Source organism: Paramisgurnus dabryanus, chromosome 3 (genome assembly GCF_030506205.2).
Source record: "Paramisgurnus dabryanus chromosome 3, PD_genome_1.1, whole genome shotgun sequence".
NCBI lineage: Eukaryota > Metazoa > Chordata > Actinopteri > Cypriniformes > Cobitidae > Paramisgurnus > Paramisgurnus dabryanus.
Window position 1 is genome coordinate 10,947,752 of NC_133339.1, and position 576,716 is coordinate 11,524,467.

General features: G+C 37.3%; 8 protein-coding genes, 1 long non-coding RNA gene and 1 pseudogene across 17 annotated transcripts; 5 read left to right on the plus strand and 5 right to left on the minus strand.

The window, feature by feature from the left end:
• Positions 1-7,661: 7,661 nt before the first annotated feature.
• LOC141281954 (uncharacterized) lies at positions 7,662-12,159 on the minus strand (annotated as a pseudogene).
• A 3,341-nt stretch (positions 12,160-15,500) lies between these two features.
• Positions 15,501-17,946, plus strand: nog1 (noggin 1). Its single transcript, XM_065278233.1, has one exon. It carries the CDS (start codon positions 16,521-16,523, stop codon positions 17,172-17,174), a length of 654 nt encoding a protein of 217 aa, XP_065134305.1. The 5' UTR covers positions 15,501-16,520; the 3' UTR covers positions 17,175-17,946.
• A 36,451-nt stretch (positions 17,947-54,397) lies between these two features.
• Positions 54,398-60,268, minus strand: cbx2 (chromobox homolog 2 (Drosophila Pc class)). The gene is made up of 5 exons (XM_065278232.1): positions 60,125-60,268; positions 60,000-60,043; positions 57,770-57,835; positions 56,358-56,427; positions 54,398-56,278 (listed from the first exon to the last, which is right to left on the minus strand). Exons 1-5 carry the CDS (start codon positions 60,194-60,196, stop codon positions 54,944-54,946), a joined length of 1,587 nt encoding a protein of 528 aa, XP_065134304.1. The 5' UTR covers positions 60,197-60,268; the 3' UTR covers positions 54,398-54,943.
• Positions 60,269-63,261: 2,993 nt separating this feature from the next.
• LOC141281904 (uncharacterized) lies at positions 63,262-67,435 on the plus strand. The gene is made up of 3 exons (XR_012336313.1): positions 63,262-63,383; positions 63,488-63,616; positions 66,867-67,435. It is a non-coding gene; the product is annotated as an uncharacterized lncRNA (long non-coding RNA).
• Positions 67,436-95,665: 28,230 nt separating this feature from the next.
• LOC135768879 (RNA binding protein fox-1 homolog 3-like) lies at positions 95,666-387,396 on the plus strand. 7 transcript variants are annotated; one of them, XM_065278235.1, is made up of 14 exons: positions 95,666-95,790; positions 219,692-219,769; positions 278,624-278,733; positions 340,977-341,228; positions 346,661-346,798; positions 351,882-351,935; positions 354,872-354,964; positions 355,629-355,689; positions 355,825-355,878; positions 368,097-368,229; positions 368,476-368,515; positions 373,180-373,238; positions 376,773-376,851; positions 378,431-381,483. In XM_065278235.1, exons 2-14 carry the CDS (start codon positions 219,748-219,750, stop codon positions 378,473-378,475), a joined length of 1,140 nt encoding a protein of 379 aa, XP_065134307.1. In that variant the 5' UTR covers positions 95,666-95,790; positions 219,692-219,747; the 3' UTR covers positions 378,476-381,483. The 7 variants fall into 7 exon arrangements, with proteins under 7 accessions (XP_065134307.1, XP_065134309.1, XP_065134306.1 ...); XM_065278237.1 differs by lacking the exons at positions 95,666-95,790; positions 378,431-381,483 and adding exons at positions 191,686-191,818; positions 382,926-387,396; XM_065278234.1 differs by lacking the exon at positions 95,666-95,790 and adding an exon at positions 191,686-191,818.
• A 25,147-nt stretch (positions 387,397-412,543) lies between these two features.
• LOC135768881 (interferon-induced very large GTPase 1-like) lies at positions 412,544-453,261 on the minus strand. 2 transcript variants are annotated; one of them, XM_065278241.1, is made up of 5 exons: positions 453,215-453,261; positions 428,135-428,208; positions 427,450-428,049; positions 424,988-425,054; positions 412,544-420,416 (listed from the first exon to the last, which is right to left on the minus strand). In XM_065278241.1, exons 2-5 carry the CDS (start codon positions 428,136-428,138, stop codon positions 415,715-415,717), a joined length of 5,373 nt encoding a protein of 1,790 aa, XP_065134313.1. In that variant the 5' UTR covers positions 428,139-428,208; positions 453,215-453,261; the 3' UTR covers positions 412,544-415,714. The 2 variants fall into 2 exon arrangements, with proteins under 2 accessions (XP_065134313.1, XP_065134314.1); XM_065278242.2 differs by lacking the exon at positions 453,215-453,261 and adding an exon at positions 431,245-431,534.
• Positions 453,262-461,899: 8,638 nt separating this feature from the next.
• LOC135768882 (GTPase IMAP family member 7-like) lies at positions 461,900-467,347 on the minus strand. Its single transcript, XM_065278243.1, has 4 exons — positions 467,246-467,347; positions 465,164-465,233; positions 464,467-465,078; positions 461,900-463,313 (listed from the first exon to the last, which is right to left on the minus strand). Exons 2-4 carry the CDS (start codon positions 465,165-465,167, stop codon positions 463,210-463,212), a joined length of 720 nt encoding a protein of 239 aa, XP_065134315.1. The 5' UTR covers positions 465,168-465,233; positions 467,246-467,347; the 3' UTR covers positions 461,900-463,209.
• Positions 467,348-474,633: 7,286 nt separating this feature from the next.
• LOC135768884 (interferon-induced very large GTPase 1-like) lies at positions 474,634-483,716 on the minus strand. The gene is made up of 3 exons (XM_065278246.1): positions 483,147-483,716; positions 482,191-482,906; positions 474,634-480,625 (listed from the first exon to the last, which is right to left on the minus strand). The coding sequence occupies exons 1-3, from the start codon at positions 483,664-483,666 to the stop codon at positions 475,844-475,846; spliced, it is 6,018 nt and encodes a 2,005-aa protein (XP_065134318.1). The 5' UTR covers positions 483,667-483,716; the 3' UTR covers positions 474,634-475,843.
• A 25,035-nt stretch (positions 483,717-508,751) lies between these two features.
• Positions 508,752-524,412, plus strand: LOC135768905 (GTPase IMAP family member 9-like). Of its 2 annotated transcripts, none has more exons than XM_065278268.2 (4): positions 508,752-508,845; positions 515,358-515,398; positions 523,153-523,183; positions 523,327-524,412. In XM_065278268.2, exons 2-4 carry the CDS (start codon positions 515,396-515,398, stop codon positions 524,091-524,093), a joined length of 801 nt encoding a protein of 266 aa, XP_065134340.1. In that variant the 5' UTR covers positions 508,752-508,845; positions 515,358-515,395; the 3' UTR covers positions 524,094-524,412. The 2 variants fall into 2 exon arrangements, with proteins under 2 accessions (XP_065134340.1, XP_065134341.1); XM_065278269.2 differs by having other exon boundaries at positions 508,754-508,845; positions 523,333-524,412.
• A 21,493-nt stretch (positions 524,413-545,905) lies between these two features.
• Positions 545,906-573,483, plus strand: LOC135768453 (uncharacterized). Its single transcript, XM_073814097.1, has 6 exons — positions 545,906-545,989; positions 547,720-547,832; positions 557,611-557,673; positions 557,836-558,411; positions 568,020-568,723; positions 573,421-573,483. The coding sequence occupies exons 2-6, from the start codon at positions 547,811-547,813 to the stop codon at positions 573,481-573,483; spliced, it is 1,428 nt and encodes a 475-aa protein (XP_073670198.1). The 5' UTR covers positions 545,906-545,989; positions 547,720-547,810.
• Positions 573,484-576,716: the final 3,233 nt, after the last annotated feature.

Sequence of the window (576,716 nt, forward strand, 5' to 3'; positions counted from 1 at the left end):
TGGGGTAATTCTTATTTCACTAATTTAATGCCCCTATTTATTTTGCAAAAAAGGGCTATAAGAATAATTAATAGAGTTGCGCCTAGAGAACATACTATAGGACTATATCTGAGGTCAGGACTACTCCAGTTGAAGGACTTGGTTGTTTTACAAACTTTATTGGTTGTTTTTAAAGCAAAATATTGTTTGCTACCGCATGGATTACAATCCCTTTTTACGGCAAATAGTGAGACAAGCAGAAGAATTAATGATTTTAGACCACCGTTTGCTGGAAATACCTTGAAACAAATGTGTATTTCAGTTTCAGGTGTGAAAAGATGGAACTCCCTGGATAATGATTTAAAATGTTGTACAAATATAACTCAATTTAAGTATAAGTATAAACAGAAGATACTTAATCTGTATAAAGATCAATGTGAAAATTGCTAAAATTATAATAATGATGCTTATTTAAAAGTTGTTTTCGTTGTCAGATTGTTTTTGTTTGTTTAGTGCTGTCACTGCTGTGTAAGCAGAATTAATAATAATAAATAAAAGAAAGATAAATTAAAAAAAGGAAAATGGTCAAAACTGGAAGCAGATTAAAACTGGTTAGGGCTATTTTTTTATTTTTTGGTGTCGGTATTTGTTTTTCTGTTATGTCGGTGAGGCCATCAAATTTCAAATTTGTAAATGCTTTAAAATAAGAATGGGGTAGGAGTCTATAAGAATTTATTTCTTCATCCTACTCCTGTTCTTCTTGTCATGGAATGTATTTTGTTGTGTTTTTTGGATTGTTGTTTGTGGCTTCTCATGTTGCATTCCCATGAAAAGAAAAATAAATAAATTAAATGAAATGAAATCCTGCAAATAATCTAGAGCAATAAAGCAATGCTCGCGTTTGGTATGTACGTAGCACGTAGCATAACTGTGGGTTTACACCAGACGCGAGTTCAATGATTTGTGCGAGTAGATTACATACAATGTCAATGCGAAGACGCGTCCTCGCGTTGGGCGATGCGAATGACGCGATATGGGTGGCGCGTTTGCCGCGAAACACGTGCTACTCACCTCAAACGCTTCTTTGCCCAAGTTGAAAAACTCGAGTGAAAAATTCGCATGACACGAAGTTAAATCCCGCGAGTAGAGCAATAACGCAATGCCCCACGTTTCTTCATCATCAACAGCTACAAACAGGGTAGGTTGACAGTCGGTCACTAATTTTGTCCATTCATCGCAATTTTTGGCAACTTTTCGTAGTTCGCTCATTGTTGCTGGTACATCCTTGTTGATAAGTTCGCCGATATATTGGTGGTATAGTTTTCGCGCTCTGCCTTGACTTCTTTTGCCATGTCACTGTTGTGGGGTGTACAGGACGTACTGCCCCACGTTTGGTATGTACATAGCATAACTGTGAGTTTACACCAGACGCGAGTTCAATGATTTGCGTGAGTAGATTACATAAAAAAGTCAATGCGAAGACGCAATTAGACGCATCCTCGCGTGGGGTGATTGGAATGACGCGATAGGGGTGGCACGTTTGCTGCTAAAACACGCGCTATTCGCCTCAAACGCGTCTTCGCCCAAGTTGAAATTATACAACTCGAGCGAAAAATTCGCATGACACGAAGTTAAATCCCTCGGGTAATCTAGAGCGAGTAACGCGATGCCCCGTGTTTGGTGTGTACGTAGCATAAGGCAGTGATTCTAAAACTATTCCGCCGTGCGCCCCCCTTGTGTACGGTGTATCTCTTCATGGCCCCCCAAAGAAAATGTATGACATAAAACATTGTGAAATTTAAAAAGTTAAATTAAACAAAACATATTAAATAATGCAACGTGGTGCTGTTGGTTACTAGCCTTATTTTTCTCAGGTTTAATTACACAGAATCTATCATAAATTTATCTATTTTATAAAATGTCATAAAACTGGGGCACCCAGGCATAGTCTCGTGGCCCCCAAGAGGCCATGACAGCCCCCCACCCGTGTAAGTCTTAGAAAACGTTTCTATGGCAAAAGGAAAGTTTTATGCAATTTAGCCGGCGTTTGGGTCCTGAAAAACAAAAACGTATAGTCCGTATAAAGTCATTTAAGATAATTAATTTTAAACACATTAAATGTTAGAAATGTTTTGCTGAAACACATCACAAAGACTGTAAACTATGTAGTACTGAATTGTGAAGTTACAATGTTACACTGTTTTTCCACATTTCTGTGTACAGGATTATTTAGGCAGGGCTAAAACAGTGGCTCGATGCTGCACTGGAGAACAATCGCAATCATCCATTCAGGTTGTAGCTGTATTTTTGTACATTAAGAAAGATGGCAGCTTTCCAGCATAGTGGTTTCAGCGCCAACAGAGGACACGCTCCCCAGCATTTGAGTGTTTTAATTTGGAAATATTGATTTTGATAACTTATTTTATTTACTTTTACCTTTTTTTAACTTTTTTTTACATTTGGCTGGGATGTTAATAACACATTTTTCTGAGGTGTGACAAACTAAGAACACATTTAATATCAGACTTATCGGAAGTGCACGTTTTTGATAATGACTCCTTGTCATCTCTGTGTATGTTAGCGTGAATCTGTGATAATGGTGACATCATACACATGTGTTAATTCAGTTTCTAGGCATGCGTGAGTATAGCCAAAAAAAAAAACAATGCCCGCCTATATGTGTTTGTGCTGCTCAAGATACTGAGTTTATTAACGCTTCTCCAACAAAGTTTACAAAATTTTGCTGCTATATAGTCCAGAGTCACTAGTTGTAATAAATTTATGTCATTGTCCGTCTAAACAAAAATGCTTGATGCTTTCGCTATCTTGATTGTTTGTGTTTATCATTCTGTACAACAATGTGTATGTGTGCTGGTGTGTAGTGCTTTTTTACAAAGTAACATTGCAGTCATCTTTACTGATCCGTGTAGACGCGAACCTTTTTAACAGCGTTGTTGCGTGTAAGTGAAATGTTTACAACATTGCATTAAACTGTCTCACTCTTCCTTTACAGCTTTTACCAAGTAACATGACAGAAACCTGTAGTCCTACCATACTCAGCTAAAAATAAATAAACAAAGATGCCACAGAAGAATCATTTTTGTTCCCTAAAAAACATTTCTTTACCTGGGTTTCATTGGAATGTGAAGCAAATCTTTCCAAAATTTGCAAAAAAAAGAAAAACAAACAAATGCGAATTAGGTGCGTTTCTATCAAGTTGTTCAAGCGAACGACGGTTGTACAGTATTGATAACTAAGTAACAAACAGTAGGTAAAACATATTGTTACGATTTAGCAAATTATAAATTTACTAGCAGTGCAGCTTGTACAAAAGAACTACCTGATCAGGCACATGGGTTTAACATTTGCTAGAATTTATTCTGCAAATCCATTTTCATCTCCCATTATTTGCATTTTCTTTTTTTCCGCATAATTCAAAAACCACCTCAAGCGAGCATAAAAACTTTTTTGCGAATTAAGGGATTTTTATTTAAAATTTCTCGTTTCCATTACTCGTTTCTGATGTGATACTTTAAAAAGCGCATAAAATCATGGTAATGTAAACAAAGCTTTTTGTTACCATGACCATTTCTTTATGGAATCATACGGCCAAAAATGGTTCTTTCTATGGCATCGTTTTGGACCTTTATTTTCAACAAAGTCTACGCAAGTGAGATTTCTATTCAGTCTTTTTTCAGCAGAAACATCTCAGTAGCAGTTAAGGTCAACTTAAGCATACATTTGATCTCCATCTTACGCCGTTGCTGTCTAGGCCAAACAACTGAGATTTAAAATAGACCTCATTTGTGATTTTTCTTTCCTTTTTAGGTTCTCCTTTCTTTCCACTGTGTGTCCAGTATCTCTGTGTCTTTCTCAGTTAGATTCTTCTGTTTCTCAGTGAGAGGAGACACTCGTGAGTTATGTCCCCTGGTACCCCTGTACTCCTGTGGACCACCACACACACACACACATGCACAAACGCACACACACGCACACAAAGTCCGGAGCCACGGACGCCTGACAGGATTTGACTAGACGAGGAGCTCACAGTAAACTGTCCCACTCTCCTTTTCTTTATATGGTAATGTGTGTCTGCAGAGAGAGAGAGAGAGAGAGAGAGAGAGAGAGAGAGAGAGAGAGAGAGAGAGAAAGAGAGAGAGAGAGAGAGAGAGAGAGAGGGTGAAAGAGAGATCCTCTGTTTTCTAGGAACTTGACCCTTATCAAACCATACGCTACTGTGTTATTGTGGTCTTGCTCAATTACCCGAACCCAAACCAAACACACACACACACACACACACACACACACACACACACACACACACACACACACACACACACACACACACACACACACACACACACACACACACACACACACACACACTTCAGCTCAGACGCCAAAGTAGAGACGGAAAAGCTTAAAGCATCATTTAGTGTTTTATATTTGGCACAAAACAGATTCTGTGCAACTCAGCTACATAAGAGGGTTATTATAGCTGTCAGTGTTTATTTAACTTTTACTTTATTTTCAAGGAGTCTTCATTTGTTTTCACTGACATTATTGTTTTTAGGTTTTTAGTAGTTTTAATTGAGTAAGTAGGGTTTCTAAAATAAATATGGCAACCGATATCATATATCAATAAAAAAATAGTTTTAGCTTAGTTTAATTTAGTGTCACGTCGCACTGGAGCCACGAAGCATGACCCTGCCCCTAACACAATTGCGAGTATACAATCGTGTTATAACGGTATTTGAAAGTTAAGAGAGACGGCAGTTTTCCTGTAAGTGGTTTCAGCAGTGACGGCTTGTGACTGCTCATCTGAGGGGCGCAAATTCAAAATATGTGTTCGGAGTGTCATGTGTGTTGCTTGTGTTTTCAAAATATGTGTTTGTTGCGTCATGTGAACTATGTGCATAACGTGTTTTGTCAAAATAAGTGCCTGCGTCAAAACCGTTTATGGTAAAAGAGACGTTCACAAAATGTAAAATCCCTTAAAGGGGGTTGCACACGTCGAGTCGCGTCTAGGACAACTCGGAGGTATCTTACAACGGAAGTGCACATTAAATAGCGCAAACTTAGTCCGATAGCGTCTACTTCAAAATGCAAAATATACGTTAGCAGCGTATATTTAACGTAATATGTTTTTTTAATTTATTTATGATGTTATTTAATGTAAAACTATGTGAGTGGCGCTCTGTGGCGCAACTTCCTGAGTCTAAGCTGGGCGCCACGGACAGGCGCCACCTATCGGCACAGTGTGCGTATACTCATAGAAAGCAATGTATTCGGCGCGGTGCTGAGCTGTGCATCCGGTGTGCGACCCCCTTAACAGTAAACTTTGATTACGCATAAGATTATGCAAGTATCTGCAAACGTCTCTTTTATCATGAACCCTTTAGACACGTCTGCTTATTTTGACAAGACACGTGATGCACACAGGATCTCTCGAGACGCAGAACACATATTTTGAAATTACGAACCACACACATGATGGGCTACATACATGTTGCAACAAACTTTGCATTGAACGTCCTCGAAAAAAGAAGTCACCGGCCCCCACTGGGTTTTAGTGCCGACAGCAGACACGCCCCCAGTGTTTGAGTGTTTTCCAATTTCGAAATATTGATTTTAATGATTTATTTTATTTTATTCACTAGTTTAGTTGAAGCTGTCCTCAAACTCGACATCCTGTTATGTCACGCATCGCAATGAGCTACAGCCAATGAGAGCAAGGCATGGGTTGAGATACTGCTGATCCATTCTTTAACTCACATTCCTTGTTTTTTCTGGGTTTTAAAGAGCAGGTCATTGCCACAAACAGCTTGCCGTGCTAATTTCTTTCTGACGTCCATTTTCAAATAAACAATTGCTGTGACACGTGTTGCTTCGCATCATTTCTAGGGCTGGGTATCGATTCAGATGTTCCAGATCGATTCGATTTCAATTCACAAGCTATCGATTTGATTTCGATTCTCGGATCAAATCTCGATTCCGATTCTCTTAACGATTTTTATACTCGATTCAACTCAATGAATATAGATTTAATGCAAATATTGTATTTATAAAAAAGAACAGGGAACATAAGTTTACAAGGGTAATTAATAAAAAGAAATTAAGAGCCACAAACCTGTATATTAAACTCTTTTATTTTAGGTACACTTGGGTAGATTAAAACAGAACACATCTCTGATTTTGAAGTGCATACAATTATGTTAAATACAATTCAATTTTGATGCAAGATGAAAAACGTATGCTGAAAAAAGTCAGAACAGTCTATTAAAGAAGACTAGTAAATAGATTAACGTTAATCTTATGTTCAATGTTTGCGGAAATGCGTTGAAAAAAATCGTTTTGTGGCCTTTGAGAATCGATTTTGAATCAACCATGTAAAAAAATTATTTTTTTGCCCAGCCCTAATCATTTCCAGTTACTCTTTTCACAGGCTGACATTTGAAGTCATCTAGTGTGAACTTTGCATTAGATGCTTTGGATAAAAGTCTGCCAAATCCTAAATGTTTAGTTCAGTTTAATTTCGATTATTATCAGCTATTGTTGCATTACAAAATGTATGTGATGCAATTGGGTTAATTCTCAGAATTGCAGCAAGGGGCGCGACCAGTCATTAAGGTCATTCATATAAACTTTTGTTTACTATGGTCAGTTTCGTCTTTCAGGTCAAATGTTGTCATTGCAGAGCAACAGTATGAAGGGAATCATCTTTAGTAGAAACCTTTGAAGTGGTCCACACTGTTGGAAAGGCTCGTACTGTTTATGTTTTGCTTTAAATCTGATGTTGTCAGCAGTGTGTTAAATAACATTATAATAAAACCACTGCATACATGAGTGCTCCTCACTAATATAGCTTTAATGGTGTGTGTGAAGTAATTAAATCTCTGTTGTTAGTTTAGCAAATAGTGCAATAAATTTAAATTGTTGGAAGATTGTAATTTGGCTGAAATGAGCAGACCGGATCTCTCTGTACTACCTTAAATACCACGGAGAGAGAAATGTAGTCATTTAGTCTCATTAAAGCTGCGATTGCAGCATATGTCCTGCCTGTGGATCAGTGACGGGATCTGTGAGCGAGGAGAGAGAGAGAGAGAGAGAGAGAGAGAGAGAGACAGGTAGGTGGGTTTGTAGTGACTGGGTGGCAGGGTGAACATGCGGGGCCTCCCTGGCTGGCGCCTGAAATTTTACCTTCCTATTCATCAGACTGGTGTATTAATAATAAGAGCACATCTGGAGTCACTTACTGTCTACAGTTAACCCTTTATAGAGCTGCTCTCCTTCTCTTCCCCTGTCCTCTCTTTTATTCTCATCTGACTCTTTTTATTTTCTTTTCATCCTGTTTGTCTTTTTGTCATCTTTATTCATTTTTTGTCTCTTCTCTGCTTTTCTTTTCTTGTATTATTTATTCTTGTCTTATAGAAGAGTCTTTGACTTCTTCTTATGTCTTTCTTATTCTCATCTCTTTTTTTTATCTCTTCTTTTCTTGCCTCTTCTCTTTTCTTGTCCGTTTTCTGTATCTTTATGTCTAATTTCTACTTTTCTCAGCTCTTCTACTGTCATCTCTCACCTCACTACCTACTTGTCTTATGCTGCATCTCTTCTGTTTTTGTCTCATTTTCACTTGTTCCATCTCTCTTCTCTTCTTGTCTCATGTCTCTTCTTGTCCTGTTTCATCTCTGTTTTCTTCTTGTCTCTTCTGTTCTTGTCTCATTTCGTTTTTCATCTTTCTTCTCTTCTTGTCTCATCTGTCGTCTCTTTATGTCTTGTCTCATCTCTTTTGGTCTCCTTTCTTATCTCTTCTGTTCTTGTCTCTTCTCCTTTTCTTGTCTCATCTCTTTTTGCCTCATTTCTCATCCCATCTTGTCTCATTTCTTGTATCTTCTGTTCTTCCCTCTTCTCATCTCTTCTTTTCTCATTTCTTCTCACCTATTCTCTTTTCTTTTCTCTTCTCATCTTTTCTTGTCTTGTCGCTTGTCTTGACTCTACTCATTCATTTCTTTTTTTCTCTTGTCTCTTCTCATTTCTTCTTGTCTCACTTCTTTTAGTCTCTTCTCTTGTCTCTTCTCATCTTTTCTTGTCTCATTTCTTCCTGTCTTTTCTTATCTCATTTTTTCTTGTCTCTTCTCTTTTTGTCTAATCTCTTCTCATCTCAACTAATTTCTTGTCTCATTTGTTCTTGTCTCTTCTCATCTCTTCTTGTCTTGACTCTACTCATCTGTTCTTGTCTTTTCTCTTGTCTCTTCTCATTTCTTCTTGTCTCATCTCTTCTTCTCTTTTCTTATCTCATTTCTTCTAGCCGCTTCCCTTGTTTTTTAATTTTTCTTGTCTCTTTTTGTCTAATCTCTTCTCATCTCAACTAATTTCTTGTCTCCTCTTTTCTTGTCTCTTCTTGTCTCATCTCTTCTTGTCTCATCTCTTTTTGCCTGTTCTCTTGTCTCTTCTCATCTCTTCTTGTCTCATTTCTTCTCGCCTCTTCTTTTGTCTCTTCTCTAGTGATGCACCGATGTATCGGCCGCCGATATTTATCGGCCGATTTTTTATGAATTTGAAACCATCGGCATATCGGCAATACCACGAGAAAGGCCGATACTGATTGTTTATTAATTAAATGCATAAAGAAATCCATTATATGTAAAAAATAAAACAAGTTAATGTTGTTAATAAAATAAATGCTGAATAGCAAAAAGCACCTTTGAAGGTTGTCACGCTGTCTTATTATATTTGTTTTAGCTTAATTTTGTGCCTCTCTTATTATGTCGGTCAGTTGAATGTTAATTAGATTCAATCCATGTTCAGTAAAAATAATTTGATGCAGAAATAAACTAGCTAATAGACCAACTGTATAGTATTGTATACACATGTTTAATATCGGTATCGGCCAGAAGTTGTCTGTTAAAATCTGTATCGGTATCGGCCCAAAAAAATCCTATCGGCGCATCCCTACTCTTCTCATTTCTTCTTGTCTCATTTCTTCTTATATCTTCTCTTCTTGTCTCATTTTTTCTTTTCTCTTCTTGTCTCATTTCTTCTTGTCTCTTTTCATTTCTTCTTGTCTCTTCTTGTCTCACTTCTTCTTGTCTCTTCTCATCTCTTCTTGTCTCATTTCTTCTTGTCTCTTTTCATTTCTTCTCATCTCTTCTTGTCTCTTCCTGTCTCATTTCTTCTCGTCTCTTCTCATCTGTTCTTGTCTCATTTCTTCTCGCCTCTTCTCTTGTCTATTCTCATCTCTTCTTGTCTCATTTCTTCTCACCTCTTCTTTTGTCTCTTCTCATTTCTTCTTATATCTTCTCTTTTTGTCTCATTTCTTCACTTCTCTTCTTGTCTCATTTCTTCTCATCTCTTCTTGTCTCATTTCTTCTTATATCTTTTCATTTCTTCTCATCTCTTCTTGTCTCATTTCTTCTCGTCTCTTCTCTTCTCTTGTCTCTTCTCATCTCTTCTTGTCTCATTTCTTCTTATATCTTTTCATTTCTTCTCATCTCTTCTTGTCTCATTTCTTCTCGCCTCTTCTCTTCTCTTGTCTCTTCTCATCTCTTCTTGTCTCATTTCTTCTCTTCTCTTCTTGTCTCATTTCTTCTCGTCTCTTTTAATTTCTTCTTGTCTCTTCTTGTCTCACTTCTTCTCGCCTCTTCTCTTCTCTTGTCTCTTCTCATCTCTTCTTGTCTCATTTCTTCTCTTCTCTTCTTGTCTCATTTCTTCTCGTCTCTTTTAATTTCTTCTTGTCTCTTCTTGTCTCACTTCTTCTTGTCTCTTCTCATCTCTTCTTGTCTCATTTCTTCTTGTCTCTTTTCATTTCTTCTCATCTCTTTTCATTTCTTCTCATCTCTTCTTGTCTCTTCTTGTCTCATTTCTTCTCGCCTCTTCTCTTGTCTCTCTTTGTCTCTTCTTGTCTCATTTCTTCTTATATCTTTTCATTTCTTCTCATCTCTTCTTGTCTCATTTCTTCTCGTCTCTTCTCTTGTCTCTTCTCATCTCTTCTTGTCTCATTTCTTCTTATATCTTTTCATTTCTTCTCATCTCTTCTTGTCTCATTTCTTCTCGTATCTTCTCTTGTCTCTTCTCATCTCTTCTTGTCTCATTTCTTCTTATATCTTTTCATTTCTTCTCATCTCTTCTTGTCTCATTTCTTCTCGCCTCTTCTCTTCTCTTCTCTTGTCTCTTCTCATCTCTTCTTGTCTCATTTCTTCTCGTCTCTTTTAATTTCTTCTTGTCTCTTCTTGTCTCACTTCTTCTTGTCTCTTCTCATCTCTTCTTGTCTCATTTCTTCTTGTCTCTTTTCATTTCTTCTCTTCTCTTTTCATTTCTTCTCATCTCTTCTTGTCTCTTCTTGTCTCATTTCTTCTCGTCTCTTCTCTTGTCTCTTCTTGTCTCTTCTTGTCTCATTTCTTCTCGCCTCTTCTCTTGTCTCTTCTCATCTCTTATTGTCTCATTTCTAATTGTCTCTTCTCCTCTTGTCTCATTTCTTCTTGTCTCATTTTTTCTTAAATCTTCTCTTCTTGTCTCAGTTTTTCTCTTCTCTTCTTGTCTCATTTCTTCTCATCTCTTTTCAGTTCTTCTTGTCTCTTCTCTTGTCTCTTCTCATTTCTTCTTGTCTCATTTCTTCTTGTCTCACTTCTTCTTGTCTCTTCTCATCTCTTCTTGTCTCATTTCTTCTTGTCTAATCGCTTCTCGTCTCGACTCATTTCTTGTCTCATCTTTTCTTGTCTTACCTCTTGTCCTCTCTCCTCTTGTCTCATTTCTTCTTGTCTCACGTTTCCTTGTTTCAGCTCTTCCCTGTCTCTTGTATCATCTTCTCACCTCTCATGTCTTTTCTATTCCTGTATTGTTTCATTTTTGCATTTTTCTCTTTGCTCCCCCTTTCCGTTTTCTCATTTCTCTTTTATTTTTCATCTCTTCTCTTTATTGTAATCTCAGTTTTCTTTTTATTCTCTGTTTTCCTTTCCTTTTGTCTCCTCTCCTGTTTGCTATTCTCTATTATACTTACAAAAATTAGACGCAACAACTGTTTTTTTTCTTTGGGAGTGTGCTTGTAATACAGGTCTCTGTCTGCCTTAAGGCCAAATGTTGGCTCGGCATCGGCTCAACATGAGCAGGTTCGTCTGGCTGTGTACCTGCAGTCCGTGGCACTGGCGTAGTGGCACAGGGCAGGTGACAGAAATCTGCATCATACCAAAGTGACAGCTGCTCAAAACAGCTTGGCAACCGCAACCTCATTACGGCATCAACTCGCACAGCCCCGGCGTTGTTGCTGAGACACAAGTGAGTCTGAGAAAGCGCAAAGCTTACGCACACACACATGCACAGACAGTGGTCATCACTCATTTGCACAGCAGTCAACACTAATGATGTCATCAACAGGCGCCCGGCCAGACTCACACAAACTATAGAGTAGAAGTAGCTTGTATAAAGAGCCTTATTTAGCTCTGCCGAGAGAGCCAGAGAGACGCTTCTGTTTTTACAAAGTTATGGATAGACTCTACCTCCCACTGAGAAACACATACATAAATAAATACATTTATTATATATATATATATTATACGTCTGTGAAATATATTTATATAAATGTATATATTAGAAAAGAGCGCGTCAGCCTTGCAAAAACACGCTTGACAAACAACTCGTTATGGTGCTAATTATTTTCTAACAAAAACAAGCGTGGAGAAATTACAGCGTATGTTTTTCTAAGCGAGCGCTACTGGGGAATTTCTCTGCAAAAATAAATACGGCTAATTGAATAAACGAAAGTCTGAGGAAAATAGCAGCAGCCTGTGGATTCTGGTCTCGCGTTCGCTGCATTTACATCTAAAAGATTGTAGATTAAACGCCATTTAATCCAGAGTGACTTCATTATAAACTCTAAAATTAAATCATTACCGACACTACGTTGATAGGTTCAAACCTCAGTGCTGTCTACATCTTCTACCTCAAAAATGCCTGATTTAAAATGCCATTTAAAGGCAGGTTCTGGATTATTGTGAGGAATATTTCTCTGTAGACAAACAAACTCCATAAAGTTATGACAGAGCTCAAACAGAAAAGGTCAGGAATTCAACAGAAACCACCCAAACATTCATGTCAAGTTACATTGAAGTTTATTAGCCTGCAGGTCTGGAGTCCTCCGAGGCCCTGCGGCTCTGAGCTGGAGGTAGGACCCTTGTTTTTCTCCATCTATCTCAGTATGCGCACCTCTCGCTTCATTAAACGCACACTGGGCATCGACACATGCACCCACCATCCATCAAAACCCATTCTGTTTATTTTCAGAGCTAAGAAAGACCTTTTTAATAGCGAGCAGGTTGCATCAGTGGGCGGACAGTACGCCGGCTGTGTGTGTGTGTACGCAAACGTGAGGCACGTGCATGCGTGTGATTCACCTGTCAGAGAGTCCCGTATGAATTCCTCTTCCAAGCGCACCTGAACTGAAAGGCACATTGATGCGGCTCCCGGACAGAAATAACTGCTGATGTCATGTGTTTTGGGACGGAGAAACTGTAAGAGGCAGACAGACTCAAAAACATACGGCCTTTATTGAAATCCTGGCAGTACAGGTATTTGGCTGATACGGATATTAGTCTGATACCAACGGAGTCACAGCACAGACAAGAGAAAACAGATGATAAACGCTCTTTTACTTGATATCGTTTGTTTTAAACCTTCATGAGAAAATAACCTGATGGGTCGCTTAAAAGGGTTACACTGCAAAAAATGATTTTCAAGAAAAAAAATTCTTAGTATTTTTGTTTTCAGTAAAAATATCTACAATTTTTAAAAACATTTTAATGTTTTTTCTTGATGAGCAAAACGACACAAGAAAATAAGTCTAGTTTTTAGACCAAAAATATCAAATTTAAGTGATTTTGTGCATAAAACAAGCAAAAAAATCTGCCAATGGGGTAAGCACAAAAATCTTGAACATTTTTCTTAAACACTAAATTCAAGAAAAAATTGCTTCCCCGTTGTCATATTTTTTTGCTTGTTTTATGCCCAAAATCACTTAAATTTGATATTTATGGTCTAAAAACTAGACTTATTTTCTTGTGTCGTTTTGCTTATCAAGAAAAAAACATAAAAATGTTTTTAAAAAATTTAGATATTTTTACTGAAAACAAAAATACTAAGAATTTTTTTCTTGAAAATCATTTTTTGCAGTGTAGTTCACCCCAAAATAACAATTTTATCATAAATCACTTACTCCTTTGTCGTTCTGAACCACCAAGTCCTTTGATTGTTTTCATAAAACATTTTTAAATATTTTTTGATGAAAACACTGCAAAAAAGGATTTTTAAGAAAACATTTTCTTAGTATTTTTGTCTTGTTTTCAGTAAAAATATCTAAAAATTCTTAAATAAAGATGCTTTTTCTAGATGAGCAAAACGACCCAAGAAAATAATTCTAATTTTTAGACCAAAAATATCAAATTTAAGTGATTTTGTGCATAAAACAAGCAAAAAAATCTGCCAATGGGTTAAGCAAAAATATCTTGAACATTTTTCTTTAACACTAAATTCAAGAACAATTTGCTTCCCCATTGGCAGATTTTTTTGCTGGTTTTATGCCTAAAATCACTTAAATTTGATATTTTTGGTCTAAAAACTAGACGTATTTTCTTGTGTCGTTTTGCGTATCAAGAAAAAACATTAAAATGTTTTTAAGAATTTTTTTTCTTGAAAATCATTTTTTGCAGTGTAGTTCACCCCAAAATAACAATTTTATCATAAATCACTTACTCCTTTGTCATTCTGAACCACCAAGTCCTTTGATTGTCTTCATAAAACATTTTAAAATATTTTTTGATGAAAACACGGAGACTTGTGACTGTCCTACACTCCAAAAAAGGATTTCTAAGAAAACATTTTTTTAGTATTTTTGTCTTGTTTTCAGTAAAAATATCTAAAAATTCCTAAATTAAGAAGCTTTTTCTTTATGAGCAAACGACCAAAGTAAATAAGTCTAGTTTTTACACACAATGTATCAAATTTAAGTGATTTTGTGCAAAAAAAAAACAAACAAAAACATCTGCCAATGGGGGTGAGCAAATTTTTCTTGAATTTAGTGTTTAAGAAAAAAATGCAAAAAAATTTGCTTACCCCTTTGGCAGATTTTTTTGCTTGTTTTATGCACAAAATCACTTAAATTTGACATTTTTGGTCTAAAAACTAGATTTATTTTCTTAGGGCATTTTGCTCATCAAGAAAAAGCAACTTAATTTAAGAATTTTTAGATATTTTTACTGAAAACCAAAATACTTAGAAATACTTTTCTTGAAAATAATTTTTTGCAATGTATAGACTGCAGTTTGATTTTCACAACCAAGCCCAGAAAGGAATGGAAGACATCGCCAAAACGGTCCATCAGTCGTTCAATAATAATATTATGAAGAGATGAAAACACTTTTGTGCACAAAGAAGACAAAAATAAAGATTTTATTCAACAATTTGATCTTCTTCTTTGTCCTTCAGGGCACGTCCACAAGCACACTACAGCACATGCTGCTGACGTCACCTGCGTAGTTGCCAACGTACAGACACAAAATACGCTGGCAAGTAATTTGTGCATTTATATGAGCTGTTAAAGTATTGTTTACAATGTTTGCATAATGGCTTTAATAAAAAATTGAAAAAAATGTTGGCAACTACGTCATCAGGTGATGTCAGCAGCATGTGCCATAGTCTCCTCATGGACATGCACTGAAGGACCAAGATGGAGATCAAATTGTTGAAATATTTTTTTTGTGTGTGCACAAAAGTGTTCTCGTCACTTCATAATATTGTTATTGAACTTTTGACGATGTCTTTCATTCTTTTCTGGGCTTGATTGTGAAAACTTTTTTAGTATTTTAAAATCAGTGAATATGTTGTCTGTAAACTTTAAAGTCAATTGCTAAAATGCATTTATTAACTTTTCATGAGGCCTTTAATTGTTCATTCATACACATATAACGTCTTTGATGAGGTCTGGTATATTTTATTACATGAGAAATTCATAAGGAAGCAGATCAGACTGCACTCTGGATCTATAAGTGCCTGTAAATGTGGATCGTTCGAAACTTCTGAAATGACCAAACCAGTTGCAGTAAAGTTTTCTTGTAATAAAAACATCTCAGTAAAGTCATCCGTCCTTTAGCTTCAACAGATAGTTTTACCATTCATATTCTGCCTGCAATAAAATTGAATAAGGTTAGTGAATGAGGTTATTCGTCTGGAGGAACATTTCATTGCTCTTTCGTGTCTCCGGAGACTTGTGGAGTTCTCATTTATGCCTCACCGAATTATCAGCGTAGTTTCTGATGTTTCTCCTAAAAGTCTGGAAGAAATGATGAAGTATCAGTATATAGAGCTATAAAATGCATAACCTAAATGATTTGGTTTTGGAAGAATTTAATTAGATGTAGAGTTCATCCATGATTTTTATATTCTTGCAGACTTTGGTATCTTTGCAAAGCAACTCGTGTGATTTCTTGGGACTTTCCTCATGAGAAACAAGTGAGTATTCATTTAATCTTCTGGCTTGAAATGAAGATATTGAATATCTGTGAAAGATTTCAAGCGTATCGGAGATGTCAGCTTTGCTGTGATACCCAGTCTGAGCAAAATACACCTTATACCTTACATTTCACAGTCTTTTCTTGCTGAAGTAAATGAGTTGAAGTGTGAATGTGAGATGTATCATCTCTCTGTCTGCTTTATGGGCAATGGAACGGCTCTCCATTAAATGATTCCTAAAGAGTGAGAGTTTGACAATAGCTAGGACTTTACACATCACGTTCTTGCTGGGAGGTGTGAATTCTGGATTAATTTGGACAATTTTTCACTTTCTAATTCCCTCTGGCTCGAGTGCAGGATATTTAATGTCAAAGATATAAAAAAATCACACCTGTCTGTCTGTCTGTCACATCTCAGTCTCAAGACAGATAGATTGATGGACAGGTGGGCAGACAAAGATATGCTAAATCCGTATACATTCCCAAACTGACACTCAAAGGTTTGAGCATCACCATGTTGGCCGCGCGTGGCCGACAGAGGGCGAAGCGCATCCAAACCCCTGAACGCCTCCAGCCACGCCTCTCTTTCTTTCTGTGCGTGTGTGTGTGTGTGTTTTTGGAAGGAGGTGTCGGGGAATCTCCTGCACATAAACCCACCTTCAAAAAAAGAGCTGGAGTATTACATCACGGGGCCACGCGTGTATATATGAGAGGCGCGCGCGTGAGAGAGGCATTCCTAGAGTTTTTGCTCCAGATGCGTCGCGTGCAGAACCTCAACGCGTGATGCTGCGCACGGGACATGCGATTCTAATGCATTTAATAGATTTAATGAAAACCACCGGTTTGGAGCGATACGTGGACATTTGAGACTGAGACATCACCAGGGATTGATGAGTGAAATTCTGCATCTTCTGCATAAAGTTTCCGTCTCCCGTTATATGGATGGATAGATCAGCTGTCTAAGAGCTGAAACTCACGTGCACTTTGGATTTGCTTTGCGTAAACGCTTTGGAAAGTTTCCTGGAGCGCACTTTCCCTTCGCGCGTCATGATGGATCATTCGCAGTGTTTGGTGGCCGTGTACCTGCTGCTGGTTTCTCTCGTTCAGTGTCAGCATTATTATCTCCTCAGACCGATCCCCAGCGACGCATTACCACTGCTGGAGCTCAAAGAAGACCCGGACCCCATCTATGACCCACGGGAGAAAGATCTGAACGAAACCGAGCTCAGGAGCGTCCTCGGAGACTTTGACAGCCGCTTCCTCTCCATCGCGCCTCCACAGGACCGCTACACGGGCAACGAGGACGTGGACGAGCCGGAGATGCAGCAGTACCCCACCGGACTCATGCCCAAAGACATCAGGGGTCTGGACTTTGACATGCAGTGGGGCAAAAAGCGCAAAGCGAGTAAGAAGCTGAAGCGCAGGCTGCAGATGTGGCTGTGGTCGTATTCCTTCTGCCCGGTGCTTTACTCGTGGAATGACCTCGGCTCACGGTTCTGGCCGCGGTTCGTCCGGGCTGGAAGCTGCTACAGTAAGAGGTCCTGTTCGGTTCCAGAGGGGATGCTTTGTAAACCTGCCAAATCCACGCATATCACGCTGCTGCGCTGGAGATGCGTGCAAAGGAGAGGCGTGCTCAAATGCGCGTGGATACCCGTGCAGTATCCCATCATAACGGAGTGCAAATGCTCCTGCGCAAACTGAACACTTGTTTCACAAAAAAACTAAGAACTTGGATCTAATCTATGTGTGGACAAAAATATAAAAACACTGATACAGATGCAAATGACTGGACAAGTGATGAAAAACACTGTTCAATATTTCTGGATTTATGAAGTTAAAAATGTTATATTTTGATAACTGTCATGAACAAATGCTTAACAGGACAGTATACATCTGAATGTGAATAGATCTATTTTTTCATATTTATCCAATGCAAAGTATATATATAGTATATATATATATATATATAATTGTCATGCAATTCAATGTATATTAACTGAAGATTTGTTAAGCATTGTGCAATGTAACAAAGTCTGTAAATACAATTTCATGAAAGTGATTCCCATTCATATTTTATGCACTATGGTGTGTATGAATGTATTGTATATGTCGTGCCAACATGTTAGCTACTTGTAAAAAGCCAGTATTATGAGTACTACCCAGAGTCTACTGTATTTGTGGAAAATATTGGTAACGTGTGTATTTATATTGCAGAGAATGGCCCGTAGAGCCTCTTCAGATGTTTTATATAGTTTTCCACTCTTTGGAAGACGCAGATGTGACGACCTCAAAATTTATTATGGATTTTCTTGTTTTTATGTCTCACAATATGACGACGATCTGTCCTGTAAATTAAGATGAACTGTTATTTATTCTTTATATTCAGATAATAAAATATCCATAAAACTCCAGCATGTTGTGCTTTTGTTTTATAAGTCTTTGTTTCTTCCATGACCCCCGTGAAGAAACTTCAAAGAGGTTTTTTCCTAATTTACCATGAAATATTCTCACCTGGTTTAAAGGGCATGTAACCAAGCAACAGCTTTTGATGAATACTGAGTCTCAGTTAGAGATTTGGCAACACTTTCATGAAAAACCTACTTACATTTAAATGGTGCATATTTTTATATACCCAAACTGCTGATTTGACAAGTTATATAATGCATCAATTCATTCAAAACCTAATGAATTGGTGACCATCCACACTTTCTCCCTTGGAGTGTTAACAGACCTGATAGTTTTTCTAATGAGCACATTAGTTGACAGTCTGTAAAATCAAAGCTTATCTGATAAGCACGCGAGGAGAAATGGCAGCTTCTTTATCTGAAGCGCCCGCTCTTTATTGAGGGGTGGAGAGCATCATTATTCCCATTCAGGACCTGTTAACATCTACTGTAAGTGGCCTTTGAACAGATGACGGCAGATAAAGCAGCCTGACTTGTGAAACAGCTGTACAGCATCTCTCTCATGTGGCCCGGGCCCGACTGCCACCCGCCCATTTGCAGCCCCGCAGGAGGGCCGGCCTCCCTCTGAGAGCGTGGAGCCAGTCTAAAGAGAGAAATAAACCCTGCCAAACAGCCCTCATAAAGGCCATCAAATACAGCTCTGTTTACCCCTGCAGAACGGCGCTTTATCCAAACACGCACTGCTGATTAGGACACCGTTTGGGCAAACGAATCACGCGTGACTTCGTTTAAATGGATGTGTGCTGCCAAAACTATAATGAAAGCTTTGGGTTTTGAGGTTTTAGATGCGATGATGTAAGGCACAGAGTCTTTCCAATTGTTTTCCTTTGGGTTCGGGGGTACTGGGACCCACACAAGCCCCTTATCTTATTACAGATCTCATTACATTATAGATTTCGATGGATTGGCTTCTTTAAAGCACCATCCTAAAGTGATCTGTGGGACGTAGAATCGTTCCTCTATATAACATCAAACTGTAAAACCATTTTTGGGCCTCAAGCTTTAAATCTTTTAGACTGGAAAACTCTTTTTGGGTTTGGGACTGATTTTTGGGTCAACTATCACTTTTGCATCGGACATTCACCGGTATCACGCTGTATCCCACGAGTACGTCTGATTATTTACGTGTGGCAAGATCTGTCGGACACAGCGACGGCGAGCGAGCCGCTGTTATCACAGTGAATTACTGCGTTTGCGGTGTGTCTGCAATGACAGTGTGCAGCCTGAGCGCAGAGGTCGTGGCAACCAGGGCCCCGTGACGACCTCTCTGTCCGAACGGGGAGGGGGCGGCTCCTGCACGGTGGCCCCCATGGTACCAGCAGGGCCCTCGGTCGAACGGGGAGGCAGTTCGTAAACTCTTCAGGAGATGGGCTGTAATTTATACATTCCTGCCTCTTTCTCTTCATCATCTGCTTCCTACTGATGTCCTGTCCGCTATATCTGAAAGAAAGTAGTGTGCATCGTGTATACTGCATGGGGACACACTAGTATTTATGCTCCTGTTTAGTGGTAGAGCATTGCGATAACAGAGCGAAAGGTCAGAGGTTTGAACCCAGGGAACACACATACTGATAAATGTAAAGGCCTATATGCACCGTAAATTGCTTTGGATTAAAGCATCTGCCAAATGCATAGATGTACACTGTAAAAAAATATGCAGCATTTTTGTCAAATCAACACATATTTTTATGTTACTTTAACTTAAAGTTAATTAAACAATTTAACTTGAATTTATAAACCAAAACTTAAAATAGTAGGTTGAATTAACTTGCAAAACCAAGTTGTTTTTACTTTGTGCTGATTTTTTTACAGTGTAGATGTAAATGAAGCAAAATATGCAATTTATGATGATATGAACATTCTGAACATTTTCTTATTCCAGATTATTTTATTTGTTGAATAAAATAATATTTGGGGTCAATCCTAAAATGAACACAAACAAAATAATATAATGACAGATCATGGTACTATATACACGATCAGTTAATGGTTTAAATTACTTAATTCAAATATTTATCATGATCTTTAAAACCGTTTAATCTAAAGGTATATGCTTTAAAATGTTTAAAATTCGTTTTGCAGACAAACATTTTAATGGCAACGTAATATTAAAAATGCATACACGTCAATTGGTAACACTTAAAAAATAACTTTTTTTTTTTTTTACTTAAGGTAAAAACTTAAGTGAAATTGTAAGTAAAAAACAATTTTGTTTGTGTTACCAAATGAATTAATTTTGTAAGTTGATCCAACTTATAACAATAATTTTTTTAAATGTGGGGGAGTTTGCATTAAAAATGTAAAAAAAAGAAAAGCAAAGTTATGTCTAACTTTGTTCCCAAAATTAAATTTTTGTTTTTCTAAGTTAAGTAATAGTTTTGAATATTAATAATAAAGAATGAGTGACCCTAAACTTTCAACTAATGCCGTATTTAACTATGAATATATATGATAGTTGACCATCTAAACTATGAATTATTAGTTCTTATATAATCTTTATAGTCATGTATTTTTATTAATGAGAGGTTTAATAAGCGTGAAAGTCCTGGAAATTATTTATTTTTATTAATTATTTCATTTGTTGAATTAAAATAATATTTGGAGTCAATCCTAAAATAAGTTTTCATAAATTAACATGAAGAAATATTATATAATGACAGATTATTGTAGTATATACACGATCACTTAATTGAAATATTTATCATGATCATTAAAACCTTTTAATCTGAAGGTAATTGCATTAATGTTTAAAATATTTTGACAAACATTTTAATGATAACATAATATTAAAAATACATACAACAATTTATTAAAATGAAACTTTTTTGTATTAGAAAAGGAAGTTATATCTAACTTAGTATCCAGAATAACATTTGTGTTATTCTAAGTTTATTATTCAAAAATATTACTAAAGAATGCGTGACCTTAAATTTTAACCAATTTAGTATTTAAATATATTAAATAGAAATTAAACTATATATGATATGACCATCTAAATGCAGCTACATGAATTATTAGATTTTATACCACGGGTCTGTTGAATGCTTTATTCTGATTGGCTGAGAAATGTTTCATGAGTATGCATTTATTTCTGATAACCGCACACCTTACTTGTAAAATGTCTTAAAAATAGGCACCAGAGCAATGTTTGTGGTAATCGTGGTATAAGAGGAATAATTGACTCCGGTCCTTTGAATTATTTGAAAATAATGCACACCCGCGATGTAACTCCGCTTCATGTCGTGCTGCATTGCACCTTGGGGTGTCCATTATTTTCTTATAATTCAATGGCCCGTCGTCAATTATTCCTTACTTATATAATATCATGTTGTGTATTTTTAATATCAATAATGAGAGTTTTAATGAAACCCAATGTGTTTAATGATAAACGCGTCTCTTTTATATAACACAGATTATTTTTCACTAGTTCTGGTCAGTGCATTTTTTACTGTTAAAAATGGCGGCATTTTGTCAAATCAACATAATTTGTTAAGTTAAAGTAACATATAAAACAAATATTTTAACAAATAAAAATATAAGTTAATAAACCATTTCATAAGTTATATCAACTTAAAAATAGTAGGTTGAATTGACATGCAAAACCAAGTTGTTTTAAATTCATGGTGCATTTTTTTTTACAGTATATTTATTTCAGTTTTTATCTGTCTGTTATATTGAGTTCATGGAAATGTTGAATATCTTGTGTCTCTGATATCTCTCCAGTATACACATCTCATTTCTTAATATGGCCACGACTCTCTCTGCAGATGTCCATCCGGAGCGTGCGGCTAGACCGGTGTCAAGAGCGTCTGTATCTTGACGGCTTTAAACGCGCTTTAACCTCAGTCACAGACCAGCTTCAAGTGATAAAGGCAGTTTGTCTGAATAAAAGGGCCGTTCTGTCATAAAATCCCATTCAGCACACATGAAGCTCTCTCAGGTCAGTGACAAGCGAGTGAATGCAGACCACCGGAGTCATTTAAGAACATTCCCAAAGATCTGAAAGACATCTGATCTGTTTCAGTAAACCATTCAGTGTTGGACAACTGTCTCTGTCCATTCACTTTCAATAACAAGTGGTTTGTTTCAACTTTGACACTCATCTGATGACCTGCGGGTACATTTGCTGTTAGTAAGAGCCTGACTTTCTTATCTATGTCTGGTTTCAGATTTACATATAAAAATAGACACAAATTAATAGTAAAGTCACTATAAAAACTGTAACTACATGTGCACGATTTGGATGCGATTAGATGATTTGGTCTTGGAGGACTTGTTTGAGTTGATATTGAGATCTTTAACTTCATTAAGACTTTGATATCTTGGCAAATCTGAGCACATTGAGACATTGAAACCAAGAAGAAGAAGACGTCTGGTAAGGTCTCCATAGCTCTTCAACTAATCTGTATGTTTAGTTTCACTCACTAATGCTGTTTCTGCTTATAATGACCACAAGTGAGCTTTTTCAAATCCCATCCCGATGATAATGAATCAGAGCAATACATATCTTTATTTCTGTCTGAATAGTTTGGTTGTGTTTGGAAATAAAAGTCTCATTAGCCCGACTTTGAAGCTTCAAGGACATTAGATGATATTTTAAAACATCCTCATTAACATTGAAGCAGCGGATACTCCTCTGAGCTGTAATAAATAATAAATGATAAAGCTCTTTTAATTTACAGCTAAAGAATGCTTTAATTTGAACATTAAGCAATGAGCTATCGTGACATTTTACTGAAATAAAACATGCACCTGTCCTCTGGGATCTCCACTGTCTCCTCAGTCGTACAGTGTTTACTGTTAGTTAAGTTAGTGTGTATTGAGTTTCTGTGTTATTGTTATACAGCTGTTTATATTTCTGCAATATTATGATCAATTCTGCGTATTCATTCGCTTGAATATAAAATAAATCTCCTATTGAATCTTTATGAAAGATTGTACGTACACATGACAACGCTGTATTTTTACGCTGTATTATGCCTGCCAGGCCAATAGATGGCGATGTTACTTTGTAAAGATACACTTTAGTGCTCATACAACCGATGTAAGTGTAGTTTATAGTCATGCGTAGGTTCTACAACGTAGGCCGGTGTTACTTAATCGCATATGAAATCAAAGTACCGTGAGATCAGACTGCTTGTTATTCGAATTGCTCTCATGGTACTGTGATGTCACTCGCCAATCGTTCTGTACATAAAATTAAGAGAAAGGTGGCCCCCTAGTGGTTCGGGGGGCACTGCATACGTACATTATAAGAATGCTGTCATCTTGTCTTAGTTACAAATTAAAAAATGATAAAGAAGGATTCACCCTTGTATTTATTGCATTGCAACAGATTGATAGATCTCACGAGAATTTGTACATATTTTACAAGTTGGCTTGTTTGTATCAATTCATACGACAACATGATACGATTTGCCTTGACGTGCCCCTGTGACTTTGGGATTAGGTGCGGGGTTAGGGGTTCGGTTTCGTTGTTGTTTTTTCATGAGAATGGTACAGTACGGTTTTGCACGATTAACTTCTTATGAATTGATACGAATTAGCCAACTCGTAAATTTTGTCTGATTTCTGGTAAGATCATGCTGGCTATTTCTGACTGGATGTAACTTTTAATACTTTGCGGTAAAAGTGGTTCTCCTATTGACTCTGACCTATCAGTGTGGCTAAATTGTGAAGACCAGTGCCGTAGGCTATGCGAAGGCTATACGTAGCATGGCGTAGCCTGACGTGCACCTCTGCAAAAATGTAACAATGCGTCCGTTTTACGAGGACCGCAAGCGATGTGATTGTTCCGCTAGAACCCCTCCCGTCAGGTCCTCATACGGATTTCCAATATTGACGGTAAAAACAAAAGATGGGTCAAGTTGTGGAGTCCATCACAACTCAAATCATACACAACAAACTGCAGCTTCTTTGGAGGGTTTACTGGCCAAGTGCCTTTTTCTTTGGCTCTGTTATTGCTACTGTGGGTTACACGCGTGGATACTGCCTACTAGCGGTCTGCATGTGAAAGTGCACGTCAACAACGATGCAGACCTATATATGAAAACTGACGTTTAGCCGACGGCATCGAGGCTATGTCGTAAAACTTAACGCACCACTTTAATGAGGCCTGTACACTTACAGCTAGTTGCTAGTCGTCCACTGAGGCTCGCGCCATGAGAGAAACTAAACAATTTAATTACACTTCAAATATCTTTTTTTCAAAGCTTTTTTTTGTCATTTACTGTAGTCTTTATCACGCTGATGTAAATTCAAGTATTTTTTTAATAAGTTTGTTTCTATATAGTTATTTAATGCTATAAAAACGATGGTGTCACATCATGATTGACAGCTGTGATATACGCATTCTGCGAGAGCGAGGCCTTGATTTTGCGGCTTTACTTCCTGTTCACTATTGCGCAGGACTGGTCCCGAAATCGCTGCTGCAAGGACTCAAGACCCAAGATGTCAGTGCTGTATTGGGACAGGGCTTCACTTTTCACCAATGGAAGAGAGCGAATAGGCGTCGTCCATCTTTTTTTTGCAGTCTATGGGTTATACTCACGCATACTATAGACCAGTGGTTCCCAAACTTTTTCAGCGTGCGGCCCCACTTGTGTACAGTGCATTTTTTCGCGGCCCCCCAAAAGAAAATTTATGATAAAAAACAGTTTTAAAATGTAATATTTTAATTAAACAAAACATATAAAATTATACCTAGTAGTGCTGTTGGTTAGTTGGCTTATTATTTTTTAGGTTTAATTACATAGAATTCATGATAAATTAATGTATTTGATAAAAAATGGCACTTTAAAACCTGTCTTCAAAAGTTTGCATTTTCAGGACCCCAAAAAGCCATGGCATAATTGTCCCCTAAAGCTGGGGACACAACTAAGACATTCTAAGACTAGACACAACACACTTAAGGATTGTTTCACAACTGGAAAAGACCGGACATGACCAAATTACCTATATAATCTGTGCTAAGTCCTTTGGTGTGTCCCCTTCTTAAATTACACTCTGTGATGTTACTTTAATTTCTTATCTGACACTTTTCCAGACGATTCTTTCCTTGACTCTGCAGTCTGCTGTTGTGGTCTGATGTGTATATGGAGACACACGGTTTGATTATGTGGCCTGTGGGCCGCTGTCTGATCAAAGCTCAGCGTTCTGTGTCACCACACCAACCATAACATACTAAAAATATATCAATGAAAGTCTATCAGACGCTTACGCTTCAGGCATGGAAACATCTAATAATGACAGATAATAGATTCATTCAGGAAAGATTACTTTTTGTGGCTGTGTCCAAGGAACTGTGCCAAAAATTGTAGTGGTTAGTTTAGTGTATCAGGCAGCCCATTTTCATGAAATGCGTACAGTAATAATAGCACGCAGTGTGAAAAGTCACAAACTTTATATCTTATAAGTGAATGCAAATAATACAGCTGGGACATTTTATAATGTATGTTTTATAAAATATATAGAAAAACTTATAAGGATTCGAGGAAAACACTTAATGCATGTCGTTTTCATATACGGCTTGAGCATAGCATGTAAATGCATTTCACTTATTTTAATTACGCATAATGTTTGACTAAGGGAAAATAGTCAATTCTGATTGCCTGAACAGTACGCTTACCACAATACATATGCCAAACTCCAATTTTATGTGCATATAATACACCAGTCCTTCCCGTTCACTCTCGTTTCATGTATTCGTTTCTCTCTTTTCTTTTACCATTGTCGTTTGGGTTTTTGTTATTCTAACCCCAACTCCAAGCGACCACAGTTTATAGACAAAAACATGGAGAAACCTATATATTAAATGACATCCTAAAGCAAATCCCAAATTTAACCCCAACCCAAGAGATAATGTTTTAAAAAACTAAAAAAATAATGAACCAATACATAAAACAACACGAAAAGATGCACCATACTGTATACAGCGTTTCCACAGGCCATTGAAATCCTTGAAAGTTTGTGAATTTGGGGGGGGGGTTCAAGGGCCTGGGAAGTTTTTGACAATATACATACATAGATACAGGTCATTGAAAGTGCTGAGATCTATTTTATGCAAGAAGTTTTAATCCATTCCCTGTGTAGTGTAGGATAATATCATAAAAATGCGAGACTTTTTAAGCACACGTGCTAAACTGTTTGCTTTAAATGCTTATATCTTCTGTATGCGAATGTTGATTCATACCAAAATGTTTTTTTGCATAGTTGTGTTTGACACATGAAAACGTCTCTGGTTACGTATGTAACTGTTGTTCCCTGAGAAGGGAACGAGACGCTGCGTCTCCCTTGCCATAATCCTGCGTCCCTGTAACGCCGTCTTTGGCAATATTTCAGATAGCGAAATACTTCCTGTCTCCCACGTCACCCTGTCTTTGTCGTTAAGCCTTAACATTGGTTGAATTTGATACACATTCAGACCCATTTACCCCTGGAGGCGTCCCCAAAGTGTCACCGCAGTGACGCAGCACAAGTTCCCTCAAAAGGGAACTGTAACAATGTATCTTAAAAGGTAACACGATGTAACCTTGCTCTTACTTGAAATGTGTCCCCACATTTAGTCCTTGAATTTGAGGGTATTGGACCTGAAAAGTCCTTGAAAGGTCCTTGAATTTAAAGTTAACTAAGATGTGGGAACCCTGTGTATAAGTGACTTTTCACACTGTGTGCTATTTATATGCATTTCATGAGAATGGGTTATGTGTATAGATACTTGTTTATGTAATAATCTTTTGAAGTGCATGATGGCAATAGCAGTTGGGCAATTGAGGTTTAATATTTTATCACTGACCATGTTTTGCTTTCCCAAGTACTTCCCACAATATCAGAAAAACTGTTAAAAAAAGGCTGTTACTTGGCCGGTATCCTTTTAAAAAGTACTCCTTTGTACCTATCGGATGCATATAAGTACCTCATATTGGTAGATCAAAGGACATAATGCTGTTTTTTTAGCTTTGTCTTACCTGTCCTTCAGTCTGACCATCTAACAAATACTCAAAACCTATCAAAAACCCTCAAAATAAACCATATTTTGGACTGACTATGAGATCAACAATCCTCCTCAGTTTGATTTAAGGTGCTTTTTTTCAGTACAAAATTACACTGTGATGTTTGTGCTTTTATGCCCTTGGTAAAGTTTGTCTGGGCCTCCAAAGTCCACCAGTTTTCTCTGACATCACTGTTGCTTTCACACGACGCACGCCATTGTCCAAGCGTCTGATCCGGTCTGTCTCCTAAGCTCTGTGACAGATCTATAAATACAGACGCCGCGTCCGATCTCATCCACACCCACCGATATATAGAAAATACACCTCGAGTTCAAAGGCCCCGTTGATATGCACGATAAACTCCCACCGTGCACATGAAAGCAGCCTGGGTCCTGTTGATTTATACACACCGGGCAGGAACATTATTCTCCAATAATGAGAAATCAGACGCAAGCCAAGTCTCTCTTCTGGAGCGCCTCGTATTTATGCATTTCAATGAAGTAATGCAGGCGTATCAGATAGATTTTGCCTACTGGCACTCATTCCCGTTTGCACGACACACACAGGATTTTTGGATAAAGGTCACTTTTGATGAGGTAACGGCACTGTTTTAAAACTGTTTATTGAAATAATGAAATCAAACATTGGGAACATGAATATCTGCACAAGCCAAACTAAAAGGAAAAATAGTAACATGACATTTTGGTTTGTAAATATCTATGTGTAGCTTCTCAGGCTGAATTCACAGATGACCATTAAAATCCATACAGAATATGTGCATGCATTATATTATTTACATTGACCTATCAGCCTTTGGAGAGGTTAAATGCTTGCACAACGGTGTGCCCTCGTCCTTGAGATTGAACCTAAAACCTTTACGCTTGTACTCCAGATCTTTAGAGCCATTAGGCCTCTGGTTTCCCCGAAGGCTCCATTAGATTTGTTTTTTGTTTCCCGTTTCTCATCACCTATAGTGAGGACCGAACGTCTGAAGTGGGCCGCAAGACACATATGAATCTCATTGCGAGGATGAAAGGCGTCTATACGTCTGTTTTCCTCGTCTTTCCAACGTCTGGGGAACGGCGGAACGCTTTGTGTCACGATCCCATCTCATCCATGTGGTGTTGGTTTATGCTCCGTGGGTATGGATTCATTGTAGTGAAATTGAAACTTCATGATGTGTCATTGTTATAAACTTATAAATAATTTATTTCGCCCGAAGACGGATGGTTGCACGAGAGGCCCGAAAGTTTCTTCTTTGACCCGACTTGACCATGTTGAAACATTTTGCCTGTACATCTCTCGCTAAATCCAAATGTGCGCTGACATTCAACTCCAGCAGCATGTCAGCGCATGGCTTCTTTCACAAAAAAAGACCTTTTATTGTTCAAAGCTTTCATTTTACAATCGCCCCATAAGAATAACCATTTCTCCGATGAAGGCTTTGAGATTAAATATAGAAGATATTGCTCAAGTCTCCTGCATCTTAGATATTTCTTCTGATCTTAGAAGTGTGCATTAAAGATTTCAAACAAAACCAGATCCTCAATGTTATTTCAACAGTTGTCAGCAATTTTAGGAGAAACCTCTGAGACAAGGTTGGTAGAAAGGGAATAAAATGATGATTATAGAAATGAACCCTGTCGTCTTTGCTATCATTTTTTGTAATCGCTGCTAGCTCGCTCGCTTTCTGTCACCTGCTAACATGCGTCTGTCAGTGTGCTTCTATTTTCACCTTATCCATGAACTTCACAGCTGGTCTGTTCTTAATGCTCTTTGTATATAAATCCAGGTGCTTTCGTACATCGTGTGGAATAAAGACTTGAATTCATGCTGATATCTTACAGTTTTCCCTACACTTGACTTGCGCTGGTGGTGTTTCTGGAAATGTGCACATGTTTAGAGAAAGTATATGGGCTTGGTTCACCAGGTTCTCCCACGACTGCGGTAATTGGCGTCTTTTGAAACGTTCACCCTTGATGCCGAGCCAGAATGGTTTTTCTTTGATTCCCGATTCGTTGCGAATTTTGCATAACTGTTTTTTGGTGTTTGATGGATCAATCCGTGCTGGGTATCTGGGAATTCCTGCTACCTGGTATGCAAGGTTAAAGTGTCTTTGATGTTTGAAGGTTTTTGGATCAGGCAGGTTTTTATGTTTCATTTACATTTATGCATTTGGCAGACGTTTTTATCCAAAGTGACCTGCAGTGCATTACAAGGTTTACTTTTTTATCACACTGCAAAAAATCATTTTCAAGAAAAGATTTTCTTAGTATTTTTGTCTTGTTTTCAGTAAAAATATCTAAAAAATTAAGATGCTTTTCTTGATGAGCAAAACGACCCAAGAAAATAAGTCTAGTTTTTAGACCAAAAATATAAAATGTAAGTGATTTTGTGCATAAAACAAAGAAAAAAAAAAAAATCTGCCAATGGGGTAAGCAAAAAAATCTTGAAAATTTTTCTTAAACACTAAATTCAAGAAAAATTCAAGAAAAATTTGCTCACCCCGTTGGCAGATTTTTTTTTGCTTGTTTAATGCACAAAATCACTTACATTTTATATTTTTGGTCTAAAATCTAGATGTATTTTCTTGGGTCGTTTTGCTCATAAAAAAGCATCTTAATTTAAGAATTTTTAGATATTTTTACTTAAAACAAGACAAAAATACTAAGAAATTTTTTCTTGAAAATAATTTTTTTGCAAAGCAGTATGTGTGTTTCCTAGATTTAAACACATATTCACCGAGCTATACAGAATCAAATTTCATTTATGTATCAATATCAAATTTATTACCTAAAAATACATGCAAATAAGACCTTTATAGTATAGGCATCAAAATATGTATATAGCCAGCCCAGTCTCACGAATAACATACCTAGATGATTCTTTTTAGTGATACTGTCACAAATTTTCATGTTTTTTTGTAACCGTATCACGTATTTCTGTTCACGTGTCATTGTCCTGTATTGGTTAGGCCTACTCAACTGTTTTGTCCTATTTTCGAACTATTGTTGCTTTGGTTTAGGGTTCGATTTACATAAAATGACATCCTTACCCAAACCCAACTCTAACCCTAACGCCAGGCGACAATGGTTTAAAATAAAAAATATTAAAAAAAATCAGAAAAAATAGTATAAACCAATACTTAAAGTGACGTCCTAATGCAAACACCAAATCTAACCCGAAACCGAAGCAATAATGGTTTGAAAATATGAAAAAGCAGTTGAGTAACCAAAATGGGACAATGACACGTAAACAGAAATTCGTGATACGGTCACGAAAAAACACGGAAATTCGTGACAGTATCACGAAAAATAGTCGTGAGACTTGGCACACTTTAAGATTTCTTCTTCTCATCTAATGTGTAAGATTAAAGTTTCTTCTTTGCATAAATAGCTAAAAAAGATTAATTTAGTAAAATGTCCCCATTGCATCTCTACTTGGATATCAATGAGGCTTTCTTGTAAGACCCAAGTTGTAACGCTCTTGAGTTTCATCCCTGAGCCATCTAAAGACTTCTCATTAGATTTCACATCACACATTCAACAGGGCAAACATAAAGACATTAAGCATCTGCATGTCTGGAAGTGTTTGTTATGTAAAATGAAAGACAACACATTCAGGCCGAGTTTACACAGCCCAGGAATTCACAGCAATTAACCCTTCAGCGTCTCGTGTAAATATGAGCACTGGAGGCTGTTAGCGGACAGAAAGTCTTTCACACACTCACACTGGGATCCTGGTCCTTTGTTCTGCCGGGCCCCTGGACTGTTGCCATGACGATGCTGTTGGCAGCACCTCACTATAATGGCTGGCGTGCGATCTGTCCATCACTCCATCCCCCCGTCACACATGCACACTGAATCGCTTTTACTTTCTTCTGTACTTTATTTTACATGCATAACATTAGTACATGCATAATAAGGTTGTGTAGTTCGTATCCTATTCACCAGGGGATTAATATAAAATAGTGATTTTGTAAAATTGTTGATGGACATTGTTGTAGTTGCAGCTATGCAATGTAGGATTGCTGATGACTGTATGTGTATTTGGATTTACGCTACATTGAAATCTTCCCAAAATCACTCTTTTACATATTATTGATAAATAAGATGAACCTTTATTTTCCTCAAAAGAACACTGGGGTGTGATTTAATTATTGATTTCTTTGATGTGATCTGTAAGAGACATTAGGGCACATGTTAGGAAGATGTTATAGTAAATTGGTTATAATGATGAACATAACGAAAACATGATTTTTTGTATAATACTGTATAAGATTAAAAAAATTAATTGTCAGAGATTTGAAACAATATTTTTAGTCTAAAAATAAATTGTGAAATAAATCAGGCAATTAAACAAATCACTCTAATATCTGCTATAACCTGTCTACACAGTTTGTGGATAATAAACCACATCATTGGTTTGAATGTATTCTGTTTTAGCATCCGCTGTCCAGCTCTCTGTGTGTGTTTGTAGTAAATCTGGAATTCTGTGCCATCTAGTGGCACTTATTCTGCAAATCTATAACAGAATATATCTACAACATACATATAATACAACTATAACAGAATTTATCTACAGTATAACATATGTGTAATATAGTCTATAACAAAATGTAACTATAACATATATAATATAATCTATAACATAAAATATCTATAATTTATATATAATACATATATACCAAAATACATCTATAACATATATATTATACATCTATAACAGAATATATCTATAGCATATATATTATACATCTATAACAGAATATATCTATAACATATATAATACAAGCCATAACAGAATTTATCTATAACAGAATATATAATATAATCTATAACAGAATATATCTATAACATATGTATAAAACATCTATAACAGAATATATAATATAATCTATAACAGAATATATCTATAACATATGTATAAAACATCTATAACAGAATATATAATATAATCTATAACAGAATATATCTATAACATATATAATACAATCCATAACAGAATTTATCTATAACAGAATATATAATATAATCTATAACAGAATATATCTATAACATATGTATAATACATCTATAACAGAATATATAATATAATCTATAACAGAATATATATATATATAACATATTTGGAATACATCTATAACAGATTATTTAATATAATCTATAACAGAATATATCTATAACATATATATTATACGTCTATAACAGAATAAATCTATAACATATATAATACAATCCATAACAGAATTTATCTATAACAGAATATATAATAGAATCTATAACAGAATATATCTATAACATATGTATAATACATCTATAACAGAATATATCTATAACATATATAATACAATCCATAACAGAATTTATCTATAACAGAATATATAATAAAATCTATAATAATATAATCTATAACAGAATATATCTATAACATATGTATAATACATCTATAACAGAATATATAATAGAATCTATAACAGAATATATCTATAACATATGTATAATACATCTATAACAGAATATATCTATAACATATATTATACAATCCATAACAGAATTTATCTATAACAGAATATATAATAAAATCTATAATAATATAATCTATAACAGAATATATCTATAACATATATATTATACGTCTATAACAGAATATATCTATAACATATATAATACAATCCATAACAGAATTTATCTATAACAGAATATATAATATAATCTATAACAGAATATATCTATAACATATATATTATACATCTATAACAGAATAAATCTATAACATATTATACAATCCATAACAGAATTTATCTATAACAGAATATATAATATAATCTATAACAGAATATATCTATAACATATGTATAATACATCTATAACAGAATATATCTATAACATATATTATACAATCCATAACAGAATTTATCTATAACAGAATATATAATAAAATCTATAATAATATAATCTATAACAGAATATATCTATAACATATGTATAATACATCTATAACAGAATATATAATATAATCTATAACAGAATATATCTATAACATATATAATACAATCCATAACAGAATTTATCTATAACAGAATATATAATAAAATCTATAATAATATAATCTATAACAGAATATATCTATAACATATGTATAATACATCTATAACAGAATATATAATATAATCTATAACAGAATATATCTATAACATATTTATAATACATCTATAACAGAATATATAATATAATATATAACAGAATATATCTATCGACCCAACATCAGCGTCCTACCAGCATCACCACCACAATAATGCAGTACCAATTACGATGGACAGGCCATGTCATTCACATGCCCAATACACGTCTTCCTAAACAAATTTTGTACTCTCAGCTAAAGGAAGGTAGTCGAGCAACAGGGGGGGCCGAAGAAACGTTTGAAGGAAGGCCATTCTGAAGAAATTCAACATTACATCGAGCAACTGGGAAAACATTGCACTAGATAGAAGCACCTGGAAAAACTCCTTGCAGGATGGTGCAGTACATCATGAAATAGAACTTCGTTGTGCCGCAGAGACAAAGCGACAGCTTCGTAAGGAGAAAGAAGAAAAGGCTCAACCACCATCAAAACTCACACTGCACCAAAGTATGCAGATCCCGGATTGGCTTTTGTAGCCATCTGAAGAACCACAAGTAGACCCAAAAGAGAGGACAGTCATACTTGATTTGAGTGACCGCCGATGATAATATAATTTATAACAGAATATATCTATAATATAATCTATAATAGAATATATCTATAACATATAATATAATCTATAACAGAATATATCTATAATGTATATATAATACATTTATAACAGAATATATCTATAAAATATAATAAAATCTATAACAGAATATATATAAGTTTCTCTCTGATCAGATTACATTTGTGTTGTTTAAGGACAGTGGACCCCATACAAAATTATCTACAACAGTTTACTACAATGTCTACACTGTCAAAAAAATGGCCAATATATGTATATACTGCACATGATATCACTGACTACAGCCAAATGTCCTCTCTTATAAACATTTTTCATAAACCCCATTCACATTTTGGTCCAGAAAATGTCCATAAAATTGGCAGAGAGGCCAGTTAATGTTCTGGGATCGTTCCCGTAAAGAGGATCTAGTAACATTTCCGTAACATTCACGGAAGGCATTCTGTGTGAACAAGAGGCAGGTAGTAAGGAGGCACGTGGCACATTTGACACGCAGATCAACATTCATGATGAGAAATGTCGGCAAACTGGACTGAAGCAGAGATCAGGGAGCTTGTCACTATCTGTGCTGAATCTGAGATCATTCACCAGCATGACAGAACAGCGCATCACACACTCCTTATGATCTTGACAAAAATGCACATGCGTGGCTTCTCAATTTTTATGGCATGGTTGTGAATGCACACACAGATTCCGGAAAATCATTGGCAGTGTAAAGGAATGAAAAATCAAACAATTCCAGACAAATCCCAGACGCATTTTCGATGTATTTTCCGTAATGACTGTGTGAAAAGTGCTATACGTTTTAGTCTTGGACTAGACACTGTAAAAGAAACCGGCTCATAAGGTTTTACTTTTCCTTGATGTTTTATATTACGCACTTTAATTTAAGAATAATTATAATTAACAGTTTGCTTAGAGTCGTGCTTATTTGTCATAAAAGTCATTCACTGTAAAAAAAAAAAATCTTTAAGTATAGTCAACTTGGATTTACAAGTTACTTTAACTGATTATCTTTTTTGACTAATCTTGACTAAATGAGTTGCTGTACATTATAAAATAAATTCAAAATGATCTAATTCAACTTTGTTTTTTATATTACAGCAGTTTGAAATGACTTGTAAAACCAAGTTGATTATACTTACAAATTTAAGGCAACCAGGATTTGCAAAAACATATTTTCTTTCTGAAATCTAACCAGGACACATTCTTGTGAGATTCCCCCTAATATGCTGTCTATGTAGGCACCAAATGATATTTCCCACATGCTTGATTGACATCTGAAGTTGTTATGTAGAATGACAGAATAGTTTTTGCCCCCGGTATGATGCAGTTTGTTGTTAATCTCCAGTGGTTCAAGTAAATAAACCCATTTAATTGAATGAGTCTTTCACGTATCCATTAAACCAGCAGTAGTAGAAGCTACTGAATGACGTCAAAGATTGAAGTCAAAGCACGCAGAGAGAAAGACGCCACCGTTCCAATTATCTGTGAGGTGTGAGGCAGTGAAGGGGTCGTTCTTGAACCCTCACACGTCTCAGATAACAGAGGTGTGATGTCCAACTTTACAAGGTGCAGAACGAGTCTTCAAAACAGATGCAGAAGTGAGATGGTAAATGTTGGTTTTCACAAACACACACGGGGTAGCGGGGAAGATCTTTTACACCCCTGTAGGGGGTAATAAAGCGAGTTAAAGCATCACACTTCTGTAAACTTAATCTACACCACTTTAATTACTATTTGGCGCCTCTCTCGCTCTCTCATTTTCTCTGCATTTCTCCGTCCGCAGCCAATTCTCCACTCAGCTCTTGCTGACAGTCAAGAAAACGAGATTTGCTCAGTTGGGGTTCCTGTTTGACTGATCGGCATGGAGCAAATTAACAACAAGCAACACACACACACACTTCCCCCATCTCTGTTTGTATTACCTTTTCTTCAGAAGTACTGGAGCCAAAAGACATTCCTGATAATTAACCAGCAGTTTAACCAGAAGCAACATAGGCCCTGTTTATACCTGGCATTAAGATGCTTTTTGGTCACTTTGGATCACATGTGACACATTCACGTTTACGCCTGGTATTTTAATCCATCTGTTTTGTCAACTTTCGACCACTTTTGTCCATATTACTTTGAGGGGATATCCTTAAGACACAAGCGAGATATTTTGGGTCGAAAGTGATGCAAACTAATATTGTGTCAGAGTTTCCTGCTTGTGTTGTTATTAAACATGCTGCACAACGTTTTGTACGTGTATGTTAGGGATGTTAACAACGTTTTTCGATTAATTGTTGATAAGAATTAAACGATAAACTTAACGATTGTCAAAAAAGCAAGCACGTGTCTGTGGCGCCTGCGCAAAGCACATACAGCCTGTAAAAAAAAAAAACAAGCACGCAGAAGTTAAACTAGTCATGATCACAATGATGCTCAATGCCAAACACACACCTGGGCTTTTTAACGCAACGAAATGGCATTCGCAGTAGATCTGATAGGGTCCGATACAGAAAACGCAAACACGGTTAGGATACTGAAAGCAAAGACCCTCTTAAGGGAAGCCTTTAAGATTAGCATAGCAATGCTGCTATACACAGGGAAGGAGACCAGAAGCCGTTTTAATGAACAGATTAAAATGTAATCTTAAATTCTGGCAAGAAACTAAAACGTAAAATGTCGTTACACTCTGAACGCCTGCAACAGAACTTATATCATTGATCATCATAATTGACTGGCTGAGGCGCTATACGCTAAACACTGCTGCGGGTTTTCTAATGGAAGATTGAAATCTTTATAATATAAGCATCTTTGCTGAAAGTACGCCACAGGTCTAAAGCTGAGGTGACAACGGGAAAAGTGCCCTTCGTGTGCTTCTTGAATATAATTACAACAAGCGATGTATCAATGACTCAGAAAGCTAGGTAAACAACTAGAAAAATAACACTTGATGATAATGAAACTTTTATTTTGTCATGGAAGCACAGACTTTTTATGTGCAGAGTGCCAATATGAGGCGGAGTTATACGGTGTCTATTAAGTTAGTCATTATATTTCATTACGAGATTAAATTGATGATTTTTATCAAAATACCAACTACATTGACTTATTTTACAATCCCACTAGCATGTTATTGAGACAAAATAAAATCTTAAATTCGCATGAGGAAGCTGGCATTTTTACGCACATATTTCATATATTTCAAAATGTTTTACAGGGGCAACAAATACCTTTCAAATTTTACAACCAATACGGCAAAAATATATTTTTTTCTGGCCAAAAATATAAAAGTTTGTATAAAATGTATAAGTATAAAGTATATTTTTGCAGTTGAAAATATATTTAATTTTAATCTTTTCAAAACTATCATGTTTACGGGTTTGTAACATACAAAGTTTTTCTTCCAATGTGACGTGAATATAAATGCTTTAAAGTATATTGGTGAAAAATAAATGTTTGTATTTCAAAATATATTTCAGTACATATTTTTGTATATTTAAAAATATATTTTTTGCTGTATGGAAATCTTATATATACATTCATGCATTTGGCAGAAACTTTTATCCAAAGCGACTTACATGCATTTATATATGTTATCAGTCTGTGCACACACTATCAAATGCTGGGTTATTTTTAACTCAGCGTTGGTTCCAGAAGTCACAAACCCAACATGCTGAATTGAAATTTAATCTACGCTGGGTTGTTTCAACCCAAAATGCTGGGTTTATAAACTCAAATCTAAACATTTTCTGGGTTAATTTAACCCAACAGTTTAGTTTGTCCCTTTTTGACCCAACTCTGCATTGAAAATAACCCAGCAACATGTGTTCGAACCCATAGTCTTTGTCCTACTAATGTAATCCTTTACCAGTCTAGATGAATATCTTACACTTCAATGTTATCTTTTCCCAAAAATAATGGGTTACTTTCAACCCAACATTGTGTCAAAAAGGGCCACCATAGGGGTTAAGTGAACCCCGAAAATGTTTATTTGACCTAACAATGGATAAAAAACAACCCAGCATTTTAGGTTGAATAAACCCTGCAAAGGTTACAACCAAACAGATTGAGTTCATCCACTTTTGACCCAACTATGGGTTGAAAAATAACCCGCATTTTTAAAGTACACTATGGATACTTTTGATCTTAACTTTCATTGTATGGAGAAAAATAAACAGTACGACATAAGGGTGATTAGATGTGATTAGATTTAGTTTTCGGTTCCTTTAAGATGTGTATCAGGAGCGCCGCTGTCATTTCCTCTCACTCCAGGACTCGTTAGCACTTCATGAATGAATGTAAACGTCATTGGCAACATCCTTTCAGTCTGGAGATGTAGCGCTATTGTGCAGCACATAATCCTGCAGGTATGACACACATACAGACAGACAGAAAGGCAGACATACAGGCAGACAGACAGGCCACAAAGCCAACACAAAGCTCTGCGCCTGCAGAGAGACACTGAGGTCTACCTGCTGCTGCTCGGGAGGGGAGACCGAAAGAAAGACAAAACTGGAGCCAGATTAATGAGCTGTGAAATTCAGCTATACAGAGACACTTTCATTTAATGACAGCCCAAAATAACAGCACATTTATATACTGCCATAAAACAATAACAACAACAACTGTATTCGAGAATGGCGCAATAACACGAAGGGTTAATGATAACAGCAGGCATCTCTATGTCAAATCGAATTAATTTTAATGTGAATGGGCCTTATTTTCATGACAAAACATTTGTGTCAGTAGAGCATTTACAGATAATCTGCTTACAATGAGATAGTAAAAAGTGCAACGTTACTTCGAAATTAAACAATCAACAAAGTTTTATCAACAATAAAAAATAAAAATGCAAGGTAAAAAGGCAAAATAAAAAAGCAAAGTTAAATGAAAAACTGTTTATAATTAACTGAGTTAGCAATAATAATTAAACAAGAATGCTAATAGAATAAATTTAAAGTTTTTATTTAATGTTTACATTTTATACAAATGTTAACTAATATTTTAAATTAATATTAATATTTTTAAGGCAACCAACAAATCTTTTATTACAGTGTAACATGCTAATGATAAAAATATTACAGTTTAAGAGACTTTAGGTATTTTTTATGTAGGTCTGCTTTATTGGAAAAAGACAAACTGTACATTTATATTGCCAAAGCATTTGCTGCTAGGCTGTGTAATAATCACTGTAAAACAAATGCAGCATAAAGTTTAACTTAATTGAGCAAGTCAATTCAACTTATTTTTTTTACATTTTGATCTGTGATAAGTTTAGCTTAGTGCTGGCATTGACTTTCACACAGTTATTGTTTTATATGATAAAGCAACACATATCTGACCTAATGCCTTAGCACAGGCACTTCACTTCTGAACAATGATAACCACAAAAAAAGCAAATTCTTCTAAATCTCCAAAATAAATAGATGTTTAACATTGAGTCTTTGTCTTTACTGAAAACCACATAAAATATCACTTAATGTCAGTAAATATAAATGCTCTGCTAATGCAGGCTGATGCAAAGCATGCTGGGTACTGGAAATCCTCCTCAACCAATCGTGTTGATTTAACTTTAAACTGAAACTTAAAACTTTATTTTAGCTTAACTGGCAGACTGAATGCCATTGTTGAATGAACTTTATCCCTGGTTTGAGTAGTTCACCCATTTTAAATGAGGACATTGCACTGTTTACAGTGTGTGGGCTCTCTCTTACACCCAGCACAATGCAGCCCAATGCGCTACGTAAGTGTCTTTTGCTAGTTTCCACCCTGCGCAATGGTCATTTTCACGTTTAGCGCCACGTTGTTTAAATAGCAAATGCATTTGCGCCCATTTTTGCGCCCATGGGCATTCTGATGTAAAAACGAGGTGTGTTCAGGCGCATTGTTGGCGCGTTGCTATTTTGAGGCAACTAACTAACTGACTATTTTTTTGTTATTTAAAGAGCGCATTATTAATATGCGCCTATAAATGGAATGACAACGCGGGTTTGCTTAACACATGAATGTGCAGCAGCACAAAAACACTTTTAAATATGAAAGATTAAAGGATTGAATGTAAAAGATTATTATTGAGTCTCTTGGACATAAATGAGGACACAAAGAGCTGCTTCACCTGTCGCCTGGTAAGTAAATAAATGCTTTGCTTTAAACAAATGCATCTGTTTTTAAATTTTTTTTAATGCTACCTCGCAGATTTATTGTATATGATGACTCTGTGGATATGGTGAGATGAGAAACATTTTTAAGTAATGCTTAAAAAAACTGACGCTGTCCAGGTGCTGAAACGTGCGAAGAGCCGTTTGTAAATTCTTTATCTCCTGTTTGTTACAAATAAAGTATTTTTAGAGTACAAACCTTATCTTACATACTTGTAAATTATTTTTTGATGATATTGGATAGCCATACATTTAAAGCAATTAAAAGTCTGCTTTTTTACTTCCATGAATAAAAGAAAACGGGTTTTAAAGGTTTTAATAAAAAAAGTACAATTTCAATACAAGTGAAAAACAACAAAATTATTTACCATTAATCTTAAACTGGGGATCTTCTTCCTCCGCTTAGTTTTTCAGTTTACAAAGTCCGTCATCTAAATAGGGATTAGACATAGCGCCAGCGCAACTGGCTTTTAAAGGGGATGAGAGCTGAGACTCTCATTGGTTTATTGAACGTTACGCCCAAAATACTCCCATTACAATAGGACCTACCCTTTTCGACCATGCGCTCGGCGCACAAACCATTTTTCCCGTCGTTAAATTAGCAAAAGTGGATTCGGACATGCCCATTTAGACGTTGCGCTGTGTGCTTTAGACAATGCGCTTAGATCGTTAAAATAGGGCCCTATGTATGCTATGCTCCTTTTCTTCATATTTTCCTCACTTTTCCATTTCCTGTAAGCTGGAAAGGCATGTCTGGTTATTATGTTCAACTTGTTATTTTATCAAATTAATTGACTTAATGTCTTGTAGTCTTATCACAATTACAATCTTGAGGACAATAAAATTTGCTATAATGTCATGTATTACTTTTTTAATATGTTTCCAGGGTAACACTTTACAATAAGGTTCATTAGTTAACTACATTAGTTAACATGAACTAATAATGAACTGCACTTATACAGCATTTATTAATCTTTGTTAATGTTAATTTCAACAATTACTCATACTTTATTAAAATCCTGTTAGGGTTAGTTATTGGACTGTGAACTAACATGAGCAAACAATTAAAAGCTTTATTTCTATTATTAACTAACTTTAACAAAGATTAATAAATACTGTAACAAATATATTGCTCATAGTTTGTTCATGTTAGTTAATACATTAAGTAATGTTAACTAATGTAAAGTGTTACCGTTTCCTGTTTTCTGTGATTTTATTTAATTTCATTTAATTTTAAAGCTGCTTCAAAACAGTGTAAAAAGAAAGCGCTATAAATACATTTGAATTGAATATGAAGAAAATATCAAGTAAGGGCAAATGCCGCAGTCTCATTCTCTCTTTCTCTCTTGTGTTTAATGATATTTAATGATATTCCTGAATACCAACCAATTAGAAAATGTGTTTAAAATGCACTGCTGTAATTCTGGGATGCCGAGCATTGTTGCCATTGCAATGTATAGTTGCTGAAGTATTTTGAGTTTTACGGTTTTAATTGTCTTAATTTGCGACTTTGTCATTGCTTGTGTCAGGTTGCTAGATGTTTTTTTTATCGTCTGAAGTCAAAAGAGCCCATCATCAGTAATAATGTAACAGACCACTATACAATCGTTGAATTAAATATGTATGTATGTTTACTGTACAGAATCCAGCTATAGACATCATGTAGAAATCAATCATCACACGCATACACACACTGTCACAGGTATTAAGTGGACCACTCGAGTCTCCTCACAGTATGACATCATCATCCAGCGCATCGAATCAAATGTGTTTCTGCTTCAGATCACCTCAGGTGTCAGCGTTTGTGTGTGCGTGTGTGTGCTGGTGTGAAAAGTGAGAGTGTGTGTGTCAGACACATCGACTCCACTGCTGTGATGGATGGTCTGTGTTTAAGACAGATGACAGTGTGTGTGTCTGTGTGTCCATGTGTTTGATGCTGTGTGTGTTGATCCAAAGCTCTTCTTCTGTCTCTGTAACACAGGCCAAACTAACGTTTGTTTACTCTGCCACATAAAACAGCGTGCGTGTGTGTGTTTGTGTAAAGGTATGTGTGGATCACATTTCTAAACATCCCTTTGAAATGTCGAAGATCATTAAAGCCGTAGAGATGTTCAGTAACACACGTCAGCTCTGGTGGCATTTCAATTAAATAAAACACACAAGAGTCGCTCCAAACCCTAAATATCTGCCCTACAGATACAGATATCATCTAAAGCAGATTCTCATCTTAATAAAACCTCATAAGAGACTGATGTGACGCTGTAGATAGACAGCATCTCTATGCCCATTACAGAATGACCTCAAGATCACTAATCACTATTTAACATCAAACAAAATAAGTGTTTTTAAAACATGTGCCAAGCGTCCTTACAAAGACAGTAATACCAGCAATTTGTGACCTTGTGTGGACATTTTGTTGGTCCTTTTGTCGTTCCCCATGAGAAAAACAGCTCATAAATGATGTTTACTTGAAAATGTGTTATGTTTAGGGGTTGGGTTAAGGGATATACAGTTTATATAAAAGTCATTACATCCATGCAAAGTCCCAATAAAACATGAAAACACAAGGTTTGTGTTTGTGTGTCACATTCTGCTCATGCATACCAGTGAAGTGTGAATGTTGTTGTGTCTCTGTAGTGTTTACATGAGCGGATTCGGCTTGAATTCCGGCTCCATCGCCGTAAATTTCCCAGTCCAGTGCTAGAAACGCTGTCTGTTCACATGTGATGGTGTTTGTGAAATCTTGCTGTGACGATGCATTTAAATGGTGTTTGTGAGTTCAGATGAAAATAAACAAATGACAATTTGCTCAGACAAATAAAGAAAACTTTTCCATTTGAAGAAATAGTTGCACTGCAAAAAATTACTTTATTACTTAGTATTTTCTGTCTTGTTTTCAGTAGAAATATCTAAAAATTCTTAAATCAAGATGTATTTTCTTGATGAGCAAAATGACCTAAGAAAATAATACTAGTTTTTAGACAAAAACTATACAATTTAAGTGAATTTGTGCTTAAAACAAGCAAAAATATCTGCCAATGGGGTGAGACATTTTTACTTGAATTAAGTGTTTAAGAAAAAATACATCTTATTTTACAAATTTTTTTCTCACCCCATTGGCAGATAATTTTGCTTGTTTTAAGGACAATTTCACTTAAATTGTATATTATTTGTCTTAAAACTAGACTTATTTACTTAGGTCATTTTGCTCATCAAGAAAAAAACATCTTAATTTAAGAATTTTTAGATATTTCTACTGAAAACAAGACAAAAATACTAAGTAAGAAAGTCATTTTTTGCAGTGTGAAGATGTTTAGCTGAGCATCTGACTTGCACGCTGCAAGAAATGACTTTCTTTGTCTTTTTGTGTTTTTGTCTTGTTTTCAGTAAAAATATACAAAAATCTTAAATTAAGAAGCATTTTCTTGATGAGCAAAATGACCTAGGAAAATAAGTCAAAAAATATAAACTTTAAGTAAATAAGTGCTTAAAACTAGCAAAAAAATCTGGCAATGGAATAAGAAAAGTTTTAAGAAATAAGTTTAATTTTTTCATAAACACTTAAATCAAGAACTTTTTTCTTATTGCATTGGCAGATTTTTTTTTTTTTTTTTTTTTTTTTTGCTTGTTTTAAGCACTAATTTACTTAAAGTTTATATATTTAGTCTAAAAACTAGACTTATTTTCCTAGGTCCTTTTGCTCATCAAGAAAATGCATCTACAATAACAACCTTGTCTACCTTTAAGGCCCAACTTAAAACGTATCTCTTCAGTAGTTATTATGGATAATGTTGTTGAATCTGATTTAATGTACTTGTATTGTGTTATGGTCTTATGTGTTGTATTGTATTGGTGGAGGTGTTAATGTACTGTATTATATTATGTGAAGCGGCCTTGAGCCATGGAAAGGCGCTATATAAATAAAACTTCTTCTTCTTCTTCTTCTTCTTATCTTAATTAAAGAATTAAAGAATTAAATTTTAGATATTTTTACTGAAAACAAAACAAAAATAAGTTATTTTTTGCAGTGCAAATGAAAATATAAAATGAAAAGGGACTTTGGACATCAATATTCACATGGTCTTTATTTTTTATTTTTTTATACAATCATCAATAAAAAGCAAGCGCCGCAAGTTAAATAAATGTACAATGTACAAATGTGTCTGTTTGCAGAAAACATAAATCAAAACAAGAGAAGCCAGAACTCTCTTAAAATAAAAAATTCAAAATTTGTGTATAATAAGGATAGGAGAGGATCCTACAGACTCTTGATAAATTTGTCTTGTTTGTGGTTGAGGTCATAAGTTAATTTCTTCAAAGGAAGAAATGCTGACAGCTAAGAAATCCACATGGAAATAGTTGGGAACTGAGATGTAGACCATTTTAAATGGGACATTTCACAAGACTTTTTTAACATGTCAAATAAATCTTTAGTGTCCACAGAGTACATATGTGAAGTTCTAGCTCAAAGTACAACACAGATAATTTATTATAACATGTTAAAATGAACACTTTGTAGGTGTGAGCAAAAAAAAGGTGTGTGCTGTTTTTGTGTGTCTCATTTAAAATGCAAATGAGTTGATCTCTGCACTAAATGGCAGTGCTGTGGTTGAATAGTGCAGATAAAGGGGCGGTATTATCCCCTTCTGACATCACAAGGGGAGACAGATTTCAATGGGCTATTTTTTCACATGCTTGCAGAGAATGGTTTACCGAAAGTAAGTAACTGGGTTGATCTTTTACACATTTTCTAGAACTGGGGACCCAATTATAGCACTTAAACATGGAAAAAGTCAGATTTTGATGATAGTTCCTCTTTAATAATATACATTTCTTAGCCAGGAATATAAGGGTTGTAAACAGATGTTTGAAGTCTGAGTCAAGCACGTCTTTAGGAATGTTATTCAGCAAATAAAAAAATAAATAAAATAAAATAAAACATTATCTCCTGGATTGCAGAATGAACCCCTCCCCAAAACGGTTGGATGTGAACACAGGACCAAAATACATGAAAATGTCTTACAAGTTTTGCATTTAAAACAGAGGTCAGAACAACCTGGCAACATTTTATGGAGACGAACAGGTGTAAAATAAATTCTGTGAAAGATTTTTACATTTTGTTCATGTAAATCGAGGTGCATTTTAGAACAGGTCCTGGTAAATATTCGGAGTAAAACAAAACTCCTATGACCCGCGCCCACAGTGGTTTCAAAGAATCGTAAACTGAGGAATCAGATTAAGCTAGTAAGGTATAAAATTTGGAAATAAGCCCTTCGAAAAAATTTACTGACAAGATGGTTTCTTTTAATTCTGATCATTTATTTCGCTTTATAAGAGACTCACCAAATTTGAAGATATTTAAAAAAGTCTTGGGAGGGAATATCAAACTCTCTTCCAATTTGTTCTAATGATCTCAAAGTTTCATTTCAGAGAAATCAGACCATTTCTGCTCTTTCAGGAAAATATTTAATTATTGACTGTCAAATGTATGCATTTTATCTAAAAATGCACATTTAATTTTTATGTTTTCAAGCCTAAAAGTAACTTGATGGGTGTACTACCGTATATATATAAAATGCACAAACAACTTTTTACCTGACTGATGCTGAAATCTCTCTCTCTCTCTCTCTCTCTCTCTCTCTCTCTCTCTCTCTCTCTCTCTCTCTCTCTCTCTCTCTCTCTCTCAGTTTCTCACTGGCGTCTGTAGGTCAGATGTTAGATTTAGGTTAAGAAGGGCAGCTCAGGTTAACACATCCACTGAAGACTTATACACACACACACACACACACACACACACACACACACACACACACACACACACACACACACACACACACACACACACACACACACACACACACACACACACACATTAAACAGTCTGTGTTTGTACCGCCTCTCGTGTGTGTCATGTAAACCAAGTCTAAAGGATTTGAAGAACACAAACTCTCATCCACCATCAGCATGATCTTTACTTTAGATAACTTTAGCAATGATTTATCAAAGCAAGAGCGCCATCTACTGGCGGTATATTTTAACACAACTCCATGATTTAAATCCACCAAGTGTTTGCTGTGTTGTCATTCATAATAATGTTCATCATCATCAGAGTTTTATTAAAGTGAGTGCACTGCAAAAAAATGACTTTCTTACTTAGTATTTTGTCTTGTTTTCAGTAAAAATATCTGAATATTCAAGATGGGAGTTTTTAAAGCAAAGTCAAAGTTTTTAGACAACAAAATTGCAGTTTAAGTGAACGTGTGCTTAAAACAAGCAAAAATATCAGGGTCAGTGACAAAAATGGTTTGGCAAGATGAGAAATTTAAAAATCTTTAAAAAAAACTTGTTTTAAAAGCATGCATCAGGTTTATTTCAATGCACAGTGTATTTATGTTAATTGCATGCAATAAAAAATTACATGTGCACAATTTTTAAGAAAATTAAGACCTGAAAATGTCATATGGTGTAACCACCAATTGCACCAAAGAATGAGAAATATTAAATATTTTACCCACCTTGATGGTATGTAAGCATAGTCATCCAAAAAATGATTTAAAATATAATTTTATTAGTTATTTCTAAATGTACATTTTAATGCGTTTTTGTAATATTTGTCCTGACATATGCTGAAAACAGCTTTGTTTTCTAAATAATCTTTGACAAATTATGTAAAAAAAATATTTAAAAAATAATATTTCACTAAACTAGATGATTATATTTTATTTAACATTTTTTATGAATATATGTATATTTTTATTTAAAAAAAAATAGTTACACTAATTGACACAGACCGGTTACACCACATTAACATTTTTTGCAATTATCCCCCAAATATTCTTTCAAAATGAAATAAAACCAGACTTGGTCCTCAAAAATTTTTTTTGAATGTATGCATGTAATCTGCACATTTATTTTGAAATTTTAACCCTTTAACATTTAATTTATCCATATGTGCACAACAAAATTAACGTCATGTCATTGACCCATCTGCCAAAGGGGTGAGAAACTTTTTATTAAATTAAGTGTTTAAGAAGAAAGTAAACAATGTTTTTAGTAAGGCGTGTTTGTTAAAACTAGTTATATTTCCTTAAATAACTAAGGCCTAGTCCTGGATTAATCTAAACCAGGAAACCGCCCTGTAATGTACTAGGGACAGAAATGGCACCGATTCAGTGGAATGGCCCTTGTATATAAGGCATCATATATGATATTACACTAATCTGCGAAGCTAAAGATTATGTAAAAGTATTGATTATTCTCTTTGCTGTCTAGGAGACATGAGTGAAATATTACATTTTTCTTTAGGATATTTGAACACACACACAGCCGTTGTCCTAACCGTGACCTGACCCTGTGTTAACAGACAAACAGATACAACTGTCTGATACCCTGCGTCTGCTCAGAAGATACATGAGAGAGAGAGAGAGAGAGAGAGAGAGAGAGAGAGAGAGAGAGAGAGAGAGAGAGAGAGAGAGAGAGAGAGAGAGAAATATGACTGAATATGGCCGGTTTTACACACCTGTGCTATGTAAATACAGAAAGGGTTTGGTGTTATTGTCATCAGTAAATAGTTTTGTTAACTGGGAAGTTTCTCATATGTTAGATGCTCATTTATTTTTAAGGTGTGGATGGGTTGTTTTGATAATTGATAGGTTTCTTTTCTCTGCCCTTCACAGCTATTGTGTAGTTGATGTGTCTTCTTTCAGTATAAACCCTTTTATTGCATGAGAAACTTTTGCTTGTCGTGATTCCAGCTTTACTGGGCAGTTACCCGAACAAGGCTTATCCTAGTCCCAGACTAAAATACATTTAAGCTGCCTTCATTTAAAAACACCTTGCATTGATGTATCTTAAAATATATCAGTGCCATTGTTTTGTCTCAAGATGAACACATGTAATGTTTGCAAGCTATGTTTGTAGAAACTTCTTAAATGTTCTGATATAACCAAGGCTAGTGCTGGATTAATCTAAACCCTTTCTGGGAAACTGCCCATATATTTTGTAAATGTGATTTATGGTTGTCAGGACTGCTGTATTATACTGCACTTGATACTTTAAGCATTGCACACATTTAAACTTTCCCTTTCTCTTTGCGTTGACTCGCTCTCGTGTGTGGAGAGACTGCATGTCTCTTATCTTGAAGTCTCAGGGAGTTACAGGCTTCACTGACTCGGACCTTATGTTCTTATTGACTGTAAATTTCACACACGCGATACATAGAAAGGACACCTTAATGTCTGCAAGAGACCTGAAACAGGGCCAAACAAGATCAAAATGTAGTTTCATCCTAAATAGAGAAATGAAAGTACATAATTAGTCTTTAGACAGTTACGTTGATGGACTTGATAAACTCGTGTGTCTGGATCTGTGTGTGTTGCCTCCTGCAACACCTGTGATAAGCTTTAAATCTGTCTTTTGGGAGTGTGCACAATAGGGGACAATGTGGTATTTAGGCCCTAATGAAAATTAACCATGGTTTTATTAGTTAAAACAAAAAAAAAACATGGTTAGTGTAAAATTATGGTTTTGCTAATAGTAATCAATACATCAAAAAATCATGGTTACTACACTTTTACTACAAAAAAACATGGTTAATTTTCATAAGGGGAGAAACTGCCAAATGTGTTCATGATCTTGGCGATGTACAGTGACAGCAATGTGATGCTTTGTAATTCTGTTATATTAATTTTTTTAAATATTTTTTTACTTGCTGTAAACTGTAAAAATATGCAGCCATGTGTAGAGTAAACTTTTTATCTGAATGAAAGGTTGAATCAATAATATCAATCATATTTTTGACCCGAATACCACCAAATAACAAAATAACAAAAAAACGTTTGCATTAAATTTAAAACAGTATTTTGTTATGTAATTGTGTTTTCATTATGCATCGAATTATGCAAAAAAACTTTTGGGGTCACTGTGCAGTGCTCCGCACATAAAAGCTACGGCTGCACAACAATTAATCACAACTAATCGTTTGCAGAATAAAAGTTGTATATCATATATATAATTATAAATACATGTTTAATTATAAATACATACACATGCATGTAAATATTTTCATGTGTACGTCTTTGTATTTATATATAATTTAAATTATTTAGGGCTTTCAAAAGATTAATTGCGATTAATCGCATCCAAAATAAAACATATGTGTGGGTACTGTGTATAATTATTATTTATATATAAAAACACACCCAATTCTGAATATATTTAAAGGAACAGTATGTAGGTTTGTGGCCAAAACTGGTATTGCAATCACAAAACTTGTGGCTAAAACTGGTACTGCAATCACACAACTAGAGGCCAATACAAAAAAATATTTCTTAATGTCTATTGACATATCAGGGCCATTTTATGATTAATTGATATAAACATCTTACATACTGTTCCTTTAAGAAAATTTGGTTCTATTTATCTATAAAATATGTATATTTATATATAATATAAATTACATAAATGTATATACAGTACTTAAATGCAAATATTTCTTAAATATATACCTGAATGTGTGTGTATTTATACATAATATTTACACACAGTGCACACACATTTGTTATGTAAATACAAACTTTTATTTTGGATGCGATTAATCACAATTAGGGATGCACCGATACCACTTTTTTGGAATACGAGTACGAGTACAAGTACTTGCATTTCAGTACTTGCCGATACCGAGTACTTAATAAAAAAACATGATTTAAATTTACAGGTAACAGCTTTAGTCATATAATTTAACAAAAAAAACAAAGGACTAGTTTTCCAGTTTGTTGTAAACTCTGCCTCTTTGGACAACACGAGGCATTAACCCCTTACACACCGCTCAAACATAGACATTTCTCAAACCGTGTCGATTCCAGGTATCGGGGGACTTTTAACGAGTACGAGTACTTTAGAAAATGTGGTATCGAGGCCGATACCCGATACCAGTATCGGTATCGGTGCATCCCTAATCACAATTATTCTTTTGACAGCACTAAAATAAAAAGAAAACATGCATGTGTGTGTGTATTTATATATGATTAAACACAATATACACATATGATATACAACTTTTATTTTGCAAACGATTAGTTGCGATTAATTGTCATGCAGCCTTAATTAAAAACAGATATTACATTAAAAGACACTTGTTGCAATCCAAACCCTCCTATAGTGTACTTCAGGTCTGTCTGTCTCTTGTTAACCCTAAAAGTTAACCCTCATTTTGTTTTAACCCCAAAAAATAAGTACACTTAACCTAAACTCTGAATCATTTCCTCCATTACTCACGTGTTATAGTTTAATGCACGCATTGCATGATTTCTCTCATTCAACAAGAAATTTTGAGTTGAATTAATTTATTATAGCTTATTTAAGTCTCTGGAATTGAAAATGATACCCATCATGCATTGCATAATGCATAAATTAACTGCTACTGTTATATGAGTGTTGTTTTGCTGTTTGTTGTCTTTATTTTTGTTTGTCTTAATTGTTTTTGTTATCACTGTTGCTTATTATTTATTGTGGTGACTTTAAGAGCTCATCTTTTCGCTTCATGAGATTTAATTACTGTCACCATTATTGAGATTTGTGTGTTGGGGTCTCTGCTTGAAGCCTTTTTCTTTACTTGATGTTACCTTTGCTTTGCAAGGTGTTCTCTTATTTTGTGAGGCAAAGATTGCAGAGATCTCTTATCATTACAAGTTTTATAAAACTAATAAGACGTGCCAAATACAGTTTCTCATATTGTTTACTGACCATTTGTAAAACAGAAAAAGTTTTGTTATTCTAACAATGGAACGAGTCACCTTACTTCAGTGAATAAAAACGTTTAGGGCAGCAAGTTACCCCATGTTTTTTTAAGTTGAATCTCCTCGTCTTGGCTTACAGTGTGTGCAGACAGTAAGCAGCATGTGTGTGCGTTTTCTTATCTCTGCCCTTATGGACGAGCATCGTCTGTGATTATCTCATTGTGTTCAGGAGTCAGTCGACGCTGATAATGCATTCCTGCTGCGACACGCAGGCGCTCAGACTGCAGAAAATTGCAGAGACGGCCGTTAGACGGTGCAGCGTGAGGTCACAGAAACTCCCTTCGGCCTCCGGGTGAACACAGCTCATGACTGTCAGATGTCAACAGTTATTTGTCACGTTGCATTTTACCAGCCTACTGGTAATTAAAAACCCATTCCATTTTGTACGTCTATACGAGAATGTCTTATTTGACAAATCCTAAGGGCTCAAATAACTAAGCTAACAGATGCATCTTTTTTTATGTTAACTTTCTGAACCCAGTTTAACGTGCCATAACGTTATAAATCAGTCATCATTAACATCAAGTACTGTAAACACTAAGCATCCAAACCTCCTGACAAAGTAACATTGAGTGGATTATATGAAGGGAGCAGGAGGATCTGTTTGGCAGACAGGGTGTGATTTTAAAACCTGTTTGAATGACTTGTTTGGTGCTGTATATGACACACTTCACCCTAATAAAGTCAAATGAAGTCAGTGTGAGGTTGGAGAACGGCTGTGTGCCCAGTTCAGTTTTAGGCAAGAGCTTCTCTTAGTAATCTGGGAAAATGACAGACCGTCTGCATAAACTGTATAATTGTGTAGTACTGAGGTAGAGATTAGGAAAAATGCACACTGCAAAACAAAGCACGTGAGCGATTCACGCAGTGAAAACAACAGCTTGCATAAAAAAACAGCTTTTAAATAAAAGATTCAAAAGCACAATCCAAAAATCAAATGAATGCATTCTCGCATAATCATCTAAACATGTCAACTTGCGACTAGCTATGGCTTTAAAAAAATTAAATATCGAATTTGCTAAAACCTTATTTATATATAGGAACACGACTTTACTGAATATCTTGGTAAGTCTTATGTAAGTCTTACGTAACCAGACTTCATAGGTACGGTGGCATAGCGATTAATCGCAACTAATCGTTTGCAGAATAAAAGTTTTGTTTACATTATGTGTGTGTGTGTGTGTGTGTGTGTGTGTAACAATTATGCATATATAAATACACACACATTCATGTATAATTTTAAGAAAAAAAAAGTTTATAAATCAAGTATTTATATATAATATAAATGATATATAAATATAAAAATGCCTTAAATATTTACATCATGTGTGTGCATTTAATTATACATAATTATTATACACAGACATGATGGTAGGGCTGCACGATTAATCATATTTTTATCATGATTACGATATGTGCGCACCACGGTTAATTAATAAAAATCGTCACGGTTAATGTGTAAAGACCAAGCACGAAACAGACGGTCTAGAACTGACAGTCACACAATGTGTTTGTTTGTTGTTATGGGCGGAGTCAAGTATACAGAATGGATGACAGACAGCGTCTAAATTGCAAGCGCGGTCTGTGTTAGAAGTACTTTGGCAATGCGAGATTTACAGTCATTCTCCTTGAACAAATAATGGCAGAGCGACAAGAAGAAAGTGCAGAAATACATACATTAGTTCCCAAACAGGCGTCATACTCAAATGTTTGGTATTTTTGGATTCGAGGAAATTGATGTTGATCAGGCAAGTTACGAGTATTATATACGATAATATTATAAATTTACTGAAGTGAATAGAAGTTCTTAACTAAAAGAATTATTAAGATTTTTAATCGATCAAAAGTTTGAGCAAAATAATCTTGATCATCATTTGTCCTGTTATCATGCAGCCACACATGATGGAAACAAAAACTATTATTCCGCAAACGATTAATCGCGATTAATCATTATGCAGCCCTAACTGAAGGTCTGGGAACCAGGGTCGTTTGAATGGCCAAGGACCGCCACAGAGGCAATATGACTGACACATAAAGCAACCAGTAATGTCTCGCTTTCTTCTGTATCATGCATCCAGTAAATCATTCAATAATGAACATCTTTAAAGTTTATTAAAAAATGCCAAACACGTTAAAATCTCTCTTTTAGATTCCACTAAACTCTTAAACGTCTTCAAGACTTTATGTGGTGAACCTCGCATACTTTTAAAAATGCAGTGCTTATTCGATCTTGATAAAACATTGTCACCGATGTAAATGTGAGAGAAACATGATCAGAGGATGACTTTGAATCTGCTGAAGTGTTTCCAGATAAAGGATTACTTCACTTTCATAAAAACAAGTTTTTTTTTTATTATTTTTATCACCCCCATGTAGATGTTTATGTGTTTCTTTGTTCAGTCGGAAAGAAATCAAGTTTTTTTGATGAAAACATTCCAGGATTTTTCTTTATAGTGGACCTCAACAGTTTACAGTTCTAAACAATCCCAACCGAGGCATAAGGGTCTTATCTAACAAAACCATCGTTGTAAAAATATGTACTTTTTAACCACAACTTCTCATCTTGCACTAGCCATGTGATGTGCATGACATATGCAAAACTACTGCTACAGTTTTTACAAGTGTTGAGAAAGAGGAGAGTTTAGACGTTGTATGTGAATGATAATAATCAATGTCTTTGTGTCAGATAATTGTTCAAAATGGTCCACAAGTGCACATTTCAAAGATGTAACGCATCACACGGTTAGTGCAAGACGAGAAGTTTGGTTTCGAAAGGTTGCGTCGAAACCGCATACTGTTCATTAGGTACTGAATAAGATGAAGTACTTACTTACTGACTGTTAAAACAGTAAGTACTGAATAGTATGAATCCTAGTATTATGAATTCGATTCGGACGTACTACATCCGCCATGTTCATACATCACGTGACATACGTCGTTATCACGTCATGTCATACCAGCACGAAAACATCGCTGCTTTCGCTTTTTTTCTTCGTTGCATAACTCCAGTCCTGGGGCATCATGGGATAGTGAAGTGTCCATTGTATGCACGCTTCGAAATCTAAGTAGTAGGTCATCCGGGTACTTTTCACGTACTGTTTTTGGAATACTACATATTCGGACATACTACTCGCCTCGCCTACTGCTTTTCACCTACTACAGTGTTTCTCAACCCTGGTCCTCAAGGACCCCCTTCCAGAATGTTTTAGATGTCTCCTTATTTAAAACACCTGTACCAACTCATCAGCCTCCTTCCAGAATGTCTCCCTAACAAGCTAATGATTTAAATCAGGTGTGTTAATTAAGGAGACATCTAAAACATTCTGGAAGGGGGTCCTTGAGGACCAGGGTTGAGAAACACTGACCTACTATATAGTATAGAAGTAGGCAGTTTCGGACGCAGCAAAAGTGTTTTTTATTTTTTGGAAAATGACCATTTCACTAGATGCCCTTATGCCTCGGTTGGGAACGTTTAAAGCCCTTTGAAACTGCATCGAAACGGCAGACCGTTAAGGTTGACTAAAGTCCACTATATGGAGAAAAATCCTGGAATGTTTTTCTAAAAAAATTATTTTCAACTTAGAAAAGAAATACATAAACAAGAGTAATCCTTAAAGTGTGACCTATGCATCAGATGTTCAGCCAACAAGACTAGTCAGATGATGTCAACATAAAGTCATATCCAGCACATCGAGTTATCAGTGCTGCTCAACATCATGACTCGGATTACAAATCAAGATTTCAGAAAAGACAACAAGTTTAGTACAAAAAAAATGAACCTTTACTGTGTTTTTCGGCATATGACCTAAAACGAAACAAAAACAGTAAGAAACAATAAATAAACAGAAAATCGTTGTGTAGTATCAAAACGACGGCTACATTCATTAAATTTGTTATCAGGCAAAAAGAGGACAGCACTGAAAACAGGCACCTTTAAAAACGATCTGAGATTTGGCGTTATACCATATTAAATACACTTGTGTAACATACTCAGAATCAACTTTAAGAGAACTAGAAATAATCCCAGCAGTAAAAACAACAAGAAGATAAACAGTCTCTTGTTAATTGACTTCTTAAGAGACGGTTTGTCTTTTACTATAAGCACCAGGTGATTATACACCTCCTCTCAGAATGATTATGACCCATCGGTCTTCAACTAAGAAAGTTTAGCTTTGAGTAAAAACACGTGAGAGTAAAATCCATTGAAGATGAAGCAGAACTAAAAAGCTGCTTTGATTCCTTCAAACCTCCTCTAAACATCAGTCTCTTTCTCCTGACTCATCGGATTTTCCCAGAGTAGCAAAATTTCCAGTTGGCGTTCAGTAATTACGGATGCTGAAGAACCCGACGCTGGTGGGCGACTCCTTCACCGTTACCGTCACGAGGTTTGCGGTAACATCCGTGACAAACACGTGCTCGATCAGACTCCGTGTCGGCCTCCAGTCCTGACCCGTCTGCACCGACAAATCTTGTTTAATGCTGGGTAACGAGGAATCTTGGTCCGAATCCGAGCTGCTGCCTTCCTCTCCGGTACTCAGTTCGCTCAAGGTCTTGACTTGTTTCCCGACGTCTTTAGATGAAGATCTGTCTTGAATCATTTGGGATTCTCGGACGTCTGTTGGCGGTGTCTGTATCGCAATCTTCTCCTCTCTGCTTTGACTTTTCTTTCCGAATCTCTCTGTGAAATCCCTGGACTCCTCTGATTTGGATCTGGCTCGTTGTGGACTCTTCAGGATCGGCTGGTTGGCTGAGTACTTAGTAGATGTGTTCGGAGCAGGACTCGTGTTAAATCCCGTACTCTTTCTGGCTGGGTTGGCAGGGCTTTTCAGATGGGTACTTTCGCCTGTGCCGTTACCCTGTGCAGATTTGTTGACGCTCTGCAGGTTGAGCGCCTGGAGGCTGGAGGGAGTTTTTAGGGGTGAAAAGGAACTTGGTGATTTCGGGAGAGCTGCTCGCTGAAGAGTCTGAGGACCTTCTTGTTTTTTTGGTACGTTAGGAGATGTAGGCTCTGCCTGTGGACAAGCTGGTCCGTTGCTACTGATTATTGAGTTGTTTAGATTTAACGCAGCCACTCCTGGAGACTTGCATGAGGTTGTCTTTGGATCAGTCCCTCCGGTGTTCATATCCGATACTGTGAGTTTAAAATCAGAAGCGACTTTGCCTTGCGTTGGCCGACTTAGTGGCGAAGACACGGATCCGACAGGGCGTCCCACAGAACTCTTGTGGGTAAAGGATCCTCTGTTCTGTGATGTGATTGGTTCCCTGCCAGAGATTCTGTTTAATCCGGTGAAGGTGAAGCTGGCGGGCATGAGTGGTTTCTTAATGCTGCCCCGGAGGTCTGAGTCTTTCGGGAGGGGCTTGAACATTTTCCGTGGACCTTTGGCTTGTCGCATTGCCTTCAGTTCTGGAGGTAAAGCCTTCCTGCCTCGCTTCTTAGGAGGTTCTGGCTTGGCCACCACGATTTGGGCTTTCTTCTGAGGGACTGGGTGAAGTTCTCGTGGCCGAGGACTGGGCTCAGGGTTCCTGTCGATGTCATCTTCATCATCGTCATCAGAAGAAGAAGAGGAGGAAGATGAGGATGAGGAAGATGAATCCGAGGACGATGCGGAAGATGATGACGAACTGCTGGATTTTGACACAGCTGGAATGGTTTCCTTTAAGACAAGAATCAAGTACAAAATGAAGTCGTGCTTGAGATTTTTCATTACCGAACATTTTTTATGAGACACTCACCAAATTTTTTCTAGGTCGTCCTCGAGGCCTTTTCCCTCTGTTAAGCATCAAGAGTTCTTTCTCCTGCTCCCTAAACAGGAATAAAACATGAACAAATATGTGACGACATGTCAATCTGCTTAGACTGAATCATTTCTACCAAGTCACAGATGAATTTATGGCAAAATACTACTGATTAAAAAAGCCTAGTAAATTAAATAATTTTTCAAAATCTTGGAAAACAGTCCGGATTCTCTGCTCTCAAACGCTGGGGGCGTGTCTGCTGTCGGCACTAAAACCACGCCCACCTGGCTCAACTTTCAAATATCGCTACGACCTGAATGGATGCATGCCATTGTCTAAGGGGCGGGGCTATGCTTTATAATTGGTTTAAAAACAATTCACTAAAATAACTTTACCAAGAACAATAACTTTTTTTTAAGTCCGTGAAGAGTGCTTGAATTTAGGGAAACACGCATAGGGATGATTTCCCAGACAGGGCTTATACTAATCCCAGACTAAAATGCATGTTTGAGTTGCCTTCGTTTAAAATTATCTTGCACTGACATATCTTAACATATATCAGTGCCGTTGTTTTCTCTCAAGATGCATACCAGCATACCAGGCCTAGTCCTGGATTAATCTAAACCCTGTCTGGGAAACCGCCCCATAGTGATGAAAAATGTATACCTTAACTGCAGTTAGTTGGTTAGATAAAAACACAATTTGCCACATGCAAAAATGTAAACAGCAGACATGATCACTTTTTAAAGATGAAAAGATAATCATCCTAATAAAGTTATGGTTTTAAACATTTTAACAGCTGGGTTAAAAGTATTAGAAACAGCACAAAGCAGTAACTCAGTTTTGAAATCCAGTTCCTGTTTTATGAATGAACATTTTCACCTCCCCACTTCCTGTTCTCTCTCCTAACTTCCTGTCAACACTTTCTTTCACTTCAAATTTTTAACAGAAAAATATCACTTTTTCCCCAGCAAACATCATTCAAACTCGCTAGCTTTAAGTATTAAACTGTGGCACTCATCCTGCCCCTTATGTACTACAGACAGAGATAAGTTTACTTTTTGGCAAACACACTAACAACTACTCAAATCTATAACAAAAGTGCTTAAGATATAGTGAACATGTGTTTTTCGTAACTGAAGTCTTGACTGATATCTCATAAACTGTGAAAGAAGCACAGCGCTAAAGCAAACCAGTTTCTGTTGGATAAATTTAACCATGTTGGTTTTTCAGGCTGCAGCGGGTCTCGTGATCTTGGACACGTCTGCAGCCTCTCAATGGCCCCATGAATGGAGCCCCATTGACGCCCTCCCAAGCGTTTCACTCCATATTGTTTGCACATGGGATTTGGGAAGGGGGCGTCTCTCTTACGGAGAGACCCGCTCAACCAATGAGAAAAACACTCTTACCTCTTGTTAAAAGCAGCCAATAGTCGCGGGTCAAGAAGGTTTTCCTGAGGTTCCCAGCTGTTATGCCTAAAAACCAGACAGTGTGTTTTAAACATGTTGTTGACATATCATGTCCATGAACCTTTAGTGTTCAACATCAGACTATTTGGTAACAAGAACAGTTTCTCTTATTATTTACCAATCCTCATGTCATCTAAAATATACAACTTCCTAGTTATTGACTTAGCATGCTTGTTTGTTTACATTCGTGCTTGTTGGAAGCTTTGCCATTTTTAAATCCCATATAAGATGATTGCATAAAATTTGTTTGCGTTTAACTACAGAAAGAAATTCATACACATTCAAGATGACAAGATGATGAGTAAATAGTGAGATTTTTCATATTTTAGGTAAAGTGTGCATCGTCAGTCCATTTGTAAATGGACTTTAAAAACACTTTTTGCCTTCACTATTCAAGTACCGAGTTCATTTTATAAATGTTTAAAGGTTATTTAATTTGTTTATTTAACCGGTTCTTAAAAAACAAGTCTTAAAACACATTTTAATAAATTTACAAATTATCCATTTTCTCTCAATTAACATAATGTCACAAACGGCTAATGTGTACATGTGAATATATAATAATTACAAAATAAAACCTAAAAATAGCTTTATTTCTAAGTCATTTATAACCTCATGACACAAGTCAGAATTTCACATCAACTACTGTACAACAGCGCAATAAAGCATGCAAAACAGTGAAGTCATTTGTGTGCCTCCCATGAATATAATTTGGATAGCAACTTGCGTTTACTACAGTAAATATACATACAGTATAGGAGCTGTATAGACACAGCCATGTTAGCTGTCATTTGCACCATACAAGTTTACATTAGACCTAATTCATGAGCGAGTGGTATTTGGCAGAGGGTTTACTTCAAAGCTTTTGAAACCTAAAAAAATGCTTTTTATATGACGGGGTGAAGTAATGTGAGTCACAAAGGAAAGTCGTTTAAGAGGTTCAGCGCACATGAAAGATTGCAAAGACAAATATCAAGAATTACAATATTGGTCGAGTCTCTCTTCACTTTGACACAGTTTTTAAATTTCCTGATATTTTAAGCGTTTCCATGGTCATATAGAACCAGTTTAAGATATTTATTAACTGGCTGTTAATAAGTTTCTTAAACTGGTTACTGGGGTCATGGAAACCTTAGTGCCTGGAACACACTGTTAAGGGTGTTTTTACCTTTAAGAGGAATATTTTACTTTCACATTTAATAATTAAAATGGTTTCTATTGTATCTAAACTAATTATACAACTAATAAACACACATTAATTACTTTTACCAGTCAGTGGATTTATGTCCTGAGCACTGATAGGCTAATATGTAACTAATAACAATATACAAACACATGAAATAGTAAATAATAAATGGCATGCGCTGAAGCAGATGAAAGCGCGCGCTGGGGGTGTGGCGCGCGCGACGCTTGATTGACAGCTCGAGTGCCCATAAAGGGGCAAGAGGGGGGCAACAATGCAACAGAGAGGGAGAGAGTGGGGGCACGAGGGGGGGTTGGGGGCAGCTGGAGTATTTTTATATATTGAAAGCTTAAAACAAAACAGCATCGCTTGTATGTGCGGCGCGCGAAACTCTTGTGTTACATCAGAACAAAGTGTTACAAAGAATGTACTGTTAAAACACAACAACTGTTACAATGTTTCTTCCTTTGTGACAACAAACCGCGATAAGAGCCGACGGTTACTGCTCACTACAGCGATGTTTAACACTTTAATGATGTTTTAAAAACAACAACAGCATGCATGTATTTATATTTTTGTACTTTTAAACATTCGTCTTTCCAGAGCGAAAAAAGCAACTTCTGTTCATGAAGCGACAGACAGAAAGATTCAAAACTAGCTTTAAAAAAAAACCAAAAAGGCTATCATAAAACCGAAGGATCTGATTCCCTCATAAACATACAGATTGATCAAATATAGAGAGCACTGTTGCATTCACGCGTGGACGTGAAAATTAAACGCGCAACACGCTGCTGCCGCTGTTGTTGTTTCATTGTTTCTGTCTGTGTTCTTATCAACACTCGCATCCAACAATATCCACTGGCAGAATGAATAAACATCTCAGCGTTGACGAATAACAACCAACAATATAACATATATCCAGCCTGTTCAGTTCATATATACACAAACAAACACAATAAAGCAGTGTGTATCCCAGTTCTCACTTACTTGGACGACCATCCCCTCCACTTCACCAGATACTCCAGTTTGCCCTGTGGAAATAAAGCACGCGAGTTAATAATCACGCGCGGGGGAATTTCACGCACCTACGTGTGTGCAGATGTGTTTGTTACCTTCCTCACGCGTTTGTTGAGGATACATTCAGCATCAAAGACCTGTTCACCCACCGCGCTCAACTCCTCCATGACTGCAGCGATCTCACTCGTGTGCGCGCGCCCGCGCGATACACAGAGAGAGTGCACATACACAACACACAACAGAAGCGAAGCGGTTGTGGCAGAAGCGCAACGCACATAACCCTCGACGGACACCGTCCGTGTGACGTCACATACACGTAAACCTGTAAGATTTTGAATATAAAGTATTTCATCCCTCAAGATTTAAGCTTAATACTGCTTGTGAATTTGTGGACAGGAAAAATAAACTACTTTGCATCTGTTTTATCATTCTATCTACTCTTCTATCTATCTACTCTTCACTTTTTGGGAAAGATGTGGAAAATTATATTAGTAGAAAATTGTTTTTATTTTGAGAGAGATCACTTGTAAAGAAATGGACAATATATTATACAGTTATTTATTGTATTAGAAAGTAGGTACTATATACACACAAACAATTTTTGTAAACTAAATCTGTCACATTTTATGAATGATTTCAAATGATAGGGTACTCCTTTGGAAAAACTATAAAACAAAAAGCTCTGAAAAAAATGCAATATTTTAAAAGTACTTAATTTTGTATTTGTTTTCTCTTTCTTTTTTCCTTCTTGAGCAAAAATGTGTTTTTGATTTCGTAATTCAATCAATAAAATTAAATAATAATAATAATTTTATCCCTCAAATCTTTATAGCCTACAATAATTAGAAAAATACTAGAATGTTGCTTTTTGAAAATGTAATACTATGTTTTTTAAATTAAACAATTCCAGTTTAAATTAAAAATATTATATCATTTTATTAGGTTATATCATGTGATCAATTGACCAATTAATTTATTTTGTTTTATTTAAATACATAAATGGAAATAATTCCGCTTTTGTTTTTTTAATTTTCATGTCTGTAAATTCTCTTATATATTCTTTCTGCAGTGCAAACTTTTTTTGTTAAGTTAAAAATGTTTTGAAAAAAAGGACTATATACTCTTTATACAGACATTTTTTTTATTTTGTGTTAATTGTATTCCTTTGATTCTTTTAATATTCTGTTGATTTGATAGTTTATCTTTCTCAGTTAATTAAAATAAAATAATTAAAAAAAGATTAATAAATGAGTTAATCAAGCTAATCAATATTTTAATGTAAAACACTGTAGTAAAATGTAGTATATAGAAACACACAGAACTGACTAAAAGTGATACAAATTTGAGAACCAAAAAATTATTTAGACACTTTGACCTGATCATGTTTTGTGTAAGGTTTTTTTTTAAACCAAGATGAATTTGTTCTGCAAATAAACTGTGAAAATTTGTGAAATATTGAAGGTGACAAGTAAATGGTCAGGAATAGAAAACAAATAATCAAATTATGAGCAATAGCACAAATAATTATAATATAACGGACATACAAATAAACAGGGCTTTTCGTGTTTTTCAGGTTTGTAGAAACTGAATAAAGTAATCAAGTATAAAAAATACAGCATGCTTATTCTTTATAGCCTAAATTAACTATAGATTAATCTTTATTGCAGTTACAAAAGTTAATTAATCAAGACAAATTAATTATTTTTTTCTTTGTCCGTTCTTTGAAACATCATACTGTCACTTTGAGAGTAAGTGCATAGGCTATGTGTTTAATTTCTGAACTACTTACATTCAACTTGACATAGTCTGTTTATGAAAATAAGTATGATACTTTTAGATAGTTTGCATAAATATATGCATTTAAGCTGAAGAAAACACACTTTCTGAAGCATTGAGATGTGGATTTCCAGGCACGTGCTTCGATGGGCATACTTTGAACTTTGAAGCTCAAACAGAGACGCATGCATAAAAAAGATGCTTTGCTGCCTCATAACGCTCAATTGTGATTGGGTTAATGCCACTTCACTCAAATGTAAGTAACAAACAAAAATACATGGGTGGAAATGGTGGTGGCGAGTTGAAAAGTGAGGGGGGGACATGTCCCCCGTGTACCCATATTCTACGTGAATGAACTGAATTTATGTACATTTAAAAAAAGTTAAATTAATGCAAATGTATTAATACCATTACTACTTAATATACTCTATAATACTATATTGTTATCAATAAAAAATAATAAATACAAAAATTGCAAAGTAAATAATAAAGTAGATAGTTAGATGACTCTCCTTAGGACTTATTCAATTTGCCTGAATTTGGGTAATGTGTAGGCCTAATTCTCTGGATTCTTGTGGATCTAAAATAGTTTGGTCTGTTTTGGTTTTTGTTTCAGATTCAATCTTGTCACCATTTTTCTTGTATGTAACACTGTAAAAAGAAAAAGAATATATATTTTAATACAGATCATAGATGATTCAGTGATTAATACATTCCAAAAATAAGCTTATAAAAGAAGTTTAGTGTTGGTCATAATCTGATCTGTATCATAATAGTCAATTATTGTCTTATCCCTTTTATAGTAGTATATATGATGTTATAATATTGTTTATTTATAATATTAAAAAATATTACCTTAGTTCTCACTAATATAACCTTAATTGTGTGTGTATGTGTGACAAAAATGAGCAGTTTTCTCCTAAATTCCTGTTATAACAGGAAACACATGAACACATGAAAGGAAACAGCTTTTTAAGTGATGTCATGAGCTCTTTGTAAACCATTAAAGATTTTATAGAATGTCTTCTTTTATAAAAAGTAATTATAATGTTGTTGTTTTTTGTAGTAACCATGTTATCAGTTTTTTGTTTGTTTTGCATTGTACATTTTTATTCATAAATTTAAATTTCTCAATATGTTACCTAGATTTGATGTTTTCCTTGCAGAGATTTTGCTAATTATTAAATCTCTTAAACACATTGATAATAATAAGAATAACACGTTTATTAAGGCTTATGATGATATTATACTTAAATTTAATTTTTTTTCATCTCTTTATTTAATTGTAAAAGTAAAACTAGTATAGGTAGATATACTACATGTTGAAGAAATACTGTAGGACAAGTATCATCGCTAACTGTGGTTTGGAGCTTCGGTTAAGCGGGGTGGAGGAGGAACTATGTAGGTATTTTAATGGTACACACGGGCCTATTTAAGTGACGCACCAAACATGCCGTCCAAACTCTGCACTGGTAAAAGTTTTTCAGGGCTCTGTTTACCAGAGAAACAAAGGTGTAATTTGGGTGTTTAGTAGACGGATGTCACATAGATACGGTGGCGGTGCTAATATAAGATGGGGTGAGTAATAGTGATGGGCAGTCCGGCTCTTTCCATTGATTTGGCTCTTTCGGCTCAAGCTCCGGCTCTACATTTTAGTGATGGCAGTCCGGCTCTTTTCATAGATTCGGCTCTTCTGGCTCGGCTCCCTTAGAAGAGCCGGCTCCCCTGCCTGCGTCTGAAGATTCGGCTCTGCTCGTTCGCTACAAAGAATCAGCTCTTAGAGCCGCTCGTTCGCGAACGACCCATCACTAGTGAGTAATATATTAGTGTGAGTTTAATTTGAGAAAATAAATGTGGGGACTAACTTATGCTGGGGTTGATTGATGTTTGTTGCTTTCGGGGTGAGGAATGATGAAGTCAGATATTTTCATCAATTTAAATGTAAATAATTTTGGGTTGCCCTATGTAGGGAACGCTATTGGCGAGGCAAGTTTAACTGGTTAAATGTTAGGGTAAATAAGAGTTTGACATCCTAAAGAAGACTTTGTTTCCGAGTTTGTGGTCGCTGTTGTTTTGGTTACTACCTGTGGGCATCAGTGGAACTGACCCATGACATGTAGGTCAGAGGTCAACACGCTTGACCTGACCACCCGTGTTGTTATGGGAACATAGGAGTGCTTATTTCCAACAATGCAAGAGACATGTTTTATACCTCACATAGAAATACTTGTTTTTCTTAGCCCATAGTTGTTTTTGGTTTGTTTAATTCATGTTTTTATGCTTTATATTTGACTTATACAAAAAGGAATATCATAGATTAATATGCAGCCACGAAAACAAAGAACAGTATGTTCATTACCTAAAAACAACCTGATATGCCCATGTGAGAAATCTAAATACAACTCAGATTTGATTCAATTCTGTTCAAATTGAGCATAAAAAAAATCAAAGCTACTAAAATCTAGTTTTTTAAAGAAATAAATTAATAAAGCATTTGGTTCTTGAATATGAAATACTGAATTCTGCTATTGTTTTTAGCAGATGTGAAACTTGTAAAGACAGAAGATGTTTGAGCACTTCATAACAAATAAACTTTAATTTCCTAAACTTTTATTAACAATTATAAAACATTAAGGGGTGGTTTCCCGGACAAGGATTAGACTAGTCCTAGACTAAAATAAATGTAAGAGCTGTCCAAACTGAAAACAACTTGTACTGACATATCTTAAAATACATCAATGCTCTATGTTTTGCTTCAAAATGCACGCCAGTAATGTTTTTAATAATGCGTGTTTGTATAAACTAGTTACATTTCCTAATTAAACTAAGGCCTAGTCCTGGTTTTAGATAATCCCTCTGCGGGAACCCCCCCCCCCTTAGTTTACCTGAAATGCATACTATTCTTTAAATTTAGCTTATTATTAGTTACAAATGATTGCAGTAATTTTGACTTAATGCAGTGTTGCACATATGGATCGTTGTATGACATCAAAGTACTGCGAGACTGAGTATGCTGTAGGCTTGTCGGTGAAACGGTGATTACCGGTGCTTCAGCCTCTCACCGGTTGATATTTTCTTGTAATTAAATCATCTAGTTTCGTTAGAGAGCGCAAACACACTAACAACTGAATGTGTCTGCTGCCTGAATTCAGCGGAGCTGAATGCGCGTCACATCACAGAGCATCAGGTGTCAGATTTTACGTGCACTTGCGCTGGCAGGTAGTTGACGGCTAAACCGCTAATATATGATTGAGATGTAACTGGTGGATTAATATAGTGGTTTTATGAAAGTAAGCACTAAGTACTGTATATGATCCGTTGGTTGGATAGTGCAAATTAAAGGGCGGTATTATCCCCTACTGACATCACAAGGGGTGCCAAAAATGCTTGCAGAGAATGGTTTATCAAAACAAAGTCACTAGGTTGTGTTTTTCACATTTTCTAGGTTGATAGAAGCACTGCAATTATAGCACTTAAACATAAAGTCAGATTTTTATGATATGTCCCCTTTAAGATTTAAACACCGTGTTCACAGGGGATCCTTTTACTGCAGGTGCATTTCACATAACCACCTTTGATCTGATCACCTCAAATACATCTTTATAGCAGGTGTGTTAACAGTCTGAGCAAACATCCATCTGTAACCTAATTTTTGAGCGGTAAATAATTGGTTTGACTCATTTGGCGCAGTTTATTTGTTTAATTCTCTTGTGTGTATCTGCTTCTATCAGTAGAGATTACTTAAGTAAATTAAATGAGGCAATCAGAATGAATCAAAGCTAAGTGATTCTGATCCAACAGATGGTATACTCATGAGAAATAAGTGTAGTGCAAGACACAAAGTCAGTTTGAAACCTTAACCAACCTCAGAAACATCAATGTTTTCATTTTACTGCACTAATTTAATGTCATATTAGAAACCAATCCATGTGGAATAAAGGCAGGGGTATATTAGGGCTGTTTGCCATATATCATGAATCGTCCCTTTGAACTACGTTTCGAGTTTTGTTGGTCACACTGTATTAGGGATCGACCAGAAGGATTTTTCAGTGCCGATACCGATTTTTATTTCATCTGCCTTAGCCGATGACCAATACAGGCTGCAGATTTTCTTGAGCCAATATTTGGAGCCGAGACTGCTTTTGCTCACTCAATTTACATCATAAAAATGACACGATGATGATGCTATATGTTACAAGTCTCCATTTAAAAAAGTAACATTCATTGAACAAAAAAAAACTATATTTAACAAGTAGTAAAAACAGGTGAGGGTGCTATGGAACCATGAACTGTACTCTCCACAATGACGAGGAACTATCAGCAAAGGACATTGATTTCTAGCACTTTACTACTACAAATATATATGTATAGGGGTGGTTTCCCAAACCGGAATTATCTTAAACTAGGACTAGAGCTTAGTTTAATTAGGAAATATAACTAGTTTTAACAAACATGCCTTACTAAAAACATTACTTATGTGCATTTTGAGGCAAAACACAGGGCACTGATGTATTTTAAGATATGTTAAATAGAGATGTTATTAGTTTGGACTTTTTTTACATTTATTTTAGTCTAGGACTAGTCTAATCCCTGTCTGGGAAACCACCCCATAGAGATGAGAAATTAAAAACCCACTTTGTACAGCTATGATCTGCTGTTATGCAGAGCTTGATGTTGTCATGGAAAGGTTGGTTGTTTTAAGTCACATGACCTGCAATCGCTTGCGGCTTCCAGCACTCTGTCTATATATATATATATATGCGAGTTTTATGGCTGCCGTGTTCGCCGATTTTTTTTATAAATAAATTTATTTATTTATTTAAAATTATATATAAATTAAAAAACAATATTTAAATAAAACATTTCTTAAATTTTGTGTGTGTGTGTGTGTGTTTAAATATACATAATATTTACACACATTATGCAAAAAATTCCTTTTATTTTGTATGAGATTATATATTTACATTTGTTTTATGATCGAATGGTCTGTTTAGCACTAAAAGAAACACTATTGGTTGTTACTGTAATATGATTAATGATGCATCTTGTGTATGTTTACAGGATGTTTATTCAGGACGTGGTGTTCCCCCTCACATACTAAACAGACCGTGATGAAGAAGAGTGTTGGCAGGAAGACTCTACAAACATTCATATGAAATTTGGTAATAGCACCATCATCTTCATCTGAGCTGCCATCGTTTTCTGCTGATAAACCAGAATCTTAGATCACACGCTTTTACTTCTGCTTCTCCTAGATGTGTTTGAAGACTTTATCTCCTTCACCATTGGGGCTTAATTTTTTTTCCTACCTATTAATAATTTGGGGCTAAAGAAAATTGAGGAAGCACTTTTTCCTGTGATGTTAGAAATTTTAAACGCTCTCCTATTTATTAGTGTCTGCAAAATATAGAAAAGTAAATTTAAGCCAGTCAGTTTTTTTTTTTTTTACTGAAAACATTAAAGTAAACCTTTGACTCGCTCCATTTTCCGGTTCATGTTATATTGTGGCATGTTAATGCTGCTGTTTCTAAAAAAACCCTGCTCCTTAATTTTTATAATTAGGAGCACTAGTGCTGCTAAAAAAAGGTTACCGTAGAGCCCTTACCGGTGTAGATCAGCAGATTAACTCTACAGTAATGTTTTAAAAGAATAAACCAAATATAAATGTTTAGCTTAAACAAATTGCTTTTGTCTTTAAAGTAAAATGACATGCTTTGATATTTAGTGTTGCTCTGAGGTGTTACTGTAACTTTAACATTTAATGCTGTAAAGGATGGCATCCAACATCTTATTTGCTGAAGGAAACTTCATGTAAACCTTCTATACAAATAAATAAAGCGTCAGTGTAAATTGCTTTTAAAAAGTATTTGCTTATTTGGTATCATTTCACTGGCTATGACCTTTTTTTGTATCCAACAGTTTCCTTTTGCAGCTGATTTGATTTCACATTATAAAATGACTAAAATTCATAGTTCATTTTTAAAATATTAGTGATTTTCTTTTGTGGTGGTGGTTGTTGTTTTGGTTAGTATTTTTGTCTTGTTTTTCAGTAGAAATATCTAAATTCTTAAATCAAGATGCTTTTTCTAGTTTGTAGACAAAATATAAAATTTAAGTGCATTTGTGATTAAAACGAGCAAAAATATCTGCCAATGGGGTGAACATTTTGCTTGAATTAAGTGTTTAAGAAACAAGAAAACTTATTTCAAGATTTTTTCTTGCCCCATTGGCAGATAATTTTCGTGTTTTAAGCACAAATTTACTTAAATTGTGTGTATATATAGAAAAGTAAATGTAAGCCAGTCAGTTTTTTTTTTTTTTTTACTGAAAACATTAAAGTAAACCTTTGACTCGCTCCATTTTCCGGTTCATGTTATATTGTGGCATGTTAATGCTGCTGTTTCTAAAAAAACCCTGCTCCTTAATTTTTATAATTAGGAGCACTAGTGCTGCTAAAAAAAGGTTACCGTAGAGCCCTTACCGGTGTAGATCAGCAGATTAACTCTACAGTGTTATTAAGTCTATATATATATAGACTTCTTTTCTTAGGTAATTTTGCTCATCAAGAAATTGCATCTTAATTTAAGAATCATTAAGAATATTTCTTCTGAAAACAAGACAAAAATACTCAGTTTTTTGCAGTGTAGTTCATATCCAGAGCAGAAGAGGGCGCTCCTTCCATAGATATTAAAGCTGCCATAGATATTTTTTATACAGTACAAAGCTATTTATTATTATGACTACAGGCTAACTCTAAAGGAACACACTTTAATTACTTTATTTATAGATGTGTTTTTTTTTTTACTTTTAAGCACATCCCTAAATGAAAGTTTTGTTTAGTTTAGCTTACGACTGGTGACTAAAAAAAATTGGCCTAATTAATATTATTTATGTATTTTGATTGCATGTTCAAATGGATGGAACTTTTATTACATACTTTTTATCTAAACAAACTAATAAACTGTATGTGATTGATATCAATGTCAGTTATATGAAACCAGTAAAAATAAAATTTACATAATAGTGTTACTAAATCCAATGTGTTCAATTCAGACGAAACACTTAGATGTCTTATTAAATTTTTTTGGTTCTCATTATGGTGAACAGTGTTTGCTTTGGTTGGGCTTTTGACCTTTAATTTCTTATCCTTAAGTTTTTTTTGGCTGTTGTAATGTATAACATGAACTAACAAGCCAGGAAAAACGTCTTTGTGATGTGGTTTGTTTATTGATGGTCTATATAATCATCATGTGATAGTCAAATTGACCGATGCCATGCAGTTTTACGCTTTCCATGTGCTTTAACTTAACCAAACCAGTTATGAGAAGTTTCAAACACACTTATTATATAAAAAAATTTGATCCATGGTGTCAGGCAAACACACACAGACATCAAGAATCAACATAGGAATCTCAACTATGGTGATAAAACTATTCATGCTGAAATGCATGTTGCAGGTCATGTGTGAGTTTTGACCTGTGCTGGTACCCAGCATGCATTGCAACATGTCACTTTTAATGTCACAATTGATGAGATTTGTACGCTGATTCTTAATGTCTGTGTATGTTTGGACTTTTAAGTTACATAAACTTTTTTTTTCACTGGTTTAGGTGTGTTCAATGATTTTTGAAGTTTGTGAAACTAAAAGAACTTGACTAACTCTATTTTATTTATAACTTTTTGACCGAGTCATTTCAATACAACAGCCTAATTTTAACAATCATTGCAAATAATTACAAACTTTTGGTGGTTGTGGTGATAATAATTTTGGATTAGTTGTAATTTATAAATAATATTTACTTCTAAATATTTTTAGGTTATCCGGTTCCACAAATGGTTTGAACTTGTCGGGTTTTACAGTGTTATTGGCCGATATCAGTCTGAATAATCGGCTATCGGTGGATTTTTTTTATATGGACGCATCTCTAATTTTTATAGTTAATGTTATTTTCCATAATGTGAACAAACACACCGACATGACCAGCATGTTAAGACTCATCACAGCTTTAGACAGTGTTGGAAACAGTAGCTGATACGTTTAATGTCATTCTGTCTTTCGTGCATCATTATCAGACACTGGTGTACAAAGTGTCCGCATGCACAAGATCTTGATGACAGTCGATTGTTTCTGTGTTTCACTGAAGGTTTCTCCTTTAGTGTCCTCTGTAAACTGTTTATATGACTCCATATAATGGCTATAAAATGAACTGAGAGTGACTTTAACCTTACAGAAACCTCCTTCACCTGTGTCACCTGCCCCAAGCATCTCTGGAGCAAAGACACAAAGTGTGTGTGTGTGTGTGTGTGTGTGTGTGTTCAGCAGCATTAACCTGAAACTGAGCACCAGGGAATCCCTGCCAGTGTCAGATGAGAGCAGCTGGGTTCTCATAATCACACTGCACAGACAAGAAACTGAAAACTATTTATCTCCTATAATCCTGAGCTCTCAATCTTCAGTGATGGAGATAAAGATAAGAGGATAATGCACACAATGCTGTGTGTGTATGTGTGTGTGTGTGACAGCGGGGACTTTAAAGGATAGTTATACCCCAAAAATATATATTTTTTGCAATTTCCTCACCCCTATGTTTCTAGTTTTATGGCTTTCTTCTGAAGCACCAAAGTGATCTGATGACGTGTGTATTTTTACATAAGGGGCCCTATCTTGCACCCAGCGCAATAGACTTTGTCCGTGACGCATGTATCATTCGTATTTTGCACAGGCGCACAGCGGGTTTTTCCCTCCACAGACGCACGTCGGCAAACTAGGGAATGAACTTGCTCTCCCTGGGTGGTTTAGCGCAAAAAAGGAGGCGTGTTGCAGCGCAAACCATCCCTGATGCTATTTTGCAGTTTCAAAAAACAATTGCGCCACTGACCAAAAAAAAAACTAGTCTAAAGTCAGTGGCGTGTTGCGCGTTGTTCAAGGGCACATGCTTGACCATAATGTATAGCGTGCACAAGGCGCACACACTTTGCTTATCTAATCTACACAGATGCAACAGTTATTTTTGCAAATCATAAATTGTTACAATAAAAAATATTAACACATGAGATAAGGGAAATCATAGTGGTGAACATTGTGGTGATAGTTTTTATTTATTGTGTGGCTGCGTTAAAAAATTCTCATGCAAATAACGATTAAAATATTTTCATAAGTTTGTTGTGTGGCTGTATTACGTTTATTTTATGTAAATAAAAATTAAAATGTTTTAATAAGAAACCTTAATGTATATGAACTTGATTTGTAAGTGTACTTTGGGGTTGGACCTTGCTTGTGTTTCTTGGGTCCGATTTCAAAGCCCCCAAACCCTTTCAGCGGTGAGGGTGGACGCAGCGATGTCCTCTGCTGGCGTCAGGTGCTGTGTAGAGGCAGATCCACCTCCCGTTACACGGCGTGCCCGATTTATGCTGGCAAGCTTGGGATTCCCCCGTCTCCTGACAGAACGCTATCTAACATTCCCTCCATGGCGGGTCATTGTAGCGCTTGGCGCAACGATAGGGATGCCAGCTGATGAGACTGTGGCTATTTCCTCCCACGCCTGTTTCACCGACGCTGATTTGGGCGGGTTTCTCCCATCCCCATACAAAACAACTTCTCTGCCTTTGACTGCTCTTACAAGAACGTCGGTCTCCTCGGCTGTGAACCGCTCCTGGCGTACGCCTGGTGAATCCGTCATAATAATAGCAACCCGCCATGGAACTTGCGCCCTTGCGTTTAAAGGGAATGTTGGATAGCGTTCTGATTGGTTTATTTAACGTTACGCCCAAACCACACCTATGAATAATGAACCTACTTCAGACCAACCCCTTATTGATTTGCGCCTGGCGCAAGAGTTATTTCTCACGGCGGGAAAATAGCAACAGCGCCCAAGATCCGCCCACAAACTCACTTGCGCTTTGCGCTTCACACTTGTGTTTCAGATCGTTAAAATAGGGCCCATCGTGTGGTTGTACCACAGGTACATTTGTGGGCAAATTAAACACATAATATCGACGTTTTGACGACTAAAGCATTCATTATTTACGTATTAAAAGCTTTACAGACAAACATTTGTATGTATTCCTATTTATTAATATTAAAATCACGGGCATTGGTGTTTTCTTACTGTGCATTCAGACCGCCACCGGCGAGAGCGTCAATAAAAGCTCTGGCTGCCCTGACAACGACGCTAAAGAAAAGTTGTAGTGGACGCTCTGAAGCTCGAATGCATTCTCTAAACTCCTCTCAGGCGGAGGTTTCCGCCTTCCGATTGGTTGCCGGTGAACATTTCCGCCTTCCGATTAGTTGTCGCCAAACCACATCATATCTCATTACCATAAAGTTGAGCTGATTTCAACTCTCCTCGACGCTCACGCTGTACATGACGCGCTGCTCGCCGGAGCTCGCCGCCGGCTCTCATTTAAAATGAATGACTTCCGGCCACTTTGACGCTCTCGTCGGTGGCGGTCTGAATGCACAGTTTCTCTCATTAATGAAATGTTTTCAGTCATATTTTCTGACTTCTTTATTTAGGACAGTTTACTCATTTACCTAATGAAAGGTTCATGACTTTCAGTGAATTACACAATATTAAACAAGAATATGCTTTAAAACTTTAAAATGAATAACAGTTCTGTAATAATTTAACCTATTTTGTAATATTTAGTTTGCTTGCCATGACACACAAAAGGCGTTTTCTTCTATGCAATAATAATAAAACCAAAACACAACATAAATTCACAAAAGATGTTCATTTTATTAATTCACTGTGATTCACATTTTTAAAATTCATAAGATTATGAGGAACATATCCAAATTCAGCCTTTAATCCAGCGATCTTGATCCCAGTTTTCAGCAGCGACCATAAATGTCAAAGCTTGCGTTTGTTATGAATTTAAATTCATATATTCGACACATTGCTTAACGGCAGTGATATCAAACGCTCATTGGCTCTTGCCCCCTATGTCACAGATTTGCGACATTGCCGTATTTCAGTCGATGTACTTTTGAAATTTGAAATGCGTTTAATTAACGTGAAATTAACATTTTCGCATTTTTGTGTATTAATAACTTTAATATTCCTCTGTAAATACAATATTCTTTCATAAACTCCAGAAAGGACTGCGATTGCAGCACACTCATTTTAAAGGTAAAGCGGAAGAGTTTCTTTTTCCGGGTGGATCATCTAGACTATTGGTCATCCCAGTTGTCAATCATTTTGATGATATGTTCACGTAAGACTGTCGTACGTGCTCGTTAAAGGTTCGCTTAGTTTCTGCACATGCGCACTTTCAGGTGTATATGTGTGGTGGTCTACGGTTTCAGCCAATCATTGAAGCTCGCGTTCTCACCGTGTTTTTTCAAAATGTCTGAGGGTCTCAAGAGAAAAAGTGTTGTATGACAAGAAGAGAAAAGCCTCTGAAGAAAGAAACAAGACCAGAGTGTTTTTGGGAGAATATTTCACACAAGTTAATGCCTCAGTCGCGAAGTTTCTACTCGACACGTAAAGTTTGTCATGCTATTTGTAGAAATCCATTTAAAATCACTGCTAGTAAAATTTGATGTAAGCTGTGATTAGCGATGCTAGCCCTGTCACAACTCACAAACCGCGCAGACACGGTAAAGATCTCAATGTATGAGCCATGCAGCAACTTGCACACGTTAATAGATTACACTTATCTGTTATGCTTTGTATCTGTAAGAGTGCATAATTTTAATAACCTTTTTTGGGAAGGTCTGTGTTAGCGGCTTAAAATATATTTTAAATGCTATATTGTTACATTTCGTTCATTAATAAAAAAAGAATACATAAAATTTTAAATGTTTTTGTATGAAAAGGTTTTGGGTTTAGGGTAAATTTTGGGGAAGGGTTTTAGTGCTATTTAGCACCAATTTTTGTTTAGACTGCACGTGACATGTCAAAAAAAAAATAAATGGTGCTAAATAGCACTAAAAGCTTGTAATCATAGGGGAACCAATTTTAGTGCTATAGCACCTATGAAGAACCATCCGGGGGTGATATAGCACCACTATAGCACCAGATATGGTTTTATATAGCACAATACACAGGTACTACATAGGTGCTATATGGCACTTAAAATGGTTCCCCTATGATTACGAGCCAGTGAACCACTTTTGCTATTTAGAACCCTTTGTTTTAAGATGGTTACAATTGATAAAATGGTTAAAGGGAAATTATAGAGCAATCTCTATGGTATGAAAGATTTGTAATAGGTATGTTGCTAAAATGGTTAAATGCTAAAGCCAGTTGTTCAGATAGAAAGAGCATGAAAATAGCTTTTAAATGAGACCAAGATCATGTTTATGGGTTTAAGAATAACAAAATACTGACTATTTGAAACTCGAAAATCATCACTTTATTTTGTCCCATGTTTTCCATTAAAATTCAAGAAAATATGTGACCGAATCATGAAAATGATAAAGTTTTTTGCTATAACTTTTTAAATTTTGAGATATTGTCCTGAATCTGTTTGCAATATCCTCTGTAGATGTATGAAAAACAAACCACTTATTACACCAAATAACACTTTATTCAGAATATCGCTAATAACCCCAAGATTGGCTCCAAGGTCTCATTTGTTTTTAACCAAAGGGTTTCATATCTAAACTCCTTAAGTTTAAGATTAAAAACAAAAATGTTCAATTCATAACTATTTTATTGTTTTACATTTACATTACATTTCGCACACATTCTAATATATACAGACAATCTATTACATGGCTATATGGCTGCTTCACATTCTTCGTCCATTCAAGCAGATTTTGAGGGTGGTAAAACTCCCGTGGTCGTCGTTCAAGTTTATAAAAATTTTGTTCACTTGTAGTTTAGCAATTAAACTAAATGTCTATTATAATTTCAAGAATGTCTTTACTCAACTTCAGCAAATTAAAACTTCAAACTTCAAACTTATTTTTTGTATGTTTAACTTTTTTAATGTTATAACTTCAGGAACGACAGTTTTACAAACAAAAGACTTTGGCGAGCTTGCACTGCCAGTAGTTAAACATGAAAGGTGGTGACTGAAAACGAGAAGGTACCTATGGTTCTTCCGGTGGTGTTAAAGGAATATTCCATTTTCTTAAAAGAAAAATCCAGATAATTTACTCACCACAATGTCATCCAAAATGTTGATGTCTTTCTTTGTTCAGTCGAGAAGAAATTATGTTTTTTGAGGAAAACATTGCAGGATTTGTCTCATTTTAATAGACTTTAATAGAGCCCAACATTTAATACTTAACTTAACGCTTAACAGTTTTTTTCAACGGAGTTTCAAAGGACTCTAAGTGATCCCAAACGAGGCATAAGGGTCTTATCTAGCAAAACGATTGTCATTTTTGACAATAAAAATAACAAATATACACTTTTAAAGCACAACTTCTCGTCTAAATCCGGTCGTGATGCGCCAACGTGACCCCACGCAATACGTCATCACGTCTAGAGGTCACAAAGGACGAACGCGAAACTCCGCCCCAGTGTTGAGAAAGAGGACTGCTCCTACGTTGTTGTATGTCAACTGATACTAATTAATGTCTTTGTGTCAGTTTATTGTTTAAAATGGTCCGCAAATGTGCGTTTTATATGTAACACGTGACCTCCCTACGTCACTACACATTTACGTTAGGTCGCGCTGGACCGGATTTAGACTAGAAGTTGTGCTTTAAAAGTGTATATTTGTTATTTTTCTTGTCAAAAATGACAATCGTTTTGCTAGATAAGACCCTTATGCCTCGTTTGGGATCATTTAGAGTCCTTTGAAACTCTGTTGAAAAAAACTGTTAAGTGTTGAGTTAAGTATTAAATGTTGGGCTCTATTAAAGTCCATTAAAATTAGAAAAATCCTGCAGTGTTTTCTCAAAAAACATAATTTCTTCTCGACTGAACAAAGAAAGACATCAACATTTTGGATGACATGGTGGTGAGTAAATTATCTGGATTTTTCTTTTAAGAAAATGGAATATTCCTTTAACAATAAAAACTCAGAATTTTCGGCATCAACAAACCAACAGAAGCATTATTTTCCACACTACCGCGCGCCGCCTGAGAAAATCTTGAGTTTTCTCGACAGCGGAGTTAGCAACATACCTTTTTGTAAATGGTGTATGTTTTGTAGCTGTAAAAACGTAATAATGCTATGATTAACTATTGCAAATATATCTACATCGCTTTAGCATCTATTTAAACATACAAAAAATAAGTTTTAAGTTTTTTGAAAGTTACGTAGTTGTATTAACAGCAGGCTGGATGCACAGTGAACAGATTTAGGGTCAGGATGCAATGTTCGGCAACTGGAATTATTTGGCTAATGATAAGTTTAGGTATTCAGCTAATTAAGTAAAATAATTGAATAAAATGTATGTTTTTATAAATGCATTCAAAAGCACGACAAAACATGTCATACAGTTATAACTCTGAACTTAATACTGTCAGTATAGTAACATTAGTATAAGTTGACTTCTGTAGCTAGCAAGCAACCTAAAAAAACCCATTAAAAATCAACTTCATTTTACCACTTGCAGGTGTTTTTGTGTTTTCAGTTACACCTCACAAATGCTGAATGCACCCAGCAAACCGTGACCCTCTGCTCTCCTTCAGCTCTCTCAGGTTGTGTGTGTGTTTTTAATCCTGTGATAATGATATTTGCTGTGGCTGACCTGTGTGTGTGTGTGTGTGTGCATGAATCTTTCTCTTTCTGATCTAAACTATTGGAAATCAATAGCAGTGGATTCAGCCAATCAGAGTCTGTTACAGCCACGGGCTGCTGCAGTGCTGTCACCGCCCACCGAGCGGAGCGTTTTATTTATTCTCCTTTCCTCTCTCATCGTATGTCTTTGTTGAACACGGTCTGTCGACGATCGCTCACTTTCTCCCACAGTCACTGCTGAGGTCAGGGGTCACCTGTGCCTGTCATGTACATACATATGCCGGGCTGGTGGAAAGGTCATGGGTCAGGGGTGACGAACGTTGAGTTTATTTTTAGCTGCTGGCGCCGGTGGGGAAAACAGGTAGTAATCGATCTGTTTACAGCAGGGTCACGAGTGAAGGATGACCTCTAACAGAACAGAGACGCCCTGAAACTCTGTGACATCATCAGGATGCTGTGAGATCATAAAATAAAATTATTTTTGCACTTGCAAGATATATTATTTTCTAATTTTTTGTTTGCATATTTTTACTTTGCAGTTTTTGTTGTGCACCATGACAGTAGTTGATGTGAAAAAGATGAATGATGTTAGCTATACCAAAAAGTACTTGTGTAAAGCATAAACATTTGCGCAGATGTTTCAGACGGCGATATCACTGCAAAAAAAGTAAAGCGACAGATGAAGGTGAACCAAATGACGTGAAAAATGTTTTGTTTCATTGAACAGTGTGATGGATGTTTGAGAAAGACGCCTTTGACGTGTTGACAGTGAAGTATAAAGAAGGACAGGCAGTCATATGTGGTTTTATGTCTTTTAAAGGGAAAAAGTCTCTTCGTGAGACAGTCTAGCACATCCACAGAGACACGAGCAGATCTGTTTCCAAACCAAGGACTCTCAACTCTCAAGAGACATTTAAAGGCAAAAAGCTGAACAGAGGATTCAAAGAGTGTGAGATGAGTCTGAGCTACAGATGGACATCAAGGAAAGAGAGAAAGAGAGAGAGAAATTAAAGAGAAAGCAAGAATGTCCCAGGTTTCTTTTCTCTTGTATCAAAAGTGTCTGTCTGGTGACATTACGTTTATTGTTTCTTTCCTGTACAAGGACGATGCGCCATTCACTAAATTTGTCTTCGGAGGACCATATACACCTGAGGAGAGTGAGTTTCCTTTAGTGTTTGAAGTTGTTTTAGACGTGTGCGAGTCTTTTGTCATTGTTCGAGTCATTTTATTTCAATGAGATTATTGTAATGACATATCCTGTATATAAATAAATATAATTTAAAACAAACTTGTACACTCCTGCCAAAATGAGCAACCCAATGTAGGCTTGCAAGTCAGTCACATCAAAAGCCCTGTCCCAAATGGCGCACTTCATGTGCACTTTAGGTCTCGTGGCCTTAAATTGCACATGCTCGCTTAGTCTACGAGTCCGTAGGGTGCCAGAAGTCTTTGCGAAAGAGCGATCAGACCAATCAGACGACGGAAGGGAGGCGTTCACACTGATGGGTAATTTTTCTTATTATTTCCGAGGGATATAACGATTCAATCGCGTGTCCCATTAAAAATGCCTGTCTGAAATCGATTCTGAATTGCAAGGTTGCGATTCTTTGTTTCATGCACAGCTTGTGCGTGTACTACGGCTCTGTGATCAGTAGGAAGTCCTTATCAATCTAAAATCATTATGAGTAGGAGTCGTTTATAACATGGAATTAAAAAAGCAACACTCGCTAACTAAGAAATCATTCAAAATATTCTTCATTATCATGAAAATACCTGAAACAATTTGAAGAACAGCGTATAAATATTCCTGTAGACATTTCCTGGATTAGCGTTTGTAATACTACTTCTTCTGTGGCACAAAGGGAGTTTCTGCACAAGAGCGCCCCCTGGCTTTGGGATGTGCCGGGATTTCACAGTAATTCATTAAAATTAATTCATTGAGAAACTGCGCATTTGCACGGTTAATCATTACACCCCTAATTTCCGGGGTGACGCTCGAATCTGTCCCAAAATAAGACGTTGGTGCACCCTTGTGGACTCGTGTCAAGGGTCCCTAATGTCTGCTCTAGATGAAGTCCACAAGTCCGGAGTGTTCTATTTGGGACGGGGTCATTTGTCTTTCCGAGTGTCCTAATACATCTTACTCCCCTAAGTTTGTCATTTCAAGTATGTCCTTTTCGATTGATGGTATAATGAGAAATGCAAATGCTGATTTTATATCTTAGAGATGACTGACAACATATCTGGTGTGCTCTGGAACTATTTTAATAAAAATTAGCGGCACTAAGGGACGGTTCACATTTTGCGTCTAAAAACGCCTCCATGCTGCTCTCCTCCTCCTTTCCGATGCAACATTCTGAAAAGTGTTTCCAACTGCATGCGGCACCAAAACCTGGATCTATTTGAAATAATGCATTTGCGTGCACTAAAGACGCAGACATTCAAAGCATGACCATTGCGACAAAATGCAATGAATGTCCTGAGCCACATACCGCATGCGCGACCTATGCATTCAATGTATGTGCGGTTTCAAAAATCTGGCTGTCCACGAATAGTATGTGCACACTGTTCTGATGACAAAAAATTGCTATGTTAGGTTAGATCTCTGAAACAAATGGAAGATTATATTGAATATATAAAATTTGTGAATATTACAAAATTATAGCATGTTATAGTGACCTCAATATCACCCAAAAGCCAACAAAACAAATGCATTTAAAACTTTGATATTTCCTATGTTTTACACAGCTTAAAGAGCCTGGGGTCAAATTGACCCCAAAGAACAGTGATGCTACAAAATGTGTAGAGGACAAAAAAATCAAGTAATTTTAGGTTTACTTACTTGTCCACTTTAAATTAGGAAGTAACTACATCTGAAGAAAAAAATAATAATGATGTCAATCATGTATTTACAGACGATAAACTTTGAATGGGGTCAAATTGACCCAAAAGATAATAGGAGTGTTACGTTTTCTTGCTTTATCAGTGCATGCATTCCTTGAGCATCAAACCTGTAACCTTGGCATTAGTAACAGCATGTTTGACAAAGCCATTTATTAGACATCATTCCACTCACTTTAGCATGACAATAACCTGGTCCAGATATGACGAGCTTGGATGCAAAAAACTCCACCTTTATCAAAAATGAGATAATGATATTGACCGAATGTTCTTGGGACATATTATACGTTCATCAAATACTTTTACTTCAAATCCACTTAATCCCGGTCAGGCCATTCAGAAATGGTGCTTTGCTGAAAAACAGACTTAACAGATTCTGCCAACAAAGTCATCAAACTGCACAAAAAACAAATGTGAAATGACGGTGGATTTCATTCAAACTTGGGTCCTTTATGAGTACTTGGACCTGCAAACAACCCTAATGTGGCATTACGACATTTGCAATGTTTCTAGTTGAATCTTTGGTGATTTTGCCACTGTTTACTATTTCTGCATTTCCAATACCCTTTAAATTGTGCAAATTGACATTGCTAATTGAAAATACGGCCAGTGGGAACACGTCAATTTCGCAAAAATCCCATATATCGCAAAAAACTTTTTACGCTCGCATGAGATGTTTTTTCAGGCAATTCAGAAAAGGTGTATTTTGCAAAACTGCAATGTAAACAGTTTATTTGCATTTTCAGGTCGACTGCATGTAAGTCCCATAATTATTATTTGAAGCTGTTGCGGTATGCACTAAAACCTCCCAGGGACCCCTCATTATATGTCTGCTCCCAAGCATAAAAGGCTTTCTTTGCCAACATTGTTTGGATAACACTCCTACATCTCTGTTGATTTAAAATCATGTATTTTACCTCCAAGAAACACCTATGTGTTGCTGCTCCTAAGTATAAGGGGCTTTACTTGGCATTAATGTTTGGATAATCCTCTTACTCTTAATTAGTCTACTTTGGATAAAAATAATGCCTAGTGCGGTGGATGTGATATAAGTAAACCTACTAACATCTGTCTACGTGATGTTGAATGACTTATCGCGAGAGGAAAAACTGCATCATTCAAAAAATGAAATGGATCAGTCTCATATCATAGATTATTGAAATTCCATCATATATCGCAATAGTCTCTTGTCAACATTAAATGATGCCAAAGTTTTTTGCAATTCTGCAATGGAAACCCAGCTTATGCCTTCTCAAAAGAGTGGAAGAATTTACCAAAGCAGCTTGCATACACTTTGAGGGTTTTGTGAAAGGCAGTCAAATACCAATGAAATGACTTGGTGACATTTGTGAAAATAAAGCATTTCAATTACTGCCTAATAACCTTTTCAATGCCATTAAAGTGAAAATACTGAACCTAAACATAAGAGCATGATAAAAAAATTTAATTTGCAAGAAAACGTCAGATGCACTTATGAGGAGTTCAAGTGCAAAACTCTCTATGTTCTGATTATTATTATTATTAAAATAAGTCCTCTTGTGATACGGGTTTGAACACAATCCCTCAACTTTGTTTTTGTCTTGTATTATTTTATTAGCAGAAGAAAGAGTATTTCAAGGCCTTTCAATAAAGTCAAAGTGTCACACTATAAAGAGCACATGTTCAGTCCGGAGAGAGAAAGAGGCCGTTAGTTTTCTGTATGCCGTTTCCCGTTGGGACCCACAGTGAAGAACAACAACCCTCGGATGAGTTTTCCCGATGGGCTCGTACCCGCGGTCGTTCCCCTGCTCTGCCTTTGATGGCGAACTTGAGTCCTGCTGCCATTTCAAAGCATCTTTATATCCGACTCTAAAATGTCTGTGTCATTTTGGGGATCTCCAGGAGGCTGAATTGAATGTGGAAGTTTTATCATTTTTCATCCAAATATTTAAACAACCTTAAACATGTCTTTCAGTACACATTTATTGTCAGACCACATTTTTATTTTTATTTATAATGTTCTTCAAATTTAAATGATTAGTTAACAAAAATTAATTTATAAACTCAAATTTTTATAATAAAATACGCCCAAATTACAAATAAACGTTATAAAGGTCTTTCACATATGAGTGTGGAGAGTAAGTGATTTGTCTGTCAGCAGAAATTCACCTTTAAGATGTGAGAGGATTTATGCTTTATACCTGGTTTGAACTCAGGAAGCCAAGTACATTTTTTATGCCCTTTCAGAAGTTATTGAAGAGCTCAGATCAAAACCCTTTTAAGTGCATCATGTTTTCTTGTAAATTAGTTTTTTAGACTCTTCTGCCAACAAACATTTATTTCAGAATGACCTAAAGGGCCGTTCACATTATAACGATAACGTTACTATAACGATAAATATATTAGGGTCCACAACCATAACTTTATGCTAATTCGCTGACACACCTTTAATCACTTTAGATGGGAAGAATCAGGAAATGATCCCAACGATATCGTTCATTGTATATTTATCGTAATAGTTGTGGTGTGAACTCCGCTATTCTCTTTAACAATTTTCAAAACTAGTTAAAGTTATCGTTAAAATGTAAACAGTCCTTAAGGCTGGGATTAAGTGGATTTGAAGTGAAAGTATTTGATGAGCGTATGTATAATACATGCCGAGAGCATTCGGTTAATATCGCCATCTAATTTTTAACATAGGTGGCGTTTAGCAGCTTTGGCATCTGAGCTCCTCATATGAAATCATCTTATCTCGACGATGATATCAACTTTGGAGCTGTTTGTTTTTTCAGGTCAACCTGTTTCAACACCTTTATTTTTTCTTACAGTTCTGTTCGGCGCAGACGTTACACGCTATACATTCAGTGTATTCCTCTCAGATGAAAGAGAAAACTCAGTGAAAGACTTTGTGTCAGACTGTCTGCTTCTCAAGGTTATCAGACACTTCTGAAATAACAACATAGGCATTCTGAGATCAGGAAGCGAGGGCAAAAGCTGACCAAACATCTACAGGTCAGATCAGAGCAGGAGACGGATCTAAACTAACAAACTAACAGACAGATCAGAGCAGGAGAAACTGGAAAGACATTTAAGGAGTTTTCACAATGCAGCATTTGTGTTTTTAAACTCTGCATTTGTGAGATTTGCTGTCTTATTTTACTCTTAATCTATTGCAGATGAATAGAACAAAAAGCCTACAGTTTTATCCGACCAACACATCTATTTCAAGGATTTGTATGTCAACTGAGAATCTCATGGCTTAACTCTGAATGTCATTAAAAACGAATCAGATTTGACTCTATTTACCTTCATTAAGCAGATGCACCATTTAAAGTGAGGTCATACTGAAGCCATATCACATGTGCATTGAAAAATCATTGTGTTAGCACTGGCATTGCTTTAACAGCACAAAAGGTCGAGCTAACACACATAGGATGCGTCTGAAACCTCATACTGTTACAGTAGGTACTGTATAGGATGAATCCTGGTATTATGAATGCGATTCGGACGTACTACTTCCGCCATCTAACCGGAAGCAGGAGGTCATCCGGGTCTTTTTTGCATACTGTTTTTGGAATACTATGTATTCGGACATACTACTCGCATCGCCTACTACTTTTCGCTTACTATACAGTATGAAAGTAGGCAATTCTGGATGCAGCAATACACTCTCAGAAAAAAGGTACAAAAGTTGTCAGTGGGACGGTACCTTTAACTCTTTCACCGCCAGCGTTTTTTAAAAAGTTGCCAGCCAGCGCCAGCGTTTTTCATGATTTTCACCAAAGTTTAATGCCTTCCAGAAAATGTTCTTCTTTAAATAAATAAACATACAATATACCAAATGAAAGAACAGACCCTCTGCTTTCAAAAAAAAAAAAACGTTTCATCCTACCTTCAGTGGTTCTTTTGTAATCAGCTTTTGAATATGGGTAGGTTTCTGCAAAAACACCATATTTTGAGCAAAAAGCGGAAAGATAATTCCATTTTTGTGATGGACTTTTCATAGAGATCCCATTCAGAGCGATCTTTAAAACAGACACGGACATGCAGCCGCTTGCCATAGGGCAATACTTCCGGGTTTAAAAAGTTGCGGAAGGGCGCCACCTGGTGGATAATAGCGGTATTGCGGAAAGACGGAATATCTCGTCATTGGCGGGAAAGCGTTTTCTCTTAATTGACGAGATATCTCGTCAATGGCGGTGAAAGAGTTAAAAGGGTCCTACTACCATTTTGGCACAGACATGTAGCTTACAGATATTTAAGGTACCTTTACGGTACAAATGTGTATCTTTTATACCAATGTGCGCCTTTTATGTACCTTTTTTTCTGAGAATGTACTGATCAAATGCATAACTAAGATGCATTGTATGTTGCTTTGGATAAAAGTGTAGCTTTATTTGAATGAATGCATAAGGGGCGATTCACATTTTGTGTCTAAAACCGCACGGAAACGCGACCGTCGGTTGGTTCTTGTCACATGCGCTTGTGGCATTCTGAAAAGTAGAAATGTTTTTAACTGGATGCGGTGGGGCCTCGCCTGGAAAAAACAAGCGTGTCACATCACATGTGCGTCACGACCGCGGCGGGGGGCTTCCATTATGAGCGTGCATACCGCGCGCCAACATTTGAAATACCGAACTTGAGGGCGCAAAGACACGATATGTGATTGCCCCTGAGGTGTAAATATATAATTTTTATACTTGTCTCCACCAGGCGTGTCACACAAGTCCTAAGAAGTAAAGCGAATCGTGTCGATCGCCCCCTGGTGGATGGCTGCAGTATAGGCCAAATTAAACAATCAAGTTACGCTTCAAATAAAATGTTCTCAGCTATGGTTTCTGTTTTTTGTTACGACTCATCTTGATGTACTTTTAAGTGTTTGTTTGGTTTAGGTAAGTTATTTGAAGCTAGGGTGACCATACGTGCCAATCTTCCCCGACGCGTCCTGGCCAGGATTTTGGGTGCGTCTTCCGGAAGTCGTTTTTGTCGACCGCATACGTCATAGAGGATTATTATTATTATTACAGAAAAGCAACCGTTACATTTAAAGGTAAGAATGAAACTACGATTATATGTCTTATGTTTTTAAATGAATGGCGTATGCGGTCAACAAATCCGACTTCCGGAAGATGCACCAAAATCCTGGCCAGGACGCGTCCGGGAAGAATGGCACGTATGGTCACCCTATTAGACGCTATTAAAAACGGGGTGTGATGACTTAATTTTTGTTTGTGATTTGAGTTAAATGAACAAATGGGCGGGGTCTTGATACTACAGCTGCACCTCATGATCACTACTGCGCAGCCATTTTTAAGATATAAACAGTCATCTCCTCCCATCATCATAGATCAAACAGCATAAAGATGGCACAGTACGTTACATTGTCCTGTTAGATCCAGAATCTGACAGACTCTGACTTTGAGAAAAGGTCACTTTTTAAACGCTCAGAAGTGAGATTTCAGCACACTTCATTTTTTTTAACACTCTGCATGAATCCCGTGGGGTGTTGGGGTGAGGATATGCCCGAGTGCTTTATATTAATGGTGACTTTGGGACTCCGAACGCTGATTCTCAGGGTTACGGCCCCCCGGGCGACTCTGAGAGGAATACGCTAGGAACGAGGCTAACGAAAGACAGCGTGAAGCTGTAAAAAATCCATTTCCCCCCACCGTCCGCATTTCCTGGTCACCAGGGTCCGCTCTCGCTCTCCCACTCAAGGTGAAGCGTGCGCAGGGTCCGTCAGCGCTGACCCCATCACTAATGATTTCAAATGATAGTCTCACAGTGGAAACAATAACGCCATCACCCCGTCTCTTTCTCTCTATCAGAGAGGGCACCTTTATCCATCGGCAGGTTGCCATGACGCCCGCGGGGAGATAAAAACAAGCGTGCTGTGATCAAGGGCTTGAACGGCCCCTGACCTGTGTGGAGGGCATTATTCATTAAATGCCATCGTCTTTGTTATAGAGCTTTCATTTATACCTCTAATGACATTAGCTGGATGAACGTCCTGATTGTAAATCCACCACTCGTAGACGCTTTTAGTTATAGAGTTGCCTATTACATTTATATTTAGGCATTTAGCAGATGCTTTTATCCAAAGGGACTTACAAAGATTAGGAAACAAAGCGATTTGTCATGAGGCAATAGTACAAAAGGTGCTTAAGTTTCACTATTCCCAAACAATACCTGTTGAGAGAAAAAAAGAAAGTTAGTGTTTTTTTCTAAGATAAAAGATCTTGCGGTTAATATCAATGTCAAGTATTTCATTATTTGTTTCTTTCTCACTTGAGATTCAACCTTTTTGCATCGTCAAGGCTTAGAAACATTTGCAGACAAATACGTTTTATAAATTAAATGGAGAAATATATACAGTATTGTACAAAAGTCTTAGGCCACCACCAGATTTGTTGACCAGCCATCTTGATTTGTCCGGTTTTAATTACGATATAAACAAAACATACAGATATATCTACATGAAATGTAAAAAAAAACACAATTTTAAGGACAAAATTGTGAAAATTTGTCAGTTTTTTTAATGAACTTGACACTAAACACATTTTTTAAGGAGACTGAAGTCATTAAAGACCACATATTGTCTGATTCCATACGGACAAAAATATAATAAATATAAAAAATATATTAAAATATACAAAAATGGCCAAAAAATATATTTGCTGAAATATATTTTGGAATATGTTTACAAAAATATATTTTTCACTGGTATATTTTTGGCCATTTTTTTGTATATTTTGAAATATATTTGAAATATATATTTCAATGCAAGGAAATATATTTACGTAACATTGTAGGAAAAACTTTGTTAAAAACCTGTAACCATAACAGTTTTAAAAAGGTTAAAATTAAATATATTTTAAACTTAAAAATACTTTATAAAATTTATTTGATAAATTATTAGCAATGAAATAGGTATTTAAATCTTTAAATTAGAATTAGATATTAGGATTTCATTTCAATAAATACTTAAACTTTAGGTGATCATTTTATTCAGTTTTTAAATCTTGCCTGCAGTGTTCAAATTATGTCAAAGATTTTGGGGTGTCTGCTAGCTAACCCCCCATCATTGTAGGGTTGCCGTGATTTTACAAAGTAAGATGTGATCCTGGATCAACATTTTAATCAAAGAGACCCCAAATTACCCTTAACCTAACCATATTTACCACTCAAAAACCAAAAACTTTACTCTAGTAAAACCATGGTAACCACAAAATAAAATAACCATGGTTTTGACAACCATGGTTTTCAAAAACCAGAGTTAAACCATGGTTAGTGTATTGAAACCACACTGTAAAAATGTGCAGTAATTATGCAGCTAGTTACCAGTAGAAGATAAAGACTGAAAATGTTTTATGTTCATTTAACTTTGAACAAACTGTTGCCAGTAAATAACATAAATGTAAAGTCTACAGTAAGTTACTGGCAGCTAGTTGCCAGTAAGACACAGTAATACTGTAATTTCTACAGATTTTTTTTTACATTTTTTTCTGATAGTAATCAATACACCAAAAAACCTACTACACTTTTTTGTAAGGGACCCCAGCCCCCCCAATTCGAATACTGTCTTGCATACAAATTTCCTGTGTTTTCTGGTTGTATTCAAAAGGGATTATGAAAGAATTATATATGCTCACTATACCATTGCACAAACCACAAATCTAATGATGGCATGGTGGCCTAAGACTTTTCATAGTACTAAATTTAAAAATAACAGAAAAATAAGAGTACTAATTAGAAACTCAAAATACAATATCCTGTCGTTTTATGATTTAGTACAGCATTTAAAATGTTTAGAGATGTAAATAAATGTTTATCAAGATTGTTGACTGTAAAAGTTAATTGCTTTGTTCTCTATAGCTAACCAAGTTGCTCTCGCTGTCTCACTTGCTCGCTCTCTCGTTCTCTTTCACTCTTTATCTTTCTCTTTCTCTCGTAATGTTCACTTGATGTAAAAAAATTACAGAGCAGTTCACTTTTGTTGCCTTGAATTATTTATTTATCCCTCCTACATTCAAGGTTTGAAGTAAATAACTTTATTGGCATGCTAAAGAAGGAGCCTTTCATATTGATTAACATAACATTAAATATACATATTTACACACAAACATATTTTTACAAATGTCAAATGCATTAAAAGTACAAATACAAATGTGAGTAGAAATGAAAGCAGGTTGTTTGTGTTTCAGGTTTTTTGCTTGTGTCTGTAATTCACCGATTGATCAGCTGTCCTGATGGACCTCACATCATCTTTTGTTTTTCTGGTATGTATGAAAATTTGTCATTTCTTTTGTAAATGCTTAAAGTTTTTGTTATGGTTTGTGAAGTGGAATTTTTTTCTATATTTTGTGTATAATTGTGGTGGAAATATAAATTAAAGAATCTATGAAGAAGTGACTTTTCACTTTTCACAAAATGATTCAGTCAGATTTGTTCAGTGATTCATTCACTGACCATTTCTTTATATAAACACACCAGTAGGTCTCAACAATGAGTGTCTCGTGTGTAATTCAGTTCGTTCGTGAACGACTGGGCCGATTCGCTCATTTCGTTCACGAACAAAATGTACCCGTCATTCATTTCATTCACGAATGTGACCTCTCTCTCGTTCAGATACAAACTCGTTCATTGAGGGCATATTTGTACAGCACATTGAGCCAATCATATGCTCTTTCACAGCTCATACTCAAACCCCATTGGCTCGTGCTTTGTCAGTGTTTTGTCAGCCCATTTGCTCTTTGTCAGAAGAAGCCTGTGCTTCTCAAGAAATTCAGTAAATGAGAAATATGAGTAAATGGATAACGAGAATGATTCATTCACCCAAATGATTCATTCAAAAACAACGATTTGTTCACGAAGGGCATGTTGGTAAAAACTACAGTACTGCAGTTCTGAGTCCGTACACGGTCAGGACTACAGGGTTGTTCACTTGGCTATCGATTCATATTTTCTGTTTGAAGACAGAAAAAAATCCAGTCGAGTTGTAAGATGTTTGCTTTGAGATGTCTGACTTAAAACACAGTTTCAGTGGATATTTAGTGGGCAGTGAAAGAGTAGTTTGTAATGCATCTTAGGATTTGTGATACAAGTGGCCCGACGTGATTTTCGAGCAGATTCAATCACCCTAAGCACAGCACATAAAATTGGATAAGATAATTGGTTCAGCCACCAAGACGACCATGACTCCTAGGATTGTCGTAAAGGGGTAAATTGGCCCAAATTCGACCTGATTTTCTTGTGCGTAACAACTTTAAAGGATTACTCCACTTTCATAACAAAATTTACTCACCCCCATGTCATCCAAGATGTTGATGTCTTTCTGTGTTTAATCGAGAAGGAATTACGTTTTTGAGGAAAACACTGCAGGATTTTTCTTCATATAGTGAACTTTAGTGGACCTCAACAGTTTACAGTTTCAATGCAGCTTCAAAACACTTGTGGACTATTTTAAACAATAAACTGACACAAAGACATTAATGAGTATCATAACACATACAACAACATCTGAACGCTGCTCTTTCTCCACACTTGTAAACACTGGAGTGGTAGTTTTGCACACGTCATGCGTGACCTTTCCATGTGATAACATTATACGTAAGGTTGTGCTGGCGCATCACATAGCTAATGCAAGACGATAAGTTGTGGTTAGAAGGTACTTCTTTTTTATTTTTCTTGGCGAAAATGATGATCGTTTTGCTAGATACGACCCTTATGCCCTGGTTAGATTCATTTAGAGCCCTTTGAAGCCCATGTGTTGTGTATCAGTGAGGTTTTTCCCCCAGTACTTCTGGACTGTCAGTCATTTCTTCAGTCTAGATTCTGTTTTGCTGTTGGCCGGGCACAACAATACACAATCAGGCCGTGAGATATTAATTTCACACCGTGTTCAGACTGCTGTGAGATCAGTGTAGCGTGTGTTTTCTGTGTATGACTCAGAGTCTGTCAGGTGTAATGTTGTATTCTCAATTACACGAGTCACAGTCCATAGAAAATGAAGTTCAGCTACAGAAGGTCTGTGTGTGTGATTTGAGAAAGAACAACACTTCAGCGATCTATCAGCGTCCATCACACCCTGACAGACAGACGGCTAGACAAGGCTTTGGTCTAACAGCTCTCAATGAGAGCCATGGCCGTCTGAAATGATGGGGTGTCAGGCCAAAGAGAGACCCCTACTGAAGGGCAAGCTCATTTAGATGTCTACACACCCACAATAAACTACCGTATAAACTTTTTCTCTCAGACCCCACTGACATGTATTAAATATTAAAATAGCGTCTCTTTTCAAGTTCAAGTTCAAGGGAGCAGGCAGGTATTTTGGCATGACAAGTGATGCACACACGATCTCTCAAAGCGCAGAACACATATTTTGAAATGACGAACCACACACATGACAAGCTACATACATGTTGTGACGAACTTCGCATCGTGCGCTTCAAAAAAAAGTCACCAGCCGTCACTGGTTTTAAGTTTTAACGCATATTTGGTGTGTAGTTTCAATAACTGCAGAAGTTTGGAAAGCAATTGAATTGTTTCCAATGGACAAGTTTTTATATTTTGTTAGTTTTATATTCATTTCATTTTATCTAGTTATTCTATTCAACATAACTTTTCTAACATATTATTTAAATCTTATGTTGCCACTGTATTGTCTTTACAAGTAGAAACAGGTTTCCAATGGTCTCCATCTCAAGGTTTTTATTAACGTCATGAGAATGTTCTAAACAGTACACTGTCTGTGTTTGGTATAGTGTCACCTGCTAAATCTGCTCTAGTCATTTCCCATGGAGAAAGTTAGTCCGGCCATGCACAAAGTTAGTCTGGCCAGGGAGAAAATTAGTCCAGCCATGGAGAAAGTTAGTCCAGCCATGGAGAAAGTTAGTCCGGCCATGGAGAAAGTTAGTCCGGCCATGGAGAAAGTTAGTCCGGCCATGGAGAAAGTTAGTCCGGCCATGGAGAAAGTTAGTCCGGCCATGGAGAAAGTTAGTCCGGCCATGGAGAAAGTTAGTCTGGCCATGGAGAAAGTTAGTCTGGGCATGGACAAAGTCAGTCCGGGCATGGGCAAATTTAGACTGGGCATGGGCAAAGTCGGTCTGGGCATGGACAAAGTCGGTCCGGGCATGGGCAAATTTAGACTGGGCATGGGCAAAGTAAGTCAGGCCATGGACAAAGATACTAAGAAACTAGATTCAATAAACCATCTTTACTATTATTACATCATATTGTCCCTTTCTTGCTGTTTTCTCATTCATCTTTGTATCTGCATTGTGGCTTATAACAGAGTTAGCATTTTGAGTAACAGGCTGAGTCATTTTTCCCTGACTTGAGAGAGAGATTTAGTGAGCTAAAAATAAAATTTATATCTGTTGTATCTAACAATTTTGGACATAGACATAGTTGGATCTACTGTATCATTTTGGTGTTGTCGGCTGAATAATTGTTGTTTACACACACAGCCTCAGGAAACAAGACTGTTATTGTGTTTCCATTACCCTTCAAATTGCATAAATGAAAAATGTACCTAATGGAAATACGTTATTCTGGCAAAATTCCTCATATATCGCAAAAAAGTTTGTATGCTCACACCAGGTACTTTAAGGCAATTTGAAAAAGGAATATATCAGGAAAAACTGCACTGGAAACTGTTTTTTATTTATTTACATGTTACGTAACATGCGTAAAAGTCACATGATCATTTCGGTATGTTTGAGTGTGTTCGCTGAGCAGAACACAGGCGGATGTATCAAAATACAGCGAGAGCATTTCTAGAGTCAGCTGCTCTGTATGCTTTTGAAACGCTCTAGCGGTATTTTGATGCCATCCACGCAATATAAAGTTGATCACACACATCACCATGATTTTTGTTAACCTTATTGTGAGAGAAATTTTTTTTTAATGGCAGAACATCTGTTAATGGAAACACTGTCATTTTGCGAAACTTAAAGAGGACATTTGTAAAGTTTTGTGCCCTGTGCTCTTCAGCTTGTGTGTAAATGAAGATGTTTCTTCACTTTTCCTGACAGAGACTCAACATGATCTCCATTTGCTAGTATTTCTGAAAGTGATCTTTTAAACTCATTTTCCATGTATGCTGTAAGTTAATGAATCAAAACGTTTGATAGGTTCACTTGCACTTGGCAGATATCGGACCCGGCGTATCGCTGACAGCTCATCCGATTGTGCTGGAAATAAAAAAGTTCAGCAGCATCCAGGTATTGTTCCAGCAGTGTTCTGACAGGTGCTGTTGAATATTCATCCGTCGAAAGGTTTTCCTGCCCGTAATCACTCTCAATATGCTCCGGCCCCGCGTCTGTCAATCACAGACGGCCCAAATGAGCCGCATCGCTCTCTGGTCATGAAAATTCATAAAACACTGAGACAATTTCTCACCCCAATCCAGTGAAGGGCAGATGATCTCCTCAAGTTTGTGTGTGTGCTTTTTTTACTACTTTATTCTTCAATTCACACTTGCCGTTTTTGTTAACTTATCTGTTTTTAGATCTGTAAATCATGTCTGATCACACCACTGTATCTCACATCCCAACACAATCTCCTGACTTTGGGATGTGTTACGAGATTCCTCGATCTCATTCATATGTGTAGGACCCTTATGTTTGTGAGTTAGACTGTATGCTGGTTTGACCTAAATAATAGCGACAACAGTGTAGTAAAGCAGTAAAAGTGTTTGTGTTGTGTTGTGTATGAGTGACAGACAAACACATGAGTAGTAGCAGTCTTTAGCTTCAGGCTGCATTCAGCACGTTTCAGTCTGATGCCTGAGGTCTTGCCAGAGTCGTTGTCAGTAATTGCTTCCCATGTCTCTCTAACAACCTTAACCAGACTAAACCTGACTGCAGCATCTTTTATGTGTGATGTTTTGAGCTTGGTGATGTCAAACAGCAGATTAACACCTGTAACAATTAAACCGCAGTGTGTGTGCGGACATCAGCACATTTTGCACCTTGCACAGTTTTCAGTTCGTGTATTGACATCTTGGTCAAAGGGTTAAACTCCGTTTGCCTTATTGATGTGAGTTTATCCTGAATCTGTCAATGGGTCCCCTCATTCATTAGACAGATGCATTATGGGTAATTTAATAAAGGACAGCTGAGTGGAGAAATGATTCAGATAAAATATCTGTGCCAGATTTCACACATCAGATTCAACAAATCAGGTTTGTTTATTTCTCTCTCTCTGTGTTTGTGTGTTGCTGCGGGGTGAAAATGAGTTAAACGCTGTGTGTTTATAGGCATGCATATGTTTGCACAGGTGTGTGTGTGTGTGTGTTTGTGTTTGCGAGAATGGATCGGCCTATCAGAACACAACCCCTCTGGGATCTCCAGCCAATGATTAACGGGGTTACTTCATTGTTTTCGGATCATAACGCTCCTCTAATTGGCAATTCCTCTTTTTAATTGAATTTGGAGCAGTGCAGGATTATAATGCTGCAGTGTGTGTTTGATATGTACCACTACTGAATCACACAGATTTTCTTCTTTAATGTTCATGCCCTCATTCATGTGGGTTTATGAAGCAATAAACCATACAAGGACGTCATTTGCAACGTGCTTACCGGGTTTTGTTGACTATTGATGCAGTACAATGCAGTGTAAGGTTACTCTCACCATGGTAAAATCTCGTTTTATTTCTATAAAACAATGGCAACAGCAGTATAACAAGAAAACGCCAACGTTTATTACAGATTTGTGTTAAGAATATATGATTAGTAAAATAAATGTGATTTTTAGTTGCCTTGGGTCCTCTGAGTGGTTGCTGTGTAATAAAATGTTAAAATGTTGTAAACACCTGTTAATTGTTAAAGGTATACCCCACCGTTTTTCAATATTTTACTATGTTTTTACCTCAACTTAGACAAATTAATACATCCCTATCTTTTATTCTATGCATGCACTTTTAATCTTTGTACAGCGCTTCTTGAATGTGTTTAGCCTAGCTCCATTCATTCCTATGGCTCCAAACAAAAGTTTATTTTGTGACACCATACTTACTCGTGTAACTACTCATGTAAGAGTCTTTAAATAGGGAAAACATGGAAGTGTTTGGTGGCTTCTAAATTCATCCCTGTTTGGATCCTAAGGAATGAATGGGGCTAGGCTAAATGCTAAGACATTCACGAGGCGCTGTACAAAGATTAAAAGTGCACGCATTGAAAAAAGATAGGTATGTATTAATTCGTCTAAGTTTAAGTAAGAAAATAGTAAAATATTGAAAAACTGTGATGTTTTCCTTTTACTCTAATAAAACCTTGACATTTACAGTTAAAAACGATAATGGATTTAACAAAACAGTACATTTACTTTGACAGTAAAATAAAATGTTGGCTTTTTGAAAGTAAATGTGTGAATTACCATATATTTAATTGTAAAAATCTCTATAATATTTAATGTTACAGTATATTACTGTAAACTATATATTTTAAAATACAAGTCACTGTAAAATTTGCGGTGAAAACAGTAAAAGGGTGTTCCAATTCTTTCCTTGACTCCTCACATTTGATGATGTTTAATTTAAAATTATGTTTTCTCTTATATTTTTTACGTGTAACCCTTGTGAAAAACCTCGGTACTGATCAAAACTACCAAATATTTCCCAAAAATTGATGATTTTAACTCTTTAATTGCTGGGTTCCTAAGTGATGTCACCGATATGGGGAAAAACACAAAAAGATTGATTTTCAATATAAAAAGTGATTGTGGACTGGATATTTTTCAACTTTTATCACAGGGGCATGTCAAAGATTAGTAAAAACATTGGCTTTGATGCATTGTTAGTTTTTGTGCAACATTACATTCCTCATTTACTGTTTTTGCCCACTTCCATTATAAATTTTTTTTATTTCAAAGCTGTGACACCATATAATCATGCATTCTTGATTGTTGGTGGTTTTTCCTTTTGCAAAGATTTTTACTGTTGATGTGGCACGGTTAACCCTTCAGTAGGCCTGTGCAAAAACAAAGCTTAATTTCTGGTTTGTACATTGAGTTATATGGAGTATAACAGCATATTATTGTGTCCAGTGTTGGGGGTAATGCATTACAAGTAACATGCATTACGTAATAATATTACTTTTCTGAAGTAACGAGTAAAGTAACGCATTACTTTATTAATGTACACATTAAAATTTGAGTTACTTTTTTAGTTTAATTAATTAGATTTAAAAAATGTACTGAATTAAACTAAATGTAGTCACATTATGCGTACACGCCTGTGTGGAAACAGTTTGAGTCAGAAACTGAGATGGCAGGCCAGAGCTCGACATTTTTGTGATGAAATTTGCAATTTCTGAATGCAGAACTTCTCAGTCATAAAAACACCTGCAAGGCCTGAAAGAGATCAAGCCTCAGCCAAGAAAAGTAACGCAAAAGTAACTAAAAAGTAACGTAAGCATTACTTTCCATGAACAGTAACTAAGTAACGCAATTAGTTACTTTTTTATTAAGAGTAACCTAATATTGTAATGCATTACTTTTAAAAGTAACCATCATGGTGTTTTGCATTTCTGTGAATGACACCGTGCACCATTTCTACATGTATTGGCAACGATTTATGGAAAGGACAATTGTGATAAACTTCACAAGTTTATAAGCTGCATCACTGCAAAAAATGACTTTCTTACTTATTATTTTAGTCTTGTTTTCAGTAGAAATATCTAAAAATTTCTTGATGAGCAAATGATATAAGAAAATAACTCAAATTAAACATATCAAATGTAAGCAAATTTGTGCCTTAAACAAGCAAAAAAAATAAAAAAAAAATCTGCCAATGGAATAAGACATTTTTTGCTGATTATTTCTTGTATTGAGTAAATTCAATAAAAAAAATATTTCATTGGCAGATTTTTTTGTTTGTTTTAAGCACATATTCACTTAAATTTGATATGTTTTGTCTAAAAACTAGACTTTATTTTATTCTTACATGATTAAGAATTGTAAAGTTTACATAACTTTATATTTTTTAGTTTTGCATTGAATTCAACTTCTACTTTACTATGACTTCAAACACGACTCATCCACTCTGGAGCTCTTTGGAGCTTTGCCCAATCAGACTTGAACTTTAGCCTGAATTTTATTGATAATCATTATTAGTCATTAATTTATTCATTGTCATGAATTATTTATGTAATCATGTAATTCATTATTGGCTGGATGTGTTTGTCGAAGTCATAGTAGTTACACAAACAGTAAGACTCAGTGTCATCAACACACAAACACACACACACGAGATCATATCTCTCTCCACCTCTGCATACACTCCCCTCTCAAGGACCGACAGGCCAATCATTCTCCCTCGCTCTCTTTCTTTCTCTCTCTCTCGCTCTCTCCCTCTCATTCGTGTGCTGTCTGTATTTCCCGCAGCTCTTCATCAGAGGAAGAGGAGGGAAAGCCCTGCAGAGGTCTTGACTGAGGAAGATTACACCTCTTACACTGTGAGTAATGAAACCTCACACATTACTCGCTCTCAGTGTGATGCTGTCCGCTGTGTGATGTGAGTCAGGCTGATGCGCTGAACGAATCTAAATGCTGCGAGTGTGATCGTTTCACGCTGCTGTACGTCTGAACTGTGTGTGTGTTTGGGAAAAATTTAATTTTATTCACCGGTTGCCGTTTTACAACTCCGGAGACTTAACAGAGTGGCTATGTCATTTGGGTCTCTCCTAAGAGAAATAATAAACACAAACCGGCAAGTAAAACAAAAGCTAAGGACCACGTGGCTTAATTTGGAGGAATTTGATGAGAAATGTTTGAGGTCCTATTGAAATATCTGATGCTCTTGTGGTGCTGTCATCTTTTTATTGGACAAATCAGAGTAACAGGAGACTTCAGGTTCCCAGTTGTATTTTTTATCTTACTACAAGAAACTTTTACTTTTATGTCCATTTATTGTGAGGTTCCTGAATATTTGTTTAGTTGTAACCTCTAAAGTTCTCGTTTTTTGAGTCTCTGAGTTGCAGAAACACCAAACGTCTGTTAGATTAGCCTGGGAGACGTCTCTCCATCCATCAGACTCCCAGTTTCTCTCTCTTCCTCTCGCAGACAGATTGGCATCTCTCTGGAGAATAGTTGTAGTGTATTAAAGTGCTCCGCACTGCTTTACCCGCCATCTGCTTCAACAACATGAGAAATTTCCACGGATAGTGAGAGAATTGAGGAAGACGTTACAAGGCAATCTAAGACGGCACAATGGAGAACACTGCAATATTTCACGGTTATGGCTGATATAAATGTTTTCTTTGGTGAAGAATCAAATCCAATAGCTTAAAAGATTGAACTCTGACTCAAAGCGGCAACCTTTATTCATTGTATTTTTAGTCGGTTCATAAGAAGTCATATCATGTAGTGTGAAATTCATTATTTATGTTCTCAACAGCTTATCTGAGAAAATATCATAGGGGGATAATTTTGTGTTAGATATACACAGATGCTGAGGTGAAAGTAGTGAGGAGATTCAGTTCATCAATGACTTCAAGTGTGAATAACTTGAGGAAAGAGGAGATCAAATTCAGTTTCTAGATGGAAATATTAAAGTTCTTCATCTTGGTGACTTGAAGTTGTCTGTCTACTAGAGTGATGCTTTACGGTTTTAAAAGATAGCCCAGACAGAGAGAGATCTTTAGTCCAACCCTCCCTTACAAAAATTAACCATGGTTTTATTGTGGTAAAAGTGTAGTAACCATGTTTTTTTGGTGTTTTGGTTACTATCATCAAAACCATGGTTTTACTACACTAACCATGGTTTAACTATGGTTTTTAAAAACTATTTTGTGGTTACCATGATTTTACTACAGTAGCCATGTTTTTTTTTTTGGTCCATAACTGTATTAACTGTATCCACTGTATAGTAAATTTTCCGTAAGGGCTGTTTCTGGAGGTACACCAACACAGCATATTTTAGAAGTCTCCCACATCTGACCCCATTATTTCTCATCTGATGAATGGATTCAGGTGTGTTTGAATAAGAAGAGTTGGTAAATGTGTATTGTTTGGCTGCGTTTACATTGCATGTTTAAAGTGACTCAGTTTTCCTCATGTGGCACAATTTTAATATGACCCATGTAAGCAGGAAAAAGCGCATAGATTTTGATATTCCCTGATCGGTTTCAGGACTCATTCATATGTGGAAATAAATCGGATATGAATTGGATCCGTGCATTCACGCAGTGCCGGTCTGAGCCTCCTGGGGGCCCTAAGCAGAATTGTTTTTGGGGGGACCCCCTCCCACCAATTTTTTTTATTAAAAATGAACAAATTACAAACATTTATGAAAAGTTGTACATTAAGTAAGGGCTAAAATTAGCATTAGGAACAGAAATTGAATCAAATTAATAATAACACTGTCTTTATTGTATGAATTAAATATAATTATTATTTTTTTGAGCTACAGAAGTTTCTCTTTGTCTTGGGTTGTTTGATTAACATTAATGACACAGACTTAAGTAGGTTAATTGAGATTACTGTCTCTTTAAGAAAAGCACGCACCTGGTTTCTGCCTAATCTATTTATAAACCTAAGACATAAGCAAATGTTTTTTTTAGGAAAAATAATACTGTGGAGATCATTTTGTTTGTATGTGCCCTGTCAAGAACAGAAAGATTTTATGTTTGCTTGCTTTCTGAAATGCGTCTCTCCATGTGTGCACTACTGAGTGCACTTAAAAGTGTGCGGGCGTGCACACACAGACGTAGGACGAATTACAAACGCGCAGCATAAAAAAGTTACATTGTTTTTCAGTGCTCTATTCCTCAAATGTATTTTAATGGACTACGGTATGACACACATTTCTTTTAGTTTGGGAGTCTCTGAAGGGAAACATTGGATTTCTTTGGACTAACATGTACGGTTGAGTAATGTGTGAGGAAGTGAATAGGTTCAGTTTTTAAACCTCATGATGTTTTAACTATGAGTGACGTTGAACACTGAAACACTGAAGAGTCATGTCATGAGTTTTACTGGTTCATGCTGTGCCTTGACTTTCAAATGTTGAGGTTAAACCAGATTTTGTCAATGTGTCTTGACTGATAGCTCTCTCTCTGGCTCGAGCTCTCGTTCTCTTACTCTATTACATGCGCTCTCACTCTCTCGCTCTATCTATCTCTGTCTCTCTATAGCTGCGTTCCCAATACCCTTTAAATTGTGCAAATTGAATTAACATTGGTTAATGTAAACACTGTCATTTCACACAATTTTTTGTCAACATTTACAAAATAGTGCTAAGGTTTTTTGCAAATCTTAAATGGAAACACAGCTTCTCTTTCTATCTCTCACTCTCTCAGATGGTCAATTCTCATTTGACACCAAATAATTGTACAGTTATTAAATTTATAAACGTGTGTGAGAAACTTTCAGGAGAGAGAGAGAGTTTTTAATCTTGTTCCCCCAGCACTGAACGCGCTCAACATCGATGCCTCAGGAAATGAGATCACTCCAGCCGTCTGACAACACCATTTAAAACACACATGCACACACACAAACACGCGCGCACACACACACACACACACACGTTATTGCCCATCTGTAACACAGTCATGTCTTGTGTTATTATTGACTGGAGGCAACAGTGTCCTTTCTATCATTAACACATGTGACATCTGAATCATGTTTACACTCCATCAGGATGTTTATCACCTGTCATCTGATCTGATGAGTGAAATATACAACTGTATCTCTTTCATTAATTTGTTAATTTATTTGTTAATCATTCATGGATAAATGGTTGATTGATTGGTTGATTGATTGATTGGTTGATAGATGACAGACAGACAGACAGACAGACGGATACACAGATGGACAGATAAATGGACAGACAGACATACAGATGGATGGATACATGCATGGATATATGGATAAATGGATAGATATGTGGATGGATATATGGATAGATATATGAATATATGGATGGATAAATTAATGGCTATATAGATGGATATTTGGATGCATATGTGACCCGTCACGGAAACCAGGGACACAAGTCGGCAGCACAAGTTTCGAGAAAATGAGAATCAAAGTTTTTTTTTTCAAAATCTATGATTTTCATTTTATTGCAGAATCTGTTAGTTGAGATCACAAAGAAGCCTCTCCATGTTTGAGATAGCAGTTTTTGTATATTTAAAAGCGTACATTTTGCAGTTGAAATAGGCTTGTTTTTCCAGGGATTCTAGCATGCAGCGGGGGGTCCGACTTTTGTCCCTACTTTCCGTGACTGGTCACATATATGGATGGAAGGATATATGGATGGATAAATGGATGGATATATGGATAGATATATGAATATATGGATGGATAAATGAATGGCTATATAGATGGATATTTGGATGCATATATGGATGGATAGATATAGGGATGGCTATGTGGATGGATATATGGATGGATAAATGGATGGCTATATGGATGGATATATGGATGCATATATGGATGGATGGATAAATGGATAGATATATGGATGGATATGTGGATGCATATATGGATGGATGGATATATGGATGGATGGATGGATGGATGGATAAATGGATAGATATATGGATGGATATGTGGATAGATGGATGAATGGATAAATGGATGGATATATGGTTGGATAGATATATGGATGGCTAAGTGGATGGATAGATATATGGATGGATATATAGATAGATATATGGATACATGGATGGCTATATGGATGGATAGATGGATGGATAAATGGATGGATATATCAATGTATGGATGGATAGATATATGGATGGATATTTGGATAGATGGATGGATAAATGGATGGATAAACGAATGATTGGTTGGTTGATTGATTGATTGATTGACTGATTGAGACATACATACAGACAGACAGACAGACAGACAGACAGACACACAGATACACAGATGGATAGATAATAATTATAAATAATAAAAACATTGATAGATAGATGGACAGACAAATAGACGGACACATAGACAGGCAGATGGACAGACAGAAAGATACACAGATGGAGTGATGGATGGACACACACACAGACGAATAGATGGACAGACAGACAGACAGACAGACAGATTAATTATATATATATAGATGGATATATAGGTGGATGGATGGATGGATGGATGGATGGATTGATGGATATATGAATGGATATATGGATGGATATATGGATGGATATATGGATGGATATATGGATGGATTTATGGATGGATTTATGGATGGCTATATGGATGGCTATATGGATAGATGGATGGATTTATGGATGGCTATATAGAGGGATAGATGGATGGATAGATGGATGGAAAAAATAGATGGATAGATTAATGGATATATGGATAGATATATGGACGGGTATATGGAGGGAAAGATGGATGGATGGATAGATGGATGGATAGATTGATGGATATATGAATAGATGGATGGATATATGGACGGGTACATGGACGAAAAGTAGATGGATAGATTTATGGATATATGGATGGATATATGGATGGGTACATGGAGGGATAGATGGATGAATAGATGGATGGATATATAGATAGATGGATATATGGATAGATTAATGGATGATGGAAAATTGATGGATATATGGATGGATGGATGTGATTTACAGCAGCATTTGCTCTGAACTGTATATGCGTGTGAAAAGTTCTTATTCAAGCTCATTGTACAGTCTGAACAGTGACTGTCTGAACATCAGCTCTGAGACCTTTACAAAATAACATTTAGAGCTGATAAATATCATGGTCATATTTCCATACTGCACAGTTTTTCTCATCTTCTCATTGTTTGGTCGTGAGTCATCTGGCAGAGATATCAGTTGTGTGAATGTGTTTGTGCCGGCTGTCCCCTGGCAAGCTGCTGTGTCCTAATCTAATTCAAGATCATTTAGTCAAGATCTCGATTTAATCTGCTCGTAATAACCCATCCCACTGGACCAAGACTTAGTTCGGTTTAATCTGCTTTCTGTATAGGTTTTTTAGGTCCCCCAGTCCAGAGGATCCTTGTATTGCTTAGGAGATTTAATGGCGTTCACATTTACATTTCACTGAAGTCTCCACTGACAAATACAGGTTTATTGATTTCAGCTGGACTTGTTTGATAGTAGTGTTGTTTTTGGCAGCCTGTTTTCATTTTAGTTTTAGTCTAGTCTTTGTGTCAAGCTGTCATTTTAGTTTTTATTAGTTTTAGTCATGTCATACTCTTTTTAGTCTAGTCAAGTTTTAGTCGACTAAAATTCTTGCCATTTTAGTCTTATTTTAGTCAGACTTAGCCATTACTATTTTAGTCTAGTTTTAGTCGACGAAAACTGATGACATTTTAGTCTAGTTTTAGTCAGTGAAATTGTATTTAGTCTCTTTTTAGTAATGCAATTCTATTTAACCCATATAGTATAATGACCTAATAGTATTATAGACAAAACAATATTTTCTTTTAGCCAAACCCATTTCAAACAAAAGTTATATTATTGTTACCTTATAGACCCAAGAATACATCCATTCCAGACATGGAAGATGCTCTGATTTGAATAGATATTTATTTACTATCCTCTGAGTGAGTGACTTGACTGTTCGTAAGAGTCTACATAAAAGTCTACATCAAAACAAAAGTAGTCTAAGCAAACACACACACACACACACACACACACACACACACACACACACACACACACACACACACACACACACACACACACACACACACACACACACACACACACACACACACACACACACACACACACACACACACACACACACACACACACACACACAAGGTCAAATGGGTCACACACAACTATAGTATGTGTGAGAATAGAAATATGCTATTGTTAACATTTATAATTGTATTTTGACAGCAGCACAAACTACAATCATACATATGTAATTATATATTATTATAGTTTATATTTCTGCATCTGTACGTTACCACCAGTGTACCTAATGGACTTTGGCTTAATCTAATGTGACAAAGCTGATCTTAAATGTCAGTATAAATCCAAGCAATTTTGGAGAATTACTAAATGTTTTTCTTGTAAGTAAATTAAAAGTCAGCTTTAAGAAAACATCAGATGTCTATTAACCCTCGTGTGGTGTTCATATTTTTGTTACGTAGACAATGTTTGTGGGTCTAGTGGACCCACTGCATTATTCGTATCTTAAAACAATGCAGTCATACAAACTTATGTATAACTGTTTACAGATGTTTACTTTAGCCTTATTGCAAGTTATATAGAGAGAATTTATGGTTAATATTTGTCATTTACCACTAGTAGAGGACTATTTATAGATTAAAGTGCTATTCGTTTTTGTGATAATATGAAATAAAAGAAGAAAATTCTATTCTCCCCCAGATATTGGGGAAAAACATGTTTATCTTAAATAAGTTTTTATCACTTTTTCATCTCAAATACGTTTTTCATCACTTTGATGATTAATTCTTTGAACTTAGTTTGAAATTGTACACATTTGTGTCAGTTTACATAGCACAAGCCCCATCTGAAAAGATGCGGTATCATAACACATCATCCACATTGAACACATAAACTGTTCATGCAAGCCTACACAACACATAAGAAGAAGATTTTTACTGTGTAGTTGTGTTGCATATGCATTTCTTACATTTTGTAGACATATACTGTGTGTTCCTCTCCATCTTATGTCCACACACACTGCAGTACAATGTGTTGCTATTGGCTACAACCCTAAAATGATGAAAATGCTTGGATATAAAATTTTACTTTCTCTATTTCTACTTCTCTATTTGCTTTTTCTCTCTCAGGCACTCATACACACACACACACACACACACACACCTGCGTGCACACAACATAGGTTTTGTGGTAAACCCATGGTTTTACAAATGGTAATCAATACACCAATTTACCATGATTACTACACTTTTACTATAATACAACCATTCTTATTTTTTGTAAGGGAGATAACGAGAAAATGTAGAATGGTTCCTGTTAGACAGAAGGTAAAGTGTTTGGGACAGTGGGGGGCAGACAAGTGTTCATGCTTGATATATAACATCATGTATCCTTGCGCTGTTACAGCAAGTGCAGAAGGACAAAACTCTGACATGCATCCATCACATAATGTACAGACATATATACAAACACACTCATGCACTCACATCAGTCCCAGATAGAAGAAAAACAGAGTAAAGTTACATAGCACATTCAATTTTCACTCTCTTATTAACCCCGGGTCCAGTGGACCCGAACACCACATATGTAATATAAATGTGTAGGGGGGGTGTACAGTCATTATCAAGTTATTTATTTTTATGTTCTTTATAGAAAATGAGCCAAGGCCAATGAATCTGAGGTTGAAACGACAATTAATTGCATAATTTTTCTTTTAGTAAACATTAAAAACGGGTCCCTCAGACCCGAACACCACACAAGGGTTAAGAAAAGCAAAGTTGGTATGTATGGTTATGTTCTCAACAGTACAGGTGTTTGATTGATTTAATACTCAAGTATTCAGCGAAGTATGTTTTGTTTATTTAAATAATAAATAAGTGTAGTTATTAAGCATATACAAAACAACGAATGTCTTTAGCATAGATATATTTACAATGTTTCAAAACGCAACGCAGCACAATGTCATTTAAACAACTGTTACATGATATAAATTTGTACATTGTTATACTGGTGGTGTCAGCAATCAAAGCTATAGATTTTAACAGGCTTGTTGAACTGACCTGAAAGTGATGCACGGGATTTATTTTGGACTTTTCTTTTACATTTGGAGCCAGAATGCTGCATCTTCCCTGTCGGAATCGCCGCGCGGCTACAGCTTTCTCATGTAGTGGAAGCATTTTGTGCAGCATTTAGTGGAAATGTGTTTATCTTCAACAGCGACTGCCATGAAGAGTCGTGTCCGTAAAAGGGAGAGGATCTTAGGTGCACGAGCAAGGCTTGAGGACCAACTCCGCTTCACCTCTGTAACCGCCCCCGTTTCTCCGCTTTCCGCATGTCTCGCGGTTGCCGCGTACACTGTTTGAAATGCCCATAAACGTGCAAATGGAGGCGTATGATATCAAAGCATCGCGAGAGCAGACTGCTCCGAATGCTTTCTACTCACTCTCGCGGTACTTTCATGTTTTGATTGATCTACGCAGCGCCAACAAAACACGTGATCAACTGCAGTCAGGTGGTGGGGGCGCGGAGATGCTGAGATGGGTAAAAGACGAAATAACGTAATAACATTTCGTCTCGTCTCGTTTTGGTCAACGAAAATGAAGAGACATTTTAGCTTAGTTTTTATTTTGTAAACCACTTTTAGTCTCGTTTTTATTCGTCAACAATATTGCATTATACATTTTATTATAGTTATCGTCACATGACCAGCATTTTCGTTACGTCTCGTCTCGTTTTCGTCACGTGAAAAAGGTTCGTTGACGACTATATTTCGTCATACTTTTCGTTGACGAAAGCAACACTATTTGATAGTGATATAAATTTTACTCAATGTTTTATAGCTCAAAAATAGACGAACATGAGACAATGAGATAATGCGGAGTACACAGATTAGACAATTTGTATAATCTGATGAGAAATGTATGTACTGAATCACTGTTTGTTTGTCATGTTGAGCATTAAAAGGTTTTGGAGAAGCTTGTGTTTGTTTGGTCTGTGTTTGTATGAATGATCTTTCACTGTTTCATGTGACCTTTATAGACGATGAATCTATGAGCTCAAACCTCTTTCTGATAGAGAGAAGGGGGAAAGTTCAGTGCATATATATAATAAACCCCATGCAGCCATCCATCATATCTAAAACAACAACACACAGTCTTGCTGACAGACACAAGAACAACAACAAACACCACGATTACTATGATTAAGGTGTACGATGTGAAGAGCCACCCCATATAGCAAAAATATTGTGAAAAATAATTTTAAATATTTCAAAATATGGCCAAATATGTATTTGCTGAATATGTTTACAAAATTATATATTTTCCAGATTTTTTTGTGCATATTTTGAAATATAAATAAAAAAAATTATATATATATTTAATTAGGAGAATATATGTAGGATACAATATATGTAAAACATATTTTTGGCCAGATATTTTTTTTTTGCTGTATAGGCCTGTGTACAATGCATTAAATAACATGCAGTGGGTTAATAAATACCAATGCTTATTAATTGGTATGCTTATGTAATGCTTATTTAATTAGGAGAATATATGTAGGATACAATATATGTAAAACATATTTTTGGCCAGATATTTTTTTTTTTTGCTGTATAGGCCTGTGTACAATGCATTAAATAACATGCAGTGGGTTAATAAATACCAATGCTTATTAATTGGTATGCTTATGTAATGCTTATTTAATTAGGAGAATATATGTAGGATACAATATATGTAAAACATATTCTTGGCCAGATAATTTTTTTTTTTTTTTTTTTGCTGTATAGGCCTGTGTACAATGCATTAAATAACATGCAGTGGGTTAATAAATACCAATGCTTATTAATTGGTATGCTTATTTAATGCTTATTTAATTAGGAGAATATATGTAGGATACAATATATGTAAAACATATTCTTGGCCAGATAATTTTTTTTTTTTTTTTGCTGTATAGGCCTGTGTACAATGCATTAAATAACATGCAGTGGGTTAATAAATACCAATGCTTATTAATTGGTATGCTTATTTAATGCTTATTTAATTAGGAGAATATATGTAGGATACAATATATGTAAAACATATTCTTGGCCAGATAATTTTTTTTTTTTTTTTGTGCTGTATAGGCCTGTGTACAATGCATTAAATAACATGCAGTGGGTTAATAAATACCAATGCTTATTAATTGGTATGCTTATTTAATGCTTATTTAATTAGGAGAATATATGTAGGATACAATATATGTAAAACATATTCTTGGCCAGATAATTTTTTTTTTTTTTTTGCTGTATAGGCCTGTGTACAATGCATTAAATAACATGCAGTGGGTTAATAAATACCAATGCTTATTAATTGGTATGCTTATTTAATGCTTATTTAATTAGGAGAATATATGTAGGATACAATATATGTAAAACATATTCTTGGCCAGATAATTTTTTTTTTTTTTTTTGCTGTATAGGCCTGTGTACAATGCATTAAAAAACATGCAGTGGGTTAATAAATACCAATGCTTATTAATTAAATGAAAGTAATAATGTTCACAATAAGTGATAAACAATCTTTATTAGTCCTTAAAATAGAAAACATTTTATATTATAAGATTTGTGTTTGTGGTTTACATTTGTGATATATCATAACTAGTTGTGCTTTTGCTCCGGATGAGAGCACAAATTTTAAGTTTTCAATAACTTGATGCTGGAAGATCTGTTTTTTTGTTTGGTATTTTTTCATTTTGTGTTATAGTCGGATGTGTGTTTGCTCAGTTGGCAGTTTGGCAGGTGTTTATCTCTATATGAGCTCTCTCTCTGATATCTCTCATATCTGTCTGAAGTTTCTCTGATATCTCTCTGAGCTCTGTCTGCTATGTGTCTGATATCTCTCTTCAGTAGCGTTGATATCAGCAGCTGATGATTCTGAATCTGTAGCGTACTGACCCCTAAATCCACCAGAAATACAGAAATAGAGTCTTTACTGTCAGACGCTCAGCTGTCTCTCAAACTTCTTTCAAGGCACTTGTTTAAATCTCATGGCATTTAATAAAAGCTTTCTGTTTTTACCGTATAACAGACATACGCGTCTATGTGTGAAAGATACGTGTCTGTTTTTAAACAGCTGTCAGTAAATGGATCCGTCTGTGTGTAAAAGCTTTTCCATTTCACTAAAGCCGGAGTGCTTAACGCTGGTTGCTGTGAGACACACGACAGAAAAAACACGCAAGCAACGAACCAGACAAAGACAATCCAGCCCCAGGTTTTTTAAACTGGGGTCTGGGACACCCAGGGGGTCTCCAGAAAGTTTTAGGGGCTCCCCAGAAATGTTCAGGGGAAAAAAACAATGAGAAATTGTAAATTGTATTTGGGTTTAAAAGGCAGAAGTTCTTGTAAAGCTGCTTTAAAACAAGATTTATTGTCAAATTTGCAAAATTATACGTCCAGAATTACTGTAGCCCAAAAATATATTCGTTATACAGAAAAAAATATTAATGGCTACTCTATATATATTTTGTATTGGGGGTTTGTTTGTTATATTTGGGGGTTTTTGGCATCATAAAGTTTGAAAACCCCTGATCCAACCAGAAGATGGAGCTGGAAAAAAGACAAATAAATGTACGCTTACTTTTTTACTTGATTGCATTATAATTTATTATATTGCAAATAATTTATTAGTAGTATAACTGGTATTATTTCAATGAAATGCATTTGCTTTCTAATAAATTATTTTAACTGAGCGAATACAACTTTATTTTGGTGGCAGCATCAAACATTTATCCAAAGGACTGATGGGTAAGAGAAACAGACAGCGTTTCTGTGATTTGTTTGTACAGTACATGGATGAAAGATGCATTATGTCGGTTTTATTTGAACAGATGACAAGGTAGTGACCTTGGATTATAAAGAAGCAACATTTTGTAAACTTAGTTGGAGTAACATTGATAAACACAGACCTGTAGGCTGACATTGTTGTTATGGTTGTCAAGTACTCGTGCATGCCTTGATACACATAAACAACATAATTTTCAAAAGCATGCAATTTAAAACACATTTTTAAAAGTTTGTGTTTTCATGACCCTAAAAGGCCGTCGTTGTAGACAAAATGCATAAAAACTTTACATTTCTTGGTTGAAAACTTAGACATATCTAATGATATGACTTACTAGCTGTACTTCTCATTGGTACAGTACAGTTTAAATGTAAATTTCACAACCTAATTTTTCAGAAGTGAATTTAGTTTGTGATTACTCTTGTGAGTTTGGTTAGGGTTAGGTTAAGAGCAATGCGAGCAGTGGCAGTCGTGTATGTGGCTATAGGAATACCCATAATTCACAGATGTATCAGACTTTCCTCACACGTTATGCTGAGAAGACTTTGTGTTGACAGAGTGTCAGTCCAGCCTCAGGACACACAGACAGAGAGAGAGAGAGAGAGAGAGAGAAAGAGAGAGAGAGAGAGAGAGAGACAGGCTGACAGTATCTCAGCAGGGAGACAGAAGTGTGAAGATCACGTCTGATGTGGATGAGAGTTTATACAGCATACTGCTCTATGATTGTCTGTCAGAGACAGAGACACACAACAGGAGGTTCATAGCGTCTCCTAATTCACCTCTTCACACCTCCATCTGGAGGCAAACAGCGTCTCCATCCTTATAAGATGCATTGATGGTAGAGTCATGCAAGTTTTTCAAAACACAAAGGAGATAAACTTAATTAATTAATACTTTTTATGATTTCATGAATCTCTTATGATGTAAGTGATAATTCATACATTTGTGAAAATTCATTTGTTGACTGTGTGGTTTCACATTGCTATTAAATAACGTGATCATACAATAAAATCTTCTCTACTAATCTTCTTTATAAAAATGAGTGTAGACCACTTTGCCAAAGACTGACACTAATGCGTTTCTTAATCTTATAATAATTTTTAATGGATGTGTTTGTCTTATGGTTAACTCCTATTTTCCATTTTTCCATACTTTTAATGATTCTTTTTTTAGTGAAGAGTGCTATAGCTACTCATCTCAGAAATATTATGCAGTGTACTGTAGTAGGCAAATTATAAATCTTGGATCACTTCCATTAGTTAGTGTGGATTGAATTTCATACTAAACGTAAACTGTTTCATAGTCTAAATAAGCCAGTACTCACATTATTGTTTTGAAGGGGACTTGGGTGCAGTTGGTTTTCCCAATTTGTACACTCAAGCAAAACCTCTTGACACCTGTTGTCAGTATGACATCAGGCTTTATTGGAATTAATGTGTATATGTGTTGGTATTAAGGGTATTGCACTGGGATGGTTTAGATCTTACTTGACTGGTTCTCAGAGCTTCTTTTAATTGTGGGGTCCCCCAGGGCTCCATTTTGGGGCCCATTCTATTCTCTCTTTATATGCTGCAATAGGGACATATTCTCAGAAAATATGACATGCAAATCTATCTGTCTTTGAAACAAAAGGATTCATCAGTGTTAGTACCTTTATTCCAGTGTCTAGAGGAAATTACAGCCTGGATGGCAATGAACTTCCTTCATTTTAATGAAGAAAAAAACATAAGTAATCCTGTTCATGCCAGGGAATGCCGTTGGTGAGCCAATAGACTTAGACCTTGGTGATTTTGATGAATTGGGTATCATCATTGACCGTGATTTTAAAATGGATAAATAGAGTAACTTGGCAGTTAAAGGGGGGGTTTAATGGTATTTAAACCATTCTGATTTATTAACACAGTTACAGAGTTGTTTCCTCATGCTAAATGTAGGCAAAGTGTCAAAAAAGCAGTTGGACATGTTACAGAGTATTTCTGTGCCGAATGCACTTCGCCAGGGTTCGTACAAGTTTCGGAAAGTTTTTTTCGATTACTGGTCCAACTGACGTTTCAGGGGTTTTCTATACGTATCACTTCTTTATATGGGCACTTCCCCGGGAAAACCCCACCCACCCGTCAATCAGCGGGAGACGCTAGAGCTTGCAAACATCTTATCACGGCACTCAGCTTTGTTTAATTTCAAAACTCAACAATGGCACGAAAGATGAAGTGTGTTTTTGGATGTAAGGAGAAGAAAGTCTAGCCTGGCTCCGCCCTCCTACGTGCTTCCGCTTAATTTTCATTTCGCTTCAGCAGTACGTCTGGGATTTCTCTATAGAGTTTCGTTTTCTCCTGAAAAAATCTGCAGGACCAATCAGCGAACAGATGGGGGTGGCTAAGAACGATGACGTTGCGGTCGTGCGTCAGTTTGAGTTGTAGTTCAGTAATGGCAGCGGAGAAAGACGTGAGAAAAGCTATTCGGTCCGTTGTTGCAAAACTGCCGAATATACAGAAGTTAAAGCCGGAACAAGAACCAGGTTTGCTAAGTTTTGTTTGTCTGATTATTCTGACTTGTTGTTTCCGGACGGTTTCGGTGCATGATATACGTCACGACCACACGTTAGCGATTGGCTTTGGCAGATCCTGAGTGACTCTGGGCAAATCCAATAGTTTTAAACTTCAACAATGGACCCTCCTTAACGAAAGTAATGCTTTGCAATGGAGCGTGGCCAGACTCTCTGTACAAATGAAATGAATGTACGAGAGTCTGGTTAGACCAGGCTAAAGAAAGTCAGCCTTATGAAAACAATGGATATAGTTTATTATCCGGGATAGCAGGAGTTTTGCGTGTGTGTTTGATGTGCTGGATTTTCCCAACCGGGTCACGTGTTGCATGCGGTAAGTAAGACTTCTGTCTTATGTTGTAAATATGCGCATGCATATTATATAAATGACACAAACATGTAGTGAACCATAAGTTATAAGAGTTGTATAGTGTTGCATGACTCGTACTCGCTCCACCCGCGGTAGTAACTCCTCCTTCTTCATTTTTTCGTAAGTTATCGGAAAGATTCGGTAAAGCTAATCTTTCTTTTATAAATCTGATTAAACTCAAGACTCTAGTTCGGAAATATAAAGGATGTCATACTACTCTATAGGTACTCCAGATTAACATCAGAAATGCAGAAACAGCGTGTTACGTGAGCTTTATATCTTTTTTTTTCAATTAAGACAACTCACCAAGGTGAAATCTTTCTTGTCTTCTAAACAATTGTACATACAATTATCTCTAGTTATGTCGTCTAAATTATGTAAAAGCCTTTATGTTGGTATCAGTCAAGTTTCCCTATCTAGACTGCAGATGTTTCAGAATGCAGCAGCTCACCTGCTGACGGGTACTTGGATGCGTAAACACATCACCCCTTTCTTGCTTCCCTTTATTGGCTAACAGTCCATTATACTGTAGCATCCAATTAAAAATTTAAACATTCGTTTTTAAATCTCTAAATGGTCTAGCGCCAAGCTAACTTGCTGACTTGACCAAACTGTATGCTCCTCGTAGTGCACTTACAGTAGATCTGTTGATTACTTATGTCTAGTTTTTCCATAGACAAAATTGAAGAGTAGGGGTGACCCAGCCTTTGCAGTGGCGGCTTCAAAGCTCTGGAATAGCCTGCCCCTGTACATTAGACAGGCGGAAATTCTTGGTGCTTTTAAATGTGATCTTAAAACTTATTTTTATAGTTTGGCTTTCAAAACTATGTGAGAGCTGCTTTCTTCTAGTTGTTAGTTACTGTATTTTCTGATTTTTGTATTTAGTTGATCAGGTCTGTTTTTAAAAGAGAAACACACAGTTTTTTTGAGATCTGAAGTCTTTGCATCTCATGGTTTGATATCAACAGAATGTTTTATCAAACTACGAGCACATCAGGAGGAAAGAGTCGCATCGCTGCTCTTTGATGTCCTGCAGATCATAATAACACTGTTTGGGGACAGCAGTCCATGTAAATAATTGATCAGAAACACAACTTTAATGAAGCATATTCATATTCACTGTCTGATCATGAGTGGTTCGATGCGAGTAAAGACATCCCAAAACCTTGTTTCTAGTGATGTCACGCTGCTTTTGCAGGTGTATTCTGTTTTTAGACAAAGCAAAGGGAGTCCAGATGTTACTCTACACCTTTTGTTTAGGTCAAATACATTTGATTTAACCCTACACTGAATGCTGCGATCTCATAATGCAATGCAGTTGATCTTCTGTTTGTACTGTGTGTGTCACTGTCCTATATCAGCACTATTGAGACGCCTCTCATCCAAGGACCATACGTTTTTTATTTCACCATTATAGTGACAAGTGTATCGCTGACCTCACATAATCTCAGCAGGGTCTGGTTTACCTCTCGCTCTTCTCTCCATCAAGTGTCGTAGTTATCCCTCTGTATGTTTATAATGACAGTGATGTCACTCGGTTTCTTCACACTGAGCACGTGCAGACTGACCCATCACATGACCCCTGAGTTCCACCTGCGGCTGACGGCATAGAAATCACATCTGCTGAAATCTGAGCAGTCTTTCGGAAAAGGTCAGATCATCTTTAAACCAAGCTGTGGGTGAAGAAACAACAGGATAAAAACACAAAGCTATAAATCATACAGATTTTGGAGACTGCCACAATCCATGCACACAGCAAGACATCTGGAGACTCCACAATCAAACGTCAAAGATGAAAGAAGATGGAAAAAAACTGAATGTTTTTATAATTCTCCCCTAAGTTGTTTGGGACAAAATAACAAAACACAAATATAATTTAAGTGCGCCTCCTCTGCACATTTGTGTTGGGTGACTCTGGAATTGGTGTTAAATCAGGATTTTGTAGTTTTTGTTGTCCTCTGGTTCTGCAGAGGATGGAGGATCCTACGCTGTGCATGGGTGGCAGAAAATTGCATAATTCGTGTTGTTTCTGTGTGGGTGTTTCCTGGCCCAAAATTTACAGAGAGCAGCGTGAGCCTCTGCAGGAGAACCCGGCCCACACTCGGCTCTCAACATCTCTATTTAATCTCTCCTGTCCTTCAGCGGACGCCTCTCCTGCTTTTGTCTCTTTCATTTTAATTATATCATCTCTTCATTTAAAGTACTTCACTTAAGATATCCATTTAAAATCATGTTAACTACACTACACATTTAAGACAACAAGTAGAAGACTAGAAGCTTAAGTTAAGATGAGACGGTGTAAATGCTGTATTTATCTGGCATACTGTAAAACGGTCAAGTCAATGTTTCATTGCTTCAAAGCAGCTTTACATGAAAAACATAGAGAAATAAATGCAGAAAAACAGGGAGATTAAGATATATTTATATATTTCTTTAAGTAAATTTTTTGGGCAATTTTTGCCTTTAATTGACCGATATTAATGTACGGAAAGGACAGGAAATTACAGGGTGGAGAGAAGGGAATGGGACTGGCACCAAACTCCATAAGGTGAATCACTTTATTGTTTTATTCACTGTTGTAAGTCTCTTTGAATAAAATAATCTGATAAATGATTAAATTAAAGAGGTTTAGAAGAGCATGTTTGGTAATATGATAAGTTTTTTTGCATACATTTTTAAACACTTCAATATTTTTATATACTGTTGTAATGCTACTTACGTACTTTTATTTATTTTAACATTGATCAGTTTGATACAGAGCACTGACAAGCAAATGAATGAAACAAAAGGATTTGTTGAAAGACAGATGAAAGAGAGAGCTTATGACAGAGGTCAAACACTCTGTATGTGTTTAAACACCCCAGAAACCGAGCTTTTACTCCTCTTTGCATTTCACCTGTGGTTTTCATTGCACACATGCTGATGTTTAATTCATTTTCTCTCCACAGCAAAGCTTTTAACTGAACAGGTGGATGAGAGAGAAGGGGGGGGGCAGGCTGATGTAACAGTGGGGATGGAAAAACTGAAGTAATGCTGGGAAATGATATCATATCACAACAACATACAGCGTACATACAAAATGACTTAGCAAATGACTTTTTTTTAAATTTACCTTTTAGCCTTTGCTATATTTTTGTCATCTAAAGCAACTGATTGTGAATGAATGCTTGTTTGTGTTTTCTCTAGGATTTGAACCCAATGGCCTTTGGGTTGCTGGCACCATGGGTGTAAATGTCAGTGGCGGCTCGTGACAAATTCAAAATAAGTGTTCGGAGTGTCACGTGCATCACATGTTTTGTCAAAATAAGTGCCTGCTGCACACGTGTCAAAAATGTTTATGATAAAAGAGACGCTCACGTTCACAAAATACATGCAAGACACAACCTTAACAGTAAACTCTGATTACGCATGAGATTATGCGAGTATCTGGCAAACGCGAGTGTCTCTTTTATCATAAACCCTTTAGACGCATCTGCACCAGGCACTTATTTTGACAAGACACATGATGCAAACACGATCTCTCGATGTGCAGAATACATATTTTGAAATTACGAACCATACACATGACGGGCTACATACATGTTGTGACGAACTTCGCATCGTGTGCCCTCAAAAAAAGATGTCACCGGCCGCCACTGGTAAATTTTATCTAACGGAAGGGGGGGCACAAAATAATACAGCCAAACTTGTAGGCTATTTGTAAGAATATGTGTACACAGAGAAAAGCCTGATATTCTTCTTCATAACCATTTATTTATCGCAATGTCACCAATGAAATCTGAACTTAATTTTAAACATATCGACTGTGAGCTTGGTTACACATAATAATCGCTAACATAGCGCACTCATGAAAAAATACATTGGTTATCATCTTTTTTGTCATGATCCGTTTAATAACGACTCAGCATCATCTGTATTAACTCTTTCCACGCCATTGACAAGTTATCTCATCAATTAAGAGAAAACATTTGCATGAAAAAAACATGTTCCTGATGAGTTTTTATGTTAATCTGTGATACCGCGAGTATCGACTAGATACTAACCCAATTTATAAAAACTGAAGCAAAAAAAAATATATTTATAAATTTTAAACTCTCTGTATGTTTTGTTAATTGTTCTGAATCTGATTTCTTAAAAAATTTCTTCACAAAAATGCTATTATGTCAGTTTTTTGCTAAAAAAAAATATTTAAAAAAAACTATATTTAAGAGTTTATAAGTAGAGAATGTGATATATGTTTTTTTCCCCATTTTGTTTGTTTGTTTGTTTGAAAGTGGAGGGTCGGTTCTTTCATTTAATATATTTGTATTTTTATATATTTTTAGAAGAAAATTTTCCTGGAAGGCATTTTGTGAAACTTTTGTGAAAATCACAAAAAAATGCTGGCTAATAATATTTCTAAACTTAAAATGCATTTTTCTGCCCCGATTGTATTGTTTTACTACGCAATTATTTAAAGTATATTTGAAGAGTTTGGTTCCAAATTGCGAAAAACGCCATTTAATAAAAAAAGAGTTAAGACCAAAATCAGTATTGTATCAGGTCAGTATTTAAAAGTAAATTCTTAATTTTATGCAAAATCCAATATCATCAATAGCATCAAGTTTCTGTCATGATAACACATTGACCCCAGGGGATCTTATGAAAAACTTTCCATTATTTTTACTGAAAGTCAACAAAAATCGAGCAGGACCAAAACATTTTACAGCTGATCGTTAAACAACGACGTCAAGTATAAACCGCAGCAATGACAGTGTTCTTAATATGACAAAGTAAGTGTTTTCATTAATGCCATTAATGTTTATTTTTTGATCAGTGTATACCACTAGTCAACTAAATGAATATAAAATGACAAAGATGAATGCAAATTTATATAGCCGATTGATTCAATAGATTTATAGCATTTTGAAAGAAAACTTGTCATGGATTTATTGCATTTCGTGGAAAAGATTATCAGTTTTTATAATAAATCTTTGAAAATTAAATTATGGATTTGAATTTTTTATGTTTTTATAACCTAAAGATGCTATGTGAAAATTTGTAACAGAAAATAATGGTTTTCATCCATTCATCGTCACTTTCTTGGTATAGAAAACACGCTTTACCGAAATTAGTTAAAAATGGATTTAGTGCGTTTTGTAACCAAACTCTTCATATGTTTATATTATTAATAATACTCATGGTTTTTAATAATAATTTTAAGGGGGATCATTCTCAAATGGGGGGACTAGTCCCCCGGACCTCCCTGGGATTTCCGTCTATAGCTTGCACATCAGTGGCTGATATATAATTTAACTTCTATAATGTAATACATTTATCTCTGCAGAAATAGCTTTGGGCAATAATCTCATACTGTTTAAATCTCTTGTGAATCTGAATGTTGTGAGGAACGTCTCTACCTGTGGCCGTCATCAACATCTGCGGTTGTTAGACTGTTTTACTTTGGGCATGAGGTGAGGCAGTATGGTTTTTTTAAGGTCAGGCAGAAAATTCTATTTCGAGACTTTGGATCTGTTCATGAGAAATGTTTGATGTGATTTCATCCTGTGAGTCAGGGTGGAAGTTAAAACGACTGGTGCAGGTAGATGTTGGACAGATGGTTTCTGTTGACCTACATCTCAAATACCCTCGATGTGTCGTCATGATCAATAGACTCTCGGTCTCTTCTGTCTCTGTTTGTCTAATTGCTCCGAGTGTCATTGAACCACAAAACATGACACCGTGAGTCTCTATAAGGGCTTTACTTCTTACTCCAGGACAGTCTCTGTCAAAGTGGCTCTCAGTCAAGTGTTTCTCTCTCTTATTTCAGACAGGGTCAGTCACCTCGATGAGATGTTAAGATAGTGTATCTATATTTCTGTCTATCCATCTCTCCATCCGTTTTGTTCTTTCTTTTTTACTTTTATCAGGCTAATGAGGTGTAAATATTAAAAACCACAGGTGCGATGTCCATTAATGAGTTTGATTTGTATTCATGCACAGAGAGGAAGTTTAAACAACAGGGTTTAATCTTTCATTTGATTTTGACTGTTGTATTAGTGGGATTATCTTTTCATACAGGTTTTAAACACTCAAGCTTTTGCATAATTTCAGATGAATCTTAAATCTTTTAACAATCTAACATTTCAAACTTGCACGTTTGGCGTGAAAAGCCATTTGATCTGAATATTAGTAGGAATGAGATCTTGTCTATGTGTATTTAAAAAAAAAACAATGCAATACAATACAAGGCTCCTGTTTTCTGCAGTTATTTTATGTCAGATATGTAATATAAAATTCATATCATCTTAAATTAAAGTACATCGAATGCTTCCAAGCCGTCTATCATATTCAATGTATTCATATATTTAATTTTTTTGCATATATTATTGTATGACAGCTCTGTGTACAGATGGTTTATGAATAATCGCTGCTGACATACAACACACACATGACCTTTAAGTTCTGGTGGGTCAACAGGGCTCTGGGGATTTGACTTGTTTGTGTTTATTATGATGAAAAATCTGGAGATCTGTAGGAGTTTAGGTCATTTTTAAGATGTCCTCTTCTGTTTTTGAGATGGTCATCTACGTCTGTGGTCACCTGCTCTGTGTTTTTGGGATGCAAAAGTCCAGCGGAGGGTCTCGTGTCCCGTGGCTTTTGTGCGAGCGTCTCTCTGGGTCTGACCCCGATTGTATGGGTTTGTTATTATCTGTCCTGCGGTTCATCTCATTCAGTCCAAAATGCCGCTCTCATCCCCTCAGAGTTCAGGTATCCATGGAAACTCTGAACATTGAAAGTTCTGTCATTTTATGAGCTCCCACAAGCACGCACGCTCTCATCTCATATTATCTCGCTCATTCACTACAGAAAGGGATTCAAAATGGAGAGGAAGGTTAAAATATTTCACTTACAAATAGTACACTTCATATTTCTAGTAGTTTGATTATTTAAAAGTATGGCTGTGATCATTTCAGTTTTGTTGTTTTCATGGAAGAATTTTTATTCAAAGTCCCAGACATTTAATGAAGTATACTTCAATCTACTAAAATATGCTTAAATACCAGCAAGTGCATTTGTAATATATTTTTATTTTTGTGCTTAATGTAAAGGTACACTACAAATGTACTCATTTAAAGTAGTTCTACTTCACTTCATTGCACTTGAGTAAAATCTATACTAAATACCAGTAATATTTAACCTGATCTTTAGTTTACAAAAGTAGTGCATGAAAATAAGTGTACTTAAAGTGTATTTTAGTGCACTATTTCATCTGGGGTCGCATTCACCCAGTTTACTTTCTCAATATGTTGATGTTCTTATTACATCAATAATATACATTTATTGAAGAACATTTTTGTCTTTCAATTTCTTAAACAAATTTATTAACTTGCTTTACCTTTTTAATTATTTTGATACAGCCACACTGTTAAAATGCATTGTTGCACTTACATATTTTAGTTAAATCAACTTGAAATTACAAATAATTTTAACTTTCTTGACTATTGTGGAGTTGCTATAAAATATAACAAATTAAAGTTTAAATAACTTAAACTTATTCAACTTAATTTTATAAATTATAGCAACTGAATTATTAGTAAATTTAAGTTAATTAAACTTAACAATTTAAGTGCAACAATCAATATTGGTTTGCATGAACAATTCACATTTAAAAAAAAAAATCTTGTGTACTTTTTTGTAAAGTTTACTTATGACTGTGGGATTTGTGTATTTAAAGTTTTCTGTACCCATCATCAATACAAACACGTTTACATCGTATTTGTTTCAGGTCACGACTGCAAGGTCTTAAATGTGCCATTTTTCTTGATCCCATTTTTCAAAGTTTAGTTAGTGTGTAATGTTGCTGTTAGAGCATAAATAATGCTTGCAAAATTATAAAGCTCAAAATTCAATGCCAAGCGATATATTTTCTTTAACAGAATGCACTTTTCAAGGACTACAGAGAACGGCTTCTGGACTACAGCCCTTTACTTCCCAGTTATATGACAACAATTTTCTGAAATTTTGACTACCGTATTTTTTTCATAACTTGCACTGTAAAAAAATTCCGTAGAAATTGCAGCTGGGTTGCCGGTAATTTACCGTAGATTTAAATTTATGTTTTTTAATGGCAATATTTTGTTCAAAGTTAAATGAACATTAAACATTTACAAATCTTTGTCTTTACAGAGTAAAACTAAAAAAACAGCATCAAGCAAAACATTCTGGGAAACAAAATCTGAAGCAAAAAACAGAAAAAGGTTGATGATGATTTCTGGTTCCCAGAATGCTTTGCATGAGGCTGTTATTGTATAGTTTTATTCTGTAAAGATAAAGACTTGTTAATATTTAAAATTTATTTAACTTTGAACAAACTCTTGCCAGTAAATAACATAAATGTTAATCTACGGTAAATTACCGGCAACCCAGCTGCAATAACATTGTAATTTCTACGGATTTATTTTAAAGTGTGGCTGGTGCTGCGTTTTATTGTCAGGTGCGCCTTGTAAGTCATTATGAATGTATTTTGACATTTATGAGGCAAGAGACAACATTACCGTCTACAGCTGCGAGAGTCCGCCATATGCTGCTCCTGTATTTATGTAATTCAACGGATTCAGTGATGTGGAATGAGTATGCAAACTTCATGCTAGTTGGCTTGTTCTGTAAATTAAGCCTATTCAACCTTCCAGGTAAGTTGTGTATGCTATGGTTTATTGTTTAAAACAATTAAATGTCTGTTCTTCGGCTTAGATTTAGTGAAATCATTTTCTAAATAAACGCGACGTATAGTCCACTGTGACTTATATATGTTATTTTGTCTTAATGACGCATTTTTGAATGATGCAGCTTATACTTCGGTGCGGCTTATAGTCCGGAAAATATGGTAACCCCTGCCTACAAGAATATGTCAAAAAATGGTGTGACCTTGTTGCACTTCCACGGAGAAGAGGAAGAGTTGTGTTAGTATAAGAGCCGGACAGTAACGGAGTACATTTACTTGAGTACAGTACTTAATTACAATTTTGAGGGATCTGTACTTTACTCAAGTATCAATTTTGGGGAGTACTCATGACTTTACTCAAGTACATTTGAGATGCAACTATTGTACTCTTTACTTTAATCCACTACATTTCTATCCATAGCCGTAAGTACCCGTTACTTCTTTTAAAATAAGGAAAAATCTTGGAATTCCTCAATTTGTTGTTTCCCTCTCTTACCGTGGGTTCACACCAGCTGCGTTTGAGGCGTCAAAATCGCGTCTACCACGGCTAGTTTGCCACTTGAACAGTTTGAGTGTACTCGCTTCATTCGTGTGTGAAATTCGCATCATGGGAGGAGCTTCTGCTCGCTTTCTGTAATCACGTCATTACTAAAGCAAGCTCCTGATTGGATAACGCGACGCATTTTTCCGCCAAAGTTCAAATTTTTAACTTGCGCATTTGCCGCGGCAAAGCTCAATTCCCGCCATCCGCCGAACTAGACGCGCGTCAACGCATCTTCATATTGACTTCACATTGAAATCACTCGGACTTGACGCCTCTACCGCGGCTGGTGTAAACGCAGCATTAAACGTGATTGGATTGTGCAGGTGCACTGATTGGGACAGCCTATCAGCAATCACCTTCAGCTTTTCGCCAGTCAACTCCATGGTCAGATTTAGATAAGAGATGAAACCATCCCAGGAATGTGCCAACTCGTGGCCCCACTTCGCCAAACTAATTCAATTTTCAGAAATATTTCAAAATTCTGAAATTAATGAGAGTTTTCGCTTAAAGTGTTTGCTGTGTTTACCAAAACAAAACATCATCACTGACGACAAAAAAAAATTATCCTCCAACTTGTGGAATTGCAAATTGTATTTCAAATATTTAAATATTCAAATATTGCACACCGTAAACACATCCGTAACTTTGAAAACATAGGAAAAACGTGACTAACCTGTCTGTCTGTCTCACTCTCAGGCATGTCTCACTCATGAATGCTGTTACATCACTTCCTCTCACAGACAATACTCTTACGTGGCAGGTGCAAAAATAACTCCTGACTTGATGGTCTGTGCCATAGATGTCAGACACTGTCAGAAATAAACCTACCAAGAGCTGTCACTGTGGTGGTATCCTTCAAAAAGTGCACCTGAAGAGTCCATATTAGTATCTCAAATGCATACATTTCCATACAGTACCCATACAGGACGTTTTTAAAGGGTACTGGCCCAATGACAGCTTATGTATCTATTTTTTCTGACAGTGAAACGGCATTACACAATAAGAAAGTGTGTGTAGAGACATGCAGTGTTTGTGTGATCTGTACCTGTCTGCTGTATGTTATTTATTAATTTGACTGGCTTTACCGCGGTACTGCAGTCCTGTCTAAACCTCACAATGTCAGTAAACAGGTGGACACATGGACACACACATGAAGATATAAACCACTGAACTCAATAAAACTTCATTCGTCTGTCAGGGACGACTGACCCTGTCTGGAATATATAAAGTCTCTCGCTCTGTCTCTCAATATATGTATGTCTTTCTCTCCGTCTGTCTCTTTCGTACTTATTTCGGTCTTTCTCCAGAGATAAAGTGATATCTACAGTATATGTTGTACTCGGTGGGTTTGAGTTTTCAGACAGTCTGTTCTTCAGCTAGAGGTGAAAGTTAAGGTTTAATTGAGTTTTTAACGATAGTAATAACCTGAGATTTTATGAGTATAATTTATAAAACCCTTAACAGACAGCTGCAGACAGACACTGATTCACTGATCTAAGCTGCGATGTCTTTTACTGATCATCTATAAAATTTCGTGGGCGATGCATGAATATGTGATTTGTATTTGTATTCTGCTCCTGTGATGCATGCATAAATAACATCATGTTGCAGTATAAACAAGAAACACATTACTATTGTGTTTTTGATTTATCACGGTAGTATTTGATGTATTTTTATACCTATAGTATTTTTACTGTATTATAGCAACAGGTTACGGTATTGTTTTTAAAAGTATGGGAATTGTAATGTCTGAGAAAACAGGCATGTGTAAATGTACAGGTTGCAGGTGATGTGTTTATATTTGTTTTCGTTGACTTTAGGCCAGGTTAAAGAAACAGGTTTGTTTAGGATTTGTGAGTTATTAAAAGAAGGATTAATTTGTACAGTATTTTTATCTGCATTGTTAACCCGGACAAGTGGAATTAACATAAGCATTTGAGGAATTTCTAATGGCTGTTTCACACGGTACTCGGTCATCGGCGAAATTGCCACGCGGCTACAGCTTTTCTCGTGTAGTGGAAGCTTTTTGCAGCATTTGGTGCCAATCTGTTTGTCTTCAATGGCGCCTACCACAAAGAGCCGTGTCCACAAAAGGAATAGGATTTTGAGTGCATGATCAAGGCGTGCGGACCAACTCCGCTTCACCTCGGTAACCGCCCCCGTTTGGCTGCTTTCCGCACGTCTCCTATTCAAAAAGAACTAAAAACTCGCAGTTGCTGCATACCATGTGAAACGCCCATAATTTGACTCAATTTTAAGTTAGTTTAACATGAAATAATTTGTAATATCAATTGCTCCGTCCAACATCTCCATTAAGTTAACTTGGTTACTTTTAGTGTCATAAATGGCATTATTATAACTATGCGTCAGTCATTGAATAAACTTGATGCTCCACATAAACACATACAACAACTACGTTTTTGACATGAATTGTCAGTACTGTGAAGAGAAATACAATAAAATGTGCTAAAAAAGTAAACACTGATCACCTGAATGGTGACTTCACAAAATTATCATTTACAACAAAACAACATCAATAATATAAGAGCTTAAACCTCTATGACATTTTATTAACAAATATTTAAGTATTAAGTTTTTATCAGTTCTCATTTTGTGTAAAAGCAAAATATTTAGGCACAAAGGATTATGGGTATTCCTAACAACATGTTCTGATCATTTTAAGTTAATTTTACATACATTTTTTAGTTTAATGGATTTTATGTGCTTAAAAGTGAAATTAACTAAGATTTGTTTAAGGATATGTGCAAAACACAAAATATTAAAGGAAGTTTAGTTCATTGTTTAAGTAAAGACAATATCTGGGTTAACAGTGTGTAATGATACTTTTCAATGTAACATGTTCGTGGCATGACTTTCTTTTTCTTGTCATTTAAGTGTTGTTTTCTTGTTTACCCTATTATTAAATCATTGTCACTTGGGGTTGGGTTTAGATTTGGGGTTTGGGATAGGATGTACGTTTATGTATTTCTTTCTACTAGGGATGTGACGGATCACAAAACGGTTTTTGAGGCACGGATCGGATAATTTTTCGGATCAGCAAAAAAAAGGGTGGGAAAATTTACAAACATTTATAAAAAAGAACAAAGTTGCACATATAAGTAAGGTCTGAAATTAGCATTCGGTACAGAAATCGAAGTAAATGAATAATAACACTGTCTTTATTGTACGAATTAAATATTATTATTTGACTTTTTTAAAGGTTAATAACAGCGTTATGACTCATTATAAGTAACTTACCGCATGGCTATTTTAGATAACATCTTCATGATTTCCTTACATTTGGAATAGGAAAACTGCATCCCAGAGCCGGCGCCAGACCATAACTAACAGGGGGGCAGTCGGCTTCCAACGGGGGGGCACACAATAGCAACAATAACTTGCAAAAACAAGACATTAAACAACAAATACAGTGCAAGCACACACTCATACAACTGGTACAGACTGTCAGCTCATTTCCTGTATAAAGTGCAAAGACCACAAACTATGCGCAAAACTATTGAACTTCGACCGCGGTGTGAGCGCAAGCTGAGCTCTACTGCGCTCACGCTTTGCTCTACGCAACAAAAAACTGCCCTCGCGCGGCGCAAGCCATTGAAATTTGTATGAAGTCAGATGAAGCAGGTGGTGCTGATTCGTTCTTAATGTTCTAATATCCATATTTCACACGATCCATAAAATGCCGCGAAAAAACACGTTGCTAGTATCAAGTCACAAATATGCTAAAGACGTAAGACGGGTGAGACGCGGCAATACATCCAATCAGAGAAACAGGTCTATTTTAATTAAAGAAAACATATATCAACTATATTTTCCTCATTTGATTACATTACAAGTCACAAAACGTTCAATGTTTAATTTATTTTAATTATTCTTGATATATATTAAATTAATAAAAAACTTTTTAGGGGGGCACAACAACCTGTTTGGGGGGGCACTGCCCGCGAATGCCCCCCTTGACGCCGGCCCTGCTGCATCCTATGCTTTCACTTTACTGTAAGCCATCAATAATGCATTTATAAAGGTTAATAACTACATTATGACTCATAATAAGTAACTTTTAACATGGTTATAACAATGTACATCAAATCAGTTATTTGAAATACTGTAGAAGTGAATCTGCATGATTAAGTAAGTAGTAATAAAATGCCATTAAAGCAATGCAGGCTGCACCTTTATAAATAACCCCATTATAAATCAGTGTGTAGTGGATTATGAGCATGCACATTGAAATGCACATGCATCACTTATAAGTAATAATAAACATATTATAAATGTAACTTTACTGTTCTTATAATGGGGTATAGGTGTTGTTGTGTCTGTATAAATATATTTATAGAATAGTACTAACTGCCAATAAATAATTATAAAGGAGGTTATAATTCATTATAAGCATGGGCTTCATAGAAAGTGTTACCAAACCGACTTATAATGCATTAAAGGTTTACATTTTTTTTTCATCAATATGTGAGTTCTCTGGGTTGAAACCCATGACCTTGTGTGCTGATAATGGTTGTTGTTTTATCAACATGGTCTCAATAATACTTAGTAATAACTTTCAAAAACACAAAATGTACTTTTTTGTACGTTTAAAGAGCTATTAATCCCCAAACAATAATCTCTCTATCAGGGCGTTTATTTTAAATTTCAAATGTACATCGACTGAAAGACAGCAATATCGCAAATCTGTGACGTACAGGAAGCACGCAAGAGCGAATTAGCGTTTGATATCACTGCCATAAAGAATGTGTCGTAAGCTTCTTGAAGCGCAATATTTGAACTCAAATTCATAACTGGGATCAAGATCTCTTAATAAAGGGCTGAATTTGGATCTGTTCCTCGCAATCGTATGAATTCTAAAGAGGTGGAGTACAGCGAATTAATAAAATGAACATATTTTGTGAGTTTATGTTGTTTTGTTGTGATTATTATTGCATAGAAGAAAACTGCATAGGAGAAAATGCCTTTTGTGTGTCATGGCAAACTTAATATTACAAAATGGTTAAATGATAACAGAAATGTCATTTATTTGAAGGTTTTAAAGTGTAGTCTTGTTTAATATTGCGTAAGTCATGAACCTTTCATTAGGTAAATGAGTAAACTGTCTTTAATAAAAAAGTCAGATAATACGACATAATAATAAGAAACGCCAATGTCTGTAAAGCTGTTAATACATAAATAATTAACGTATTAGTCCTGTCAACATGTCGATATTATAGATTTCAGTGTATATGAAATGTAAGTAAAAACGCTTTATGTAAAAATGCACGCACATATTCTTAAGTACCTATTGATGGTCTTTTCTAAAAGCTTTACAAGCAATTATTCATTCATCAGATTGAAAGTCTATGTTTCAGACATTATTTCTCGGGTCCAGAATAAGATTATCTTGTAGACGGCAGCATTTGTATATTTCTCATGACTTAATAATGCTGCCTGCTTCCCAAGTCCAGTTTAAGACAACACTTTATGTTTCCATCACAGATAAAACAATCCCAGGATGCAGTTTAAATATTGCATTAAAAAGTTCTTCATAAAAAATCTCTATAAACATATCAGCATGATGAAGTTCGTATGCAATATTTCTCTATATTGTATTAGACTCGCAGGGGTGCCACCCTAAATTTAATGCGCTGGTTTCACTCCCTCCAATAATTCACTTCCCATTAATTGACGTGTTTATTTCGATGTGCGCTAGCGCAGCACATTGTTAAAAACAAATATTAGGAGAATATTAACGTACAGCACACACTACATAATGATTTCATCATAGGCGCATCGTGTTCCCGGCATGACGCTTTGAATCTTATTGTAAAAAAAGATTAATCCATATTTACTTTTAAATAAATTCCTTTTTTTGCCAAAAATCCTTCGTGTTAAGTTCTGCTATTCGAAGTTTCCTGACCAACTTTTATAACTTCTTAAGTGACCACAGTTAATGTTATCTTTTTTGTTTTATTAGCAGACAGTAAATCAGTAAATTCAGCCTTATGTTATGTTTACATTTGTGCTAGTGATGCATGTAGTGCATGCATTTTAAAGCTGTCTAAGAAGGCAGCTGCCTATGTACACTACAACAGCACTAATAATGTCATTTTCACAGCAAATGAGAGATGAATACAGAGACAGATGATTGTAAGCGTAACAGAGCGTTAATCTTATCACGTTAAACCAATTAAAGGTTAAAAAGGATGAATAATTTGTGGAGTGATGTTTCTTATGGCCATTTTGTGATTTCACAGCTGTGTGTATCTCCATCATAAGAAGTCAGTGTGAGAGCTGAAGTCTGTTGAGTATGAATAATTCAGTGATTGAGTGTGTGTGATAAGAGTTTCTCTGTGTTTGACTGAGAGAGAAATGTGGCTTAATGGACGCTGATAGTCCAATCTTTCACGTCTAATCTGCTCTTTGTGTTCTCTGAGGGCCGCCCTCGGCCGTCCTGTCGATACTATCAGAGCCCTCGGTGTCTCTCTGTGTGTCTCTCTCTCTCTCTCTCTCTGATGTGGTGACTCATGCAGGGAGGAAACTCTTCATGTTTGCAAACAGAGAGATTGGTGATGTCGGCTCAATGGGAAAATGCTTTCAGAAGCAAAGCAACTCATCATGTTTTAATGAGAGATTAAACAGATTGTTTTAGTTTGCAGTGCCAGACGAACGGTTCATTATTTATTTGATCTTTACAGTACACTTTATTCCAAAGCCTCTTCAGAAAGAATAATGTGTTACGGTCCCTTCAGTGAGATGAGAAACTGTCCCAGATGTGTGTAGATGAAACAGAAACCTAGACAGGAACACACCTGAAGAAGCTAAGATCTGGAGCATTTTCATCTGATAAGTTTAACACATTTCATATTCCATTAACCCTCATAAGCCCCTTTTTTCCTGTATACGTCAGAGTTCCTTGGGGGTAAAAATGACCCTAGAATTTAAAAGAGTAAATACAAAAAATATATAAATTTTAATGATACAAATAATATAGCATTTTTTTTGTTTACTTCCCATCTATACATTAATGCTGTGTTTTTGGAGATATTAAGTACTTTTGCACCTGTTTACCACTCAATTCCTTAACTACACCATTAGCTTGCGTGTAAAATACCACATTTTTATGAAAAAAAATCACATAAATTGTGATCTAAATTTGATTTAAATTGTTTTTAGATAATGAGTGTGAGCATTTTACATCTTTGTTTGCATCTGTGGCTGTTTTTTTGCCACATTCTGTAAAAAATGCTCTCTGTGGCAGTCATACCTTTGTGTGTTTGTGTGTGATTGAGCAAGTCACAGAATGTTTTGCTAATTTTTCAGTGGCATTCTCACGGATCTCCGCATTTTTCCGTGGCCCTACAGACTGTCTTTTTCCGTGACATTTTCACGGATTGGTTACTCAGCTGTTTTGTCCTATTTTCAAACCATTTTCGCTTCGGTTTAGGGTTAGATTTGGTGTTTGCGTTAGTATGTCACTTTAGGTATTGGTTTATACTATTTTTTTTCTGATTTATTCTTTTATATTTTCTAAACTTTAAACCATTGTCGCCTGCCGTTGGGGTTAGAGTTGGGTTTGGGTAGGGATGTCACTTCATGTAAATCTAACCCTAAACCGAAGCGAAAATGGTTTGAAAATAGGACAAAACAGTTGAGTAACCAATCCGTGAAAATGCCACGAAAAAATGCGGAGATCCATGAGAATGCTACGGGAAAAAAGAGCAAAAAATTCCGTGACTATCCCACGGAACTTTGTGAGATCAGGTTGATATTGCATTTGTGCTCTAGTACCAGGCCTACCTTTCTGTGTTAAAAATTTCAGATTTATTCTGGATGCATTGATTTTTTTTTCTATTTTTTGCATTTCCCATTCATTTCAATTGGGGTCATTTTTACCCCCAAAGGGCCTCGAATCAAGCCCAGTTTTTATGAATCTTGACATATAATCTGGAAAAGTCACAAAATCTTATTTCAATGAGATGAAGGGAACCATGTTTTTAAACTAAAAAAAAGTGGCTTGGGGGTAAGTTATTAGGGTTAAAGACTCTGAGATGAAGATCCCCAAAGCGCTTTTTTTGGTCCTGAGGCTGATAGTACATCATATGTTAGGGTTAGATAACCCTCCTGTCAGTGTTGTAAGCATAAGTTTAAAAAAGCTTTAAAAATGTTAAAAATACTTTACACCCCAGTGGTTTTGAATATGCATGATGATTTTTACCTGCAGTAGCAGACACTCAGTGTTGCCAGATTGGAAATGTCCAAGTATTGTACCAGAACCTTAAAATTATGGTATTTGGAAGAAAATTATTTTAAATATTTTAACTTTTGATAGCCGGTAGATTTTCCCAGTAAATAAATGATAAAGTTTACCTTTGTCTGAGAGTCAAACTAACTGGAAAAAAGAGAGTCATTCACAATGATGATTGGCCGAGAAGACATAACCTAAGAAGAGATGAGTTATGGCTAGAAGGGAAACAGCAACTGCTGAAATCACAAAATCTCGCCGAATTAGTGCGGTTTTATCCTAATCCTGCCCCAGACACAAACAGTCATTGATAAATATTTGTGCTGGGAAGGACGAAAAAGACATTGTCTCGAGAGACACGAAAAACAGCGGAAATTAGTGTCATCAAACACAAATAAATTAATAAACATTTTCGTTACTATAACACGACTTGCCTTGAGACTGGGTTGACATACAACAACGTCTAAACAGTTCCCTTTCTCCACACTTGTAAACACTAGTTTCACATACATCATGCGTGACCTTTCCACATAATATGCACGGCTAGAAGTTGTGGTTGAAATGTATTTTTTTTTTTTTTTTTTTTGCAAAAAATATGATTGTTTGCTAGATTAGACCCTTATGTCAACCTTATGGTTGGGATCGTTTAGTGTCCTTTGAAGCTGCATTGAAACCGTAAACTGTTGAGGTCCAATAAAGTCCACTATATTGATTGTTTTCCCTAAAATTAAATTTTTGACTGAACCAAGAAAGACACAAACATCTTGGATGACATGAGGGTGAGTAAATTATCAGGATAATCATTCAGTATTATGTATACATCAAAGTACAGCGGTTTTACTATCTTCTTACCACGGTACAACCATAGTATATTTTCTTGAGAACAGAGGTGCTGAAAATTCCCTGAGTTTTTACAATTTTAAATCCTCATGCACCAATTTGGATTTGACTGTAGAGATTTGACAGCGATGAAAGAAGCAATATGGTTTACATCACCCTTATTTGCATTTAATTGAATCATCGGGGGAAACAGAATTTAAAGAACCACTACAAAGGCATATGAAGATCCACTCACGTCTGCGTGTGACTAACAGCCCTGTCAGGATTTTCATATTTCTCTCATTCATTTCTCAAAATCCCATTTGGGTTTTATTTGCGCTCCTCACGCGGGCAGAGCTGTCAGTATATGCACATGTAATTCAATCTCTGTTTTAATGGACGGTGTGCAGTCGTTGCTCGGGTCTTCTGTGAAGAAGCTTGCAATGAGGTTGCTAAGGTATTCTGGGTGGTCGCTAGGCAGTTTCTAAGGCACTCCATAAGGTTGCTAAATAGTTTATAAGGTATTCATTTGAAATGATTGACAAACATCAAGTCCATCGAATCTAATTTATGGGATGTTGATGTCCATTCCTGGAGAATCTGTCTATGGTCTGTAGAAAGGCTTGGTTCCTCTCTCAATGTTAGTGTGTGGTCACATGAAGTGAGGAAGCACAAACGCCAGTGTTTTCTCCGTTTAATATGCAGTGCACTTTGCGAGGGTTTAGTGAGGTCTAAAACCTTCAATCTGTTATCTTCTGCTCCCCTTCACCTTCCTCTCCTCCTCCTCTCACAGAGGCAGTTAATCTCAGATGCTAATTGCTGCTAATTACTTATTGTTGGCCCTGAAGTGTTTTCCCTGAGGTCCTGTGCCGGTGAAGTTCTCAAAGTACCCACAATCCATTGCTGCTCAGTGAGACCTTTCAGGTGACTAATGATCTCTGGAGGTGTGGTGTTTCCTCATGTGCGAGCCCAGCATTATTTATTGGTTTGTTTGTTTACTTATTTATTGTTAACCTTTATGACGCCTCTTCAGCATCCATCTTTCTCGCAGTGACCTCAGGTGAATCACTTGTTTATGAAAATTGCTGCTCGCTGGCATTATAAATGTCCTGCACCTATAACCTGCATGAGGAGGTTTTGTATTCACTGATCCCAGTCCTGATGCGGTTTTCTTATCTGCTTACTCAAGTGTCCACACTAGCTTTTCATTACCCTTAAAATTGCGCAAAATTTGACATTGTGAAATACGGAAAATGTGTAAAAACATAATTTTCGTAAAATATGTCGCAAATATGTGTATTTCACAAACCTGAAATGGAAACAGTTTATTCGCATTTTCAAGTCAGCTGATGCATGCAAGTCCAACGCTATCTCACAAGAATTCGTACATATTTTCTGAGTTGGCCTATTCGTATTAATTCATATAACCACATTCATAGATTTTTGTCCGATTTTCCTTGACCCCTGTGGGTTAGGAGCAGGGTTAGGTTTCGCTATTGTTTTTATTTTTCCGTGAGAATCATAAGTTTTTGCACAATTAACTTTGTATAAATTCATACGAATTAGCCAACTCGTAAAATATGTACGAATTCTCGTGAGATCAGGTTGGTAAGTCGCATAATTATTATTTAAAGATGACTCGCTAAGTATTAAAACCTCCCAGAAACACTTCAATACTTGTCTGCTTCCATGTATAAGATGTTTTCCCTGCTAATAATGTTTGGATAACACTCCTACATCTCTTTTGATTTAAAATAATGTACTATTACCTCCAAGAAACACCTTTACTTTGCCGCTCCAGTATAACGGCTTTCCTTGGCATTAATGTTTGGATAACACTCTTACCCTTCCTTTGGTTGAAAATAATGACTAGTGCGGTGGATGTGATATTAATAAACCTACCAACATCAGTCGACATGACGTGAAATTACTTTTCGCAAGAGGTAAAACTATGTTTCAGTCGCATATCACCAATTAATGAAAATACCATAATTTCGCATGTCTTTTGACGACATTTAGAAAATATAACAATGGAAACACAGCTACAGTCATTTTACCAATAATCAAATCAGACAATTTAAAGTAGATACTATAATATATACAATATGCTTCAATGAATCACTGGCACCTGTTTGAGATTTGAATTGAAGTGTAAGTGCAAACACAGGTGTGTATGATAACAGGAGCAAAGCTGATTCCCACAAGCAGACAGTGGCAGGTGTGTTAACAGGTGATAATCAGCATCTTCCCTGTAGTCATCATTCACAGATGAACTTGAGATGCTGTTACAACCGACTTCATTTCCTCAACCCAGTTCTGCTTTCGCACCTTCAATTTGCTTTCATTACTCGTGTATTGATTGATTTATGTCCTGATTTGTTGTGTTAACCAGAGACACCTATAAATCCCGGCGTGGAAGAGAAAAAGGGGAAGTTTATTAAACATTTAGTGAGATCGAAACGACACCTAAGGAAGATAAATGATGTTGGCTCGGTTTGCCGTTGGACCCCGTCAACAGTAACTTCATAAATCACGTCTGCCGTCGTACCATCGCATTAACAGATTTATATCTTACCAGGTGCTAAAGGCAAAGCTCAATAAATAGCTCACAGTTCACCGGCTCATCGGGACGCTAAACAAATCGCACCTGTTTCTGATGAGCTAACGAACGTCGGGCTGATGATGATGCATTCCTCTGGACTCCAACTTTTCACTCGGAAAGTTTATTAAATGTCACCTGATCTCCAACTTGTGTAAAAAAACTTGAGTGTCTGACATCATGCGAACATGATAAACCGTAATGTGGCAACATTACGTAAGGTAATTTTATCTGTGCATTATCTTCCAGGCGTTAGGCGAGGGATCAACTTATTGTCATGAGCCGGAGATATCAAGTGGGAATATGTAGGAGCTGGGACTAAGTCGTGCAGAAAAGAAACATAAATCCTCAAACTTTGTCATAACAATCCCAAAATACTTCATCAGCTGGAAGTAATGATGATGTTTTTTACCAGTGGTTGAGACTCACTGTCTCGTTGCTAGGATGCTGTAATGTAGATGGTTGCCAGGGTATTGCTATGCGGTTGCTAGGATGTTTAGCATGTGTGATTTCAGATGTCCATAATCTCTTTGCACACCTTTGACATCGACAAGGTCGGTCTCAGTTACCGTCAAGCATGCGTGTAGGAAGTCATGTCTGAATGGTAATCTGCATCCGTGTGTGTTTTTATGTCTGTGAGATGTTTGGCATTCATAGATGCTCTGTTTGAAGGTCGCACTTTTATATTCCCTTTCAGCCTCTTTACAAAACGAAGAGCTTGTTTTTAACTTTAACTTTTAATGTGCACATAATATTTGACCTCCTCGATACCAAAGTGACTTCGGTCTCGGTAAACTAATCGTCAAACAGAACGAAAAGAAATGAAATGAAATTGCAAGTGTTTAATTTCTATGGGTATTCTCTGCTCATTTGAAGGGGCTTTTGTGTAATATTGTGTAAAGCCGCTTTACGCCGTGCCAAATAGCTGCTTTGTTTGGGAAGGATCCATGTGAAGATTTCACCCGTGTGCGGATATTAAGCGCTGTCCCGATTTCACCTCCCTCTGAGATGCAAATATATCTATATTCAGAAAACAGTGGGAGTCCAGTGAACTCGGTCTAATGTGAAAAAATGCTTTGCAGGTGTGCCGAGGCTTAGAAACACAAATGCTAATAAATGGGAATATGGCCAAAGATCTCTTTACAAAGGCCAAAACAAATTAAAAACAGAGGAAACTTCAAAGTCATTTGCTAAGCTAATGAATAGTTCTTATAATTTGTTGATCCAGCGGGTTTTATCTTTGTTTCCCAATGTTTCCCGCTGCTTTAAAGAAACCTTTAAAGGTTCATTCAAATTAAATTTACATTATAGTACATTATTTTCTCTCACTTCATTCCAAATTCATATGCATATATTAATTTAAATGATTTCCAGCCTATATTATGAATCTTTTGAAGCCATGCGATACTTTTGTGTGAAAACCTTAACCAAAAATTAAAAGGAGTAGTTTGCAGTGTCATTTACTAACTTTAGCATGGGGAATAAGATGAAAACCGTCTTTAATTTAGGATTGTTTCTCACAAAAGCTATATGACTTTAGTAGAGTTCCCAGCAAGCAATTTTGCATTTAAAAGACATCTAATGGCTGTCCAAACACAGACGTCTAGGCTAAACGAGGCAAAATTTGGGCTTATGCTACTTGCACCAAACACGTAGCATCACGTTCCTCGCTTTAGATTTCTCACGGGATTTAACCCTTATATTATGTTCCGGGTCAATTTGACCAGTTTTGATTTTTAAACTGTCGGATAAACCAGTTAACCAGTGATTTTATTCTTGAAATTTTGTGACTTTTTCTCATTTATGGCCGTGAACATGCATGCAAAGTTTGGACATGCTGATATGTTTTGAAGTGTACCAAAATAATTTTGTAACAATTTTGAGGTTCGTGGGTCAATTTGACCCGCATTTTGTTTTGTTCCAAAGCAACTGTATAGACCTAAATGAAATATATATTTTTAGTGTTTGTGCTTTATTGGTGTTTTACTATCCTGAAATAGGGTACAAATGCTTCCCCTCACTCTTTTGAGTACTGAAAAAGACTTTTACAGACACAGATGGTAAAAGTGAGCTATCATTTCTATTTACAATGTATATGAAATACTACTTAAGTTATCGTTTTCTTCCATACATTTAGTCACTTTTTTCATTTAGGGCCATGAACATGCATGCAAAGTTGGGATACACTGATGTGTTTTTTAGCACAAATAATGATTTTTGTTACGATTTTGATGTTCGCGGGTCAATTTGATCCATATTTGTTTGTTCCATAGACACAAATTAAATACATTTATTGCGTATATGTTGGTGTTTCACTACCCTGGAAAGGGAAAAGTGAGCTTTTCCTCACTATTTTCATTACTGATAAAGACTTCCTCAGACACAGAAAAGTAAATGTGAACTATCATTTCTATTTTCAATGTATATGAAATACTATATAAAGGAGAAGAATTCAGACCCACAGAAAATCCAGAGGTGAATACAGGTGATGCCAGCTGTGCCCCACAAAACATGACACCAAAATAACATGTGTAAAATGCAAGAAGTCAGAAAGCACATGTGTGCACATCATGTAAACAGTGATTTCTTGAATCGGTACAATGAGCCTCAAGAACAAAAGATGAACCTGTTTAGAAAAAGAAAAGGTAAATTTCTTTTCACAGCAATATTAAATAGTTTATTTAGGATGTTTTAAACATAGGTATGTTAAAAAAACATGTTTAATTAAAATGTAAAATGTGCAACATTTTGTTAAAACAATGTTAAAAATTGTGGTTAAATGCATTTTTTAAAATCATACTTTTTAATGTTAAGTGTTTGTAATGTGTGACAAATACTGATATTAAAATGATCCTTTTCATACCTAATGCCTTCTTGTTTTTCATAATGTTAATATTTAAGGAATTGCATTGAATCAAATTGACCCGCTCCATCAAAATCGTCACAAAAATCAAACACCATACAACTTTGTGTCATGCAAAATTTTCGCTAGAGTTAAATATTTTCAATTTGCACAAGACGCGTTTGAGGTGAATAGCACGTGTTTTCGCGGCAAACGCGCTGCCCAATTCGCATCATCGCCAGAGTTTGCGTCTATTCGCGTCTTTTCATTGACTTTGTATGCAATCAACTCGCACAAATCGGTGAATTCACGTTTGTTATGTATGCCCCATTTAAGGTATAGTTGACTGTACCCATTGACTTCCATAGTATTTGTTATTCCTACTATGAAAGGCAATGGGCAGCCCGGCCTGATCTCACAAGAATTCGTACATACGAGTTGGCTAATTCGTATGAATTCGTAATTCGAGTTTAATCATGCAAAACCCTTCCCTAACCCCAACGGCACCAGGGTCAAAGCTAATTATATTTAATAATAATTATATTATATATAATATAATTCGCATCGTTCGCCCTCGAAAAAGAAGTCACCAGGCGCCACATAAAATACATACAAATTGCCATGAGATAGAGTTGGGTACCCTCAACTGTGTGCTTACCATCATTTATCAAAAACCTTCTTTTGTAATCAACAGAATAAAGAAAAAAAATCATTTTTGGATGAACTAATCCTTTAATAGACGTCTCACCATATCCCAATGTAAATGAAATAAATAAATGGAACCAAACACCTTGTCATCAGAGAGAATAAATAACGCAGGAGGAAATATGCATCATTTCTGTGTTTCTCATCACATAATCTGGCCCGTGTTATGTTTTGGTGAAGGTCTCATCTGGTGTTGTGTTGAGGTTTGTTAATGATGCTAACAGCAGAAGCGTCTCACAGAGGATCTGTCCAGTTTCTTTATGACATCTGCTGGCAGCGTTGAGCTTGCTGGTCTCCAGGAAGCCGTCTGTGCGGGGATGAAGTTAAGTGGATGTCTTAAGGTAATTTAAAACCGGTAGGGAGTTGCGGCTAATTACCGTTTCTCCTGATCTGTAATGAAAGCAGAGCAGCGTGAACACACGCTTCACCAGAGTCGATAGTTCGGCAGCACGCCGGCAAAGCGCCGTCCCAGTGTGAGAAATAACACATCACCTGTTTCTCTGACCGTCTCTCTTCTGCCAACTCACTTTACAGTTATTATCCTTAATGCCTCGGGTGTTTCTTCAGATATACAGCCTCTTTAAAGTCTCAATGGTTGCTTTTTATTGGAACCTTTTGCCTTTTTGTTCTAGTCATCTTTCTACACTGCAAAAAATGACTTTCTTTCTTAGTAGTATCTAAAAATTCTTAAATGAAGATGCAAAATCTGCCAATGGGGTAAGTGTTTAAGAATAAAGTGCTAAGATTCAGTTGCGCTGGTGACTTCTTTTTCGAGGAAGCATGATGCGATAAAAGAAACACTCGCGTTTCCCAGATACTTGCTTAATTTCATGTGTAATCAGAGTTTAGTGTAAAGTTTGTGTCTTGTGTGTATTTTGTGAACATGAGCGTCTCTTTATTATAAACCCTTTTGACGCACATGCAGCAGGCACTTATTTTGACAACACACATGATGCACATGGTTCACATGATGTAACAAACACATATTTTGAATTTGCACCAAATATAAATTTCAAAAAATATATTTATTTGGCCAAAAATACATTTTAGGGGCTGTCCACACGGAGACGCGTATCACTGCATACGTATAAATTTGTTATCGTATTGGCGTATCATCCACACGGATCCGGCGTTTTGGGAGACTGAATCCGCTATTTTTTGAAACCGGGTCCTAAAGTGGATAAATCTGAAACCGACACCCTTGCGGTTTCGTGTGTACAGCCAATCCGTATATTTTGTGAAGCGAAAACGTCATCACGTCACGTGTCGGAAGCGTCACACGTAACAGCAAAAACAATAACGGTGGACTACGTGATTGTGTTCGTGCTACAGAAGCTACTAAAGCCTACTAGCTTTATTACAGCAAAATCTATTGCTTCTATGCAATTGTGGTGACCAACAAGCGATAATGGACAACACCATACGTTGGTTATGCGCATGCTCAAAGTCTTCTTCTCCGTGTATAGTGTATATTTGTGGCAGAATTACAGCGCCCCATACTGGTCCGGCATATATACTACACCGCTTTCAGTCGGTTTCAGTGGTTTCGTGTTTACGGATTATTTTTTTAGAGCAAGGAAAAAAAATGATCGGATAGGGAATGCACCGTATTCCTGTGGACATAGCCTTAAAGGGGTGGTTCAATGGTACTGAATTAATAATGCATGTTTCCTCATGCTAAACGTAGGAAAAGTGTCAAAAAAGCAGTTGGACGTGTTACAGAGTATTTCTGTGCCGAATGCACTTCGTCAGGGTTCGTACAAGTTTCTGAAAGTTTTTTTTTTCGATTACGGGTCCATCTGACGTTTCAGGGGTTTCTATATGTATCACTTCTTTTATAGGCACTTCACCCGGAAAACCCCGCCCACCCGTCAATCAGCGGGAGACTCTAGTACTTACAAACATCACATCACGCGAATGCTTTGTTTTATTTTAAAATCAACAATGGCATGAAATGAGAAGTGTGTAGTGAACATGTCACGAACATGTAGTGAATCATAAGTTAAACAGTGTTGTTTAGTGTTGCATGACTCGTACTCGCTCCTCCCGCAGTAGTAACTCATTTTTTCGTACGTTATCGGAAAGATTCGGTAAAGCTAATCTTTCTTTTATAAATCTGATTAAACTAAAGACTCTTCTGAGATATAAAGGATATAATACTACTCTATAGGTACTCCAGATTAACATCAGAAATGCAGAAACAGCGTGTGTTATGTGAGCTTATATGCACAATATATGCACCATATACATTTGTAGAAAGTAAAGCTTAATTAAATATATTTTTATATTTAAAAATATATTAAAATATATTAAATATTTTATATTTAATATATTTTTATATTTAAAAATGTATTTCAGGGGCAACAAATACATTTCTAATTTTATAACCCATATGGCAAAAAATAAAACATTTTCCTGGCCAAAATAAAATGTATATGTATAAAATTTAAAATTATAAGTATTTTTGCAGTTGAAAATATATATATTTTTTAATCTTTTTAAACGTGTTACGTTTCACGTCTTTCAATGGGACGCGAATATAAATGCTTAAAGATATATTTCAAAATATACAAAAAATGGCAAATTATATTTGAAAACATATTTTTTGCTGTATGTGTCTGTACTATACAAACAAACATGTGTATCACATTTTTTTAACTGTTTCCCCGCCATAACCACCATAACATTTCCCTGCTCATTACACTTTCCTGATGAGTTTTTACGGTAATCTATATTTCAGCTATTATACGCTAGATGGCGCTCTTACCCAATTTATAAAAAAACTGAAACAAAAACAAATGTTTCAACATTTTAAACTCTGTGTATGTTTTGATAATCATTCTGAATCTGATCTCTAACAAAATCCCTTTACAAAAATGTTATTATTTTTAGCTTTTTGCTCAAAATGTAACTGTGTGTTTTTTTTAAACCTACCCATATTTAAGAGGTTATAAAAAGAAAACAAATGAAGATAGAATGAAAGTTTTTTCCCCATTTTCTTTATTTCATTTGATATATTTGTATGTTTTATATTTATAGAAGAAAGTTTCCTAGAAATCATTTTGTTAAACTTTTGTAAAAATCACAAAAAATGCTGGTGGGCAACTTAAAAAAAAGGCTGGCGAGGAATGAGGAGTTAAAAGATACAAAAAAGCAATATTAACTGTAAAACATGATTGTACATTCATTTTATTATGAGTTTAGGTACCATGCAAACAAAAAAGCTATCCAAACAACAACATAGTGACTGAACCTTGAACAAAGCATCGCTCACGGATGATCTTTTACAGCTCGCACCATCACACACATCTACCTGCTGGGTTAACGCAGTGTCAACTAATTAATATTCATAAGTTATGCTGATGTAATGTCCCTCCCCCCTCAGATCACTGCTACACCTCTTCTTCTATGGCATTTAGTTTCTAAGCGTTCATGCTGTAGTTGATAAAACATCCAGATGTGATGGATCAGAAGGTCCTGTCTGGAGAAGAAACTTCATATGCATCTGTTTAGCTGAACTTTTCAGTAATTACCGTGCTTTTAATAAATAGATCAGACTAGCCGAGATATCAGTTATTTAAAGCTATAACTCATGCCCAACTCTACCAACTTTCATTAATTATCATAATTTCTAAGTGTAATAAATGACTAAAGCAGAAACTGAAGTCAGGAGAATGAATCATGGCATTGGAGGGTTAACCAAATTAAGAGCGTTAATGTGGCACAAACATTAGCCGTGTTAGATCGCCGCGTTACGCCACCGTTAAGAGCGACTGCTCTTTATGGCATCGTAAAAGTAATTAATGGACAGGCGGTGAACGCGTGACGGGGTCATGAGGAGAATGATGGGAAAGATTGAAGACGCTGTCTGGAGGTGAGATATGAGTCCTCATGCTAACATGTCTGAAGATGAAAACAATAGATTTAGATTATCGCGGGTGAACGTGGTCATTTACAGGCATGTTAGTAAGTGACTGAAGGAATAATTGAACAGACAAGCAGACCGTGAAAAGATTTAAGTGGATCTCATTTTTTTCAGATTTGCATGTGAAAGCGTTCAAATCAGTCAGCTTGACCTCTGCATGAAAGCGATGTGGAAAGGTCAAGGACGAATGGAGAAGAAATGCGTGCAGAACCTGTCATGATATGTCGACAATAAGATCAAGAACATTTATGGGTGGTGTAATGTTATAGGCTGTTAGATAAAAAGGATGTAGGTTCAAACCCTGTAAGCTGTGAGCATGCACATATTTTTATTTGTTACTGCGAATATGGGCAGGGAGCGCTTCGTCAATATCAGTTTTTTGGCTTCGTCCATTTTTCATTTTCAGTAGACGTGGCGTACCGGTTTTCAACTAGTCACATATTTCAACGTCATATGAATTTGCAGGTCAGAGTTTACCAAACGTGATCTTTGGTACGCAACAAAATGCGAAATATCTTCATCGTAAACATCACAGTGATTTGCTGAGGATATTAAATAAATTTGATCGTAAACATCAATAAAACTATAAAGAGTGAAATTATATTAAATTATATTAAATATATATACTTACACAAACACAGAGACTTGAGATCAAGGTGAAGTGAATATCCAACCCATTCTCACCAAAAAGCGTACAAATGACACGCAGTGTGATTATCGTGCAATAGATACGCCAAATTCCGATTTTGAGTGCATATGATACGCCAGTCCTTCCCATTCACTTATATGGCGAATCGTTTCGTGACGTTTTATTTATTGTTTTCTCATTTGTTTTCTGTTTTTTTTTTACCATTTTCGCTTGGGTTTAGGGTTAGAACAACTTTTTGTTATATAAAAATGACATCCTAACCCAAACCCCAACTCTAACCCCAACTCCAAGCGACCATGGCTTACATATAGTTAAAAACTTTGAGAAACCTGTATATTAAATAACCTGCTTAAACAAATGTGAAATCTAACCCTAAACCCAAGCGAAAATGGTTTAAAAAACAGAAAACAAATGAGAAAACAATAAATAAAACGTCACGAAACGATTCGCCATATAAGTGAATGGGAAGGACTGGCGTATCATATGCACGCAAAATCGGAATTTGGCGTATCTATTGCACGATAATCACACTGCGTGTCATTTGTACGCATCTTGGTGAGAACGGGTAGGAATATCATGTTGTGGAAGTGACAGGAACGTTCAATTAGAGCGAACTAAACTGACAGAAAGTTTACTCCAGCAGACGACACATCCACCAGACGTGATGCTTCAGATCTTTAAAGGTCAAGATGAAGCATTCAGAAAATGAGTCATGATGTACCTGATACAAGCACGGTTGATGGAGACAGCCAGGAGAAAAGGTGACTTGATATCAGAAAACAAGCACGTGTCACTTCAGGTGTGAAATGGGCCGTTTTAATGAGGTGTTTCTGAATAAAGGTGCTAGAATTGATATGAATTATACATCTGAGGTCAGTAATGATGTATGAATTATAGCTGAAAAGATTTTCACTTTTGATACATGTTAGAGGAAAATATCTTACAGGTCTGAAGCGTATATATATATGTCATGTGGCTTGTTAAAGAGAGATATGTGTTTACTTCTTTTAGGGGTCAGATTATCATCTGGTGGAGATAAAAAAAATTAATAAATAGGCTATTTGTACAAAAAAACAGATTATAAAATGATCCCAGCTGGTTTTGCCAATTGGAATTATTGCATAACCTAAAATACGTTTCTCCTAGTAAGTATACTTACATGTTCCGGTCTACACATCCTCATGCCCATGGCGTCAATATTTGACGCACTTGACCATGCGTCAATATGTTACGCCGAGGGTATACCTTTCGCGTCATTTTTTGACAAACTGGGGACTTCAATACTATTACGTCCGTTGCATTCTCTTTCCTATTTTCTTACCATTTTCGCGTCGGTTTAGGGTTAGATTACGCATATTAAACAGTGTACGCGAAATTAAACAGTTTAAACAGTTGTCACCTGGCGTTGGGGTTAGGCACAGTTGTCACCTGGCGTTGGGGTTAGAGTTAGGTTTGGGTAGGGATATCATTATGTAAATCTAACCCTAAACCGACGCGAAAATGGTAAGAAAATAGGAAAGAGAATGCAACGGACTCAATAGTATTGAAGTCCCCAGTTCGTCAAAAAATGACGCGAAAGGTATACCCTCGGCGTAACATATTGACGCATGGTCAAGTGCATCAAATATTGACGCCACGGGCATACTAGAGGCACTGGAGGTGCTTGTTTTTCTTTTTTTTATGCTGTTACTGTGGGTTTATACCAGATGCGAGTTTAATGACTTGCGCGAGTAGATTACATACAAAGTCAATGCAAAGACGTGATCAGACGCGTCCTCGCTGGGGCGATGCGAATGACGCGATATGGGTGGGATGTTTGGCGTGAAAACACACGCAATTCGTCTCAAACGCGTCTTTGGCCAAGTTGAAAATATTCAAATCGAGCGAAAAATTCGCATGATACGAAGTTAAATCCCGCGAGTAATCTAGAGCGAGCAACGCGATGCGATTGCACGCTTCACGTTTTGTGTAAACCCACAGTTACTGTCAGGATTGATCTTGTTCGGCCGTGGTACGTCAAGATCTTGTGGTTTACAGAAAGAATAGTGGCGACTTATAAACAGTAAAAAACTCTGTACAAAGACAGCGTATGTCGATGCTGCATGTTTGCACGCATATATCTATAAATAAGAAAAAAAACGCAAAAATTTACTTAACAAAGACGAGCAGGTTTTAATTTGTTTGTGTCTTCTTCATAAAATCCTGTGTCATAACGAACGGAGACCAAACGCATCTACACTGTAAACTGTACATGTTGGATCTACTAAAAAAAGAATAATACTTTGGTAACACTTAAAAATTGAAGCTTAAGCAACTTCACGGAAAGACTTTACTTGAAGGGTTGTTAATAAGACTGACATGACACATTTCATAACCATGACATGACACATGTTATGAACATGAAGGAGATTTTATGCATGCTAATGACAACCGTCATTAAGTGTCATTCATTCAACTTATTAATGCAAAGATGACATTGTCTGAGATGTCTATGACAACTTAACAAAAACCAATACATCATAACTGACCCCTTTTTACCAGTGATACAAATATAATCGGTCATTAAAATGTCATTAAGTGTTAATACTCTGTCATATAGTTTTATAAAAACATCATGTATATTCTTCAGTTAGTAATGTTTTTTTTTTAAGATTCCTCCAGGTGTTTAAGAAATAAAACCAATCATCTAATAATAATAATAATTTATAGAATGATATTTTATTGCATTTGGAAGCCCATTCACCTAAAATTAAATGAAAACAGTACAATAATGGATTAAGCCATGCAGCGTTGTGTCCATATCACTGGAAATCAGGGCTCTGAACCGGTTCAAGGAACGAAAACGAAAACCGGAAATGAACGAAATTTTAACAGGAACGAAAACGAAAACTAAAACGAAATCAATTTTAATCGTTCTGAACAGAAACGTTTATTTAAAATGACCATTAACCGGTTAATAACGTTATTTTATCGTTTTCTTTAATATTGTACTTATCAGTGACCAATCATGATTTGAACAGTACAACATGTGACTTTGACGCATCAAGCGTGAGTGACTTTGACATATAGCGTGAGTGAAATCCCCGCGCAGCAGTCATCGAGTCTCCGGCCCGATAGCATTTGTCTTAAATAACCACAAAGCTACCCATCAAATGTTCAGAGGTATGTTTAAGTTAAAACTTGCTTGGAAATATGAAGATGCAAACTGTAACTCAAAAAACCCAGGGGACTTATACCACTGTCAATTACTTTTTAGATGGGTTGCCACTAAGAAATTCCTTTTCGTTATTATTCATTAGTCTTAACAAGTCTGTCTGCAATATTGAAGGATGTGGGGGAGAAGTACAGTAGCCGGGAATCACTGAGGTAACTTACAGAGGCACATTTAACATAAACATCCAGCAGAGTATGCTGCAGTTTCAACCAGTAAAAGACATGGTTGAAAACGGGTCGTTTTTTCAGCTGTTTATACTTAAAATGAATGCAGGTATTTCTTTTGTGGTTTTAACAATTAATGCAATGTTGAAGTTTAGTTATATCATGTGTTATGTTATTCTTTTTGTGTGAAAATTAGTCTGTATGCATGCATTTGTTAAAGTATAGCCTGAATTAAAATAACGTTATTAACCGGTATTTTTTCTAAGTAAACCGTTTTCGGAACGTAAATGTTCAATGAGGAACGCAAAAACGGAAACGTTAAAATATCGATTCTGCTCGGAGTGAAACGATTGATAATTTGTTTTGTTTTTAAGCCCTGCTGGAAATACAGTTAAATACAATAAATTAATTAAATAAATTAATTAAATGGTTTTGTTAGTTTTTTCTTCTATGTCAGAAAATTTGTGCACATACATAAAGTTAAGTATAATCTTTTTTGGTGTCTATTGCATTTTGTTAAGGTATTTAAAATTATTTGACATAGTATAACACTAATTGACATTTTATTAAAGTTAAATTTCTAACCAGTCTCACAAGGTTTTGTGATATAGTCACGTAATTTTTTTATTCTTTTTTTGTGATATTATCACGAATTTCCAAGTTTTTTCGTGATCGTATAACAAATTCCTGTTTTCGTGTGATTATCACTTATTTGTTACTCAACTGATTTTTTTCTATTTTTAAACTATTGTCGCCAGGGGCGCAATGAACAGTTTTAAGGGGGGTATGCAAGACAGAAATCTGGGCCCCTTTCTTTAGATGATTGTTTGATTTTCATACCATTATGTGTAGCTATATAAAATTACTCAGTTGAGTGCATTTATGTAATTTTACAGGTCGCATTTACAACTAAAAATAAATGCATGAAGCAAAAAAAAAACAGATTTATTCAAAAACGAATAGCCTTTTTAATCATTTTATTCTGGAAAGGCAGAAAACATTCACATGATTTTAAATAGATCACTAAAAGAAGAATAATGCATGAAGATGCATTTGTGAATCTATGGAAATCTCTGGAAGGAGCTTTGAAAGTCGCGGCAGTCGAGTTTTCTGCGCGGTTTTAGAAGCGAAATGTGTACAATTATGTTTAGGCTATAATAGTTCATTCTTCAGAGTTCATATTGATGATCTTATAGTCCATTTAAAAATGTTCTTACGAACTGACTGTATTCGTCAGAAAAACACTAAATAACTTCTATTCTCTTTATGTCGCTGTTCTCTGCGTGTGGTATGTGTTCCGTCCTCCGCTCATGACAAAAAGGGTGGCCGGCAAAATTAAAATTAATATTACGTTGACCTTTAAGAGTGTACGCTTCGCCGGCGCACGGCCTTTGCCAGTGACACTGAAATTGCAAAAAGCAACTATATCATTACAAAGATAATACTGCATGTTTTGGCATTTGGTAGTATATTGCAGTAGTTTATATTTGTTACGTAATGAGATGCACGGTGTTCTTTTTAATGTTCTTTTTCTTTAATATTCACAACACTTATCAACAAAACATTGATTAAAACTAAGACAAATTATATTAAACGAAATTCATTTGAAGCAAACAAAACTTAATTTAAACTCGAAAATTATGTCACTCCATTTGTACTGTCATATTAGCCTTCAATCCATTACAACAACCAATATATCGCGTTTAAAATTAGAGTCTTAATATTCAGATTAAATTAAAACAAAACATTAACAATATTACAACAATATTTAAACACAACAATACTCAAACATAAATATAAAATAGACATGCTCTATTAGGATATGTTAAAAACAATCTGATAAAGCGTTTATAATAGCTGCACTAAGTTTACTATTTTGGGCAAAACCTCAGTTGCAAACCTGAATAAAAATGAATCACTTTCATTTTGAAAATGATGCGCTGTCACATTAAAACCAGCTTTTAGTCATTTAAAATTTAACTCAATTATGGCTTATACAATTCTCCTATTTCATGTTTATTTAGAAAATAATATTTTAACTACGCCTATTAAGTTATTGTCCGTCTTAGAAATGCAATAGTTGTCAGCAGTCGCTATGCTAATATTTCCCTAAATAAAGCTTTTGCTGTCCTTTTGTATTAACAGAAATATTTTTTTATTTTTCATGAAACATACAGTTTATGGATCAGCATGAACGCTTTTTAGTGGCATGTGAGATCTTACCTTGAAATGCCAAACAGTAGGGCTGTCGACTATTTGTCGTAACTTTGCATAGCAAACCCGATCCCAAACCAAAATGTTGCCTACCCACCCATATCCATACCCGCACAATCAAATTAAAAACCACCAGAACCGCCAAATATGTAATTACATCTACTAGGTCATGCTTGCACGCTGTTTTTTAAAAGTGTCTCAATTTTACTTAACACAAAGTCATTCACCGTAGTTTTATATTAATTTACTTTACATTTTACTACAGTGTTAATAATTAAACGTGTACAATAAAAAAATAAAAAGAGAAAAGTAATGACGGTGGGCCCCCTAGCGTACTCATATGCCTGGCATACTCTGAACCCCCCCTAACGGCGCCCCTGATTGTCGCTTCTGTTTACGGGCAGATTTGGTGCTTGCATTAGAATGTCACTATATATTGGTTTATACTATTTTTTTATGATTTTTTTATATGTCGCCTGGCGTTAGATTTGGGTTTGGGTAGGGATGTCATTTTATGTAAATCTAACCCTAAACCAAAGCGACAATGGTAAGAAAATAGGAAAAAACAGTTGAGTAACCAATACGTGATAATCACACGAAAACAGGAATTCGTTATAGGTCACGAAAAAAAGCAGAAATTCGTGATAATATTACGAAAAAAATACGTGACTATATAATGAAATTTCGTGAGACTGGGTTGTCAAATTGTACCACTTTAGTTGAGGTCAAGAAAAATAATAATGATGCTGTTATAAAACTATTTGACAGAGTATTAAAACTTAATGACATTAAAATGATGTAATAATGTAATGTTAATCCATAAAGCTAGGTAGTTTCTTAAGTTTGATCATTATTTTGCTATGTCATGTTTAAGACAGATTTATGAAAAGTTATGATGTACTGCTTTATGTCAAGTTGTCATAACAAAGACATCTCAAACATGTTATCTTTGCATTAAAAATGACATGATTGAATAAATGACACTTGTCATAAACGTGCATAAAATCTCCATCGTGTCATGTCATGATTATAAAGGTGTCATGTCAATCTTATAAACACCCAAGTGTTACCTTTTCACTTAAAGAAATGTTTAAGTTAATCCAGCTTTTACTTTTTACAGTGTGGACTTTTGATCAAAATATACAATCCATAGGCACTGGATGAGAGAGGCAAAAATGTATTTTTATCTGTCTGTCTGTCATCTGTCTAAATATATAAAACAAACATTTTATAACCTTAAAACTTCATGAATTATTTTACTTTATTGTACAGCACTTGCACGCTGTAACTTTTTCACCGCACTGCATGTAATGTATAATGTTATGAATGGCTCGACATTTTGCGTGGGTCTTGTGAAAACATTTGTTCACTTTAATTAAAGGTTGCGCCTCCTCTCCTGTTGACAAACTGACTCACTGTTGTCTGGATGTAAAATGTGTTGCTGTTCTTGTCTCCTGACCTCCTCCTGAGCCCTGGCATCAAGACAAACTCACAGCGGGATCCTCGGATATCTCCCTAAAAGTTGATTCACTTAGAGGTGATGACTCATGAACTTCTGACTGAATTGGGTGAAAATCTGATTTATTTCTACTGTTACACTTATAGCATTACACCTGTCTCTCAGAAGAACTGTCTCTGTCTCTCTCTCTATCTCTCTGTTTCTTTCTTTTCCTCTGTCTTGAATGAATCTCTTGTCCTGTGTTTCTGAGGTGGTTGTCTTGTTTGTCTTGGGACGTGTAGTTGTGTGTGTGTGTCTCAGGAGTGATGGTCCTGTATGTTTGGGAATTTGTCTGTCTGGCGTGAGTCTCCTGAGTGTCTCAGCTGTGGATTTTGTTTGCGTGTAATACTCAGAGGATTAAGCTGTTGGAGTTACTGTACGCTTTATTTCCATTTTGTGACTCATTCCTGACTATGTCTGTTAACTCTCAGATGCTTCTTTGATGGAAAAAACAAGGTTTTGTTTGTGCTGTTTACACCTGGTATTGAGATGTGTTTTGGTCGATTGGATCACAAGTGGACAACACTAAGTACAGGTGTAAATGTGGTGTAAAATTTTTTGAGCTCGTCCACTTTCGAACACATTCATAGGTAGTCGAAAACGCTTTCGACCGGATTGCTTTTGTGGCGTAGACTCGCATGTGGTCAAATGTGTTCAAGCAGCCACAATAGACCACCTACTGTCCGCCTATTAATTTAACGTACAATGTTTTTACATCGGGCCTGACTTTTAGTGTGAACACACAGTGTTTAGCGCGGCCTTTAGGCATTCACTGATAAAATGTTTACATATTCCTATTCATATTAAAATTGTGGTCTTTTCTTACTCATATTAATGACATTTTCAGTCGTATTTTCTGACTTATTTGTTTAAGACATTTGAGTTATTTACCTCATGAAATGTTCATGACTTTCAGAGAATAACACAATATTAAACAAGCCTACACTTTAAAACCTCAAAATGAATAACATTTCTTTTAATCATTTAACCATTTTGTAATATTTACACTGTTAGACTTTTTTATTCTATATGCGGTTACTCACTGGAAACGTGTTACGGTAACTGCCCCATTACAGTACCATAACTGTAGATGTTTTTTTACAGTATGATGCCTTTACTGCAGTTCCATTTTACAGTATAATACCCTTACTGTAACCAAGTTTAAAAAAATATTGCCTTGACGGGATATCGAACGGTCAAGCATTTATCCATAATCCCTTTCTTGTTTCTATCTACAATTCTCAATAAATTATTAACACTTAACACTTTTGAAAAACAATTCACATTTTGAAATTTGCTTCACTGCTAAAAGCATAACAAATCAAATGTATTTCATTTCATAGATATACTTTATTTTTCCATTTTATATGCTTTTATAACACCGTTTTATTAAACTACAGTAGCACTACTGCAAATTCAAAACATACAGTAAATCACTGTAAATTAAATGTTAATACCCATGCAATGCATATTACAGTAATGAACTGGAAAAGAAAATGATGGTATTTTACTGGACATTTTGTGGTAAGTAACTGTAGAAATTATAGTTAAGTCTAACAGTGTAGTTTGTTTGCCATGACACACAATTTATTTATTTATTCACTGTACTGTAATCCAGTGGTTTTCAAACTGGGGGCCGCGAGATGGTGCCAGGGGGGCCCCAGTTTTATGACATTTTATAAAATACATTAAAGGTATAGCGGAAGATTTTCGTTTTCCGGGTGGATCACCTCTATTATTGGTCATCCCAGATGTCAATCATTCTGATTATATGTTGACGTATAACCGTCGCACGTGCTCGCCTCTACGTTCGCTTTCTGCACATGCGCACTTTCACGTGTATGTGTGTTGTGCTACGGTTTCAACCATTCATTGAAGGTCGCGTTCTCACTGTGTTTTTTTTCAAAATGTCTGAGGGTCGCAAGAGAAAAAGTGTCTACGAATTGTATGACAAGAAGAGAAAGGACTATAAATAAAGAAACAAGACCAGATGTTTATGGGAGACTATTTCACACGCTGGCGTGAGCTAAAAGGACAGGTTGGGCTTCCCACGCGAAGTTTCTACTGGAAAGGTACATTTTGTCATGCTATTTGGAGAAATCCATTTAAAATCACTGCTGGTAAAAGTTGATTTAAGCTATGATTTGCGATGCTAGCCCTGGCACAAGTCACAAACCGCACAGACACTGTAAACATGCCGACAGAAACTTGTAAACAGAGCGAAGAGAAGAACTGACAATCATTGTGATTACACTTGTCTGTCTGTTATGCTTTTGATTCCTAACAGTACATCATTATAGTTTTGGGTTGGTCTGTATTAGCAGTTTAAAATATATTAATAATGCTATATTGTTATTATTGTTACAAAAAAAATTCTACACATTTCTGTCCATTACGTTGCATAAAATAATACATTAAAAATATATATTTTTTTCTATTAAAGGACAAGTTCGGTATTTTAGACTTAAAGCCCTGTTTTCAGATTGTTTATGGTCAAATAGAATGGTTTTGACAGAAATTTCGACATTTTCGGCTGCCCTGAGAATTTTCGCGTGTTTGTGTTTCAGCTCAGACCTCTACAATGGGTTTAATGGTGCACTGGAACAATCCTTCCTAAAATGCATTTAACTTTCGTTTACAAAGACGTGAAACTCACCGAGTGGTCAGGGGTGTTCACTGATATGCTCACACAAAAATCGCTGCAAAAGATGCTTTCTAACAGCTGTTTTAGCATTCGTTGTTAACTTGTGGACCTATTTCCCCAAACGCCTCACACCCGTACATTCTTCCGCTTAGAGCTTGAATAATAGACACTCCAGCCCAGGTGGTGGCGCTAATCCGCCTTTGCCAATTGCAAGAATAGAAACAAAGTTCCCGGCGCGGAGTAATACCGTACCTCACAGCACATCTAAGTCAATGGAGTTGGCAAAAACTATGATAAAACCTGTTGGATTGCGTCTTTTGGAGCGATTTTTGTGTGAGCATACCAGTGAACACCCCTGACCACTCGGTGAGTTTCACGTCTTTGTAAACGAAAGTTTAATGCATTTTAGGAAGGATTGTTCCAGTGCACCATTAAACCCATTGTTAGAGGTCTGAGCTGAAACACAAACACACGAAAATTCTCAGGGCAGCCGAAAATGTCGAAATTTCAGTCAAAACCATTCTATTTGACCATAAACAATCTGAAAACAGGGCTTTAAGTCTAAAATACCGAACTTGTCCTTTAAAAGGGTTTGGGTTTAGGGTAGGGTTTGGGGTAGGGTGGTAACATTTTAGATAAAATGTTTAAATGGACATTATGAAAGATTTTTAAAAGACTTGTGAAAGATTTGTAAATGATTTAAATTTTATAGCTGTAAAGACGATTACATATTGCAAATACGCCTACATTGTACACTTCAGCATCTATTTAAGCACCCAAACAAATACGTTTTGTGTTTTTGAAAGTTAGGTATTAATACTAGGCTGTACATATACATATACGAAGTCTGTGCTGCATGTTTACTAACAACACAAGCAGCGGACTCTGAACTAATATTAATTTGCGTCAATTTAAACCCGTAATTTCTTCCAATCATGTTTTAAGGACCGGCCCACAGACCATCCCCTCGAAGTAATCAGGACAACAGCAGATGAAAGTTGACGATTAAAACACAAGGGGTGAACGGGAATGTGTGTTTATCTGTTATTTCCAGCATGTCCACAGGTAAAACAGCACATGTACTGTATGTTAGGTTTGTGTAGGAGTCTAATGGTCCATCTCTTAGATATTTCACAACAGGTTAGTGAATCACTTTATCAGTTTTCTCCAGCGTTGTTGTGCAACTCATCTGTGTGTACAGGACTGAAGCTTTCACCCCAAGAACAAATAAAACACAATCTCATGTGTCTCATTTACAACAACTCAACTCACATGCACCGAGTTCAATGCAAAAAACAAAAATATATTTGTGTTCAGTGCTGTTGTTTTGTTTTCCACTAAAAATATCCAAGCATCATTAAAACAAGACACGTTTACTTGGGATGACACCAGATTAAAGCTTGTTATAAGAGGAAGTTAACAATATTCAGTGATATAATTACTACTTTCTGATTTCTACTTCCTGCGTCCCTGTAATGCCATCTTTGTTAATATGTCAGATAGCGATCGAATTGAATGCTTTTATTGTCATTGCATTCATACAATAAAATTAGGAGCGTTACTCCTGATTGGTGTTTCAACATCAACATATAGCCACAGACAATAAACGAGGGCCAGAGACAGTAAACATATAAACACAGACATATAAACATATACTTCCTGGCTCCCGCGTCACCCTGTCTTTGTCATTAAGCCTCACCATTGGTTGAATTTGATAGACACATTCAGATGCACTTACCCCTGGAGGCGTCCCCAAAGTGTCACCGCAGTGACAACCCAGTCTCACCCCATTTCGTCAATATTTGACGACACTTGACCATTCGTCATATGTTGACGTGAAGGGTATACCTTTCGCGTCATTTTTTGACGAACTGGGGACTTCAATACTATTACGTCCGTTGCATTCTCTTTCCTATTTTATTACCATTTGCGGGTCGGTTTAGGGTTAGATTTACATAATGACATCCCTACCCAAACCTAACTCTAACCCCAACGCCAGGTGACAACTGTTTCTAACCCCAACGCCAGGTGACAACTGTTTAATTTCACGTACACTGTTTAATTTCGCGTACACTGTTTAATTTTGCGTAATCTAACCCTAAACCGACGCGCAAATGGTAATAAAATAGGAAAGAGAATGCAACGGACGTAATAGTATTGAAGTCCCCAGTTCGTCAAAAAATGACGCGAAAGGTATACCCTTCACGTCAACATATGACGAATGGTCAAGTGTCGTCAAATATTGACGAAATGGGGTGAGACTGTGTTAGCAGTGATGCAGCGCGAGTTCCCCGGAAAGGGAACTGTAACAATGTATCTTAAAAGGTAACACGATGTAACCTTGCTCTCAATTGAAATATGTCCCCACATTTAGTCCTTGAATTTGAGGCTATTGGACATGGAAAGTCCTTGAAATGTCCTTGAATTTGAGGTTAACTAAGGTGTGAGAATCCTGTGAATTGACAGAAGATATCTCAGATAAACTACAGGAGAGAGATTCCCTCACAGAAGAAACCACCAGTACAGTTATAATGAACATGAGGTGTTGTTTTCTTAGGGATCTACAGCTGTAAGTGTACACTGAGACTTTACTGTCAGCTTTAGTCTGCAGGTCTCAGCAGTTCTTCACACTTATTGAGATCTTCTCTGATTTCTCCAGAACACACAGATCTGTTTTAATGAGACGTGTGCCTAAAAACATCTGATGGTCACAGAGTTTTAATGATGCTAAGAATAAAGTCTCACTGATTCAAATCACAGAGAGACGTAGAAGAGATAAAGAGCGTCTGTTTGACATGAAACACTACTGGAACAACTGCTTTAACTGTATGCTGTAAGATGTTGAAAGTATTGATTTAAACAGATGCAGAATAGAGTCTACAGTATGTAGTGTGCAGTATGCAGTATGTTTTATGGTATGTAGTGTGCAGCAGTGTTGGTCAAGTTACTTGGAAATAGTAATTAGTTACTGATTACTGATTACTTCTCCAAGAAAGTAATCAAGTTACTTTAAATAATTACTTTTGAAAATAAGTAAACAGTACTTTACTAGTTACTTTACTAAGTTACTGTTCAAAAACATGGTGCACGACCTGAATAATATACAATAAAGCAACAGAACTTTCAGCCTAATTCTATTCTTCCTGCATATTCCATCACCTCAAATTAAATCAAATGAAACATTTTCTTTTTTAACCTCTCGGAGTGCACTAATTCGTGGGTGTGATGACGTTGTTTTTTTTACGCTGCTAACAATATCTACTATATAGCCTACTGCCTACAAACATTAATAATATTATTATCATTACTACCGGTATACATCGTTTAAAAGCTCTACGGGTTTAGCATCAGTGTATGGTCTCTGTTTTGAGATACAGATGCTCTGGCATCATAAATGTAGTATTTTGTGACAGAAGTTCAGATGACGAAATGCAAAATATTAATGGAACTTCTTACCTTTGTGTTAATATATAACGATTGCGAGTCGAATCTGTTTCAGATGTGTAAATAACCCATGAAAACCGTCTAATAGAATTCATCAAATGACCATTTTTGTCCACAAATGCGTATAATCCATGAAATTTAGATATATAGTCTGTTGTTTCAGATTTCGCGTGAACGTGTATGAGATGGAGCCGCAGCAGACATGTCAGCTGGGGGTTCAGGGTATTTTTCAGTAAGTTTCATATTCCTGTGCCGTCTTGCTGGGTGTTTGTTCAGATTTGTGGTGGAATTTTTCGCTGTAGATAAAAGTTTTACTCCCACACGGTATAAAGCGGACGCTGATGTTTTTGTCACCTTTAACTGAGTTAAACTCAAAGTAATGTCGGTACTTCCAAGCATTAAAAGCTGCATGGTCTTGTTCTCTTCCCCGCTCCATGTTGTCTCTTCATGTTCAACACTACACTGACTGACAGAGCAGCGCTCATACGTCATTGTCACTCGACTCACATCACGACACGAGACAGTCTCACGAAACAAAATCGAGGTTAAATAATGCAGTAATTGAATTACTGTTTTTGCAATTGTAATTTCTTACTTTACTCGTTACTTGAAAAAGTAATTGTATTACATTAACGCGTTACTGCCCATCACTGGTGTCCAGTAGTGGTACTTTGTATACCATAGGTAGTGTGCAGTATGCAGTGCGTAGTGTGCATCAGCAGTATGTTATACAGTATGTAGTGTGCAGTATGTTATACAGTAGGTGTTTCCCAATGTCAAGGAAGGATCCTCGGAAGCCAGAATTTCGAGGATGCTACGTCATCGACATCCGTCGAAGGACTGTTCCAATGTCGAGGATCCTCAGAATTTCATCAAAGGACTGAGTCCTTCGTTCGAGAAATATCCCATACACAGGAAAGGATGTATATGTGTAGCCTTCCCGCTCTTCACGCTCTGAAAACACCCACAATCCTATGGGTATCACCTAGCCTCTGAAGGATGTGACTTGTAAGAACCAGTCCTGCCAAGGGAGTATCCTTGACATTGAGAAACACCTAGTGTGTGGTGTGCAGTATGCAGTACTTTACACAGTATGTAGTGTGCAGTATTGGTTAATAATAACATATGTAGTTTACATTATGCAGTATGTTGTACAGTATGTCGTTTTTAAGTAGTGGGACATTATACCATAGGTAGTGTGCAGTATGCAGTGCGTAGTGTACATCAGCGGTATGTAGTGTTTAGTTTGCAGTATGTAAGTGTTTTGTTTTGAACATAGAGCATATTGTCTATTCTTTTGTTTTTATGTCTGGTTTATTTCGTAATAAACACAGAAGTGAATGTTTGGCCAGCGCATTACAAGCATATTTTTGTCCTGGCAGTGTCGTGTTTGTGTGTTGGGGTTTGACAGCGATGGCTGTTATTTTGCTGCTGGTTCTGTCAGAATGAACACGGATTGATTTTGGTACAAGTGGATGAAAATCATGGGAGAGAAACTGACAAACAGACATGAAGTGAAAAGTCAGTTGTGACAACTCCATCTGTTTACTGGAGAAAACACACGCACACACAAACACACACAAACTGCATGCATGCAAGACAACACACACATGCTGTGCTGTGCTATTAAGTGTTTCATAAATCATCACATATTAAACTGCAGTGTTTTTTGTCATGAATAATTGCGCAGTGTTTACTGCGTTTTATGTTTAATATGATAAAGTGTCAGACTGAAGAGCATTAATAAGATCACAACCCCACAGAGATGAGACATTACAACACAAACTGAGCTCATTTACCATGAAAACAATCCAGCACATTTATAACTGTGAAACATTTCATAATCTTCCTCTTTAGTCATATTTGCTATTGCACTACATTGCACATAGTTTGCCTAAGTATTAAACTTCAGTGTGTATAACATATCTATCTATTATTATCTACACACAATAGTGTTTTGGTCTGGTTTTCTGTATTCTCTATCTGTTGTAATTGTCTGGCTTTCACACAAAAGCGGTTTGATGTTAATTGTGACTATTTCCACACTGCATGTTGGCTATTATATATGTGTGTGTGTGTTTCTGATAACAGAAGAGAAATAATATCATACGGTACAGTACTTCTCTTTCATCTGTTGAGCACAGGAGCACTACTGTAGATATAATCACTGAGATAATTGGGTAACACTTCAGGAATAACATGAACACTTGAGTTACTGAATGAAGAAATCAGGGTGTAAATGAGATGAGCAATTGTATGGCAGATCTCTTGTTCACAGCTGAATGAAGCGAGATTAAAGATGTTTGTCATCGCATACACGTTTACTGAGCGATACGGATCAAAATTCAATGATGTCACAATCACAAACAGTGTATGATGAAAGTAAAATTCAAATTCAAGGTTTTCCTCACTATATGAAAGTGTACAGCTGCACAACATGTGACGTTGGAAAGCTTATTTCTGAATTCTGGCAAAGCTTCTGTTGCAAAAAAAGAGGATCTGATTTTTTACCCAACCCAATTAAGTTTAACAAACCCAACATACCGCCCATATGGACTTTATCCAAGCAATGAAATTTCCATCCAAAAAAAAAAAACTAAACTCAGTGACTAAAAGAACCAGATATATTCAATTTATTTATAGGGGAACAAAATAGAAATAAACATTAGATAAACTAAATAAACACTGCAGGTCCGCATAATACACCATAATAAACAAATCTTATATAAAGATGCGCCATTTTCCGATAACTATTTGCTATATTTCAGCATTTGATAATAAAGTGTGCGTTCACACCAAGCGTGCCGCACAAGCCCTGAAAAGTGAAGCCAAAATGTCTCGATCGCCCCCCAGTGACTGGTCCCAGTATAGGTCATAAACCCCGCCTCCCCATGTTATTCAATGGGACTTGAGACCAACTAAAAAAAATTATTACACTTCAATTATCTTTTTTCCGAAGCTGGTTTCTGTCATTTACTGTAGTTTTTATCACGCTGATGTAAATTAAAATGTTTGTTTTTAAATTAGGTTTGTGTTTAGTTAGTTATTTAATGATATAAAAACGGTGGTGTCACGTCATGATTGACAGCTGTGATATCGTGTGATATGCGCATTCTACGAGAGCGAGGGCGGGATTTTGACTTTGCGGCTTCCCTTCCTGCTCACTACTGCGCATGACCGGTCCCGAAATCGCTATTGTGCAGACTCAAGACCCAAGATGTCAGCGCCACATCGGGACACTGGCGGCTTCACTTTTCACTAATGGAAGAGAGCGAACAGGCGTCGTCCATCTTTTTTACAGTCTATGGTTCACACCAGATGTGGAAGAGGCAGAAAAGCGTTCTATTCGCACGTAGTTGGACACTTGAACATTTTTTAATTATTTGGATTCAAGCGTAAAAGTCGTGTATGAAATTCTAGTCATTCGAGACATTCACGCATAAATTTGCATCATGGGAGGGGCTTATATACCTTAAATTGAGTATACTTACCAGATTGTTCGACCTCCTCACTCACTTTCTTCCAATTAAGATCCTTTTAATTCCTGTAAAAGTATGAAGATGTCTCGTATAGCGATGGTGATTGTCCTCCATTGTTGTTTGTTTTTTCTGCCGCCAAAGTTTAGATTTTTCAACTCGTGCAGATCACGCGTCAACGCTTAATTCGTGCGTAACACCCCACCTGCTCCGCGTCCATCGCGCTTACCGTGCCGCAGGATGCCTATTTGCGTCTTTGCATTGACTTAACATGTAAATCACTCCCGCTTGCCGCCTCTTCCATGTCTGGTGTGAACATAAGATTACTTGCCAAAAAAATTGAATGAATGTATGTGCAAAATCAATATCACTTCGTCGTTCAAAGTTGTATTAGGATTTTGTGACGAATTCTGAATAGTGTTTTGACAAGGCGTATGTGCACTACGCCTTGAGGTCTTTCTATTTGTGAAATAAATATGAAGTAAACACATAGGGTAGTGCACACAAGTGTGTTTTGCTAGTTTCAGCATGACGCAGTTTCACGTTTAGCGTCATGTTGTTTAAAGGATGCATAAAATGCAGCCTTAAAGCCGCGAAGGATAGAAGGAATGGATCCTTCACAGCCTAGGCTATCCTGAGATTCATTGCGCGTCACATTCGAAGGATTTGACCTTTGAAGGATCCTGTCTGTGAATTTGGACACATCTAATGGCTTTTGCGTGCCACGTCACAGATTTGCTACAGAGACAAACTGAAGTCTAAAGTCTCATTGGTCCATTTCATTGCTGTATGATAACTTTTTAGTTGTCTGATATAAACCTTTGCAGACTTTGTCTTGTACTATGACTGTTATTGTCTATAACATTTAGGCTGAGAAGTTCATTACGTCAAAATTTACTTCATTTACAATCTTTCTGATCCTAATGTGCATTGAAATCTATAATGTAGATCTACTGGGGATCCTTCAGCCTGATATCATGAGAAATCGTACATATTTTGTTGGCTAATTCTTATTCATACAAAGTTAATTGTGGAAAATCATACGATTCTCATGAAAAAAACAACAACAACGAAACCGAACCCCTAACCCCAATGTCACAGGGGTCAAGGGCAGGCTAATCGCTCCAAAACTTACGAACGTAGTCGTATGAATTAATACAAATTAGCCAACTCGTAAAATATATACAAATTCTCGTGAGATAGCGCTTGATAAACATAAAATTGCCACAATAAAATCTATTCAGATTAATAAAAAAATGTATGTAGTATCAGGGGCGCTGCTAAGGATTTTGGGCCCCATGAAAATAATCTTGACAGGGCCCCCAACACAGCTGAGACTTTTTTCATATTAATTTACATAAAATCATGCGCTTTTATGGTATTTTGACTACCAATGGGGTGAGAAAATTAACTTGAAATTAAGTGTTTAAGAAAAAAGAAATCTTATTTCACAAATTTTTCACCCCATTGGCAGATCATTTTGCTTGTTTTGAGGACAATTTCACTTAATTTGTATATTAATTTGTCTAGATTCATTTACTTACTGTAGGTAATTTTGCTCATCAAGAAAAGGCATCTTAATTTAAGAATTTTTAGATATTTCTACTGAAAACAAGACAAAAATACTAAGTAAGAAAGTCATTTTTTGCAGTTTAACTAAAACTGTGTATTGTTATTTTTTCCAGCGTTTTCTTGACCTAACATGGGGAGAAAATTTAGTTCCCTTATCATGCACTTTTAACACTAGAACGGCCACCAGTAGTCATTTTAACCGCAACATTTAAACTTATGCATTGCAAAAAAATTTCAGTAAAATATCTACAAATTCTTAAATTAAGATGTTTTTTCTTGATGAGCAAAACGACCCAAGAAAATAAGTCTAGTTTTTAGACCAAAAATATTAAATTTAAGGGATTTTGTGCATAAAACAAGCAAAAAAAATCTGCTAATGGGGTAAGCAAATTTTTCTAGAATTTTTCTTGAATTTAGTGTTTAAGAAAAATGTTCAAGATTTTTTTTTTTGCTTGTTTTATGCACAAAATCACTTAAATTTGATATTTTTGGTCTAAAAGCTAGATTAATTTTCTTGGGTCGTTTTGCTCATCATGAAAAAGCATCTTTATTTAAAAAAATTTAGATATTTTTACTGAAAACAAGACAAAACTACTAAGAATTTTTTTCTTGAAAATCATTTTTTGCAGTGTGGTAATTATCTTTAACATTAGAACGAACAAGGCATCATTTTGATCGTTTTGAAATTTGCATAGTCAATAACTTTGTCTAAATAAATCATAAAGCCTTGCTGCTCCCTGACTTTTCCTAAAACTACATGCATTTTCATTAAAACTAGTTTAAATATTTATTGTATGAATAAAAACAGAAATATAATCATTTCTATCTATAACGTCCACAGGCAGTCATTTTGCGCTGTTTAAATTGAGTTTTGCCAAGTTGATATTCTGCCGGCGCTATAAGTGAAGTCAAGCTGTGTTGCCTGGATTATACAATTTGGGCGGACTGAACCATTTTATGTTAATTGAGAGGGGGGAAAGGGGCCCACGGATGTTTGTGTTTCCTTAACAATTATTTTTTTTTATACCAGGAAACAGCAAATAGAATAATTTAAAGTTAATAATTGTTACTATTAAATATTTTTAGCACCACAATTTTGGGCGCTTCTCTGGGCCCTCTCTTACTCGTGGGCCCCGAGAATCGTCATCGTTTACCCTCCCTTTACAGCGCCCCTGTGTAGTATGCCAAAAATTATCATTTTAATAACTTTGTAACGTAACGATCATAACATGTAAATACAGTCTTAATTTTCATACATGTACTGAGATTGCCTCCTCCTCTTCTCCATTAAGAAGACCTTTGTTGTACAGTATTGTATATAGAGACCACTTTTACCATTTACATCAAGCTTTGCCCTTCTTTCTCCTTCAGTCTATATTATAATGGTTTCAAACGCACCTTTACATTGACTTTAAGCTGTTATCATTGCTTTGTCCTGAATGAATTTGCCCATAAACATTATGTACTGGATTTTGCTGGTAAAGTAAGCATGAATGTGTTGCTAGCGTGGAGAGTTGAATTAAAAATGAGGAGGATGACAGAGTTACACCCACTCGACCATTAGTAAAACCATCATCTGCTGAAACACAGTGTTAGGAGGAGAGTAGAGAGACATCGGTGATGGACAGAGATATCAGACCACCCCCTCTTCTTTAACTCCACCATCTGTTCTTCTACAGCCCAAGAGACAACACAGCTTTTGTGTGGAGGTGGGTGGTGCGACCGAAATCTTTTAGCACGCTATGAGTTATTTAATACCACTGTAATGAGTTATCTTTGCTGGAGATTTAATGAAATTAATAACCATACAGTGATGCCTATTTTGGGATAATTCACTGAATTAAAGTCTTTTTGATTTTATTCAGAATTTGATGGATGGAAACAACCCATATGGCAAAAAATAAATTTCTCTGGCCAATTTTTTTTTCATAGTTTTAAATATATGCTAAATGCATTTTGTATAAAGCCTAATTAAAAAAAATATATTTAGTTTTAACTTCATACAGGATAAATCAACATATACCTTACAACATATATATACCTTACAAGCCTAACCAGGGACAGGGCCCAGGGTTGCAAATTAGTCTTGGCTATAAACCTGTATGCATGGCATCTACTTTGTATTTTTATAAAGCAATGTTTTATGCATTTGTCCCTGTCAAATAAACATTTAATAAATATAATAAATATTTCAAATGTATTTCAAGGACAAGCAAATACATTTCTAATTTTACAATCCATATGGCAAGAAATGTATTATTGGCCAAAATATAAATTTTTAAATATATGCTAGATACAAGTTAATTTATATAAATTATATACAATACAATATGTTTAATTTTAATCTATTCAAACCTGTTACTTTTTAAGTTTTGTTACATAAAAAGTTTTTATTCCAATGCAATTTGACTATATTCCTTGATTTAAAATATATGGAGGGCTGAATACACTGCAAAAAATTATTTTCAAGAAAAATACCAAAAAAATCTTAAATTAAGAAGCTTTTTCCTGATCAAAATGACACAAGAAAAAAAAGCAAAAAAAAAAAAAAAAAATTCTACCAATGGGGTAAGCAAAAAATCTTGAAAGTTTATCTTAAACACACTAAATTCAAGAAAAATTCAAGAAAAATGTGCTTACCCCATTGACAGATTTTTTGCTTGTTTTAATATCACTCAAATTTGATATTTCTGGTCTAAAAACTAGACTTATTTTCTTGGGTGTTTTGCTTATCAAGAAAAAGCATCTTAATTTAAGAATTTTTAGATATTTTTACTGAAAACAAGACAAAAATACTAAGATATTTTTTTCTTGAAAATCATTTTTTGCAGTGTATATATTTTGAATGCTTTAAAATGTTTATCAAAATATAAAAAATGGCCAAAAATATATTGGTGAAAAATATATTTTGTAAACAAATTCCAAAATATATTTTAGTAAATATATGTTTTGGCCATTTTTTTAATATTTTGAAATATTTTTTTTGCCATATGGGAACTGTTTCTCTTACACAAGTGTACATGATGTTTACAACAAGGAAAAAACAAAAATCTAAGAAAGAAAGAATCAATGCTCTTTATATCTTGGCATTAAATGGTTTATAGCTCCAAAAGTCATCAATAAAAACTAGGACTGTCAAAAGATTAACCGTGATTAATCGCATACAAAATAAAAGTTTTTTTTGCATAATATATATTTGTGCACTATGTGTAATTATTGTGTGTGTGTGTATATATATATTTATTTATTTATTTATTTATTTATTTATTTAAAGTTTGATATATTTTATAAAATACATGCATATTGCATAAATAAAAATGATCTAAAATGTATATGTGTTTTAGTGTTTTTATATATCTAATAATTACACATAATACACATGCAAATATATTAGGCAAAAACAAAATTTTATTTTTGTATGATTAATCTTGATGAATCTAAAAACATAAATTTGTTACACAAAGCACTGTATTGTGTGACTTCACAAGGCTTCAAATATAGCACATGAGTTATTTACAGTACTTTTATTGTATTTTTAAGGTGTTTGATGGTAATTTTGGATACTTATAGCACCAGTCCCCATGCACTTTCACTATGGATGTTCTCAAAAAAGTTGCATATGTTCCCCAACAGAAAGAAAGTCATACATTGTCAGAAAGTCATACAACTTTTGCACCCAAGTGAAGGTACCTATTAGTACCTTAAATGTATATAAACACCAAATGTACACATATCTGTACCTAACATTTTTTCTAAAAGTGTAAGATGGATTAAATGGTGACAGCATGATCAGTTTTGGGTGAAGTATTTTCAACTGGTTTAGACATTGATGAAACAATGAGTTTTACTATTTGATACGGTTGAGAGACCGGGACTGTTTACTTACGCCAGTTAGTTAAACAACGCTGATAATGAGCAGATTTTACAGCCTGTCTGTTTTTCTCCTCTCTCTGAGAAGTTCAGGAGTTTCATCTGTCCAATGACGCGTAAATTTTCAGGTCTTTTTAACCGTTCAATAACATGCTAAACTTTTCATATCTCTCTATTATTCCCCCTCGATACAGCCCTCATTCTCCATTCAAGCCGCATGTGTTGTCTTTTTGCAATATATATGCAAACTATTTTTTCAATTTCTCATCTGAATCGTTGACCTCCTGTCAGCACGGTGACGAACATTTAAGGATCGTTGCTAACAGAGTTTATACTTTGCATACACGAAAACCTTTCTCAGACACGTACGAATTCATCTGAGTGTCGTGTGCATGATGGACATGATGTGACTTACCAGAGCCATTTATCTGTCACCATTTTACTCACATCCGAGTGTTTTACACACTTCAGCAGGCGCTGACAAATGACATTGTCTTGACCGGGAAAAGTAGTCATGGTTTAAACCCTATGGAAGTTGAAACTATCAACCTTTGGTCCCGTGTGAGCCTCTGATCCCAGACCCTCGCCCTCCTCGCAGGACCATGAGGGCTTTCATGTCCCCTTCAGGTCACCTTGATGAGCAGATGGACCGCAGGTTTCTCTGCATGCTTCATGTTTAAGTTTAATGCATTTAAAAGGCTACACAAAATTGTCGTCAAGTGAAGCATGTTCGGATTGTTGACTGAATCAAGCATTTCTGAGAGAATTAGGTCTGTTATATCACTTCAGCTCATTATTAAATAAATGTATGCTGTCACTCTTCCAGTACAAATTTTATTATTTTATTCTTTAATCAAATTTCTTCAAAAGCTCCAGCATCGAGCCAATGAAATAATCTCTCCACCCTTTCTCCGTAATGAATAACAGATGCGCTCCGATCTCTCTGGAGAGCGATGGACTCAATGCCGGTCATGAGGACAGAGAGAGCTGCCAAAACCTGGCCTCTGTATTCTTGGTTTTGCTTGTACACTAGCGCAGACTGCTATAGTAAACCGTGTTGGTACTGTAGTAACATCAGCGCGCACGGAGTCCCGTGCAGTCGGATGAAGTCATTAGGAAGTCATTAGGAAGCCATTAAGATTCATTAAGTGAGCGAGGTGGCAGAACACTACAGCGTCTCTGAGATCCCAGCGTGCTGTAGAGACCCTTAATCACACACTTTATTACAGGCATCTGTGTAAATATTACTGCACTGACATCCAAGAGAGAAAAGCCTGCGTGTGAGTCTCCTGTTGCTGTACAGTTATAAAGCCCAGAGTTTATGAGCAGTCTCATTGTGTCAGACCCTTCACAGGTGCTTCATGCTAGAACAGGGAGACATTTCAACACATCTCATGCATGCGCGCGCGTGTTTATCTGTGTGTGTGTGTGTGTTTGACACCTGCTACTGATGAGGATATTGTCAAGGTTTGTGTTTGTGAAAAAGTGCCATTCAGTGAATCTTGAAGCTTTTGTTATGCCGTATATTTGTCTACTTTGCAGTGAAAGCTCACGAGTCTGTGTTTGATTTCAACACTAACATCTCGTGCTGCATCCCATTTCTCCTATTCATACTATGCCCCAAATGTGTGTACTGAAAGTGCATACATCTGTGGTCTTTTTCTCTTACTGTCAGAAGATGATCTGCTGTAAAAAGTTTTGATGTGTTTTGGTTAAGATATTGAACAGAGAGTGTTTTGGAGGCATGAAGTACATTTCTTCATCTTTTTTTTATTTCTGAGTTGGGTATGTCATCAAATCCAACCTTATATTATTTTAATCACTGTCTTGTTACCTAAAACATAACATTATTATTTTAAAACATGTCATTAACTCCTAGTAACTGATAGCTGGGATTGAAAACATTTTTACACAGCGGGGTTAGTTGTCACACAGTGTTACCATTAAGATCAAATGAAAACAAATCTATTCATCAAAATGATAACTGTTAAAACAATATCAGAGAAAATAACTCACTATTAAGATTTTTTGTCTTAAATCTATTTCTATGCATTGATGCATAACACAAGGACGGTTAGATGAAAAATCATAGATGGATGAATGTGTTATTATAGGCAGATATATAAACAATATCCACCTTTAGTAGGGGCGTCATGCACCAATTTTTTTTAAAGGGGGCACAGTTTGCACAGCTCACAGAAATTTGTGCATACACAGGCACTTACATTTTTAACAATCTGAGCGCCCCTGCCTTCATGCAAAAACCTCCAAAAGTGTTGACTAACTTATATCAAATACTATTCAGTCGGCATAATGACATATTGTTTTCAGTGTAATTGTACGATAATGGTAGGTCCCACAAACAAACTTTAAGTGTTCATTTGTAGCAGAGATGTGTGTGTTGTTTGTGTAAAAAAATGATTCATCTAACTTAAATACTTTTTGAATGATAGAGCCAAAAAGCGTTACTGTGTGCCCTGCTCTCTCCTACATACACTGTAAAAAAAATCCGTAGAAATTACAATGTTATTGCAGCTGGGTTGCCGGAAATTTACCGTAGATTTACGTTTATGTTATTTACTAGCAAGAGTTTGTTCAAAGTAAAATAAATTTTAAATATTAACAAGTCTTTATCTTTACAGAATAAAACTATACAATAACAGCCTCATGCAAAGCATTCTGGGAACCAGAAATCATCATCAACCTTTTTCTGTTTTTGCCTCAGATTTTGTTTTCCAGAATGTTTTGCTTGATACTGTCTTTTTTAGTTTTACTCTGTAAAGACAAAGACTTGTAAATGTTTAATGTTCATTTAACTTTGAACAAACTCTTGCCAGTAAATAACATAAATGTAAATCTACGGTAAATTACCGGCAACCCAGCTGCAATTTCTACGGAATTTTTTTACAGTGTACTACATGAAATAGAAGTGAACATTGTTGCCTAGACAGATGTTTTGATCATCTTCTTGGGTGTCACGTTTTACATTTTAGCGTTTGGCAGATGCTTTTATACAAAGCAACTTATTGTGCATTACAAGCTTAAACCCATGATGGCCTTTCATGCTAACACAATTCTCTATCACTGAGCTAGACAGGAGACTTTATCATTATTTTAGCTTTTATTCATTCATTCATGTTTCTTTTTGTAAGTTTTACTGTATAATTTATTAATTATTGCAATTAATTAGGGGTAATAGTAGGTGTTTGAGTGCACATAGATCTCTCACCGAATAAAGGTAGACCGTCTAATACTCATATATTGATATGTACATTGGTACAATGATTTTAGACATAATAATTGTATTTAAAAATTCTATTTAGAGTGGATAGTATGCAAAGTGGTATGCAGGGTTTTTTACACCTGTTTGCTGGAGTGTGTTGGACTGACTTTTCCACTATTGCAGATAATTGGAATACATACACTGTAAAAAACATTGCAGTATTTTTGGTCAAATCAAGATTTAACTTTAAGTAAATAAAAAATTCAACTTGTTTTTATAAGTAATGTCAACAATTCACTGGTCAAAACTTAAGACAGTAGCTTGAATTGACTTGCAAAACCAAACTGTTTTACTGTAACTTCATGCTGCATTTCTTTTTTTACAGTGTATACATTTAAGGTTGCCAGGTTTTACAGTGAAACTAGCCCAATCACGTTCCCGGGGTAAAATCTAAATTTTTGGCAGGGTTTGTCTACTAAAATTGTCATTCCCGCTGCTAAATATAACATTATTGGGGTCGCTTCAACCAGCAGACATGAAAAACACAGACTGATTTCACGTAAAGTTGTGTTATAGTCACAAAATTGTTTATTCATTTATTTGTTTCCATGGCACAAAATTCTGCTTTATTTCGTGTCTTGAGCATGAATGTCTTTTTTGTGAATTTCGTTTGTGGCCAACTTTCTTTTTTGTTTCATTGTATGTATTGTTTTTTCATAGTTTTTTCTTATTTTCTTACCATTGTCGTTTGGCATTGGGGTTAGAATCAATTTATTACATTTTTAGACATCCTAACCCAAACCCCAACTCCAGACGAGAATAGTTTTAAAAGCAGAAGAAAAACATGTAGAAACCAATTCATAAAAGTACATCCTAACCTGAACCCCAAATCTAACCACAAGGATTTAAAAATAGGGGGAAAAATGATAAAACAATACATAAAATTACACGGAAAAGAAAGACGGACACGAAAAACCATTCATAGAAATTTGTCTGACATGAAAAAGAAAAAAAATGAAAATTCAGTGTGAAAACCACAGACCTGGCAACCCTGTACACATTGCATGCATGTTTCTTCATTGTACATATTTATTATGTGGTCTTGCTTATAGGGGCTAACAAAAATCAGTTTTCATGTGGTGACAGTCTGCTTCAAACCCCTATTAAGCCAGTTTTATGTAGATGAAAACATGTTAAGATTCTTTTTAAACATTTGCTCTGCTATGACTATAGTAAAAGCACACTAGAGGCTAATGACTTTCATACTTTTCAGCATGTTAGAGCTGATAAACACCTGTCTGTAAGGTCACAGATCAGACTTACAGGTCGATACTGTAAAGGTTAGCAGGTGTCTGCGTGTGTCGGTGGCGTTTGGAGAGATGTTTGCTTTTAGATGCATGTTGTGTGCTATGTGGGTTTTATTTAACATTAGATGTGTTCATGTGTATCTGGATGATATTTCTCACTTTCTGAGTTTCAGCCAATCAGAAAACGCCTTTAATGATGTGTAAAACAGTTATGATGTTTTTTTACTGATTTTATACAGTGGCGTAAAGTAACAGACATTTTTTTTCGTCAATTAAGAGAAAACATTTCCCTGCCAATGACGCTTTCCTGATGAGTTTTTACGGGAATCTTTAATTCTGCTATTATCCACTAGATGGCACTCTTACCCGATTTATAAAAAACTAAATAAAAATGTATTTAATTAATTTTAAAGTCTGTGTATGTTTTGATAATAATTCTGAATCTGATCTCTAACAAAATCTGTTTACAAAAATGCAATTATTTCCGTTTTTTGTTCAAAATTTGTTATTTTTGAAGAAACCACCCATATTTAAGAGGTTATAAAAAGAGAACAATTTGAAATATTTGTATGTTTAAATTTATAGAAGAAAATTTTCCTGGAAGACCTTTTGTGAAACTTTTGTGAAAATCACAAAAACTGTGATTTTTTTAAAACGTTGAAAGAGTTAACAAACACTTTAACCAAGAACACAAAAACTGACGGAGAAATCAATGTCCTCACGCAACTGTGTGTTGCCAGGTCCGCTGCTTTCAGGCAGATTTAAGAATTGGTCTACTTTTAAACTGTTTCCGCACGTTGATTTGTTTTAGCGGATTAAAGATGGAAGGATTTCACTCATTAATTGTTGGTATTCGGGCTGTGTCTGGTCATTGGGATGCTTTTGGGCTAGTTTTGACCATTGGGATGGTTTTGGATCTGGCAACCCATGCAAAAATGTGAATGGGGACACATGCCCCAGTAAAGCTTTATGTTTAGCAATGCCCTTGAGAGAGACCCTTACAGTCAGGTTTTATTAAGTTTGGTTTAAAACATACTGTAGTATTCACATTTTCTTTATAATAATGAAGTTATTTTGTAAGTGGCCTATAGTTAACTTCTGTCATACCTCTGGGCTCTTGTTTTTTCTAATGCTTCCCATGTGGAAATGCCGTTCTCCCATCTCGGTTGAATTCACAGAGTCTGGAGAGGTTTCTAAAGCCTGTGGTGTCTCTTTCTGGTTCTGCTGGTCTGTTGGCACGGCCTCCATCGTCTTTTGGCCAACAGCTTTGTGTTTTCCGGCCGTATGATGACTGGCACAGACGGATGAGAGCCTGGCATCAGCGTCCGGCAACAGGAGGCTGCGCTGTTCACTGTACTGTCAGCAGCAAGCATGAAGGACAAACAAATGCTTTTTTACACATATGTGAAAACGGTCTTACACAAACATGAGGACAGACATATGTGTATCTTTTCATCGAGCAAATGTGTGAACTGATGCAAATGAAATTAAATATTCACTGTTGTATCCTAAGCATCCAGTCATCTTTAATAAAAACTCATCGGGAAGCTGTTTGCCACCACACAGCAAACACCAAGAACGGTGGTTCCCAAAATTTTTCTTTAGGGCCCTCCTAAGTACATATATGACAATCTGAGCCCCCCAAACCATCTACATCTCTCCTTATGTTTGATTTTGCCTTGAGGAAAAGTGAGCTATTATTATTTTACACAAGAGATCTACCTTGGTATTGTAAGAATCTGATTTGTTTACTTAATAAAAACATTGTTAAGAAAATTAAAACATATTATGCATCTTTATTTGAGCTCAAAGAATTTCGGGTATACCCTTAAGGGGAGCCCAGACCCCAGGTTGGGAACCACTGACTTAAAAGATAACGGAAAGGCTTTGACTGTGTAAAACCAGTGCCTTACTGGTTTATTAAACAGCAGTATGATAACACATTCATGTTTAATATATAAACATAATAAAAATTCTTATGCCAAGTACCATAGGGTGTTGATAATTGGTGTATTTATAAAGATTAAAGTGTGTTGGCTGTTTCACAGTTTTAATTGCCATTTTGGGGTGTTTTAATTTTAAAGGTTAACACCTGTTTTACAAAAACATTTATTTTACAGTAAATGCATCTCTTGTTTTTCTTTTCTCAATATTTATGCTTTCTGCAAAATGTAATTAATCTTTTTTTACAGACTATAATTTTATTCAATAGTCTTAGAAGTAAAACAACTTAAGAAAAAAAGCCTCTTTTATTTATTAACACATTTAAGTAATCATTTATTTTTGCATTTTCCATCTGTCAAAACAACTTATTTTTAGCATGCGTAGATGTTATATTAAATTAATTATCTCTTTTGCATAATTATTTTTGATAGACGTGCTTAACATATTGTAACGACATCTGATCTCACAACATCTGATTTCATAGGCCAAAGCAAAATACAATATTAGAGTAATATATTGCCTGATACAGTATTTAATTTAGATATACTTTGAAATATGAACTACTCACTTTTATCTACCAACAAGTGGTCAAACATATCTGTTTTTAATGCAACAATTAAGTGAGAAGAGAAAATATGTGAGATACATTGGGCCTCATTTATAAAGCTTGCGTATACGCACAAAACAGGTTGTGATCCATAAAAAAATATAATTAACTGGAGATGCATGGTGGGATCTGAGGATGATTCATGTACGCACACTTGGAGGTGATTTGTGATTTAAAAAGGGAACATTGCTTTGTTTTATAAGTCTTAATATTTTTTGGTGTATGCCATTTTTGGCTTTTGTGTGTACGTAGACTTTTAGTAAGGATCCTATACACAGTTTTATACATGAGCAGAGATGTATAAAGTACTAGCGACCCAGACTTGAGTAAAAGTACAAGTGCTCTGTCAAAAAAGTGACTTGAGTAGAAGTTGAAGTGCTCTTTAAGCACAGCACTTAAGTGGAAGTACTAAAGTATTAAACATGCTTTGTACTTAAGTATTGCAAGTAGTTTATTTTAAACTATAATACTCAAGTACTGAAAGTAAAAGTACAAGTATTGTGTAATGTAGTTATTAAAGAAAATAGTCAAAAGTTTGAATATAATATTGTTTATATTATTTCAAATGTTTAAGCTAAAGGACACTTACAATTCCTTTGGCTGTAGCAGGAGTACAAGGACATGAATGTTCAGATAATTCAGATTAATTTAACTGATATGGCGATAGAGAATTCAGAATTAATGAAATATTAGTCGATAAAATGGTAATAGGTAAAGGTACTTCATTGAATTTAGGTTTCCTTCTTTCGCGCACACTCGCCCTTTCTTGCGCATTCTCTCTCTCTCTGTCTTTCTCGCGCACTTTGGTTCTCTCTTCGCTTCACATTTGTCAACAACCCTGGCTCATATTTGTGAGTGAGAGGTTGGGAGGGGTCGCCCTTTACTATCTTCAATTGGTTCAGACCACCATGTGACCATGATTCGTAACATTTGAGAGTAACGAGTAACTATGCAGCACATAAAAAATGTATTGGAGTAAAAGTATTAAACTCAAAGAAAAAATGTACTGAAGTAAAAGTGGAAGTAGGAGAAAAAAATAATACTTCAGTAGAGTACAGATACTGTCTTTTAGTACTTAAGTACAGTAGTGAAGTAGTTCTACTTCGTTACTATACATCTCTGTACATGAGACCCCCTAGGAGCTATAATTTGGAAGTTATAAGTAAAGTATTCAGTTTGTCTGTATCTTTCTGTCTCATCTTTAGTTCTGTCACAGTATATCAGGATGTAGTCGTGATATAGTTTTGGCTGAGTGTATTTGTAGTGTAGCGGCTGATAATGAACATTGACTTTTTGACTCATCATCATACACCAGAGACATCTCTAATTAACACCTTATATCATTTCTTTGACCAACCGTGGAGCAGAGAAAAGACGAATAATAAATAAACCGTGAATGACTGTGCGAAGCTCTTTATTTCACTCAAGGGAAATGGCTTTGACTCTGTCCCATATTTTTACTACAGGGCCAGGCATCTCATAGGTTCACAGACACCATGATAAAACATGCAAGGTTTATAGACAGCAACCCTCAAACTGCACTGTTGTCTGTAGATTGTGTCTCATTGATTAGATCCGGTGACCTCCACCATGATTATTCAATAACACAAACAAACCAGGGCCGATAAAGCAAAGCAGCTCTGGGGTTTAAATAAAGAACTGGCATGTGTTTGAAATGAGAGATCTGTGTTTTAAATTGTAGACCTGTGTTTTGAATGAAGAATCTGTGTTTTGAATGAAGGATCTGATTTATGAATTATGGATTTGAGCATGGTATCAGGGATCTTTTATGAATGTAGTATCTGTGTTTTGAATTGTAGAGTTGTGGTTTTGTTGAGGGATATTCGTTTTGATCAAAGGATCTGTGTTTCGAATGAGGGATCTGTTTTATGAATGAAGGATCTTTGTTCTGAATGAGAGATTTATGTTTCGAATGAATCTTGGTTTTAAATGAGGGATCTGTTTTATGAATAACTAATCTGTTTTATGAATGAGGGATCTGTTTTGAATGAAGGATGTGTGTTTTCAGTGAGGGATCTGTTTTGAACAAGGGATCTGAGTATGGAATGAGGGATCAGTTTTTTTTAATGAGGTGTATTTTGATTGAGAGATCTGTGTTTTGAATGATGAATCTTGGTTTTGAGTAAGGGATCTGTTTTATAAAAAGGGATCTGTTATGAATGAGGGATCTGTTTTGAATGAGGGGTCTGTTTTATGAATGAGGGATCTGTTTTGCATTAGGGATCTGATTTATGATTAAGGGATCTGTTTTGAATGAGGGGTCTTTCGATTTGGAGATCTGTGTTTTGAATAGGGGATCTGATTTATGAATAAGGGGTCTGTTTTATGAATGAGGTATCTGTTCTGAATTAGGGATCTGTTTTGAATTAGGGATCTGATTTATGAATAAGGGATCTGTTTTGAATAAGGGATCTGTTTTATGAATGAGGTATCTGTTCTGAATTAGGGATCTGTTTTGAATTAGGGATCTGATTTATGAATAAGGGATCTGTTTTATGAATAAGGGATCTGTTTAATGAATGAGGGATCTGTTTTATGAATAACTAATCTGTTTTATGAATGAGGGATCTGTTTTGAATGAAGGATGTGTGTTTTCAGTGAGGGATCTGTTTTGAACAAGGGATCTGAGTATGGAATGAGGGATCAGTTTTTTTTAATGAGGTGTATTTTGATTGAGAGATCTGTGTTTTGAATGATGAATCTTGGTTTTGAGTAAGGGATCTGTTTTATAAAAAGGGATCTGTTATGAATGAGTGATCTGTTTTGAATGAGGGGTCTGTTTTATGAATGAGGGATCTGTTTTGCATTAGGGATCTGATTTATGATTAAGGGATCTGTTTTGAATGAGGGGTCTTTCGATTTGGAGATCTGTGTTTTGAATAGGGGATCTGATTTATGAATAAGGGGTCTGTTTTATGAATGAGGTATCTGTTCTGAATTAGGGATCTGTTTTGAATTAGGGATCTGATTTATGAATAAGGGATCTGATTTATGAATAAGGGATCTGTTTTGAATAAGGGATCTGTTTTATGAATGAGGTATCTGTTCTGAATTAGGGATCTGTTTTGAATTAGGGATCTGATTTATGAATAAGGGATCTGTTTTATGAATAAGGGATCTGTTTAATGAATGAGGGATCTGTTTTATGAATAACTAATCTGTTTTATGAATGAGGGATCTGTTTTGAATGAAGGATGTGTGTTTTCAGTGAGGGATCTGTTTTGAACAAGGGATCTGAGTATGGAATGAGGGATCATTTTTTTTTAATGAGGTGTATTTTGATTGAGAGATCTGTGTTTTGAATGATGAATCTTGGTTTTGAGTAAGGGATCTGTTTTATAAAAAGGGATCTGTTATGAATGAGGGATCTGTTTTGAATGAGGGGTCTGTTTTATGAATGAGGGATCTGTTTTGCATTAGGGATCTGATTTATGATTAAGGGATCTGTTTTGAATGAGGGGTCTTTCGATTTGGAGATCTGTGTTTTGAATAGGGGATCTGATTTATGAATAAGGGGTCTGTTTTATGAATGAGGTATCTGTTCTGAATTAGGGATCTGATTTATGAATAAGGGATCTGTTTTGAATAAAGGATCTGTTTTTTGAATGAAGTATCTGTTTTGAATTAGGGATCTGATTTATGAATAAGGGATCTGTTTTGAATAAGGGGTCTGTTTTATGAATGAGGTATCTGTTCTGAATTAGGGATCTGTTTTGAATTAGGGATCTGATTTATGAATAAGGGATCTGTTTTATGAATAAGGGATCTGTTTAATGAATGAGGGATCTGTTTTGAAATAGGGATCTGATTTATGAATAAGGGATCTGTTTTGAATTTGGGACCTGTTTAATGAATAAAGGATCTATTTTGAATTAGGGATCTGTTTAATGAATAAGGGATCTGTTTTAAATAAAGGGATCTGTTTTGAATGAAGGATGTTTGTTTTCAATAAGTGATCTGTTTTTGATAAGAGATCTGAGTATGGAATGAGGGATCTGTTTTTTGAATGAGGGGTATTTTGATTGAGAGATCTGTGTTTTGAAGGATGAATCTTGGTTTTGAAAAAGGGATCTGTTTTATGAATAAGGGATCTGTTTTGAATGAGAGACCTGAGAATGGAATGAAGGATCGGTTTTCAATGAGGGATCTTTTATAGATGAATGATCTGTGTTCTGAATAACAGATTTGTGTTTTAAATGAATCTTGGTTTCGTATAAGGGATCTGATCTGAATGAGGGATCTGAGTATGGAAGGATGGATCTGTTTTAAATGAGGAATATGTTTTTAATGAGGATCTGTTTTGAATAATGCCTCTGTGTTTTAAAAAAGGATCTATTTATGAAAGAGCGATCTGATCAGTGGCGGCTCATGACTGCTCATCCAAGGGGTGCAAATTCAAAATAAGTGTTGGGAGTGTCATGAGTGTTGCTTGCTATTTCAAAATATGTGTTTGTTGCGTCATGTGAACCATGTGCATCACGTGTTTTGTCAAAATAAGTGCCAGCTGCACACGCGTCGAAACCGTTTATGATAAAAGAGATGCTCATGGTCACAAAATACATGCAAGACACTTCCTTAACAGTAAACTCTGATTACGCATGAGATTATGCGAGTATTTGCCAAACGCGAGCGTCTCTTTTATCATAAACCCTTTAGACGCATCTGGAAGCGCCCTTGAAAAAAAAAGTCGCCGGCCGCAACTGGATCTGATTATGAAATGAGGGATCTTGTTATAAATAAAGGATCTCTGTTTTGAATGAGGAGTCGTGTTTTGAATGAGGGATCTATTTCATAAATGAAGGATCTGTGTTTTTAATGAAATGCTTTTGGACAAGGGTATTGAACAAGTGATTTTTGTTTGGAATGATAGATTTGTGTTTTAAACGAGTGATCTGTGCTTTGAATGAAGGATTTTGGTTTTGAATAAAGGCACGTCAGTTTTTCTGTATAAAGTTTAATCAGCTGCATTGTGATGAGGGGATAACAGATCCCAGATATCTGCATGTTTTCTCCAGACCTCCTTGGTTATATGTGCAGAAATATATTTCAGAGATAAAGAGGAAGTTTTTTGATGAAATGTTATGAAACTCACATTTAAAATAACATGCACTGATGAATCATTCACAACAAGATTTGCAAGAATGTAGATCAATTATAATGCTCCACTTGAACACATGTTGTTCAGCACTTGTAATTGGAGTTTACCATGATTTCTTTGTTTCGACCTGTTGTTGCTAAGTAAGGTTTTTCCATTTGTTGATTTTTTTAATTAGTAGAGGTCATTTGCAAATGAGCATAATTACTTTAGCCTCTCCAAATGTTAATGAAGAGCATATTTTAACCTTCTGTCTAATTTGAATATATGAATATATAAATGCTGATAGGTTTGTATTGAGTAAGGCATGCGTTTATTGATGCTAAAGCACTGAGTTAATACAGAAATAACTTTGTGAATGTGTTTCCCAGCAGGACTGTGGTCTCACGCTGAGCTCTTCTCACAAACACACACCGGGTGATACAGCGAGAAATCTCCAACAGAGAGACCGTAAATCTGATCTACACAATTCAATTATAAGAATCATCCTCAGCTAACATTAATACAGCGTGAAGTGCTGTACAAACAAGGTGAAGAACTAGGTTTGCTGTTCATGTAGCTTAGGGTGCTGTGTTTTAATACAGAACTAGTAGCTATGTTGTGAGGTTTTTTCTCAGAGATATTCACAACTGAACTTATTGAAGATCAACTAATGATGTGTATGTCTAATTTAGACAGAGACATAAAAGTTTCTGGCTTTTTTCTCTTTGTAAAATAATGAGTTTGGCTCCCTGGATAAATATGCAGTTTTAATTGACAATTGGCAGCCAGATTGCGAACGACGGACTAAAGAAACATTTCTGTCTTCCCTCAAGGCTACAGTATTATGTAACATCTGGAAGTGATGTTCAGAAAGTCATGTGAGAAACATATAAGAAGGATGAAGTTTGAAGTTTGTTCAGAAAAGATGGAGATCTGTGTGTAAGAGAGAAATGAGATGTGTGTGAAAGTTTAATGTCTAAGGAGTGAATTTTTATGCTGAAAGCATTTCTAATAATTACAGACATGTTGAAATCAACTTTAGGCAGATAAATGTTAAATATTGGTTGTACTTGCAGTAAAGCTACTGTGACCTTAAAGAGGACATTTCACAAAACTTTTTTGAGATGTCAAATAAATCTTTGTCCCCAGTACGTATGGAAGTTTTAGCTCAAAAATCATATAGATCATTTATTATAACCTGTTAAAATTGCAACTTTGTAGGTGTGCTGTTTTGGGTGCGTCCCTTTAAATGCAAATGAGCTGATCTTTGCACTAAATGGCAGTGCCGTGGTTGGATAGTGCAGATTAAGGGGTGGTATTATTATAATAAGATCCCCTTCTGACATCATAGTGGGATCCAAAAATTTAAATGAGCTATTTTTTCACATGCTTGCAAAGAATGGTTTATCAAAACTAAGTTACTATGTTGACCTTTTTCACATTTTCCAGGTTTATAGAAGGACTGGGGACACAAATATAGCACTTTTACATGGAAAAAGTCAAATATTTATGATATGTCCCCTTTAAAGGAGTAGTCCACTTTAAAAATGGGGTCCATTGACTTTTTATAGTAGGAAAAAAAAACTATGGTAAGTCAATGGGCCCCATCTACTGTATAAAGTGGACTACTCCTTTAAGTTTGGACTCTGGACTCATCTACTTTGTTGATCTTCCCATAAACCTTCAGTAATTCTGGTTACAGAACCATCGAGTTGTGTTGGTGTCTCAGTAGATTTGACTTTTGGTAATGTGGATCAGTCAAATTAACTAACAGTGGGTTTACACCAGTCGTGTTTGAGGCGTCAAATTTGCGTCTACTGCGTCTAGTTTGCCGCTTGAACATTTTGAGTTTGCTCGTTTTATTCTAGTCATCGAGACATTCACACGGAAATTCACGTCATGGGAGGGGCTTCTCCAACTCCGTTCCTGTAATCACGTCACAGCTAGAGAAAGCTCCTGATTGGTTAACGTGGCGCGTTTTTTCCACCAAAGTTCAAATTTTTCAACTTGCGCGTTTGCCGCGGCAACGCTCAATTCGTCGTCATTTGCGCGTTTAGTTTGCGCCACGCTAAACGCCTCACTCGCGCCACCTAATCTCCAGATGCACGTCGACGCATCTTTACATTAACTTAACATTGAAATCACTCGCGCTTGACACCTCTACCGCGGCTGGTGTGAACGCAGCATTACACTTAAAGGACAAGTTCTGTATTTTAGACTTAAAGTCCTGTTTTCAGATTGTTTATGGTCAAATAGAATGGTTTTGACTGAAATTTCGACATTTTCGGCTGCCCTGAGAAATTTCGCGTGTTTGTGTTTCAGCTCAGACCTCTACAATGGGTTTAATGGTGCACTGGAACAATCCTTCCTAAAATGCATTAAACTTTCGTTTACAAAGACGTGAAACTCACCGAGTGGTCAGGGGTGTTCACTGGTATGCTCACACAAAAATCGCTCCAAAAGACGCATTCCAACAGGTTTTATCGTAGTTTTTACCAACTCCATTGACTGTATTAGATGTGCTGTGAGGTACGGTATTACTCCGCGCCGGGAACTTTGTTTCTATTCTTGCAATTGGCAAAGGCGGATTAGCGCCACCACCTGGGCTGGAGTGTTTATTATTCAAGCTCTAAGAGGAAGAATGTACGGGTGTGAGGCGTTTGGAAAAATAGGTCCACAAGTTAACAACGAATGCTAAAACAGCTGTTGGAAAGCATCTTTTGCAGCGATTTTTGTGTGAGCATATCAGTGAACACCCCTGACCACTCGGTGAGTTTCACGTCTTTGTAAACGAAAGTTTAATGCATTTTAGGAAGGATTGTTCCAGTGCACCATTAAACCCATTGTAGAGGTCTGAGCTGAAACACAAACACGCGAAAATTCTCAGGGCACCCGCAAATGTCGAAATTTCAGTCAAAACCATTCTATTTGACCATAAACAATCTGAAAACAGGGCTTTAAGTCTAAAATACCGAACTTGTCCTTTAAAAAATATAAAAAATATAGATTTTTAAATATAATTTAAAATATATTTCAAAATATACAAAAATGGCATAAATATATGTGCTTAAATATATTTTGACATATGTTTACAAAATGTATTTTTCACCAGTATATTTTTTCGGCCATTTTGAAATATATTTAAAGCATTTATATTCACGTCATATTGAAAGTAATACTTTGTATGTTAATAACAGGTTTGAAAAAACTGCAAAAATATATATTTTTTACTTTATACATGCTACAAACTTTTATATTTTGCCCAGGAAACTTTTTTTTTGCTTTATGGGTATAAAAGTAGAAATGTATTTGTTGCCCCTAAAATACATTTTGAAATATATGTTATTATATAAAATTTAAAACTAAATATATTTTTAAATTCCAAATATATTTATAATATATTCTACAAAATGTATTTAGAATATATTTAAAATATATTTTTGGCTATAAGCTGAAATAGTTGCATTTTTATAAAGGAATTTGGTAGAGATCAGATTCACAATGATTATCAAAACATGCAAGGAGTTTAAAATTTATTAAATTAGTTTTTCTTATTTTTTTTTTATACGGTAATTACAGATTACAGTTAAACTCATCAGGAAAGTGTCCTTGGCAGGGAAATGTTTTCTCTTAATTGACGAGATGGCGGGGAAAGAGTTAACAGCAAAAGAAAAAATACTGGATTTAACATTTAATTTATATGAGAAAGCAACACAGTCACACAGCACTTTGTACATATTTTACGAGGTGGCAAATTTGTATTATCCACATTTGTATATTTTTGTCTGATTTGCTTTTGCCCCTATGTGGTGTTGGTGTTCGTGGTGGGGTTTCTGTATAATTTTTTTCTAATAATCGTACGTTTTTGTAAGTTTCAACTCGTATGAATTCATAAAATAGCAAACTCGTAAAATACATACAAATTCCTTTGAGATCAGGCTCATATTAAAGGGATAAGTCACACAAAACTGATGCTGTTACTATTTTTTCATTCATTTGTTGTTGTAAACCTGTATGAGTTTCTTTATTCTGTTGAACACAAGAGAAGATATTTTAATAAATGATGGAAAGCACATAGTTGATGGTACCCATTGACTTCCATAGTATTTGTTTTCTGTACGATTGATGTCAGTGGGTAACGTCAACTATGTGCCTACCATCATTTATCAAAATAACCTCTTTTGAACTAAACATAAGAATGAAACTCATACAGGTTTACAACAACATGAGGATGAGAAAATTATGACAGAATTTTTATTTTTCGATTAACTTTCCCTTTTAACATGCCTTAAAATATTATTAATGTGACCCTGGACCAAAAAACCAATCATAAGTAGCACAGGTATAATTAAAGCAATAGCCAACAATACAATGTATGGGTCAAAATTATTTATTTTTCTTTTTTTGCCAAAAATCATTAGGATATTAAGAAAAGATCATCATCACATTATAAATATATCAAAACTTTATTTATTATTACTAAAATGTGTTGCTAAGGACTTTTGGACAACTTTAAATACAATTTTCTCAATATCTTGTTTTTTGGCAACTTCATATTCCAGATTTTTAATTAGTTTTAGCTCTTAACAAACTATACATCAATAGAAAGCTTATTTTTTCAGCTTTCAGATCATGTATAAATCAAATTTAAAAAAAGTCACCCTTATGACTGGTTTTGTGGTCCAGGGTGACAAATATCAAAAGCTGAATTATTACTTTTACATCACACAAAAATTAATAAAGGATCTGATGTAAGAGGATGTACATTATTCAGTGACTGATGTAAGAGATTATTGTTTTGTGTTTTATGCAATATTTGTAGGAGAAACGCATCCAGAATCAGAGAGTGTTTCATTGTACCTCCGTGTGATAATAAATAGACACATGAATAATCTGTACAGTCATGAATAATGCAGATCTGAGAGAGACAGAAGACAGAGAGGAATGCTGCTCAAATCATCTGATTCATATTTCAATTAAAAGCCTTGTGGCATGGAAAACATTTCTTTTTAATCTTTTGAAATTAAGTTGTTGACCTATTTAGATCTGTCTGTCAGATGCCTAGCAAACAAACACTAATGAACACTCTAACATCTTAGCTCCACCCACAACGCCTGACTAGCAACCTAAATGCTTCTAGCTAAACCTTGACTAACAATATAGCTGGACTTTAGTGAAGAAATGAATAGATTTAAATAAAGACTAATTCACTGTGGGTTGACTTCATTACGATGACCCAGCACAGCAGAGCACTAGATCAGAAGTTCACATGAGGCTTTGGTGCTTTCAGCTACACCAGCAGTATACAAATAAACAAGCAGCCAGAGTTAGTAGTAAAAAACGAATTTAATTAGCTTGTTAAGACCGGATCACAGCACACGCTCTCTTTCATGAGTCTTATATGGTTCTCTGAGAGTCAGGAGAGAGATCTGTATGGTAAATGAAGCAGAGACGTTATTGGATTGGATTATGTGGTATGCAAATGTTTGGAATTAATAACATTTTTTTATTTGTTTACTTTGGAAAAAATATGCTACACTTTGTTTTATGTATTGTTCCCTGACAACACTTACAATGCGACTTAACGCTTTCCTCGCCATAGACGAGTTATCTCGTCAATTAACCGAAAACATGTCCCTGCTTTCCGACAAGTTTTTACAGTAATCTGTAATTTTGCTATTATCCACTAGAGGTCCAATTTACACAATTTATAAAAAACTGAAGCAAAAATTCATTTAATGAATTTTAAACTCTGTGTATGTTTTGATGATCGTTCTGAATCTGATCTCTAACAAAATTCCCTTACAAAAATGCAATTATTACAGATTTTTGCTCAAAATGTTGTATTTTTAAAGAAAATTTAAGAGGTTATAAAAAGAGACAGTCAAGTATAAAATAGGAAATATTTTTGAGCGCGATGCTAATGGTCTAATCAGTTTCAATGGATTATGCTAAGCTATGCTAACAGTGGTACCGCCAGACCCCGTGTCACGAGCAAATCGGTCCCCCCGGGCAATTCGGTCTCCCCTAGGACCCCGATTGGTACCTAGCACTAATGCCTGCTCAAAAATGTGTGATTGTGATATCTCGTCTGCGTAAGCAGTCTAGCAAGCTAATTACATTGTACAAAATAGAAGCCTAACATTTTTTTTTAATAAAAGTTAACCAAAAAATAATATAATAAACTTATATTCATGTTGCAGACACGTCAGTACTTTTGTGTCATCATCTGCTTTACAAAAACCATACTTTTATTTTTACAAATTAAAAATTTACATACCTTACGGAATATATTTTTTAAATAGTAAAAGTGTAGTAACCATGGCTTATAAATTTTAATTTAAATGTGTGATTCAACTATGTAGTAGTCATGTTTTGTATAAGTAATTAATGAGTAAGTAATTGTATAAGTAGACAGTAAAAAGTGGAAATGTTACAGAATATAATATCTAAATAATATGACACAAGCAATGTGTAGATCTCCCACCTATAGCCTCATTTATATACTACTATATGAAACATCATTTAAGAGACATCAATTGTAATTTTAACAACGTTCTAACTACATAAATCATAACGCGATTTTGTAGGAATTGTAATAAGGCGCTAAGAAAACTACACATGAGGAGTTTTTCCAGCCAATGGAATCACGCGGGGGTCCTAGGGGAGACCGAATTGCTCGGGGGGACCGAATTGCTCATGACACCGGAGATCAGCTGAATGGATTCCAAAACGTTAAAAATCAAATGTTTCACTCTGGGGGCTGGAAAATAAGCATATTTTCAAAAAATGTGCAGTGTCCCTTTAAGTTACCAATGTGTACCTTTGCGGTACCAATATGCAACTTTTAGGTACAAAAGTGTACTTTTTGAAAAGGTACCACCCCACTGACAACATTTGTACCTTCTTTTACCTTTTATCTGAGAGTGTGTAGGGACTCTTTTGAGGTGACATGCAGTTCAACACCATCAGACACACATTAATCACAATATGATGTCATTCTCTCCCAATGTAGATCTGATATTAGTGTCAGAAGTTCGGGCTGAACTACATATCATGGTTTACCATGAATGATGGCATTTAAAAGGCCTATCACCTGTCTGATGACCTACAGTATAATGTCCGATCTTCACACTGTCAGTGGAGTGATAAATCCATCGGCTGATGCTAATGATCGTCCTCTGTAGTTTAACACGTCGCTCTGTTCTCCGCACGTCTCTTTCTGTCAGTGTTACCTTCACATGTGCTATTTTCAGCTATTAGGATAATCAGATTGAAATCCGCCTCCACTCGCATACGCACACCTTATCATCGCCCGCACTCGCCGTCCGCCCAGTTAATATTCAGCTTTTAAAGTCTGTCATTTGGCACATTAAGTGCTGCTGGCACTTGGTAACCAGCAACTGTGATGATGTTGTCATGGCTGCAGGGCTGCTGTCTGTGAACCTGTCTTAATACTAAAATTAAAGTGATGTTTTTATCATTTCTTCAGGTTGTCAGTAGATTGATGGGTTCTGGTCTTGCGTTTGATCGTTGTGTGAATTTGGTCTGGTTTTAATCTGTGTCTTTGTACACATCAGGCCTAATGAAAAATGTGTTACAGGTTTGCTCTGATCGTGTCACAGGCAGAAGAGATAAAATTGCTAAATGCAAATGTTGAATTACTGATCATATAAACATTTATAATTAGAATTGGACTGCAAAGATAACTTTGTACATTAATTTGTTACTTGTTAGATTGATAGCCATATTTAATAGAAGCAGAAGTAATTGGGATGGCATACAAAAGTATATGTGATGCTGAAAATCATATTTTACCATATAATTCATGTTTTAAAACTTATTAAATGAACAACGCAGCTTTTAATGTTTAATAACTTCCACATAGAATAAATAACAACAGAGTCCTTTTACAGTAGTTTATTTCTGATGTTATTTTCAATTTTTCAGAGATCAGTTTAGCCACTAGCCAGACTGATGAATAAATACAGACTGGAAGTTCACTTCGGTTCAGGTGTGTAACCGGGAACACTGGCATGCATGCGTCTGATGAAACGTCTAGGTGTTAATTTATGCCCCTATTTTTTAAAGTGGCCCAGTTGAATGCCTTGTGTTATAAAAACTGACTATCTTGCATAGTTCACTCCAAAATAGGCCTTATTGTCATTTAAGTTCTGCTACTTGACTTATATATATTTTTAAATATACAAAAAAATATATTTTGAAATATGTTTACAAAAATGTATTTTTCACCAATATATATATATATATATATATATATATATATATATATATTTTTTTTTTTTTTTTGTATATTTGGGATATATTTCAAAGCATTTATATTTATGTCCAATGGTGGCCGGTGACTTCTTTTTTGAGGGCGCACGATGCGAAGCTTGTCCAACATGTATTTAGGCGCCATGTTTGGCTCTTTATGTCAAAATATGTCTTCTGTGCGTCATGTGAACCAAGTGCATCATGCATCATTTCAAAATAAATGCCTGCTGCAGACACTTCGAAGAGGTTTATGATAAAATTGACACCTGCATTTGCCAGATATTCGCTTAATTTCATCTGTAATTAGAGTTTAGTGTTAAATGATTGTCTTGCGAGTATTTTGTGAACGTGAGCATGTCTTTAATCATAAACCCTTTTGACGCATGTGCAGCAGGCACTAATTTTAAAATAACGCATGATGCACATTCACATGATGCAACTAACACATATTTTGACATGACGAGCAACACACATGACACTACGAACACATATTTTGATTTTGCTCCCCTCGGAAGAGAAGTCATCGGCCCCCACTGTTTACGTCGCATTTAAAAAAAAACTTTGTATGTTATAAACCTGTAAACATAATAGGTTGAAAAAGATTAAAATGTTCTACATTTTATACAAACTTTTATATTTTGGCCCTGGAAAATATATTTTTTGCTGTATGGGTAAAATTAGAAATGTATTTGTTGTCCCTGGAAAACATTTTAAAATTATATATGTTAATACGTAGATTAAAACGAACTTTATTTTTAAATTCAAAAATATATAATAATTACATATTTAAATAATTTCTTGATAAATTCATATTTTAAATATTTACAACATATTTTTGGCCAAATAATTTTATTTTTGCTGTATGGAAAGAATTATTATGAAATTAATATTGTTAATCAATGTTTAGAATTTAGAAGAGGAAATACTCCACCAACCTGCGTATACCATGCACTATACCTCTGCATGTAGGCTACTGCATTCTAACATAGTATGTTAAAAATATATATATTTTTCTGTACTTTTCTTTGTTTCTATTCCATGTAAAGCTGCATTGTAACAATGAACAATTATGAAAAGTGCTGTATAAATAATTTGGACTTAATAAAATAATTTTACACTTAATAATGAAGTCACGTGATCTTGTAGTCATGTGACCAGCTAGGTACGTTTGAAGGGATGTTCGCGTACACGCAGAGTTGCGCAGACCGATCGGCTTATGACATCAAAGTACCGCGAGAGCGTTTCATACCTGGTGCACGCGCGGTACATTGACGCCATATGATCAGTCTGTGCATCGCCTCACGAGTTCAATCACACCTTTAATTTCAAACAAACATCGAAATCTAGTTTTCATGTGTTTTCAATGTCTGAGGAAAGTTACTGCAGATGGAGCTCATGAAAAGGAGAGACTGAATTTATATGTCAATGTTGGTAAGTTGCCTTTAAGTGGCCTATTTTAGTGTGGATCAGTTAAACGTTTCATATGACAGCTGTTTTACGACACAAGAGTAATATCCAGGGATGTAAACTACTTAACTGTTGTCCAGTTTACCCCTAATGAATCAAAAGTTTATAATTGACTGCATGGATGACGGAATTAAAAGCGGGACGTGTTTGATGTGAAATCATGAAAGAGAGATGAACGCGCGCTCGAGTGCTCTTTGGCACCTGATTTCTGCTTGATTTTTGGAGAACAGGAGATAAAGAGACTTACAGTTACCGTCTATATTAACTTACTAGTTGTGTTGCAAAATGACTATTTCGATAGATTGTGTGAGAGCAGTGTACTGTTGAATTTCTTAACTTCATGTACTAGTAATAGTGAAGCAAATTAGTAACAGTAATTAGTGACATTTTTTTCAAATAATCCCAATAAATTCTCATTACAGTAAAATACTATTATTATTATTTTTATTATTATTTTGTTTATTATTATTCTTTCAATTTGCATACTGTAAAAAAGGGCTTCAAAACGATTAATTGCAACTAATCGTTTGCAGAATAAAAGTTTCATCATATATGTGGGTGTACTGTGTATAATAATTATGTATTTATAAATACATACAATTATAATTATGTATATACACATAATATATAAACGTATATACACATGTAAATATTTCTTAAATATATACTTGCATGTGTGTGTATTTTTTTATACACAGTACACACATGTGAACAAAAACTTTTATTCTGCAAACGATTAGTCGCGATTAATTGTTTTGCAGCCCTACGTAAATTACAGGCGTGAATAATTTAAATAATAATTAATATATACTATTTTCTTTTTGCATTCGTAATGAGAATTTTGTGATAAATTGTGAGGTTTTGACTACAGAGATGATAAACTTTCCCATCATCCCTGTGGCCACGAGCAAAGCCCCTGCCTAAACAGTTTATTTGTTGAATCTATCTGAAAGTCTGAAACTGAAAGTCTGTTTTTACTAACTTGTACGCTGAATGAATTTCTCAATTGTCATACTGTGAACTTGGTTTGACATTCTTTTAGGGACAGCTAGAAAAGATGACTGCTGTTATGCCACTACAAAAAAGCATAAAGGATAAAAGCTATAAAGATAAGCCATGAGGTCTTATGTATAGTGAATATGTTTGTGTTGATGACTCATGATATGAATGAGCAGTCATTGAGTGAGAGAGAAAACATATGCCGAAACAAATGAAATAAGAGTTTGATGATTATTCGCTGGCAAATGATTCATAATGACTCAACGCTTGTGTGTTCAGGTCAATAGACGTGCTGATGTGTATTTCATTTAGTACTCTGATGAAACTCATCTCCCCGCTCACAAACCTTTCATTTATTCCGCTCTCTCTCTCTCTCTGTCTGTCTGTCTTTCTCTCGGTGTGTTGGCTGTTTCCAGTACAGTCTTATGATCAATGATGTGTGCTCACTTGTAGTAGTCTGTGTCATGAGATGCAGTAAAGTGTTAAAGAGGTAAATGAAAGATATTGAAGGGGAAGAGGGTTAGACTGTCACCACACTAAAAATGTCATTACCTGTTCCCAATTCATCACACAATAAAACATTAAACTGGAGAACCCTCATAATACAGTTGAAACAGTACGATAATCTTAAAGTATTTTTCAATTGAGTGTTAATTGTCAGAGGTCTTATTTTTTTTTTTTGTTTTGTTTGTTAAGAGAGGGGTGTAGAAGAGCTTGTTTTTTAAGAAATTACATATGACAATAATGTGAAAAATGACACGCTTAACTAAAAGATTATATTTAGAGGAAATCATCACTGTAAAAAATCTACTTTTGCAGCACTTCGACCTCGGCGGAGTAATATTGACAGAAGTTTGAGCGAGAGGGAGAGTCAGGATTGAGGATGTTACTGCGCACCGAGTTTGAAGTGCTGCAAACTAAGTGCTCTTCCGCTATACAATATAGATCAAATTTTTTATCTGCTTAAAAAATCGTCACGTTGTATTTTGTGCCACCATACTTACTCGTGTAACTACTCATGTAACAGTCTTTAACAGTGCTTGTAAATTCATCCCTGTTTGGATTCGCATAATTTATAGGCCATTCACAAATTAAAGATAGAAAAGTGTAGAAATGTCTGTAGGCACGTGTCGACACTATGGGCCGGTATGAGATTCTGATGGTAGATAACCTTTGCTAAAAACATCACAGTATTACGCTTGCAACTCTGAAATATGATATTTTTAAATGTTTGGGTAAAAAACGGCAACTTTTTCACAGAAAAATATTTTTTTTTAAAGAAAAATCTAGATCATTTCGGAACAGTAAACATGTCAGGCTAAATAATGAAAATAAGTAATTTAATTATTCTTTATTAAATTAAATGTAGTCACTTATGAAAAGCCAAAACCTGCAGCTCAACAATAATCAGAATGTAAATCAATTATTTTCTTAAAATAAAAAAATCTACTAAATAAAAAAAAAAATGCAGTAACATTTAAGTGACCCAATCCTGCAGCTCAATAATCAAAACATAAATAACTTATGTTAAACTAATAAAACAAATAAATAAAAAATGCACTCATTGAACCTGCAGCTCAACAATGTTTTTGGAAACACATTCCTTTCAATCCAAGTTGTGGTGCAGGAATGTGAGAATGTTCACCATTCCTGGATTGAGTTTAGAACGGTGAGGTACGAGGATTTGTCCAATTGAACTGAACACCCTCTGATGCAGGGTTCACACCAGACACGGTAGAAGCGGCAAGCTCGAGTGATTTACATGTTAAGTTAATGCAAAGGCGCGATTAGGCATCCTGAGGCCCGGTAGGCGCGGCACGAATGTCGCGGAAATTGAGCGTTGCCGGGTGAAACGCTCGAGTTGAAAAATCTGAACTGAGGTGGATTTCCTCGCCGCGTTAACCTATCAGGACCTTGCTGTAGTAATGACGTGATTACAGAAAGCGAGCGGGGTCTCAGTGGAGTCGCAGAAGCCCCTCCCATGACACAAATTTCCGTTTGAATGTCGGGAATGACTCGAATTTGACGCAAGGCTTCCACGCACGAATGAAGCGAGTAAATTCAAATGTTCAAGCGTCCAACTACGCACGAATAGCACGTTTTTGCCGCCTCTAATGGGGCTGGTGTAAATGCACCATCAGAAGGCACACTGGTTGCTGGAATACAGAGAAATTTTCTTGCTAGCTTGCAAAGGAGAGGTAACTCTTGAACATGAGGCTTCCACCATGCCAGTGGGGACATCTTCTCCTTCTCTGACCATTTCTTGTTTTACTGATGTAATTTTTTTGAGCAAGCAAGACAGCGATTTATCTTTCTTCTTTGTAGCAGCAGAAGGGACAGTGCCAGTGGTGTTACTTCCTTGCTCCTGATTTGTAGTGGAGGCAGATAATTCTTGAGGTGGCAGTGATGTCATTTCTTTTTCCAGTTTCACAGCTTCCTCTATAGTAAACCTGATGGTCTCATCCTTGTTTTGAGAAAAGTTGCCCTTGAAACGAGGATCAATGAAGCAAGCAATGTTGATCACCTTACTGACTTTCTCAGAGGAGTAACAGTGTTGAAGATCATCCATCATTACCTTTTTCATTGGTTTTGTTAGGGCATCATCTTCCTCTTTTCTTCCAGTATGCCAGTGATGTGTTCCATAACAGGCTTCAAAGATGACAAGGTGGTCTTTGTTTCAGAACCCAGCATATCTTTGAAGTCATTAAGAGGCCTTTGGCAGACCATCTCCAAAGTGTGCACATCATTGTCTTTTGGCATGAGATGTCAAATATTAGTCATTAATTATTACCTCCGGTCAAGGGTTAACTGGCAATATGAACACCCTTAAAAACTACCTAAATTCAAAAGCATAAAAAATATATATTTTTCAATGATAAGTCAGAGACACCCAAGAATAAAGCAAACCCATACAGACTCCTGCCTTATATCTGACCGCTGATCTTCAACCTTACGCAACGCTGCTTCTCATTGTCTTTCACTGTGACTGTCTGAGATCTTTCTGAAACTCTTTTTCACAGTAACCTTGAGGTTTCATAGGTATGTTTGACTTCGCCAAAGACAAATAAAGGTGAAAGAAAAAGAGACAGAGAGTGATTGAACGAGACAGAAAGGTCATCGAGATGGAAGCTGAGGGAAATGTTCATAGACATAGACGTCACACTGAACCTTTGCTTACTGTTCCTGTGTTACAGTAATGATGCGATATCCTCTATGAGCTCGAGTTTACACTTTGAACACGCAGACTTACCCCTGACACACCAGAGCGAAAGATCCTCTAGAGAGAGAGAGAGAGGAGAGCAAGAGTATAAAAGAGAAAGATGTAAAGCCCTGGGCTCCCCGGGGACTCCTGGAGAACAGGCTTCATCCTTCACACGAGTCAAATTCCCACTCCTCACTCATCACTATGGAAACCCCTCGTTATTTCATTTCCAGGAAGATTCCGCCACCGCACTAGATGGGCGTGCGGAGTGAAAGATGGATGTTTTCCACAGTGTGCCAGTGTGGACAGATCGCCCTCTTGTCCTGATTAGCAACACATTAAACTGTGAGCAGATGTTTCTGAGAGGTCTTATTCATTCGTTCATCTCACTTTCACTTTAACTCCGTCTATGTGGTAAGAAGTTACTTGGAACTGTTCATAACTACAACTAAAGTTGATCTTGATTAGGCTGACAACATTAAGGGGTGTTGAGGCGTATTGCAATAGCTTCTTCCATCTAAGCCGTTTCGTAACCTTGTAATGCACCCAGAACAAAGTCTTCCTCTGGCTGCTGCGGATGAGATACCGCAGTAAAATAAGGTAAATTTAGATCTCAGTGTTCTGTAGAGTTTCAACCGATTAAAAAAAGCAAACAGAAAAGCATCTGTCTCTCGCTTACTTTGGTTGAAGGTGGAAAGTTTGTAGGATTGTCACACTGGCTTTCTGCTTCTCAAAACTCATCCGAACTCCTCGTGTTAAAGAAAAAAATGTCTTGGTATCTGACAGCTGGTTACTCTAAAATTGGATCAGCAAAGCAGACCATCGTATTCTCATGTCTGGTTTCTTGCAGCACTGTTGGCTATGATTAAAATGTGTCAGATTTGAAATAAATCATGATATGTGGTGTTCAAAATAAAGGCTGAACGTTTTTCACGCTTAAAAATGTCAAAATCGAATTTCTCTAACATATTTGACTACCACACATTTTTCAAATTATGTCAAAGATTATAGGGTTCTCCTAGCTAAGACCCCCCCAATATCAGGACATTTTTTGTTGGTCCTCGAACAACGTTTTAATCAAAGAAACCCCAAATTACCCTTAACTCAAACCCTAAAAATGTTTACCCCTTAAATTTGTGTAAAATAATAGTTTGGGATTTATTTTTTAAAACCCTTACCCAATCCTAAATCAACATCTAACTGTGCGTTCACACCAGACGCGGAAGAGGCGGCAAAAACGCGGTATTCGTGCTTAGTTGGATGCTTGAAAATTTTGACTTTACTAGCTTCATTCGCGAGTGAAATTCTAGTCCTTTGAGACATTCGCGCATAAATTTGCGCCATGGGAGGGGCTTTTATAGCTCAAATTGAGTAAACTTATCAGATGTTTGTCCTCCTCACTCACTTTCTTCCAAACAAGATTCTTTTAATTCCTTTAAAAGTACAAAGATGTCTGGTATAGCAATAATGATTCTCCTCCATTGTCGTTTTGTTTTTGTGCCTCCACTCGCTTCCTTTAATCACGTCAGCAAGCTCCTGTTTGGTTAACGTGGTGTGAAAAACCGCCAAAGTTCAGATTTTTCAACTCGCGCGGATCCCGCGTCAAACGTTCAATTCGCACGTTCCGCGCCATCGGCAGGATGCCTATTCGCATTTTTGCATCGACTTAACATGTAAATCACTCGCGCTTGCCACCTCTTCCGCGTCTGGTGTGAACGCACCATAACAATCTGACAATTCCTCCAGAAAGCAGCATGATGCGCACTTGAGAGACAAAATAAACTAGATTAGTTTATTGCGAAATTGTGACAAATAATGGACAGTATCGCTTTGTGGCAACACCGCACAAAAATTTTAAATTCATGTAGTATTTTCATTGAATTAAAAACCAGGGCATCCCCCTAATTTAGATTTTTGTGATTTATAGGGGGGTCCCTCAATGCTTATAGGAGGTCAGGAACCACCCCAGCCCCCCCCCCCCCCACAATTCAAACACTGCAACCACAATCATTTTTTCTCTTTATTTTGAACAGTAAATATATTGTTTCATCTAGGGCTGCATGATATTGTTATGGGGGAGGACACGCGTTACAATATTTACGTGTTATAAATACTTACTACACTATTGTGGATAATGTGGACATTGTGATGTGGTTGTTGGAACGATATATTGTGCAGCCTTAGTTTTAATATTGGAAACTTCAACATGCTTTTTCGAAATCCTTTGCTTTAATCGGGTTTGTCTCGGGGGGCTTGGATAAGAAATAAATGACTTTGACATGAGCGGCTATCTGATGTAATAACTGGGGTGTTTGCATATTTTTAGACTCATGTTGCTGTCCGTGGTGCTGAATGTGTCTGCTGTTACCAGATGAGTACTGCGGACCAGTGGACCAGACGAGTTTGTTTTCTTTCAGACACACATACTGCTGTACAGTGATGAAAGACACTTCTGTCACCCCTGAGGGATTTCACATGTACACACTGAACAGCAGAGCATCATTTCTTTGGCTCTTGTGATTTTGTTTCTCCAGACAGCTAATGAGTAACACAAGGGAAGAGATCGCCTGTGTGTGTGTGTGTGCGCTGTTCTTTAATCTATTTATTCTGAAAGAATATCTGAGGAATATACACATCCATGGCCCTTTCTCAAATTACATTTATATCTAGGCCCCTATGATTCACACGATGCGGAAAATAAGGGACTTTTGCTGATGTTCATTAATAACAGATCTTAAGAAAATCAGCTTAAAGAAAAAATCTACTATGAAATATGGGCCCTATGAAATCTATGAAATTTTTTCCCAAAATTTTGTTTTATTTATTCTCAAATTCCGTTTTTTTTTCCGTTTTCATTCTTATGGATTCTGCTTTTAATGGTGAAATTAAATTTTAGTAATCAAAAGCATATCTTATCAACTGAAAACATTAATTGTTGCAGAGTATTTCTGTGCCGAATGCACTTTGCCAGGGTTTGTACAAGTTTTGGAACATTTTTTTTTTCGATTACAGGTCCAGCTGACGTTTCAAGGAACATACTGTTTACGAGCTATACACACTTTAAAATGGATGTGAAGACTAAAGAGCGTCACGTTCCTGGTCGAGGCAACGCTTGTCATTTTTTGCAATGCATGACGAGAAACGTAACGTTACCTTTCTTTACGTCCATCATTACACAAATTGAAACTGTTTTTGCGCATTTCCGTCATTTTATTTGCAGATTTATGAAACCACGTCAATAAATAAATGAATAAATAAAATAGTATTCGAAAATGAGTTATGATGAGTTTTAAAAACGACTAAATCCAAAATTTGCCAATTCCGTGACGTTCTGCGTTGTACAGTTAATTCCATTTTTATGCTTGGATTCCGTGATTCCGTCTGTGTTTTTCGCATCACGGAAATCATATGGCCCTATTTATATCAGTCTAAATACTGTTGAAAGTTTATGAAAACCAGAAAGCGCAAAGTCAGTCTCTCATTAGGATTAAAATATCTCTCTGTTCTGAGAGAGAGAGAGAGAGAGAGTGCTGGATTGTCCAGCAGGCAAATATCTCTCAATGACACAACCGTGTGTCAGAAGTTGAGATGATGTACTGTGGTAATTGTCGTGTTTTCAGGAGGAAAGGTTTGTGTGTGTCTCAGTTGAGCTCACGTGTGTGCACGTGTGTGTGTGTGTGACTGTATTCTCCGCCCTCTCTCTCTTCTTGTGTGTCTCTCGCTCCACCACGCTCATTTTGTCTCCAGCTAGCTGAAGCATCACTGTGGCTGTATGCGCTGTGTTTTCGTCTCTCTCTCTCTTTCTCTCTCGCTGTGGATCTCAGGTTGGTGTTTGTTCAGAGGAATCTGCTGTGAAGCTGAAACACAGGTCTGTGTGTTTTTATGAGAGTATGAAGTGATGAACAGAGGAGAATGTGTATATGTGTGTGATGACAGGCAGGACTTATTGATACAATACAGTGATTTTATTTTTATCAATGCACTGAATGTTTCTTTTATTCTTTGGTTGTGTTTTATTCTGTTGTGTTGTGAATCATTGTAGTGAAGTATATTGAGAGTGGAATATGTGTACATCTCTCTTAGTCACTGTGGTAGGAAACATCCGCTTAGAAGTTCATTTCAATCTACTTTGAAGAAAGAATAATGAGCGAATGACATCGAAATCCGAGGGAAGATGAGTAGCTGAACCACAATAGAGAGATAACAGAAAGATGATGTGTGTGTGTTGTAGTTTAATGTAATGCATCTCATTTAGTCACACTTTCTGCGTTTGTTTATGTGTGCTGTTAGGATTAGAAATATTATAAATAATGTAACATTTCTCAACCATTCACAGGCTTTATTTTTTTAATTATTAGTGTTTGTTATCACAGATCATGTTGCTCATACTTAAACATTTCCGGAAGTGTTTCAATTTATCGACTGGCCGCTAGAGACGGGCTCCAAAAGGGATTCAATCCCATAGACCCCCAATGTTAAGATGCCCAACTTACAGCAGGAATAAATATTTTTATAACCTGGTTCCAAAATTGTTTTGGATATAAATACACAGCGAGGAAAATAAGTATTTGACACATCAGCATTTTTATCAGTAAGGGGATTTCTAAGCAAAGAACTTTTGACAGCAAATTTTCACCAGATGTAGCCATCAAGACAAATATTGAATTCATACAAAGAAATCAGAACATTTAAGTATACAAGTTGAGTCATAATAAATAAAGTGAAATTACAGGGAATAAGTATTGAACACACTTTATGTAATACTTTGTAGAAAAGCCTTTGTTGGTGATTACAGCTTCTAGACGCCTCTTTTATGGATTAAAGTTCTTGAGTGACAGGTTGATTGCCACTGCTGTCACTACCTTCAAGCTAGGTGGGAATGGTTTCAGCAACCAGGCACCTCAGCTCCACCCACTTTCTGCATTTTTTCCCATATTTGGTTATCTGAGAGTGGCGCAGTGACGTGCTGCCAAGATGGCGATGGCGGGCTATGCCCACTTTGGGCTTCAAAAATACACTTCAGAAACCTACGGGTAACATCAAGGACAATATGTCCGTATGAATCTTTTGGAATATTATAGTTTTCTGAATAAATTTGTCATACAATGGTGTCAAGGGTATTGACAAATGTAATGTGTCTAAAAATAATTACACAAAAATTCTGATCTTTCATGTCTTTGAGAACAACCAAAAAAACCTCATAGTGAGTACGTTTACATGCACAGAATAAGCGGATAACTATTAAAAATCTGCTTATTATAGAAAACTGTTTTCGTGCGTTTACATGCAAATCAATAAGCCGGCTATGCAGACAACTGCGTTTACATGGGACTTGGAGAATTATCAGTTTTCTCGCAGGCAGTGACGTCACCACCTATAGTACATAATAGTCGATCAAAAAGCCGACGGCATATCTGTCTTAAGCTGTATTGTTGTATCTCTTCTCGTGTCTGCAGAACCTGTAAATGTAACATAAGCTTCTATTTTAACAGTTTCTCTGCCAACTGCTTTAGTCAAGCGGAGACCTTTATGCATTACTTTGCACTTACTTTCGCGTGTGACGTTTATCTTTCATACGCGGAGACATGCGCACATGAACAAAACCGTGAGAAAGCGTGTTTACATGCCACGCGAAATCGGCGTAATGAGCAAAAAACTACCTGTGCCGATCGGTTTTTGCTTACGCCGTTTATGGGCTTTCCCCGATTAAAGAAAACAGTTTTACGCGTTTACATGACCCCACGTGTTATCAGTTTATTGAGCATAATCGGTGTAAGACACTGCATGTAAACGCACTCAGTGCTTGTGGGAAAAGTATGTGAACTCTTCAGTTAATGACCTCAAAAAGCTAATTAGAGTCCAGTTTTAGCACACCTGGAGTCTGGTTAAGATAATACGTTTGGAGGGGTGGACTACAGCTAGTTTGACTGATAAAACTCCTCAAACTTTTGGAGTTTGCTCTGCACAAGAAGAACACGCTTATGTGAGCCATGCCTCACCAAAACGAGCTTTCAGAGGAGCTACGATCAAGAATTGTTGCTTTACATAAAGCACCCATTCAAAATGACACCAAGAGTACAACGAAGACTCCGCAATAAGACAGACAAAGATTTGAAGGCATCATTGAAACTTGCTAGCATCTCTGTTCATGAGTCTACAATACGTAAAACACTGAACAAGAAGGGTTTTCCAGCAGGACACCACGAAGGAAGCCACTGCTTACTAAAAAGAAAATTTCTGCACGCCTGAAGTTTGCAAAAGCGCACATTAACACTCCACAGTGGTATTGGCAAAATGTTTTGTGGACTGATGGAACTTGGATTGAACTATTTGGAAAAACCCACAGCACTACATCTGGCGTAGAAAGGCACGGCATATCATCATGAAAACATCATCCCAACTGTAAAGTATGGTGGACGAAACATTATGATTTGGGCCTGGCCAACTTGCAATCATTGAAAGGTAGATGAATTCCCAAGTATATCAGACTTCAGGATAATGTAAGAATGTCTGTACGTCAGCTGAAATTGTGTAGAAGATGGGTGATGCAACAGTACAGCGACACAAAACACAGAAGCAAGTACACAACAGAATGGCTTCAAAAAAATAAATAAAAAATCTGCCTTTTGGAGTGGCCAAGTCAAAGCCCAGACCTCAACCCAATAAAGATGCTATGGATTGACTCAAAGAGGGCCATATACGAGACGTCCAATGAATATGATAGCGCTAAAGCAGTTCTGCCTGGAAGAATGGGCTAAAATTCCTCCTCAACGATGTGCAGGTCTGATCCACAGCTAAAAAATTATTTGCGTTGAGCCCTGAGGAAGTGCCTGGTTGAGATAATTGCTGCCAAGGAGGGGCAATAAGTTATTAATTCTAGGGGTTCACTTACTTTTTCCACTGCCATTTTGAATTGGTGTGTTCTATAAAGACATGAAATAATTTTCTGTGTCATTATTTTTAAACACATTATGTTTGTCAATACCCTTCACTTAGATAAAGATCAGATCACATTTTATTACAAATTTATTCAAAAAAACATGAAAACCAAAAGGTTTACATACTTTTTCTTGCCACGGTATATATATTTAGACCAAACTTGCACAGAAGACGTGTTTAAAAGCGAACATTGCGAGTTTGTGTCTATGCATGTCTATTTGTGTCTATTCGTTTAAAGTCTGCGTTTATTCATTTCAAGTCTGCGTCTATTTGCTAAAAGGCCACGCGTCTATTTGCTTAAAATCTGTTTCTATTCGCTTAAAGTCTGTGTCTATTCGCTTACTGTGGGTTCACACCAGACGTGAGTTCAACGATTTGCGCAAGTAGATTAAATACAAAGTCAATGCAAAGACGCAATGCAAATGATGCGATATGGGCGGCGCGTTTGCCCCGGAAACACACGCTAATCGCCTCAAACGGGTCTTCGCCCAAGTTGAAATTATTCAACTCGAGCGGAAAATTCACATGACACAAAGTTAAATCCCGCGAGTAATCTAGAGCGAGTAACATGATGCCCCGCGTATGCTGTGTACGTAGCATTAAAGTCTGTGTCTATTCGCTTAATGTCTGCGTCTATCCACTTAAATTCTGCGCGTCTATTTGCTTAAAGGCCACACGTATATTCACTTAAAGTTTGCGTCTATTAAAGTTCTTGAGTGACAGGTGAATTGCCGCTGCTGTCACTACTGTTGAGCTAGTCAGGCATGGTTTCGGCAACCAGACACCCCAGCTCCACCCACTTTTCGCCTATTTTCCCATATTTGGTTATCCGAGAGTGGTGCGGTGACGTGCTGCCAAGTTGGCGACGGCCGGCTCCACCCACTTTGGGCTTCAAAAACACACTTCAGAAACCTACGGGTGACATCACGCACACTGCGTCCATGTTTTCCTATACAGTCTATGGATTAGTTATATGAACACGAGTGAGACATAAATCACATGACTTGTTACTTTTCTAAGTGATCGAATCAGCACAGCATCAGCACTTTTCTAAATACCTGTATATGAATAACTGTAGCATCACCTGCTGCGTGATATCAGGATTTAATGAACACGGTGTATCACACATGTTGTGCTTTGATTTTAAGATATAAATGTGAGCTCTCAACATGACATTCAGCTTGTCATACACTTCAAGCATTTGTTATATATTTAGCATGTCATTTCAATAGTTTGTAGCACTAACATGTGTCTACACGAAGTGAACTATGGCTCACGTTTGCTGATACATTTTTATTATGAACTAATCCAGTTTTTTTAATCTCCGAACTATTTTTGTTTCATTATTATTTTAGGGTTTGTGTGTGTTCATGGGTAATTATGTCGACAAACATTAATTGAAGTAAATCTTACCTAATGACTTGTGAAAGTATTTGTCTCACCTGTAAAGAGGAGTTCACACTTGTAGTAAATACTGTTTGTTAATGAATGTTTCTGTGAACATTTTGCAATAGCTTTAGAAGGATTTTAAGAATGAAAGTTCAGATTTATATGTAATATCTATAAAATGTTGTTGATTGTTTTAAGACAGATGTGTTCACTGTTGTAAAACTCAAGTATTTTCTGTTAATATTTAGATCATTTTAACCATTGTACTGTAGTACAGTTTGGCTGTAAAGTCTTCATCTGTGGGATTTCTCTGTTAACACAGGTGCCGCTGTGCTTTAATATTGGGGTTTTGTGTAACACTGCTTCGCGTACCGTCTGCTCCTGTGGAGAGGTGTTGATGATGAAACAACCCTTCAGAATTTACAAGCAAGATACATAATAGCAGTCACAGGAGATAAGTCTCCTCGAGCCGCTGTACGCCACTAAATCTACTCGGATTTTTATTTGTCGGCGTGTGAGAAGGAGAGAGAGTTTGGAGCGATGTTTTGGGAATAGTGTGGGTGTAGGAGGGAATATAACTGTCGTGGCAGCATACGCCGCTCGTCTGTATGCAGTTTTGTGACAGTAAGTGTCAGATTTCAGGAAGAAAAGTGTACCGAATGTTCTCATCTGAGACGTTTGTGTTGAGCAGTGCGCTCCCATCTCTATATTACAACAATAAATCAAACTCTTTTGTCAAAGAATCCCAGAAACACAAATACTGTGTGCATGAATTCACTGTATACATTACGTCGCTTTGGGTAAAAAGCGTTCGACAAATGCATATACAATAAGAAACCAATGTGAGGTACGATTGACCAATGAGGTCAATCCTGATCAAAGCATGCATGCATCCCAGTTATCACACCATCTGTGCACATCAGAAGTAATTGCGTGTTATTTAAATGAAAAGTCTTTTTGCTTTACTCATCTAATGACTTTTTCACAAAGCCCTCTTTTTTATCAACCTTTAATTGAGAATCGCTCTTATTTGTGTGACGATGAACGATATCAACAAACACACAACATGATTGGCAAACTAACACACTCACTTGGGTGTTAATCTCAGACAGGTGCCAAATGGCACGTGCCCAACTCGAGCTCATAAAGATAACCATGACATTTGTGTGTCGTGCTGACGGGGTGTGCAGGAAGCTCGCCGGACGTCTGGCGGGTGGAATCAATTTGTATGAAGGCTGCTGGCGCAGGTATTGCTTTCGTGATATGATCTCGCCGTCCATATTTTAGAGGTTACGGCGGAAAAGGCAAGGGCAGGAAAATAAAAAAAACCCAGACATTAATTTCTACATGTTAGCAGGAAAATGATCCTGCTCCAAAGGATTGTGGGAAACGATTGTGATGTTGTAGTGTAAGGTTTTTAATTTTTTAATTATTTCTTTAGCTTGTTTTGCGGTTGACCTCCTATCTAGCCGAAGTTTATTATGGCAATGGTGGCATATTAGCTTTGTGTCTCCCTCTATGAAATTGTACTCAAATCTCTTTCAATCAGCATTCATTCATTTATTCGTTCAAATGAGTATCTGATGAGTATCAGTGAGTAACAACTTAAATTTTAGTTTTTATTTGGGTTTTAAAGGCTCAAAAATAAGGCTGCACGGTATGGAAGGAAAAAAATTGATATGCAATAATAAGTTGCTTAATGATACAAATTAGGGATGCTTGACGATTAATCGCGATTAATCGTTAGCAGAATAAAAGTTTTTGTTTAGATCATATATGTGTGTGAACTGTGTATAATTACTTTGTATAAATAAATGTACACAAATGCATGTATATGTTTTAGAAATGTTTACATGTGTATATACATTTGTATATATATTTATGTATAATTTATATTATATATAAATACTTAATAATATATAAAAGAAATTTTCTTAAAATTATACATATTTATTATACACAGTTTACACACATATGTGATGTAAACAAAAACTTTTATTCTTCTAACAATTAATCGTGATTAATTGTTTAGCATCCCTAATACGAATTGTGAAACGATAATGCTTTGTGTTTATACATTAAATTTAGGGCTAGGTGAACAATGAATCGTGATTAATCGCATACAAAAAAAAGTGTCTGCATAATATATGTGTGTGTGTCATAAGTATATACATACATACATTTATATCACGGGTCTGTTGAATGCTGTATTCTGATTGGTTAAGAAATATTCCATGGGTATGCATTATTTTTCGATAATTCCACACCTAACTTTTCAAATGTCTTAAAAATAGGCACCAGAGCAATGTTTGTGAAAACTATGTTATAATATAAGCAGAATAATTGACTCCGGTCCTTTGAATTATTTAAAAATAATGCACACCTGCGGTGTAACGGAACGACGCGAAGCTGGGCATCACCACCTTGGGTGTGCATTATTTTCTTTTAATTCAAGGACCCGTCGTCAATTATTCCTTACGTATACATTTAAGACAAATAAAATGTATAAATAATATTTTTAAATTTGTAGACGGTTTCAGCAGTAATAACATAAACAAGTGGCGCCGTGGTCAACACGTAACTTCCGGTAAACTCCGCGAAGAATAAATACAACAACGTTCTTTAAACGTAGTTTATTTATATAACAAGCAAAAAAAAAAAAGGAAACCAAAACATTTGTTATTTTCGATGAGGTTTTTGTTCAAGAGTTGAGTTTAGCAAATAGTCAGACCATTAAAAAAAAATAAGCCCGTTAAAGAAAGAATCGAAAACATGATGGACTGCAACTGTTTTTTTTCTACTCTCTTCAAGATGTTGTATGCAATGCAGTAGCTAGTGATGGTTGCTTTTGAAGCACTGCTTCATGAGGCTTCGAAACTTTTACGAATCTTTTGTTTCGAATCAGTGGTTCGGAGCGTGTTTCAAACTGGCCAAGTCACGTGATTTTAGCAAACGAGGCTTCATAACTGTTTCGAAACGTTTCGAAAATACGATGGTTCACCACTAGGGGGAGTTGATCACAAATGACCAGTGTCTAATATGGTTAAATGAACTCGGGTCAGTTTAATTATTTTTATTAAGTTCAAAAAACATTCATCCTTCTGACTAATAATAACACTACCATTTTGGCTACTTTTTGTTTATAGACAGATTTAATGACAAAAATGTGCATAATTAAAGGGGGAGTTAGGGGCTGTCCACACGGAGACGCGTATCACTGTATACGTATAAATTTGTTATCGTATTGGCGTTTCATCCACACGGATCCGGCGTTTTGGGAGACTGAATCCGCTATTTTTTGAAACCGGGTCCTAAAGTGGATAAATCTGAAACCGACACCCTTGCGGTTTCGTCTGTACAGCCCATCCGTATATTTTGTGAAACGAAAACGAAATCACATCACGTGTCGGAAGCGTCACACTTAACAGCAACAACAATAACGGCAGACTACGTGATTGTGTTCGTGCTACAGAAGCTACTAAAGCCTACTAGCTTTATTACAGCAAAATCTATTGCTTCAATGCAATTGTGGTGACCAACAAGCGATAATGGACAACACCATACGTTGGTTATGCGCATGCTCAAAGTCTTCTTCTCCGTGTATAGTGTATATCTGTGGCAGAATTACAGCGCCCCATACTGGTACGGCATATATACTACACCGCTTTCAGTCGGTTTCAGTGGTTTCGTGTTTACGGATTATTTTTTTAGAGCAAGGAAAAAAATTTGATCGGATAGGGAATGCACCGGCTTCGTGTGGACATAGCCTTAGTTTTAATGATTTGTTTGCCCTAAATAAACTAAAAACACATAATACACTTTTACTTATGTCATTAATTAAGTTAAGTAATTTTTTAAAACATATTTTTATTAAAATCTTGCTATTATTTTGAAAAAAAGTAAAATGTTTGGACAGATCTGCTTTTACACTATTTTGACAAGCAGGTGTCGCCAGCGTGTGTGGTGTTTCGAACTGAATTGGTTCAGTTGATTCGAAGTTTCGAAAAGCTTTGTTTCTCCCATCACTAGCAGTAGCACATTTTCTTCATTTTCATCTATCCTGATTTTGTGCATGTCCTGTACATGGACGCGCCATTTGTCGGTCAGGAGGGGTATAACTAAACATTTGTACTGCGCATGTCCCAAACTCGGCCATCTGCGCCTAAACCGCGTTGAGTATACTTTTGGAAACTCCGCGGACGCAGAAAGGAAGTATACCCGGCCCTTAAGGAGGCCAGTATTACAGGATCTCAAACACTTAGTGGGATTATAAATAGAAAGTGTTTCTGAGATGTAGAAGACTGTTTAGTGATATAAAAATCAAAATTAGAAGTAATTCGGTACTGGATAGGTAACCAGTTTAAAGAGCTGAGAGTGGACATAATGTGATCGAATCTTTGTCTGTCTACATTACATTCGTTGGCAGGAGACAGTGAGTGTTTACAGAATAAAGCGAGTTGACATATGCTTGTGTTTGTGTTGGCAGATCGTGAGCTCCATATGTATTTATGTGTGTTTGCGTGTGATGGTGAAGTGTTGACAGTCACATAAGCCCACTGATCTGGTCATTTCTGGACGTGATGGGATGTTCTAGTGGGAATTAAAGTGATTTATTTAGAAATACTAAAGAGCGGCCAAATCACTCCTACCGTCTGCTCCATCTGTACAGACTGCATTTTATTTTTATCTTTATTATTTTATCCTACCCTGTTGTTTTCCACCTCCTGCGTTCCTCAGCCATTAGCACGTCTCCACATGAGATTACTGCATGTTCTCAGAAACATCTGTCGTCTATCAACTTTATGTTGTCATACTCCACATATTTGGAGTGTTTTCTTATTTCCCCGAAGTCCACTTATAATTTTAGTTGTAGCGCCACTGTTAAGTCATACATTTATTTAGTCGAGTTGTGTGGATGGATGTTCATGAGAAATCTTACCCGGTGTCATTTAATTTTGACTCCTGCATGCTATTATGAATTCACAAGCACATGCTTTAAATGTAAAGATACATGATACGCATACAGGAACAATGTAACATAGTGCTGTAATGTAAAACGCATCTATGTGTGTGTGTGTCGACCACTGCTTTAAAAAAATCACTATTGTTTCACCATCAACCCAAAAACATCTCATCTGTGTTCTCAAGGTTTTACTATGAATTAGTATTTCTGTATATGAGTATGTGATTATGTGTTATCTCCTGCTGGGTGTACGAGTGCTGTTTTTCGAAAGCTTTCTGCCCCCCGTCGACCCCTCTTCATTGACACTGTAATGTTGTCAAACGCTCGGAGTCAGTGGAGACACAAACACACGGTGTGCCATTCATTACCGGCCTGTTATCGTTTCATTTGGCACAGACGCCTCCTGTGAACCGGATTACACATTAATCTTGTTTACATCTGCTTCCAGTTTGAATCCAGTTTATAAGCCACTAATAGCTTGTGTTTAACAGTCTCTGTTGTGCATCAGGGTTCATGAGTCTCATTTATTGATACTGGCACGTTTTAAGCTTGAGAAAGTTGCATCATATATTCTGCCGCTTCTGTGCAGTGCCTTTAGTTGTCTTGTAAGGTTTATATGTGCTTTAATAATTGTTTGTATAAAACTTTAGGTCTAGTCATCTATCATGTGTTGTGTATCATCTAATTTGTGTATTTGTTGTGTGTATAAGTTATCTATGGTGTGTATTTGTTGACTGACAGATGGATAGCATTCGATTGAGCCACACTCATCTGTTGCATTCAGCTAATTCATCTCATTAGCAAGATGTTTGGAGAGGGATGTGTGTGTGTGTGTGTGTGTGTGTGTGTGCGTGCGTGTGTGTGTGCGTGTATGTGTGTGTGCCTGCGTGTGTGTGTGCATGTGTGTCTGATGAGTGGGTGGCACACTGCATCGCCCGCATCTTTCCTGCCTGGGTCATGGGGTCACCTGCATCAATTGCACTACAACATCCAAACCTCAATTTGGCAACAATAGAGACTCGTAATGATATGCGTGCACACACTCCAAAAATACACATGTAAGAGTACAAATGCCTGCAAAATATACACAACGGCTTCTTTACTGTATATAATAAAAAAATGGACAATCTGTTTAGAGTTTGGAGAAATAAATATATTTATGTGAAATTATACAACATTTTTGCAATAATCAAGCACAAATACATTCATTGCATTGTCTAAGCAGTGCATCCCAATTCTTGTCCTCGAGGACCCCCTCTCAGAAAGTTTTAGATGTCTCCTTATTTAAAACACCTGATTAAACTTATCAGCCTCTTTCCAAAATGGTAAACACGTCTCCCTGACAAGCTGATGGGGTAAATCGTGTGTGTTAAATAAGGAGACATCTAAAACATTTTGGGAGGGGGTCCTTCCTTGAGGACCAGGATTGGGAAACACTCCAGAGGGAAGCATAGAAATGTGATGCTTTAAAGTAAATCAAATTGTCTTTATAACATTCTTAGATTATGCTAAGATAACGTGAATTACACACTTTAAAAATGCTGTTTTTTCAGACCATGGTTGTTTTAAAGGAAACCCCACTGTTTTTTGAAGGGCACCTATTGTCAGATTTTTCAACAAACACACGGATTGTAGGAAACAGTTTATTTTCTGGGATTTATGAAGACCGACATTATAATAATTCCTCCCACTTGGTCTCACAGTCTGTAAGTTAACTTCTGTTAGCAACCGAATCTTTCAAACATGGTAAGGAGCGTCACGTTTCCGGCTGAATCAGGGCTATTGTGGAAAAATGTTTTTTTAACCATAAACCATGCAAACACATTGTATTATACCAAATACACAAAATTGTTTTTTAGCAATGAAATAGGTGCTCTTTAATATTTTACTATGTTTTTCCCTCAACTGTGTGTCATTACATACATCTATAAATTTAAGAAAAATTTAATTTATTAACAATATTTTAAAATGTGTATATATATATATATATATATATATATATATATATATATATATATATATATATATATATATATATATATATATATATATATATATATATATATATATATATATATATATATATATATATATAGAACCCGTTGGATTAAATTAGCATAGAAAATTCCTCAGATTTTTTATAACAAAACCCTTTAAGTTATGCTGAAAATAAAAGTCATACATCTTGGAAGAGGGTGTGTAAATTAAGAGATTTTTAATTTTTAGGTGACAAGTTCTTTTAATAGGACATCTTTAACATCATATGTTGTCCCTCAAGATAATTTGATAAGGCATAGCATATACTGTAGACAGAAGCATCAAATGACTTTGTACATTTATGTCACACTTAAGGCCACAATATGTAGGATTTTCACCACTAGAGGTCACTATGACACAGTTAAATAATAACAAAGGCGAAGTTTAAAGGTGCCCTTCCTTGGTCGTTTTTATTGTTTTAGACTGTTGTCTGAGGTCTACTCATGACGTTTGCATGGTTTTAACATCTAAAAACATCAAAAGCAATAAGTAATAGGCCATTTTGTACCCTGGTTTTGGGGCTGGTTACCGAAATGATCCGTTTTGAAAGGCAGGCCGCATTGACGAATTGGAAGTAAACGCCCACTGCTATGATTGGATAACAGTTTTTCGAAGTCAAACTAACTTTCAATACCCATTTAATCTCATGTGTAATCAGTTTACTGTTAAGTGAGTGTCTTAAGACACAGTGTCTTTCTTACACACACATATTTTATCATAAACCCTTTCGACACACACACACACATGTCTTTTATCGTCAACCCTTTCAATGCGCGTGTAGCAGCGCGCGCACGCACAAACACACACACACACAAAAACACGTGTCTTTTATAAACCCTTTTGACATGCGTGTGCAGCATGAATTCATGTGAATCGCGTCCCTCTGAAGAGAAGTCCCGGACGCCACTGATAGTGACACTTAGTACTAAAGTGTTTTACTCACACACACACGCGTGTCTTTTATCATAAACCCTTTCGACGTGTGTGCAGCATGAATTGCGTCCCTCGGAAGAGAAAACACCAGCCGCCACAGTGACACATAGTACTAAAGTGTTTTACTCACATAAGCTGCGCCATTCTGTCCGGATCCAATATTGATGGAGGAGCATTGCTTTTTAATCGCAGTCTCTCTTCAAATCCAGCGTTCTTCTGAACATCCAAACATGTAGCAACTGTTATGATTCCCTCGTTTAATAGGAATGATGTCTCTCGACGAAAAGCAATGGCTGAATACGGTACGGTTGACGTTCAGCCATTCTTGCTGTAACTTGTTATGAAAACTCACTGAACTACACGTATTATGTGGGCCCGGTCTCAAGTTGGAAAGCTCATGAATAGTATGTTAATTCCACGTCACACTGATAAGCTTTTCTAACTGACCTGATTTCTCTGCTTATTTCTTTTCAGTGGCTAGAGCTGACAGAGGAGGTAGAAGTTCATTTTCACATTCAAGACACAACACAAACACATATGGACCTAACACATATCATAAAAATACAAGTAAAAATGGTTTTATGTGGAAGGGCCCCTTTAATGATGTTATGAAGGAGAGTGGAACGACGGGAGATGTTGTTTTCTAAAGACGTATTGACTTCACTAATCATGTTCATAGATGAGGTAATGAATGAATGTTTTATTAACTGTACGCTTGATCAGGGCAGTTGTAGCCTAGTGGTTAGAGTGCCGGGCTTGTAACCCGAGTGTTGCTGGTTCGAGGCTCAAGACTGGCAGGTTGCGACTGTGGTGCCCTTGAGCAAGGCACCTTAACCTGGCGCTGCAGGGATAGCTGCCCACTGCTCCGGATGTTTGTGTGTTCACGACTTGCAGTGCGTGTGTTCACTATTCACTGGATGGGTTAAATGCAGAGGTCACATTCCAAGTATGGGTTACCATTTTGGCAACTACTCACTTCACTTCATATTATTTCATGCCATCAGATTGAATTAGCTGCACTGTCAAAAAATGCAGCATGAAGTTGGTTTTTCAAGTCGACATACAATTTTAAGTTTTGACTAAGTTGACATAACTAAAAACTAGGGATGCTCCGATCAGGGTTATTGCAGGCCGATACCGATCACCGATTTGTTGTCTTCGTGATCGGCCGATACCAATGCCGATACCGATTTTTCAAGCTGATATGCAAGCTTTTTGATGACTGTTACTGTTAACATTTTTTCTAGATAAAGTAATAACACAGATGTTGCCTTTGTTGTATTACTTGCAGTAATTAGGTTTATTATTGTTTTAATAGAGAATCAAAAAATTAGCACAACAAATATTTCTTCTGCAAAGAGAAATTTAATATGCCTTTAAAAAGTCTTATGTCTGTTAAAAGTGATAAAAATAAAACATTTCACAGTCTAAACTGTATGAATTAAACATACACGCATTCGTATGAAGTATAACAGTTCTTTAGTGAAGAGCAGAAAGTGATTTTATTGAGCGATGAATTAGGATACTGTAGCTTTAAGACGTGAGCGAGATCACTCTGTTCACGTGCACTGATGACTGAGGCTTCTGTGTGTGCATGCGCCGGATGTACACGGACGAGAGCAGCTGTGAGGAAAATGAAAGTTTAAACGCTCAAACTTTAAAACGCATGCAAATAATAAACTTTTGGCATGAGGATGCAATTATCCGCGATAGATGTGTGTTGTATACGCTGTTTAATGGGGATGTGAAGACACGTCGCGCTGTTGATCAGATCGCGTCCTCATAGAAAATACGCTTATCTCTGCAAACGCAAAGAGAGAAATGCAAATCTGCATGTCACACACGAGCGATGGGTTATAAAAATGCTCGCATTGCGTAAAAATGGTCTCTAACTGCAGCCGCATTCAGGAGCCCTATGTTGACAAAGGTAAACAGAAAGATCGGTTTAGGAGATCGGCAAATTTAGCGAGGACCGATCGAGTCATTTAATGACGTTATCGGCCGATACCGATCGGCGGCCGATCGATCGGAGCATCCCTACTAAAAACTGTTTAATTAATTTTTTTATTTAAAGTAGCATAAATATATATATATATATATATATATATATATATATATATATATATATATATATATATATATTTAAAAGGGCGACAATTGCAAGAGACACGGGGACGAGCCATTAATAAAACTGGTATTTCCCTGGATTTAAGTACACGACTGCATTAAATATATCACACCATGCAAGTGTTTTTCAGAAATTTCATTACAAAAATCTTACATATTGTGGCTTGGAGGTATGAGTTTTTAATTGCATAAGATAACAAAATACCTGATACTATAGACTAACTCTGTGTACAGACTTTACTGAGCTTTGTGATTCTTATCACATTTCTGTAATATAAACAGAATGAAGTCTGGCCTGTGTGTTTATAGAGAGCTTGATCAATGTGAGGAGTTCACTTTAGGAAAGCAGCGTTTGGAATCTGTTTGACCCTGAACTCGTTCAGAGCAAAGTAGACGTTTTGTTGAAAGACTTCTTGAAATGATTTGATTTTGAATAGCAGCCGGTCTTTTCAACATACTTCTGTTCTGTTGTAAATCTCTCAGGATTTATTCAAAGTGAAAACTGTCTGTGTGTGCTTGTTTGACACCATGACCTCGCTATGCACCGAAACCTCACAGTTCCCGTATTGTGAAGACTCTCAAAATGTCTCTGTGATTCACTAATACACACGAACTAATGTGTTAGTATGATTCATACAAATGTAAAATGTATTGGTTTCTGTTGGGAGTAACAAGATGATCAAAACAGTAACAAAATAGAGGTCAATGAGGGCAGGAAGCAAATCATCACCCGCAGTGGTTCTAACATCACCTTCTGTTTTATCTGCTCTCACAAAATACTCATTTTCTAAAGAGATGCATATTTATAAAGAGAAACCAATGCAAAAATGCACATAATGAATGGAAAATGCAAAAACAGAATCCCGGGCAATTTAAAATTCCTGGCCAGATGCATTTTTTACGTCCTAAAAGGGGAAATGACAGTGAAAAGAGGACGTATGGTCCTACCTTAATCCTCATGGGCTGTTTCAAGAAGTTTCAAATCCAAAATTATACAACACCAATACTGTAAAAAAGAGATTTTTTAGATCAAAAATCATGGATTTACAACCCAGTCTCAAGGCAAGTCGTGTCATAGTAACGAACATTTTGATTAATTTATTCGTGTTTGATGGCACTGTGTTTTTCAAGTCTCTGGAGACGAATGTCTTTTTTGTCCTTCCCAGCACGAATTTCAATCAATGGCTGTTCGTGTCATTTTATATTTTGTTTTCTCATCATTGTTTTCTATTTTTTGACCATTGTCGCTTGGGGTTTGGGTTAGAATCACTTTCTCCACCCTAACCCCAACTCCAGGCGAGAATAGTTTTAAAAGCGGACAAAAAACATGTAGAAACCAATGCATAATGCAAACCCTGAATCTAACCCTTATCCCAAGCAACAATGATTTAAAAATAGGAAAGAATGATATAGAAAACAAAATATAAAATGACACGATAAAGAAAGTTGTGCCACAGACACAAACAGCCATTTATAGATATTCATGCTGTGAAGGACGAAAAAGACATTTAGTCTCCAGAGACACGAAAAACAGTGGCTATTGGTGTCATCAAACATGAATAAATTAATCAAAATTTTCGGTACTATAACACAACTTGCCTTGAGACTGTGTTGGGATTTAAGTTATATTTAAGATTAACTTGAGTCCTATTGCACCATAACTTTAAACTCAGATTTAAATCTCAATGATGCAAAGATGGGAAAAGAACACACATCCTTTACTCAAGTAGAAGTACAGATACTTAAGTAAAAAATGTAATTAGTGTATTTTAAACATAAGTTAAAGTAAAAAAGTACAGTATGGGCTCTCACGTGTACTTAAATAAAAATTTTAATACATTAATACAAAAACATTTCAGCTAATGAAGCAGCTTCCTACTTTTGTTTGGTTTTATTTTAGTCTAATGGAAAAAAATGTCCAAAATACACAATATTATTATTATTATTATTATTATTATTATTATTATTATTATGTTTGTTTTAAGCCTTCTACCCTTCTTCTGTTTGCATATGTAAAAGATTTCTTTAGAAGTCATTAACTGGGAAAGATGAACTGGTGAAATGTCTTTGTTATTTTATTTATCCTTTTTACCTATTGCTTTGTCAAATGTACTGTATGCACATTAGCGCATATTATTTTGCATGTGACATTATTAGACACAAACTTTACTGTATCCACCTGTAGTGTCTCTATTATAAATGGACTATTATAAAACGGGCAGTTCTGGTTCTTCATTCTGATTGGTTGAAACGCGTTCTAAGCCGTGATAAAATACACCGGTAACCTCACGGTTCAGACCACATTACATAAGTATCACTGCGCCACTGTTACTGCGTATTGATTTATGAAAATAAACATCACAGTCTTAAATCATATTTTTAATTTGTCTACAATTGCACTATTAATGGCGATATCCAGATGAATGTCAATAAATATTGTTGAGTCATCTCGTCGATAAAGAGAAAACGTTGTCTGAGGATTTTATAACTCAAGTTCACACGTCCGCTATTATCCACTGGGTGGCGATCTTACCCAACTTAAACACTGACGCATTCACTGAAAACACCGTGTAGTACTGTTCATGGCTCCATCTGAATCTGATCTCTTACTAAAGTTCTTCACAAAAATGGAATTATCTCCGCTTTTAATAAAAAAATTTGAGAGGTGATAAGAGATCAAATGAAGGTAGGATGAAATGTTTTTTTTGTTTGTTTTTGTTTCAAAGCGGATGGTCTGTTCTTTCATTTGATATTTTATGTTTATATAAAGAAGATAATTTTCTGGAAGGCATTAAACTAAAACTGGGTGGCAACTTAAAAAAAAAAAACGCTGACGGGGAAAGAGTTAAGCATGCTTCCAAGCATATTTGATCATCACTTCAACAGTTGCACAATATAAATGTTAATGTATAAATTAGATGAATGGTGATTTACTGTATAAAATAAACACCACAGTCTTAAAACATATTTTCATTGTGTCTTTGCTGTGTCTGTGTTGGTTGGGAACTGCGCTCTGTTTCAGTCACACTTGATTCTGAGGAACTACTTTGTTTGGCGGAAGAGTAATATTTGTACTAATATAATTACAACTTTTTTGGGTTTTATTTTATAAAATCCCGCTAACGTTATGCATATGAAGTAACCGTTTTATAAACGCAATAAACCCCGCTTCGCGTCGTGGCTAACAACGCCCCTTAGCTGTTATAAAATGCACTGGTAACCCACTGCTTCTCGGGGTTTATTGCTTTAGTACAGTACATAAGCCATTATGGGCATGATGTAGGCTTATTGCGTTAACAAAACTTTAGCTATACTTTTTACATGAGCTGCTTACGAGTCATGCATGTTACCAAGGCACAAGTTAAATCTATTTGGCATGGCTATTTAGTATTTTGTTCATCACACTTAACAACAAGCCAAAAAAAATACACTGAATTAGGAGCTATGAAGGGTACTGCCCACCTGTGTGAGGTGATGTGCCAGTGTTGGAGATGTTTGATGCTTACTCATGGACACGTGCAGCGGAGGAGGGAGGGAGAGATCGCATGGGAACAAGACAAATCTCCCGACCTGATATTTTTATTTATAAAAAAAAATCTGCGATTATGAATTAATTTAATAGAGGTTTAAATAGAAATGAAATGCACATGCAATTAAAATATGTGACTGAACAAAACACAGTAGAGGCCTCAGCGATGAGTTTAAAATTAAAGCACATCACGCTTTCAAAGTGCAAAGGTTGCGTGGATGTCGGACAAGCAAAAGAAGTGATGAATATGTTTAACATTTAACAGCAGCTATAACCGTTAAGATGAGGCGAGCACAAGGGACCCGTCTACAGTGATAAGGACTCTGATCTGATTATGAAGTATTTCCGGGTCACAGGGCTCAAGTCCAAGTCAAGTCTTGAGTCATTGCTGTCAAAGTCTAAGTTGAGTCTCAAGCTTTTTTTTAATTTTGTCTAGTCGAGTCCACATCCCTGGAACTTAGTAATGTTAGGGTGTTTTTTGTAAAACTTTGGCAGTATCATGGTTTGCAATTAACATGTTAAAGGATGCTATGGTACAGCCATCTATTGTCACTGTACTGTTTACTAACAACATGCTGTAGCTTTCATCTGGGATTATTTAAGGATACATGGTCATGGAAGGTAAAAGAACAGCTGGATTTTTTATCATAGTAGAGTCCTCTGCTGGAGGAACAGAGAAACTGCAGTCTATAAGATATCTGCCAGTCAAACAGAAGTGTTTAATAATAGGATAAGTGTAGTGATCAGACTGTTACTGATGGGATAATGAGAAGTCTTTTTTCTTTATTCCTTCCTTACTTTATTCCTTTTCTTTCTTTTTTTCTTATCTTGTCCCTGTCCTACTGTACTGTGTATACTTTATACATGGTATTGGATAATTTCAGTTTTGCAATGCCATGGTATTTACATGATAATCCATTTAGGGTGCTAGTATTATGGTATTGACCACTAACATTGTGGTTATTACAGCTTAGTATAGAAAACTCTAAACCAGTGGTTGCCAACACGGTGCCCGCGGGCATCAGGTTGCTCACACAGAGTCTGTGGGATGCCCGCCAAAGCACATTCTATTAATAGTCTCAGTTTAAACGATGTTAAATCGTATCAACAAGTAAAATAAAATAAGTAAAAATGTCTTGAGTAAAGTAGCCCACCAGATTGTTTTATCCATTGTGGTAGCCCTTTCTCACAAAAAGTTTGGAGACCCCTGATATAAACTATAGAGAACGAAAAAGAATAGTTGAATAGTTCATCTTTTTTTGTCCTTAAGTATTCTTTGAATACATCTGTGTAATTTTGTGATCATCATAACAATTCAAAGAAAATGCATAAAGAAATAGTCAACTTCTGATACAGTCTGACTGCCAGTAGATGGTGGTAGATCTCTCTCTTTCTTTCTCTCTCTCTCTCCGATTGATACGGTGCACAGTGGAATAAAGTCCAGATTTGGCTCTTTTAATACAGGCACACATACAGAGATGTTGAGTCTCACTGGACACAGTGACTCTCTCTCTCTCTCTCTCTCTCTCTCTCTCTCTCTCTCTCTCTCTCTCTCTCTCTCGCTCGCTCGCTCTCTCTCTGGCATGTTTCAGAATGAAATACTTGAGTACTGTTCTCTGTATACTGTACAGTACTGTATATCATTTTGTTCACATGACAATGACATCATTGCATGTGTGTGTGTTTTATCCAGCGTTCATTAGATGGTGCCTTGTCATTCTCTCAGAAATAAATGTTGGTAGTGCAGTTATAGCTTGAGTCACACGGGAAATCGAAGGTTGAGTGCATTGCATAATGTTTGGAATTAACCCAGCTTGTATATTGTGTACAGGCGCTCGGGCACGGGTAAGGACACTGGCTCACTATACATCAGGGATTTGGGATGCTTGCTAACTTGTTTCTGGTGATGTGAATATTAAAACAGGAGACGACACCACTGCCATTTATAAGCATCATGCAGAAACGACATATCTCTGACTCTGAGGATTTTTTTTAAACTTATGGCGCTTAGGGCTGTGACGGTGGCAAATTTTTACCACCGCGGTGGAACCATCAACAACAACCGCCGGTGTTGCGGTGGTGGGGTCCATGGGGGGGTTAGGGTGGTTTAAATGGTGAAAGAAAATAAAGTTTCACTAAATGCGCTTCCTGATGCGCGCGACTTTAACCTGGTAAAATTTTTATTTCACAACAAAAGACAAACGTGATGTGTATGTATCACTGTCACTGGAGACCAAAAGAAACTAAACCAGACGCACAACACAGTGACATGGCTAAACTCCAACGTGCTGAGTTATGCTAAAATCCACCAGTTTAGTGGAAACGCCATACATGGTAATGTAGCGGAGATTTGTGTATTAACATAAAACAATGTTATAAATTTGTATCTTAGGCTTTAAATTACTGTACAACTTTTGTTATTATTATTTCACGTGTAAAAAAACTGCAATTTTTACTTATTATTTTGTTTAATCATTCACTTGATATGTGACGTCACACAACCGCCGGTGGCACTTCACCACTGCGGTGGTGCGGTGGTCATGACAACCATCCCACCCCTAATGGCGCTTTTCATTGCACAGTAGTACCCCACGGTTTGGTTTGGGTCAGCTTACTTTGGTTTTTTTCACTGGTGCAGTACGTAGTACCTGTACTTTTTTTAGTACTACCTCGGTTGAGGTTCCAAGCGACCCGAGCTGATACCAAAACGTGACGCGAAAACACTGAAAATCACTGATTGGTCTGAGAGAATCGTCACTACCAGCGTCATCGCTATAATGTAAAGATTAGCTTTACCTTCATGCTAGCTTGCGCTGTCTCACGTAAACCTGTTGTCATCTGTGCTTTGCTGTCAGTTCCCAAACTCCCTTTTAGCGATGAAGGAGCACCAAAAACACCATACCAGTTTTTTTCCAGAATTGCAGTTTGTGGCAGCACATTTGCGACGCGCACGTCCGCATTTATGCTTAAATGCAACTTAATTGAGGCTCAGCGGAGCATGTCGACTGACACCACAGATGTTTGTACAGAAACTGTCATGTGAGACAGACGTAGTTATAAACGCTATTTGCTATTTGTGGTGGTCAATTTTATTTCGGACTGAGAAATAAATACATTTCTGGCAATGTACAATGACATTCTCACTTTTATGGTGTCACAGCAGTAGACAGCGCAAATATAACGACACGCCTATAATCCCTCCCGCTCCAAAGTGTTACTAAACTCGGAAAGCTAACCAAGCCAAGGTGAAGTGAGCTGACCTGACCCATGGGGTACTATGCCTTGGAAAAGCACCATAAACTCAATGGAAAAGCTATCCAAGCCAAAGGGAAGTGAGCTTTAAGTGCATTACGAAAGAAAGTAGTTCTTCACAAAAAAGGTTTTTAAAATCATTCCGTTGTTGTTTTCTAGTTTTCGTGGTCGTGTGCTCTATATCATTACGGCAGTCTCGTGCCTCTGGCCTAATGACAGCCGTGATGATATAAAGCTATATCACACTCCTACTCCAGTGATATTGCTTAAGTGTCCATCAATAAGTGGACGGGTAAGAGTCAGCCTGTCTGAATCTGAGACTAATACGTTTAAGGACAAATGATTAAAGTTTGTAAATATAATTATTATAGACTAACCATAACCCACATTGATGCCAAAATAAAACATTTATGAAAGGTAAAGTTTCATTATAAACCCTTAAACTTTATGCGTGACACGCTGTGACTGTGGCGGATGATTCATGTGTTTGTGCGGTGTGTTTAAGTGTGGTTTCGGACACGGCCGTAGACAGAATCGATGCCGTCCAGCCGTGAATCTGCTCTTTATCACAGTAATATGATTCTCATTGATGAAACACTTTTTCATAATGCCACGATTCTTCAGTTTCATGTGTCAGCTGTGAAATTCATAGACACACTGCTCCCGGCTTTTATACGCAACTGCTGTCACCACAGACAGCAATGATTTTATCTGTGCGTGTGTGTGTGTGTGCTTGTGTGTGTGTGTGTAGGTATGGCCTGTCTAACAACCATCTTGGGCCATGTTATATACCAGCCATTGCAGCGGTCTTCAACTACTCTTCTTTGAGGGCAAGATTTGAAAATTGTAAATATGATGCGGGCCAAACTTTTACCTCTATTTTTTACTTTGACCTATTATATATGTTATAACTTATTGTTGTCTTTCTTACTTTATGTTATGGTCATAAATAAAAAACACACATTTTCAAAAAAGATGCACAGTTCTTGTATCCAGTATTTTGCATTTTAATTACTAAAAATGCATATTTTAGTTAATAGTTTAACTATAAACATTGATCAAAAAAGTGTAAGTGTAATCAACACATGCAGAGCTCTTAAACTTTTTTACTTTTTTAATAACTGTTTAACATTTCATAAATTGTTACATTTCAAGTATTCACAACATATAGTCAGTCTTCTCCTAATGACTAAAATTGCACTTCATGTTTTCTTTTTTAATTTTTTTTAAATATATAAACTGCCTTTCCATTGTACACTACATCCAGACACGATGGTCGGAGTTCGCCCCCTAGTGGCAGTCATAATGAAATTTCAGTTAAATCGAGGCAAGAGCCTCTAATCTACGTATGCATTTATACTTATTAATTTACTTATCAGTAATCAATCGTTTTTAAAGGTTTCAAGTTTTACTGATAAAGTTAAACAAAAAAGTATTCATAATTTGCACACAGTGTTTTGATTGGATCACACTGAGGGCGCACTCACACTATCCAAACCAAACCGCGCTCGGGCGCGTTTGACCCCGAAAGCCTGGTGTGATCGCTCTGTTCCGTGCCCGGGCGCGGATTGGTTAATCGCGCCGTGGCCGGGTTGCAGAGGTGGGCCGGAGCGTGGTTCACTTGGGCTCAGGCGCGGAAGGCTGTGGTGTGAGCGCAATCGCGCCTGAGCGCGATTCAAAAGGTGAAGACGGCAGTTGCGTGACCACTCACCTTCATCTGCCTAAAAACCTTTTGATGCGAGTAGCGGGGTTACGTGAATGTACGGGCTGCGCACGTGACAGATCAACTAAGCAATATGATGACATGTGAGAGGGCTGTCTGTAATAGCACACCAAATGACTCAGAATAAAAAACACAGACTTATCATTACAGTGGGTTCCAGTGTTAAGAGAGCACTTTACTTCCTGCTTTTTTCAAAACAATCGCATCTTAATGACGAAAGCGCCCCCGGACTCGGATCGATAAAAAAGTACAGTGTGAGTGCGTGCACCTGGGGGAGTAGGGAGGGGTGACAATCCCGCTGGGGCATGATTTTGGATAATGTGAGTGCGCCCTGAAATACATCACTTCCAGTCAGCGGGTCACATGGTTTAGTTGCACAAGTTTATTTTTTTATGCATCCGAATTTCAAATTTGATCCGATAATTACGCACCTGCAGCTGGTTGGCAGCCCATTTCTGACTCACTTTCCGTTTTTTCGGCCGTCATTTGTCGTGTACAGTGGAAAGGTTAAAGTAACCATGTGGATTTTAAATCAGACAAAGATGACCGGCAGGCCGGATAAAGATGATTGGAGGGCCGCATTTGGCCCGCGGGCCACCAGTTGACTAGCCCTGAACTATGGTATCCATCTGTCTTTTCAGTAACCATTTTTAACTCTTTCCCCACCACTGACTACATAACTTGTTGATTAACTCTTTCCCCGCCATTGACGAGATATCTCCGGAAGTAAAACCGGAAGTATTGCCCTAGGGCAAACAGCTTTATGTCCGTGTATGTTTTAAAAATTACTCTAAATCTGATCTCTATCAAAAGTCCTTCACAAAAATGGAATTATCTCAGCTTTTTGCTCAAAATTGGGTGTTTTTGAAGAATGCTGGCACTGGCTGGCAACTTTTTTTTAAAACGCTGTCGGGGAAAGAGTTAAACAATGCCATGTGTTTTACTGTAAGGGTGGTAATAATATATAAGATATTTAAGCCTTATCTAAAGTTATTTTTAGAGTGTGTCCTGATACATGCACGCAGCCAGGGTTGCCAGATTCGTGTATCAAAACCAGCACAATGAACATTCAAAACAATCCTATTCACAGCCCAAATACCAATTACTAATAAATAAAATCCTTTTATCTTTAACCAGCAGAAATAAAATCAAATCGCTGATAGTTTAAAAGTATCCCAAATCTAAAGTCTGCAAAAAAACACAGGATTTGGCAACGTAGCGCACATCATCTCTCGACGAGTTCACGCTTTATCTCTTTATTATACCACGGGTCTGTTGAATGCTGTATTGTGATTGGCTGAGAAATATTCGGTGGGTATGCATTAATTTCTGATAACCGCACACCTAACTTGTCAATGACTTAAACATAGGCACCAGAGCAATGTTTGTGGTAACCGTGGTGTAAGTGGAATAATTGACTCTGGTCCTTTGAATTATTTAAAATAATGCACACCCACGGTGAAACAGCACACCGCTTCGCTTCGTGCCGCTTTGCACCGTGGGTGTGCATTATTTTCTTATAATTCAATTGGCCGTCGTCAATTATTCCTTCCTTAATGTACAAAGTCAAAGTTAAGTCTTTCTTGAAAAGTTAAGAGATATAGGCAATGAAAACACACTTTTCAAAAGGCACGACGCTATTTTATTTATTTTTTCTTACCTTAATAATGCATGTTGCCATTACCTAGCCATTGCATGCTTCTGTGACGAGTGTGAACTTCTCTTCTGCGCATGTGCACAAGGCATTTTTGCATTCGATTGAGAAAATACTATGATTCACATTTTTACATGCATACTTTTCTCCTGATGATCGGATCACAGATCGGACTACACCACCCCTTTTTAATACGAGCGAAATTTGTTTTTTAGGTGATTTTTAGGTGAAAATTTATTAAGGTGTTTACATGAAGGCTTTCAATCTGATTGAGCCATCAAAATGATTACAAACGGATTATTTGGTTGCACGTAAAGATACCTAGTTATGTTTCAGATATATAAACTCGTCTCACTATTGTAGATGTCCTTACCGATGTATCTGTAAATGCAAATAATGCTATGTGAATGAACTTCTGACATGTTTTCTCTTTCCAGAAGAGTCGATGTGTGTGTGGTGAGGTACATATCCTCAGATAACTCCCAGACTTTGACCTAATTTGACTTTGTGTAGTCATATGCTTGAAGCATTTCAGCAGTTCAAGATGAATTTGGGGCGTTTTGCGTTATGAATATTTCTGGCTCTCTGTATCTGTGTGTGTGCATGTACAGTAAGAATGAATCCTTCACAGCTTGAGACGAATTTATAATTTCACTTCAAAACATTTTAAAACATCATGAGTTTGTGTGTTCTGCACGCATTCGAAAATTGTGACATCATTGCTCTTACTTGAATTAATAATGTAACTACTTAGTAACACCCCATAAACCCTATTAACTTAATCACCCACATGTAAGAGCTGGGTTGTCTTTATTGAACCTGAATGTATATGTATACATAATGTGTATGAAAGAGAAGTGCATGTCATTATTTGCACGCATCTTCCATGTGTTTGTTTTATGAGCAATTCATGTTTAATGGTCTGTCAATAATATGAAATATGAATGATGCAGGATTGACTTCATTCCCGCAGCGTCCGATGCTCTTCCTCTCTCGTCCTCTTCCTCTTTAGTGAGGGAGTGATGACAGCTGCTCAGATATGAACGTTCAGATTAATGACTCACATTAAGCGGTTAAGAGAAGTCGACCTACAGTGTGATATCACAGCAGCCGGCTCTCATTACTCCAAACATCAGTACCGCTCACAACACTCCACTATACATGAATATACATGAATTATTCTACCCTGCTGGAATATTTGATTGTGATTGGTTGATGACAGTTCTGTAGTCAAGCAGTGCTGTATAATGACCTCTAAACTTTATTTGATTGACATGAGACAGGTAGTCATTTGTTACTGAATATTTACCTACTGTTGATGAAGTGGATCCCACTCAAGTGTTTTGAAATATGCAGATTTGTTGAAACTAAAACAGGAAGTTAGGATTGGGGCAGTAAATGGCTCCTCCCCCTTTTAAAGTACCCAGTAGTGTTTAGTTTACCTGAAGTGCAGAATGATGTCATACAAATCATTAATCCGTATTGAAGAAACTGTTTTGAATGAAGTATCTTCTAAAGGTGAATTTTCTAGGCGAGCCTTAGGCAGTAGCCTATGGCTTAGCCTGATGCGCACTTCTTCCAAAATGTAACAATGCGTCAATGCTACGCAGCCCACAAGTGCTGTGATTGGTCTGCTAGACCCCCTCTCTCAGGTCTAAAAGATCTGCGTCGCATTTTCTCGAACACATTTCCGCTTGCGACGGTAAAAACCTAGGTCTTACCATGGGCATAGAATACGTGAGGGACACGTATGGCGATACCCAATCACAAGTGAGCGTTATAAGGCGAATCATCTTTGTGCCACACGTCTGGTTGAGCTATAAACTATCTTCTTTATCTACTGAAAGTCCTGTCCCCCCACTTTTATTATGCTACACCACTGGGTCTCAAAAATAATAAATTGCACTTGAGGAGGCGTGCCCACCCACATTTTCAAACGCGCCTAAAGGACTCCGAATGCCAGCTTTCTTCAGCTGAGCGCTTTGATAGCTTGAGCTGTGGTGATACTTAATCACGTCAGTACTAGAACAAGCTCCTGATTGGTTAACATGATTTTTCAACTTGCGCGTTTCCGGCGCCATTCGTGCTTACCGTGCACCAGGATGCCTATTCGCATCTTTACATTGACTTAACATGCTGTAAGCTGGTTTATTATTGTGACATTTGTCCCGCCCTTCCTCCAGTGTGATTGGACAGCCGCGTGAGAACTGACATTGATGAGCGAAGCTTTTCACCCAAAGTTGAATCTCTTTTAACTCTCGAACCTCAGTGCTGAGTGCCGGCTTTCAGTGCGGAAAAAATCCGCCAGCTGCTGGCTTTTTTGAAAAACCCTGCGCTTCCATTGGAAACAATAAAAAACATGCGCCGGCGTAAAACTTTGGTGTGCACGCCCCCGTAAGGCTAACAATCATACTAAAAAGACAAAAATACTTACATTTTGAGGAAACAGTTCAATTTTTTTGGGGAACAGTTACCCAAAAATAAAACTTACCCTCACGTCTTTCCAAACCAGCACAAATTTTTGTGAAACAAAAAGAGAAATGATAAAATATGATCCATGATTATGCAGGTAAATAAAAGAAACAACTATGGTTACCACAAAATAACTATGGTTTTGTGAAATAAAGTCATAAGTTTGAAATAACAAGAGGGATTAAAGGATCACAAAACCTTACTGTGCGTTCACACCAGACGCGGTAGAGGCGGCAAAAACACGCTATTCGCGTGTAGTTAGATGCTTGAACATTTGAGTTAATGCGCTTTATTCGCGCATGAAATTTTAGTCATTCGAGACATTCACATGGAAATTTGCATCATGGGAGGAGCTTCTGCGACTCCGCTTGCTTCCTGTAATCACGTCACTACCAGAGCAAGCTCCTGATAGGTTAACGTGATGCGAATATTCGCCAAAGTTTAGATTTTTCGTCGCGTTTCCCGCGTCATTTGTGCTTACCACGCATTGCGCCTTTGCATTGACTTAACATGTAAATCACTCACGATTGCCACCTGTTCTGCGTCTGGTGTGAATGCACCATTAGTCTGTATTAAGTAAACACAAGGGTGCGCAGAATATTTGGGTTAAATAGTTACTTTTGAACCAGATACTGCGCATCACTTATAATACATTAAAATGCCGAAGATTGTGTAAAGCATATTGATGATTTTTTGTTTTGTGTGTGTGTTTGTGTATTACAGGACCAAGAAAAGTGTGTGTGGACACAGAGAGTCTTCATTAGTGTGGTCATCTGTACATGGATATTCCCCGCTGGACAGGTCAGTGATTGAACGAAGTAATCACAAACGCTTACCTGCGTCTTGCATTTGCATGTAAAGCTCATTCAGTTGGGCATTTGTGATGTTTGCGTCCGCTGAGGTTTAAGACGGATCAGCTAATATTGCGTTTAAGCCCTACGGTCTGCTTGAGGTTTAAGAAAATGTGCTGGATGTCTCTGAATGTTTCTGCATGTTTAAGTAATTGATGAATTGTGAGGAATAACAGGACAGTCATCATGTTGTTTTCTTCATCGCCTGCTTAATAACTGTAAATAGGCACCAAATAACCTGCTTTCCCTTCCTCGATGTGAAGTAACTGGGTTATTTCAAAATTAAGCACATTTATCAAACTACAGTACCAAGACCTTGTTTGCAAAAGTACATGGTTATTACTTCGCCTCAAAACCCATTTAAGCTCTCGCTCACTCTCTCTCTCTTTCTCTCTTTATCTCACTCGCTCTCTTTTGCTATCTCTCTCTCTTTCTCTCTCTCACTCTGTCTCTCACTCGCTTTCTTTTGCAATCTTTCTTTCTTACACATATACTTTAAAGGGCATGATATTTGATGGTTATTTATACTGTAATAAATGTGTTAATTCTTATAAAAGACAGAAGATTATAAGAAGAATGTTGAGGTTCTGTTACTGTAAATGAGGAAAATTGCAACTCTCAAAAGTTGAGTTTGTGCGTGAGTTTGTGAGTTAGTGTGTTTGAGAGTATGCGAGTTTGTGCATGAGCTTGTGTGTGAGCTTTTGTGTCTGTGAGTTTGTGCTCGAGATTGTGTGTGTGTGATTTTGAGATTTTGTTTGTGTGTGTGTGTGTGTGTGTGTGAGTTTGTGTATTTGTGAGTTTGTTTGCATATATATGTGAGTTTGTGTGTGAGTGTATGTGTGAGTTTGTGCCTGACTTTGTGTGCGTGTATTTGTGAGTTTGTGCGTGAGTGTATGTGTGAGTTTGTGCGTGAGTTTGTGTGCATGTATATGTGAGTTTCTGAGTTTGTGCATGAGTGTATGTGTGAGTTTGTGTGCGTGTATTTGTGAGTTTGTGTGCGTGTATTTGTAAGTTTGTGTGCATTTGAGTTTGTGCATGAGTGTATGTGTGATTTTTTTTTTTTTTTTTTTTTTTGCCTGAGTTTGTGTGTGTGTATATGTGAGTTTGTGTGCGTGTGTTTGTGAGTTTGTTTGCGTGTATATGTGAGTTTGTGCATGAGTGTATGTGTGTGTATATGTGAGTTAGTGCGCGAGTGTATTTATGAGTTTGTGTGCGTGTATTTGTGAGTTTGTCTGCGTGTATTTGTAAGTTTGTGTGCATTTGAGTTTGTGCATGAGTGTATGTGTGATTTTTTTTTTTTTTTGCCTGAGTTTGTGTGTGTGTATATGTGAGTTTGTGTGCGTGTATATGTGAGTTTGTGTGCGTGTGTTTGTTTGCGTGTATATGTGAGTTTGTGAGTTTGTGCATGAGTGTATGTGTGTGTATATGTGAGTTAGTGCGCGAGTGTATTTATGAGTTTGTGTGCGTGTATTTGTGAGTTTGTCTGCGTGTATATGTAAGTTTGTGAGTTTGTGCATGAGTGTATGTGTGAGTTTGTGCCTGAGTTTGTCTGTGTGTATATGTGAGTTATTGCGCGAGTGTATTTGTGAGTTTGTGTGCGTGTATTTGTGAGTTTGTGTGCGTGTATTTGTGAGTTTGTGTGCGTGTATTTGTGAGTTTGTGTGCGTGTATATGTGAGTTTGTGCGTGAGTGTATTTGTGAGTTTGTGTGCATGTATGTGTGAGTTTGTGCGTGAGTGTATGTGTGAGTTTGTGCCTGAGTTTGTGTGAGTGTATTTGTGAGTTTTTGTGAGTGCATGTGTGAGTTTGTGTGTGTGTATTTTTGAGTTTGTGTGCATGTATTTGTGAGTTTGTGTGTTTGTGTATTTGTGAGTTTGTGTGCATGTATTTGTGAGTTTGTGCGTGAGTGTATTTGTGAGTTTGTGTGCGTGTATATGTGAGTTTGTGCGCGTGTATATGTGAGTTTGTGCATGAGTGTATATGTGTGTACATGTGAGTTAGTGCGCGAGTGTATTTGTGAGTTTGTGTGTGTGTATTTGTGAGTTTGTGTGCGTGTATATGAGAATTTGTGAGTTTGTGCATGAGTGTATGTGTGTGTATATGTGAGTTAGTGCGCGAGTGTATTTGTGAGTTTGTGTGCGTGTATTTGTGAGTTTGTGTGCGTGTATTTGTGAGTTTGTGTGCGTGTATATGTGAGTTTGTGAGTTTGTGCATGAGTGTATGTGTGTGTATATGTGAGTTAGTGCGTGAGTGTATTTGTGAGTTTGTGTGCGTGTATTTGTGAGTTTGTGTGCGTGTATTTGTGAGTTTATGTGCGTGTATTTGTGAGTTTGTGTGCATGTATGTGTGAGTTTGTGTGAGTGTATTTTTGAGTTTTTGTTAGTGTATGTGTGAATTTGTGTGCGTGTATTTGTGAGTTTGTGTGCGTGTATATGTGAGTTTGTGCATGAGTGTATTTGTGAATTTTTTTTTTTTTTTTGCCTGAGTTTGTGTGCGTGTATATGTGAGTTTGTGCGTGAGTGTATTTGTGAGTTTATGTGCGTGTATTTGTGAGTTTGTGTGCGTGTATGTGTGAGTTTGTGTATTTGTGAGTTTATGTATTTATGAGTTTGTGTGTTTGTGTATTTTTGAGTTTGTGTGCGTTTATTTGTGAGTTTGTGCGTGAGTGTAAATGTGAGTTTGTGCATGAGTCTGTGTATTTGTGAGTTTGTGTGCGTTTATATATGAGTTTGTGCGTGTGTGTGAGTTTGTGCGTGTGTGTGTGTGTGTGTGTGCATGAGATTGTGTGTGTGTGTGTGTGTGTGTGTGTGTGTGTGTGTGTGTGTGTGTGTGTGTGTGTGTGTGTGTGAGTGTGAGTGTGTGAGTGTGAGTGTGTGAGTGTGAGTGTGAGTGTGAGTGTGAGTGTGAGTGTGAGTGTGAGTGTGAGTGTGAGTGTGAGTGTGAGTGTGTGAGTGTGAGTGTGAGTGTGTGAGTGTGAGTGTGAGTGTGTGAGTGTGAGTGTGAGTGTGAGTGTGAGTGTGAGTGTGAGTGTGAGTGTGAGTGTGAGTGTGAGTGTGTGTGTGTGTGTGTGTGTGTGTGTGTGTGTGTGTGCATGCTTGTGTGTCTGTGCATTTGTTCTTGAGTTTTTGAGTTAGCGAGTTTGTGTGTGTGAGAGTTTCTTTGTGAGTTTATGCATTAGTTTGTGTGTGTGAGCTTTTGTGTCTGTCAGTTTGTGAATACGTTTGTGTGTAAGTGAGTTTGAGATTTTGTGTGTGAGTTTGTGTGTGAGTGAGTTTGAGAGTTTGTGTGTGAAGTTGTGTGTGTGTGTGAGCATGTGTGTGATTGTATGATTGTGTGTAGGTGGAGTGTTTCTCTGGATTGATGGTGTTGAATATCTGTCAGTGGGCAGTAGAGTTTGATTTATATTCTTCTGTTGCATTGACTGCTGTGTTTATAAGGAAACTCCAGCGTTTATTCTTTCGGCTGAACTTCCCTCAGCTCTGATCACTTACACACACAAATCTCTTCACAGCTTTCACAGGAGGATTCACTTCTCACATTTCATTTATACAATACCTTTATCTCAGGTGCTTCCTATAGAGAAATAAATGAATCTGTTTTTCACATACATTTAGAGCGATAAAACTCATGTAGACAGCAAAGCTCACATCGCTCAGTCCAAACTCAATGCAACTATTGATCATTAACAGAGACGAACGACTCCAGAAGTTTTTCATCCTTCACCTCCCACACACATTTATTAAATATTTTACACAAATGCTAAAATGAAGACACCCAACTTCCACCGTTTGAGTGAATCAGTTATCAGTCTTAGACTATTTCTCTCTGAGAGAGAGAGAGAGAGAGAGAGAGAGAGAGAGAGAGAGAGAGAGAGAGAGAGAGAGAGAGAGAGAGATGCTGACTGAGGGTTTTTCTGTAGAGCCCATTAGAGGGCTCCATAAATCTACTGTGGCTCTCCACTGCACCACTGACACACACATTGAGCGAGCGAGTGAGAGAAAGAGAGAGAGAGAGAGATTTTTCATTGTACTTAATTCTGCCAAAAGGTTGATTTGCTCTTTAATTCTCTTTTTTAATTTAGTGATAGAGGATGGGTGGACATATTGGATATATATCTCCTGTTTCCTCTGTAAAATCAAACAGTACAATAAAAATATTGCACCAGCTAAATAGACACTTTTTCCTTCTTAATAAATAGATTTTTGAACTCCCCAAAATTAAGATGTTGACAATATTGATTTATGTAAATAAATAAAAGCACATTACTGCTTTTAACATTATTTGTTTCTCAGACCTTCTTTAAATGCAATACACTTCTGTATGCAAGATGACCCACAATTAGTTTTTGATTATTGGAAATGTGTACAATTTGACATTTTGCACTTGGAGCCACATTGCCATCACGATATCTCTGGCATTGTACCATACAGGACAAATACACAAATACAGATACTAAAAGACAAGTATGTTAAGAACCACAGTATAAAATCTTAATAAGATATTAAAATACATCTTAAGTTACATGCACGTAAACTTTGGGGAAAACACACAAAAACAGCTTTTTCCTTATTTTTAAACGGTCACAAATGGCACATAAAGCAATAGGGATTGTTAAAGAGCACCAATTATCAGATTTTTCATTTCCTTCGTACGTATTTTACAAGGTGGCTAATCCTTATTAATTCGTAGAACCAAGTCTGTACGTTTTTGTACAATTTGCTTTCGCTCCTGTGACGTGGGGTTAGGAGCGGAGTTTCGTTTTTTTTTTTTTTATTCATAATAATCATACGTTTTTGTTAGGGGTATGCAAAAAAATCGATTCACATTTGAATCGCGATTCAAGCTTTGCCGATTCTGAATCGATTCATAGAATTCCAAAAATCGATTCATAATTTTTTTTGTAATGCCGTTTTACTATTGTCCTGAAATGAGTTTATCTCAGTTTTCCCATAGATGGCGCTGCGTCAAATTCACTCTGACGCCTGCACACTCTTGTCACAGTGTTTCCCACACATTGACTTTACTTGGGCGCGCTGCCCAGTTAACTTATATTAACAAGTGCCCAAGTATATCTGGCATCAAATTTTTTCTTTTTTGTTTTTTCGTGATGATGACACTCTTTAATAATGACATTTTGTGTGCGACATGATGAGTTCAGTATGCGTTCACGTGCTCTCTGTTTCTCAATGAATTGGGATGCGACGCGAACAAGCTCGTGTCACATTGTATCCTTCATGTCTGAACTTGAGCAGAGTTTTACCATTAGAGAATTTGACAGAGCACCCGCGGCCCGTATGGTTCTGGGTTTGTATTTGAAATGGTCAGGCGGGTCTGGGTCAGTCAAAGTTAAATTACTTCGGGTCCCAAGTCTGATTAATATTGTGTGTGAAACCTGAGTCGATCAGAGAATGGCTGTGAGGGCTACTGCGCTAAAGCTCGCGTGAAGTTTCAGCGTGCCGACGGTTTCTATGGCGATAACAACTCTATGGCTCTTTTCTATTATTATTATTATTAATAAACCATATCTTTTACAAAATCTATTGCACTGAACGAGCAAAGCTCAAGCTGACTCAAGATTTACAAAACGCAAACCTTTAATGTAAAGTCCCCTGTCACTGGGACAGCAAGTAGACTTTTGAATCTGAAATAATGAGTGGATTTAGCTCTTTTTTATCGGCAAGAGAGAAATAGAAAGAGAGGCACTTTTCTTGCTTCTGCTCTATGTAATAGAAATAATAACCATTATAACACCAGTCACATTTCTAATCTATAGACCTGCACTGTCTATCATTAATATACTATATTATTGTATTTAATAGAGTTTGATAAAAGGGGTCATCTAATTGCTTCATATCAGTTTTTATTTTTGCATAAAGACATAAAGTAATATCAAACTACATTTAATTTGTTGTGTTTCTTTTCTTTAAAATTGTATATCTACTACAATCAGTCACATGAAGAAGTAAACTACATTTACATACTGTGAATCGTTTTTTAAAATCAAGAATCGTTTTTGAATCGAAAATCGATTTTGAATCGAATCTTGAGCCTAAAAACCGGAATCGAATCGAATCGTGACATTTTCTGAATTGTGCACCCCTACTTTTTGTATGATTCGCTTTGTACCGATTCATACAAATTAGCCAAAGCATAAAATACTTACGAATTCCCATGAGCTCAGGCTGTTGTTCATCAGGGCCGGTCATGATGAGATGTAATCGTGCGTGTTATTTAAATTTATGGGTGATTCTCGCAAATTAGACTTTTGAGGTGTCATGAAACATTTTGATAAAAAAGTAAGAGTATCAAAATAAGAAGCATACAGTTATAAACATCTCTTTACGTACTATTTTGCACATGATTTCAAATGACATCATACAATCACAATCATTTTGTAGTTTTTTCCACATTTAAGAGGAAAATTTTCATTACGGCAACATGTCCATGACTGGATTTGGGTTCTTTGACATGGAAATATTTATAATAAAAAAATCTAAAAAATAAAAAGCTTCAGTGCATTTTATACTTTAAACATTTACAGTAAAGAAACATGTGGTGTTTGGTGATCATTGGTAAATGTAGAGACAATAATAAGGAATATAAATGTGTCCAAGACCAATTTCCTCATCCTCCGCAACAATTTTCAGTCATTGTTAAAGCCCTCAATGAACTAACATTTAAAAAAAAAAATAGTTGTAAGGGACATAATTGACTGTGACACTCAAGATGGCTACCAGGTAAGCAGTTCTTATTTTTTCTCTCCAGATAAAAGTTGAAATTTTGTTTGTCATAGTACCTTGACAACTTTTTAGTTCTCATTACCGAAACATGAGTTTGTAAATGCATATATTTTATGTAATATCATGTTGCGGTAATGATAATTTTTGATACTTTGAGATTTTTAAATCCTCTAAAAATAATGCTTATAGTAGGTTCAGACCTTATTCTTATATGTGCAAAATAAAATTGGCCTCAAGGGCTTTTTAAACATTGTGATGTCGGACACCTTCTAAATCTGGATTTCGTGAGAATCACCCTTATGCATTAAGGGTGTTTCTCACGGTACGCAGCAAGCGGTGGAATCGCAGCACGGCTACAGCTTTTCTCATGTAGTAGAAGCGCTAAAAGATTTATCTACAACAGTGCCTACCATGAAGAGTTGTGAAGAGGCAGGATTTTGGGGGCACAAGCAGATCTGTAAACGCCTATGTTTACCAATTTTCCTCACGTCTTCTATTGAAAATAAACTAGACATTTGCTACTGCTGCCTACTGTGTGAAACGCCCATTAGGGAGATGCATTTATCCAAAGTGAACTACAGTGCATTACAACATATATTTGATCAGTATGTGTGCTCGAACCCACAGCCTTTGTGCTGTGAATGCAGTTCTTTACCAGTTGAGCTACAGGACATACACTTGTATGTTACAACAAAATAAAATAAGAGCAAATCTTGGTTTACATTGAGAATTACATTTAGGCATTCAGCAGATGCTTTTATCCAAAGCCACTTAAAAATGAGGAACATCACAAGCAAATTGCCAAATATCTGTTTTCCATTTTATGACCCATTTAAAGAGACACAGCGTTACTGCACTTAAATGTTTTGAAGCACATGCCTTAGTGAGTAGATATGAGCTTTAAAACACAGATGGAGAAGTCTGAAGACTTTCAGTCAGAGGCACCAAAGCACTTCATTCTGTTGATCCATGGTTATTTCTCATCGTTGTCTCGTCTTGCAGTTGTGCCGTGGATTCAGGCCTCAGAAAGATTAACCTCTGTACATGTGTGCCATTTGCACTTTGAGTCTGAGCACCATTAACATGGTGCAGAACGCACAGAATTCATCATGGTATCATCTTTCTGCTAATGGAGCGATTATTGGATCTAAGTGCTCTAAATGTGACAGAGTAACTTCCTGTTTAGCTCTTCGCTCGGCTCTCATGCCTTCATTTGGTCTTTAGCAGCCACACCACATTTGTATTCCTTTAGTTGTTGACGTTTAAGTGCCTGAGCTAAGCATAAAAATATGTAATTTATCTGCATGTCTGGTGTGCTTTAGTGCATGACGTTCTCAAAAGTGTCAAAGGTTGTCAATTCGATTTTCATGCACGCTGGCCAATATGATTCTGCTAGTGATGTTTTTTTTTATTGTGACAGCATTAACACAGAGTTATTGAGAGTTGTATGTTAGCGTCCTGATGTCGGCTGATGTTGGCAGTGGCCGGTGATTCCCAGTGTGTTTGAGACACGTGTGGCAACAGATCTGTGTTGGCATACTTGGCACGGACAGCGGGCAGACGAACAGCCTCATAAACATGAAGGCACGAGTAGACATGAGTGCTCTTTGCTCACAGTGGGTATCAGAGCTTGTTCACACTGACCCCATGACCCCATACAGACAGAGGTGACCGACACTAACACAGCAGTCAGGTGGTCAACCTGTTACCTGCTTTGAGCTCACCTGAACATCTGTTACAGTAAGACTTTCAATGGGTCAACGCTTCTGTTGCTCCTACATTTTTATTGTATTCTGTTTATAGTATAATATATATCATACTCTTTATTACTGTTATGTTAATATGTATTCAAATGTAAAAAGTATTTGGAACTGAATAGAGATGGTGTCATAGTGCAGAGTATACAAACTGCAGTTTTATTGTTATTGTAAAAAAATTATTTTATCTGTGATTATGGGCCAATATTTTGGTGCATTTTATATATATATATATATGTATATGTATATGTATATGTATTAAGCTTTACTTTTGTACTTTCAAAAAAACATTTGAGTTCTTTCTCTTGCTTGTGTGTTTTTATTAATTAGTTCTATTATATTCTTTTTGGACATGGTGTTTGATATGGTATTGCTATTTGTTGCTAGGGTGTAGCTGTTTTTTTTTTTGCTATGTGGTTCTATGGTATGTCAATGTGTTGCTAGGGTAATGCTATTTATTTCTAGGAAGTTCATATTTTTTGCTAGGGTTTTTCTGTGTGGTTCTCTGTACTAATATGTGTTGCTAGGGTGTTACTATGTGGTGTTAGGTGTTGCTATTTATTGCTAGGGTCTTGTTGTGTGGTGTGGGAGTGTTGCTATTTATTGATAAGTTATTGCCATTTGTTGCTGGGGTGTTGCTTAGTGGTGTTAGGGTGTTTCTAGGGTGTTGCCCTGAGGCGTTAGGGTGTTGCTAGTTGTTACTATGTGGTGCTAGGGTTTTGCTATTTGTTACTAGGGTGTTGCTGTTTTTTGCTAGGGTGTTGATGTGTGGTGCTAGGATGTTATTATGTGGTGCTAGGGTTTTGCTATTTGTTACTAGGGTGTTGCTAAGATGTGTTAGGGTATTGCTAGTTGTTACTAGGGTGTTGCTGTTTTTTGCTATCGTGTTGCTTAGTGGTGATAGTGTGTTGCTATTTTTTGCTAAGGTGCTGCTATTTTTGCTAGGGTATTGATGTGTGGTGCTAGGGCATTGCTATTTATTGCTAAGATATTGCTATTTTTAGTAGGGTGTTGGTTAGTGGTGTTAGGGTGTTGCTATTTTTTGCTAGGGTGTTACTATGTGATGCTAGGGTTTTGCTATTTATTGCTGGGGTGTTGCTTAGTGGTGTAAGGGGGTGTTGCTAGTTGTTACTAGGTGTTGCTTTTTTGCTAGGGTGTTGCTATTTTGCTAGGGGGTTGCTTAGTGGTGTTAGGGTGTTGCTATTTATTGCTAAGATATTGCTATTTTTAGTAGGGTGTTGGTTAGTGGTGTTAGGGTGTTGCTATTTTTTGCTAGGGTGTTACAATGTGATGCTAGGGTTTTGCTATTTATTGCTAGGGTGTTGCTATTTCGCTAGGGTGTTGCTGTGTGGTGCTAGGGCATTGCTATTTATTGCTAAGATATTGCTATTTTGGTAGGGTGTTGCTTAGTGGTGTTAGGGTGTTGCTATTTTTTGCTAGGGTGTTACTATGTGATGCTAGGGTTTTGCTATTTCTTAGGGTGTTGCTTAGTGGTGTAAGGGGGTGTTGCTAGTTGTTACTAGGTGTTGCTTTTTTTGCTAGGGTGTTGCTATTTTGCTAGGGTGTTGCTGTGTGGTGTTACGGTGTTGCTATTTATTGCTAAGGTGTTGCTATTTTTGCTAGGGTGTTGATGTGTGGTGCTAGGGCATTGCTTTTTATTGCTAAGATATCGCTATTTTTGGTAGGGTGTTGTTTAGTGGTGTTAGGGTGTTGCTATTTTTTGCTAGGGTGTTACTATGTGATGCTAGGGTTTTGCTATTTATTGCTAGGGTGTTGATGTGTGATGCTAGTGTGTTGCTGTGTGGTGCTAGGGCATTGCTTTTTATTGCTAAGATATTGCTATTTTTGGTAGGGTGTTGTTTAGTGGTGTTAGGGTGTTGCTATTTATTGCTAAGGTGTTGCTTTTTTTGCTAGGGTGTTGATGTGTGATGCTAGTGTGTTGCTGTGTGGTGCTGGGGTGTTGCTATTTACTACTATGGTGTTGATATTAATTGCTAAGGTGTTGCTTAGTGGTGTTAGGGTGTTGTTATTTGTTATTAAGGAGTTGCTTAGTGGTGTTAGGGTGTTCTAGTTGTTACTAGGGTGTTGCTATTTTTGCTAGGGTGTTGATGTGTGATGCTAGTGTGTTGCTATGTGGTGCTAGGGCATTGCTTTTTATTGCTAAGATATCGCTATTTTTGGTAGGGTGTTGTTTAGTGGTGTTAGGGTGTTGCTATTTTTTGCTAGGGTGTTACTATGTGATGCTAGGGTTTTGCTATTTATTGCTAGGGTGTTGCTTAGTGGTGTAAGGGTGTTTCTAGTTGTTACTAGGTGTTGTTTTTTTGCTAGGGTGTTGCTATTTTGCTAGGGTGTTGCTGTGTGGTGTTAGGGTGTTGCTATTTATTGCTAAGGTGTTGCTATTTTTGCTAGGGTGTTGATGTGTGATCATGCTAGTGTGTTGCTGTGTGGTGCAGGGGTGTTGCTATTTACTACTATGGTGTTGATATTAATTGCTAAGGTGTTGCTTAGTGGTGTTAGGGTGTTGTTATTTGTTATTAAGGAGTTGCTTAGTGGTGTTAGGGTGTTCTAGTTGTTACTAGGGTGTTGCTATTTTTGCTAGGGTGTTGATGTGTGATGCTAGTGTGTTGCTGTGTGGTGCTAGGGCATTGCTTTTTATTGCTAAGATATTGCTATTTTTGGTAGGGTGTTGTTTAGTGGTGTTAGGGTGTTGCTATTTATTGCTAAGGTGTTGCTATTTTTGCTAGGGTGTTGATGTGTGATGCTAGTGTGTTGCTGTGTGGTGCTGGGGTGTTGCTATTTACTACTATGGTGTTGTTGATATTAATTGCTAAGGTGTTGCTTAGTGGTGTTAGGGTCTTCTAGTTGTTACTAGGGTGTTGCTATTTTTGCTAGGGTATTGCTTTTTTGCCAGGGTGTTGCTATGGGGTTCTAGGGTGTTGATTAGTGGTGCTGATTTTATTGGCTAGGTTGTTGCTATGCGGTGATAGGGTGTTGCTGTTTGTTGCTAGGGTGTTACTATGCGGTGCTAGGGTGTTGTTACAGTATGTGTTGCTAGGGTGTTGCTATGTGTTTTTTGGGGTGGCTGGACCACACGAAAAAAGCTCCACCCTGAATGTCTATGTGCTTCTAGGTTATTTTCAACCAAGCGATTGGTCAGAAAGGGCAAGCACAAACTATTGGGGTGTAATTTAACCTATCAAATATGGGTTAATTTCACCCATTGGCTGGGTTTGTCTCTTCATGACCCAACTAGGGTTGAAAAACGCAGCATTTTTAGTGTAGAAATCTCACCTGAATTTTCTTTGTGTTACCAGCAGGAATTAAATGGTGTTAATGTTGCAGAGAGCTGGAGACAGATGTTTCATGATGTTCCAGAAAGTATTCACTGACAAAAAAAGAAATATGGGACAGGATTTGTTTTTATTCTAGGGTAGATTGAATCAGAGATTGCAGTCAGTCGTGAAGAAACACCTGCAGCTATTGGCTGAAACTTAAATGAACTTGGCAACGTCCCCTGACAAGGAAAGTGCTTTTAGAGGCGAAGCAGCCCAGAGGAAAATGTTATTTGCACAGAGTTTGCTCTTTCATAGCTCAGAAAAAATTATAGAGTTCTCAACTTAGTCTCAGATGTTTCTCTTAAAATTTCTTCGGCAAACCCGAGCTTAGTTTGTGACATTGTCACTGTTCTTATTGGCTAATATCTGTCATTTACAGGCATGAATACATGTATGAAAATCTTCCAGTATGACTCATTAACTCTGCCTTTACTTAAAGGGGCGGGGCATGGCCCGCATAATCAATGATGAAACGTTTTTGAATAATACCCAGAATGCAAAGCAGAGGGTTGCTGTCTCGGTAAAACGCCCACCGCGGTGGGCAATTACTCTCTCGTCGTGGGTGCAACTCAGAACTCCTGAACCTTTTCGTTCACCAATCACAGCTGATGGATTGAGCCGCGGCCGCCAGCATCTGGCTGTTAGCACGCTTAGCCGTCGCGCCCCAAACACGCTTCTGATTAATGACCGCTGCCCACCGTCAACACAGGCGGAAATTAAGCATCAGGGTTTAAGTGTAACATTTGTCTGAAGATCGTGAGGGGTTGAGAGGCATTTGTCAAAATCCAGTACGGCTAAAGTTGAACTTCCCACACATGAAAGCAAAACCTGCGGCTTCGCAGTTTTAGAAGTGCTCTGTACGATCAAATATCTGAGATATGCTGTATCATGACTCTATACTGTTATTATATGAAATCTGTTGTTTTATTTGTGTCTTTTTATTTTATTTTTATTTTTATTAGAGTTAAAGCTCTAACCTTACTTCACTAAGCCTCCCATACAATCCTCCTTTGGCTAATTTAATACAATACATGAAATCTCTTGAATATTGCAATTATCTTAATTGTTTCTTCTGAATCCTTGGCTTGAGACGAGTCTATTGCACCCCATGTAATCATTTTCCGTTATGAAAATTCTTCCGCCATTTTGAATTGTTCATTAAACCTATTTTTTCGAACTCGTCCTAGAGTTTTTGTCCGATTGCCTCAAAAATCGGTATGTAGCATTTAGAGAGACTCGAGGCAAAAAATTATCAAAAGTTTTGATACACCAATCCGTTTTCGTATACCGCCTTAACGGATTTTACGTAGAGCGCAAAAAAACTGATTTTTTTTAGGTTGTATCTTCGCCAAACTTAGGCCTATTGACAGGACACTTGGTAGTTGTGATGCCAGTCAGGAACAGAGGGTGCATGCACTGTTTCGTCGCAGCGCCACTTAGTGGTCAGACAAATGTTTTATACACCTATAACTTTGATTTTTAGGAGTCCTGAATAGTCGCCGAGTCCAACGATACCAAACGTGCCAAATTTTGCCTTAGGGTTAGCCCCGCGCAGAAAAACAGCACTTAAACAACACGCACAAATATCTCCGCGAGCGTTATTCCGATCGACTCAAAAACACCATAGGAAGAACATTACATTACTTATTCAACAAAAAACTCTATTTGTGTTATTTTAAAGTTTCCATCCAAAAAAACAAAAAAGAAAAATTACCTTCAAATTTCGTGTTTTTTACACATACATGGTTATAACTTCGAAACGAAAAGAGATTTTTACACCAGATTTGATGTGTGAGCAGATTCTAAGGCCAGACAAAAAAATTATATACTTGCATCACTAGTTGGCCTTACAATTAAAAAACCTTTGATATCAAGCCAGCCCTATGGTCATACAACATACAACAATTATTTTAATTATTTTACTTTAATAAGTTGAGATTAAACCTCTAAAGTTTCAACAGTATATTTTACGAAGTGGCTAATTTGTACGACCACATTCGTAATTTGTTGTGTGATTTGCCTTTGGCCCCTGTGACGTTGGGGTCAGTGTTAGTGGTTGGCTTTCGTTATTGTATTTTTATGATGATCATAGAATTAACTTCGTATGAATTCGTATGAATTAGCAAACCTGTTAAGTATGTACGAACTCTCATGAAATCAGGCTGGAAGTTTGCATCTTAGGTTTTTCTCCTGATAAAATAATCCTCATGTGTTCCTGATGACAACGCATGCTCAGATTTCTCAATATAAAATCAATCCTTTCTCAAATGTGTACAAGCTTTTTACTGCGCATTGATTTTAAAGCTTTGTACTTATTAGCTCATGTCTGTCTATTTTTATTTCCTCTTAGGAAAAGTTTGGGGTAAATCTGATGCTAAAATGATTACTTTATTATGCCTCCAGAGCTTTGAAAAAGCACCGAAATCCTTCTCTGTGTAACTCACCAGATTTGTTCTCTGAAATGTGAGTTTACAGGATCTGATTGCTTCTCTCAGATCACAACGCCACTTGTTCGAAACAGATACCTCGATATCAGAAAAGAGGCAATTCTCCCGAGCAGCTCAGGTGCTTTTGGCTGTGGTTGGAGCGCTGTCGGCCGGGGTACGAGTTGGACTCTCTTACATGTCCTGTATTCCTCGTGTGACCTTGACTGACTCCAAGCTGACGACGTGATTGGTCGAATCTTTTAGTTCGGGTTCTGGTTTAGGTCTCCGGTGCTGTTCTGGGATATCTGGGTTTCCGTTTGCAGCGTTAGCGAGCCTGCGGTAAGGGCCGAGGTGGATTGGTGCCCGGGCCTTTGAACAGACTAATGGTTACAAGCGTTGGCGTGGATCCACGTGCCGCCCCATCAGCCCTGCCTGGAGAGATCCTGGATCGGTCGATAACACGCAATTTAGAAAACCAGCCAAGTTTGCAGAAAGAAACGGCTAATATCGGAAACAAAGACGGATACATAATCTGAGGCTGGAGGACTTTTCATGCGCAGAGAGTTATTTGTTATCGGGATGAGGAGAGATGCGAGCGTTTTGCAGACGGCTGGAAGTTTGACGCGCCGACAGCGCCGCTGACCCCCCGCCCCCCCTCCACCACTTTAGTGTCGATGGAAATCTAATTGCCTGAAAAACGATCAATGGAAAGTAAATTGGTTTCTGTGTAAAAGGGAACATGTAATAAGCTCTGAACTGTTTTAATATGGCCTGCTTTTGCATCTTCAATCATGGTGGGGTTTTTCTTATAGATTTCTGCATGTGCTTTGCCTCCATCACTCATTGAATCTGTAGCGTTGTCTTGCCGTATATCTTACGCTGCGGCCTCATTACTCTGTGTTTTCGGGAGATGTTGGGCTTTTCAATTCAGTGGATGGTTGTTGGACCTACATTGTTAAACTAGTGTGAGCCTTAGGCATCAGGAGTTTTGAACAGCAAGCTTCAATCTGAATGTCCGGCTTTAAACAAGAGTGAATGTGTGCTTGTTTATATCAGTCTAACAGGAAAGGTTGCGTTTCGTTCCTTGACTATGGCGTGTAAACTTGTCCAGGTCATTTATTATCTCTGAATAAATAAAAATGCAGTTGCTATTTACACTAAGTGAAAATACCATTACATATTATAGATAGATGTTATTTACTTTAAGTCAAAATATAGAGATATAAGTGACAATATCAGCATTTTCTTTGCGAAGTGATATTTACAGTAGGTGATAAGTTTAATTTTAAATAAATAAAATAATCGGATTTGCATAAGTGTAAATAGTAATTAAATGCAATCTGTATTGGCAGATACTACAGTATTTGCACCTCAGTTTTTTTGTGGATTAACAGGATGCAAATAGTAACATGGAGTGCATTTATATGCACAGATTTAGTGGATAACTATCAAAAATGTGCTTATTATAAAAACTGTTTTTATGCATTTACACCCAAATCAATAATTTGATTTCTGCAATATGGAGAAAACTGCATTTACATGGGATTTGGAGATTTGTCAGGTTTCTCGCAGACAGTGACGTCACCGCCTATAGTACATATAGTTCTTCAAAAATCTGATGGGAAATCTGTCTTAAGCTATATTGTTGGTTCTCTTCTCATGTCTGCAGAACCTGACCTTTTATTTTCACAGTTTCTCTGCCAACTACTTGAGTCGAGCGCAGACTTTTATGCTTTAATGAACAAAACGACGAGAAAGCCGGTTAAGGTATTTACATCGGGGTAATGAGCATAAAACTGCCTGTGCCGATCGGTTTTTGCTTACACCATTTGTGGTCTTTCCCCGTTAAAAAAAAAAAGTTTTGCGAGTTTACATGAACCCACACATTATCAGTTTTTTAAGCATAATGGGTGTAAGACTGTGGATGTAAAAGCACTCATGTGTAAATTAATATATTTATTAAAATGAATAAATGTATGCTGCATTATTGGGAGAATAAAAGCGCTTCCTACACAGACCCCTTACCCTACCCAATAAATACTTTTGTTCTTAATAAACACTTGTTAGGGACTTTATTTCCACTTTTCAAACATTTTCTTAATATTTATTGAAAATAATTGCCTTTTCGATGTGATATGTAGGCAAAAGCCAGATTCAAACCAGCGATATCGCATTAAAAACCAGTTCGATGACGCCCCACTGCCTGCATCACTGAAGCTGTTGATGTCAGCATCCATCCAGACATTGGTGGGCAGCTAGTGTAAATTGCGTTTGCCAACCATGGACGTAATTTACACTTATTGCAAATAACCACCTAAAAATTTTTTTGTTTTGCATAACAAACTATTTATGACCAATGTGACATGACATGACTTTTTACCTTTTTTTTTTATTCATTTATTATATTATTTATTAATTAATTTTTAATTTAATTTTTAGTCTATTAATACAATTTGTTGGATGCCTAATTACCCCCCCAAAAATCAAATTGAAACATTATTTGGAGGACCCCTGATAACCCTCAAAGGTCCCTAGACCCCCTGTTGAAGACCCCTGCATTAAACAAATAAAACCGTACTGTAAACTGTTACCATTATTTTAATGTTTTACAGTAGAAAAGTATGTTAATAGTAATCCAATTATTTTATTAGCACTATGTTTAATTTCATATATACTGTACAAGCCTTGAAAGTACTGTACATACTGTATACTGTAGTAAAGATTTTGCTGCCCAACCGTTATACGTAGTAAGATTTGTGTAAGATGTGTGTCAGATCAGACATCTGATCTCTCAGGCATTCATCAGTCCTCAGATGATTCATCAGACACTGTCAGACAATCAGATGAGCGACGGTTGGCTGTCATTAAACGTGTTTTATCTGCGCGTGCAGCGAGAGGCCGTAACTATCATCGTTTGGCATCTGACTGCCTGTGTCAGCATCGTTGTTTTAGAGTAACGCTTGGCTTGCACAATCTGTGATACCATTAAACACAACATGGCACTTCAAACGTCGACAGATTGTGCAGATCTCATTACTGAGAGCTTCTTCTCGCAGTAGAGTTTCTAAAAGACTTCCGTAAGGTCAGACAGGTCATCGTACGGCGGGCTGATGGGGTCAACAGTGTTTTTACTGTCTGCTTTATGCCTATAAATATGAATTCATTAATAATAAGTGTGACTAAGATATGCCAGTGAATAAGCTACTGTTAAATAAAAAGATAGGTAGGTAGATGGGTGGTTAGATGGATGGGTAAATGGATTGGTAAATGGGTAGATTGGTAGGTAGATGGATAGATGGGTAGATAAATGGGTAGATAGATGAGTGGATAGATGAGTAGATGGTATGAGGTAAATGGATGGGTAGATGGATGGGTAAATCGATGGGTAGATGGGTAGATAGAAATAGTAGATGGATAGATAGATGGGTACATGGATAGATAGATGGATAGGTAGATAGATGGGTACATGGAGATAGATGGATAGATGGGTAGATAGATGGATAGATGTGTAGATGGATAGATGGATGGGTAGGTAGACAGATGGGTAAGTAGATAAATGGGAAGATAGATAGATGGGTAGATAAATGAGTAGATAGATTACTAGGTGGTAATGAGGTAAATGGATGGGTAAATTGATGGGTAGATAGATGGATAGATAAAGTAGATGGATAGAAAGATGGGTAGATGGATAGATAGATGGGTAGATGGAAAGATAGATGGATGGGTAGGTAGATAGATGGTAGGTAGATAAATGGGTAGATAGATGGATAGATGGGTAGATGGATAGATGGATGGGTAGGTAGATAGATGGGTAGGTAGATAAATGGGAAGATAGATAGATGGGTAAATAGATGAGTAGATAGATTAGTAGGTGGTAATGAGGTAAATGGATGGGTAGATGGATGGGTAAATTGATGGGTAGATCGATAGAATAGATGGGTAGATAGATGGAAAAATGGGTAGATGGATGGGTAGATGGATAGAGTAGATGGGTAGGTAGATGTATAGATGGGTAGGTAGATAGATGGGTAGATAGATGAGTAGATAGATGAGTAGATGGTAATGAGGGAGATGGATGGGTAAATAGATGGGTAGGTGGATAGAGTAGATGGGTAGATAGATGGATAGATTGGTAGGTAGATAGATGGGTAGGTAGATAGATGCGTAGATAAATGGGAAGATAGATGGATGGGTAGAAAGATGAGTAGATAGATGAGCAGGTGGTAATGAGGTAGATGGATGGGTAGATGGATAGGTAAATGGATGGGTAGATAGATGGAAAAATGGGTAGATGGATGGGTAAATTGATGGGTAGATGGATAGAGTAGATGGGTAGATAGATGGATAGATGGGTAGGTAGATAGATGAGTAGATAGATGAGTAGATGGTAATGAGGTTAATGGATGGGTAGACAGATGAGTAGACAGTGATGAGTAGACAGTGATGAGTAGACAGTGATGAGTAGACGGTAGTGAGTAGACGGTAGTGAGTAGACGGTAGTGAGTAGACGGTAGTGAGTAGACGGTAGTGAGTAGACGGTAGTGAGTAGACGGTAGTGAGTAGACGGTAGTGAGTAGACGGTAGTGAGTAGACGGTAGTGAGTAGACGGTAGTGAGTAGACGGTAGTGAGTAGACGGTAGTGAGTAGACGGTAGTGAGTAGACGGTAGTGAGTAGACGGTAGTGAGTAGACGGTAGTGAGTAGATGGGTAGATATATGGATAGATGGGTGGGTGGATGGATAGGTAGATAAGTGAATATATAGATATGTAGGTAGGTAGATAGGTATATGGGAAGCTGGGTAGATAGATAGGTATATGGGTAGATATGTAGGTAGACGGGTAGATAGATGGGTAGATCAGGGACTGGAGGCGTCAAGGTTCAACAGGTAATATTACCTGTGTCATAAATAAAGTGGAGAGAAATAGAGCAGATAGAGTTCACCTACAGTACAGAGATCTCACACATACCTCATCTTTACTGCATGTTGTCATTTATATATTCAAGCTGTTCATACACATAACCTGCTGTATAACAAAACACCACTGATGGAGAGTAAACACTTGACATTATAGATTTACACATGCTTGTGTATGTGCGTCTTCGCTGTATTGTGAGCCCTGTTTCGTGCTGTTGTTTTGATCGCACATTCATCATTTTGACACTGGCTACTTTCTGCCATACGGAAAAATAGTACAGTCAGCTTTACCTGAGAAACTGTGTGAGTGTGTACTTTAGATAACCACAATTATTGTGTACCTTTAGAAAAACAAGAGGATGTGTCGTATCTGCAGCAGCGCTACATTCATAATTTACTGGGATTTTCATTTCGCAACACTTTACAATAAGGTTGTATTTGTAAACATTAGTTAATGCATTAGCTGACATGAACTAACCATCGACAATAATTCTACAGCATTTATTAAAGTTCATGTTACATTTTTTACATAAAAGGAATAAAAAAGTAGCGAAGTGGAATAAAAATGCATTTGCTTTTAGAGGCTTTGCTAAACAAACTTGCAGTCTGCCACTTAATATGTTTGTGTGGGAACTTGGAGTAGAAGGAGTAAATTAAATAATTATAATAATTTGTGAAAATTATAAATGAATGAATGAATGGAGCAGGGGAAATTGTTGTGTAACAAGTAGAAATAATTGTATAACAATTCTAAGTCATAATTGTCAAAACTTTAAAGACGACAATTTACTTTTAATCATCAATTAATCATCAGACAAATTTTATAACCATGCCAGCCTTATTTGTGCACTTCTGTGTAACGTCTGCATTAAAAGTGCTGAGACGTCATATTTATAATGTTATTTATCACAATGAATTCAGTTGTCTCTCTCACACACACACACACATGCATCAGACATGACTAGACAGTATATCAGATCTCATATGTCAGATTGTGTGTCTGTGTGTGCGCACCATCAGAAGAGTTGCATTGTGGGATGCGCTTACTGTATGTGTCCATTCACTGTGCTGATCCCTTCAATTACTGGTGGTGTAGTATCATATAGTCTGTCTGCTTCATATAACACCCATTTCTGTCCAAAAATCACCCACTTACACAGCGTGAGATTGTATGACTGACATCTTCAAGATATGAAACTGGTATAACTCAGAAAAGTGATATTTTTGGGTGAGCTGTCTCTTTTTAAGAGAAGTTTTGTTAAAGTGCATCACATCACGTGTGTTGTTTCTTTCTTTCTGGATTTTGTTGGACTGTATAAGTTTGATTTAATAGATGAACATCGCCACTGACTGTTATTTTTACCATGCATATCTCTGAGAAACATCCAGTGATTCTATTAATGTCTTTGGTTTTTATTAAAGCAAAACAGCAACTCAGGTGACTTTCTTTCTCAAGAAAAAAAAAAAAACATGACATCTGTCATTGATGCAGATTCATTCAGTCAGCTATCTGTCCAGTCCTCTATCATACTGGAGGATTTATCATTTATATTGTTATTAAACGATTAGATAATTTCAGGTGTAGATTTCTGATCTTCACATCTTTTGAAGTGTGAGATCTGATTTCTCCTTCAAAAGTTTTTGTTTATGAAATGAGTATTTGTCTTCCCTCCTCACGTTATTTTCCTCTCAACTTCCCGTGCGTAATGAGGCGCCGGGCGCTAAATGTAAATAAATGTAAATCGGTGGCACTATTGACATGACAGATGACTCTGTGCTGCGGGTGCGAGCGGCGTCCCCCGGGCAGATGCGCTTTGATTTACTGTTAGCTGTCTGCATACCTGCAGCATGAATCAGCTGTGATTTATGACACCAAACTTACAAATACAGCTTGAGAGAATCACTCACGAGGTTCATATCAACAGTAAACGTAAACTCGAGTTTGATCGCTTCTTTAAGAGCTCGCTCGCTCATTTCAAACAATTATCGGCGATAAGAGACAGCGGTTTTATTTCAGACAGTGAGCGTCTCTCGTGAGAGATTACTCTGTTTTATATTCTCTCATTTGGGCAATGTTAAGGATTTGTTCGTTTTCAAAACATATTTAACATACTTAACATATATCAGTGCCATTGTTTTGTCTCAAAATGCACAGCAGTATTGTTTTTTGTAAGGTTTAAATGTCCTTAAATAACTAGTCCTGGATTAATCTAAATTATGTCAGGGAAACTGCCCCTTGAAGTGCTTGGTGGGAAGATGTTGTCTTTTTTTTCCTGTTTTGCAACAATTAAAATTTGATATAACAAAATATGAACTTATTTAAGATTATAAGATGCTTATTTAGTGACCATGTCACACTTTAAGCAATAAATAATTTTTAACTCTTTCGAATAAAGTTGTATTGTAATTTGTGAGCCTGGAGCATATAACCAGTTATAAGGGTCATGACTGAATAAATAAGCTTTAAATTGATGCATGATTTGTTAGGATAGGATAATATTTGGTCGAGCTACAACTATTTGGATCTGGAATCTGAGGGTGCAAAACATATTGAGAAATTCGCCTTTATGTGTTGTTGGGGCCATTTTTGGCCATTTTTGCTATTTTTTTGTCTTAATTTGGCCACAACTTTCTCTGTGTTTCAGCAAATGGAATGATTTTTGGTGACAAATCTTATATTTACACATATTTTAAGAAAATGCTTTAACATTTGTCAAAAACTAAACAAAATACTGTGGGCAAATTTACTACCCTTACGTGTTGTTAGCGGCCAAAAAAGGCCACTAAATTAAACTGCTGTAAAAATTTATCGGATTAATTTTTTTTCACATTTTTTTTTGCGTAAATCTGTTAATCAACCTCAGTACTGATCAAAAAATTAAATCTGATGCTGCACAAAAACTAAAAATGCATCAGAGCCAATGTTTTTACCAATCTTTGGCATGTCCAAGACTGTAAAAAAGGTAAAAGAAAATCCAGCTTGGGAATTAAAGAGTTAAAATCATGACATTTTTGGAAACATTTGGTAGTTTTGATCAGTTCTGAGGTTGATTAACAGATGTATGCAAAAAAATTTGGCCGCTAACAACACGAAAGGGTAGTGAATTGGAACAAGGCACAAGGGTTAAAGTTGCCCAAATGAAGTCCTTAGCAACACATACAGTATTACTAATGATAAATAAAGTTTTGTATATATTGACAGTAGGAAATCTACAAAATATATTTATTAAACATGTATTAATTAATATCCTAATGATTTTTTGTTGGCTATTGCAACAAATATACCTGCACGACTTATAACTGGTTTTGTGGTCCATGGTCACATAATACTTTCTTTTTTATCAAAACGGACTTGAACATTTAAATTGGCATAAAGTAACATTTAACATAGGTTATTAATAAATGCTGATGAAAGACATTGCTCATTGCTGGTTAACGTTAGCAAAGGTATTTACTAATGTTAACAAATACAACTTTATTGTAAAAAAAGCATAAATTAAACATAACAGAAAATACTTGCATGATATCTACTTACATTGTGCTTTATAAATATGCTTTAGTTTAAAATGCTTTTTTTTTTTTTAGTTATATTTTTGCCTTTATTAGATAGACAGTGATTAGGGAGACGACAGGAAAGTATAGGGTGGAGAGAGGGGTATGGGATTGGCAAAGGACCTCGAGCCGGGATTCGAACTCGGGTCGCCAGAAGTGCGTCTGCACCATGTGTCGGAGCACTGTCCACTACACCATCGGCTCCGACTAGTTTAAAATGCTTTTTATTTATTTGCATTACAATAATGTCAACAATATTGTTTGGCTTTACAGTAATGCAGTTGTGTCTGTGTGGTGTTTAAATAATTCTCACACCGTAAAAAAAACCTTTAAACGAGAGCTATTAGTGAATGAAAACAGCCCGGACCATCACTGATCTGCACTATTCTGTCAATTATAACACAAGAAGCATTTAATGAGGAACATTCACAGCCCATTAACATAATGAATAGAAAATGTGTTCATTTCTCATTATCACTCCCTGTCAATAAAACCTGTTACTAAACACTGACTGTTGGTTGGATTTTAACCACGCCGTTAGGACTCTCTTCATCTGACACAGAGGTTAAAGGTCACTCTCAAAGCCCTGGTGGGTCTTCTGAAATAAGCATTTTATATGAATTGATCAGTATAGGAACTAGAGATAAAACACATGAACATTATACATCACTGTTATAGTGACCAAAATCACAACGGTTATCAATATTACTGTGGTTTTGCGAACAATTTCTAGAAATATATTAAAAAGTATTGATGCAAACCAAATTTACAATAGATTTTACATGTAAGTGCTCCTTTGTTTGCATAAACATCAAATAAATAAAATTAACATAACACAGAACGTTTCTGCCAATCTAATGCTAATCTTTGTTACTTGTAGAGTAGCATTTTATCCTTCATATGTCCAAAAAGTTTTTTGTGTTGTCAGAATGTTAAAAGACAGAACGGCCAAATCTCTAACACTTAAAGGCATATGGTGGGCAGAGCTAAAGCTACGAGTACGCACAGCCTTTGGATACTTATCTGACAGCTATGACATTGATGGAAATCAAACTTAAAGACTTTTTTGAATAACTATGGCTTACAGATACAGCCTTACACATATGATCCAGAATCAGATATTGAGTCAGTAATTGGTCACCATTTGCCTAGGGCAGGCGGGCTTTTCTGGGGGTAAAGGCCCATGAAAGGAATATGGGGTCAATCAGTCGTAACGGATACCTCAGTTCCGAAACTTGTAGGAAAAGGAGACGTGAGTTTGGCCAAGAAAAAATGTCACAGCTTAACTGCTTTTTGACACTTTGCTTATGTTTAGCATGAGGATTACAACTCTTAAAGGTGCAGTGTGTAATTTTTTAGAAGGATCTCTTGACAGAAATGCAAAATAATATACAAAACTATATTATCAGGGCTGTTTAAAGACCTTTCACAATGAACTGTTATTTGTTTATTGCCTTAGAATGAGACATTTTTATCTACATACACGAGGGTCCCCTTACATGGAAGTCGCCATTTTGTGCTGCCATGTTTCTACAGAAGCCCTTAACGGACAAACTTTTACAAAATTTACACATTGCACCTTTAAACTGTGTTAATAAGTCAGAATGCATGAAATAGCACCACCCCTTTAATCTTGGCACATTTAGTTCATATTAAACATAAGTGAGTAAATCATATTTTCATATAAACACAGGACAAATCAGCAAGTCATCTGTCTGCGTATGTTGTGAGAAATAGGTTGTACTTTAGGACCCAGGAGAAAAGCTGCATGATACTTGCGTTAACAGTAATCCCAGAAGAAAGAAACAGAGCTTTAAACTCATCAGATTACATCATTAAATGGAAAATAAATAGAAAAGACGGATCTATCTAAAAAAATATTAAGTAAACATGTGTCAGTACAACTAGATTTTCCTAAATGTGAAATTTTTTTGGGATTTAAATTTAGTCAGTGAAGCACTGTCATCACAAACACATTGAAGCAGCCGTGAATGAATGTTTTTGTCTCACGTTATTGCTTAAATTGGTTTATGCTGGACAAGGGTTTTCGAGCCGTGACGCTGGCACGTTCAACTGTAATTTAAAGTCGCCATGAAACGGAAGTGGCGATTGCCTATTTTTCCCATGGTGACGTATATCAGAATGAAACGGCTTCTGAAGTGAAATAAAGGCAGGGGTGGATTTGAATTTGTCCGTCGAGATCTGTTTGGTTAGTTTGAAGTTGGGTCTTGTTGCTAATTGCCAATCGCGATCTCTAATGCGATCTTCTCCCGGACTCCGCCCACCTGCCATACCATGTGACCAAAAGAGAGAGAGGTAGTTTTGAGGAGGGGACGAGATAATGATTTGATTAAAGATTATGAGGGCACATGAATAAAAAAAAAATAAAATAATTAAGCACATATATATAAGTCATTTGAAAAAATACCACAATATTCCAAAACAAATGATAGTTTTTAATTTCAATTTCATTGCGACTTTTAAAAATGATGTGGTAATACTATCCGTTGGACATTTTTTTTTTATCACAGTTAACCATTAAACGTTACATCTCTAATAGGTACATACTGTACACACTGTAATTCATTACTGTGCGTTCACACCAGGCGCAGAAGAGGCGGCAAGCGGGAGTGATTTACATGTTAAGTCAATGCAAAGACGTAGATAGGCATCCTGCGGTGCAGTATACAAAAAATACAAAACAACATTGGCGGACAATCATCATCGCTATGAGACATTTTTGTACTTTTACTGGAATTAAAATGATCTTGTAGTAAGTGGAGGTTTTGAGCTATATAGCAATGTTCTAATAGACAGAATATCCGTTTTTCACTATTACCGAGACACAAGTGTAGTTTTAAGATTAGTCCAGGTGAGAATATATATGTATAATGAATGAATGAATGACATTTTATTTGATATGGACATAGCAATTACATTGGACAAACCAGATGCATTGTTTGATTGTTTTGGCACAAGTGCTAATCACAACACTTGTCCATAGGTGACTTTTTAAAATAAAAAATAAAACAATTAAAATATCATAAAAGGAGACCAAGATGGAAGAAACAACAACAACTTACAGGGGGAAGAAATCAAAAAATGAAAAGAATGCAAGCCATACAGAGCAAAGGAAATATAAGCAAATAATAATAATCAATAATATTCAAATCTGCAGTCGATTAGTTAACATAGTGCCTATTTGAACATTTGCTTAGAAACGAGCGGGTTTGCCAGCTTGGCAGAAGTCCCTCCCATGACGCAAATTTACGTGTGAATGTCTTGAATGACCAAAATTTCACCTGCGACTGAAGCGAACAAACTCAAAATTTTCAAGCGTCCAACTACGCGTGAGTAACGCGTTTTTGCCGCCTCTTCCGCGTCTGGTGTGAACGCGCAGTTAGAAACAAACTGATGTGACAAAACGTAACGTTCAAAAACTAAAGTCTTTAAAGACAAAGGGCCCTATCTTGGACCCAGCGCAATTGACTTTGTCAGTGACGCATGTATCATTCGTATTTTGCACCGGCGCACAGCAGGTTTTTCCCTCCACAGACGCACGTCGGCAAACTAGGGAATGAACTTACGCTCCCTGGGCGGTTCAGCGCAAAAAAAGAGGCGTGATCTGGCGCAAACTATTCCTGATGCTTTTTTGCAGTTTCACAAAACAATTGCGCCACTTACCTAAAAAAAACTAGTCTAAAGTCAGCGTTGCGTGTGGTTCATTATGCTATTTTTAGGGCGCATGCTTGACCATAATGTATAGCGTGCACAACGCGCACACACTTTGCTTATCTAATCTACAGATGCAACAGTTATTTTTGCAAATCATAAATTGTTACAATAAAAAATATTAACACATGAGATAAGGGGAATCATAGTGGTGAGCATTGTGGTGATAGTTTTTATTTATTGTGTGGTTGCGTTAAAAAATTCTCATGCAAATAACGATTAAAATATTTTCATAAGTTTGTTGTGTGGCTGTATTACGTTTATTTTAAATAATAATTAAAATATTTTCATAAGAAACCTTAATGTATATGAACTGGATTTGTAAGTGCACTTTGGGGTCGGACTGCTTGTGTTTCTTGAGTCCAATTTCAAAGCCCCCAAACCGCCTTCAACACTTTCAGCAGTGAGGGTGGATGCAGCGATGTCCTCTGCTGACGTCAGGTCATGTGTAGAGGCAGATCCACCTCCCGTTACATGGCGTGCCCGATTTATGTCCTGGGGATGCCAGCTGATGAGACAATTGTGGCTATTTCCTCCCACGCCTGTTTGATCGACACTGATTTGAGCAGGTTTCTCCCATCCCCATACAAAACAACTTCTCTGTCTTTGACTGCTCTTACAAGAACGTCGGTCTCCTCGGCTGTGAACCGCTCCTGGCGACGCCTGGTAAATCCGTCATAATAATAGCAACCCGCCATGGAACTTGCGCCCTTGCGTTTAAAGGGAATGTTGGATAGCGTTCTGATTGGTTTATTTGACGTTACGCCCAAACCACACCTATGAATAATGAACCTACTTCAGACCAACCCCTTATTGATTTGCGCCTGGCGCAAGAGTTATTTCTCCCGCCGGGAAAATAGCAACAGCGCCCAAGATCCGCCCACAAAGTCACTTGCGCTTTGCGCTTCACACTTGCGTTTCAGATCGTTAAAATAGGGCCCAAAGAATCACATATGAGATCCCTAATACCTCTATTATTTCTCTACGACATCGATGAGATTATATGATTAAACTTAGGTTTTAACTTAGTTTAAAAAGTTTTCACTTTTTCTGTTATTTTCCTGAGACCCCAAATCTCAACAATGTCTCACACTATGCTTAGATATGCAGTCAAATAATGAAACCCAAACATTTCTCACTAAATTTCCCCAAGTCCGAGCAATTCAAGCCATGCGGTCCACATTATTGTTATAGCTCTATATACTTGACGTCAACAATTGCCTCATTTGTGTCTATTTTTATTTCTCCTAAGAGAGCTGGACTGTCAGGACAGGAGGACAGTTCTCAGGTCAGTTTTAACTAGCTGATGAGAGGTCCGGTCCAAACTTGCATCATGCTTTATTTAATTGGCTCACTTCTAGAAGTGTAAGACAGATCTCCAGATGAACACACACACTATAGAAAGATTGGCAAGTCACAGAAACGCACATATTGTTCTTGTCATCCTTTGAATTTAAAGCTGCGTCCACCGCCAGCGAATGGCAACGGCAGAGCGACCCAATCTCTTTCATTTCAATGGAAGCTTGGTGACATGAGTGACAGTGACCGCTGGCGACAGGAAGTGGGCGTGTCCAGTGAGGCCACAAAGTTAAAAAAAGTTCAACGCTATGCAAATGTAAAGCAGCTTTCAGGAGCGACCGGAATTGGGAACGCCTCTTAATGACCTCATTGAAAAGGAGACGGGCAACACACAGCGACAAAGTCACTGGCGATTGCATGCAGGACAAGGGTATTTTTAGCACAATTTGAACAGATGTTAGGGTAGAGTTGATGTCAGGTTTAAATGTTAATCATAAATATGTTGTTTAATTGTTATTTTTAGCACATGGTTTTAGAGATACCCGTCTTTCCCTATTTAAGTAGATTGGATTTTAGTTTGGATTGAAAGAAGTAACCACCAAGAGGCATTGCAAACGCGCTGCCTGTGCGATTTCCCTTAAGGTTGACTTACGTAAGACTTTAAGATTGTCACTTTAATGGTGCAAATTTAACCATTTCTCACAGGCAAATGAGACCTGCAAGCAGATAGCGATCGGGGATCAAACACCAGTTAGAGTCAATAAATCAATCCCGGTGTGAAATCATTTTTCTTCATCTAACATCTTTTCTGCTCATGGGACGTCTCTGTGTGATGGCCATTTAAATCTCAGAGGTGAAAGGTCGTATTTTATAACAGAAAGAGTTCAGATACTGTAAACCTTACAACTAGCGTCTGATTTCTTAGCAGAGTTGCTAATAACTGTACTGAATTCTGTCTGTAGATTATTTTGTCATAAATCCAATACCCTACATTTCTCCAGTCCTCTGGGTTTCTCTATTAAAACAAGAAACAAATGCCCTACGGACCAATTTAACATCAGAATATGAATGTTTACTGGATTTTGTACCAATTAAAAAAGTCTACCCATTGGCTACCCGTGCAAAACACATCTGAGATAACTGTAAGTACAGTTAGACTTCAGATCTTTGTCATATAATTTACCACAACAGAAATGTTTGTTTATTATAAATTCACTTCTGTGCCACCATACTACATTAGCCTTGAGTACATTATTGCTTTTACCCATTACAAATATTACAGAAAAAAAAAAAAAATATATATATATATATATATATATATATATATATATATATATATATATATATATATAAATGCAACTTTCACAGTAAAATTACTTTAAGCTTTCCTTCCACTGGAATAAGAGTTGCTACAGTAAGGGTGCTGTGCAGTGATACCAAAGATATTTATAAAACATAACAAGATATGTATTTCATTAATAATAAATACTTAAGACAAAACATTATTATATTGGACAATAATTAGACAATATCATCAATAGAAGAATCATAAAACAAAAAGTGAGATACTTATGTAATTTTGTGAAGTGTGTGTTTGATTCGATGCAAATCACCTTTGTGTTACATGGGTATATACCTCTAATATATGTTTTCTAATGCATCTATGTTGAACTCTGTTTATAGAATAACATGGGAAATAGTTTAGAGAGATGACGATAGGGGAAAAACACAAACAAAAAACATACATGCATATATACATGCTATATGGATATAGATGTACACTCACCTAAAGGATTATTAGGAACACCTGTTCAATTTCTCATTAATGCAATGGTGTAATGGTGTGGGGGATGTTTGCTTGGCACACTTTAGGCCCCTCAGTGCCAACTGGGCATCATTTAAATGCCACGGCCTACCTGAGCATTGTTTCTGAGCATGTCCATCCCTTTATGACCACCATGTACTCATCCTCTGATGGCTACTTCCAGCAGGATAATGCACCATGTCACAAAGCTCAAATAATTTCAAATTGGTTTCTTGGACATGACAATGAGTTCACTGTAATGGCCTCCACAGTCACCAGATCACAACCCAATAGAGCATCTTTGAGGTGTGGTGGAACGGGAGCTTTGTGCCCTGGATGTGTATCCCACAAATATCCATCAACTGCAAGATGCTATCCTATCAATATGGGCCGACATTTCTAAAAATGCTTTCAACACCTTGTTGAATAGAATTAAGGCAGTTCTGAAGGCGAAAGGGGGTCAAACACTATTAGTATGGTGTTCCTAATAATCCTTTAGGTGAGTGTATATTTAAATAGAAATATAACAAAATCTCATTACTACATGATTAAGGGACCATGCAATGCTCAAGATGGCCGCTCTGGTGACAGAAGTCCCGCCTTCAAGATAAAAGAACCAATAATCAGTCGATAAAGATTCTTAAGGGGGTGCTTGCTAATGAAGTGGCAGAAACAACTTCAAATACAGGTGTTTTAAGAGCAATTTGAGCTTAAGAATCAAAGTTATGGTAGAGTTCAATTGTTGGGCAGAAATTGTTGAATTGTGATTTCAGCATGTGATGTTACCTGTCTTTTCCCATTCAAATAGATATGACTTTAGTCTTGTATGACATTAATAACTGCCTGGAGGTATTGCAAACATGGCCTAATTTTATCGTTATTAAAACACAGCTATTGACCAATCAAGCAATTGAATGGAAGATTCCTGTTAAATGAATACAGAAAATAAAATAATGGCTCTACTGAGGTTTGTATATATCGAAAAAATCTGGTACAAAGATAAATGGTACAAAGACAAATTACACTTCTGAACACATGTTTAAGGCCGCATTTACACTGCCTGTTTGAAGTGACTTCTATTCCCCACGACTGGCACAGATGGTGTATGATCCATGGACTTGGTAAGTCGAAAAAGTGCATAAAGTCCGATATTCTCTGTTCAGTTTCAGGCCTCATGTGAAAATTAGGGATGCACCGATGTAGCTCATGTACATGTACTTGTACTCATACTCGTTGAAATACCCCGATACCAAAGACCGATAACCTCACGTAACGTACTTTATGACACTTTAAGACAAATTTGATTATCTTATTGTCTGTAATTTCTGTAGCACTTTGACAACTTTGTGACAGGCAGGTAAAAACATGCATTAGATCCTTGGTTTTGCCCTTTGGAGGTTATTGGACACTGTAAAATTTTGGGCATTGAAAATATGTGATGATAGAAAAATAAGAATGATTTGGTTTTTTTTCATGATATGAGTTGAAGTTGTTAAAATTATTCTTATTGTGTTATTCTTAGAAAATTGCCACATGAAAAAAAACAGTACAACAAGCATCGGTATTGGTGAGTACCAGGGAAAAAATATTGGTACTTGTACTCGATCCTTAAAAAATGGTATCGGTGCATCCCTAGTGAAAATACATGAATCGCATACATGCATTCGCATCCGCGTGCTTCATTAAAAATGCGTTGCTGGCAAATTACGTCAAGTCAGGTGAACAACACCCGCGATCACATGACTCTTCTTAGCAGCGCAATGTAGGACGATGGCTGTAATGTTGACGTTTTAGGTCTTGTTACAGAAATAAAGCTCTATAATCTTGTATAATCATTTTGTATAATCATATTACAATGTTTTACTTCCTCTGTGGTTTCCTCTGTTCTGGGCCAGTATGTCTACTTTGAAGTGTTTAGTGTAAATGCTGATATCGGATTTTAAAAGATGATGTAAGCGGGTCGTCAAAAAAAGTTGGATACAGGCACCAAATCTGACTTAGGCATCAAGATTTGCATAAGAGTCCTGAAACGGGTCACGTGGGTACCAGCATAAAAGTGGCTAAAACGAGTGGATTGTGAAATCCCTAAAATTCAGGTGCGGGGATGCTGGCGGATAATTAACTTATATGGTCGGGTAGTAGCGCTGATAAAAAATATGTGCAATATTTGCATGTCTAAATTACCATTATACATATGCAACAAAAATATTATATTTGACCCATCACATCACCACCAGTGCAACTTTTGCTTGCTCAAGTTCGTTATTTGAAATGTAGTCGATCGGTGTGCGCACTCGTAATGGAAGCGACACGCACACGTTTTTTCAGGTGCGTCCGCACCGAGTTAAAAACATCTCAACTTTTCAGAATGCCGCAAGCACACCGCAGGTCATGTGACAAGAACCAAACAACTGTCGCATTTGCCGTGCGGTTTTAGATGCGAAATATGAACCGCCCCTTAGCCTAGTTGTAGTGACCACTGTAGGAGTAGCTATGGATAAAGTAAAAGTAAATTTGGAGAGTGGAGTATATAAAATTGTTAAAAATTAGATGTGTGAAGAAAGTGTGGTGAAATAAGAGGTTGTATTTTTTTGATTAATAGGTCTATTTGCGTATAGTTCTCAGGTTCCAGATGGTAGGCTACTTGAATGGCGCAAAACAAAGCACAATTCAGCCTGTTTCATTAGCCCATTCATGACACTGTTGTGATGTTGAGAGAGGTACGAGATAAAAAATAAAGAACTTTAATTCGAATGATTTTAGCATGTGTGATTTATCGCGGGCACAGATTTTTGCTTTTAGAAAGAAGAGAAAAATGCATATGTATAATTTTATTTCTTACAGTGTATAATAAAAATACAGTCTTTCAATTTCCACTGAGAATAAAAACGAAGCACAATAAATCTTTAGTAGATGTGTGTTGCTGCACTGCAACTTAATAGTCATGTAAATAACAGTTGAGTCTTATAGCAGATCTGCTGATCCGCACAGAATTATTAAGAAACTACATCTGTTCTCATGTGTGTGCATGTGTCTGTGTGCATGTGCGTGCATGTGCGTGCGTGTGCATGTGTGTCAGTGTGCATGTGTCTGTGTGCATGTGCGTGCATGTGCATGTGTGTTACTATTTGATCTGTAATGCAGACACACAGTTGTAGCATCAGTACCATCATCACCGTGACGACTGGACCGTCCCATCCACTTGATCTGTCAATCTCATGAAAACTGTCAAGAAACTGTCCGGGTCACATTTTACCTGAACAACAAAAGCAAGATGTTGTGTTTAGTACAAACAAAACTTGAAAGTAGTGTTACAATGCAAATTTATATTCAGTCCTCTTAAATTTGTGGTGAATGCTTTGTGTCCATGTGAAAATCCCCCCTGCAGACACCTGTAAACACATTGGTTTTGTGTATGATTGTTGTACGTTACGTGTCAGTATCCAGTTAGAGTTGTGAGAGTTTTGTAAAGCTCACGGTCATCTGCTGAGTTCTCACTGATACATGAATATTATTCCCCTGGATTATTTTATGCTCTCGTGATTTATGAGCGCCGGGCTCTGCCTGTGATGGTCATAATTAATCTACACAGCGATGGGCAGAAAGGCCACAGACTGATGTATGCACAACATATGGCTGAGAGAGAGAGAGAGAGAGAGAGAGAGAGAGAGACATTATCTCTGCACCATGGCTCGTAGCTGCTGAATCAGCGATGTACACCACACGCTGAGCAACAGTGCACAGAATCAAAGCGCGTCAGCTCCTTTATTTCTCGCTTTCTTTCCTTTGATCTCCAGGCTGGAGACATTTTGCTCATATGCTTCTCTTTAGATCTCAGTTTTGATTCAAACATCAACATCATAGGTTTAAGTCCTAATGTTGATAAGATACGAGTCTGGATCTAAGATCAAATCAAATATATAGCGCTTTTTACAATGTTACATTATTTCAGATGTGCCCGACCAGTAATTAACCACCTAGCAACCAACCTGAACACCTTAGCAACCAGATATCAGTTTTGCACCGACATCACTCGAAGTTTCCTGAGAAAATGTACAAAACTTCTTTTTAAACATTTATATTTCTAGTATTGACAGTATTCTCAGTTTGAGCAGGATTTATTGAAGATCTTGACATAATCCTCGAGTCTTTCTTCTGGATATCCCAGAACTTTCCATCAGGTCCTGCGAGGCACTGTAGGCGTTCCTCGGGAGGACATCCTCACTAGACCTGACAGAAAGAGACGCACCGAATCTCTTTGCGTTAGTGAGAGGGAATTACGGTCGTATCGATTACTCTTCACTAGATTTCTATCAAGTCCGCAGGGAATTGAATTCCACCCGCATTTTTCCAAAGGAAAGCAAAGGGATGCAGTCCACCGCTACATGAGCACACTAACTTCATTTGAAACACCTCCAGAGCAAAGCGTGATTTGATTATTCAGAGATTTTCTTGCGTCTAATTACAGCTCATGTTTTTCAGTCGGTGAACTTCTTCATTGCGATGTTTGGACGCTGGTTTGGCTGCGGCGATGAGGAAGTGTCTCCCTAATGCATCTCTTCTTTTCAATGTTTTGTGGCTTGGCTATTAGCAGAGATTGGACATTGAGGAGCTGTCATGGCTCGGAGAATGAGCGAGCGCTGCCACGCGACTGCTTTAAATGATGAAATGGATTGTTTACTGTCTGTCGGGTTAAATGACACCGGCATCGAGTCGTTCTCGAGACAATTACTGGAAAAACACAATGCGGCAAAGTCTGTGGAAAACCGTCGTTTCCCATAATGCACTGCGGGCGTGACAGTGAGATTGATGTTTTGGAACGCCACATGACAGCATTTGTCTTTATGGGGAAATGCGAGTCATTTGAGATCCAATCTGTTAAACAGCTTGATGAAAGAACCTGAAGCCAAGACATTAGTTTTAATGTTAAACGGGAGAGTTTGGAAGCTGTGGAAATATATGGAGATTCATTGGAACACTTAAAGCTGATATATGTGATGTTGTCAGTCATTTTAAAATCAATCAATGTAAAATATAATGACAGAATTTTCACGAGCTTGAGTTTGAGGGGGTTTAGTGTTTGAGAAAGCTGTCATTGAAACGATCATTAGTGTTGTTTACTAAAGAAGAAATCTCTTACTGTTTTATCAAACCTCGTACCCAAAGTGTTAAACCTTGACATGTTATTTAATTTGTAATGATTTCACACATTATGATCACCTCTAGACAGCATAATTATTAAATTAATAATAGAGATGCACCGATCGACCGGAATGGCCAATTTACGCATAACACATACCCGTACTGGGACCGACCGGTCAGTCTGACAACTTTCCGATTCCGAGCCGGTTCTTTTGTTGCCAGTGGAGCAAGCAATAACGTCATAACCACACGAACACTCACAGTGGAAGTACACCCGATTGTTATCCAACAGCAGCTTTCATTTAGTTCCGTACCTGGAAACGTGATCCGTTTGACGTAAAGACGAACCGCCCCCACAAATCGAGTCGTAATTAGAAACCTTCAGACTGTGAACACAAATAAGACATTTAAAAATATGGAAACGAGTTGATATGGTCTTGGGATTTAGACTCGCAGTCCTTCCGTGCCTATATTGATTCCAGCCCTGCAAATGGCAGGTTGCTATGCAGGACTTTCTCAGCCCAACTCGAACATCGCGTTTCCCTGAGTTGTTTAATCTCGTGTCTTATCACACACAAAGCCAGTTACAAGGCCGATCCCGAAGCAGCACTTATTTCACAACTGATATTTGACATGTAACACTAGATCTGTCCAAATGAAAGAAGATCTTGCAATTTAATGGGTGAAAGTGCAATGTTTCATAATTTATTTTATGATGAAAATAAAGTTTTTTTATGAAAGAAACGTGGACTTTTGTTTATAGCCTACACTGTAAAAAAAAAAACTTTGCTGCCTTAAAATATTTTGTTAAATCAACTTAGATTTAAAGTCATGTCAAAAGAGATGAGTTGTCACAACTTATTAAATATAGTTGAGAAAAGTCAACTTAAAGGAGTAGTCCACTTTATAGATGGGGCCCATTGACTTACCATAGTATTTTTTTCCTACTATACCATTGACTTACCATAGTATTTTTTTTTTCATACTATACGATTGACTTACCATAGTATTTTTTTTCCTACTATAAAAAGTCAATGGACCCCATCTTTTAAGTGGACTACTCTTTTAATTTTATAAGTTATAACAACTCACCTGTAGTTATAACAACTCATCTCTAGTCAAGATAAATATTTGTAAGTTGAAATGACTTGTAAATCTGAGTTGATTCAACAAAAAATTTTAAGGCAGCAAAGTATTTTTAACAGTGTAGGTGTGACCTGCCAATATCGACTTTTGCCAATTCAGATTTTCTTCCCAAGAACTATAATTGACATAATATCAAATCGTAAATCAGAATCTGCCAAGAAAATTGCAATCGGTGTATTTCTAATTAATAAGAATTACTTTTAAAATTGCTTAAAAATTCACAAAATTTTTTATTTAACATGCATTATTTTTGTACAAATATATAAAAATGTCTTGTGACCATGACCTTGAAGTGAAAGTTGAATTAACTTAAAAAATACTTCAATTGGTAACACCTCCAACAATTTTTTTTATCAACTTAAATATTCTCACTTTAAGTGAGAAAATGTAATTTGGGAAAGACTTATTTTTGTAATTGTTACCAAATATAAGAGTATTATTTGAACTCAAATAACATTCACTCTTGAAGTAACTTATTTCCAAAAATAAAAATGATTTAGTTGAGAAAAGGGCAAAAACACCATTAGGAGCAGTTTAAAACCATGCGGAAAACGAAATGGCATTCTGAAAAGTTGAAATATTTTTTTATTTGAGCGCGCTTTTTGCATGGCTACATTCAAAATATCGTATTTGACACGAAATGTGAATTGCCCCTTACACAGTCAAAAACTATAAGGTCAATTATGCCACTATCATTAATTTACCTCATCGGAGCTTCTAATTTTCGAGCTTTCAGAAACATTTAAATATTATTTTGCCCCTTGTTTATGATTATAAATCCACATCTAATAAATAAAAAATAAACATTTTCTGGTTTCCCGGACAAAGTTGAGATAAATACAGGATAAAAATCTTGATCAGGCCTTAATTTTATTAGGACATTTAAGTAGTTTTTACAAACAAACCGTACAAAAAACAAATACTGATGTGACTCTTAAGACAATACAATGGCACTGAAATATTTTCAGTAATGTCAGTAAAAGGTGTTTTTTAAATTAAGGCTAAAACATGCATATGTGATGACCACATGTGAGTCATGTGTGTACTTTCTGTCATAAATGCTAAATGGGTTTGATCTGTTGAGAGATTTGTCCGTGATTATAGTGATGATAGTGTCGGGTGCACAGGTCTATAACCTCATAATGTAATTGTAAGTTTGTTTATCAGTCTGAAGGTTGAATACATCATACATGATTTATCTAACACCTTGTGTTTACTCAACACAGAAGATTCACGTAGGATGTTAAATGTTAAAATACCTTTGTACCCTATTATATTTGTATCTGAACCATCATATGTTTGCATCATTCATTTGTCAGAAGTAATTGAAAATCGAAAGACCTATTGCATAATTATTGGTTTTGGAGGTTGTATTGCGTGTTGCAATAAAAGAAAAAAATCTCAGCCCATCACCTGTGTAAATGCTTTGATAAATAAAGTTCTCTGATGAGAGCTTTGCAGGTAAACACACAAACATATTTAATGGCTTATATTACTCTTGTTATACATTTTTAATGATCCCTCTGGACTGTCCACTCATAACTATACAGTTTATATCCTGTAAAAGTTAGCATACCTTATAATGATGCCTAAATGATTGCTTAATGTCTAATTCATAATGATAAATAATATCACTCATCATAAACTCATAAAAACACATTGCTTTATGTAGATAGTTTTGTGCGCGTCTGTGTGTGTATGTGTGTGTGTGTGTACACAGTGGGTAATTTATTTTGATGTGGATTGGTGAAGACTAGACTCAGCCTGAAGCTCAAACTAACATCAACAGAGACGAAAACAGGTCACCAACTCAGGGAATACTTGCTTGTGTATTTTGTGCACGTTTGTGTGTTTGTATATGTACGTGCGTGCACGTGTGTATTTGTGTGTGTGTGTGTGTGTGTATACAGTATGTGCATGTGTGTATTTATGCATGTATGTGCGCACCATACATTAGCAAGTTTGATGTTTACAAATCTTCTTGGCTGACATCAGTCAACATCATGGCATCAGCTGTTCAAATCTTAGTCAGTGTTTTTATAAAGCTGTAGATTTTGCATTTAAGTTCATGAACAGAGACTAGCAATCAAAAGATACTCATCTGTGGAGTATATACTATTAACTATAACTGTGTACTGTAGACTATAACTTGTGTGTTACATTTAAGGTACAGTTATGTTTACAGTCAAAAGTTTTTGCACAAGTATAATATAGTTCACTTAAATAACTTAAGAGAAAAGTAAAACACTATGTGAGTTTGAGCTACATTATACAGTGTTAGAAAGCTAATCTTCACTACACTGTCCACATTGTTTCTCTGATTCATAGTGCTGATTTACAGTTCTAAATCGCAGTCCTGATTCACAGTTTTGATTTGCAGATTTGATTCGCAGTTCTGATTTACAGTTCTGATTCACAGTCCTGATTCACAGTTTTATATCACAGTTCTGATTTACAGTTCTGATTCGCATTCCTGATTGACAGTCCTGATTCGCAGTACTGTTCACAGTTTAATTCGCAGTTTTGATTTACAGTCTGGTTCACAGTCCTGATTTACAGTCCTGATCATCCCCTGATTCGCAATTCTGATTTGCAATTCTGATTCAAAGTTCTGATTCGCAGTCCTGATTCGCAGTTTTGATTTACAGTCCTGATTCGCAGTCCTGATTCACAGTTCTGATTTACAGTCCTGATTAGCAATTCTGATTCGCAGTTCTGATTCACAGTTCTGATTTACAGTGCTGATTCGCAATTCTGATTCAAAGTTCTGATTCGCAGTCCTGATTTACAGTCCTAATTCGCAGTTTTGATTTACAGTCCTGATTCGCAGTCCTGATTCACAGTTCTGATTTACAGTCCTGATTAGCAATTCTGATCAGCCCCTGATTTGCAATTTTGATTCGCATTTCTGATTCACAATTCTGATTCAAAGTTCTGATTCACAGTTCTGATTTACAGTGCTGATTCGCAATTCTGATTCAAAGTTCTGATTCGCAGTCCTGATTTACAGTCCTAATTCGCAGTTTTGATTTACAGTCCTGATTCGCAGTCCTGATTCACAGTTCTGATTTACAGTCCTGATTAGCAATTCTGATCAGCCCCTGATTTGCAATTTTGATTCGCATTTCTGATTCACAATTCTGATTCAAAGTTCTGATTCACAGTCCTGATTCGCCGTCCTGATTCACAGTTTTGATTCACAGTCCAGATTCGCCGTCCTGATTCACAGTTCTGATTTACAGTCCTGATTAGCAATTCTGATCACCCCCTGATTTGCAATTCTGATTCGCATTTCTGATTCACAATTCTGATTCAAAGTTCTGATTCGCAGTCCTGATTCGCAGTCCTGATTCGCAGTCCTGATTCGCAGTTCTGATTCACAGTTCTGATTTACAGTCCTAATTCGCAGTTCTGATTCGCAGTTCTGATTCGCAGTTCTGTTTCGCAGTCCTGATTCGCAGTCCTGATTCGCAGTCCTGATTCGCAGTCCTGATTCGCAGTCCTGATGCGCAGTTCTGATGCGCAGTTTTGATTCACAGTTTTGATTCACAGTTTTGATTCACAGTTTTGATTCACAGTTCTGATTCACAGTTCTGATTCGGAGTTCTAAATCGCAGTTCTAAATCGCAGTTTTGATTCACAGTCATGTTTCACAAATTTTGATTCGCAGTACTGATTGACAGTTCTAATTGACAGTTCTGATTTGCATGTCTGATTCGCAGTTCTGATGTGCAGTCATGATTCGCGTTCAGACTCCAAGCTCCATTTCAAAGTTCCGATTCCTCAAGTGGTTTATTAATGCTTTCACACACATTTCTGGCAGATCTGTTTACAGAGATGATTATCGGCTGTTCATGCTGCAGTTTTCTCTGACATTAGGAAAAGTGTGTTCCGCTGTTAGTCTGCATTTATATTCATTTCTGGGCAAGACAAGAAAGAATCATTTATAATGTGTAAACAGTGTTTACAGTTACTCACGTACCTTCCGGTACTGCAGGGCTTTTATTGGCCCTCTGAGAGCCGAGAGAAAGCAAGACACATCTTTGCTCATTACTCTGCTGCGCTGCTGAAAGAAAAAGAGGGAAAGAGAGGAAGCTTGAGATGACAACACGAAGTGAAAAAGAAATAAAAAGGATCGAACACGATCGGCACTGATGAGATGTTATTCAAATTTAGACAATATTTAGTTTTGTAACATTTGTCTTTGCCATCTTTTGACAAAATATAATTTATTGCTTCATCTACTTTTTTCCATTCCCTCATTTCCAATCAGCTGACTCCAATCTGGTGTAAAACACCCACTTTTCACAATGGGAGTTTAGATACTCTCTCTCAGGGAATTCTGGGAAATACAGCCCACGTGTAAATATGTTGCGAGACAGACGCACACACGCACTGAAGCGTTCAGAGCTCTATCCCACAAACTTCTGATAGACCAAAGCATATGGAAGTCCTTCAGTAATGACTGTTACAATGATCTTGAGGGAGAAACATTATGTTAAATGATCTGTACATATCTGAAGGAAATGCCCATGTGAAACCTGCTGCCGTGATGGCTGTCATGGTTGCTGGGGTGTGTGGGTGGTTGCTATGGCATTGCTAGCATCTTTCAGGCTTGGCTATAAAGTTGGGAGAAACCAAACTCAGTTGGATGTTTAACATAATGTAAGTGCTTCTTAGGTTCATTACAGTCACATCTGTAAAATGATTGATATAGTGTCTGTAATGGCCATCTCATATTGTCTGGTGTGTTGCTGTAGGTGGTGTGTCTTCTGTTGGGTAAGTGTACCTGTAGTTGAGGAGCTGATGATGGAGAGGTTTAGCTAATGATGAAGTAGCTTAAGATAGAGAGGTGTGGCTAGTGAGGGAGATGTGGAGGCGGATGATGGAGAAGTGTATCTAATGATGAAGACCTGATGATGATGTAGCTGATGATTGAGAAGTGTAGTCAGTGGTAGAGCTAATGATGAAGAGGTTTTCTCCTGCTCAGCATGAGTAATGCTAGTTGTTTTTTGGCATGTTGTTTTATTATGTGCACTATAATATACTACACTGTACAGGTTAAAAATGCACGGTTCAAAACTGTTTCCTTATCTTACCCCAATTCAAAATGGTAAAATTATAATAATGAATTATAATTTGCTTGGTCAGGTCGGATTTTGTGCGAAATATATGAATTTTTGAATTTTGAAACAGAAAGAAGTGGAGCGGGCTACTTTTTTACATGTGTGTGTGCTGCTGCAGATGACAAAGAGTTTGTAGTTTGTTGAACAGTTGCTCAGAGTTTAAACTTGTCAAATAGATGGGGGCATGAATCTGTAAAGTTTTAACTCTTTCTCCGCCATTGACGAGTTAACTGTTGGGGAAAGAGTTAATCAATGATCATCTGGGGAACTTATAAACATCTTAATTTATTATGTCCTTAGTTCCTTACATACCACGACAGAGCTTATTAATATTAATATCAAGTTAATATGAGCAAAGCTTTTCAACATCTGAGATTAAAGCGATACTCCAGCCAAATATCAAAATTAACGCATGATTTACTCACCCTCAAGCAATCCGAGATACACATATCCATCATCTTTCAGACGATGACGAACATTTATTATTTATGAGTTATTTTAGTAAATATTCTTGCTTTTCCAAGCTTAACTTCTGACTTTGAAGCCCAAAAAAGTGCATCTATCATTCACAGAAGTAACCCACACGGCTCCAAGGGGTTAATATAGGTTTTTAGCAAGTAATCAATCAAATTTTGTAAGAAAAAGATTCATATTTTAAATTTTCTAAACTATAATAACTAGTTTCCGATAATGACGCCATCTTGGACTCGCAATTCACGAGAGTAACTCCGCAATGTACCCATGGAAACCAATGCTCACTATGCTAAAACTCTCTTGGCGATCGCGCGTGTCCAAGATGGCGCATTACCGGAAGCTAGTTATTACAGGTTATAAAGTTTCAAATCTGGATATTTTTCATACAAAATCGCATTGATTACCCGCAGAAGACCTTTATTAACCAATTGGAGCTGTGTGGATTACCTCTGTGAAAGATGAATGCGGTTTTTGATATTTAAAGTCAGAAGTTTTTCCCTGATCCCTGTTTTCTACCATTATAAAGCTTGTTAGAGCAAGGACATTTACTAAAATAACTCATCTGAAATATGATGGGCATGTGTATCTTGGATTACTTGAGGGTGAGTAAATCATGAGATAATTTTAATATTTGAATGGAATATTCCTTTAAATAAATATGCAAGACATCAGCGATCTGATTTATGTCGAAACATTTATGTTTTCATTTAGTGAGAATAAACATAACAGATATATTACTTGTTTAGATGACATTTTTTCAGAGATATAATTTTTAGGATGTATAATGAGGCGAAGCACAACACATTCAAAATAATTACTATGCAAATAACTGCAGTTTTATGTTTCAAACTGAGATGGCGATAGAGAGACAAAAAGTATTTTTTGTAGCTTTAAATTGTGTTCGATTTTTGTGACGATTTTGATGGAGCGGGTCAAATTGACCCGCATTGGATTCAATGCAATTCCTTAAATATCACATTATGAAAAACAAGAAGGAATTAGGTATGAACAAAACCATTTTAGTATCAGTCTTTGTCACACATTATAAACATTTAAAATTAAAAAGTATGATTTTAAAAAAATTTATTAAACCACAATTTTTAACATGTTTGTTTTAACAAATGTTGCACAAAAACTGTTGCAACATGTAACATTTTAAATTTTAATTCAACATGTTTTTTTTTTTAACATACCTATGTTTAAGACATCCTAAATGAACTATTAAATATTGCTTTGAAATGAAATTAAGCTTTTCTTTTTCTAAATAGGCTCATCTTTTGTTCTTGAGGCTCATTGTACAAATTCAAGAAATCACTGTTTACATGATGTGCACACATCAAGCATGTGCTTTCTGACCTCTTGCATTTTACACAAATGATGCTTATTTTGGTGTCATGTTTTATGGGGCACAGCTAGCATCACCTGTATTCACATCTGGATTTAGTGTGGGTCTGAATTCATCTGCTTTACATAGTATTTCATATACATTGAAAATAGAAATGATAGTTTACATTTAATTTTCTGTGTCTGAGGAAGTCTTTATCAGTACAAAAAAAGTGGGAAAAGCTCACTTTTCCCTTTCCAGGGTAGTAAAACACCAAAATATATGCAATAAATGTATTTAATTTGTGTCTGTACAGTTGCCTTGGAACAAACAAATATGGGTCAAATTGACCCGCGAACATCAAAATCGTACAAAAAATCATTATTTGTGCTTAAAAAAACCACTTCAAAACACATCAGTGTATCCTAACTTTGCATGCATGTTCATGGCCCTAAATGAGAAAAAGTGACAACATTTCTGGAAGAAAACTTTAACTTAAGTAGTATTTCATATAAATTGTAAATAGAAATTATAGCTCACTTTTACCATCTGTGTCTGTAAAAGTCTTTTTCAGTACTCAAAATAGGGAGGAAAAGCAATTTTACCCCCATTTTAGGGTAGGTAAACACCAATATAACAACAAACACTAAAAATATATATTTAATTTAGGTCTATACAGTTGCTTTGGCGCAAAACAAAATGCGGGTCAAATTGACCCGCGAACCTCAAAATCGTTACAAAATTATTTTGGTACACTTCAAAACATATCAGCATGTCTAAACTTTGCATGCATGTTCATGGCCATAAATGAGAAAAAGTCACAAAATTTCAAGAATAGAATCACAGGTTAACTGGTTTATCCGACAGCTTAAAAATCAAAACGGGTCAAATTGACCCGGAACATAATATGAGGGTTTTAAAGGCGCTCTAAGCGAATCTGTGTGACGTTACTTTTGGTTGAGGTTTGAACTGTTTTCAAACAAACGGAGCGTAGTTAACTCCTCCCCCTCCCTTCCGTGCTTTCATGAACGCGCCCAAGCCCCACCCCCAAATCTTTCTTGTCGTTTATTGGCTGGAACACTTTGTTATGGTTTTTGGTGGTAGGTTTGGCCACTTTGTTTTTATTGCAGTTTGTGAAGCCTGTGCTGTCTACAGAGATCGCGTTTTTTTTTACAATTTGATCAGCGGACAGGCAGCAAGCAGATAGTGAGGAGATGTTTTCTGTATGTAACAAAAAATGTTTTATGGTCTAAAACGCATGAATTAGCTTAGAGCACCTTTAAAAGAGAATAAGTTATGACTCTCAGCAACCTCCGGCTCTCTCGTTCTGACACAGAAGTGCTTATACAACACTAAAATGTTACATGAGTAAAATCTACTTCTCTACATACAGTAAAGCATGCACGAGAGGAGAAAGAGATGAGAGAATAGCTAACAGACAGTATCAGAGGATGTACTGGAGCAGAATGGAGATCAGGAGATTTTCAAAGGCATTTTTTTTTACTTGTACAGTGTGTGCTATTGCCCGAGGAGAAGTCTCACAGAGTATCTAACATCAAACGGGCTCTTCACACAGATCAGAAACACAGGACCCACCAGCACCAACAAAACCTTCAGATCATTTCTGAGATGGGCAGAACTAGATTTTAAAACCAAGTGACGTCAGAAAACACTTGTTTCTTTGATGCCCCAAATAAATTCAAAGATATGAACTCTACTGTGGCAGACAAAGCATTTATTGAAATTGGTTCATAATTAACATTACAAATAATGTATATTGAAAATATAAAAATGCACTTGATATCATGATAGCATGTTTTACAGTGTGCAAAAAAAATTCTTTAAGACAGGTGTCTTAACTACCCTTCTCCAAATGTAAATGTGATGCTGGCCAAACTTTTACCACTATTTAAAAAAAAAAAAAAAAACATATATATATATATATATATATATATATACATATACATATATATATACATATATATATATATATATATATATATATATATATATATATATATATATATATATATATATATATATATATATATATATATATATATATATATATATATATATATATATATATATATACATATGAAAAAACATTGAAAAAAATGTGCACACATCTTGTATCCAGTAATTTGCCTTTTAATTACTGAAAACTCATATTTTCTTTTTTAATATTTTTAAAACAATTGCAGTTTAACATTGCAAGAGACAAATGTTAATAGTTCAACTATGAACATTGCACAAAACAGTTTAAGTGTAAATAATCAACACATGTATTTTTGTATAGCACTAACTGTAATGCAGAGCTCTTAAACTACTTTTGTTTATAAATGTTTAACTTGTATAAATTGCATGCATAGGTTTACTTGAAATGTAACAATCACAACATAATCTTCTCCTAATGACTAAAATTGCACTTCATGTTTTCTTTTTAATATTTTAAAGATATATAGGCTTTAAATCGCCTTTTTATGGTACACGACATTCAGACATGACTGTCGGAGTTTGCCCCCTAGTGGCAGTCATATGAAATTTTGTTTTTATGGCCCGAGCACTGAGGTGTGAGGTCCCTATTGTTATTATTATTATTATTATTATTATTATGTTTAATTTTGAAATCCGTGCCAAAATGGGAGAGAAGCTCATTCCAGCGCAAGAGCCTTTAATCTACGAATATTCACCATAGTGGAAGAATTAAATTAATGCAAATGAATAAAACAATAAACAGCTATGCATATATGCCAAGTGTTACTGATAAAGTTAAACAAAAAAGGATGAATAATTTTCACCTTGCATTCAATGTTTTGACTGGAAGAACACTGAAATATGTCACTTCCGGTCGGTGTGTCGCATGCAGTGTAGTCGCACCGTTTTTTAAGCATCCTAAGCTCAAATTGGATCCGAAAAGTTCACACTCACAGATGGTTGGCACTAACCGGCCCCTTTGAGATTCTCCTTCCGGTTTATTGGCCATCATGTCGTACAGTGGAATGCATATTTAAAGCAGACAAAGATGATTGGCGGGCCGCATTTGGCCCTGTGGGGCTCCAGTTTACTAGCCCTGCTGTAAGGGTTAATTTATTTATCATAACTCAGTATAAAAACATGAAGTCAAGGAACATCAGGTCTCACTGAGTAAAACAAAATACAGATTCACACAAAACTAACAGGAAAAATGCAGCGGCACAGATTCCGGAGGACGACTTTTACATCAGATATGAGAAACAAGGAGGAAAAAAGGCACAGTGAAGTCATAACAGCAATGAGCCGCACACCAAAAGCTCGGCTGTGGTTAAATCAATATGTTGTTATCTTTAACGGAATAAGCACTTTGGAAACTAATTGAAAACAGCTCCATTTAGCTCACTCGGCCCTTAATGCAAACTACACTGCTGTTCAAGCAGAAGAAAAACATTCGGTGTGTCCCGAGGTCTGAAACGTGCTCATTTGGCAAATAGTTTGTCTCGAAATCTTTTCTCTAAGAGACCCCGGGGCGAACCGGCTAGCGATTCCAGTCCGTTTTAAATCGTGTGTTCTGCGGTTCAGATGGGAAGATCTGCATCTAAATCCCAGAATCATTTTTAAACGTCCTACCTGGCGGTTTAATGCAATCACATTTGCATAAATCTGAGGTAAATTCTTTGGGCTACGGTGGATACGTGAGGCGGCTCGGGCATCTGAAGTGTTTGGGATCCATAATGTAATGACTAACATCAGTTATCTGACAGTCAGGCTTAAAGAAAATATTGATTTATCTTTAAGCAAATGTTCTTAAGCTAAAATCCAATCAAAAGCTTTAGTGGCGGACGGCCAGTGAAACCTCAGAGCGCTGTAAAGTATCGTTTTTTCAGACTGCAGACGCTGGTGCCAGAACGGAGAATCCGGAGTTAAATACAGCATTTACCAAAGCTTACACGCAGAAGAGTCTTTGTGAACATGATCTTTACTTTCTGAGAGGGGTAATACCCTGCTTTACATCAATAGTTTGCTTGTGTTTCATCTCAAGAGATGAAGGACTATTTTGCTTAGAAAATGAAACTAGAAAACCCTAAGAAGTAACATTTGAATGAGAACAGTCATTGGGAACAAAATGTTCATTATGGTGATTGATTCTGGGGTAAAATGTCTGTATCTGTTTTTGTAAGTCAATATATCCAAATAATCCTCCGACTGCCCAACATTGGATGTCTTGGCGCATCACGGCTTGTTAGATGCAGAGATGACTGATACAGTAACTACATAACCCATCAATCCACCATATCAGAGGTCTGTTTAAGGATACATTTCAATGGTAATGTTGACTTGTGGTTGTGTGGCCCTCCGAATATTTCCACAGATCACATGACCCTGTGTATGTGCCTGCATGTGTTTTGCAATGAGCGTGTTAGGATACCATCTGGTTGATGTCAACCCTAATGGACCAGTGCAATTACGCCTGACGTCCATTGGATGCTCAGGATGAGCGGCTAATGCTAATGTCACAAAACATTAGCTTTGGAGGTTGGATGTGTTTACAGGTAGATGTTGTCTATTAGTTTAAATGATCAACACTATGTACCAAGACCCGGGCTGTTGACTAGCCTCACTTGTATTGAAGGCACATTACTTGTGGTTAATGAGCATGATCGTGACCTAAAGACGGCTTTAGACGTGATACTGAAACATCAGCGACCAGAAAAATCAAAGGTGTACGATGTTTGCTTATAGGGCTGGGTATTGCGACCTGGTGATTTGGTTTGATTCTTTTTTATATTGTCTCGATTCAATATTGATAGTTAGTTTTGCAGACATGAAATCCATAATTAAATATAAATGCTGGGAACTGGAACTAAAGAGTTTGTTGACTTCATCTTTCATCATCTGCTACTCGTTTGCCCGATGGGTGCGACGGATTTTAAAGATGCATCGCTGTGATGAATGAAGCCAAACTTTGATAGTTGTGTTGATGGAGATGAGTTTTAGACAAGATTGTAACCGCAGAGCAACTACAGGTTGAAATACTTTGGTTAACTGCTTGAATATGAAGTTCTTTTCTCCAAAGTCAAGACCGGATTAACTGACCGTACGCTGAAATGATTGACGTGACGTGCAGATGAGCAAATAATTAAAATCCAGTCATGCATTCCATTTTTCTCGTCGTCACAGAGAGTCTGGCTAGAAGAGATAGAGCAAACGCTGAAATCTCGCTGTATGAGCATTGTTTTTATCCTAACCCTAAACCCAACATCTCCAGAGATAGGGCATTGGTTGTATCCCTTCTACCCAGAATGCTCTTATCCTAATCCTACAGCCAAACCTAAACCCAACATCTCGGGAGATTTGGCCGTAGCTGTATCCCTTCTAGCCATTTATCCTAATGAGGCTTTCACATAGGATGCGGTGTGCGCTGCGCTATGAAACCCATTCATTTCAATGGCTTGCGCCGCGCGATGGCGGTTTTTTGTTGCGCCGAGCAAATCGCATTTAACTTTTGCGCTGCGCTCTGTGGCGATTACCCGCGCGGGCAATAGAAATGGGGCATCCAAACAAGCAAAATGGACGAAAGCTTATACTCGGGATTCTCAGAGCTTTATAATACAAGTTTATGCTCCTACAGAGACATCGGAAGCATGGAAACACGTAGCAATTCAAGTTGGCATGTTAGGTGTGGTTTAAGTCAAGCAGCTTGTTGGAGGTATGCTTAAAGTTACGTGAAATGGAGATGGGCAACATCAGTCTCTGTATTCCTCGTCGACTATTTAACGCAAATATAAACACTGTAGTAATTTATTGAAAACCCCGCCTACTTTGGTATGGCCATCAGAGCACAAATCGCTTGGCTGCGCCGAACCCAGCGGCGAGCGCAGTGCACACCGCATCCTATGTGAAAGCCGCATAATCCTACCCCCAAACCCAAATATCTCGTGAGATTCGGCCTAGCTGTATCCCTTCTAGCCACAACCGCTCTTTTATCCTAATCCTACCCCCAAATTTAAACCCAACATCTTGCGAGATTTGGCCGTAGCTGTATCCCTTCTAGCCAGAACCGCTCTTTTATCCTAATCCTACCACCAAACCCAATATCTCGCGAGAATTGGCCATAGCTGTATCCCTTCTAGCCAGAACCGCTCTTTTATCCTAATCCTACCCCCAAATTTAAACCCAACATCTTGCAAGATTTGGCCGTAGCTGTATCCCTTCTAGCCAGAACCGCTCTTTTATCCTAATCCTACCACCAAACCCAATATCTCGCGAGAATTGGCCGTAGCTGTATCCCTTCTAGCCAGAACCGCTCTTTTATCCTAATCCTAATCCTACCCCAAACTTAAACCCAATATCTTGCGAGATTTGGCCGTAGCTGTATACCTTCTTGTCAGAACCTTTCTTTTTATCCTAATCCTACCACCAGACCTAAACCCAATACCCAATATTTACAAATTTTGTAAAATATACTAAGAGAATGTTAAATATCATGATTAATAATACTTGTGGTTTATTGGCTTATACTTGTGAAAATAGGCAAAGCCCTGTGTTCAACTTGGGTTCTGGTTTTATACTTTGACAAATGTTGACAGTAATCTGTTTTTGATTTCATGCAAACAAAGAAATACCAGTTGTATGCACACTTCAAAGATGACATTCTGTAGGGAAATACGTTTAGTATGTTAGTATGTTGTTTCAGAGCCACAGTATCTAACAAGTTAAAGAGTCGTGCAAACACTTCAGCGCCGTACCCTTGAACACTCTCGACCGAAGTCTCTCGACTTCAATTAGCCCGGCAAGTGGCTAATGCGAGTAATGGAGTTGCATGTTGAGGTGCGTGAGGGCGTCTGCCACGCAAATAACTGATTTAATGCAAATCTTCAGAATCACTCCTACTGCCTATTAAGCTAACCGGTTTTAGCCGTAAGTGATTTTATTACATTAGCACGCCGCGCCTCTGACTGCATTAGTGATGGTTTAATCAGTCGCTAATCAAATTAGCGAATGTGACAGACTGAAGCATGAACGAAACATCGCAGCCGTGCACCTTAAGATCACACCTGCGCAGATTGTCTGGGAAATCTGTAGTTGTACACATCTGCTGTACGTGACTCATCACTGAATGATCTTACGATCAACAGTTTCACGTTAAATACAGCAGTATAATGTTTTTAGAGGTTGGTTTATCCTTGCAGTCGGCTGATTTTTTTTAGCCAATCAGAACAGGTTCAGTATTTTAAATATCATTTTTACTTTGCTTTAAAAGGAAATGTTTGTGTTGTATCTGGTTTGGATATGGTGTGAGGTGGTTTACTGGATTATTTATGATCATTATGATACATCTCTGGCTGGCCAGTGTTTCAGCAATAAGGTGAACATGTTCAACTCTAATCCAAATATTAGACTCATCACTGAATCAGGTTTAGCATCAAAGTGAAATCTTTGTACATCTTTTGCACACCGTTCAACGGTAAAACCCTTAAGAGCTCAGCAGCGTCTCATTTAACATGCCTTCACAACAGCCCTGACTAAATAAACTACTGCCCCGATTAGTCTAATAATTGCAGACGAGATTCAATCATCGTCCCGCCGTCAGGATCAAACCACATCATCCTGGTTTTGATGTTATTGTGTAAAGAAAATTGCTCTGTAGGCCCTGTCAACTGAAAGTAGAGCAGTTTCGTAAAGCTTGATAAATCTGCCAGCTGTAAAGCTCTCCAGATCGCCCGGAGCCATTCCTTACGTTCTCCTTTTCAATCTTTTGTTGCCGCTCGAGTTTATTGGTTGTCTAGCGCTTGCACGAGTGTGCCTTTGTGTGTTTGCCCGATGGGTGCGACGGGTTTTAAAGATGCACCGCTGTGATGAATGAAGCCAAACTCTGACGTTTGTGTTGATTGAGATGAGTTTTAGACAAGATTGTAACCGCAGAGCAACTACAGGCTCAAATACTTTGGTTAACTGCTTGAATATGAAGTTCTTCTCTGGAGAAACACTCCAAAGACCAAAGCAAGAACGGATTAATTGACCTTACGGTGAAATTATTGACTTGATGTGCAGATGAGCAGATGATTAAAATCTGATCATGCATCCCATTTTCCTCGCCGTCAGTGTGGCTAGAAGGGATACAGCAAATGCCGAAAACTCACTGGATGAGCGTTGCTTTTATCCTAATCCTACCCCCAAACCTAACCCTAAACCCAACACCTCGCAAGATTTTGCCGTAGCTGTATCCTTTCTAGCCTGAACCGCTGTTTTCATCCTAGTCCTACCACCTAGTCTCACATGTTTTCGCTGCTTTTTCTAGAAAAAAGCCCGCCCACAAGCTGTTTGACCGACATGTCAAACAACCAATCACAGTTTGTTTCATCTAGTGTCACGTTTCGGACTCCCCACCTTAACGAGCTGGCAACAAGTCAGTTGTTGAAATAACCAGCCGCAACCAAATGGCATCTAAATAAACAACATAACTCACCATAGAACAACGTTGTGCACTTCATCAACAGCCACACCAATGAGACACTCCCGGTAAACGTCTTTGAAGCATATCTCTTCACTTTGTAACACCTACAAGCAATTCAGGAGAACCAAACTTTTTGACTCCACTAACTGCCTCAAGCAAAACTCTTGGACGTTTTTTAGTCTATGCCGCAAACTTTGCATATTATTGAAAATCCAATGTTTAGCTGATAACAAGATATGGCCATAGCTATATACCTTCTAGCCAGAATCATTCTTTTTATCCTATCCCAAAACCTAAACTCAACATCTCGCGAGATTTGGACATAGCTGTATCCCTTATAGCCAGAACCGCTCTTTTATTCTAATCCTACCACCAAACCTAAGCCCAAACCCAATATCTGAGATGGTCCTCACTGCGGAACACAACATCCAGGGGGCGGGGTTGGATCTAGATCCAACTCCTCCCACTTTATATACTTTGTTCCGCCAAATGAAGCAGTATATTTGCGTTGTTGCAGCCCGCAATTAGTTGCAACCTGTGGTCACCAACGTTTGCTCTTATCAATTTAAGTGTACGTTTGATTAATAATATAGTTGAGAAAGATTCATAATTTAGAAAGTATCACAGTTAGGTGTAAGGGGAGGTAAGGACACGTTCTCGACAGTTTGATATCACTGAAGGGATTTATTTGTACATTATCCCACTTATTACACAGCTATTCCTATACGAGTAAATATATAAACTTATTTATTTGATATCTTTTATTAGCAAATTTAAAAAAAAAGTAAACCTGTTTCCTAATGGCTGTAAGCAAAGACGTTAAAACAAGTTCAAAGTCCATACAAGATAAACATTCAATTTATTAATTTCTAAATAACATGCCATAGCCTATATATCTTAATAATTATGCATATTAATACTGTATCCATTAATAGGTCTTAAACTGCATGTGGTAAGATTACTCGTAGTAGGCTTACCCGAAATGTTTTACTCCAAAACATTATAGCAAAAAACTTACATTTCACCCTAAAGGCACTACTTTTATTGTAGTCATAAGTGAAGTTAGTTATTATGTCAAAATAATAACTTAATTTAGTTACGACTAAATGCGGAAATGGTAACGCAGCAACACGTGTATGACGTGTCTTGTGGTAAAACTGGCGACCAATGGGATCTCTGGATCGGGATCCAGCTCCGCCCCTGGATCTAAATCCAACCCCGCCCCCTGGATGTCGTGTTCTGCAGTGAGGCGCTACTGCAATATCTCGCGAGATTTGGCCATAGCTGTATCCCTTCTAGCCAGAACCGCTCTTTTTATCCTAGTTCTACCACCTAACCCAAGCCCAACATCTTGCGAGATTTGGCCTACCCCCAAACCTAAACCCAAACCTGATATCTCGTGAGATTTAGCCATTGCTGTATCCCGTCTAGACATAACCACTGTTTTCATTCTAGTCCTACCACCTAACCATAAGCCCAACATCTCGTGAGATATGACCATAGCTGTATCCCTTCTAGCTAGAACCTCTGTTTTTATCCTAATCCTACCCCCAAACTCTAACCCTAAAACCCAATATCTCATGAGATTTGGACGTAGCTGTATCCCTTCTAGCCATAACCGCTGTTTTTATCCTAGTCCTACCACCTAACCCTAAGCCCAACATCTTGGGAGATATAGTCATAGCTGTATCCCTTCTAGCCAGAACCACTCTTTTTATTCTAATCCTACCCCCAAACCTAAACCTAAACTTTAATATCTCACGGGATTTGGCCGTAACTGTATCCCTTCTAGCCTGAACCGCTGTTTTCATCCTGGTCTTACCACCTAACCCTAATCCCAACATCTTGCGAGATTTGGCCGTAGCTGTATCCCTTTTAGCCAGAACCGTTGTTTTCATCCTGGTCCTACCACCTAACCCTAAAACCAACATCTTGTTGAGATTTGGCCTTAGATGTATCACTTCTAGCCAAAACTGCCGCTACGGGAGCACAAAGAGGCTTGTGTTTTCTTTCTTTTTAAATGCGACATGTGAACGCGCCCTTAAAAGTTTAAATCAATAATCAAACAAATTTGAAACTAAGTAGATAAACTTCTATGTGGACCGGATTGTTATATTTTTGCCAGCATGCGGGGGATGCAAAAAGGGGGAGGGCGGGCCATGAATGGCCCAAGGGCCGGCAGTTTGAAACCGCTGATCTAAGATAAACAGTGCTGTGTCTGATCTTCAGCTTTGTCTTGAGTTTGCAGTGTGATATCACTGCGCTAACTTTATTAAAACATTGTTATTTAGTTTCTGTGTTTGCGTTCTTCATGTTTATGATGTGAAGTGTGTATATGCGCAGATACACTGTAGTGACTCAGTGAGTCACTCGGTCTGATAACTAAAACCCCTGACCCTGCAGTTCACCTCAGCAACAGCCCCTCGCTCCCGCTTCTCTAGTTATGTGGATGGACGGAAATCAATGGAAAGCATCTCAATTAATCCGCCGGCAGCTCATTGATTGGTAGTTGAAGTAGGTAAACAGCCTCAGCCGTTTAAAGGCCTTGATCAGTTAATCATCACGTTACAGCAAACACACACACAAACAAACACTCACAACTGTGTGTGTTTTTCTTCTGTGTTTGCATTCATGTAACATTAAAGTTTTTGCTCTTGTGAAAGAAGATTGCTTGATGTGACATTCAAAGCTTAAAATCACTCGCTCAGAAATTCTCGTGGTTATGACATCACACAGCTGCTATAAACAACTGCCTGTTATGCAGTTTACTTCCTAGTTTGCAGTAGGTCTGCATTCCGATTAATCACAACTAATTGTTTGCAGAATAAATGTTGTTGTTTACATGATATACAGTATGTGTGTGTACTTAGTTAAATAATTTTGTATAGACGGTTTCAGCAATAACAACATAAACAAGCGGCTTTCGTGGTCAACTCGTAACTTCCGGTAAACTCCACTAGGAATAAATAACAACAAAGTACTTTAAACATAGTTTATTTATATAACAAGCAAAATAAACAACACGTTTACAGAGGAAATCCAATTTTTATTTTTTTCGATGAGGTATTTGTTCAAGAGTTCAGACCATAAAAAAAACTAAACCCGTATGTAGAGTTCGGACCAGACGTGTTTAGCGTCACCGCACGTGCCTCCGATGAAACGTCTATATATAAATACACACATGCATGTATAATTTTTAGAAAAAAATTAGATGTGTATATATAAAGTTCATATTTATATAAAATATAAATGAAATGTGTATAAAGACATGTAAATATGTATTTTGTGTGTATTTATATACATAATTATTATACACAGTACACACACATATATGACGTAAACAAAAACTTTTATTATGCATTTCTACTTTGCAGATTTGGTTAATAACTTACAGAATTCAGCATAACGACTATAACAATGAATATTACTACAAGCTTGGATGAATAATATACTCAGTTTGAATAGATTATGGCACTAATGAATGAATAAATAATAATTTATGACAGATGTGCATCTTCCTCCCATGGTGCTTTGCATTTTTAAGTGAACAAATGAATGCTTATATGAGCAAATCACATGAGGGAGGGAGAGAGAGAGAGAGAGAGAGAGAGAGAGAGAGAGAGAGAGAGAGAGAGAGAGAGAGAGAGAGCACAACTGTTTACTTCATCTTTTAGTGTAAATAGTTTGATGTTGATGAATGTTGTATATGTCACTGGTTTAGTTTGTATTTTTGTGGGAGAGTCAGATTGTGAAGGACACAAGTGTTGCTTCAGTGCATCTCTAATAACTCATGCTGGTGAGTAAATGAACCGTACTGTAGTACACTAACACACACACACACACACACACCTTTCTCACGTCTTGAATTATTAAAAACTTTTTTTAAATTCAATAAAAATGAAGAGTTTGTGCAATTATTTCTCTCTCTTATATAATGTAAGCAGAAGCAGGAGTTTTTAAACACGGTTTCATGCTTCCCAAAAATAAACTGCAGAATCACTCAAAAATCCTCAGGGATCAAAATCCTCCGCCCAAACTTCTTTACTACTGTAGTCGAATTCAGGACTTGAAAAAAATATTAATACAACCTCGATTGACTGTTCTCACTTCTCACAAGGCTTCTCTCGTACTTTATTTGAACAGAATATCAGTCACTCTTTAATTCAGGTCAGAAACAGAGAAACACACACTGATCCCAGATCAGACCCATGTGTGTGAGCTCAAATACACACTGCGGCAGTGTACCACACAACTACCATCGATGTCTCTCTCTCTCTCTCTCTCTCTCTCTCTCTCTGTGTGTAGCGTTTAATCGCTGTGTTAATATTTGATGCAGTCGGTACAGAAGGCTGTCGACTCTGCGAAAAACAACCCAAAAACTGCTTCAATATCAACTCAAAAGTGTGTCTCATCTAAAACAGGGCTGAATGTGTGTTTGTGTAATCGATGACGTCGCTGCACAAATATTTGACACAATATTCAGATCCTCTTTATTCATTGGTGGAGAGTCTCAGATCTTTAAACGCTGTTTATGTAAATAAATGTCTACAGATGAATTCTTTATATCTTTAGTCACATTTGCTTTATATATTGATTTATATTGTTGGAGAGCTTGTTAGATCCACTAAAAGTGTGTGTGTGTGTGTGTGTGTGTGTTTGTGTGTGTGTGTGTAGTGCTTATATATTGCAAATGGCACCAGAACCTCTTTAATGGACATTTTTCTTTTAAATAATATATGCACTGTCAGCACAGGCGCAAGCGTGTGTGTGTGTAGCGATTGCTTTATATTTCTGTTATGTGTACAGCCATTCAGTAAATCAGAAATGATCTTTAGTATCTCGTTTCTCTTAAAGAATAATAAGATTAGATTTGAAGTGTCCTTTTTTTCAGATGTTTCTATCCAGTAATGTCACATGCATCTCTGTCAAAACATATATCACATTATCAAGTCTGTCATCAGAAGTCACAGATCTGAATATGCACTCAAACATTGCTCATCAAATAGGATATATTATCTGATCTATGCTGTCCACACTTTAGGTCAGTGTTTCTCAAACTGGGGTCCGGGGCCCCGAGGGGGGCCGCGAGATGGTGCCAGGGGGGCCCCAGTTTTTTGACATTTTATAAAATACATTCATTTATCATGAATTCTGTGTAATTAAACCTAATAAAAATAAGGCTACTAACCAACAGCACTACTTTGTATAACTTAATATGTTTTGTTTATTAAAAAAATAAATTTTAGAACAGTTTTTGTCATAAATTTTCTTTGGGGGGCCGTGAAGGAATGCACCGTACACAAGGGGGGCCCCACGCGGAAAAAGTTTGAGAACCACTGCTCTAGGTTGTATGCTTTATTATACATACACAGGTTACTGTACATACAAAACAATACGGTCTATGTTTATTTTTCCAGAGGGAATTTAAAGCCCTGTTCACACCTAGATTACGGAAAATACAAGGACAATGACCAACCCCCCCCCCAGGGAGTTTTTGCCAATGATTTTACGGAATCTGTGCATGAATTCACACAGATGCGGTAAAGATCCCGTATAGACAAGTGATGTATTTAAAGTCCTGCACTTGGTAGATTTTTTTCACAGCGTCTGATGTTTGCTTATATTCCGTGATTTCTCTCTCAAGAAACCACACGCATGCATTTTTGTTTATGGGTGTTTTCACATCTGCCTTGTTTAGTTCGGTTGAATCGTACCAGAGTTCGATTACTCAGTTGGTGCGGTTCGTTTGGGCAGGTGAGAATGCAGCAATCGAACCTTGGTGCGCACCAAAAGCAGACCAAACAAGCGGACGCTTTCAAACTAACTCTAGATCTGTTTGTTTGTGGTGAGAACACGATCCGAGATCTACTGACCTAACTGCAAAAGTACTGCACATTTTGGATTAAACCAGCTGCCGTAGTCAGCTGTGCAGTGCATTTTTGGATGAGGAAGTGTTTGTTGACAGTTTCTATTAGCAAAATTAGCACAATCACAGATCGCGGACATACCTGGAGGTGCGGGGAGGTGCGGGCGGAGCCTCAGAAATTTGCCGTCTTCGCTGTTTGTAGTGCATTAAAACGTTATTTTCGAGCCACATCCGCATCCATGAACGGTTTGTCTAGAGCAGTGGTTCTCAAACTTTTTCAGCGTGCGGCCCCCCTTGTGTACAGTGCATTCTTTTGCGGCTCCCCGAAAGAAAATTTATGACAAAAACAGTTCTGAAATGTAATATTTTACTTAAACAAAACATAATAAATTATACCTAGTAGTGCTGTTGGTTAGTTGGCTTATTATTTTTTAAGTTTAATTACACAGAATTCATGATAAATTAATGTATTTTATATGCATGTCATAAAACTGGGGCCCCCCTGGCACCTTCTCGCGGGCCCCGGCCCCCAGTTTGAGAACCACAGGTCTAGAGTACTGTATACAAAATATGTATAACAACATAATTACAGCGCGCAGCCGCCTGTCCATGGTGTCTTCTGTATTATCCTTCTCAGGGCTCCAGACTAACTTTTTTCACTAGGAGCACAGTGGCCCCCAACTGAAAATTTTAGGGGTGCAACCAGAAAATTTAGGGGCACACACCGTAAATCAACATGCTAACCAAATATTCACATTTCTACTAATTTCCACTGTATTACTAATAAATACTTTAATGATAGATGCAGAAAGTACAATGTGCTGTTTCAAATTTAGTGTCACAATTTATTGTGCACTTTTGGGAAAAAAAAGGTAAAATTTACTGGTTGCACATGTGCGACTGGATATAAAATTCAGTGGCACACTCTCAAATTTTAGGGGCAAAATGCCACCATTTGGGGGCAGTCTGGAGCCCTGCTTCCTTTTGTTTACTTCCGGGATTCCGTTGGAATTTCGCGCACGTTGATTCTTACCAATCGAGAAGCAGTTTAGGAAATGCGTTCAAATGCATGTGGCCAATGAGTGATGTTGATCTTTGGTTCGATTTTGGTTGGTTTCAACTGGTGAGCAATCAGTGTGGTGTGAAAAGGAACCAAAAACTGCTAAAAAAGATACAATGTATAATTTTTGCTTTTGGTCCGGACCAAATGAACCAAACTACAGATGTGAAAACACCCTTAGATAAGTTCATAATGAACACGTGATGCGCTGTTCTAATATGCTGGTTATCTCAGCTTCGGTGAGGACAGTAAGGAGCTCCTGGATCTCTGTTTCAGTCCAGTGTGCCGACATTTTTTGTCGTGAATGTTAATCCCTGTTTAAATCCCTGTCAAAGAGCTAAACCATAACGTCTTGTTGCGACGACACGCGCGTCTTCACTACAACACGCCCCTTAAGACAATGTTTCTTGTCCACACAGAATGCTTTTCGTGAATGTTACAGCAATGTTACTACCTTCCCTTTACGGGAGCGATCCCAGAACATTTACCGGACTTGTTTGTGTTCACACAAAAGCCTCTTTTTGCCAGTTTTACAGAAATTTTCTGGGACTAAAGTGTGCTGTGTGAATGTGGTTAAAAAGACACACCTAGACAACATTTATATTTAAGTCATATGAAGTATGAAGACATGCTGTCGTCTTTAAACGTGTGGTTGTTTTATTTTTTTGGTAGGTGATCTCTGTACGTCCAGCCCTGTAGCTGTGTTTGGGAACGTGCTGTGCAGCGGGCCGGGCCTGGCCGATCACCTGTGGCGAATCAGACATCCTCTGTTCATCACACTGGTGAGAAATATAAAGATCTGTTTCATCTCTGTGCATGGAGAGACCACACGTCGACATACTGTTCAGTGTGTATATGAGGTGCTATAAAGTGCTTGTTTTTGTTTGTGCATCCACGATTAAACAGTTTCAATAATGCTCATAAAGTTGATGACATCACTTTCATACTGTGTGTGTGTGTGCACGTGTGTGCATGTGTTTAATTTTCATTTCAGTATGTTGTATTTTTTATTTTTTTTTTTGGAAATGAGGCACAGTATTTAAAGTTTTAGCAGGGTTTGAGGTTTTTGCTCATCTGCACTTCACGTCAATTGTCACCATGCGATCGGTTACTGTTGTCGGGACTTTGGCGTGTTCATCCAGAAAATATCTGTTACTCAGCTGTTTCTCAAAGAGGTGCGGCGGGGTTAGTTCATGCCAAGTCACAGCTTTAATGGCGACACCTCATATTGTGAGGGAGAGGTGGAGATGTAATGCAACACATTGAACTACGGATGAGGAACAAAGTCATCATGCCCAGTTTAAGAAAAAGGGAAAGATCAGGAGAAACGTTCAAAAGATAAAAGACTATGCTATGGAGCTCACTCATCTCAATATAAGTATAGTGCAAAGAATATATTATCAGTATGTTGCTTGCTATGCAGTTACAGTACACATAGAGCAGAAGCAAAATATTTACAAATATTTACAGAGATGGAACATAAACAAGTCAAGTCTGTGACTTAAAAAATACCCAAATAAATCAAAACCGACTCACTACCTGGTTGCAAAAAATGTATAATAGTTAATAATTTTTTTCAGGAAATAAATTTGTTAGTTTAGTGCAATGTTTTAATAGAAAGTTAAGATAGGGTTAAAAAAAGATTTATACTGTTAAAATAATGTATAAAATATATATATTTATAAGTATTATTATATATTAAATAATAGAAAAACTTTATATTTACAGAATTTTTTTTTATGTTAAAATTGCTCTGCGGCCCTCCGCCGAGATGAAGTCTCAGAAATAGCCCCAAGCTGGTTTGAGTTTGGTTGAGTTTCCCCAGAAAATTTCAAGAGAAAAAAGACAAAGCAAAACTAGTAAAAGTTTACTGTGGGTCCAAAGAATGTATCCGACCCAAAATGACCCGAATCACTTTTTACCCGAACCCGACGTGCATAAATATATATATTTTAAGAAAGACCGGACCCGAGAAAAACCTGAGAAAATTAGACCCCCGTCTGACCCAGTGGCAATTTTTTTAACCTGACTGGACCTGAATGTAAACGGCACTGATGTGTGTGCAGTCTGCAGCCCTACTGTACATGCACCAGTCAGACCAATGCTATCTCACAGTGGCGGCTTGTGACTGCTTATCTGAGGGGCGCTAAATCAAAATAAGTGTTTGGTGTGTGATGTGTGTTGCTTGCGTTTTCAAGTTTGTTGTGTCATGTGAACCATGTGCATCATGGGTTTTGTCAAAATTAGTGCCTGATGCACACGCGTCTAAACTGTTTATGATAAAACAGACGCTCACGTTCACAAAATACACGCAAGACGCTCCCTTAACAATAAACTCTGATTACGCATGAGATTATGCGATAACGCGATAACGCGAGCGTCTCTTTTATCATAAACCCTTTAGATGCATTTGCAGAAGGCACTTATTTTGACAAGACACTTGATGCACACAGGATCACTCGACGCACAAAACACATATTTTGAAATTACGAAACACACACATGAAGGGCTACATACATCGAGCGCCTCGAAAAGAGTCAAGACCACCACTACTATCTCATGGCAATTCATACGTATTTTATGATGATGGCTAATTCGTATTAATTCATACAACCACATTTATCCATTTTTGTATGATTTGCCTTTACCCCTGTGATGTTGGGGGTAGGGGAAAATCAGGGGTTGGAGTTTTTGGGGTTTAGTCATTTTTTTGTATGATTAATTTTATACAAATTAATATGAATAAGCCACCTTTAAAAATATGTACAAATTTACACTTTACGCAGCATTTTTGTCAAATCAACATATTTTTATTTAACTTTAACTTAAGATATTAAGTTAAACAATTTCAACGTGATTTTATAAGTTATGTCAATTTTTTTAAGCCAAAACTTCATGCTGCATATTTTTACAGTGCAGACTGGTCAGAAAGAAACCCTGGTGGCCTTGCATCCAATTTGGTCCGCTTCATTTTTTTTTTTTTGTTAACTTACAACGACAGTAGGGATGCTTAACGATTAATCGCGATTAATCGTTAGCAGAATAAAAGTTTTTGTTTACATCATATATGTGCGTGAACTGTGTATAATAACTTTGTATAAATAAATGTACACACATGCATGTATATGTTTTAGAAATGTTTACATGTGTATATACATTTGTATATTTATGTATAATTTATATTATATATAAATATAAATACTTAATATATAAAAAAAATTCTTAAAATTATACATGAATGTGTTCATATTTATATATATACATATTTATTATACACAGTTTACACACATATGTGATGTAAACAAAAACTTTTATTCTGCTAACGATTAATCGCGATTAATTGTTTAGCATCCCTAGACGACACCACTAACCGCTAAAATGTGCCTTAAAAAAATTTATTGACAGGTCTGTTTCAGCCAAAATTAACCTACCGTCAGCCAGTGCCACCTAATGTCGCAAGCCCATTTGGCAAACAGAGAAGGGGTTGGAAAAGGACTTGATGCACATACACGAGATAGTTTGTGTCTTTTCTGGTCTGTTTTGGCAAAAACACATTCATTTTAAATTACCGGAGGTCGCTAATATTATACCTGATGCATGTCCGAGGCACACTTGAAACTTTTAGACCCGAATCCGCTCGTGTTTCGGGTCGGACCTTTACGGATATAAGTGGACCCGTGAAGACCTCTGTAGTCAAATATTTGAGTTTGTAATCAATTTGCTGACTTTATAATATGACAATTACTATTTACCTAACACAGTTTAAACATTTATACAAAATATGGATATGAATTTTAGGAAAGGGGTCCCTTTGTTCATCATATGTGGGGGTCCCTGCTATCAAAAAGTTTGAAAGCCCTGATGTAGCGTAATCACTTAAAACTAAACTCAGATTTCCTTCAGCAAAACACTTGATTTTTCCTAGTTTTTGGAGTGAAATATATACACATATATATATTGCATATACATATTCCTGACAGGAAAGATTCATCCATGCAGGATGTGTGAATAAGACAGAGATTCATGGTTTGCTGCTTTAATTTAAACACACATCGCACATAGAAAGAAACACTCGGCTGTTCTGCGTCTTTACAAATTATTTTCATTTTTCACTGTGGTGGTTGTCGGGTTTCAGACGACGTATCTGTAGAGGATTGTGGGTAGATTCTCTTCTCTCACATCCACCATCAATACTGTCATTAGAGAAATCCCCTCTCTCTCTCTCTCTCTCTCTCTCTCTCTCTCTCTCTCTCTCTCTCTCTCTCTCTCTCTCTCTGCTGGAGGCTGCAGTTATCCTGGTTGAGACTCTGAAAGCCGAAGCAGTTTTAAAGTGCGGCTGCTGTAAGAGGAGAGCGCAATGAAAGTGTGATATAGCGAGAGATTGTGTGTGTGTGTGTTCTGGCCCTTCATTTGATAAACCACTCGCACCGCAAAAACATCCAAAAAGTGAGCATTTAGGAGGAGACGAAGAGACGAGAGGAAAGTGGAGGAGAAAAGAGGCGTCCTGAACTTAACAGAAAGAGCGAGAAACAGGGAGTCGTACTGTAGGTGTGCGTTGAGGGCTTCTGTGAGCCGAAATGATGATGTACTTTTGGGTGAGTATAATAAAATCATCGCATGTACTGCATGGATGCGGAGGGAAAATATGTATATACGTGCGTGTGAGAGAGAGAGGCTGGCGTGCCGACTGGTACTTTATCTAGAAACTTTATTAAAGGTGCAGGGATGGTGGTATTGCTCAGATTTTGATCTTTCGTTGCTTATGAGACTTGATAGAGTTCTCTATTGTATTGCTTTGAAATATAAACTTTTGCAAAATTTGAGGACTGTTTGAAATATTATTGAGATTTCACATATAACTCTAGTACTGACATTAAAAATGCATTTTGAAATAGAAAAATGATTATGGAACAGAAAAGGATTTCTTTCTGACATTTAAGACATCCAAAAAACCTGAGATTTAAAATAGATGATATTTATCTTTAGCATTGGCGAGTGTTTTTATGATTCGGTGGTGTGCATCACAAGCTCTTCTCAGATGTGTTTTGTTGAGTCTTACACTGTGAGTTTTACTGAATTGAGTTTCGCCAGACTTGTTTTTGGTTAGGAATCTCGCTGACAGATTATGTGACTGAGTTATGTTTTCTTGGACCGCGAGAGACGTTTATTGGAGATCAGATATCCACAGGAGTAAGATGCAAACATGAAAGAAATCTGTTTTACAGTATATGAGAGATCTACTGTAAACCTTCTGTCCTGTGATTTATAGTAAAACATATAAAAGCTTTGTGCTGCACTTTACGGTTTGTGTGAGTTTAACACACAGAGGATTTACTGTAAGCGCGTGTGTGTGTGTGTGTGAGAGAGAGAGAGAGAGAGAGAGAGAGAGAGAGAGAGAGAGAGAGAGAGAGAGAGAATAGGAGACAGTAATCATGTCAGTCATTTAGTTTTTTATAACTGTAATCTTTGTTAAATTTGTCTTTATTTTAGGGCTGTCAAAGATTAATCGCGATTAATCGCATACAAAATAAAAGTTTGTGTTTGCATAATGTATTTGTTTGTGTATTGTGTATAATTATTCTGTATATATAAATACACACATACATGTTTAAATTTAAGAAATATTTTATTTATGTATATAAATTTTTTATTTATATATAATATAATTTATATAAAATATAAATATATTTACATGTAAATGTTTTTTTAAAAATACTTACATGAATGTGTGTATATTTATATATAGACAAAAAATATATGCACAGATATATATATAGATATATTATGCAAAAACAAACTTTAATTTTTTATGTGATTAATCGCGATTAATCACGATTAATCGTTTGACCGTTCTAATTTATTTTTAAATATGTCATTTTACAATACATCATATGTGCGTGTCAACTTCTGGCATGTGCATATTTCAGTATATAGAAATATGTTTTTACACTTTATTTTATGGTGTCACTGTTACAGTGTAATAAATACATTTTACTCAAGTACTGAGTACTAATGATTAACAACATGTACTTACTATAGGGTTTGGGTAAGGCGGTGTTGAAAAGTAGTTAACTACAAGTAACTAAAATTCATTTTTTGTTGCTTGACGGTAGTTCAGTTAGTGTGTAAAGAGTGTAACTTTAACAGTAGTTAACCACTTTTTCCAGTAAGTAGCAAATATATCTGTTGTGGCAAATATTTGGTTGCAATGATTACGTAAAGAGCGTGCTGGAGTAAAGTCGACACGCCCATCTTATTATGATGTCTGTGCTGAAGTAAATCATGATGGCACAATCTAAAGATGTAGAGATGAATTGCCCATGGCCTTATTTGTCCAAGTTCATGTCTCTTAAAGAAACAAACATCAAAGCTTACACGTTCGTATCTGTGCAAATCAAAGGTTTGTCTGTCTGCGTCGAAAACTTCGAGCACATGCAACTGAGTTATAGCCATTTTAAAGTAATCCTCCCGCTTTATTGCTTCTATATCAAATGTCTGTTTCTATTTTAATTGCAATGATGAATCTGTATTTCCCATTGATCACTTAAACTATGGTGGTTCACCAAAATCCAATCTGTCCTGCCACAGTTTTGTAATGAACCTATAAGGACACAACATCTGCCACTGGAAATCCAGATATGGAAGATCAAAAGGCAATAATTGTGTTATGTTTCTTAGTTTGTTAATTATTATTAATAACTATTCATAAATATTATAAAAAAAGCTTAAATAAAAGTTTTTATAGGTTTTTTATATGCCTTTTTTATGCCTATTTCATTGGCAATTTTGCAGACTTTGAGATAAATATTTGTAGTCACTGAAATCATAATTGTATTAAATTACATTGTTTTAAACCCCAAATCCGTTTCTTTAAACTTTCTTCATTAATAATTATTCAGTTACTTGTAATATAATGTCATTGTAGATCTATGTAGTTTTAATGTAGCTGTCTAGCTACTTTTTTATTTATTTAACAGTAAGGAGAGGACAGGAAAGTACAGGGATGAGAGAGGGGTATGGGATCGGCAAATGAACACAAGCTGGGAATCGAACTCGGGTCACCGAAAGTTAGAAAGCAGTACATGTCACAGCGCTGCTCACCACACTATCGGCTCCGACAGCTAGCTACTTTTTAATAATAACTTGTAATGTAGCTAAATCTTTTTCATATGGGTAACTTGGCTGTAGTTTAACTACTTTTACTGATAAGTAGCTTCTAGCTTATCTAACTACAGTTTAAAAGTAACTTTCCCAACACGGGTTAGGTTTAGGGGTAGGTTTAGGGCTAGTTGCATGTAATTATAAAGGGGCAACCTTTCGATCTCTATCATGGAGCCAACACGGATGGGACTTAAACCGCAATTCATCGACTGACTCCGAAAGGGAGTCAATTCCCATAGACCCCCATGTTAAAATGCCCAACTTCACAGCAGAAATAAATGTGTTTACAGCCTGGTCCAAAAAGTGTTTTTGGTCTTTATAGCTAATTTTGCCCTTCATGACAACTTTAAGGGTACATTCACCAAGGGGCGTAAGCGTAGTCGCTTCCCATTCACTTTTAATGGGTTACGTCATGCGTTGCCAAACTGAATTGTGTATCCGTTGGCGTCGCGTCACTCCCGTTGCTCATGGCAGAAGTTGAGCATTTCTCAACTTTTCAAGTGGCAGCCAATCAGATTGCCTTATGCAAATAACCTAGGCAGAGCCAGCCAATTACGTTTATGGAAGACTGAAGCATGTGTAGCGGCGGTTGGCCATGCTTCAGACAATCCTTTCGTCAAGCATTAATGCTTCTGTCTCGTGTGAATGTATCATAAGGGGGGGGTGATTTTTTTTTTGTAACTCATCTGTTTAAATTATATTAAGTTCTGCATAAATAAGGGCGTGGCCACCTGAGTGACGGGTGAACTGCTGTCAGAATTGAGCTAGGCGGGCGTGGTTTCAGCAACCAGCCACCTCAGCTTTACCCACATCCTGCCTCTTTACCCATTTTTGTTAAGTGATGCATGGTGACACGATGCCAAGATGGCGACGGCAGGAACCGCCAACTATTAGCGTCAAAAAAGCTCTACATAAACCTATGGGTGACGTCTCGGACACTACGTCAATATCTTTTACAGTCTATGGTAATTATGCAATATAATTTATAAGATATAATTTACCCTACTACTGTAGTATTTACGTATAACGTGTAACAAAGACAGAATAAATGAAAGTGTTACCAAATATATGTGTGTATTTGTTTGTTATTGGAGACATGCGCTGAACTGTGACGCACATGGTGAAGAGTATACATGTGTAAGGTGTCTGTCTGTCTGTCTCTCAAAGCTGCAATGCAGTATGGGAATTCCTTGCGTTCACTCCTCATTTGAATATTTATTCACGAAACAGATGTTCGTTTTGAGAGTGACACCTTGGGCTTTTTGTCCCCTGCTGCTCTCTCTCTCTCTCTCTCTCTCTCTCTCACACACACACACACCAGCAGCATTAATCTCTCTGAATGAGCTGTGATTGAGAAATGACTGAGACAAAACATGAGGTCAGACTTGAGAGAGAGAGAAAGAGGGGCAATGGTTTTTGTGTCCTGCTCTGAAAATAATGAATAATTGAAGACAACAGGGACTTCACTGTGAACCAAGGCATGATGGTAATGGACGAGAGAGAGAGACATTACACTCTTCACAAGCATGGTTCGCATAGGCGGGGTTAAAAACCATTAATCCTTCAGAATTGTAACATATGGCTTGTTGTTAGTGGAGTTGTATAATTCCTCCCTTCAGGACGGTGAGACGTGAGATTGTGGGACTATCTGACCAGAGGCTCGCCTCACATTCTGTTCATAACAGCAGGGACGTCACCTGCTTCATATTGATTAACCGCTAACCACGAGATTCTCATAAACATGTCCACAGAGAAACGGAGAGGACCGCTCGGGGGGAAATCACGGCTCGAGAGCATCGAGTTGTGTGCGGAATTTCACCTGCCATCATTAGATCCGGCAAACCGCACCGGTCCAGAGCGTCTCTACACAACTGCGACAGAGTTTCACGTGTGTCAGCACATCACTAAGTACATGCGTCCGTACGAATGCCTGTAGTTTCTCAGTCATTGCTCGTCTTGGTGTGTGGCGGTCAGCGTTGCGGTCAGTACGGCTCTCGGCCGCCCCGCGGGGACAGATAACATCGACCCGCGTTTGATATATCAGCAGAGATTTATCGTGAAGACCATCGGCCCATCATGTGTGATGGACTGCACGCGCTGTCCACTAACACACCTTAACTCGACACAAACACTACAACTACTAACGGCAATAGACATCAAAGTCTACATGTGTAAAATAAATAATGACGTTTACTAATAATGATGACATCTTGAAACAGGGTTCCCACGGGTCCTTGAAATCCTTGAAAGTTTGGCAATCTTGGGGAAAAAATTCAAGGCCCTGGGAAGTTTTTGAAAATATACATACATAGATACAGGTCATTGAAAGTGCTTGAATCTATTTCATGCAAAAAGTTTTCTGAAAATAAAGTGTAGGATAATATCATAAAAATTCTAGACTTTTTAAACACACGTGCTAAACTGTTTGCTTTAAATGCTTATATCTTCTGTATGTGAATGTTGATTCATACCAAAATGTTTTTTTGCATAGTTGTGTTAATGTTTGACAAATGAAAACATCTCGGGTTACGTATGTAACTGTTGTTCCATGAGAAGGGAACGAGACACTGCGTCTCCCTTGCCATACTTCCTGCGTCCCTGTAACGCCGTCTTTGGCAATATTTCAGATAGCGATATACTTCCTGACTCCCGCGTCACCCTGTCTTTGTCGTTAAGCCTCACCATTGGTTGAATTTGTTATACACATTCAGACGCACTTACCCCTGGAGGCGTCCCCAAAGTTTCACAACAGTGACACAGCGCGAGTTCCCTCGAAAGGGAACTGTAACAATGTATCTTAAAAGGTTACTCGATGTTACCTTGCTCTCACTTGAAATGTGTCCCCACATTTAGTCCTTGAATTTGAGGGTATTGGACCTGGAAAGTCGTTGAAAGGTCCTTGAATTTGAAGTTAACGAAGGTGTGGGAACCCTGTTGAAAGTTCTTGTCCAATAAAATTGGAGAACCAGACATATTGTTGGTATATCTCTCCAATCTGATTGGATGAGAGCTTTCAAGACTGCCGATCAGTTTCAGCATATTGTATCGTATTATTTTTATTCAGTAGATGGAGTAAAGAGAAAGGTCTTCAGATATGATGTCATGTATGTGTCGGCCTTCCGGCTGTGTTTTCTTTTAAAATCTCTTCACCATTAAGAGTCGTAAAAGTGTTTAATCTGGTTTATATGGTCTCACCGGGGGCCAGTAAAGCCCTTGCGGTGATGTGCCGAGTGTGTGCGCGTGTGTGTTAAAGGGCTGTAAAATGTGAGCACAGACTGACATTAGTGTTATGGGATATTGACCAATTTTTGGAGAGTTTATGGTACTAATCAAAGGGCGCGTGCGAGGCGGAGATGAATGTGTGTTTTGTGTCCGAGAGCAGAAGGTCACAGAGAGAGTGTGTTATTTTTTTACTGAGAGAGATGGAGGACGCGTCTCGCCTTTTTTCACTGACGAAGTTTATTAAGAGGGACACGAACGCAATTGTCTGCAGCCTGAAAAATATCTGGGGTGAATCATGAGAGTCACTGCTGCTGCTTGTTGTATAAAATATTTGTTGTAACACAGCTTAAAGGGACAGTTCACCCAAAAATGAAAATTTGGTCATTTTCTCATCCTAATCTTTGATTTCCATAGTAGGATAACAAATATTATGAAAGTATTGCGATAAATGATGAAGAGGATATTGTGATAAATTATGGTAAGTATGCAGTTGACATTACCCATTGAATTTCATTCACTGTATTTGTTTTTCCTACTATGGAAGTCAATGGTTAGGATGAGAAAATGAAGACGAATTAAAAAAAAAAAATTTAAATACCATAGTATTGCATGATCAGATATTTTTGTGCTCTTGTTATTCGGTCATGTTGTGAATTTGAGTTGTTCTGTATTGAGACATTTAAACCACCATCTCTGTCTTCATTTAGTGCTGGGATGTATTTGCTGGCTTATGTATTAGAAGTATCTAGTTGAAGAAGATCTTCTGGGATACGATGTGCCGTGGCCTGTTTATTAAAGTACTAAATATCCACCTGGACAGATTGATCTGTAGATCCGGATATCTGTATATGAGAAGAGAATCAGAGATTCAACCTGTTTTTTAAAGTCCCCCTGTAGTAGCAATCAAGTTTTTATTGCTATTTATATGTCTTTGTTGCTTTATGCATTCATCGCCATTGCTGAGTATTTTCTCCATAAAGTTGCACTTAAAGTCACCATGAAACGGAAGTAGCGATTGTCTTATTTTCCTCGTGGTGCCGTATATCCAAGTGAAACCGGCTTGTGAAATAAAATATGACATGGCTGGACTTGAATTTGTCTAGATTGGATCGTTTAAAGTTCAGTCGTGTGGCTAATTTCTAATCGCTGTGATCTTTTCCTGGAGCCCGCTCACATGCCATACCATATGACCTGAAGTAAAAAGAGATCGTTTTGATGAGGGGAGGAGATTTGCATTTTTGATATAAGATTATGAGGGCACATTAATTTTAAAAATAATGAAGCTTACAGATGTGGTATTTGTACAAAATACCACAACATTCCAAAACAAATTACAGTTTTTCATTTAAATTTATTTGCGACTTTAAAGGTGCAGTGTGTAAACTTTAGTGGCATCTAGTGGTGAGGTTGCAAATTGCAACCAAAGGCTTAGTCCACTGCACACCCCTCGCTTTTAAAACACACAGAGAAGCTACGGTAGCCGCCACCGGACATACATGTCATCGTCGGAGACAACTTAGTAAAAAAAAATTTCCGTTAAGGGCTTCTGTAGAAACATGACGGCACAAAATGGCGGCTTCCATGTAAGGGGACCCTCGGTGTATGTAGATAAAAACGTCTCATTCTAAGGTAATAAAACATAACGGTTCATTATGAAAGGTCTTTATACACTCCTGATAATATAGTTTTGTATATTATTTTGCCTTTCTGTCAAGAATTTATTCTAAAAATTACACACTGCACCTTTAAAGTCACAAACATCTAGCCAATCAAATCATCATGAGTGGATCAGTAGTTCGAGCCATAGATGATATGAATGGTTGCTGCTGTTTATGTATGGTGAATGCTCAATCCTGTTAACATTAGCTTTACTGTGGGTTCACACCAGATGCGTTTGAGCCGTCAAATTCATATGTACCACGCGTAGTTGGACACTTGAACATTTTAAATGTACTAGCTTCATTCACGCGTGAAATTCTAGTCATCGAGACATTCACGTGGAAATTCGCGTCATGGGAGGGGCTTCTGCGACTACGCCTGCTTACTGTTATCACGTCACTACTAGAACAAGCTCCTGATTGGTTAACACAGCAGTTTTTTTCAACTCGCGTGTTTCCAGCGGCAACGCTCAATTCACGCCATCCGCGTGAACTAGAAACGCAAATGAGGCAGAATCGCGTCTACCGTGCCGTACTAAACGCCTCATTTGCACCGCAAGACCTCCAGACGCGCGTCTCAACGTGTCTTTACATTGACTTAACATTGAAATCACTCGCATCAGTCGCCTCTACCGCGGCTGGTGTGAACGCAGCATTAGGCTTGTTGCGATGGTCAGTGTAACCGGTGATACACAGTGGTGTAGCCTTTCACAGTCGTTTTGATATTTTCTTGTAATTAAATCAATAATTTTTGTTAGAGAGAGAAGACACAAAAACTAAATGTGTCTGCTGGAAGGGACTTTAAAAAAACCCTCAGGGTCAACAGAGCTCAGTGTGTTGGACGTTTGCACAAACCACCAGCCCCTGACTTCAGTGATGCCAAATAAATGTTGCTTATGAATGTCATTTTGCCAATTTACTATAACAGTGAGTCTGGAATTTAAAATGAAGATTGATTTTATCTCACTGGAAATTAAACGTTTCCAACAATCAAAAGCTAATACAGTAGGTTAAAGTAATGGACTGTGTGTGTGTTCAGGTGTAGTTATACTTTACATGAATTTATCAAATACTCGTTAAGACATTTTAAGTGCATGGTCCTTATTAGTAAAAAACACAAATCTTTTACTAAATTTCCCTGTAATAATGTCCGCAGGTTTGTGTGAAGAGAAAAATATAATTGTGCTAATAAAACACTTTTATGAAAACTTTATGAGAGTTCCTATAGAGACCTTTAAGAGATCTCCACACTAATATAGTGAAGCAGACGGCTGTGGTCTCTCCAGCACAATGTGCTTCTTTTAAAGCAATCACTCGCTCTTTCCTGGGTGCGCATTAAAATTTAATGTTTGTTGCCCATAAAGAAGAAACAACCTCTAAAAATAGGGCTTGACATGAGCTTGTTGGACACTGAAGCGTTGGATTGCTGTTTGTAAAGTTTTTAAAGAACTTTGTAAAGTTTGTTTCTGATATACGTGGTGATTTCTTGACGTGGCTTTAGAAAGTAACTTGTGTACGTGTGTGGTGTCATGTTGTTATGTTTCCCTGCGGATGTTTGCGAATCTATAAAATAAATGTGATCATCAGATGTCTTTGCTGTATTCTGATGATATAGATTCTCTATAGCGATGTTTTGTTTTACAGATTTTTTTCCAAATGTTAACAAAATGACAACTTTCCATTGACTGATGTCATGTGACTAAAGCATAATTTTGTTTTTTTACGATAAGTCATTCCAAAAACCATGATGGTGGGTGTGTTTGGCCTCATAAATACTGCAAAAGCGACTCAAAAGCATACAGAGATGTCATGCACTTGTGGGTTCTTGTGACGCCACATGAAGTTTATTAGACCTCCTTTGTCTTGTCCTCCAACCAATCATACACGCCACATTTAAAGAATGATCATGTGACTTTTACGCACGTCAAGCAACTAGTAAATGTGGTAAATTGTTTCAATTGCAGTTTTGCGATATATTTCTTGTTCAAATTGCCTGAAAAACCACCACAACATAAACACTTTTTTGCAATATATAGGAGTTTATGCGAAATTGGTGAGTTTCTATTGGGCACACATGTTGTTACAAACCTGTATAAATTTCTATGTTCTTATGAACACGAAGGAAGATATTTTAAGGAATGTTTGTAACCAAACCGTTCGTGAGCCCCATTCACTTCCATCGACAATTCCAACTATGAAAGTGAATGAGGCTCATGAACGGTTTTAATTTTGGGGTGAAGTATCCCTTTAAAGTGACTTCAGAAGCTGTTTTGATTTAAAAAAAAAACACTTTCTCACTAGCCTAATGGTTTCCATAAAAGATTTGCTAAAAATTTTAGCAGTATTTTGTAGATGTTGAAATGACGGTGTTTCGATTAACCGATGTTATGCGACTAAAAACGTAATTTTGTTCTCTCATTCTGAAAACCATGACTAGTGCAGACCGAAATTAAGATACCAAGGAAGCGACTTCTGAATATAGTTTTGAATGCTTTTGATTCTTAAACTAATAGGTCATTAGCAGGCCCAAGCGGAATCCGCGCCCACAGATATCCGTTAAGAACTCAGCGGAATTCCGCGGATGTAATGATTCGTGGTAAGCCTTTAAAAAGTCATTATTTTAGATGCAATTTTGTAATATTTACAGCTTAAGTTCTCTAATATCTTTTAAAAAATTTAAAATCTTTCTGCAGAATTTTCCCAAAAATTTCCTCAGAGAAAGTTCAAAACGTTTTGAACGCGTCCACTTTCGACCACTTTCAACCACATCCAGAGGTTGTCGAAACCACTTTCGATCGGATCGCTTTGGAGTTACGGAATGCAAATGTGGTTGAATGTGTTTGAACAGCCACACGCGACCGCCTTCTCTCCGCCCATTTATTTAATCTGAGGTATTAAACACAAGTTTTACGTCTTTTTTGACTTCTGGCGTGAACATACGGTGAACAGCACTATTTTTAGTCTTTCATTGATAAAACTACTGCGGGGTGTTCTCCGTAGTTTCGTTTTGAAAGCGTGAAAGTTGCGCGATCCTATTTCATCAATTGCGCTGAAAATTCAGAGAAAGCTCTTACATACTCATGTACAAAACACTGTGCAGCATGTATACTTGCTAAACAAGCAGTGCACTCCGACATAATACTAGTTTGCATCCATATAAGCTCATAATGACTCCCGCTCGGGTTTGAATGACAGCAGAGAGACTCGCCCACCATCTCAACAGACCACCCCCTCACAGTATTCAGGACAGAAGTGGTCGAAAGTGGACAAAAGAGACGGATTTAAATGCCAGGTGTAAACGTAATGTGTCTCTCTCGTCCACTTGTGATCCGATCGATGAAAACACATCTTAATACCAAGTGTAAACAGACCCTATTATTCTGAAATGTGGAAAATATAATAAAATATAATAATTAAAATATAATATATTTTATATTATACTATATTCTATTTTCATTATAATAAATGTAAGGAAAATATAATATAGTGTTTCAAAATTTTTGCCTGATAGTGTAAATATTATATACTGTTTAAACAATATGTAATATTATCATTTATACCACAGGGCTGTTGAATGCTTTATTCTGATTGGTTGAGAAATGTTCAATGGGTATTGATTATTTTTCGATAAACGCACACCTGACCTGTCAAATGTCTTAAAATAAACACCAGAGCAATGTCTGTGGTAACTGTGGTATAAGTAGAACGATTGGCTCCAGTTTGAATTATTTAAAAATAATTCTGCATTACGACCTATTTTTGAATAATTCAACTGCCCGTCTTCAATTATTCCTTACGTTATAAACTTCAAGAGTTGAGGTCTGGGTTAAACAGTGTACCGGTAAACAAAAGTTCAATTATTAAATAAACCAAACATCACTCATTTGATTTAATGCACTCATTCAGCTCCTTTATTATTAGCATTACATATCAAATTAATTTAAATTATAATAGCCGATTATAAAAACAACACAAATCCACAGGTTTAAAATGATTTCAATTAAATTAAACACTTTCATAAGAACCACAGAGATTAAAGATTTTACCAGCCTATTGTTTACACAAACAAAAGTGTTTGCAGGTGCTGTAATGTGTTACGTTACAACCCTTGTGTGTGTGTGTGTGTGTGTGTGTGTGTGTGTGTCTCTCTCTGTCTCTCTCTCTCTCTTTGTCTGTCTGTCTCTGTCTGTCTCTGTGATGTCTCAGGTGAATGATGTCTCTATAATAAGTTGTATGTGTCTGTATCAATGTAGGTCTGTATAAAGTCATTCTCGTAACTTCGTACACATGAGTAACATCATCAGACACTGTCAGTAGTGTGCACGCTCGCATGTGTGTGTGTGTGTGTGTGTGTGTGTGTGTGTGTGTGTGTGTTTGTGTGTGTGCATTCAGTGATGTAATTTGGAGTGAAATCACATTAGTGCATGCATGTGTGATGGCTGCTGTACACAGAACATCTGTTTCTGACACACACTGATTGGTGCACATGGGCGTGTGTGTGTGTGCGCGCATGTTTTATTAAAGCTCATGGGAGAGATGTGACCACTTCATACTCTTAACACACTAACTCAACATCAATCTCCCTCACACTCCCATTTTTATCTGTGCACAGAAAACCATTAAAAGCCTTAAAAGTTTTGGGTAGAAAACAATCATTTGCACCTAAAGATTTAAGCCCGATTTATAGTCGCGTGTAAGCTTTATGTCGTAGCTACTCCGTGGGTTGTCTGAAGCCTGTGCGTAGCCTGACGTGCACCTCGCAAAATTTTTAACAGCGTGTCAGTTCTACACGGACCGCAAGCGCTGTGATTGGTCCACCAGAACCCCTCTCGTGTGCAACTTGATGCAGACGACGACGCAAAATTGTAAATGAAAACCTTTGCGGAACCTACGCTGTCGCGCATAGAATAAATGGAATAATTAACTCATGAAAAATACTAAATGTAGGTCGGCAACGACTAACCGTGTTTCCCAAAATGCCTCTGAAATCGATTTTGAATCGATTCTGTGTTTCATGCACAGCTTGTTCGTGTACAACGGCATTTGGCCAGTAGGAAGTCCTTATCAATCTAAAATCATTGAGTCGGAGTCGTTTATAACGTGCATTTAAAAAAGCAACACTCGTTAAAAATACTTATTCAAAATATTTTTTATTATCATGAAAATACCTGAAACAATCTGAAGAACAGCGATATGAATATTCCTGTAGACATTTCCTGGAATAGCGTTTGTACATCTTAGTGGCACAAAGGGAGTTTCTGCACGAGAGTGCCCCCTAGCTTTGGGATGTGCTGGGATTTCACCGTAATTCATTAAATTCATTCAATGAGAAAACGCAAATTTGCATGATTAATCGTTGCAGCCCTAAATAAATGTTTTGGTTTCCTAAAGATGAGGGGAGACAGCGATCATGGACCAATGCTATGTGAAGAGAGGTTTGGCAGCCGGCTGTAGTTAAGATTGTATAGATTATATAGTACACATTTTACACAGTAACGTTACCTCAGCGTAGTTTTTGATACGCTTTAGCTAGCTTTAGACTAAGGTAATCTACATATTATTTATTTTGCTTGTGATAAGAAATAAACTACTGCAAAAGGAAGTTGATAGATTATTTGCAGAGTTTCCAGAAGTTGCATTTGTTTCACGAAAGCCGTTTGTTTATTTTGTTAACCATCTATTAACAGTAGATTTTTTTCATTTGTAAAGAAGTAGGATGCTGTTTGCTTGTGAAATAACTTTAAACTGGAATGCTATTAATTGTTGTTAAGGCTATAGCTAAGGCAATGATGTGGTAAGTACTTGTTAAGATGTTTTAATTTTCCATAATCATTATTCATTTTACTGTAAAACATGACAGATACAATTACTTAAATAAGCATAAATAAAGCTCGTAATACTACCATAATGAATACATACAATTGAACTATCTTCTCTTTTCTTTATCATTGCTTTACTCTAATAGTGTTTATTTTCTTACATTAATGGGAGTTTGGGGAAAATGTGATTAAATATGAAAATACTCTACCAATACAAACGGATGTTAGTGCTCCAATAAAACCTTATTTTATACTAAATGTTATTAATTATATATTTTCTTTGATTTTAGAATAAAATGTAATCTGCATAGTGAGACTAATTCAATTGTGTACATAAAGCTTTAGATTGTGTGTGTGTGTCCTTGAATCTGTTTGAAAGGGTTTTGGCAGTGTTACGCTCTAAAGGGGGTCGTGGGCAATTAAAGCACACATGTGGTGCTGTTTCAGGCACTCACGCATCCCTCCTCCACCCTCATGACTCCTCCTACTTCTGTATGTGAATGTTTAGATGATCTTTATTGCTTTCAGAGAGAGAGAGAGAGAGAGAGAGAGAGAGAGAGAGAGAGAGAGAGCGTAGACCATTGGCAGGGTTCATTTAGTCTCCACTAGGACAGAGATAAAGGCAGTAAGAGTCTCTCGCTCTCTCCCTCTCTGGTGAATTTGGGCTCATGGCGAACTCAGCGTGTATGTTGCTGTCAGGCTGTGGTGTGCTGCCACATTCACTTCACTGTCCACCTGCGTACCTTTACCTGCCTGAGGTAAGACCTTCATTTCATTTACATTTACTCCTCTCGAAATCATTCGTCAGCATGTAGTTTGTGACCCCTGACCTCTGACCTGAGTCAGTGCTGTTTTATTTGACATTGACTCAGCACTGATTCACTTTCATTGTTGACATTTGTATTTGGTGTTGTAGTTTAGTCTTCATTTTGATGTGAGAAAGTCTTATGTTTTTTTTTTTTTGTTATAGTTACAATAGATGAGCTTAAAAGTTCATTGAATTTTAGCTTATGGTGTATAATATGAAATTTTATTATGATGTCATTTTTCACATTTAACAGCTAGACTGAGTTATATTTGACATGCGTGTGTGACACAAAACTCATTATAGATCATTATTAGCGATATTAGCATATGCAGATACGCTCATGAATTATTCAGGATTTTTTTCCTGCGCTCATTGTCTGAAGTTAACTTAATTCATATATTTAATCGTTTATTTGTAATAATTAAAGGAAAGCGTACTTTTATGTTTATAATGGTTTTAAATTTGTTTATAGTGACCTTGTGGTATTAGCACACACAAATGTTTTTTGTATGAGCGTCTGACTGAATTGATATTGATCTTACAAGCAGATCATTTCAAAGCTTTCGACTAATTTGTCATGACTGGTGACAGAAAATTATTCATCATTTCGCGTTAATCGTTCAATATTATATTTTAATTTTATTTGGTTTAAGACAGAAATATTTAGGTCATTACCATCAATATTAGCATATGTTGAAGTTGTCATCTTAATGAACATGAATTACTTTGTGCATAAGATTTATAGTAGTCAATAGGCCTATATTTGATCATTTCTCACAGATCTGTACTGGTTTCATGATGTCTTGTCACATAATCAAACATGATGAATGTATAATTCATCTTCATTCCTTTTATTTGTATTGTAAATGCAACTTTGTGGTCACGTTGTTGAGGTTTATTATTCACTCATGATTACATTATAATGCATTGATACCACAGTATAAAACTCAATGATTTTTTAAAAACATATATAATCTTTAAAAACTATAATATATTACATCATTCATCAGACCTATGTATATAATTAAATTTGGTCCAATATTTAGTGTTTTGTGTATTTGTGTGAATTGTGAGGGTTTTGTGATGGAGCGATATACCAGTGAGACACTGGAGAGCAATAAGAGATGAGAGCATTCAGTGTCCTACCCTTAAATCTCTCATAGACACCAGGATAAGACTTCACTCCTCCCCCATCTGTTCACACACACACACAGAGACACATGAGGTCCTGATGCTGGGTCGCCCTGTGAAGAATCAGGGCATTCATTCCTCCAGAGACATCATTCATGCGTGTGCGCGCGTTTATGCTCTTAATTGATCTCATATTCAGTTCTGTTGTGTGTATCGCTGAATTATTGATACGTTTCATAAATGTAATGCGATTTAAATATGAAAAATGAGAAGCGCAGGGGAAAATGAAATAAATAAATATTCATTCACACATTATTGAGCCTCTTTAGAATGAGCTGAAGATTATTGTTGTTGTCTTGTTGTTGCTTGGCTGAAAACATTGTGTTGATGTATAGAAATCTTTAGGACCAGAGATTGGATGGCAGTTTGTATTTTTACTCTGGGTGTCTGTATGTGATTGTAAATGGTCTCGTCTGGAGAGCAGAGGTATTATTTAGTGTTCATCATGACTTCACATGATGAAGACTTCAATCACAAGAGATAAACACTTTCTTGAAATCACTAATGAAACTTTACTTTCATGTCATTTGCAGCTGTGTGAAATGTTTTTTTTCTCATATTGCTGCTTCCAATCTACTTTAAAACGGGCCTAAACTGGTTGGCTGGTTTTAGCTGGTCTCCAATTTGGTTTTAGCTGGGTACGCTGGTTTAAGAATGGTTTTGGACACTTTTAGCTGGTCAGACTGAAAGCTTGGCTAAGGCTTAGCTGGTTTAAGATGGAAGTAGCTGGTTTATGATGGTCCTCCCAGCCTGGCACAGCTTGTTAAAGCAACACCAAAGAGTTTTTTTTTTACCTTAAAATAACGTTTCCAAAAAAGTTTCAGAGGTTCATCCACTCAAAACAGGGTGAATAACACTTTCACATTCGCTTTGCAGCCCTCTATCGGCCAAAACCGCACTAAAGAAGTTTCCACCCGTCGGGTAGTGGTCCTGTAGTTCGAGTGAAAACTACAAAAACTTGCTTTACGGCAGACCTACAATCCAATCAGAGCCAGCTATGCTGCAGTATTTACGATAGTGGTAATGAACAATTACGCTTCTAACCTGTAGGGGGAGCAAAGAGCAAAAACTCTTTAGTGTTGCTTTAAAGCAGTGATTCTCAAACTTTTTCACCATGCGGCCCCCCTAGTGTACAGCACATTCCTTCGCGGCTCCCCAAAGAAAATTTATGACAAAAACAGTTCTTAAACTCAACGTTTAAATAAATAAAAAAAAAAAACATAATAAATTATACAAAGTAGTGCTTTTGGTTAGTAGCCTCATTTATTTTAGGTTTAATTACACAGAATTCATGATAAATTAATGTATTTTATAAAATCTCATAAAACTGAGCCCCCCCTGGCACCATCACCAATCATCGGCCAATTTATAGGTGCACCCCTATTGTGGTTTAAAAGTACTTCTTTTTATTTATTCATGTATTGGTAAAAATAACAATAGTTTCGCTAGATGTCTCGGTTGGGATCGTTTAGAGCCTTTGAAGCTGCATTGAAACTGTAAACTGTTGAGGTCCATCAACATCTTGGATGACATGGGGGCGAGTAAATTATCGTTTTTTTGGATTTTTTGGATTATTCCTTTAAGATGGTAAAGCTGGTCAGGCTGTTGGGTTGGCTGGTCTCCCAGCTGGTCTTCTCACAACAATAACAAACAATCAGGTGGCATTAAAGTAAGGTGCTAAGTAAAATAAGATCAGACCAAGACCAAAATATATAAGTCACAGTATAACATCTCTCTCATTCTCTTTCTCCTAGTTCTGATTTTTATGCAATAGTTAAATGGTTTATAAGACCCCTCCCTCAAACACCAGTCATATAGTTATTCATTATTTTTAGTAGACGCATAACAAACAACATTTATAAAATATGACTGTAATGACAGTATGACTGTAACTTCTAGCTGAACGTAGCTTCCCATCAGTATCAGCGTATCAGTGTGTAGATATGTTCAGGTTAGTGTAGTGTTCAGGTCTTGTGACTCTCAGGAGACTTCTCTCTCTCAGCAGCAGCTCAAGACTGTGGAAACTGTAGTGCATGTATCACAGCTGCTAATGGACCTGACAGTGAGGTAGCAATGTGATCATGTGATTGAGACACAAATACAGAACTTGAACCTGATGCAAGTTTCTCTTAAAGGAACAGTATGTAAGAAATTGATATCAATTAATCATAAAATGGATCTGATATGTCACTAGACATTAAGAAATCATTTTCATTTCAAATACTTAAATCACTGTGATTGCAGTACCAGTTTTACCCACAAGTTTTGTGATTGCAGTACCAGTTTTGGCCACAATCCTACATACTGTTCCTTTAACTCATGCAAAACCCTCTTACATATGCATAGCTCATATCATATGTTTAGAGGAAAATGTAAAGGCAGTGAAGATTTATTATTGAGGCAAAACAAACCTTCATAAGACTTGGAGTCCAGTTGCTGCATGCTGCTGTTAGATTGACTAACACTGCTGCAGGTAAATCATTGCATTACATTTACAGTATGCATTTGGCAGACGCATTTATCTAAAACTGCTTACAGTGCTTTCAATCAATACATTTTATCAGCATTCGCGCTCCCTGGAATTAAACCCATGACATTTGCACTGCTAACACAATGCTTTATATTATGATGAAAACTTTAATGACAACTATAACTATAATAGTGTCCAAACACATTTTTTAAACTTAACAGTCACAAAAAAGGGTGTACATGACGGCTTCAATGCTAACATCTTTCCTCTAAATATTAATGTAAAAGCTAGAAGCTCTCGCTGAGGCTACACTGCCATACACAGGTTATATTTTCCCATCTTGCATGTACGCTTTCATCAGACACATACACAGATTTCTAATTAGGTAATTTACTGGTTATTTATTTAGCTTGTTATTAAAAATAATACTTTGTTGTTATTTATTCTATGCAAAAGTCTACCGGAAATTAAGTATGGGCCACAAAAGCCATTTGTTTATGTTGTTGTCACATGAACCAATATAGGTATTATATCAGTAAAAATTACTACTTCCCGGCTGTTTTTACACTCTTCAAGTTATTTTCAAACCAATGTTGAATAAAAATGAACAAACCAAGTCTGTTAGGTTGTAAATTAATCTCTGGTGGGTTGTTTCAAACCAAAATGCTGAGTTGTTTAAACCATTGTTGGGTCAAACATAAACATTTTCTGGCTTAATTTAACCTAACACTGGGTTTGTCCCTTTTCAACCCTATAGTCATTTGGTCCCAAAGTGTTGCATTTTTATGTCTTTCTTAATAAAAATAGCTTATTTAGATTATAAACTCAATGACCATAAACTAAAGATACACACAAACATGTATAGACAGCCTGGTCTCAAAGTTAATGCGTAGTAATAATACATAACTTTCGAAAACAGAAAGCATACTTTTTTCTACTTTTAAATAGATGCTGAAGCGTTCAATGTAGATGTATTTGCAACATTTAATCATTGCATTATTACGTTTTACAGCTACAAAAAACGTAAAACACCATAAAGATTGCCGTATAATTTCTCTTTAACCATTTTATCGATAATGTTTTAAGCACAATATTTGAATTCAAATTCATAACGAATGCGAGATTAGAAGTTTGCGTTAACGGCCGCTGATGAAAACTGAAATTTAGATCAATGGATGAAGGGCCAAATTTGAATCTGTTCCTCGCAATCGTATGAATTTTAAAGATGTGAATTACAGCGATTGAATAAAATTAACCTTTTCTGTGAATGTATGTTGTGTTTTTGTTAAATTATTGTTGCATAGGAGAAGACTGAAGAGCATTAAATAAATAAGTCAGAAAATACGACTGAAAACATGAGTAAGAAACGGCAATGCACGCAATTGTAATATATATGAATAGGAATAAATACAAATCTGTACGTCTGCAAAGCTGTTAATACGTAAATGATTAACGTATTAGTCCTGCCAATGCGTCTATTTTATACATTTCAGTGTGTATGAAAACGTAAGTAAATATACGTGTGGTACAATCGCACTTTACGTAAAAATACACACGTATTCTCGTGAGATCTCATTGTTATGGATGACCTCTATGACAGCATGTAAACAAGTCAAACTAACAACATGGAAAAATTTAACTCTTTTCCTGCCATTGACGAGTTATCTCGTCTATTAAGAGAAAACATTTGCATGAAAAAACATGTTCCTGATGAGTTTTTAGGTAATGTGTAATACCGCGATTATCCACTAGATTGCCTAATTCATAAAAAACTAAAGCAAAAAAGTATTTACTAATTTTAAACTCTGTGTATTTTTTGATAACCATTCAGAATTTGATCTCTAACAAAATTTCTTCACAAAAATGCAATTATTTAAGCTTTTTGCAAAAAAAAAAAAAACCATATAAAAGAAAAACACCCATATTTAAGAGTTATAATCAGAGAAAAAAAATCTAGATAGGATGAAACGTTTTTTTTTTTTTTTTCAGTTTGTTTGTTTGTTTGAAAGAAGAGGGTCTGTTTTTTTATTAGATATATTTGTATGTTTATATATTTTTAGAAGAACATTTTCCTGGAAGGCATTTTGTGAAACTTTTGTGAAAATCACAAAAAATGCTGACGTGCAACTTTTCAAAAAAAAAAAGGCTGGCGGGAATGAGTTAATAAGATATAAATCTATAATTTGGTCGGTCCAAAACTTAGCTGTTTACTTAACTGTTTCCCCCACACAAAAGTTTTAATATCTTTTAAACATTTTAATGCCACAGTTTTTCAAATCCAGTGATAAGATCTTCCTTAGTTCTTGTCAGTTTTGTGAATAAATTTCAGAGCGTCTGTAAATGGTCATCTGTCCAGGATCTGTAGGAGTGCTCGGTGTCGGATCATCAACAGAGATGTCAAGTTCTTCACAGTACAGAAACGAGTTTCACAACTCTAAAGATCATTCAGGTGCTGATGAGAAACTACTTACTGTCACCAGCAGAAATGACTCAGAAACCACACTTTCATCTCTCTTCTCTCTCTCTCTCTCTGGACGGTTTAGTACTGAATCACACTGACAGCAGAGTCTAAATGACAGACAGCAGTGAGAGACGTGCGCTCATAAATAGTGGGCAGCTCGGGGTGATTTACGAGAGGCGTGTGAAGACACTAGATCTGTCTTCAACACCTCAGTGACTTCACACAGCCCGTCCTCCCATTTATTAATGATCGTGCGATCGTCTCCTCATGCGTTTGGGAGTTTAATTTCATTTCCATCAGAGCGTCGACGGATGTGTTTAAAAGATCATCCTTTACTCATGGAGACATCCCGCTAAAGATTCATTATTCACTTCAAAATCACACATTCTACAATAGGGTACTTTGATATAAATGGGACCACGAGCACAAAACCAGTCATAAGTAGCACAGGTATATTGGTAGCAAATGCCAACAATACATTGTATGGGTCAAAATAATTTTTTGTTTATGCCAAAAATCATTAGGATATCAAGTAAATATCATGCATCATGAAGATATTTTATTAATTTCCTACTGTCAATATATCAAAAAGTATGGCAGTCAAAAGATTAATCGTGATTAATCGCATACAAAATTAAAGTTTGTGTTTGCAAAATGTATATATGTGTGTGTAAATATTATGTATATATAAATTCACACATACATGTATGAATTTATGAAAAATGTCTAGTGCTGGGAAAAGATTAATCGCGATTAATCGCATACAAATAAAAGTGATTTCTTTGCATAATATATGTGTGTGTGTTGTGTGTAATTATTATGTATATTTAACCACACACACATACATATATTCATTTTAGATTTTTTTATTTATATATTTTTTTTTTAATTTATATATAATATAGAATATATAAAAATATAAATAAATATAAAAATACACATGTAAATGTTTCTTAAATACATACATGAATGTATGTGTGTATTTATATATAAATAATAATTACACACAGCACACACTCATATATTATGCCAAAAATCACTTTTATTTTGTATGCGATTAATCGCGGTTAATCTTTTCCAAGCACTAAAATAAATATATTTTTTCCTTGTATTTCAACTTTAAAGTCGATTTTCTCAATATTTAGATTTCCCCCATCAGATTTTCAAATAGTTGTCTTAATTTTACAAAAAAATAAAATCTTTTCCAAGCACTAAAATAAATATATTTTTTCCTTGTATTTCAATATAATAATTACTCACAGTGCCACTCATATATTATGCAAAAAGTAACTTTTATTATTTATGCGATTAATCTCGATTAATCTTTTGAAAGCCCTATTAGTTGCTAAGGACTTTATTTTGACAACTTTAAAGTCGATTTTCTCAATATTTAGATTTCCCTCATCAGATTTTCAAATAGTTGTCTTAAAAAAAATTGGACCCTGGTTTTGTGGTCCACGGTCACAAATAATTCATGTACCCTTTTTTTAGAGCCAAAATTTGAATTTAATCACAATAAAATACTAAACTTTTTTATGAATCATTAATATTTTCACAATAGATTTTTATAGGGTAGCCTACATACTAAAAGTTTGGGTTTTGGACAAGCAGTAACTTTACATTTTATACATAAAAGACATTTGAGATAAAGCAAAATAAATAATAACGGCACAGTCAAAATGATGTAAAACCATTTATAAAATTGTTATATTTATAAAAATCGAGCACTGGTGCTCAAAAGTGCTCCAGTATACAGCACTTTGTGTTTGACATTAAAGTCATGCAGAATAAATAAGAGAAACGTTTCAGTTCAATCTGTGCATTCGGACAGAAGCGCCTTGACAAAAATCCAGTTTTAATCAGATTTCGAACCACATATAAATATGGTTTGGATCGGGTTTGAAAGTAATTTGATTTTGCGTGGTTTTGTTATGTTCAGACTACAAACAACTAAATAGATTTGAGTTAAAATACACTAAAAGATAGATGATTTTCTGTCTGTATGATGTTAATCTTTCACTTCTGTCTGAAGCATTCGTACAGAGATTCAACCGAACAAAAGCTTTGGGTCGCGTCCAAACCTGTGGCTTTACTGCTGAATGTTTTAATAAGAATATCCTCACAATAATTCACTTACATCTTACATTACTGTCAGAACTCAATGGATGAGATGAGAATGAGAACGGGATGAGACGGCTTACGTCAGTGGAGTTGATATCTAATGTAACTGTGATCAGGTTATCTTACTCTATTCAGGTAAATGCGTGTTGACTTAAATAGTTCCTGTATGTGTGTGTGTATGCGTGTGTGTGTGCGTGTGTGTGTGTGTGTGTGTGTGTGTGTGTGTGTGTGTTTGTCTGAATTCACTACTGATGCTTTTTGTATTTTTGAAGTCATTCAATGAAATACAACAATACCACAGCAGACATAAGCTGGTTTACACTCTCATTCACTTTCTTTCTCCATTTCAGTGTAAAGCCCTTTTCACACACAGATTAGGGAAAATACACAGAAAATGCATCTGGGATTTGTCTGGGATTGTTTGATTTTTGGTTCATTCACACTGCCAATGATTATCCGAATCTGTGCTGCATTCACACACATACCGCAAAGGTCCTGTAAAGACACGTGACTTATTTTTTCACAACGTCTTAAGTTTGCTTATCTTTGATTTGTCTCTCATAAAACCACACATGTGCATTTTAGTTTAATCTCAATTCAGTGCGGATTGTGTTGAGCTCCCTGATCTCTGCTTTACTCTAGTTTGCCAAAATTTCTCGTTGTGAATGTTGATCTGTGTTTAAATCACTGTCAAAGAGATGAACCATGTTTCTGGTTGCAATGAAATGCATGTACTCACTTTGGCACGCCCCTTACGACATTGTTTCTGCCCTTTTGTTCACACAATGCTTTCCGTGAATGTTACGGCAATGTTATTAGGTCCTCTTTACAGTAGCAATCCCACAACATTTACGGGATGTGTTCGTGTTCCCACCTGGTGTGCCTCATACATCCTGAAAAGTAAAGCTGCTGGCTCTTTGATCGCCCCCTGGTGGCTGGATGCATTACAAGTCATAAACCCTGCCCTCTCCATGCAAACGAACAGGATTCAGGTCAAAATAAAAACAAATAAATTACACTTCCAATATAATTTTCATAAAGATGGTTTTGGTCCTTTAAGGTAGTTTTTATCACGCTGCTATAGGTTAAATTGTTCATTTTTCATGTGATAAGTTTCATTTCAGCTAGAAATTTGATGCTATAGAAACAGGGTGTGTCGTTATGATTGACATTTGTAATTGACAGCTTCTCTCTGAGCTTTGAGGGAAGATTAACTCTTTCCCTGCCATTGACGAGTTATCTCGTCAATCTGCAATACCGCTACTATCCACCAGGTGGCTCTTCCGCAACTTATAAAACCCGGAAGTATTGCCCCTGCATCTGATCTCTATCAAAAGTCCTTCACAAAAATGGAATTATTTCAGCTTTTTGCTAAAAATTTTGTGTTTTTGATGAAACCTACACATATTTGAGAAGTGATAAAAACAGAACACATTAAGGTAGGATGAAACTCTTATTTTGTTCTTTTATTTCATATATTGTATGTTTATATTTTTAAAAATGAGCATTTTCTGGAAGGCATTAAACTTTTGTGAAAATCATGAAACTGTTTGTATTTAACTTAACTTATTTTAGCAAGCCAGGCAAATGAGACGTTTAAAGAGTATGGTTGAATTGGCGCACAAGCGTTTTGGCGGAAGTTTGATACCACGGCTCCGCCTCCGGGCTCCACGGACAATTCCTTCTGCACATGCCCTGGCTCCAAACTGACGTTTTTGCGTAACGTGTCAGCACCCATCGTCAGACATTTTACGTTCAGTTCATTACAATGGAAGTACGCGGCGTCCCGTCATCCATCTTTTTTTATAGTCTGTGGTTCACACAGAAGCATCTCTGACATTTTTTTGAAAATTGGTGCTGTGTGAATGGGGTTTAAGTTTACTTTATTGTCCTGACAAAAACTTTGTTTATAAATACAAAGAATATGGATATTGTGCAATATTAAAGTAAGTAAAATAGAAAGATACAATAAATAAGAAAAATACTGTACATTGTAAATGGAAATCTAACAAAACTTACAAATAGTTTTTTGTCAGTCTAAATTAATTGAGTTAAAATTAGAGGAGAAAATAGCAATGTTTATTTCTGGACAAATCTAAAAAAATAACTCTAACATCTGTGTGTGTTTGTAACCTTAAGCGCATTTGCATATGTTAATTGTCAGGTATATTTTAATGATTATTACTGAGGTTTAAATGAAGTCTAATGAGACACGCATATCTTTATTACTGTAAACAGCATGCAGGTGAACACTTGAGATGCTGAGTTTTGGTTTCTTCATCAGATTTGGTTTGTTGCCATTAGTTGTGATCATTTATTCATGATGTCAATGTAAGCGATATTTATAAATATAATGAATTGTGTGATCATAGTGTCTAATTTAAACTTGTTAGGTTTTAGAGCGATTCACTGAATCAATGAATTGTTGTTATATTTATGTGTTATAAATTACACACACACATACAGTCAGGCATACATGGTTTACTGGGACAATTGCATAGACGCAATGCATTTTATACTGTGCAAACTGTATTTTATTTCCCTATCCCATTCCCTAACCTCAACCATCACAAGAACCTGAAAAACTACCATTTGGTATGTTTCTTAAGCCAGGGGTTTTCAAACTTTTTGTGTGTGTGGACCACTGTTTGTAATCAAGAATTTTCGCGGACCACCTCATAATACTTATTATAAAATATGTCTACACAAAGTCCTGAATTAATCTGCACATCTAAATAGTCTTACTAGCACTAAAACTATAACTGGTCATCACATCAGTACAACAGGTTTCTTAACCTTATATCATAATTATTTATATACATATTCTTAGTGTTGGGAAAGTTCACTTTCTACATGAACTAGTTTAGTTCACAGTTCACTAATTTTAAAATGAACTAGTTCAGTTCATAGTTCATATTTGAAAATGTTAAACTAGGTCACAGTTCCAAAAATGAACTAATTTATAGTTATTTTTTCCCATATTATTTTTTTTAAATGATTGCCATTATAGCCCATATAGAACCACCACAGACAGCAATTTCATCAGTTTTAACACTGAATCTAAATGCGTCAGATTTCATCTTCGTGTCCAACTTTAAATCCTTATCCAACCAGGGTTTACATTAGCATTGACTGTCTTTTAATTTTTGTATTTGCTTACACATACCTTGAAAGGCTAGCTGGGTGGGGCTCGCACCCCGGGCGAGAAGCGCTGCGAGGCATTGCGTGTTTGACAACTCGCAGGTATTGCACTCCAAACGTGCACGCTAAATAACGTGAGCTTAGTAAAAGTCTATTTCAAGATGCGGAATATGCGTTAGCAGCCTATGTTAATCCTTAACGATTTAGGACAAATATGATGTTATTTAATGTTAAACTATTTGAGTTGCGCGGCAGGAATTTCAGCAGCGTCTGTGTTGTTGTGATGACGCATGCAGCGTGACTGGTGAACACCGAGTGGTGGCGGTGTTGCCAGATTGGGTGTTTTTTCCGCTACACATTAAGGCCTGTTTACAGTGTGGTTTAGTCGGGTTTTCGCCTGGAAGAATATACAAATCTGGTACCCTATTGAACGACGTTAAACTGAGAGTCCGTGCCGATCACAGGCACCAGAATAAATGAGTTCACAGTAACATTTATTAGGTAGCAGTACACGTTCGCCCAAAATATGAACGAGTTTGTATATTAAAATATACATATTCTTATTTTGCCTTTTCACGGACCACCTGCAGTACCCTCACGGACCACAGTTTGGGAATGGCCGTCTTAAGCTATACTCAAAAAAATTATTCAAGCCCTTCTTAGAAATGACACATTAAAATTGTGTTCAATTAATTAAACATACCTCATTAAGAGCAATAAGTAAATATATTTAATTAGTCTAACACAAAATGAATATGTACTATAATTTATTGATTTCTGTTAACACAATTAGTTTGAGTCTGGGTTCTGGAAAAATAATTTCCTAGCATGCTTTGTATGCAACTGCTTTTGGAGAGTAATTTTTTTAATTAAGTGTTATTTTATGCATTTTTAGGTAAAGACTTAATAGTGTTTAATGTCTATTTATCTTATTGATTTAGAAGCGTTTGTGTTATATTTTTTAAAATTGTTTGGTTACCATCGTGCAGAAGAGTGGCACTTGTGGTTCGGTTGTAGATGTGATGTATTTCTCTCAATAGGCACTAACTGTGTTAATGCCTGTTTGGAGATCAGTCTTCTCTCACATGCTCATCCAAAGTATCATATGTTATTATTATTAGCATGCTAACATGTGCTTATGCTAATTAGTATGATATAAAAACTTTTTATATAAAATATCAGAATTGAGTGATTCAGACTACACTACTTGAGTTATTCAAACTACGCTAAATCGAGTTATTCAGACTACACTAAATTGAGTTGAGGCAACTAATTGAGTATTGCCATTTACTTTAAATTTAGTTGGACTAACTCAATATATTTTTATTGTGTGAAGCAGTTTTTTATGAGTTAGGGGTACACATTCATATTGGATGGAAATCCTGCCCACAATTTTATTAAGTTAATCCAATGAATCATTTTTTTTTTGTGTGTGTGTATTGAGTTAACATGGACACGTCCTGTGTATAGCTTTATAAATATGTCATTACACTATTACCCGTAAACCACATGTACCAACCCCCCAACCACACACACTATCATAAAGAGAAAATCTGAATCACATTGTATCAACTGGAAATCAACTGTGTGCTTTAACATACACATACACACAGTGCTCTGTTAGGGGTGGCTGTAATTTGATAAGCCAAAGAAACCCAATGGACTGTAAAGCACTCACCATATTCTCTGATGAGCGAGAGAGAGAGAAAGAAAGAAAGAGAGAGAAAGATTTGAGGGAGGAATTATGGAGATATCTGATGACGGAATACTGTTAGCACATTGGTATTTATCCACACACATACACACAAACAAACAAACACACTTTCTTTCTTTTGTATTGTTGCTGTGTGTTTGTAGTTGAGTTCTTTAAAGTTTCTCGTGTCTGATAAGGAGCAGTCTGATCATCAGAACTCACGCAGATCACAAATAATCCAGCTGTTGAAATTCTATAACATCTCAGTGATCTGAAAGTGTTTGTCATAGATTCTCGTTTAACCTTGTTTAACTGACAGACATGAAGCACCACCACACATTCCTACACACACACAAATAAAGCAAAGGCAAATAGAGACAAGAGATTATCAATAGAAATGCATATAAGCGTTAGAGCTCTGTTGTGTTATTCCGCTTTCATTTTAAAAGCTGAGGTCCAGACTTTGAACCACCTGACCCCCTACTACAGATTTACACACGTTTGTCTACATATACAGCCGAGTTGTGTCTTGTTGAAGTGGTCTGTTCATGGCCAGAATAATGTGTGCGATGTGAACAAGGCTTTATGCTTATTGTCCAGAAGGCATCAGATCAACACTTAATGTATTTTCTCATCTTCTTGGACAGACAGTGCTCATTAAACGTGATCACATTGGAGCACACCTCGATGTGCCAGAGGGAGAGAGTGTGCAGAAATCTTAATGTGAGCGTTATTGCTCTTCAGGCTGTGAAACACAGAGTGTGGCCTGCGGGCATGACACTGGAAACCAGTTCAGTTCACATGTGTAACTTCCCTAGAGCTTTGAGCTCCGCTGCTGAACATCTGAAGACTTCACAAGTGCTTATCATGAAGCTTTGAGTCACTTAACACACTCACTGTACTGCTAATTGTCTTTATCTGTGAATAAGCTGCTGATTTCCCCAGGCCTTCATCAGTGTGTGTGTTTAAGATAAAAATACAGATGAGGGAGTACGGTAGCCATGTAAGTAGGAGTATGGTAGCCATATAAATACTGAGGGAGTATGGTAGCCATTTAAATACTCAGGGAATATGGTAGCCATTTAAATACTGAGGGAGTATGGCAGCCATGTAAATACTGTGGGAGTATGGTAGCCATGTAAATAGGAAAGGAGTTTGGTAGCCATGTAAATACTGATGTAGTACGGTAGCCATGTAAATACTGAGGGAGTACGGTAGCCATGTAAAAACAGATGGGGTACAGTAGCCATATAAATACAGATGGAGTATGGTAGCCATTTAAATACTGAGGAAGTACGGTAGCCATGTAAATACTGACGGAGTACGGTAGCCATGTAAATACTGACAGAGTACGGTAGTCATGTAAATACAGATGGAGTTTGGTAGCCATGTAAATACTGAGGGAGTACGGTAGCCGTGTAAATACTGAGGGAGTACGGTAGCCGTGTAAATACTGAGGGAGTACGGTAGCCATGTAAATACTGAGGGAGTGCAGTAGCCATGTAAATACAGATGGAGTTTGGTAGCCATGTAAATACTGAGGGAGTACGGTAGCCATGTAAATATTGAGGGAGTATGGTAGCCATGTAAATACAGATGGGGTACAGTAGCCATATAAATACTGAGGGAGTGCAGTAGCCATGTAAATACAGGTGGAGTTTGGTAGCCATGTAAATACAGATGGAGTTTGGTAGCCATGTAAATACAGATGGAGTATGGTAGCCATGTAAATATTGAGGGAGTACGGTAGCCATGTAAATACAGATGGGGACAGTAGCCATGTAAATACTAAGGGAGTACGGTAGCCATGTAAATACAGATGGAGTTTGGTAGCCATGTAAATACAGATGGAGTTTGGTAGCCATGTAAATACTTAGGAAGTACGGTAGCCATGTAAATACTGAGGGAGTACGGTAGCCATGTAAATACAGATGGGGTACAGTAGCCATATAAATACAGATGGAGTTTGGTAGCCATGTAAATACTGAGGGAGTTCGGTAGCCATGTAAATACTGAGGGAGTACGGTAGCCGTGTAAATACTGAGGGAGTACGGTAGCCGTGTAAATACTGAGGGAGTACGGTAGCTGTGTAAATACAGATGGAGTTTGGTAGCCGTGTAAATACAGATGGAGTTTGGTAGCCATGTAAATACAGATGGAGTTTGGTAGCCGTGTAAATACTAAGGGAGTACGGTAGCTGTGTAAATACAGATGGAGTTTGGTAGCCATGTAAATACTGAGGGAGTACGGTAGCCATGTAAATACAGATGGAGTTTGGTAGCCATGTAAATACAGATGGAGTTTGGTAGCCATGTAAATACAGATGGAGTTTGGTAGCCATGTAAATACTGAGGGAGTACGGTAGCCATGTAAATACTGAGGGAGTACGGTAGCCATGTAAATACAGATGGGGTACAGTAGCCATATAAATACTGAGGAAGTATGGTAGTCATGTAAATACAGATGGAGTATGGTAGCAATTTAAATACAGATGGGGTATGGTAGCCATATAAATACTGAGGGAGTACGTTAGCCGTGTAAATACTGACGGAGTACGTGTAAATACTGACGGAGTACGGTAGCCATGTAAATACAGATGGAGGTTGGTAGCCATGTAAATACAGATGGAGTTTGGTAGCCATGTAAATACTGAGGAAGTACGGTAGCCATGTAAATACTGAGGGAGTACGGTAGCCATGTAAATACAGATGGGGTACAGTAGCCATATAAATACTGAGGAAGTATGGTAGCCATGTAAATACAGATGGAGTATGGTAGCAATTTAAATACAGATGGGGTATGGTAGCCATATAAATACTGAGGGAGTACGTTAGCCGTGTAAATACTGACGGAGTACGTTAGCCGTGTAAATACTGACGGAGTACGGTAGCCATGTAAATACAGATGGAGGTTGGTAGCCATGTAAATACAGATGGAGTACGGGTAGCCATGTAAATACTGAGGGAGTACGGTAGCCATGTAAATATTGAGGGAGTATGGTAGCCATGTAAATACAGATGGGGTACAGTAGCCATATAAATACTGAGGGAGTATGGTAGCCATGTAAATACTGTGGGAGTATGGTAGCCATGTAAATACTGAGGGAGTACGGTAGCCGTGTAAATACTGAGGGAGTACGGTAGCCATGTAAATACTGAGGGAGTACGGTAGCCATGTAAATACTGAGGGTGTACGGTAGCCATGTAAATACTGAGGGAGTACGGTAGCCATGTAAATACAGATGGGGTACAGTAGCCATATAAATACTGAGGAAGTATGGTAGCCATGTAAATACAGATGGGGTACAGTAGCCATATAAATACTGAGGAAGTATGGTAGCCATGTAAATACAGATGGGGTATGGTAGCCATATAAATACTGAGGGAGTACGGTAGCCATGTAAATACAGATGGGGTATGGTAGCCATGTAAATACAGATGGAGTACGGTAGCCATGTAAATACAGATGGGGTACAGTAGCCATATAAATACAGATGGAGTTTGGTAGCCATGTAAATACTGAGGGAGTACGGTAGCCATGTAAATACTGAGGGAGTACGGTAGCCGTGTAAATACTGAGGGAGTACGGTAGCCGTGTAAATACTGAGGGAGTACGGTAGCTGTGTAAATACAGATGGAGTTTGGTAGCCATGTAAATACAGATGGAGTTTGGTAGCCATGTAAATACAGATGGAGTTTGGTAGCCATGTAAATACTAAGGGAGTACGGTAGCTGTGTAAATACAGATGGAGTTTGGTAGCCATGTAAATACTGAGGGAGTACGGTAGCCATGTAAATACTTAGGAAGTACGGTAGCCATGTAAATACAGATGGAGTTTGGTAGCCATGTAAATACTAAGGGAGTACGGTAGCTGTGTAAATACAGATGGAGTTTGGTAGCCATGTTAATACAGATGGAGTTTGGTAGCCATGTAAATACTTAGGAAGTACGGTAGCCATGTAAATACTGAGGGAGTACGGTAGCCATGTAAATACAAATGGGGTACAGTAGCCATATAAATACTGAGGAAGTATGGTAGCCATGTAAATACAGATGGAGTATGGTAGCAATTTAAATACAGATGGGGTATGGTAGCCATATAAATACTGAGGGAGTACGGTAGCCGTGTAAATACTGACGGAGTACGGTAGCCATGTAAATACAGATGGAGGTTGGTAGCCATGTAAATACAGATGGAGTACGGTAGCCATGTAAATACTGAGGGAGTACGGTAGCCATGTAAATATTGAGGGAGTATGGTAGCCATGTAAATACAGATGGGGTACAGTAGCCATATAAATACTGAGGGAGTATGGTAGCCATGTAAATACTGTGGGAGTATGGTAGCCATGTAAATACTGAGGGAGTACGGTAGCCGTGTAAATACTGAGGGAGTACGGTAGCCATGTAAATACTGAGGGAGTACGGTAGCCATGTAAATACTGAGGGAGTACGGTAGCCATGTAAATACAGATGGGGTACAGTAGCCATATAAATACTGAGGAAGTATGGTAGCCATGTAAATACAGATGGAGTATGGTAGCCATTTAAATACAGATGGGGTATGGTAGCCATATAAATACTGAGGGAGTACGGTAGCCGTGTAAATACTGACGGAGTACGGTAGCCATGTAAATACAGATGGAGGTTGGTAGCCATGTAAATACAGATGGAGTACGGTAGCCATGTAAATACTGAGGGAGTACGGTAGCCATGTAAATACAGATGGGGTACAGTAGCCATATAAATACTGAGGGAGTATGGTAGCCATGTAAATACTGTGGGAGTATGGTAGCCATGTAAATACTGAGGGAGTACGGTAGCCGTGTAAATACTGAGGGAGTACGGTAGCCATGTAAATACTGAGGGAGTGCGGTAGCCATGTAAATACAGATGGAGTTTGGTAGCCATGTAAATACAGATGGAGTTTGGTAGCCATGTAAATACAGATGGAGTTTGGTAGCCATGTAAATACAGATGGAGTATGGTAGCCATGTAAATATTGAGGGAGTACGGTAGCCATGTAAATACAGATGGGGACAGTAGCCATGTAAATACAGATGGAGTATGGTAGCCATGTAAATACAGATGGAGTATGGTAGCCATGTAAATACAGATGGAGTATGGTAGCCATGTAAATACAGATGGAGTACGGTAGCCATGTAAATACAGATGGAGTACGGTAGCCATATAAATAATACTGAGGAAGTATGGTAGCCATGTAAATACAGATGGGGTACAGTAGCCATATAAATAATACTGAGGAAGTATGGTAGCCATGTAAATACAGATGGAGTATGGTAGCCATTTAAATACTGAGGAAGTACGGTAGCCATTTAAATACAGATGGAGTATGGTAGCCATGTAAATACAGATGGGGTATGGTAGCCATATAAATACTGAGGGAGTATGGTAGCCATGTAAATACTGTGGGAGTATGGTAGCCATGTAAATACTGAGGGAGTACGGTAGCCGTGTAAATACTGAGGGAGTACGGTAGCCGTGTAAATACTGAGGGAGTACGGTAGCCATGTAAATACTGAGGGAGTGCGGTAGCCATGTAAATACAGATGGAGTTTGGTAGCCATGTAAATACAGATGGAGTTTGGTAGCCTTGTAAATACTGAGGGAGTACGGTAGCCATGTAAATATTGAGGGAGTATGGTAGCCATGTAAATACAGATGGGGTACAGTAGCCATATAAATAATACTGAGGAAGTATGGTAGCCATGTAAATACAGATGGAGTATGGTAGCCATTTAAATACTGAGGAAGTACGGTAGCCATTTAAATACAGATGGAGTATGGTAGCCATGTAAATACAGATGGGGTATGGTAGCCATATAAATACTGAGGGAGTATGGTAGCCATGTAAATACTGTGGGAGTATGGTAGCCATGTAAATACTGAGGGAGTACGGTAGCCGTGTAAATACTGAGGGAGTACGGTAGCCGTGTAAATACTGAGGGAGTACGGTAGCCGTGTAAATACTGAGGGAGTACGGTAGCCATGTAAATACTGAGGGAGTGCGGTAGCCATGTAAATACAGATGGAGTTTGGTAGCCATGTAAATACAGATGGAGTTTGGTAGCCATGTAAATATTGAGGGAGTATGGTAGCCATGTAAATACAGATGGGGTATGGTAGCCATATAAATACTGAGGGAGTATGGTAGCCATGTAAATACTGTGGGAGTACGGTAGCCATGTAAATACATATGGAGTATGGTAGCCATGCAAATACAGATGGGGTATGGTAGCCATATAAATACAGATGGTGTACGGTAGCCATTTAAATACTGAGGAAGTACGGTAGCCATTTAAATACAGATGGAGTATGGTAGCCATATAATACAGATGGAGTATGGTAGCCATGTAAACACTGGGGAGTATGGTAGCCTTGTAAATATGAAGTGAGTATGTTAGCCATGTAAATACGGATGGAGTATGGTAACCATGTAAATACAGATCGAGTACTTAAACATGTACATTTGGATGGAGTACGCTAGACATGTAAATAGGAATGAAGTGTGTTGAATGAAGATACAGTGGTGGCCATCATAAGAAGATTTTATGTTTGTGGTTAATATTGATGTAGAGAGAGAGAGAGAGAGAGAGAGAGAGAGAGAGAGAGAGAGAGAGTAGCATGGTATCACAATCTCTTAAACACACACGCGTACACTTAGGGTGTGTACTTCTACACAAAGCGACTTACACTTCGAAGGCAAACAGTTTTTACTGCAACAATTTAATGGCTTATTTTTTCCCAATGTAATTTAAATCAGATAGAAAGCAATCTACTGTGTGTTTGCGTAGCTATATTAGGGCATAATTGTGCATATAAGTGAGCTCATTTACACAAAATCTACTCTCAGTGATGTCCTTTAAACTAAGAATGATTTATAAATGTAGTCATTAATGTTGTGAAGTATTTATTTAGTCTGTCTCTAGAATTCATGTAAAACATTATTTTTATAGGTTTGCACGTTGCTTGTGTAACAAAGGTTGTTGAATGACAAGAGGTGTGATATCACACATGTTATCTTGAATAATATAATGCTACACTCTCAGTAAGTGTTGTGTTATTTCTTTCATTCTCTCTGGGTGTGAAATGTGTGTTGTGTCATATTGATCCATAGAGTGGTCAATAATAATGGTCCCTGTTCACATGTGGTGCAACACAGTCAATCGTGTGTGTGTGTGTGTGTGTGCGCGCGCACGTGTGTGTTTGATGAGAAACATTGCCATTTTTATTTGCAATCTCAGCTAAAGCTCTAGAGGAGACACATATGAGCAGTTGTATAAAAGAAGCTAAAGGGATCTCTTCTTATAAACGACGTTCTCATTCATCGACTCATCTCTTGATCAGTTTATCTGTCTTTCAGTTCCTGGACATGAGACAAGACTGTTGTTTATTTTACAGTATGTAGTCAGAGATCCTGACTAAGGTCTTCACGCTTTCTGACTTACTGTGAGTCTGTAGATTCTGTTCAGTTGGCAGTTTGGGTTTGACAGTACTGGTCAGCAGTGGCGGCTGGTGCTAAATTGTTTTGGGGGGGCACAACACAGTATAAGTTTTACATTCAGATAACTAAACAGATTTTTGCCAGATGTTTAGTGTCCCTCCGCAAATCATCCTGAGGGTGGGGCTCTGAGGTTGACTGACAGGCTCTTAAATTATACATCAAGCATAAATTTCAAAGCATTTCAAAAATAGGTTTAAAGGGATAGTTCGGCCAAAAATAATATTAAACCTGTGATTTACTCATCCCGAAGCCGTCTGAGATGCATATGTCCATAATTTTTCAGACAAACATTTTCAGTTATTTTAGAAAATGTCTTATATCTTTCAGCTGCTAAACCGTAAAGTTACGGGGTCCAGCTCCTTCAAGTCCAAAAAAAGTGCATATATCCTTCCCCAAAAGATATATGCGGCCTTACTGGAAGCGAGTTATTTTCCTTTATAAAGTTTTAAAAGTGGATATTTCTACAACAAAACGGCGCGGATTACCCTCAGAAGACCTTTGTTTATCATCCTGAAGCCGTTTGGATTTATTTTGTGAAGGATACACTGTAAAAAAAATCCGTAGAAATTGTAGCTGGGTTGCCGGTAATTTACCGTAGATTTACATTTATGTTTTTTACTGGCAACATTTTGTTCAAAGTTAAATGAACATTAAACATTTACAAGTCTTTATCTTTACAGAGTAAAACTAAAAAACAGCATCAAGCAAAACATTCTGGGAAACAAAATCTGGAGCAAAAAAACAGAAAAAGGTTGATGATGATTTCTGGTTCCCAGAATGCTTTGCATGAGGCTGTTATTGTATAGTTTTATTCTGTAAAGATAAAGACTTGTTAAAATGTAAGATTTATTTAACTTTGAACAAACTCTTGCCAGTAAATAACATAAATTTAAATCTACGGTAAATTACCGGCAACCCAGCTGCAATAACATTGCAATTTTTACGGATTTTTTTTACAGTGTAGATGCACATTTTTTGGATTTGAAGGACGTGGACCCCATAACTTGATTAACTGAAAGATTAACTGAAAATGTGTTTGTCTGAATAATTATGGATATATGCATCTCGGACGGCTTTGGGGTGAGTAAATCATGGGTTTAATATCATTTTTGGCCGAACTATCCCTTTAAGGATTTATTTGTAGTAAAGCTCGTAGTAAAATATTTAGGGATCCACGTGTACACGTGTACACAACCCCTTGTTAAAGAACCATAAGCAGGTTGATCTGGACCCAGCTCTTACCTTCAGTTTTCTGCCAGTGTTATCTTCTTAAACGGACTTTAAAGGACATTGTCCAGATTGAAAACTACGCCCCTATCTCTCAGTCCTGAATTTATCAGTTTGGGGCAACAGAAAAGTTGCCCATCTCGGATCAGACTTGAGGACGCTGATTTTATGTCATATCATAACATGTGTTTATGTCCTGAATCAGCAACAGCAACTTGCCTCCTGTGGGCAAATTCTCGATTGCCCCACAGCTAAATCTGAGATGAGCAGACAGGCAGAGGGGACATACGGGGAAATGTATGTGATTTTCTATCCTATCACACCATGTAAATATCAATTCATATAATTTTTTATTTAAAAAAAATATTATTTTGTGTGTGTGGCACAACCAGGGTGGCACCCTACCGCCCTCTATTGACCAGCCGACACACCTGGTCAGGTCATGTTTACAGAACCTAATCCTCATAAAGATGAACCTCATAAAAAAATTTAAGTACGAAATTCAGACCACAGCAGATACACAACTAAACTATACATGTCCATGTCTAAATGTGTGTGTGTGTGTGTGTGTGTGTGTGTGTGTGTGTGTGTGTGTGTGTGTGTGTGTGTGCGTGTGTGTGTGTCAGCTACTTTCATTGGTCTGAGCAGCAGTACATGAAGCTTTCAAATAGAGGAATTGTGTAGCACTTAGTGAATGAATATTTTATACAGTGTTCAGCAGTCTCTCTCTCTCTCTCTCTCTCTCTCTCTCTCCCTCTCTCTCTCTCTACATACATATACTGTATAGCAGATATAAATCTGGATATATTGTGTGAGCTGTTGTACCTTAGATTACTGTCCCTATAAATAATTGTTTATCTGCATTAATAATAAATGCAGCTCTTTATAGATCATTGTTGTTTTTTTATCATATCACTGCTTCTGTTGTGATTATAGTCACTGGAGAGTAATGTCTTACAGTGTTTATATTGTGTATGTGTGTGGCTGTCGTCTTGTCTTTAGTGAAGAGCTCAGTGAGATATGAGCTGATATCAGAGAGATTTACAGCCCTCACGCTGAGAGTGAAATACTGATAATCACATGCGGTGCAGGGCTTTCCCTGTAAATGTCAATGAGACCATCTAGACCTCTCTGCTGTGATTGTGTCCCGTCATAGACGCTCCCTGTGGTTTGACACGAGTCTCATCTGTGAGGTTTCTGCTCAGATGAACCGCTGAGATCGCTGCTGTAATTTTTCCTTTTGTGCGGGGTGAAGCCGGAATAAAGAGGTGAAGGTTATCTGATGCTTTAGTCATCCGTCACCGGCGTCTGATATTTACCAGAAGATAAAAGCAAACTGTGACTGGACCACACTAACATCTCTCTTAAACACAGTCATTCAATCCACTCGACTTGCCAAAAGTGAGTCTAGTTTTGAATACAAATGAACTCCAGCTGATAAAATACAGATAGATGTGAAGATGTGTTTATGATAAATGTGCCTGTATTTCGAAAAACAGTCTTCTCTCTTGGGGCTTTAAATGTTTAATAGTCTATTTGTCTGTGGCATTAAATAGCTGCTATATCATTTAAATGTGTGATTGTTTGACATTTCCTTTTCACATATAGAGCCAGATTTACTAACAGCTTACACCAGCGCAAATGCCTTTTTTGCCATTAACTCTTTCCCTGCCTGCGTTTTTAATGGTTTTAATGCTTTTTGATGGTTTTCACAAAAGTTTTATGCCTTCTTTAAATATATAAACGTACAATATATCAATTGAACAAACAAAAAAAAGTTTCATTCTATCTTTATTTGTTCTCTTTTTATCACCTCTTAAACATCGATAGGTTTCTTAAAAAATTTCAAATTTTGAGCCAAAAGCTGAGATTGTTGCAATTTTTGTAAAGGACTTTTATCTGAGTTTTAAGTGTTTTTGGATCAGTGGATGCTTTAGCGTTTTATAAGTTGAGTAAGAGCTCATCCTGGTGGATAATGTGGATTGCCGGAAAAACTCGTCAATTGCGGGTAAAGAGTTAAAAGGCTATTGTCAGAGGCCACAGCTAAATTTGTGTCACTTCACTTTTTCATGCTTAATCCTCTTCCGTACAAATACACTTCAGTAATTTACGGGAGTGACAACCACATTTTGCTATTAAATGAACTCCCGCAAAATGCAGGAATTGACAACCACATTTACAGAAACTCACAAAACCGAACTGTTGATTTAAACATGCATCATGAGCATGACTGGTCTCTCTTCTGAAAAAACAAATTACTTATTTACTTGAGCGTTTACTTATGTGCGTTGCCATAAAAAGTAGCGAACAAGAAAAATCTGATGATAAACCAAAATAAATCCACATGCTTTACCTCAAAAACCAAAATATTGGGACCGCCACATTCCCACTTTAATAACACCAAAACTTTATCACTTCAAGAACCAAGGTTAAGCCAGTGGTTTATTAAAATAGCAAAACACAATGCTGTAATATTATTTTGGTAAAATCGGTGAAAGATAACTATGCGAGGCGGCAGAACATTGTTATGGTTACCTCTTTGTCAATCATCGCACTTTCTTGAGTGAGTCTTGTTCTGTACAGACATGGAACGAACATTTAGAAGGGTTCCCACGGATCCTTGAAATTTTGTAAATCTGGCGGGAAAATTCAAGGCCCTGGGAAGTTTTTGAAAATATTCATACATAGATACAGGTCATTGAAAGTGCTTGAATCTATTTTATTCAAGAAGTTTTCTGGAAAAAAATAATATTATTCCCTGTGTAGTGTAGGATAATATCATAAAAATTTTAGACTTTTTAATCACACGTATTAAAATGTTCGCTTTAAATGCTTATATCTTCTGTATGCGAATGTTGATTCATACCAAAATGCTTTTTGTGCATAGTTGTGTTTGACACATGAAAACATCTCGGGTTACATAGCCTATATAACTGTTGTTTCCTGAGAAGGGAACGAGACGCTGCATCTCCCTTGCCATACTTCCTACGTCTCTATAACGCTGTCTTTAGCAATATTTCAGATAGCGATATACTTCCTGACTCCCGCGTCACCCTGTCTTTGTCGTTAAGCCTCACCATTGGTTGAATTTGATACACATTTAGACGCACTTACCCCTGGACGCGTCCCCAAAGTGTCACCGCAGTGACGCAGCGCGAGTTCCCTTAAAAGGGAACTGTAACAATGTATCTTAAAAGGTAACATGATGTAACCTTGCTCTCACTTAAAATGTGTCCCCACATTTAGTCCTTGAATTTGAGGGTATTGGACCTGGAAAGTCCTTGAAAGGTCCTTAAATTTGAAGTAAACTAAGGTGTGGGAACACTGAATTAGGGAATCCACTCCCTCTTTTCAATGCGGTTGTCACTTTCGAAACGTTTAAGTGTGTATAGGTCCAGAATCTACTAAAGACGTGCAGTGGAAAAATTTGCCCTGAAAAGGTGTGGACTCTTTTTTTTTTTTTTTGGTGACTGACCATGGGCATATGTATTTCTAGGAGTTTCCCTTTCAAACTCAAAAATGTATGAAAGTAGAGTATTTAATGTGATTAACTAAGGTTTCTGCTCGACTGTTAACTGGTATTTGTGCCATTTTTTAATGCCCAAAAAGCATGTCTTAAAATGCGTCATTATGGAAATTATATTTTTGCACCTGTGTATTTCCAATGCCATTTGCTTTTTTTGGGATTGTGCTCTTTGCCCTGTTTAGTAAGTCTGCCCCATAGTTTTTGTATTATCAATGTCATCATGATTGGAACAGAAGTTGCAGTTGATCTGTATGTTCCTGTGGAAAGCTGCATTAATAAACTAAGTGATCAGGGTCTGTGTTTTAGCTTTCCGTTCAGTCTTCCCTGAAATCAATTGTGTAATGCTTTTGTCATCAGATAGCAGGTAGAAAAATGTAGGTCCCTTTAGGGGGCCATGTTTGCAACGCCTCCGGGCAGTATTTCAGTCATGTAATCTACTTTATATCACAACTGTATAGTTGTTTCAGCTGCATGCCCACAAGTTGTCAAGCACTTCAGGTGACTGTAAAGAGCTCCTCTTTATCCATTTATGATTGGTTCTTTGAACTGGAAGGCAGGACTTCTGTCGTCAGAGTGGCCATCTTGATATATCCTATATCTTTTAAAAAATATTGTACTGAAGTGTATTTGTACTGTATTTCACACATATAAAACATCTCTCATGCCATCCAAAACCCACTTGACCCACTTTCTTTTGTAATCTTGATGATATTAAGGTCCAAAAAGGATAAAACACTTCAAAAGTAGTTCAGTAGTTTTTAGTTGGCTGCAACAACTAATCAATAATCGATAATAATCAATTAATACATTTGATTAGTTGGTTTGTGTGTCACATGCTCTCTGCGCTTGTAATTAAAGTTAGGTGCTTTATCTTATATCTGTGTACTCAAAGTCAGGCACTGACATTCATACAACGTGAGCTGCACGTTTATCAGTCGCTTCATCTTATCACCGCCCGACCAGCTTCGTTAAGCAAGGCGCATTGCCAGGTCCTCTGCCTTTTGGCAGAGTTCTGAATTGGGCTACTTTTGAACTGTTTCTACAGGTTGATGTTTTTCTGCGGGTTAGAGATGAAAGGATTTGGTTCATTAGTTGTTGGCATTTGGGCTGTGAATAGCACTCATTGCAGCCATTGGGATGCTTTCATAATCATTTTAAATGGCCATTAGGCTGGTTGTATTACGCGGATCTGGCAACCTGACAGGACAATGGCGGAAGCAAAAGTGCAAAAGAATGCTGGTTAATAAAGGTTTCATTTTGAGTTTGTATATTGATTAGGGATGCTAAACAATTAATCGCGATTAATCGTTAGCAGAATAAACGTTTTTGTTTACATCACATATGTGTGTAAACTGTGTATAATAAATATGTATATATATAAATATGAACACATTCATGTATAATTTTAAGAAAAACATTTTTTTATATATTAAGTATTTATATATAATATAAATTATACATAAATATACAAATGTATATACACATGTAAACATTTCTAAACCATATACATGCATGTGTATACATTTATTTATACAAAGTTATTATACACAGTTTACACACATATATGATGTAAACAAAAACTTTTATTCTGCTAACGATGAATCGCAATTAATCATTAAGCATCCCTAATATTGATAAATTTTTGTTGGGTTTTCAAAAAAATAGTTTTGGACCAAAGCATCTGTTTTGAAGTAAGGGGGAAATCCAAGATTTTATTAACCAACTATAACAATGCACGTGTATCACTTTCATATTATATGGATTATGTTTTTTGTTAATAACGAATAATGTTAATACTCATGAAGATCTAAATTTAAAGATTAAAATGAGTTTATTAATCTGTGGAAACTTTCCTCACCAGCACATCACTTATGTTTATTTATATATTGACATTTAAAGATGTTTTACTATTCAAAAGTTACTCTTTCTAATTTCAGGCTTAAAATATTAAAATCAAAAATATTAAATTAGTAAAAAAGTGTACTTTTAAAAGTACACTTCTACAAGTGAACACCCTAATTTAGCGCCTTAATTAACTGTGTAAATTGAGTAAATATTTATCCGATTAGTTGATTAATCGAAAAAATCAACCGATTAATCGATTATAAAAAATAACCGTTAGTTGCAGCCCTAGTTTGAAGTGAGAGCTACAGCATCGTAGAGGTTTGTGAGTAAAAGATCATGTCAATGTTTAAGTCTGGTTCAGAATAAAGTCACGTGTGATGATGTTTCTGTCAGAAGCATTCATCACAGCAGATGTAATTCAGCTGCGCGTGTTTGGTTTCCTAAGCACTTTGGAGGTGAGATGTGTGTCATGTGAGCTTTCTCCATCTCTCCTCTCTGAGATCCTGAGATCTCTCCATAGCCCCTGTGTGGGTGTAGCTTTACCCCATTACTCCACCAGACTGGGGCAAAAACGCACCGGTGCAGAAAAACCCTGCCTCAGGGGGCGGCTGGCAAGCGGCTCCATGAATGATTCAGAGAGTACCAGCACATCTCAGCTTCATCAATGCAGGGACTCCTCGTGCCAATTAGACAGCGTCTCTGTGACAAAAACCATCCGCAGGGCTTCGATCGGGTCGGGTGATAGACAGAGAGACGTGGAGCGGTTAGGGAAGCTGACCAAATCTTCGACCCTCACTTGAGTGCGTGCGACCTGATTATTCGCATCTCCCCCCGAATGCTCTCTCAACGGAGTCATTATAGAGAGAGAGAGTCATTACCGCACACGGCCGGACCTCAGGAAGATCTCTATATCTCCTCCGCTGGGAAATCTCAGCCTTTCATAAGAGCTCGAGGAGAGAAAGAGCATTAGAATCAGATCTCTTCACCTCCAATCAAAAACACGGCCTTTGGAAAGTAGAAATTTCTCAAATGTCACAAACAGGCTTTGATAAGCAGACCGAGACTGTTGAAGACTGTCGCAGGGCTAAGTGAAAGATTGCCTGTTTCAAAGTATGTGTTCACTTAAGTTTCGTTGCAGCCTACGCTAAGATGATGAGTGTTCGGTTGGTGGCGTCGTGCTGTGATTACGACCGTCAGACTTTATTTTCTTCGTCGCAGGCGGAAGGATGAAAAATGGCATTTTTTATAATATCAGGAAGTTTGATGACAATCTCAAAAAAGAAACCATTCTTTGGATACAAGTACATTTGGAAAGAGACGCAGCCCAGATGCAAATGCTTTGGCAATAGAAACGTACATTTTTGTCGTTCCAATAAAGCGCACTAAAATTGAAAAAAACAGAGAGAGATAAATGACTGCATCATGAAGGATTGTGGCAAAGTGTCCGAATTACAGTAAACGTTCACAGCTTTCAAATGGCTCATATTCTACTATTTTTATTGTACTTGTTCCCTGAGGTCCACTAATAATGCGATTAAAGTGTTTTCGCGCCAAAACAGCCATCGTTTTATGACTCTCTCTCTCTGATGCTGACAGATTAATGTGCTATTGCTGCTGTATGTGTAGGAAACAACCCATCAGTGCTTCAATCAAACAGACTTTGGATTTTATATAGTTTAATTTTTTTTTGAAATGCTGACAGATTGACACTTACTGTAAATGATCATGATGGGAATCTCTGGTTATGTAATGTTAGATTGATAGTATAGTTCAGTTTTTACGGATACGCAAGGGTCCGCATACAGTGCGCATAACACAGAATTTGTCATCAGTACAGTATACTTTGTATGCATGGGTCACGCATGTGCGTAATAAGCGTTTTACACACTACGCGACAAACGGCCAAATTTGCACGTTGCTACAGCTTTTGTCATGTAGTGGAAGCATTTTGTGCAAATATGTTTATCTTAAATGGCCGTGAAGGGCCGTGTCCACAGAAGGGGCAGGAATTTGGAAGCACGAGCAAGGCGTGCAGTCCGACTCCGCTTCACCTCTGAAACCGCCCGCTTTCTGCACGTCTCCTATTGAAAATGAAGTAGACACTGCCGCGTATCGTGTTAAACGCCCATAATGGAGAATGTCCATGTACCTGTCTGATGTCAATGGTTGACTCAGTTTCAATTAATGATCAATTCAGGCAGAGAAGAAAGTTCTGAGTTGAATTTTCATAATAATATGAACAAAAGATAATATGAGCGCTATAAGTGCTGGGATTGTCCACAGGATCGCTCGCTCGCTCACTATTTCTCTCTCTCTCTCTTACATGCATTAGATGCTATTAACAAGAGCCAGAGGAAGCTCCACTGACAGATTCGTGGTACGTTGGGAAGGAAAAATGTTCAGGTCTTTCCCAGAGGAGCAGTTCAGTGTGATGTCTTTTGAAACCACACACACACAGCAGTGAAATATAATTCATCTGATATCGCTCTGTAAAGATCAGCACTCTTGTCTGATAACGTTATCAGAAGTGATTCATTCAGGTCAAAGACGCGAGGCTGTATTTATATTTCAGAAATCATTTTTAAGTGTGATTAACATTTAGGTATTACATTGCTAAAGGCAGTAACAATTCAGGTCACATACTTTCTTCCTTGATATAAAAAAGACTTTTATCCACCTGACGTAAATGTGGGCACAGCCATCTTTGAGGTCTTTTGTGTTAAGTAACAACAACGTCAAAACAACCTTACGTACCAGAGATACATAACATTATGAAAGTTGCATACTTATTTTTTTTAACGCAACGTATTTCGAGTCAACTAATCATTTTTACAATGTATACAATATCTTGTCTCAAAGTGTGACTTTAATCTTTATCAACCAATCATTCCTGTTTCCACTCATCTTTGATCTTATGGCCATTCCGAATTCCCGACAGGATTCTGTACAGATTCCCAGTGAATTTTAAGATAAAAAATCACCTCAGAATTCATTCTAATGCTGCGTTCAGACCAGCTGCGGTAGAGGCGTCAAGTACGAGTGATTTCAATGTTAAGTCAATGTGTAGGGAGGTCTCGCGGCGCGAATGAGGCGTTTAGTGCAGCGTAGTAGTTCGCGCGAATTGACCGTTTCCACGGCAAACGTGCGAGTAAAAAATTTGAACTTTGGCGAAAAAAAAACATTCTGCGTTAACCAATCAGGAGCTTCCTTTAGTAGTGACCTGATTACAGAAAGCGAGTCGCAGAAGCACCTCCCATGACGCAAATTTCCACGTGAATGTCTCGATGACTAGAATTTTATGCGCGGCTTTCACTCGCGAGTGAAACGAGTAAACTGAAAATGTTCAAGTGGCAAACTAGATGCGGTAGACGCGTTTTGACCCCTCAAATGCAGCTGATGTGAACCCAGAGTAATACTGAACGGCTCCTGTGTAGCTCAGTGGTTGAGCATTGCATTAGCGGCACAAAAGGCCATGAGTTCGAACCCAGAGAACACACAGTTTATATTAGGGCTGTCAAACGATTAATCACGATTAATTGCGATTAATCACATACTAAATAAAAGTTTGTTTTGCATAAAATATGTGTGTGCACTTATTTATATATATATATATTTATGTATGTCAGTATTTATATATACATAATAATTACACACACAAATATATTATGCAAAAACTAAATGTATTTTGTATGCGATTAATCATGATTAATCTTTTTACAGGCCTAAAAATATGTGTAATGCATAAAAGCGTGTGCCAAATGCATAAATGTAACTTTACCAAAGTGCCACAGTATAGTGTGCTTGTATTTGACATTGTATTAGGGTTTGTTTTAGGGTTGCTAAGGTTTACTTAATTATATTTGCCATGTTGCCCGTATTCTTATGTACATATGTGCATAAACACATTCATGCAGACACACGCGGCATCTCCTGTAAAGTTTGTTAGTTTTTTCTGTAATATTGGATTTCGCTGTGGATGTGGTGCTGCCTCAGCAGTGTTGAGTTTCTCACACAGCACAGCATTTGTGCATTCGGTGAAGTTTACAGCTCTCCACTGCAATCTGGTTGAAACCCTGTGGAAATGAGAGCTTTGTGTGAAGAGCTTCTGCTAACAGATGCGTCCGCCGTAGACGGCAGAGCTCCATTGATTTCTGGATGATCCGTAGTTGTGATGGATTCGTTTTCCTCCTCATAAAGCTCTTTACACCGGAGAGCTTCCCGCCCCGGACCCGATGCCGCATCAGGGCCGTCGAGAGACCCGCGTTTAAACTCGACTCACAGTCCAGAAAGCAAACAGCCACCCCATCTCACGACCCACAGGCTCGAGCGCACACCGGCAGAGCTTTAATTGCTTCGGTGATGAAGTTTGTTGAAAGTTTGGAGGTGGGAACAGCTGGAGTGAGCTGGTGTGACCACAAACAATCTGTGCTGCGGTTCATTCAGGTCTGATAATGGCTGCATCAGTCTCTCGCTTTCTCTCTCTCCACCCACCGGTGTGACACTGTCGCCTCTGCTTAACACAAACTCCTCATGCAACTCTCTGAAAGTCCTCCGATCAATCACGCATCGATTTTCACTAGCTTACTCATTCTTTCTGCTCCTCCATGTTTATTCTTCATGGTTAACTTTTTCTTCGGAGATGATTTAATGTATGATGATTACTCTACAAGACTCATCTCATGTTTTACAGTAACGTGACCATATTTCATCCGTCTCCAGATCAGTGAGGCAATGCATCGAGATAAAACACTTTTTTATGGAATAATTAACTGACCATTGACTCGTTGGAAATAAATTCTTGAGGTAGTAATTCAGCCATGCACACTTTGACCCCTTACAGCACAGTTAGCACGTCTATACATGTGTAAAGACCTCAATCATTCCTCTTTATAGCATTACCGTATATCGTACATCTTGCATAAAAAGCCTAAGGGCAGATTTTTACATTTTTATTCATGCATTATTTTACAGCGCGAACGTAGTTTATAAGTGATGTAATTCTTCAGAGGCGTGACAGCAGCTCGGCTCTTTTCAAAAAACCTTCGCTCTTCCGGTAACAAGCAAATATTTCAAACACTTAACAGTGTGACAGAATGCAACATCGCTGTTTCAGTGCAAACAACCCTGAGATTGAGCAATAATCTGAGATTCACTGATTGATTTCAGTCCCTCAGTAGTGTGTAGTGCTGAAAACAATTACTTGAAGTGTACAGAGAGAAACATTGATGCATTGATCAAAACACACACACATGCATGCATGCACATACGCAACGACACACAAACACACACACAATGGCTCTGTTATTGGAAACTGTGTGGTCACCAACCCTCAATTTAATTCAGAGCATTTAATTGAACTAAACCAATAACATCTGCTCGCTCTCTCTCTCTCTCTCTCTCTCTCTCTCTCTCTCTCTCTCTCTCTCTCTCTCTCTCTCTCTCTCTCTCTCTCTCTCTCTCTCTCTCTCTCTCTCTCTCTCTCTCTCGTTCTCGTTCTCGTTCTCGTTCTCTCACTCTGCAGGTCAGTAATGAGGTGTAGTGTAAGGGTTTGGTCAGTTTGCATCATACTTTGCTTTTACTTTTCAACTTTGTCTCATTAGAGCTCATGACTGCTGTGTCTGGAGCACTGCACCAACACACAAACGCACACACACGCACACACTGTATGCGGGTGCATTGGACACTTACAGGCCTTATATGACTTATCTTATATTATATAATATAAAGTGAAATGTTTTCGAGAGATTCTTTAGGTTCTTCTGTAATATCAGCTACACGCAGGCTGTGGCACAGAAGTGTCAGAGTTTAAATACCAAACACACCAAGAGTTTAAATTACCAAGCACATATAAAGGATATAAAGGATACCATTTGGTTGTTAAATTCTTAAAGGTCACATTCTTCCTGAACCCATTTTTCAAAGTTTAGTTAGTGTGTTATGTTGCTATTATAGCATAAATAATACCTGTAAAGTGATAAAGCTCAAAGTTCACTGGCAGGCGATATATTTTCTTTAACAGAATTCGCCTTTCAAAGCCTACAGCGAACGGCCGGTTTGGACTACAGTCCTCTACTTCCCGATTGAATGACGTCAATATATGAGTTTTTGACTAAACTCCATGATTTGTCTATGATATCTTAAAGTTTTGTATCTTCAGAACTCAGTGTGATGACACAAATGTGAAATAACTTGAGCACCATGTATTTTTGTACTTTAATGTTGACTATGGTCTGTGATCATCAGATTTTTCTTATGAATTAAAGACGCTCATTCAAGATGCATGATCTAAAAGCTCATTTATAGCCCTATTCAGACGGGATTAGTTTTACAGGGGGACATCTAAGAAAATCGTGCTTCTCAGAGGTCCTCTGTGTTTTTAATCCCGTCCGAATTGGCCATGTCTGTGTTTTTCTCTGAGGACCTCCGTAAGAATTCCAGAGCAATTTACCTACTGGTTTTCACCGAACTCAGAGGTCCTCTGAGAAATGTAATCCCGTCCGAATGCAATGTGTTTGCCCGCAATATCTTTTGTAAACGAGGTTCTTGTCATATTTTGGCCAACGTGATCTGCCGTAAGGTCTTACTAACGCTCGTATATTGTATATGTGAATCCCATTCATTGAAATATGGATGTTTTTTCCATTCGGCGAAATAAAATAATTAAATCAAGTTGAATATCAAACACTGTTGAGGCTGGCCACTGTAATATCAGTATATGGTAAACTCAACCTCATTTTGTTCAACTCCGGAATGGTAATGTTAATTAATAAAGATAAAAAATAGTTACTAATCCTTATTTCTTCATTTGTTTGGGTTTATTATAAGCAGCCAGTTATTTAAAACACGTAGGCTGCTTTTGAGGATTTGTATAAGTTCTTTTGATTTGTTAATATTAGATTAATAAATTACATGTTCTGTAATAATTGTACATTTAAAGCAAAATATTAAACATTACAAACACGCGTACCCATAGCACGTGATCTTCTGCAACGCCCAAACGCATGACACATACACTCCCATCTCTGGAATAACCTGAGAATTTTAATCCCGTCCGAATCGGTACATAAAATCACGGACTTGGTGGGGGACACGTTGAAACTCAAACGTTGTTTGGAAAACTTATCCCGTCCAAATAGTGCTTATGTTTTAATATTTTTACGTGCACACGGTTTTTTGGCGTTAATAGAAAGTTGATAGAATGAATCAAACTTAAAACTTAAATTATAACTTTTAATTAAAACGATCTAAATGTACTTTTTTTTTAGTATGTGTTTTAGTTTTTTACCTTTAAAGATGTAACTTCTTAATCTCAAAGTTACTACCCTTGAATAAAGATAAAGTCTAAAGTCTAAGCCTAAAAGTCCACCTTTACATCTTAAACTTTAAATGTTTTTTTCTACTCAAAATGACACCTATACGGTTCTGCTTTTCCATTGCAAACAATCATTTACAAGGGTACCACCAGGTGTACCTTTAGGGACATTACTGACGCAAAAGGCATGTCACAAATTTGCAATGTTTATTTTTTGTTGTTATTCTTTATTGATACTATCATGACTGAATGTTTTAAACAGTTATTGGTGGGTCGTACGTTACGAAAGATTGAGAACTAAACAGACTCAGTTCTGATTATAGCGTCTGATCACAGATGCTCTCCACAGGGACTCATTCTCCTTTATTTCTTAATTTAATAAAGCAACACTTAAAATGTCATTGAAGGTTGTTTTGTTGTGAACTTGTTTTTAAGATGGTAAACTAGGGCTTCAATTATTTAAATAATTTTCTCCATATTAACCGAGTAATCAGATAAAAGCCTAAACATCTATTCAATTAGATTTTTTCATTTATTATAACTCAATTAGAGTAGAAGTATACTTTAAAAAGTGCAAAAGCCACACATTGAGTTAAATAAAAAGTGTGTCTAGTTTTTAAATAGTAATATATCTTTAAATATAAATAAACCAAACCTAATGAATTTCTCAATCTCCAGGGATCTGCTAATCTTCAATTTTAGACCTTGATCAGTTTTAACCTTATTCGTTGTTAACCAAACAAAAAAACCAGATGATATGCCAGTAATATGCGTTGTTGCAGAAATAAAAAGACCCCTTACTTTAAAACAGATGCTTAGTTTGTGGTTTATTACTTTTTGATATTATGAAAACCCAACAACAATAAAACAAAGACATATTAAAGAAAGAAATAAAACCTTTATTAACAAGTGTTTTTTTAGCTTCTTCCTCCATTATCATCCTGTCAATCATCCGATGTCATGGGTTAGAAAGATACTGATGAAAACTATAAGCTCTTAAGTCACTTTAGATAAAATTGTCTGCCAAATTAAAAGTAACAGACCAGTAGATATTCAAACTGCTTATTAAAGCATATTAAAGTTGAATTTGTTTTTTAATCTTAAACATTTCAGTCGGATGTGATTAATAAAACCGTCCCAGCTGTGTTTAGATCTTCTGGCTTGATCCCGCTGAAGAAATCTCTTCTTTGGCTTATTTCCTAATTGGATGTGAAGAAATATTACATTTATTTGGGTTCAGACCGTCATAACGGACAAATTGAATTCTGGTTGTCAGCGTGAGCATCAGTGGGTGTTTGGAGAGAGGTTAATACCAGCAGAGTTATTATTGTTTGGATTTGTTGTGTTATGATTCTTCAGGTCCTCTGAGAGCTGACAGGAGGCTTCACTTTGTGTCATAAGACTTTAAAATGATCTTCTGTCTCTTTGCTTTATTAAGACACTTTCGGCGTTGGTCTCAGAGGAACGACGGACCTCTTATGCCTTCTGTACGTTATAACACCGCTCGATCACACAATACACACAGAGACACGATGTTAAAGACCGAAGGATTTCTTGTTAGTGTTTGTATGACACGCAGAGATTCACGTAACCCATAGTAAAGGAAAATCACAACATGCCTCCGTACTCTTACTCCATTTGTGTCTTTTTTATATAAATTCTTTTACCTTAAGTCTCTTGAGCTATGAAAGATCAACCTATGAGCCAGACAAGTTTCCAATAACATCTCTCCACATGCTGATAGGCTAATATTAAAGTCAAACAACACAGCTGTAGATGATGGGAGAGATGGAGAGATGATGAAAAACAGAGAGAAGTTTGATTTTCTGAGGGAAATCCAACAGCTTTGCACGCTGGCACTGAGGACAGACATGCTGTTTGTTTTTCCAAACGTATTTTCCCACAAATGAGGTGTAAAAACGACACTGTGGATTCTCAGCGGCACACAATGAAGACTAATAAGACCACCTGACTGAGAGAGAGAGAGAAAAAGAGAGAGAGACTTAGTCTTTTGTCCTGTTGTTTTTCTGTAATTGGAGGAAATCCTCCATCTGGACCTCAGCGATTGTGTTGTAGTTTGCCTGTTAGTGGTTTTTATTTCAGGTGATAATGAACAGGTTTGAGATGAAAGCAGCGGGGCGTGAGCTTCTGACCGCACAGGTTACATGCAGCTTGTCACTGATAATTAAAACTGATCTGAGTCCAGTCCACATGGACCACGCTCTCATTCACAGCTGTTTCACTGACATAATGCCATAATTATGTTATTCCTGATCATTTTTATCTTAATCTTACAAATAAAACCGAGTTTTGGGACTGGACCACACAAAAAATTCCTTGTTTCACTTAAATGTTTAAGTTTAATCAACTTGAATTTACAACTTTCTTGACTAGTGAGGAGTTGCTTATTTCAAGTTATAATTTAAAACTTTAAAGGTGCAGTGTGTAAATTTTAGCGGCATCTAGTGGTGAGGTTGCGAATTTGCAACAGTCCACTGCTCACCCCTCGCTTTTGAAACGCATAGAGAAGTTACGGTAGCCGCCACCGGAAAAACATGTCATTGACGGAGACAACTTAGCAAAAAAAGTCTGTCCATTAAGAGCTTCTGTAGAAACATGGTGGCACAAAATGGCGACTTCCATGTAAGGGGATCCTCCGTGTATGTAGATAAACGTCTCATTCTAAGGTAATAAAAACATAATGGGACATTATAAAAAGGTCTTTATACACCCCTGTTAATATAGTTTTGTATACTGTATTATTTTGCAAGAGATCCTTTTAAAAATTACACACTGCACCTTTAAATTGATTAAACCTAAAAATTCAAATGCAACAAGGAATATTTTACAGTGCACAGACTTCTAGATGTAAATGAGCTCTGATTTGATTGGTAACTTTGTTTTAATGCACATACATAATGTTTATAAGAGGTTGTGATGTTGAATAATAGGTTGTGTTAAGTCAGTGTGGATATTATTAATATATTTTGCATATGAAAAGTTCACATGCTAAACCCTTTGCGTGCGTCTAACATGTTTTCTTGAAAATAAGCACATTTTTATCATGCTCTAATGTTAAGGTTCAGTCATTTCACTTTAATGGCAATAAAAAGGTTATGAGTCAGTTATTGAAATGCCTTGTTTTCACAAATTTCACAATTTAAATAGGTATTTAACACATTTGACTGTCTTTAGCTGCAAAACCCTCTAAAATTATCATTTTGGTTGCTATTTGATCGGGTCGTCAAAAATGTTATTGTTCAGTAAAATTCGTATAATTTATTTTGGCAACATTATTTTCACAAATGCACTTTAGTAATTTCATGGGCATTTAACGAAATTTGACTGTCTTTAGCTGCAAAACCCTCTGAAATAATTCATCAGAGGTAGGGATATAAAGACTGGGGGGTAGTCCTCCCTATTCCCCCCAGCAAATTGCCCCCTCTCCCTACACCAATTTTTTATAGCAGGTTGTGATGTGATGTCATTACCAAGATTTGTATAAATTCTTTAGTTTTAAAACATCAAGTAAAGTCGTGTTTCCCATTAAGACTGGGGGGGTAGTCCTCCCTATTCCCCCCAGCAAATTGCCCCCTGTGCCTACACATATTTTTTATAGCAGGTTGTGATGTGATGTCATTACCAAGATTTGTATAAATTCTTTAGTTTTAAAACATCAAGTAAAGTCGTGTTTCCCATTAAATTAGTATTTTTTTAGTAAACATCTTAATTTTGTGAAATGTTAAAGAGTTTAAGGACTGTGAGATGTGCAGCAGAACAGACAAGCTGTTTGTTCTTCTGTCTGAGGAGGCGGAGTTTATGTGGGTGGCCAATCACTGCGCAGGGATCATCTAGCCATAAACCGGCATGTAAACTAAATCAATATCATGCGGTCATGTTACCAGAGCAGGAAATCCTGCAGGACCAACACAACCCCGACGGTTAGAGGAATAAAATCTGTCAATATATACTCACCATGTCATACCACACCAGACTAAAGCCAACACATCTTTACCTTTCATTCTACATCATTTAAGGAGGACATTTCACTTTTTTAAGATGTTAAATTAATTTTTGGTGTCCTCAGAGTACATATGTGAAGTTTTAGCTTAAAATATCATATAGATCATTTATTAAAACATGTTAAAATTGAAACTTTGTAGATGAGCGCAAAAATGCAATGGGGTGTGTCCTTTAAAATGCAAATGAGTTGATCTCTGCACATAATGGGAGTGTCGTGGTTGGATAGTTCAGATTAAGGGGGGGTATTATCCCCTTCTGACATCACAGGGGGAGCCATATTTTAATGATTGCTTGCAGAAAATGGTTTACCAAAACTAAGTTACTGGGTTGATCTTTTTCACATTTTCTAGGTTAATAGAAGCACTGGGGACCCAATTATAGCAGTTAAACATAGAAAAAGTCAGTTTTTAATGATATGTCTTCTTTAAGAAGTTGACTTTCAGGAAATAATGATGTACATTTCATTCGATCCCCTATATAAACGTACAATTATGACGTCTCTCTCTCTCTCTCTCTCTCTCTCTCTCTCTCTCTCTCTCTCTCTCTCACTCTCACTCGCTCACTCTGGTCATGACATGACATGAAAACAAACACAAAATATCAAAGTGACAAATGCCAAAGTTTGTCTTCTTTCAGTTTTAGGTGAGACCTCAGGCAACCCAAAATGCTCGGTCTCATGGTTTCTGATGAGTACTTATCATCTGTCTGATGTTGGTATTTTTAAGGGCACTTGTTGAAGGTGTCTACAGTTCAGCTGTGATTTATCAGGGTCTTTATTCTCCTCTGGTTCATTTCTCCTCTGAAAACATGTTTGTCTCACACTTCAGAGTCACAGTAAAGATCACACAGCAGCGAGCGTTGCTTTGTGTTTCACTAATAAGCTCCCTGTGTGGCTCAGAGCATCGCCCTTTAATAGTGTAGACTATCTGTGTGTAAGTGTGTGCTTGTGTGCGTTGCACTTCACTGCCATCTGCTTTGAAACTCAACTGGGCTTTGTACTGCGTTTACGTTGTGTCATGAAAGTGTGAAACATCAGAACTGTTAAGTGTGTTGGATTGTGTTGTTGTTTTTGAGCAGGTACCTGTAAATTATTACTGTGCTCTTTCATACTACCATACTGCACACTGCATAGTACACAGATGTTAGACTGTAGGGCCAATTCAGCTAAATTAAGCTAATTTATATTTTTATTATGATGAATGGTAAAAAAGTGTTTCAGTTTATCTAATTTCACTCGACTGTATATACTGCCTGCTATTTCAGAGTATGTGAACCACTTATTCATCATTTTACAGTTTATATATTTTACTACCAGTAGTTATTTTTAAGCTTACTTGTCTAATTTCTCAATTAAATAGATGATGGGCACAGATGCAAAAGCTGAATCACATGCATCTGCTTTTGCCTTTATTGCATTGTGTATGTTTTTACCATAAGTTTGAGAAGCCAAGTTCATTTAAAAATTAACTAAATTAATTTTTAGGGATGCCTTGAATGTTCGGCAACTAAAACTATTGCATGCCTCTAACTTTACACTTGTTGCTATTTGATCACGTCATCGAATATTTTATTGTTTTCGGTAAAAATTCTTATCACTTATTTTGTCAACATTATTTTCACAAATGTCACTTTAGTCATTTCATATGTATTTAAGAAATTTTGACTGTCTTTAGCTGCAAAACCCTCTAAAATAATTAATAAGAGGCTGGGATATAAAGACTGGGGGGGTAATCCTGCCCACCACCCCACCACCAGCAAATCACACCCTACACATATTTAAAAAAAAAAATTAAATTCTTTGGCTTTAAAACATCAAGTAAAGTCGTGTTACCATTAAATTAGTAACTTTTTAGTAATCGCCTTCATGTTTTATGAGTGTTAGATGTGCAGCTGAACAGACAAGCTGTTTGTTCTTCTGTCTGATGAGGCGGAGTTTATGTGGGTGGCCAATCACTGTACAGGGATCGTCTAGCCATAAACCGGCATTTAAACAAAATCAATATCATGCGGTCATGTTACCAGAGCAGGAAATCCTGCAGGACCAACACAACTCCAAGGGCAGGAACAATTTTTGGTGTTTTCCTTTGTGTTTACCATGAATCTGGCCCTCTCGTTTTCATAAGTTTCAGAAGCATATATTTGCTTTATCTTTGCTATTTTTTGCCAAATAGTTTTCGTTGCATTCCTTTTTTTATTATTGCTCTGTTTAATAGATTTAGGGGCGGTCTCCCGGACAGGGTTTAGATTAATCTTGGATTAAATCTTGGTTATATTAAAGGCAGGGTCCATGATCTCTGAAAGCCAATGTTGACATTTGAAATCACCTAAACAAACTCGCCCCTACCCCTTCTTTTGATAGACCGGTACCACACATACGCAACCCAGGTTAGTAGACACGCCCCTTACTGCTGATTGGCTACAAGTGTGTTTTAGAAGTCAGCCCGACTCTCTTTTCCAAAGCGTTTTTCAGATATCGTTCACTCTGTCTTTAAGTTTTTACAAACATACCTTACAAAAGACAACACTGGTGTGCATCTTGAGGCAAACCAGTGGCACTGATATATGTTAATATATGTCAGTACAAGGTGTTTTTAAATTAAGGAGCTTAACTTAAACATGCATTTTAGTCTGGGACTAGGATAAAACCTGTCCATGAAAAACCGGCATTAAATATAGTAAGGGTGTTTTCACATATACACTGTTTAGGTTGGCCCAAATGACGTGTCGCTCCGAGTACGGTGCGTTTGGGTCAGTGTGAACACAACAGCCGCACTCGGGTGCGCACTAAACAGCCGCTCCGAGACCGCTCTAAACAGGTGGTCTCGGAGCGGCTGTTGCCGAACTCTGGGGCGACCCACCTGTGGTGTGAACACTGCTGGACCTCGGGCCGAACCAAATACAGGAAGTTCTCCACATGTTTGAGCCACTGGGCTTTCGTTGTGACGTGAGCCGGGTGTTATATTGTGGGTTAAAGGACAAGTTCGGTATTTTAGACTTAAAGCCCTGTTTTCAGATTGTTTATGGTGAAAAAGAAAGGTTCTGACTGAAATTTCGACATTTGCGGGTGCCCTGAGAATTTTCGCGTGTTTGTGTTTCAGCTCAGACCTCTACAATGGGTTTAATGGTGCACTGGAACAATCCTTCCTAAAATGCATTAAACTTTCGTTTACAAAGACGTGAAACTCACCGAGTGGTCAGGGGTGTTCACTGGTATGCTCACACAAAAATCGCTCCAAAAGACGCATTCCAACAGGTTTAATCGTAGTTTTTACCAGCTCCATTGAGTTGTATTAGATGTCCTGTGAGGTACGGTATTACTCCGCGCCGGGAACTTTGTTTCTATTCTTGCTATTGGCAAAGGCGGATAAGCGCCACCACCTGGGCTGGAGTGTCTATTATTCAAGCTCTAAGCGGAAGAATGTACGGGTGTGAGGCGTTTGGAAAAATAGGTCCACAAGTTAACAACGAATGCTAAAACAGCTGTTGGAAAGCATCTTTTGCAGCAATTTTTGTGAGAGCATATCAGTGAACACCCCTGACCACTCGGTGAGTTTCACGTCTTTGTAAACGAAAGTTTAATGCATTTTAGGAAGGATTGTTCCAGTGCACCATTAAACCCATTGTAGAGGTCTGAGCTGAAACACAAACACGCAAAAATTCTCAGGACAGCCGCAAATGTCGAAATTTCAGTCAAAACCATTCTATTTGACCATAAACAATCTGAAAACAGGGCTTTAAGTCTAAAATACCGAACTTGTCCTTTAACAACAAACAAGCCAATCCTGGTCCGTTGCATAGAGATTCGCTGTCTCCTATACGTTTGAGCTGATGATTTTATAAATGCATAGCTGTCCTCCACACACAAATAGTGACATTACGGGCTTTTAGCAAACGGCTCCGTGAGAAAGGCTTTAATAGAACAGCTACGCAATTTCGCGTTAAAGCAAAGAAACTTCTCAAAGACGTGCATAGTTTATCTCCACATCTTGATAGCTGCGCTCTCCCTGTCAAGCTGGTTGTCGTGGAAATGTGGGGGTGGTCATGAGACGGTAAGAGCTGTCAGAGACCAATGACAGCGCTGACCGTTGTCACATGGTGTACGGTGCGGCATTTCGAGTAAAGTAAAAAATATATATATGTGAACACGGACCGCACTAACTGAAAAATGATACAATGTATTTTGGTGCGCTCCGAGGCCGCACCACGGTGCGCACCAACATATGTGAAAACAACCTAAGCTACTTAATCAATATGGTTGATTATAGCATAACTAAACTACAACTATCTTAAGGGCTAGTATACTTTTTTCCGCGTCCGCACAGCTTTCAAAGTATTCTCAACCGCGACTGTGCGAAAGGCTGTGTTCGATACATAAACAATACAAATTATTATTTATTCAAATAATTACTCTACCAAGCTATCAGGGCAGCACTGAGTCGAGACGATTACGGTACATTAACTCTTTCCCCGCCATTGCCGAGTTAACTTGTCAATTAAGAGAAAACATTTGCATAAAAAAATTTGTTAATGATTAATTTTAATGTTAATCTGTAATATTGCGACTATCAAATGGCGCATTTACCCAATTTTTAAAAAAACTGAAGCAAAAAAGTTATTTACTAATTTTAAACTCCGTTTATGTTTTTATAATCGTTCTGAATCTGATCTCTAACAAAGTTCTTTCACAAAAAATTTATTATTTCAGCTTTTTGCAAAAAAATTATTTTCAAAGAAAAATACCCATATTTAAGAGTTTATACGCAGAGAAAAAATATAGATAGGATGAAACTTTTTTCCCTGTTTTGTTTGTTTGTTTATTGTTTGTTTGAAAGCAGAGGGTCTGTTCTGTCTTTCATTTGATATATTTGTATGTTTATATATTTTTATAGGAACATTTTCCTGGAAGGCATTTTGTAAACTTTTGTGAAAATCACAAATAATGCTTGCGGGCATCTTTTCAAAAAAAAAAAAAAGGCTGGCAAGGAGTGAGTTAAAAATGTAGGATAGATGGATAGATCAAGAAAAATAGTGGATCCACCATTGCAAACAAAAAATTTATAAACAAAGGACAGGAATCAAATATTATAGTGACGAAAATGCTCTATGGCTTTCTCTTCTTGGAAAAAGTGAAAAAAAATGAAAAGATGATGGTTTATGTGCAAACGTTGTCTATTACTTTTTGTAATTGTTTTTAGTGGAGTATCCTGTCTCAATATTTTCTCGTGCATGTGGTGTTTCACGCATAATGTCTGGGGACCCTCCTGTTGACGAAAATGACATAATGCGGATGGCGCGTACGCGGACGGCCCTAGCATACCTTCGGCTTTAGTAGACTATCAAACTGCAGTTTATCTTGTATTTAGTGTCAATATAGGTTCCCTAACACCGAACAGAAGGCTTTTGTATGTCAAGACAATAGGTTTACTGTTTTGAACTGAGAGTTGATTGTTATAAACATTAGCAAGCCATCAAAACTCTCAGCAAGAAACCATTTCTTTGTTTTCTGCCTTGTTGAAAATCCCAACGGATATAAACCTTTGAGTCTTGTGAAAACTCTTGTGTTCTGCAACACAAAGTCTGTTCGTCTGTAATATTCAAGTATCTCTCTCATCATCTGTGAGATGTGATAGTTACAGTAATGGTTTGTTAAAAGCGCAGGGCAGCAATATTCCCTCACCGCTCCATCAGAGAATTGAACGGATAAAATGGATCACCGAAGCCTCGCTCTGACACGTGCTGCATTGTTCAAATCCAACATATGGTCATATATAGGAATCCTGCAGGGGGTTAATGCATTGTTTCATGTGCATTGATGTTTTCAGGGTAACCAGGAGGCCAGCAGTCCCGCAGACGCAATGGCGCAGACTTTCACCCCGCAGTACGCCCATCCGGCTCAGAACGGAATCCCAGCCGAGTTCACCACGCCGCACGCCCTTCCCACGCAAGACTACACGGCACAGAGCCGCGTCCCGGATCACAGCCTGACGCTTTACACGCCGACACAGATACACAGCGAGCTGGCCAACGGTGACAGCAACACGCCAGACATCTCCAGCAGTACCAACACGACAACGGTGTGTGACATCACCAAACACTGTGCACACATATTTAACATGTCATCAGATGTTCTGGAAGTGCCGATATAAAGCAATTTACCCATAAAGGAAAGTCATTTTAGAAACATTTTGATTACAAAGACTTCTTCACTGCACTATCATGCACAATTACACCAGAAATGATTATTAAGAAATCAATTAGGATTGGTATTGGCTATCATAGAAACCTCACTTGATTTTATGAACACAACTGTGTCCCAAAACAGCTAAAGGTGTCGTATGAGGGTCATTTGCCATAATCACACCATCCCAACTTCTTCATCATATATTCAGATAGAGGAATAGAGTAAGACAGGTGTATGAATAGGACAATGAGACGGTCCGCTGTCTAAAATAATGAGATCATTTGACTCCAGTGTGATGATGTGTCAGGTTCAGTGCTGTTATAATGACATTATCACCGTTACTGGATGTCATGTTTACCTCTCCTCATCCTGACACATGCTGACACTGACATACATAATTGTAATGTATGGTTACATCACTTCTGCTCCATGTTTACATGCATGAACAGACAGATATGCAGGGACGTTTCCAGGAGGTGACCCGGTGTAATGCTTTTGAACTGGTGGATTTTTCATACGGGGTTGTAGACAATTAACCGTAGCTGTATAATCATTCATCTTTGTGGTTGTGCATCCAGTCATTAAACAGAACATTTGCAATATAACACTTACAAAAATAAATATAAGAGAAATGTATTTGTGTAGAGAAAGAAAAAGAAAAGAAAGACAGGTTATTGGAGCTTTCATTGAAATAATGAATGAAGGTTAAATGTGTTTTTTATTTTGTTTTCTCTGGTGTGTTTTATTTCTCTTCAGATGATCGTGTACATTTTGTAGCATAAATAATTTAGCGCGGCAGAAAGGTTGACACGCTTTTTGTTTTATCTCGGTTAGCACTGTGAATTCTCATCGCTGTCTTATAGATGTACTGTCGGTTCATACCCAAACCATCTAATATTTACTAAAACTGTTACTGAATTACTATTTTTATTAGGAAATGCTATGTATCTATACCTAATGGTACATAATCAGGACCTTTTTAAAGGGTACTGCCTACAGTACATATTTTGTCATTTTTTTTCCCTTTCTGTGTGCATTGATCATTTTTACTATGGACCACTTTTATGATAATATTTTTATTAAAACAATATTATTTTAACAATATTAATATTGTTTTTTACAGTAAAATTATACAATTTGATGTAAAGATAAATCTGTGAAAATATTATCTTGATATCTTTCAATATTGACTGAGTAAGATCATGTCAAAGATTGAAATTAATTGAAAATCAAACTTTGCTGCTGCAAACTCATCATTAGATTATGAGACTTTAAAGTCCCCCTGTAGTCAATAATGTTATGAGTTAAAAACCCATTTTCAAGCATATATATAAAAAATGTATTTGTCACAGTAATTTCTTCATGCTTTAAACAGCTTGAATGTAACTGTACACCTTATTCAGTATATGCAGGTCTATGAATATGCAAATTGGTCTCTGCCCCAAAGCTTGGAACATAGATGTGAATATGTGAATTAGGCGCAATCCCATTTCTCTGTCTTACCCCTACCCCTAAGTTTTGCACATTCACGTGAACGTCTCCGCCTCTACACAATGGCACAGCTATGACCATAGATATTAATATGCAAATTAGTCCCTGCATCTACTCAATTGCACAGCTCAAACCATAGATACGAATATGCAAATTAGTCTCCACCTCTTCTCAATTACACTGCTCTGACCATAGATATTAATTTGCAAATTAGCCCCGCCTCTACTCAAGTGCACAGCTCGAACTATAAATACTAATATGCAAATTAGTATCCTCCTCTACTCAATCGCACAGCTCAAACCATAGATAGGAATATGCAAATTAGTCTCCACCTCTTCTCAATTACACTGCTCTGACCATATATACGAATATGCAAATAAGTCTCCACCTCTTCACAATCGCACAGCTCGGACCATAGATCTTAATATGCGAATTAGTATCCTCCTCTACTCAATCACACAGCTCAAACCATAGATACGAATATGCAAATTAGTCTCCACCTCTTCTCAATTACACTGCTCGGGCCATAGATATAAATATGCAAATTAGTCCCGCCTCTACTCAAGTGCACAGCTCGAACTATAAATACATACATGCGAATTAGTATCCTCCTCTACTCAATCGCACAGCTCGGACCATAGATATTAATATGCAAATTAGTCCCCGCCTCTGCTCAATAGTGACATAGCGCAGTTATGCTAATTTTAAAACACGCCCATCGGGGGGGGGCAATCTAACCATCTCCATTGACTTTGTATTGTGAGAGGCCGCCTCCTCGTCATTTCTGGCTTATAACAAAAACAGAATAATGCCTAAAAGCTGCTGTTTGACAATGTATACAGCTAACAGGCCAAAAAAACAAAAAAGAAGTTTTTATAAGCTGTGGAGCCATAAAATCCAGCCTTTAAGGAGAAAAATTTGGATCTCCGACTACGTTTCCCTCTAGTGAGCGCAGTTCTACTAATAGTAGTACTATAAAAAGTTGCTCGTTTTTTTTTTTTTTTTGCTTGTTAGTTGTACATCCTATCACACAGCAGCTTTTAGGCATTTCCTTTTTTTTATAAGCCAGAAATGACAATGAGGCGGCCCCTCGCAGTACAAAGTCAATGGAGACGTTTGGATTGTTTCCCCCCCTCCGGTGGGCGTGGTTTTCAAGGTATCACGGGTTGTGCTCTGTCTCTATCGCACAGATTGAACTATAGATATGAATATGCGAATTAGTCTCCACCTCTACTTAATTGCACAGATCGAACTATAGATATTAATATGCAAATTAGTCTCTGCCTCTTCTCATTCACACAGCTCTGACCATGGATATGAATATGCGAATTGATCCCCGCCTCTACTAAATCACACAGCTCGTCCCATAGATATTAATATGCGATTAGTCCTGCCTCTACTCAATTGCACACATCGATCTATAGATATGAATATGCGAAATAGTCCCACCTCTACTGAATCAAACAGCTCGTTCCATCGATATGAATATACGAAATTAGTCTCGGCCTCTTCTCAATTGCACAGCTCTGACCATGGATATGAATATGTGAATTAGTCCCCGCCTCTACTTAATTGCACAGCTCATACTATAGATATTAATATGTGAATTAGTCTCCGCCTGTGCATAAGTCTCCGCCTCTACTCAGTGGCACAGCTCGGACCGTAGATATAAATTTGCATATTAGTTTCCACTTCTTCTCAATGGTACAGCTCAGGCTATAGATGTATGCAAATTAGTCCCGCCTTTACTCATTCGCACAGCTCGGACCATAGTTACATTTCCTTTGGTGTGTAAGTGTGTATTAGTTCATGTTAACGATATGCAAAAGGTACAAACCTCAAAGTAAACAATAACGCGTGTTTATTGTCTTCAACGTAAATCTCTTTTCTTGGACTACAACAAACACACAGATTGTAGGCAACAGTTCACTTCCTGGAACACCGAGCTTTTAAAATCTGTGCGTTCCAGGAAGAGAGTGAAATGTGGAGCTCCAAAAATGTATGGTATGTGGAAAATTATTTTTTTTGAACCATACACCACGCAAACACATTGTATTATACCAAATACACAAAATAACGTTGATTTTTAGTAATGAAATAGGGGCTCTTTAATCCCACAGCTCGAACCATAGATATTAATATGCAAATTTGTCCCTGCCTCTATTCAATCACACAGCTCGGGCAATAGATATAAATAAGTCCCAATCTCCTTTCGCACCACATTGGACCATAGATATATATGTAAATAGATGCTACATTATGCAGTTTTAGACACTTGTAACTGCTAATTTTGGTTTTACACAATGCATACGTGAACTGCACGTTTGCAGCACCAATTTTTTTTGCGCTGATGTAAACAGGTGTGAGCATCTGCTGCAATCGTTTCAGCATCCATACACAATATCCATGACTTGAACTGCTGATCCATGAGTTCAACTGCGTTGATGTGATTGGTTACATGTTTACGACGTTAGAAAACCAAGAAGATTTTAAACCGCAAGAATGACTTTGCGATGGTGTTGAATGATGAATTTGCACGTGGCTTGTTAGCATATTAGAAACGCCACATAGACATATAGACAACAATAAAAAACTGATTTTCCCCACAGGGGGACTTTACCTGGATTTCACACCCAGGGTCACGTATCTGTTGTTTTGTGATTTTTGTCGTTTGATGAATAGATAAGGCCTCTCTCAGAAACCCAGTGAGAGAGATGGAATCAAACAGCTGCGAGTGAGAACACGGCGTGTCAGAGCAGACGAGAGTCATAAAAGAGTGCAAATGAGCGGCGTTACTGCGGGGACAGTGATTATGATAATGGCAACAATAAAGGCGATGGTGGTTATGGTGATGATGGTGATGATGATGATGCGGGGGTGATTAATGTTGGGAGATAAATGAGAACGATGTATCACACCCTGTCCTACAGCCAAAGTCTGTGCGTGTAATAATGAATGATGTACTGCATGTTTCTGCATGCACACGCGTGTGTGTGATCATAAATTACGGGCCGCGGGATTCCAGCATCGGTGTGTGCTCGGCATACGTAAGAAAAAGAGTGTATTTGGGATATTTGGCTGAAGAAAGTGAAATAAAACAAATGCATTAGAGTAATGAGGCAAACTGTGCCAAACAAAATTTCAAAATAAATGCCACTAAGTGCCAAAAATGTGATACTTCATAAAAAAGGTGATCTTTTAATGACATTGTCCAATTTTCTACACAAACTTGTGCGTGTGTGCATGCATGTGTGTTTTCATACTGATGCAATAATGTTGATGTTTTGATGAAGCCCATGAGATTTGTTGATGGTGTGTTGGCGCGTTCGCGTGAATAAATCTGAACATTTTTTACGCTAATGACAACATTTCGATGACATGGTGTCGTAAGCCAGCATGAGAAAATGTGTTTGCGTGTGCGTGTTTGTATGTGTGTTTGTGCGTGTGTGTTCTGCTTGGGCGAGTCAGCGACGAGTGAAAACATCTATCATAGACGTCTGATGTTTCATTTGTGGCGGATCATCAACATAATGATGAAAACATTGAGCCAATGGCTCCGCTCCTCCACCCGATAACTTCAGACTGTGCTGTGTGTGTGTGTTGTGTGTGCTCGCATGTTTGAGACACTAACAGGTAGAGATTAATAATGATATTGTAGATGTTTGACCTCAGGTAGGTCATCATAAGTCAGCGTCTGTTTAGCGCTGGAGTGAGTTATGATCTTCAGTGATAAGTAGGATTAGTTACTATCCTTTATTTTTCATTCATCGTGAGTCTGACCTGCAGCTACGAGCTGATGAACGGACGTCTCTGTTTCTCTCTTTCTCTGGACAGACAGACGACGTGACGCAAACTGTAGTTTCCCAACAGCTGATGCTCTCAGACTCCACAGAAAAACAGCAACCCAAGAGATTGCACGTCTCCAACATTCCCTTCCGCTTCCGGGATCCGGATTTACGGCAGATGTTTGGGGTGAGTCCTGTGATGTCCTAATGGACGTTGAACATGGTCATTTGTCTAAATGTTCATTGGAAAAAACATGGTTATGTTTGCTTGTTTGATTTTAACTCTAGTAAAACCATGGTTCATTTCCGTAAGGGACTTCTCACATGAGATGTCCAACTTGCATGTAACATTTATTCCACTTTGTAGAAAACACAAGTTATTTGTGACCCCAAAACCAGTCATAAGGGTATAATGTTTCAAATTCAGATTTATACATCATCTGAATGCTAAATAAATAAGCTTTCCATTGATGTATGGTTTGTTATGATAGGACAATATTTGGACAATATCTGGAATCTGAGGATGCAATAAAAAATTACCTTTAAAGTTGTTCAAATGAAGTCATTAGCAATACATTTTACTAATGATATTTACAGCAGGAAATTAACATAATATATTCATGAAATATTTTTTGCACAAAAGAAAAATCGATAATTGTGACCCATACAGTGTATTGTGGGCTATTGCCACAAATATACCCATGTGGCTTATGAATGGTTTTGTGGTCCAGGGTCACATTAACCATGTATCACAATTAATTTAGAAATCACAAAGATAATTTGATCAGTATCGACCGGCCCTATAAAACCAACTACAACTATGTATATTATTTAGATAAATATTAAGGTAATGACTGCCAGGATTATTTGAAACACGGTAATGCGAGCACAGAAGACAGAATCTCCAAATTGACCAAATTACCTTCCTCCAAACAAAGCTGTAGGATACAGAAGACAGATTCACCAAGTCAGGTGCGTACGGGCTTCGCAGTTTCCCTGCGATTTTCCGTAAATCATTTCAATCATGTAAATGGGCCGTCAGCAGCTCGCGGTTTTAAACCGCCCTCATTAGTTTGGCTGGTGTCGGCCACTGGCTCTCTCACAAAGATTTTGTTAATTACAGCACAGACTGCAGCGCAGCCGTATAAATCACGTACGGCGTGCTCCGTGGCCTCTCTCTCTTTACCCATCATGCACTCTGATAGCTGGATTATTGTTCTCCGAGGCTGCCAGGCCCGCGTAAGCCAAATCAACACAGTAATTACAGTAGCTCGCAGGCGTTGTGTATAGGTGGTCCGGAGATATACGATGCAAACTCAGGGGGCTTTTCCGGGGAACGGCCATGCACGTACACGCGCGATATGGATGGCTGGGGATGTTTGTTTAATCACTATTAAGCAAGTTGGCACCTCCGAGGAAAATGATCCGACCCTGTTTCGCTCTCCGAGGGGCTTATGTTTAGTATTAGCGCCAAACTGATCGCGCTTGGCTGTAATAGCTCCGAAGCTCTACCGGGCTTTGTGTGTGTTTTAAAAGTTGGACGGAAAGTAAACAAAGGCAATATGGCCATACCGTAGCCTTCACGGCTCACGTAATCCCGCCGCCTCATCCTGTAATCACTCCATCTGCCTGCGCAGATTGAAGAAAGCCCACCGCTAATGAGTCACTCCTGCGCTAAACAAAGCTTGGCACCGTTGATTAGCCCCACGGCTAATGGAGATTTAGCCCGCGGCGAGCGGGGCCGAAGGTTTCCTTAGCAGTGTTGCTAATTAGCTGCTTGGCTAACAGCGAGTCAAAGCAAAATGAGTGGGCTGTCAGGTTAGCGTCGCATGGCTAAAGTGTGGAGTCTGGGAGTCGCTAATGAGATCGGAGCGAGGGGCTCATTATCCACGGTGGCGTGGAGTCGAGTTGGTTATTACAGAGGATGTCCATATGGAAATAAAACCTTTCCAGAAGTAAAACCCATGGGTCTGTGGCAGCTTCAGGGACTTTTCTTCTGCTCAAAGGGTGTCTTACCTTCATCTCCAGCTTTCCCACTGTGTTAGCATTCCACCTGCGGTGTTCTCACTTTCAAGAGATGGAATTAGGGAATGTGCTTCGATCCCAACCCATCTGAGCGGTTACACTTCAGTGAATCGCTGGGAAGAGCAAACTCTCCAATCAGAAGACATCAGGAGATACACGGCTCTCTCTCGGTCTGGGCTCTTCTCAATAGCGCTTTGATTTGCAGATGCAAATTCACGTGAATGCCTGCATGAGGTTTTTGCCAGGATACTTTGTGCTGAGAGTGCCTGGATTTAAAGAGTTTCTAGCTGGTCATTAATCAGCCGGATTGCAAGACCAGCGTGTATTTCCATGCTGGTTCAGACTGGTTTATCTCGACCACCTCGATCATATTTATTCAATTGCCTGGACGTGCCGTTTCTGTGAATCCCCCGTTGCACTTATCTGTTAATAATATCTGAACATATTTTATTTTCAAGGCCTCTCACTTGTGTATTTCTACTTTGGATTAAAGTGTCTGACAAATGCATAAATGTAGTGTAATGTAATATAATACACAGTACTGTGCAAAAGTCTTAAGCCAATATTAGACATTTTAATGATTACCCATATTTATTTCTCACTCTCTTTTATGTACAATATGTAGATGAAATGTAAAAATAATCCTACAATTTTCATACAAAAAATAATTTTTAAAGGGGAAATTTCAAAATACTTTTATATAATGTAGATCATTTATAATAAGATGTTAAAATTGCCGCTTTGTAGATGTGAGCAAATGAGTTGATGAAATTAAGCAAACACTGATCACCATAATGGTGGTTAGATGAAATTAAACTAAATTGTGCTGTCATTTATTCTCTCTCTCTCTCTCTCTCTCTCTCTCTCTCTCTCTCTCTCTCTCTCTCTCTCTCTCTCTCTCTCTCTCTCTCTCTCTCTCTCTCTCTCTCCATCTATCTATCTATCTATCTATCTATCTGTCTCTGCACTAAATGGCAGTGCTGTGGTTGGATAGTGCAGGTTAATTGGTGGTATTATTAAATTAAGATCCCCTTCTGACATCACAAGGGGAGCCAAATTTCAATTAGCTATTTTTTCACGTGCTTGAAGTGCATGGTTTACAAAAACCAAGTTCCTGGGTTGCTCTTTTTTATATTTTCTAGATTGATAGAAACACTGGTGACCCAATTATAGCACTTAAACATGGAAAAAGTCTGATTTTCATGATATGTCTCCTTAAAAGTAAAAGTAAAAGTCAGTATTTAGTGTTGACCTCTTTTGTCACTAAACACATCTTGAACTCTTTAAGGACACTTTATTTTATTTAGTTTTTTAATATTGCGTACAAATGTCTGGTGTTTTGGTTGTATTCTGATAAAAATACACTTTATAAATGCTCATTATACCATTGCACAACAACAAATCGAGTGGTTTCATAGTAGCCTAAGACTTTTGCACAGTGCTGTACATGCATTAATCGTTCTAATGTGACCAGGTACTAAACCATTTAATGCTAAACTAGGAGAAATCATCCCCCACAATGCATTGCATGTTTACATCCGACAGAGCATGCTCGGAGGAAAACATCGCAACATACATAAATTTCTTCTCAAAAGAATTAATCTCCATCAATGGTCCATTACGCCTGGTTAAAACAATTAGCATCTGCCACACGCTGGCCAGGGAAAAGCCCATCACACACATGGCGCTCACGCCAGGGAGTTAATGTGTTTGTGTGGGTGTGTTTGAACCCTCCGCAAAATGTGCATTCATTCGAGGAAATTGATAGATTTCAGCCCACAGTTTCACGCTGATGCTGATTGGATGAGCAATAATATTATGTATTAAACAATCACGTCAACAAGGTTTTTATAGCTCATGGGACCCAATAGAGTCTCACACAGGAGACGAGTGTTTGTAAATGTATTTCATTATGTACTCGTGTGATTTATTTTTAATTTGAGTTTAAAGCGAGACTTTTTGAGCACATGTAGTTTAAGATCATTTCTAAAATAAGACTTTTAGGATTTATTGTAAAGTCCTTCTTTAAATAATAACAATAATAATCAAACAAATATTGTCCAGATATTTAACACATATGTGCAGTACATCATGTGTTTAGTTTCAGTTTGCTTTCCATTACGTCTCATTCCTGTCTAGGAGAAACAAAAACATGAAAGTGATTTACTTTTGTTCATAGCTGTCTTATGGTAATTTGTACATATATTACGACGTAGCTCATTCGTATTCTTTCATACGACCATATTCATATGTTTTTTTTTTTTTACGCTAAGCTTTGCCCCGTGATATAAGGGGTGTTTTTTACGACTCACATCGTACACATTTTTACAATTCGTAAAATACGTATGAATTCATGTGAGATCCGTCTATGTTGTTATACGACTGTGTGTTGATATCTCACATGTTCCTCTTCGGCTCTTTAGCAGCTCTTTTTTGGCCTTCTGTCAAAGTTGATCCCTCATGTAAAGTTCATTAACATGAAGCACACCAGTGTTGAATCTGTAACGCTGATTTGTCGTCTTTCTCTTTTTTTTTGTGGTCATTCTGTTGTACTGCCGAAATTCTAGCATCAAACTATTTCTTGTTATCCAGCGCAGAACTCTGGCATTTTTTTTCGAAATGATGGCAATGAAGCACGCCTGACAGCGTAAATTTCTTTTAATGAAATAATATGGCCATCGCAGACAGCAATTAAAAGCCTCTCTCGCTTTGAGCTCATTAGATGAGCTTGGGCTCGTCCCTCATCCCTGCGTTTTCTAACGATCTGAACAGCACGCAAGCTCAATCGAAGATTGCTGAATGTTCCCCCCTCAGGAATGATAGCACACAACAGAGATAGAGAGAGAGAAAAGAGGGAGAGAGCAAAACAAAAGCTTGTCATAAGCGTAAATAGTGAAATAAATGTGAAGGTATTTAAATTGTCTGCTGAGACTCAGGTCAGAGACCTCCAACCACAAACCTCACGCCAGAGACCTGCATACACTCACTGATGCTATATGCAATAACAAAATTACGAAAGTTTTACATAATCTAAAGTCTTTTAATGTTATTTTAGGAAGTCTGCCATGTGTATCCTGTGTGTTATGTAATTTTCATCTATGTGCTATAATGTTGTTATTTCATCTCAGGATTCAAGCTCAACTTTCTCATGGATGCAGTGAGAGACTTCTAATCAATTTATCTCGATCTCCTTCATCTTTCTTCTCTCTCTCTCTCTCTCTTTCTCTCTCTCTTCTTTTCTGCAGCAATTTGGAAAGATCTTAGACGTGGAGATTATATTTAATGAAAGGGGATCAAAGGTTTGAATGACTCTTTCTTCTCTCTGTTTGTGTGGTTGTCATGATCTTTCTGTCTCTGCTGAACTCCTTTATTGGCTCAGAGGCGCTGGTTTGATCTTTCTCGAGTCAGATTAAAGACGAAAAAGTCAAAGAACAAAACAGACATGAAAGTGCGCATAAGTATGGTGATCTTGCCGTACCAGAGGTCACTGCCGGTCTCTTTATATGGATATGATGTAGTAATAAATCTTGACTTATCTTATTTAGAGATGCACTGATATAGAGTTCAATAAATCTGTATGGGCCAATAAAAGTATTTTTTTACTATCGTCCGATAAATATTTTTTTTTCTTTCGGACGATAAAAGCCGGGTTTTTTTACTATCGGCCGATAAAGCGGGGTTTTTTTACTAACGGATGATAAAAGCGGGTTTTTTTACTATCTGATAAAAACATTTGGCCGAAACTATCAGCCGATAAAAGCTTTTTTTTACTTTTGGCCAATAAAACTGGTTATTTTTTTTTAACTATTGGAACGATAAAAGCTGGGTTTTTTATTATAGGCTGATAAAAGCGGGTTTTTTTATTATCGGATAAAAGCATTTTTTTTTTACTTAAAAAAATGTAATGGTTAAAAAAGTGCTTTTATCCAATAGTAAAAAATTGCTTTTATCGTTCGATAGTAAAAAAAAAACGCTTTTATCGGCCAATAGTAAAAAAAAGCACTTTTATTGGCCAAAAGCAATAAATCGGCCGATAAAAGCTTTTTTTGCTTTTGGCCCATGAAAGTGATTTTTTTACTATAGAACGATAAAATATTTTTAACTATCGGACGATTTTTTTTTTTACTTTTGGCTGATAAAAGCGATTTTTTTTTTTTACTATTGGGCAATAAAAGCTTTTTTTTAATTATCGGACAATAAAAGTATTTTTTTTACTATCGGATAAAAGCACTTTTTAAATATCGCCCAATAAAAGCTTTTTTTTTTACTTTGCCGATAAAAGCTTTTTTTGCTTTTGGCCAATAAAAGTGATTTTTTTTTGCTATTGGCCGATAAAAGCGTTTTTTTTTTTTACTATAGAACGATAAAATATTTTTTTAACTATCGGACGATTTTTTTTTACTTTTGGCTGATAAAAGCGATTTTTTTTTTACTATTGGGCAATAAAAGCTTTTTTTATTATCGGACAATAAAAGTATTTTTTTACTATCGGCCGATAAAAGCTTTTTTTGCTTTTGGCCAATAAAAGTGCTTTTTTTTACTATTGGCCGAGAAAAGCGTTTTCTTATTATTATTATTATTGAACGATAAAATATTTTTTTTAACTATCAGCCGATTTTTTTTTACTATTAGCTGATAAAAGCGTTTTTTTTACTATTGGGCAATAAAAGCTTTTTTTTTATTATCGGACAATAAAAGTATTTTTTTTACTATCGGATAAAAGCACTTTTTAAATATCGGCCAATAAAAGCTTTTTTTTACTTTGCCGATAAAAGCTTTTTTTACTATCGGCCGATAAAAGCTTTTTTGCTTTTGGCCAATAAAAGTGCTTTTTTACTATTGGCCGAGAAAAGCGTTTTCCTATTATTATTATTATTATTGAACGATAAAAAATTTTTTTTTAACTATCAGATGATTTTTTTTACTATTAGCTGATAAAAGCTTTTTTTTACTATTGGGCAATAAAAGCTTTTTTTACTATCGGCCGATAAAAGCTTTTTTTACTATCTGCTATAAAATCTTTTTTTTTTTACTATCAGCCATTGTTTAAAAACTGCCAATAGTCATGGCCGATATATCCTGTCAAACAAAAGAGAACAGTTTGAGCTCTGTGTATAGAAAAAATAAAGAAACATGACTAGTTTAATGTTAAATATTAATGGTCATTATATAAACGAATAATATTCCGAAAATGTAATATTCAGAATTTAGTTTATGCAAGTTAACTTAAACACTATAAAACTATTGATATCGACAGATATCAGTCTAAATAATCCGTATCTTTGGAAAAATGTAATATCAGTGCAGCTGTAATCCCTATATTATTTAGCCCATTTAAAGCGATAATACCCCCCTAAATACAAATTATGTCATTTACTCTTAACTTTCTGATGCTGTAAATTTGAATATAAGGAAACTGGAGATTTTTTGTATTTTGTTGTTCTAACAAAGAGAAAATCATAACGGTTTAAAATGTCATTAGGGTGTAAATACGATTCATTATTTTCCCTTAAAATTCTTTTCATTTGTTCCTCTGATGTAATTAAATCCCAGTACACAGAAATAATGAAGTTTGAACCGATCACATTACTGTGTGTCGTGATCATTATCCAACACTGTACCCATACTTGTGTTAAGGGCCAATTGTAAAGCACACAATACAACACAACACAATGATGTTTTCCCCCCACAGCTCGATATGATGAAGAGAACAGCCCGATCTGCTCGTTGTGTGTCCTACAAAGCCCATTACCCATGATGCCTTGCTCTCCCGACCACCAGCATCGCTGTATAATGAACCGACCGGCCCATTAATAAACAATCTATTTTCTACGAAGCAGCAATTTGCATTCAATATGTTTGTCCTTGTTGAAAAATGGGGTCTGTTTTACCCCTCTGTGTAAGCTAATTATTGCATGATAAAACACAGAGGGTTGAGAAATGCAGTCGTGTGAAATGTCTAAAGGATTAATTTTGCCCTCATTTTTTTTCTCAAATCATTCCTTTATCTCTCTCTCTCTCTCTTCTGCAACTCATCCATTCACACTTAACTTATCAAATTAAAGTGTTAGTTTGGTAAAGAAATGCTTGGTGTACATGCAAACTCTGCAGTTTCACTTTCATTGTAATTCCTCATCTTTCTTCCTTTTGTGTGCTCCTAACGCTCTCCAAACCCTTTCAATGTTGTTTCTCTCTCTCTCTCTTTATCCCCTTGCTTCACTCCGTGCATCATCAGGGCTTTGGCTTTGTAACGTTTGAAACGAGCACAGATGCAGATCGCGCGCGGGAGAAACTAAACGGTACAATCGTAGAAGGACGTAAAATCGAGGTGCTTTCCTTTTTCCCTTCTCTCCTTCCCTCATTCCTGCCCGCTGACCTCATTTCCTGTCCTCATCCTGAGATTTCTCCCGAGAGCATCTGCACGCTTCTTGTCCATGCATGTGTGTTTATGTATGGAAGATGTATGGAAGAAATATTCTGGGTTAAATGCAATTTAAGATAGTTTGGACATGTTGGAAACCACTCCAAAATTAAAGTTAAATGGGTTTGCTTCAAGAAATAAAACATTAGGAGATTATTTCTGAAAATAACCCAGAATATTCCTTTAACTTTATTTATGATCTGAGGAAAATATTAAAGCTGGACTGAATCTTTTGAATATTCATCATCGTCATCTCTCATTGGATGATGCATAAGCAGTATGAATCAATCAGATCAGATCTGGGGTATATATGTATCTCTTATTGCTTGCACAGTATATATCATCATTTTTATTATATAATAAAATTTCATAATATTGCACCACATTCTGTAATGTATTGTGTGTGTCTGTGGTTAGATTCGGTTCAGAGAGCTTTGAAAAGATGCATTGTGGGTCATTACAGTAAAAGGCGTGAGATATGCTGACAGATATGCATGTTGTGCATGAGCGGGTACTTTTACTCTTGTGGTTTTGATGTATTTTTAAATCTCTCTGTCTCTCTTTCTCCCAGGTGAACAACGCCACAGCCAGAGTGATGACAAATAAGAAAGCAGTAAACTCGTACACAAACAGTAAGCTCCTCAAACAAGACTAACAGTCCTGCCGGTTTACTCTTGACCATCGCTGACAGATGTTATTTTAACCCCAGTGGGATCTGTTAAGCAGAAGTGTTTGCTGGAGGTTTTTATCGGTCTGTCTCTCTTTAGGTTGGAAACTGAATCCAGTTGTTGGAGCCGTTTATGCACCTGAGCTCTACGCAGGTGAGAAACACTGATTGGAAATTGAAGTTTTTGACAGATGCTGTAACATGTGTACCAAAACATCATTTTAATGACCATCGTTCACCTCAGACATTTAGAAATAAACAGGCGGTGATTTTATGTGTAAGTGACCTCTATTATTTTCCTGTTGTGACTTCTTTGCATGTGAACGAGTAACAGCAACACCAGAAAGTGTTTGAATATCTTGAGTAGATGTTGATGGGCCGATGTTAATGAGCTTGTGGTAGTGTAGTGTTGTTAATAATCATAAAGATTTTTGAATGAGCTGTTTTTAAGTATAGTTTCATTTTCTGAAGAAACAGTAAGTATCAACACACAACTGCGGTTGCTAAGTGGTTACCAGGGGGGTTTGTGTGGTTGTCAGGGCATTTCTCTATAATAATAATTATAATACGTTACATTTATATAGTCAGCCATATTGCGGCAGAACGCCCACCACATACCAGCCTATTAGTGGAGAGGAGACTGAGTATTATAGCCAGTTAGTATATGAGCGGATGTTTACTAGTCCAATGGGCAAGTTTGGCCAGGATGCCAGGGCACACCCCCCTACTCTTTTTTTGAATGACATCCTGGGATTTTTAATGACCACAGAGAGTCAGGACCTCGGTTTAACATCTCATCCGAAGGACGGTGCTTTTTTGGAAAGTATAGTGTCCCCTTTACTATACTGGGGTGTGAGGACCCACACGGACAACATTGTGAGCACCCCCTGCTGGTCTCACTAACACCTCTACCAGCAGCAACCTGGTTTTCCCAGGAGGTCTCCCATCCAATACCGACCAGACCCAGCCCTACTTAGCTTCAGTGGGCAAGCTGTCTTGGGCTACAGGGTGATATGGCTGCTGCTATGGTTATTAAGGTGTTGGGAGTTTGCTAATTGGTTACCAGGGTGTTTGGGGTAATTGCCAGGGCATTGCTCTAGGGTTGTTATGGTGTTGGGTGTTTGCTAGATGGTAAGGTGTTCCAAGTGGTTGCCAGGGCATTTCTTTCTTTATTCTTTACGCCATTCCAGCATCTATGGCTACATTCATGGCTAGAACTGGTTAATTCATACACAGTTGAAGTTTATTTCCAGACACAGGTTGGGGGATGGACAGTTTTGGCATCTCCAATTTGCCTAACTTGCATGTTTTTGGCCTGTGGGAGGAAACCGGAGTACCCTAAGGCTATGTTTACATTAATGCGTTTATCTTTTAAAACGCGTTACTTTTGCTACGTTTACGCCTTTCATATACACTACATCACCGTTTTCGACCCTCATAAACGGATTCGTTCGCAAACGCTGAAGACCCTGTTTTAGTTTGAGAACTCAGACGTTGCTCTGAGTGTAAATGAACGTAGACGGAGTCTTATGTAAACGAACAGCTGATGTTAACGTGACAGCGCATTTTCAAAGTAAAAATTATTTTATTCATGTAAATGTTGGTTTGTTACGGAGGTTTTGCCAAAAATAGTAAACATCTACCAACCAGCTATTATAAACGCTAAATATTGGATTGTTTTAACATGTATCCTTATAGATAATGTCTGTTTTATATGAATGTTTGAGTATTGTTGTAATGTGTTTATGTTTTGTTTAAATTTAGTTAGCTTACGAAAGATAGACTGTAATTTTAAACGCAATATAGGCGTTGTAAAGGCCAATATGAAGGGAGAATTGTAATGGGTCAGACATTATTTTGCAGTTTAATGTAAGTTTTGTTTGCTACTTTAAAATGAATTTCGTTTCAGATAATTTGTCTCTTAATTTTAATCGATGTTTTGTTGATAAGTTTTGTGAATATAAATTAATAAAAACAATAAACTCAACGTCATTAATATAATGCTCGTTTAGGCGCTTGCGCATAGCTATTTCTGTGTTGCTAGCGGAGGACTTGCACGGACCTCGCACACTTTTAAAAATTAATGCAATAAGCATTTCTGGTAGGCTAAAGCAATACTCACCTCTTACTATGTTTGATTGAAGTTTGAATTTGCTGAAATGTATTTTTGCTTCAAGTTCGCTACTGTTCAGTGTTCACTTGAATGCTTTCTTTTTAAATCATAAAGACCTTTCTGTTTAGTTATAAAATCAAAATTAACCTATTAATCATATTAATATGTTGTAGGGGGGAGCTAGAAGAGTATAAGTGTTTGTTTTGTTTAAATTTAGTTAGCTTATTACGAAAGATAGACTGTAATTTTAAATGCCATATAGGCGTTGTAAAGGCCAATATGAAGGGAGAATTGTAATGGGTCAGACATTATTTTCCAGTTTAATGTAAGTTTTGTTTGCTACTTTAAAATGAATTTCGTTTCAGATAATTTGTCTCTTAATTTTAATCGATGTTTTGTTGATAAGTTTTGTGAATATAAATTAATAAAAACAATAAACTCAAAGTCATTAATATATAATGCTCTTAGGCGCTTGCTTTTAGCTATTCTGTGTTGCTAGCGGAGGACGTGCACGGACCTCGCACACTTTTAAAAATTTATGCAATAAGCATTTCTGGTAGGCTAAATTAATACTTCACCTCTTACTATGTTTGATTGAAGTTTGCATTTGCTAAAATTTATTTTTGCTTCAAGTTCGCTACTGTTTAGTACTGTTCACTGGAATGCTTTCTTTTTAAATCATAAAGACCTTTCTGTTTAGTTATAAAATCAAAATTAACCTATTAATCATATTAATATGTTGTAGGGGGTAGATAGAACAGTATAAGACTTTCCCAAACACATTTTTATAGGTAAAAAAATAGTGTCTGTTATAGTTGCCAGCAAAGGACCCATGTATGACTTTTTGTCAATATCACACACCCCTAGGCTGCGTAAATGCGCAAAGGTAAGCTATTATTAGAGTAATAAGTTATTTTACACTTTTATGCGCATGCCCAGTTATGTGATTGGTCATGTTTCATGCGTTTATGGTGGTGTATAGTGTGGATGAAGATTCTTTTTAAAATGCCAGTATAAACGAGGATCGTTTTCATTTTAAAATGCCGTTTTAAAATGCAAATGCTCTAATGTAAACATGGCCTAAGTAAACTGACACAGGGAGAACATGCAAACTCCACACAGAAAGGCCACCTGACCTAGGCGGGTCTTGAACCTGGGACATTCTTGCTGTAACTGTGGGTTCACACCAGCCGTGCTTGAGATGTCAAATTCACGTCTACCACATCAAATTTGCCACTTGAACATTTTGAGTTTACTCGCTTCATTCACGCGGAAATTTGCGTCATGGGAGGGGCTTCTGCAACTGCATTTACTTCCTGTAATCACGTCACTACTAGAGCAAGCTCCTGATTGGTTAACATGGCAAGTTTTTCAACCAAAGTAAAAAAATTTCAACTTGCGTGTTCCCATTAGCGCAAACTAGACGCATGAATGAGGCGGAATCGCGTCTACCATGCCACGCTAAACGCCTCAATCGCACCTTGAGAACTCCAGATGCGCGTCAACGCGTCTTCATATTTACTGAACATTGAAATCACTCGCACTTGACGCCTCTACCGCGTCTGGTGTGAACCCACTGAGCCACTGTGCCGCCCCACCAGATTGTTAAGGTGTTGTGAGGTTGCCAATTGGACACCAGGGTGTTTTGGGTGGTTGCCACGGCATTTCCTGGGTTTGTTAAGTTGTTGTGTGATTGCTAGATGGTTAGTAGGGTTTGTTGGGGGTGGTTGCCAGGGCATTGCTCTATGGTTGTTAAGGTGTTGTGCTTTTGCCAGATGGTTAGGGTGTTCCAAGTGGTTGACAGGAACTTTCCTTGTGGTTGTTAAGGTGTTGTGCGGTTGCTAGATGGTTATTAAGGTATATTGGATGGTTGCTGGAGTATTACTTTATGGTTGTTAAGGTGTTTTGCATTTGCTAGATGGTTACTAGGTTGTTCCAGGTGGTTGCCAGGGCATTTTCTGTTGTGGTAAATGTGTTGTGCAGTTTCTAGGTGGTTACCAGGGTGTTTTGGATGGTTGGCAGGGTGTAACTCTAAAGTATGTCTTCAGGCTGCCTTGCACAGCACGACCAGGTGATTGTTAAATGACTAATTAATTGCTGCTCAAAATGAAATTGAGATTAGGTTTGTTACTCTCACTCTGAAGAAGACTTGTAAGCTGCAACGTGTAGGTGTATTTGTCACCTGTTTATAAAATATTAAGTCATGATGAAATAAAGGCTTTTTGACTTTTTTCTACATCCTTCAAGTGCCTTGGAAATTCTTTAAGTAAATTACCCCTTACATCCAAAGAGCACCGAGATCAGGAATTCACACCCCATGCAGCACTTCTTTTGCATTCTTTGCTTTGATAACTCTATGTTTGTTTATGGTTGTAAAGGTGTTGTGCGGTTGCTAGGTGGTTATTAGGCTGTTCTTGGTGATTGCCAGGCCATTACTCTATGGATGTTAAGGTATTGTGTGATTGTAGGTGGTAAGTAGGATATTTTTGGTGGTTACCAGGGCATTGCTATATGTTTGTAATGTATTGTGCAGTTGCTAGATGGTTACTAAGGTATTTTGGGTGGTTGCTTGAGCTTTTTTATGGTTGTTAAGGTGTTGTGCTGTTGCTAGGTGGTTACCAAGGTGTTTTGGGTGGTTGTCGGAGCATTTCTTTGTGATTGTTAAGATGTTGTGCAGGTGCTAGGTGGTAACTCAGGTGTAGTGAGTTGTTGCCAGGGCATTGCTCTATGGTTTGTTAAGGTGTTGTTCAGTTGCTAAGTGGTTACTAGGCTGTTCTTAGTGGTTGCCAGGCCATTACTCTACGGATGTTAAGGTGTTGTGTGATTGTAGGTGGTAAGTATGATATTTTTGGTGGTTACCAGGGCATTGCTATATGTTTGTAATGTATTGTGAGTTGCTAGATGGTTACTAAGGTATTTGGGTGATTTCTTGAGCATTTTTATGGTTGTTAAGGTGTTGTGCTGTTGCTAGGTGGTTACCAAGGCGTTTTGGGTGGTTGCCAGAGCATTTCTTTGTGATTGTTAAGATGTTGTGCAGGTGCCAGGTGGTAACTCAGGTGTAGTGAGTTGTTACCAGGGCATTGCTCTATTGTTTGTAAAGGTGTTGTTCAGTTGCTAAGTGGTTACTAGGCTGTTCTTAGTGGTTGCCAGGCCATTACTCTACGAATGTTAAGGTGTTGTTTGATTGTAGGTGGTAAGTATGATATTTTTGGTGGTTACCAGGGCATTGCTATATGTTTGTAATGTATTGTGAGTTGCTAGATGGTTACTAAGGTATTTGGGTGATTTCTTGAGCATTTTTATGGTTGTTAAGGTGTTGTGCTGTTGCTAGGTGGTTACCAAGGCGTTTTGGGTGGTTGCCAGAGCATTTCTTTGTGATTGTTAAGATGTTGTGCAGGTGCCAGGTGGTAACTCAGGTGTAGTGAGTTGTTGCCAGGGCATTGCTCTATTGTTTGTTAAGGTGTTGTTCAGTTGCTAAGTGGTTACTAGGCTGTTCTTAGTGGTTGCCAGGCCATTACTCTACGGATGTTAAGGTGTTGTTTGATTGTAGGTGGTAAGTATGATATTTTTGGTGGTTACCAGGGCATTGCTATATGTTTGTAATGTATTGTGAGTTGCTAGATGGTTACTAAGGTATTTGGGTGATTTCTTGAGCATTTTTATGGTTGTTAAGGTGTTGTGCTGTTGCTAGGTGGTTACCAAGGCGTTTTGGGTGGTTGCCAGAGCATTTCTTTGTGATTGTTAAGATGTTGTGCAGGTGCCAGGTGGTAACTCAGGTGTAGTGAGTTGTTGCCAGGGCATTGCTCTATGGTTTGTTAAGGTGTTGTTCAGTTGCTAAGTGGTTACTAGGCTGTTCTTAGTGGTTGCCAGGCCATTACTCTACGGATGTTAAGGTGTTGTTTGATTGTAGGTGGTATGATATTTTTGGTGGTTACCAGGGCATTGCTATATGTTTGTAATGTATTGTGAGTTGCTAGATGGTTACTAAGGTATTTGGGTGATTTCTTGAGCATTTTTATGGTTGTTAAGGTGTTGTGCTGTTGCTAGGTGGTTACCAAGGCGTTTTGGGTGGTTGCCAGAGCATTTCTTTGTGATTGTTAAGATGTTGTGCAGGTGCCAGGTGGTAACTCAGGTGTAGTGAGTTGTTGCCAGGGCATTGCTCTATGGTTTGTTAAGGTGTTGTTCAGTTGCTAAGTGGTTACTAGGCTGTTCTTAGTGGTTGCCAGGCCATTACTCTACGGATGTTAAGGTGTTGTGTGATTGTAGGTGGTAAGTATGATATTTTTGGTGGTTACCAGGGCATTGCTATATGTTTGTAATGTATTGTGAGTTGCTAGATGGTTACTAAGGTATTTGGGTGATTTCTTGAGCATTTTTATGGTTGTTAAGGTGTTGTGCTGTTGCTAGGTGGTTACCAAGGGGTTTTGGGTGGTTGCCAGAGAATTTCTTTGTGATTGTTAAGATGTTGTGCAGCTGCTAGGTGGTAACTCGGGTGTAGTGAGTTGTTGCCAGGCATTGCTCTATGGTTTGTTAAGGTGTTGTGCAGTTGCTAAGTGGTTACTAGGCTGTTCTTAGTGGTTGCCAGGCCATTACTCTATGGATGTAAAGGTATTGTGTGATTGTAGGTGGTAAGTATGATATTTTTGGTGGTTACCAGGGCATTGCCCTATGTTTATTAGGTATTGTGCAGTTGCTAGATGGTTACTAAGGTATTTTGGGTGGTTGCTTGAGCATTTTTATGGTTTGTTAAGGTGTTGTGCAGTTGCTAAGTGGTTACTAGGCTGTTCTTAGTGGTTGCCAGGCCATTACTCTATGGATGTTAAGGTGTTGCTAGCTGCTGTTCCTGTCACTTAATGGTAGAGTATTGTTTTAGCAACACAAAAGATTGTGGTTTCAATCCCAGGGAACACATGCTGGAAAATGTACATCTTGTAAGTCGTTTCGGCTAAACGAGTCTGCCAAATGCGTACATGTATTCCTATGTGGATTTATGCTTTCCTGTTATATCATCCTCAATGTGAAGTGCAGTCATACAGAAAAAGCAGCATATTTTTCATCAACAAACTGTAATTTAAGGCATCATTAACTTCTGCAGGGGTGAAGGACGAGTGAAGGACAGAGTTTTACTGTCGTTCAATTCATAAAGCATTGAGTTAGCAGCTCAAAGGTCACAGACTCGATTCATATTCAATGCCCTTTAAGTTGCACTAGATTAATGCATAAATATAAATAAATGTTAAATCTAATATTTAAGGTCAGAGGTTTTTGAATAGTTGTGATTTTTCCCTTAGTAAACATCATTGTAGAGAACACCGTTCTGATTGATTAAATGTCTACATTTTGTCATTCAAGTCTTGTGTTATAAGAAAATATTTGATTGTTTTCATATGATTTGCCTTTTTTTACCAAAAGAAGATGAATGATGAATGCTGATAGCCCAAAGGAGCACATGTAGTACAGGTTGATTGTCGCCCGGGGCGAGCTGGGGTTAAACATCACGCTCGGAGGCTCAATGCTGATGTCAGTCATTTTCCACTTCACCAAGCTAAACCTAAGACCGTTGTGTTAGCAGTCCTGAACCACGCGTCCAATAAAACCGTTCACGCAAACATGCTATTACCTAAACTAGATGCCATGTTGATTCCTTTCAGCGATAAAAACACACGCCAGTGAACACATCATAACCTGGGTGTTAATTTATTGGAGTCAGATGGTGGTCGTATCATTAGCGCTGCTAGTTAGCTCTAGGCTCAATTTGATCAGCAGTCACGGATTTTACTCTGTAAAATTCTTCAGTCGAACAAATGAAGGATTCAGTGCTGTAATTGGCTTTAGTTCATATTCTCGGCGCTCTGTTTTGCTAAATGAGTCCGTTCTGATTTGCCCTCAAGTCTCAATGACTGTAAAAGTCTTTCATAAGGAAAATGAAACGAGCTCGAGAGAGCCGTATGCGAGCGTGTGACGCCGGCAAACTCGTTCACCAGAACCTTGCAGATAACATCAGACTACAGATAGATTATAATAATACAGTAATGCTTAAATGGTTTGAATTCGATTAATATGCGGTTCTGGTTATGTTCTGGAGGAAAGAACCATACAGAATGAGTTATCAGATGGTGTGGATGGATGAAAATGAAATACGGTGCAGGTTGTTTGTGTAATTGTCCATTGAGACACACTCACGAGGGCTTTCTCCGGTTTGATAGCCGTGTGTTATATGAACCCTCTTCATTCTGATGAGGCAAGCTGCTATCATTTCATCTGGGAGAAGTTCACGGTCCATATCAGAGTTCTGCCCATTACACTTAAATGTGTTCAGAGTCAAAGTCTTTAAATAACACACACTCGACGGCACACACACGTCCACTCTGTATCGGTGGGGATGGAGGGTCTCTTCCAACACCAGCTGTTGAGTTTTCCAGACTCTGCCTAACAGTTTATCAGGACTAAACATCAACATATGTTCAGCAGTTTGCTTCCGTCCTGCAGTCCAGCCTGCAGCCACAAACCTGTTTCTTACAGCTGAGGAATAAAGAGACGGTTCGGCCTAAGATGTCCATTTTTTTATCATTCACAAGCCCTGCTTGCACTGTTGACTTCTCAAGACTGGTTATATACAACATAATGTGTTGCTTTTTAGTTATTAGATGCACGAGATCACATTGTGTGTTTTGTTTACATTAAAAAAATGTCTATGTATCAACATGATTTGAGAGCTACAGCTGAAGGGAAAATAATGCAGGGGTCTTAGACTTTGAAGATATCTACATGGTGGTATTTGGACATTTTTGTGTCTGTATGCCGGATTAAGAATTTGGAGGCCCCTGGGCACAATGTCTTGTAGGCCCCCCAAATTATATGTATTATATGGTTATTTTTGTTAGAAACACCTCTACCTTTACAGGATTTACACTTTGCAGCCTATGATCACAACTTGTAGGACTATATCAATGCATGTAGATATTTTAGTTGCAAGCAGGGACCTGCATAGGGGGACAGGTCACACATCTTGAAAAATTATTTCATTATTTAGATTTTTTTTATTTAATTTTCTTCCCGTTGCTTGGGCCCCAAGTGCGCGTAGGGCCCTGGGCTGTGCCCATAATGCCCATTGGATAATTTGACCCTGACTACGTAGCAGTGTAAACAGTCAACAAAAGTTTTGTGTTTGTTGATGACTTAGTGTGTGTGAGGTCATTTGTATGGATGTGTTTTGAGTTGTGTGTTTGTGAGCTCATTTGTATGGGTGTGTTTTCAGTTGTGTGTTTGTGAGCTCATTTGTATGGGTGGGTGATTGTCGCGAAATTACACTTATGAGGTGTCATGAAACATTTCGATAAAAAAGTAAATGCTATCAAAATAATAAGCATACAGTTACAAACATCTCTTCATGTACTATTTTGCACATGATTTCAAATGACATCATACAAACCAATTTTGTTGTTTTTTCCACATTTAAGGGGAACATTTTTATTACCGCAACCTGTCCATGACTGGGTTTGTGTTCTTTGACATGGAAATATTTATAATTAAAAAAACTAAAAAATAAAAAGCTTCAGTGCATGTTATACTATAAACATTTACAGTAAAGAAACATGTGGTATTTGGTACAAGTACAATTTTCTCATCCTCCGCAACAATTTTCAATCATTGTTTAACCTCTCAAGGAACTAACATTAATAAAAAAAATAGTTGGAAGGGACATAATTGACTGCGACACTCAGGATGGCTTCCAGGTTAGCAGTTCTTTTTTTCTCTCCAGATAAAAGTTGAAATTTTGTTTGTCAACTTTTTAGTTCTCTTTCCCGAAACATGAGTTTGTAAATGCATATATTTAATGTAATATCATGTTGTGGTAATGATAACTTTTGTTAATGATAATCTAAAAAATGTAAATAATTCTATAGGAAATATTTTTTTTAAAGTTCAGACCTTAAGGGGGGGGGGGTTCAATGGTATTTCAAGCATTCTGACTTATTAACACCGTTATAGAGTTGTTTCCTCATGCTAAACGTAGGCAAAGTGTCAAAAAAGCAGTTGGACTTGCACTTTGCCAGGGTTCGTACAATTTTCGGAAAGTTTTTTTCGATTACAGGTCCAACTGACGTTTCAGGGGTTTTCTATACGTATCACTTCTTTATATGGGCACTTCCCCCGGAAAACCCCGCCCACCCGTCAATCACCGGGAGACGCTAGAACTTGCAAACATCTTATCACACCACACAGCTTTGTTTAATTTCAAAACTCAACAATGGCACGAAAGAAGAAGTGTGTTTTTGGATGTAAGAAGAAATACAGCCTTATAAAAAACGATGGATATAGTTTATTATCCGGTGTAACAGCGGAGTTTTGCGTGTGTGTTTGATGCGCTGGATTTTCCCAACCGGGTCATGACGAGTTGTACGCGGTAAGTAAGACTTCTGTCTTATGTTGGAAATAGTCGCTTGCATATTATATAAATGACACGAACATGTAGTGAATCAAGTTAAAACAGTGTTGTATAGTGTTGCATGACTCATACTCGCTCCTCCCGCGGTATAACTCCTCCTTCTTCATTTTTTCGTACGTTATCGGAAAGATTCGGTAAAGCTAATCTTTCTTTTATAAATCTGATTAAACTAAAGACTCTTCGGAGATATAAAGGATGTCATACTACTCTATAGGTACTCCAGATTAACATCAGAAATGCAGAAACAGCGTGTGTTACGTGAGCTTTAATCTTATATGTGCAAAAAAATTGTCTTCAAGGGTTTTTTAAAAATTCTGATGCTGGACACCTTTTAAATCTGAATTTCATGAGAATCTCACCCGGGTGTGTTTTGAGTTGTGTGTATGTGAGGTCATCTGTATGGGTGTGTTATGAGTTGTATGTGTGTATATAAAGGCTGATAGAAGTCTTTGTGGCGCCGGGTTCCTCGTTCTTCTTTGTTGTTTGCAACCCAAACTATCCCATGAGCTTTTAGTGATGAGTGTGAGGTAATGATCGCAGAGAGCCTCCTGTTTTACTCACTACTGTCTTACTCTACATCTCTTCACATGGAATATCATTTTAGACGACTCAAAGAAAACAGGCAACATTTAGGCTTAGGAGAGAGAGAGAGAGAGAGAGAGAGAGAGAGAGAGAGAGAGAGAGAGAGAGAGAGAGAGAGAGAGAGAAGACCCATTAGCTGCTGCTAAATTCATTTATCAGTTACACACCCTCAGAAACAATCTACAGCCCTGATCTTGTATAGTACTTCTATTCTACCTCCCATGTGCCTCCATAAATGTAAATTTGTATACTTCAAATGTTTATATTTCAAAGTCTATTTTCTATTGTAAATGTCCTCTGATTCTATTTTATTTGACTTTATTTGCAATAGTACTTCATCCATCATCCAGCACCTTAGCTTAATTCCACCTTAATGTTCTTATTATTGTGTTACTGTATGTTTTTTGTATAATGCTTTGGCAATATTGTAAGTGACAAAATCATGCCAATAAAGATTCTTTAAATTGACATTAAAAATTGAGATACTTATACACAGAGAGAAATATAGAGAGTAAAAGAGGGCACCATGTTTCAGCACCATGGACAGCTGCCCGAGTTTCAGCACCATGGACAGCTGCCATTGACACACAGATGAGGATTTCTCTAATAGCCTCGTACAAAATGATCATTCTGTTGTGATTCTGTCATGTCATTTCAAACCCATACTCTTTGTGCCAAGGTGCACAGAATAAGGCCAGGCTTCTCTTTTCTATAAAATGACATTATGGCAAATTTGTGGCCAAGCTGCCAGGACAAAAAGCCAGGACATTAAACCATTCAGCACCATTTAGGATATTACTAATGGTCTGATGTCATATCATCATTTTATCTTTTGTGCCCCAAGGAAGAAACTGACAGTGGTTTGAAATTATATGAGATGAAGTAAATAATGATAAATGACTGTGTCAGATCATGTCCGATCTCTCTCGATGAGTGTATCTCTTATTGTTGCTTTGCACATTAAGTAGTGAAGATGTGTGAAGATTATTCACTTTCTCACAGGAAGACTAGCAGAACAGACTTCGGTCATATTTATCTGTAGTTTAATGTTTTTTGGCTAAGGCAGCATACACTGTTCATATCAGTTACTGTACAGATATCTGTAAAGATCCACAGATATACAAAACCATGCATTCAGTTCTAGTCATTGAAATATCAGTGCCGGGGTGAACTAACTTGGTAACCATCTTGTATTCTCCTAAATGTATTTGTGTTTCTGTCTTGACAGTGACGGGTTTCCCGTACCCCACAGCAGGGGCGACAGTGACCTACAGAGGTGCTCATCTGAGAGGAAGAGGTCGAGCCGTTTATAACCCCTTCCGTACGGCCCCACCTCCTCCACCTATCCCGGCCTATGGAGCGTGAGTCCTCTGCTTACTAAAGCAAACAATATAACAAACTAACCAGATGAAGACATCTCAGCATGACAGAAACATGGATTTGGACCTGATCTCTTGCATCCATATAATCTCTGATCATGTTGAATTTGAATTTACTTTGAGTTCTGAGTCAAAGTGATTTATTTCATGTGGTTACATGACTAAATTCTGCTCTGTGAGGGCTTTTAATCTGATGCATTTATTGTCTTATCTGTTTCTCTCACACAGAGTTCTGTATCAGGATGGATTCTACGGCGCTGAGATCTATGTGAGTCACTTTGTGTTTCATTCTTTGTTTTGGCTTTGATTAAGCACACGTGTTGTGTCAAGAAACTAATAACAAAATATTCTGCATCCCATCCATTTACCACGAACTGTTTCACTATCCTTACACTTAAACAAGCCAGATATAATACAGTCAATGGTGTTTTATTCACATATGCAGTGTTACTCGGCACAAGGCCTTTTTACAGAAACACTTCACACATAAATAAAAACAACTGTGAACTTTCTGTCATCATTTACTCACTCTTGCGTGGTTGTAAACCTGTATGATGTTCTCATGAGGAACACAAATGCAGAAGATCCTCACACAAATGGGTTATGAAGGTTTGGTATACAGCACATAAGTCATGTGAATGACTGTTTGGGGGCCCTAATGTCTCTTTTGTAGCATAACACACCCATTACCTGCTGTGTTCACCAAACAGAAGAAAGCCCTACACATGGGGTGTGTTGAGTAAATGATGACAGAGTTGTCGTTTTGAAGGACTGTTCCTGTAAAAGTCCAACATCTCCCTTAAGTGTTTGAGGGAAATTTGTGGCAGGTGTTTATTTGACAAAGTTTCTCACTGTAACCATCAGGCAGGTGAATGTGAATCTCCTGTATTGTCTCAGATCTGCTGTGTGTTTCTCTGGCCACAAGTAAATCATGATAAGACCAAGCAGGTTCAGATAGCAGGATTTATCTTCTCCCACAATACACAAAAACACACACAAACACATTCAACTCTCACCTGAGACTGCAGTGTGAAGACCTGATAATGGCCACACACTGAACCTAAGTTATCTGAAAGACAAGATATTTCTCTTGTCTCGTTTTATCTCATCTATTCTCATACTCTTGTCTTATTACGTCATATCTTCTCTCATACTGTCGTCTCATTTTATCTTATCTCCTCTCATACTTTCATTTTATCTCATCTACTCTCTTACTCTCGTCTCATTTTATCTTATCTACTCTCGTACTCTTGTACTCTCTTATACTCTCGTCTCATTTTATCTCATCTACCCTTATACTCTTATCTCATTTTATCTAATCTACACTCATGCTCTCGTCCCAATTTATCTCATCTACTCTCATACTCTAGTCTCATTTTATCTCATCTACTCTTAAACTCTCATCTCATTTTATCTCATCTACTTTCATACTCTCGTCTCATTTTATCTCATCTACTCTTATACTCTTGTCTCATTTTATCTCATCCACTCTCATGCTCTCGTCTCATTTTATCTTATCTTACCTCACCACATTGTCTTTTCTCAATTTATCTCACCTACTCTCGTCTCATTTTATCTCATCTACTCTCATACTCTTGTCTCATTTTATCTTATCTTACCTCACCTCACCTCACCTCATTGTCTTTTCTCAATTTATCTCACCTACTCTCGTCTTATTTTATCTCATCTACTCTCATACTCTCGTGTCATTGTATCTCATATACTCTAATACTCTTGTCTCGTTTTATCTTACCTCACCTTTGTCTTGTCTCATTTTATCTCATCTTACCTCTTTGTCTCATTTTATCTCATCTACTCTCATACTCTCGTCTCATTTTATCTTACCTCACCTCATTGTCTTGTCTCATTTTATCTCATCTTACCTCTTTGTCTCATTTTATCTCACCTCTTTGTCTTGTCTCATTTTATCTCATCTTACCTCTTTGTCTCATTTTATCTCATCTACTCTCATACTCTCGTCTTATTTTATCTTACCTCACCTCATTGTCTTGTCTCATTTTATCTCATCTACCCTTATACTCTGTTCTCATTTTATCTTATCTACTCTCGTACTCTTGTACTCTCTTATACTCTCGTCTCATTTGATCTCATCTACCCTTATACTCTCATCTCATTTTATCTCATCTACCCTCATACTCTCGTCTCAATTTATCTCATCTACTCTCATACTCTAGTCTCATTTTATCTCATCTACTCTCGTACTCTTGTACTCTCTTATACTCTTGTCTTATTTTATCTCATCTACCCTTACACTCTCATATTATTTTATCTCATCTCCTCTCATACTCTTGTCTTATTTTATCTCATCTACCCTTATACTCTCATCCCATTTTATCTCATCTACTCTCATACTCTTGTCTCATTTGATCTCATCTCACATTATTGTCTTGTCTCATTGTATCTCATCTACCCTTATACTCTCATCTTATTTTATCTCATCTACTCTCATACTCTCGTCTCAATTTATCTCATCTACTCTCATACTCCTTTCTCCTTTTATCTCCCCTCACCTCATTATCGTGTCTAATTGTATCTCATCTACTCTCATACTCTCATCTCATTTCATCTCACCTCATTGTCTTGTCTCATCTCTCACTCTTATACTCTACTATTACGTCATATCTTCTCTTATACTCTCGTCTCATTTTATCTCATCCACTCTCATGCTCTCGTCTCATTTTATCTTATCTACTCTCATACTCTTGTCTCCTTTTATCTCCCCTCACCTCATTATTGTGTCTAATTGTATCTCATCTACTCTCATACTCTTGTCTCATTTCATCTTACCTCATTGTCTTGTCTCATCTCTCACTCTTATACTCTCACCTCTCCGATCAGCTTTGTAATGCTGGTTCGCTATTTTTAAACGTAGATGACTCTGTTCTAGAAACCAAATAAAAAAATCTCTGAGTAATTTTTAATTCAAGTTTGACTTGAGCCTCATGTTTGGTACACTGTAAAGAACTCATTTTTTCATCTCATAAATATTGACTGTGCTCTATGTCATCCCTTTCTGTGACGGAAAGGCTTATTAATACTTTTCTGTTTTTCCGCATTGACTATTGCAATGCACTTCTGGCTGGGGTTCCTAAATCAACACTTATCAAACTGCAATGTTTGCAAAATCCAGCTGCTAGGATCCTGACCAGAGTCAGGCAAAATGAGCATATCAAACCAATTCTTAAGTCCTTGCTCTGGCTTCCTGTAAGGTTCCGAGTTGATTTTAAAGTCCTCATGCTTACATATAAGGCACTGCATGGTCTGGCCCACGATTATCTGTCTGCACTTTTAACCTTATACACACACAAGCGTCAAACTTGTTTTACTCTGTTATTTGTTTGTTTTATGTAAAGTGTCTTGAAAAGCTCCTTTAAAGACGCTGTTTAAAATGAAAGTTATTGTTATTCTCATACTCCCGGCTCATTTTATTTCATCTCACCTCATGATCTCGTCTTATTTTATCTCATCTCCTCTCATACTCTCTTCTCATTTTATCTCACTTTCTGATCCTCTCATCTTTCTTTCCCTCAGCTCATCTCATTTGCTCTCATCTTCTCTCGTCTCGTTTTGTCTTCATTAATTCTTTTCTCAACAGTACGTTTTGTTACCATATTTAGGATCGTAAAGCGTGCGCTCTCGTTCACAGTGTCCTGATAAGAGGCATGTGCTGTGTATTGGGGCAGAGGTGGTGACAGTCTGATTTATTACCCCGCGTGTTTGCAGGCGTGGGCTCCAATCAGCAGAGTCCCACAGGAAGTTTACTACGGCTGCTCCTCCTCACTTCCTGTCCCCACGGGAACAAAGGGGAGGGGTCATGTGACCTCACAATTCCCCGCTCCACCTCTAACCTGATTTCATACGTTCCAACATCTTCATCAAATGTGCCATTTAGTTCTATTGCCAAAACTGGTATGACAGACGATGGGTAAACTAGCAATACGTTCAGTATTCAATACAATTTTATTTGCAATCTTTCTAAATGTTGCATTGTCAAACAACATTACATTTTGTTTGTTTGTTTGTTTTTTAATAGCTGGAAATTTCAAATCTGCTCCTTGTGCCTGTATGCTTGTATTTTTGTGAGCTCAGATTTGCCAAGAAGTTAGTCAATTGAATATGAAAAGTTACACTGTCAATGTTATTGTTTTAGCTCTGTGTTTTGTTCTATGTGTATCTACTTTAACCCCTAAAAATAGTTTTGGCTTCATTTAGCCTCCTAAGCTGAGAACGAGAAATGTTTTTAAATTTGAGTCTCACTGACTAAACCGTCTGATTTTAACCTTCTCTCAGCATTCGTGAACATCCATGTGCCTTGGGCATCTTGCAGCGTGTGAAAAGCTCTTGTTAAATAATACAGCAGCCCTGCGTAGAGCTCTGCTGACCGTCACAGATTCGCTCGATGCACATAAAACTTTCTGGACCTAATTTATATGCAGTTATCAAGCTATATCTCACATTCAGAGGATCTCTAAAGAGAAGGTATCGGGGATGTTTGTGAGTGCTGTAGCTCCTCCTGCTGGTTTGATCTGAACATGCACGAATGTTTTGTGTGGTTACTGGACTGAAGTATCTTCTGACGTACTGATTAATGTTGGTTATTAGTGATGAGCCTGCAGACAGATGATCTGATCTCCACCCCACACGTCCTGCTCTCATGATTATGATACAAAACACCAAATCACAAGAAAACAGACCACTCTGTCCCAAAACAGAAAGAGTTGATCAGATGTGACACATGAAGTGAAAAACATTAAAAAGTTTGTTCAACACATTGATTCAAAGCAGATTTTAAGCAGTTAAGAGCGACTGTGGCAAAGAAATGCAACATTAATATTAAATCATAAAACGTAGCAATGTGTTTGATAGACAGATGTTTTTGTATGTTATATGTTTTGTGGTTTGTGTTTGCAGGGCGGTTATGCAGCGTACAGATATACACAACCTACGACAGCTACAGCCTTCAGTGACAGGTATGTGTTTATTACAAGTTACAGAAGACAACAGTCTGTCAAAATTTTGAAACCTAAAACTGTGATTAGATGAACAAAAGATTACAAAAAAATCTGAAAATGAACTCCAACAACCGAGCGGAGACTATAGTGGGCAGTACTCCAAATTCAAATTTATGCCGATCACGTATCCATTTCTTCACTCAATACTTTCCTGTCCTCTCCTTACGTACTGTCTATCAAATAAAGGCAAAATGGCGAAAAAGATAACTTAAAAAAAATGAACTCAAACATTATTTCTCATAGGCGTGGATTGATGCATTGATTAAATTTCTAACGATACGATGCATCGATGCCACACATAAAATATCGATATGAGGTATCTTTAATTTGACACTCTCTGCATCATCATTCCTTGACGTAACCTCCATCTATGCATTTCCGCCAAAGTGCGCATTTTCATTTATTTTCATGTGCTAGTGTCAGCAAGTGAATGCAATGCAGCAACAAAGCAGTTGTAGCATCGAAAACACAGCTTAAGAGGCAGAAGATGTTGTGACTATCAGGTGCAAATCATGGGTTTGGAAATATTTTGTATTTGGAAAATGGATTGGACAAAATAGATTGGCAGAAAACCTTTGCCAGCTCAGCTAAAACACTAAAGACTTTGACTGTTGTCATCATAAGCTTGATTTTATTTGACATTTTCCCCTTATTACTTATTTTTCTTTATTTAAAAAAAGTTTTTTTCTTTGTTGTTGTAAATGTTCCAATTGGGGCAGAGATTGTGCATTTTTATAGAGTTAAATTAAACGTTTATGTTATATATTTTGATTGCATTTGTACGGAGCCCCTAAGGGGACATGGAGCAAAAATGTAAAAAGTTTAGTTTCGTGTGCGCACGTGAAACTATTGCATGCTCACGTAAAACTATCGCGTGCTCACATGAAACTATCACGTGCTCACATGAAACTATCGCGTGCTCACATGAAACTATCGCGTGCTCACATGAAACTGTCGCGTGCTCACATAAAACTATCGCATGCTCACGTAAAACTATCGCGTGCTCACATGAAACTATCACGTGCTCACATGAAACTATCGCGTGCTCACATGAAACTATCGCGTGCTCACATGAAACTATCGCGTGCTCACATGAAACTATCGCGTGCTCACATGAAACTGTCGCATGCTCACATAAAACTATCGCATGCTCACGTAAAACTATTGTGTGCTCACATAAAACTATCACATGCTCACGTAAAACTATTGTGTGCTCACATAAAACTATCGCATGCTCACGTAAAACTATTGTTTGCTCACATAAAACTATCACATGCTCACGTAAAACTATTGCGTGCTCACGTAAAACTGTCGCGTGCTCACATGAAACTATCGCTCGCTCACATAAAACTATCACATGCTCACGTGAAACTATTGGGTACTCACATAAAACTATCGCGTGCTCACATAAAACTATCGCGTGCTCACATAAAACGATCGCATGCTCACGTAAAACTATTGTGTGCTCACATGAAACTATCGCTCGCTCACATAAAACTATCACATGCTCACGTGAAACTATTGCGTACTCACATAAAACTATCGTGCGCTCACATAAAACTATCCCATGCTCACATAAAACTATCGCATGCTCACGTAAAACTATTGTGTGCTCACATGAAACTATCGCGCGCTCACATAAAACTATCGCGTGCTCACATAAAACTATCGCATGCTCACGTAAAACTATTGTGTGCTCACATGAAACTATTGCGCGCTCACATGAAACTATCGCGTGCTCACATGAAACTATCGCGTGCTCACATAAAACTATTGCATGCTCACATAAAACTATCGCATGCTCACGTAAAACTATTGTGTGCTCACATGAAACTATTGCGCGCTCACATGAAACTATCGCGTGCTCACATGAAACTATCGCGTGCTCACATAAAACTATTGCATGCTCACATAAAACTATCGCATGCTCACGTAAAACTATTGTGTGCTCACATGAAACTATCGCATGCTCACGTAAAACTATTGTGTGCTCACATGAAACTATCGCATGCTCACGTAAAACTATTGCATGCTCACATAAAACTATCGCATGCTCACGTAAAACTATTGTGTGCTCACATGAAACTATTGCGCGCTCACATAAAACTATCGCGTGCTCACATAAAACTATCGCATGCTCACGTGAAACTATCGCGTGCTCACATAAAACTATCGCATGCTCACGTGAAACTATCGCATGCTCACATGAAACTATCGCGTGCTCACATGAAACTATCGCGTGCTCACATAAAACTATTGCATGCTCACATAAAACTATCGCATGCTCACGTAAAACTATTGTGTGCTCACATGAAACTATTGCGCGCTCACATAAAACTATCGCGTGCTCACATAAAACTATCGCATGCTCACGTGAAACTATCGCATGCTCACGTAAAACTATCGCGTGCTCACGTGAAACTATTGTGTACTCACGTAAAACTATCATGTGCTCACATGAAACTATCGCGTGCTCACATGAAACTATCGCATGCTCACGTAAAACTATCCCATGCTCACGTAAAACTATCGTGCGCTCACATAAAACTATCGCGTGCTCACATAAAACTATCGCATGCTCACGTAAAACTATTGTGTGCTCACATAAAACTATCGCGCGCTCACGTGAAACTATTGTGTGCTCACGTAAAACTATCATGTGCTCACATGAAACTACAGCATTTAGTTTCGATAGTTTCACGTACTTGCGTGATAGTTTTATGTGCGCGCGTGAAAGTTTCACGTGAGCGTGCAAAACTAAACTAAAAAAAATTAAAGGTTAATAAAAAACGTTTAACTTGAGCACATGAAACTAAACTTTTGATTTTTTTACTCCAATGTCACCTTAGGGGCTCGGTACATTTGTGACTGCTTAACTAGGCACATAATATTAAAGTATCAATAAATTAATCAAATTGAATCGTAATTGCATCAAAAAAAAAAAATTATGTACCGGCAAATATCGCACGGCTGGCGGAGATAATTGATACTGTATCGTATCACAATGAACTGTCAGATTTACACCCAAATTTCTCATCCAATTTTTTAAGCATTGCATGCCTGCCTAATGGTGCAACTTCCTTAAAGGTGCTGTGCATAGATTTCAGTGGTACCTAGTGATGAGATTGCAAATTGTAACCAACGGATGAGTCCACCCCTCCCTTTCAAAACAAATAAATAAGCTACGGTAGCCACCACAGGACAAACAAATCGACGACACACAGTGACGAAACGCTTTATAGAGCAGTTTGTCCATTTAGGGCTACTGTAGAAACATGATGTAGACGTCCTGCGGTGTATGTAGATTAAATGGCTCATTCTAAGGTAATAAAAACATAATGGTTCATTATGTAAGGTCTTTATACACCCCTGATAATATAGTTATGTATATTATATAGCATTTTTGTTAATAGATCCTCGTTAAATGTACAGATTGCACCTTTAAAGTGACTTTCCTTTAACTCAGCGTGTGTTTTTATTGTCTGTCCACAGTTATGGGCGAGTCTATGCAACAGCAGATCCATATAATCATGCCATCGGCCCTGCAACCACTTACAGCGTGGGAACCATGGTAAAACAACAACACGTTTATTCTTCATATTTCTCAAATTGCCTTTGATCTTTGTTGTTTCTAAGAAGCTTTTCAACTTCCTGCTGTTGTGTAAATCAACGTTGTACCGCACAATTATAAAAATTCAATGTTTTTGTTATGACTGTTTTAGATGATGAAAGTATTTAGCAGGTGCACATCAATGGGTTAATGTCTGTTTTTAGCTAGCGTTTGCAGCATCAAAGATGAAAGCAGTAACGGTCCAATCAGAGAGCGAAAGGAGCTGCGTGGTTTTCTCTCTATTCACAACAACTGTAGGTGCATGTAATGCATGCAGCAGTGTGCCGTGGGACAAACGCAAGTAGACTGCTTTGAGTCAGAAATGCGACTCTGATTTGGCACTCCGGCATGCCTGCAGTGTTTCTCAGGACGTCTGCAAAACAAATGAAAAAAAAAACAGAGGCGAAATCAAGAGTAAATAAAGCTCCCCGGTGCAGCTGCTAGCTAAAAGCTTTCATTAATTAAGAGCTTTTATTTTAAACTCTCCTCATTTATTTTATTGACATATTGTGCTTCAGTCCTTGCAAATTTCCTTCCTTGCTCTTCCTCAGCACTAAGACAAATCTGCCTGTACAGGACGTTTGAACGAAAACAGGGGTGTACCCTTTAAAAAGGTCTTAATATATACCTTTAAAGTACTAATATGCACTCTTTAGGAACTTTTTGAAAGGGTACCGCTCCAATGTCAGGAGCACACGTTCACTCCCTAAAAATGCTGTCTATATAGGAAGCATGCGTGCATGTGTGTGTGTTTGTTATTGATGCACAAAAACAACTCATCCAGGATTACAGAGCGGTCAAATGATCTCTCATCTGTCGGGCAAAATGCACTTTGACTTTTTCTTCTTTAATCATAACTGATTCATGTTTAGGAGCGAGATACTGAGAGCTTTTGCTTTTAATAATTAGTTCCTCTGAGGTTGCATAAAATTCTCTTTGCTGGTTTTCCCAGCATCGTGAAATTGCAGAAGGCTCCCAACCAAATGAGGGTTTGTACCAGCAAGTGGATTCTCCTAAATTAGTCCGAATTATCCTTTGAAGGTCTAAGCAGTACCGCCGTTCCGTGCATGCACGCATCGCTGGGTGTTCGAGGACCAAAACAGCTGCAAGATTTCTGCATGCCCGACTTTAAAGGGAATATTTCGCAACGGCTTTGAAGCGCATTGGCTTTAATTTGATTTAATGTAGTTATGGGTCTCTAATACTTTCAGTTCTGCACAATGCACACAGCTACAGTAGTTATTAGCTCTGTAAAAAAGTACACCGGACTCTTGCCTTGATCTCAAGATTATTAACAAACTGAAGTTAAGGAAGAGTTTATAGAGTTCAGCTGGAAATCCGAATTGTAATGCTTTTACATTTTTGTCTGCATCAGCGTTTGCAAACACACACATGCATCAATCTCATTACAGAAATCAATGCTGTTTACGCCCCTCAACGCAGAACGCACCAGGAAGGAAATTTGATGGGATTGAATGCCGCCGTTACCGTGGTTACTAGCTTTCCTCTGATTGGTCGTTTGTCATCTTTGATGTTGCAGGCTAGCCTGTACAGAGGAGGGTACAATCGCTTCACGCCATACTAAACCACAACAAACAAACAAACAAAACCAATAAAACTTTGTCAACACGGAGTTCGGTTTCAAACTAAAATGCTTCCAGGTCACAGCGATGACCGACATCCGCTCAAGACGACGACGGGACGCTTTTCTTGTTTTTGTGTTGTGCACAGATGTTGTGTGGGATAAGAGCCTCATAAAGTATATATATATTGTACAAAATTGGCTTTGTTTACTTTTCGAGCTGTTGTTTTTAATGTTGGCAATGTTTACACATTTCTATATAATTCTGTTTTTTGGTCTCTCTACTTTGCTTGACTATTATGAGTATGAAATGGTTGAATATTTGGTTTATGATGTATATAGCTGCTAGTTTATTTTAAACTATATCTCAGGATCCTATTCAATGAAAAGGCAACTCAAAATTCACTTATCAAATATTGCCAGTGTATTTTTACCTGCTGTCCTCAGTAGTGTACGCCGTCAGGAAAAATTGTCAAAATATAGACACTAGCTGTCACTTGGGTGGTATCCTTTCAAAAAGTAAAGCTTTACATCTAAAGAGTTGATATTAGTATCAGAGGTACATATTGCTACCAAATTTATACATTTCTGTACCTAGTGATACATAGATAAATATTAAAGGGTACTACTGACCCGGTGACAGCTGGGGTATATATTATGACCATTTATTTGAAGCGTGTCTATGTGCATGATTGCACAGATGAGAAGACATGACGTTACAGATTTACCTCTGAAAGCTGTGAACTTGTTTAACTCACACAAACACAAATTTAAGTCTTTCATACAGCTTTGATAGAGAGATAGTTTCATCCTTCATTTATACGTTTCTCGTACATTTTAGTATAATATTAAACATGAAAATTATAAAATAACAAACTAAAAAGAATCAAAACTGTATTATAATTTCAAAAATGCACGCTTGGCATTTATCAAGCAGCTTCTTGCAAACCACACGCTTTACAAGATCCCCTTAACATAATAATCTTCATAAACCCCTCTGGTCTTTAAAATGCATGCTTGATTTTGCTTTCACAAAGACTTCAGCTCTTCCTTCTTCTTATTAAAATGTCTGTAAAAACTCTATAATCAGTGTTTCATCCTTTCAGATTTCATTGTGATGTTTGTTTGCAAAAGCTCACTTGGGTTGAATTCATAAAGGCAAAATGCTTTGTAAACTTTGTAATCTTTAGCTAAAAGTAAGTTTGAACGTTTACAAAGCAAACATTGCTCTTTTTTGAGAAAATGTAAAGTTATTGTACATTGTTTTTAATTCCTTTTTTCCTTTCAATCCTTTATGCAATGATTTTTACCAAATTTAAAAAAAAAACTCATTGGCTGAACATAATTCAATCATTTGACAGTGGATCCACGTGATTGGCCCACGTTTTCTCAACATGAAATTAACATGTAAGCTCTACTTAATTACTTCACATCGATAGAACATGACTAAATAAAACAAATACTTCATGTAGCACAACATGACTGATTCATGTAAACCCAAAAAGATTTCCAAATAAAAACAATTAGTTAAACTTAATTCATTTCTACATTTGCTCTCATTATTCAGTGCCATGCAAACCATTCTGTAAACCTAAATTTAAAAAGATCACATTGAATTAATTTGTTTAAAACCAGTAAACTGGATAATAAGCTAAATGTATTATTTTGATTGTTTGCGATACTTGACTGAATCATGTTGCTTCAAAATGAAAACATCAAGTTTAGCCAAAAAGTTACAATTTTAATTCAGTTTAAACTGCATCAATTGTGTTAAAATTAATGGTTTAAATAAAGTTAACTTTTTTTGAGTGCAAATAAACCTCTGAAGAGCCTCTATAGTTGCATATTGACAGACTGTGATAAACTGATCTCTTCACATATATATCAGGTGTGTGTGTGTGTGTGTGTGTGTGTGTGTGTGTGTGTGTGTGTGTGTGTGTGTGTGTGTGTGTGTGTGTGTGTGTGTGTGTGTGTGTGTGTGTGTGTGTGTGTGTGTGTGTGTGTGTGTGTGTGTCTGTCAGAATATCATCATCTGTAAATGCGAGACTGGACTACAACTACAACAGCTTGTGTGTGTTTTTAACACTATTAAATATCTCAAGTACTGGTTCTTCCTCAGAAGTCTCACTGTACTGTAACATAACTTTGTTTTTCATTGGATTGATGTCGCACATGTGTGAAGCCTTCCAATCAGATATAAGCTAGCCTATTAGATAAAACCTGCTGTGCAATACATACATGATACATGATCTGAACGTATCATCTCAAAAAATACTGCCGCAGAAAAAAATAAAAGACCACTCCAGTTTTGACTTTAATAATAATAATGATAATAATAATAATAATAATTTTTTACATTTTGACTTTAATCATCATAGATGTATTGTGACAGTTTCAGTCCAGTCTCTTTTTGATTTTCAACAAAAGCAAACCTTGGGAGTGACATAAAGTCAACCAACAGCAAATGTAAAAGACCCATGAAAGATGTGACTAAAAATCAGGGTTTTTAAAAAAAAAAAAAATCCTAAAATACATGGAAAAACATATATATTTTGTTGTTGAGAAATGAATTTGAACTCTGCACTATTGAAGATTGGAAAACAAATTATTTTGACCATGTTTTCCCCTTTTCAATTTTCAATAAATCAAAAAGCAAATAAAATCCAGCTCAGTCTCACGAAATTTCATTATATAGTCACTCTATTTTTTGATTCTTTTTTTGTGATATTATTACAAATTTCCGCGTTTTTTTCTTGATTGTATAACGAATTCCTGTTTTCGTGTGATTATCATATATTGGTTACTCAACTGTTTTGTCCTATTTTCTTACCATTGTCGCTTCGGTTTAGGATTAGATTTGCATAAAATGACATCCCAACCCAAACCCAACTCTAACTTTACGCCAGGCGACATATAAAAAAATTAATCAGAAAAAAAATGTATAAACCAATGTATAAAGTGACATTCTAATGCAAGCACCAAATCTAACCCTAAACCAAAGTGACAATAGTTTAAAATATAGGAAAAAGCAGTTGAGTAACCAATACGTGATAATCACACGAAAACAGGAATTCATTATACGATCAAGAAAAAACGCACATATATCACGAAAAAAGAATCAAAAAATTACGTGACTTTATCACAAAACCTCGTGTAAAATAAAAACCTCGTTTTTATTAAGAATTTATAATGTATATGACAGAATGTATAAACTAAAATATGAAAAGTATAGAAAAGTATAATTTCACTTAAACGCATACGTATAAATAGTAAATCATTCGTTGAAATGGTCTTTTAATTTTTTCTGTGGCTGAACATGTGTTATTTTCTCTGCAATATCCAACCAAAGAGAACTAAAACATCAAAGGTTTATAAATACTGTATGTAACATGACATGACAACATTTTATAATGAAATATATATGTGTGTGTCTGTGAAAGTTTGCCCACTGACCACTCCATCTTACTGAAGTTGTAAAAAATATTCAGGATCTAAGCTTTTTTATTATTATTATTAACAGTATTTTACTCTGGAGACAGGACAGATGCTCTGTTGTCCATCTCTGATGTTGTTGATGCTTATACACTGTATGAGTGATTTAATGTTTATTTCTCTGTGTTAGATTGGTTTAAACATGAAGTTGCCTTTTTTATTTGATTATATTACTTTTTAAAATATCTTTAAATGTATTATGTATCTATTCTGCAATTATCATGAAGTCTACATATCAGCACAAAACAATTGATATTAATATAACTGATGTAAAGTCCTGTAGACTGACGTCTATTTACACTTCAGGGTTCAATTCTTCTGGACCGTCTTGTTTACTATGCTAAGCAAAAAAATATATTAAGAACAGCACGTTGAAAAAAAGATAAAAGCAAAAAATGAAGCTTTGTGAATATGTATATATGATGCTCTTCATAAATGTTGAACATTAGCTATATAGTGGACTTTCTCAAGATAAACAGTTGATCTTTAAACCATGTTATTTTCATTGTATTCATTGATCCCTCTGTGAGTTGTAAGTACTTTGGTTTGATATTTTGAACTGCAATGTATATGATATTGTCTTATAATATTATTATGAAACATAATATTTGATGTTTACATATTCATTATATATAAAGATATATTCAAGTTCATTATAATTCATGAATATGTCAAAATAAAATAAAGAGCTTACAGTACCAGCGTTTATAAATAAAATAGCAACCATCTGACTTGGGGTGCCATTTATTTCTTATTACGATTAAGCAAAAATACATATAGATTAAAATATTGTCTGATTTTGAGTAAATAATGGCAAAAATTTATAAAATGCATTAAACTATGTGAATACGGTTTTGTTTTTTCAGGCACTGTACATTTTTCTGTAAAATTGATTTAATCAGATTTTACAGCATCACTTTTATGAATTTGCTCTCATCTGTTTGTGTTTTGTTCACCTCAGTAAATACAGTTAAAGATGGACAGAGACAGAACTGCACCTCAGGACATCAAGACACACGATCATCATGAGGAAATCCAGAGAAAAACAATGAAGAAAATTGTACATTCAACTGGAAAATAACGAACAAGAATGAGACGGCTATTGAAAGAACCAATGAAAAACATCTGAAAACATCTTATTTTTTATATATTTGCGTTAATGAAGCGAAGCAGTTCATGTACACGAAGAGACGCGTTTACGTTTATCTCAGTTGAAGATGGACAGAAAATTGACACTGATATGAGTGTGCAGGGATTTTTGCCCACATTATCCACCATAATATATTTTACTCCACATGGACGGGGCTTATGTCCTCATCGCTCACTCACCATTTCATCCTCTTCCTGTGAAGAAAACTCATTGGTCCACTTCCAGCTTCTGATTCGTTTATGTGGATAGAGCTACGCATTCACTTCCTGTGGCTGATGTCATAACTCTCTGATGATTGGCAATGTTGCCGACCAACTTCCTGTGTCGTACCTGATTCAGACTCTTTTATTATAAAACTAAAGATGTCAATTTCTTATCAGTATTCTCCAGCTATTAAAGTCGACAAGGAGGGTGAGTTTGTTCATACTGGTTGATAAACGCACAACTGCAAAACAAGAGCCTCAGACAACAGAATATTATACGAGTCAGAAATATAAAATGTTTTTTTTTTTGAGTGCATCTCAGTGATGTCAGGGTTGTAGTTTATGACAAGAGGGCCGCGCTTGTGAAACACGAGATTTGCATACAAATGATTTACACTATGCTGGGGTCATGACGCAAGTCCTTGGAGTGCATTACTATATAAACGCGTTTACTTTAAACCAGGTGAAGTATTCCCAGCCAAAATAAATGAAACGGATGCATCTATAGTCTTTAACTTAGAAAGAAAAGTATTATAGGATTATTATAGTACTATATGAAAACTATATCCACAGATTTACCTACATAAAATGCTTCCTTTAAAAATGATGTTTTACAAAGTGACTGTTAACCTGTTCTCTGGTAAATACGTCAGCTATACGCAGTATTTCAGGGGGGTGTAACAAACAGAGGATTTTATTTAGGAAAATGGCTTGAATTTTTAAAAGAACATTTTCCCGTTCAACGTGTTTTCAAGAATGTATTCATATATGTTCAGAGTGTATTAGTAGATGTATTTGTACATAGATAACACATATCTATTATTGAGTATTGGGAGTTGCGTGAAGTGGCTGTGTGTGTGCGCGCGTGTGATACGCTGTTTTTATATTTTATTCCACTCATAACTGAATCGTGCTTTATTATCCAGCCTGTACTCTGTGACACATTTATACACTTTCACAGTCTATTGTTGATATATATTGAGATTATTATACCCTAGAAAAAACTTTTACCTTTTTAGATTTAAATGAATATATTACTTATTATATTTACAAAGCCTCATAAGCTTTGCTTAGGTTGGAGTTTATCTGTAACCCCGCCTCTTCCATAAAGTTCTTTAAACAGTGATTGGACAAATCAGGCATTTGTGACCCATGTTGCTCTGATCAAAGATTTCAGAATTATTTGAAATCAGTTTGGTTTGATATGATGCAGATCTCTGAGAGTTATTTCCTCTCTAGAAAGATCAAGACTTGAAATGTTTTTTTTAAACCAGGTATTTTCAAACTGGGGTCCAGGGACCACCAGGAGGATCTAGGGGGTCCCCAGAAAATGTCATAGTATTTTTTATGTATTTATTATGTGTTTGTTTAATTTCTTCCCACATATATTCCAGTATTGTTTTATTTGCTTTGTATCTTTCTAGTGTGTTTTCGTTATTACAGTGTCCTCACTGGGATTTGTAAGGCAGTATCCTTGTAAAGCTGCCGTGAAAATAAATTGTCAAAGTTGCTGCAGTAAAAAATACATTTGAATTGAAAATGTTTCTCTTTAGGTTTATACATATAGCATTACTCTAAAGCAGTGGTTCCAAAACTGGGGGTGGAGGATTTGGGGGGTCCCAGTTTGGTAACATTTTATAAAAATTTAACAAAAAATTAACCAACAGCACTACATTGTATAATTTAACATGTTTTGTTTTGTTTTAATTAAAACTAGCAAAAAAATCTGCCAATGTGGTAAACAAATTGAATTAAGTGTTTAGGTAAAAAGTTTTTTGCTTATCCCATTGGCAGATTTTTTTCCGCTTGTTTTATGCACAAATTCACTTAAATTTTATATTTTTTACTTATTATCTTATGTAATTTTGTTCATCAAGGAAAACATCTTAATTTATGAATTTTTAGATACGTTTTGTTTAAGATATGTTTTGTTCAAATTCTAAGTTTCGGATTGTTTTAGGTCATAATTTTTCTTTGGGGGACGGCTCAAAGGGATGCACACTAAACACCTCACGCTAAAAAGTTTGAGAACCACTGCTCTAAAATGAGGTTATACTTGTTATACGTAAAAATACGTACATTTATATATATTTTAGGTAGGGGGTCGCTCACAAAAGGTTTATCATATTTAGGGGTCACTAGTATCATGAGGTTTGAAAACCCCTGCAAAATGACTTTCTTATTTAGTTTATTTGTCTTGTTTTTAGTACAAATATCTTATACATTATAATGACCACAATGACCTAAGAAAATATCATATTTACGGTGAATTTTGTGATTAAAACTCCCAAAAAAATCTGCCAATGGGGTAAACTAAATTTTATTAAGTGTTTAGGTAAAAAGTTTTTTGCCCCATTGGCAGATTTTTTTTTATGCACAAATTCACTTAAATTTGATATTTTTTACTTATTATTTGAGGTAATTTTGTTAATCAAGGAAAACATCTTAATTTAAGAATTTTTAGATACATTTTGTTTAAGATATGTTTTGTTCAAATTCTAAGTTTCAGATTGTTTTAGGTCATGATTTTTCTTTGGGGGACGGCTCAAAGGGATGCACACTAAACACCTCACGCTGAAAAGTTCGAGAACCACTGCTCTAAAGTTTGGTTATACTTGTTATACGTAAAAATATGTACATTTATATATATTTTAGGTAGGGGGTCACTCACAAAAGGTTTATAATATTTAGGCATCGCTAGTATCATGAGGTTTGAAAACCCCTGCAAAAATGACTATCTTAAAATTCTTAAATTAAGATACATTATGATGACCTAAGAAAATATCATATTTAAGTGAATAGCATATTTTAAGTGAATTTTGTGATTAAAACAAGCAAAAAAATCCCCAATGGGGTAAACAAAATGTAATTAAGTGTATAGGAAATAAAGTTTTTTGCTTACCCCATTGGCAGATTTTTTTTTGCTTGTTTTATGCACAAATTAACTTAAATTTGATATTATTTACTTATTATTTGAGGTAATTTTGCTCATCAGGAAAAAACATCTTAATTTAAGAATTTTTAGATATTTGTACTGAAAACAAGACAAAAATACTAAGTAAGAAAGTTTTTTCAGTATGCTTTAAACACAAATGAAGGTGACACAAACAGAGAATAGTTATTAAACAACTGAGTGGTGCTCAGAGATATATTATACCACAATTATAGAAATAAAACTGTCAATCTCTAAAAACAATTGTACAGAAAAAACGTTGTAAAATAGCTGAAAATATGCAAACCGTACATTTGAAAACCTGTGTGCTCTTACTGTGTAACTCAACCAATCGGTGTTTGCGTCATTGAAGGATGAACAATCGATGAGTGATATTTACTGTGCATGTGCTACAGTATCACATAACAAATCCATCATAACTGAAGAAAACATGTTTACAAGCAGGATTTTCTTTGTCCTTGATGTCAACACAGTGAATAGACAGACAGACAAAACACATATATGCAAATGAACTGTACTGACAACAATCTAGAGTTTGATAAATCAAAGTAAATACGAATCATATTTCAAGATGTTTACATGACCTAACAAATCATCAGCTTATTAAAGGATTGGTCCAGGTTTAATGCAGGTTAAGCTCTACAGTCCATCTCATATCTTCTATTTAAAAGATGTTACCAAGTGTGAAGAAACAAAAAGGTTTGTTTAAGAAAAGAGAGACAGCATCTCTCTGGTTTTACTGTGGTAAAACTCTTGTTTTTCTATCTTTACTCTGTCTTGTAAATATTGGCGTTCTCTCTTCTTTCCCCAGCCACCAAAATCTTGTATTTTGTTCTAAAAGAGTAAGGTTTATTTGTAAGGATTTTTTAAATCTCTCATTTTTGTAAGCATTCGAGGTATATTTAAAAAAAGTGAAAAATATTTAAAGATCAAACTGTCTTTGAATCCCCCATGAGTTCAGTGAATGTATCAGTTTTTCTTTGTCTTGTAAAATCGTTACAAGTCTCAGACAAAACTTCTGTTTGTTATTCTGACATAAAAAACATTATGATTATTATTACAAGTATTATGACATCATATTTATTACTACCCATTGATATGACATCATCATTATTACATTAATAAACTTGTCTACTTGAGTTTATTTGTCCGAGTGTGTGATGTTTGGAGTTGATTATTTGGTGTTTGACAACATGATGTCTTGTATGTATGAGACTGTATAGAGTGCCACAGGGATGACATATTTTTGTACGCCAACCTTGAGGTTAGGGTTCGGTCCTAGAGAGCCGCAGTCCTGCATATTTAGCCTAAGCACTGATAATCTAACCTGCTGTCTAAATCCTAAAGACATTGATTAGCTTGTTCAGGTGTGTTTGATTAGGGTTGGAACTAAACTCTGCAGGACTGCGGCTCTGTAGGACCGAACTTGCCTACACCCGGGTTAGGGGGACACTGGTTCCCTTGGCAAAAACCCATTTATTCTTCCCATAGACTTTTAGATTATCACAAAAAAATAAGCTTTGTGTTTAACCAAAGTTTATGACACTTTTTGTCCAACAAGACAAAAAGCTTTGTCTTGACACTTTTTGTCTTAACGTTTTGTCCAACAAGATAATCTTTACAGATGAACAAAACTTTTATGAATTTTGACAACTAGAAATAAAAAGCTAACTTTACGCTCCAAGTGAACAACACCACGGTCTCTCGACATCGACGTCACGCTTTTTCAAACTTTATTTAACACATTTAAGAACATGTTTCCTAATAAGAGCATAGAGTAGGCTACATTGCGGATGAATCTTTGTGGGAATTGTGCCCATGTTGTGTTGTTTTTGAGATCTTTCTGCGCGATGATGTTAAAAGTCCCCATAGTATGAAGTACCATGTAGCAACTTGTTAGCAACCACCCTTTTAGTTAGTAAGTTAAAGTTTATTTTGGTCAACTTCAAAAAGGAAAAGAAGAAAAAAAGAAAATTTACAAGCAAACGTAGACACAAACATTAAATTACAATGTAAACAATATTTAAAAAGAAAAGATTGACCAAAAAGGTATTGGCTGAAGCTTATGCTTATTACGTCAATCCTTTGTTTTACACACAACACCAAGACCCAAAGTCATCTTGCGTGTAATAACTAAAAGAAAAATAAACTGAATTCATTCTGCTTTATATAGTGTAATCTTTTTTATAATTTTATAAAAAAAATAATTGTATAATTAAAATATCTACTAATGCAGGAGTGGGGAACCCTGGTCCTGGAGGGCCACGGTCCTGCAGGGTTTAGTTCCAACCCTAATCAAACACACCTGAATTTAATTTCCAAGTGATCCTGAAGACTTCAATTAGATTTTCAGGTGTGTTTTACTAGGGTTGGAACTAAACCCTGCAGGACCGTGGCCCTCCAGGACCAGGGTTCCCCACCCCTGTACTAATGGATTTACATATTTTCATCTCGTCATGAGGCTATTCAACAGTTTAACTCGCTGAACTGACAGACTTCTTTGTTTGACATTAGTTCTTTGAAATTAAAATTTGGGGTTTACTTAACATAAGTGTTTCTCTAAGATCATAAGAGATCAATTTCATCTGAAACAAGTTCTGGACACAGTCTGGAAATTTATTATTTATTATTTTAAACATTATTTTAACTATTTTAAATTCCACTAAGTCATCAGATTTTGAGGTTGGAATTTAAAAATAACTTGTTGGTTGATAATAATCTGTTTTATTTATAATACATAGAAATATTTATTTATATGTATTTCCCCAAATCTCTACACAACGGGTCATATACAGTAAGGCACTATTAAAGACTGGTAAAGTATTTTTAAGGCATTTAAATCAAGAATGTGGTTTGTTTTAGACAGGATTGCCAGAGTTTTAGAATTTTTTGACTTTATAAAAGTTATAGGGGGTTTCCAACTAATCTTGTCATCAATAATGACCCCTAAAAATTTAATTTCATTTACCATTTCTAGTTCAAACGTATCAATTCTAATCTGGACTTTGTATTTGTTAGTTTGTTACTAAATAAAATAAATTTAGTTTTATTTATATTTAATAACTATTTATATTAAATTACTTTTTATTTATATTTAATGACTTTATATTTAATGATTTACATCAAACCATCTTTTTTATATTTTCATTTCTGCTTCCATGTCCAGAAGCTGTCCCAAATTTTGATTGATTGGAACAAAATAAAGTTGTATCATCTGCAAATAAAACACAATTTAATTGAGTAGACACGTTACAAATATCATTAATATATAATAGTAATAACTTTGGTTAAAAAGCTTTAAAAGTCACATGAAAGCTTTAAAAGTCACGAGTGGGTTCATGGTGTGTTTTATCTCAGAGAATATAATATAAGAATATAGGCTTATGTTAACCCAACATAACCCATATAAAAAACACTGACGATGGAACCGGAAGTTGTAAAATGCTAACTCGCTTCCAGGTTTTGCCTACAGAAATAAATCATCACTGTGGCACTCTATTTCAAGTGAATTTTTACAGGAGCTGTAAACGCCATTTCTTTACTTTCAAAGCCAAATTTACTTTTAATAAAACTGCTCAATAATATCTCATGACACCTAAAGCATTGCACTGAAATGTGTTTTTTTCTCTAAACCTCCTTTGAATCAATGTGCATTAGATTTTTTTTTAAATTGAATTAGGTCACCTGTCTGTCACAAAGACAGGTATAAAGACTAGTTATCTGCTTGTTAAGTCATGATATAAAAAGACCATTTCTGGGTCCAAGCCTCCCCTCATTTTATATGAGACTATAAACTCAAAAAGCCGTTTATAAGGTTAGGATTGCGAGTTTTATGTTCGATGTATGTGAAGTAGAGGTCTTCACGGGCCCACGTAGATCAGAAAACCAGAGGTCCGACCTGAGACCCGATCAGGTTTAGGTCTAAAAGTTTCACATTTGCCTCGGACACGGGTCAGATATAATATAGCTGCATTGGGTCACGGGTAATTTAAAATGAATGTGTTTTTGCTGAACGGACCCAAAAACCCGAACTCTCTCGCGTGTGCTTCAATGTTCTTTTCAAACCTATTCTCTGTTTGCCAAGAGCACTTGTGACATTGTGTGGCTGACGGTAGGTTAATTTTCGTTTAGACCGTATATATATATATATCAACGTCAGGTTCGAGTATAATGTGGTTCGGGTCATTTCGGGTCGGGTACATTTCTTTGGACCCAAGAGGACCTCTAATGTGAAGCTCAAAATACCATATAGATAATTTATTTTAACTTTAAAATTACCACTTTGTAGGTGCGAGCAAAAATGTGCCGTTTTGGGTGTGTACCTTTAAAATGCCAATACTGATCACAATGATGGTGGTTTGCTGAAATTGAAACTCAACTATGCTTTCAATAATTGTTTCTCTCTCTTTCTTTGCACTAAATGGCAGTGCCATGGTTGGATAGTGCAGATTAAGGGGCGTTATTATCCCCTTCTGACATCACAAGGGGAGCCAAATTTCAATGACCTATTTTTTCACATGCTGAGTTACTGGGTTGATCTTTTTGATGTTTTCTAGGTTGACAGAAGCACACAGAAGTAATAGCACTTAAACATGAATACATTTTCATGATATGTCCCATTTAAGGCATGTGATGGAGCATTTGGACCAGATGTTGACGTCAGACTTAACAAGCAGATTGGTCAGGTAGTAGCAACATTTTATGTGTATTAACATTATTATTATTGTTGTAAAGCTGACAGTGTTTTAGTGTGCTGACAGTAACTGTTGGATTGCTAAAGTCCTCTTGAAGGGGTTTTAATAATTGTGACATGTCAATTGTATTCAAAATCAAAAGAAATAGTAATAGTCAATAGTCCAAAGTTCGAAGAGGCTTCTCATAGCTATAAAATGTAATAACACACATGCACTGTCAAAAATAAAGTTATAAAAGATGTCAGTGTGGCAGGACACTTTAAAAAGGTTATTTTATGTACTTTTAAGATAGATATATATACCTTTGAGGTACTTATATGCACCCTTTAGGTACAGTGTACTTATTATAGAGATACCTGCCCAGCTTTTGTACCTTTATTTCTGACAGTGCAGATGTATAATTATACAGAGCTCCTTAAGATTCACTATTTTACATCATCTGACTTGCCTCGAATCTGTTCACAAAAAATGCTCATGTTCATGATATTTTCAGTGACCATGCAAATCACGTCTTTTCATATGTGGCGTCACAACATTTATTTATTTAGCACAGTTTTATCCAAAGCAATTAAAAATTAAGGGAACATGAACAGTTTGTGCTACTGGTGAGTCAATGAATCAAATGATTTGATTCATTCACAACTAAAGCATCTTGCTCAATTGGTATAATGTGCTACAAATCACATGAAAGAGACTTCATCAGAGGACTTCAGCATCGTGATGTTTATCCTCACAACAAACATTTGTGGACATTTTCCTTCATTTTGTGTTTCAAAAAGATTGATTAATAAAACAAAGCATCACTACTAGCTTGCTTGAAAAGCTGTAGTTTTGCAAAACCTTAAAACAAATTCAAGACATGCTTTCAACCCCAAATTGACTTACTTAAAAGTATGTGCATTCTGTAAATCCACTTTTAGTGCTTAAAGAAAATTAAATTTCCCTCCTCACATGCGTCTGCTGTATTGAATGCGGTTGTCTTTCAGTTTGGTCATAAGGATGTAGGGTTATAGCGTTGCCAGGGCGATGGGAGGCCAAAGGAGAGCATTTGTCTTCCTGCTCCCCCTCAGGATCACATGATGGAAAGCACCTGTCCGTCTCCTAGGCAACCATTTACCTAAGAGAGGCCAAAACGGCATCGATCTCAATGAATCAGGCCCTCCGGAAACACATGCCATTACACGGGCCTCGCGTTACTGAGACTTATAGACCATAATGTACAATAAACATCAGCGTGCAGCGACTATAAAACTTAACACACAAACATCCTGGAGGAAAAATTCTGCACGTCCGGCATCACGTCCACACACAGATGACCGCACACATTAAAAACATGGATGTTTACAGCTACCCTTTATATCTAAAAACAAAGCATTGCTCTGTCATACTATGAGCTTTAATTCTACACTAATATTTTAAATAAGAACTGCTATAAAATACTGTATGCACATAATGAGATGTTATCTAATTCAATCACAGTTTAAAGGGACAGTAAGTAGGGTTTTAAGTGTTTTATTAATCAAAATCAATGTCTTTATTCATAAATATGTCTTGCCAGTGATCTGACTTTTCTTTGTAAGCTTACAATTTCTTCTCTTTATTTACATTGAACGGTAAGTCCAAGGAGGCTTTCATGTAACGTTACCTCTCAGGAATGCATCTCAAAATGTCGGACAGTGCCGGAATTTTATCGGGCCGCTTTAAAAAATAAATGGGGGTGTAAATTAAAGAGTATACCAACTTCTCCAGGCACCACTACATTACTGTGTGTAGACTTGGGCCGGTTTCCCGGACAGGGTTTAGATTAATCCAGGACTAGGCCTTATAGGACTTTTAAGTAGTTTTTACAAAAATACCCTACAAAACAATACTGATGTGCATATACATCACTGATATATGTTAAGATACGTCAGTGCAAGATGATTTTAAATTAAGACAGCTTAAACATGCATTTTAGTCTTGGACTAGACTCAAGCCTGTCTGGAAAACCACTTCTTTATGTTGTAAGTCAGATCTGAGAGGCCAAAGAGGTAAAACAGCTTTTAGATGTTTGTGTGATGCACAGGTTTTTTGAGATTTTTTGTCATTGTCACCTGTAGTTTACAGATGTTATTTTCTTCAAACCTGTGCTGTTTTATAGTTGTGTTGTTGAGTTTTTACATCAAATCACATTATTCTCCTTAAATAACTTCTGCTCTTAAATCATAGTCTTGTGATCTGAAAATGAATCTGCATACATGTAGGTTTTCACAAAATGTTATGGACGAAACATACATATGAATCATCATTTACCATAAGGTTGTGTGTTAATATAAATTTTGCTGCAGTACCACTATTGGAATGTAACATGGTAAAAAATATATGATTCACATAGATATAACTGAACATGCACTTAAGAGAAACAGTTCAACAACTTTAAAATTGAATGCAATGCTGCAATTGGTAAAACGAATGTTTAAACTGAATTGTTAAATTGTCATTTTTGCTGAAAAAAAATCATTATAAATTGCGTTATTGGATACTTTACATATTTACAGTACATTTGAATGTTATTTCATGCTGACATGTACGTGTTGTTTGAATAGGAAACAGAAGCAGAAGGACAGTGCTGGATGACGTGTTGGAGATTTTAATGCGGATCTTTACTGACATCTTGTGGCTGCTCTCTGTAACTGAATCTGTTAACGTCATGACAGAAAGAGGAGAAGATAAAAGACAAGAAAGACTACATTCACACTTTTTTAAAGTTCACGATTAACATCTGCATTTACTGTGAGTCTGGAAACTTCTGTGTGAAGTCTGTATGTTCTTCGGGTTTTCCAGTTTCCTCCCACAGGCCAAAAACATGCAGTTTGAATAGGAGATGCCAAATTGCCCCTTCCTTCCCCGACATGTGTATGGATCAAGTTGTATAGATTAACTTGGATTTGATGGATTAACCGTACATATAGACAAAGATGCTGGGATAGCGTTAAGAATAAACAAACAAACCAACAAAAAACTCTTCTGAGACACTTCTTGCGTTGTTGCGCAGATCCATGGGAATGTGACATCACAGCACCGCGAGAGTGGGCGAGTCAATATGCTTTAAATTGATCTCGCGGTAGTGTGATGTCACACGCCAACAGTTCTGCGAGCCGCCGCATTAGGTCAAACAAGCCTGATGTCAAAATCGAGAGATGACCAATCGAATCAAACCCGTTCACAGAGGCTCCAGAGCGCGATGGGGGCAGACAGTTAATGGAACTCGGAGACAAAATGTAAGAAACCAAACACTGAAAACTGTATAGCTGCTTAATGACCATGAAGGGTAATAATGTGAGATTTCATTTGTTAGACTGTACCGAACTCACGCAAGACAGTAGCCAGAGTTTTACCTCAGGTTGTATTATAATTCTAACGTTACCCCTCAGGAATGGATCTCAAAACTTCTGACACACTGCCAGAATTTTAGCGGAGGTAATTTATTTTTTAATGATGATAATAGTAAGGTGCAGTACTTTCAATTTTATGACCTATACTATAGCTTCAATCTTTATTTTGTTAACTTTATTCTGAGTAACTTTCACATCCCTGATGCAGTGTCTACTTTGTGGGAAAAACGTGTTAATCTCAGAAAAGGTACGCCTTTCTTTCAGATGTGAAATGTATAAATAGCAAATGATATAATCTCGTTAGTTTATTTATTCATTGTGTGGATTTTTATAATGTACACTGTAAAACACTTTTATCTCTCAATTTGCCAGTGTATATTATTTTAACTTACTACTTTATGTTTTTTATATATTACACCTTCAACTAAAAATTTGTAAACTAATATACATGTAAACCTATAAAATTAATGTGATATACGGGCCAGAAACCGTCGAAGTGACTATGACTCGTGACAAGCGACATAGAGGATCCCGTAGATCTGGGCTGCGTTCAGCCCCGACAGAACGTTGCACAACGTTTATTAAACAGAAACGGTGATGCATTGAACACCTGTTGTGATGACGCAAGAGTTGCAACTACGGTAGCTGAGAGGCCATTCTTTGTGTTCTTTTTTAAATGTTTCTGAAGCCTGATGAAATCGTTATAAATGTGTGTTTAATACTGTAAAATACCCTCGATGTTACAGTCACTGACCTTGCCGTCCAGAATGAAAGACAACATTCCAACTTGAACCCATTGAGCGAGCTGTCTCTTTACTATCGCGTGGGTTTATACATCTTGCCGCTGATTGGGCCGACATTTCTGACACACCCACCAAACAAGAGAAAACGCTTCTAAAACCTGTTGGATTCTGTTGCACACCGTTTCAAGGAAACATGTCGTTCAACCCGGAAACCGTAGCAAAACGTTGCGCACCGGTGTGAGATTGAACGTGCCCCAGGAGTCGGCAAGTAACTTTGGCCGCGGGCCAATATTTTTTTAGCCAGTAGATGGCGGGCCAACTGCTGTTGGCACACTTGCGTCTTATTTTTAATTAGCCTAGTATAGGCTTATCTGATCTTTTGTCAAGAAACATTGTCTTTATTTCCTATTTAAAAGACGGCATTAAAAAATTTTAAAAGCATAGTTATGAGTCTGTGAATCATTTGTTCAATCGTTTTTTTTCAAATTAAAAACAAAAATGAAAAAATTAACCACCACGGTTTTCTGATTGTGTGCTTAGATCAAAAATTAGGATTAGACAATTTTTTTTATTTAACACCTTTATAGGCATAATATATCAATGAAATCATTTTAAATAGTACTATAGTGGTAACATATTACAGGCATTTATGCTCTCATGAAAGACTTACAGTCCGACTTTTGAACTGTATTCCTTTTTTTATTAATATTTATCCGGGACACACACATACACACCTAAGGTTTAAGGAGGTCTCCGCTGGACTGTTTTTTTTTTGTCCAGCTCCGACAAGGTTCTATTCAGTAAACCGCTTAAACTCTGTGTTCACGTTTATTTCCCGACCTGACGGGTCCGCAAAACTTAACGTTAGATCTCGTTTCCAGAATCTCACATTCAAATGTCTCTAACGAAAACAGAGAGATGAAGTAGCCTATAACAATTATAAATGTTATACAAAAATTGTGTTCGTGCCAATATAAATATTATTTTAACATTGTATTGTCAGCAGAGAAAAAATGTCAGAAAAAGATGAAATATAAATAATAAATTAAATAGGACAAAGCCTCTCACTCAAATTTCTAACCAACATAAACCGAAACCATTGGTTGCAGAATTGCTGTTCAAACTAATTGCTGAAAATCCTCCTTTGCCAAATTTATAACGTTTTAAACGGAGGCAAAGATCAAAGAACTTAGGAAAAATGAATAATGGGTTTATTTTAATAGACATGTAAAACCATATTTTGGCGGATTACTTTCATTTTTTAACGAATTTATCTGCCCATAGTCTTAATAATTAACGGTAAACGAACTTGACTTGCTGTTCTCGAGCCCCAAGTTCAAGTAACAGAACAGAACAGTAGATTCCTTTGACATTTACGTTAAAATTGTATTAGTTAAAATATTACTGCAGTAAAAGAGTTTATTTCTAAAAGCCTGCAATTACTTTCAGTAATTTGCGATGTCACGGAGTTTAACGTCTTCACGCATGACGCATTCACATGCTTTACGAGGTAAATTTGCAAATGATTCATGAAGTTATACCTCTGCAATTATTTGATCGATTGTGTTTTAGAAGTATGCTCAAACTCTAATGACAGCTATGATCGCGGATGCGCTGGTAGAGAAAGAGAACGAGAAAGAGCGGCCCGTATACGCATTTTTTTCAGGACATTCTTGCAAGCCGGTGGCAACTTGTCCACGACCCGGTGGTTGGGAACCTCTGGGCTAGAGGAAGAGTTTTGTGCAGCATTTAGTGCAAATACTTTTTATCAGGTAATACATATTATTTATTAGTGTGTTATACGCGAATAAATAATAATGAAAACAGTTCAAAAGTCGGAGTGTAAGCGAATGAGACTTACCGGAAAGCATGGTTGCTATTCAAACCCTTATTAAAACCCTTATTAAAATGTAATCTGTTAGTAGGCTACCTGATCTGTTTAAATTTATTTCATTGGTATATGTCTGCTAAGGTGTTAAATAAAAATTTGTCCGAACCCGTTTTCATTCTTTTTTTTATTTTTGATCTGAGCGCACATTCAGAAAACAAGTCGTTTGATTTTAGTTCAGGAAATAAATAATAGAAAACAAGTCGTTTTTCTTTATTTTCTTTTTGGTCTTGATTTGAAAAAACGAATGAAGGAATGATACACGGGGCCATTTTTGTAAACTGGTATTGTAAAATAAAAAAGTCTGATTTAAAAAAAATAAAAAAAACGGACTTCAAATTAATCCGGCGGGCCAGAAAATATTCCTGGCGGGCCACTTTTGGCCCGCGGGCCACCTGTTGCCGACCCCTGCTGTAGATGATGATGCTGCATTCATTTGTAGAAAGTTACATTTATGTCGCGAGAGGATTTTGAGACCTTGAGTGGATTTTTGTCATATCCACTTGCATTTATGTGAGTGGTTTTGTTTTTCTTTGCAGTCATTTTAGATATATAAATATCCTTACGTGACTAATATCAGCCTTTTTGCCACTGCTCTTACATCTGAACAATTGCCTATGAATCCACTCATCAGAGCCGCTGGTCTAGTGGGTAGTGCTGTGTGCAGTGGTCAGGACAGATGTACGAATACCGGGCGGCTTGGCATTTTTCAGTTTTAGTCATGACAAACATTTATAAAGTTTGTAGCCTTTTATGCCAAAGTCTTAGGCTTAATTTCATTTTTAGCTGAGCTGCTGTCATATTTTTTGTCCATGGGATTGCATCTGCATGAAAATGAATATAATAACGTACAGGCCTCATTTACTTCTGATATTTTAACCATGATGAAAAATTAAATGTACGCATTTAGTAAATGTACGTAAACACTATGGTAATTTGGACTTGGACAACGTCCAAGATGGCGGCGCGATCACATCGCGAGGCCAACATGATCTCACAAAGTTCCGTGGGATAGTCACGGAATTTTGTGCTCATTTTTCCGTGGCATTCTCACGGATCTCCGCATTTTTCCGTGGCCCTGCTACGGACTGTCTTTTTCCGTGGCATTCTCACGGATTGGTTACTTAACTGCTTTTTCCTATTTTCAAACCATTTTCGCTTCGGTTTAGGGTTAGATTTGGTGTTTGCGTTAGTATGTCACTTTAACTATTGGTTTATACTATTTTTTCTGATTTATTCTTTTGTATTTTCTAAACTTTAAACAATTGTCGCCTGGCGTTGGGGTTAGAGTTGGGTTTGGGTAGGGATGTCATTTCATGTAAATCTAACCCTAAACCGAAGCGAAAATGGTAAGAAAATAGGACAAAACAGTTGAGTACCCAGGTGAAAAAAGTAGTATTTAATGTATTAAAAATATACTTGAAATTTAAGTAATATGCTTTTAATACATTTGTATTCACAACGTGCTTATTTAAAGTGTATTAAAAATATGTTAAATAGCTTTTAAATGTATTTCAAAAAAGTGTACTAGAAATACGTTGTTAATATTACACTTTTTAAAAGTATGCTAAACTCAAGCATACTTTTAATGCATTTCTGAAAAGTGCACTAGAGGTAAGCTGGTAATAAATATATGCTTAATTACACTTTTTAAAAGTATGCTAAACTCAAACATACTTTTAATGCATTTCTTAAAAGTGCACTAGATGTAAGCTGGTAATAAATATATCTTTAATTACATTTTTTATAAGTATGCTAAACTCAAGCATACTTTTAATGTGTTTCTAAAAAGTGCACTAGAGGTACGCTGGTAATAATTATATCTTTAATTACACTTTTTATCAGTATGCTAAACTCAAGCATACTTTTAACGTATTTCTAAAAAGAGCACTAGAGGTACGCTGGGAAAAATATATCTTTAATTACACATTTTAAAAAAATATGTTAAACACAAGCATACTTTTACAGAAGTTTTAGTGTATTGAGAAAAAAAAAACATATATTTTTTAAAAACATGTACATTAATTTTAATAGGCTAACATTGCAATTTCAACATCATATCATTGAACGTGCATTATATATTAATTTTACAAAGTTAATCCACATAAATTTGTTAGTGTTTATATTCAAACAACACACGTGACGGACCTGACTAAACCTCATTGGTTCTTGGGATTCAGTACGTCACATTGGCTTCCTGATTCTGTTGTTTGATACACAACGTGCGTGCGTGATCGTTGGTAAATGTGGATTAAAAGTTGAAACTAAAACGGTTAAATTATATATAGTGATCATCAGAGGACTTGGCTGAAACAACGCGATTCACATGGATTACTTCGGCGATGGTTTTTATTGTTGTTGCGATTAACTTTTTGAAATGTGAGCAGTTTTTAAGTATCAAGTGGATCTGACATCGAGGGGAAATATACGTTTCTTGGATTTCATTAAAGTACCTCGGTTTTTGTTTGAAGATGAATGAGAGAACATGAGGGTAAGTTAAGTGATGACAGATTTTTGCTTTTTTATTTTTAGTGAACTATTAAATAAGTAGAACTTTTAGTATTACAGTATGTCTTAATTTTAACCCAGCTTCTTCAAGCGTGTATGTTGTGTGGCTTTTGGAACATACATTTTTTGTGAGTAAAGTTAGGCATTTCATTTCTCTTGTTGTATTTCAGAAATCATAACAGCCTGTCTTTTTTAGCACAGCGGCATTCAAATTAACCAATCAGAGCCGAGATTTTCTAATAATTCGATGTAGAGATGAACAGATGAAGATACGGCCCATAAAAATACTTATTCTTGGTGGTAAGTTTTTAGTTCTGCAGTATTCGTATAACATTTAGATCACTTTTACGTTTTTCTAATGCTAATGTTTAAAGAGTAACTAAACCCTAAACCAACTTTTTTAAGTTAATGATCTGTTAGAATGATGCTTTATTAGTGTAAGTTTTTTGTCATTTGGATATAAAGTGTTTCAATACTACAATATATGGTGTAAAAACGTCTGAGTGCTGCCCTCTTCAGGTTAAACGGTGGCTACTGCAGTTGAATTTTCCTATTGGATGTTGGGTCCAAAAAATATGTCGTGAATAACCAGGTTCACCCTTGTTACGATCTCACCACACACTTGGTACAAGCTTAGTTCGTCCTCTCTATCTCCGTTGGGATCTGCCAACTTTTCTTGCATTTTTCAAATATTGCCAGTGGGTGGAGTCAGGCGCTGACCAGGGGTTTAGTTACGCTTTAATGCAATGCTAGTACTAGACTAAAAGGTATGTTTGAACTGTCTTCTCTGAAAATAACATCTGTGGTTATGAATTTTACCATAGTCCTTTTTGCTTTGTTTTTTACATCCTCTAATGTTTGAAGATACTAACTAAAAAATAACCAAGTAAAAATGTTTTGACAATCGGCGTGAATATACCACAATAAAACAGTAAAACTCAGAACAGAACTCTGAATGTCACATTTTACACTATCAGCATCATATCATAATATGTAATTCTGTTCGTTTTGCTTTTTCCTCATATAGCAGTAAGAGTGAGATCTCACTTGTGTCTCTTATTTTACCTGACACTTTTAGACAACATTACAAAGAAAATAATATATTACTAACGTGATTAGCCTGCAGGACGAATTGTAAAAAACAGCACAATGTAAGCACTGCTAGTAGAGGCTAGCTGAATTTATCTTAATGATTACAGAGATAAGACAACACATAAAACTTGCAACCTTTCTCAGTTTGCACATTTGGGCAATTCTTCACACATCATAGGTTGTAAATTTGGGTAAATCCAGCAAACGAGTACATTTTAGCGATTCTGCTGTCACTCTGCTTTACATCTCCCGTATCAGAAACTTAATCTTGAGTCAAACGTGGAAGTTAAGCGTGCATAGAGTCCATTGGCATGACTTCAGATTTCCTTAAATCTCCTTAAACAGAGGTGAACTTTTCTTGTAAGCAAGACCACAATAGACATGTCAATGGAAAATGCCCTTGGTTAAAATAAAACACAAACACAATTATCAAAGTAAAGCATATCCTGTACACACAGGTTGCATTATATCGGTGTCAGTGAGTTAAGCCTCCTATAACCCTTTGTTCAATGTAACTTGTAGAGTGCCATGTAGCGACGGATCAAACGGACACTCATGTCAAGCTTGATGAGGACACAGTCAAAGCTTTAAAAGGTAAACTGAGGAGTTAACAAAATTCTAATGCATATCTATGTTCATTAATTATTGGTTCATTTTGTATTCTGTTTTCTTTTCACAGATCTTGTGATTAAGTCTTCAGTGTCTGAATGGCAAGAAGAAGTGACCCTCCACTTGACATTTACAAACGTGACATTTAAACTGCTCTGTGTTTTGGTTCAGCCATTTGCAGGTTTATCTCGAGTTAGTTCAAATGCACTTCTGCATTTATCCAGTAACTTTTTGTTTAGAGAATTACATCATTATGATTATATGAATATTCAATGGTTGCATATTCATAGTGTACTTTTCATATTGATGTATTAATGTTCCACAATTTGATAAAAGTAGCTCATTGCATTTCACTGATCTTTGTTTTATATTGTAAAATCAATTCAATAGCAGTAAATACATACTTAGTTGTTTCTTTAACATTTAATTTAATGAGTTAAAACATGTTTTGGGGGCAAACATGCAGGTAAAATAGTACATATATAACATTCTAATAGTATACTGTACTGTAATTCAAATGTCACATAGAAATGATTTATTTTATGTATACAAATGTGTGGGAAAAATATTATTATTTCATTTTGTATGCTATATTATTTATGTAATATTATTATATCTGAAATTATTAAATTATATTTATAAATGTTTAAAAGGTGGGTTCAAATGTGCTTCAAGTTGTAACTGAATACAATTTTAGAAAATAGCACAGTTGAGTACACTTAGATTGTCTTAAGTTTGTCTTAACAAGTACTAAATACTACTTTTTAGTATATTAAGCACAATTTACTGCACAAAAATAAAGAGCTTTTGGTACCTTAAGGTTGTGAACTTAAAGTGTATTTTAGTGAACTTTTTCCCCTAGGAATACATTTGGTATATTATTTTAACATACTACTAGTATATTTTAAAGTAGATTCGTAAATGTTTAAAGGTGGGTTCAAGTTGTAATTAAAGATATTTTTTAAATACAGACCTAGTATGTTAAAATTACATTTTAGTTCAACTTCATGTCTCAAAATAGCACAATTGAGTACACTAAGATGGTCTTAAGTTCATCTTAAAAAATCTTAATACTACTTTTTAGTATACTAAGTTCAAAATTAGTGTGCGAAAATAGAGCACTTTTAGTATATTGTGGAAAAGTGTACTAAGTGTACCTAAATAAAGTGTATTTTAGTATCTTCAATAAACAACATGTGCAAATTACTTAAGGAACATGTAAAGTGAATATTATTTCCTTCCACATTTCTTCAATTTCAACAACTTGAACAATTAATATTATCAGTTAAAAAAAATGTTACGCATTGTGCGTGTCCACACGTACGGTACGTGCCTACAGACATTTCGCCACTTTTCTATCCTTAATTTATGAATGGCCTGTAAATGACGCAAATTATTGCTGCCCTGGCGGTCTGGTAAAATAACCATTTGTATGAGAAATCACTTGTACTGCATATGTGTCCGTGCTTGAGTATAGCTTGGAAGCTGCACGGAGACACGTGTGTGTGCGCAAAATGACACGGTCTGTCTCGCATCTTTGAAATAAGCACGCGCCCCGAAACAGTCACAAAACAAACATTTATATCCTTATCTGATGGAGAAATGTTAAACCAAAAGCACACAGCGAGTCCGTCCAAGCTCATATACTCCTCAGCGCGTTTGCTCGTAAGAAACACGTCTGTGAAATAAACATGTCCAAACGCGCGGAAAGTTGCTCTCTTGCCTGGAAACCTTCACCAAACAAACGTCCATATCCTTATCTGATGCAGAAATGTTATAAAACAGGGAGTAGAGGCACTATCAATCCGGGTTCTCTACACAGCAGAGGCCGATGGTTGCGGCGTCTTTCCCGGACTCCTCTACTCAGCCGAAGCCCAGGCTCCGGCCTACTCCTCGGGCTTCTGTTCCTCCATCTGCCTCAAATCTTTGCTGTATTGTGGCTCATAAAGGTGCAATGAACAGCGGATTAGAGCATCACGCTTGTAAAATCTCCCTCTTCTATATCATATTGATTAACTTCCACTGTTATTGTAACATGAAGTCTGGCTCGCTCCACAACGTCTGTTTAGCTTAGCTTAGCATAAAGATGGCGGCTGATCGTTTTTTTTTCTGTCTGTGTTCGTAAATTTTCGTAAGTCCCACCCACTGATCTGTAATAGGTCTTTAGCGTGTGTGGGTCCCACCCATAGCCCCCACCTTGGAAAAATGAGGAATGAGTGTCTGTAGTCTTTCACACTCGACAAAGATACAGGACTTCCTTCTTTCAATGACGCAAAATTACGATTTTTACATCATTGAAAGAAGGAAGTGCCTCACTAAAATGAGTATTTCTCCCGTCTCAGGAGAAACTGAGGGAATAATGCCCGACCATTTAAAAACATGACTGGGGTTCTAACGATACAAAGCTTAATGCAAATGGGTGAAGTTTCCCTTTAACAGTAGTTAAATACTTTTTACAGCATGTAGCAGTGTAGCGCGACCACGGTACATTGCGTTGTGCTTCTTCCGCAATGCCTTTCCAGTGCACCAACTAAGCGCAGCAGTGTCGTCTTCTCTTCTTAAATCACAAACTCAAATTTTTCATTACCGCCATCTATTGTTATATCACGCGTCATTGCGGGGATCACCTGATGATTTCGTACATGTGCTGAAGTACGTCGACACACAATCATATTATAATGTCCGTGATGGAGTGGCATGATGGCAGAATCTAAAAAAGTAGAGATTATTGCCCATGGTCACATTTGTCCAAGTTCATGTCTCTTAAAAAAAACGACCAGCAAACCATTTGTCTGACTGCGTTAAAATCTTCAAGCACATACAAGTTAGTAAGAGCCATTTTAAATGAATCCTCCCGCTTTATTGCTTCTTTATCAAATGTCTATTTCAAGTACAGTAATGAATCCGTGTTTCCCATTATTCCAGAATCTAATCTGTTTTGTAACAAACCTATAAGAACACTAACATTGTGTTTGCGCCACTGCTTTAGCATCTGTCAATCAAACAGAAAAGGAAATCTGCATTTAACTTAATTATATACTTAGTGCATTTATCAAACCACATTATTTAATTACCTAGTTCGTTTATTATAATTATTAATAACGATTTATAAGTATTATTATAAAGAGCTGAAATAAAAGTGTTTCTAAGTGATTCTAAGAAAAACTTTTTATGCTCTCTATTTTTTTCTTTTTATGACTATACATTATCAATTTTAAAGACACAGTTTGAGATAAATATAAAATACTGAAATCATAATTGTATTACATTACATTGTTTTAAACCCCTTAATCCTCTTCTTAAATTTTTTATAAAAATTATATTCAGTTATTTGTAATATTACGTTATTGTAAAAAATCTAAGTAGGTTAAAAGTAGCTAGCTACTTTTTATAGTAACTTGTAGTGTAGCCAACTACTTTTTCAGATGTGTAGCTTGGCGGTAGTTTAACTACTTTTACGAATAAGTAGCTTGTAGTTTAGTTAACTACAGTTTCAAAGTAGCTTCTCCAACCCTGGAAATCTATAAATAGGTAATGATATTGAAATTCTGTGCAGCTAAACAGTTTCAGATCTCCGCCTTTAAACAACGTCTAATTTTTGCATGGCTTATATTTCCCAAAACCTGCCGCTATGGACAAGTAAAAGTGCAAACATCTGCTCAGAGCCTGATGTATTACTAATCACTTTTCAACGTCAACAACAGTTTTATAAATACTGTTACATTTAACCATTGATTTCAGTGCTAAATACAAAGATCTGTTGCTAGTTGATGTCAGCTGTAGATGATTCCTTGTACAATCAGTGGGGAGAATGTTTATAGCTTTTAAATTGACAGAAAAGGAGAGGAATACCACAGTTTGCAAGATGGAGCTAGCAGAAAAGGCTCTTGCGACATGGAACAGGAGAGAGGAGTGAAAGCCTTACACCACGGGAGAAGATGTGACTTGGCCACCACTCCTAACCCACCAAATAGAGGGGGTCAAGATTCCACATAGCGACGGCTTGTGGTGCCATCTCAAAAAGGAAAAAAACATTAGCGCATACCTTCTCAGGAGCTGTTCCACAACTGTGGAATGATCTGCCAGTCATGACACGATCTGCTGACTCTGTAGCTGTCTTTAAGACTCGGCTAAAAACCCATCTCTTTTGCCATCACCTCACTTCTTAATATAGGACTTACTATCTTTCTCTATTTTTCCTTTCTCTTTATATCTGTACATTTCGAAAAAAACATTTACTTACCAACCCTTGGCTGTCATGATTCACCAAGGACTTAACCCAGATGCAGGTAGCAGGTATAACAAAATTTTTATTATACAAAAAAAACAAGGTAACGCAAAGCCCACAAGGGGGTAAAACAGGATAAACAGAACTCAAAATAACAATCAACAGGCTAAACTAAGCGTGTACTCACACTATCAAAACCAAACCGCGCTCGGGTGCGTTTGACCCCCAAAGCCTGGTTCGTTTAACTAGTGTGATCACTCTTTACCACGCCCGGGCGCGGATTGCTTAATCGCGCCCCGAACTGACGTCGCATTGATTGTGCTCATACCACAGTTTTCCGCACCTGAGCACGTTACAAAAGTCGACCACTCACCTTCATCTGCCTCCGTAAAAACCTTTTGATACGCACAGCAGGGTTACGTGAATGTCCGAGCTGCACACGTGACGGATCTAATAACCAATATGATGACATGTGAGAGGGCTGTCTGTAATCGCGCACCAAACGACTCCGAATAAAAAAACAGACTTATTATGGTGGGTTCCAGTGTTAAGAGAGCACTTCCTGATTTTTTCAAAACAATCGCATCTTATTGACGAAATCGCGCCCAGTCTCTGATTGATAAAAGTACAGTGTGAGTGCGTGCATCTGGGGGAGTAGGGAGGGGGGACAATCGCGCTGGGGCTTGGTTTGGATAATGTTAATGCGCCCTAAACTAAGAATACTTAAACTTGACACTGACTTTCAATGACTCAAGACTTACTCTTGACTAGACATAGGTAAACAGACGAACCAGCACAGGACAGCAAACACAAGGGCATTAAATGAGGGACCAAATCAAGAGGGGAACATGTGACATGAACTAAACAATAACAAGGTGATTAACGAGGAGATTAAATGGTGGGGTCAGGAGACGAGACAGAATGCACATGGCCTGAATAAACAAAGCCAGTACCTTCACACAAAACATGAGAGTGCCATGATCCTGTCATAATGACTTAGACAACTGTGACCTGAAGACAGGACCATGACAGTTCCCCCCCTCAAGGGAAAACACTAAACGAGACGTGACAAAACATAGAGAACAGAGAAAGAAAGTTTAGAAGAAAGAGATTCACACTTGAGAACTGAAATCTAGGCCTAATGGCCCGAACCCCAGAACTTAGGTGAAGAAAGAAAGGAAAGAGGAAAAGGCAAATGCAAAGGCAAAAGCTAAAATGCAAAGACCCAGAGCTTATAAAAACCTTGACCTTTATCCTCTATCTCTTGACCATGTGACTAAGCCTAACTTGATACATTCAAATTGACCAATCAGAAGATCACCTTTAACCCCCACTGTACTTGACCAAACCCAACATAATACATTCAGACTGACCAATCAGAAGACCATCTTTAACCCCCACTGTATTGGATAAACAGCTGTGACAATAGTCTTTGATCACTATCAGCACAGGGGGTTGTGACAAGTTGTGACCAAGTAATACATTCCTACAATCAATAATATCAGAAAGGTGATCAGCACATCCTTAAGCTGCGCCGGGGTCAGACAAATCAGACCACAACATCAGAAAGTAGTTACGATGTCTGATTTCGAAGCAGTTGATGGTAAAATTTTGGAAGAAACAGTACAGCATCTTAAAACATCAACCTGTGCCCTTGACAAACTCCCAACATCTTTTTTCAAAATCGTCTTTAACTGTTTAGAAGCAGATCTCCTAAAAGTGGTAAATTCATCACTTAACTCTGGGACTTTTCCAAAGTCCCTTAAAACTGCAGTTGTTAAGCCCCTCCTGAAAAAGAGCAACCTAGATAACACTGTATTGAGCAACTACAGACCAATCTCAAATCTTCCTTTCATAGGCAAGATCATTGAAAGAGTTGTTTTCAATCAGCTGAACAAATTCTTAATTTCTAATGGTTACTTTGACATTTGTCAATCTGGTTTCAGACCACACCACAGTACAGAGACAGCGCTCATAAAGATAATAAATGATATTCGCCTCAATACAGACACAGGCAAACTATCAGTGCTGGTGCTACTCGACCTGCTGCTTTTGACACTGTCGATCACAACATACTTCTTGACAGGCTGGAAAACTGGGTCAGGCTTTCTGGGGTGGTCCTGAAATGGTTCAAGTCATACTTAGAAGGGAGAGGTTATTATGTAAGTATAGGTGGCCATAAATTTGAGTGGACATCCATGACATGCGGAGTCCCGCAAGGCTCAATTCTTGCGCCACTGCTGTTCAACCTGTATATGCTCCCACTAAGCCAAATAATGAGAGAACAAAATTAATCACAGTTATGCAGACGACACTCAGATCTACTTAGCTCTATCCCCTAATGACTACAGCCCCATTGACTCCCTGTGCAAATGCATTGATGAAGTTAACAGTTGGATGTGCCAAAACTTTCTTCAGTTAAACAAAGAGAAAACTGAAGACATTGCGTTTGGAAACAAAGATGAAGTTCTCAAGGTGAATGCATACCTTGACGCTAGGGGTCAAACAACTAAAAATCAAGTCAGGAATCTTGGTGTGATTCTGGAGTCTGACCTTAGTTTCAGTAGTCATGTCAAAGCAATAACTAAATCAGCATACTATCATCTCAAAAATATCGCAAGAATAAGATGCTTTGTTTCCAGACAAGACTTAGAGAAACTTGTGCATGCTTTCATCACCAGCAGGGTGGATTATTGTAATGGCCTCCTCACTGGCCTTCCCAAAAAGACCATAAGACAGCTCCAGCTCATTCAGAACGCTGCTGCCAGGATTCTGAGTAGAACCAGAAAATATGAACATATCACACCAGTCCTCAGGTCACTACACTAGTTACCAGTTACATTTAGGATTGATTTTAAAGTATTATTAATGGTTTATAAATCACTCAGTGGACTAGGACCTCAATACATTGCTGATATGCTCATTGAATATAAACCCATCAGATCACTCAGATCATTAGGATCACATCAGCTAGAAATACCAAGGGTTTACTCAAAGCAAGGAGAGTCAGCTTTTAGCTATTATGCCAGTCGCAGCTGGAACCAGCTTCCAGAAGAGATCAGATGTGCTCCAACAGTAGCCACATTCAAATCCAGACTCAAAACACATCTGTTTAGCTATGCATTTACTGAATGAGCACTATGCTGCGTCCAAACTGATTGTACTATATTATATATGCACTATTTTAATTATTTTCTAAATCTCTTGTTTTTATTCTTATTTTTAACTGTTTTATACTTTTATTCCTGTTTTATTCTTTTTCACACATTTAAAAAGTTTTTATTAAAATCACATTTATTTTCTTTTAATTTATATTTTAAATTCATGTATCTTTGATTTTTGTTTTCTCATTTCTATGTAAAGCACTTTGAATGACCTTTGTGTATGAAATGTGCTATACAAATAAACTTGCCTTGCCTATATTTTTAATCTTACAGAGGCAAGGCAGGGTTCCAGGGCATGACAGGGGCAGACAAGGGAGAAGACAGGGGAGAGCCAGGACTCACTAGGTAGGGGAGAGAGTTCAGGGAGGACATGGAAGCTGAGGACCAGGTAGAGGGGTAGGGTGATGATGGTGCAGGGGATGCAGCAACAGATGTAGGAGACGAGACAGGGGGTGCTGCGGCCAGCTGTGGAGATGAGACAGGGGGCGCTGCAGCAATATGTGGCTGAGAAGTCGCAGCTCACTTCTTCCTGGGTCGTGACACCAAACTCATGGCCAGAAGGGAGGATTCAGCAGAGGGCGAGACAGGAATTGGCGGGGCTGTTGAGGGTGTAGCTGGCTCCACGCTGGACGATGCATCAGATGCTAATTCCCATGAAGCCCTCCTTCCACGTTTCCCCACAAAGGCTGATTGGTGGGGCAGGGACCCCTGGAGCCAAAACTGTCAGGGTAAGATCCTCCAGGGACACGACTGCCAGCACATGTTGGGGCGGCAGTGGCCTAGTGGTTCATGTAGGTTGTCTACAAACCGGAAGGTTGGTGGTCCAATCCCCGGCTCCACCGGACCAAGTGTCGAGGTGTCCTTGAGCAAGACACCTAACCCCAGCCGCTCCCGATGAGCTGGCTGGCGCCTTGCATGGCTGACACCGCCGTCGGTGTATGAATGTGTGAGTGAATGGGTGAATGTGAGGCTAATTGTAAAGCGCTTTGGATGGCCATAGGTCTGTTAAAAGCACTATATAAATGCAGTCCATTTACCATTTACATGACCCTCTGGGATCGGAGACAGCAGAACTTGTGATGGAGAGAGTACTGCACTCTCTGCCTCTGTTAGGCACATGGGCTTCACACGGTTCATTGCAAACTGTACCATGTCCGCGAGCACAAGGGCTTCAGCAGCCTCATCTCCGCTGGCTTAAGGGGCACATTAAGGCAGGTGTTGAAAACCACCTTGAGCCTCTCTTCATTGAACCCAGAGCCTGACGCTGTCCTCAAGCGTGGCAAAGCTCTTTGTATCAGCTCCCTTCTGTTGAAGGCCGAAGAGCAAGTGAGCTTGCCTGCTATGCTCTGGTGAGTGGGATATGTCCAGTTGCTACCTGCTGGGTAGATGCAGGTAGCGGGTATAACAAGACTTTTATTGTACAAAAAAGCCAAGGGAAAGCAAAGCCCACGAGGGGGTAAAACAGAATAAACAACACTCAAAATAACAATCAACAGGCTAAACTACCACACAGGACCAAGACAAACTAAGAATACTTAAACTTGACACTGACTTTCAATGACTCTAGACTTACTCTTGACTAGACATGGGTAAACAGACGAACAAGCGCAGGACAGCAAACACAATAAGGGAGCAAATCAAGAGGGGAACAGGTGACATGAATCAAACAATAACAAGGTGATTAATGAGGGAGTGGGGTCAGGAAACGAGACAGAATGCACATGGCCTGAATAAACAAAGCCAGTACCTTCACAAAACATGGGACTGCCATGATCCTGTAATAATGACTTAAAAAATTGTGACCTGAAGACAGGACCATGCAGGGCCGTGCACAGACCTTTTGAGGGGCATGTACTGAAACTGAAAAAGGGCACCCCTCCAAATAAATATTACATAATAATCGTCTTAAAAGCCTTATATTTAATCACTATTAATGATTGAAAAAAAAATCTATATTAATGAATGAAAAAAATGACACTTTGTAAGTTGGCTTTAACAATTTACATCCTGGGTGGTTGTCTGTATTAGGCCTATTTGTAGTCGTGTTTGTGAACTGCTCTTGTGTACTCGCTCTTATTTAATTGTAGACTATATTAATTTTATTTTTTCCTCTGCTTACATACATAAAGTTAAATAAAAATATGTTTTAAGAATAAAAGCTATTCTGTTTGGTTTTAAAAACTATTTTTTTATTATTTGGTAAACATGTTTATGTATGTGATTGAGAAGAGGGGGAAATAGGAGATTAAAGATCAAAATAGGAGATTATACTATACTATAGCCATACCATTAGCATATTCAACATGTATCTGCCTACCTAGCTAAAACTGTGCTGAGGACCAGACCTTGGTCTTTTGAAGGTGCAAATAACTGCATTACTGAAAAATATACTTAATACTAAATAGACTTAACTCTATGCAGTTGATTTCAGAATAAAAAGTTATGAACCAAATAATCATACAACTCCCTTGACTAATTCAAGGCATAAGATACATAGGCTATGCTACAATAAGTTATATCCAGATTGCATATTGTAATGAGTGTAAGGGCAATATACTGAACATACTTGTATCCGTTACACGTTTCTCGTCTTCTATCAAGTTTTCCTTAACTGGGCATCTGATGTCTTTCTAATCTGTGAAGATGTTTTTGGTGTTAATGTAGGCTAGACATTTACCCGCGCAGGCTCGTCTTCTCGCGGGTCTGAGTGAGATGTGTTGACTTTACCCGGGCTGTGTAGTTAAATGATTGAGACGCGTCATGCAAAAAAGCGGTAAAAACCCGACCCTGCATTCCATATTGTTGTCACGTGTCCCCTTTACATGGGTGAACACTTGTTTAAAAAATTGCTCGCGCTTTGTCAAAAACTCCATTTGGTCGCAGTTTGGAGCCCTTGGTCAGGTGCCCCCTGATTGCCCACTCACCCAATCCCATCTATGGATAATTCGGCTTTAAGTTATAAAACAGACAGCATTGTACTCAAAAAACAAGATATTTAGTTACCGTTGCAAGACGTTCAGCTGCTCTGACTGCTGTGGAACTTGAAGCTCGCTGCACTCAGGGGGCGGAGTTAAGAGGTTTGACTGACAGTTTGAGCGGATAAAATATGTATATATATATATATATATATATATATATATATATATATATATATATATATATATATATATATATATATATATATATATATATATATATATATTTTTTATACATTTTATTTGATAAATATATTTGTAAAGCAAACAGGCAGACGTAAATGGTTAATAATAGCATTGATTTATATATTTAAAAATTAATAAAACACCTCCAAAAAAGGGCACTTCGGAGTGTAAGGACAAAAAGGGCATGTGTTTTGCACAGGTTGAGCCCTATCTGTGCACGTGCCTGGGACCATGACACTTGGCTATGTATACTGTGTTGGACTTGATGAGACTATTTCCAGTGCACTTATGTATTGTTGTTCTTGTGTTTCTATAATTTTAATTATTAACTGAAACAATATTTACTAGTTGCCAATTAATAAGTAATTAAAATACTAATACAGGATATAATGAAAGGAAGGTGTAGCTCAAAAATCCATCCCTTCAAAATAATAAAATGAACACTTTACAGCCTAATCACCAACACAGTATAGAGTTTAATATCTGCACCTCTATCCTACTACAGATATATACATGTTTACCAAAACATACTGAATATATGAACATATTCAGGGCTCCAGACTAACATATGAGAGAGGTTGCACTGGCGCCACCAAGTTGTACAGCTGGTGGTGCTGGGCCTCAATTTGGTGACACCAGTCACTGGGTGGTGTAAAAACAAAAACATACACACTAAACTAAGTCCAAACATGTTTATTGCATTAATAAATTCATTACAAATACAAATAATTTTCTTCTTTATATACATATTTTTTTTAACTTAAAGGATCAGTATGCAAGACATTTATATCAATTAATCATAAAATGGCCCTGATATGTCACTAGACATTAAGAAAACATTTTCATTTCAAGTACTTATATCACTGAGTAGTCTGGCCAGGATATTGTCATTTAAAAAGTGGAGTTGCAGCCCTCAAATGATGTTTATGTTGTCATTTTGTGTATTGGCCACCAGTTGTGTGATTGCAGTACCAGTTTTAGCCACAAGGTTTGTGATTGCAGTACCAGTTTTAGCCACAAGGTTTGTGATTGCAGTACCAGTTTTGGCCACAATCCTACATACTGTTCCTTTAACCATACTCTTAACATATATTTTCCTTACTGTTAACCATTAAACTTACAATAAACCTTTTATTACTTTGTTGTAGGGCTGGACAATAATTCAATATCGATATATTTTCGATATTTAGATAAACATTACAGCGTCCCGTGGCCGTTCGTGTGTCACATCTAAAAACACGTGTTAAACGCCAGTCAATGCGTTTCTTCCTTCAGAGCGCTTGCCGTCTTTCGCAGCTAAGCAAACATGAGCCGCGCATTCCGGAAAACGTAATGCCTGATCAGAATTTAGGCGCTCATTTGTAACACAAACTGATCTACGGATGAGAAAAATCAGGTTCACGTTTTAAAAAAGGGGAAAAGAAACGTGCAATAGATAAAAGTATGTAGGCACCTATTGGTCACTTAGGATATTTAATCATACTTTTCCACATATTACTATAATAGTAAATTTATCAAAATTATGGAATTATGAAAGTTAATACTGTGACTGAAGAATTTGTTATTAAAATTATCTATTCATTTGAGACCTCTGCATTACAGCATTTATCACTGACTGACATTCAGATGAACCTTATTAATATTAAAGGTGAGCGCTAAAGTCTGATTATTTGACAGTGAGTATACATTTAATTTTGTATGAAGGCTAAATACAAATAAAAAAGGAACATCAATTTACTATTCCATTTTTATTTTTGTAAATATCATATAGTTTTATAGGAGGAGGCTTCATAGACTTGGTAAATACATATAAAACAACCTCCAAATAATGAAACAGGCAAAATTTAATTAAGTACGTGACAGAGCGCCCCGCCCTTCCATGTCGAAATAGCAAATCAATTAAAAGGCACCCTAGTATATAGAGTATATTTAGAAGTTGTATGTACAGGCATTTGTTTTGTGCATTCTTTGCAGTTTATCCCAAGGCTTTTTTTAACATTCATACCGTTATCGGATTTATACCGTACCAACCGAAAATTAGAAGTATACGTTGATAAAAATTTTGGCCATATCGTCCAGCCCTACAGTACTTTGTTGTAAAAGCTTTATGCTGCGTTTACACCAACCGTGTTTGAGGCATCAAAATCGTGTCTACCGCGCCTAGTTTGTCGCTTGGACAGTTTGAATGCATTTGTGCGTCTAGAGCGAAGTGGACGCACGGAAAAAGCAAGCATTTGACACGCGTCAGAGGCAAAATCCGCTTCTTGTTGGAGGGGCAAGTGCTATATGGTTGTCTGTTTGCAACATGGCTGATGTTGATATTTGGTCACCTTACCATAGGGGGGAAATAAACGGCGCAGTTCAATAAACGTCACGTGACTCAAAAGTGAAATGTGTATTTACAACTTACCAGGTTGCCCAATGTCCTCACTGACACTCTTTCAAGTGAGGTCCTTTTTATTCCTGTCTCTATAGAAATAAGAACTTGTGTTGTGTAGCTCTGGGTGACTGCTTATGGACAATATCAAGCGTTTCTTCATGTTGAATGAGTGACTCTGGGCGGGGCTGCCGCCACAGCAGCAAGTAGGCTCCTGAATCTTCAACTCGGGTGCAGCCACAAATTCGTGTCAAACGCAAAATGCTCAAAAAGCACCATTCGTGCGTACCCCGCCAGATGCTCAATTCAAGCAAACTAGACACGCAAATGAGGAGGAATCGCGTCTACCACGCCAAACGCTTCCTCTACCGCGGCTGGTGTAAACGCAGCATTAAGCTACTTTAACACAGACTTGAGTAAAGAAATCAAATTTTTTTGATGTAATCGCCACAAAATGTCTCCATGCACTCTGAAGATATCATTTGGCCAGGACTTGTAAACTCTAATTTTGAGGTACTGAGCACAATTTTTTACACACAGTTTACAGCGCTATCTTTAGGCTTTCATTAATAAAACTAAAGCGGCTGATCTCCGCCTGTTTCATTAGTTTCATTTTGCGTGCGTGTGGAAGTTGTGTGAGATTATTTCATCAATTGCGCTGAAATATCAGAGAAAGCTCTTACATATACATGTACAATACACTGTGCAGCATGTTTACTTACAACACAAGCAGCGGATTCTGACACAATATTAGTTTGGTGCAATTTAAACCTGTAATTTCTCCCCCTCAAATTTAAATGACAGCCGAGAGAATCACCCACAGTCTCCACAAACCATCCCCTCAGTAATCAGGACAAAAGCGGTCAAAAGTGGACAAAAGAGACTTTTTTAGTGGACAGTGGACAAAAAATTGGACAAAAGAGACATGACCAGCAGAAGTTAAACATTTCTCAACTTTTCAAGTGCCAACGTGTGCGTCAGCCAATCAGATCGTATTATGCAAATAACCTAGTGCAAGAAAGCCAATTACGCCCAATGTTAATGTACTGTCAGAGGGTGCGGTGATATGCACCTGAGATATGATAGAAAGACAAGGGAAGGTGCAGCAACAAGAAGAGGGACTGGATGCCCCGTAGACGTAATTGCCTGCGCATTATATTAATATAATTATATTAAAATTTTGCAGTCGCGCCAGTGCGACCTTTAATAAAAAATAATTAATAATTTGTTAATTAAAAAAACATCTTAATACCTTTCAGTGAGTTATTGACAGGAGCATGTTGAAAACTCTTAAGAATTTTATATATTTCCATCTCTCTAAACAGGATTTCGTACTTACCTCTGCAATTGCTCATATTGATCTGAACAATGAATTTCTAGTAAACTGCCAGAGTAACTGTAAACAATGTTGTTATCAAGGTGCTGGACCATCCTGATAAAAAATTCACATCAGAAATCCCAGTACATATTCAGAAATGTACACTTCCCTGATTCTTAGGGTGTGTGTGTGTATATTCCTTGATAATCAATTAATGTCCCTGATTTGTCCTGAGCAGAGCAATGTTCTTAAAAATGCTCCATTTTCTGCTGAAAACATTAAGAACAATTAATGTTTTGGACTGTAGTATTTATCTAAACTCTTAATTGCGTCCTCTTTTGTGTATTTTTTCCATTCATCTAGAATCTTGTCCTGGAATGTTTTTCCGTGGTACATCTCTAGATCTTTCTGGAATCTGCACACAAACCACTTCCAGTAGGGCATCTTGGAGAGATCAGGGGTGATGCTCCACTTTGCATAAACGTGTCCTGCACTTTTGTAGTCACTAAATAAAATCCACTGACCTGATGATTTAAAAATTTTAGAAGTTTTCACTGCAGTTGAGCAAAATTCTGTACAGAGATTCTGTGTTTCATCATAATAGAATCCATTCATTCCAATCACTCTGTGGAAAGGAACACTGTGATCTCCATCATGATTCTCTATTGTGTTGGTGCAGGAGGCTTTACAGAACGGACACTGAACCCAACAGCACTGACAGAAATGATCAATCAGAATCTCATCTGGTCTGTTGTTGAGATCAAGATTTTTATAAAATGTATCTGCGCTGAACTCTCTGCTGATGTCAGATATTATAGATGGAAGTTCAGTTATTATCACATCTTCTAGGAGTTTAAAATCAACATCATCATGTTTGACTCCACTGAAGTCCTTCACAGAGAATATCAGATCATCTGAGAGCTTCTGTGTGAAAAACATCAACCACAAATCAACATCTCCACTCTTCACTTCAACATATTCAGTAGATTTTTGTGCTGCTTTTAGAATCTTCTTTCGCAAAACTTCAATGTTCTGATTCATCTTGGGTTTAACACTGATACTGAACTGATCACTGATGTACTGACGGACTTCATCTCTAATAAAATCCTTGAAATGCTCTTTGGGATAATTAATGTAGTCATTGAACGCAGAAAAGTTCTCCTCTTCTGCCAGTCTCTTCAGGATGTGTTTCTCACGATTTGATCTGTTTCCATTCAGTGATGGACAGTTTGATCTGATTTCATCTGCTAAATCTCTGGCAGTCTGTTTATAAACACTCTGTTCAATGGGTCTCTTCAGTTTCTGACAGATGATCTCACCAAAAATAGCAGTTGATGTTGCTCCATCACAGTATTTCTGGAAAATACTATAGTATTCATCTCTCTTCTTCTCAAAATAGAGAACAGGATCATTGACTTCTCTAAACATTCTGTGTTGGTTAATGAATGTCTGTTCTGCTCTCTTAAATATAGAAAATACCAAATCTATAAAGAATTCAGTCTTGAACAGATATGTCTCAGACTTTTCCTCATATTCTGTTATTCTTGTCTTGATGTGATCTGTGAGTTGTTTAATGTAGCTGATGTTGTAGCCCAACTTTGAAATATGAAATGACTTGATCATTTTGTCTGTCTCCTGAACAACATCTGAGATCAAGTTTGTTATGTGTGTTTCATCATCTTTAGACAGAGTGTAACCAAGCTTCTCTTTAGCTGCTTTGCACATATTTTGAACCTGTCCTGTCAATCCATTGGATTTCTTTACTGTTACATAATTGGAATATTTTGTCACAGAGAAAATATCTGTGTTCTCATTTCTATGTTCTATAGGGACACTTTTATGGATGTCACTAAGGAGTATTTTCATATCTCTCAGTATGTCAATGTTTTTGATTGGAGTAGTATCTTTGGTGAAGTTCTTCACACACTTTCCCCAGAAGAAATCAAACTCTCTCTTCAGAGTTGCATTATCATTTGCTTTGTTTTTGAGTGTCAATGCAAGTTCTTTACTCTTTTCTAAAAGAAAGCTTTCATGTTTTGTCCTCTGATCATCAATTTTTTTCTTCAGGTCCTGCTGCTGAAGAATTTCATCTAATTTCCTCTTTGTTTCTCTCACAATGCTTTCTTGAACATCTTTGATTTTTATTTCAAATGATGATTTCCACTGAATCAGTATATCAGCATCTGTGTCTTTCTCAAATAAATCTGACATTGAGCTTTTCAATTCTTTGGTTTTCTCCATCAGTTCTGCCTGAAGATCTGTTTTCTCAATCTCATCAATTGCCTTATTTTCTATTTGGTTGTGTAGTTTGTTCTCAATTTCCAGCATGGCACTGCGAAGAGTCCAGGTCCACTTGCTGTATTCTGTCTCCAGTCTCCTGTATACTGAAATCTCCAGAGAATTTCTGAAGCTGAACACAAATCGTTCATTTAGTAAAGCCTCCCAGAGATCTTTAATTCGATCACGCAGGTGTGTCAGCCTCATACCATCTGATTTTGAGGATTGTGAAATAATAGTTTTCTTTAGTTCTTGAATATTTTCACAGTAGTTGGGATTTGGTGGTGCCATTGGTGGGTTGCCCTCCCACAGATGAGCAAAATACTTCACATCATTCTGTACATCAAAATTAATGACATCACTGAAACATTTAGCATCACAAACCTCATCTTTAGCAGCAAGTTTTGTCATTTTATCCAGTGTCTCCTGCAGTCGTCTCCTTCCCTCCATGTTTTTCTCTCCAGCTGTGACGTCTGAAACGTTCTGATGTACAAACATACAGCTGGGATTCAGTTTGACCTTCTTCATCCTCAGAAAGGCCTGAACAACAATCTCAAGAATATCCTGCATCTCAGCTGGGTTTTCTCCCATGATGTTGATCAATGTCCGCTGTCCAAGACCCACAACAAATGTGGCCAATTCATTGTCATGATGTCTTGTGGTTCTACCAGCCAGTTCTAGAGCTCGAAGACCCTCAGTATCAACAGCCAGAATATAGTCAAACTTCATCTGATCTTTCATCTCCTCTGATACTTTGATCAGCTGCATGAAAGCTCCTCTGGTACATCGGCCAGCACTGACTGCAAACTGAAGTCCAAACATGGCATTCAGCATGGTGGATTTCCCAGAGCTCTGAAGTCCTAAAACTGACAGCACAAAGACTCTCTGGTCTCCCAGTTTCTGTATGAGTTTATCTAGAACAGCAGTGATCCAGATCAGAGGAACATGAGCAGCATCTCCATCCATCAGCTCCAGTGGAAATCCACAGATCATCATCTCTGCTGCAAGACTCGGGAGAGAAGAAAAATGAAACGGCAGATCTGTCTTATTCTTCTTCACAGATGAACATGATTCATAGATCTGACCGATCTCTCTCATGATGTGCTCCAAACCAAAGCTTGCTGCTTGAAGTTCGTCAGATATTCGCATAAGTTCTGTTTGATCTTGAAGTTCAGAAAGATCCGCTGGGGTAAATTCATCCAGGAGCATTCTGAGCCAGTTAAGAAAATATCTATTGACATTGGCTTCATGTGAGTTCATTTGATTAATAAAAAACTTTATAAACTCACTCATGTGAAGATCATGTTGCTGTTTACGTATGTTCTTCATTTGTGTTTGTTTTCTGCTTATTTCTTGTTCTATGTCTTCCTCTTGAGGTCGATGAAGTTCTTTGTTCTTCTGACACCACTGATGCCAGAGTTTACCCTGACAGGGCAGAAATGATTCTTTAATTTCTCTCGGATCTTTATTCTTCAGTAAACTCATCATCTGCTGTGCTGCTTCTCTTCCTCTCCTGCAGTCTTCATCATCTTCCTCATCTACTCTGATATCTGAGTGTTTGGACAAATCTTCAAGTTTGAACATGGAAACTGATGGTGAAGATGAGAGACAATCATTTATAGCACTTCTGAGTTCTTCAGATACATCTGACTGATTTCTGTCTTTCAGACCAATTTTGTATTTTCCTGTTCGTGTCTCAGTGAGAACACATTCATCTTCAGTAAGACAAATAAGTGATTTTTTTTCTGTGTACAGGTTTTGAATCTTTGTTGCGTTTTTGTCATTTTTGTCAATCTGTGGTAGAAGAACGACATTGACCAAAGACTTTTCAGTCAGAATCTGCAGTTGTTTCTCATTGTCTCCTGCATCACCATGAAGATTACAGAAGGCAACACAGTTATTAAATTTATCTGTGTCTTTTCCAGATGGGCAGAACCAGGCGATCTCCACCACTCCATCCATCAGTAGTCTGGTTCTGCTGCTGCCTGGACAGTTCCTGTGGAAGAACGTGTTGTGTTTCTCATTGATCAGATTGTTCATCAGCTGAGACTTGGATGAAGACACAGAACCAAACCTGAAGAACGACACCATTGGAGTTTCTGTCTTGTAGACTGGTTCTTCTTTACTGATGATTTCATTGTTAGTATTTCTCATCTTCCAGCTCTTGTTGATTTGTCTGAATGTCCAGAGAGGAAACTCAATCTGTTGTGTGAATGGATGAGGAACAAGAAGAGGAAGAGCAAACTGACACTGTGAGAGTTTAGTGACCATCAGCTGCTTTAGGAAACTATCAGCACAATGAAACACAGCCATCTGAACATCCATCGGGTGAACACGGTTTGTTTTTTTCATCACATTATTAGAAAAAGATACTTCTTTAAAAAAATCCCCCCCATCTTTAGATGCATCTTTGTTTGTTTGTTGTGAGTGATGTTTTTCAGTGGTCTCATTAATATTAATGTATCTTGCTCTGTAGTTCATCATCAGTATGTTTTGTAGATAATTCTTTACCAGCTCTTCTTCAGCACAAGACTCACAAGACTGTAATGAATGTGCAGATATCTGAAGAACATCTGCAGCTCTGAGTTTCTTGTGGATGTCTTTAAGATGAAGCCTGTGAAATAGATGCTGCATTTGTTCTCTCATAGACATTTGTTTCTTCTTTGTGTGGAAGACCTGGGCCCTCTTTTGTTCAACATCCTTTTGCTGTTTCCTGTAAAATGAAATTTGGTATTTTTATGTTGCAGAGACTTAGTCTACTTTGTCTAATAGGCCTACTTAGTGCTTCAGCAACTTCACTTTTTAGGGTGTGTTCACACTTGTAGAATGGGGTTCTGTTGGTTCTGTCAAATACAACACAGTTTCAAGGCAAGTCGTTTTATAGTAATGGAAATTTTGATTAATTTATTTGTGTTTGATGACACAAATTTCCGCTGTTTTTCGTGTCTCTGGAGACAAATGTCTTTTTCGTCCCTCCCAGCACGAATTTATGTCAATGGCTGTTCGTGTCTATGGCACGACTTTCTTTATCGTGTTATTTAATATTTAATATGAGAAAACAAAATGACACGATAAAGAAAGTCGTGCCACAGACACGAACAGCCATTGATAGAAATTCGTGCTGGGAAGGACGAAAAAACATTTGTCTCCAGAGACACGAAACACAGCGAAAATTCTTGTCATCAAACACGAATAAATTGTCGTTACTATAACACGACTTGCCCTGAGACTGGGTTGTAAAATAATAGTTTTTGGCTGCAGAACTTTTAAAGAAAAAAACTGTAAAATTATTGTTTTTGAACGTTATTGGAATTAAGAAATTTTACTTAAATTTTAAAGATTTTGTTTGGCAGCCGCTGCTGCCAGTCATTTGACCATTTTTTTGTTGTTATTTTTTACAGTGTGGCAGTATTCTCACTTCTCAAGTACATTCTGCCTATTCTTTCTATTCACGGTAGGATAGTCGAACCAGCAATCTTGTCCCTAAGTATGCAAATCACATTACTCTAGTTAAAGTAACATTCTAAGATTAAATCATACACAAAACCGACAAACTCTTCCGATGTTTTCTCGACTCTGATACTTTGATGTCATCAACCTGTCGTTCCTGCAGCGCAGCTTGAAGTCGAACACAATCTATAATAGTGAGGTTCCCCTGCAGGAGGTCTCATGATGACTGCTGCTTTTATAATCTTTATTGTGGCAAGTAAATTCCTTTTTTGTTTTAAAATTCAAACAGACTCACGGTTTTAGCCACACTCTCGCTATGCATATTGCTTACATTATTCCAGAAGTAATAGGATTTGTTCTCTGTGAATAAATTAACATGTTCTCTTGTTTGTTAGTGGATTTGATTATATTGATGTTGAAAAACAGTCAGTTAATTTATATAACTTGAAATGGTCTATAGCAGGGATTCCCAAAGTGTGGTACGCGCACCCCCAGGGGTACGCGAGCTGCCACCGGGGGGTGCGCGAGTGGAAAAATCTAATGGCGGACTGGTTCTTTGAGTGGGATTTTTCCATACAATAAATGAATAAAAAACATGAACAGTAAACATTTCCTTTGTAATCGCTTTTATTTTAAATAAAAAACTATACTTTTAGTTTTTGATAGAAACGTAGAAGACAGCTGCTGTCTTTTTCTACGCACTGCTCTTCTGTTATGCACTGCAGCCGATATGCGCGTCAACTCGTTTCATTCATTCCATATTATAAATATGCTTAACTGGTCTTATGATAAAGTTGTTAGTCACGAAGGAGGAGAGGGACCAAGAGAGAGAGACTTTTTTCTATGGCAAAAATAGAAATAATCAAATGGGACGAGACATGGGTGCGTCTAATGCACAGGCACACGCGAGCAATGTTCATGCATGGTAGAGAGACCGGCAATGAATTTTATAATAAAATACATAAATACTTACAAAGACACTGTAGAGAACTTATTAAAAGCTTTCATTTAATTTTGTTTGAATCTTGAGCTGTTATAATGAATCTGCAAACTATTATACACCTTTTGTGCGAACTGTAAAGGCTTTTGTGAATGTGTTTGATGGGTCTGCACGTGACGCACGCATCTTGAGGGAGAGCGCACTGGTAAACATGAGGAAAGCTGTCATATGTTATCTGGCGGCAGTAAGTGTACGTTTCTTACCATAGTAAACTCGAATGGCGTCTAAATATTAAACGCATACACGGGGGCGCGCATCATCTACGCTGAGCGTAGCTGCGTCTAGTCGTAGTTTCAGATGTTGCAACAGGCGTAAATATTTTTCACAATGTCAGACGTAGCTAAGCCCGACGTAGGACTTACACCCAACTTCTTTACGTCCGGCTGGTGCAACCGGCCCCTGGTTATTTGCACATGATTAAACATGAGTGTTTATGGCGAGTCTTTATTTTTTTTTTGAAGTGGGGTTTGGGGGTGCGCCAACCCGGTCGGGACATAGAAGGGGGTGCGCAGGAAAAAAAGTTTGGGAACCGCTGGTCTATAGCCCTTTGAAAAAGAGAGGTTTGAAGAGCTACTAAGGATCTAACTATACTTTATAAATTTGTAAACATGTATGAAAGTTAATATGAAATAAAGTCTAACTAATAATTTCACAGGTAACACTTTATACTACGACCCGCAATGTACCGCGTAATTAAACCGAATTTACAACTTATATTTGTAACAACAGAGTACTTCTACAGTACGTACTTTTAGGTATTAGGGAACAATATTTTAAGTTTGGGGTAATAAGGGGGTAAGAATATATGGAAAATTATAAATGATTTATTCTCTAAGTATTCAGAACTACAGGGTACCTATTGTTATATTACGTCGTATGTATGACTTACGTCTATGGGTAATATGGTCTATTAATTTTTTTGTTATAGTTTTTTTTTCATATTTGCTACTTACCTGATGAAAGTGTATTGTATACAGTCGATGTCTATGAGCCACGTCGGCAAATATAACAGCACATCACTTTTATTTCGGTATAGACTGTACGGTGTAATAGCAAAAGTGCAGCTGCTTTATTTTGATCATCTGTGTTTTAAGGCAAGTACAATAAAAATAGTAGCAACTTGTACCTCTTTGATCTGTATATGTATACAGGAGTTACCAGGTAACTCTTACCTTTGCGGGCTGTAAATTAAAGTGGTGCTTGTTACCCTATTTACTGTGTATTTACTTGGTAACTCTTATATTTGCGGGCTGTAAACTAAAGTGGTGCTTTGATAAATGTTATAGGGTAAATACTTTGATAAATGTTATAGGGTAAATACTTTGATAAATGTTATAGGGTAAATACTTTGATAAATGTTATAGGGTAAATACTTTGATAAATGTTATAGGGTAAATACTTTGATAAATGTTATAGGGTAAATACTTTGATAAATGTTATAGGGTAAATACTTTGATAAATGTTATAGGGTAAATACTTTGATAAATGTTATAGGGTAAATACTTTGATAAATGTTATAGGGTAAATACTTTGATAAATGTTATAGGGTAAATACTTTGATAAATGTTATAGGGTAAATACTTTGATAAATGTTATAGGGTAAATACCATAAACATACAGAATATTGTTATTTTTATTTTAAAACAACTTTCAAAACCTCTTTACAAAACTATAATTAAGCCAACACTTAATTTTTATTAACACAAAACTTTTATTTCAAATAAAAAGTAATGACAATTTTTCATTGTTTTTGCGGCTTGGCTTTCTCTGTTGGTATTCTTGTCCACTTGGATGATGAGTTGATGTCGTCTCACAAATGCTGTTCTGCATTACATATAAAAAACATAAATGAAAACCTTCAGTAAAGTAAATGTTTCTTCACTGTGCCTTGACAGAAACTGAGTTTTCTGAGCCAGTTATTAACTTTAGGCTAATTTATGTGCTAGCTAACCTGCTGCTGCCATTAGCTGGCAACTTTCTTGAAAAAACATTGTTTGAAATGCGTGATGTATTTACAAAACCAGTCACCTTATCTAGCATGCGGTTCCAGCAAACCTCCTGCAGACGGGTGCGCGCTCTGCGCAGTATGCATGTAGTCGTCTTTTGCTGCAGCGCGGGCTGGTTACCCATCTGCTGTTGTTTCATTCTGGTTTGCCATTACATACATTATTTGGCTAAAATACTTGTGTTTACATGTGCAAAGTTTTATTCTACCAATGATAACACCTATTAAAAATAAACAAATAGCGTGTTGCTTTGTGGTCATTATTGTGTCATTTGAAATAAAAGAGTTTCAGAGTCAAAATTGCAAAGCACCACTTCATACATGTCCGCAAATGTTAGAGTTACCTGGTAAATAGGGAATAAGTTGCTATTTTTATTGTACTTACCTTAAAAAAAAGATAACCACATTAAATCAGCTGGACTTTTGTTATTAAAAGCAAGTAATATAGGCTACTAAAATAAAAGTGATGTGCTGTTATATTTATTTGCCGATGTGGTTTGTAGACATTGAGTGTTTACAACATTCAGTAGTCAATATGAAAAAATCAGAATAAAATCATAAAAAAAAACATAATTTCCCCATAGACTTGACTAAGTCATATATACCACGCAATATTACAATAGGTATCCTGTAGTTAGAAAATACTTAGAGTATAAATAATTAATAATTCTTCATATTCTTACCCCCTTATTACCCCAAACTTAAAATATTATTCCCTTATACATACAAGTACGTACTGTTGTTAAAAATAAGTACGCTTTAAATTCTGTTTAATTACGCGGTACGTTGCGGGTCGTAATATAAAGTGTTACCATTTCACAACACTTACCCTGTATTCATCATGCATTTCTGTTGTGGAGAATGTTTCATGCTGTCTTCACAGCCTTGTGGTTTGTCTTGTGAGACAAAAGAAACAGAAGTAACACACAAGAATGTTAATGTTTCTTTGGCCATTTAGAATATTTTAATATATTAAGCAAGTACTTTTAATGGGGACACATTAAAATACCTTTTTAAGATATCAAATAAATGTGAAGTTTTAGCACAAAATACCCCCAGATCATTTATTATGACATGTTAAAATTGGTAGGTGTGAGCAAACGTGCTGTTTTTGGGTGTGTCCTTTAAAATGCAAATGAGCTGATGAAATTCTAACACTGATCACAATGATGGTGGTTTGTTAAAACTGAAACTCAATTGTGCTGTTAATTATTTTCTCTCTCTCTCTTTCTCTCTCCACTAAATCAGAGTCTCATGGTTGGATAGTTCAAATAAAAGGGCTCTGTCAGGAATCGTGTGACGAATGAACCTAATAGCAGACAGGGATGGACAGAACAAAACTTTTATTATGAAGAAATGGGGAAAAACAAAAACAGAGTATACACTACACTAAACTTAACACTAAACTTGACACAAGACTAACGATAAACTATACAAATAACAGATGACAGACTCGACTAGATATAACACTGACTAGATACTCACAGGTAATGTAACAACAAGCATAGACAAGGGCTTTAAATAGGGACCAAATCAAAAAGACAACAGGTGAAAACAATAGACGAGGATGACAAGGGAGCTGGGTAAAAGAGAAAAGACATGGAAAACACGTGACTGGAAACATGCATCCAAAGCCACGTGTCCCCACACATAACATGGTACTGTCTAAACCAGGGGTGGGGAACCCTGGTCCTGGAGGGCCACTGTCCTGGAGAGTTTAGTTCCAACCCTAATTAAACACACCTGAAAAATCTAATTGAAGTCTTCAGGATTACTTGGAAAAGAAATGCAGGTGTGTTTGATTAGGGTTGGAAGTAAACTCTGCAGGACAGTGGCCCTCCAGGACCAGGGTTCCCCACTACTGGTCTAAACCCTGCCACTAGAGACAAGATTCTAAACATGATCAGATTCTGACAGAATCCTGACAGGCTCATTATAGTTGTGCATTTAGGTGATGAGTGTTTCCTTACATGAACCCTGTTTGGAACATTATATTATATTTCTCTCTACAGTGCTGACAATGCATGTTAAAAACACAGTTTTGTGTGCGTTTCTGTTCAGAATCAAGTTTATTCAATGACTGTCATGAATTTTGTGTTATAATGCCATTTATAACACTAAAAGTAACCAAATGCACCAAAACGGTATGTACGTACAAAAAAGTTGAGGACCCGGCAACACTGCAAGACAGCCTGCTGCGGAGCAGCCTCAAAAATGCGTACAATACACAACGCCAAGGCGGAGGTACACATACCTAAAAGATTATTAGGAACATCATACTAATACTGTGTTTGACCCTCTTTCGCCTTCAGAACTGCCTTAATTCTACGTGGCATTGATTCAAAAGGTGCTAAAAGCATTCTTTAGAAATGTTGGCTCATATTGATAAGATAGCATCTTGCAGTTGATGGAGATTTGTGGGATGCACATCCAGGGCACGAAGCTCCCGTTTTACCACATCCCAAAGATGCTCTATTTGGTTGAGATCTTGTGACTGTAGGGGCCATTTTAATACAGTGAACTTATCCTGCTGGAAGTAGCCATCAGAGGATGGGTACATGGTGGTCATAAAGGGATGGACATGGTCAGAAACAATGCCCAATTGGCACTAAGGGGCCTAAAGTGTGCCAAGAAAACATCCCCCACACCATTACAACACCACCAGCAGCCTGCACAGTGGTAACAAGGCATGATGGATCCATGTTCTCATTCTGTTTACGCCAAATTACGACTCATTGAAGCAACTGCCATGTTATTGGTTGATTAGATAATTGCATTAATGAGAAATTTAACAGGTTTTCCTAATAATCCTTTAGGTCTGTGTATATTGCAAAACATATTGCTGTTAAATTATTTTGGTCAAAGCTGTGAGTGATAAGCACGCGAGACGGCAGAACGTTGCTATGGTTATCTCTGTGTCAATCATAACATTTTAGGGATTCACTCCCGCATTTAAATGCAGTTGTCACTTCCGAAAGTTTTCAGTGTGTACGAGGCCACAGAAACGTTAGCTTTGTGTAATAGTTTATACGCTTTAGCTATTTTAACTAAGGTTATTTATTGGTTATTTATTTTGCTTGTTAGCAGGAATAATAATTATGTAGACTTTTCAAGTATATGGTATTGTAGTGGGCATTTCTTGATTTTCCTTTAAAAAGACTTTAGTTACGTTGTCACAGGTAGGGTCAAATCTAACATCCATATAGTGAGGGATATATGAAAATAGTGTTGAGAACAATCATTTAAAACATCAGGGAAGAAAATCTTTGTTCTCATCTCTGTGATACTCACTCTTTTTCTGTTTTTCTTTTAACTGGGTGTTGTGCATCTCTCCAGTGTAACACTGCTCTTTATTCTCATTAAACAGACGGTCAATCTTCCTCATCAGTTCTCTCATCTCTGATTGGTTGTTCATGGTTTTGCTGCAGATGTGATATCTTCCTCCACATTTCTTCAGGAGTTCCTCTACAACAGTGTTTTTCTTCAGATCATCTATCATAGAGTCAGACTCTTCTTCTCTCTCATAAGTGAAGAGAATCATCACAAACTGAAGAACACTTTCACCAAACACTGACTGTAGCCATTCAAGACACATCTTATCACCATCTGTTAACTGACCCAGACGCACAACAAAGATGAAGGCAGAGATTTGATTTTTATACATTAGTTGACCAATGAGATGATTCACAGAGTCCAGGTGAAGTTCAGTGAAGTCAATCATGTTGATGACTGAGACATGACATTCTGATATCTTTATGTGTAGAGGATCAATCCTGTAGAATACTTTATGTTTAAGAGGAGGTGGTTCTCCCAGTAGAATGTTGTCATGACCAAACTGAACTGATGTAGAGTTTCCAAATACTGCAAACGGCCGACTGGAAACCTTGTGATCTATAAAAAACAGCAAAGAATTGTTATTAAACTTATTAGGAGTATTATTAACAACAAGAACAACTCTGATCTATTTGTTTTTTACCCATGAGCCAGACAGATCAGGTTCGGCACTTGTATCTGCAGGTTTACAGTTGCTTCCTTCTTCTGTTTACTATCCTAAAAAAGATAAATCAATTTCACTATAATTACTATCTACTAATCTTTCAACGCCAGCGTTTATAAAAAAAAGTTGCCAGCTAGTGCCAGCATTTTTTATGATTTTCACAAAAGATTAATGCCTTCCAGAAAATGTTTTTCTTTAAATATGTAAACATACAATAAATCAAATGAAAGAACAGACCCTCTGCTTTCAAATAAAAAAGTTTCATCCTACCTTCATTTGTTCTCTTTTTATGACCTCTCAAATATGGGTAGGTTTCTTTAAAATTAAAAAAATTTGAGCAATTGGAAAGGAATTTTGTTAGAGATCAGATTCAGAGTGATGATCAAAACATAAACTGAGTTTGAACTGTTTGCCCTAAGGGAATACCTCCGGGTTTTATAAATTGTGTAACAGCGTCTAGTGGATAATAGCAGTATTACAGAGTGCCGGAACTCGCCAATGGTGGTGAAAGAGTTAAGTCATGATGTAACACTGCATAAAAATTGCTATATCCTGACAAATACGGAATGGGAAATCCTTGCTAAACTTTAGGTTTGCCAGATGTATGACGCAGAGTGCTTGGAAAGGTAATACACAGAAGTAACTTGTGAAACATCCAGAAACCTTAGGTATGTGGATGTATAGGCCTGGTGGATGTTATGTATGTGGATGTATATAGGACTGGTGAATGTCACGTATGTGGATGTATGTAGGACTGGTGGATGTTATGTATGTGGCAGTGGCGGCTGGTCACTAGGGGGCGTTGGGGCGCTGCCCCCCAAAGTTGGCCAGAGAAGAAAGCTACTTCAATATGTTACAAAAAAGTTAAATATATAATGCAAATTAATACAAATAAAATCGTTTAGTGGTACTACTTCACTGTTAGTCATTTTATCATTTATAAAAAAAATAAAAAATTAAAACTGAGTTTGTTGTGTGTGTGTCATGTTTGTGTGTCTGGGGCGCACCCCTAATGAGTGTCTATGTAGATTAGTAAAAAGGGTAAAAACATGTGACCTGAGGCTGAGCTCTAATTGGCTGGTTTCGGATCTGCCCTGGGACGCAGGACTGTGCGCCCCAAATCCTCCCACTTATGTTGTAAGCAAATCAGAGTAGTTTTTATGTATTTGACCTCATGTGATTGGATCGTTTTCAGAGTCTCATAATCGTGCTGAAGATTGCCATGTAACTGCTAGATACAGTACTGATCAGTGAAAGCAAGTGAAATGCCTTGAGATTAAAGAAAATATGATTTATGCTTACAAAATCACCCTTTACAAAACATTCAGTTGAATAAATAAAGGATTAAGGACCTTGGACCAGATTGAGCAGCAGGAAATTATCATGGTCGAGTTTACACAGCTTTTCCAGGACTTAAGGCAAACGGAGTTGGTTAACGTTAGCTGGATGCTATGTAAGTCAAATGTGCCTTTTATTACTTCCCTGTTTGCTGTTTATAAGTCTGGGTAATATACTGGGCGAAATTTTGTGCTGCATTTGAGCTGCCATTTGGACATGATGCTCAGATAATCCGGTATTTTCCGTGGGTTGGTCAACTTTGTTGCAACGTACTGATCGCTTATTATGCAACTTTACTGTGTGTGTGTGTGTGTGTGTTTGTGTGTGTGTGTGCGTGTGCGTGTGTTTGCGTGGTGTGTGTGTCAGATTGCATTAACCGAAGCGTAATGTAAGAGCATGCGATCAATCTCCAGAACAAAAGTAAAACTGCGTTGTCTATCTGAGGTAAAAACACAAAATCTAATGACAAGAGTCTGCATTTATCTGTTTTCATGCATTTATTACACAAGATGGTTTCAGATACACACACAGTCTTTAATTCAATTCAGATTTTTACACGCCTGTTGCTATTTTAATCGCAATAGTATTTTGTGATTTGATTTGTTCATATTTGCTGATGTGTTTGATGTGTTTGATCGCCTCAGCTGTCTGTCACTGCGAGAAAAAATAATTTATTAATCTGCTGCATGTGATGTTAAACATGTAAAGTGATCCACAGTCTCTGTTCATCATATGTTCTATTCACAAATAAATAAACACATTTGAACTTGAATGCTCGTCTTGTAAGTTCATGAAATGAACAGGTGAAGGAAAACAATTCTTATCATTAAAACATAAAATGACATATAATTGACTGTCAGGATTTTCAAATGAAAAAGTCTAACGCAAACTCTGGTGTGCGTGTGTGTGTGTGTGTGTGTGTGTGTGTTTGTGTGTGAGAGAGAGAGAGAATGATTACCATGATTAGTTCATTACTGATAATAAACCCACATTATACTCAGATTTACACATTCATAGAAAATGTATTTCATGATTTAGTTGACTTCAACAGTAACATTTTAAGCATTTTAGCAAAGCAGTAAGGATTTTATCACCTGAAAAATGGCTACAGACCTGCATTACCACCATAAAAGTTTAATTTCAAGTTTGTATGTGCCCCCCCCCCCCAATTTTTTTTAGCACCAGCCGCCAATGGTATGTGGATGTATATAGGACTTAGCCTGGCTCCGCCCTCCTACGTTCTTCCGCTTAATTTTCATTTCGCTTCAGAACAACGTCTGGGACTGCTGTGTAGAGTTTCGTTTTCTCCGGCAAAAATCTGCAGGTCCAATCAGCGAACAGCGGGGAGTGGCTTAGAACGCAGACGTTGAGGTCATGCGCCAAACTGAGTGACATACGTCACGACCAAACGTTAGCGATTGGTTATGGCAGATCCAGAGTGACTCTGGGCAGATCCAATAGTTTTAAACTTCAACAGAAGACCCTCCTTAACGGAAGTAACGCTTTGCAATGGAGCGTGGCCAGACTCTCTGTACAAATGAAATGAATGTACGAGAGTCTGGTTGCACCAGGCTATATAGGACTGGTGTCACGGTAGGAAAATCCATTGTTTTCCTCCGTGTCATGTTTGTGTGTTTGTGTGTGTTGTAAACATACCCCTGCCATGTGCTCGTTAGAGCAATCCAATTCACCTGTGTGTTAATTGTCTCGCTCCAGCTGTTCATCATTACATCATCACCATATATACTCACCTGACTTTCTGTTCCCTGCCAGATTCTATTGTTTGCTCTGTCTCCGTGTTGCTTGGTTGTTCCGTGTACATTGGATTACGTGTTTCAGTTTGGATGTGTATTGTCGTCGTCGTCTTCGTGTGGATGTTCCGTGTCAGCTTGGATTTCACCACTGCTCACCACTCCACCAACGTCGCACTCAAAACACCAACTTCCACCGTAGTCATCGTCACCATTGCCTTCAACAACACCGGACTGGATTACTTCCGCATTGACTCTGAATACTCTCTCTTTGTTTACATTTAATAAACATTGTTATATTTTTCACCTGCATTTGCTTCCGTCTCTTACGAATCATTACAGAAGAATCTGGCCAACATGGAAGCAGCAGGTGGTCAACCGCTCTCCGCGTTGGAGGAGTTTCTCCAGCGATCTCTGGCTCGTATGGATCATCAGGATCAAACCATCGAAGATATGTGGAAGGCCGTCCAGGTAATGGTGGCGAAGGTTTCCGAGCTCTCTCAGCGATCTCCGGACATCACGCCTCCCACTGCGCCACCCATGCCGCCCGCACCATCTTCACCTCCAGGGGGTAGTTTCACCCCGGAACCGAGACTTCCGATCCCGGAGAAATACGCCGGTGAGCCCTACTATTGCCGTACTTTTCTCTCTCATTGTTCTTTACACTTCGCCCAACAGCCCCGGTCATTCTTCCTCGAGGAGACAAAGGTGGCGTTTACGCTCTCGCTTCTCACCGGCAAGGCTGCCCTCTGGGGGACGGCGGTATGGGAAAACAAGGACAGCTGTTGTTCCTCGTTTGCCTCGCTTGCTGAAGAGATGAGGAGGGTTTTCGATCGCTCCGTCGCTGGGAGGGAGGCCGCCCGGCTCCTCACGGATCTCCAGCAGGGGGAGCGGTCGGTCTCAGACTATGCCATTGAGTTCCGTACCCTGGCGGCGGAGTGCAGTTGGAACGAGGAAGCGCAGTGGGATCATTTCCTGCATGGGTTGGCGGATCGGATCCATCGAGAGATCATTACGGAGGAGTTACCGAAGTCCCTCAACGGGTTGGTGGATTTGGCGATCCGGGTTGACGCACGCCTTTCCACTGCTGCCAAGAGGAAGACTCAAGGTCCGTTCCTACGTCAAGCGGAGTCTACGGATCCATCCAACGAAGTTTCCGCCGGTGGTCTCTCAGATCCGGAACCCATGCAGGTGGGTCGAGCTCGGTTACCCCGGGAGGAGAGGAAGCGGCGGAGATCCCTGGGTCTTTGTATGTACTGTAGCGAGCCGGGTCACCAATGTCAGAGGTGCCCGGTAAAAGACCAAGCCCGATAGTAAAACAGAGGCTACTATCGGGCAGGATCTCCGCACAGAAGACCTCTACTACATCCACTCTCCTTCCGGTGAGACTACGGTGGTCCACTATGTCACACTCAGGGCACGCACTTCTGGATTCGGGGGCGGAGGGCAACTTCATCGACTGCTCACTAGCACGTAAGCTCAAGTTACCTTTCACTCCACTCACCCACCAGATTGCGCCCTTCGCCCTCAATGGACATCAGTTACCCACTATCAAGTACACCACAGCACCCATCACACTCATCACTTCAGGAAACCACACAGAGACTATTTCATTCTTTATTACTGACACTGCTCTCTCCCCCATAGTTCTTGGACACCCTTGGCTTCATTCCCATAACCCAAGAATTGACTGGAAACTGGGTTCTGTTATCAGCTGGAGCGAGGAGTGTCATAAGTCCTGTCTTGTCTCTGCTTGTGTTTCTGTTTCTGAGTCTGTGTTTCAGGGGAAAGCAGTGGATTTGTCTACCGTGCCCGCAGAGTACCACGACCTGAAGGAGGTGTTCAGTAAGTCGCGGGCTGATTCTCTTCCTCCTCATCGTCCCTATGACTGTGCGATAGACTTACTGCCAGGTACGTTTCCGCCTAAGGGCAAGTTATACTCTCTGTCCGTTCCGGAGATGGAGGCCATGGAGAAATATATTTCTGATTCTCTGGCAACGGGGTTCATTCGCCCTTCCTCATCTCCAGCGGGGGCGGGGTTCTTTTTTGTGGGTAAGAAGGACGGATCCTTGCGACCTTGTATTGACTACCGAGGGTTGAACAACATCACGGTAAAGAATACCTATCCTTTGCCGTTGATGTCTTCAGCCTTCGAGAGGTTGCAGGGAGCGTCCGTCTTCACTAAATTGGACTTACGTAATGCATATCATTTGGTTCGCATCAGGAAAGGGGATGAATGGAAGACTGCGTTTAACACCCCTCGTGGCCATTTTGAGTACTGCGTGATGCCTTTCGGGCTAACGAACTCGCCGGCAGTCTTCCAAGCACTCGTTAATGACGTGTTGCGAGACATGGTAGACCAGTTCATATATGTTTACCTGGATGACATATTGATTTTTTCTTCGTCTCTCCAGGAACATTTGCAACACGTACGACAAGTGCTTCTGCGGTTGCTAGAGAATGGGCTTTTTGTCAAGGCGGAAAAATGCGTTTTTCATGCACAGTCTGTTTCTTTTTTAGGACACATCATTTCGACTGAGGGTGTTCGCATGGATCCTGAGAAAGTTAAGGCTGTGGTGGATTGGCCATCCCCAGAGTCTCGCAAGGCCCTGCAGAGATTTCTGGGGTTCGCCAATTTTTACCGGCGTTTTATTCGCAATTTCAGCCAACTAGCCGCACCTCTGACCGCTTTGACCTCCCCTGGTTTGACGTTCAGGTGGTCAGACGCAGCTGAGGCTGCGTTTGCCAAACTGAAAAGCTGCTTTGTTTCAGCTCCCATTCTCGTTACCCCTGATCGTTCACGTCAATTCATAGTGGAGGTCGATGCGTCAGAGGTGGGGGTAGGAGCAGTGTTGTCCCAGCGCGCATCCTCAGACGGAAAGGTTCATCCTTGCGCGTATTTTTCTCATCGTTTATCTCCTGCGGAAGTTAACTATGACATTGGCAATCGAGAGTTGTTGGCGGTCAAGCTAGCACTGGAAGAATGGCGTCACTGGCTTGAAGGGTCGGGTGTACCTTTCATTGTATGGACGGACCATAAGAATCTCGAATACATTAGAACCGCCAAAAGACTTAACTCCAGGCAGGCTCGGTGGGCATTGTTTTTCGGTCGTTTCGATTTTACACTTTCTTACCGGCCGGGTTCCAAAAACATCAAACCCGATGCTTTATCCCGTCTTTTTGAGCGTTCCGATCGTACTGCTACTCCCGAGCCCATTTTACCGGAGAAAATCATTATCTCCGCGCTCAGATGGGAGGTCGAATCGAAGGTTTTGACAGCCTTAGAAGGGGTAACGCCCCCGGCTCGCTGCCCACCGAACCGTTTATTTGTGCCGGAAGGGTTACGGTCAGACGTCCTCCAGTGGGGTCATGGTTCCAGTGTTGCTTGTCACCCAGGGGTTAGTAGAACTAGGTTTCTAGTCAAGCAACGATTTTGGTGGCCTGGTATGGCTCGTGACGTCCACGACTTCGTCTTGGCTTGTTCGGTTTGTGCCGTTGGTAAGACTTCCAATTGTCCTCCAGATGGGTTACTCTTACCGCTGTCTGTCCCTTCGAGACCCTGGTCCCACATATCGCTAGATTTCATTACCGCCCTCCCACCCTCTAAGGGTAATACGGTGATTTTGACCGTAGTGGACCGGTTCTCGAAGGCGACTCATTTCATTCCCTTGCCCAAATTACCATCAGCCAAGGAAACAGCGGTAACTGTCATTGACCACGTCTTCCGTATACATGGCCTCCCGACAGACGTGGTCTCTGACAGGGGTCCCCAGTTTGTGTCCAAATTTTGGCGAGAGTTCTGCAAATTGCTAGGGGCGACTGTTAGTCTTTCATCCGGGTTTCATCCACAGAGCAACGGTCAAACCGAGCGAGCCAATCAGGACGTCGAGAGGGTGTTGCGATGTTTGGTTTCCAAGAATCCTTCGTCCTGGTGTCAGCAACTCTCAATTGTGGAGTACGCACACAATTCTCTGCCGGTGTCATCTACGGGCATGTCTCCATTTAAGTGTAGTTTAGGGTACCAACCACCTAATTTTGTCAGTACTGAATCCGAGGTGTCGGTTCCCTCCGCAAACGCACTAGTCCAGAGGTGTCACCGCACCTGGACCAGAGCTCGCAGAGCTCTGCTCCAGGCAAGGTCGCGCACCAAGGCTAAGGCCGATCGCCACCGGTCGAAGCCTCCCCGATACGTCGTCGGTCAAAGAGTGTGGCTTTCAACCCAGAATATTCCGATGCGTTCCGTCTCGAATAAACTTGCTCCCAAATTTATTGGCCCGTTTTCTGTTACCAAGATCATTAATCCGGTAACAGTGCGTCTTAGCCTTCCTCCTGCGTACAGGAGGGTTCACCCCGTCTTTCGCGTCTCCAAAATTAAACCGGTGATTTTTTCCCGTCTTAATCCGCCTGCCCCGGTTCCCCCCCCGCCTCGTATCGTTAATGGGGAAACCACATATTCGGTTAACCGTATTCTGGACTCCAGACGGAGGGGACGCGGATTTCAGTACTTGGTGGATTGGGAAGGTTACGGTCCGGAGGAGAGAAGGTGGGTTCCTGCTCGGGAAATACTGGATCACCGCCTTATTGATGATTTCAATCAACAGGTAAAGCAGGCTGGGAACGCCAAGGGGCGTTCCTAGGGGAGGGGGTACTGTCACGGTAGGAAAATCCATTGTTTTCCTCCGTGTCATGTTTGTGTGTTTGTGTGTGTTGTACACATACCCCTGCCATGTGCTCGTTAGAGCAATCCAATTCACCTGTGTGTTAATTGTCTCGCTCCAGCTGTTCATCATTACATCATCACCATATATACTCACCTGACTTTCTGTTCCCTGCCAGATTCTATTGTTTGCTCTGTCTCCGTGTTGCTTGGTTGTTCCGTGTACATTGGATTACGTGTTTCAGTTTGGATGTGTATTGTCGTCGTCGTCTTCGTGTGGATGTTCCGTGTCAGCTTGGATTTCACCACTGCTCACCACTCCACCAACGTCGCACTCAAAACACCAACTTCCACCGTAGTCATCGTCACCATTGCCTTCAACAACACCGGACTGGATTACTTCCGCATTGACTCTGAATACGCTCTCTTTGTTTACATTTAATAAACATTGTTATATTTTTCACCTGCATTTGCTTCCGTCTCTTACGAATCATTACAACTGGTGGATGTTACGTATGTGGATGTATATAAGACTGGTGGATGTCACGTAAGTGGATGTATATAGAACTGGTTAATGTTACGTATGTGGATGTATATAAGACTGGTGGATGTCACGTAAGTGGGTGTATATGCAGATGTGGCCTTTAAAAATGTGCGTTTTCTCCTGCGGGATTCGCCAATTCGTCTCGCAGAGTGTTTTTCGGGGGCTTACTTTCCCTTTTTGCTTAATGTGTTTCGCTTCAAAGAATATCCACCAGGTGGCGCATAAAAAAACATTGTCATTGCGGTTTTTTACAGAAGTTAATAAGGGCATTGCTGAATATTTAACATTGCAATTAAAACAGCAAAGTGACGTCAACCCCTTCTTGCCAGCATAACAGCGCACACAACTATTAAGATGACTGTACATTCAATGCGCATTTATACTGTGCAACAGAGAATTTAGTGTGAGCCTAATAAACGCGACTCTATTTACAATGAATATCTTAATTATTTGTGTTGTCAAATTTTGACACAGTTTCATTGTTTGTTCATAATATTTATAATTATGTCCGTTTTTCTAAAAGTATCAATATTTTAAAGAGATTAATGTGGTATAAAAAGACATGTTTTAAAGTAAAAAAATGTTGTAAAGAATATATTAGTATTCTTATATATTAAGAATAACAATATGATACATTTATGTTGCACTAAAATGCTTTACATATGGAAAGAGGAATTCTTCTCAACCCCCACCAATAAAGTTTAAAAATTATTCTTTAGAAAAACGGCGTTTAAACCCAAGCGGGGTGTGCAGTTGGCATATGATATCTTTTTTATTTAGTTTTTACGTATTTATATTTATAAAACCTTTAATAATAGGCTACCTTTCTTGCGCATATGCAGTCAGTGTTTCTACGTAATTCATAGCCTAACTGTAAAAAAATATGATTGTAAAATAGATTGTAAATATCACTAAAATAATTGATTAAATTAACTTAATAAAATCTCTTAATGTCACTTGTGTGTTTTTTAGTTGGTAAAACCAAAATAATTGACTAAAAATAGAACAGATATTTTTTGGAAAAATGTACATATATTATTAAGATGTACAAATAATAAAATAGCGAACAGAGAAACTGTGCCTTTTGCGGACGAAAAACACCTCCGAAGTATTGGGTTTATGAATATTTACACTTACAATATGTACTTTGTGAAATGTGTGTGTAAAATAATACATTTCAAAACATGTGGTTGTAGAGACAAATACGCCGTGTCGCCTTCCATATATCTCATACGTTCGCATTAGGGGTGGCACGGTTCACAAAACCCGCTGTTCAGTTCGTATCACGGTTTTATGGTCACGGTTCTCGGTTCTGTGCGGTTCTTGTTATTATTTTTTCTTTTAATTTATAACACTCCAGAAATTTATTACCTTATTAATTTTCCATAATTTAGGATACAGTATTAAAAAAGTTATATCATGTTATCATGCACAAACTGAATTTGACTTTAAACACATTATTGGGACCGTCTCTGAGGAAAGCCAGGTGAGATTTTGATACAGCAAGAGGGAAGACATTGATGATTTCAACATGCTTTTCATTTATTTGGCAAAAAAGAGAATGTGTATGTAGCGGGGCAACATGCAGTGAAATTATAAATGAATAGTCAGGGTTGTACACATGTGGTGAAATGTTGAACGATCCTTTGTGGACTGGGACATTTGAATGAACTGTGGGGTGGGCGGGACTGTATACATGTTTGTGTGCTTGCGGGTGAGACTTGTTTTCGCAGGTGTGACGGATGAACAATCAGTGGCTCTGGTGGCGGGAGAGGATAAAACGCAGATGGGTTCCTTTACACGGGGCCTTTTGTTTCCTTGAACCGGCGCCCGATGAAAAGTTTGATGCACAGCAACTAACGAGCCACGAACCGTTGGATTACGCTGTTCCCGGTACCGTGGTAAAGACGAGTCAGCTGCCATCTGTCCAGACGCGGCGGAGACAGTGAAAGATAACTCAACGCACTCTACCCTTTGAACTAAAGGAAAGCAGCTTTGCTATTGCCTGGTGAGTGGGAAATTTCAATCTGTGATTCGTATTGATCCACTTTCCCCTTCTCGCAGTTCGGGTGAAGTTTTCGCCGTCGGATTGCCGTGAGTGAGCACCGTCAACGGGAGACGCGAGCGACCCTACTGAGACCGACGACACCGGAAGCCTTGGGATTACGCTGTCCGTGGGAACTCGGTGACGGCGAGCCGGCGGCCATCTGTCTAGACGTGGCGGAGACAGCAAGGGGTTATTCAACGCACTCTACTCCTTGTATTAGAGGAAAGTAACTTTGCTATCGCCTGGTGAGTGAACGGGTTTTTACAGCGATTCGTTACTGATTCGCTTTCCCCTCCTTGCAGTTCCGAGTGAAGTCTTCGCTTCGGATTGCCGTGAGCGAGCGCTGTTGGCGTACGATCCTGCTGACACTGAGAGGGAGAGACTGCAGGGACTTCCTGGTGCTGCATAATCAATAACAAACTGCGGGCCGGGCCGTGAGTGGTGACTAAACTATAAATTCATTATTGTCTGCCCAGCAACTGTATGCTTATTGGACAGGTTTGATTATAGTGCCCGGCTGCTCGCCACAGTTTACTACTATTTGGTGTGATACATGATGATCAGTGACTTAATGTGGTAGATTGTGTTTGTGTGTGTCACTTTGGTTTGGTTTATGGTGTGATGTGGCTGACCTATTTTACCACCTATTTTATGGATATTAGCTCCTCTTTTTCATACTAGTGTGATGGTGTGATGTGATTTTACAGTTCGAAATTGTTAGCAACAAATTTACCTGTTATAGTAACTGTGACTTCAGACCACTTACACCCTTTAGGGGGCATTAGAACGCCCATTGTTGTAATGCTGTGATTGCAACCATTTATATTGCCAATTTTTAACTTCCCTGTCTAGCTGTGTATAGATGCTAATGTTTTGCATTGTGTGCTGCTTAGTTTTTTTATTGTTAATAAAGCTGAATTTTAATAATGAGTTCTGTCTGTTGTTTGGGTACCTCAAGGGTCAATAGCAAGCAATAAAATACAAATTACAGATCAACATTTAAACTATTTTTATCTGACAATTAAAGTTTAAATTGTTAAACCTGCTATCGTTACATGTATTGCCATCTACATGAACTTTATGTGCATTTTTAGCACGCAAAGATAATTGCATTTATCAAAATGCCAACTTCAGTGTAGCTCTAAGATTTATCAGTGAGAGGCTTCTTAAATACTGCAGAGACAGTAGACGAGAGAAAAACATAACGTTTACACCTGTAATATTTAAATACGTCTCTTTTGTCCACTTTTGACCACTTCTGTCCTGATTACTTTAAGGGGCAATTTATGAAATAAGATCACCCAACTTTCTTTCACACGCTAGCAAAATGAAACTACGCAGTAACCAGCTGCTTTAGTTTTATCAATGAAAGGCTAAAAATAGCGCTGAATACGAAAAGACGTAAAACATTGTGTTCAGTACCTCAGATTAGATAAATGGGCGGAGAGACGGCGGTCTCCTGTGGCTGTTCGAACACATTCAACCCATAGACTGCAGTTCTATCTATTGTTTTATTTCCGCTGTCATTATAGGAAACATGAAATAAATAAAAAAATTCCACACACCACACCAAACTTATATGACACTGGCGTATCCTCCAACTCCGGGGAGACTTCCTTTTCTCTCCCACTTGCCATTTCTATACTGCAGTACTTACGCTCCAAACCAGTCACCTCTTCTTTCGCGCGAAAGGGAAACGCGCTATCTGAGGTCAAATACAGGGCATGAGAAAACATTGCGCATGCCATATACCGTTGAACCGTGCGATGCACACGCGCTCCGAACCAAGACAAGCGAACCGAACGGTTCGGATTTTTTTCATGAACCGTGCCACCCCTAGTTCGCATTCAACACTTTTCAAAACTTATTTATATAAAATCTAATTTATAAATTATAAAACAAAGTTTTAAGTTAAGACAATAAAAAATATGTTTATCTTTATTGAAAGAAAAATTTTGAAATGTTCTTATGGCTATGCTATAGTTGATGCAGATAAAGTGTAAATGTGCAGTAGGCTATACAAACAATGCAAACAAATGATTTCTAAAAGTAGCAATATTTTAAAGAGATTAATGTGGTATAAACAAAGACATGATAAAATTAGAAGTATTCAAAAGAGCACAGTTCAGATATTGTTAATTATAGCGGTTTTATACAACTTTCTGCGTTGTTTAAATTGACAAGCATTTTATTCGCCACTGTCAACACGTTTTGTGATTGATTTAAATCAAATGAGGTGATGCAAAATGAGTACACCCTACAAAAATTCTTTAGAGGGGACAGAGAATGAAAAACCATTTTTACCTTGTCTTTGTTGAATAATGGGAGTCTACCCGCATTCACGAACATACAAAAAGTGCAAAACATGCTAAACATCTCAGTCTTATAGAAATTCCTCTTTTAGAAATGTCAGCCAGAAAACCTCCCAATCTGAAAAACTGATGTTTATGACATCACAGGCATCTCCCTGCCCCTCCACTTTAAAATAATTGGCTACATTTTTAGAGTGGCAGCAAAGTCAGCCAATCAGTAATGAGATTGCAAGTTAAGCCAGTAGGGGGAGCCAAAAAGGTGCAAAACCACTTGTTTAAAATCCCCCACCCTAATAGAGCTATCTGAGAGAGGATTTTAGGAAGCTTCTAAGGCATTACAGACCCAAACAAAAAAATTTTTGTCTACATGTCACATCACAGAACAAGGATAAATACTCCATTCAATCATTCTATGTCACCTTTAAAAAACCTATCTGATATTTTGTATGGCCTCCATTCTTTTTTAAAAAAAAGCACTAAATCTTCTAGACATTGAATAAACAAGTTGACAACATACAGTTACATCTTTTATTCTCCATTTCTGAACAATAACCTCTTTCAGATCCTAGATGCTGGATGGAAAATGACGTTCTTCTTGTCTTTTCAGAACTTCCCATACCTCAACCTGGATTGAGGTCTGAATCACTTTTACCCTGTGCTTCTTCTGAAATGAATTAGTGACCTTAGATGTGTGTTTTGGGTCACAATCATGTTGAAAGATTGCCCGGTGACCAATGGCACAGAGTAATGGTAGCATCTTCTCTTGAAGTATTTCACAGTATACCTGTGTATTCAACTCTCTGACACCTGCAGCACTCATGCAATAGGGCCCTGTAAAATCCGTTTTATTTTTTCCCAAATTCCGTTTCCTCCGTTTTAATTTTTGCAAATTCCGTTTTACGGGAAATACCCCCCGAGTTCGGAACGTTCGTCCCTTGACCGGGGAAGGAGCCCCGGGCCTGGGGCGTGCCCTGACCCGGGTTATCCCCGGTGCTGAGCTAAATGTACGTAGTGAGGCGAAGGGGTGGAGGTGGGTTTGCAATAATGTCCCAGAGAATTGAGGGTAAGGACTCTATGATTATTTATAGAGCTGGTACTAAGTTGTTGTGTTGATTAGTGATTGATAACCAGCCGTGTTCATTGCTTAATCATCGAGAGCCAGCCGTGTTCATTGATTAGTGATTGAGAGCCAGCCAAGTTCATTGATTAGTGATTAAGAGCCAGCCATGTTCATTGATTAATGATTGAAAGCCAGCCGAGTTCATTGACTGATCAGCTCCTCCCAAACCTTGTTTATATAAAACATCATTTTACGAGTTCGCCTCACTGACAATAAAGTGGGACTGCTAATATGCGTGAGTGGCGTGCTGTCCCGGGGCGAAGGTTCCGAGCTCGGGAAATACCCCCCGAGTTCGGAAAGTTCGTCCCTTGACCGGGGAAGGAGCCCCGGGTCTGGGGCGTGCCCTGACCCGGGTTATCCCCAAAAAGAGCAGGTGGTGCAGGACAGCCGCCTGAACAACAATTCCCCACAGAAGGCTGGCTTGAGAAGGCGAGGTGCTGGCCCTCATTGGGGAAAATGCTGAAGTAGAGGGTAGAATTGAAAAAGGCAGCTCTGGAGAGCGGGCACTGTTGAGAAGTGCTGTGAAGAGGTTGAGAAGGATAGTATGAGGTGGGGCAGAGGCCTGGACCCAAAGGCTGTAGTTTTGAAGAATATAGGGGGCTCCGGGGGAGCAAAATCTGCTGCTGCCAATATGTAGGGATGGGAGAAAATTGTGCTCTGAAGAAGAGCGGGGAGTTTTTAAAGGTAATAGGTGAGGTAGTGCTGTAAGGAGCAAGGTAGGACTCCAGGGGAGCGAAGGAAGCAGTTTGTGCCCTGAGATGGGCTGTGCTCTAAAGGAGCCAGACATGAGGTAGTTGGGGAAGAAGAAAACTCCAGAGGGAGCAGTACTGCTTAGGCAGCGATAGATGCATAGATTCTGCTGGGCAGAAAATGTGAAGATACGGGCTTCGAGGTTGAAATAATCTGCTGCGGCAGATCGAGGAAAGGCACGGGCCCCTGCGGGGGCGGTCGCTGCTGCGATACTGGCCTGAGTTGGAAAGGGAAGGTTTTATTGGCAGAGCATGTGAAAGAAGCACGGGCCCCTGCGGGGGCAGTCGCAGCGGCGATACTGGCTTCAGAAGTCGACTGCTGCGGCAGATCGAGGAAAAGGCACGGGCCCCTGCGGGGGCGGTCGCTGCTGCGATACTGGCCTGAGTTGGAAAGGGAAGGTTTTATTGGCAGAGGAAGTGAAAGAAGCACGGGCCTCTGCGGGGGCGGTCGCAGCTGCGATACTGGCTTCAGAAGTCGACTGCTGCGGCAGATCGAGGAAAAGGCACGGGCCCCTGCGGGGGCGGTCGCTGCTGCGATACTGGCCTGAGTTGGAAAGGGAAGGTTTTATTGACAGAGGAAGTGAAAGAAGCACGGGCCCCTGTGGGGGTGGTCGCTGCTGCGATACTGGCTTAAAAAAGGCATCTGCTGTGGCAGAGAATGAAATAAAAGCTTGGGCTTCTGCAAGAGCGGTCGCGCTGCGACAGTTGTTGTTATCTGAGAAGGAATCTGTTGCGGTAGGGCTGTGTAAGATTTTGATGAGGGTGTCAGCTTGAGTTGCCGGTACTAGCTTCTGCGGAGGCAGGGAAGTGGATCGAGGGTGATGATGGGTTTATGTGTGACGGTGTGATCTTATGTCCGTTTGCTGGGCCGTGAGTGTTTGGTGGGCTTCTTTGATGGAAGCACGATCTGCCCTGATGTAATTTTTGAAAGCTTCCGAAGACCAGCGGCCTAGGGTTTGTATCTGGGAGTCTGGGAGTCCGTTTTGAGCAGCTGTTGTGGCTGCTCCAATGCGGAAGGAATGTCTTGAAAATTCATGGGGGGGGAAGCCAGATGTTAGCAAAACTTGTTTTAGGTGCTTCTGAAACCAAAAGCGGGTTACTGGGCGGTTGAATTCATCCCCAAAAAGTGGGTCGGAAGAGGATTTAATCTGGTGGCAACGGTAGGAAGTGTAAGCTTTGAGAACTTGGTATGGTTGGATGGGAGTTTGAATTTTGAAAATGTATATGTGGTGTCCTTTTCTCATTTGGTCCGTCTTGCTGTGTTTGATAAAAAAATGAGATGGTTTCGTCATCTATTATGGCTAGATCAGAGATGGTTGGGTGTAGGTTTGGGTCAAAGGTGGCTGAAACAGTGAATTCTGAACAGCGGAGGAAACCAAAAAAGGCTAACACGAACATGGCGTCTAGGGTTCGGGCAGTATGTACTGAGGAGTAGCCTTTGCGAAGAGTGGCTAGACATTTTGAAAGGATTTCTATGGTTATGGGTAACCTGGGATCTGGACTCTTGGGTTGGGTTTTTTCAATACCTTTTAAAAGCATGGCGGTCTGGGGATTAGTGATAGCAGTTGAGGGTGAACCTAACATTAGTTTGTGAAAAAATTGGATTCCGCTCATATACCCTTTAATTGTGCTGATTCGAAGGTGTTTGACTTTATGCAGGTACGATATGAATGATGTTATGGTAAGTAGAGAGAAGTTGGCTAAAGGGATCTGGTGTAAATGATGGAAAGTTCTGAAGCTTCTCCAAGCTGTCAGATAGGTTTGAAGAGTTCCCATTGAGACTGCTTGGAGTATAGTATCTAGAGAGGCGGTAAGAAGGTCTTTGAGTTTATGATTTAAGGGAATATTATAGTTGAATAGGGAGGCACTAGTGTTGGGTGAAGATCCGCTTCTGATGCCGGCTGCCTCAATTTCTGCGAGGATCTGTTGCCTGATGGAATTGATGACAGGGGGAGGTTCCAAGGCCAATGCGTTGGGTGGGATGGGCATTGGTGCTGCGGTAGCCAGCGTGAAAGGCTGACGGGTCTGGGGAACAGAATCAACAGAAAAAGAAGCCGCTGGAGCCGCTTGCGGAGGCAGCCTCACGCTTTGGGTCGATCCGTGGGCGAAAATATCAGGTTGAAAAGTCATAGAGGGTGCTGGGGCCTGACTCGTTAGCGGAGGCATCCTCACGCTCGTGTCGGCTCCTGCGGCAAAAACCGGGGCCTGACTCGTTAGCGGAGGCATCCTCACGCTCGAGTCGGCTCCTGCTGCAAAAGTGGGAGAAATGTGAGAAGGAAAAATAGATGTGGCCGGCGCTGCTGCTGAACGCAACCCCGTGTGATAGAGAGATGGAGGGGCAGCAGGCCATTGGCCGGGAGAAGGAAGCGGCAGTGGGATGAGTGAAGCCTTTGCCGAGCTCGTGTCGGCTCCTGCGGAAAAAGTGGGAGAAATGTGAGAAAGAAAAATAGATGTGGCCGGCGCTGCTGCTGAACGCAACCCCGTGTGATAGAGAGACGGAGGGGCAGCAGGCCATTGGCCGGGAGAAGGAAGCAGCAGTGGGAGGAGCGAAGCCGTTGCCGCGCTCGTGTCAGCTCCTGCGGAAAAAATGGGAGAAATGTGAGAAGGAAAAATAGATGCGGCCGGCGCTGCTGCTGAACGCAACCCCGTGTGATAGAGAGACGGAGGGGCAGCAGGCCATTGGCCGGGAGAAAGAAGCGGCAGTGGGAGGAGCGAAGCCGTTGCCGTGAGCGGAAGCATGTTCGCGCTGTCTGGCTGGCTTGCTAGCTGACTCGCTTGTGAGCTGGCTGCTGGAGACATCGGCGGGCGACCCAGGCTAGCCGATGGCTTCATGCGGTGTCTTTGAGACCTCCGTGTTTTCCCTGGTGTCTTTCGGGTGTACGGTGTACTCCGTGCTTGCAGAGACGAGGAGTCAGAGCTTGCTGTCACGGCTGTTTGCGGGGGTTGAGTAGCCCTCCGGCTATCCCGGAGTAGGCTGAACAGTTGCGCCTTTGTTTGTTTACGTGAGAATGGAATATCTGCATTTTCAAGAGCTAGTTCGAGGCCTAGGATGGACCATTTCTTGATGTCGGGGATTCCTAGAGAAGCAGAAGCGTATGAAGATGCCGGTGATGGTGGGGAGCGCCTCTGCGGGGTGCGAGGAGACGGTCCTTTTCTCCTCGGGATTCGTGTAGCAATGCGGGAAGATCGCCCGGCCTGTGGGGAGGCCTCGGGCTTGATTGAAACATCCCGACCGCTGTCGGAAGGCCGGAGATAATCCTGTGTGGTATGGTGAATTTCCTGTGCTGGGTTTGTTTGACTGGACATCTTGCAATAATGTCCCAGAGAATTGAGGGTAAGGACTCTATGATTATTTATAGAGCTGGTACTAAGTTGTTGTGTTGATTAGTGATTGATAACCAGCCGTGTTCATTGCTTTATCATCGAGAGCCAGCCGTGTTCATTGATTAGTGATTGAGAGCCAGCCAAGTTCATTGATTAGTGATTAAGAGCCAGCCATGTTCATTGATTAATGATTGAAAGCCAGCCGAGTTCATTGACTGATCAGCTCCTCCCAAACCTTGTTTATATAAAACATCATTTTATCCGTTTTAATTTTTGGCAAATTATATTTTTTACCCTTTACTTTTATTTTAGTCATAAAAAGAGTGTGCCTTTAAAGGGATAGTTCGGCCAAAAACGATATTAAACCCATGATTTACTCACCCCCAAGCTGTCCAAGTTGCATATGTCCATCGTTTTTCAGACAAACACATTTTCGGATATTTTAGAAAATATTTTAGATCTTTCAGTTGATTAAATGTAATATTACAGGGTCCAGCCATAGTCCACGACCTTCAAGTCCAAAAAAAATGCGTCCATCCTTCACAAATTAAATCCAAACGGCTCCAGGATGATAAACAAAGGTCTTCTGAGGGTAATCCGTGCGGTGTTGTTGTAGAAATATCCATATTTAAAATTTTATTAACGTAATTAACTACCTTCCGGTAGCGCCGCCATCTTAGTCTCATCCGTTTTCAGGATGAGCGCTTACGCAGCGTACAGAGGTTTCTCTGCTGCTGCTCAGTCCCCCACACAATCGCTTGAAATGCATATAACTTTACAAACATACACAGGATAGTGATCTGACTTAGGACAGCATGAGCACGCAGCTCTTTGCACGTGCGAGCGAAAGAGAGACAGAGAGCGGCGCCATGATGCGGATGATTATATTTTAAATGCGAGGGATAGTTAGTTTGCTACAGCTCGCTTGAAATGCATAAAACTGAACAAATACATGAGGATTTGTGTTTGCACTTCGGACAGATGCGTGAGCGCTTGCACGTGAGAGAGGTATAAAAGTCATGTGAGACCTGCTCGGAACTAAGTGCTTAGCGTCGAATTTCTTAATTTTTTCGCTGACGAAAGCAGAGTCGTGGAGAGCCGCTTCGCCATGGTTTCAGTGTTTTGGAGGGGGTCTGAAACGACAGGAGGGGGCGTGTCGCCCAGATTTACTTTCCCCGGTCTGCATTTCCCCCAGACATACGTTCGTCTCCCACACAAAAACATAATTTTATTCAAAATATGTAAAATTCTGCAAAATTCCGCGTTAATACTAGATTCCGTGTTAATTAGCCAATTCCGCGATTCCGTCCGCGATTCCGTGATCGCGGAAAATATAGCGCCCTAATGCAAGCCCACAGAAGAGCACTGCCTCCACCATGCTTTACTTTTGGTACCATGCATTTTTCATTGTACTTCTTACCCTTGCCACACCATACAGTTTGGAACACCTCAGAGCCACAAAGATTAATTTTGTCTCATTACTTTAAAGTATAGAGAGTTAGAGACCCAATAGTCTTTACCTTTCTCAATATGAGCTCTAGCAAAAGGCCTTTTGTGCATTGGCTTTACCAGTGGCTTCCTCTATGAATGACAGCCATGCATTCCTCTCTTTTGCACTGTACATCCGCTGTGTGGTGTCACAGGAAACACCACAGATTGGCTTTCTAATGATTTAGCCAACTGTGCTGAACTTGCATGATGATCTCTCATCACAGAACACTCTTGACAAGGTGTTAACTTCAGTGGGCATCCTGGAGATCGCAGAGAGCTTCTCACAAGTCCATCCTTTTTAAAATGTTTGGATCCCTTTCATGACAGTATTCAAACTTATTAGCAAAGCTTAACTAATTATTTTGAAACCTTGACCATTTTGTGCAAAGAAATTCTTTTATTTCTCACCTCTTGAGACATTTCTTTACCATGTGGTCCTATTCTGTTACCATTACATGAGATTGGATTTTCTCTCTTAAATTCCACTCTCAATTGCCAGTTATCCTGTGGCCACCTGTGTGATGATTATTATATTCATCATTTCCTAGTAAATTCCTGTTAATTACACTTTATTTAATTTTTTTGCTAACATAACTGTATTCACCACGGTGTACTCATTTTTGCATCACCTCATTTGATTTAAATTAGTTATTTTTTTAATCCTAAAGATGCTAAGTGACTTTCACTCTTTTGTTAATAAAAATAAATGTTTAATAAAACTATTTTGTACAAAAGAAAGGAAATTGGTGTCATATTTACTAACAAATGGAGAAAAATCTTTATTTTCAAAGGGGGTGTACTCATTTATGCTCATTTATTTCTTAAAATACTTACCCTGGCAGGGGTTTTCAAAAATGTTCGGTTACAGTGATGTAAACTGTGTGTTCGTGTTGACAAACAGCAGAACCGTTTATAAAAAGTCACGGTTATAAAATACCTGTGTCCGTGTGGACAAGGCCTCACATAGACGACGCAGTTTTACTTTTGTTCTGGAGATTGATTGTGTGCTCTTACGCTTTGGTTAACACTACTTGACACACTCCCACACGCAAACACCCACGCAAACACCCACGCAAACACCCACGCAAACACGCGCACACACACACACACACACACACACACACACACACACACACACACACACACACACACACACACACACACACACACACACACACACACACACACACACACACACACACACACACACACACACACACACACACACACACACGCACAGTTTTCACCCCCTTAGTGACCAGCCGCCACTGCTATTGATAAAATAATATATGTAATTAAATAATGATATATAGAAATGATATCCTTTTGTATGATTCATGTAATGTTCTACAGTTCCAAACCAAGCAGGGCTGTCAATCTGTTGCATAAGTTTTCAGCTATTTTAGGTAAATATTAGCTTGTAATGTGAATTGATTACTATACTTACTATGTTTATAACTTTTTTTACTAGGGATTAATGGAAATACAATAAATCAGTTAATAAAGATAAACAGTTAATGGTGACCCAAAGATAACTGCGGTTATCTATACCAACTACAGCAACACACTTTATCTTTTATTTTTGTAGCAAAAATATGGCTATATAAATTGCTATCAATCTGCTTTAAACATAATTCCTACACTTTTACTATATTAAAATCACAAAAAAGATTGCCGACACAGTTTTTTGTAACAGTGAAACATAACAGAAACACGCTAAATTCATATTTAATGATATTTACAGTACACATTAAATGTTAATATATTATACATGATTTTCGATACATCACTCGTATTACTTATCAAACACAATGAAACACATAGCAGCATTGTGAAGCTGTGTGACTTTCTTATGAGGCATTTAGCTACTCACTAGTAACCCCTAGTTTTACTCGTAATAGAGATAAAAGATATGATAAGTATATTAAAGTAGATGGCCACCAGTAATAAAATATTAAACAATTAAATCAATTTTATTCACACATTATATACAACTCATTAAAATATAAGAATTGAAATAGTTATTATTAATGATAATCATTACCTACAGCTGAGTTCATAAAATATCACTGTTGACTATATTCATGAAATGTCTGAAAATGTAAAGAGAAACAGTAATTTCATCGATTTACCAGCAGGTGTCATTGAAATAAATGGGCTTCAGTGCTGTGTTTGGAACTATGGGTCACTAAATGAAACTGTGTTACTTACACATTCCATTCTTACAACGGACGTCTATGTGAGTGTCATAACTCTCTCTTTATAGACGGTTTCAGCAGTAACAACATAAACAAGCGGCTGTCGTGGTCCGCACGTTACTTCCGGTAAACTCCGCTAATAATAAATAACAACAAAGTACTTTAAACGTAGTTTATTTATATAACAAGCAGAAAAAACAACACATAGATTACCTAGGAAACCAAAACATTTGTTATTTTCGACGAGGCATTCGTTCAAGAGATCAGTTTAGCAACTAGTCAGACCATTAAAAAAAAACTAAACTGGAAGTAAAGTTTGGATCCAGACATGTATCGCGTTAGCGCACGTGCGTCCGATGAACGATACCTTTGAATAAACCAAACAACCACAATTCACATGCGCGTATTGGACCGTGGGGATTGAACCGAACGGTTCAAATATTATATCGAGAATTGTGGAATCCCTAGTGTTTACTGAACATGTTTATTAATATAATGTCATTTTAATTTAAGAAACTTATCACCATTCAAAATAACTGAAATTCAATAGACACAATTACCATTTTAGTCTGTAAACTTTACTGACCCTTCATGGTTTAATGAAGTCAAGAGGAATGCAACAAATGTTTTTTCACAATATATATTTCGACACTAAAATGGGGCAGTGGCTTAATAGCATTTCAAATGAGATCTGGGTATTTTGTTTCAAAAACATCATGTAATACATTTTTGCTGGCTAGGATGTTGATAAATTCAGTACCATATTCATAAATCAGTGGCACATAAAGCTGCTTGTTGATTGTTAATGTCTCATGAGTTGAACTTTACTGTTTCTGTGGTTATTATGATTCTGCCCTAACATTTTAAACCTTTTAAAAGAGAAGCACCAAACATGAATAGACAGGTCCATAATCTAAAAGACAGTTTTTCACATATGAATGCAAAAACATGTTAGGTGATACAGACTGACAAACCTAGATAAAAATGTCTGCAGATACCTTTCAGCTATAATGTACATCTTCTAGTCTATCTGAGGAGATAAATGATAAGACATGCTTGTACAAAGTCAGACCACATATTAAGGATGTCTTAAATCAATTCCTTCAAACAAAAGAGATTATGGTTACACTTTATAATAAGGGTCTATGAATCATAATCAAGACATAAATACATTTTTACTTAAACATCATCAGAGTCATCATTAGGTATGCAACATGACATGCTTTGATGAGCTGAAAAACCACCAAACCTTCCCACATCCTGAGGCAGGTTTAAAGAGTTTTGCATTTCATCAAGACAGTGCTCATTCAGTAACAAAAGACTGCACATTGTTGTACATAAAAACTGAACTTTTGCTGCGTGGGCTTTTTTGTTTGGGTTTCCAAATGTTGATCAGTGTCCGATGTGAAGTGTTTTAGTAGATTAAACCTGACTTTACATGATTTTATCTTTGCATGTTCTTGCTCAACAGAAGCGCTCTCATTCTCGTGAACTCAATCTTGAGTCTCATCTCATGAATTAAGTGTCTCATCACACCCCTACTATTTATTCATGTCACACATTTAAAGCAATAGTATGTAGGATTGTGGCCAAAACTGGTACTACAATCACAAAACTGGTGGCCAATACACAACATGACAACATAAACTGCAACTCCACTTTTTAAATGACAATATCCTGGCCAGACTACTGTTGTCAGTGATATAAGTATTTGAAATGAAAATGATTTCTTAATGTCTAGTGACATATCAGGGCCATTTTATCATTAATTGATATAAATTTCTTACATACTTTTTTCTTTAACCAAAAATTGTATAAACTCAATGTACACCCAGTATAAACTGTCCAGGTGCACTGAGTCACCGACAGCAATATATTAAGGGTGGGGTCAATGGTATTTCTTGCATTCTGACTTATTAACACTGTTTAAGAGTTGTTTCCTCATGCAAAGTGTCAGAAAGCAGTTGGACATGTAACCGAGTATTTCTGTGCCGAATGCACTTTGCCAGGATTCGTACAAGTTTCAGAACGTTTTTATTGATTACGGGTCCAGATGACTTTTCAGGGGTACGCTATACATTTATTTTCTTTTTATGGGCACTTCTCCAGGAAAACCACGCCCACCCGTCAATCAGCGGGAGAGCGAGAGCAGTCACAGGCCAAGATACAGGCATCACTTCACGCAACAGCTTTGTTTTATATCAAACTCAACAATGGCCTAAAGAATAAATGTGTTTTTGGATGTAATGAGAAGAAAGCCAGCATTATGAAAACAATGGATATATTTTGTTTATCCGGGGTAGCAGCGGAGTTTTGCGTGAGTTTTGTATGTTATCGGAAAGAATCTGTAAAGCTGATCTTTCTTTTATAAATCTGATTAAACTAAAGACTCTTCGGAGATATAAAGGATGTAATACTACTATATAGGTACTCCAGATTAACATCAGAAATGCAGAAACAGCGTGTGTTATGTGAGCTTTAATATTTCCTAAAAAATGCACATCTATGTCTGGTAAAAATGTATAAAAATTAGGATCTGGGTTTTTTAGTTTTGCATTATGATACAAGTGTATATTAGCATGTATTTTTTCCCTATAGCATTTGAGACAGCTTGAACCTGGAAGCAGTGCATAAAGTCAGACTTAACAATTTGTCTGTAATTTTAAGTATCTGGGGGCATACACTGATGCTCAACTTATTATTATTATTTATTTTTTAGAAAATACTGACAGCATCAAGCAAAAGGGTTTAAAGATAGTTGAGGATGTGTCGTACACCCTTCATTGCAATATTCAATTCTTGCCATCAGGAAGAGGATATATAGGCAACCACGAACAATAAGTTACATAAAATATAAATAACTGATGTGTTTTTAATGTGTTATGTGTTACTTGTTTCTTGATATTTATTTGTTATGTGTTGATTTATTGTGAAGCCAGAGTCAAATTTCCACAACGTGGATAAAAAAGCAAAGTAAAGTAATAATTCTCTTTTTAATTGCTCAGTTTAAATGCATACAATCACATTGGCTTCTTTGATCCTAATTGCTCATTAACGTAATTATCTCCACCATGTTACAGTATATCAGACACTGTTTCATATTAAATTTATTGCATATTATGAGATGTATAGGAAAATTTTAAACGTGTAATCATAAAAACAATAACCAATAGCTACAGTTTTGGGTATCACATAATCACACTGTAAAAGTTAACTAAAACCATTTAAGTAAACTGGTTGCATAGTTTCAAAACACATACATTTGAGTACTGTGAACTTAAACAAATTGAGTCATATGCAGTTATGCACTTATATTTAAGTTCACACTACTAAAATAAAAGTGCATAATGCACATGACTCAAGTTCACAGTACTTAAATTGATTTGTTTTAAAACTTAAATGGTCTAATGCAACCGGTTTACTTAAATGGTTTGAGTTAAGTTAACTGTTAGGTTTACAGTGCAGTTGTCATAAGACAACGTAATTTAAAACAAACAGAATAGATCTTATAAAGAAATAAAGCCAAACCTTTATTGCGAAGGTCTGTGTGTGTAGATGTTGTCTGCCTGTTTCCTGAATGTGTTCTCTGGTGTCTTTTTTATAGCCTACACACCGGTAAACAGTTCCCTGATATCACATGACATAAAGTAACAACCTCTACATGCTAAAAATTATGATGGATTGTGGTTCTAAATTCTGGTCTTGGTGCCTCATTGCTCTGCACATTTTGTATGTCTGTTTGTGCTCTAATCGCCTTTGTGAACTAATCCCATAATTGAACACTAAAATTAAAAGGTGTAAAAAGTGAAAATATAACTTTATTTACACAAAATTTGTGCTCCAGCAGCTTTCTTGGCTGGCATTTAATTTTTTCAACCTCAACCAATCAACCAATTTGATACCTGGTTTTTGAGTTCTTTTGATGGGACCAGCTCAGTATGTCACATGAAATAGGGGAGAGTGGGGGCGAAAGTAACAAAATGATTTTCTCAGAGCCCTGATAACATTTGCATCCCTACCTATAACAGAATTTTTAGCACACAACCTCTGACAAAGCTGGCCCGGATTAACACAGTGTAGTGCCCCAGGGTGACCACATTTGAAATTCCCCCCCCCCAATATATATATTAGACCATTTAAGTTTTAAAACAAATCAATTTAAGTACTGTGAACTTGGGTCATGTGCCTTATGCACTTTTATTATATATATATACCGTATTTTTCGGACTATAAGTCGCACTTTTTTCATAGTTTGGTTGGTCCTGCGACTTAAAGTCAGTTGCGACTTATATGTCAAAATTAATTCATACTGTAACATGAAACAAAGGAAAACATTACTGTCTACAGCCATGAGAGGGCGCTATATGTTGCTCCTGTAGACTACCCCTGAAAAAAACTGTGTTAAAGCTCCACTGTGTAAGATCTACTCCCATCTAGCGGTGAAAGTCTATATGACAAGCAACTGAATAATACTTTCTAGCCCCCCCCATTCGGAATGCGTTTTAACTCGTACGGTGGCCCGGCCGTGTCATGCCGCTGTCACCGTGTGTTTGAGCTAGAGGTCAGAAAAGATGAAAAACATTTATCTCAGTACCTCAGATTACATAAATGGGCGGAGAGACGGCGTGTCTGTTCGAACACATTAAACCACATGCATGTTTACACTAACAAGTGTTATGCATAATCATGCTAAAGTTAGCCAAGGAACTATAAAACTTCAAGTTTACAACATGGACTGTATAGATGTAAACGAATATGCTGAATTACCTGTGGAGAATATAGAAAGTGCAACTTCAGTGTCCCTTGAGCCCCCTCTTGGAAAACTAACTCCAATAGTGACTTTGGTCTTGATGTTTTTCCTGTCGCGTTGTCGTTTAAAATCCCCGTTTCGCTTCCTTGGCGATTTGTTTTAATGTCCTCGAGAATATGTCTTCAACAGGCTTTCAAATCAAAGCATTAGATCGCAGGTTCATCACGGTGTGCGGTTGTTGTAAAATCCGAAGGATTCAGCTACGCAGGTCACAGGCTGGATACGATACGTCATCAAGCCTGGTTTATTTAAATCAACTGAGCATTATATTCGCAAGTCATACGCATATTACATCAATTTACAATTAACTAAAAATAATTGTCAGCTTTATAATTGTTAATATTCTGAAATAAGAACGTCTTGATGACGTATAGCGCCTACACATGCAACCTCTGGAGGCTTCAGCTATCGGCCAGCTGTGAGTGTAGAGTGAAAGCGCGAAAGGTGGAGCTTGAATTGCAGGAATGTCCCTCGTCGGCGAATGTATTTCAAAGATGGAGGCACAACATGGATTCAGCCAGAGAGCGCTTCGACGGTATGCATTTTAAAAAGCAGATTCTACACTTACGAGAATACTTTCATTAGTGGGTGGGAAGTAATTACACATGAATGAGCACATACTTTTGAAAGAAAACATGGGTTTTTGTTAAGAATTAACTCAATAAAGTACACAGTAGAGCTTTAACTAACACAAAACTCTGAATAACGAACTGGTAAGTAATAGCACACAGATGAACGTTATATATGAGTGTTATATTTACGTTCTGTGCGGTCGAATGAGCTGTCCTTTGGTATAAGGCTTTTCTCGTACTGCAATGGGGAAAGAGTCAGGTTCAGTTCAACAGCCTTGAACACGAAGTGCTGTGAAAATGCTGATCTCCGGGAAGCACAGAGAGGATTCTAGCGATCTGGAACATGCAGATGTGATCTGGTAGCCGGTGCAGAAGGTGGAGCCCGCAGGTAAAGGCCTCTTGAAGTGTAGGTTTGCTCTTCTGAGCTTCACCTTGTTGCAGACGTAGGTTATTGCCTTTCTGGACGTGAGGCTCGAAACGTGGTGTGATCCGCTCTGTCTCTGGACGCACGGGCCAGAGACTCAGAACTCTGTTAATGTCTCTCTTTTCAGGGGGAGACTCAGAGCGTGGGACGTCTGGAGAAAAGGTACTTTTATAACTTTAGATAAGGAAGAGTTTGCATGTTGGCGCTTTCCTGATGCAGAACCGTGATTGGCTGTTGATGTCAGAGGAAGTCCACAGAAGGTGGTCCCCCTTTCTTCACTTTAAGGAACTCATTTGCATCCCATAAAGTACAGAGTTTAACTTTTTAACTGTATGCATTTCTACCCCTGCAACAAGTTTAGATGACATTGTGACAAATTCAGGAAACGAGGCAGTCTGTTCTACTGATAGGTCCATTCTGGCCAAACAGCCCATGGTTTTATCTCTTGCTACTGAGGGGCAGTCCATGCCCACTGCCAATAAGACTAGAGCCGTTTCTCAATGTCAAGGATACTTCCTTGGCAGGACTAGTCCTTACAAGTCACTTCCTTTAGAGGCTAAGCGAGGCTCCTTTTAAGTATTCTGAGAACACGTTAAATGGAACAGGCTTGCAAGTGCACGTCATTACGTCATTGCGTTATTGAAAGGTGTGCTTTTGGTGCTGCGCGCATAGGATTGTGGGTGATTTCAGCGCGTGAAGAGCGCGAAGGATACAAATTTGCATCCTTTCCTGTATATGGGATATTTCTCGAATGAAGGACTCAGTCCTTGGCTGAAATTTCAAGGATCCTCGACATTGGAACAGTCCTTCGACGGACGTCGATGACGTAGCATCCTCGAAATTCTAGCTTCCGAGGATCCTTCCTTGACATTGAGAAACGGCTTAGATCTGCTTTCTCAGATGAACGGGACATTGTGGCACAACAGGCCCCACACATTGAATTTATGGATTTGGCCTGTAGGGGAAACCTAATCATATTGAAATGCTCACAAGGGGTCAGACACATGCTAGTGAATGCACATGCATCTTTTACAAGTCGAATGTATGCAGATAAATGGAAAGCATTTTCTCTGTGGTTTTATAAAGGGAAAATTGATCCTCATTCTTGCACTCTTGGTAACATCTTGGATTTCCTGCAAAGCCTATTAGAACATGGCTAGTTCTAATTAAAGTTTATGTTGCAGCGTTTTCTGTATACTGAGGACCAGTAGAAGGTGTGTCAGTATGCACACATCGTTTTATTCGAATGTTTCTTCAAGGTGTTAGCCAACTCCGACCCAGCCGTGAGCCTGTGGTTCCTCAATGGGATCTAACTTTGGTTTTAAGTAGCCTCTTGTGCTCACCATTTGAGCCGTTAGTCAATGTGGATGTGATGGCTAAGGCCACACCAATACAATACGTTTATTTTCGTTTTTCTTTTGATAGTTGTTTTCTTTTGAAAGTTGTTTTTTATTCTGTAGAGTGTTTTGTTTTCTGCATTTGCAGGATTTTGTTTATAAATTTGCTTTGTACCTAAATAGAAGCTGTACATTTATGATGTTTATTTTGATCTATAATACATCTGCATGATATGTTGTTTATATTAATTCTCTGGCTAGAGTGCACGCTAGTAATTGAGTATTATAAAAACAATAATAGTTGTGCTACGGTTCATGACTGCAGCGTGAGTTGGAGGTCGGCTATTAAAAGGGTTTTTGATATCTTTGAAAAATATCTTTGATTATTTTTTATTTCATTTTGTAAACGCATAATAATTGTTTTTCTTTTATTATTTTTATTATTTCTTTTTATTTTTATGATTTCCTTTCTTTCTTTTTTTTGCTGGCATTGTTCACTGCACAATTTGTTAGTGATTTGCATGCGTTGTCAGTTAGCCTGCAGTGTTTACGTTGGGGACCGGAGTATAAATGCTGAATCCTGCATTTCTTCCAAAGGTTTTGTCACCACAATACATAAATAAGCCCATTACTCTGTCTACTTTTACAGATGAACAAAGTTCAGTCCTGTGCTCAGTTAGGGCTCTTCAGCAGTATGTTGAAGTTACTGCAGTCTGGCATGTCACTGATCAAATGTTTGTGTGTTATGGTGATCACAAAAAGGATGTGGCTTTGTGTAAGAATAGATTATCTCGTTGGGTTACAGATCATGCATGCTTTTAATGCAGGTCATGAAGTTCCAGCTTCTGTGAAGTGCCATTTTGTACGTGCAGTTGCCACTTCCTGGGCAGCCCTGCGTGGTGTGCAACTATCTGACATCTGTGATGCGACAACATGGAAGACTCCATCCACTTTTACAGGCTTAATGTGGCTATAATGCCTTCAGTGTGTTCTGTGATGGTTAAAAGTAGAGTCACAAATTGAATAAAAGTTAATTCTGCATTCAGTTAACTATCTGTTGTGTATTGTAGATCAGAGAAAGTGGGGTGATTAAGGCTGAAACACTCATCCAGTTCTCGGCATGAATTTAGGTCCGATAGCTCTGTGAGCACTCGGTTTTAATGTGGTCCGATTGCGGAACCCAGAGTGAGAGGATATAAAGCTCCCCTCCAAATCCGTTCCTTATTTGGGCTTGTTTAAACTTTATTGATTTCCATTCATGTCAGGTTAATACTAAAATTGCTGAGGAGTCGTTAAGAAAGATAAACTGAAAATAAAACAGCACAAGGAAGACGAGTTTAATGCCTTTTTTAATAACTTATGCACACACACACATTGTGGTTTCCATGTTTTGTGGGAACATTCCATAGACGTAATGGTTTTTATACCGTACAAATTTTATATTATATTCCCTTCCCCTAACCCAAACCATCACAGAAAATTTTCTGCTGCCTTAGATTTTAGTGAAACATCATTCTGTTTGATGTATGAGCTTGTTTCCTCATGGTGTTGTGTAAGATGCACATTATCCAACCTTTTTAAGCCAAATAGTACTGTAGGAGCCATTTTGTTCATGTCCACTAGGTGGCACTTGGTGAACTATATAATTAAGCACAAGTCTAATGACAGACAGGTGCATAGTTGGGGAAGGAAGCAGCTTCCCACCAAACATGGAACGTCTGGGAGACATTCAGATCATGTCTGTATAACGTCCGTTAGTTCAGACCCACTTTTAAACGTCTGCTGGACGTGCAATAGAGGGTCAGTGTCTGGACGTCACTCTTGCACCCCTTTTGGATGTCTGTGAACGTACCAAAAAGGTTTAGTGTATGAACGTCAGACTATGACTCCTTATGGCTGTCTGTGGACGTGCAAAACAGGGTCAGTGTCTGGACGTCACTCTTGCACCCCTTTTGGATGTCTGTGAACGTACCAAAAAGGTTCCGTGTATGAACGTCAGACAATGACTCCTTATGGATGTCTGTGGACATGCAAACCCACATGGAAAGAACCTATATGAGGATATATGCACATATATGAAACCTGCAGCTTATATGCACATACAGTATATGCTGCATATACATGTAGGCAAAATTGAGGTGCATATACGGGCCATATTGGTCTCATGTATTGCTTATAAATATCCACATATAAGCCCTATACATACAAGATATGTCTCCTATATTGGTCATGGCAGGATCTGTTCATTTTGTAGCTAATACCTCACATTGGCATCTGTCATACATGATGCCTAGTTCATATTTTCTATTATCAAGGCAATAACGAGGAACTAACTAAAAAATTATGTAAGAACTTATGTATGAGCAAACACGTGAAATTGGTATCACATAATTGGCATGTTATGGAATTTAACTATGGTAATTAGAGAAGAAAAGCTATGATGTCTACACGTTTTCCTGAAACATTTACAAGGCCAATTCTTTCTTGTATGAAGATAGTAGATGTCTATGGCTGTGCCAAAAATATTAAATATCTGAACATCTGACCAGAGACCGATATGAACTCATATGGAATTTTTTTTGTAAATCAAGAATTTATTGTCAGATAGTCTGGAGAACTACCTGCAATTTAAAAACAAGAAATCACATAAAATTGGCACATGTTTATATATATATATATATATATATATATATATATATATATATATATATATATATATATATATATATATATATATTTGTTGCATTTTTTGCATTTATTCATCATTTCTACATTTGTGTCCATAGTAGTCCATTGTCTGTTGGCAAGCAAACCTCAGGACTGACATAAACTAACAGCAATGAAAGTATGAGAGCATGACACATGAAACATGTGATAAAAATAAGGTTATTCCATCAAGTACAATTGTTCCTAAAATACATGTAAAAACATTGTTTATAAATGAATATGACACCAAACACCAAGGGTTTTTTTTGCTCATCCACTGTATTTTTTCTGCCTGCTTTAGCATAGAGCCTATCTTTAGATTCATATCCTTTCCCTTAAAAATGGCCACTTGTAAAACTGATTTTGGAACCAGTTGTACTTCCCACTACCTGTTGTTGTAGGTGTGGCTCTTATTACAGTCAAGTCCAAATATTGCCTCCCAGCTCCCCTTGGAACATCACGGAACATCTTTTAAACGTTAGACAAAGACATTATGATTACTTCTTTTAGACGTGTTTTTGCTCAGTGGGTTCTCTGGACAAATGCAGATGACATTTCTGACTGCTACAGTCTGTCTGGAAGATAAAGGGAAACAAAGTATTTTGCCTTCTTTTTTCGTTTCAGTTTTCTGCAAAGACATGTATAGAAAAACATATACTTTTTCTATGTACACAAAAGGCCTATTTCTCATAAATATTGTTCAGAAATCTGTGTAAATCTGTGTTAGTGAGCACTTCTCCTTTGACAAGATAATCCAACTCACATGTGTGGCACATCAACATGCTGATTAGACAGCATGATTATTGCACAGGTGTGACTTAAGCTGGCCACAATAAAAGCCTTGGCTCTCCAGCACCTTGTTTCCAGCCGGGCTCTGTGTCTGTCTGGTTACATCTCAGGCTCTTCCGCCACCGTCTGCAGCTCTGTGTCCATCAGTCAGCACCCTGGTCTCCTCCATGATGGTTCCTTCCACTCCTCCATGGCTTCTCATGCTCATGTGTTGCCTTGCTCAAGGCCCCATCCTGGACTGCATCTTTCTTCCTCCTCCTGGCAATCCATCTGCCTCCAGAACCTCCTCCTACTCTTCATTGCTCTCCACGGCGCAAGTTTGCAGGGATCGTCTGCTCTCGCTCACTGGACTACATTACCCATAATCATTTGCACCCCCTCAACCACCATCTTTAATTGTTTTATACACACACATGCTTAACATTGTCTTTATTCATTGTTGGTTCTTGTCTATGTTATGGGTATTTACCCATAGTCTGTCAAATAAAGTTCTGTTTAGTGTTACCTGTCATCGTCCTTCTCCTTCTTACATACTGTGACCCATATTACAAAATGTCTCTGCCCACCTAAAGTTCTTGGATAGGTACATGTCAGCCAAGGGGATGGGTATTTAATATTTTAAAGCAGTAGGTGTGCACACGGTCAACATCCAGTACCTGAAAAAGTGTTAATGTCCAAACCCTTTGTAGCATATTTGGTGATAAGACCATTTTGAACGGTTGCCTTAAGAAGTAAAATTGTACACCTGGTTTAAATGGAGGTCATCAGGGATGTCTGAAATTAAACATAATTAAAAATTGTATGAATGTCTTTTAGAGGTCCGCAAAGACATCGAAAAACCCTGTAAGGATGTCACTTGGATTTCAATAATGAACATTTAAAAAACATCCTTTAAACGATGTCTTTTAAACGTTTAGCAAGCATTTCAGTAGGATGTCTAATTTCAACACAAAAAAGACGTTTAGAAAAGAAGTTGCAAAAACTTTCATTCTGGATACTCCATGGACTTCTTTTGAACGTTCAACAAACATGTCAGTAGGACGTCTAATTTCAACACATAAAAGACGTCTAAAAAAGACATTAAATGAACGTTGTCTCTGGCTTTCCAGTAGACATCTTTTAAACATTCAACAAGCATGTCAGTAGGACGTCTAATTTCAACACAAAAAAGACGTCTAAAAAAGACGTTGCAAAAACTTTCATTCTGGCTACTCAGTGGACGTCTTTTAAACGGTAGACAAAGACGTTATAATGACGTCTTCTGGACGTGTTTTTGTTTAGTGGGTTGTTGGAAGCCGTAACAAGTACACCTAATTTTATATGTAATCCTTGGGAGCAATATAAACCTGTGGTTTGTTATTTTATACTCCTTTTGTTATTTTATATGCCAAGTGTTGCTTTAATGCAAAGTGTTATAATCACTGAGTTGGGAATACATGACAGCTCTTAAATTGCAGGTTTAACAAAATGACACATATATGGTTTTGTATTTACTGGTTTATTAAGAGTAGAGAGATTGATACATGTATTAAAAAGAACAAAGCAAAAGAGATACATTACGGGTCTGATTTAAAGACCTGTCTCCGTCGGAGAAACCGCAGAAGAGCTCGGAGAATAATAATAATATAAAACTTTATTTTCTAAAGCGCCTATAAAAGTAGCATCTCAAGGCGCTGCACAAAAGAAAAAAGAAACAATTATACAAGCAATACATAAAACAAGTCAAATATAAAACCACACAAAATAAGAACATACTATCAGTGAGTAAAAAAATAAATAAATTTTAAGTAAAAGCTACCCTAAAGAAATAAGCTTTAAACGGGTATTAGGAACAACTAAAAGGCCAGTTTCCGAGGGCGCAGAGCACGCACGGGGGTGTAGGCAACTAAAAGCTCAGTGAGGTAGTGAGGAGCTAAACCGTTTAAAACTTTATATGCAAGCATAAGAACTTTAAAGTCCACCCAAAATCTGACACGGAGCCAATGTAAAGACTCCAAGACTGGAGTGATGTGATACCTCATCCTGGCTCCAATCAGTAGTTTATTTAGAGTAGCGTTTGGGACCCCCACCAATAAAGCATTACAATAGTCAATGCGAGAAAACACAAAAATTTGATCAGCTTTTCAGCAACTAGAAGTGACAACATTGGACACAATTTAGCAATACTTTTTAAGATAAAAAAAATTTCTTAACAGTTTTCTGAACATGTGAAACAAATGTTAAATGAGCATCAAAACAGAGAAGAACAAAAAGACTTTGTCGTATATATAAGAAGATGATAGGGGAAGTCCCCAGTAAATGTAAGGATCGAAGGCGTGACATGATCCTGGAATTTGGCCTTGAGACCGTCCCTATAAATTGATGCTGCTGCAGAACTTATTCAGATCTGGACTCCGCATCCAGCATCTCCATTGTCTGACAGCCTAAAAATCTTGCCTTACTTTTTATCTAATTTTTTTTTTTCTTTTCATTTTTCTTTTCAATTCGGCAAAACTTGTAATTGCAAAACAACCAACTTGTATTAATACACTTTATAAGACAAAAAGTCGTCTGCTTTCATGAACTTAGCTCAGAGAATCAACCACGGGGAAGTCTTCTGACATTTATATGTGTGTATGATCTAATCTTAGAGTATTACTTTACTTAAGGTAATGTGATTGCTATATAGTTTTAGATTCGACTATCCTTGCCTACCCTGAATAGAAAGAATAGGCAAAAGGTACTAATTTTCGAACCGTAAAACAATGGGGACCTCAAAATGTATTACCAGGTATACACACATACCCCATTAATTTAAAATCAATGAGTTCAAATACTATTTTCCAATATCAACAGTTTTAACATTGAAACATTTACTTCGTTGTCTGCCTGTTCGCCTTCTGGCTTCAGCCACCATTCCTATCAGATGCTAGCTGCAGCCACCTGGCCATGAGGAGCTCTATCTCCTTTTCTGTATGACCTCTGGTCAGGGCGTTACGGCGGACTGCATCTGAGAAAAACACAAGATAGATGAGGTCAGCATGACCACGTTACTCAGAAACCACCAAAACATAATTTGGATGCAGGGCTCTACGCTTACATTTCTTTTTAGTTTAGGAGCACAGTCAAAAATTTAGGAGCACCTTCTGATCAATGAGAAATTAATCTTCCCATTAACGTTATTTTGTGTATTTGGTATAAGATTTCTCTATCTTCTTGAAAGCACTGTGTCCCTGCCGGAAATGTTGGAGACGAAAACTCATCTCATTGTTTACTTTGGGGTTTTTACCTTGTGCATATCGTTAACATGTACTAATACACACTTACACACCAAAGGATGTGTAAAATCATGAATCGGACAATAAGTGCTCTTTAAAGAATGCTCGTTGCAAAACGACACTATCGTTATTCATATTTACGGCAGATATTTTGTTTTGGACAATGACATGAGACGAGTACATTATCAGATACGGTCAGGAATTTACATCAATTTAAAAATTATTTGTATGTTAATTATTGCTACATTAAAGGTGCAGTGTGTAATTTTTAGAAGGATCTCTTGACAGAAATGCAAAATAATATACAAAACTATATTATCAGACCTTATAAAGACCTTTTTCTAATGAACCATTATGTTTTTATAACCTTAGAATGAGACGTTTTTATCTACATAAACAGAGGGTCCCCTTACGTGGAAGTCGCCATTTTGTGTCGCCATGTTTCTACAGAAGCCCTTAACAGACAAACTTTTTTACTAAGTTGTCTCCGACGAAAACATATTTTTCCGGTGGTGGCTACCATAGCTTCTCTATCCATCTATGCAAAAGCGAAGGGTGAGCAGTGGACTGAGCCGTTGGTTGCAATTCGCAACCTCACTAATAGATGCTGCTAAAATTTGACTGCACCTTTAAAACCAACCTTGAATTAACCTAAGCCGAGTCATTTCCAGAATTGGTCCAGATCATAAAGCCAGAGCTGGGTAAGCAGTTACGTTGAACATGAATCGGCCCAGTGCTTTACAACCATAACAAAAATGCATGTCTCAGAGCGAGCTGCGGGCCACAATCGGCCCGATTAACACACGCTGATGCTTGGGTCGATTATACATGCTATCTGGGACAGTGACCTATGTAACCTCCAGTTCTCATCTCTCTGATACTCACTCTTTTTCTGTTTTTTTCTTTCTCTTAACTGTGTGCTGTACATCTGTTCAGTGTAGTACTTGTCTTGATTTTCATTAGACAGATGGTCAATCTTCCTCATCAGTTCACTCATCTCAGATTGGTTGTTCATGGTTTTGCTGCAGATGTGATATCTTCCTCCACATTTCTTCACCAGCTTCTCTTCAACAGTGTTTTTCTTCAGATCATCTATTATAGAATCAGACTCTTCTTTTCTCTCATAAGTGAAGAGAATCATCACAAACTGAAGAACACTGTCACCAAATACTCTTTGTAGCCATTCAAGACTCATCTTATCAGCATCTGTTAACTGACCCAGACGCACAACAAAGATGAAGGCAGAAATTTCATTGTCATGCATTAGTTGATCAATGAGCTGATCCGCAGAGTCCAGGTGATGTTTAGTATCGTGGTTAATCATGTTGATGATTGAGACCTGACTTCCTGATATCTTTATCTGTACAGGATCAATCTTGGAGAATACTTCATCTTTAAGAGGAGGTGATTCTTCTCCCAGTAGAATGTTGTCGTGATCAAACTGAACTGATGTAGAGTTTCCAAATACCACAAAGGGCCATCTGGAAACCTTGTGATCTATAAAAACAGCAAACTCATGATGAGTATTATTAATAACACACAAACTCTATTTGTTTTCTATTTGATCTATTTGTTTTATTACCCATGAGTCAGATCAGGTTCTGCACTTGTATATGCAGGTTTATTGTTTCTTCCTTCTTCTGTTTACTATCCTGAAAAAGACAATTAATAGTTTCATCATTATTTTTATCTATTAATGTATTTTTAGTGTGCAGGTGTATGTGTAGAAAACTTTATTATTACACATGATTTGAATCGCCATTGGTGTCTGCGACTCATCAGCGATTCTTTTAGACTGTGTGATTGTCATCATATGACAGTTTAATGTAATGTCAACCCATAATGCTAGGTTGTTTCTTAACTTTGATAGTAAATCTGCTATCCCATAGGGGTCGCTTACATGGATGCCAAACCTAGCATATGTTTTCAAGAATTCAGCTGATAAAAGGCTGGCATTGGATATGACTGCCAAGGGCATTAGAGGAAGTACCAAATTCTACAATAGAGGATTTTTGGCAATAATGTAGCACCATAATGGCGCTGCAAGTCAACACACGAGCCGGGGCTCCCGGAGACATGAACACTATAGAACCTAGTAAACGTGTTAGGTGTCGCCCAGCCTGCAGCTCTGCAAATGTCTGTTAGCGAGGCACTGCAAGCCAATACTCCACTAAACTCCTGGTGAAGTACAACCATAACCTGAGCAGGCATAGCATGCTTTTGATAAGCCAGAGCAATGGTGTCCACAATCCTGTGTGCCAGCCTCTGCTTGTAGACAGCTTTTCCCTTCTGCTGAGTACATAAACTACGTGTGTGATGTTTGCTTTGACGGTTTTTAATGATCGAGAGCACAAACCATTTGATATTTGAGATGAAATGAAACTTAATTGAGTTAAGCAGACCTGACTCTGTCGTCTATGTGATGATTCAGCTTATGATCATTTCAAATCCGTTTAAAAGACGAATGCTCTTGTTATGTTTAATATACAGTTTACAGTGCGTTGTAAAAATTATAAAATTATCTCCATACATGCTAAATTCATAATGGGAACGAATAAACACAAGCTTCTTTATTCTGCCATAACATATAACACTATAAAACAGTAATATATGTCATTTTATATACACTGAAAAAAATTATTCATTCAATTTACTCATTTTTTAAGGTAAGTGGTCGCAATCAATTTATTTAAGCTACATTTAAACAAAACAAAAATTAGGAATGCAACACAAAACAAAAAACTTAATTTTTTGTTTAAATGTAGCTTAAATAAATTGATTGCAATCACTTACCTTAAAAAATTGAGTAAATTAAATGAATAATTTTTTTTCATTGTACAAACTATAATTCTATCTTGACATGCACATTATCTGGTCCATGCTGGTCCATTTTAATTCAGAGGACTCATTGGTTTGGTGTATTGATTTTCATTGTAAGCTTTTAAAAATGTGTTTATTTTAGATGCATTTTTTACAGCTTAAATTCTCTAATATCTTTTTAAAACATTTAAAATCTTTCCGCAGAATTCTGCAGATTTTCCAAAAAAATTTCACAGAAAAATCAAAATAAAGTCTGCAGATTACCTGCCGATAAGCAAAGCGATAAGTCATTTACATTTAATTTACATAAAAAATATTCATTCAATTTACTCATTTTTTAAGGTAAGTGGTTGCAATCAATTTATTTAAGCTACATTTAAACAAAAGTTTTTTTTTGTTGTATTCCTAATTTTTTTTAAATGTAGCTTAAATAAATTGATTGCGACCACTTAACTTAAAAAATTAAGTAAATTGAATGAATAATTTATTTCAATGTGTTACTTTTTTTTCTTTATTTTTATGTGTTATGTGTTGATTTATTGTGAAGCCACAGTCAAATTTACACAATGTGTATAATAAACAGAGTAATAAAGATAAATATCTTTTAAATTTCTCAGGTTAAATGCCTACAATCCCAATGGCTTCTTTGGTCCTAATTGCTCAGTGACGTAATTATGTCCATGTCAGACATACTGTTCTGCTGTATGTTGTATTGTAAATTCCCCTGTACATGTACATTAAATCGTAAAAAACCCATCTCTACAGTTTTGCCTAATCAAATATAGTAACACGCAAAGTAATTTAAAACAAACAGAATAGATCTTATAAAGAAATAAAGCCAAACCTGAGTGTGGAAGGCTCTGTCTGGTGGTTTTCTGTTTCCTTAATTTGTTCTCTGCTGCCCCTTTTATACACACCTGTAAACAATGTGTGTGTTCCCCGAAGTCATACGACATATACAGAAACAACAACCTAAAAGCATCATAGGAGTTTTGTAGGTGGAGTTACTGGAAGTCATATTTAAACCTCACAAAGAAAGAATTTAGTTTAGAAGGAAGTTCAGTTTTTGCACAATATTATGACGACCCATAGTTAATGTACCAGTGCATGCTGGGACTTTAACACAAGTAAATATGGTTCCCTACACTGCAACAATTGATTTGGACCTGTTGTTGTGTGTGATTCTGTTACTACAATCATGATTGTATGGTATATGTTTTGACTCTAAGCCATCAACAAATCCCTTGTAGATATCGCTATTTTTATTCTATGAGGAACTTAATCAAAATTTCCTGAAAAGAAATCCTGAAAGCCTTGATTAGCTGGTTTAGGTGTGGTTTAATAGGGTTGGAATCTGATGTGGAAATGTCTATAGTGTATATGCCTGTGTGTGTATGCACGTACATCAATACATAAATACGTACATACACTTGTGCCTCATGAACAAACACAGGAAATGACGGAAAAAAATCTGAACTTAATAACAAGGAACATTAAACACTAGGATGGGTTGTATCCAAACAACACAGAACTACTGCAACAAAAGTGACAGCAGAACTTAAACTGCACACATTATGCACTTTTGCTCTGTGTTTGGACATAAATGTTTGTTTGCACATCACTTCTTTTTGGCACATCACGAAAACATACGTGAAATGTGACCTCTGCATTTAACCCATCCCAGTGAGTAGTGAACACCTAAACACTCGGAGCAGTGGGCAGCTGTCCCTACAGTGCCCGCGGGGAGCAATTGGGGTTAAGGTGCCTTGCTCAAGGCCCTGAGACTTGAACTCAAACTCTCGGGTTACAAGCCTGACTCTCTAGCCTCTAGGCTATATGACAGCCTTTTTTTGAGGTGTTGTATGACGAATAAAAATTGTTATTAGCATGAATGGTTATACACTGTACATTGACTGCAAGCACCACTAATAATAAGTTTATTATAGAAGTCAAACAACAGTATGTTGGCTTTCTCAAGGCAACTTTGTTAGTGAAGAATTTACTGGCATCTAGATCCACATTTAAAGCCAAAATTTCTTACTGTTCTTACATTTCTTTGCCAAGTTTTAAAACCTAAAATCTAGTACTGCTGGTGATGTTTAAATTATAAGGGCGTTTAAATTACAAGTACGTTGTTGTGATCAGGAAGAACCATTTCTAGCCCAGTCAATGTTTTATTGTTTACAAATATTCAGAGCTGTCAAGAGTACCTAAAAAGTACTTGAGAAAAAGTAGAGGGACCTTTCTGCGAAAATGACTCCAAAAACAAAACTGCAGCCTGACTAATAGTGTATGTGTACTGTAACTAACAAGAAACACTACTGTACTTACAAATGAATATACAATATAAATATTTAGTACTTATATGTAAGTGTGGGTTAATGACAGGTACTTATAGTGTACATATGATAACTAAAAAGCAAACACTACTGTCCCTAAAAATGTACATGGTAAAGGTGTAGTACATACAGGCCAGTGTACGTTACTGACCAGTACATAGTGTATGTATACTGAACTAATTAGAAACATTACTGTACTTACAAATTCTATATACATTGGTAAGTGTGTAGTACTTACAGGTCAGTGTAAGTAAATGAAAGGTACTTATAGTGTACATATATGATAACTAATAACACACATTACTGATGTGCCATTTTTGTCCTCTGTATCTTTATTCTACTCTTTAAACCCAAGAATTAAATTCTGTATGCATTGCCTACATTCACTAGTACATTAATGGTAACTGCATGGAAACAATAAAGTGTTGCACTTTACACAGTTATTACACAGAACCTACCACCTAAGATTTAGCATAATATACATATGCCACTGTGAGGCAACCCCAACCATTGAAAACTATACACATTACCTACTGGGTAAATGTACTAGTATGTCCATAGTAACTACATGGAAACAGGACTGTAAAATAAATTGCTGCATATTACACAGTTATTACATAGGACCTAACACCTTAGATATAGCATACTATACATACACCACTGTGAGTTATTTTAACTAGTAAAACCATAAAATATGATGCATTTTTGTCTATAACATATTGTATATTCATTTGTAAGTACAGTAGTGTTTCTTGTTAGTTACAGTATACCTACACTATATAAGTATATGTATCTGGTATTACCCAGTACTTATCTAGAGTTACATAATAACTACCAAGAATGTACCACTAGTAAGTATGATACCAGTTAATTACCATGTAGATACTGAAAATTAAGTACCACACATTTATCTGCAAGTACAGATTGTTCCTTTAAAAACAATGTTCATCAATGTCAAATTGCAAAGGCTTTGCATAACATTATAAACATGCATAAACATTATGGGGTGGTTTCCTGGATAGGGATTAGTTTAAGACAGGACTAGGCCTTAGTTTAATTAGGAAATATTAGTGGTGTGACCGATCACATGACAGATTTTGAGTCATTGAGCGGATCATTTTTCGGATCAGATAAAAAGTGATGGCTGTTTAAATGAGCAGTGAGAAGCTGCTGTTGCTGTGAAATTTTGGATCCTGTCATTGGCACAACAGGGTTCTGTTGTGTCAAATGCATAGCCATGCTCGATGTGTTGGCACTTTCATACGGGTTTCTCATGCCACGGTGGCTACATACTGTGACAGTTTTGTCCACCACCCTTTTTCCGTCATCATTATATTTTACAGGGAAGCCAAAATGCTCCCATACATGTGATTTAAATGATGCTGGAGGCTTTTCAAGTTCTTCTGCTCCTCCGCTCGCCATTGTTCACTGATTAACATGCCCTGTTCACATGAACAAGTGACTGCTGTGTGTAGTTCCACTTAAACTTGGCATTGAGTTTAAAGGAACTAAATTACTTAAAAAGCAATATTGGCAGGAAAAACTTTATTTTACTCTGCGATCGCTAAACAATTAAGATAAATCCACAAGTAAAAAAAACCCGCAATTAATCCACAGGTCACGTGCGTGCCGAACCGTGGGTCATGATCCGTACGAATCATGGATTAACTGTGATCCATCACACCCCTAGGAAATATAACTAGTTTTAATAAAAACATTACTTGTGTGCATTTGAGGCAAAACAAAGGGCACTGATGTATTTTAAGATATGTCAGTGCAAGTTGTTTGAGTTTGGACAGCTCTTACTTTTTTTTAGTCTAGGACTAGTCTAATTCCTGTCTGGGAAACCGCCCCTATAAGCTTACATACTACACAGTGTGATGCATTTTAAAGCTTTAAAGTTGTATGAGGCAGTGCAAAACATCTTAACAAGACACAAACCAGCCGCTGATCATACTAATCTTGTCGTATTAGAGGTTTTTATTTGTTAAAAAACATTGGTGATAGAATTTTATAAAAATACTTCTTACACATATTAGTGTGATATATAAATATTGTTAATCAATGCATTTCTTGACTATTAAGAATTCAGAAAAATCACAGCTCTTTGCCTCAAACTCACTGTATTTCAATGGCTCACTATGAGCTTCTAACTAACTGAAGTCTCCATGAATCACGTGATGGCCAAGCTTTTTGGACTTCTATTGTCACTTCTATTGTCTACTTACAGTCTTGTTCAAAATAATAGCAGTACAATGTGACTAACCAGAATAATCAAGGTTTTTAGTATATTTTTTATTGCTACGTGGCAAACAAGTTACCAGTAGGTTCAGTAGATTCTCAGAAAACAAATGAGACCCAGCATTCATGATATGCACGCTCTTAGGGCTGTGCAATTGGGCAAGTAGTTGAATTAGTTGAAAGGGGTGTGTTCAAAAAAATAGCAGTGTGGCATTCAATCACTGAGGTCATCAATTTTGTGAAGAAACAGGTGTGAATCAGGTGGCCCCTATTTAAGGATGAAGCCAACACTTGTTGAACATGCATTTGAAAGCTGAGGAAAATGGGTCGTTCAAGACATTGTTCAGAAGAACAGCGTACTTTGATTAAAAAGTTGATTGGAGATGGGAAAACCTATAAAGAGGTGCAAAAAATGATGGGCTGTTCAGCTAAAATGATCTCCAATGCCTTAAAATGGAGAGCAAAACCAGAGAGACATGGAAGAAAACGGAAGACAACCATCAAAATGGATAGAAGAATAACCAGAATGGCAAAGGCTCAGCCAATGATCACCTCCAGGATGATCAAAGACAGTCTGGAGTTACCTGTAAGTACTGTGACAGTTAGAAGACGTCTGTGTGAAGCTAATCTATTTTCAAGAATCCCCGCAAAGTCCCTCTGTTAAAAAAAGGCATGTGCAGAAGAGGTTACAATTTGCCAAAGAACACATCAACTGGCCTAAAGAGAAATGGAGGAACATTTTGTGGACTGATGAGAGTAAAATTGTTCTTTTTGGGTCCAAGGGCCACAGGCAGTTTGTGAGACGACCCCCAAACTCTGAATTCATGCCACAGTACACAGTGAAGACAGTGAAGCATGGAGGTGCAAGCATCATGATATGGGCATGTTTCTCCTACTATGGTGTTGGGCCTATTTATCGCATACCAGGGATCATGGATCAGTTTGCATATGTTAAAATACTTGAAGAGGTCATGTTGCCCTATGCTGAAGAGGACATGCCCTTGAAATGGTTGTTTCAACAAGACAATGACCCAAAACACACTAGTAAACGGGCAAAGTCTTGGTTCCAAACCAACAAAATTAATGTTATGGAGTGGCCAGCCCAATCTCCAGACCTTAATCCAATTGAGAACTTGTGGGGTGATATCAAAAATGCTGTTTCTGAAGCAAAACCAAGAAATGTGAATGAATTGTGGAATGTTGTTAAAGAATCTTGGGTGGAATAACAGCTGAGAGGTGCCACAAGTTGGTTGACTCCATGCCACACAGATGTCAAGCAGTTTTAAAAAACTGTGGTCATACCACTAAATATTAGTTTAGTGATTCACAGGATTGCTAAATCCCAGAAAAAAAAAATGTTTGTACAAAATAGTTTTGAGTTTGTACAGTCAAAGGTAGACACTGCTATTTTTTTGAACACACCCCTTTCAACTAATTGCCCAATTGCACAGCCTTAAGAGCGTGCATATCATGAATGCTGGGTCTTGTTTGTTTTCTGAGAATCTACTGAACCTACTGGTAACTTGTTTGCCACGTAGCAATAAAAAATATACTAAAAACCTTGATTATTCTGGTTAGTCACATTGTACTGCTATTATTTTGATCAAGACTGTATGTTTATTTTTACCAAAAAAAAAATCAGATTACTTGATCATTATTAATTACCAAAATGATTGTTAATGAAAACCCTAGATTGTTTAAAATGTTGTGATTTCAGTTAAATAAAAGGCTATATTCTATTCTAAGGCTATTCTCGTCTTAGTTTCGTGAACCCAATCTCATATCTTTTTTCGGTTTGCGGAGTGTCTCATCCCACCCCGAGAAAATACATCTTTGTTTTTTGTCATGAAAGATAAAAGGTCTTAAATAACACATGGACGTTTGCACACTGGACTATAAAATTGGATTTCATTGTTGTGATAGGTCTTCAATTTCATTCATAATGGTCTTAAAAAGTCTTAAATTTGACTTGGTGAAACCTGCAGAAACACTAAAGAGAGAGTATGCTGGTATGTACAATAATGAAGAATCAGTACTTTTAGATTTTATCTGTTTTAACCTTTTGTGACACCATAGTTCATGGCTTGACAATAAAGACAACCCAATGCTCCAGAGGGATGCTCGGGCCAGTTGACATAACTGTCATGCAGAGTTCACACCAGCTGCAGTAGAAGCGGGAAAAGTAATTTGCACGTAGTTGGACATTTGAACATTTGAGTTCACTCGCTTCATTCTCGCATGAAAGCCGCACGTGAAGTTCTAGTCATTCGAGAAATTCACGCGGAAATGCGCGTCATGGGAGGGGCTTCTGCGACTTCGCTGAGACTCTGCCACTCTGCTCGCTTCCTGTAATCATGTCACTACTACAGCAAGGTCCTGATTGGTTAACGCAGTGTGGAAATCCGCCGAAGTTCAGATTTTTCAACTATATTGGATCACTAGTGTCAGTGTAGATTAATCAAACAACAACGGACAACGAAAAAATGACTCACTGTTCTGACTGATTCACTTCTTTGTTAAGGATTGATCTATTTTATTATAAATGCACTGATTGCAATTTTCTTGGCCGAATCGATTTTTCTGTAGGTGTGATTTTTGCAGATTCCGAAACCATAAATCCCAAACCATTTAGACTTTTTTCCGTACACACTGAAAGGCAAGCGTTTTTAAAAGTCTTATTTGTGTTCACAGTCTGAAGGTTTATAGTTACAGTGCAATTTGTGGGGGCGGTTTGCCTCGCAGTCTTTGTCAAATGGATCATGTTTCTGGGTATGTAATTAAATTAATGCTGTTGTGGGAAAGAGGTCCAGTGCTGCTTCTAATGTGAGTGTGCGTGTGTCTGGGATGTCACCGCATGTGCACTGGCATCAAAAAGACCGAATCGTAATGTCTAAGACTATACTAAACTCTACATTGTTTGAAAGGTCTAAGGGTTTACTGTCAGTATATTGTCTCTGATTTGTGATACAGATACAAACTTGAGTGGGTAATAGAGAGGTGACTGTGGGGAATTTTTCTGTTTTCAGCAATTTGGAGAACTTTAGAACTTTGCATCAGCTGCTGCTATGTTATTTTGACGGAATGCTTTCAACTACCAATCTGAACTAATGTATATTTGAGGTACTCCAGAAATAGGTGATAGAGCTGAAACAGCAGCACACTCTCAAAGAAAGTCTGATTTCTTAAAAACAAACTATAAGTGAGCTGTTTACCTGTTATTACAGGCCTGCACAATGTACTTTCCTGTGTGCCTCTTGGAATAAGGACACTTTTATGCATTATACAAAGCACATATGGAAAGGTTTGTTTTGGTTGATCATGTGGTTTTCTATTAAATCAAAGATGCAGTAGGCATCTTATGTGAAGTTCTGAATGGTAAGAATCATAAACTATTACCAAACTTGTTAATTGAACTTGTTAATTTTGTTGATATGCTCTGTAAACTAAACAAAAATATGAATGGGGTTATGGAGTTTTTGAATTCATTCTAACCCTAACTTTTCCAGTAAATTTATTTCACAGTGTTTAGTACTTTCTGTCAATATACTTTATACTTTTATACTAAAGGTTGAGGATGTTATGTTGTACAGGTTTATGGCCATACATTTTATTTCTTTAATAAAATGTGCAGATAGGACTACATCTCCTCCCATTTGATACACACATTTTTTTCTATTGACAAAAGTCAGCTTACAATGTGCCAAAGCTGTATAAGTACAATGTGATAGTTTTTTTTACATTTGTATTGTTCATTAATACACCACTTAATATATTTTGCATATTGGTTCAGCAGGAAGTAAAATATATTAAATGTTAATTTTAAATATTTTAAACATTTTAAATTACGGCTGTGATTGCCCTGCGGCCTCGTGCCTCTGGCCTAATCACAGCCTTGACGATATAGACCTACAGTATATCACATGACTCTGAGAGCGATATTACTTTTATACAACAGTTCGACGGCACACGTTTGAAAAAAGAAAACTAGAAAACCACAACGGAGTGATTTTAAAAGCCTCTTTATTTGGAAACTACTTTCTTCTGCCAGAATGACAGGTAAACCTTTAGGTTGTTTGTTTTGAATGTCATAATAACTCAATTGACTGAATATCAGTTTCTTAAGATTGACGGTTTTTTGTCACAAAGTGTAGTTTTAAGATTAGTTCTGTCAAGAATATATATGCATAATATTCAAATCTGCAGTCGATTAGTAAAGATAGCGCCTATTTAAACATTTGCTTAGAAAGATTTGGACACAGAGATCCAGACACACCAGCGGACATCAGTGACGCTGACCAGCGCCTGATCTGGGCTACATCTCTGACAGGGATTCCCTGGCTCTGATGTAGGCCTATCTGTGTTTGATGGTCAAAAATAAAATGAAACCAGCAGTATTTGGTGTCATGAAACTATTATTTGTTTTTAGTGTCTTGTGTTGTTATTGTTTTGGTAAAAGTTAATAAAACTATATTTATATAACGTTACTATTGCTTTAACATTTAATCTTGCAATACCAGCACTCGCTTACTATGGACTTCGTTCTTGTCAGTACCACATTTTTATAAGTGTCAGACAGATTTTAAGCGTCTGTGTGTGCGTGCAGTTTTCCCAGTCAGAGATGAGCGAATGACTCACGCACATTTAAAGAAGCCCCACTCACTAATACTAAATTGACCAGTAGGTGCCGTAATGATACAAACAGTGAAGTGGTTACTGTGGTGTTATCAGTACAATACTGCATGCCTGGTAGCAGCTAGCCAATCAGATTCGAGAACCAGAAAGAACTGTTGTATAAAAGTATATGATGTCTGATTAAGGAATTTCACATCAGATATCACAGCACACATTTAGAAGTCACTCATTTAACATTTTGGGCTGTAGTATTTATCTAAACTCTCAATTGCGTCCTCTTTTGTGTATTTCCGCCATTCATCTGGAATCTTATCCTGGAATGATTTCTCATAATACGCCTCGAGAGCTTTCTGGAATCTGCACACAAACCACTTCCAGTATGGCAGCTCAGAGAGTTCAGGGGTGATGCTCCACCTTGCATAATCTCCTCCTGCTCTTCTGTACTCATTAAATGGAATCCACTTATCAGATGATTTAAAACGTTTAGAACTCATCACTACAGTTGAACAAAAATCTGTACAGAGAGTTTGTGTTTTTTCGTCAAAGAATCCATTAATTCCAGTCACTCTATGAAAAGGAACACTGTGATCTCCATCATGGTTTTCTATTGTGTTATTGCAGGTGGCTTTACAGAACGGACACTGAACCCAACAGCACCGACATAATTGATCAATCAGAATCTCATCTGGTCTGTAAATGAGATCCAGTGTTTTATTAAATATATCTGTGCTGAACTCTCTGCTGATGTTAGACATTATAGATGGAATATCTGTGTTTATCACATCATCTGACAGTTTAAAATCATCAACATCATCCGGTTTGACTCCACTGAAGTCCTTCACAGAGAATATCAGAACATCTGAGAGCTTCTGTCTGAAAAACTTCAACCACAAATCAACATCTCCACTTATCACTTGAACATCTTCAGTAGATTCATGAGCTGCTGTCAGGATCTTCTGCTGCAGGACTTCAATGTTCTGATTCATCTTGGGTTGAACACTGATACTGAACTGATCTCTGATGTACTGATGGACTTCATCTCTGATGAAATTCTTGAAGTGATCTCTGGGATACAAAATGTAGTCAATGAATGCTGAAAAGTTCTCCTCTTCTGCCAGTCTCTTCAGGATGTGTATCTCTAGATTTGATCTGTTTCCATTCAGTGATGGACAATTTGATCTGATTTCATCTGCTAAATCTCTGGCAGTCTGTTTATAGACACTCTGTTCAATGGGTCTCTTCAGTTTCTGACAGATGATCTCACCAAAAATAGCAGTTGATGTTGCTCCTTGACAATATTTCTGGAAAATACTAAAGTATTCATCTCTCTTCTTCTTCAGATAGAGAACCGGATCATTGACTTCTCTGAACATTCTGTGTTGATCAGTGAATGTCTTTTCTGCTTTCTTAAATATAGAAAATACCAAATCAATGAAGAATTCCTTCTTAAACACATATTTCACTGGACCTTTCTCATATTCTGTTATTCTTGTCTTGATGTGATCTGTGAGTTGTTGAATGTAGCTGATGTTGTAGCCCATCTTTGAAAAAAGAAGTGACCGAATCATCTTCTCTGTCTCCTGAACAACATCTGTGATCAAGTTTGTTATTTGTGTTTCATCATTTTTAGACAGAGTGTAACCAAACTTCTCTTTCGCCACTTTGTACACATTTTTAACCTGGCCTCTAAATCCGCTGGATTTCTTTACTGTTACATAACCTGAATAATTTTGTGTAGTGAAAATGTTTCTGTTCTCTCTTCTGTGTTCTACATTGAGACTTTTATAGATGTCATTGAGGAGTGTTCTCACTTCTTTTAATATGTCAATGTTTTTGATTGGAGGAGTATCTGTTGTAATATTCTTCACCCACTCTTCCCAAAATGAATCAAACTCTCTCTTCAGAGTTTCTTCATTATTTGTTTTGTCTTTGAGTTTTAATGCAAGTTCTTTGCTCTTTTCTAAGAGAGTGTTTTCATGCTGTGTTCTCTGAGCATCAATCTTTTTCTTCAAGTCTCTCTGCTGAAGAATTTCATTTAATTTCCTCTTTGTTTCTCTCACAATGTTCTCCTCAAGATCTTTGATTTTGATTTCAAATGATGTTTTCCACTGAATCAGTATATCAGCATCTGTGTCTCTCTCAAAGAATTCTGTCATTGAGTTTTTCACTTCTTTACTTTTCTCCTTCATTTCTCTCTGAAAATCTGTTTCTTCAATCTCATGGATTGTTTCATTTTCTATTTGGTTTTGTAGTTTGTTCTCAATTTTCATCATGGCACTGCGTAGAGTCCAGGTCCACTTGCTGTATTCTGTCTCCAGTCTCCTGTATACTGAAATCTCCAGAGAATTTCTGAAGCTAAACACAAATCGTTCATTCAGTAAAGCCTCCCAGAGATCTTTAATTCGCTCACGCAGATGTGTCAGCCTCATACCATCTGAATTTGATGCATGGGAAATTATAGTTTTCTTTAGTTCTTGAATATTGTCACAGTAGTTTGGGTTTGGTGGAGCCATTGGTGGGTTGTCCTCCCACAGATGAGCAAAATACTTCACATCATTACGTATATCAAAATTAATGACATCACTGAAACATTCTGCATTATTAACTTCATCTTTAGCAGCGAGTTTTGTCATCTCATCCAGTGTCTGCAGCAGTCGTCTCCTTCCCTCCATGTTTTTTTCTCCAGCTGTGACGTCTGAAATGTTCTGATGTACAAACATACAGCTGGGATTCAGTTTGACCTTCTTCATTCTCAGAAAGGCCTGAACAACAATCTGAAGAATATCCTGCATCTCAGCTGGGTTTTCTCCAAAGATGTTGATCAATGTCAGATTACCAAGACCAACAACAAATGTGGCCAATTCATTGTCATGATGTCTTGTGGATTTTCCATCAGATTCTAGAGCCCGAAGACCCTCAGTATCAACAACCAGAATATAATCAAACCTCATCTGATCTTTCATCTCCTCTGATACTCTGATCAGCTGCATGAAAGCTCCTCTGGTGCATCTTCCAGCACTGACTGCAAACTGAAGTCCAAACATGGCATTCAGCATGGTTGATTTCCCAGAGCTCTGAAGTCCTAAAACTGACAGCACAAAGATTCTCTGGTCTCCCAGTTTCTCTATGAGTTTATCTAGAACAGCAGTGATCCAGATCAGAGGAACATGAGCAGCATCTCCATCCATCAGCTCCAGTGGAAATCCACAGATCATCATCTCTGCTGCAAGACTCGGAAGAGAAGAGAAGTCAAACTGAAGATCTGTCTTATTCTTCTTCACAGATGAACATGATTCATAGATCTGACCGATCTCTCTTATGATGTGCTCCAAACCAAAGGTTGCTGCTTGAGCTTCTTCAGATATTCTCTCGAGTTCTGTTTGTTCAGCTTTTAATTGTTTAGATTTATCTTTTTCTTTTAGTTTTAAGACTGTTGACCACTTTTTATCATACTTGTGATGTAGATCGTAAAGATCAGCTGAGGTAAATTCATCCAGGAGGATTCTGAGCCATGTTAGAAAATATATATTTATATTTTCTTCATGTGAGTTAATTTGTTTACTAAATAACTTTATAAACTCACTAATGTGGGATTTGTGTTGCTGTTCACGAATTTTCTTCATTTCTGTTTGTTTGCTGTTTGTTTCTTCTTCTATGTCTTCTTCTTGAGGTCGATGAAGTTCTTTGTTCATCTGACACCACTGATGCCAGAGTTCACCCTGACAGGGCAGAAATGATTCTTTGATTTCTTTTAGATTTTTATTCTTCAGTAAACTCATCATCTGCTGTGCTGCTTCTCTTCCTCTCTTGCAGTCTTCATCATCTTCCTCATCTACTCTGATATCTGAGTGTTTGCACAAATCTTCAAGTCTGAACATGGAAGCTGATGTTGAAGATGAGAGACAATCATTTATAGCACTTCTGAGTTCTTCAGATACATCTGACTGATTTCTGTCTTTCAAAATAATTTTGTATTTTCCTTTTCTTGTCTCAATAACAGCAGATTCATCCTCAGTAAGAAGACAAATAAGTGGCTTTTTGTCTCTGTACAGGTTTTGAATCTTTGTTGAATTTTTGTCATTCTTGTTAAGTTTTGGTAGAAGAACAACATTGACTGAAGACATTTGAGTCAGAATCTGCAGTTGTTTTTCATTGTCTTCTGCATCACCATGAAGATTACAGAAAGCAACACAGTCAGTAAATTTATCTGTGTCTTTTCCAGATGGGCAGAACCAGGCGATCTCCACCACTCCATCCATCAGTAGTCTGGTTCTGCTGCTGCCTGGACAGTTCCTGTGGAAGAACGTGTTGTGTTTCTCATTGATCAGATTGTTCATCAGCTGAGACTTGGATGAAGACACAGAACCGAACCTGAAGAACGACACCATTGGAGTTTCTGCTTTGTAGACTGGCTCTTCTTTAATGATGATATCATTGTTAGTATTTTTCATCTTCCAGCTCTTGTTTATTTGTCTGAATGTCCAGAGAGGAAACTCAATCTGTTGTGTGATTGGATGAGGAACAAGCAGAGGAAGAGCAAACTGACACTGTGAGAGTTTAGTGACCATCAGCTGCTTTAGGAAACTATCAGCACAATGAAACACAGACATCTGAACATCCATCGGGTGAACAGGGTCTGGTTTACTCACTCCTTTATTAGACAAAGACATTTCAGTAAAAATCTCAACTTCAAATGTATCACTGCCTCTTTGTTGCATGTGATGTTGTTCAGTGGTCTCTTCAGTTTTAATGTCTCTTGCTCTGTAGTTCATCATCAGTAGTTTCTGTAGATAATTCTTCACCAGATCTTCTTCAGAACAAGACTCGTGAGACTCTAAAGAATTTACAGATATCTGAAGAACATCTGCAACTTTCAGTGTATTATGGATGTTGTATTTAAGATGAAATTCTAGATGAAGCCTGTGAAAGAGATGCTGCAGTTGTTCTCTTTTGAGATTTTCTTCTTTGTGAAGAGCAAGTCTCTCATTTGTTGCCAATGCTTTTGCAGTTTCCTGTAAAATACAATTATTTTTTATTATAACAGGTAGTAGCACTGGTCACAAATATATTTTTTATATCACTGATATAGATAAGTGGGTAACACTTTACAATAAGGGTGCACTAATCAAGAATTCATGCTTAACTAATGCACAGATAATACTGAATTAATGTATTACTAATGATTATCTAAGCTATTCATTAGCTATTCATTAAAGGACAAGTTCTGTATTTTACACTTAAAGTCCTGTTTTCAAATTGTTTATGATGAAATAGAACGGTTTTGACTGAAATTTCGACATATGCGGCTGCCCCGAGAATTTTAGGGTGTTTGTGTTTCACCTCACACCTCTACAATGGGTTTAATGGTGCACTTGAACAATCCTTCCTAAAATGCATTAAACTTTCGTTTACAAAGACGTGAAACTCACCGAGTGGTCAGGGGTGTTCACTGATATGCTCACACAAAAATCGCTGCAAAAGATGCTTTCCAACAGCTGTTTTAGCGTTCGTTGTTAACTTGTGGACCTATTTTTCCAAACGCCTCACACCCGTATATTCTTCCGCTTAGAGCTTGAATAATAGACACTCCAGCCCAGGTGGTGGCGCTAATCGGCCAATGCCAATTGCAAGAATAGAAACAAAGTTCCCGGCACGGAGTAATACCGTACCTCACAGCACATCTAATACAAGTCAATGGAGTTGGCAAAAACTACGTTAAAACCTGTTGGAATGCGTCTTTTGGAGCGATTTTTGTGTGAGCATATCAGTGAACACCCCTGACCACTCGGTGAGTTTCACGTCTTTGTAAACAAAAGTTTAATGCATTTTAGGAAGGATTGTTCCAGTGCACCATTAAACCCATTGTAGAGGTGTGAGCTGAAACACAAACACCCTAAAATTCTTCGGGGCAGCCGCAAATGTCGAAATTTCAGTCAAAACCGTTCTATTTCATCATAAACAATCTGAAAACAGGGCTTTAAGTGTAAAATACAGAACTTGTCCTTTAATGATTGCCTCATTAGCAACTAATGAAGAGTCTGTCTGGTTAATATATTAGTTCAAATATGAATTGTTGTTAATTAAATATGTAATTGTGGATTAATTCCATCATCACTTCTTTTATGAACTAATAGTGTTAATTAATTTGTTAATTACCACAATGAGCCCAAGCCCATATTTAATTAATAATAATTCATATATGAACTAATATATTAACCAGACAGACTCTTCATTAGTTGCTAAAGAGGCAATCATTAATGAATAGCTAATGAATGGCTTAGATAATCATTAGTATTACATTAATTCAGCATTATCTGTGCATTAGTTAAGCATGAATTCGGGATTATTAGTGCACCCTTATTGTAAAGTGTTACCGATAAGTGTACTGTATCATCACAGCTACCAACAAGAAATATCTAATAAGTTTTACACTAAAATTAGTCATGAGTTTCTGTGCTGAAAAAGAAACAAATGGTCAACGCATACAGTGTTGTTCAAAGAGAATGTAGACTGAGGCTAATAAGGTTTAAAGTGTTTGATGAAATCAACAGTTCTTCAATTTTTTCTTATCACCCACCTGTACTAAAGTGTGTTGTGACTGAGTCCAGATCTTCTTCATCTCTTCTTTCTCTCTTTCATATTCCTCTGTCAGCTCTGCTGTTCTTCTCTTTAGTTTTTCTTGTTGCATCTCTCTGAATATCTTAGATGAGTAGTAACTTCCTCCGTTTGCTTTCACCATGTCATCTATTTTCTCCAGTAGAAGAGAAACTTGTGTTTGATCTTCAGTTTGAGTATTATTGAACACATGATGTCTGTTTCCACACTTTTCTATCAGGTTTCTAATCACAGATCCAGGTTTTCCTAAACACTGATCAATAGTTTTGTTTCTCAGTTGATCTCCTCTGGTGAAGAGCACCATTGTGTACATTAAAGAGTTTTCACCAAACATCTCTTGAATGATCTTCACTGATCTTGACTCCTCTTCAGTAAAATGTTGTGCTAAATTTAACACAATAATAAACACATGAGGTCCTGGCAGAATCATTGAGATACAGTTCATTATTTCTCTCTTGATCTCTTCATGACTGCGTTCAGTATCAAACAGTCCTGGAGTGTCGATCACAGTGATCAATCTGTTGTTGACTTCAGCTGTTTCTTTCTGACACTCTTTAGTCACTGACTCTTGAGATAAGTCTGATTTAAACACTTGTCTGTTTAAGATTGTGTTTCCTGTGGCACTCTTTCCAACTCCAAGTTTACCCAGCAGCACAATTCTCACATCATCTCTCATCTCTGGATACAAATGATAGAAGACATTTTCTTGTTAATAAATGCTCCAAAGTGTGATATCAAGTGATTCAAGTAAAATTGTACATGTTAACTGTTTTTTAACAGTGATTATAATAGAGAAAAATAGGCTCAACTGTAGTGATCTGCATGTCATCTTGTTTACAGCTATGAGATAATATACAGTTATCACTGTCAACCATCACAATATTATTAAATATGTAAATACTGTATGTTCACACTCACCTCTTTTATATGTCTGCTGCTTTATTGTGAAACTCTGTGCATCTTCATATTTATCACAAATCAGATAACAGCCATCATTTGATTTGATAATGTCTCGTAATGTCTCTATGAGCTGAGCAGCAGTGCTGTTTTTCTTCAGTTTAAAGTGTCTATTGAAGCATTTTTTTATGATTTTCTTTATGTTGTCATTAATATCAGTCTGAGGAAGACTGTGTGAGTCGTGTGTTGTGAGCACCAGTGTGTGTTCATAAACACTATCAGAGAAATAGTTGAGGATCATCTCCACATGCTCTTGATCTTCTCTTGAACAGTCATCATGTTTAAAGATGAGAAGGATGAGATGAGGTCCTGGATGAGACAGATCCACACACTCTCTCACTGTCTGTATGATCTGATGATATGAGAGGTTCAGTTGGAGCAGATGAGGACAGTTGATGATCATCATGTCTTTTCCTCTGACTCTCTCAATCTGATGATCATCTGGAGGAGCTTCACTATCAAACGCTGATCTTCCCAACATGAAGTTTCCCACTCGACTGTTTGTTGAAACATCTTTACCCAGCAGAATAATGCTCACTGCAATAAAAAAACTCACTTTTAACCTTGCTATAGTAAAAAATTCTGAAATTTAATGTTACGTGTTATGAAAGCTGTAATGTTTATTAAAACAAAATCTTCCAGCAGTAGATGCCTTCACGGTTAAGTGACTTCATCTGTCTGTTTTTCTATACAGAGAAACTTACAATCAGGAGGTACAAATTCAATGCTGTTTCTTCTCCTGCGAGCAGGATTGTGAAGAGCAGACACTGCAGTAAACAAAAACATTACACTTATATTAAACTCTGAGATTTATAAGAGTAAGACATATCAATCGAAATCATCATTAACTGCTTTTATACATGCAGTCTTTACTGGTAATTTGTAGTTAAGAGATCAGGGGCCTCATTTATTAAAGGGCGACGTAGGAACTATCCTACATTTCATCTAAGATCATTTCTAAAATGATCGTACGTGTGATTCAAAGAAAAGGAACGTACGCAAAAAATAAAAACATGCTTACGCCTCTTTTCCAGATGTGCGGTTAATAAACCACAAATGATCTTGAAATTGTGTGCAGCTGAATGCTTTTAGAACTCCGCCTTGTAAACGCCCCTAGTTTAACTCATTAGCATATAAATAATTGAATGATCAAAGGCCAAATTCTCTGACTGCTACAAGTGGTCAAAAAACATCTTTGTTTTTAAATATTTCTAAATTCTAACATGGAAACTTTATTGACATCACTTGAGTTAATGCAATTATTAGTGGACCTTTCAATTCACGTGTTTTATTTTACTTTAAAATAAGATTCATTAGTTAACATAAGTTAATGTATTAACTTACATGAACAACCATGAGCAATACATTTGTTAAAGCATTTATTCTTTGTTAATGTTAGTTAATAGAAATAAAGCTTTAATTGTTTGTTCATGTTTAAACAATTGAATTTGCATTCACAGTGCATTAACTAACGTTAACAAGATTTTAATAAAGTATAAGTAATTGTTGAAATTAACGTTAACAAAGATTAATAAATGCTGTATAAGTATGGAAGTAAATCTGTGCCGTTGGGTTTTGAATTCTAATTCTTAGCACTGAATTTTTTTACATCAAATTTTTAACACTGAATTTTATTTTGCATCTAAATCAGACTTTGAATTTTAAAAGCCATCGAATATCTAGCACTGTTTTTTTTGCCTATGACATTTTTTTCAATGTTTTAAAAAAATTCAGTGTAAAAAAATTCAATGAAAAAAAATTAAATGTGTTTTAAAAGATTCATTGTAAAAACATTCAATGTTTCAAAAAATTCAGTGCAAAATAATTCAACGTCTCAAAAAATTAAGTGTAAAAATATTCAGAGTCAACATCCGGGGAAGCAAGGAGAAGCAATCGATCCCTGTATCAAATCATTCAACATCCAGCCAATCATTTACGCTCCATTGGTCACGTGACACCGAAACGGGAAGTGGGTGAAGTTCAGGCAAAGGGTTTATTTGCATTAACATACGAACACATTTTTCACATCTGGCAGATTGTATCATCAGTATATCAGGACACAGTCCGTTTACATTTATCAACATCAAAGTGACTACTGTGTCTGGATGTGTGATCGATCCCGTGCGGGGAGACGCGCTGGATGAATAGCTGTCAATCACAATGGCTACAACTGGCTTTATATGATTTAGGGTTGTCGCGATAACTGCACTCCCGTATTGTACAGTTCTACTGAGAAGCAAACAGCAGAGAATAACTAGCAACCCTAATAACCGTGATTCACCTTTTTAGCTTTATATTTTAAGCTTTAAAGGTTTTATCTCTGCTTATTAATATTTGCAGCGTCCGCACCGCGTACTTTACCTGAACTCGACTTTCACCCACATGCTTTTTACCAACAAAATTAATGTGAAACATGAGGATGACAATCCCGACTTCACTGTTTTAGTCTGCCTTAATAACGTGCTTTAGGCTCTGTCTGAACTTATACGTTTTTGTTCTGTAGCCTACTTTGTTCACTCACATATTTCTATATCAACAATAAACTGTTGTTACCTTTGTTTCCTGATAAGTTTAATATGATTTAAATAAAAGAGCTAACAATTTCCTAAATTTCCTGGGCTGGGTTCTCCGAAACTACCTTAACGCTACGTCGTTCTAAAGTTGTACCTTAAGCTGTACCTTATCGCTAATACGTGTTTTCCGAAACGTTCTTAGTTACGTATCACTTCTGTAAGTCGTTCGTTCGGAAGGTTGGTCTGGAGCACTCTTAGCTATACCTTATCCCACATGACTCCACTAGGGGCTTCATAAAAGCTTTCATTGTAGTCTATATAACTAAATATTTGTAAAAAATAAAAATACACTCCGTGTTTAATTAGGCAAATATTTTTATATTTAAAGAATAAACCATTCACATAATTAGACATCATTACATTGATGGTTGTTAGATTTTTAATTATGTTTTCCAAAGGGACATCAACTGCGAACTATTAAATGCTACAGGATTAAGAAACTATTTAAAAAATATATTTTGGGTGATGGAGTTGGTGAAACTGGCAGCTATGCAGCGAATCCTACTATTTCATTTGTGCATTTCATATCCGTTAAATCTTAGTCTACCGGCAAGTTTTTTAGCTGCATATATAAATCGGGTAAAATAAAAAATAAGAAACTAATTAGGATTGTTCATGTTATTTTAAATGTTTTATAACTTTGAGGCAACTGCATGCCATATTCTTTATAAACATTTAAAACAAACTGCGCACTTGCTTATAGTCTCCTAAGGTCAACACAATTTCCACATTAAAACTAATCAAAGCTAAAATCAAAGTAATCATAATATATATTTATTTATATATATATATATATTATATTTGAGGTAGACAGACAGGCTCCAGAAATGCGTCCATTAAGCTTTATCCGCATTGTAACGAGGCTGCTTGCGCATCCACTGTCCAAGCACAATAAACGCGTGAACTAATGAACAACAACAGTTTGTTTTTATATATTTTAAGTGTAATGCACAACCAATTACTTGCACGACCCACTTTATTCCCCTGGGCAACGCACTTATTGGGAACCCCTAATATAATTTATCCTTTCAAGTGAAGGCATAGCGGATGAATTAAAGCAGTTTAAACATGATACATTTGGAAATAAAGTTGCGGGTTTTGCACGGGTTTGATATAAATTATAGAAGGTTGAATTTAGTTGTTTTTCAATTTGAAATATTTTACCAGATATTCCTAATAAATTTAACTTGAACTATTTCTAAAATGTTTCTTTAATAAAGAACACCGCTATCTCATAACGCAGCGAAACCTATTACATGAAGTGAATAATTGATTGTCGAGCAATCGATATCAACCTATTCAGAACCTCCACCATGGACAGCACCCGCTAAGGTCGAACTTAAGAAGGTTTACCTTAAGCAACATCCTAAGGTATAGTTCAGAGAACACACGTAGGAAAGGTATACCTGTAGTTAAGGTTTACCTTAAGAGTCTTCGTAGCGCACTAAGAGAGAACGTTATCGGAGAACCCACCCCTGTTCATGTCTCCCTCTAGTCTGTGTAAGAAGTGAAGTAATGTAATTTACAAACACATTTAGGTATAATTAAACTTACTTTGCATAAAACCAACACTGAGCAAATGTATTTGGTCAATTTTATTATGGTTCGTACGTGTTTAACCTAAAACGTGTTAAATGAGATAGAAACTGCTGACTGACCAGCGCAACATTCACATAATGACCCTTGATATGTCGCCATGGAAACTCAAACATTAAAACGATTCCATTAAATTCTGCTACTAAATATTAAATCTCTACATTAATAGTTGGAACATATTAAACATATGCCTAAATAACTTAAAAATACAAGCAGTGTTAAAATGCTTTTGTATATCGATTTATTTCAAGATACTTTCAAGCTTATATTGCTCCACAAATATGAATAGAATAGACAGGATTTAAATTGAATTTCTTTATCTAACTTTTGCGAGTTTGTCCATGGGTTATATTGTTGTAGTTTTATATTGATTAAACAAATGATTGGTTTGCTTATTTTAAATAAATCTAAGGATCTTTAGACGTATTTATGTATTAAGGCAGGTAAAATATTTTCCATTTATTCCTTTTTGTTAAACCTTCTCCTTTATATAAGTGAGTCATTTTAGTAATTTATTGTTGTTCTGTTATAATAAAATAATAATAAACAAACACTAAGCAGTCGTAGTAATGGAAAATTATGTCTTTCATTTATTTGTGTTAGAACGCATACCATCCATCGAATTTGTTTTATTATTAAACAAGCTGTTTTAGCGAGTTTGTCGTTGTACTATTTTATTGGTTTTAAGTTTTTCGTTCATAATAATAATAAAGAAACATTTTAAAAAACTATTTTAATTCAAGAAATGGAAATATTTAAGAAATCTGACTTTAAAAGCAAAAGTGATCTACAGATGAACGTCTTTGCCAAATATAGGCTATTTCCTATAAAAATATGCGGTTTGTTTAGTTCAGAAGGTGAAAAAATTCTTACCTGTGTTTCCCTAATAATAAAAATACAACACATCTATGTAAGAACGTAAGTCTCCATGTTATTTTTACATTATGACTTAAAAGAACAATTTGGAAAATTAGATTAGAAGCGCGTGAATCCGCAATTACACTTGAACGATCTTCCATAGAAAGATATGGTAACATTTCTTCAGAAGAATTGCTGAAACCTATTAATTTACTGATGTTTTTATTAGTACTCCAGCTGTTTTATCGGCCTTTAAGATGGGACGCGGCAGTCAAGTTCATGCTGAAAGTGGGGTGAATTCCAAATGACGTTTTAGCGCCCTTGAAGGGCACTTCAGGAAGGGGATGTCACACAGTCGATCCAAATAAAGAGAAACTGATGTGCGTTTTTCATTGCTCTATTCGCCAAGTCTATTTGAATTGACCACACCATGAGACAATTGTGCAACTTTCTCTAGAGTTTATACATCAAGTGTTCTGATCTTCGAAGGGAATATGGCATAGGGATAATATGCTATTGGAATACGCCCTTTATCTTTTCGTGAGCGGCAGTCGCGTAGGCTTTAACCAATCATTGAACAGATTTTTAACAACAAATCATAAAACATTTTACTGACCCTAAAGTGTTAAAAAGATTGCGGGAAAATGTTTTGGAATTTCTTTTAATTCAAACATTAAAAATCTCATACATATAATTAAGAAACTAAGAACACAGGACTTTAAATGTGATGGCGCTTTAGGCAAATCATTAAACAAAATACACAGAAGAATTTTCGTTGTGTTTTATTTATCCATCTTGATGTGTGGCGCAAGAACGGATAACATTCCGATCACAAACGCAGCCGAGGATGGATCTCACTCAATCCAGCCATGGAATCTGCATTTACAGGTCAACGTCACACAAAACACCGCTTCATTAATCTTCTCCCTGACAGCTGTCAAAAATAAAGGAGGTTAGGTAATGGAGCGCATTTTAACACTCCTGCTTGTATTTTTAAGTTATTCAGGCATATGTTTAATATGTTCCAACTATTAATGTAGAGATTTAATATTTAGTAGCAGAATTTAATGGAATCGTTTTAATGTTTGAGTTTCCATGGCGACATATCAAGGGTCATTATGTGAATGTTGCGCTGGTAAGTCAGCAGTTTCTATCTCATTTAACACGTTTTAGGTTAAACACGTACAAACCATAATAAAATTGACCAAATACATTTGCTCAGTGTTGGTTTTATGCAAAGTAAGTTTCTTATACCTAAATGTGTTTGTAAATTACATTACTTCACTTCTTACACACTAGACTAGAGGGAGACATGAACAGGAAATTTAGGAAATTGTTAGCTCTTTTATATAAATCATATTAAACTTATCAGGAAACAAAGGTAACAACAGTTTATGGTTGATATAGAAATATGTGATTGAACAAAGTAGGCTACAGAAAAAAAACGTATAAGTTCAGACAGAGCCTAAAGCACGTTATTACTGCAGACTAAAACAGTGAAGTCGGGATTGTCATCCTCATGTTTCACATTAATTTTGTTGGTAAAAAGCATGTGGGTGAAAGTCGAGTTCAGGTAAAGTACGCGGTGCGGACGCTGCAAATATTAATAAGCAGAGATAAAACCTTTAAAGCTTAAAATATAAAGCTAAAAAGGTGAATCACGGTTATTAGGGTTGCTAGTTATTCTCTGCTGTTTGCTTCTCAGTAGAACTGTACAATACGGGAGTGCAGTTACCGCGACAACCCTAAATCATATAAAGCCAGTTGTAGCCATTGTGATTGACAGCTATTCATCCAGCGCGTCTCCCCGCACGGGATCGATCACACATCCAGATACAGAAGCCACTTTGATGTTGATAAATGTAAACGGACTGTGTCCTGATATACTGATGATACGATCTGCCAGATGAAAAATGTGTTCGTATGTAATGCAAATAAACCCTTTGCCTGAACTTCACAGACTTCCCGTTTCGGTGTCACGTGACCAATGGAGCGTAAATGATTGGCTGGATGTTGAATGATTTGATACAGGGATCGATTGCTTCTCCTTGCTTCCCCGGATGTTGACTCTGAATATTTTTACACTGAATTTTTTGCGACGTTGAATTATTTTGCAATGAATTTTTTGAGACATTGAATTTTTTACACAAAATCTTTTTAAACATTGAATGTTTTTACACTGAATCTTTTAAAACACATTGAATTTTTTTTCACTGAATTTTTTTTCGACATTGAATTATTTTTTACACTGAATTTTTTAAAACATTGAAAAAAATGTCATAAGCACAAAAACTGTGCTTGAAATTCGATGGCTTTTAAAATTCCAAGTCTGATTTAGATGCAAATTAAAATTCAGTGTTAAAAATTTGATGTAAAAAAATTCAGTGCTAAGAATTAGAATTCAAAACCCAACGGCACAGATTTACTTCCATATATAAGTGCAGTTCATTATTAGTTAATGTTAACTAATGTTAACTAATGAACCTTATTGTAAACTGTTACCCATTTAAATATATTTTTTACACGCAAACATAATATTTGTGTCTTAAAAGTTTTGTTTCAGATTGCCATGCATCCTGCACGGCGGTGTAAAAATAAGAGATCTTGACTTTAAAATTCAAAGATTGTCTCATAAACTGTCTAAATATATTCCATATATGGATTAATTGATTAATTGTATAGATGTTTTTGATAGATGTTTAACATTAAAATCGATGCCTGTGAATAATTTATATTAATTTTTGAAATACCCACCACTCTTAAAGTCGCAATGAAATTGAAATGAAAAACTATATATGTATTTTTAATAGTGTGGTATTATTAACAAATGACTTATCTGTGAGCTTCATTATTTTTTTTTAAAAATTCGTGTGTGCTCATAATCTTTAATCAAAAATGCAAATCTCCTCCCCTCCTCAAAACGATCTCTCTTCACTTCCGGTCATAAGTATGGCAGGTGGGCGGGGTCCGGGAGAAGATCGCAGTGATTAGCAATTAGCAACACGACCCAACTTCAAACGATCCAATCAGATCTCGATGGACAAATTCAAATCCAGCCCTGCCTTATTTCATCTCAAAAGCCGTTTCATTCGGATATACGTCACCACGGGGAAAATAAGGCAATCGCTACTTCCGTTTCATGGCGACTTTAAATGTTGCATGTTCCTTATTGTAGGTTATAGTATAGAGGCTTTAAAATTTAGTTCCTTTTGCGTCGTTTTAATCATTTAATTCACTTTTTACTTTCATTTAAAGGATAATTCCGGTATTTAACACTTTGAGTCTCATTTCTGGTTTGTTTTGGACGAACTACAGTGATGGACACAGAAATTTTGACAATGGGTCGTGTCTTGAGTTTTTGACTTGTTTAGAAGCGTCTCTTGACTGCTTCAGAATGGAAGTCAATGACCATGCACAAACATGTCATTAAAACAACACTTAGCGTTCATTTTCAAAACTGTACTACTCACCGATGATTTCGTGGTGTTCGTTGATGATTAAACACAAATATATTGGCGCAATGTATGATTTCAATCCGTGTTATTTGCTATAGTGGAACTATTTTTTCAGATACCTCACAACCGCGTATATACTTCCGCTCTATATTTGAGTCTGAAGCGTTAGCACACTCGGCATGCCTGTCACGTGTGGGATTTTTATGTTGTTTTATTAATCAGTATGTTATGTTATAATTCATATGTGCCATTAGGTTTTCTGTGCTGAGATATGTGAGTAAATGTCTGTGTGTAAAGTTGAGAGGCTGTGGTTTCGGTTGGGGGAGAGACCAGCAAACGCTGATAACAAAGCCCTGAAGAGAAAACACGCAGAACAGATGGTTTCAATAAACAAGTTGTTTGCTTTATAACTATGTTATATTTAGAGAAAGTGAAAATTAGTATGTTTAACTAATGAATGCATTTAACCAATTCATGAACAATGGAGTACTGTTGTGTTGTTGAATAATTATGTTTTACATATTTACTGCCTACATTTCATGCTGATTGCTAAAAGTGTTAAAGTTACAAAGATGTCCAAATAAGGACTGTGGAAATTGATTTTGTTTCATGTTATATTTCTTTAATTAATCATTTTATTCTATAAACATTGTGTGTTTTATATATGCACTGAGCTATTATGTAGAAATGAGGTGTTTGTGTTTGAGAGTGGAAAGTTACCAGCTTTTGTGTGTGTGCTGCAAGGAGGAATTTAGGAATTTACGCCTGGCATTGATCAAGATAAGAGAGAGGCCTGAGGGGGAAAGCAAACAGGCGACTATGTCATTAACTAATGCCTTAATGTTCACAGGATAAAATATGCAATGTATTTCTTACTTAATCAGTATTAATCATTGAATAATTGATGTAATAAATATAAGATGTTGTCTTTGATAAATTTGTATTAACCAATGAAATGAAGGTTGCATATAGAATAACTTAATGGGGGCAGGGCAGCTCAACCTTGAAGAACAGAATCTCCTGTGTGTGTGTGTGTGTGTGTGTGTGTGTGTGTGTGTGTGTGTGTGTGTGTGTGTGTGTGTGTGTGTGTGTGTGTGTGTGTGTGTGTGTGTGTGTGTGTGTGTGTGTGTGTTTTCTTTCCTAACAGATGGTTTTTAATAATGATTAAAGTGTTTGCTTAGAAGTAGTATTGCAGTAAAAGATTTAATATGTGTTTATCTATCTAAAGAAGTTAATGTGTGCCTTATTCATATAACCAATTTTACAAATAATGAAATGATGTCATGATATTGAAATATGTTTTACATAATAATCACTTTCATCTTACAGCTTATGTTTTTTATAAATGAATGTTTTGTTAATGATTTGTTTTTAAGAAAGCATTATAACATGCTATTCAAAGTGGAGGAGTACTGGAGAAGAACTGCAGGGCTCCCAGGGATGAGAGGAGAACAGATTGTTTTTTCTTTGTCTATGTGTGTCCATCTTTGCCTACAGGCTAAAATTGGGTGTGGTGATGGAGTCAGATGGACGAGGGGAACGGCCTTTGTGGGTGGAGATTTTCTGAAGAAAGATCGACGTCACATATTTTATAAATAAGCATGTTACTTCCTGAGCTGGTTGTTCGCTACTTGAGAGGACCCAGCGCTGTTAAACTTTTTCAATCTGATCAATAAATATTTGAACTTAGATATTCGTATCTTGTGCCTTTCCTCTAAATTATGAACACGCAGTGGACGCCTTAAAGTCCAACAATTGGTGACCACCGACGTTTTGTGGAGGGAAAGGAGAGAGTGAGAGGAAGGAGGGTTTCACATTGAAGAAACCAGAGTAAGGGAGGGCTCCATTTCAACACAAAATGAGCGCTCTACTAAAATAAGGTAAGCAGAAGCCTGTTTTATCGAATTCTGCTATTTGGATATACCAAATTACTTGTGTTGATAAGGAGATCCGAACTGAATTACAAATTTACATTTATTGCAAAATTGATCAGAGTGAAAAACTTTTTGAAATTTTTGAATTTTGATATTAAATAAAAGGTTGAGGATTCCTTTAACGCATTAGGCGTTATAAAATACCGACTCGGTTGTAGCCGTAAGGAGTGAAAGGCTCTTGGATGAAAGGTCCATAAATACTGTTAATGGCGGTGTAAGTTAACAGAATTAAATATAAGGTTGAGGATTCCTTTAATACATTAGGTGTTATAAAATACCGACTCGGTTGTAGCCATAGGGGGTGTACAGCAGCCCGTGAGGTGTAAGGCCTACGAATACTGGAAAAGAAAATTGACGTCTTACTGTTATTGTTGTGGTTTTGTCTGAGAAATTGTATTGTAATAGTATTTGTACCGTGTATTGAACGTTGATATATATTATGGCTGAATTTCAGAAAGAGTGTGATGAATATGTGTGTTCACCGGTGTATGTGCCATGGCAAAAAATAATTCAATTCATGATGGCCCAAACTGATCCTAAAGATGTTAAGAAAAGACAGAAAGAGGTTGCATTAGTTAGGGGAAGTTGACAGTGGTGCAGCTGCAAAGCCAAAGGAAGTTAAACAAGGAAACAGTCAGCCAGACTCAAGTATGACACCTACGGCTCCTCCTGCAGCTCCACCCCCAGTGAAATCGATCTACTCCTCCTTGCACACACCTATTCCTTATGAGAAAGCCAAAGCCCAAATGAAACAGCCTGTTTTTCAAATCAATAGTGGTGAATTAAATGTAGATGCAGATTTTATTTGTGTGAAAATGTAGTGTGTCTGTGATATAATGAGTCTGTTAAAACCATAAATGGGATTAAGCAAAATCTAGCAGAAAGACTGAGGCGAAGCTTTGAAAGAAAAACAACAAATTAGAGAAAAGAGTAGAGACCAAGTTATTAAATGTGGAAATACAGATGAACAATTGAAAAAAGGACAGAAAATTGTTAAAAGGTGAATGACACAGATTAATTGTATATAGGACAAAATATTTAACAAAATGAAGAGGAGTCTTCATCTGATGATGGAAGGTGGTCACAAGATAAATTTTATTTTAAATTGAAAGGCAATATTTTGCATGGGTCAAGCTGAAACCTTGTGGGCTGATTATTTCCATCCTTTGACATTCAAGAAAGTGAATAAAAGCTGGCAATGAAAAGACAGTGGCAAAAACTGTGTGTGACATCAAAGTGTTGGAGTTGCAAAGAGAGAAGTAACTCATAAACTGGACTGAGAACACATTCTATTTGAATGGGACTATACTTGAACTCAAGCGGTGAAGGGGGCACTGCATATGGTCAGAGACATTTACAAGGATGAAACACCAAAAAGACTGAGTGGAATCCAGAAAGACTCACAAAGACAATAATGTTCTTGGAGGCAAGAGAAACTGGACAATATTTCACTGGACACTGAACTTTTTCATCTTCATACGGGCCTCTGAATGAAAAAGGGGAAAGAGTAAACAGCCGTTCAATGTTTAGTAAAGACCTTGTTACTATAGGGACACAGACAATTTTTATGAGAAAATCAGCTAGACAAATTTAAAGGCTGATCAAGAACTTTGTTGTTAGGTGTGACTACCTGTTCTGAAATCAAATCAGACTCCTATTAATCTGACAGGAAGAAATGCATAATTGAATTTGGTATCTACAGAGGAAGTCAGAACTCCACTGATGGTACTGAGCTAAAAAGTAAATATATATGGCATAGAACAGCTATGGCAGAAAGGATATTAAAATAGATAAAAGAAATAAATTGAAAAAGAAAAAAGAACACCATAGAACACTATAAAAGGTAAACAAGAAAAGCTGTGACAATAGAAAAATAACTGATTATTGTAACAAACTTTGTATTTAAGGAAATTGCCAGCCCAGACATCATATATGTGCATGAAGGTGTTCACATGGCAGATCTAATCACTGAGGGTGAGCCAAATGATTGGATACCATTGACTGATATACAAATTATTATTATTGTAATTAATTATAATTGTTATACCATTGACTGAAAAAGCAAATAAATTGAGAGATGGTTTGTTCGCGGTACCACTGACAACTACCCCACCGTTAATCACACTGTTTACAGATGGTTGTTGTTTCAGAGCAGCAGATGACACATTGAAGGCAGGCTTTGCTGTGGTTGAGCAAGTTGTGGGTGATTTTGTAACACGACTGAGTGGTAGATTGAAAGGTAAACGGTCAGCACAGAGAGCTGAAATGACAGCTGTTATCAAAGCCTTGCACTACACTGGTGAAGAGAGGGTGATTGTTTAAAGTGAATCTGCATATGTGATTGGTGCAGTATATATGGAACTGCCATATGGCAGATAGGTGGGTTTGAAACCAGGAAAGGCCGGCCTATAGTAAATGCTAGCAAAGCCTGACACATACTACAGGCTGTGAAGGTACCTAATGACGTGGCTGTTGTCAACTGCCTAATAAACCACTTATATCCCCAACCATGGTTTCCCAAGACAAAGTTAGATCTGACATACTGACAAACACGCAATGGAATTGACATATAGTTTCGGGGCTGCTTATCACCCCAATGTTAGAGCAAAGATGAAATACTGAACCTGACTTTGACATTAAAATTTGACTTGACAAAATCTGTGCACAGACAAAAATAACATGGCTTGACGCATTACCAATTGCATTAATGTCTATTCGTTATTCTGTTAACAGGATTTCTGGTTTCACAACCTTTGAATTGCTTACAGGTCGACAGTTTCCAGGTCCAAGGCATGACGTGGTGCAGGATCCCATCCTGCCTATAACACATGACGTTTCATCTGACAAACTAACTGCTATGATTGAACATTTTTCTTGCCAGGCTACCAAACAACGAAATTGTGAGAACGACCCAGCTGTTAAAAATGATGATTGGGTTTCTAACAGACATAGGTGTGGACCTGAGGACTCAGGTCCAAGAGAGGGAGAGTGTTGAAAGTGAAAGTGAATCAGCTGGAATACAGAGAGGATAAACAGGAAGTGGTAACACATCAGTGGTAACACTCACACAACACCAACAACAAAGTCAATAAACACACTGTAAAATTGTGCATAAAAAAGGTGACATTTTTTCCAGCCCAGTAACAGAACCCCTAGCACACTGTGTGAGCACAGATTGTGCCTATGGAGCAGGTATAGCCGTACAGTTCAAAGCGAAGTACGGTACACAAAAGGTTGTAAGACAGAACAAACACACAGGTGAATGTGCAGTTACCCACGAGGATGATGGCAGATTGATTTTTCATTTAATAACAAAACAAAATTGTACTGATTTACCAACATATGAGAATTTTACCTACAGCCTCAGATGTATGAGAGAGTGGTGTGAGAAAGAAAACATAACAAGTGTATCCACTCCCCGGCTGGGGTGTGGCCTGGATAAATTGGATTTCCACAAAGATTCTGTTCTTCAAGGTTGAGCTGCCCTGCCCCCATTAAGTTATTCTATATGCAACCTTCATTTCATTGGTTAATACAAATTTATCAAAGACAACATCTTGTATTTATTACATCAATTATTCAATGATTAATACTGATTAAGTGTTTAGAGACCTGAATATCACAATTACCATATATTCATTATAACCTGGGTAACTACATACCGTATTGACCTTTGAATTTTGACCTTTGAATTTCTTAAGTTTCTTATACAATTCTACAGTATTAATTTCATATTTCATTTTTTTCTTTTCCTTTTTGAATTTACGATTGTTATTTGAGTATTAGCCAATAGGCATAAGTGTATTTTTTCCACAGAGATGAAGCTATATGGAAATTGGAAGGTTCTGTGGGCCCTAGGAGTTATAACTGCAATTATAGTCACCCTAATATTTGGCATAAACAATGGAGATCCCTGTGTAACAGACTGATAGTGTCTGCAATAGAGAAAAAAGAGAATAGTCCACCCCCATATAGCATGCCCCTATTAGGCCTACAGAACCTGGATGAGGAGGAAGAAGAAAATGTGTGACCTCTTTCAGAGGTCAAGAGAGGGAATTGTGGGATTTTTATGTTGTTTTATTAATCAGTATGTTATGTTATAATTCATATGTGCCATTAGGTTTTCTGTGCTGAGATATGTGAGTAAATGTCTGTGTGTAAAGTTGAGAGGCTGTGGTTTCGGTTGGGGGAGAGACCAGCAAACGCTGATAACAAAGCCCTGAAGAGAAAACACGCAGAACAGATGGTTTCAATAAACAAGTTGTTTGCTTTATAACTATGTTATATTTAGAGAAAGTGAAAATTAGTATGTTTAACTAATGAATGCATTTAACCAATTCATGAACAATGGAGTACTGTTGTGTTGTTGAATAATTATGTTTTACATATTTACTGCCTACATTTCATGCTGATTGCTAAAAGTGTTAAAGTTACAAAGATGTCCAAATAAGGACTGTGGAAATTGATTTTGTTTCATGTTATATTTCTTTAATTAATCATTTTATTCTATAAACATTGTGTGTTTCATATATGCACTGAGCTATTATGTAGAAATGAGGTGTTTGTGTTTGAGAGTGGAAAGTTATCAGCTTTTGTGTGTGTGCTGCAAGGAGGAATTTAGGAATTTACGCCTGGCATTGATCAAGATAAGAGAGAGGCCTGAGGGGGAAAGCAAACAGGCGACTATGTCATTAACTAATGCCTTAATGTTCACAGGATAAAATATGCAATGTATTTCTTACTTAATCAGTATTAATCATTGAATAATTGATGTAATAAATATAAGATGTTGTCTTTGATAAATTTGTATTAACCAATGAAATGAAGGTTGCATACAGAATAACTTAATGGGGGCAAGGCAGCTCAACCTTGAAGAACAGAATCTCCTGTGTGTGTGTGTGTGTGTGTGTGTGTGTGTGTGTGTGTGTGTGTGTGTGTGTGTGTGTGTGTGTGTGTGTGTGTGTGTACCTGGTAATTATCACGTTGTGGGGACCAATTGTCCCCACAAAGATAGGAATACCAGTGTTTTTGTGACCTTGTGGGGACATTTTGATGTCCCCATGAGGAAACAAGCTTATAAATCAAACAAGATGATGTTTATTGAAAATCTAAGGTACAAGAAAGGTTTTTGTGATGGTTGGGGTTAGAAAATGGGGCAGGTAAGGGGAATAGAATATACAGTTTGTATGGTATAAAATGCATTACGTCTATGGAATGTCCCCACAAAACATGGAAACCAGAGTGTGTGTGTGTGTGTGTGTGTGTGTGTGTGTGTGTGTGTGTGTGTGTGTGTGTGTGTGTGTGTGTGTTTTCTTTCCTAACAGATGGTTTTTAATAATGATTAAAGTGTTTGCTTAGAAGTAGTATTGCAGTAAAAGATTTAATATGTGTTTATCTATCTAAAGAAGTTAATGTGTGCCTTATTCATATAACCAATTTTACAAATAATGAAATGATGTCATGATATTGAAATATGTTTTACATAATAATCACTTTCATCTTACAGCTTATGTTTTTTATAAATGAATGTTTTGTTAATGATTTGTTTTTAAGAAAGCATTATAACATGCTATTCAAAGTGGAGGAGTACTGGAGAAGAACTGCAGGGCTCCCAGGGATGAGAGGAGAACAGATTGTTTTTTCTTTGTCTATGTGTGTCCATCTTTGCCTACAGGCTAAAATTGGGTGTGGTGATGGAGTCAGATGGACGAGGGGAACGGCCTTTGTGGGTGGAGATTTTCTGAAGAAAGATCGACGTCACATATTTTATAAATAAGCATGTTACTTCCTGAGCTGGTTGTTCGCTACTTGAGAGGACCCAGCGCTGTTAAACTTTTTCAATCTGATCAATAAATATTTGAACTTAGATATTCGTATCTTGTGCCTTTCCTCTAAATTATGAACACGCAGTGGACGCCTTAAAGTCCAACACACGCGTCCTGCGAGAACAGCATTAGTGAAACAAAACACAACAGCACTTTTAATAAGGTAGCCTTACATTTTTTCTAACAAACAAACACTCCCGTATCAGAAATCAGCAGCACAGTAATTACTGACAACGTAAAGGGTAGGCTATTTAAATAAAACAACGAAAATAAATAAACGAAGTTCAACAAACTGTAATAAAACGGTAGCTTACTTTCCAAATTAAGTTTATTTATAACACTTACACCATCCAATATGTTTTTTTCATCAGAACAATAATGAAGATATTTTGCAGAAACCCCAGTGCTCTGTCATGCAAGTCAACCGATCCGCACACTTTAAGAGCTAAAGCATATATATCCAATACAACAGTAATCCCCCATAACTCCGTGTGACATATTGACGTCTTGTGAAGCAAATCAATAAGTTTTTGCAAGAAACTGAACGTTATTAACAACACTATTAGCGTGAATGCCAAAGCAGGAAGCGCGCTTTCCGTTCGAGACGATCTCTTCTACTGGTGGAGTTTGGTGGCTGTTGGCTATGGATGTTGGTCTCTCTGCGCCACCTATTGAGCGGGAGCGTGAAGCGCACTTCCTGCTTGGCAAAAGCTCTGCATTAACGCTGTGAAATATTAATATATATATATTCGAATCTCAAAACTGAAAATCGAATGTCAACCCACGGAACAAATATTCAAATATTCTGGTCCAGCTCTACAAATATGGGAAAAATTTCTTCTGAGAGAAACCGAGCGAAAAAACTACAATCACATGTAAACAGACCCTTTTCTGTTTCCCAGTGGCGGAGTGATACATCAGCGAGCAATGAGTCTTACAAGAGAGATCAATGGAATTTTACAAAATGCCAAATAAAACACGACAGAAACTGTATTTCGCTTCACAACTTGTTTTTAAACATCAACGAACACCACGCACCACTCGGTGAGTAGTACAGTTTTGAAAATGAACGTTAAGTGTTGTTTTAATGACATGTTTGTGCATGGTCATTGACTTCCATTCTGAAGCAGTCAAGAGACGCTTCTAAACAAGTCAAAAACTCAAGACACGACCCATTGTCAAAATTTCTGTGTCCATCACTGTAGTTCATCCAAAACAAACCAGAAATTAGACCCAAAGTGTTAAATACCGGAATTATCCTTTAACTTCTTACACCCTGAAGCTATTTTGGGGATTTTCGCTTGGATTTGGCCTACCCAATTTCAAAAGCATCCCATACCCACATGCAGAGGTTTACATACAAAAGTTTGGTATCATTTTGCAGGTAACCCTTTGAAATTACATAAAACACTGTTGAAAGTGCTCAACATGGTTGTATGTGATATCAGTCCTCTAATAAACACAAAAATAAATAGGCGCTTTTTGATGTTTTTTTCTAAAGTTTTTATTTGAAAGTATATAACTCTGGCCCTGGGTATCTCAGGTCCCTGCAGACAGTTTTGTTTGATTCCAGCTATTGTCAGCTTACAGAGGAAAAAGGAATTTTTTCTCTATCATAATCTATGCAAAAGTTATTTCACTCCAACTGATGGGAGGAATAATACGCTTATGGTGTACAATTTCTGCCAAAAAACATTTGAAGTGCTCCCATAACCACATACAGTGGAATAAATGCAATTTCTTTATATCATTTTAAAGAAAACCCTTTGAAGTTACATAAAAAGCTGCTGTTTGTGACAAATATTGTTATTTATGTTGTTTTTCATATGATAAAACACCAAATTTTCTTTTTTCTGTTGTAAATACTGTCTTTGATAGTGTATAACTCTGGTTCTGGGTGCTCTAGCAGACTGCAGACAGTTCTGGTTGTTAGCAGCAGCAGACAGTAAACACCCAAAAAAAGAATGAACTCTTTAGCATGTCGCATTCAAAAGTTATTCTCATTTTACTAAAGGGTGTGAAAATACATTTTTCATAAAAATATTAATTTTTTGTTTTGCACATATAATAAAAAGCTAGGGATTAATTATGCACACAACCAAAGAAAATGCTGTGGATGGACTCATTGTTTAGAGTAGGACCTAAGATAAAAGATGGTGTATCATTTGTGGCTATATGTGCTATCTGAGGCAGTCCACACTCAAGTTTCACATATGTTTACAAAAGACAATTTTTTACCTTATTATTAATTCGATGATTGTTGGATATGTGATAATAATAGAACAAAAATAACGCTGTAGCCTTATTCCTGAGAATAAGAGCTTTCATTTGATATAAGACTTGCCCATGTTTGTCATTTTTGAAAAATATGAAATATGTAAATATTAAATGATATAATAAAATATTGGGGGGGTGATAGTGTAAATTAAGTGTAAATAACTTTCTTACAGTAAAAGATGTGTCAAAGTGATGCATATCTGCAGAAAGTAGAGACTCTAAGCTTTCAAACAGTATCTCATATGTGTTACTGGGGTCCATGACGGAGCATCAAAGATTAAAAGAATCTTTTATATTAAGTCAAAATACGAAATTCTGGACCCGGGACAGGGTCCTCAGGGTTGAAGAGGTTAATAAGCACGTTTTGTAACATTTACATATTCGTTAAACACAGCGAAACAATTTTGCTATATTTTTTATCAAGTAGGCCAACATTTTTGTGTAAAATATATTCTAAAACCTTGTTAAATTATTTTAGAGTAGTAGGCATTCTCTATAGGCCAGTGGTCTCAAACTCGCAGAAAGATTTTTATTCCCTTTGTTTTATATTCATTTGATTTTTGATTTAAAAAATGTTCATTCACATTTCGCGTCTAACAACGCGTTAAAATGAGTCAAAGCATTTTCCACTTTCCAAAGTGCTCGGGAGCGGAAGTTGCGCTCCGTGGCGTGGGCCGCGTCACCCGTTGCTACGCAGCCATGAACCGCGCGCGCTCCGTGATGTCGAGGATAACGGAATGCGTGATTGGATTTTAATTCCACAACTGAACCTCGCGTCAATCATATCATTGTCACCATGCGATCAGTTAATCTGATCGGGACCTTGTAGTGTTTGTCCAGAGAAGATTTGTTACTTCCGGGTGGATACTCAGCTGTTACTCAGAGAAGATCGAGCTGCGGTGGGGTTAGTTCACATCAAGTCACAGCTTCTAATGGAGACACTGCATATGGAGGCAGAGCCGTATGTGTACTGCAACACATTTTAAACTACAGAAAAGAAAAGAGCCATCAAAGTGCCCAGGTTAAGGAAAGAGAAATGTACAGAAGATAAAAGTATGTATACTGCTATATATAATGAAGTATAATATATTATTATGTAGCTTACTATTCAATTACACATAGAGCAATATTATTATTTTTTTCTGTCCAACTAGTCTATGTAACATTGACTACCCATTCAAAAGTTTTAGGATCACTTTCACTTATTAATATTTTTCCACATATGTTAAAAAAATTCATTAAAACTGAAATAACAAAGAACACAATGAAGTCAATACTATGACTGAAAACAATCCAAAATAAATCAAAACAGAAACACTTACTGGTGGTAATTTTTTATAATAGTTTATAAATCTATACAGAAATTAAATTTGTTAGTTTAGTGCAAGGTTTTAATAGGTCTTAGTTATATAAGGTTAAGAAAAGATTTACTTACTTTTATAAAATAATGTGTATTAAAAAGATAAAACCACTGCTTATATATTTTCAAGCATTATTATACATTAAATAATAGAAAATAAACATGACATTTACAGAAATATAGTGCTTTTTTAACGTTAAAATAGCTTTCCGGCCCCCCGATGAAAGGTCTGTCTTAGAAATGGCCCCAAGCCAGTTTGAGTTTGAGACCCCTGCTATAGGCCATCCACAGTTCATTCTTGTTCATTTTCTGTGTGCATTATTTTTGCATGTTTTTTGCACGTTTTTTTTCCATTCTGAATAAACAAACAGCACAGTTTACATGCTTCGTCCTTGTTGCATTAGTTGATTAAGATAATTCTGAAAAGATTTCTGTAGTTCAAACAACTCTTAATTGTAATTAAGAACATCACTGCGCACTATTTTAAACATTGTCGGGTTTAATTTGGGCCCGGGCTCATAATTACAGTTAATGGACACAACATACACGGGCTTCGGTAGGGTCGGGCTTGGTTTTTTGGGCCCGATCTAAGCTATAATACAGATAACGATATGGAAACGGCATGTTTGCGCGCTTTAAAAGTTCCAGATATGCCTACCTGCAATACTGCCACAAGAAAACGTGCGTAAGTCAAGTCGGAACCTGACATGGAGGTAAGTACTTTTCCACGTCAAAGACGTGTTTTATAAATCTGAGCGTTGGAGTGGATTTGAGCGTACGCACAGTCTAAGATCAAATCTGTGTGTACGCACGCTTTATAAATGAGGCCCCAGGACTTTAAAAAAAGTTGTATTACAGGTAATTTATTGGTGCAATGCTATGTGTGAACAGATATTATTTCTGTGTTCCGGACTTGGTGCAGTATATTTCCAACCTCAACTTGGAAATAATGTCTGAAATTGCACTCTTTTAATGTTAGTAAAAGACATTAGGGCCTCCTATCACAGACAAGACTTAGGTAAAGTCAGGACTAGGCCTTAGTTAAATTAAAATGTTTAAGCATCTGTAGGAATAGCAGATAACAAGAATTCCAGACCCCTCCCCAATTGCTACATTTCGACTGGATTTTTCTGCTGAAAAAAAAACAGCATAGACCAGCATGGGAATTATGCTGGTTTATGCTGGTTTGATGCTGGTTCAGCTGGTGGTCACCAGCATACCAGCACCAAAACACAACATACCGGTATGCTGGCCTTGCTAGTGCTGGTGCTAGTGCTGGTTAAGTTGGTGCTGATGCTGGTTTGGTGCTGGTTTAGCTGGTGTTCACTAGCAAACCACCACCAAAACACAACATATGCTGGTCTTGCAGGTATACTGGTTTGTCCAGCAGGGTTTGGTAGGTTAACACCAAATCAACAATCAGATAAGGCTGCTCGAACAACTTTTTTATGACTGACCTCAGTGCCAAAGCGGAGAAGAATATACGTTTTGACTGGTCCACAGCATTTCTCCTTATCATCCACTAAAATTCCCCTTTAACCTTATCCGAAAAAAATTCCTTAAGCCAATGCTTTACAAAAGTATTGGCTTAACTGAAGGACAAATTTTTGCATCCTATCACCGATAAAATAGACTTAAAATCATCACCTGTTGACTTCATACTCATTTAAAGACACTAGCATTCTGAATTAAATATCTGTGTTATAAAACTTTTCAAATAATCACAGTTATTAACATATGAATGAATGCATGTTTGAAATGGTAACATTTTGCTGTCATGTTTATACTTTTTACACTATTGAAGGTCTGGCTACGCGAGACTACCTACATGGCAAAACCGGCGATATCTAAATGACCTATTTTTCACATGCTTGCACAGAACGGTTATTGGTTTGTTCTTTTTCATTTTTTCTAGCACACTGGGAACCCAATTACAGAACTTAAACATGAAAAAAGTGAGATTGTCAAGGACCCCTTTAAGCCTTGTCTGTGAAATGTTTTGGTGTTGCTGAATCATTTGTAATATTAATGTTTCAGTGTTACCAAATGCTTTAAATGTTACTTAATCCAGACATTATTTCCAGTTTTGATGTGGAAAATATACTACATCTGAGGCTGCCCAAAATGGCCTCCTATACCCTTATATAGGTCACTCTATTGTGTATATTTATTTTAGTGGTGTCCGAATCATAGTAGACATTTTCGAGATCATTTTTATTATTATTATTATTATTTATTTTTTTTGTAATATTTTGTTGCTTTGCAAATATATTTGGCACTGTTATTCTAGTAAATGAACAGTAAAAGAGGCTATTGTCTTGAGTTTCTTACCTGTGCTGTCAGTGGAAGACATGATCCTGTTCACATTCTCTTTACTTAATCCTCAGATGATCTTTTAGCCAGAATAAAACTTCCATCCAAAGATTTGTTTCTCCCCTACTAACATATTATAAAGTTTAAGATATAACAAAGGTTAAGGAAGTTTTATTTAACTGTTCAAAGATTCAAAGATTGTATTTCCCAGTAAACACAAATACTGAAGAACTACATATATATAATATGAAGTCATGTTTGTAACCAAATGTTTATCACAGAAATGAAAGTGAAACTGTCCAATGTTACTAGCATGCATTCATAAATCTATAACATTTATAACTAAACTTATTATTTAATGTTGTGATTATTATTTACACACACAAACACACATATTACAGACATAAAAAGAGTCTTTGGAAATACCTGTATTTTAAGGTTGCGTCGTGCTTAGGTCTGTGGTTAGTCTTAATATCAGGAAGAGATCTGAGTTTGGTAGGTTGAACCGGTTGGACCAGTCACATTTGTGTGTGAGAACATAGACAGCAACACAATAACACAACTTTCAAGGCTCAGAAAGGCAGTTAAGACATTGTTAAAAAATATTCATGTTACAGTGATTCAGTTATCGTTTCAATCCAACGTGTATTCACACAAGCAGCACATTTGTTCTCTGTGTGTGAAATGCTTCATATATAATAAATTAATTTTCCCATTCAAGTGTGATAATATTCATAATTAACGAAGAACCGTTTATTTGAATTATTCAAAAATAATGCACACCAGAGAGAAAGACGAAACTTGATTGGTATTTTAACAAACTAAAATATTCAATATAAATGATTTCTAATTGCAACTTCTTTTAAAAAGACTATAAGCTTGTTCGACTTAATGCGGCCCTGCAAGAATCGACAACCGGATGTTGTCAAAGTACTGCGAGAGCGTTTTGGCGAAATCATACAGAGAAGTTTGCTTTTAAATCACTCTCGCGGAACTTTAACGTCATCCGGCTGTCGGTTCTTGCGGCACCGCATGAAGTTGAACAAGCCTAATTTCACCATAATTCACTTGGTTGCTTTTAAACAAATTACAAAAATAATTATAGTTATTGTTAGGTCAACTTTATTATAGAGAATGATACAAATAAATCATTATTTATTTTTAATAATTTCAAGATTAATTATTATTACATCTCCTCACTATCTGCTTGCTGCCTGTCCGCTGATCAAACTGTAAAAAAAAGCAATCTCTGTAGACAGCCCCGGCTCCACAAACCGCAATAAACGCACAGTGGCCAAACCTAAACCACAAAGTGTTCCAGCCAATAAACGACAAGAAGGATTTGGGGGTGGGGCTTGGGCGCATTCATGAAAGCACGGAAGGGAGGGGGAGGAGTTAACTACGCTCTGTTTGTTTGAAAACAGTTCAAACATCAACAAAAAGTGACGTCTTGCAGATTCGCCTAGAGCACCTTTAATAAAACGAAATACAGCACTGTCAAAGCTATTAGAGCAGTGTGGTGAAAGATTTCACTTACTGAATAATAAAGATCAGTCAAACAGAGAGTATGTCAATGAACTACTGGGTATGGTTGCACCAGTCGTTCATAAGTTCTTACTTAAACTGGGACGTAACGTTCAAACTAGAGGCTTAGTAACTACTAGCTAGTTTATAACTAAGTCTGTACCTTATTTGGTTGCACCATTTGTTCTTAAGGCAGAACGTAGGTAGTAGATCGTAAGCTCTCCGTGTAGTAATGCGTTGTTGCATGGAATGACGTATATTTTTCTTAACCCAATCACAAGCCTTCTATTAGGTAAACAGGAAATAGTCCTAGCAGCACGTCATTTCAAACTCATTCTTGACTGGCCTAAACTGAAAGTTAAAAAGACATTGATTGAAGATGGACTTGAATCAAACGAAAACGGTCGCCTAGAGACATTAAAAGGACTATCCGACACCCGATGGGCAGCTCATGTGCAGGCCACCAAAGCCCTTTGCTCGCATTACCAAAAGTTAATGGATGTTTTGCTCAAGTTGTCAACAGACAATAGTCAAAATCCTGCTACTCAAAATGTAGCTCAATCTTTTGCGGGAAAAAATTGGTAATTTTGAGATTGCATTCTCATGCTTATTTTGGAACAAGATCCTGCAAAACTTTCTGAAAACGAGCGCCAATCTTCAAACAGTAGACTTGGATCTAGTGACAGCTGTAGGAATGCTTCAGTCACTTGCTACTTTTGTTGAGAATTTACGCAAACAGTTTTGGAGAGCTGGAGACGATGGCCACACAAATTTCTGTTACCCAGGACTGCAACCACTCGCAAAATAAAAAATAAAACAAGAGCAGATGAATTCACATCTCCCGATCATATCCTCACGGATGTGAAAAGTTTATGTAGAAGTGTTTCTTGTCATTACTGACAACCTGATTAGTATGTTACAGAGAAAGTGCAATGCATACGAAGAAACCTCCTAGGGCTTTTTAACCCGTACTTAAATACTGTGAAGATCTACAGGAGCAATTGGATGATGAAGTTGTTCAGTTTACTGCATGTTGTTGCTCCCTGACCAGTGACCTCTCGCCTAGAAATGTAATGCTTATCCTCAAATAAAACCAACTCCAGTGTGCTTTTCCCAAATTGCGTAAAGGATCTTTCTCCCCTCCCTGTGTCATATGCTTTGGGTAAGAGGTCATTTTAGAAATTGTGAATAGATGAGGACATCAATGCAATTCACAAGGGTTAAACTGTTTTACATTAATGTCAAGTGAGTACAAGATTCTGCGTCAACTTGATTTTAATGACTTATTATTATTTACTATAATAAGGAAATAAGTGTAAATGAAGACAAAAAATGAATCTTTGAGAGAGAGAAAGTGACAACAGAAAGAGAAAATCATGAGGAAAGAATAAAGAGTAAGAAGAGGGGGGATTTAGAAAGAGAGATATTAAGTTTGTATTGGAGTGATATGTGACTTGTGCATGATCAGTTGCGGCTTTACAACATGGTGTTCATTAATAGTGATCCTGAAGTCTGCTTTAGCCAAGTGTCTTCTTGGTTTTATACAGTACTTTATTGCCAAATGTGGCAATTATTTTTAATAATATTTTAAAAATATTTTAATTTTTACTTTGATAAAAAGAGATATAAGAGGAGGAAGAGAAATGGAAAGAAATGTGACATGATGTGAAGTCATTTTCAGTTTCTCTTTTAAATATGAAATTTGTGTAATCCATTCAATGAGAAATATTAGTAATCAGTAATTGCCCAACAAAACATTATTTTAGTTTAAATAAAGGTAAATATCAAGTAAAATAAATGGTTGTTCTATTTTCGAACACAGAAAGAGTTTTTTTTCTGTTCTGTTGGGTGGAGTTGATGACAAGTAAAGGCAGGGGTTTTAAATCCCTATAAAGTTGTTGTCCACAAAGTAAAACTACACTGAAGACTGAAGATCAGCATTACAGTAAGTATTTCCACTTCAACACATACTTGCATTGAATTATAACAGACATAATTCTATAAGCAGATTTACCAAGGTTGTTTTGATAGAGTTTAATTAGACAACAAGATTTTTATTTTTAAGTTATGACAACATCAATACCTACATACATATCGAACGGGTGTGATAGCTGTGGAAAAAGATAAGGCCAGAGAAATTGAGTGAATTTAGTTTGGATTTTATTATAAATTATAATCAATTCAATTCAATTTTATTTACATAGCGCTTTTCAAAATTGTTAATTGTTGCAAAGCAGCTTTACATGAGTAAATGTAGGGGAGAACACAGAAAATCAATAGATAATATAAGAAGTAGAATATATCGGCTAAGGTTAAACCGTACAAGCGAGCGTATTAATAATGTAACGTATACAGTAAAGTGCTTAAGTTAAGCCAAAGTTGGCTGACTCTCCCGGGGACGAAAAAACCCCGTAGGAGAAAACCCAATGGGAAAAACTCCTAGAAGGACAAAAAACCCTTGGGAGAAATTAATATATATTTATATATATGTAAACAGGGTAGGGATAGGAGGCGGGTAAGCGGATTAAACTGGTTCAGCCGGTGGTCGTTGGTCGCGCATCGGCTGGGCATCACGTTGAAGGACAGCCAGTAGATCAGTGGTGCGATGACCTTCACAGCAGCAGGAACTGGGTCTGTTTGTCTCATTGTCCTCGGGGTCGAGGACGAGACAGGGAGACAAAAACAGAATTTTATTAGCGTAGGGGCCGTTTGCATGTAATGCAAGTGTCATACATTATAGTGGTTTAATATCACAGATTTATTTTTCTGTTTTGTACCTGTCATATGTACGATGTTTGATATTATTTAGGAATGTATTTGCTTATACCAAGGTTATTTTTGTAAACTAAAACTATAAGACGAAAACAATTGATAAAAATACATTTTCGTAAACTGAAATATAAACTAAAAAACCAAACTACAACAACAACAGCTATTGAAAACAGATTATGGCCTCAGGCAGTTTTACACCCCTGTTGTTTCTGGTGCGTCCAGTAGGGGGAGAAGAATAAGCATAGGCCTACGTACGTAGCTTACAGCAAAACAACACCTTTAAATAAACAGTAAAATTTTAATGTATTGTCCATTAAAATAGACTTATTAGCATTTAAGTGAATTTAAACATAAATGAATTACATTGACATATAAGATAATAAACAGTGTAATGATCCACACCAAAGATTAAAATATATGTAGATATTCACTGTTGATTTATACACATCCATTGAAGTGCAATGGAATTCAGTGTTTTATTGAATTGAACAATTAATAACGCATTATGATCCTCTGTACCCAAGCTATATTCATTATATGTTTTCATATTTTAAAATTACTGTCATTTCTCTCTCTCTCATGATTGTATCTGTGTCTAGGATGAACCGCGTTTGTAGTTTTTTTTTTGGAAACAGTTGACAAAGTCCCAACTGTTGTTAATTCTGCGAAGAAAGTGCTTTTGTCAAATGTGCCTCCGTTTATAAGCGATGGGATAATTAAACAGCAGTTACAAAGATATGGCCAAATTGTGTCTGCTATTAAAAAGATACCACTAGGATCTAAGTCTCCTCTCTTAAAACGTCTTGTTAATTTTAGGAGACAACTGTTTATGATTTTACATAATCATGTGGAAGAATTGAACATTGTGTTAAACTTTAAAGTGTTCGAGGGGTTGATAAAGAAGTGGAAAATGCTAGAGAGAAAAGTAGTGTTTGCAGGGAGAAAGTGAAAGTACAGAGACTGGAATGTCACAAAGTAGAGAAATAAATGAAAACCTGGAAAGTGATATGGAGGAAGAAGGAATGGGTGACACAGATGAAAGGTTTAAAGTTCCGGTGGTTAAAAGGAAAGCCAAAAATTAATTGAAAACAGGGGCGGAGTGGGACCTAAAAATCTACCGGGAAATTTCATAGACCACCAGCCCTCCATGGTCAAAAAATAAGCAAATGCTGAAATCTAAAATTACAATAAAATGACTGCACAACAACATGAAATACCAAGTGTAATAATTATTATTTAAAAGATCTTAAAGTCAACAACAGTTCCCTAGTTTTAGGTAAGATTAAGCTTACTATGGTTGCAAAGCAGTTGCTTATAAAATTATTAAGCCTGTTTGGAGAGAGATGTTTTATGTGACTGTAGTACGGCTGGTAAATAATCAACTTTAAGTTTATTTATGAAGAGACACTATAAAACAATTAAACCTCAGGTGGTGTTGCTAACCCAAATTTGACTCTTATGTGAAACTGTTTACAGACATGCAACTCTCTGTTCTCCTAATCTCTTCATCACAAAGGCTTTGGCACTGTTAGCCTTAAGGCTCACATCACTGAGTATCTGCTGAAATATATGATGTAATGTATACATATTATGTGGTTCTAAGTTGGTATTTAATATTAATGTTTACTAGTATTATTTTAAAGGTCATGGTGCGATGAGTAAAAAGGTCTCATTTCTATAAATCTAAGATATGATGGATTAAGGTTTAAGAACTTTGGATAGAAGATGCATTTCTTGTAGAGGTGGGATTTTGCCTTGATATTTCTGGCTAGTTTGACCAGTTGCCAAGATACTCCTGGCTAGTTTGACCAGGTGCTCTTTAGTATCACTTGGCACAGGTCAAACTGGATTTTGACCAGGTGTTCTTTAGTATCACTTGGTACAGGTCAAACCAGATTTTGGTAGTTTTCTCAAGCTGTGTATAAAAGGTGGCCTGGCAAAACATTCTGGGAGCCATTCTGTACCCAGAAGCTCCCACACTTTGTGTGTATTCAAACCTTATGGAGGCATCCTGTAACCAGGAGCTCCCACACTTTGTGTGTAGCCTATACAAACCTTATGGAGGCATCCTGTAACCAGGAGCTCCCACACTCTGTGTGTATTCAAACCTTATGGAGGCATCCTGTAACCAGGAGCTCTCACACTTTGTGTGTATAAAACATCATGGAAGAAATCTTTAACAAGAATCTTCCTACACCATTTTAGGTGTATTATATTCACGATGGAAGTACTCTGTAGCCAGAGTGTCTATTGCCAGGCATGACTTTGTAACTTTTGCAATTGTTGATCTTTTTAATTAATTGGAATTGAATCATATTCTGTATGATATTCTTTAATTGATGTTTGAAGCTGGAACCTGCCTGGTATAATAAATTGTTACATTTGATTCATCTAAATTCTTCAGAAATTGTATTGATTTATTTTAATTCTTTCAGAAATTATTATTTCCAGTAGATTAGAAGGAGTCTGGTATTACCACAAAATAAGTATGCCAGGATATGATCACACTGGTGTTTTGATGTTGAATGGAGCATGGGGCACATTCACCAGGACTCTCAGATTTATGTCTATCACCTGCCTTAGCAAGTTGCATGATCGTGACTAAAGTAACTATTTTTATGATCGGAGCAAGCATGGGGCGGCCAGACGTAAAAATATTAGTTTACCCGGCAACCTCTGACTAAGACCAGACTGGCAATTTTGTGTCCGTGAGATGTACGCAACGGCCGGCGTATATCCTGTGCGATATCGGGTCCCTAATGAACGAATAACTAAGACTATGGGAATTTATAAATAATCAAACATATAAATTATGATCAACAGATAATTGGAATAATACACTAAATTCTTACTATATTAAATTGGAGTCAGATTATAATTTAACCACAGAGGTCAACGAAACAAATTAAATAAATGGAATTATTCTTCTAGAAGCGCTAAAGGAAAACGAGAACACGAGACCCCTTCTCCCCACGCCATTGGACTCCGTCGTTGGACCAGTGGGTGGCGTCTTACATGACAAAATGTCAGTCATCGTGTGATAACGAAAATATAACGCAACTTACATGTTCTGAGCAGGTGTTGTCAGTGAACAGGCTGTAAACTGTTGGCTAAGTTACATACACTCGTGAAAAACTGATGCTGATTATCTGGGAAACATTCTCTAACAGCAGTCAAGTTGTCATTGTTTGTGTCAAAGTTGTGCATTTGTTGTAACATTAAAACAGGAGATCAGACTTAGGCTACTCTTTGCTGCTCAAAGTGATGCTCGGAGCTCCACTCCTCTGTGCAAGGCTATGCTTTTTATTGGTTGTTGCGTTAAATCTTACCCAGATACAACAGTCCTATTTTCTGATTGGCTATTGTGTAGCCTCTTTCTTTATTTCTTGATTGGCTGATAGAACTCCAGGGGAGACGGGCTTGATAGAGAGAGCGGTGCGGCCAGATACATTTTGAGCGCTGAAGCATATTAAATATATGATAAATAGGTTTTAGTGTGGCCGGAGTGCACGACTAAAGACTGAAAGCACGGCTATTATCAGACCAGCCCTCGCAGCCTTAAAATACTACCGGCCCACCGGGAAAAGTCCCGACTTTCCCGATTGCCACTCTGCCCCTGATTGAAAAGGTGTGAAATCTAAGGCATTTAGAAAAAGTCAGGAAGTGGTTAAAGGGAAAAATTATTGTAACACAGACGAATTGTCAGATAATTCCTCTTTAGATGCTCTGTCAGACTATTCAGAATCTGTTGAGAATGAAGAAAGCAAGGAAAGTGGATATAGTTTGGAAAGGGTGCAAAGTTTTTTGAGTAGCACAAAAGGTAAAAGAAATGTAGTTGTGCCAGATTTTTTCCCTGATAAAGAACTTTTCATTGATTCAGCAAAATTTTTAAAGAAGCAGAGAGGGGAGAAATGTTTATCTAAGATATACATGGCTTAAGAAGGAGACGGAAAGGTCTAAAAGAGATATGCTTAATGTGATGGTTGTCTGCAATTTGATGATATTTCTCCTCATATTTTTTATGTGTGAGGTCAACATCGCTACCATTAATGTTAATTGAGCAAGAAATATAAGGAAAAGAGCAACAGTTACACAACAAAAGAAAGTTGATATCACAATGCTGCAAGAAACACATAGTGATGTTAAGATTGGGTAAGAGAGTTGGATGGCTGCCCATATTGAGCCACAATACCTCAGTTAGAGGTGGTGTGGCAATTCTTTTCTGAAGAAACTTCACCTCAGACACATACCAGGTGGATGAGATCATTAAGGGCAGAATGCTAAAAGTAAGAGCTATTTTTAACAAACTTTATTTTATTTTTATTTGCGTGTATAGCCCCACAGCTTGTGTGGAGAGAATTTTTTAATTCACTGTGTTCTGCTTTACAAGAATGAGAATGACTATCTTGTCTTTGGTGCACAGCCCTCCAAGGAATAAGGATAGGAAAAGCACTGGGAATTGATGTTTACCAGTTGACTTTTTTAAGTGTTTTGGTCAGTACTGTGCAGAGAACTGTAACAGGGAATTGTGGGAGAGAACCAGACAGCAGCCTGTAGAGAAAGAAATACTCCAAAGTAGATGGCGCTGGGTTGGCTTTATCCTCTGAAAACCTGCAAAACACATCACTAGACAGGTGCTCATCTGAAACCCTCAAGGCAAGAGGAAAAGAAACTCACCAAGTGGTCAGGGGTGTTCACTGATATGCTCACACAAAAATCGCTGCAAAAGTGATTTCCAACAGCTGTTTTAGCATTTGTTGTTAACTTGTGGACCTATTTTTCCAAATGCCTCACACCCGTACATTTTTCCGTTGAGAGCTTGAATAATAAATACTCCAGCCCAGTTGGTGGCGCTAATCCGCCTTTGCCAATTGCAAGAATAGAAACAAAGTTCCCGGCGCGGAGTAATACCGTACCTCACAGGACATCTAATACAAGTCAATGGAGTTGGTAAAAACTACGATAAAACCTGTTGGAATGCGTATTTTGCAGCGATTTTTGTGTGAGCATACCAGTGAACACCCCTGACCACTCGGTGAGTTTCACGTCTTTGTAAACGAAAGTTTAATGCATTTTAGGAAGGATTGTTCCAGTGCACCATTAAACCCATTGTAGAGGTGTGAGCTGAAACACAAACACGCGAAAATTCTCAGGGCAGCCGAAAATGTCGAAATTTCAGTCAAAACCATTCTATTTCACCATAAACAATCTGAAAACAGGGCTTTAAGTCTAAAATACCGAACTTGTCCTTTAAGTGATGTGTATGGTGTTTTCTTATATGCTCATGATTTGTCTGATACAATGTTTTCTTCATGTACAGGTAAATCTTTGTACAGATATTGTGTGATAACTTTCTGTAAAAAACTGTTGAAAATGAAAGTTGATACTCCATGGCGGGCGTATTTTAATTTAAATACAGAAAGAGAACCCGAATGGAGGGCAATTTACAAGCCGCCTTTAGCCAAAAAAGTAGGAGATTTACAGTGGAGAATCTTACATGGAGTTAACGCTTTTATTTCCATTTTAAATCCTGAGGTTGAAGTTGATGTTTTGCAATGAAAATGCCTTTTTGAATTTTGACAGATTACAGCTTTTGTTTCTTCTGTTAGGAGACATTTTTGAAAAATTACAGAATTTTTGCTTAATTTCTGGTACGACTCTAAAAAACAAATTTCTTTCTTACAGGTCTTGAGCCTCAGCTAAGAACACAACAGCAGCAGACAATGGTAGATATAAAACATTCAGATCACTATTGTCTAAAATCATAAACGGGTCATTCCTACAATTGGGTGCCATTTGTGTCTCACAAACCATAGAACTCAATGAAATGTACCTAGAATTAAATGAAATTTTAAATAATTACTCATTATTCAGGGCAAATAGGTTGAACTCCCATGTCCCCAGGCATGTATGCTTAATTATGGTGCGTTCCAGGCAGGTTTTTAAACCCGTGAGTTACGACTTCAAAACCACGACTCACGACCCTATGCGTTCCAGGCAGCCTGTAACTCGTGTTTTTACAACCTTCTACCGGTGAAAGTGCACTGGAACGGCAGTCAAACCCGTGACTTCCCACCCGTGAACTCGTACTAGATCGATGTACTCCCAGTTCAAAGTCGTGAGTCGTGGTTTTGAAGTCGTGAGTTACGGGTTACAGGTTGCCTGGAACGCAGCATTATACAACAGTTCTTTCTGGTTCTCGAATCTGATTGGCTAAGAGCTATGCGATATTGTGCTGATAACGGCACTGTAACCGCATCACCTTTCGTATTATTCCGCCACCTAGTGAATGGAGGTCCTAAGCAGGCTCATCTCTGAATGGAAAAACACAGACGCGCTGTTTTGAATCACTCTCCGTGTGTCTCATTAGTTTACTAGCTCATAAATCAGTCTGTGAATCCCCAATCGGAAGTAATTATTCTGTCAAAGATCAGCGCTCTTGGATGTTACGTTAAAGTTAATGGGAGAAATGTCTTGTCACATCGTGTGGACGATTAACACTTGGAAAGAGGAATATAAACACTCGTTTTTTTCTGGAGCTATATCTTTTATCAGAACGCGAAAACACAGTGGAACTGCAGGTAAGCACCGCAGCTTTTAAATGTGGACATTGATCATTTACTTTATCGTGATGTGACTATTAAAACATGTTATGAGATATCGCCACTGGTATATTTATAAGCAGCATGCAAAAACATCTCTCTGACACTTATAAAAAACCATTTTGTATAGTACTGACAAGAACAAAGTTTAATAATAATAATCGAGTGCTCGTATCGCATTAAGAATAAATGAGAAAGCAATAGTAACGTTATACAAGTATAGTTTTATTAACTTTTACCTCGCGCCAAAACAATAACAACACAAAAGACACTAAATATGAATAAAAAAACAAGTAATCGTTTGATCATGACACCACATACTGCTGATTTGATCTCATTTTGACGATCATAAACAAACAAGGCCAACATGAGAGCCAGGGTATCTCTGTCAGAGATGTAGCCCAGAGAGGGCGGTGGTCAGCGGGGCGAGTGAACACTCACGTCCGCTCATGCTTTGGTTCTCATTCGTACCGAATCTCAGTAAGCACTCGTTCAAACAGGCGCTATCTTTACTAATCGACTGCAGATTTAAATATAATACATATACATTCTCGACTAAACTAATCTTAAAACTACACTTTGTGACCAAGAAACGGTAATATAAAGAAACGGCTTTTCCGTCCATTGAGTTGTTATGAGCTTCAAAGCAGCCGAAAGTTTTACCTGTCATTCTGGCCGCCCTCAAATCCGTGGCGGAAGAAGTAGTTCTCAAACAAAGAGGCTTTTAAAATAACTCCGTTGTTGTTTTTTAGTTTTCGTTTTTCAAACGTGTGCCGTCGAACTGTTGTATAAAAGCAATATCGCTCTCGGAGTCGTGTGATATAGCTCTATATCATCACGGCTGTGATTGCCTCCGGCACTCGGCCTACGGCCTCGTGCCTCTGGCCTAATCACAGCCGTGATGATATAGAGCTATATCACACTCCTACTCGAGCGATATTGCTTAATTTTAGTAACGAATATAACTAATTAAATAAAATAAATCCTAAAAATTGTATTACTGTTGTTTAGTCATATTTGTAATATTCCTCAACAAATGTTATTTTTAATTATTAATGCATTTTTAATTATAAAATCTTTAAAGTGGACATTCCACAAGACGTTTTCAAGATATTAAAATAAATCTTTGATGTCCCCAGATTACATATGTAAAGTTTTAGCTCAAAATACCCTATAGGTAATTTATTGTGGCATGTTAAAACAGGCACTTTATGGGGCTGAGCAAAAATGCACCGTTTTGTGTGTATCCCTTTAAATCCAAATGAGCTGCTCAGGTGGGCGGAGTCTCAAGCGCTCATGCTGTAGACATGGCATTGCATTCTCACACGAAAGATGTTAGTAAGAGATGTTCAGCATTATATAGTTGAACAAGTTTAAAAAGTCAATCATCTGTTTTATGCATACTAAATACATGTTTATCACCAGATGGGGAACATTGTGGAATAAAAAATAAAGACTTTTAGGTATCATAGTGTTTTAAACAGGCACAATGATTTTCAGCATGTTACAATAAATTACACTTCCACAAACACTCAGAAGTTAACTTTTTGACCAAACCACACGAGCACATTTAAATGATCTGTAATAAAACAACACGTTTAATGCTTAAACTTTAGAGAAACAGATCAAATGACATGTTTAAGTTTATTGTGTACACATATTGAACACATTCGTGTTTCTGTCAGTCTCTCACTCTCTATCTTGTAACTCCTCGTATTCATTTGAAACTTGAGAGAAACATTAAACAACATATTTATGCTTATTGTGTATGATAGTGAAAATGCGTTGTTCTCTCACTCGGTTTCGTGCAGTGCATTAAAGATACAATTTGTATTTATGCGCCGCAAGATGGCGCCAGATCAAACAAAAACAATGATGTTGTTTACTGACGCTCTGAAGCAGCGTGGAATTATGGGATTTGTAGTCTTTAACTCAACCGCTGATGACGAGAACGAGAAATCACGTTGATGGATAAGGTAATCAAGTCTTATAAATGTTGCTATGATGACATCGTTTATTTCATTATGTAAGTTTATATGCAGTGCTTTAAGTGGGCCGGAACGCCCCGGTACTCAGTACCGCCACTTCTAAAAAAAGCTCTTGAGCGTACCACCACCTCTCCGTGCGCCCAGAACGTGCTTTTAGCGTACCGGAACGCTCATTTGCACATCTGTATAAAAATCAGAGGTTTAATTTAATCCTTTGCTGCGCTGCGGCTTTTCAGAGCAACCTTAATGTACGCTTCCTAATTCGTCCCACCGAGAGCAGAGACTACATTACCCATACACCCTTGCGTTTACAAGTTAAAAGCGCATGCGTCCGTCAGTCAGTGTCAACGTGCCCTGGAGAGGTGTTTGAAACGCGCAACCAGCTGCTCGGTTAAAATGAAAATACAATGAACACTTAATATGCCCTCCTTGTTTTAGACTCTAAATAGTAAAAGAACACCGTCAGAATCAGAGGACTCGCTGACATCCCACCAAGCCAGAATGATAGCTGCAGGTCAGACGCAAGCCTTGTAGGTACGTGATAATCTCCGCTGTCGCGGCTGTCAGTTTGGTTCCCCTCGAAGCAACTTCGGATTTCCTCAGGCGATGTGCAGAAAACATTCTTGAAATTGTAATATACATTTAGTTTAATTGCTAAACTACAAGTGAACAAAATTTCAATGAATTTGAACGACGTACACAGTAGTTTTACCACCCACAAAATGGAAAACAATTGGACAAAATAAATGACTTTCGAGTTTCAAATGGCCAGTATTTTGTTATTCTTGAACCCATAGACATGGTCTTGGTGTCATTTTTTAAAAGAAAATTTAAGCTCTTTCTATCTGAACAACTAGTTTTAGCATTGAACCATGCTGAAAATGTTAATCACATATCTACCTTTTGCACATTTTATTTATGTTCAAAAGCTCTACAGTAGCTCTTTCTAATGGTATTTTTTCAAAATCCTTTTGCACATTTTATTTATGTTCAGTGGCTATTTCTAGCTCAAGCAAATCCACAAACTTATAAAAGGATTTATTATTTTTTACACGGTCGTCTGTTGACTGCTGAATATAAAACCCCTTCAATATAGGAGTCGAGTCAGCAAAAAAAAAAAAAAAAAAAAAAAACTATATATATCAGTGGGGAACCTTCAGGGCCTTCTACGCCTTCAGAGAAGGCCTAAAAAAATTAATAAAAGATTTTTTATTATAAATAATATAGTATTCAATAAAAATATGTTTTTACATTTTAAAATTTCTATTTAATTCAATTTAATACAATACATGTAATATATTTTCTCTCATCTATGTTCTAACGTTAAGCTTACTGTCAGGTTCATGTCATGAAAACATCTAATCCAATCAGAATCGTCTGTCTCTATTAAGGCCCGGTTATCTGGCTCATTCATTGGTTAGGACTTCATGAATCCCAGGGAAGGCCAAGCTATGTGTTTTGGTGTGGAGAGTGACGGGCAAATCGACCAATCACGTTTTGATTTCAAGTGGGCGGGTAAAAAACAAAACATTGTAAGCCTTCATGAAGTCCTAAGCATGCAACAAACTGGATGCGAGCAGCCGTTGAACACCAAAGACAAAGATCATAGACCGTTAATATTAATACAGTCTAGTGGCCCGAATCTCTGCGGTGAGAGTGGTTGAGGTAAATGGCGGAAAACGTGATTGACGTTGTGGTTAGCTTGATAGGACTGAGGTAAAAACGAAATTACTTAAGCGCGTACTCGTGAAGAGCACAGCTGGGAGAAGCGCGTGCAGAGGAGCCTGTGCATATGACGCGAACACGAGTAAAATAAAGGGTTTAATTATACTTTTACTTCCTGACAGTTTCACTTGTTACGTGAGGATAGTAATGACTGACAGACGACGCCGAATTACATACAATATAATTTCCTAACTAAATCTGAGAGAATGCGAAAACATTCAAATATTTTTTTCCCCGCTATACTCGATGGGCAGGGCGGAGATACATTTTGGTAGCCCTCGTGGCTCGGGCTAGAGATTTTGCGAGCCCTGGATATCTTATAACAACAGTTATGAGCCACAAGGAGGTGCACTGAGAACGCAGGGTGCTATATTTCCCCTTATGAAAAAGGCTAACAAGGTATCCTACAGCTAAATATATATTTCCAAAAAATAAATTAAAGAACATAATTTAAGCTTGTTAAATGCAAATTTACAGAGCCCCTGACTGTCATTACAGAGCAGCAGAGTCTGTATGTGTGTTTATCAGTTAGATTAAAGTAATTTTAAACTTTAAAACTGCATTTAAAGGCAGACAATGCCCATTCTTTAATTTAACTTTGCGTGCTCAGAATTTTTACACGTTCACTGTATGATTTAACGAAATACGAATAGCCTAGTATTATGGATGGAGAGGCATTTTCACTTCATTGCATATTTTGAAGGCCCAGCTAAAGTACCCACGGTTCGCCACTGATATATATATATATATATATATATATATATATATATATATATATATATATATATATATGAGTACCGGCACCTCTTTTGAGCCACTTAAAGCACTGTTTATATGTGATGTTCAAAACGAAATTGTTAGTCATATTGATATTACAGTATTAGTCCAAATTCGATGGTAAACACAGCACAGAATTAAGTTTTCAACTTACAATCTACAATGATTTTTCACATAATGTATTGACAGTACAAATCTTATTGTGAAGTGTCTTAAAATGACCATTTATATTGCTGTACAATACCTTTTGATGTGCATATCGTCCGCGGGAAGACGCGCTGATTACAATCTACACTAATGTTGTGATCAATATAATAGCATACGTTTTTTGAAGGGTTACGAATCAAAACAACTCACCCATCGCGTAAAACACAAGCAGGATCAGAATCTCGGTCTAGTTAAATGATGTCGTGAAGCTCTCTCCATCCAGATAATGCAACAACAAATTGATCCTCATTCTTTCTCTCGTTTTGTTCCAAACTCTTCTTGGGTCGTTTGGTTGGCCCGTACGCTTACAGGAGCTGACACAACCAGCAGCAGACGGTACAGAGATATCCAAGCGCGTAGCCCGACAGGCGCTATCGCATAGTTCTGCATTTGTCCACAACACTGGCTCGCTGTGTCCGAAAACTCAAGACAGTGAGGACTTGTTGCCTCGCTGCCTCTTGAGGAAATGACTTCGGCCTCGGAGGCCTGAAGGCCGCTCAGAGAAAAGCTTTCCGACGCACTTCAAAGGCAGCGTGTTTGAAATATAAACAGAGAGCGCCTTTGTGATAACTAATCACATATTTGAAAACTACAATACTAATTTCTCGCTAGAAATGCAATTAAAATGCTTAAAAAGTGAAAATATACGTTTATTTTCACTAAATTTGTGCTCCAGTCGCTTCCTTGGCCGCCATTTTATTTTTTCGAGCTCGACCACTGTTGTCATGTCGTTTACGTCAGTAAAGGCGGTGACAAAGGGTCACATGGATATTAACGTCATTGACAGGAGACTGCACTGCCCCGTGTCAATGTTTTGAATGGAAATTTTCTCACGATTTACAAGTAGTTGAAAACATTACAGATATTGATAGTAATCAGCTGGACAAAATATATAACACTGGCCTAGTGGTTTTTGGAGATTTTACTGCAAATATCTTACAAATTGCACCTTTAATCCTCGTGTTCATTCATATAAACTTCAGAGAAACATATTAAACAACATACTTGTATTGATGATCTCTCTCTCTCTCGTTCGTTCGCTCACTCGCTCTCTTTCACTCACTCTCTCTCTCTTGCACTAAGGTAACGTTAATCCTCATCTTCAACCTTTAGAAAGATTATTAAAACTACAAGTTATAAGATTGTAGGCTCCTGTTTGTGTTTGAGGGAATACAAACGCCTCATGCTGTCAGTCATTCTTTCTCTCTGTCTCTCGCACTCGTGAGGCCGTTCATGGTTGGATAGCGCAGATGAAGGGGCGGTATCATTATAATAAGATCCCCTTACTACGTCATGGGGGGAGCGAAATCCACATGACCTATTTTTTAAACATGCTTGCAGAGAGGGCCTTACCAAAACAAAGTTACAGGGTTGCTATTTTTCATGTTTTCTGGGTTGGTAGAAGCTCTGGGGACCCCATTATAGCACTTATACATGGCAAAAGTCTGATTTTCATGGAATGTCCCCTTTAAATAAAGTTGCATCCCTAAGATGTCCCCCCTGTTACTCTTATGGAAATCTCCCTGAACACACCCCCTAGTTGCTCCTCTAGTCACATGACTCTCATGAAGAGGCTTACAATTATGGAGGGAAATCATTTATAAGAAGCAAAGTATGTATCACTCTTTTATCAACTTTTTATTGAAAAAATGTAGAATAGTTCACTGATGTGGAACACGTCCCCCCTGTTATGCTGATTTATAGAGGAAACTATTGTTTTTTTTTTTTATTTTGAGATATATTGTTAATATGTAGTAAATGATAAAAATCTTCTTCTATGGTCAATATGTATTAGCTTGTTGTTTACTACACGAGCAGTAATGGCCGAATTTAACATAAAATGTTACTGTCCTGTCCGTCCACCCTTTTACTGTTTTACATAATAATGATTGTGCTGTATACACTGTATTGATATTTATTTTATTCATTTTTTATTTTATACATTCAAAGATTTGAGATGGACCAATATATTTTTCTTACATTTTAATAAACCCTTTTTCGGCTGAAATTATAAAATCATGCAAATAAAAAAGGAACGTTACTACTCTGAAATGGCGCTTAATAGTAGGATTGACCCAGACATACCTGCTCATTCTACTTTCAAGAGAACCTTATAGACAATTTAAAATCTCATTATGACTGTCCTATAGTAATTTAATGTTTCATTTAATTATCTTCCAGTCTTACGATCTGCGCCGCAGAGGAAATCAAGGTAATCTTGACCAACACTGGATAAACAACCATAAAATGATCTCTTCACCAGATACATTTATCAAGATCACACAGATTGTGTAAATAATATGAAAATTGTTGCTTTACTAAACAATTCAAAGTTTGACCTCTCTTCTTAATGAGATACAGCAGCAGCAGCAGTGCAGAACAAAGACCCGATCAATATCGTCCTTCTGGGAAAGACTGGTGTTGGGAAAAGTTCATCAGGAAACACCATACTGGGAGAAAACAGATTTAGATGTGGAAGAAGTCTGTCATCTGTTACAAAAGTGTCTAGTGCTGTGTGTAAAGAGATTGGTGGCAGAGATGTATGTGTCATTGATACCCCTGGTTTTTTTGATACCACACTTTCAAAAGAAAGATTGGCATGGGAGTTTGCGAGGAGTGTGTATCTGTCCCGACCAGGAGATCACGCGTTCTTGTTCGTTGTGCCATTTGGTAGATTCACAGAGCAGGAGGCAGAAATAGTAAATCGAATGAAAAAGGTTTTTGGGGGAGATGTGCTGAAGCATGTTATAATCCTCTTCACACACGGGGATGAATGTGACCACAAGACAGTAGTCTCAGAGATAGATCAGAATCAAGTTGTGAAAAAAGTCATAGAGAGCTGTCGTGGGTATCACATCATTAACAACAGAGATCTGAATAACAGACGACAGGTGACTGAACTACTGCAGAAGATCCTGCTTATCAATGCTTACTACACACATGAGATGTATGATTGGGCACAAAAGAATCCATTTGAAAAGTTTTGGCATCACTTCAAGCAGTTTTTCATTGCTCTTGTTGAATTTTTCACTGGAGACTATAACAATATTACCCATTACCCATTTCCACAAGGTTTGTGTTTAGGCTATAGTGCTGTTGTTATACTTCCATTATACTACTAATACTAATACTCATATCCTTAGAACTGGGTATGAGTAATAAATATATACAACATCAAATGTGATTAAGCAGTTTTAGATATTAACCATCTTGTTTGTATGTGTCAAATCTAAATCTTTATTGCAGTTAATTTCACAAAATAGTCATGTTATGACTGTCACGTCATGACCGTCAAATTGGGACGTGATGTCTCTGTTCCCTTCCTTCAGGGAACAAGGGTTACATACGTAACCGAGACGGTTTCATGATTTATAGATCATGATTTTTTAAATTTACTTTTTATTTCTTTTTTATTTTGAACCGCACTTTCACACAAGATAATCATGGGTTTCATTGCTTGAATTGCATTTGAAGGATCCTACTCTATCCTCACATGCAGAATATTTGTTTTATTCCTAATCATTTATTTACATAATCATCATAATAATTTTATAATCATTAGTTATCCAGATCATTTTTTATTTGATTATTCAATATTATTTTTATTATTATCCATTTCATTAGTATCATTTTTATCATTATATTACTGTTTATTCATTCATTATTATATTTCATTTTATTATATTATTCATTCATTATTATATTTCTATATTTTATTATATTATTCATTCATTATTATATTTCTATATTTTATATGTCTTATTGATTTCATTGTTGTTCAGTCTTATAGTTGTCTCACATTTGTGAAGTTTTATGAGCTGTCCTGTCTGTGTAAACGAAAATAGATAAAGAGAATGTTTAAGGAAGCTCAAGCTTTGTGGGATGTTGCTATTAATCAATTTTTTATATAACAGTGCATGCTGAATTCATGCGGGTGGGACGAGGTTTGAACATTAAGACAACTGAAACTATCCATCAATAAAAACTCTGTTCTATTTTATCATCTAAACCTTCATCTTATGTGCTGCTTGTGCTCTTCTCTAGCAACGATTGATCATTTTTTTATTTTGTCTGATGTGGAGACCTGATCTAAAAGTTTATACCAACTGTACTTTCACAAGTTAAAATAATAAAGATACAGTCTTGTTCAAAATAATAGCAGTACAATGTGACTAATCAGAATAATCAAGGTTTTTAGTATATTTTTTATTGCTACGTGGCAAACAAGTTACCAGTAGGTTCAGTAGATTCTCAGAAAACAAATGAGACCCAGCATTCATGATATGCACGCTCTTAAGGCTGTGCAATTGGGCAATTAGTTGAAAGGGGTGTGTTCGAAAAAATAGCAGTGTCTACCTTTGACTGTACAAACTCAAAACTATTTTGTACAAACATTTTTGGTAACGCTTTAGATTACAGCCCGGAAAGTACTGGGTAAGTACAGTGAATTTACAGCGTATGTTTCTGTAATTATAGTTTACTTATGAAGTACGTACGTGTAATTATAAGGGAACAATTTATAATATTTGGGGAATAAAGGGGTAACAACCAGGAAAAATACAAATAATATATGCAGTAAAGTACTGCGTAAGTACAGCGAATTTACAGCATACATTTCTGTAATTATAGTGTACTTATAAAGTACATACATGTAATTTTAAGGGAACAATTTATAATATTTTTGGAACAAAGGGGTAACAAGTGCCACTTTAATTTACAGCCCGCAGATGTTGTATTTACTCTTTAACTAAGTGAAACAAGGGGGTAACAAGTGCCACTTTAATTTACAGCCCACAGATGTTGTATTTACTCTTTAACTACGTGAAACAAGGGGGTAACAAGTGCCACTTTAATTTACAGCCCGCAGATTCTGTACTTACTCTGTAACTACGTGAAACAAGGGGGTAAAAAATTTTGACTTAGACTGTAACAACACAAAACAGTAACTACAGAAAATACACTCTTAGAAAGGATGTGTTAATTTTTTACACATCTTTGTGTGTTAAGTTTTTAACACATTATGTGTAATTTTAACACATTATGTATCATTTTGTGTTAAAATATAACACAAGTTGTGTTAAAAGTAACACAAAATGTTTTGTTTCCATAATAACACAGAGATGGGTGGATTTTGGGACAACGCATTTAGTGTGTCGTCCCAGAATCAACACTAATGTGTTGTTTTTAACACATTCGTTCTAAGAGTGTGGTTCTAGTTTTGCTTAATTTGTTTTCACCATAGTTGCCTTCCCTTTTTTTAATTTTGCTTGATGACCCAACAAATTCCTGTACTCTTTTTCTTTCTTAAGGTAAGTAACCTTTATTGAAAATCCTAAATAAATTGTATCATACTAATAAATAGCATAAACACATTAACTGAATTTCAAGTTTTGTTGTTTAGTAATCTAAAATACTTACTGCATATATTATTTGTATTTTTCCTGGTTGTTACCCCTTTGTTCCCCAAATATTATAAATTGTTCCCTTATAATTACACGTACGTACTTCATAAGTATACTATAATTACAGAAACATACGCTGTAAATTCACTGTACTTATGCAGTACTTTACTGCATATATTATTTGTATTTTTCCTGGTTGTTACCCCTTTATTCCCCAAATATTATAAATTGTTTCCTTATAATTACACGTACGTACTTCATAAGTAAACTATAATTACAGAAACATACGCTGTAAATTCGCTGTACTTACGTAGTACTTTCCGGGCTGTAATCTAAAGCGTTACCACATTTTTTTTTCTGGGATTTAGCAATCCTGTGAATCACTAAACTAATATTTAGTTGTATGACCACAGTTTTTTAAAACTGCTTGACATCTGTGTGGCATGGAGTCAACCAACTTGTGGCACCTCTCAGCTGTTATTCCACTCCATGATTCTTTAACAATTCATTGACATTTCTTGGTTTTGCTTCAGAAACAGCATTTTTGATATCACCCCACAAGTTCTCAATTGGATTAAGGTCTGGAGATTGGGCTGGCCACTCCATAACATTAATTTTGTTGGTTTGGAACCAAGACTTTGCCCGTTTACTAGTGTGTTTTGGGTCATTGGGCTCTATCTTGCACCCAGCGCAATTGACTTTGTCCGTGACGCATGTATCATTCGTATTTTGCCCCAGCGCACAGCAGGTTTTTCCCGTCACAGAAGCACGTCGGCAAACTAGGGAATGAACTTGCGCTCCCTGGGTGGTTCAGCGCAAAAAAAGAGGCGTGTTCCGGCGCAAACCATCCCTGATGCTATTTTGCAGTTTCAAAAAACAATTGCGCCACTGACCAGAAAAAAAAGTTTAAAGTCAGTGGCGCGTTGCGCGTTGTTCATTATGCTATTTTAAGGGCGCATGCTTGACCATAATGTATAGGGTGCACAACGCGCATACACTTTGCTTATCTAATCTACACAGATGCAACAGTTATTTTTGCAAATCATAAATTGTTACACTTAAAAATATTAATACACGAGATAAGGGGAATCATAGTGGTGAGCATTGTGGTGATAGTTTTTATTTATTCTCATGCAAATAACGATTAAAATATTTTCATAACTTTGTTGTGTGGCTGTATTACGTTTATTTTATGTAAATAATAATTAAAATGTTTTCATAAGAAACCTTAATGTATATGAACTTGATTTGTAAGAGTACTTTGGGGTTGGACCTTGCTTGCGTTTCTTGGGTCCGATTTCAAAGCCACCAAACCCTTTCAGCGGTGAGGGTGGACGCAGCGATGTCCTCTGCTGGCGTCAAGTCCTGAGGCAGATCCACCTCCCGTTACACGGCGTGCCCGATTTATGCTGGCAAGCGTGGGATTCCCCCGTACAAGGACATCGGTCTCCTCGGCTGTGAACCGCTCCTGGCGTGCGCCTGGTAAATCCGTCATAATAATAGCAACCCGCCATGGAACTTGCGCCCTTGCGTTTAAAGGGAATGTTGGCTAGCGTTCTGATTGGTTTATTTGACGTTACGCCCAAACCACACCTATGAATAATGAACCTACTTCAGACCAACCCCATATTGATTTGCGCCCGGCGCAAGAGTTATTTCTCACGCCGGGAAAATAGCAACAGCGCCCAAGATCCGCCCACAAACTCACTTGCGCGTTGCGCTTCGCACTTGCGTTTCAGATCGTTAAAATAGGGCCCATAGTCTTGTTGAAACAACCATTTCAAGGGCATGTCCTCTTCAGCATAGGGCAACATGACCTCTTCAAGTATTTTAACATATGCAAACTGATCCATGATCCCAGGTATGCGATAAATAGGCCCAACACCATAGTAGGAGAAACATGCCCATATCATGCTCCATGCTTCACTGTCTTCACGGTGTACTGTGGCTTGAATTCAGAGTTTGGGGGTCGTCTCACAAACTGCCTGTGGCCCTTGGACCCAAAAAGAACAATTTTACTCTCATCAGTCCACAAAATGTTCCTCCATTTCTCTTTAGGCCAGTTGATGTGTTCTTTGGCAAATTGTAACCTCTTCTGCACATGCCTTTTTTTAACAGAGGGACTTTGCGGGGGATTCTTGAAAATAGATTAGCTTCACACAGACGTCTTCTAACTGTCACAGTACTTACAGGTAACTCCAGACTGTCTTTGATCATCCTGGAGGTGATCATTGGCTGAGCCTTTGCCATTCTGGTTATTCTTATATCCATTTTGATGGTTGTCTTCCGTTTTCTTCCACGTCTCTCTGGTTTTGCTCTCCATTTTAAGGCATTGGAGATCCTTTTAGCTGAACAGCCCATCATTTTTTGCACCTCTTTATAGGTTTTCCCCTCTCCAATCAACTTTTTAATCAAAGTACGCTGTTCTTCTGAACAATGTCTTGAACGACCCATTTTCCTCAGCTTTCAAATGCATGTTCAACAAGTGTTGGCTTCATCCTTAAATAGGGGCCACCTGATTCACACCTGTTTCTTCACCAAATTGATGACCTCAGTGATTGAATGCCACACTGCAATTTTTTTGAACACACCCCTTTCAACTAATTCAACTAATTGCCCAATTGCACAGCCTTAAGAGCGTGCATATCATGAATGCTGGGTCTTGTTTGTTTTCTGAGAATCTACTGAACCTACTGGTAACTTGTTTGCCACGTACAGGGCTGGACTGGGACAAAAAATTGGCCCTGGCATTTTGGCCCACACCGGCCCACTACATAGGATCACAAATCTTTGTGCAATCTTGACTACTAACTCCATATAATGATTAAAGGTTCTCTAAGCGAATCTGCGAGACGTTAGTTATTGTTGACTTTCGAAACTGTTTTCAAACAGACGGAGCGTAGCTAACTCCTCCCCCTCCCCCTCCCTTCCGTGCTTTCATGAACGCGCCCAACCCCCACCCCCAAATCCTTCTTGTCGTTTATTGGTTAGAATACTTTGTTATGGTTTCTGTTTGTAGGTTTGGCCATTTGTTGATATTGCCGTTTGTGAAGCCTGGGCTGTCTACAAAGATCGCGTTTTTTTACAGTTTGATCAGCGGACAGGCAGCAAGCAGATAGTGAGGAGATGTTTCCGGTATGTAACAAAAAATGTTTTATGGTCTAAAACGCTTCAATTCGCTTAGAGCACCTTTAAGTAGAAAAGTATAAGAGCTGACATGTGACATTACAAAAATGTAAGCGCTGTAAAAGGCTTTGCAAGTTTAAAAAATCTTAGCCAGTGCGGGTGCAATGTTTAAACTAACCATTCTGACCACCTTATGATAACACTGAGACCTGATAAATGTTACAATGAAGTCGCAGTCTCACGGCAGAGCCACGAGTCCCATTACAGTGTGTGCAGAATATTTGATCACTTTTGAGCACCTTTTACCAATTCCAAACAACAGTAATTTTAACAACTAACATTCGTTTTTGTGTATATTTTTCTTTTCATCCTATTTATGACTTGCTGCCCGAATCAGGATTTCTTGTCTAATGGTCAAACCTCAATTTTGCAATTTCCATGCATGGCATCTTTCTTATGGACATCAAATAATAAATTTCCAGTGTGTGTTAAACCTTTTTTTAATCCATTTTAAATGTAAAAGAAAATGTGCCTACCTGAATATAAGGTGCCTTTTTCTCCAGCCAGCCATCATTAACAATAATGCAAGACTTATAAATGCTTTATTTACATAATTACTGGTAGTTATTAAGATTAATTTGCTTTAGAATTAGTAAATATGTTTGATAAAAACTGTGATCAAAAGTTTGATGTAGCTACCTAATAATTCTGCCCACACTGTATTTTATTGCAGTGTAATCACTGTCATTTTGCAAACAGCCATCGGTCTACCACTTGTGTTTTTGACTGCGTTTTTATCAAGAGGATTTCTAACGAAAGCAGTTCTGCTTACCGCACGTCAATTCGCTTCTCATGCACACTGACGCTGCGTGCTTCATAAAACAGCCCGAAAAGTTGTGATTGGGTTAGCCAAATGTCAAATAAAAAAGAACCAATGGGCTGCTGATTAGGTGTCTCCTGGGCCGGTCTTTCAGAAAAAAATCTTACGCTAACCTTTTTGGTAAAATGCAGTACATTGCCACCGCGCCTTTTAGCGCCATTAATGAATTACGTGAAAACAGAAACAAAGAAAGAAAGCAACGGGCCGCGTTGCGCGATGTACGAGTGTTTATGGGCTGGTCGACAGAAATAGCGTGAGATGTTTGATGCGTCGTGTGTATGATGCTCCTCCTCTGTTTCTTGTGCATCTGACACAAGAAACAGAGAGGGAGGGGTGGAGCCTGTGAAGAGATGATTGGGCCAGCCCAGTGTCAGTATGGAAAATTGACCAATGTGCCGCTGTCCCTGCTTTATGGGCCGGTCGTTGGCCAATTAAAAAAATCATATAGGCTATCCACCGGCCCCCAAGTGTGTCGGCCCACCGGGCATTTGCCCGGTATGCCAGATTACCAGTCCAGCCCTGGCCACGTAGCAATAAAAAATATACTAAAAACCTTGATTATTCTGGTTAGTCACATTGTACTGCTATTATTTTGAACAAGACTGTATATTTAGTAAATAAAGTAGTCTTGGGTAAATAATTTGTTCAAAATAAAGACGCTGTTTAAATTAAATGCTACATGATCTTTTGTTTTATACATTAAAATAGTTTAATATAGAACCTGTAGTTCAGAGTTTTAAGTTAGACAACTTTTGTTAAATCAGGTCTTGGTATGATACAAACAAACGGCTATTGTTGTTAACAAAAACGATCAACTTTATTAGTTAGCTGTAGATTCTGCTGGCTTTAAAATAAAATAAAAATTTGTGGCTTAATAAATGTAACTAAATAAAATAGTAAATTCTGTTTAAAAAATTATTCTTGTTCTTAACCAAATTTTTGTAAAAACAAAAAAAATACAATAAAAAGGTGAGTAATTCTAAATGAACACATTATTTAAAATCAACTTAATTTTATAAAATTTGTAAGAAGGAAATTAAATAAAAAAATTGGTTGAAACTACTTGAATTACTTTAGAAAATACAAACTACTAAAAAAAACTAACTAGGCAGTGGACTAAAAAGAATTCAAGATTCAAAGCGTTTATTGTCATGTACCCAGTAAGGAAACAGGTTTCCCTGAGCAATGAAATTCTTACTTTGCCGTCCACAGAGAATGCCAGGACTGTACATACATACACAAATTTACACGGATACATACACATATACAATTTATAAACAAATAGGAGAAGGAAAAAAACAGTGCGTCTGAGCCTTCCTCCGGCGTACAGGAGGGTTCACCCCGTGTTCCATGTATCTAAGATTAAACCTGTGATTTTTTCACGCCTTAATCCGCCTGCCCCGGTCCCCCCCCCCCCCCCCGCCTCGTATTGTTAATGGGGAGACCACATATTCGGTTAACCGTATTCTGGACTCCAGACGGAGGGGACGCGGATTTCAGTATTTGGTGGATTGGGAAGGTTACGGTCCGGAGGAGAGAAGGTGGGTTCCTGCTCGGGACATACTGGATCACCGCCTTATAGATGATTACAATCTACAGGTAAGGCAGGCTCAAGTGACGTCCTAGGGGAGGGGGTACTGTCACGGTAGGAAATCCACTGTTTCCACCGTGTCATGTGTGTTTGTTTGTTCACTCACCCCAGCCATGTGCTCATTAGAGCGATCTCCTGCACCTGTGTGTTGATTGTCTCGCTCCAGCTGATCATCCCCTTACGAAAATTAACCATGGTTTTACTACAGTTAAAACCAAAAAACCATGGTTACTGTAGTAAAACCATAGTAACTACAAAATAACCATGGTTTTGACAATCATGGTTTTCAAAAACCATAGATAAACCATAGTAAGTGTAGTAAAACCATGGTTTTGCTGATAGTAATCAATACACCAAAAAACCATGGTTACTACACTTTTACCACAATATAACCATGGTTAATTTTCGTAAGGGATCATTACATCACTCCATAAATACTCACCTGACTTTCTGTTCCTCGCCAGATCCTCACTTTGTGTTGGCTCCCGTGTTGTTTGGTTGTTCCGTGTGTCTTGGATTACGTTTTCAGTTGGATGTTGTTTGTCGTCGTCTTCATTTGGATTTACCCGTGTTCAGTCTGGATATCACCACTGCTCACCACTCCATTACCGACGCACTCAAATCCAACATCTTCCACCGTAGTCAACGCCACCATTGCCCACAACACCGGACTGAGCTACTTCCGCATTGCCTTTGAATACTCTCTCTTTGTTTACAATTCAATAAACATAGTTTTTACCTGCATTTGCTTCCGCGCATTTCGTGTCATTACAGAAAATTGAAGTGTTGTGTGTTCTTATTGTACTTTATTTCTTTTATAAAAGGTCAAGTTTATACTGTAAGCTTCATTCCCTTTATTACAGGTAAGCTTCATACTGTTTTAAATGATATATTTAGGGGACTCTGCTTTAAGACTTAGGATAATGATTTGTTAAAGTGTTATAAAGCTAATACATGTACAGTATATTGTACATTAAGTTTATTAAACTAATTATCAGAAGAATGTGGTACAACATGTGTTTGTTTGTTTTTATCGATATTTTTATGTTTTGTATGTGAGGTAATCTTGCTGGGAGTGAAGGCAGTGTGTATGACCGCTTGATATGAGAGACACATCCTGTTTATAAAGGTGATGTATGCATGTTTCTTTCAATCCTGACATTAAAATAATAGTTATTTACTGTTTAAACATCTTGGAGATGTTTGTTTGATTTTGTGTGTGTGTTCTTGTGGCAAATTTACCTGTATTGGCAGAATTAGTTATTATTATTTTTGTTATGTTGTAGGTAGCTCTATCATAGCTCTAACAAGTTGGATAGCTGCAGGTTGGCCATTGACTTGATAACAGTGGTTTATGAATAAATCTTTCACCAACCATTCACAACAGCAAACCATCTCTTATCTTACTCTTATCTGACTAAATGTTCAACCTCACTGCCACAAAACAAAGAACATTGGATGGAGTATTGGAGTATGTACTATACAATGAGCCAGAAAACAAAATATGGACTTTTTTGTTAGCTTCAACAAAAATTGACACATCCTATTGACTTTTATTTTTACAGTTAGTAATGTACTAACTACTATGCTGTCTATCTGTTTGTGCTAAAGTGTTTACATCTGAATGTAATGTCATATGTTAATATTCAGTATTTATCATTTGCATGTTTTGATGTGGCATAATGTCATGATTTTATTGATTTAATGTAATTGTTGTCTATTTAGAGTTATTGTCTTTGCCAAATTGTATTGTTAATTTATTTAATTTTAAAGCCGTTATTTTAACATCCATATCTTATTTAAGTAGTGATTTGTGTTATTAGCATAATAATTCATTATTTATTTTGATTGTGATTTTAATGCACATATTTATTATTGTATGATATCTCATGCAATGAAAAAGTGAAAATAAAAGTATTTTTCTGATGTCTTGAAGTTCTGTTTTTGTAACACAGTCTCACCCCATGGCGTCAATATTTCATGACACTTGACCATGCTTCAAAATTTTTTGACGAACTGGGGACTTCAATACTATTACGTCCGTTGCATTCTCTTTCCTATTTTCTTACCATTTTCGCGTCGGTTTAGGGTTAGATTACGCATAATTAAACAGTGTACGCGAAATTAAACAGTTGTCACCTGGCGTTGGGGTTAGAGTTAGGTACGCGAAATTAAACAGTTGTCACCTGGCATTGTGGTTAGAGTTAGGTTTGGGTAGGGATGTCATTATGTAAATCTAACCCTAAACCGACGCGAAAATGGTAAGAAAATAGGAAAGAGAATGCAACGGACTTAATAGTATTGAAGTCCCCAGTTCGTCAAAAAATGACGTGAAAGGTATACCCTCCGCGTCAACATATTGACGCATGGTCAAGTGTCGTCAAATATTGATGCCATGGGGTGAGACTGGGTTGGTTTTTAAACTGTCAAACCTTATAAAGTGCTATAAATAAAAAAACAAAACAAAAATATAAACAAAAATAATCATCCTGACAGCTGATAAATGAAAGCGTTCTTTATAGCACCACTGTGGTTCTATGTAGCACTTTTTAAGACAAGGTTCTATAAAGAACCATCTAAAAAAAGGGTTCTATATAGTACCAAAAAGGGTGCTGCTATTGTTACAAGGTACTATATATACTATATATGTTATTTGGTACTATATAGAACCATTTTTCTTAAGAGTGCACCTAAACCAGCCTCATGGTATAGGCCCCTGAACTTAATGACAAGGACCATATTGCACCACGATGAGGCGAGGAATGAGGAGTTAGGAGGCTTTCTGAGGAGTCATGAGTGAGGATACACAAGTGTATCCTATGCGGAAGTGTTTTATCAACTAAACCTGGGGCACGTTCACGTTAAAAACTGTGTATGTTTTGCTATGGTTTCCGAGTTGAACGGCATGTTTCCTTGATGTGCAACAGAGTTGAAGATACGTTTTCACGTTGTTTGGTGGGTGTGTCAAAACTGCAGTCCAGACAGCTCGTTCAATGGGTACAAGTTGGAATGTTGGCTTTCATTCTGGACAGCAAGGGCAGTGACTGTTACATTGAGTGTATTTACAGTAATAAACAAGTATAAATAACCATTCGGGACGAAACAAATGATTGGCTTGCGCGACTATCACTCTCTCTCATGCACACACCCGATTGATTTGAAAGTGCACGAGGCACGAAATCTAGGAACAGTAAAAGTTTGGCAGAGAAAGAGAATTCAGAACTCAAAGTACCTGGATGTGCAGTCAGCGAAGGCAAACAAGGCAAAAAAAGGAATAAACAAAGAAATCAAACGAGAGTAAATATCACGTGGCTTTTCCTTAAGTCGACGATGCGGTAGCGGTATTGTCTCCGGAGTGTAGTCCTCATCAGAGTCAACAATGCTTTCATCACGGAAACTCTTCTATGCAAAACATCTTGTTATGAATCTTCCACAAAATTCACCTTCATAACAGTGTAACTGATGGTAATAAAATAAACTTGTATCAATGCAACATATTTTTAGTTTTGTCTTATAAATATAACTAGCTTGTTTGTTATCGAATCAAACTAAATATATTTTAAACTTTACCAGCATCGATATGCTAGCTTGATAGTACTAAAATCCATCCTATTTGTTTATCAGTGTTTCTTGAGATCAGGGACAAAACAGGTTTTGATTTTCTAAAAAAAAAAAATCTTCATTATTTTAAAAATCAGTGTATACATATTTGTTTAATGAGGGTTTGGGTATGTAACCATGTTTTGAAACAACCTCCCATCTTTTTAGTTTGCGGGATCGGCACTGAAAGGTTTATAAAATATTTTTTTTATAAATTATCACAAATATTTAGATTCTTAGCCGTTTTTAATTGTCTTAATCACTAATTTTTTTTTTTAAATAATCATGTCACCTTTGAAAAGTTAGATTAGTCAATGTTTAATGATTAATTTATCATTTAATTTCCAAAATGAACAGTACTATAACTTTTTATTAACAAATATTTTTGAAAGAACAAAACAGCTCATCTTTACAAAAACAACAACAACAATATAGCATTCTGACAGAGTTGACAAGGCATCAATGGTGTTGACATCTGAGGGAGTTGATAAAATACCATGTTTCCTCTCATTACACATGTACTTCTCACAAGAGCCATCTTGTTTATCATTAAGTTCTTGTTACCTTTATACTTTACTTAAATTAAGCATTTATAACAGAAAATATTATACAAATCTTACATTACATTGTTTATGGTGTTGACACACTATGGTTGTGACATGCAAAGTATTAACAAGAAGGTATAAATGTAAAAGAATATTAAAAACTTACAAGAGCTAGAGTGGTCTCATGGCATTTGAAAGAACAAGGAAGTGATAAAGGGGTCCTCAGAGTTTTGGTTGCCCTCAATAATTCCTGATTATTTTATATATAAAAAAGGTATTTTAAACACAAGTTAAACATCTTAAAACTACATGAAAATCAGTTTTTCAGTTGTAACTTTTGATGCTCATTAAATTAATTACTGAACTACTTACACATAGTACATATAACATTTAATTTAAAATGACTTTTAACTAGCTAACTAACTTTTTAAGCTATTGTAATGTAAGGACACCTGCTTCTGGACAAGGGTTTTTACAGACACTGGTCCCATATCATATCATTTAGAATTAAAAACATTTATAAAACGACATGAAATCATATTTAGTTATGCTTTTATAAGCCTTTTTAATCTTGAAGTTAAGTTTGTGTGTAATATTATTATTATTATTATTATTATCTGGTGGACATGTTTTGTCCCTAATTTCAAGAATCACTGTTATATTCAAATATGGAAAAAATTGTTTTAGACTTTTTTAGACTTAAACCCATTAACCTGCCTACTCTGCCTTTAATAAACGTTGTGCAACGTTTTCCGGGGCTGAACGCATTCCCTCACGCCATAGACATCATATAGGTAGATGCCCTATCGACCGCTACTGCCTACTGGCGCAGTCGAGCCATGGGCTGCCATCTTAGATCTGTCACCCGCTCCACTTAGTGTAATCTGTATGACAGGTGGAATGAGCTATCAGCGCATTTAATTAATCATATCTCAGTGAATACCGAACTGATTTTCACACAGGTTTTTTTGCTGCAAAGGTCATTCATGGAGCTATGATACAGGACACATGGTTCAGCGCATTTTTACACCTTATGTGCTGCAAATCCCGTTTGAGTGGGGGGACAATGTGATGTATATCTTTTAAAGAATATTTCTCTTGGATTTTTTGGGCTAGAAGCCTAATCTTGATCTTGTTTTAAAGAAGACAATTTAGGCTTTTTCACAAATGAGTTAGAAGGTAAAATATATTTTTTATAGCAGTTTACCTTTATTTTAATATATAAAAATAATGCAATTACATATTAATTAAGTGTGCTTGCAAAAGCACAATTATTGTTCTTCTTAAGTTTTATTATCTTTTTTATTATTTTTCCCGGGTAGATTTTTTTGGCCAGCTCTAGCGACTAGACCGTTTGACACAGAGAGACCGTTCAAACTTTAAAATGTTCGGGCAGTACTGGTGTAAGTTGCTTGAGAAGATGAAGTCACAGATCGGTGTCGTTCTTCCGCCATATTGGATAGAACACAAAACCTTAAAAAAGTTTCACAGGTCACAAATTTTGTCCAAACTTCACGAAAATCGACGTACACGATCCTTGGACCAAGCCTCACAAAAGTTACTAGAAGGATTTTTGATTTTCGGAAGCGTTTGCCCGTCACAGCCCAAACTAAATGTGCGTCGACGTCGCCAAAACAGGAAGTAGTTTATATCTCAGGAACGCTTTCACGTATTGGAACCAAACTTTGAACATGAATTTAATTCTCCAATGTGAGGATGCACAACATCAAAAGAAATTTTTTTTTTCTAAAATTTTACGCCGCCAAACAGGAAGTAGTTTATATCTCAGGAACGCTTTCACGTATTGAAACCAAACTTTGTACATGAATTTGGGTCTCCAATGTGAGGATGCACAACATCAAAAGAACCATTTTTTTCTAAAATTTTACGCCGCCAAACAGGAAGTAGTTTATATCTCAGGAACGCTTTCATGTATTGAAACCAAACTTTGTACATGAATTTGGGTCTCCAATGTGAGGATGCACAACATCAAAATAAAAAAAAAATTCTAAAATTTTATGCCGCCAAACAGGAAGTAGTTTATATCTCAGGAACGCTTTAACGTATTGAAACCAAACTTTGTACATGAAATTGGCTCTCCAATGTGAGGATGCACAACATCAAAAGAACACATTTTTTTCTAAAATTTTACGCCGCCAAACAGGAAGTAGTTTATACCTCACGAACGCTTTAACGTATTGAGACTAAACTTTGTACATGAACTTGGGTCTCCAATGTGAGGATGCACAACAATTAAAAGAAAAAATTTTTTCCAAAATTTTACGTCGCCAAACAGGAAGTAGTTTATATCTCAGGAACGCTTTTACGTATTGAAACCAAACTTTGTACATGAACTTGGGACTCCAATGTGAGGATGCACAAACTAAATTGGCGGCACCAGAGCAAGCACACTTTTGCAGTTCGTCCCGAAATGCATTTTCTAGTTTATAAATAAAATTATAAAAATGTAAATGTTTCACACAATAAATAATGTAAACATGAAGCAATATGTCTGAAGTAGTTGTGATTCAAATTTCTAGTCAAAATCACAAAAAATGAGGTTTGTATCACACTTTTAGTGATTTGACAGACAACTGTCACTAGATTTAGCTGCATACTCTTGTACTCTAACTCACAAACTAATAAATTACTGTCACCGCATTATTAATAATGCAAAAAGGTTTTGAAATATTAAAACTACATTCTGAGAGCTTTCCGATGATATATGGCTTGTCATGATTTTTTAGGTTTACAGTAGGGGTTTAATGTTATAAATATGCAAAAACAAATTTGGCTTGCCTGTGGGCACGTAACCTTGTAGAAACTGACTCTCACTATGTCATAATTTCCCCAAATGGTAATGAAATATGAAAATTATACTCTTTGAGCTTTCCAACAATATATAGTTTGTCAAGATTTAGGTTTAGAATAGGCTATTAGTGTTACAAACAATAATGTGGACAGCGCCACTTAATATTTATAGTAAGAATGAATATTCACTTAACACTAACAGTAATATAATATTCTGATATAAGATATAAAGTGAGCAGACATCCAAAATCAAAATATGTGATGTAGGATATTGTGAGGATTGCAGGAGAGATGAACCCAAATGCAGACGATGTTGGGGGGTGAACAAAAATCACTTCAATTAACACTGACAAAACAAAAGCCCACATGGGAGCAAAACATACATGAAACACGAAAATACTAACAGATGACTTAGACTAAACTTGACAATGGTACAAACACTATAGAAGATAACACATTAGTGATACAAAACGAACGAGCACAGGACTGAGAACACGAAAATGGAGCATTGCATTAAATATGAAAACTAAACAGGATAACAAGGGGAAAACAGGTGAGGGTAATGAATTAATGATTAAATGATGAGCTGGAAGAAAAGGGGGGCGGAGACAAGAGACGAGACACCAGAGGCACATGACCCAATATTAGGGATGCAACGATTATAGATTTTGATGGTACAGTTATAGTCTGATAAATAATCACGGTTGTACGATTATTACGGTTATTATGGACTATTTGTTATACAACATTAATGTAAAAAATCACATGAATACATTTTTGAACAATTGCTAAATTCTTTTGTATTTTCAGTTTGTGTATTTTTTCTGTAATTCTTGGACAAATGATAATAATAATAACCTAGCAGGCTTTGACTTAAACAGTATAGGTGCCTTTTGAAACCTGTAGGCTATTCATTTTAATGATCTTTTGAATAAATGTAATTTTATATTTGGACTGAATAAATGTATATTATTTTGATTTGTTCGAAGTATTAGTAAAATGATAAGAGCCTCTCAAAACGAAAAATAACACAGGGCAATCCTGGACTTGGTTCTGCGAGTCATTTTGGACTGGCAGCATTAACGTGTTAACTCATGCTATTAATTCATAAATCATTAACGCGTTAAAATAATTCAACGTTATTAAATGCAGTCAGCCCACCAGGAGCCCCGCCCAGATTTGATCCGCAAGGAGGAGGTTTTTAATGCTGCACAGACCGATTGGAATGTGGCTCTTTCACGCACCAGTGCATGCACGCACACACACACACACACACACACACACACACCAGATGCACAAACAACCAAGAGACGTGTCACGCGCACATATTCTTTTGAACGCGGAGCTTTGTCATACAGTGCGCTAACGAGCATGTCGCATGCCGCACGCGCCTCTTGGTGGTTCGTGGATTTGGTTTGTGTGTGCGTGCATGAAACAAAAACACGCGGTGTAGCGGAGGCTTTACGGTTACTTAACCGTGACATTTTAAAGCACGGTTAATAGTGAAACCGGTTAATCGCTGCATCCCTACCCAATATACAAGGCCATGAGCCAGAACCCTGCCATCATACTAAAACATAAACATAAGACAAGACTCTTATGGCAGGATCCTGACAGATATAAGATATTTTATAAATCACACATATAAATATGATAAAGATGCAGAAACAGATAGTTGCAGTAAAATAAGATATTTTAATAAGGTGGAGAAACAATTTAAAATGATTTGTAACCCTCTCTCTCCCTCTCTGTCTCACACACACACACACACACACACACACACACACACACACACACACACACACACACACACACCCCTGAAAGAGGACTGTTTGCAGAGCTTCTTTCCCGTGCTCCCTTTCTGTAGTTCAAAAGAGGTGAATTTGGTGTCACGGATTGACTTTTACAGGCGGAATGCCCGGATACAGGCGGAACGAAAGATGGCAGAAATAGTTCCGCCCAGACCGATTTCAACAAACACCTGACCGGTTCCGGCTGACTCCGGGCAGAATATCCAAATAAATCTGCATCAGGTGCGTAAAGCGAATGTGGCGTGCAACGATTGGGCCTTGGAGGAGAGAGGAGGGGTATAAAACGGGCGTTGAGAAGCAGGAAGAGGAGTTGGAGTTCGAGTTCGCTCTGGGAGCTGCTGGGTTTGTTATGAAAGGGGGGCGGGTGAGGAAAAGCCAGAAAAACCGAAACCGAGAGTATAGACGAGCCTCTGGAAAAGGAAGCCCATTTAAGAATGAGAAATACCCTTCAAGGAAGGAGTTGAAAAGCCACGTTTGTTCCAGCGTTCACGGAGAAGCGAAGCGGAAGGACTGCGGTGGTGGAGGAGACGCGTCTGGTGAGGTTTGGTTCCGGTGTGGGCTGGGATTGAGGTGAACGCTGTCGATGTGTTGGAGGAAACGTTCTATGTGGATTTACAGGCTGGGCGAAGGAAAGACGGACATCGGGCTGAACTAAAACACAGAGATAAGTGAAAGACCATTCATTGTTAAAGTGCTGTTGTAATCCTGTCATGTGTATTGAAGGAACTGGAGATGTCGAGCAAATGTAATAAATGGATCTAAAAGAGAGAATGCGGAGAAGGAGTTTGACGTAGTCCGCTGAGCACAAACCATGGAGGATTGGGACATCTGTTGTGAGGTCTCCGAACCCGGGCCGAAGCTGTGACACTGACCCTAGTTCACTGTGAGTGTGGAGATTGCGGTGGGTGATTTTATTAAAGTGAGTACACGTGGAGAATTGTCGTGCTGTGCTGTCCTCAGTGTTTGTCAGTAGTCATATCCTAGGCTGAGGAAAGAGCCCTGTGTATGAAGAGCCGAGAGGTGGTGTTGGTCAGCTTTATTCATAAACGTACACGACCGAGGGACCCGTTTGGTGGTGGCGCTGTGGGTGTGGAGGATGTCAGCCGATGGCCAGTTCCCTTCTGCCCTTTCTGCAGTGTGAAGAGATAAAAGCCCATTGTGCCCACCCGTATGTCCAAAGTTAAAGGCCCTGTGTACTTACCTGTCTGCCCAAGAGTTAAAGGCCCTGTGTACTTATCTGTCTGTCCAAGAGCTAAAAGCCCAGTGTGCCCACCCATATGCCCAGAGTTAAAGGCCCCGTGTACTTACCTATATGCCCAGAGTTAAAGGCCCCATGTACTCACCTGTCTGCCCAGAGTTAAAGGCCCCGTGCACTTACCTGTCTGCCCAGAGTTAAAGACCCCATGTACTTACCTGCCTGAAGCTAAAGAGCTGTGTTACGTGCTTGCATATCTACCTGAATGCCCCTGTGTGAGCCAAAGGGACGAAGGCCAGAGGACTTGGAACTCTTTTTAAATACAGTTGAAAGAAAAAGTATGTGAACCCTTTGGGCTTACTTGGATTTCTTCATAAATTTGTCATAAAATGTGTTCTGATCTTCATCTTAGTCACAACAATAGAGAAACACAGTCTGCTTAAACTAACACCGCACAAACATTATATGTTTTCATGTTTTTATTGAACACAACATGTAAACATTCATAGTGCTGGGTGGAAAAAGTATGTGAAACCCTAGGCTAATGACTTCTCCAAGAGCTAATTGAAGCCAGGAGTCAGACAACCTGGGGTCCAATCAATGTGATGAGATTGGATGTGTTGATTATGCTGCCTTGTCCAATAAAAAACACACACCAGTTTTGAGTTTGCTGTTCTGAAGAAGCGATATGTGTGTTCGACTTCATGCGGCGCTGCGCAGACCGATCAGCGGCTGACTTGAAGCAGTGCATTCCGGTTAGTATTTCTGTCCGACTTAAGCTGGCGCTGCAGGCACGTGACTGTGTCATATGGTTTTTAAGTACCGCGAGAGCGGTTCGAGATCAGCCGCCTGAGTTAGCCAGCGCAGTTCCCGAAGAGGCTGTTTCAAGATTGGTCGGATTCACCACATGACAACAATCACGTGTGTTTCGTGTGTATTTTCACGCCCTCGGTTCCACAAATGCTCACAAATCTGTATTTTTATAACAGTTAAAGCTCTTTTCATGTAGTCGCGATGTTATATTGTGTCATCTTCATCAAAATAAAATGGATACAAAAACGTAGACCCCACTACATTGGTATTTAAATAATTTATGCTTCTGTTAAACTTTATTCTTGTAAAAACAGATGCTGTAAGCCTCTTCAGTTCCACTCATGCTCATACACGGACATTCAAAACAGTATAATTCACTTTTTATGTAGTTTACATCTTACAAATCATGTTTAATGCGATTAAGCAAGCAAACGGCACGTGATCAGCCATGCCTGACGTAAATGCAGCAAACTACGGGAACCACAGCGCGTCTGACTTCACGTCTCCGTTTTCAGCTCCTCCCCGCCTGCACGCGGCTAATCTCGCCGATCGGTTACATCCAGCCACAGCCGATGTCGAACACACCTATTGTCTGATGTGAACCATGCCTCGCACAAAAGAGCTCTCAGAAGACCTACGATCAAGAATTGTTGACTTACATAAAGCTGGAAAGGGCTACAAAAGTATATCTAAAAGCCTTGATGTCCATGTGTCCACGGTAAGACAGATTGTCTACAAATGGAGAAAGTTCAGCACTGTTGCTACACTCCCTAGGCGTGGTCGTTCTGTAAAGATGACTGCAAGAGCACAGCACAGAATGCTCAATGAGGTGAAGAAGAATCCTAGAGTGTCAGCTAAAGACTTACAGAAATCTCTGGCACATGCTAACATTTTTGTTGACAAATCTACAGTAAGTAAAACATTAAACAAGAATGGAATTCATGGGATGACACCACGGAGGAAGCCACTGCTGTCCAAAAAAAAAATTGCAGCACGTTTGAAGTTTGCAAAAGAGCACCTGGATGTTCCACGGCACTACTGGCAGAACATTCTGTGGACAGATGAAACCAAAATTGAGTTGTTTGGAAAGAACACACAACGCTATGTGTGGAGAACAAAAGGCACAGCACACCCAAAGATGGGCATAAATACATGGAAATGTATTTCAAATACAAATACAAAATACTGTGTCAAAAAATGTATTTAAATACAAATACAAAATACTGTAAAAAAAAATTTATTTTAATACAAATACAGTATTTTGTATTTTGAAAATACACAAAATACATTTGTGAAATTGGTGATTCAGTGCAAGTATCCCTATTAGGCTGACATCTATCTGGGTCTATTTCTGAATGCCAAAAAGCATTTAGATCTGTGCAACTGCTTAGAAACTTTCATTTTATTTTTGGTACCTCTTGCTTTCCCCTGCCCTGTAGGAAATAAAAAACTAGAAAAAAAAACTTGGTAACACTTTACTTGAAGGGGTGTGCATAAGACTGACATGACACCTTCATAATCATAACATGACACAAAGATTTTATGCATTTATGACAACTGCCATTAAGTGTCATTTACTCAATTATGTAATTTTTAATGTGAAGATGACATTGTTTGAGATATCTTTGTTATGACAACTTGACACATAAACCAATACAACACAACTTGTTATTAATCATAAACAATAATTATCAAACTTAAGAAACTACCTAGCTTTGTGGGTTAACATTACATTAAACTGTTATTTAAATGTCATTAAGTGTTAATACTATGTCAAATATTATTAATACTTGGTCAAATAAACATTATGAACTGAAGAATATTCATGATGCTGTTATAAAAACTATTTAACAGAGTATTAACACTTAAATGACATTTTTACGACAAATTCAATTTGTATCACTGGTAAAAAGTGATCAGTTATGTTGTCTTGGTTAATGTCAAGTTGTCATGACAAAGACAAAGAAAGACATCTTTAGAAATGACATAATTGAACAAATGACACTTAATGACAGTAGTCATAAACTTCATCTAATTCAGTACCTACTATACAGTATGCGGTTTCGGACGCAGCCTAAGAGTATGACCGGTTTAAGATGGCGGCCGTATTTCTCAGTCCCCAGCGGCCAATAGGGCATCTAGTCTCTATATGATATCTATGCCCTCACGCACGTATAAATCTCCTCCCCTTTCACATCGTCACGTCATTAAAAGACCCATAAATCTTGCTATTAATCATTCAATTATTGTAAATGTAGACAAATTTCAGACAATATATTTATGTATAAACCACCGATCTATATAGCTGATCAGTGGTAAAGCACTTTTAATAATGTCTTTATTTTAATGTATTAAGGATATGAACTATAACTTTATTTTAATAAATATTTGGGGGTTTTAATGCACTTGATTATTTTATAACAGATAATAAACATTATAAAGAGAGTAAGGAAAGAGGATATCATTTCACTTAATACTCTCCTCTGTCCTTGTGTCTTTCCTCCATTGCATCCAAGGAGGGTGGAGCTAAGATGCAAGGAAAGGAAGCAAGGAAAGGAGGATCGATGCACAAATAAGAATTGAGACGCACCCCACATCTTAAAGCAAACCCCTCCGTATGATTTTGTGAATCGCTCTCGCGGTACTTTGACGTCATCTGGCAGTCGATTCTTGCGCCGCATGAAGTCAAACAATCTTATAATCTTTAAAAAAAGCTGCAACTAGAAACCATTTATATTGAATATTTTAGTTTGTTAAAATACTAAAAAGTTTCGATTTTCTCTTTGGTGTGCATTATTTTCGAATAATTCAAATAAACGGTTCTTTGGTAATTATATCTCATACTGGAATTTATTGCCACACTTGAATGGGAAAATTAATTTATTATATGAAGCATTTCACACACAGAGAACTACGGAAGAGGATTAGGGCCACTGGTGTAAAAAATATTTGAATTCTGACTTTAATCTCAGAATTCTGACTTTAATCTCAGAATTCTGAGTTTAATCTCAGAGATTAAAGTCAGAATTCTGAGATTAAAGTCAGAATTCAAATATTTTTTTCACCAGTGGCCCTTGAAAAAAATTCAAAATGTCTTTACTTCCTTTCTGAGCATTGAAAGTTTTGTTGTTTGTCACACACACAGACAAGTCAGAATGAAGTCATGTGACTTCCTACCAAACTCAGATCTCTTCCTGATACAGTATGAAGACTCATCTAAACATGATGCAATCTTAACACACAGGTATTTCCAAATACTCTTTATGTCTGTAATATTTCTGTGTGTGTGAATTATTATCACAACAATAAATAATAAGTTTAGTTATAAATGTAAAAGATTTATGAATGCACCTAAGTAACATTAGACAGTTTCACTTTCATTTCTGCTTTTGTTCTGAACTGTGCGGTCTGTGTAACGGTCTTCTATTGTTTTAAATGTAGAAGGCAATACGTGAGAAGACTAAAGATATGCAGAGACATTGTATTATTAATAATAGAGCAAAAATAACGCTGTAGCCTTATCCCTGAGAATGAGAGCTTTCATTTGATATAAAACTTGCCCATGTTTGTCATACTTGAAAAATATGAAATATGTGAATAATAAATCATACAATAAATTGTCGGGGGGGTGATAGTGTAAATTAAGTGTAAATAACTTTCTTACAGTAAAAGATATCTCAAAGTGATGCATATCTGCAGAAAGTAGAGACTCTAAGCTTTCAAACAGTATCTCATATGTGGTACTGGGTCCATGACAGACCATTAAAAAGGAATATTTTATATTAAGTCAAAATAAGATATCACTGTAAAAAATATTCCATAGAATTGCAGCTGGGTTGCCGGTAATTTACCGTAGATTTAAATTTTTGTTATTTACTGGCAAGAGTTTGTTCAAAGTTAAATGAACATTAAACATTTACAAGTCTTTGTCTTTACAGAGTAAAACTAAAAAAACAGCATCAAGCAAAACATTCTGGGAAACAAAATCTGAAGCAAAAAACAGAAAAAGGTTGATGATGATTTCTGGTTCCCAGAATGCTTTGCATGAGGCGGTTATTGTATAGTTTTATTCTGTAAAGATAAAGACTTGTTAATATTTAAAATTTATTTAACTTTGAACAAACTCTTGCCAGTAAATAACATAAATGTAAATCTACGGTAAATTACCGGCAACCCGGCTGCAATAACATTGTAATTTCTACGGAATTTTTTTACAGTGTAATTCTGGACCCGGTACAGGGTCCACAGAGTCAAACAAGTTAAGCTCTTATAATTCATTCTTTTAATGTGAAGTTAATAATGAGGTTGTGCTTAATATATATATAAAAACTAAATATGGAAAAGATGATTTCACATGGCATAAATTATTAAAACGTGCAATTAGTCATTGAACGATATGAAACAATATTATTAACAATATTATTACTTGCACATTGGGTGAAGATCATTCGGCTAAACTTTTAACAAGCGTGTGCTACACTTAAGAGTCATTCTGCGACATTTTTGGGAAAAAGTTATTTTGGGAAAATGCGCGTGAAAAAATAACTAACGTTCATTAAGTTGCTCGCAGAAAGCGCTCTTAAGTGCTAAGTTCAATTTTATCGGGAAACACAAGCCAGACCGCCCGTTCCCGTCAGGGAAGACCCAAGACCAGAGTTCCGACCACTATCGTATTTATACTCTTAAATTTAATCCCGCACCACAAGAATCCTTATAGGCATTTTTACATGGTATGCTGCAAACAGTGAAATCGCATAAACAAAATAAATTGAGTTATTAAACAAATTCTGCATGTAGAGATGAATGTTTGGTTACAAACATTACTTTATATTGTATACTGTACTTAAATCAACGCAAGACCTTAATTTATGTATGTACTTCATCAGTATTTGAGTTTACTGGGAAATATAATCTTTTGAACTGTTAAATAAAACTTCCTTAACCTTTTTTATAACAAATTTTATAATATGTTAGTAGGGGAGAAACAAATGTTTGGATGGAAGAGAAGTTTTATTCTGGCTAAAAGATCATCTGAGGAATAAGTAAAGAGAATGTGAACAGGATCATGTCTACCACTGACAGCACAGGTGAGAAACACAGACAATAGCCTCTTTTACAACACATTTACCAGAATAACTTAACCAGTAAATATAAAAATGTGCTGCTGTTCACACACGTGGGACGTTACTTCTTTTTACGAGCAAGATATCATTGACACATCAGTACCAATATCAACTCTTTCAGAAAGCAGAAGTTATCTAACCGATGACACTTCTATCGTGTAGTTGCTCTTCAACAGACAAGGTGACTTCAAACTGAACTGTAGGTAGTCGCAACAGTTAAAACATAAGACTTCACAAAGACATGGGCTATGAAGTAAATAGCTACTAGGGATGCACCGGTTGACCGGCCATAAATCGGAACCGGCCTTTTGTATTTTTTCGACCCGCGTGCACAAACTACATTTTTATCATTCGCAAACATGTATTTTGTGTAAAAGCATTTCGAAATCTGTGCGCAGGACATTAAGATTGCAAGGACAAGTTAATCACGGAGAAACAACAGTACATTCGCAGGGCTCTCAAGTCTCACGCATTCACTGTGAGATACACGCATTTCAGTCAGTTCACACACTCACACCTTGTACTTTTTGTATTTAAGAGACTGATAACTTTTCCTGCTATATACAATTAATGGACGAGGCGCAGGGAAATTCTCTGTCGAGTTCATAGCTGTGTTGAGGTTTTCTCGCGCTCCTCTTTTGTCGTTTACTTGGATACGCGGGGCGCTCACAGAACGAAAGTTAGAAGAGCAAGATCTGATTAATGTGGTAAATAACGCAGGTTTCTTGAATATAGCCAAATACGTGTTAAATCATGCTTGATTTATTAAAAAAACTCTCCAACTGCTTTGCAATCAGACGCTTTAGCTTACCTGAAACTAACGTAGAGATTAATGAAAGGACCAGAGATGTATTTCATTATTATTGCCATGTAGTACTGAACAGGTAACCCTCTCTCTCTTAAACACAGCTTAAAATACACGCTGATGGCAAGTTCTGCAATCCTACTGTATATAATACAGATTTAATTTTAATTTTGATACATTTGTATTTTTTTAATATGTAGAACAATTTATTTAATTTGGATAAATTTGTCTTTTATCAGACTTACCAATTGTTATAATTTATATTTTTGCTGGTCAGTTATGAATAATAGGTAACATTGAACTGCTAGCAAAAACTTGAGAATTTGGTGGGGCAGAGGGGTCTCTCCCTTAACAGATAGTATCTCACTCCAAACTTTTAAATAAAACTTGAGAGCCCTGCATTCACCACAACAAACTTGATCAGACATTTAAGTTCATCAACTGATAGAACACAATAAGTATCAAAAGTCTGTTGATAATGCAAAACAGGCAAGACCTTCAACCCTCACTCAACCATCCATGTTATGGTCTCATTTAACCACTTATGTTTGTATTGAACGTAGCCTACTGCACAGTTACTGCCAGGCCCAGATTAAGAATTCGGAGGCCCCAGGGCACAATTTCCTGTAGGCCCCCCACGCACACAATCAAACTATATATATATAATATATTTCAGTCAGGACCACTTGAGTCAAAAAATAAAACAAATCTTTGCCATTTAAAATGTTTATTTGCAAGATGTTAAAATTACATTTGGCGGTATGGCTCTGTTCTGAATTCCCCAACCTTTTCATGAGCTCCATGAAAGCTAGTCAGGGAACAGCAGCAGCTTCTGGGGACAATCTCCCATATAAACTGGGATAGCAGCAAAATTCCCCCCCAATTAGAACAGAGCGTGCATCAGTGACAATGAAATGAAACTGATTAAGTTAAACAGAGTTTAAAGGAGGAGCTAGGGGAGGAGGTGGGTTGCAGCAAAGCAGTGAAAGCAGCCAAGCAGACAGACTGAAAATCCATTTAAATAGGGCGCCCTGTTTGAAAGGGACCAATTGATGCATAGGAATCGGATCAGCTGATAGGCTGGGTTTAGGTTTGACAATCAGCTGATAGCATCGCTTGACTACGTGGCCTGCCTGAACTGACGCTGTACGCTATATTTCAGTCAGGACCACTTGAGTCAAAAAATAAAACAAATCTTTGCCATTTAAAATGTTTATTTGCAAGATGTTAAAATTACATTTGGCGGTATGGCTCTGTTCTGAATTCCCCAACCTTTTCATGAGCTCCATGAAAGCTAGTCAGGGAACAGCAGCAGCTTCTGGGGACAATCTCCCATATAAACTGGGATAGCAGCAAAATTCCCCCCCAAACAGACCATACCAGGCAATCATCCCTGGCCCTTCCTGCTATCGAAGAGCCAGCAGAGGATTAAAAAAAAAAAAAATAAATAAATAAATAAAAAGTAAGCAATAAATTACTGAAGCGATATTTATTTTAACTACATATCACAATCATTACTCATAGCTTTCTGAGCCTCAAGGATGGCTCGAGTATCTGGCCGGAGGTACCGTTCATAAGCTGCCGAAGACCATCTTCCCATAGCTTTTAGGGTAGAAACGGGAGTAGAGGAAGCTGCAGTTGTAGCAGCCCCTATGCGCAGCGAATGGGCCGAATAACACTCTGGGGGTAGCCCGCAGAATTGACAAAGCAGGCGGAAACGGGATGCAAACCAGGCTCTGGACATGGGCTTTCCCTCCTCTGTTGTAAATAATGGGTCCTCCAGACAAGCTTGTGGACGACACCTCAGATAAGCCAACATAGACGACAGGGGACAAAAAGCAGAGTTAGTTTCAGACACAAAAACAAAAGATCCTTCCCCATCCCGATCAGTTTTTGAGTGCTTTAGAAATATGGTGAAGTGGTGAGAAAATATTGAAACATCAGATATTGTGAGATCATGTGACGGATTAAAAGAATCTGTGCGTGTTGAAAACTCGCCACCTCTGAGAAAACCATAGAAAGCCGTAAGCAAAACAGATTCCAACATAATATCAGAATAGATCCCAAAGCATCCCTCTCTCAGACGTGATATTAATTTTTTTAAAAGTGGAAGTGTGAGAGGGAGACGATGATCATTGCCTTTAGGTTTCTCTTTTTTAAGTCCATTGAGCAGGAGACGAATTGAAGGATTTTTTAACAAGCTGATGGTGGATGGATCCAAGCAGCGCAGATGGAACTGAATGCCGGCGATCATACTCTTGATGGATGAAGGCTGCATTTTACGAGACTCAAAACAGTGGACTATAAAAGCACTAACATATGAAACATTGACAGGAAGTACATCTACAGTGAAAGTTGCACAGAAAGAACTAAAATGAGACCAAGCAGAGTCATACATTTTTAATGTTGATTTTGCTAAACCACTACGCATGTACTTGGCTGCTGAATGCAAATAAGATTGAAGGGTCATGTCTAATCTAGAACCGTTTGGCTGAAAAGAGGGCAAACCAAGCTGGCTGGCGCTGAATCCGAACACAGGAGGTGGAATTTCTGAAATTCAAATCGAGAAAGGGAATCAGCAATTTGATTGTTTAAACCTGGAATATGAGCAGCTCGAAAAATGAAATTATCCATGACAGATAACCAAGTAAGGCGCCTGACGAATCTGTTGATAAACGGAACTGATGAGCGACCTTTGTTAATAATATTAACAGTTGCCTCATTGTCACAAAAAAACAGAATTTGTTTTCTAGACCATTGTTTCCCCCACAGAATACAAGCTATCACTATGGGATATAATTCCAACAGAGCAGTGGACATGTTATTATCCGGCATGGAAAGCAGCTCCTTTGGCCATTTGCTAGCAAACCACTGACCATTGAAAACCCCCCCAAAACCGACAGAAGGCGCAGCATCTGTATACAATTCAAGGGCTGAAGAAGACTCCAGATCATCATGATAAAAAAAAGAAATGCCATTCCAATTTTCAAGGAGCAAAGACCAGAAACTGAGATCTGATCTGGAGCCTGCGTCTAAGGTAACTATGTCCTTAAGATCTTTGACAGATTTGGAAAGATCGAGGAGTCTGGCAATGAAAGACCTGCCTTGGGGAATAATACGCATCGCAAAATTAAGATGGCCTAGTAAAGAAAGCAAATCTCTTTTTGAAAAAGAAACGGAACTCTGAGCATTTCTCATGATTTCACGAATGCGTTTTAATTTCTCAAGGGGCAACGAGGCTTGCATTAGATTCGAATCTAATGTAATGCCTAAAAACTCGATAACTTTGAGTGGGCCTAAAGTTTTTTCCTCAGAAAGGGGAACACCTAAATCGGCGAAAGTGTATTTTAACGCCGAAATGCATCTTTCTGGCTTTGAGTTTTTATAATCCACTAGCAGAAAATCGTCTAAAAGATGGAGCACATGCGGTAATTTGCAGTTATTTAGGAGAATCCAACATAGCGCCTCTGATAGTGTATCAAAAATTTTTGGACTACTGCGACAGCCAAAAGTGAGCCTGACCGAAAAATAAAATTTTTCCCTCCATTTAATGCCAAATAAATGCCACTGCGATGGATGCAAAGGCATAACTTTAAAGGCGTCTGAAATATCTGCCTTTGCGAGCCATGCACCCCTACCTGCTTTTTTAATGATTTTAATTGCGTCATCAATGGTTGCGTAAAACAGAGAAAATGGAGCTAGAGGAATAAGACTATTAATACTTTGAGCAGCATCATTATGAGGGGCGGACAAATCAAAAATTAAGCGCTTCTTTCCTGAATATTTCCGAGTAGCTATCCCTATAGGATTAATCCGACAAATTGAGAAAGGGGATTTATCAAAAGGCCCAATAAGAAATCCTTTCTTAACTTCCTTTTCCAACAAGGAATCGACAATTTCAGGTTCTTTAACAGCAGAAAGCAAATTATTACAGAAAAAAGACTGATTAGGCAACCAAGACAATCCTGCAAAAAACCCTTGGATAAGTCCGGTTATTAAATAATTGACAAAGCAGCGGTTAGGATGATTTCTCAGTGCCTGTCCCAGCTTTGGAACATTGACTGGGGTTGATGGCTTTATTTCTTTTTGTCCTTTCTCATAAAGCGGGTTCGTCTTGGGCACACAGATTTTGGGTGGCCGTCCCCGCAGTAACTACAAGCATGAACATATTTACAATTATAGAATTTGCAAACATTTTCATTAAAATTATAACATAAGGGAGTAGCAAATGGTGTCACCTTAGAGTCAACAGTTTGAAAACCAGACTTAGATGGAGGAGACGCAGATTTGGGGCATAGATTGAGGGTGTGAGAATGAGAGCCACAGATCGAGCAGGAAAGAGCTTGATGACCAGTGAAATGTCTGCTTATGAGGGTTAAGTCAACTACAGACCAGTCCAACCTTTGATTGAACCGTTGAATGAACATTGCAGCTTTTGCAGAGAATGATTTATGATATTCATAGAAGAGAGTTCCTCCATAGGTCAAAGCCAAGTCAGAAATGATTGCTAAATAAGTGTCAAGCTCGGCTCTACGAGACGGATACATTTCGCAGATGACGTCTCTGTAAACCCCAAATGCCACATTAAACTCAGCTAACGTTAACATTTTTGAAAGTCGGGGGTCGCTATCTTTAAGCATAACAGACACATCGCCGCAATCAACAACACGCTTCTCACTCATTTCGGAGCACAATAATATTTTGACAAGGTTGACATCATTACCTGCGATGATTTGGCTTCTCAACTGATGAGAAATCGCAGCAGCCGGCGGAAAGAATGGAGAGCCTGTAGTCACGGGAACTGCACTTCCCATAGTTCTTCGTGGTATAGTCACTGAATTGATGACGTCATCATTCTGCTGCGGAGTAAACACGGGCTGCCGCGCCGTGTTCGATGAGGAGTTATCGCAAGACGGACCAGAAATGGAAAAGTTTGCCGAGGCCTTAGATCTTGAACCGGACTCAAGAGCTTGAATTCTGGAATTCATGTTGGAGAGCGAAGACTGAATGCTGGACAAAGCTGACAACACTGGGTCGTTGTTTTGGACTGAAGAAGAGTAGATTGCTCGGGTTGAGACGTCGGATCCGCCTGCCCGCTTGGGTGCAACATCAGCCGAAGTGGAAGCCGGTTCTAGATTCTTTCTCTTCTGCGTCTGTTTCTTGCCGGAGAATGGAGGAGGAGGAGGAATATCTGCTGCTGGAACGTCAATTTTTTCACAAAGCAAAGCAAAAAGTTCCTTATGCGAAGCTCCAGTTGGTGCCGGGATGTCGTGTCTGTATAAGGTTTCCAGTAATTTCGGCAGCGGCCAGTCAATGATGCTGGGAGGACTACAAGATGATTTACTTGCCAGGCGAGAGCTCCGGCGGACAGAAGCATTGCTTTCGTCATTAATGGCTTCCTCCGCTTGACTTATTTGATGCTGGGATTCTTCGATGAATTCAATTTGCCACGGATCTGTAACGTTATCATTTGCGGCGGCAGACATGGTCAGCAGTTGGGTGAGTAACGTTACAGCAAAATAAAAGCGTATAATCATGTTGCAAGAAACTGCGCTTTTGCAAGCAAAGCAGTGAAAGCAGCCAAGCAGACAGACTGAAAATCCATTTAAATAGGGCGCCCTGTTTGAAAGGGACCAATTGATGCATAGGAATCGGATCAGCTGATAGGCTGGGTTTAGGTTTGACAATCAGCTGATAGCATCGCTTGACTACGTGGCCTGCCTGAACTGACGCTGTACGCTATATATATTATATATATTATATGGTTCTTTTTGTTAGAAACACCTCTACTTTTACAGGATTTACACTGACACATTACAGCAGGTGATCACTACCTGTAGGACAATATCAATACATGTAGATATTTTTGTTGCAAGCAGGGACCTGCACAGAGACCTGCACAGGGGGCAGATGCTCAAGTGAAAAAAGGGCACTTCTCTTAGGCCTAATTCTTTTTTAAACAAAAGATTAAATATATTGACACAACTTCCTTACTTTAATTCCATTTACAGGACATTCACATATTCAGGATAAATGAAGAAAAGTAATGGATTGTCTGATAAATCAACTGTGCACTGCTGCTTTTCTCACTCATTCCTAACTTAAACTATGAAGACTACTGCCACCCACAGTCTGCTCGATTCAGCGCGGGATTGTTTGCGCTTAAATAGTTAATCTAAATAATTAACAATTAGATTTTACATTTTATTTTCTCCTGTCGCTTGGGCCCTGACTGCGCGTGGGCCCCTGGGCACGTGCCCATAATGCCCATTGGATAATCCGGCCCTGGTTACTGATGTTAATTTTAGATGGTTACAGTTATTGTTTTCAATAGCTAAACCAAGTTTAGCCTGTTAAATACTAAATAAACATATTGTTTATGTATACTTTCATTCTTTCTTGTTTGTTGCTTGATAAGAAAAAAAATCGGAAATCGGATCGGAATCGTCCAATTTGCTTGTTAAGAAAATCAGCCATGAAAAATCAAGATTGTGCATCCCTAGTAAATACGGTGCTATATATATTTGCAAAACAACAAAATATTGCATAAATAAATAAATAAATAATAATGATCTCGATAATGACTACTATGATTTCAGTTTTAGTATAGTTTCTACCTCAAAACTGGATTATATGGATTATATTCATGACTGGATTAAATAACATTTAAAGTATTTGGTAACACTGAAACATTAATGTTACAAATGGTTCAGCAACACCAAAACATTTCACACATATTTCACACATTTCCAATCAGTAATTAAAATGGCCAAGTCGTGTTTCATATTGACAGATAAATACGCTCAGTTTATTAACTCTTTCACCGCCAGCGTTTTTTTTAACAAGTTGCCAGCCAGCGCCAGCGTTTTTCATGATTTTCACAAAAGTTTAATGCCTTCCAGAAAATGTTCTTCTTCAAACATATAAACATACAATACACCAAAGAACAGACCCTCTGCTTTCAAACAAAAAAAAGCGTTTCATCCTACCTTGAGTAGTTCTTTTGTAATCAGCTTTTGAATATGGGTAGGTTTCTGCAAAAACACCACATTTTGAGCAAAAAGCAGAGATAATTCCATTTTTGTGACGGACTTTTCATAGAGATCCCATTCAGAGCGATCTTTAAAACAGACACGGACATGCAGCAGCTTGCCATAGGTCAATACTTCCGAGTTTAAAAAGTTGCAGAAGGGCGCCACCTAGTGGATAAAAACGGTATTGCGGAAAGACGGAAATACTCGTCATTGGCGGGGAAGCGTTTTCTCTTGATTGACGAGATATCTCGTCAATGGCGGGGAAAGAGTTAAATAGCCTACGTCTTAGTTTATTAAATACGCTTTGCAAACTATGAAGGGAAAATGAATCAGTACACTGACATGGACAGATACTTTGTTTGGTCACCGGTGATCAGCGCAAGATGCATGTCGGTTAGAAAAGTGTCCGACTTACGTCCGACTTGCTCTGATATCATGCTGACGTGTGCAAAATAACTCTCGCGATGGAGAGGCGGGCTCGTCGGATTCTACAGCCGAGCGCAGTAGCTCTCCACCGACTGCGTTGACGAAAAGCACGATGGGAAAAGACTTGCTGACGACACAGCTTAATGCTCATTGGCCTGGGGATGTCAGCTGATGACTTCTTAATTCTAAAAACTCTAATTCCTGTAGTAGTTTTTATATTAGTTCAATTGTTCTTTACTATGACATTTATATTTTTAATGAATTCCTGTAAACTTTTGTATTGGTGTTGAATTATTTGTACTGTGAGCTGTTTAAGTTAAATTTCACACAACAGAAACGAATTTGTATTACCACTAGACTTAGATTTATTCATCCCAACATTTACTAAGTAACCTTTTCCAGTAACGAACAGTTCACCTTCGTTGATTCTCCTTTATAAACATCTTTATGTAAATTAATTTATTGGTATTTAAGTTGCATCTATTTAATCCGCGATAAAATACGAGAACGTGATCTCTGCCTATGCTGACGTTTGTAGTCGACTGGACTGCGAGATTGGTGAAGTGTCTGACTTAAAAGTTCTTTTTTCACACCTCCCCTCACTGCAGCCGTCTGCTCTCATCTGAATTTCAGGCAAGGCAAGCTGCATCTCAAACAAGCCTATTCACCAGGCTATGTTTATTCGGCTATGCAGTGCTGATAGCTCTTTGCTGATTGACAGCTTTGACATCAAATGGATAAACGTGAAAATCAGATGACGTGATTTCAGAACTTTTCATTGGCCATTTAGATATGTGAAGCATACTGTATACGGAAATGAACCTGGACATTCAATCCGTCAAAAGATCTCAAAATCTGCAAAATGGTTTTCATCGGACAGCGACGTTATGTTAATCCTTATGGGTTGTTGAGGCCATTTTTGTTTTTTATGTCTTAATTTGGCCACAACCAAATCAGTGACACCACTTATGAACTTGGCAATTAAAGAGTTAAAATCATGGAAATTTTGTAAACATTTTGTAGTTTTGACAAGTACTGAGTTTGATTAACAGATTTACGAAAAAAAAATTATAAAAAAAATTATCTGATAAATCTTTACAGCCATTTAATTTAGTGACCGTTTTTGTACACGAACAGGAGGCCCTAATGTGTTTTACTAACATTAAAAGAGTGCCATTTCAGACAAGTTGAGGTTGGAAATATACTAAACCTGAGTTGTCTGGAACACAGAAATATTATCTGTTCACACGTAGCATTGCACCAACAAATTACTGGTAATCCTATAACTTCTCTTACTGGTAAATTGCCAGCACTGATTTACCAGTAATTAAAAAAAACTTTTTTATACATGATCTCTTAACTGCAAATTACCAGTTAAGACAGCATGTAAAAAAGCTAATGTTTATTTCTATTTATATGTCTTACTCTTATAAATCTCAGAGTTTAATATAAGTGTAATGTTTTTTGTTTACTGCAGAGTCTGCTCTTCACAATCCTGTTCGCAGGAGAAGACGCAGCAAAGACCTTGAACCTCCTGTCAGTAAGTTTCTCTGTATAGGAAAAACAGACAGGTGAAATCACTAAACATGAAGGCATCTCCTGCAAGATTTAGTTTAATAAACATTACAGCTTTCATAACACGTTACATTAATTGTGTGATTTTTTTACTATAGCGTGGTTAAAAGTGATTTTTTTATTGTAGTGAGTATTATTCTGCTGGGAAAAGATGTGTCAACAAACAGTCGAGTGGGAAACTTCATGTTGGGAAGATCAGCGTTTGATAGTGAAGCTCCTCCAGATGATCATCAGATTGAGAGAGTCAGAGGAAAAGACATGATGATCATCAACTGTCCTCATCTGCTCCAGCTGAACCTCTCATATCATCAGATCATACAGACAGTGAGAGAGTGTGTGGATCTGTCTCATCCAGGACCTCATCTCATACTTATCATCTTTAAACCTGATGATTGTTCAAGAGAAGATCAAGAGCATGTGGACATGATCCTCAACTCTTTCTCTGATAGTGTTTATCAACACACACTGGTGCTCACAACACACGACTCATACACTGAGGAACAAACTGAAGTCAATGACAACATAAAGGAAATTATAAAAAAATGCTTCAATAGACACTACAGACTGAAGAAAGACAGCACTGCTGCTCAGCTCATAGAGACATTTAGAGACATTGTCAAATCAAATGATGGCCGTTATCTGATTTGTGATGTATATAAAGATGCACAGAGTTTCACAATGAAGCAGCAGACAGATGAAAGAGGTGAGTGTGAACGTCCAGTATTTTACTTTTTACAAATATTAATAATTACTTATATTGTTATGATTGAGAGAGATAACCAATGCACCTATATGGGGGGCGACAGTGGTCCATGTAGGTTGTCTATAAATCAGAAGGTTGGTGGTTCAATCCCCGGCTCCACCGGACCAAGTGTTGAGGTGTTCTTGAGCAAGACACCTAACCCCAGCTGCTCCCGACCATCTGGATAAAGCCTTGCATGGCTGACACCGCCGTCGGTGTATGAATGTTTGAGTGAATGGGTGAATGTGAGGCAATATGTAAAGCGCTTTGGATGGCCATTGGTCTATGAAAGCGCTATATAAATGCACTCCATTTATTAGAGTTGGGTCCGAGTCCACCTTTGTCGAGTATGAGTCAAGACCAAGTCATTAAACATCAAGTCCGAGTCCAAATCCGAGTCCAAAAGGGTCCGAGTTCTTAAAGGCCGAGTCCAAGTCGAGTCCGCCCGAGTCCATAAAGTAATAAAATTGAAAAACGATACAAAATTTGTATTGTAAATTGTTACTTTCTATCAATACTTTAACCTTTTAACCCATTAAACCAATGGCAATATAAAAATGTAATAAAAATACCTCTATTGCATCTTGTCATTGCCATTTGTTGCCACTAGTTTCCTATCAAAAATGATTTCAAAGAAAAGAAAGGGATATAGAGGTATCTTCTTTTTACTAGATGTCTTGCAAATAAATTCTTTATGATTTTCATAAGCAAAACAAATTATTGCTGACTTAGAGGACATTGTGGTAGCCACGCATTGATGTGTGTGTTTGTCTGCACTTCTGATGCGACTGGGTGCTGCCTGCCAGTGTGTTGCAGTAAAATAACAGGACTATCTAGTAGTTAATCAAGTGTTTAAACGTGCACCATAAACAGATCTCTCTTCTAAAAAAATAAATTCCTAGAAGGGGTAAAAAGTGTTCTGTATGTGCGGTTCAGAAAATGACAGAGGCACGAGCTTTGCTGACTAGTGTTGCCTGATCTTGCACTAAAAAAAAACAGCGAACAAGAAAAATCCAATAATAAAACTATGGAACGTTTTTGCGGACAATATTAAAAAGGAATTGCAAATGGTATTTGCAATTGCGTTTCCTACTTGTGGGTGTAAAACTGTGACTTAATTCAAACGCTAATGCAAACTGTTTGCATTTCCGTTTACGCGAACGTACAATATATGCCAAATTTCAAAGGAAAAATTAAAGTCCATTTGCAATTGAATTTCCTATGTCTTTCGAGTTATGATCCTGCCATATTTCAATCTCATCATTTGCTATTTCACTTCCTCTAGCGTCGCGTACGGATCTTGTCAAAACTCAAATGAAATCGCAATCTTCTTTCCTTTTGCGTTTCCAATGCCTGTACTTAAACTTGTCAATCACAGTGTTGGGGGTGGGGTTATATTATAGGGCGTGTTTGGAAGCGACGTCACTCACAGTCGACCACGCTTCACTGCGCTTAAACGGCCACAAGGGGGAGCACAAGAAAAGTTAAAATGATAACGCAGAACATTTTTTATACATAAAATTAAATATTACCTCAGTTATATTGCAGCAATTATTAACCAGATAAGCACCGTTTCAAAAGTATGAGTTTTATGAATTAAAGGAACGCATCTTCATTAATTGATTATTGACCTTCAATTGATTTTGTCAGTAATAATATGGCAGAATGTTTTGATATGATCTTTCTCATGTCAAACGCTATAAGTGTATTATTAGAAGTGTATCATAAGTGTATTATTTTAAACACTTGTGTTTTATTAGAAAGGTATTATTTTATCAGTCAATAAAGTATGCTAAATGCCTATTCAGAAAAATAATATATGAACATTAAGCTGACTTATTGACTAAATATATTATAAAAGTAATGCTGTCTATTATGTATCAAAATATCATATAACCTAATTTTCTTCAAAAGGTTAACAAAGATTTTGTAACCTTGGTATTTCTAGTAAAACAATATAAAATGTTAATCTGTCTGACAAAACAAATCATAAAGTGGTCGGTGGCTCAACGGAGTCAGCAACGAGTGACAGCGAGTCGGGAGACGAGCGGTCCCAAAGTTCCCCTTATGAAAATTAACCATGGTTTTATTGTGGTAAAAGTGTAGTAACCATGGTTTTTGGTGTATTGATTACTATCGATGATTTAAAAAAAAACATGGCTGTCAAATCATGTTTTTAACTGTAGTAAAACCATGGTTAATTTTCGTAAGGGTCAGGTGCAGCATGAGATGTTTCTCGTCATTAATCGTCGTGGGGAAACAGGATAAAAGCTGCAAATGCGATATTTCTGGAGAGGGTGAGAGAAATCTATGGACTGATGCTCTAGAACCCTGAAAAAAGATGTTATTTATTGACAGAGAACGCAAGATGCGTGTGGTTTTTGTTCTCAGTTAAAACGCATTAGAAGCCAGTCATCCCCGCCCTTCCATAACCAATCACTATGAAAATGTTATTAGCATGAATTAAAGTAATGTACCCACATTTACTTGATACTTCACTAGCTGATATCACATCTGATTAACACAGAATGAGATCTGGTTTTTTTTCATTAAAATGCTTTCAAATGGCATCTTATAACTTCTTTACTAGCAAGTTAATGCACGTTTATGCAAGTTAATAAACAGTGCTTAAGCTTATTTGATTAATAATTGCTGCAATATAACTGAGGTAATATATAATTTAATGTATAAAAAATTTCTGCGTTATCATATCAGTTTTTCTTGTGCTCCCCCTTGTGGCCGTTTAAGCGTAGTGAAGCGTGGTCGACTGTGAGTGACGTCGCTTCCAAATACAAACACGCCCTATAATATAACCCCACCCCCAACACTGTGATTGACAGGTATAAGTACAGGCATTGGAAACTTAAGTTATGAATATAACTATGGATCTGTGAGACCGAAGGATGACCGTCACTACGGTCCAATAGGATGATAACCTTCGTTCCGCCTTCTCTCGAGACCTTATGTAAACAAAGTCATGCCCATGACCCCGGAAGCGGAACGTCACGCTCTATAAAAGGCGCATTGAACTTCCGGCTCGTTCTCTTACCTTGAACGCCCAGTGTTCCGAGTGACAGGGACAGTGACGGTCATCCTTCGGTCTCACAGATCCATAGTTATATTCATAACTTACGATCTGTTTCGACCTCACTCTGACCGTCACTACGGTCCAATAGGATGACTCATGTCAACAGGGTCGCGAGGAACTACAGACTCCGAATTATTCAAACCTCGCTGGGCAACAGACATCAAAACTGCAGTGCTGACAGGCGTATTGGCAGTTACGTCAACTCTGTAAAATTTTGCCAAACAAAACCATGATGCTGCAGCACAAATCTCCCCCACTGGAACTCCTTTAAGTGCAGCCCATGAGGTAGCTACACTTCTGGTTGAGTGGGATCGTGTTCCCATAGGGACTGGTAACCCCTTTCCCTTATAAGCCTGGGAAATAACCTTAACCAACCAATGTGACAAACGTTGCTTCGAAAGTGGCAACCCCAATCTAACCTTTCCATAGCAAACAAAAAGCTGAGAATGAGACTTCCTCAGGGTCTGAGTAAATTTCACATAAGAGCGCAATGCCCTTACTGGACACAGGGTGAGCAAGTTCTGCTGATCTGCCTGTGAAGGGGGTTGAAATTGAAATACCTCCAGAACCTGATTCCTGAACTGAGGATTAAGTACTTTAGGTAAAAAGGCCGGGTTGGGCCAGAGCGTCACCCCTGAGCCATCCGGCCTCCAGCATAAACAGTCATCACTAATAGATAGCGCACACAATTCTCCTACCCTTTTAGCGGAGCATATAGCCAAAAGAAAAGCGGTCTTGAGAGACAAAGCTTCTAAATCTGTATCAGCCATAGGCTCGTATGGGGGCCTAGTGAGAGAGTCTAGTACAAAAGGCAAATCCCAATTGGGTACCCGCAAAGAGCGGTTTGGACATAAGCGGCAAGCTCCCTTCAGGAACTGACCTACCAAGGGATGTCGGCCTATTGGTTGGCCATCCACTCCCCCATGATATGCTGAAATAGATGAAGCATAAACCCTGATTGTACTGGCTGCTTTGCCTTGATCCAGTTGAGCCTGTAGGAATCTAAGGACAAGTGGCACAGAGCAAGTTACTGGGTCAACATTTATGCCTACACACCATTCAGAAAAAATTCTCCACCTTATGGAGTAATTAGCCCGACTAGATGGAGCTCTGGCCTTATTCAGTGTCTCGTGTACCGTTTCATCTAGTTGTTGAGGGATGGACTCTGCAGAGGCCATACCCACAATTGTAGTGCCATCGGGTTTGGATGCCAAATCTGCCCGCATATTTGGGATAGGAGATCCGCTCATGATGGCAGTTGCCACAGGGAACCCTGAATCAGCTGAACTAGGTCTGGGAACCATGGTCTTCCCGGCCACCGTGGAGCAACTAGTAGAACTGTGCAATGACTCTCCCTGATCCTCTGGAGGACTTGGCAAATCAGAGGAAAGGGGGGAAAAGCATATAATAAGCCTGTCGGCCACTCTTGTGATAGTGCATCCAGGCCTAAACTGCCCTCTTGTACCGTGGGGGAGTACCATCCCTGGCAATGGGTTGTCTCCCTGGAGGCAAAGAGATCTACGTGAGCTGTCCCATATTGTCCAAATTTGGGCTATTACCTCCGTGTTCAACCGCCACTCTCCTGGGAGAGGCCCTGTTCTGGACAGAATGTCGGCTGGTCTGTTTGTCACACCCGGGATGTGTATTGCTCTCAGTGAGGACAGCTGCGGCCATGACCATGTCAGTAGGTTCGTTGCTACCTGGAGACAGCGTAGTGACCTTGTCCCTCCTTGGTGATTTATGTGGTAAACTACTGAGGTGCTGTCCGTTCTCACTAGCACATGCTTGTGGCGTAGAAATGGTAACAGACCCTGAAGAGCGAGATGAACAGCTCTCAATTCGAGCACATTTATGTGTTCTGATGACCAAGGGTGATCCCATTTGCCCCTTACCGACCTGCCTTCCCAAACAGCTCCCCAGCCTGTCAGTGATGCATCTGTTGTCACCACTGATCTTCTGTGAGGAAGATTGCCCAGTGGGGTTCCCCTGCAGAGAAAGTCCTTGTCCCTCCAATGAAGTAAGGCCCGCATGCAGGCCTTTGTCACCAGCAGCCTCCTTCTTCTGTCCTTCTTTGGATGAAGATGAAAAGAATTTAACCATCTCTGTATCAGGCGTGTCCTTAGTAGGCCTAAGGGAATCACCACTGATGCTGCCGCCAACAGTCCTACAAGCTTCTGAACTCTGTGAGCGGTTACAAGCTTCCCTTTCTGGAAGTGACGTAATGCTTTCTGTAGGCTGTCTATTCTCTGGGGAGTGAGACATGCTTTCATTGTTATAGAGTTGAAATATAGCCCTAGGAATTTCACCTGCTGCTGAGGCTGCTCTTTTCCCAGTTCACTGTGAACCCCAGGAACTGAATGTGAGCTAGTACCTCCTCTGTGTTCCTGATCCCCTGCTCTCGAGAAGGAGCACAAATTAACCAATCGTCCAGATATGGCAGGATTTTGATACCGCGCAGCTGAAGGGGGGCTAGGGCGGCTGAGATCACCCGAGTAAAGACTCTTGGTGCCAAAGACAGGCCGAATGGTAGAACCTGGAACTGAAAAGCCTGGTTTTGAAAAGCAAAGCGGAGAAAAGGCCTGTGCTCTGGACAAATTGGAATATGGAAATATGCATCCTTTAAATCCAGGGATATGAACCATTCTCCTGCACCTATGGCCTGCATTACCATCTTTGTATGAATCATCTTGAATGGAAGAATTTTTAAGTACTGGTTGAGGTGCCTGAGATCCAGAATGGGGCGATGACCCCCGTCTTTTTTTGGAATTATGAAATAGGTTGAATAAAACCCAGTCTGTTGTGCGTTGAAGGGCACTTTTGCGATTGCTCCTTTTTGCAAAAGTGCTTGTACCTCTTCCCTCAATACGGGCTCCAATAGTGGGTCCTTGACAGTGGTCATTCTGACCCTTGAAAATGGGGGGGCGCCGTCGAAACTGTAGCCGATACCCGTGAGTTATTGTGGATAAAACCCACTGGTCTGAGACCACTCTCTCCCAACTGGCCCGTGAAAGTTGAGAGGAACAGTCGACGGTCAGCCCCTGACCCCTATGCAGGTCCACCATTACGTCCTGCACCCTTTCGTGAACCTCTCTGATGAGCTCCCCCACGGGACTGAAATCTCCTCTGGGGATACGGGGCAGGATTTTGTCTTTGGCCATGAAAGCTCTGCCCCGGAACGCTAACAGGATTGCCACTTGTGTGTCTAGACAAAGCAGGTTGCTGCGGCCTTTGTGTTTCTCTCGACCTCGGTCTAAAGACTGGAGCTGGTTTACGACAAGCTCGCTGGACCGCTTCTCTTGTTGTGATGGAGCGCTCAGCCCTATCCAGCACCTCCTGGGAATCTGAATTAAAAACGTGACCGGGAACTACTGGCAAATTCATCAGTTCGCTTCTTATGGTCTCTGGCAAAGAAGTTTGTGCCAGCCATACCTGTCTACGACATAAAACAGCTGAAGACATTGCCTCCCCCACATCACGTGTCAATTGTGAGTGAGCCGCCAGAGCAGAATCAACAAGGTTCCTAGAATCCTGGTCATCTGCACTTACTGTTTTCCGTAAGGCTGCCAAGAGGATAGCCAAAGCATTGCCTGTACGAGCTGCACGTGCAGTGGCATTAAAGGATCGTGAGATCAGATGGTCAGTTTTCGCACACTCCTTTTTGGGAGAGCGAGGGTTAGCAGATGCATAGGCTGGTCCCAAAGTTGTCCAGGATTTCCTGTTCTACTGGTGGCATGTCCCCCAATCCCGTATCTTTTGGGTAACTGGCATTGGCCAAACGTCTGCAGCCTGCATTGAATTGGGGCTTTTGAGATGGTTTCTTCCATGCTGTCCTCAACATTGAGGTATAATCATCTGCTACTGGAATGCAAGATGGAAATTAGTCTGAGGTATACCTTCCCAGATACCCCCGACAGTAGCTGGGTCAGGCACAGAAGGCTGCAAACAAAGAATTTTTGCTGCACTAATTACTGTAGCAACAAGAGTATTTGCTGGAAAATCTTCTCTTCCCGTTGATTCGCCATCCACCTCGGCAGAATCTGAATGGGGTCCCTCTCCTTGGCTCTCTCCTTCTGCCTGCTGTGCATCATCAACCAGCGAGCAGGGAGCAAGAAGAGATAATACATCAGCCTCCTCTGCGTCAGTTTCAGGATTACCTTGCTGTGCAGGTGGAGGAACGTATTCCTGACCAGGAGGTAGTGATGGTGAAGCTGAGTGACGAGCTTCAATTCGGTCCATCCTCTGCACTAAACTCTGAATAGCAGCCAGGATCTCTAGTTGAGTGTCTGTGTTGCCACTCTCTGCTGGTGGAGCAGGAGCTGGGCGTTTAGCCACATCCACCACTTTCTCATGTCTTGATTTATGCGGTTTATGGCGATCATGTGAGTGCTTATGAGGACGCTTACGACTATGCCTGTCTGATGAGCGTTCCCTCTCCTTACTGTGCTCAGGTACAGCACTGCCTGCTCCCTTAGCACGGTGAATTCGTTCCTCTCTGGGCAGATCACAAGCCGCACTGCAGGGATTATCCACATCCTCCCTTAAATGTGCCATCCCCAGGCATGAAGGGCATTCCCTATGCCCATCTCGAGGGTCCATTGCTGATTGGCAATGACGGCAGCAATGAGAGGCCATGATAAGCTCACACCAGGTAAGGCCACACACAATCCCACTGACTGCGAACAGCAGCAAAGGTTGTATCTAGCCCACGAATGTCAAAAAAGGCCTGTACGCGAACGTACTTAAGAGGCCCTTATTATACCCCAACAACTGCGAACAGTGATATAGGGCTCAAAAGGGAAATAATACTCACCAACTTTTGAAATGTAGTATATATACTACTTTAATGATGTATACTCTGAGAAAAAAAACAGAAATAATGCATGATATTGAAGGGCTAATATGTTTATAAAGTAGCCTCAACATGTCTGAATAATACAATGCAACTATCTCAACTCAAACACATCAGAAATTGAGTGTTTGTATTAAAAATATTGCATGGCTAGTATGTAAAAACTAGCCACAAATATCAAATAATAAACATCACAATTCAAGTACAAACAGCATGAATTAAGTGATTGGTACAGATAATACAAATATACAAATAGACATCACAATTCACAGGGGCACAAGGCACCTGCACCACTTGGGTGATGAATTGAATTATGAAATATTAATTTGTTTCCTACCTGTACCAGGTCTCTAAGGCGAGAAAGGTAAAGAGAACGAGCCGGAAGTTTAATGCGCCTTTTATAGCTCGTGACGTTCCGGGGTCATGGGCATGACTTTGTTTACATAAGGTCTCGAGAGAAGGCGGAACGAAGGTTATCATCCTATTGGACCGTAGTGACGGTCAGAGTGAGGTCGAAACAGATTGCAAATGCAAAGTGGATTGTGATTTCATTTGAGTTTTGGCAAGATCCGTACGCGACGCTAGAGGAAGTGAAATAGCAAATGATGAATTGCAATTGAGATTGAAATATGGCAAGATCATAACTCGAAAGACATAGGAAATTCAGTTGCAAATGGACTTTGATTTTACATTTGAAATTTGGCATATATTGTACGTTCGTGTAAACGGAAATGCAAACAGTTTGCATTAGCGTTTGAATTAAGTCACAGTTTTTACACCCACAAGTAGAAAACGCAATTGCAAATACCATTTGCAATTCCTTTTTAATATTGTCCGAAAAAAACGTTTCACATAAAACTAAATAAATCTAAATGCTTTACTTCAAAGATCAAAATATTGGGACCGGCACCTTCAAACTTTATTAACACCAAAAACTTGATCACTTCATGAGCCAAAAGCCATAAACGGTTAAGCGCCAAAACTGTACTTACGTACAAAAAAGCCGAGGACCTGGCAACACTGCAAGACCGTGTGCTTTGAAGCAGCCTCACAAAAGAAGCCTATAATACACAACACCAAGATGAAGGTTTATTGCAAAACACAATGCTGTTAGATTATTTTGGTCACAGCTGTGAGTAATAAGCACGCGAGAACGTTGCTATGGTTATTTCTGTGTCAATCATCACATTTTCGGCAGTGAGTCTTGTTCCATACAGACATGAAACGAACATTTAGGGGATTCACTCCCGCATTTAAATGCGGTTGTCATTCCCGAAATTTCTCTTCTCAAGTTTATGCTGGTTTTATTGTTACACATGACGTGGACTCGACTGTACTCGGGAAATTTTCCGAGTCCAAAATGTTCAAGTCCGAGTACAAATTCACCCGACTGCGTGACAAGTCCGAGTTCATTCAAAATTGGACTCGAGTCCGGACTCGAGTCCAAGTTCGAGTCACCCAACTCTACCATTTATATCATCTTATAGCGATAAACAAGATGACATACAGATAACAACTCTTGAACCCATTTTTCTCTAATATAAACATTGTAAAAACACAGTTTAATCTGACTTGATATCACACTTTGGAGAATCTATTAAAAAGAAAATGTCTTCTATCATTTGTATCCAGAGATGAGAGATGATGTGAGGATTGTGCTGCTGGGTAAAACTGGAGTTGGAAAGAGTGCCACAGGAAACACAATCTTAAACAGACAAGCATTTATATCTGAAGTATCTGTTGTATCAGTGACCAACGAATGTCAGAAAGAAACAGCTGAAGTCAACAACAGATTGATCACTGTGATCGACACTCCAGGACTGTTTGATACTGAATGCAGTCATGAAGAGATCAAGAGAGAAATGATGAACTGTACCTCAATGATTCTGCCAGGACCTCATGTGTTTATTATTGTGTTGAATTTAACACAACGTTTTACTGATGAGGAGTCAAGATCATTGAAGATCATTCAAGAGATGTTTGGTGAAAACTCTTTAATGTACACAATGGTGCTCTTCACAAGAGGAGATCAACTGAGAAACAAAACTATCGAAGAGTGTTTGGGAAAACCTGGATCTGTGATAAGAAACCTGCTAGAAGAGTGTGGAAACAGATATCATGTGTTCAATAATAATCTGACTGAAGATCAAACACAAGTTTCTCTTCTACTGGAGAAAATAGATGACATGGTGAAAGCAAACGGAGGAAGTTACTACTCATCTAAGATATTCAGAGAGATGCAACAAGAAAAACTAAAGAGAAGAACAGCAGAGGAATATGAAAGAGAGAAAGAAGAGAAGAAGAAGATCACCTCTCAGTCACTATGTACTTTACAGGTGGGTGACAAGATAAAACTGAAGATCTGTAGATTTTTATTTTCATAACACTTTAATTCTTAACCCTTATGTGTTGTTGGGGATGTTTTCATCTACTCAGGTTTTTTATCTTAATTTGGCCACAACATTCTCTAAATCCACTAAATTAAACTGCTGTAAAAATGATTCAGATTAATATTTTTTTCTAATTTTCGACCTCTGTACTGTTCCAAACTACCAAATCTTAACAAAATCCCATGATTTTAACTATTTAATTGCCAAGTTCATAAGTGGTATCACTGATCTAGGAAAAAAACACAAAAACACAGATTTTCAATATAAAAAGTGATTGTGGATTGGATTTTTTTTTTACCTTTTTCAAAACATCGGCTTTGATGCATTTTTTGTTTTTGCGCAGCATCAGATACATTTTTTTCTTCCTCAAATATTGTTTGTGGTTTTTGCCCCATTGACGTCCATTATAAAGATTTTTTTTATGCAAAGCCATGATACCTTATCATCATGCATTTTTGATTGTTGGTGGTTTTTCCTTTTGCAAAGAGGTAAAATTTGTCATTTTAACTGTTGATAAGAGTACTGTATGTGAGCGGTGCGGAGTGGGAGTGGAGCGAGGAGTGGAGTGGCTTGATTTTGCCAGGAGCGAGGAGCGGATTTTTTGAATGTCAAAGTGTTGAAAATTTATTTTGGCCCCAATTTAATTTGTTTTGTATTGTTTAACTAGTACTTACACAAACATTAATACAAGTATATATCATGTTATTTATTATACACATTTTTAATTCTACTTTTACCGACCCCTTCACGATTTCCGCCTGTGCATTATATGATAGAAGAAATCATAAGTTATTAATAAGCACAGTTAAAGAAAGACAAAAATAAGTTTCTAAAGTACTACCCTGAAGAAGGGGGACAAATACAAATATACTTTAAAAGGTAATGATGACAAAGAAGAACGCCAGCGCAAAAAGGTGGTTACAACATCAAAATATTACTTGTGTAATCTTAAAATTTCATGTGTTTTCCACTCACACTTGGAAAACAATCTGACTTTGTACATTTACCCACTTTTTGCGCCACTGGTGGCAATGTTGCAGTATTGCAGGTAGGCATATTCGGAACTTTTACAGCATCCCCTGCAAGTAAGCTTACAATGGGCCTGTATGGGCATAGCCTAAGGGCCCCGCACAGGTTTGCTCACTGGAGAAACGTTGGCCCCTTAGCGCTGGCCCTGCATGGGCAGCCTTCACTTAGCCCCCAGGAAGCCCTCACATAGAGAAATCCCCAGAGTTTAATGAACACTGCTGGATGTATATATTGTCCCATCTTACAGAGTGTTAAAAAGTAACAATGAAGCAGAATTAAAAGCGCTGTTATCCTCTCTCACCATCTCTGTCTGAAACCTACAATTGCATTTTTACATCTTACTTGTAGAGTCATTTTCTTACTTTAGGTTGAGATTTTGTTTCATTTAAAGTCACCCTTATTGTGATCAGTGTTTGATTTAGTTAAACTTGACTCGTGACTCTTTCATTGTTCAATCGTTTGATTGCTATAACTTTGTGTGTTTAAGACATGTTTGTTTGTTTGTTATAGCAGAGTGCGATACTTTGGTGGTGGTCAGTTCAGTAAATAAAGTCTAAATATCATCAAATAAAAACGTATGTATTAATTTATTGTTTGCTAACTTATCAGAAGGATCTTTCTCTGACAATGTGATACTACAGTATGAAACCCAGCTCTCTCTTAGCAGTTTGTCTTTCTGAAGAATTTTGAAACACTGACACTGAAAATTAACCGGTTTGTTGTGTAGACACACAAATATCAAGAATCAGAGTATGAATCACAATGATGGTGACAATAAAATGAAAAGCTTCATGCTGCAATGCATGCTGGGTATCAACAAATTACAAATCTTATCCAGGACTCCCAGAATGCACTGCGGCATGAATAAATAATGACCTTTATTTACCATTTTGTGTCACCATTGTTGAGATTCATACTCTGATTCTTGATGTCTGTGCATCTACATTGTGCAGCGGTTAATGTTTATGTGCAAACTATCAAAATCCTTCAGAATAATAAACTGCTATGAGAGTTCTGGACCTTACACTGTAGTATTTCATTATTAACAGAAAATGATGCTTCTGATGAGGGGGGAAAACTATATTAATATATCTGTTTATTAAATGATTATGTTTGATGTTGTTTATGTATCAACCATCAATATTCAATTACAATTGTGTTTTCTTTGCTATAACATGTGTTTTAAACATACTTAGATATAGCAGCCAGAAAACACTAAGCCAACGGTCAAGAGTCAAAGTCCAAATAAAACAACCACTGATCACAATAATGGTGACTTTAAATGAAACAGCCAACATCTTAACATAAGTTAAGAAAATGACTCTACAAGTAAGATGTGAAATGCAATTTTAGGTTTCAGACAGAGATGTTGAGAAAGAGGATAACAGAGCTTTTAATTCTGCTTCAGTGTTACTTTTTAACACTCTGTAAGATTGGGACAATATATACATCCAGCAGTGTTCATTTAACTCTGGGGATTTTGCTAATGTTTTGCCAATGAGCAAACCTGTGCCGGGCCCTTAGAATAGCCCTAAGTGGGCCCATAAAGGGCCATCGTAGGCTTACTTGCAGGGTCAACATCATCTGCATTAGAGCTTAGATCGGGCGCAAAAAACCAAGCCCGACTCTACCGAAGCTCCTGCACGTTGTGTCCGAGCCCAGCCCGACCGACACATTAACTGTAGGCCTATGAGCCTGAGCCCAATTTAAACCTGACAATGTTTTAATAGTGCGCAGTGATGTTCTCAACTACTATTCAGAGTTGTTTAAACTACAGAAATCTGTTCAGAATTATCTTAATGAACTAATGCAACAAGGACGAAGCATGTAAACTGTGCTGTTTGTTTATTCAGAATGGAAACGTAAAAAAGCGTGTAAAAAAATGCAACAATGATGCACACAGAAAATGAACAAAGAATGAACTGTGGATGTCCTAAAGGAAAAGGCATACTACTCTAAAATATATTCTAAAACCTTGTTAAATTATTTAAAACAAAATATGTTGGCCTATTTTAATATTTGTGCCCATATTATGAAAAACTCACTTTTTCTGGCTTTTGGGGTGTTCATTTGTGTCTCTGGTGCTTCAACACCCATACAAACTTCCATCCATGCTGTTTTGAGTGAGATACAGGTTTCTGAATGTCTTCTGCCTTGAGTCTCAGATTGCACGGTTTCAAAATCAGCTCCGTTGTTACGTAACTAGCCTTGTCGTCACATTCCATTTGAATTTTCCCACCCACCCCACTACCTAGGTCTCCACCCACCAGGTAGTTACAGTGAGCAGTCACCCTGCAAAACAGTGGCGGTTCTAGACAAATTTCACTAGGAGGGCCAAGGAGTGGCCAGTGTTTAACCAGAGCGGCACATTAAAAAAGGGCAACAAATGATATTTAAAGATTATAGGGGTGGTTACAGGGATTAGTTTAAACCAGGACTAGGCCTTAGTTTAATTAGGAAATATAACTAGTTTTAACAAACATGATTTACTAAAAACATTACTTGTGTGCATTTTAAAGCAAAGCAAAGGGCACTGATGTATTTTAAGATATGTCAGTGCAAGTTGTTTTCAGTTTGGACAGCTCTTACATTTATTTTAGTCTAGGACTAGTCTAATCCCTGTCCGGAAAACCGCCCCTTAACTTTATTTTACTTTGCAATCATATAAACATTTATTTTATACAAGAGTGAGTGCAGGTGCAAAAGAGGGGCTGAGCTCTCTCCCAGCTCCCTTGTTCAGTAGTCAGGGCACTGATTAGGAAGTCGGCCATTTTAAGGGCTGTCTCAATCGCAAAATCCTTCAAGTGCACTGAAACGTTAGTTACCTAAAAATACCATGCAACACAAAAACCAGTGAGCATCGATGGTCCCTATGTTCCCTTACCGGAAATCACGGGACCTTTTCTGAATCCCTCCAACCAAAAATCATGCGAGACTACTCAATTAACTTTATGAAATGCAAACTTTTATAAAGACAAACGTTTGTTTTAGGCAAGGCAAGGCAAGTTTATTTGTATAGCACATTTCATACACAGAGGTCATTCAAAGTGCTTTACATAGAAATGAGAAAACAAAAATCAAAGATACATGAATTTAAAATATCAATTAAAAGAAAATAAATGTGATTTTAATAAAAACTGTTTAAATGTGTGAAAAAGAATAAAACAGGAATAAAAGTATAAAACAGTTAAAAATGAGAATAAAACAAGAGAAATAAAAAATAATTAAAATAGTGCATATATAATATAGTGCAATCAGTTCGGACGCAGCATAGTGCTCATTCAGTAAATGCATAGCTAAACAGATGTGTTTTGAGTCTGGATTTGAATGTGAGTACTGTTGGAGCACATGTGATCTCTTTTGGAAGCTGGTTCCAGCTGCGACTGGCATAATAGCTAAAAGCTGACTCTTCTTGCTTTGAGTAAACCCTTGGTATTTCTAGCTGATGTGATCCTAAAGATCTGAGTGATCTGATGGGTTTATATTCAATGAGCATATCAGCAATGTATTGAGGGCCTAGTCCACTGAGTGATTTATATACCATTAATAATACTTTAAAAGTGTAGCGACCTGAGGACTGGTGTGATGTGTTCATATTTTCTGGTTCTGCTCAGAATCCTGGCAGCAGCATTCTGAATGAGCTGGAGCTGTCTAAAATTTTTTGGGAAGGCCAGTGAGGAGGCCATTACAATAATCCACCCTGCTGGTGATGAAAGCATGCACAAGTTTCTCTTAGTCTTGTCTGGAAACAAAGCATCTAATTCTTGCAATATTTTTGCGATGATAGTATGCTGATTTAGTTATTGCTTTGACATGACTACTGAAACTAAGGTCAGACTCCAGAATCACACCAAGATTCCTGACTTGATTTTTAGTTGTTTGACCCCTAGCGTCAAGGTATGCATTCACCTTGAGAACTTCATCTTTGTTTCCAAACGCAATGACTTCAGTTTTCTCTTTGTTTAACTGAAGAAAGTTTTGGCACATCCAACTGTTAACTCCATCAATGCATTTGCACAGGGAGTCAATGGGGCTGTAGTCTTTAGGGGATAGAGCTAAGTAGATCTGAGTGTCGTCTGCGTAACTGTGATAGGGAATTTTGTTCTCTCTCATTATTTGGCTTAGTGGGAGCATATACAGGTTGAACAGGAGTGGCGCTAGAATTGAGCCTTGCGGGACTCCGCATGTCATGGATGTCCACTCAGATTTATGGCCACCTATACTTACATAATAACCTCTCCCTTCAAAGTATGACTTGAACCATTTCAGGACCACCCCAGAAAGCCCGACCCAGTTTTCCAGCCTGTCAAGAAGTATGTTGTGATTGACAGTGTCAAAAGCAGCACTGAGGTCGAGTAGCACCAGCACTGATAGTTTGCCTGTGTCTGTATTGAGGCGAATATCATTTATTATCTTTATAAGAGCTGTCTCTGTACTGTGGTGTGGTCTGAAACCAGATTGAAAAATGTCAAAGTAACCATTAGAAATTAAGAATTTGTTCAGCTGATTGAAAACAACTTTTTCAATGATCTTGCCTATGAAAGGAAGATTTGAGATTGGTCTGTAGTTGCTCAATACAGTGTTATCTAGGTTGCTCTTTTTCAGGAGGGGCTTAACAACTGCAGTTTTAAGGGACTTTGGAAAAGTCCCAGAGTTAAGTGATGAATTTACCACTTTTAGGAGATCTGCTTCTAAACAGTTAAAGACACTTTTGAAAAAAGATGTCGGGAGTGTGTCAAGGGCGCAGGTTGATGTTTTAAGATGCTGTACTGTTTCTTCCAAAATTTTACCATCAACTGCTTCGAAATCAGGCATCGTAACTACATTCTGATGTTGTGGTCTGATTTGTCTGACCCCGGCGCAGCTCAAGGATGTGCTGATCACCTTTCTGATATTATTGATTTTCTCAGAGAAGAAGTTAGCGAACTCACTACATTTGCTGTCTGAGAGAATTTCACTTGGAATGTGACTTGGGGGGGTTGTTAGTCTCTCTATAGTAGCAAAAAGAGTGCGTGTGTTATTTATGTTTTTGTTTATAATATTTGAAAAGAAAGTCTGTCTAGCTTTGCCTAGTTCCACACTGAAAGCACGAAGGCTGTCTTTATAGATATTATAATGGACTACAAGTTTTGTCATACGCCACATGCGCTCAGCTTTTCTGCATTGTCTCTTCATATTCTGCACCTCTGTTGAGTTTCTCCAAGGTGATTTTTGCCTGCCATTCTTCTTCCTGACTTTTACAGGAGCAATATCATCGATTGCACTCTTAACTTTTGAATTAAAGGAATCAAGGAGAAAGTCAACAGAGTCTGCAGATATGCTTGGTGTTAAAGATATAGCCTTCATAAACAGCACACTGCTGTTCTCATTTAAGGATCTCTTTTTGACAGACACAGATCTAGTTTCAATAGTAGGAGAGATTAATATATCAAAGAAAATACAGAAATGATCAGACAGTGCTACATCCTTAATAACAATTGATGAAATGTTTACACCCTTACTGATAATTAAATCTAGAGTGTGTCCACGATTGTGTGTGGGTCCATGTACATGTTGAGTCAGATCAAAAGTATTTAAAACAGCTGTGACATCTTTTGTCATAATGCTTTCTGGCTTATCTATGTGAATTTTAAAATCTCCAGCAATAGCAAAACAGTCAAACTCTGAGGAAATCGTTGATAACAGTTCTGTAAAGTCCTCAACAAATGCTGGAGAGTATTTTGGGGGCCTGTAAATAATGATCAGTAGAATGCGTGGGGTAGAGGTCTACACGGGTCCAAAAATTCCTACCCGAGCCCGATCAGACCCGGGAAGACACAGACCCGACCGGCAAATATTCTTTAGCTAAATGTTATTAATTAGTCAATAAACAAGTAGCGAAAATGAAACTTTTTGTCTTACCCATAGAAGTTGTCTCCCTCCTTGTACCTGACTGTGTGATGCACAATCCTTATTTCCAAGAAAGTTCCATCATGTTATTCCTCTCTTGACGATTAAAATGTTTAATGCTTATTCCAGCTTTAAAAGTCCACTTTACAGTCATGGTGATTAATAACGCAGTTTTACATGTATCGGGTCAACTTGCTTAATAATGTTTGCCCATTTGGATTGTAATAATGATTGCTCGTTCAGTGTCATAGCTGCTTTCGTTAGCTTTACTTTGCTATCATCTCTTTGCTCTTTGAGCAGATCACGAAAACTTTAGATATAACAGCAAGATGGTCAATTTATAATATTATTATACAAATGAGAGAAGTCAGTGCAAAATGCGCGGTACGGCGGAATAGGTCCCGCCTTCTAAATAAAATAGCCAATTGTCAAAGGTAAAGTCATTGCGTCTCACTGCAGAAGCTCCTGACTGGTAGCCAGAGAAACATTACAAGAGCCCATGCGCGTTAGCTGCCTGGTTGGAGCAACCAAATATAAACTTTTTAACGCAATTTTAGCGTCATAGAAAAAATGTATGTGATATTTTATCTAAGTTTTTGTTGCTGTTTTTGAAAAATTTTCAATTTCAAATTCAATCGACCTCGGGTATTACCCACAATGTTAAACAGACCCGGGACCCGAAGTAATAGATTGAGACTCGACCCGGACCCGGCTGATCATTTAAAATATAGACCCGAACCCGTACGGGTCTCGGGTCGGGTCCTGGGTCTTCGGGTCTCGGGTCTTCCGTGTAGACCTCTAGCATGGGGTACCTTTCAACACAACACCTAGATGTTCAAAAGACGGGTAATTCCCAAATGACACTTGCTTACATTGATAGACATCTTTAAAAAGAGCAGCAAGACCTCCACCCCTTCTAGCAGTTCTGCAGAAACTCATAAAAGTAAAGTTAGGAGGTGCTGTTTCATAGTGTTCAGAGGTGGAAAAAGTACTAAAATATTGCACTCAAGTAAAAGTAAAG

What these genes read in the sequence shown, in the direction of transcription:
- nog1 (XM_065278233.1), top strand. Translation starts at nt 16,521, where the DNA reads ATGATGGATCATTCGCAGTGTTTGGTGGCCGTGTACCTGCTGCTGGTT.
- LOC135768882 (XM_065278243.1), bottom strand. An exon ending in AAGAAAAAAACAGAAAAAGA is followed by an intron (nt 463,314 to 464,466) that starts GTGAGTATCAGA and finishes TGTTTTTCTCAG; the next exon opens with ATGCAGTCCGCCGTAACGCC.
- cbx2 (XM_065278232.1), bottom strand. Translation starts at nt 60,196, where the DNA reads ATGGAGGAGTTGAGCGCGGTGGGTGAACAGGTCTTTGATGCTGAATGT. An exon ending in TCAACAAACGCGTGAGGAAG is followed by an intron (nt 60,044 to 60,124) that starts GTAACAAACACA and finishes TTATTTCCACAG; the next exon opens with GGCAAACTGGAGTATCTGGT. An exon ending in TGGAGGGGATGGTCGTCCAA is followed by an intron (nt 57,836 to 59,999) that starts GTAAGTGAGAAC and finishes TCTGGTTTTTAG; the next exon opens with GCATAACAGCTGGGAACCTC.
- LOC135768453 (XM_073814097.1), top strand. Translation starts at nt 547,811, where the DNA reads ATGTCTACCACTGACAGCACAG. An exon ending in GTCTACCACTGACAGCACAG is followed by an intron (nt 547,833 to 557,610) that starts GTGAGAAACACA and finishes TGTTTACTGCAG; the next exon opens with AGTCTGCTCTTCACAATCCT. An exon ending in AGTCACTATGTACTTTACAG is followed by an intron (nt 568,724 to 573,420) that starts GTGGGTGACAAG and finishes GGTTCTGCTCAG; the next exon opens with AATCCTGGCAGCAGCATTCT.
- LOC135768881 (XM_065278241.1), bottom strand. An exon ending in AAAAGAAAAACAGAAAAAGA is followed by an intron (nt 425,055 to 427,449) that starts GTGAGTATCACA and finishes TTGTCTCACAAG; the next exon opens with ACAAACCACAAGGCTGTGAA. An exon ending in AAATGCATGATGAATACAGG is followed by an intron (nt 420,417 to 424,987) that starts GTAAGTGTTGTG and finishes TTCATTTTACAG; the next exon opens with GAAACAGCAAAAGGATGTTG.
- LOC135768879 (XM_065278235.1), top strand. Translation starts at nt 219,748, where the DNA reads ATGGATATTCCCCGCTGGACAG. An exon ending in CCTATCCCGGCCTATGGAGC is followed by an intron (nt 368,230 to 368,475) that starts GTGAGTCCTCTG and finishes TCTCTCACACAG; the next exon opens with AGTTCTGTATCAGGATGGAT. An exon ending in CTTACAGCGTGGGAACCATG is followed by an intron (nt 376,852 to 378,430) that starts GTAAAACAACAA and finishes TTGATGTTGCAG; the next exon opens with GCTAGCCTGTACAGAGGAGG.
- LOC135768884 (XM_065278246.1), bottom strand. Translation starts at nt 483,666, where the DNA reads ATGTTGGGAAGATCAGCGTTTGATAGTGAAGCTCCTCCAGATGATCAT. An exon ending in GCAGCAGACATATAAAAGAG is followed by an intron (nt 482,907 to 483,146) that starts GTGAGTGTGAAC and finishes ATTTGTATCCAG; the next exon opens with AGATGAGAGATGATGTGAGA. An exon ending in CACAACACACTTTAGTACAG is followed by an intron (nt 480,626 to 482,190) that starts GTGGGTGATAAG and finishes TGTATTTTACAG; the next exon opens with GAAACTGCAAAAGCATTGGC.
- LOC135768905 (XM_065278268.2), top strand. An exon ending in GCGCCGCAGAGGAAATCAAG is followed by an intron (nt 523,184 to 523,326) that starts GTAATCTTGACC and finishes CTTCTTAATGAG; the next exon opens with ATACAGCAGCAGCAGCAGTG.